This window comes from Notechis scutatus, chromosome 6, assembly GCF_049901735.1.
Source record: "Notechis scutatus isolate UNSWTSFEM ecotype Mainland chromosome 6, rNotScu1.2, whole genome shotgun sequence".
NCBI classification, from domain to species: Eukaryota; Metazoa; Chordata; class Lepidosauria; order Squamata; family Elapidae; genus Notechis; species Notechis scutatus.
The window spans coordinates 58,515,928-59,068,084 of record NC_142014.1 but is presented as its reverse complement, the minus strand read 5'-3'; the positions used below and the strand labels follow the sequence as shown (position 1 = coordinate 59,068,084).

The 552,157-nt window shown below is 37.9% G+C and overlaps 7 protein-coding genes and 2 long non-coding RNA genes across 16 annotated transcripts; 6 read left to right on the top strand and 3 right to left on the bottom strand.

The window, feature by feature from the left end:
* The first annotated feature begins 29,667 nt into the window (after positions 1-29,667).
* On the top strand, positions 29,668-63,429 carry TXNRD1 (thioredoxin reductase 1). 2 transcript variants are annotated; one of them, XM_026694996.2, is made up of 14 exons: positions 29,668-29,905; positions 36,242-36,361; positions 44,370-44,442; positions 45,145-45,264; positions 45,846-45,991; positions 48,156-48,271; positions 50,553-50,778; positions 52,493-52,585; positions 53,629-53,705; positions 54,377-54,533; positions 54,915-55,022; positions 56,520-56,615; positions 58,486-58,620; positions 62,693-63,429. In XM_026694996.2, exons 1-14 carry the CDS (start codon positions 29,837-29,839, stop codon positions 62,759-62,761), a joined length of 1,605 nt encoding a protein of 534 aa, XP_026550781.2. In that variant the 5' UTR covers positions 29,668-29,836; the 3' UTR covers positions 62,762-63,429. The 2 variants fall into 2 exon arrangements, with proteins under 2 accessions (XP_026550781.2, XP_087824544.1); XM_087968418.1 differs by having other exon boundaries at positions 29,796-29,905; positions 62,693-62,755.
* Positions 63,430-63,505: 76 nt separating this feature from the next.
* Positions 63,506-64,153, top strand: LOC148130234 (uncharacterized). Its single transcript, XR_015750133.1, has 2 exons — positions 63,506-63,636; positions 63,963-64,153. It is a non-coding gene; the product is annotated as an uncharacterized LOC148130234 (long non-coding RNA).
* A 32,647-nt stretch (positions 64,154-96,800) lies between these two features.
* CHST11 (carbohydrate sulfotransferase 11) lies at positions 96,801-280,658 on the top strand. Of its 2 annotated transcripts, none has more exons than XM_087968419.1 (3): positions 96,801-97,340; positions 180,680-180,765; positions 279,771-280,658. In XM_087968419.1, exons 1-3 carry the CDS (start codon positions 97,223-97,225, stop codon positions 280,623-280,625), a joined length of 1,059 nt encoding a protein of 352 aa, XP_087824545.1. In that variant the 5' UTR covers positions 96,801-97,222; the 3' UTR covers positions 280,626-280,658. The 2 variants fall into 2 exon arrangements, with proteins under 2 accessions (XP_087824545.1, XP_026549150.1); XM_026693365.2 differs by having other exon boundaries at positions 96,950-97,325.
* A 17,900-nt stretch (positions 280,659-298,558) lies between these two features.
* Positions 298,559-334,135, bottom strand: SLC41A2 (solute carrier family 41 member 2). Of its 2 annotated transcripts, none has more exons than XM_026694995.2 (11): positions 333,973-334,135; positions 326,297-327,007; positions 322,052-322,159; positions 318,624-318,695; positions 315,519-315,663; positions 314,184-314,330; positions 311,885-312,032; positions 310,480-310,559; positions 308,618-308,749; positions 307,541-307,689; positions 298,559-300,930 (listed from the first exon to the last, which is right to left on the bottom strand). In XM_026694995.2, exons 2-11 carry the CDS (start codon positions 326,852-326,854, stop codon positions 300,745-300,747), a joined length of 1,725 nt encoding a protein of 574 aa, XP_026550780.1. In that variant the 5' UTR covers positions 326,855-327,007; positions 333,973-334,135; the 3' UTR covers positions 298,559-300,744. The 2 variants fall into 2 exon arrangements, with proteins under 2 accessions (XP_026550780.1, XP_087824538.1); XM_087968412.1 differs by having other exon boundaries at positions 333,879-334,051.
* A 15,250-nt stretch (positions 334,136-349,385) lies between these two features.
* NOPCHAP1 (NOP protein chaperone 1) lies at positions 349,386-354,379 on the top strand. The gene is made up of 4 exons (XM_026694994.2): positions 349,386-349,530; positions 350,340-350,426; positions 351,124-351,260; positions 353,315-354,379. The coding sequence occupies exons 1-4, from the start codon at positions 349,461-349,463 to the stop codon at positions 353,474-353,476; spliced, it is 456 nt and encodes a 151-aa protein (XP_026550779.2). The 5' UTR covers positions 349,386-349,460; the 3' UTR covers positions 353,477-354,379.
* A 908-nt stretch (positions 354,380-355,287) lies between these two features.
* On the bottom strand, positions 355,288-388,510 carry ALDH1L2 (aldehyde dehydrogenase 1 family member L2). The gene is made up of 23 exons (XM_026694993.2): positions 388,150-388,510; positions 384,314-384,458; positions 381,529-381,763; positions 380,207-380,372; positions 378,153-378,254; positions 376,674-376,763; positions 375,991-376,125; positions 375,631-375,756; positions 373,828-373,919; positions 372,142-372,286; positions 371,415-371,534; positions 369,360-369,487; positions 367,996-368,146; positions 366,529-366,599; positions 366,298-366,403; positions 365,536-365,623; positions 365,186-365,279; positions 364,616-364,715; positions 363,367-363,465; positions 359,042-359,207; positions 358,213-358,318; positions 357,108-357,307; positions 355,288-355,989 (listed from the first exon to the last, which is right to left on the bottom strand). The coding sequence occupies exons 1-23, from the start codon at positions 388,198-388,200 to the stop codon at positions 355,934-355,936; spliced, it is 2,772 nt and encodes a 923-aa protein (XP_026550778.2). The 5' UTR covers positions 388,201-388,510; the 3' UTR covers positions 355,288-355,933.
* Positions 388,511-393,253: 4,743 nt separating this feature from the next.
* On the top strand, positions 393,254-431,449 carry WASHC4 (WASH complex subunit 4). Of its 4 annotated transcripts, none has more exons than XM_026694988.2 (34): positions 393,254-393,366; positions 397,042-397,181; positions 398,150-398,203; positions 398,602-398,667; positions 398,818-398,863; positions 400,123-400,190; positions 402,125-402,207; positions 404,208-404,250; positions 404,635-404,738; positions 406,355-406,475; positions 407,639-407,762; positions 407,860-407,987; positions 409,027-409,187; positions 409,374-409,500; positions 411,133-411,258; positions 411,942-412,049; positions 412,410-412,556; positions 412,692-412,771; positions 413,084-413,189; positions 414,827-414,943; positions 416,273-416,441; positions 416,688-416,842; positions 417,831-417,905; positions 417,991-418,095; positions 420,148-420,282; positions 421,331-421,439; positions 422,571-422,637; positions 423,232-423,318; positions 424,467-424,614; positions 425,521-425,617; positions 426,693-426,889; positions 428,297-428,396; positions 429,604-429,676; positions 431,002-431,449. In XM_026694988.2, the coding sequence occupies exons 1-33, from the start codon at positions 393,306-393,308 to the stop codon at positions 429,666-429,668; spliced, it is 3,519 nt and encodes a 1,172-aa protein (XP_026550773.2). In that variant the 5' UTR covers positions 393,254-393,305; the 3' UTR covers positions 429,669-429,676; positions 431,002-431,449. The 4 variants fall into 4 exon arrangements, with proteins under 4 accessions (XP_026550773.2, XP_087824540.1, XP_087824542.1 ...); XM_087968414.1 differs by having other exon boundaries at positions 416,270-416,441; XM_087968416.1 differs by lacking the exon at positions 417,831-417,905.
* Positions 431,450-432,466: 1,017 nt separating this feature from the next.
* Positions 432,467-463,300, bottom strand: APPL2 (adaptor protein, phosphotyrosine interacting with PH domain and leucine zipper 2). Of its 2 annotated transcripts, none has more exons than XM_026694992.2 (21): positions 462,911-463,300; positions 457,979-458,077; positions 455,641-455,700; positions 454,784-454,855; positions 449,592-449,679; positions 448,220-448,261; positions 448,069-448,127; positions 446,606-446,752; positions 445,828-445,910; positions 445,050-445,205; positions 444,118-444,306; positions 442,963-443,005; positions 442,802-442,858; positions 442,587-442,675; positions 442,052-442,210; positions 441,884-441,936; positions 439,903-440,077; positions 438,192-438,228; positions 437,966-438,106; positions 436,321-436,368; positions 432,467-434,691 (listed from the first exon to the last, which is right to left on the bottom strand). In XM_026694992.2, exons 1-21 carry the CDS (start codon positions 462,962-462,964, stop codon positions 434,563-434,565), a joined length of 1,980 nt encoding a protein of 659 aa, XP_026550777.1. In that variant the 5' UTR covers positions 462,965-463,300; the 3' UTR covers positions 432,467-434,562. The 2 variants fall into 2 exon arrangements, with proteins under 2 accessions (XP_026550777.1, XP_087824543.1); XM_087968417.1 differs by having other exon boundaries at positions 442,963-443,007; positions 444,078-444,306; positions 462,911-463,281.
* Positions 463,301-479,581: 16,281 nt separating this feature from the next.
* LOC113432797 (uncharacterized) lies at positions 479,582-491,820 on the top strand. Its single transcript, XR_015750132.1, has 6 exons — positions 479,582-479,589; positions 479,743-479,767; positions 484,623-484,695; positions 486,420-486,496; positions 489,885-489,979; positions 491,076-491,820. It is a non-coding gene; the product is annotated as an uncharacterized LOC113432797 (long non-coding RNA).
* Positions 491,821-552,157: the final 60,337 nt, after the last annotated feature.

Sequence of the window (552,157 nt, the reverse complement as noted above, 5' to 3'; positions counted from 1 at the left end):
TGGGAATTGAAGCCCACAAGTCTTAAAGATGCCGAAATTGGAGACCTCTGGTCCGGTGCTACTTTCCACTTTCCACAGCTCATTCTTCATTCCTAGATCTGGGAAGCCAACTTGCTGGCGACCTAGAGCTCAGGTGGGCCTATATTCATGCCAGATCTGTCTACAGTAAAAATGATTCTTAAACTTGTAGTAGATGAGCAGAAAGGTCTGGCATCTGTTACCAAAACTCGAATGGGTGAGCACAGTGATGTAGGGTTCTTACCCAGTGGATTTGTGGGAAGGAATGAGCAGAGACATCTATGACCAGGTTAACTACATAGAAAAAAAAATCACTGAAAATTACTAGGGTTTTAATTCTCGTGCTTCTTTGCTGTTGTCCCAGTGCCAAAAGCCTTCCTGAGACCCAGCAAGATTGTATATTGACCAGTCACCATTTTTTCCTCTTCACACAAGGTTGTTCCAATTATAGAATACCTTAGAGGAAATTATCTGGATCCTTTTCAGTTAGGGAGTAAATTGCTGTGATCTGGATGACAGGAGGGCATCCCTCTTGGTTCCCTTTCATCTCTTGATAGCTTTCAATATCTTCTGCCATGATATCCTTCTGGACTACCAGCCAGCAATAGTGATTAGACATTGTTTTCATAGATTCTGCTGTTTTCTAACCAGGCAATCCCAGACGGTGGTGGTGACATCAGTCCCATGGGCATTCCATTACTTGTAGTCCTCAACTTACAACTATAATTGAGCCCAACATTTCTGTCCGTGAGACATTTGTTAAGTGAGTTTTGCCCCCATTTTATGACTTTTCTTGCCACAGTAATTGATAATTGAATCACTCAGTGGTGGGATTCAAATTTTTTTACTGTGGGCGTGGCTTGCTGGGCATGGCAGGGAAAGGATACTGCAAAATCCCCATTCCTTCCCACCCCACTATCCTGCTTTCCAGCTCTGTTCTCCTGTGCAGGGCAACCAAAGAAGACCCAGCTGATCAGCTGGGACCCAGGAGGCAGAGAAGAGATGGGGGGCGGGGCCAGTCAGATGGTATTTGCCGGTTCTCCGAACTACTCAAAATTTCCACTACTGGTTCTCCAGAACTGGTCAGAACCTGCTGAATACCACCTCTGGAATCACTGCAATTGTTAAGTTCATCACACGGTTGTTTAGTGAATCTGGCTTCCCCATTGACTTTGCTCATCAGAAGGTCACAAAAGTGATCACAAGAACCCGAGACAAACAACTGTCACAAATACGAGTCAGTTGCCAAACATCTGAATTTAGGATCACGTGCCCATGGGGATGCTGCATAGATCATGAGTGTGAAAAATGGTTCTAAGTCATTTTTTTTAGTGCCATTGTAACTTCAAACCGTCACTAAATGAACTTGTAAGTCAAGGGCTACCTGTTCTACAGGGGCTGATTTTTTCCCCTCAGTTTGCTATTTAGCATCTGCTGGGATAAGTCATTGATCCAATAAGGAGATAACACCAGCATATCAATGATACCTACCTTTAGGTCATCCCTGGAAGCTATGCAGATCCAGATAGGACCAAGTAAGCCGAGGTTGAAGCCAGACAAAATGGAGCTGCTGTTTATCCAGATATTCTCCAGTTCTCTGCTTCAATGGTTACTTCAGACAATAGCATTTCTTCTAAAAGAGCAGATGGCCTGCTTGGCTACCTCTTGGATTCATGATGCTGCTGAGCAGCTGGAGGCTATGGCTTGGGTGAGAAGGCATATAATTCACGTTTTTACCAAACATCCCTTCAATATGCTGTCAATGAAATTATCTTCGGAAGGGATTTGGAAGCTGCAGCGGATGAAGAATGCAGCAACCTACATGCTTACATGTGAGAGCCATTATAACGATATTGTGGGTGGTGAACCTTCCTTTCCAAGAGTGACCATCCATCTCACCCTTTTCCATTTTATAAAAAAAAGGCAATGATCAAATTTATGAAACATCTTCCTGAAGACTAGGTACATTATAACTACAGTATTTTTTTCAATGTATTAATCTAGACACACACACACACACACACACAAGTATGATTTGTGTAACCATTTTTAACAAACCCTTCTTGTTCTTCCCTTGCAAATTCAGTTACACGATTCAGTTTCAACCAGCAGGGGTCGCACGACGCCTTTCGGAATTCAGAACTTCATTCTTTCGCTTCGGGTTCTATTCCCATCGCAACCGGCTGGCGACCATCAAACCCACTCTGGCTCCTGCCGGGGTCCGCGAACGCTAAGAGCTGCAAGCGTCGCAGACCTCGGGGCTTCTTCCGTGTTGTTGTTGTTTTTGCAGGACTCTTCCCAGCTCAGGATCAATTGCCACGCGGAGAGAGAGGAGAAGGGAGAGTCTACGGTTCCGGGTACCTGACGTTTCGCTTAAGCGGCCAACAGAGGTCGCACGGAGCGGGGGACAGGAACCCCGGCATGGGCAACTCAGCGCGGAAAGGCAAAGTTGTCCAGCAGGCACCTGAAGAGCAGCGGAGCAGCACCACGCCCTTCGAAGGTGAGTTGTGCTGGCCGGCGAAGCGGGTGCTTACGAGGGAGAAAAAAAAGTGAAATGGGTTAAGCTTCGAGGTTTGGTTGGCTTTTTAGCTGAGCGTGCGGTGTGAATTCAGCCACTTCCCTTTTTTTTCCAGCCGCGATGAAACAAACCATTCAATCATTTTCAGTTGCGATTAAATAAATCACAGCTGGCATGATGTTTGAAACCAACTGCGGGCTGCATTCACAGGATATGCACACTAGCCATAAACGCATATTGCACCAAGTGGCCTGCGCGATTAGTTGATTTTTGATTTTTGCAAATTGGGTTCAGTCAATTATAGCCATATTAATCACGGATGAACTGATGTGCAAATACACCTCCCATTTTTACAGAAGGTGCTTCAAAGCAAGCTGCTTCTTTATTATCCCGCTGCCTCTTAAAGAAACGTTCTGGGAACCTGGCTCTTTGCAATTTACCTGATTTCCCACTCCCCTCTGGTCCCTTTGGAAATCTGGCTAAGGAGAAAAAGTTTAGTAGGGAAGACTACTCAGCGTCAAAGCTCTCCAAATCTGTTGTAATCCAGTGTTGCTTTTTCCTCCCAGCGTTTCCCCCCAAAAAAACTGCATTTGCAGCTCGAGTCTCTGTTATGAATGATGAACATCAGTGTCTTGTAGGTACTCTTTTTTTAACTTCCCATTTCCTCCTTTCTTCGAAGAGCCCAACACAACATAAAATATTACTTTCTCACAACAGGTGGAAAAAAAAGTGGTTTCTTCTTCATCACAAAGATCAAAAGTTTTAGAGTGATCAAATGATGTTCACTTTGGAGTTTCTCACTGCTCTTTTCCCTCACCCCACCACCCCCACACCTCTATTTTCAGGCTTGCAGCTAAGTCTAGAACACAGATTTTGAAGGAAGAAAATCCACTGAATTTAATAAATTCAGTAACACATTTACTGTAAAAAGATAGAAAGACGAGTACCCTTCTTTCTTCCCAAATGTATCTGCTGTACTCAAAGCAGCAGCAGCAGCCCAGTTAGGAACTGGATAGCTATGGATGCAATACAATACAACATGCCAAGATCAAAAAGTGAGGTACACACGCTGCCATGTTAGAAACTGTTATATCTGTCTCATTAATCAAGGCTGGTGCTTTAGTAACTTGGTGTGTTTCATGACAGGATGTGCCCTTTGGGGTTTCTGGGGACCAAGGTTTGCAATCTTATCACAAGCTTTGGGTATCAACAGTGGTTTCAAATCTGCTAGTGTTTTGTGTTCAGGCAACATAGCAACCCACACATTGTGTTTAAAAAGCCATACCATGTGGTTACTTTGGTGTGTGCATGTGTTGGCAGCAAACATGCCTCTCAATCAATCTTTTTAGTTCGGCATGGTGTATATCAGGGGTCCCCAACCACCGGTCCGCGGACCGGTCCCGGTCCGTGGAACAAGTCCTACCGGGCTGCTGGTTTGCTGGGCGCCGCCATCTTTTTTTGATGAAAAAGTGCTTCCGGTGAGCTTTTCCGGTTTTGTTAATGCCAATTTTTGGAGATCAATTTCTGGAGTTCTGCCGTATGTCTCCTTGATGTGTCCCTCCCTGCATGCCCTTCTTTTTCTTCATCATTTTGGAGAGCTGTGTGTGGTGTGAACCTTTGCCCCATAAATTGTTATCTATGGCCACACATCATTAAGTCCATACATCACACTAAGCTAATTTTTGAATGGTCCTTGATGGTCTCTGAATTGGCTGTTTTCTTGCAGATGTTTCATTACCTGAACTAGGTAACATCATCAGTGCTAGTCTGCAATGAAATACTGAAACATCTGCAAGAAAACAACCAAGCTCAGAGAGCATCAAATACCCCCTAATTTCAACTCTGAGCTACAAATATTCTCCTCTATTGAAGCCATTTTTTTTAAAAAAAAATGCATGACATGTGAATCCAATCACTGTCTATATTTTCTTTTTAGTGCTGAAGTGCCAAAGTAAGGCTGCAAAGGGCATTTGTATTCCAACTGAACTGTTTCTAATAGCAAAAGTCTACTTGCCCAAATATTCCCAACATATAAGAGGTGTGTGTGTGCTCCAAGATCTTCTATGTTCCAAAGAGTGGCAACCAAAAAGCAGGAAGGACCAGAGGGTGCCATATGCTGCCAAATTTTGCAGCAAAACAAGCAGGGATGATTCACCAGCTATGTGCTCTTATGCCACATTCAATGCAGGAGAAAAGCCATTAGAATTTTTGCTTAGTGGAAAATAATTCTGAACTCCAGACATGAAGATCAGTCCTAAATGTGCTATGTAAGACTGTGCCAGTTATATCTAGAGATTTTATAACTATCTTTGTAATTTTGCTATTGGGCTATGCCATTTGATTTACAGTTTTTTTAAAGATTTGGATTGGGTCCAGAGAAATAAAACTTGGATTAGCAAATATTGATGCTTTGGTCTAGTGGTTAAGCCACCAGGCTAGAAATCAGGAGACTGAATTCTGAATAGTCCTGCCCTAGTCATGACAGCTGGCTAGGTGTCTTTGGACCAGTCACTCTCTCTCAGGCCAGATCATCTCACAAGGTTGTGGTTGTGAGGAAAAGAGGAGGAGGAAGGAATATTAGGTATAGCTGCCTTATGTTATTTATAAAAGTAATAAAGAATGGGATACGATAGGATAAGAATAAAATAGAATAGAGTAGGCCTAGTGTGATTGGACACAGAAGGAATTTGTCTCCAGTACATAACCTCTCAGTGTACATACAAACAACAAAGTGACATAATCATAAAATATCAATAGGAGAAGGTAATTGGAAAGATGAGAAGGATAATAGTAATACAGCCCTACTACATGGGTAAATATCCTTAGGCATAAGACAATGCTGTGCTGTGGGAATTAGGGGTTCAGCAGAGTGATGACATGGGGGGAGAAACTGTCTTTGTGTCTAATAGTTTTGGCATGCAATGCCCTATAGTGATGTCCTGAGGGGAGGAATTGAAACTGCTTATGTCCAGGATGCAGTTTTTCTCAGCTTTCCTTCTGGCCCCTGCAATATACATGTCTTCTATGGTAGGCAGGGTGGTTGCAATTGTTTTTCCTGCAGTCCTAATTATCTGTTAGAACTAGCACTTGTCCTCTTTAGTTGTGCCAAACCAGACAGTTATAGAAGTACAAATGACAGGCTCAATAATTGCTCTGTAGAATGCTATCAGCAGCATAACAGCAGGATACCAGCAAATAAGCAAATGCATTTTGCTTATTTGTCAAATTAGTCCTCTGAGGTTTGACTTTTGTAGCTGTTACTACCAATGTGTTTTTTCTTCCTAGCAGAAAATTATAAAAAAATTGTTTCCTTCACTGAAAGGAGTTTTAAGAATTTTTAAAGGAAATGCCTTGGAAAAGGAGGGGATTTTTTTTCATGTCGGCTTTTAAGAAGGAAGCATAAAAATGCAAAGAGCAGAATGTTGTCCTCCTAATTTAAATATAAAATGTCTATAATTTAGGCATGTTTATGTCAGTAGGTGCTAGATAAAATAAGTCCTAATGTATCAAGCAACAGGAGATGGAAAAATCGGTATTAAGTATTTTTTTGTTCTGATTTAAAACACAGTCATATGCAGATGCTGTCAAGAAACCTTTTGCATAGACAGCATTGGACTTTTCCCATATGGTGCAAAGCAGAGAGGATACAACAGTATCAATGAGGAATCAAGTGAGTGCAGATAAAAAAGGGAGGAGCCTTTATTTTATGAATGAAAAGAGGCAGTTGGATTACAACAATATAATTTGGGTATCATTTTGAAAGTATGACAGATGTTGTAATTCGGTGATTTTCAGATTTAAAGCAAAAAGGCACTTAATAATTATCCTGTAATTATTCTTTCTAATGTAAATAGTAAATAAATAATAAACTATTTGGCATTGTCCTGTGCATTTAAGTTAAAACTCTGTGCCAACAGGGTACACATTGTGTAGTTGTCCTGATGCTTATTTACACTTTTATTTTAAAGTAGGTAAAAGCTAATTATTTTGTCAGGAGCATCAATATTACTCTTGCCACTTCTCCACTTGGCATCCTGGATTTGTTGTGTATGTCAGTGTGGGACTTAGGCCAGATTTCCTTGACCATGATTATTAGAATGACCGGTAGGGGCCCTCCAAAGATAGCTCTACTGTCTTCCCACATTTAAATAAGTGAACTAATACACCAAACCATATAACGAAAGACCATTGATTTCAGGATCAAAAATCATCCAACCACTGTTCAACATTTTGAGGAAGGAAAGAACTAGACTTGTTTTTGTAGACATAATAGCAGCTCAACAGTAAGTCAGGCCAGGAACAGGATATTTAGTGGTAAGAAAAATTACAATCATCTCACGAGTACTATTACTCAAAATCACAGCTGGCCTCACTATTGCCCTCTTTTGATACAAAACGTGAAATTATCAAGGAAAAAAATTGCCCCAAACAGCAGGCCCTTCTATGTTAAAGTGCTGAAATCCACAAATGGTTGAGGTACCAATTCAATAGATCAAATCTTCAAGTAATTATTTCCCTTGACTCTAAATCTGTTCTTGATCTACCAAGGTATTTACCCAATCAGAATATCAGTTGTTTCAAAGAAACAAAACTGAGCATATTCTGGAAAAACTGGATTTATTTGGCTGGATCTTGTTCTCCCGCTAGGAATGTGTAATTTAGATTATGAATACTGATAGAAATGTCTCAAGGTTAAAACCTAATTTCTTTAGGTGCACAAAAACAACTCAATTAACTTTAATTGGAGCTGCATAACCAAATTCCTGTATATCTGTCAGAAGAGAAGCCAGTGGCGACCTTATGGAAATGCTCAGCTGGCTATGATTAATGCATCATGCTTGTATTGTGGTGTTTGGGCCTAAGGGATACATGATACTTTCTGGAGAATGCCCTCATTGTGACATCATGCTACATTACAGTACCTACTCTGAAAAAATCATCTACAATTTTCATCCTTTTCCTCTTTTGCAGCCACCTTAATAACAGTTTTTTCTTAATAAGCAGCACAAAGAATGATTACAAAACATACAAAACCCACAATCTAAGTAACAATACCTTTAACTTCTTGACTTCCATCTGATTGTGGACAAATTGATAACTTTATCCAACTACATTTCTAGGCTTACCTCCAGCACATCCTGAAATACAGGAGACCAAATGCCCTCAAAGTATGTGAACCTGGACTAAATCCTCCGTTTCAACAGATAATCAAAGTCTTCATTTGTAATTTTGATTATAAATAGAAAAGCAGATATATTAATGAGGAAAGAATTTCAGAAGCTCAGGTATGGGAAGGGTTTAACAAGGTGGTAAAATCCAACTTTCATTTTTGTAGCCATTAAAAACATTATGTCAGCTATCAGACCATCCAATGCACAACCTAGTTTCTGCATTGAAATGGGACTGCATAGTGGTAGCCTAGTTGCCTCCCACTTGGAAGGTTGAGAGTTCAATCCTAGGTGGCGGGAGATGTTTATTTCCTAGGGCACAAAGAAAAAAGTATGTGGTACAAATGCTGTGTAGACGTCAGGAAGGGCATCCAGCCAATAAATGCTCAGTTCCATCCAGTTAACCCGGCTCTGCCTCAAATAGGGACTACAGGGTTGTAAAAAAGGGAGTTTTTACATGTCTCTAGTTAAACATATCATAAAAACAGTTCTAGGGCTCTAGCTGTAATTTTCCATGTAATGCTGCAAATGTCTTTCTAGAAATATCTACAACCTCACAGTTGTAGACTTTACATTATTTTTTTTAAAAGAATAATTTAAAACATCCATATCCGCTAAACCAAAAATTTTAGCCCACTTTGTGTCATTGTGTATTTTTGGGGCCTTTTACTTCCATTAATGTTAGATGTAGTTCCATAGCACTGACATTTAGCCTATGTTTAACATTTTTTCTCTTACATTTTTGTTTTGCTGATTAAATTCTCATACTGTGGGTGTTATTCTGAATAAAATCCTCCATCTGGTTTTACAGAAGCAGAAAACAATGCATCTAAACAAAATTCCCCATGCCTTGGCTAGACTCACTTTAATTAATAGAATTTTTTAATTTGCTGTGATAATTAGCAATAAACCTTCTTGATAAGTAAACTTTCTCAGTCAGTAATTCTGGAAATGGCTGTTGCAATACATCTGGATGGTATCAAACTCAGGAAAAGAGCTCTAATCTAATTTATTACAATAATATTTATTTTTCTTGCAGCCACCAAAAATGCTACTCAGAAGGCATTCCAAATTCATGGCAAAGGAAAAAATGTGGAGGCTGCTATTAATAAGAAAGATTGGAAGTTAGCGATCCAGACACTCATTGATGAAAACAGTGTCATGATTTTCAGCAATACCACTTGCAAACTCTGTGCAAAGGTAATGCATTTGTTTTCAGATGCAAAGATGCAGAATGTGTATCTAAAGGGTGGGGAACTATGGTCCTTTTATGACTTGTGGACTTCAACGCCCAGAATTCCTGACCCAATCATGCTGGCTCAGAAATTCTGGGAGTTGAAGTCCACAAGTCATAAAAGGGCCATAGTTCCCCACCTCTGATTTAAACGAAGCAGCAGAGAATGCTGGCAATTCATTGCCTTGATACTGAGTTAGTAAAATATGGACTGGCAGCTTTCTGTGTTTCTCTGTTCTTGTTATATAATCTTTCCAAATATGTTATTGTTCAACAGTTTCCACAATTTCTTAGCAGCCCTCCTGCCTAGCATTGGCCATCTTGGCAGGAGAGTTATGATAATAATATTTACTCACATTAAACATGGGCGATTTAATGGCTTATTCTGACAAGTGATAGCTAATTATTGCCTATTTTATCTAGAAGTATTGGCTGCAATATGAAGATTAAATAGTCTGAAAAGGGAAACAGTTTAAACTAAAGAGTCGCCTTGGGGTGAGATGGGTGGCAAACAAATCTCATAAATAATACACACATACACATAATTTCTGCTTTAATTCTACTGAACAAATCTAAATGCAAGCTGTAGCTTTTCTGAATCGCTTACCGGTATATAGATCTCAGTGAAATCCATTGCATAAATCTTAAAGATAGAAATGCAGTACAGGTAATCTTCCACTTACTGTGTGACCACAATTGTATGACCAAAATTGAGCCCAAAACTTCCACTGCTAAGCAAGACTGTTGTTAAGTGAGTTCTCCCTCATTTTACGACTGTTCCTGCCCCAGTCTTCAAGTGAATCACTGCAGAGGTTATATCAGTAAAACGGTTTTTAAATGAATCTGAATTTCCCCATTGACTTTGCTTGTCAGAAGTTCACAAAAGGTGATCACATAACCATGGGAACTGTCATAAATACCTGCCAGTTGCCAAGTGTGTGGTTTTTGGTCACATGACCACAGAGATACTGCAGTGGTCATAAGTGTGAAAAGTCATAAATCACTTTTTTAGTGCCATTGTAACTGAATGGTCACTAAACGAATGTTTAATGTAAGTTGGAAGACTATCAGTAATAAGATGTTTGTCTTGCTAACAGGAAGGAAAAATACTTTCATTCACTTATTAAATTAATAAGAAAGATCCAATAAATGTGGGAGATATTTTTAAGCAGTATACAATTAGACTGTACCACCAGTCGTTTTCATCTATTTATTTTTCTGAAATGGGTGCAATTCTAGTTTAATTATCTTAGAAGAGACCCATAAATTAGATTTATGTGTGTTTTCATTTATTTCAGTGATTGTATCTCTGCCTTTAAACCCAACCCTGAAGCTGTAATCTGCTGAGCTAAACATCTTCACTTTAATTTCAAATTAACTGAATATATTTTAAATAAAACCTACATTCTCAGCGCTATTTATGCTGATCTAATTCAGGTGACTGGGAAGAGAGCAACCAGGGGAGCACCAACCCGCTTCAGCAGACTGCCTGCCTTAATCTGAGAATGAAAAAGACAATAGGAAAGGATCAATTCCTAGAAAGGAAATTCCATGGTTTCAATGTCACTGCAAAGGCAAAAGGCCAGCCCCTTCTTTGTGAGTCTATGATATTCGCCATGACCAACTCACTGCAGGATAAAAGTTACACTAATATTAAAGAAAGAGTGGAATAGAATCATTAAATAAAGGATGCAAAAAGAGGGACAGAATGAAATGTGAATGGCAACAATTAAAATATTTTTTATTTATTTTAATTAATTAAATAGAATTGTTAAATTTCCCTGCAGCAGGTTGTCCCACAGTGAGTTGGCTATGGCAAATTGTCTTGCAGCAAGTTGGCTGTGGTGAATTAGCCATGGCAAATTGGCCGCAGTGAGTTGGCTGTGGCAAATTGTCCCATTCCACCTCTTTTCATATGGCATTCAATTGATGGGCTACCTACATGTGGCTCTGAATGCCCTTACTTGGGGGGGCACTATGTGGCATTCAAAAATATTAGATATGGCCACCAAATTTTGTTTCTATCTGTGCGGTTTTGTGAGAGGAGAGAAACCTTCTGAAGTATAGGGCCAGAGAGGAACACACAGTAACTGTATTTGATTTAGGTATTTACATTTACATGACTGTCCAATTGAAGCAAGATGATTCTGGGCAGCTTAAAGAAAGTTCAGCAACACCTTAAAAATCCATAAAACATAAACCAATAACCAATATTATAATGATTAGATGGCAATCCATGGGGTACCATCACATGGGGGTTCCAACACCTTGTGACCCAAAGGGGTGGAGAAAGAGTATTTAATGTTAGTTAAATATGAATTTCATGAAATGTATGCAGTACCATCCTTGACACACACCTCAGAAGCCAAGCATGATCCTTACTAAAAGTTGTAGATTCTGTTATTCTAAACAGCAGGCTCACCCAATTTTCTTTATAAAACTTATGCCACAATATCTTAAAATATCAAAACATGTTTTAAAATAACAATAACTATGTTAATCATTTCCAAAGCTATATTTAAGGAATATCTTTAGTTAGTAAACTTGAATGGCATAGACTTTTGAGTTCTATTTAACACTTCATCAGGAAAAATGGTGCAAGAGAAGAAGAAAATGCTGTTCTTGTTGTATATTGATTATAGTATTAACCTGCAAAATGGGAGGTATGTTTTAAACATTCTAGTTACTAATCTTAATGAAATGTTGTGCTTTATGTAGGTGAAGGATCTGTTCAACTCCATGGGTGTTTCTTATTTCGTTCTTGAACTTGACCAAATTGGTAAGATTATTCATATTTAAGTATCATTATACTTAAATAAAATTTTCTATCCTAATGTCCTCCATATATGTTAGGTTGTCTTCTTCCATAAAGAATTCTTGTTTGACATATTTTGAAGGCCACCACATTGAAAAATGAATGTCAATGAAACACTAAGGCCAGACTGCACATTTTCTTAAATTGAAGGATTAATTTTTCATTCAAAGTGAGAATGATGAGCACTCATACAGACTTGAGTTATGCATCATTGTAGGTCATCTGACTTAAAAATGGTTAGTGGAACAAGATGCATTCATGTGGATTCATATAAAAGTCAAGCTATTAAGTATAATAACTGGGTTCATACAACTTGTTGTCAAAATTAAACACAGTAAATCACTATGATTTAACCTGATAAACCAGCCTAACTATATGGGAGAAGCTAATTTTCTAGTTGTTGCTGTGCTAGAACATTCAGACGTCAGCCAAAAGGGCCATTAGTGAGAAATGTTAAAAGTTTATTTATTTTTATTTTTATTTATTTGATTTGCCAATTGTTTACAAGATAATAAGTATAAGTGTATACATAGATGTGAATACATGAAATGGGTACATATAAGAAAAATAAAAGAATAAGAGAAACAATAGGACAGAGACGGTAGGCACGTTGGTGCGCTTATGCACGCCCCCTACAGACCTCTTAGGAAAGGGGTGAGGTCAATAGTAGACAGTCTAAGGTTAAAGTTTTTGGGGTTTGGGGAAGAAACTACAGAGTCGGGTAGAGTATTCCAGACATTGACCACTCTATTGCTGAAGTCATATTTCCTGCAATCAAGTTTGGTGCGGTTAACATTGAGTTTGTATCTATTGTGTGCTCTTGTGTTGTTATGGTTGAAGCTGAAGTATTCATTGACAGGTAGGACATTGCAATGTATGATTTTATATACCATGCTTAAATCAGACCGAAGACGGCGTAATTCAAGGTTTTCTAGTTCTAGAATTTCAAGTCTGGTGGCATAAGGTATTCTACAGCGAGTGGAGGAGTGGAGAACTCTTCTTGTGAAATATTTCTGGACTTTCTCAATTGTGCTAATATCAGATATGTAATGTGGGTTCCAGACTGATGAACTGTATTCGAGTATTGGTCTAGCAAATGTTTTGTATGCTCTGGTTAGTAGTGTGATATTACCAGAGAAAAAGCTACGTAGGATTAGGTTAACAACTCTTAATGCCTTTTTGGCTATGTAGTTGCAGTGGGCTCTAGCACTTATGATCATTAGAGGTGAGTATTCCAAGGTCCTTTACAGAGCTTGGGTCATCAACAAGATCTTGACTATTCAGCTTGTATTTTATTTTCTGATTTTTTTTGCCAATATGTAAGACAGAGCATTTATTTGTTGAGATTTGAAGTTGCCATTTGTTTGACCATTCTGATACATAGTCGAGATCTTTTTGTAGGGTAGCAGTATTGTCTGTGGTATTGAACAGCTTTACATCATCAGCTAAAAGAACGCAATTGCTCTTAATATGATCGCAGAGGTCATTTATGTAGAGTATGAAGAGAGTTGGTCCTAAAACACTGCCTTGGGGGACACCACTATTGACAGGTACAGAGTTTGATAGGACGCTCCCAATTTTGACCATTTGTTGTCTGTTTGCCAGGAATGCTTCTATCCAGTTATTCAGTTGTCCAGAGATACCATAGGATTATATTTTTAGGAGTAGTTTGTCGTGTACCACTGAATCAAAGGCTTTACAGAAGTCTATGTAGATTGCGTCTATTGCTTTGCCCTGGTCGAGTTGTGTCGTCCATATGTTTTTGCAGTGTAAGAGTTGCAGATTACAGGATAGTTTTTTTCTGAAACCAAATTGTTTATTGGAGAGTAGGTTGTTTGTCTCTAAGTGGAGGATGATGGATTGGTTAATAATTGATTCCATGACTTTACAGGTGACGCAGCATAAGGAGATTGGTCTGTAATTTTCAACTAGGCTTGGGTCTCCCTTTTTGAAGATGGGGATGACTGTGGCTTGTGACCATAGGTTAGGCAAGGAGCTGGTCCTGAAAGATTTTTCAAAGATTATGCTTAGAGGTTTGGCTATGGCAGTGGATAGCTTTTTTAAGAAGTAGGCACATATTCCATCCGGTCCAATAGATAGAGATGGTTTTAGATTGCGTAGTGCTTTTTCAACATTGTCTTCTGTAAAATCGATATGTATTAGATCATTGTTGTTGTTATCTGTGGTACGGCTAGGAAATACTGGGCATGATCCATTGCTGTTTACAAATACTGAGCCGAAGAATGTGTTAAAGAGGTTGGCTTTAATGGTGTCGTCGTTGCAGTCTTTACCATCAGGTCCTATCAAGGGTGGGATGGACCTTGAGTCTTTTAGTTTGTTGTTTACAAAATTGTAAAAAGCACGGGTGGAATTGGTGCTTAGAAGGTTTTCCTCTTGTTTAATGTGATAATTGGTGCATTCGGTCTTTATCTGGTGGCATAAATTTTTGTATCGGCTTTTGAAATTGGCAACGTGTCCAGATTTATTTTTCCGCCAGAGTGATCTCTTTTTGGATTGAAGTTTCCTTATTGTTATGGGTAATCTGCTTTTTTGTTTTGTTTTGGGAGTTGTTGTTGGTACATATAGTTTGATGACTCTTTTGACTTCAAGTAAAAATATGTTGTAATGGTCTTCAACAGTATTGCATCCAGTGAATAGAGATTGCCAATCAAGGGATGAGAGATCGTTGTCTATAAGATCATAGTTGCCTTTTTTGAAGTTACAATTGGGGATTACATCATTGTGGTGATTTTTGTGTGGGCGTATGTTGAGACAAAAGTCAATCATATTGTGGTCACTGCTGGAAAAGGGTTCTTTAGTTTGTATTCCATAAATTAAATTCAAACTATTGCAGAAGATGAGATCGAGGCAGTTGTTTAGTCTAGTGTTGTTGGTTACTAGTTGTTCCAGTCCCAGATTTGTAATAGCATTGTAGAAGGTTGTGTGTATGATTTCAGTTGTACATTCATTTAGGGTCCAGTCAATATGAGGCAGATTGAAATCACCAAGAAAGATAAAAGGGTATGGGCAGGATGCAGCCCATGTTAGTAATGTATTTAGCTTGTTTACATGTTCGATGTCATAATCAGGTGCTCTGTAACATAGTAAGAATCGAATTGTGATATTTAAGGATAGTTCACAGATGATGGTCTCAGGAAGAGCAAGCTCCTGGGTAACTTGGATATTTTTTAGATGTAAGGACTTTTTATAGAAGATAGCAACACCACCTCCTCTACGAATTTCACGATCTGATCGGTAAACATGATAGTCCCTTACTGTGGTAATGGAGTCAGGGAGAGATGCATTGAGCCATGTTTCACAGACAAATATAATGTCGAATTTAGCCATATTTAGTAGGAGGAAAAATTCAGGCATTTTATTCACGAGGCTTCTTGCATTGAGTAGTTTGCATTTAAGGCCTGTAGTAGTTCAGCATCATCTGTTTTAAGGCCTGTAGTACTTCAGCATCATCTGTTGAGCCAATATACAGTATTTATCCAAAGGGGCAATCTTTTTCATGAGTTTTGTGATAAAGAGATGGTGTTATTCCTCTTGTAACTTTTTATAGTTAAAAAGATCAGTTCAAAGAGGTGAACTTTAACATCTTTACTAAAATCAAGAGAACGTTGCCAATTGTATTTATATACCATAAATAATATTCCCTTTGGGGTGGTTTGAAGGCCAAAAGACAAAAGGGGAGAAACAGAATGAGAAAGAGAAAGCAATATCCAAAGGCCAAGCAAGTGTGATGCAGTAATACAAGCAGTTAAGGAATACAGTTTTTTTGGTTGCTTCTGAGAGGGAATTGGAGTGAACACTCAGACAATGTAGTGGTATATGGGAATGACCTTGGAGAGAGAAGAAAGAGCCATAGACTAGGCCAGAGGTATCAAACTCAAGGCTTAGATCTGGCCTGCGGGGATGCCCTGGAAACAGCGAAAGACTGGCCTGTGGTGCCTCTGCCAGCAAAAACGGAGCTCAGGAGGGACGCATGTGCCTCCCAGAGCGCAATTTTCGCTGGCAGAGGGCTGCAGGAGGTTGTTGTGGTCAAAAATGGAGCTTGGGAGGGCACATGCGGCCCTCCTGAGCTCTGTTTTTGCTGACAGAGGGCTTCAGGAGGCCATTCCAGCCAAAAACTGAGGAAACATCTCTTGCCAGTGACATCTACCCGACCCATTAGAGCGAGGAGGCAGGGAATGCTGTGGGTCCCACCCCTGAGGGAGATATACCTGGTGGGACCTAGAAGAAGGGCCTTCTCTGTGATGGCTCCGTCTCTCTGGAACATCATTCCCCCAGAGATTAGAATGACCCCCTCATTAATACTATTCTGAAAGGCACTGAAGACCTGGTTTTGCCAGCGGGCCAGGGGAAAACCTAGAGAGGGATGGAACCCATCAAATGGCTAGTGTGATCCGCTGTCGTCTGGGTGAGGTGTGGGAGTTTTTTGTTTTTTTTTTGGTTTTTTGTTTCCCCAAATTCTGTTCTATTGTACTTTACTAATTTATTTGATTCTTTTTGTTAGTCCTTATTATTTTTATTTTTTTTTTTGTTTTAAATATGATTTTACATTGTGTAAGCCACCTCGAGTCGCCATGGGTGAATAGGCGGCAATATAAATCAAATAAATAAATAAATGGGCGTCGAGCTGGCCACACTTACCCTGGCCACGCCCCCTGGACCCACGGAGATCAAACACAACCCTGAGGCGTCCCTCAATGAAATCGAATTTTACATCCCTGGACTAGGCAATGGCTATATAAGAGGTAGCTGAGCCTGCTGAAGGGATGGGGGAATGGCAGATATCTCAGAAGAGACTCTCTCTGATTTCTTGGACTGAATAGGCCAGGGAGGAGAAATGTCCTCTTAGCCTTGCAAGTTTTTGTTAATGTTTCTTTACAATAAAGATACAAAGCTTGTACTTTCAGGTGTGCTTCTTGTCTGAACTACGTGTCAAGGTTGACAGGCAGGATCAAATGGATTCATTAAGTCATCTTCATTCTGTCCACTGCCATCTTAAAAATTACATCACCCCAAAAAAGAATTTTTCTTTAAAAATAAATAAATGAATATAGGCATTCTTCGATGTACAGCTTTTGGTGACTGTTCAAAATTACCACGGCACCGAACAGAGTGACTTATGACCATTTTCCACATTTACAACCATTGCAGCACACACACACCCAGTCACATGATCAAATTCAGGCCCTTGGCAACTGGCATGTATTTATTACACTGAGGTCATGTGATCCCCATTTATAACCTTCCTAACTGGTTTCCAACAAGCAAAGTAAATGGAGGGGGAGGAGCCAGATTCACTTAACGATTCACTTAAGCGTCTTGCTTAGCAACAGAAATTTTGGGCTTGATTGAGTTTGTAAGTCGAAGACTACCTGTATTGGCAATATGATCATTTGTTGCTCAGAAAGCCGTAGGTTGAGGGCTAGCTAGGCCAGTGGTGGGATTCAAAAATTTTTTACTATTGGTTCTGTGGGCGTGGCTTGGTGGGAGTGGCAGGGGAAGGATACTGCAAAATCTCCATTCCCACCTCACTCCAGGGGAAAGGTTACTGCAAAATCCCATTCCCTCCCCAACCCACTTTCCAGCTTTCCAGCTCCATTCTCCTTTCTGCTTTCTGCTTTCTCCGTTCTGCTTTCCAGTTCCATTCTCCTGTGCAGGTCAACAAAAGAAGACCCAACCAATCAGCTGGGACTCAGGAGGCAGAGAATAGATGGGGGCAGGGTCAGTCAAGGTGGTATTTTCTGGTTCTCCGAACTACTCAAAATTTCTGCTACTGGTTCTCCAGAACTGGTCAGAACTTGCTGAATACCACCTCTGAGCTAGGCCCTCATCTTCTGAAGAGAAGAAATTCTACTCTTTGAGAAAGACACAGGACAACAGCTTGCCTTCAGAGTTTGTAAGTACTTCATCGCTGGAAGTTTTTAAGAAAAGACTAGACAGCCACCTTGAGCAGGAGGTTGGATTAGAAGACCTCCAAGGTCCCTTCCAGCTCTATTCTGATTGAGAAAGTTCCTTTCTTATGGGCCTTCAGTTTAATGCTAGTTCAGAAAGAGAAGAATCTCTCTGAGGAACAAATGACTATTTAAGCAATGACTCAGGTGGCATGACTACCTTGTTGAACTCTTCCGGCATAGCAGTTTTGGTGGCATGAAATTCAGGCCGAGGTTACTTCTTCAGTTTTTGACCACAGATAGTGAAGAAACTGGTTCAGGACTCGTGATATTAGGCCAAGTTCGAGCCTTAGCCCTGAAGATGCCTCATCTAAGCCCAGGGTGCTATAATTAGATGCTGTGCTAATTACAGACAGTTTGAGCAGGATTAATAGGATGATGGTGGTGGTGGTATGGTTTTAATCAACAGCTGAAATGCTGAATATATATATATATATATTCTTAAGTTTTCGCAGGTACTTACATGTATGGTATTCAGCTTTGTTCGGGTATTTTCCCACGTCATTATAGTTGTACTTTTAAAGTTGTAGCAACATTTCGGCAGAATCTCATCTGCCATCATCAGGCTTCTGCATTGTGTTCGTCTGTGAGTCAGGCTTTCACAGCCGTTTCTGTTTTAAATTTGGGGCTAGCCTACTGCTGTGCCAGAATGGTTTTTTCTTCATCCTGATTGGTTGGGAGTCTTGGTCTGTGTTTATTGGTCTTGGAGTTTGCTGTGTTCTGCTTGATTGGTGTTTCTAATATCTTCTGTCTGTACTTACAACTTGGAGAGCTGAAACTGAAACCACTTACAAAAATGACAAACTCCTGAAGAAACTAAAGAAATTAGAACATGACAAGAAAGCCCCCAACAACTCACAACAACACCTGAAACAATTAGTATACAATGTTTCCAACAGAGAACTCACCAAAACAGAAACAGATGTCCTAACCAAAGGATTCAATTATGCTATAGCACCCCAAAAAATCCCCACATAATCCATCATATGTGTAGTGGAATCCAGCCTAACTAAATTAAATACAGATGAAGCTGATAGAATAAGACACCAAGTCACTAACATCCTACGCACAAGTAGACCACCCAAAAGCAACTTGCACAAAGAGGAACTAAAAGCCCTGCAAGCCCTAAAGAACGACAGCAGCATAATCATACTTCCAGCAGATAAAGGTAATGCCACAGTAGTAATGGATAGAAAAGACTACGAAACAAAATTGACAGACCTACTCCAAGACTCCACATACAAACCCATAAACACGGACCCAACCACATATCTGGAAAAAATAACCAAGAAAAAAATTATAACCAGCCACATGAGCAAAGAGATCCAACAGACGATCATCCCAAGAGAAAAATCTTCCAGATGCCCCAAACTATATGGCCTCCCAAAAATACACAAAGAAGGCATACCTCTCAGACCCATTGTCAGCTCCAGAGGAGCACCACTACAAAACCTAGCCAAATACTTAGCAAAGCAGCTACAGCCCCATGCTGAAGCAGCAGCTTCACATGTACAAAACTCATACCACCTCTTGGAAATGATCAAAGATCTACATGTGGAACAAGAAGATCTGCTTGTAAGTTTTGACATAGTTTCACTATTCACTCAAGTCCCGAAAAAAGAAACCCTACAAATCATCAAAAATAAATACCAACCACCCAAACATCTCGTGGAACTAGCAGAACACTGCTTAACCAACACATATTTCATATACAAAGGACCAAGATACAAGCAAATTGAAGGAGCCCCTATGGGATCATCACTGTCACCCGTCATTGCAAACCTGTTCATGGAAGAATTCGAATCCAGAGCCCTACCAATGCCACCCACAAACCCAAACTATGGTTAAGATACATCAATGACACATTTGTTATTTGGCCCCATGGAAAAGAAAACCTAAACAATTTCCTAACACACCTAAACAGCACACACACCCAAATCAAATTCACCATGGAAACAGAAAAAAACAAACAACTACCATTCCTAGATGTACTAATCTACAAAAAAATAGATGGCACACTAGGACACAACATATACCAGAAGAAAACACACACCAACCGCTACCTCAACGCCCAATCCCACCACCACAGATAAACTCCATGGCCAAAACACTAATTGCCAGAACCAAACACCTGGCAGACAAGACACACATAAAGACTGAACTATGTACCCTGACTAAAGTACTGACAGCCAATGGCTTCCACAAAAGCAAAATCACTGGCCTGATCCACAAAAACACACTGAGACATAATGGAGACCTAGAAGATGTAGGGGGCGTGCATAAGTGCACCAACGTGCCTACCGTCCCTGTCCTATTGTTTCGTTTATTTTTCTTATATGTACCCATTTCATGTATTCATAACTATGTATATACTTATACCTATTATCTTGTAAGCAATTGACAAATCAAATAAATAAAAATAAAAAATAATTAAAAAAGATCTATGGAACAGCTGTCCTGCCCTACATAAGAGGTACTACAGACAAAATCAGTAAGATACTACACAGGCATCACATCAAGACTGCCTTCAAAACACACAGAAAAATAGCAGCCATCCTAAGAAACCCCAAAGATAAAATTGACCGGGAAAACCAAGGCATATATGAAGTCCCCTGTGCATCATGCCCTGCCACATACACTGGACAGACCAATAGAAGAATAAGTACCTGCCTGGATGAACACAAAAATGCAGTAAAAAAGCTGGAACACACTTCCTCACTAGTCCAACACATGAAAGCCACAGGTCATAGCATCAACTTCAGTGGCACCAAAACCCTAGCCACTATAGAAAACCCCAGCCACAGAATTATCAGAGAAGCCATAGAGATTGAAAAAAGACCTGAAAGCATGAATAGAAGAGATGATTCCACCAGACTGTCAATTATTTAGAAGCCTGCACTCACAAACAAAAAAATCTCCACACCACAAGCCAGGCAAACACCTGGGCACAAACAGATCCCTCCTGATACCTCCAGCTCAAACACACCCCAACCAGGCACCCAGATGAAACCTAGCTTAATGATAACCGTCCATTTACTCGGAGCCAAGCTGCACTAAAATCCTCCAATACAGGAACACAATGTTGCCAGCCAATCAAGACAAAAAAAAGCCACAAAACAGACAGAAGATATTAGAAACACCAATCAAGCAGAACACAGCAAACTCCAAGACCAATAAACACAGACCAAGACTTCCAACCAATCAGGATGAAGAAAAAACCATTCTGGCACAACAGTAGGCTTACACCAAATTTAAAACAGAAACGGCTGTGAAAGTCTGACTCACAGACGAACACAATACAGAAGCCTGATGATGGCAGATGAGATTCTGCCGAAAAGTTGCTACAACTTTAAAAGCACAACTATAATGACGTGGGAAAATACCTGAACAAAGCTGAATACCACACATGTAAGTACCCACGAAAACTTAAGAATATTATATATAAATATAAAATGTTATATATAAATATAAAATGTGGCAGCTTTTTCCTTATATGGCTTTCCCTCCATTTTATCTTCCGGATGTCCCCAATCTGGTGCTCTTTGAATGTATTGAATTACTAATTTGATTATCCATGCAGGCTAAAAAGTTGAAAGAAGTTGATGGCCAGAACATTTGGAGGTGAATGCAACCAGATACAAATGTTCAACCAGAGGCTCAAAATCAGTTTACGTTTTGGAGTAGGAACTAGACAGATAAGGTTATCAAACAGCCAGTAGAATAGACCTTTATACGATCTCTTAAACCTGAGGACATCATGTTGCAAATACTAGTTGCTAGAAGTACTAGGTTGGGTACCATGCTTAAGGTCTGTGTGTGATCTTCCTCAGCCACTCACTTGATCCAGGAGGATCTTGTAGTTTTAAGAACTTTTGTTGTAAAGGCTGAAGTTTAGCTACCTAGTTTTGGCCCAAAGACATGTCCTAGTAAATGGAACTGAGAACAGAAATAGGAAGTACAGCAGACAAATTGCTCAATTGTTTCAGAGTGCTAATATTATCAGGCAGGAAATGCCTTAAAGGGAAAAGAATTCACACACAGCAGGAAAGAACACACTTTTCTAGTGAGCACCTTTGATAAATTATTTTTGCACTGTCATGCTGCCATTGGCAATTTGCACAATGCATAAGGGGGTGGCACTTTGAAAACTCCACACCAGGCTGTTATAGTATTTCTACGCAGGCACATAGTTTCTAGGGAAAGGTGGAACATTTTATTTAAAGGTGTTTCACAGGGAAGATCTTCAGATAAATACCAAAAATGATATATACTTCTAAGAAGGATTTAAAATCCAGGTCGTTGAAATGGCCTTATACATAAAGCCTTAGGTGTTTTTTTTTTGTTATATTTATCAGAAAATTTTACTGTACTTTTAAACAATGTGTATGTGGGAGTATATGAATGACATTATTACAGTCTCACAAAATGTTATTAACTTCTTTTTAGTAACTGGTATGCTGATGAAACCATTATACAACTCTTCTTTGTCCCAAACATTTCATGCTGTCAAGATCCCTTCCTAGTGCCTGGAGGCCGTGAGGGTCTGGATCAGGGGTGTCAAACTTTATTCATTTATTTATTTGCTTTGTCAATTGCTTACAAAATAATAGAGTAAGAATACAGAAAATAGGTACGATTAAATGGGGACAATAGGATAGAGACAGGAGGCACGATGTTGCACTTATGGACGCCTCTTATTGCGTCATGGCAGCATCATGTGACATATTGCAACTTCCCCCCCTTCGCTAAACCAGGCATGGCTGTGGCCAGCATGTGACACATCTGGCCTGTGGGCTGCGAGTTTGACGCCCCTGGTCTGGATAAAGGAGAAAAAGTTTCAGCTCAATCCTGGCAAGACTGAGTCGCTGTGGATTTTAAGGTTCCCTGGTTCTCAGGGGAACATTTCCTACTAATTAAAGGTTAAATCTATAGGCACTACTTTGTCAGAGTTTTTATGATACTTTTCAATATATTTTGCATTGATCATACTGTACGGGTAGTATTATATGTTATAAATTAGCAAGTCAGTAACTATTCATATGTTTAATGTTTAATTTTAATAACTAGGTTTTTAATATCAATTTTATTGAGTTTTTTTTTCTTTTCATTTTTAAAAAATCCTTTTAAAAACCTCTCTGGGAGGGGACTCCATTATGTTTTCTTTCATTTGAAAGATTATTATATTTAGCTGGGGTTTTTTTGTGTGTGTGTTTTCTGGAAATACTCAGCATTTTATAAAATACAATGAACATTACAAAACCAGACAAATCCCGGCTGTTTCCCCAGGACCCCATTTGGGCCAGGTGATTAGATAAGCTTTGTTGTGCTTTTTTCCCCTGTGACTCTGGTTATTGTTTGTCTTTGGATGCCTGAGGTTATGTCATGGGTTTTGTGTGTGTGTGTGTGTGTGTGTGTGTGTGTGCGCACGCACACACGCATATGTATGTGTAAATGTATGTGTGTTTTCAATTCTTGTATGCCAGCCAGTGACTTGTATGAGATGGGAGTCTTTATAAATCATAAAAAACTAAACTAAATAAATAAGTAACACCATACCACCACCTTTGGCCCAGCATGTTTTTTGATGATACACAGAAAGTTACCTCTCTCATCTGCAATTAAATTCTGGAAGAGGCCAGCTTTATTACAGGCTGACAATCATGGGTGGGATTCTACCTGTTCGGACTGGATCAGGTGAACCCCTTGTTCCCATGTTCAGCTCGCTCCGAACCGGTTTTCTGTGATGAGGAAGTGCCCGCCCCTGCTCTTTCCTGTGCTTTATGCCAGGGGTCTCCAACCTTGGCCACTTTAAGCCTGGAGGACTTCAACTCCCAGAATTCCCCAGCCAGCTTTGCTGGCTGGGGAATTCTGGGAGTTGAAGTCCTCCAGGCTTAAAGTGGCCAAGGTTGGAGACCCTGCTTTATGCTTTTGTTTAGAGCACAGCTGATTCGCATGGCAGAGAGGTTTGTCACACCTCAGCTGTTTTCTTCACAGAGGCTGCAGTTGAAGGTAAGTATGAGCTTGCTTTTTTTTAAATGCAGAGTGCACGCGCAAAGCATGCAATCACCGAACCAGTTGTTATGCCGGTGGAATCCCACCCCCACTGACGATGCATTAAGCAGCAACACCTGGAAGCCAGGATTTCTGGAGTCCTAGTTAACTGACTTTGGGTCATAGCAGAAAGGCCTGGAAGGCAACATTGATGCTAAATACTGAGGTTGCCTTCCCCAAGAGTGGCCCACCTTCTGTCTCCTACCGTATCTCCCTCTGTCCATCCCCACCCTGTTAGCTTGCCTGCCCCTTCTCACTACTCCCCAATCTCTCCCAATCCTAGCTGTTCCACCCTCATTGCCAAAGGTTCCGGTCACCCTGATCAGCATATCAACCAGGCCGACAGAGATGGGCACCCAACTCAGAGATGCTTCTGCCTTGCCCTCCTCACTCCTTGGTTTAGGCACCAGCTACTTTGTCGCTCTCTTCCACAAACAATTTACAACCCTAACCAAAATAGAAAAAGGGAACTGAACGGAAAGGATTTTGTTACTCTTGCAAGATGGAACAAATGAACTAGGTATGAATATCATTAAGATTGGCAAATCCTGATCAGGTTAAGCCAAAATGGTGCAAAAGTATCCCAGCAAGCCAAAAAGAACAAGACAAAGTCCCAAATTATTCCAAGGGCAGTATAGAGATATATGCTGGTTCTCGCTTCAAAAATTTAAAAGCCTACATTATTTCCCACCCACCCCCTGCCATTATATACTAATCAGAACGCCCTAGCAGAGAGCTAAAAAAACCCATGAGTTCTTGTAGGTACAAAGCAGAAGTATGCTTTTATGTGAGAATTATGTGATACACTGGAAGTTGGACAGTCTGGAATACTGAGGGCTGTATTCCCCATTTTGCAATTGGTATACTGGTAAATTGGTCACTGAAATTAGGGGGAGGAGGGGAGAATTGCCAGTGGGGGGTTTTTAAAAGAAAAAATAAAAGAGTGGAAATGAATGTGTTAAGCGTCCCTTTAGCCCCGTCTCCGTCTTTCAATAGGAATGCCTCTAAATTGTTCAACCCTGTGTACAAACACAGCTATCATTGCAGATCAATTCACTTGGTGATGTTAAACAAACCAAGAGCTTTTTAGCCTTTCGGCTGAAAAATGGAACTCATTTAAAACCGTTCTATCTTGCCAGCTTGCACTACAGTAAGAATGATTGAGCTAATGACTGAGGAATGCTTTAAGTTTAAAGCTTAAATACACATGGAATGTATCAATCTATCTATCCAGGGGTTTCCATAGGGAGGAATTTAAAAAAAATGATGCTACCCTCCACCGTACATTGGAAGCCTGACCATTTTTTACATGTAGTGCAATGCAGAAAAAGGACTGAGGCTTGGACCTGATTTATTTGACTGTCTATGCATCTACCTGTCATTTTCAATGCTCTGTGAGAATTGCCATAATAATAATGGTGGAAATGCCTATACAGGTAGCCTTTGATTTAGAACAGAGGTGGTATTCAGCAGGTTCTGACCAGTTCTGGAGAACCGGTAGTGGAAATTTTGAGTAGTTCAGAGAACCAGCAAATAACACCTCTGACTGGAGATTTTACAATATCCTTCCCCTGCCACGCCCGCCAAGCCACGTAGTAAAAAAAATTGAATCCCGTCACTGATTTAAAACTATTTGTTTAGGGACCACTCAAAGTTACAACAGCACTGAAAAAAATGACATAGGTCTGGTCCTCACGCTTACAATTGTTCATCCCCACAGTCATGTAATCAAAATGACTGCTTGGCAGCCATCATATATTTACAATTGCTGCAGCATCCCAGGGTCACGAAATCATCATTTGTGACCTTTCCAGGTGGGTTCTAACAAGCAAGGTTAATGGGGGGGAGGCCAGATTCGCTTAATGGCTGTGTGATTCACTTAACAACTGCAGTGATTTACTTAACAACCATGGCAAAAGTCATAACATGGAGCACTTAACTGCACATTTTCATAGCAACAGAAATTCTGGTCCTAACTGTCGTTGTAAGTTGAGGACTAATTGTATCTTTCTCTGTTCTTATATTTATGGGATAAATGAAGTTACGTCCTTTTGATCTGGGAGCTTGCTACTGTACAAGTGTTGTTGTTGGTCTTTTTTTTTTTTTGCTTTTTCATACAGCTGCTGGCAGAGCTGGCTCAGTTCAAAACAGAATAGCATGATTAAAAACCTTCACACTGCAGGGTTTTATACCCCTCTGCATCTTCCTCTGTTCTGCAATTTCAGGAAGGTGGCAGAAAATTGCTCAATTAAAACAAGTTCATTGAATGTTACAAATATTTGTCAGTTGTAAAACTGTTTACATAATGTGAAGCTTTATATGTTTCCCACCTCCTGACTTGCCCATCATTAGTTGAAAGTAACTTCCTTTTAGCCAGAGGTGGTATTCAGCAGGTTCTGACCAGTTCTGGAGAACCGGTAGCGGGAATTTTGAGTAGTTCAGAGAACTGGCAAATACCACCTCTGACTGGCCCCGCCCCCATCTCTTCTCTGCCTCCCGAGTCCCAGCTGATCAACTGGGTCTTCTTTTGTTGCCCTGCATAGGAGAACGGAGCTGGAAAGCAGGTTAGTGGGGTGGGGAGGGAATGGGATTTTACAGTAACCTTTCCCTGCCACTCCCACCAAGCCATGCCCACCAAGCACACCACGCCCACCAAGCCACACCCACAGAACCGGTGGCAAAAAATGTTGAATTCCACCACTGCTTTTAGCCATTTGAAGGCAGAGTCCACTCTGTGGATGAAATTGATTTATACTACGTTGTGGGCCTCATATAAAAGTCTCAGTGGTAAGAAAATAATGTTATAAATAATAACTCCAATGAAGAATACCAGCAAACCCAATGCTTTTCTTCATTTGATGCGTACATATATATCCAGCAGATTAAACTGAGATTAAGACCCAGGACAAACACACACACACACACACACACACACACACACACACACACACATGCAGCAAGGAAAAAGAATGTTTGGAATCAAAGGACCTCATTCGTAGCTTGGAAGTCTTGGGTTTCCCCAAAAAAATGGTGCCAAGGAAAAAAGATTTTCTGCTCACCACATCCTGTACTGGGGGTAAACAAACAATCCATTCACCAGAAGCCAGCTGGTAAAGTTTTCTTCCTGATACTTCCGCGATCCACCCCACCCTGTAATCCACCCCTATCTTACTACTTTTGCCCCTTTGTCTGGTTGGATTGCATTACCCAGTGTGTTTGCTGTCTGCAAATGGCTGTTGGACCTGGAAACGTTCTTAGAAAATGGAAGGTATGCTAGAAGCTTCCTATTTAATTTTCTTTTACATTTGTAATTAAAGAGAGGAATAAATATATATTCATCAAGAAAGCATCCTCCTCACCTATGATACATCGTCAGGGGCGGAGGTGTGTGTGTATATGTGTGTCAGTGTGTGTAAAAGTTAAGATGTTAGCCACAACATTCCAACTGACAAAAGTAGTTGAGCGCTGGACTTTTAACAGTGTGATTGCAGTTTCCATTTTAACATTTTTTGACCCTCTCTGGATGTCCCCAAGACATATTTGGTGTTCATGATTATTCCATAATGCTAGCTTATTCCAAGGTATATAGCTCTTTTAATACATTTTATACTGCTGTTCATCTTTGTATCCAGAATAACGTATAATTAATTTGTACATTTTTCTTCTCGGTTAGCCTCCCGTTCATCAGCTGGGAGGGCTGCATAGACAGTTTGCAGTACAGGTAGTCCTCAACTTACAACCACATTATGTTGCTAAGTGAGAATTTGTTAAGTGAGTTTTGCCCCATTTTACGACCTTTCCTGCCATGGTTATTAAGTGAATTGTTGCAGTTGTTAAGTTAATAACGTTGTTGTTAAATGAATCTGGATTCCCGGTTGACTTTGCTTGTCAGGTCATAAAAGCTGATCACCTGATCCCTGGACACTGCAACTTCATAAATATGAACCGGATTCCAAGCATCTGAATGTTGATCACATGATGGTGAGGATGCTTCATAGTCATAAATGTGAAAAAATGGGCATAAGCCCCTTTTTTTCAGTCTGTTGTAACTTTGAGTGGTCACTAAATGAACTGTGGTTATTTTCCCATAGCAAATCACGCTGTCTGATCACAGCCATTGCTTTATTTTGGTGCCAGTATTCCTGACTGTATATATGTTAGCAATTGTTGGAAGAATTATTCTTCTGGGTTCAGTTCCAAGTGGGGAAAAAGACACTGGAAACATGGAGGCTGTTTGGAAAGATGGTTTAATGGTGGACAGGACCACATGGCTTGGAGCTCCAAAGATGGTCACATGCTTCAAGATATTGAATGAAGGAAAAGAAAAAAGGGCCAAGATGCTGAGAGACCCTTAGTTTTATACCCTCTGTTGGGACCCACCTTAGTGTTTCCTGTTCCTGTGTAAGAAATATCCCATTGGCTGTCAGACTCCCTGGGGCGGGGGTCTTAGCTAACATTGTAGGCTTTGTCTGGACCACATGGCTTCACCTGAGTGCTGGCTGATGCAATCTTCCCAGGCCAGGTGGTGAGATGAGTAGAGGCCTTTGTTATGTAGAATACTCTGACCCAGGCCTTAATGGCCCACCCATTAACAAAGGTGTGTGTGTGTGGGGGGGTGAGCTTCTGCCTCTCTGAGTTTCTACTTCTCTTTTAGGGAAAATATTCTGCCTTTTAAATATTTCCTATGATATTTCATTTTTCTAGGAGAGGGGTGGATGCTAAGTTCCTACACTCTCTATCAACTTCTCAAAGTCTGCATCTTTTTGGTCTTGCTCTTTCTTTATCCTGTTGGTGTATATAAACCTGTGATTGCCCACTGGAATGTATGTGAAGAGGTAGACTTTAGTTCAGAAAGTGTGCCTCAATAAAACTGTTAGTATTAAAAGAAGAACAGTTCTATATAAATGATATTTTTCAATGATCTTTACTGTCTATTATTTTTGTCCTTTTAAATATATTTTCTCTGACGGCACATTTTGGTTAATTTTGGTTCGTAGTGTTTTGTATATACAGTTAGTTGTTGGTCAGAAACTTAACATGTTATATGAACTTAGCCAACTGCAGCTCATTCAATAATCATGGTAAACCATAGCTTGACATGTGACATGAACACATGCATTCTTCTAAGCTATAATGTATTTTGTCTTGTTTTGTCTTAGTGTGTTGAATGAACACAGCTTGGTAGGAAAACATTCTGATTTCATAGTATTTTGTTTGGAGGAAAAAATGCCAGACTTTCAAACTCTGTCCAAACTGATTAAGATCCCAAAGAGATTTTTTTTTTAAAAAAATACCTTTTTTATGCCAAAAATAAATTGGCCAAATTGCATATTCTAGCTTTGGCCAACCAAGGACTGGCTTGAGCGGTTGGAATCCATTTCCTACAACTCCGAGACATACCCGCAGGGGATATGAGATTTGTACTCCAAGCCTAACCCCCTATATTCTGCATTTCTGTACCCATTTCCTTGGAACGAACGTGTAAAGCCTTCTTGAACTCAAAGGGTAATGCTTCTGAACGGGCGGTTGGACACGCAGAATTGCAGACCAGCTGCGCTTGGAAATTTCTGCTATGTAGGATGACGCGTACGTGCTGAGGCTTCTACAGTTGCCCCAAAGCACAAAATACAGTTTGTTTGTTTGTTTGTTTTTGATTTTGCCAATTGTTTACAAGATAATAAGTATAAATGTATACATAGTTGTGAATACATGAAATGGGTACATATAAGAAAAATATCAGTCTTGAACTCTGAAGTTGGAATATCAGATTTGTGACGTAAAGCGCGGAGGAAAGGGGAAAAACAAAAAAAACAAACAAAAAACCAGCAAGTCATGCTTACTGGCGAGTGACTCACGGCCACTTTTCAGCAGCTTGCCAAGAATCGCGGCCGGCGCAAGAGCGAAAGCTTGGGCGGCCGGAGTCCCGCCCCCTCCCGGCGGAGCTTCCACCGTCTCTAAATCCATAAAAGGCGGAGCTCCCAGCCGGCGCGTTTCTTCCTCTCTCGCCCGTTTTGTGTTGCAGAGCATGGGCAACAACTGAGAAACGCGCTCTTTGAACTCACGATGGAGCCTTCCTTGCCTGCCGTGTTTGCCCGAAAGCAGTACGTAGGCGGCTACGACCGGACGGTGAAGGTAGGGAACCAATGTGTGCCCGTGGTTTAGTGTGCGGTGCGGGTTTTCCAGATGTTTGAGGCGACAACTCCCATGTATAGCACGCTGGGTTGAGGTGTTGAAAGAAAACGATCGGATGGGGAGGGTGTGTGTGTGTGTGTGTGTGTGTGTGTGTGAAGCAGCTGGCTGAATGCTGTGTGCATCCTAGCCGAACTAACTATCAAGCAACCCTCGCTGATTTCGGGGTCGTTTTCTTGCGCTTTTCCTTGAGGATACGGAGTCCCATTGAACTTCTGATAGGAGTTCAGAGAAAAGCGGTTTTCCTCCTCTCGGCAATCCGCTTTGCGTGATCTGCTCTCTCCAACGGACCTGCCCTCTCGCTCTCCAACGGAGGTTGTAATCAGAGTCCAGAGTCACAGATCTTTGGACACTTGACGCTGCAGGAATTCTGCATGCATTTTTTGGGGTGGGGTGGGGTGGGATGTACAGGTTTTCCCAAAATAAATTGGTTGCTGATGCCACGACCATCCGTATGCATAAGTTCTGATAGGACCGAAGGGAAACAAGTTGACAGCAATTTGAGTTTCAAGAGGATGTGCAAGAATACTGGGCTGTTCGAGATTTTGAAGGAGCTAAAAGGTTGCATGACAGGTTATTGGTAAGGTTGCTCTAATATTACTTTGTCCTTATTTTGAGTCCTGATGCTTGGGTCCATTAATTCTTTTGCACAAAAACTAGAGCCTTTTAATAAAAGGCATTAGTCCGAAAAACTGCTACTATACTTCTGGTTTTTTTAAAAAAATAATAGTAATAGTATTTGCATATCTTAAAATGTCCCATTCCATTTCATGTCTTAATAAAAAATACTGCAAAACTACATAGTTCATCTACTTGGTCAATAAATTGGCTTGTATTTATGTGTGGGTATATGGGGGGAAGGAGAAGCACATTTATGCATACCTTATTATTCTTCATTCCCTTTACGCAGCAAACACAACTGCCTTGGTCTTTGTTATATTGAATTTCAGGTACATTTTCCTTAATGCATCATAGAATCAATCTAACATTCACTGCAAATCATTAGGATTGTTAGCCAATACCCTGGCATCATCTGCATTCAAAAATGCAATGGACATACCTTCAGGTCATCTCCAATCCCACAAGACTTCTAACATCACCCAAGCATCCCTTATACGGTTATCCACAAATGCATTAAACAACCGCCCTGGCCTTATTCCTTATTGTGGTTGATCAGTTGCTAAGTCATGTCCAACTCTTCGCAACCCCATGGACCATAGCACACCATGACTCTCCTCCATTGTCTCCCAGAGTTTGCCCAAATTCATGTTTGTTGACTTGATATTATCTAACCATCTCATCTTCTGCTGTCCACTTTTCCATTTCCTTCCAGTCTTCCCCAACATCAGGGTCTTTTCTATTGAGTGGTGGCTAAAATATTTGAGCTTCAGCTTTTCTGCTCAGTACCAATCAATTTGTAAAACATCTTTATTTTCTTCCCCTTTTAGCAAAATATGTCCATTATAGACAACAGATTCACTTCATTACCATGGCAATTCATTTAACTGCTACAAAAAAAAGTCTTTTTTAGAGGAGATCATGTGGTGACCTGCTTAATGACCAGCATGACTTGCCACTGTAATTCTGGGCTCATTAATGTTGTAAGTTGAGGACTGCCTATATATTACCGTAATTCTCTTGCTACTGATCTCATTCTCATCTATTTAGTCATGTCCCCAACAAAATAATTGTTTGTCCTGCATTGTGCGCATTTAGAATGTACAATTTCCCCCCTAATTTATTGCTGGTTGTTTCATTTTCACTGAACTATTATCCACCTTATGGATTCATAATTTCAGATACATCCCAGCAAAGTCCATGCTACTAATTCCTATTTTCTGACATATACTATAGGCCAGTGATCCCCAACCTTTTGATGCCGCGGCCCGGTACCGGCATCAGCTGAGCGCCAGCGACCCGGTACCGGCATCAGCTGGGCGCCGTGGCCCGGTACCGGCATCAGCTGGGCGCCGCCATCTTTTTTGATGAAAACGTGCTTCCGGTGACCTCACGGAAGCACGTTTTCATCAAAAAGATAAGGCGGCGCGCTTCGTGAGAGCTTTTCGGGTAGAAATGGCTTTCTACCGAAAAGCTCACCGAGCGCTGAGCGCCGCATCTTTTTGATGAAAGCGTGCTTCCGGTGAGCTTTCCCGGAAAAGCTCACCGGAAGCACTTTTTCATCAAAAAGATGCAGCGCCAGCAAGCCAGCGGCCCGGTAGGAGTTGTTCCGCGGACCGGTACCCCTGCTATAGGCCATTCCATTTATAATTAAATGTGCACATCACTTCAGCATACAATCAGACCACCTTTAGATTTATGCTTTTCTTTCTTCTTACTTTTGTAGACACACAGCCTATTTTTTTCTCCATTTGATTTATTTATTAATGTTCTTTACCACTTTATAGCAACAGCACTGAGACTTATATACCACTTTATAGTGCTTTACAGCCCCCTCAAAGCGGTTTACAGAGTCAGCATATTGCCCCCAACAATTTGGGTCCTCATTTTACCCACCTCAGAAGGATGGAAGGCTGAGTCAACCTTGAGCCTGGTGGGATTTGATCTACCAAATTGCAGTAGGAGTAGCTTGCAGTACTGCACTCTAACCACTGTGCCACCGAGCCTCCATCCATTTATCCTCTTGCTTTCCAAAGTTCCATATGTCACTGTCATAAGATGTGCTTATAGGTATTGATATCTGCTGTTCCTCATAACTTTGCTTTATTGAAACTTTTGTGTAGTGCTTTTTCATAAGATAAATGAAATAAAGAGTGTATCAGTCAGCTTTGCCAATTTTGTTTAGTATCTTACAGGTATAGCCAAAGCCCACTTTTGCTCTAAGTGTTCTCTAATTATTCTGTGTGAGCAAGGATCTATAATTTTGGAAGACAACATACACTTACTCATATCCCACCAATTAAGATGTATACACACTGTATTGATAAAGACTCAGAACACAGAGTTATACAGAATAGACAATCCTACTACTATACCCAACCCATTCTGGTCAGCTGACAACACAATAAAAACAATACATTTTTAAAAAAATCACAAAGGGTAATATATCAACATGCAGCTACATTACTGAGCTTATAAATGTAATTGTTGAATTAATCTTGGGGGTTGTGGAAATTAGTGGAAGACTTTATCTGTGCAAAAGGATATTTAGAAAATTGAAAGATAATTTTTAAAATGAAGAATGGCAGCTAATTTATCTACAATGGATTAAGAGCCAAATTCTTCTCTGATTTAGCACTGCACCTCAGGTTGGTGAAGCATGAGCAAATATTTCTGCTTTTATAGAGTATTTTTATATGAATTGTTCCTTAAAACTACACCGAACTCTCTCTTTTACCAGTCAGTTAAGTCTTTTTTTTCCCCCTATAAACATTACCCCTCTCCACCAAACAACTTGGGTTTATGTCAGCTTCCTTGTCCTTTCATATTAATCTCATGACTTCAAGGATAAGTATATTAAATCTTCATGTGCATATCAAAGAACTAACATTATGGAATTATTTTTAAGACCATTTTTGACCAAGTGCCTGCAGCTATTGGAAAATGCAGGGAATATACCTCAGACTACAATCCCATCTCTAATAAACTAGATATTCAAGCTTGGTAATTATTTAGGATGCCTAGATATTCCTGAGATACAATCCCACTTTGTTTATGGATGCAATGAGTCAGTGAAGTGAATTATATTTAAGATTTATCATCTAATAACCCATTCTCTTTGCTGCTTGCCAGTGTTTTTGCAAAGGAAATTGTAGACCAGAATTACAGCCTTATTAGATGCAGGTGCATTTATCTTTCCCTGTATAAACCATTTAAAGAGGCTGCAGATTATCAGAAGAAAGTAGTAGAGGCTGAAAGGAAAATATTGATTAAATCTTGGGGAGGAAGGGCACGTACTTGATTGAAATTGCTCTTCCTAGCTTCCTGTCTGAACAGTGTGGAACAGTAAAATAATATAGCTAAACATATATAAGTTTTGTTAAAACAAGGTTCTAAACAGAGTAGTTCCTCATAAATCTTTTATTTTATAGGTGATCCTGACAAATGCATTCCCAGTGGAAGTTTTGGAAAACTTCCAGTGGAGGTTTAGAAAGTTTAAGTAGCTTCCTTCCCAGAGATATCCCTTGCTGGAGTTTGATTTTTAAAGAGTTCTTCTGTTATGCATTACTATGGGGTCAAGCTTCTTTTAGCTCTCACCTATCTAAGAAAGGGTGTCAAACTCGTGTCGTCATGTCGTTGTCACGTGACATATTATGATTTTCCCCTTCGCTAAACCAGGGGTGGGCGTGGCCAGGGCATGATGTATCCGGCTTCTGGGTCACAAATTTGACACCCCTGATCTAAGAGATTATTTCTTGGCAAATGACAACAGTTCTGAGTACTGTATAGCGCAGTGGTCGCCAACCGGTGGGCTGCGGCCCACTGGTGGTCCACGAGAAAATTTTGGTGGTCCGCAGAGAAATGTCACTCCCAGAGCACCCCCCAAAGCAATTAATCCAGGCTGTGCAGGAACACAAAGCTGCGCCACCCACATGGCCACGGGAATCCTCCCTGCCACTCACTCCTTATCTGGCAAACTTGCCTGCTAAATTGCTATTTTTCTTTTTTCCTACCATCAGCTGTTCTGATGTGCGGGAGATTTAGATTAGCTAGAAAGCAGGAAATGGTTGGATTTCTTGCTTTCTAGCTAATCTTTAGATGTTCGGCTCTGCTTTTAAGCTGAACCTTCCTTAGGACTGAAGCAGTGCAGACTCAGCTAGCTGATGGCAGAAACACAGATCTCTAAGTGAATCTGTGATTCTGTGAGCAACTCAATCTGCCTGCCTGCTTTGCCTGATTTTGGGTAAAAGTTGCTCTTTTTTATAAAAAAAATCAATATATTAATATTTATAATATTTACATACAAGCTATGCCCAGCCAGTTACATGACCACCAAGCCATACCCACAAATTAGGCCATGCCCACAGAACCGGTTGTTAAGAAATTTGAATCCCACCCCTACCCCGTGTGTTTGTGTGTGTGTGTGTGTGAGAGAGAGAGAGAGAGAGAAAGGGAGAGGGAGAGAGAGGTTAGATCAGATCTCTCTCTGTCTTCTCTCTTTCCCACCAATGTCAGCAAACCACCATCAGTCAAAATTCATATTAATTGTCCCCGGGATTTAAAATTATGAGTTTGGTGGTCCCTGAGCTCCAAAAGGTTGCCGACCCCTGGTATAATGCATCATTCAAAAACAAAATGAGAAAACAGCATTATTTAAAGATACATCACTGAATGTATCAAGCTATAAAATGCATTGCTTTTTTTGTTATTTCAGGGGTTTATGGAAGTTGTATCTTGTATTAACTGAAATATTTTTTGTCTTCAGAAATAGGCACCATAAGTTAAAAAAGATTAAATGGCTAAACAAAAGGCTAAACCACGTAATGAACAATTGAGGGAATTAGGTATTTTAGTCTAATGAAGGGAAGGACTAACAGTATTTCAGTACTGAGGGGCTATCACAGAGATGAGGGGGTTGACCTAGTCTCCAAAGCATCTGAGGGCAAGATAAGTAATGGATGGGAAGTCATTAAATAAAGATCCAATCTAGAATTAGGGAGAAATTTCCTGACAGTGAGAACAATTAACCAGTGGAAGAGCTTGCCTCTGGAAGTTGTGGGTGTTACATCACTGGAGATTTTGAAGAAGAGATTGGACAGCCATTTATCCAGAATAGTTGGGTCTCTTGTTCAAGCATGAAGTTGAACTAGATCTTCAAGATCCCTTCCAATCCTATTATGCTATGTTCTATCAAAGGACAGTATTTATATAACTAATGCATGTAGCCCCTAATATGCAGAACTTCAACCCATTGATTTGGAGCATTTAAGGAACAAGCCACACATGATATAAAACACTGTAGGCTGGGATGTCAAGGTCTTCACATTTGTCTCACTCTAGTTCAAATAAAGATGGAATTAAACACTGCCAGTTGTTTCATGTAGAAGACTCTAGGCCCAGTTTCTAGAGTCATTGGAAGTTATGAGAGTAGAGCCCAAATGTGTTTTGGAAAGTACCAAAAATTGGGGAGATTGCATTCGATTGCATTAAGCCAGGTAGTTTAATTATCTTTTCCTAGTAGTGGCAAAATTACTCTCCACCTCTAGGTTCACCTTCTTTTTCCTCCGGATTTCATTTCAGGAAGTAGTAATTTTTCCACTTCACCTTTGAGTTATAGTGCTGCTTTGGACATTGATCAGTTTCTATATTTTCTGTGTTCAGGCACACCGTGAAGGAGCTTTTCTTAAACTACTTGAAGGAAACTGGCAAACGAAACAAGCTTCATATGACTATGATCTGATTGTCATTGGAGGAGGTTCTGGTGGACTGGCAGCTTCAAAGGTAAGATCAGCCAAGCTAGATTCACAAAAAACATTCTGTTAGCTAGAATTTCTTCCAATATGTTTTAGCAGAGTCTACGAAATGAGCTGTCTCTTGATAAGCTACAGATAGGTTTGTGGAACACTGAATACATTTTACAATCAGTTCAGACAACCTTCCTAATCGGCTTCCGGCCATCTATGTTAGCCTTAGTAAAAAATCCAATAATTTTAATTGCAACATCTGGAAGACACCAGATTGGAGACTGTCCTATATAATCAATGTAGCAGGCTGGGGAAGCTACTATACAACCCTATGGAAAACTTCAAACTATACCATAGATCCATGTCAAGCAGTGTTTCTCAAATACTTTGAGAATCCCTCTTAAAAAATGACATAAACCCAACGAAAGACCAGAATTATATTGGACTGAAATCTAGCCATGTCTCCTGATTACTGAGTTGAATATATATTTAAGATCCATCCTCCTCATTCTTCCAGGTATTTTAGAAATGGTTTTCAGCATAATCTTTGGCAACTGGAAAGCAAAAGACTGGAAAAACTAAAAAGAGAATTGTTTGAAACATTTTAATTAATAAACCATTCATCTTGTTTTAGAATCTGTTAAAATAAATGAAAAATAATTATTTTACCTTTCTGAGAAAACGCATAACAATATTTTTCCTTTAATTCCTTTGGTGTGAATGAAGTATGAGATGTGAGTATTAATAGTTTTGAAGGATACAAGATTTGAATTCCCCTTTCATCTAAAAGTATCGTATTTATATTTTTAAATAAAATATGTATCCAGCTGTATTGGAAAAATGGTTGCCAACAGTTAAATGCCTGAAGTAGGACAGGTTGCAAATAGATATATACCAACAGCCCTTGTTAAGTAGCACAGCAAGCTATATTATCTTTGATCCTTAGCACAATGTAATTTCCTAGAAGAAACTTTCTTGCTTCATTTACATTCTCCTTCCCAATAGTAATTAAAATGGACTCATGGGTATTGGTGGTCCAGATGAGGTTCATGCTCTTCTAGAATTGTGGTTGATAACTTGAAAGATTAGTCTGGTTGATTCATTATAATATCCTGTGTATTTCATTGGGGTTTTGGTGTATTTTGGTTTGCTGGAAAAAAGCAAACTATTTCAACCTACTACTAGAATGTGAAACTCTCCTCCTGAACTTTGTTCATCTTTAAATCCTTCCATCAAGTAGAAGACCAATTCAAAGTTAACATAAAACCATAGCATTATATTACAATAATATGTTAAGTTAATATATATTGAGTTGGGCCATCTAATTTAGTATTGCTTACGGAAAGTACTTCAGGATTTCAGGCAGGAAATCTTTCCAGTGCTAATTAAAGAAATCAGAACTTGATCTTTCAACTATTCATAAGTAGATGGAGTAGTGACTAAATTATGGCTTTGCAATTTTCCAAGCTTGGATAAACTAAAAAAAAAAAAAAGCTAGAAGCATACTTCCTTTGTAAATTGTCCATTTTATATAGTCATGGTCATCACTTTTCTATCATCACTAGCATAACACTTGTAGTGATGATATCCATTCTAAGCCAGTTCTACAGATATTTTACTGTAGTGGTTTTGTTCCCAACATAAAAATAATACAGAAACTCGTGTTTCAAATAGAGCTCCTGCTCTATTTGTATATTAAAGAATATAACAAATATATTTGTTGGCAAGGTAGTAATCCTTCTGAATCTACCAGGATCCCTGTTTCTTCCTCTGAATCTAGTTTGATTTTTAAGGAATAACCAGATAGGATATAACAGCAGAACTATTTCTAAAATAGGAGAGCCATCAAAAGAATAAACATTTGCTGTAGTTATGTAGGAAGAATGGGTATTCTGAAAATACAGGCATTAGCTTTTAGCTTCTTGCTGAGTTAGGAGTGATTGTGACCCCAGGTACCTTGAAAATACAGAAAGCAGTATTTGTTTTTGGGCTTCCCATGTATCTAGAAGTTACCTTGTAAGTAACCAAACTGGACAGGTTTTCTGCCAATAAACAAACAAATGGCATGAAATCCCTACAAAGCACAAGTTAGTGGGAATCATTTTTGTCTCTCTGGATTTTCTAGGACATCCAGCCCATATTTTAGTTCCAAAGAAGGGTGTCAGCATTCAAGGAAAACAAACTCCAACACCAGGCATTTTCTCAAAGATTCTTCCAAAGCTGACAAGGGATGGGTTGACTTTCAAAGGGAGGTAGCTGCATCATACTGCTGAATTATCTGCAAGCTTGGGCTTAGCTAACAGAGATTATCTTGATGAGCTTCCCACTGACATTAATTGTCCCTTTTTAAATTGTGGTATAACATAAAATATATGTCTTGCCTTTGTTAGTTCCATAGTAATTAAAAGGATCACACTTTTTTTCTTTTTGTGTGTTTAGATTTTTTTTTTTTTTCATAGTAATGAGGGACTCCTGTCCCTTGTATTATTGTCTATTCTGATTCTTCTTTGTTATGTAACTGCATACAACTGGCTTGTATGTCAATAGCCGGCTTAGACATACATTTAATAGGCCCTGGTCTTCAAAATTTAAACCACAATAAACATGGCAACTTTTACCATTGGGTTGATATGTGTATATATTTATTTTTTTTGGCTGCAACGATGAATTCTTCAGAAATTTGAAACTTCCACATCCCATCAGAGTCTTGTGGGTGGAGGGGGAAGGAAGAAGGATTCCTTCCATTTGTCAGTGAATGTAGCTTTGTTTAGAAACTGAGCAGAACTGAGATCTAAGTTTCAAGAGTCCTTTGGCAAAATGCTGGATCGGTTGCTCTCATCAGCGTTCCCATTCTTCTGCGCATGGCAGCAACTGTGTTGTGAACTGCTTAGGAAGACTAGGAATTATTGGTCAATTTTTAAATTTTCCATGAAGCTAAAGTTATTTTGAAGGGTTGTACCCTAGCAGCAAACTAAAATAATAACCTACCTAGCTACTTGGTATGCACAAATGGAAAAGGGGTAATGCACATGATGAACTTGGATTTCACTTCAGAATGTGATGGACTCAAATTATAGACTTTATAATTTGTCCAATGACTTCATGATGTGTGAATTGTCATTAGTGTTCATATGACTTTTATTAGATGCACATGATTTACTCCCGAGGTCTAGGCAATGTTGGTTCTGGAACATCTGCCTGGTAGATGTTGGAACAATTCTTTTTTTGTTGTTGAAAATTTTATTGATTTTTGAAAACAAATATAAACAAACCAAACATAAAACATAAAAACATAAAACATCTTTTTTGAAAGCAGCATAGTCCCGGGTTACATCTCTTCGTACAGACACAAATTCAAGTTCATGCTCATTTTTATATTCCATTCCATATCTTATTACTATTCTACATTTTCAATATAGCTTCTCCCCTCTTTTAACTTTCTTAATTTTATTTTATTTATTTCATCTCAATTCAAATCATTGTACTTCTATTCTTTGTCCTGTTTCAACTGTCTACTATCTTTTCTCATTAAACAAAATTTCTCCTGTAATCACTGATTGGAGTATGACGCCTTTATATCTTTCCCAATATAATACATAACCGTTACTGCTTGGTACTTTAAAAAACTGTATTTAAAAAAGAAAAAATTATAAATGTATAATATAATTAAAACAACAATCCATACCAATTCAATTCTATCATTAATATTAATATTCATTTACATCTTAACATTTTACACATTACTTTTCAGATAAATATCATACTTCTATGGGAACACTTATAAACTTTCCATAGTTAATTCCCCCCCACTTCACTTATATTTTATAAAACATTGAGTAATTAAAATGTTCCCGTTCCTTCCTAATTCAATTCTCTCATTTATTTTATTTTATTTCATTTATTTTGTTCACAAAAGTTTCACTAAATTACACTGACTATTTTATCCCTCTTTTTAATCATATGTTGTTTCCAATTTTCTACCATTATTTCTATTACAAATATAACAATACCATCTTATGTACCTTCACAGAATCCCTTTTTCAGTTAGATTTTCACCCATTATCTCTGAATAAGTCCTGTTTCTTTATATCTTGCTCCAAACCTTGTAACTTCTCTTCCTTTCCTTCTTCCCTTTTTTCTTCTCTCTCCCCTTTTTACTCCCCTGTCTCTCCACCTCCATTTCCCTCTTCTGTATTCCCCCTTCTGTTGCTTTCCAACATTATATCCACTTTTCACATTATTTTTCCCTTTTTTGGCTGTTTTTTTAAGTCTTAAATTCTCCATTCTCTTTTCCCCCTTTCCCCTTTCTTCCCCAGATAGAGTTACTTGTTCATTAAAGATGGCTTCTTCTTTGTCCCAATCTTCTTGTTGCGCAGTCTTTTCTTGTTGTTTCTCATAGTTGCAGATCGCCATTTCTAAGAATTGAAAAATGGAGCCAAAGGAGCCCTTCCCTTCTTGTGTCTCTTCTTTATATTTTTTAAATTCCATTTTCAGTTCATCCAGAGATAATGCCATTGTAGAATTTTTTAAACAACCACCCAATTGTTTTTAGTCATTCAAATATAATATCCAAAAATCCCAAAGTCACCAAGCAATCCAAATACACACAAGCTGTTTCTTTTTACACTTTCTTCTTTTTCACTTTCTCTTCCTGGGGTTACTATTTAGTTACAAAGTTCCAGTTAAAATGTATCTTTTAGAAGTCTTATTGAGATTTTACTTTAGATTCTTTTAAAGTCCAGGCAGTCTCCTCCTTCCAAATCCTGCCCTTATTCCTTTCCTCTCCCTTCCTACTTATAGAAAAAAAAAAAGGATTTTTTAGTATCCAGAAATCTTTATTGTCCCTTTGGCATTTGATTATATTTTCAGCTTGATTATTGGTGCCAAAGTGGATTTTTCTGATTTCTTATTCAGCTCTCTTCGTTGTCAATGTGAGGAAGGAGAGTGAAGAAAAAAAACTTTCCCTTTTCACTTTCTTTCGCTGCTTCCGACTCTTCTTTGGGAGCGATGTTATCTTTTATAAAATTTAAATTCCAGGGTACCTTAGTTGTTGCTTTTTATCCCGGTCAGCCAAAACTTTCACTTCTTATCTTCCTCCTGCACTTTCTTTTCCGGTTGAGTGCTTCTCTGAGGTGGCCATTTCTGACCACCGCTCCTACCGCCTTCGGGAAAGGGAGTTTGACCAGCTGAGGAGGAGAGATGCGGCTCTTCTCGACCCTGCTGGTGATCTCCCCCCCTCTTCACCACCTCTATGGGGTGGCTTAGCCCCGAAGCCAGCTGGCTCGGGGCGCTCCGGTTTGCAGGGCTTCGGCGGCAGGAAGGAATCCACGATCGTGCGCGGTTTCTGCCTGGGAACAATTCTTAGAAATGACAAGTATTAGACTTTTAAATAGTCCCTAATCCTATCAAATACCTTTGATACCTGTTGAAGCCCATTTAAATATTCCTCTTGTTAGGTGGGAAATAAGTATATTTAATATCTTTCTTTTCCAAATAATTGCCATGTGGTGGTCAGGTATTACTCCTAATGGAACTGAGGACCCATATCAGTTGTCTGTTAAAATGCTTTTTATTGCAAACAAGCTGAGGAGGTGTTAGTAATTCAGGTATTGGACTCACGTTGTATTTCTCACCCACAGACTCACAGACTCACGTTGTATTTCTCACCCACAGAGGTTGAGTCTCTGACTTCAGGCTAGTCACAATTTATCAACCCAACCTCCTTCACAGAATGTAAGAAAAATTGGAAGGAGTATTGTGCATGTAGCTTTGCCTGCTGTAAGAAAGGTGGGGTAGAAATCTAACAAAGAAAAATGTGGGAAGTGATCAGGTGCTTTTTCCAAACCAAGGATTAACAGCTTCATTTCCTTCCAAACATGGTTCCTTTGAGGATTGACTTTTAAAAAGGAAAAAGAAACACTGACTAATGAGCAGCTTGTTCCTCTAACTTGTGGTAAGCCATTTGGGATTAGTATATTTACCATTGCTGGGTGGGTTTATATGTAATGATTCATCTGGATTTGCAGGTGAAGGCAAAAACAGGTCACCTGCCAAATACCTCAAGTGTCAAAGGAGTTCCTTTATGTCTCACAATAAAGCTCATTTTAAACAGTACTTTGGAGCACTGTCATTTTATATACCATAGCATGTGACCTAGTTAGTGAAAAGACTTCTCATCCTTTGTGGTGTTGGGATACCCCACAGAGATTGCCGGTCAAGCCGGAAGCCAAACGAGAGTGGAAGCCCCCCAGAATACAACCCAACCCAAAAACCACCCCTTTTTTTTTTAAAAAAGTTTTTAACCAAGGTTAAAGCATTGTCCTCCAGTCCATTAAGTCATCACGATTTCCATCCAGAAGACCACTAGATAGTCAAGGGCCTTGCCTTTTCGCCGGATATCTTCTCCTCCTCGGTTTCCCTCCAGAGAAACACGCTGGATATTCACAAGAAGTTCAAACGTGAACAGTAGAATCGCGTAAACAGCAAACGGCAAACGAACGTCGCACGGCACGCGCGAAGACCGTAGTCGCGTAAGACCGTTAGTGAAAAGCACGTTGTCGCGGAAGCTCCCCCCCCCTCCCTGCAGCATTGTGCTTAAAGTGAACCTAAACCTGAACTAGTTTTATCACCCAAACCATTTGGCAACACTTTGATAGAATTGTGGTAATTTAGGCAGCCAAATTATTGCTTGACATTTAATTACTACTGAGTTGTTTGATTCATTCCCCCAGCCCAGCCCAATTTCCTTGCCACCACAAAGATCAGCTAACAGTTGTTGTCCTCACTGAAGTAAATACTGTGAATCTTGTCTTTTCATTAAAAGAGAAGATGGAAAGGAGGAATTATTAGAACCACACAGTGCTAGAAAACTTCCAATCAAGTCAAACTGATGGGCCTGTTTTGGCTAATATGTGTGTGTGTGTGTGTGTGTGTGTGTATGAGATTCTGCCGAAACATTGCTACAACTTTAAAAGCACAACTATAATGACGTGGGAAAATACCCGAACAAAGCTGAATACTCATTCTCTCTCTCTCTCTCTCTCTCTCTCTCTCTCTCTCTCTCTCTCTCTCTCTCTCTGTGTGTGTGTGTGTATGTGTGTGTGTGTATATATATATATATATATATATATATATATATATATATATATATATATATATATATATATAAATAAATAAATATAAAAGTTTAAAAGTATAGTTGGGGAGAACATTGGCTTGTGGTGATTTGAGTCATCTAACATTTAAACAAATCCTTGTAATAATGTTTACCAGTATGGGCATATATATTTCAGACAGCTTTCCCCAATTCAGAGCTTTGTAGTTCCCAGCCAGCACAAACTTACAACTACAACACATCTGAAGAGCTACAGTTTATAGGAGTCTAATTCACGATAATGGCACTTAGATAGCAATGATATATTATGAGCATTGTACCAAAACTGTTACAGTGGAGTTATATTTTCCATTTTTGATTGGCATGCTCAGTTTTTCCACTGGCAACTCATTCTTATCCTCACAATTACCATACTTGTTCTTGAGAAAGAGTAGATGTTTTCAATTTTCAAAATAGAGTGGATAATTTGTGGCCTCAAAGTGGAAAACGGAAGGAGATGTTAGAAGAGAAGAAAGATAAGCCATGGATGATACCTACTGGGGTAATGAAATGTCTATGAGCAAACAACTAAGTTTAGAGAGTACCAAAAATTCCATAGTTCAGATTTGAGTTGCAAACATACCCTTCTGTTAAATAGATGAGGGAAATTAACAGTTCTACAACTCAGTTACTAGACAGACATCAATAAACTCATTTTCCTAAACAACAATATCCTTTATGCATGAGAGGTATCAACAAATTTAAGATAATTTAGAGATTTGTTAAAAATAAATTTTAAAAACCCTTTAAGAAAAACTGAGGAAATGGTTGTGTGAATGTTTATAAACATCAATCAGTTTGTGGTGGTAGGAAAAAAAACACAAGAAAAATCAGGAATGGAGGGCACTGGTATGGCCACTTCACATTTTTCTCTTTATTGATAATTTTTTAGGAAGCAGCCATATTTGGCAAGAATGTATTGGTTCTGGATTTTGTCGTCCCTACTCCTTTAGGAACAACATGGGGTAAGTTGATGGTTCTCAGTCTTAGTACAAATAAGTACCCCAAATCAGTTTTGGTTTTGCTTATGCTTCTAAACAATTTTTGTGTTTCAGCTGCACATTACAAAAATAAGATATGAAGAAATGCCACATTGGGCTGCGCTCATACATTACACTAACCCACCATTTACTTTGCTTGGTTTTGACTTATAATATCCCAGGCACTGTAGTTAAACTATGATTTATACTTAATAGCATGTTGCATGAATTCAGCAAATTGCTATTTATTCAACAGACTTTGTAAGTTCTGGATTAATTCAATATGTGAAACCAGCTACATTCTTCAGGATTTATTTATTTTATTAGATTCATATCTGACTTTTGTGTAGAAGCTCAATGAATTTATAATTCCTCCTCCCAGTTCCTCACCACAGTAATAATTCTGAGAGGTAGAGTGGGTTGAAAAGTGGTAGACTGGTTGAACTTTCCTGGCTGATTAGAATGATAAGTGGATTAGAATTTGGTTTTCCCTGATCCCAGTCTAGCACCTTAACCATTGTACCACACTGGCTCTCAGAGTTCTGCTTGGCTTTCATATAACACGACTGAAAAGTCTTCCCCACCTGCTTGGATGTTGGAGATTTTCACCTACAAAATTGACACTTACTTGCTTCACTGTTTTCTGCATTGTACAGCTGGATGATCCTGGTATGCTTCCTTTTACAGGTCTTGGAGGAACTTGTGTAAATGTAGGCTGCATCCCTAAAAAGCTGATGCACCAGACAGCTTTGCTTGGGCAAGCCATCAAAGATGCACCTGCATTTGGGTGGCAGCTGGGTGACAAACGTAAGGATGTAAAATTCCATTTCTGTGAATATTATACTGTTATTTGGGGGAAATGACATGGGAATAGAAAGACAGTGCATGGGATGCATAGTGGGAATAAAGTGCAAAATTAAAGTGCAGGGAGAAAGGGGAAGGTTGAACGAATGGTGTGGGTTATGTTTAATTTAAAGAATTAATACTATAGGCATAAATGCCACCTCCAAACTGGAGTATATAGAAGCAATTCTCCAATGTGCTTAAAGCATAGAGCTTAGTGCAGGGCCCTCATAAATGTTCTGAAAACTGATGACAATCTGTGTAATAATGTATTTGAAGTAAGCATGAAATAATGTCTTGAGTGGCTTAAGAGGAAGATTCTATACTACTTGCACTATATTTCTGACTATATTTACCCATATTATTCTTTGCACCCTGTCAGCAAAGCTTAATAAACCCAGGAGAATTTAATATAATTTTCAGAAAGGAAAGCACAACCAAAATCATATGTATCTATAGCAATGTAACAGTTTAATGAGGTTTTTAGTTGCAGAAAGTTAGACACAGGTGAATGCTAGATTCTTTTTTTCCCCTTTGATCCTTAGCCATAAAGCATAGCTGGAGCTCTTTGACAGAAGCTGTCCAGAATCACATTGGCTCTCTGAATTGGGGATACAGAGTGGCCCTCCGAGAGAAAAAGGTCACATATGAAAATGCTTACGGAGAGTTCATTGGACCACACACAATTAAGGTACTAGATTTCTTTTGAATGCTTTGTTACATTACCTGTTTTCCATTGGATCTCTTATATTTCTTTTACTTGTGTGGGAAGTTGGTGTGGAGTATATCTGTTAAATGACAAGGTCCTACTGTACTTCCAGGTAAGCCATGCTTTTCTGATATCATGGATTCTTCTCCATTTTCTGAAAGAGTAGACTGAGGTATCTTTCTATCAGTTGTGCCAATTCAGTGAATTGGCTTCTGTTATTTAGCAGCAAGGAAGTGTCCTATCCTTTGTCTGATCTTGGCTTAAATATGAAAGCAAAGCTGGGTTCAAGGTCTTAAGTCTTGAGGAACCAGAATCAGCATAGAGTCTTGGGGCCAATTTTTTCTCTCTTCTGTTTCTGTGTTTGATTCTTGGAGATTCCCTGGACAAGTCCTTGCAGTTTTCTTGGCAAGGATTTTCAGAAAAGGTTTACATTGCCTGCTTCCAAGGGCTGTTTGGTGTAGTGCTTAAGGCATCAGGTGAGAAACCAGGAGACCGTGAGTTCTAATTCCACATTAGACAGCTAGGTGAACTTGGGCCAGTCATTCTCAGTCCTAGGAAGTAGGCATATGGCAAGGTTGAGGCCAAATTACTGCATCTTATTGTTGACTTGTCAATATACACATGCAGTGTGTATGTGTAGAGAAAAAAATGTATAGGAGATGAAATTCAGTGGAGCTGCTAGTATTTAGAGCTGTGGTGACACAGTGGTTAGAATGCAGTATTGCTGGCTGACTGTGCCCACTGCCAGGAATTCAATCCTCATTGACTCAAAGTTGACTCAATCTTCCATCCTTCTGAAATCAATAAAATGAGGATCCAGATTATTGGGACAGTATGCTGACTCTGTAAACCACTTAGAGAATGCTATAAAGCACCATGTAGTGGTAAATAAGTCAAAGTGCAATTGCTATTGCTATTTGGTATAGCTATTAAAAGTACATAGCAAAAAAATAATGGTAACTGATATCAGATATTTGTATCAAAGGTGGACAACAGAGACATCTGGATCTTCTTACAAAGCAATTTCTTTATGGCTTACTGTAGATGAGCAAGAATTCTCCATATACTGTAAAAAAACAATAGCTGGGCATGGACATAACTGGAATTGAATTTTTAGCTGGAAGAAATGGGAGCTTCGTTTAGTTGGAGTCCTCAGAAAATATTTTAGGTCAGAATTATTTTGTCCAAAGGGGATATTGTTGTGTTTGGCCTTGCTTTACGAATCATTTGGATTCTAAAACAAAACGAGAGATTCTCCAAAGCTGAAGGCTAGCTGGCCCAGTCTTCCCTTTTTCTTAAAAAAATAATCTATCTCTTCTAAGCCATGAACAGTTTTTACTTACTTAAAAAACTGCCTTCTGATCTAAAATAGCACATCCTCAGCCTATAATTACAGCATAATGTAAAAGAGATGCCTAGCCAGGTCTTGCCTGAAGACTGAAATACCAGCTAGTTTCTATCCATTTAGGCATCACTTTTAATGACATCATCTGAATCTTCAAAGTAGGTTCATTCACCTGTATGTCTTAACATTAGTTAGGGAGGAAGTGTATATGCTGCCGAATCCCTTAATAGTTCTTTCTAGGCAGCTTCTGAGGTGTACTATATACTATTATCTGCCAGCAGTGTTTGTATGGAATTTCAGCTGGAGGGCCAAATCAGTCTCTATGGAAAAGAAATAAGGGATGCAGCTGACAACAATGTGGTTGATGTCCATAAATTTGGAGGTGGGGGAGAGATTTTACACTTTGGATTTAGATGAATAGTATCAGCCAGACAAAATCTGGAAGGTTTGCAGGAAAAGAAGGGCTAGTTTTATAGTTCTGGGGAAGACTACAGAAAGAAGATAACTTGCAACAGGGCTAATACAATGAAAGAGTTTTCAAGATTTGCTGCCATGGGAGGTCAAGAGTAGATGGGGAATATTTCCTTCTTCGTTACTGCCAGAATATCTGAGTATAGTTTTTAAGCCATGTGGATTGATTTCCAAAGCTCCTTGGGCAAATTCCTTATTTGTGTCAGTAGATATGTCTACAGACAGTGCTTTGTCTAGTCTTGGCTCAATGAAAAGTTAGTTTGTTGCATTATAAAAGAAGAATGATTTCCTATCTCAGGGTTCAGACACAAAACTTGCTGTTATTTACAGACAACAAATAATAAAGGAGTAGAGAAAATTTACACAGCAGAAAGATTTCTGATTGCCACTGGAGAAAGACCTCGCTATCTCAACATTCCAGGAGACAAAGAATATTGCATCACCAGGTAACATAAATGAATTTATGTGTTTTGTATTGCCTGATGGCACTCAAGGCAATTGGGTAAAATGTAGCATTTGGAAGACAAGGTTGCTCCTTAATAGAACTCTTGTGGTAAAATTGTTCCTCATTGGAAATATTTCTTTTTAATCCTCAGAGGGCCAGTTTTCAAGACTTTCCTTGGAGATGCTATTGTGGAGTAACTAAAATTGCACTTGAGGACACTTTCAGACAATAACCTGGAGATTGTAACTGAGAATTTTGAAGGTTACAGTTCCAAGAAACCATTAAAACAGAATCATATGACTTAGAATCTAATCTTTTGAATTTGTTGTTGGCTGTATGCGTAGAACTTACTTTGCTCATCTCCATTAAAAATACATCTTCAGTTTCTGCAAAGGTCTATTAACGTACAGCCAAAAGCAAAATGCATAAAGGAGGGGGAGGTGAGGGAAGGGGAAAAGCTGAGTTATATTTGTTCAAAAATTCAAGCCATGAGAAAATTGTCCTGCATTAACATATATAAAAAGTAATGGTCTGAAAAATGTTGAAAATTCGTAATGTGTTCAGCTTTCGGGCTTGAAACAACTGTTTTGAGCCTAAAAGAGTATCATTATGAGCTTGCAACACTGGTTTCAAGATTAAAATAATGCTATTTTGAGCTCAGAGCCCTTCCAATATGGTTGGAACAACCTGTTTTGAAACAGATATTTTCAAAATGAAAGCTTGATGCATGCACCTTTGAAAAGGCAAGGGAGATGACCAGGCTCTACTTCAAAATATACAGCCTATGGGACACACTTAGCTTTCCAGGCCCATCTTGGTAATCTCTAGGAGCATCCAAGTTACATCGCTGAAATTGTGACCATCAAATTGCAAGTTAAAAAGTTTCTAATAGGTCTAATAAGATAACATAGGAAAGGTTCTAAAATAGAGTGGAAGAGGAGATTGATAATTCTAGCTTCAATCCAATGTTGGTGATCTAGACCAATGTTTCTCAACCTTGGCAACTTTCAGAGTAGTGGACTTCAACATCCACAATTCCCCAGGTAACCATACTGGCTGGGAAATTCTGGCAATTGAAATCCATCCATCTGAATGTTGTCAAGGTTGAGAAACGCTGATCTAGACATTGACCAAAATAGTCAATTTCTATCCCTCAGGTTCTATGTTGTTACTCACAGGGAGATAACCAACAATCCCCAAATAAAGAAATAGTTAGAAAATGGGCCTCTTACTGATGTTCATAGAAAGTTATTAAGTTTTGAATGAGAGCAGTGATGCCAGAAAAATAATACCATGACATATTTTTTTTTTTTTGGGGGGGTTAGAGCAAAGTTATATGGAATATTTGTCTCTGTAAAATACAACAGCAAAGCATCCAGTGTGGTTGTCTTTGAAAATATATTTCTTGAAATTATTCAAAAATTCTACCAAATGCCACCGGAAAATATTCGGCATAGAAATGAATTTGGAGAAGGGAGTCCTTTTGATTAGTTTTATCCCTGGAAAGATAAGCCATCTGTCTGTTTACTTCAAGATCTTCTGGAAATAAATTTTTCCACCAGTTCCTTCAGGAGGGCAGAAAACTTTGATGAAAGAAAAGGCAACCGGGGACTCTTCAATTGTTGAGTGGTAATTCCTGTATCTATGACTTTACCCATGGTTCCAAGGGGTGATGGAAATTTGCAGTTCAAAGAGGAATATAATCTTATTTTAACTGCTGAATCCTCTATGTCAGGGTTGTCAAACTCAATTTCATTGAAGGCCGCATCAGGGTTGTGTTTGACCTCAGGAGGCCGGGTGGGCATGGCCAGTTCGATGTCACTCATGTCAGGGGTACCTGTGGGGGCCTGAGCAGTCTGCCAGCAAAAACAGAGCTTGGGAGGCCATTCCATTTTCACTGGCAGAGGGTTGCATGAGGCCATCACCACAGAAAATGAACTCGGGGGCTGTGCGCAGCTCTCCTGAGCTCTGTTTTCACTGGCAGAGAATTGCAGGAGGCCGTCACAGCTAAAAATGGAGCTCGGAGGCTGTACACGGCCCTTCAGAACTCAGTTTTTTCTGGCAGAGGCATTGCAGGCCGGTCTTTTGCTGTTTCCAGGGTGGCCTTGTGGGCCAGATCTAAGCATCCTGTGGGCCAGATTTGGCCTGCAGGCCTTGAGTTTGACACCCCGCTCTATGTTATATAAAAAATGCCCATCTCTCATCACGAATTTACTTTTTTTCCCTGCATGCATGCACTTAATACTTTTGTCTCTAAGTTTATTTATTTATATATTTTTCAGTGATGACCTCTTCTCACTGCCTTACTGCCCAGGAAAAACATTGGTGGTTGGAGCTTCTTACGTTGCTCTTGAATGTGCAGGATTTCTTGCTGGGCTTGGTTTAGATGTGACTGTCATGGTGCGTTCCATTCTCCTGAGGGGCTTTGATCAGGATATGGCAAATAAAATAGGAGAGCATATGGAAGAGCATGGTGTAAAGTTCATAAGAAAATATGTGCCCACAAAGGTAAGGCTTGCTAAAAAGAAATAATTTTAAAAGTGGCTTTCATGGTAACATGCTTTTTGATTCATATTCCTTCTTCCTAAGACTTCAAAAGTGTCTGTGGCTTTCACAATGTCTCACATATGTTTTAAACCAGTGCGCAGCAATATTTTGGAGGACAGAGTATTCATGTTTTAAATATATAATTAATGTCAGCCTTGGGACTGCATGGGGTGTGTTTGATGTCGTACTGATTTCACTGGAAAACAAACTTGTTTTTCAGGAGTTGAAGGGCTTTAAATGTGGCAGTGGATGTTTTTTTTGCTGCTCACGCTTATTAGCACACCCATTTTTCTGCACCTAACAGCCTGCATTTACAATGGGGAAAAAAACACCATATTGTTGAAAAATCAGATATTTCGATGGCACAATCTGTAGTTCTCTACAGTTTGATGCCTGAGTCCACATGCAATCCATGCAGTGACGATGCGATGCAATTCATATTGTAGAACATCAGAAGTTGTCTTTTACTAGGTTAAACTATTATCTACTTTTCTTACTGCCAGTAGCTCACTCAGAATCCACGGATTAATCCTTGACTACTAAATGACCTTAGTGCTTTATTCATTCTTTGAAGTGTCCTTGAGATGCTTTTTTCCCCATAAAGGCTGAACACTTAAAGAATGACAAGGCAACTTTGGTTTAGAATACTGGCATTACTTTTTCCCAATATTCATCATATGTAGATTTCCCCCTCATGATATGAGTAGTTAGATGTGTTAAGCCACTGGTGGCAGACATAAATCCCAAGTGGCTTATTATACTTTTAGGCAGAAATCAACTTTAAGGCATTAGGCAGAATTCCATGTGTCTGTGGAATGTTACAGACACAAATGAACACATGTTTAAATTAATTTTTCTCAAAGTTTGCCTCCAAGGTATCATGGAAGCCAATTTGATTATAGTGGTTGGCGTTTCAGAATAGGCAGGGAAAAATCTGGATTCAAGACCCAAATGAACTATAAAGCTCAAAATGTTGGGCCATTTTCTTCCTCATGCCTGCCTACATCATGAGTTGGTGGAGAGGTAAAAATAATTGAGTAACTGAAAATATGTTGCCTTATCTTTCTTAAGGGACAGGTCAGGCTATGAACATAATGAATAAATATCAAATAATGGAAAAAATAGCTTGCAAGGTCATCTCTTGTAAGATTCTGACTTATGACCCAAAGGACACTACTGACCTCTGTTCTTAGATTTTCTAACAGATTCTTCCTGCACTCAGCACCAATTATCTGAACCATCATCAGGCTAAGAAAGAATGTTTGAATAGAGCAGTATATAAAGTTTCTTGGTGGACTAGGAATGGGAAATTGATGAGAACATAGATTTTAAAAGGCTGATCTATCTTTTTGCAAGAGACGTGGCTGCCTCCCCTGTGCCTAGACCATTTTTAAGGAGTCATGGATTGATGTGGTCACATGAACAGCTTCCTAAATACAGTATTACTAGATTCAAAATTGGTTTCCTTTGTGTTCAAACTGCTGGTTTCTTTGGATGGAAAAGACCAGCAGAAAGAAAGACAGGTAGACCCATTGCAGGAAATTTCTTGAAAAATGATCATAAGTTGTTTTCTTTAAGTCTCAAGATAATAATTAAAATATAAATATACTTGTGATTAAAGTTTTACCACTATCCCCTACTTGAAGTCAGTATTTAATTTATAAAAATATTGCAGATTGAACAGATTAAGAAAGGAACTCCTGGATTACTAAAAGTTACAGCTCAGGCTACAGAGAACTCTGAAATAATTGAAGGAGAATACAACACAGTAAGTACTTTCCATTTGTTATTTTAGTTTCAGTTAAACTGTGTAAAATGCCTCTGAGCAGAATAGGCAAAGGAGCGAAGAACAAGATGCTTCCTCGGTCAATGTTAGGATGCCTTCAATCATATTGGTGAAAGATAAGATTCTATCGAAACGTTGAGGACCACAAATGAATTTAAAAGGCCGTATAATAGGCTGAACTATTTGCATTGATCTTCCATCAGATCTTCCTTCAATCATAAAATTCAGGAACAGCTGCTGGCTTTTTAATGTTTAAGATCCACTCCCTGAGTTGACTGTCTAGAACTAGGGTGGTTTTCAATGCTTTTGAACATTACAAGGCTGGATCAGATGCTTAGTTTTTTCCTACCTATATTCACTTCCTGATACTTGTGTACTTGTACTCATGTTGGAAAAACATAAACCACATATACATAAATTATAACAATAATGAAAGTAAAAAGTTGGCAGCACTTAAGGAAATGCCAAACATTGTTCCTGTTTGGCTGTGATGGACAACTATTTTGTGGCCAAAATGGGGCCACAATTAATGTAGGAGTAGGGCCACAATGAGATATTAATGGAACAGTCGTTTAGGTTTCATGGATATGAATGGGCCTGGATTTTGTAATATTTTTATATCACTTTGGATATAGTGATTGTGGAATTATTTCCTTTGGTCTTTTGATTGTACAAATGAGGTTTATCTAACTATTTTCATATCGTTCCAGCCTCATAACAATAAGAAATTAAAATTCCACAGTGTTGATGGCAGAAGGATGTTAAGGCCTCAAAGAACAGTATAAGGAACAAATGAAATCTTTGATGATATAACTTGCCCAACTGTGCAGTGTGATCTGATCCACACTGGTACTTGTTCATGAAATTGTGACATTAAAGCTGTTGCATGCTAATGTTATTTGAAACAGCTATACTATATACATTTTTCACCACTTAATTGTGTCGTGCCTTGTTGAATATTCACAAAAATCCTCATAAACTTCCTAGAATATGTGGAATTAAATTAAAATATTGCTGTTCTTCAGGTGATGCTAGCAATAGGAAGAGATGCCTGCACAAAAAAAATTGGCCTACAGAAAGTTGGAGTGAGGATCAATGAAAAGTAAGGCTAAATTTCTTGTGTTTGTTATAATATGTCTCTTTCTTGCAACATTAATCTTCTTGAAGTTTTTATGCATATAATTTTTCAAGGAAACATACATTTCTCTTCTGAAACATAACTGCTGCAGCAAGAATGACACCATAATTACAGCTTCTTATTACTGGATATGCCAAAAGGGCAAACTTAGCAATAATTAAAATGCTAATGATTAACATTCTGCCATTAAGGCTTTTGCGTTATCTCACCTTGTCAGATGTATTGGGCAAAGAAAACCCTGAGCAATACTTTTTTTGTTTGTTTGTTTTCTTAGTGCTTTTGATGGGGTGCAGAGCTTATTTTTTTAGTAATTATATAAGAGGAAAAACATGAAAAATACGGCTTTTCAGTTGCAGCATTATAATAATTATAGCCCTCCCCAGCTGTATGTTTGAGACGAGTGGCTATATGAATTGAATTAAGCGTAAGAGTAGTACTTAAGGGGGGTTCAGACAGGGATGTTATGCAAGAAACTGCATTGTTGTTCCAATCACCAATTTTTCTCTAAGATTGTTTCTCTCCAAAGCGTATGTTATGGTCCCTTTTTAACGAGATGATGGTTCTTTTAATCTGCAACCAAAGCCTTGCATATGGATCATCTTCTTTTCTCTCTCTCTCATCTGATCAACTTCTAGTACAGGAAAAATCCCTGTTAATGACAAGGAACAAACAAACGTGCCTTACATCTATGCTATTGGAGATGTCCTGGAGGGCAAACCAGAACTCACCCCCGTGGCAATTCAGGCGGGAAGGTTGTTGGTGAGGAGGCTTTATGATGGAGCATTCACAAAGGTAAATCAGTGCTTATCATTGTGGTTGTAAAAGCAAAGGTTTTGAAATAAAAAAATGCATTTTTGTTTTAGGTTTATACACCTGTGATTGGTAGCTGAACTGACAGCAACAGTCTCAAGTGAAATTCTTTCAGATGTTTGAATTACAACTCTCTTTGGACTACAGCCACCATTGCTGGCAGTTAGGGATGATGGGCATTATAGTCCAACAATATCTGAGGAAAATAAACCAGGGAAAGTTTTAGTGGTTTTTTTTTCCTAAGTTTGTGATTGCTCTTGAATTAAATGCTGCTACTTTAAAATAATCTAATGCTCTAAGATATTATATGCTTGTGATTCTGACAACTATAATGCTTATGTCCAAACATTTTTCCCTTGACAGTGTGATTATATAAACGTCCCCACTACAGTATTCACACCTTTGGAATATGGAGCCTGTGGTTATTCAGAAGAAAAAGCAATTGAAAGATTTGGCAATAATAGGATTGAGGTATTTTTGGAAACTGCTAATGTAGACTATGGCTTGTTTGGTTTCTTTTCTGTTTTGACATGAAATTCAGGAAAAACAAATTGCATTCCAAGTCTCTTGATGATCATAAACAAGCAAATGATCGTTATCTACTCACCCTTGAGTTGAGATTATCTGCACTTTATATGATTGTTAATTTTATTCCGGGTGTGGTAGGATCTACTTCTATGAACAAGCAGGTGGTTGGATCTGAAAATCTAATTCTGTGTTTTTAAAGAAAAACACCATACTGCCTGCAGAGCACTTATCTTTTTGATAAGCAATATGGCGTCTTGCCTGGTGCCAGGGCCAGAAGTCAGTGGGGCATGGCTCAGAAAGGGGAACTCTCCCCATTTCTCCCAGGCAATTCTCCATGATACATTCTGGATCAGCTTCCTCATCCATGATCAACTCTTATTGACTTTATTACAAATGACGTGGTGTTCAGCACCAGCAGCCAACAACCCAGAGTCTAAAAGGTATTCCATATGAGCCTGGGAATGAACTCAAGGGCCTGGAATGTGCCACAAGGAAAAAAAATACCCCTGGCTTCGTCCCATATCTTTCACTAAATTTTCCCATACTCCTAGTTACTGGGATATGTTACAGCCTCCTCCATTCTCTAAAGCCTTCCCTTGTCCGAATTGGTCCATGTCTAAGCCTGCAGACCCCCTCCCCCCATAAATACATGTCCAGTTACCTCATCCCTCCTTGCCCATCAGCCCAGGATGCTTCTGTTTTGTTTGCTGCAATCCCCAGTATTTCCAGTAAGCCACAGTAGGTGGAGATATTGGGTATTATTGTTCAACGTATTTGGATGACAATCAGGTTAGGGAAGGTTTATGCTCATGTAAGTTTTCATCAGAATTAATGGTGTGTCAGGAGCCTAAGAAAGAACATCTGGATATTCCTCACTTATCAGTTCCTTACCATTTAGAGCAGCGATTGAATATAGTGAGGAGGTGGATTCCCAGGAAGGAGGGGTGCATTCCTGAGGAGTAAATGGCTATTCACTCCAGATATTATGTGCCAAAGAGAGAGGATGAAGGCAGCCCCTCCCTGATAGTTCATGGAGCATATGGTAGATTCAATTAGTAGAGTATATTCAGTTTGACAAAATTTTCCCTATAGGTATGGAATAATAAAAGAATTCAGCTTGGAAGAAGCAAAGCTAGAGAACTCTGGGAGTTGAAGTCCAGTCATCTTTAAGTGCTAAGGTTGAGAAACACTGGTTTTGAGAAAGGCCATTAGTTAAGAAGTAGAAATGTCTCTTCTTTAACTAAGGTGGAAAAAAAATAAGATCTAAAATAAAAGCGATCCGGTTGCTGAAATGTCTGTAACTTTGTTCCTGTTCTTTTTCAGTAAATCTTGTTAAATGAATTTTTTGTTAAATGAAATGTTGAAGGGTGCTGACATGAGCATGACAGTTGGCTGAAATTCAGCATCAGTATTTCTATATCTTTTTTTTTCCTTTATCAGGTTTACCACAGTTACTTCTGGCCACTGGAGTGGACAGTCCCATCCCGGGACAACAACAGATGCTATGCAAAAATTATTTGCAATCTTGCAGATAGGGTATGCCAAGAACACTTTGCTTTTTTCCCCTGCAAAATGATCAACATTCCGCAGAAGGAGGAGAGGAAGTGTTAATGTTCATTTTGCACACATTGTGACTCACCACCTGATTGCTTTCTCTCTCTAAAGTATACCTGAGATGCTAATTGAATCTATGTCCTCTTCAGATCCTTAAATTGGAGCTATCTGGGGCTGAGGATGAAACTGCTGCCTTCATTTGGCAGGCATCAATGATATCTTGAAAGTATTAGCTGGTTAAAATCCACCCGCAAATCCACTTCTAAATTATAGAGTCATTGTATAATAATACCTTGGCTAAGCTTTGCAACCATTAAATAGTATTCCTCTTTAACTTTGCACAGTATTTAATTAATAGCTGTGAATGTTTTAATTTTCTAGATATAACAACAGCTGGAACTTAAAATACAGTGGAAAAACTATTGTATCCTTAGGTAGGGCAAGTGGGCCTTAGTCTCTGTGGATCCTTCCCACAGTTTCCACTGCAGTTAATTTGGACATATATTTTCTAATCTAAATCAGCTATTCCCTTATTTGCTGTTTATCAGAAATTTGACTCCTAAATTGGAAGTGATTACTTGAAAGTTTCAGGCCTGCAACAAGCAATATGAACCATTTATTCAGTCCTGCTGAGTGGCCCTTTTCTAATGCTACCATCAAAATGCAGCAGTTGGCATAAAGAGCCACCATTCAAAATTGCCTGTTTTTTTCCAGGACATTTTTTTCAGAAATATTAGAATATACGATATTTTAAATATAGGAGTTGTGAGGTCCTAATTGCTCAGAAATGATTGGATTTTGATACCATTATGTAGCATGTCTCTATTATGTCAGTGTTTTAGGAAAAACCAAGTCTTAGCAGCCAAAGGAATTCTGTCTAGCCTTCCATGACATATGGCTTAGGAGTGCATAAGAGTTTCTCAGAGTTTCTGATAAATGGTCAATCACATGTGAGGGGGTAGAGCTATAGAACATGCAAGGCCAACCTCAGTTTTGAGGTGCCTTGGATCCATATTCTTGTCTTTATTTCAAAGAATGTGGTGCTTTTTCCCATTTAGGCAAAGCCAGGGAGTTATATCCAATATGAATTCCACTAGGATATTTCCAGGTGGTAACTTAAAGTTTTAAACAGATTATGTAATAATCCTGTCAAGTTCAAGAAGCTGCAAGAACTGCAAGAGTGAGAACAGCAAACCAAGTTCCATGTTGATTATGGTCAGATTGGCTGGATTATTTGATAGAAAGCCTCCCATATTCTTTTTTTTTTTTTTGCAAAATGCATAATAAAAATTAACTGACAATTGGCAAAATGCATAATAAAAATTAACTGACAATTTGCTGCCCTTTCCTGATTCTGAGGACAGACTCCGTGACTTCTAGATTTTCTATTTCTTTGTGAAATCTTTATCTCCCTCAAGCCAATTCCTGTGGTTTAAGGGAGATAAAAGGTTATGTTGAATATCCAGGCGGGCTTCTCCAAATCACATTATCTTTAAACCATCTCACTGTGACTTTTAATAACTAAAAGCCTTTCGGGTTGAAAACAGAGATGATAGTTAAGTGATCATTGTTTTTTAAAGAAATGCTTTATCTATATATCAAGCAGCTGATAATTACTTGCTGGCTTTATATTTAGGATAAGAATGGCCTGTTGTCATCTTTTGCATCATTTTTTGGTAACTTGTAAAACTTTCCAGTTGAATTAAAATATATCCTTTGTGCAATTTTCCAGCTAGAATATATGGAACAGAAGAAGTCCAATGACAGTACTCTTAGAAATGAGCAATCTTTAGACAAAGTGGACAAAATAATTAGCTCAGTTAAGTCCTTTTTTGCTACTCTTGCTCCCTAGAATCGAGTTATTGGTTTCCATGTGCTTGGTCCCAATGCTGGAGAAATTACACAGGGATTTGCAGCAGCCATCAAATGTGGAATAAGGAAAGAACAATTGGACAGCACAATAGGAATCCATCCAGTCTGTGCGGAGGTGGGTATCTGGTGCGGGTTGGCAAAAAGACTATGTTTTCCTAGACATTTTATTATTTTGAACAGCAATTTTGATAAATACTTTTTTCTTCTCCTTTACTATAATCCGTCAGCTGTCCTGCAATGGGAAAAGTGATAAAAAGTGTGGAGCAGGGATTTCCAACCTTGGCAACTTTAAGACTTGTGGACTTCAACTCCCAGAAAGCAAAGGTGGCTGAGGAATTCTGGGAGTTGAAGTCCACAAGTTTTAAAGTTGCCAAGGTTGGAGACCCCTGCTGTGGAGGAGCAATTAAGGTGTTCAACTTGCACAAGGAAGTTTGAGGTTCAAGTATCCTTTGAAGCTGACTGGGACCAGTAAAAATGAAGGACAATCTCCCTGTAACTGGTTTAAGTTGCTGGAGAAAGTGTGAAATAGAAACCTAAGAACTTCCCAATAACAGAACTTATGTTTTCCCTGTAAAGGCTCTTGGGTTTAATCCTTGGTATTTCAAGAGAGATCTTGAAAAGTCTCCTATTAAACCCCTACAGAGTTTCTGTCAGTCAGTTTGATGCTCCGCTAAAATTTAGATTTGCAATGCTTAACAGAAATTCTTCACATTTACAATCAAAGTTTCATGCCAGCATGAGACCTCTCTGCAATACTGAATTGTGAATTCTCCTGTGAATCCCTGAAGCTGCAGTCTAAATAGTCCCTGAAGCTGCAGCTTGAACACATTCAAATGTGAGTAGATAAATAGGTACCACTTTGGTGGGAAGGGAACAGTGTTCTGTGTGCCTCGGCGTATAGTCATGATGGCCACATGACCATGGCAATGTCTTTGGACAATGCTGGCTTCCTTGGCTAAGAAACGGAGATGAGCACCGCCCCCTAGAATTGGACATGACTGGGCAGGGGAAATTTCTTTATAGAGAAATTTTTAAAAAAATATATTGAAAGAAGGCAGTGCTAGTATTGCTCCGAATTAGCAATACTTTCATATCGTTGCTAGGAGGACAATATGATTATTACTGGATACGATGGGTGTTACTTTTATATTTGGTGTACCTAATTTCAGAACTGTAAATTAATTGATTAACCTATTTTAGACTTGCTATTGAAAACTAAGACTGAGTGCAAGAAATCACAACACGAAATCATTTCTGTTTTTATTCTTGTTGTCTTACATCATAACTAGACTCACCTGATTGTATCACTAATATACTAATTAAAGCACACAATCTAATCCAATCTTAACTTGTGGTCCATGGGCCAGATGCGTCATGTGCTGGCCACCCCCACCCCCGGTTTAGCGAAGAGGAAAATAGTCACTATATCACATGACAACAACATAGCACCATGAGTTTGACACCCCTGATCTAACCCAAGGTCTTTATTTTGTTTCCCATAGAAACATCTTAAAAGTTTGAACTGAAAAAAATTAATACATTCTTTTCTTCAAAAGGCCCTGTGTTGAGAGAAATCCAGGAAAATCCCTTAAAAGCAACATATCTGTGCAGATGGTACAGAAGAGAGAATCATCTGGATGATTTCTCTCAACATTAAAATGGAAAGATTAGTTGTATCTTTGGAAAATTACATGTTAGAGTAGTAAAAAAATTGATTGAAATTATATGTGAATCTAAATGAAAACAAGAGAATGGATCTATTGTCTTCTGGTCCCCCTCTTCCTAACAGATCTGCAAATGTGGAATTTAAAGATGTGCAGAATTTTAGGCATGAAATTTTGCAAAACACTTCATTTTGCATTCAAATAAATTAGAATATAGTTATTATACTTAAAGAGAACTTTTAGCACTAGCACTGCCAAAGATCTTTTAATACTATTCAAAAATGAGAATAAATATTTTATAGTAATCAGTGTACTGTAATAATTAATTTGGATTTAAGCAAAGATAAATAAATTGCTATATTTAAAAAGCCAGCAGCTACTAACAATACTCTTCAAAGCCAGAGAGGGAGGAAGGTTTTCAGTCTGCTGAAACTTATCCTTAGTATTTTCAGGTGCACTAAACTTATTTGCATGGCTAAGATATGGAGATGCTGTATCCTTTTCCTATTTATTTTCTCCAAGGGGTGGCTTTGATGCCAGATAATTGCCTTGCTTTGAACCTTTTAGACCAAATTGTATTTAATTTCCTGTCTGTATTTAGATGTTCTGGTGTTAGCAAGGTTGCCCAGGAAATAACCAAAGACAGCCAACCCATCATATTTGTTGTCATTTCCTCATCAATTTGTTATCTGAGTTCAGGATTGAAAAAGCATCCTAAACACATCTAGAACTATGTGAAAAGTTATAACTGCTCAGACTACTGAACAAATCTAATCCACATATTTTCATAGATATCAAGGGCCATTTGCCACAGTCTGATGTGTTCATGTGACATTTTTGTTTGCAGTTTTCTTCTGATCCATCCAGGGCTGCCCTGAGATCTAATCTCATCCCTTGGGACTCTAGATTTGTGTTACTATAGCTTCAGATCCATGCATAGTGGTCCTTTAGGCAATATATTGTACAGTCTTCTACATCTCTTTCAAAAAAAAGTAACAGTTGAAGGAAGTGCAAATAAAAATGGTGCAAGGAACATGCTTTATACAAGCAGAGCTTCATAAAATTCATAATCTTATCTACAGTAATCCAGCTAGCCCTGCTTATCTTTTAAGCCTAGATTTAAAAACAAAAACCAGGAATGGCCATCTTATTTGTCTTAATAGGATTAGTACTTGGATGGGAATCCAGAGGGCAGTGTTTCTCCTATTGTTTCTCTTATTCTTTTATTTTTCTTATATGTAACCATTTCATGTATTCACAACTATGTATACATTTATACTTATTATCTTGTAAACAATTGGCAAATCAAATAAATAAAATAAATAAATAAATAGAGACTTTAAGATGCCTAGACTTAACTTCCCTGGCTGGGGAATTCTTCCCTTGTTGAAATCCAGCCACTTTAAAGTTGCTAAAGGCTGTAAGCTAAGTTGGCAAGTAAATAAACAAACAAAGGAAATGAAAACAAACTAGGGTGGAGAAATGCAATAGCAGCCACTGCCATATCATTACCAAGAAGGCAACATGGGCTTCTTTATGCAGCCACCAAAGAAGTTCATCTTGAAAGAGCTCAGCCTCACATGTTCCGTATGAACTGGCAGTGATTTCCAATGGCATCAGGTACAGATTTTCCCATCTCTACTTGGAAATGATGGAATCTGGGACTTTCTGCACATAAAGCATATTCGTTGCCACTGAAATGCAAGACCCATATTCTCCTATGAAATAGGGATTGCTTCTATTTGTGGGGATGCCTGAATGTCTTTTCAGGTTGACAAATCCTATGAGCATGAGGTTGTCCCACATTTCCTCCCACATCACTTTGGTCTCTTGAAAATATTTCTTAGCTAATGTGTAGAAAAGGAAACACTGCCCAGTCCACCCGAATATTTGTACATGACATATTAAAGATTCAACTTGTTTTACTGCCACACATCATGATTCTGTGTAAAATTTTTCTTTGATCAAGGGTAATCTTCCAAAATGTGTTTTATGATATATATTGGAGTGGTTCTCAGCCAGCAAAAGCCTTTAAGATCAGAGGACTCATTTTTCTAATTTCAGGGCAAATTTAAATAGATCATTCCTCTATAGTAAGGGTTGTTTTGACTGACTTCCACAAATTGCTAAGTCACAAACCATGGTTTACAAAACCCCAATGCCTGTTTCACACATGAAAAGGTCCATCCATGCAAGATATATTAAATATGACTTGGTAATAAGTGAGTCCCATTAGTCTTTTTAATCAGTCTTTACAATATGAAGAATGGACCAAAGTATTACATATATGAGGATTCTAAAACCCTGAGAAGTTTTCATAATAAAAATATCTGACCCTTGTGTGCTGCTTTGGCTATGAAAAACGATCTCAAAGTCAGACTAGTTATTTGTGGGTGTAGAAGGCCACACATCCACGGAGAACTGCTTCTTAGAATTGAGCAAATCAACATTACTTTCCATACCCAGAAAAGCTTTTCTAAACAATATCCATGGGCTTGTGTTTTCTTCCTTTTGTCTTTTTAGATATTCACTACACTGTCGGTGACAAAGCGCTCTGGTGGAAATGTTGCTCAGTCTGGATGCTGAGGTTAAAGTCACCTGCTGTTTGCCATTGCCAAAGACTGACTTTCATCATGGTTGCAACCTTCAGAAGTCCGCAGCCTGGGGCATAAGAACCATTAAGACCTACGTTCCCTCAGCTTCAGCTGGCAGAGGAGCAGACGAAGAACACTGAAAGCTGCAAATTAATTGTGATGATTGCACGGCAACTGGCATGACAGCAGGATAGGCCCATGATCAAGATGCTGCTGGCAAAGCATTGGCAAGATGCTTCCATGAAGTCGTAGCCTAAAACCAGTTTCTCTGGTAGGCAACGATGGAACAATTGCCAGCACAGCTTGAAACTCTTTCCCTCATTGAAATAAAGAGACTTAGCTTCACTTTTGTGATTTTTACAGACCCTCCAACAACACAAATCTATCTGGATCTTCTACAGAAACAAATGACCAAGTTCTGAAGAAATAAAAGTGTTTCTAAGATGAAACAGCAGATCATTGTGCCCTCTCAAATTCTGTAAAATTGAAAAGGATGCCGTGTCACTGTTATTCATGGTTTAGAAACTGTGCTGTATCCCTGATGCTAATTACACTGAGTCATTTCAACAGAAAAAAATCCCCCCCTCCATCATCAAAGCAAACCGTGTCTGAATTATTTATATAAAAGACTATATAGAAAGAGATTTATAAATGTGTTCCTGAAAGCTTTTCTGGTTCATAATGTTCCTTCATGCCTTCTGAAGTTTTTTTTTTTTTCTTGATGTGCTGGATATTAACGTGCTCTATTTAAATCTACTGCATCCCATTTCCATGCATATCACTCTTGTTCAATTGTGACTGAAGAAAACATGGGCAGTCTGTGGCCAGATTATTTCTGTAAGTAATCAGTTACTCCAGGGTCCCCAACCACCGGTCCGCGGACGTGCCGTCCACGGAACAAGTCCTACCGGGCCGCTAGTTGCTGGGCGCTGCCATCTTTTTGATGAAAAAGTGCTTCCAGTGAGCTTTTCGGTAGAAAGCCATTTCTACCTGGAAAAGCTCACCGGAGGCAACTAGCGCGCCATCTTTTTGATGAAAAGTGCTTCCGGTGAGGTCACCGGAAGCACTTTTTTCATCAAAAAGATGGCGCGCCCAGCTGATGCCGGTATCGGGCGCGCACCCAGCTGATGCCGGTTCCGGCCGCGGCATAAAAAGGTTGGGGATCACTGAGTTACTCTATTGCAGAATTCTCTAATCAGTTAGTTTATTGCAGGATTCTCCCAAGTCCCTGAGAGAATCTTAGAGAAAGAATGGTATTTGTCACTTCTGATTTAATCCTGTCTCCTTGGTGCCTCCCAAGTGGAAAGAAATATTCCTTTCCCTTCAATCTGACAGGTGCAAAAGATCAAATCCACACATAAAGGTCCAATTAAACTGATTTATTGCTAAACAGCCTATGCACAGGAATCTTCTTAACTAATGATTAGTATCTGCTTGGAGTTAGATAAGGGTCCACTAAACTTAAGGGCAGGGGGAGGAGAATTGTATTTAGCCTGTTTGTGGATACATAGGGATTTTAGGCCAATCTCTCTTTTAATTCCACCCCCAGGTTCTGCCACTCCTCCTCCTATACAATCCTAATATAAATTAAAGCTTTCTGCATAAATGATTTAAGGGCACTGATCTATGTTCTGAGAATGACGTGTGCCTTCCTCAGCAAGGTAGCATGGGACATAGTTGCAGTGGTTTTCTCTATGTCCCGCTGCATACATTATATTACATCCTGGTTTGCTTAGCCAGCTGCAATCAACTGGGTTCAATCCATTGCTACAGCATAAACTGATATCATAGTGACTGAGTATTCAGTCTATTGAAATAACTTTATAACATGAAATAATCTATGTTATTGCAGGTCATGTTATTGCAGATGCTAGTTATGTGATGCTAGTTTGTTTCCATTAATCAGCTGGATTGAACTCTAAAGGATCTTTCTTGGATTGGCTGTTGGTTTAGGAGTCAAATTGTTGGCTCAAACTTTATTCAATGTATCAATAAATGCATAATATATAGTAGATTATATATTTTATATAATATATTAGATGGATAAATACCATGGTAGATAGAAAAGATTGGAGATCCATGTGCCTGGAATAGAAAGGACTCCTGCCTTAGCCAGGGGGTTAGACTAGAAGATCTCTAAAGTCCCTTCCAGCCCTATAATTCTAGGCATATGCTTCATTCTAATCTGCATCATATACCCATTTATATGAAAATGGATCCCATTAATTTAGCAATATTTACTTGTGAACACAGGTTGCTAATTTTTTTTTTTTTAATTGCCAGCGAGGGACACGGTGGCTTAGTGGCTAAGACGCTGAGCTCGTCAATCAGAAAGGTCAGCAGTTCGGTGGTTCGAATCCCAAGTACTGCGTAATAGAGTGAGCTCCCGTTACTTGTCCCAGCTTCTGCCAACCTAGCAGTTCGAGAGCACAATAAAAATGCAAGTAGGAAAATAGGGACCACTTTGGTGGGAAGGTAACAGCCTTCCATGCACCTTCGGCATTTAGTCATGACCACATGAACACAGAGACGTCTTTGGACAGTGCTGACTCTTCGGCTTTGTAACGGAGATGAGTACCACCCCCTAGAGCCGGAAACAACTACCACGTATTATGTGCGAGGGGAACCTTTATAATATATTTTGTATAATATAATGTATTATACAGAAATAGAATATAGCATGTTCTGTTTAATGAGAGTCCAATGTATGCCCAGAAAGTAATCTTTATGGAGAGGCATGGAGGAGCTTAATTGCTGTACAGATGAATCCTAATCTTGCTGCTAAAACTCCATTCTTAATTCCCTGCCAAAAAACTGCTTAATGGTTTTAAATATAGTTTTAGGGAGTGGAGATTAGATTTACTTCCACCTTCTGTTGGTACTAATTTGATCAAGGATGTAGGTCTGTGTAGCATCAGGCAGACATGCTGAAATATAGAATATAGCAACTGTTGGTGTTATAAATTGGCTGTTGGCATTACAAAAAAGACAGTATAGTGTTCGCTTCCTGCTGATGAAGCAAGGATAGCAGCAAGCAAACTGCATTAGATACCTATACTAATGGATATAATTACTTCAGAGCAAGTTTCATTTAACAAAGGTTCTTAATAGATATTTCCAGTAAAAGGCCTACTGGGCTGATTTTTTTCTATTCTAAGGCTAAATAGGCAACACAGGTAGTTCTCGACTTATAAACACAACTGAGCCCCAAATTTCCATTGCTAAGCAAAACAGTGAGTTTTGCCCATTTTATGACCTTTCTTGCCATTGCTGTTAAGTGAATCAACTGCAAATTAGTAGCATGGTTGTTAATTGAATCTGGCTCCCCCACGGACTTGGCTTGTCAGAGGTTTCAGTGACCTGAGACATTGCAACCGTCATATACCAGTTGCCAAGGGTCCAAATCGTAATCCCGTGACCAAGGGGAGGCTGCAACAGTAGTAAGTGTGAAAATACTGTGTTTCTCATATAATAAGGCTGGGTCTTTTTTTTTTTTTTTGAGCCCCGAAAAAATGGCTAGGCCATCTTTTCAGGGGTGACTTAATTCCCCCCCCTTGCATCTCTAGGCAGGTGGCGACAGCTTGGATGTTGACCTCGGCGTTGGGGCACTTCATATCGGGGTCAACGCAGGCAGCACTATATCCGGGTGTGCAACAAAAGTACTTCCTAACGGCAAGCCCCCCACCATTCCCCCCATTTCGCATGTTTTAATATAGGCCTTCATTTGGGGGGAGGGGCTTAATTTCATTTCATGCCTATAAAACATGCTGGGACTTCCTATTGGGGGAGGGCATATTGTTGGAGAAACAGGGTAGTAATGAGTCAATTTTTGTCAGTAACTTGAAACAGTCACTAAATGAATTGTAAGTCAAGGATTACTTGTATAGCCAAAAAAAAAGGGCAATAATTCACAGTTGTTTTCAAAGTCCATGCATGGCTTCATCATGCATGGCTGTTGGGAGTTCAAGGGTAAATTCCCTCATTCTTTGAAGTGTGCTTTTTGGGGATAAGACTTCCTAGGTCATTGCAGAGCATTAGATATTTTAGGATATGTTTGTAGAGCTTGCCTGACTTAAGTACCGGTTACTGTCCAACTTCTCTGATGTGGGACTTGCATTGTTGAATGTGTTTATGAGAATAGCTGAAGAACAGCTTCAAGTAACATTTCAGCCAAAGACAATAATGACAAAGTGGAGTGAATGAAAAATGGAAACCACAATCATGCAATCCCAGAGATGTTTTTTCAAGAGGCAACTGGACTTTCTGGTTTTTCTTTGAAGAAGTTTCGCTGAAGAAGCTTCTTGGATGAGAAGCGAAACATCTTCAAAGAAAAACCAGAAAGTCCAGTTGCCTCTTGAAAAAGCATCTTTGGGACAACTATGACCTGGATGACTGAGAATCTCCATAGAAACAATCACACAAGCACCTAACAGCTAGAGGTCCACATCCTGAAGTTCCAGAGATTTATATAGCCTTGAATATGATCCCTGGAATTCTTACTAACATTGCTATTGAATCCTATGTGCCAGGGAAAGATTATTTTTGAAAAAGAAAGGAATAATAAGTGGAATCTCTATTTTTTTGTTTTTGGAGTATAGTCTTGCCTTCCCCTCAAAAGCCAAGTACAATCCTCGGCATGGAATAGTTTGGTATCTCCATTTCAGTGTTTACTGCACTTTACACAGTGTTGCATAATCATTTTGTTCCCTGACAAGAACCTCGTGAGGCTCTCCAGAGGCTATAAAACCACAACTCCTAACAAGCAGTCCTAATCAAGATGTGGGATCCACGAGTTGGGATTACTTATATACAGGTAGTCCTCAACCTACAACTGCAATTGGGACCAGAATTTCCATTGCTAAGCAAGATGGTTGCTAAACGAGTTGCAATTGATTTTACCTTTATTGCCACAGTTGTTAAGCAAATGATTGCAGTTAAGTGAATCATGCAGTCATTAAACTAATCCAGCTTTCCCCATTGACTTTGCTTATTGGAAGATGGATGGGAAGGTCACAAATAGTGATCACACATGATCCCAGGATGCTATAATTTTTGTAAATACATGCCAGTGGTCTAGCTCCCAAATTCTAATCATGTGACTATGGAGATTCTACAGTGGTGTGAGGATCAGATGTGAGACACTTTTTTTTCAATGCTGTTATGACTGAACAGTCACTAAATTAATTACTATAAGTCGAGGACTACCAGTAGTTCAGTTAAAAAATCACAGCAGAGACAAGATTAGAACAACCATTTCTGATTTGTAGCTGAGTCTTTAAAGATTGTCTTTAATAGAACAAGGAAATCTTAATGTTTGGATTGTTACAGCACTCAGAATGCCAAAGTAGAGATGGTCCTCTCTAAAAACAGTTCATCAGAAGCTTGCTCAAGAACAGCAACTATCAAACCAAAATCTTAAGGCAAAGTCCCTTTACGTATTTGGAAATGCTTTCCACGTAATTTTTCCCATCTGGGCTGAATTGTAGCCTATGCAGTCAACTGATTTGTCCACCATCTCCTGTCAGCTGACTGATCCACCATCTCCTTAATGTTCATGTCTGCTCTCTCTCTTCCATTCCTTTCCAGTGGTGGGTTTCAAAAATTTTTACTACGGGATCTGAGTATGGCTTGGTGGACATGGCAGGGGAAGGATACTGTAAAATCTACATTCCCACCCCACTCCTGCAAAATCCCCACCCCACTAACCTGCTTTCCAGGTCTGTTTGCAACAAAAAAAGACCCAGCCGATCAGCTGGGACTCGGGAGGCAGAGAATAGATGGGGGCGAGGCCAGTCACAGGTGGTATTTGCCGCTTCTCCAAACTACTCAAAATTTCCGCTACCAGTTCTCCAGAGCTAAGTTCCACCCCGATGTATCAGCAGCATCTCTACCAATCTCATTTCATTTCATACATACATACACACATATATATATATACATATACACATACATACATATACATATGGTTGAAGTAATAATCCAGGGCCATTCTTTTTGGACATCCTAAACATTGGTTTTGCAAATGCAGTCAATAGGTGAAATGTTGAGTTTTAAAATTTCTTTAATTTGGAATCATCACAATACGTTTTAAAGATGCAAGAGATTAGAAACAAACAAAAATAGCATTAGACTTATATGCCACTTTACAATGCTTTACAGCCCTTTCTAAGCCGTTTACAGAGTCAGCATATTCCTCCAACAAACTGGGTCCTCATTTTACTCACCTTGGAAGGATGGAAGGCTGAGTCAACCTTGAGCCTGGTGGGATTTGAACTTGCCAAATTGCAGTCAGCTGGCAGTCAGCCGGCAGTACTGCACTCTAACCACTGTGCACCGTGGCTCATCATGAACACATTTTTTTTTAAAAAAAGTGTTTTTGCTGAGGAATAGGAAGGGTAGATTTAAAATCAAGGACGCTGACTAAAGACACTATGGCATAAGCTGTTTCCATAAATCATTTCATTTCTGAATTTAAAAAGATAAGGATTTAAGTTAATTAGCCATTTTAATAGACACACCGGATATATCTGGAGACAGAGACAGTTCCTGGCTGGCATGTTGCTGAATGAGTGCATAACTTTTTCTGTTGCTGCTATTAATTCATTTGGGAATGATGGAGCCAGCAAGTGGAATAAGGTCTATGCAGTGCGGGGGGAAATGTTAGAAGAATTTTGATAGATTAGACCAAAGATCAGTCTAATCTGCTGTCTTGTTTCACCAGTCAGATATCTCTAGAATGCCAATAAGAAGCAGAGTAGAATAGCAAACACTTCAGTCACTACTCATCAGAAACATTCAGTATAGACATTCTGTTTAACAAAAACAGGTCTCTGTTAATCACTTTAACCAAAATAAAATAAAATCTTGTGGATACAATTTTACAATTAACCAAAAGCAGCAAGGACAGAGAGAGGGAGGGAGGGAGGGAGGGACGGAGGGAGAAAGGGAGAGAGAGGAAGAAGGAGAAGGAGAGGAATAAGTAAAAGGAAAAGGAGAAAAAGATTCATATCACTATTGAAAATTCTTCTGATTCCAGAGCAGCCTTTCTCAACATGGTCCCCTTCAATAGTCTGTTGCTGCCTGGGGATGATGGAAGTTGTTGTTTCATCACATCTGGAGGATTGCCATTTAGTAAGGCAACATTTGATCATGTATGACAGATTTGAGTCAGGAATGAATAGCCTCAGGGGGGTTATTCAGGCACATCTTCCCTTGATATCTATGCAATATGTTTCTTGTTCTACCTGTCAACACGTGTACAGGCAGAATGAAAATAGGGATAGCAAAGATTTCTTCTGCTTCACCTTTTAATTCAGCTTACATATTTTGGCACTTGTGTTAGTAGACATTAGGGTTCTTCGAGCATTTTTGGACTGCAAACATTTCTAAACTGAAAAGCACATTGAAGCTCAATGACTACTCAACATTTGCAGTTCTTCGATCGTTGCATGGTATGGAAAATAATGTATGGTGAAAAATAATACAATTGATGTACTGGGGGAATTATTTGCAAAGATAGAATATATAGGGCAAAATTGTGTACAAAAGTACAATAGTACAGTATGTATGCATTTACATTCCGTAAATTTTGGTTAGTGGTATGGAGGATTAACTTCAGGTCACTTTCATTGCATTGAGTTCATATTCTAGAAGACACATGGAAATATATCCTTTAGTATTGCAGGCTAATTCACTGAACGCTGCCTGGAGTTTAATCCTAATTGGCTCAAGTTTAACTCAGCCTAACATCCTTCTGAGGGTGATAAAATGAGGACCCAAATTGTTGGGGACAAAATGCTGACTCTGTAATCCCCTTAGAGATGGCTGTAAATCACTATAAGTCTAAGTGATATCTATATCTATATCATCTATATCATCTATATCATCTATATCTATATCTATATCTATATATCAATATATCAATATATCAATATATCTATATCTATATCTATATCTATATCTATATCTATCTATCTATCTATCTATCTATCTATCTATCTATCTATCTATCTATCTATCTATCTCTCTCTCTCTATCTCTCTATCTATATATATATATATATATATATATATATATTTGTTTTCTTAAGTTTTCGCGGGTACTTACATGTATGGCATTCAGCTTTGTTTGGGTATTTTCCCACGTCATTGTAGTTGTGCTTTTAAAGTTGTAGCAACGTTTCGGCAGAATCTCATCTGCCATCATCAGGCTTCTGTATAGTGTTCATCTGTGAGTCAGACTTTTACAGTGGTTTGAGATTTAAATTTGGGGCAGCCTATTGCTGTGTAGTATCTTACTAATTTTGTCTGTAGTTAGTAAGATACTACACAGACATCACATCAAGACTGCCTTCAAAACAGACAGAAAAATAGCAGCCATCCTTAGAAACCCCAAAGATAAAATTGACCTGGAAAACCAAGGCATATATGAAGTCCCCTGTGCATCATGCCCGGCCACATACATTGGACAGACCAATAGAAGAATAAGTACCCGCCTGGATGAACACAAAAATGGAGTCAAAAAGCTGGAACACACTTCCTCACTAATCCAACACATGAAAGCCACAGGTCATAGCATCAACTTCAATGGCACCAAAACCCTAGCCACTATAGAAAACCCCAGCCACAGAATCATCAGAGAAGCCATGGAGATTGAAAAAAGACCAGAAAGCATGAATAAAAGAGATGATTCCACCAGACTGTCAATCATTTGGAAGCCTGCACTCACAAACAAAAAAATCTCCACACCACAAGCCAGGCAAACACCTGGGCACAAACAGATCCCCCCTGACACCTCCAGCTCAAACACACCCCAACCAGGCACCCAGATGAAACCTAGCTTCCTAACTAATGATAGCATCCATTTACCCGGAGCCAAGCTGCACTAAAGGCCTCCAATAAAGTAACACAATGTTGCCAGCCAATCAAGATACAAAAAAGCCAAAAACAGACAGAAGATATTAGAAACACAGAAAGCAGAACACAGCAAACTCCAAGACCAATAAACACAGACCAAGACTCCCAACCAATCAGGATGAAGAAAAAAACCATTCTGGCACAGCAATAGGCTGCCCCAAATTTAAATCTGAAACCACTGTAAAAGTCTGACTCACAGATGAACACTTTAAAAATACCAGAACTATCGCCAAAACCGAACACTTCAACAACAGAATAATCAGAGAAGCCATAGAGATAGAAAAACGCCCACACAGCATGAATAAAAGAGATGACACCTCCCGCTTACCAGCCATTTGGAAACCCGCCCTCATGAACAGACGAGTACCTAACATGATGAATGACACCAGACCCACACCCACGAGGGCCACACAAGATGCCACCACCATACTTCCATGTAAAAAGCAGACTCACACCCACACAGAAGATGAGACACGACCACAGACCAGAAGCCGCACTGCAGCTGCATCACTACCCACTTCAAACCCCCTGAGCCATACATGAAGCGAACTGACCCCCACCATGAAGATGCAGCACGACCACGAACTCGAAGCCAAACAGCAAGATCACAGCTCACCAGCTCAAATCCCCAGTAACTAAGACCAATCTGAGCACAACCAAGCCCCCACCTGAACAGAACACACCTCCAGCCAATCAGAACATGGCCAACCCCCAACCAATCAGAACACAGCCAAACCCCCAACCAATGAGAACACACCCCACCCAATCAGAACACAGCCAAGCCCCCACCCAATCAAGTCACACCCCCACTAGCAGTTAAAAGGAAGAAGCAGCTGCAAGCTCACATCACTCTGAGAAACACAGAGCTGAAGACAGAAGCCTGAAGATGATGAATGAGACTTCATCGAAACGTTGCCTAGATACTTCCAATCTTACGCGGGAGAAAACCCGAATAACCAAAGATAGATAGATAGATAGATAGATAGATAGATAGATAGATAGATAGATAGATAGATAGATAGATGATAGATATATATATCCTGAAGCATTCTTGCTTAGCGCTGCCTATTACAAGAAGTTGATTTCTCAGCCTCATTGTTCCTATTGATAGAAGCTAGAAAGGTGTAAAAGCATGCTTTCTCTATCTAAGCTGTATTCCTCTGTATACTGTCTATCAAGGGTCAAGCATCCTTGTGTCCTCTGATGACTCTTTATTAGATTTCACACATATCACAAAGAGCTTCCACAGGAAGATCAACATCTGACAAGAGAATATTGCAACTGAAATTGAGCTCAAGATAATTTGAGAACTTTATGTGAAATCTTGTGAGGTTTGGAGACAAGACACAAGACCACTGAAACCTCACCAGATATGGCAACATTAGAAGAAGGTACCAAGGATAAAAAAAGATGATGATCTCTACTATATATCCTTCCCTACATATGACTTTGCTTACAGCTATTTGCTTCTATAAACTTAGGACTACAGAATAGACTGGGAAGTAAAGAGAAAAAAATGCAGACAAAAGCAGTGGCAAAATAATTTTCTAGCTCCTTCTATGGTGGTTGCATTCAAAACTGTGTGGCAGTGGTTAAGATTTTGGACTATCACTAGGAAGACTCAGATTCAAATCTATCGTCAGCCATTGAAGGGCATTGGATGTCAAGCTCTTGAAATCTGGTTAAATGCAAAAGCAGAGGCATCTTTAATTAGATTATTGAAAGGGAAAGCGGATTGAGTTATAGAAATCTCAGCAATAGGCTTGGGCAGGAACACAAAATCTCTGGGTCAACTTGTGTTTGCGTTAAAAGGACAGCTTTCTCCCTTTTGACTGATTAAAACAGGCTGTCCAGGTAAGCAGAATGGGAATCTTTCTCAAGCTCTGAATATTTTATTTTATTTTATTATTTGTCAAACATGTACAAGATAACAAGTATAAGTATGAACAGGCAGTAAATACAGATAAATGGGAACAGTAAGACAGGGATGTTAGGCATGCTGGTGCACTTATGCATGCCCCCTTTAAGGACCTTTTAGGAATGGGATGAGGTCCACGGTAGACAGTTTGAGGTTGAAGCTGTGAGGGGTTGAGGTTGTAACAATGGAGTCAGGTAGAGCATTCTAGGCGTTGACCACTCTGTTGCTAAAGTCGTATTTTCATTACAGTGAGTAGCTTTGAGTTTGGAATTTTTTTTCTCAGAGGAAAAAAGAGGAGAAAAATAGAAAGTAGGAAATCACTAATATACCGAGGTTCTTGAAGCAAAAATGGATATAACAATCCAGCAAACTATTATTTCCAAGAAAGAACATGCTTATGTTGTTGTGGTTCCTATGACTTTTATTCAAGGGAAATTCATTAAAACCTTATTAAAATCATTCAAAAATCTTTTCTTTCCTGTTTTTAAAAAGAATTCTTTTTGGGATAAATATTCAATACTTTGGAAGAATGCATATAAAAGAATTCCCCATTAAATGTAAATAAAATATTTCTATTTCCTTTCAAAAATCACAGCTGAAGTGTGTCTACGAAATTTTCCAGTTTCTTCCTAATTCCAAAATCACTTGGCTTAGAATCAGAGATGGTAGTTTGATGACAAATATTCTCACTGTATGCACTGATTTATTCAAATATCTTAATGTACATTATATTATTGCCTGCATCCCTGTAGGATGTAATAGCTCAGAATATACAGTGTTTATTTAGGAGACTACCTACGGGATGCATAGCAGATACAAAGAAAATGTATGTGAAGCAGCAGAAATGATCTAATGCCTATATATTGTTTATGGTTTTGCACACAAACATGCTGTATTAACACATATAAGGAAGCAAGAAGAAACAGATTGTTCAGCTGTACAATTAATTAATACAATCAGAGAAAATACTTACCACTAAAATAGTTTTGGGCAAGAGCAATACGAGAAAACTGTCTTCAATGCTATCTTCTAAGCCTCAAGTGTCACTGTTCTCATTATTGCAAATAATAACGTGAACCAATTTGCATTAGAGAAATAAAATTTGGCAGAGAAACAGGACAGGACTGAAAAGGCGAGGTCATGTTGATCCAGGAAATGCTTGCAGAAAATGCTTGAGAAGGGTTCTGATAGAGACTGGGGTAGGAAGGATAATTGGCTTTAAGGATTTTTCTGATCTGCTATGCTCTAGCAGTGATGGACTTCAACCTTTGTAATCACAGACCAGTACTAGCCAGAAACTATAACAGTTAAAATCCGGTTGATCTGAACGTTAAATTGTCAAGAAAGATGGATAAATGGATGGGGAAAGGATTGTTTCAATTCTGGATAGAGCAGACAGAGCCATCAGTGTGGCAGTTTCAACCAGGAAATAAAAAAACATAGAGGATGCCATTGTGGGAATGGAATGCCAGCTCTGCCAAGGTTTCCATCTTATATATCATGACTCTTATTAAAACAGATCATTCAGTGTTCTCTATTGTTAAATTTCAGAAAAATAGATATTTACAACAGTCATTAAAGGGTGTTTCTCCCTTCCACCCATGTATTTACTTACTTAAGACAACAACTATATTTCAGTGCTTGCCTCTGGAACAGAACCATTAAAATACAAAAAGACCATCAGAGGGCATTTCCCCAAGAGATTCCTTCAAAGAAGGAGTTACTAGGAGACTGGGGTGCACATTTCATTGTATGAACTCAGTTGTTATAACTTCTCATTTCTTTACTGTATAATTTTATTTGAGACTTGCCCGACCAATAGAATAAGTGAGTCTTAAGTGGCAGACTCTGTGGGACAGCAGTGATGGTTTCCTAGCTGTTTCCCCCCCCCCACCCCGAGTTTCAGGAGGACAGCCATTATCCTTTTGCTGAAGGACAACAGCCAAACAGCCTTTAGCAAAGAGCAAGCACGTGTATGTATGTGTATGTGTTCACATATGTGAAAGAGCATCTCTGTTATGATCTTTGGTACAAGAGGAAGGTTATCAATCATATATAAATGTATTTTGATGCATGAAATATTAGCGGATAGCTATTTGCACAAACCTGTTGTACAATTATAATTTTGACATATACAGCTAGCCCTTGACTTACCACCACCATTGAGACCAGAATTTCCACTGCTAAGTCAGGCAGTGATTAAGAGAGTTGTTAGAATCATGCCTGATTTTAAAACTTATGTTGCCACAGCTGTTAAGCAAATCACTGCAGTTAAGTGAATCAGGTGATTGTTAAGCAAATCCAGCTTTCCTCATTGACTTTGTTTGGCAGAAGCTGGTTGGGAAGGTCTCAAATGAAGACCACATTTCCCTGAGATGCTACAATGTCATAGATTACATGCCAGTTACCAGGCACCCAAATTTTGATCGCATGACTATGGGATTGCTGCAACAGCCATAATAGAATAGAATATAATTCTTTATTGGCCAAGTGTGATTGGACACACAAGGAATTTATCTTGGTGCAAATGCTCTCAGTATACATAAAAGAAAAGATACATCTGCCAAGAGTCAATAATCATAAGGTACAACACTTAATGATAGTCGTAGGGTACAATAAGCAATCAAATCATATTAGGAAACAGTCAGTATAAATCGTAAGGATAACAAGCGACAAAGTTACAGTCATAGTCATAAGTGGGAGGGGATGGGTGATAAGGAGTGATGAGGTTAATAGTAACAGTAGTGCAGACTTTGTAAATAGTTGGACAGTATTGAGGGAATTGTTTAGCAGAGTGATGGCATTTGGGGAAAAACTGTGTGAGGACCGGTCATAAGTCACTTATTTCAATGCTGTTGTAACTTTGAATGGTCCCTAAACAAATGTCTCTAAATTGACAGCTACCTGTACACTATTATGGAGTCCTACATATAATTTATTCTTTCTGTTCCTTTCGTGAACATCCATTTGTTTCCTTACAGCAAGCAGATTGCATTTTCTTCCATTAGATGGCACCCTGCATACATATTATGCAGTTCATCACAGAAGGGAGAGAGAAATGGATCTCACTAAAAAGGCAGCAATGTACAAATACATCTCCCTGTTCTTCTAAATATACACCGAAAGGACGCAAATAAAATGTCATGTTTTATAAAACCATATACATTTATTCCATACCTTATCATCATTAATGAACACAGTGAAATCTACCCTTACCCAATATAAATATAGCAAAGATAATTTAAATAAATGTATGGTGACATCTTAATTTGGCTTTACAGCACAGTCTGTGATATGTCTGACCAGTCAGATTATCATTGGATACAGCTGATCTACGAAACTATGCCTTTAATTTTGATTTCTGAGAATAGACACAGTGCAATTTTCCAACATGGTATCTTAACTATAACATTGGTACAATTAAGGGGCCAAATCTGAAAGATAACTAGATTCTCAGCTGGCTCCAATTCAAGGGAAGCTGGAGGTCCCATCATCAATTTTTATTACTTGCTTAACTTCTAAATCCCTTCATTTCTTTTAATCAGTCACTCACTTCAGTATTTAATGCACAACTTGCAAACATAATTTATCCCTCTCTTATAACATGATTGGTGTGCATGCATAGATTTTATCATAACTACATACCCGCACACAATTGGTAAATAGGAGGAGGTCACTTAAAAATGTTCTTAAAAAAAAGAAAAAGAAATTCTGACCATACTGTTTTGCGTCACTAGCTTTACAAGGGAAAATGAATTGCCGGATTTATTTGTTTTGCCAGTTTTGCTCAGAATCAAGTCAGTAATCTGTCTCTGGGACTGTCAAGTCTGCCTGTCTCCAAGCCCAATTTTCCAGTGAATGCATCTGTCCTGAAATCCATCTCTAAAGATAAGATGAAACGGTTTTCACTCCTAGATTTAACATCTATGAGCCATGGTGGTTTAATGTTAAAGTGCACTACTGCAGCCTACTTCTGCTGACTGCCAGCTACCTGCAATTAGGCTATTCAGAGAGGGATCTGCCTGGGTCTCTTCTTCCCTCCCCCTTAGATTCCCCCCTCTTGTTTTCCTTCCCTAGTCTTGTTTTAGGGGGAGGGGGAAGCAAGGTGGGACAACAGTAGCTAAAAGGCTGCGAGGGGGGCTAGGGTTTATTAAAGACAGGGATAGGGAAAATATATCATTCCTTTCCCAAGGACCCAGGGGAAGTGGAATAAAAATAGGTGTGTGTGTGTGTGTGTGTGTAACAACCCAGGATAGCTTCAGCCACAAACAACAGCTGCTGTTATTTTTATTTATTTATTTATTTATTTATTTATTTATTTGATTTGCCAATTGTTTACAAGATAATAAGTATAAGTGTATACATAGTTGTGAATACATGAAATGGGTACATATAAGAAAAATAAAAGAATAAGAGAAACAATAGACAGGGACGGTAGGCACGTTGGTGCGCTTATGCACACGCCCCTACACCAGCATTCTTTAACAATACAAACAATAATGAACCATAATATACAAGATTAAAGGAAGGAAGGTGAAATCAGAGGAGGAGGGAGGTAGGTAGGTAGGAAGGAAGGAAGGAAAAAGAAGGAAGGAAGGAATAAGGATGTGATGGCACTCCAGAGGCTACAACACTACACTCCCGTCATTCCTGAGTTGTGCTATTAAATAACTCCAGTGCCACCAAGAGTCAAGTTGTGAAAGATTGATTGAAATTCCTCACAAAACCTCATTATTCAGGTTAAATTGCTGTGTTGGCACTTTGTGATAAATAAATAGGTTTTGGGTTGCAGTTTGGGCACTTGGTCCCTGAAAGGTTTGCCATCACTGGTCTAGCTAATAAGTACATCAACATGTTTCTACAGAATCTAATAGTGTGGATTGATCAATGTCCACTATTGTAGAAGTGCAATATAGTTCTATACATAGAATATACAGTACATGATGTTGCAATGAAGCAATCACATAAAACTACAATGAACATTGTCTCTAAAAATACGTTTGTAATGTTACACATATATTTTTTTTGAGAGAAAACAGACAGAAAGGGGAACTATGTAAGATATTTTCAAATGGCAGAGGAATTGTTAAAAATGCCCAGGAACCTGTTATAGCATTTTAGCTAAATCAAAACCTATCTTGAGATGACCTTTAAGAGCACTGAGAGTACAGGAAGGATGTGCAAAACACCACCAAATGTCCCTTTTCTGCTTTACCACTTTAGCAAATGTTATTCATGACCACCTGAGTTGTCCTGCTATCTTGCTTCTGTAGGGATTCTGAATTTATTGAGTGGATGTGTCTTATGCTTTGCACTGGCAGCTGGACTCAGACAAAATAATAGCCACAAGCTGACGAAAAGGATAAATTAAGGATGGAAGGATATCTTTAGAAGTGACAACTGAATTAATTCCTTTGGGAGTTTCATTGCCAAGAATGTATTTTACTTGAAGACAAGATCTGTCTCAACTTGGGCCGATTAAACATTTCACTGCTTTCTGGTGTTTGCTGCCTATGGTGGATACCTTATCTTGCAATCAGTTTTTAATTTTATCAAATTACTGAAGTGAGGTAGGGGAGAATTACTGCCTAGGAATGTACACGACAAACTACTACTAAAACTAAAATCTTATGGTATCTCTGGACACCTACATAACTGACCACAAATGGTCAAAATTGGGAGTGTCCTATCAAATTCTGTACCTGTCAACAGTGGTGTCTCCCAAGGCAGTGTTCTAGGACCAACTCTCTTCATACTCTACATCAGTGGTTCCCAACCTTTTTTTCGCCCCGCACCCCTAAAGAAATTTCACTCGAACCTCGCACCCCCTGAAATAAATAATAAATAAAAATGCCAACATATATCCTATTATTTACCTGGACTTTTCTCGCACCCCCTGGAATATCGTCTCGCACCCCCAGGGGGTGTGAGCACCCCAGGTTGGGAACCCCTGCACTACATAAATGACCTCTGTGATCATATTAAGAGCAACTGCGTTCTCTTGCTGATGATGTAAAGCTATTCAACACCACAGACAATACAGCTACCCTTCAAAAGACCTTGACTATGTATCAGAATGGTCAAATAAATGGCAACTTCAAATCTCAACAAATAAATGCTCTGTCTTACATATTGGCAAAAAAATCAGAAAATAAAATACAAGCTGAATAGTCAAGACCTTGTTGATGATCCAAGCTCTGTAAAGGACCTTGGAATACTCATCTCTAATGATCTAAGTGCTAGAGCCCACTGTAACTACATAGCCAAAAAGGCATTAAGAGTTGTTAACCTAATCTTACGTAGCTTTTTCTCTGGTAATATTACACTACTAACTAGAGCATACAAAACATTTGCTAGACCAATACTCGAATACAGCTCATCAGTCTGGAACCCACTTTACGTATCTGATATTAACACAGTTGAGAAAGTCCAGAAATATTTCACAAAAAGAGTTCTCCACTCCTCTACTTGTTGTAGAATACCTTATGCCACCAGACTTGAAATTCTAGACCTAGAAAACCTTGAATTACGCCATCTTCGGTCTGATCTAAGTATAGTACATAAAATTATATATTGCAATGTCCTACCTGTCAATGAATACTTCAGCTTCAACCATAACAATACAAGAGCACACAATAGATACAAACTCAAGGTTAACCACACCAAACTTGATTGCAGGAAATACAACTTCAGCAACAAAGTGGTCAATGTCTGGAATACTCTACCTGACTCTGTGGTTTCTTCCCCAAACCCCCAAAACTTTAACCTTAGACTGTCTACTATTGACCTCACCCCTTTCCTAAGAGGTCTGTAGGGGACATGCATAAGTGCACCAACGTGCCTACCGTCCCTGTCCTATTGTTTCTTTTATTTTTCTTATATATACCCATTTCATGTATTCATAACTATGTATATATTTATACCTATTATCTTGTAAGCGATTGACAAATCAAAATCAAAATAAATAAATAAATAAATAAGATAAATAAACAATAAAAACAAAAATAAAACTGCCAACAATTCTCTTTGTTAATATTTTGCCCACTATCCTACTTCATCTTACAACAGAAATTAATAAACATGGGTTTTTTTAACTGAGGGAGAAAAAGCCCAGATAATTTCCATGGAAAGATTAATAGTGTTCTCATAATATTTATTGTGTATCTCTGACTGGGTTGATTGTATTATTAGGGGCATAATTATTCTTTGATTTTTTTTTTGTTTAGTTGTCAACTAATTCAAGGAGTTATAGTTGATTAATCCAATGAATTTTAGTCAATTCAGTAAACTTGCCTTACAAAGCAATAGTAAAACTACAAGTCAAAAATATGTAAAACAAGTCCAGAGTTTAGTCGCCTACTAGTAGTAGCACTGGTGACAATTACTCCTCCCCAAGCGAAGGACTGAAAAAATATGACAAACATATTATCTTAGAAGGTGTTAAGATAGCTGGCTGAGAATTCTGGGAGTTGAAATTCATTATATCTGGCACGTACCCCGGATGGATCTGGCTGCTATAGCTCCATCTGTTTCAAAGCTAATTCTGAGTTGGATGCATGTTAAAGAAAAACATTTTTGATTTGCTACGTTTGCACTGTAATCTTATGCCACACACTACTAACACATCTAATTATAGGAGAATTAAGTATAATAGTCGTGTGCATTTATAGCTGCGTTTATACTATGCATTCATACCATGAGTTACTTATAAAGGGGGATTAACCAGAGATTACTGCAGCTGCCCCTTACATTTTATAACTGTGGAACTGACTTGTCTTCTTGAGCCTCATTACAGGAAAAATGTGGTTTTTCACTTGTAGAGAATAGGAGAGAAAAATGTATCACTAGGCTATTGTCCTTCTGCAAGAATCAAAGGTAGGAATTCTAGTAGATTTTTTATGTGTTTGTTTGTTAATAGAAAACTTTGATGAATAAGATTAGTGGGGTGTAAAAGAAACAGCAATACCTTTTCAGCTGGACATTCTGTCCTTATGACATGGACCCTTTGGCCAGGAATTGCCTTCCAGGAAGAATCCTGATGAACGCTTATGTCCTAATTTTGTCTCAGTTGCTAAGAATCTGTGACTGACTTTCTTTTTATCACTTACATCCTGGTCTCCATCCCCCTTTCTGTAAATAAAGCAATAGGCAAAGGCTATGGGTGTTACCAACAAAATCCCATGAAGACTAATTTTACTGCAAAATAATTCATTTACATTCGTTAAGACATTCAAACTTTTTCCAATGAAGTAAACCAAGGCCAAGAAGACTTAGTACACATTGTACATCGTACACATTCCCAATGCAATAATTTAAGTGTCATCTTCAACCGTGAATAGCCATGTTAGAAAGGTTTTCTGAACCTTCTACAGTTGTAATTGGTAATATTCTTGTTTCTTTTTCTCCCTTAAAATGTTACTAGCAAATGCTTCCCCTACTTAGTTTCTGCATCAGGACATGGGTAAAAGCATGGGAACAAATCTTGGCAATCCAATTTTTTTCAAAAACATCTACAGAGTTTCATTATCTATGTCGAACTGTGATTCTGCTCATCTGTATTGTATATTTCATCCCATTGATTTACAAATAGCCCTCATCTGTTGCCTAACATTTAGTAGCTAGTTGCTGGGAACCGTAAAAAAAAAACCCACCCTTCCAGCAACCTTCTTTCAGATGAGTGGAATATGGTTATTCTATTCATAACAACATTCCAAAGCAGAATATTCAGAACCATTTTGTGTTTATTTAACTTGCCCACATTAATGAATAATGCTTTGCAAACTTTCTGGCTGGATATAATGTGTGAAGTGATTCTAGTTTGCATTACCTCATAAGACTTCCATGTGATTCATAATTTCTCTTCCTTCTCTTGAAATATTGCCTCATATTATTTAAATGCTCAAAGTACCATATTTTCTTTAGCAGATGGAGGAAGTTGCACATAATTAGAAGCAGAAGTGATTTTATTACTTGCACATCTTGCTTTTCTATTTTCTCCTTAAATTGACCTTTGGGGGGAACCTTATTCATTCTAATACTATAGAACAACATGATGAGAACAAACTATAACTGGGATAATCCCAAAGATAAAGTACCTTAGATCAGTGGTGGGATTCAAAACATTTTTACCACCGGTTCTGTGGGTTTGGCTTGGTGGGCGTGGAAGGGGAAGCTTACTGCAAAATCTCCATTCCCTCCCCACCCCACTAACCTGCTTTCCAGCTCCGTTCTCCTGTGCAGGACAACAAAAGAGCCGATCAGCTGGCACTCGGGAGGCAGAGAATAGATGGGGGCAGGGCCAGTCAGAGGTGGTATTTGCCAGTTCTCCAAATTACTCAAAATTTCCATTACCGGGTCTTCAGAACTGGTCAGAACCTGCTGAATACCACTTCTGCCTTAGATCCATTCTTGCCCTATCAGTGTTCAGTGATTCTTCAAGCAGATGGCTTTCTTTCAATATCCTTCATGAAGAAGGATCTACCTCCATCCAAGATACAGGTAGTCCTGGACTTACAACCATGTATTTAGTGACCGTTTGAAGTTACAACAGCACTGAAAAATGTGACTTATGACCATTGTTCACACTTATGACCATTGCAGCATCCCCATGGTCATGTGATTTACACTTGGATGCTTGACAACTGGTACATATTTATGATTGTTGCAATGTCCCAAGGCCATGTGATCATCTTTTGTGACCTTCTGAAAGCAAAGGCAGTGGGGAAGCCCTATTCACTTAACAACTCTGTTACTAACAACAGCAGTGATCCACTTAACAAATAAATGGGGCAAAACTCACTTAACAAAATTTTGGGCTCAATTGTGGTTGTATGTCAAGGACTACCTGTACATAGTAAGTTGTACTAATGAAGAATTAATAATCTGAAGAGAATTTTTCTGGTTAAACCTGATCTTTAATCATTTGTCTTCATTGATTCAGAGCCTTACTTTTAAACTACAACCTTTGAAGCGGGTTCTAACCAGTTCTGGAGAACCGGTAGCGGAAATTTTGAGTAGTCTGGAATACTACCTCTGACTGGCCCTGCACCCATTTATTCTCTGCCTCCTGAGTCCCAGCTGATTGGCTGGATCATCTTTTGTTGCCCTGCACAGAACAGAGCTAGAAAGCAGGTTAGTGGGGTGTGGAAAGAATGGGGATTTTGCAGTATCCTTCCCCTGCCACGCCCACCAAGCCACGCCCACCAAACAATGCCATGCCCACCAAGCCACGTCCACAGAACCGATAGTAAAAAAATTTGAATCCTACCAATGCTCTGAAGATATCTATCATATTGCTCTTAAATCACCTCTTTTCCAAGTTATATTTCAATTATTCATGACCAAGTATGATCTCCACATTGCTTATCAATATTATTGCTCCCTGGACATTGTCTAGTTCAGCAGTATTGGACATACTCTTAGAGATGAATTCTGACCAAGGCAAACGAGATCAACATCATTATTTGTGATCTGGACACCCGAATTATTTTGATGCAGCCTTGAATTTCAATAACTTTTCAGCCACAGTAACTATTGCTGAGTAAGGAGTTGCTAGTGGTCTTCTTAAGCTCCTAAACCCTTTTTCACATGTTCTGGGCGTGCCCAGGAAGAGTGACTTTTCTGTTGTGGATCCCACCCTAAGGAACTTCATCATTTGCTCCAAGTGATAAGAGTTGCCCTCTCACCCTGCTGACCTTTTGCAAGATACTGAAAACCTGGCTGTGTTATCAAGCCCGGGATCCTGATGGTATAGGTGGAGCCCATTTCTTTGTGTTCTCCCTGCTGTTGTTTTTATGTTTTTTTTTTTTTTTTTTAAATTGGGTGCTTTTTTAAAAAACAAAGAACATTTTTATATTCTGCTTTTAACAGCTGGTTTCTCAGAATCATGCCTATGAGATGGGTGACCCTATAAATACATTAAATAAATATGTAAGTGCTGCTGTAGCAACTTCAGTGCAATGGATTTTCCCCCACACATTGCAGTTATTCTGCTGAAATTTATTTCCATTCAATCTTTTCAGCTTGGGACAGAGCGCATATTAACCATTGAAAAACAATTTGCAAATGGAAATGCCACTTGAATAATAAACAATTGGATATTATGCCAAAAAGAAAATCCTACGTCAAACCACAACCTAAAGAGAAGATGATCCCCACCAATGAACCACAAGACTCCTGCACATGCCTTAAATGCTACAAAAATCTAAAGGATAATGAAAACTCCATCAAATGTTCTCTGTGTAAAAAATACACTCATCATGACTGCTTGGGATTACCTGAGCAGATGATTCAATACCTAAAATCATCCAATGAGTTTCCACATATCTGCAAATCATGCAGACCCAAACTGGATCTGCCTGAAAGAGTTGATACCATTGAAACCATTGAAACATCCCCTACCATCGAAACCATTACAACATCCCTCAACATCATAGTAGCATCCCTGGACGCCGTAAAAGAAAGAATATCCAACCTTGAAAAAAAGGACACAACGCAAAAACCTGAACATCCAATAGCTACTAACCACATCTCTACCAATCAATCACAATCCAATCCACAACCCAATCCACAAATAAACACAACCCAGACAAATATTGATATCCCAATTCTCATCAGAGAAGCCGTTGAGCGTGAACGGAAACGTCCAAACGCCATCTTATTTGGTCTAGAAGACATCAATGTCAATGATGACATCACAACTGTCCGAAACATCATCAGAAATTATCAAGCATCAACCATCTCCGCTGATGAAATACTTGACATTTCCCGCATTGACCGAGAGCTCAAAAATAGAGATGGCTCTGTGGCCCCACGCTTGTGCAGGGTCATTTGCAAAAATGAATCAAGCAAACGTAAATTCATTTATACTATAAACTCACTCGCCAAAACCAACACCATCCATAAGAACCTCCGTTGCCGCCCTGACCTAACCATACAGCAACGTGCCCGCTCCCGTGCACTCCGCATCGAACTCAAAAACCGTCTAGATAATGGAGAGAAGGACCTGTACATTGACTACCATGCTGACTGTATCAAAAGTAAACCACTCAACCCAATACTCAGCTTTTACCCTCAACCACAACCCTACCTCAACCCATCCACCATCACCCAAGACTAGGCACGCACGCCCCAACTACCTCAATTCCAACTACTGCCGGCCTTAAATGCAAACTACTCAATGCAAGAAGCCTCGTGAATAAAATACCTGAATTTCTCTTCCTCCTAAATATGGCTAACTTCGACATTATATTTGTCTGTGAAAAATGGCTCAATGCATCTCTCCCGACTCCATTACCACAGTAAGAGACTATCATGTTTACAGATCAGATTGTGAAAATCGTCGAGGAGGTGGAGTTGCTATATTCTATAAAAAATCCTTACATCTAAAAATATCCAAGTTACCCAGGAGTTTGCCCTTCCTGAAACCATCATCTGTGAACTATCCTCAAATATCACAATTCGATTCTTACTATGTTACAGAGCACCTGATTATGACATCGAACATGTAAACAAGCTAAATACATTACTAACATGGGCTGCATCCTGCCCATACCCTTTTATCCTTCTTGGTGATTTCAATCTACCTCATATTAACTGGACCCTAAATGATTGTACAACTGAAATCATACACACAACCTTCTACAATGCTATTACAAATCTGGGACTGGAACAACTAGTAACCAACAACACTAGACTAAACAACTGCCTCGATCTCATCTTCTGCAACAGTTTGAACCTAATCTACGGAATACAATCTAAAGAACCCTTTTCCAGTAGTGACCACAATATGATCGACTTTTGTCTCAACATACATCCACACAAAAATCACCACAATGATGTAATCCCCTATTGTAACTTCAAAAAGGCAACTATGATCTTATAGACAACGATCTCTCATCCCTTGATTGGCAATCTCTATTCACTGGATGCAATACCGTTGAAGACCATTATAACATATTTTTACTTGAAGTCAAAAGAGTCATCAAACTATATGTACCAACAACAACTCCCAAAACAAAACAAAAAAGCAGATTACCCATATCAATAAGGAAACTTCAATCCAAAAAGAGATCACTCTGGCGGAAAAACAAATCTGGTCACGTTGCCAATTTCAAAAACCGATACAAAATCTATGCCACCAGATAAAGACCGAATGCACCAATTATCACATTAAACAAGAGGAAAACCTTCTAAGCACCAATTCCACCCGCGCTTTTTACAATTTTGTAAACAACAAACTAAAAGACTCAAGGTCCATCCCTCCCTTGATAGGACCTGATGGTAAAGACTGCAACGACGACACCATTAAAGCCAACATCTTTAACACATTCTTCGGCTCAGTATTTGTAAACAGCAATGGATCATGCCCAATATTTCCTAGCCGTACCACAGATAACAACAATGATCTAATACATATCGATTTCACAGAAGACAATGTTGAAAAAGCAATACGCAACCTAAAACCATCTCTATCTATTGGACCGGATGGAATATGTGCCTACTTCTTAAGAAAGCTATCCACTGCCATAGCCAAACCTCTAAGCATAATCTTTGAAAAATCTTTCAGAACCAGCTCCTTGCCTAACCTATGGTCACAAGCCACAGTCATCCCCATCTTCAAAAAGGGAGACCCAAGCCTAGTTGAAAACTACAGGCCAATCTCCTTATGCTGCGTCACCTGTAAAGTCATGGAATCAATTATTAACCAATCCATCATCCTTCACTTAGAGACAAATAACCTACTCTCCAATAAACAATTTGGTTTCAGGAAAAACTATCCTGTAATCTGCAACTCTTACACTGCAAAAACATATGGACGACACAACTCGACCAGGGCAAAACAATAGACGCAATCTACATAGACTTCTGTAAAGCCTTTGATTCAGTGGTACACGACAAACTACTCCTAAAAATAAAATCCTATGGTATCTCTGGACAACTGAATAACTGGATAGAAGCATTCCTGTCAAACAGACAACAAATGGTCAAAATCGGGAGCGTCCTATCAAATCCAGTACCTGTCAATAGTGGTGTTCCCCAAGGCAGTGTTCTAGGACCAACTCTCTTCATACTCTACATAAACGACCTCTGTGATCATATTAAGAGCAATTGCGTTCTCTTCGCTGATGATGTAAAGCTGTTCAATACCACAGACAATACTGCTACCCTACAAAAAGATCTTGACTATGTATCCGAATGGTCAAACAAATGGCAACTTCAAATCTCAACAAATAAATGCTCTGTCTTACATATTGGCAAAAAAATCAGAAAATAAAATACAAGCTGAATAGTCAAGATCTTGTTGATGACCCAAGCTCTGTAAAGGACCTTGGAATACTCACCTCTAATGATCTAAGTGCTAGAGCACACTGCAACTACATAGCCAAAAAGGCATTAAGAGTTGTTAACCTAATCCTACGTAGCTTTTTCTCTGGTAATATCACACTACTAACCAGAGCATACAAAACATTTGCTAGACCAATACTCGAATACAGTTCATCAGTCTGGAACCCACACTACGTATCTGATATTAGCACAATTGAGAAAGTCCAGAAATATTTCACAAGAAGAGTTCTCCACTCCTCTACTCGCTGTAGAATACCTTATGCCACCAGACTTGAAATTCTAGAACTAGAAAACCTTGAATTACGCCGTCTTCGGTCTGACTTAAGCATGGTATACAAAATCATACATTGCAATGTCCTACCTGTCAATGAATACTTCAGCTTCAACCATAACAACACAAGAGCACACAATAGATACAAACTCAAAGTAAACCGCACCAAACTTGATTGCAGGAAATACGACTTCAGCAATAGAGTGGTCAATGTCTGGAATACTCTACCCGACTCTGTAGTTTCTTCCCCAAACCCCAAAAACTTTAACCTTAGACTGTCTACTATTGACCTCACCCCTTTCCTAAGAGGTCTGTAGGGGGCGTGCATAAGCGCACCAACGTGCCTACCGTCCCTGTCCTATTGTTTCTCTTATTCTTTTATTTTTCTTATATGTAACCATTTCATGTATTCACAACTATGTATACATTTATACTTATTATCTTGTAAACAATTGGCAAATCAAATAAATAAATAAATAAAAATAAATAAATAAAAATATTAGTATTTTACTTGTTGTAGATCTTTCATTTTGAGGCAAAAACTAGACATTAATTCAGATTCAGGGTCACCTCCAAAAGCAACAGTTCCATGTCCAAGGCTTTTTCCTTCTCTTTTCTCCGTAGTATATAGAGTTCTCTCAACTTTGGCAACTTTAAACTATGTGGACTTCAACTCCCAGAATTCCCCATCCCTGCATATTTCTATATCCATGCCCTTTTACTTTTCCTAACGTTAAGACTCTGTATCTGTCCTTTGAAATTCATCTTGCTGGCCCATTATTCCAAACCAGTCTCATCTTCTTTTCTGATAGGATAGCCAGATTAGATTGGTTTGACAAGATTTATTATTGAGAAATTCCATTGGTTCCTGGAAAGCAGTGGATTCTTTTCTAAATGCTTAATCAACAGCTGGTCTAGTAGTGATATCAAGCTAACTAGTTTGTGTTCATTTGTATCCTCTTTCCCCCCTCTTTGAAGCCAGAGGTGACACTGACCATTTTCCAGTTCCCTGGCAATATAGCCATTTTCCATGACTCGTTAAATATTAAAAAAAGAGGCTATGAAATGATTCTTCAAGAGTTTTTGGTTAAATAATTGGTCTGGTTATGGAAGCTTAAATTTGTTTTTGAGATTCTCAACTGCTCTGTAACCATCAAACTGCCTTAGCTTGAGTTGTCATTCATGTAATGCTATTAGTGACTTATCATTTCATGCTAAACTATCCTGCTGAGCTTAGATTCTTCCATGTGGAGTAAGGACTGTAACCAGTCCACATCAACCCTAAAATCTTCTGGCATTCAATGAAGTCTAGAGACTATTTGATCTATAGAAATCCAAAGGCCCTCTTGTTGCACAATATGATATTTTATATTATTGAGATGGGAACATTGGGATTAACAAAAGTCTATTCAAGTAAACTACAATACTCCTTTCCTCATTGTTCTATATATTTCTTAAAATCTACTCATCATTTCATCATCGCAGTTATCATTTTGCAACCCACATCTGTTTCAAATTCACGAGGTCTTTGTTTGCATAGCTACTGTATTTATAAACTGAATACCTTCAATATGCACTTGCTATAAAAAATAAACTTAGTTTGGACTATAATAAATATTTGCAAAACCACAATAAATGAATATTGGCATAGTGAGATTATAGATTTCCAGATCTATATTCTCACAAAGACAGAATAACTTAATTTTGTCAATTGTTCTGCTTGGGTCCATCTGATTGAATCAGCTATTTGCTAGCTATAGTTGTGTATTCTTTTATTTGAAAGTTGTGTGGGTTTGTGTTTCTGGTAGCCAAAGCAATACATTCATACATTCCTTCAATTTATATGGCCACTCATGGCCACCCACTTGCCAACCATCATTGGGATTAAAAACATCACAGTAAGGGGAAAAAAGCAGTAAAACACATTATGCCAAACACATTAACAAACATACCACATAATTAAAACAAGCTCAAAATAACATCCTATTCAATGCCTGGGGAGAAGAAGCATTTCTTCAAGACATTCCTAAAAGCCAGCTGGGTTGGGCCCAAACCAATATGAAGTGGAGATTGTTCCACTGGGCAATGCAGCTATAGAGTAGGCATACTTCCTGGATTCCATAAGACGACACTGTTTAATTGATGGGTTATGAAGCAAGCCAACTCTGTCTGACCTTGTACTTCTTTGGGCACTTAAGGTATAAGATTCCAAGAACATGTCTCCTCCTCCCTAACAGTAAAAATTTCAGTCAACTCAGTGATGAATATTTGATAATTCACAATTTGTTGTCCTTTCATGACATCAGAAACACAACTTGGAATGGGTCCTTTAAAAGGACATAAGTTGGATGACTAGAAAGCATTTTACTTAGTGGTTTTCAATAATGGCATTACCAAGTTTCAGAATCACCAGGAGTCAGGCAAATAATAATCTTAACAGCTCCTAGGTCCTTGGTTAGACTTGAAATTTTAAGTTTTTACCAGAATGTGAATCGAATTGAAGATTAAACCAATACTAATACTAATACTAATAACAATAACAACAACAGTTTCATCTTCATCAATATCTATAACATTGTCAAACATCCAGATTTGCCTATCCCAGGTCCTTGGTAAGAACTCGATAGGTAGACAAAAATGCCAAACCTAGCCTGGACATCTGCTGACTGCGCAATTAATAATATTAACATTAACATTAACAATAACATTAACGATAACAACATTAACAATAATAACAACAATAATAATAATAATCATTATCTTGGTTGATAACTAGGATGCAACCTATATCAACCATTAGAGCCAGTCAATGATATTTGTGATACCTTTTTATATGTTCAGTTGACTGAGTTTCATGTTTAATGAATAAAAGTTTATAACAACAACAGCAGCAGCAGCAGCAGCAACAAAACAACAACAATATCCACTGATAAATTAATCCACTGGTCATTATGTAAAAATACCTCTTACCTATATCCAAAAAGTCATGGGAACATAAAGTGGAAAAAGTTGTTGAAAATGAGAAGATCTTGTGGGACTTTCAAATACAGACGGATCATCATTTGGAACACAACACACCAGGTATCAGTTATCGAAAACCAAAGCGTACAATTTATTGATATTGCTGTACCAGGAGACGCCAGAGTTGAAGAAAAATAACTGAAAAAAGTCACAAAATATTGCAACCTCACCATTGAAACTACACAATTATGGATGAAAATGTAACAGTGATACCCATTGTCATTGGGACACTTGGTACCATGTCCACGAATTTTACAAAATACATCAAGAAATTGCAGCTTTCTGCAATAACACCAGTGGAACTGCAAAAAACTGCACTACTCAGAATATCGTACATTTTAAGAAGATACTTAGTTGATTCTTAGGATGCTGGCAGCAATCCATATCAACCATCAGTGCCAGTCAATGATATTTGTGATATATTTTTAAATGTTCAGTTGACTAAGTTTCATGTTTAATGATTTAAAGAGATAATAGTAATAGTAGTGGCAGTGATAGGTGCTTGGATGCAAACCCAAAACATCTGGAGCACCACTTGATTAATGTTGGCATTGACAAAATCATCATCAGTCAATTTCTAAAAGGCAGCTTTAGCTGGAAAAGCTTACATCCTGTGATAGTACATTTAACACCATCAAACAACCTTTGCCTATCCTAGATATTTCACTGTTCAGGAATCTGATGCTTATAGCATGCCACACATTTTGTATCATTAGGCTAGAGGTCCTTATTTTTTTCTAGGCTAATAGCTCATTTCGTCTTTAGAAAGCCCACATGCTTGAAAAATCAAGCAGGACCAGGGAAAACTAATTTTGATTTCATCATAAACTGAATAACAATGGAATGAAATGAGTCAAAGCCTGATAGCTTCAGGCAGTATACTTCTCAATTTGATATTAACAGAGATAAAAGAGGACAAAACAGAGGACTTCGGTACTCAGTCAGCTCATATCATACCAGGGGAGGAGAATGGTAATTTCTAGCCAATAAAATACAGGAAATTGTGAGGATAACAGTGAACATGTGTTTCTACTGGAACAACCTCCTGGCCCAAAGAAAGAATTAGTCCATAGGGCACCATGCTATTAAACAAGAGAAATGTGTAAAAAAGAGAAATAAGCTATATCAAAATTTGGCAAAAGAAAAGGAAAGAGAGAAAAGAATGCACTCTTGTATGAATGCATGTATATCTGTTTTGATTTATTTGGACACTCGAGTCATGTAGATCTGATATCTTAATTTGCTTTTCATATAGAACTAGTCATAAATTAGTACTATTGAAATGAGCATCAAGGATAAATTCTCCTACTTGCCTTTGTCTTTCATAATCTTTGTAGGAGAGGTTGTTTTACAGCTGAAAGCAATACAGTATTGCACAATGCAGAGGGATGCACAAATTTTACTGATTCAGTATATTGCATCGATTACTTTCACAGATAGGGTGTGTAGTATCCAAAGTCTCCCTAAGGGTTTTAGGACATCAAAAAGCCAAGTTGTCTGGATTTATTTTTTCCGCAAGTATCCATTGTGCTATCAAAGCTTCAAAAAGTTACAATTATTCCTTTTTGTTCCTGTCTGGCTATAAACATGTTGTGTCTTGTGTCTTTAGAATAAATTTTCAAAGTACATTGTTGACAGACAGAAAATGGGCCTCCACTTTATTTATTTAAAGAAATCCTTATAGGATTTTTTAAAGTCATATCATCAAGTGACAAAGGAAGAATTAATAAATGATCTGAAGATCTGCAGACAGGATCTGTAGATAACAAGCTGGTCTGTCACTATGAGCTCTTTTTTTGCATGGAGAATTGCAGTTACCTAGCTTCTTAATTTTTCCTGCATTAGAAAAAAAAACAAGTTGAGGATTGACAATGCAAAGGTGATGGAGTTGGAGTTGCATCTCTCATCAGGTAATGTCCAGATTTGCCAGATTGTTCTTTAGCGTAAGGATTTAGACTGGGGGCTATGAGTTCCTTTAAAAAAAAGTGTTAAACGTATTTTAGGTCTTACCACACAGTGTTCACATATTTCCTATCCTAAATTAGAAATTTATCTGTTGAAATTGAGATGTCCTCCTTTGCTGAACAATGCCTCCTTCCCTCATGGATATTTGAATATCATGTTTATTTCGTATCAATTAAAGTTTAGCTTCCAAAATTGAAAAAGGACACTGAAAACTTGGATAATGTTTATTTATTTCAACTCAGCAATCCCACCTATATAACATTCAAGGCAGTACACAACATCTAGAATGAAAAAAATTAAAACAGATTGTAATTAGTTAAGACCAAGAGAATTTTTTTCTTTTGTTGTTTAGGTTGCTTCATATCTCAATGGATGCAATGTCTTAGCCTGATGATGTGTACAACAGTTTGACTGCTATGGCTACCAAGAGTTTATTAAAATATTTTCAAGTTAAGTATTTTATTTATTTATTTTCTCCACATCTACCTTTTATTCTAGGAAGAAACCTCTCCTACTACTTAAAATAAATTCTTACGTAAATATTTGTACAGGGCCATGAAATATATACAGAGAAAAAAAATCCTCAGTTGGCTGATACCTCTATTTATTATAAAGGACAATCTTTTATTTCAGAAATTTATGCTTTAGATTTATTTATTCTTCAAAAACTCACTTTTGACCATTATTTTGATCATTTAACTTGTAACTTTGTTATGGGTATCAGCTAATGGACAGTTTTTCCTATTCATGAGAAAAATATAGAAATTGAATTGTCTTTTTAAAAAGAATACATATATTGGTTAATTTTAGATATTTTTATTAGAATGTGTTCTTGGTTGTGCTCTTGAGTGTTTTTAAAAAAATAAAATTATAAATATGAACCTCTTTCAGATTTTCTCCCTTTTCAGGCATTTTTTTACAAGAAAATATGGTCACCCTACCTGTATTACATCTAACCAAAATGCTAGGAAAAATGAGGACTATTTTATTTATTTATTTATTTATTTTATTTGATTTGCCAATTGTTTACAAGATAATAAGTATAAGTGAATACATAGTTGTGAATACATGAAATGGGTACATATAAGAAAAATAAAAGAAGAAGAGAAACAATAGGACAGGGACGGTAGGCACGTTGGTGCGCTTATGCACGCCCCCTACAGACCTCTTAGGAAAGGGGTGAGGTCAATAGTAGACAGTCTAAGGTTAAAGTTTTTGGGGTTTGGGGAAGAAACTACAGAGTCCGGTAGAGTATTCCAGACATTGACCACTCTATTGCTGAAGTCGTATTTCCTGCAATCAAGTTTGGTGCGGTTAACTTTGAGTTTGTATCTATTGTGTGCTCTTGTGTTGTTATGGTTGAAGCTGAAGTATTCATTGACAGGTAGGACATTGCAATGTATGATTTTATATACCATGCTTAAATCAAACCGAAGACAGCGTAATTCAAGGTTTTCTAGTTCTAGAATTTCAAGTCTGGTGGCATAAGGTATTCTACAACGAGTAGAGGAGTGGAGAACTCTTCTTGTGAAATATTTCTGGACTTTCTCAATTGTGCTAATATCAGATATGTAATGTGGGTTCCAGACTGATGAACTGTATTCGAGTATTGGTCTAGCAAATGTTTTGTATGCTCTGGTTAGTAGTGTGATATTACCAGAGAAAAAGCTACGTGAGGATTAGGTTAACAACTCTTAATGCCTTTCTGGCTATGTAGTTGCAGTGGGCTCTAGCACTTAGATCATTAGAGGTGAGTATTCCAAGGTCCTTTACAGAGCTTGGGTCATCAACAAGATCTTGACTATTCAGCTTGTATTTTATTTTCTGATTTTTTTGCCAATATGTAAGACAGAGCATTTATTTGTTGAGATTTGAAGTTGCCATTTGTTTGACCATTCTGATACATAGTCAAGATCTTTTTGTAGGGTAGCAGTATTGTCTGTGGTATTGAACAGCTTTACATCATCAGCGAAAAGAACGCAATTGCTCTTAATATGATCACAGAGGTCATTTATGTAGAGTATGAAGAGAGTTGGTCCTAGAACACTGCCTTGGGGGACACCACTATTGACAGGTACAGAATTTGATAGGACGCTCCCAATTTTGACCATTTGTTGTCTGTTTGCCAGGAATGCTTCTATCCAGTTATTCAGTTGTCCAGAGATACCATAGGATTTTATTTTTAGGAGTAGTTTGTTGTGTACCACTGAATCAAAGGCTTTACAGAAGTCTATGTAGATTGCGTCTATTGCTTTGCCCTGGTTGAGTTGTGTCGTCCATATGTTTTTGCAGTGTAAGAGTTGCAGATTACAGGATAGTTTTTTTCTGAAACCAAATTGTTTATTGGAGAGTAGGTTGTTTGTCTCTAAGTGGAGGATGATGGATTGGTTAATAATTGATTCCATGACTTTACAGGTGACGCAGCATAAGGAGATTGGTCTGTAATTTTCAACTAGGCTTGGGTCTCCTTTTTGAAGATGGGGATGACTGTGGCTTGTGACCATAGGTTAGGCAAGGAGCTGGTCCTGAAAGATTTTTCAAAGATTATGCTTAGAGGTTTGGCTATGGCAGTGGATAGCTTTTTTAAGAAGTAGGCACATATTCCATCCGGTCCAATAGATAGAGATGGTTTTAGATTGCGTAGTGCTTTTTCAACATTGTCTTCTGTAAAATCGATATGTATTAGATCATTGTTGTTATCTGTGGTACGGCTAGGAAATACTGGGCATGATCCGTTGCTGTTTACAAATACTGAGCCGAAGAATGTGTTAAAGAGGTTGGCTTTAATGGTGTCGTCGTTGCAGTCTTTACCATCAGGTCCTATCAAGGGTGGGATGGACCTTGAGTCTTTTAGTTTGTTGTTTACAAAATTGTAAAAAAGCACGGGTGGAATTGGTGCTTAGAAGGTTTTCCTCTTGTTTAATGTGATAATTGGTGCATTCGGTCTTTATCTGGTGGCATAAATTTTTGTATCGGCTTTTGAAATTGGCAACGTGACCAGATTTGTTTTTCCGCCAGAGTGATCTCTTTTTGGATTGAAGTTTCCTTATTGTTATGGGTAATCTGCTTTTTTGTTTTGTTTTGGGAGTTGTTATTGGTACATATAGTTTGATGACTCTTTTGACTTCAAGTAAAAATATGTTGTAATGGTCTTCAACAGTATTGCATCCAGTGAATAGAGATTGCCAATCAAGGGATGAGAGATCATTGTCTATAAGATCATAGTTGCCTTTTTTGAAGTTACAATTGGGGATTACATCATTGTGGTGATTTTTGTGTGGGCGTATGTTGAGACAATTTTCCTGAAGCCCTGATGAACTCACCATCAGGCGGGTTCAAACAGCAAAAGCTCCGGGTACCTTAGAAAGCAGAGCATGGAACCTCCCCCCCACCCAGGCAAACCTCTTTTCACCTGGCCAGACGGGATAGGAGGAGATGCTCCACACCATCCGAGACCACGAACCCACCTCAGCCTGCGCACTGCATCCTTCTGCGACTCGGGTGGCTTTAGGACCGCGAAGAAAGCGGCGAGACCGTTTGGGAACGGCTTGGGAAACCGTCGGGCGCGACCATATTCTCCAGTAGGGTGACTCGAATGGGTATTCCAAGGCGACCGTCTCGGAGGTGACGCGGGCCTTCTGCAGGTTGCACAGGCTTCCTCAGTGGTCTCCCCCCAACTCAGTCGAGTGGTAGCCTCCAAGCTAGGACTAGCTCCCAGCCAAATGAAGCGGCGCTTGCGAGCTTGCTGTCCAAGGCATCCTCCGGAGCAACAGCAGCAGCAGCAGCAGCGGAAGGAGGAGGGAGCTCTCGCCGCCGCCGCCGCTGCTGCCGCCGCCGCCGGCAGCATCGCGCCAGCCCAGTTTCCCCAAAGAAGCCGGCCGGTTGCCCCAGACTGTCGCTTTGCCCCTGCGGTCGCGTGCTCCGGCTCCTCCGCCACGCAACTCTTGGGCAAGAAGAGCCTGCGGGGTGAGGGTCTCCCTCCTCCCCGCCACCTACCTACAGTATTCTCGCCGGGACAAAGCCATGAAGCAGGCGCTGCTGGAAGTAATGAGGATCAACCGGATTTGTCGGATGGTTTTGGTCACTTGCTTGGGATCCTTCGCCCTCGTCATCTTCTATTTCCAAAGTATGTTGCATCCAGGTAAGGACGGTCCTGCTCGGTCTTGCCGGCTTCCCCCGGGGACCCTTGAGTTGGACCCGAGGAGGGGAGGGGGGTACAGCCGGTGTCGCCTTCCTCCTCCTCCTCCTCCTCCCTGCGCTGGGGAGTTAAGCTGGGGCTGGCTAGGAACTTCAGTGGGTTGGCGTGGATGCGAAGGGCTGCCAGCCCCGGCGTCCTTAGCACACGAAGGTGGAAGGCATCGGAAAGGGCTGCGTGAAACGGAGACAGCAAGGTAGCGGGAGAGAGGAGCAGAGAGGGAGGGAGGGAGGGAGGAGACAGCGGGAAAGCTGTGATCGGGACGGTCTCTCCTAGAAGGGTCCTCTGGTTGCGATCGAGTCCCGGGGGAGAAGGAGGGCGGCGGGTAGCGGTGGCTGCTTCTGCTTCTGCAAGAAGAAAGAAGGCGACGAGTCTCGGGATCCTCTCGGCGGCCGTGGCGGCGGATCTTCGCCCTGCCGGCCGTGGAGGTGGTGGTGGGGGGATGGCTCATTCTCAGCTGCGGCGACAGCGACCGGGGGAGGATGGAGAAGGAGGACGGACGCGGAGGGCTCCTCTTTCGGCTGCTTTGGGTTTCTTTCCTGGGGTTGCGGCTGACACGGGGAGGCGAACAGCCGGCAGGATCGCACCTTGTTTGTTGTTTGGGCCGGGCGGGTGGGGGAGCAAACCGGGAATTGAATCGGGACGTTGGAATAAAGCCCCGATCGCCAAGCGCACTTGAAAGTCATTTCCCAACTAGTCGGCTGGAGGTACCTTCAAACGTTATTCTCACTCATCCAAAAGGACTTTCTTCGCGTTTCTGGTCCTGCGGCTCTTTTTGTTTTTTCCTCGGATTTATAACTTAGCCCTACTTGCCAAGTTCTCGTGGCTCGAATTTAGGATGGGGTAAAAAAGGTCTGGAGGAAAGTTGGCGCCCTGTAACTCAGCCACGGGATTCCCCTCAAAAGTATTAACAAATCGCGATGACATCATACGTTCCTTATGCTGTTAAAAATGCCAGTGAATTTGCATGGTCCTTAAGGAAGCCACCCTCAAACTGCCGAGCACATGTATCATCGCATGGTGTGGGAATTATTGACACAGTGATAACAAAAACATGTGGAACTCAGGTTTGTGTGAGTTGCATGGTTTTTATAAAGAATTTTAATAAGGAAACCACACTCGAATCATGGATCACAGCTGTGAATCATGGATCACAGCTGTTTGCATGGAATCGGCAACAAAATCAGGAAACCAACAGTTTCTCATCCTGCAAAATGTGGATCTAAATTATGGATATGTGAGACACACAGGAAACTATTGTCTTATCATACCCACTTGTCCAGAGGGCACCTTAACTATTTGGGATCTGAGATGTGGTTCATCAAAGATTCTTATAATTTTACCTGGGGACCTTGTCATAACCATCATTTTAAGCATAACAGATCCAATTATTTTTGGTGCCAGCATGGGGCAAAATGTGGATGTCCTTAGATCTTACTGATTTGCACAGCACTCAGTCTGCCATCACAATCTTATATCCTAAGATTGTTTTTTGCCCTACTGTGGTGGAAAAACATGGAATTGAGCCACTGAGCCTCACTGCAGTTCACAATTTCTGGTGACATTTACATAAAGCCATACCATAACATTCCTCAGGGAACTGAGCCATAATTATTCTGATGGATTCTAACATTGACATGTCCCAAAGGTGCTTTTTCAAAAGGCAACTAGACTTTTTTGTTTTTCCTTGAGGACATTTCACTTCTCATCCAAGAAGTTTCTTCGGTTCTGGCTAAATGGTAGAGAATGGAAAAATTTATATTCCTTGCAGTCATCTGGTCTTTAGCATTCTTTTTGAGATTCGTTGAGGCCATTTGGAGGTTTATCTGTGCCCTCAGGGTCACCTCAATAGTGCAAATGGGTGTGGAACCTTTTTGGAACTGCTGAAAGGACTGTCCCTTCATAAACCTTCACATGGCCTCAACAACTCTGAGAAAGAGTGCTAATGATCAGATGTCTGCAAGGAATATAAATCCTTCTATTCACCATTCAGTCAGAACTGATGAAGCTTCTTGGATGAGAAGTGAAAAGTCTTCAAGGAAAAAACAAAGAAATTCCAGTTGCCTTTTAAAAAACATCTTTGGGGCAATCATGACCTGGATGACTGTGAATCTCCATAGATATCTGACATTTACGGTTTCAAAATTTGGCTCTGAAGCATGGATTCTTGTACTTTCTATATGAGATTTACCAGAAACTTAGCCCACATCCTTCTGCACAGAATTAGCCATCAGAATACTCATTCTGATTATTTTTGGCATTACCATAATGCAACCACCTTTCCCCAAAGTCTCGAATATGGATGCTCCTAAATTTTTACATGATATCTGTCTGAAACACCATGAAGCTATAAATCCCATTTCTTTCTCAAGAGACAAAAAGAACAAAATCACAACTTTTAATTCTTTTTTTTCTAATGCATGCAAAATAGAATAGGTTTCTTTTTGAATTTCAGCTGATCTGATAATTTTTGGACCCTGTGGGAAGAAGATTCTGAGGTTCATATTTTTAAGAATTATCATAATTTTATATGAAATGTTACATCAAAGCTAACTCATGGATCTGAGACATAAATCCTTATGAATCACAGAAATTGTGCCTCTCCCAAATATTTTCAAAAGACGCAAATTCATATAGTATACTGGGAAGTTCAATGAATCAGTGATTCATTGTGCTACCACTGTACAACCAACCTAAATCTCAAACATGTAACTACATAAATCACTGATTTTTATGCACATCTATTATCACAGGTGAAATAAATAAGGAATAGTTCACTCTCCAAGTTTTGGTAGTTTGTATGTAACATTTCAAAATCTAAATGTGTTTGCCAGAGAAATTAAAAAAGAGCCACTGTCAAATCTAGGATCAGTGCATTAAAAAATGAATCCTATGTTCCATGGCACTATAGTGGTTGATACACATGGATCCAGGGCATCACATGAGACCTTTTGGATATGTGCAGAGGATTATTTCAAAGTGACATTCAAAAAGAGGAACATACAGATTTTGACATAGAAAAACTCATTCATTTAATGATATACTAGGCCAACATGTCAGATATGCTGAATATGAGGAAAGATACATGTACATTCACATGATAGATTATCATAGATCCCTTCAATACTATTTGAAATCAGATATTGCTTTCTCAAGCATGCATGAGATTTAAAATGTACTGTAGATGCATACTATATATGTACAGAAAATGGATGGGTGGATGGGTGGATGGCTATCAGCATTACAACATGAGATGCAACTATCACATATTGATTCTTGAGCATCCAATGCTTGACATCTCAATTTGCCTTTGGCCATAATCTGTAGAGTTCCCAGGACATGATTCTGTCCATCACTTGATCCATTGCCTTCCTCTTCTACTTCTCTCAATTTTGCCAAACACAGTCATTTTTCTTGACTATCATTCACTTAAATCGGGATACATGAATGTATGCTTGCTCATCATCATCTCAAGGAAATAGCCAGTCTTTATTTGTCCAGCTTTGTTGGCTTATCTTGCAGTCTCCTGAAACTATTACTAACCATATCCAAATGCCTAATTTGAAACCATTTATCTTCTTTCTTCTTTTCTCAGTACCTGGTTTTCTGAGCTGGGTATACCAGCTTAGAAAAAAAAATGCGGTTTTCATGCAATCTCTTATTTCTTCTCATAGGTTTTCAGATTCTCTTTTACATATTATAACTGGAATGTTCTGAATTTCTTCCTTATATTGATCTTACATTCTGACTCGAGGTTCAGGTTGAGTCAAGATTTGCTGGTTCAGCTGTTTCTTTAATTTTCTAAACTTGACCCATATATATGATCTTAATAATCCATGATCTGCTCTGTAATTTACACTTGGATTATCTGGATGAGTGAATTACATGTACTCTATACTTACTATTAGGAAGTGATTCAGATGTTCTGTATTGGAAGTGCCCATATATTTAGAGCCTGGTTTATGTTGCTTGAAGCAACTAAATAAATGTAAAATTTAAACAGATGATTTAGGACCTGTCTTCCTCCCCCTTTATTCTCCCACCTTATCCTAATTTAAAACCTATATCCATTGACACTCAGTGAATCTGATGAAGTGAGATGTAATTCACAAAATAGTATGCCTTTTAATAAAAGTTAAACAAAAGGTTCCACCAGACTCCTCCTGATTTTTGGCTACCTTAGATCAAAACAGTTTTCTCCCATTTGTATACCACTGAATCTGCAGCAACTGGCAGTGGTTGTCAAAATGCATAGCATATCATGTTAACTCTTATTTAGTGGTTAACTTCACTTGGGGTAAACAAACACTCATGTTTGTTTACTTCTTAAATTCTCAAATTCTTACATCTCACTTCAAGTGTTCTTGCTTTACATATTGTGATTGTTAGTAACTGTAACATCCAACTTCCTCACTTCTTTGTTTTGGCCATGTTATCACTTCTTCATGAGACCGGGACATACTTTCTCCCAGTAATTAGAGTGGTGCTTAATATAATCCTAACATTGGGTCTTCATCTACAGTAATGTTACCAGTTTAACACTTCAAGATGATGTAGTATAATGAAAAACAAACAACTAAGGCAGGGGTGTTAAACTCATGTTGTCACGGCAGTGTCACGTGATGAATTGAGACTTCCCCCCTTTCTCTAAACCGGGCATGGGCATGGCCAGTGCATGATGCATCTGGCCCATGGGCTGGGAGTTTGGCAGGCCTTTACTAAGGACTAACAGAAGTAATCAGTAGTTATCTCAATGACTGCACTGTGTATTTCTTATCTGGTATATTTTGTCACCATGCTGGTATCCAAAAGATGCTACTTCATCGCATAAAGATCCTACCCATCACATAATTTTTTTCGTTCAGATCTTTTAACCTATTTATGTACTCAAAATTTTCTCCACTTTTTGACTTGCTATTTTGAGACAACTCTCTCACTGAATCCACCTCTCTTGCAGTACGTTTGTCACATTGCAATCCCAAGTAACAGCTCCGTGGTGATTACGTTGACTAGTCAAATGGAGGGGATTTCTTCAGCAGTTTATCTCTTTCTCATTAGCGAAAGATTAGGCAGTTGGGTGTCATGGTAGTTGTCCCACAATGTTTAAATGATGGATTACCTGGAAGAATGCTATCTTTGCCCTGCTTGGTATAAATTGGTAGCTTTGGGGAATAGTTTTTGTTTCAAGCAGTTAAAGCAATTCAGTCATCTAATATTTTAAAAGACCAACACATTTCTTTTTCCCAGTTGGGCTGGGTAATCCTAGAGAAATGGCAGACAGAACACAGCTTGCTGTTGCTGACCATTTATCAACCTCTAATTCTAGATTATTTTTCTTTAAATTAAAACCAGAGTGAGAGCCAAAAGAGAGATAATGTTAAATATAGAGTAGCAGTATTCACTTCCTTACGTGAACATTTCATTTGGCAAAGAAAAATAACTGCAATCAAAGCATGCAGTGAAATTTATTCTTTTCTTTCTCCCATAGAGTCTGAATGAAAACGTTTATGATTAAAATTACTGCAGAAGGAGGGCTCCCCATTGCAACAATTTATCTTTAGAAGAAGCCAATTGTGATTCTGGGCTTAGATAGTTGAAAACATGTTATAAACACGAAAGAGATCAACACCCAGTCTTTAGGTACTATTGTCTGGGAATCTTAAGCCCTAAAAAAGCACTTGAACAGTTGGATTGAATGAGAATATTGGTGAATCAGATATAGAAAATCTCTAAGCAAAAGTTTATGCTTAAAGGCCAATGAAATGAAAAAGATTCTAGGAAGAAGTAACTAACAGCTGATAGATTAGAAAGCAATCTACATTCCCTAATTCCAGTGCCGGCATATCTGGGAACTACAGGTAATCCTAAATTTACAACAGTTCATTTAGTGACGTTCACAGTTACAAAGGCACTGAAAAAAGTGACTTATGACCATTTTTCACACTTAAGACCATTGCAGCATCCCCATGGTCACATGATCAAAATTTGGACGCTTGGCAACTGATTCATATTTATGACGGTTGCAGTCCCGTGATCACCTTTTGCAACCTTCTGACAAGCAAAGTTAGTGGAGAAGCCAGATTCACTTAACAGCCAGGTTAATAACTTAACAGCTGCAGAGATTCACTGTGGCAAGAAAAGTCATAAAATGGGACAAAATCCACTTACAAATGTCTCACTTAGCAAAATCCAGTTCAGATAATGGAGCTGCAGTTGTATTAAGTGACTAACTTTGTCATACAAATTGTCATTGGAGGACTATGGGAGGAAAAAAATCTAGTCTCCAGACAATTGTTACCTATTTGTATAAGAGTGCACTTTAAAACATAGTAAACTCTTACTTTTTAATACTCCTAATTCTCAAGACATCAACCTGATTCACACAAAATGCTAAACTTTGTTTTGTTTAAAAATAGTTTATTAAATAAACTCAGCTGTGTTTATGTAACACACTAAACCATTTATTATAATTTATCACTATACTGGCCAGTTTACGCAGTATGCTAAAGTGGTTTATTTGGTTTTGGCTTTGTTTTTATTTGGTTTTGGCTTAGTTTATTGTATGAGCCCAATTACTGTATTTAATCTGAGTCATGTAACAGCAGATGCTAAAAGTTGAGGACTGTTACTAATTCCAAGGCTCTTGCAGTCATTCCCATAAGTTGGAAGGCGATGATGTGCTACTTTCAGATGTGATGGAGGATATTATTCTATGACCATCATTAAAATAAGTTTCATAAGGAATCCCAGACAAATATCCAAATGCTGTGGAATATGAAATATTTAGTCCTTTGAGGAATTAAGTAATCTTAATTCTACTCTTGCAATTAAAAAAATTGCAGTGTTCATAAAAATTGCAGTGTTCATAAAAACAAAGCCAACCAACCAACCAATCAACCAACCAATTCTTGGAAATATTATAAATTTGTGTATTAGTATACACATGGTGGAACTAGGTGCTAGGTTCTTGCTGGCTATGTTCACATGACCTGCAGATCACAATGAACTAAGTTTGCTAAAGGGCCATGTCACACGGAAGAGAGTGGAATGGACTTGTACAATATGCTAAGCTAAAATTAAGACTTGTAAACAAAACAAATCTTGAATATAAGACTGTGAAAACTCCTACAGGGTAACAAAGTGATAGAGAATTCACTTGCTATTATCTAATAGCCATCCATATTTTTTGCAGCCTAGATCTAGATCTGTGCATTACTGGGAACAGAACCACCCTGTTTCACTGTGGCATCAAGTTGTTTCTCTGTCTGCAAGTAATGACTGAATTAAATAAAATTATATTTTCTAGCCAGCTCAGATAATTCTTCGCTAAACATACAGAAGTGAACAAGAACTGCATGCCTTTATCTCAGTCAGGGTAGTCTGACCTTGTAAAAGAAGGCAGTTTAACTTGAGGGTGTGAGCCAATTTCCCCAGAGTTTAAAGAGAAAAAGCAAAGAGCTTTGGCTGAAGCAGCTGCTGGGAGAATCAATTGCAATCAAATAATACAGGTCTGACTTAGTGAATTGAACCTTTGCCCAACATTAAAAGGAACATGGAAATGCATCTCCATGACTGGAGTTGGCTTCTGAATTAAAGCAAATTGCATCTAATGGGAAGAGGCTCTTGGTTAAAAGCAGTTGTTTGAAAACAGCAAGCCTGTGGAAGATAATCATGTAAGGTTTCTTTCACTTCCTTCTGTTTTGCCACAAAATTAGATTAAAAGGAGGGTTGGATGTAGAATGATATGTCTTGTCTTGGTTCACCTCCCTCTCCCCAAAAGAGCCTCCTGTCTTAAATGGTTGCGGTGGCCTTACACGTTTTGGGTACTGGCACTTAATGAATGAATCACACAGCCTTTGCAATGAACTGAGTACACCTCCAATGGTTCCAGGAGGAAAATGATTTTCTGCAAATAGAGCAGGTTCTGTGTTCTGTCCTTGAGGAGAAAACTGTTTTTTTTAATCCATTGCTGGATAGACTGCCCACAAACATTTCATTAGTTGGTAAATATATCCATAAAACCATCAAATGCACTTTTTTTAAAAAAAATAGAGAGATGCATACATACACATAGCTAGGGAAAATCTAGTTTTGAGGGGTGACATGCTTTTCTTCAAAGTAGAAAGACATCTTCTAACCGAAGGGCTTAAACTCTGACTTAAAGATCAGGGGGAATAAAGATTTTGAATTATGATTGGTAGTGAGTATCTGGAGGGCAGATGGTTAAAACTTTCTTTGTTATGGTCTTGTCTTTCTGTTTAGGGATTGCATTTCTGCAGGTACTTTTCCTCTTTTTTCCTCTTCTTTCACAACTATATTTGTTCTCTACCTGAGGTGAGTTAGTGATAAGCTGTATAAGTGGCTGCTCTAATGAAGACAGCATGATCCCTGAAGCTCTGTACTTTCAACCACAAATTATAGCTAATTCTTCTACCTTCAAATGTGTCAGAATAAAAAAAAGTATCTGTGGATCTGGTTCTCTGATATATGCCTTATTGTCAAACAAGTTTTCTGGATCTGCTCTAGAGTGATGAATAAAGGTTTCCCTTGTCTAGTCATGTCTGATTCTTAGGAGGTAGTGTTCATCTCCATTTCTTAGCCGAGGATGCCAGCGTTGTCTGAAGACACTTCTTGTGATGACACGGGGCGTGGCACAAAGACAACACAGTCAGATAATAAAGAACAGTCCCTTTGATATCTCCAACTTTGCCCCCAATGTCCAGGTTACCTTCGGGCTGGAGAAAAACTCTCCCAGGAACCAGCCTTTGACTGTAGAAAATTCAGTCGAAAACAAGGTACACACAAACTGTAACTTAAAATCTTAAAACTGAAGTAATTTAGTTTGGCAGGGCAGGAGCAAGAATTTCAGACTTGAAAGCACAGCAAAACTCACACAGTTGGGAAGACGCCAGGAACACAGATAAGCCTCACTTTTGGTCCCATCAGCTTGCTGCATGAAGCTTGCCTTTTTTATACACTGCTCCTAGCTGCAGCTAATGAAGGGAATCAGGGCCCTTTCCTCCCCCGTTAACCACGCAACCCATGTTGCTCTCTTCTCCGTTCCTCCCTGCATGCTCTAGGATGATGAGGGGTGGGCCTGGGTCTTCCTCTGAATTCCCTCTCCCTTGTTCCACCTCTTCCCTGCTCTGCCCAGCTGGACTTTGCCCTCCCCCAGTTTCAGCCAACGGAGCCACACTCCCACTCCCTGTCAGCTGTTTGGCTTCCTCCTCCGAGTCAGATTCCGACAGGGGCATGACACTTTTGTAGTCATGTGGCCATCGTAACTTTTGCCAAGGCGCATGGAATGCTGCTACCTTCCCACCTAAGTGGTACCTATTTATCTACCTGCATTTGCATGCTTTCGAGCTGCTAGGTTAGCAGGAGCTAGGGCAAGTAACAGGAGCTCACCCTGACCCCGTCACACAGTGTTCGGGTCTCAAACCCAAGCTGTCAGCTTTCCAGTTGACAAACGCAGTGTCTTTAACTGCTGAGCCATCGCGCCCCATCAAGAGCTGACAAATAATGTTGCCAATTCCAAAAGTTGACAGGTATTTCAGGTTATTCAGTAGAATTGCATTAATTGAGATGCTGCATTAAGCTAAGAAATATGTAACTGGACCATTTGTTTTTGCATCTGATTTTGTTCTGGGCAGCCAAATAGCCTGTTTTACACGAGCATGGCTGAACTAGTATAAGGAAAAAGGCAGTGGATTTTAAGCAGGGTGACCACAACTGTGAACGTTTTCATTGGTGAATGTTAACCAGGGTTTGGTTTTGATTCATGAGAATAACTTTTCTGAATCTGTGGATCATTTGTAACATAATTGGCAATATTGTGTTCATGTAACACTGATTCAGCTTTGCAGTTGAATGGTGGTAGATATTATTGAATATATTTTTGTGTTATAAGGTATTATAAAATACAAAATACTAAAGCAAATAAGAAGACAGTGAGGGGGAAGGGAAAAGGGGAATAACTTAATAAAAACCTATAACTTAATAAAAAATGGAACTCGAGAATATGTTTTGTGTATGTCCTTGATCCCAATGAATACTGTATATCTATTTTCTGAACAGACCTGTTCAGGGTCAGTTTTTCAGGACTGAAGCAAATTAATATTACAACCTCTATTATGTCACTACACTACCTCCCCTTAATTTCACATAAGTTTCTGTCGGCTTTTTTTAACTATTCAAAATGATTTGATACAACTTCAGTTCATAGCTAAAGGAGCTGAAGGCAAATAACTTCCATGAGGCTTCAACAGAGGCCTGGGTGATTTGTGGTTTGTGAACTTAACCGCAAAGGAAATAAAAAAGTATTTTTTTTGCACATTAATCATTCCAAAATAGAGTTGGATTATCTTTAACATTTCTTGCCTTAATACAAAGACTTGATTAGGACAAATTGAACTTTTTTTAGGTTTCAATTTATGAAATTAATAGAACATTTCATCTCCAATTTATGGTATTGTGTAGTTTTTAGGAAGCAGTTTAGGATACTGGTTATTTTGATCTAGTTCAGTGTTTCTCAATCTTGGTCTCTTGAAGATATTTCGACTTCAATTCCCAGAATTCCACAGCCAGCATGGGAGTTGAAGTCCACATATCTTCAAGTGTCCAAAGTGGAAAAACACTGATCTAACTGCGATCTGAATGAAAGAGTACAAAGGGACACAGTTTGGATTGAAAAACCAAACTGCATTAAGTAATATTTGTGAAGTGATTAGATATGAATTGGCCATAGTTTGCATCTCAGAGAAAGTGATCGTTTTTTGTGATTAGGAGATTCTCTTTGATAACTAAATTGGGCTGTATATTTTGTGCAGCTCAGCTACTGAAATGTTTAATTGTAAATCTATCACATTGATAAGTGCAGTTATGTCATGCTGCATAGAGCAAAGCTGTAGCTGTCTTAAATGAATATCTGTTAGTAAAGAATTCAGTAAATGGAGGAAGGAAGTAAAATCCTTTCCATCAACATAAACGGCCTAAATTCAAGAGCTAAAAGGAAGAGGATTCTAACTAAACTAATAAAACAAAACGTTGATATAATTTGCATACAAGAAACACACATTAGGAAAAGTGAGGAGAAATTTCTAGATTGTCCGAAACTGGGAAAATTATTCACAGCACCAGCAGATGAGCACAAAAAGAAAGGTATTGCAATATATGTGAGAGATGATTTAAAAGCGGAGTTAATCTGGGCGGATCCTGAAGGAAGAACCCTGGTGGTACAAACTTTGATTAATGGCATTACATTTTTACTGGTAGTAATCTATGCCCCAAATGATGATCAAGGTAAATTTTTTCAAACATCTTCACCAAAAAATAATAGATTTTGGAAAAGGCAATATTTTTCTGATTGGCGATTTTAACTCTATTGCTGACTACCGGAAGGATCATAGTAACATGAGTAAGAATAAAAAAGGAAAAAGAGAATTTTCGAAGCCATGTAAGGATATGATGTACGAACTGAATCTGGTAGATATTTGGAGAAAACTAAACCCAAAAAAAGAACAGTTTACCTTTTACTCTAACCCACACAAAATTTGGACAAGAATAGATATGGCTTGGATAAATGGTGAATTAATTAATGAAATCAAAGATAGCGAAATCTTACCAAACGACTGGGCTGACCACAACCCAATTCAAAATAACCTGGAGAGGTAGAAGAAAACCAAAAAGAAGATGGACTCTTAACACTCACTTAATAAAAGAAGAAGAATACACTAATAAATTGAAAGAAGAACTGAACTTCTTCTTAAAAGAAAATAATAATGAACTAACTTTGAAACAAAATATATGGGACACAATGAAGGCATTTATAAGAGGAAGAACTATCTCTTACAATGCTATGAGAAATAAAAGAAAGTATGCCCAACAAAGTAACTTACAACAAGAAATTAAGGATTTAGAAACCCAACTACAAAAGAACCCCAAAAATCAAAGAATACAGAATCAGTTAATAACAACTAAACACAATCTAAATTTATTGGAACAAGAAAAATTGGAGAGTAGTCTGAAAATGACTAAACAAATTTATTTTGAGCACGCAAACAAGCCAGGGAGATGGTTAGCCCACAAACTTAAGAAAATGAAAGAAAAAAGATTGATACACCAATTAATGGACGAGAGGGGCAATTTGCAAGAGGAGATAGAGAAGAAAAAAGAGATCACTTTTAAATACTTCAGGAAATTATACAAAAAGGAAGACGTTTGTGAGGACAAAATAATGAAATATCTAGAGGAAGCGAACGAAAAAGCAATTGGAGAGGAAGAGATAGAATTATTAAACAAAAATATAACATGGTCCGAACTGAAGTCAGCAATAGAGAAGCAAAGTAACAATAAAGCGCCAGGACCGGACGGGATACCTGTAGAACTTTACAAAACAATCATAGAACAAATTGGACCACTGATGCTGGAAGTATTCAATGAGGTACTCCTAGCAGCCAAGATGCCGGACTCGTGGAGGGGAGCCTTAATTTCGCTGATCCCGAAGGAGGACCTAGACCATAGACTTATTAATAATTATAGACCAATCTCGCTCCTGAATGCAGATTACAAACTATTCTCTTCTATAATAGCTAATAGACTAAAACAGGTTCTAAACACACATATCCATGAAGATCAAAATGGATTTCTCCCATTTTGACAAATTAAGAATAATCTAAGAACAGTGATAGACATTTCAGAATACTATGAAGCCCATCCGGAAAAACAATTTGCATTTATGTTTTTGGACGCTGAAAAAGCATTCGACAATTTAAATTGGCATTTTTTAATTCAAAAAATATACAATATGAACCTCGGCACTAGATTCGAAAACGTCGTCACTACAATTTACCATACTCAACAGGCAAATATTCTAATAAATGGGGAACAAACTGACCCGATAAAAATAGAAAAAGGGGTTAGACAGGGTTGCCCTCTCTCTCCTCTGCTTTTCATATTCGCCCTAGAATCTCTTTTGACGTATATTAGGCAAAATTAGAGAATTAGAGGACTGAGGATTAAATCAGAAGAGTACAAAGTACAAGCCTTCGCTGATGATTTGGTTTTTTTCTGGAGGAGCCTATAGAAAAGGACATAACTTATTAGAAGAACTAGAACGACTTGGAGAAGTCGCAGGATTTAAAATTAATAGGGGTAAAACAAAATTAATGTCTAAAAATTTAACAGGAGACCAGAATAAAGAACTAAAGGCAATAATGGGAATACAGGTGACAAAAAAAAATTAAATACTTAGGAATTTGGCTTACTCCACAAAGCAAATCATTAAAAGAAAACAACTATGACAAACTTCTCCAACAATCCAAGAAAGATTTAGATTCCTGGAGTACATTACAACTTTCCTTATTGGGCAGGATTGCTCTGATTAAGATGAATATTCTGCCAAAATTTCTATATCTATTCCAGACAATTCCAATCAAATTAAATAAAATTTTTTTTTATGGAATTAAACAAGATAACACTGAAATTTATTTGGCAGGGGAAAAAAGCTAGGATTAATGTAAAAGCCCTACAAGATTTGAAAAGCAGAGGAGGGTTAGGCCTGCCAAACTGGGAAGTATATTACAAGGCAGCCACCCTACTATGGATAAAGGAATGGGTGAATTTAACTAACAAAAGAACACTAATATTAGAAGGCCACGATATGCAGAAAGGATGGCATGCCTTTCTGTGGGAAACTGGGAAACCCAGGCAATCATATTTCCATAGGCATCTTATCAGGGACTCTCTATTAACCAATTGGAAAAAAGTACGTAAAAAACTTTATCTAAAAATACTGATTTGGCTATCTCCAATGGAAGCGATAGTACACCCTAAAAATTTGGATATAACTAAAATGATTAAGTACGAAAATTTATTAGACCCACAAGGAAAACTGAAAACCCGACAAGAATTACAAGAGCGAGGATTTAAAATTGATCAGTGGGTGTACCTTCAAATTCATAGTAGATATAAACAAGATATTAAGGAATTTGGAATCTACAATAAATTACAGACTTTAGACAAAATTCTATTAGGACCGAGCAAAAAAAATATATCTAAATTTTACAAACATTTATTAGAAACTGAATTAGAACAAGAAATTGTCAAAGGAAATATGATTGCGTGGAGCAGAAACGTGGGACGGAGCATTACTCTAGCAGAATGGGAAAGGATCTGGAACAGGAACATTAAGATCACGAAATCAGCAGCTTATAAAGAAAACGATATAAAATGTTTTATAGATGGCACCTGCCCCTTCGAGATTGGTGAAGATGCACCCCAACACGAGCCCCAATTGTTGGAAATGTCAAAGCATAGAAGGTACCTTCTTCCATTTGTGGTGGTCGTGCAAGGAAACCCAGAAGTACTGGCAAAAAATTAGGCGCTGGCTAGAGGAAATAACCAAGGAACAAATAGAGTACAAACCAGAGTCCTTCCTTCTAGGAATTTTCGATAAACAAATACCCAAAAATCGAAGTATATTGTAATTCATATCTTAACCGCAGCCAGACTGGCATTTGCCCAGTGCTGGAAATTATCTTCCATTCCCACTGAACATATGGTTATTCAGAAAATTTTACAATGCGCCGAAATGGACAAACTAACCCAACCACTAAAAAATAAAGAATCCTCATCCTATTACAACAATTGGAATCCTTTGTATAATTGGCTAAACCAAAGATAGATCACCTCTAGGAAAATTATGGCCGAGGGCCTCCGAAGCAGAGATAAAGAAAAGCACTGCTGATGATACTTTTGAAGAAGAAAGGATCTTACAGACAGTCACAAAATATGGTTTTATTTTAACTGTTTTCCCTACTCTATCCTTCCCCTCCCTTACTCTTCCCTTTCCCCTCTCTTAGGCTTTCCTCTCTCTCCCTCTTGGTCTATGCCAAGGCCTATTTGTCTTTTTGTTGTACATAATTTGTAGTTGTGTTGTTCTTTTAAAGGTAAAACTAATAAAGTATTTTTTCAAAAGAATTCAGTATGATTGGTTTGCAACTGTATTTGGAGTACATTTTAATTTTTTTATTGTGTGGTATTGTCTTGTCTAAACCCCTCCCCCTCGAAGCTAAGCATTTATTTGTGCCTTCTTTCTTTATCTGAATTCTGGTTTATATGGTGTGCTAATGCATAGCAAGGGTCAGTATCTGAATTTGGACAGTAAGTTAAATTCTGCTTATAGCAGAGCTTTTGAGCTAAATCTGTAGACAATTTGGTTTAAATCTGACCTTTTCACTCTACCATCTGGGCCTAGACAGGGAAATTAATGGGTGGCTAATTACGCCTCCCCATCTCCAGACACAGATTTGCAAGGCAGGAATGAGCACAAAGTGGAGATGCACCAACTGTAGCAACTTTGGTGCTCAGAGGGTTGTTGTTTTTTTAATATTAATATGACCAACTATCTTATACTACATAATGCAGCTGGGCTCACAACAAGGGTATAAAATATAACAAAGACAAGGAAATCAAAATCAAGATAAGAGAATATACGTACAGTAATTCAGGACTGAACTGTGGAATTTTGGTGCTCTCTGAGCTTGATTGTTACTTGAAGATGTTTCATTACCCAACTAGGGAAGATCATCTGTGCTAGTGAATGTGGGTTTACTGTTTGTTTATATCCAGTAGCTTGCCCTGTCAGTATTGGTTGAGATGTGGTTTTCTCCTTGATAGTTCTAGAACTATCTTGGAAAACTATCTTGGACAATATACCTTCTGGAACTATAAGTAGTTCTCAATTTATAACTGATTGTTTAGCAATCGGAGATTACTTACAAGCCATATTCAAAGCTCCAATGGTGTCCCCCCCCCCGCAATCATGTGACTGCATTTCAGGTGCTAGGCATCTGTGTCACATTTATAGCCATTTGCAGCATCCTGTGATCATATGACTGTTTTATGACTGCTTTGCCAAAAATGGGAATTTGCTTTTGCTTTTTGTTAAAACTGCACCCATAGCAATCCACTGGTTTGCTTAACGACTGTGGTTTTCACTTAACAACTATGGTGACTCACTTAACAGAAAGGCCATAAGATTGAGTGTGACAGTCATAAAATGGGTCAGTCACCTGATTGACCCCTTTTGCGACTGTCACACATTACGATTGTGATGGGCAGGCTCCCTTACGGTCATAACTTGAGGACTATCTGTACCAGTAAAAAGAGTAATTGATACTTAAAAGTGTTTTAAAGGAAATGCTTTGGATATGGTATTAGGAGCTTTGTTGCTATCTTTGGATTCATGCCTGTGCCAGGTATGATCAATATCTCTGAAATACCTTTTTTATAGTATACACTCTACTTTATATACTTTATAATACTGCCAACTTCATTTATTTAGATTTCTGCTCAGATGCTTTCCCCTTTTTATTGATGCTATTCCTTTTGAACAGACTGTATTCCTCATAGTCTGTATTCCAATCATGGAAGTCGTCTCACAAAACCTCCATGATATGCATTATTACTAGGAGTTCAAGATCATTTTGTTGGTTCTTTGAAATATACTCTGAGCATTAGCGCATAAATCACAAAGTTTATGAACATTATCAATCAGTGTTCTTCCTAATTTTTTATTAAATGGTTTAACAGACTCCCTTGAAGCCAGTTGAAGTTTGGCACATTTTAGCCCCAAGTATTTTAATCAGTTCTTATGACATATGAGTAGTCCATTATCTAGAATTTGTATAGCAAGTTACTCATTTGCTTCTTTATTACTTATCCAGTCCTCTTCCATGTAATAGAGTAGATGAGCTCTTAGCTCCCAGATTTCTGAGCTCCTTCCCAGATCTTCAAAGTCAACGGTAATAAGAGTTGTAAGAATTTTGCCCCATCATTTGTCTTACTTGGATTAGCATAAAGAGATAACCGTAAGTTTACTTCATAAATCTTTTACGTTGTTCTGTCATATCTTTGTTCTCTGTTCCTGGCAGACAGCTTACCTTATGAGGTAATAGATCCAGGTACCATATATTTGTTTTAGTTCCTTGCAGTAGTAAATCATCAACTGCAAAGAATATTTGCTTTGTCTTCTTGCAGAGAGGAGCTGCATATACTCAGAATTTCTACATCCTTCAGGAATCTATTGTGTGATTGTCTTTTCAATATTGTTGTTTGTTTGTTTTTCTTTACCAACAATTTCAAAGCCTTTTTGGGGGGAAGGGACTAAAAACTACTGCTCAGTTCTAGTGGTTCAAAATATTTTTATATCTCTTGCTTTTGATTATCACTCTTGTCCACAGGGCTTGCTTGTTCCTTTGTTTGATTATCTTCTTTATGGAACATTGTCTCTTCTGTTGTTTTGATAGTGTTTCCTTTCTTCAATTAAATAAGATCTCCAACATCTGTTTCAAAGTGTTGCCACCCACTGCCCTAATTATGACCTTTTCTTCATGTGCTACTACAAGCTTATGCTTGCTGCAAGTATATGTTATATTGTTTTGCAGCAAGAGGGCAAACATTCCACAAATGTTACAAGTCACGGTTGTAGGCTCCTATCCATTCATCTTCAGTTTTGCTTCTAAGGCAATTAGCTGGTGGAAGGCTCATATTTCTTCCAGTTTTCCTCCCATCCCTTCAGTTTAGCCAATACAAATTCTTGACTTAGGAGGAAATTTTGCTCGGGAATCCCCCCAATGCACTTTTCTAACAAAGTTATGTTAACTCTATGTATTTAAGCTTGCTTCGTGGAATCTGGATACCTTATATTCTCCTTACAGGCTCAGTTTACCCAGCAAGAAGCAGTGACTAAATCATCCACAGTGGACAATTAACAATATAATTTAGTTCCTTTAAGTGCATTGGTGTAGTCTTCATTTCCTTCTCTTTTCTAAGAGTGAAATATGTTGTCCTGGCGTGCAAATGAGTATGGGGTTCTGTTGGAATCTATAAATAGCCCACAGAATAACAATGCTGAAGTTTGAACCAAAGTCTGGATGTACTACAACAAATATTGTCTCATGGAAAAATAACATGATAATGATGAAGATTAATGATGAATATATTGTTCTTTTGCATACAATATATTCTTGCCTAGATATTTTGCACTGAGTATCTTCAGCCACTTAGTCCCAACAACAAATATATTTTATGGTTATTCCTGTAGTTAATGTGATAATCATTTCCAGGATTTTTGCTGGAAGCCCTGCATTATCCAGGGTTTAAGGCATATGAAAGAGAAAGGCTAGATATTCAAAAATAATGGGCAATAGTTTAATGATGCCAAAATCTAAATAATTGCACTCTGTATAAAATGATCAACTGGCAATATGTTCCGGATTGAAAATGTCTATCCATTAAGTCAAACACAAAGGAATGATTTAGGATTTAGATGAGACTTCAAAAAGATGAAGAGATTTCATTCTATAAGGATACAAATTAATCAGAATAGCTTGTCAAAAGAAAAATATTTTGTTGGCATCTTAGAAGCCTGTGTGTAGTGAAACCAGATTACAAGTCTTATATTCTTAAATTTTCTGACAATTAGGGGTAGATCTGTAATTAAATCAACATACTGTACTTTGACATTGCAATTACAATGTGACCACTTTTTGGGCTACCTGTGCTACCTTTTTTTTAAAATGACCCATTTCATTAATTTGAATGTTTGCTCTTGAGTACAAAGTTGATTGTTTAAAAGAGCAAGATGAAGGGAGTATTATATAACATCCTATCAAAATAATAATAATCAAGACACATGTAGCATTGGTGATTACGTGAAATCTTGACTCATCATTTAGTTTTATAGTTCCATTTACAGTCTTTAGGACAGGGGTCTCCAACCTTGGCAAGTATAAGATTTGTGGATTTCAACTCCCAGAGTTCAACTCTGTCAAAATTGGCTCATATCTTACTCTTTACTTTTTTTTCAGGGTTTAAAATTTCCTCCCCCCATGATTTTCCTTTTTTATTAACAGGAAGAAACTGAAACATATATTTCATCTGAATAATAATTATTGTATTGCCATGGTGATGTTTAATTTTTTGTTATTTTGGGATACACACACACACACACAGACACACACACATACACACACACATCCCAAATAATTTCCCCAAAATAACAAAAAATTAAACTTCACCAGTATGTGTGTATGCGTGTGTGTGTGTATATTATACATATACATATATACATACACACATACACATAGTTTTCTTGGCAATGCCGTAGAAGGCTTTTCCGCAGCCTTCTTCTGAGTTGTTTTTTTAAATTTCTGTTTCACATTCAACCCTGGAATTCCCTGGTTGTTTCCCATCTAAATACTAACTAAACTTCACCCTGTTTAGCTTAGCAGGATGGCAGGAGGGTTTATTTATGTGTCTGGTGCTCTTTACAGTTCACAGGAATGGAAGAAATCTGGGTTCCCACCTCAATCTGTGCTGCACATTATCTTGAGCTTTCTGTTTTTTCAGAAATACTCTGTTTTACATGAGTTGGTTTATCTTGTGCTAGTGTAGATGTCATTATTTTATAATCTCAAATCATCTTTGCAAATCTTTGGAATAGACTGATTCATGTGATTTATGGCTGCCATAATCCGTAATTGGGATTAAATAATTAGGCGTTTATAGATTATATGATCAAAATCTATGTTTATCAATAAGATAATCCCCAATCTAAGTGGAGAAATGGCATTTGAAAATGATAGTTGACTGAGGGGAGATATTTTTATTTACTGGAGACATTTGCTTAAGGCTTGTATTAGCTTTTTTTTTTTTTAAATAATTCAATGAACTGGATTTCCTATACCAATGTTTTCCCATCACGGCTATATTTAAAACCCTAGAATTTAAACTTTGCTATTGAAATAAAAAAATGACAGTTTAGTTCCAGGGCACTGAAAATTTGTTGTAGTTAATTTGATAGAAAATAATGGAGAATTAAAATTTTTGTGAGAGTAACTTTGCCCATTTGAAATATGGGACAAATAAAGTATTCATTCATATTCCAAAATTATGTATTTTAAGATTTCTAATATTGTATATTCTCTATGAGAAAAAATTTAAGAAAATTTGATGGTTTACATGGATATTTTATAAGACACAAAGTCTGGTGTGGTATGGTATGATACTTACATGCGTGTATAGAAAATAAAGTTCAATCGCAGAAAAAATGTACGTTTCCCACTTTTCTCATCAGTGGATACTTGTACCTCAGCTTGGTCAGGAAACATCCCCCCGAGCATTTCTGATCAGAGCTAATATTGAGTAAATTAGAAAAGGCCTTTCTGATCTAAAGCAGGTATGAATGAGATGGAGCCACATGGAGCCTGCCCGCACCATTTTAATGGCCTCCAAATCCCCCTAGACTTGTTGAGGACATACATTTTGGGTTCCTTTTTGTACTTATGCAGCTGGGGAAATGGAGAATTTAAGACAAACAATTCATCCTCTCCTAAACCTTAAATTCTCTCACAATGGATCCTTGCACATCCACTTTTGGATTGTGGCCTTTGAAATACTGAGTACATCTTGTATGGTCCTTGAATCAATACCCAAGGACAGATTCCTGATCTAAAGCAATTTTCTATGTAATTCTGTTGGATATATGCAAGAAAAAACAGAAACTATATGAAGTCAGATACTGAAATGTGTCGGTGAGTCTGTATTTCTGAATAGACAATGTGGTGCCATGAACTTAAGGATATATTGAAATTTTTATGACCTACCCATTTTGGAACATTGCCATTCTTCGTGTTTTCTCAAGAATTAGAAATACCAGTAATATTATTTTTCATTCAAAGCACGTAGATGCTTCGTGATGATTTATCACAAAAGATGCTAGGCCACTTACATACCATCAAAAGAAAATGTGTATCAGTGAAGCACAGGACAAGAAGACACAACTATCAATCAACTGCATGTTCCAAGTGGATCTTTGCATATTTATGGGTAGAAAGGTTGTTTTTAATTCAGAAAGAAATGTGGTATGTTTCATGGTGGAGAAGAGATTATCTGTATACTTACTTAATTAGTTGTTCAGATGCTAATCTTGGTCAAGGATATGGATTTTTTTTTACAGCTGCCTATTTAGAGGCACACTGTTTAAAATTGCTCAGATAGTCCTTTACCAAAGTTTTTAAAGTGTTAAGTTGGAGATTTCTGCAGTAGTTCCATCAAGGCAAGATTTAATGGTAAAGCCATAGTTTTACTTAACTGGATGAATAGAAAGCCTCAAACTGAGGAGAAGAGATGGCTTCTACTACTTTGGAATGAATACACGAAATCCTATAAAGGATGGAGGCAGAAAACAATTAATTCTGGAGTCTAACATTACCTAAGTAGTTACTCTGTAATCACTCCTTTCTTTTTTTAATTTGGTAGGTTTATTTAAGTGATTATGATATTTGCCTTTCTGTTTGTCTTGGCACATGAACACTGAAATGTAATGAACAAATGCATCCAAGACTCAATTCTTTCGTTAATGAACATTTATATAGTCCTTCTGACTTGCTGTGCAAACAGTATATATCTCTCTTTCTCTTTCTCACTAGCAGCAAAACAAAAATTCCTACATCATTATTGAGATTTGTAAACAGCTCTAGTTGTTGCTAAGATGAATAATTTCTTTTAAGAATAATACATAGACATCAGTTTTGTAGGATTAAACCAGTGGTGGGATTCAAATTTTTTTTTACTACCAGTTCTGTGGGCATGGCTTGGTGGGCATGGTGTGGCTTGGTGGGTATGGCTACTATAAAATCTCCATTTCCTCCCCACTTCTGGGAGAAGATTACTGCAAAATCCACATTCCCTCCCCACCCCATTAACCTGCTTTCCAGTTCCGTTCTCCTGTGCAGGGCAACAAAAGAAGACCCAGCCAATCAGCTGGGACTCGGGAGACAGAGAATAGATGGGGGCGGGGCCAGTCAGAGGTGGTATTTGCCGGTTTTCCGAACTACTCAAAATTTCTTCTACCAGTTCTCCAGAACTGTTCAGAACTTGCTGTATACCACCTTAGAGACTTTTTTCTTTACAATTAAAAAAAAAAAATCTATATAGAGATATAAAATAGAATGCTTTTAAAAAAACCAGTTTTGGATATTAATCATTTAGTGACTGATAATAAGGATGTTCATGTGTAAACATTTGATTTGCAGATTGCACATACGCATCTTTGGTGTGGCAGCTTCTTGGAACTCTGAACATATTTGAGCTTCTATGTTTAAAACATGGCCTCATTTCCCTCCCCCGATTCTTTTGCAGGAAATAATGTTTTACTGGGAAGGGAAGCTGGTATAGCTATAACATGGCTTTTGACATGAATGGTCTACTATAGGTGTGTATTTGTACCAGATATGGTGGTTAGACTGCTTTCTGCAGAAAACTCAAGAAAGTTAGATAAATGGATTATGATAGAGAATTATACAACCATATGTAAAAGTAGTTGTCCAATATCAAGGAACCTTTCTCTATATATCAGTCTCAACTTTGAATTATATGTTCTTACCATTTTGAATCATCAGCTGTGTCTACTATCTGTCCCTTGTTTACAAAATGTCTTTGTTGTTCTCATCAACATCAACTCTTATAGGATTCTTATGGTAGAAACTGCCATGTAGAACTTCCTATAGTACTCGTAACTTCCTTGTTTGATGATTTTCTGGTCATTAGCCAGCTGATGGTGAGGAAATAAATAAATAATAATAATTTTAAAAGGAGGAATCAAGAGGATGTATTTCAGATTACAGTAGTTTGAACAAGAGCAAGATATGGCCCAGGTACATATGATGAAGGATAAATTTATGTCCTTTGATTTTTTGGGGGGAGATCATTATTCCATATTGATACAATTTCATTGTTAAATTGGAAAACTTTCTCTTTAAATTGGGGAAAGTATTTAGAAATGTCTTAACAAGCATATTTGGTGAAATTGACAGAAAACATATATAAAGTTAACAGGACTAATATGTCTTGCTTATATTATTTGGCATGCATTCAGCATGTTTGAATATATTGTGTCAGATGGCATTTACAAGTGCTTTTAATATTAATTTGCATACTAATGTTATTTTTCTGGAAAAAAAATAATTTAAATTAATCTGATTCCTGCTACAGTGTGTGATTAATTTGAGGGTAAGCCATTGCAGATTTCAACCATACAGAACAAGTTGCTGTACACCTTGTTGAATAGGATAGGAAGAAGTTTTTAAATTAAATTGTAGGAACATTTGCTGAATGGGACTTAATTGTGAATTAATTTTATCAGATGTTTTGTCCATATGAATACTTGGTAAATAAAGTATGGCTGTGTTAAGTCCCATGTGGAATACTCCTCTAATTTCACTTTCAGTTATAGAAATTGAAAATATTTAGTGGTTCCTCTCTTGAAACAGCCTATCAGGAGTTTTAATGTAGACAAAAATGCTGGTTCACTGAAGGAAAACCCTTTTATGAAGTTATCAGTGCAATGAAAAGAATGAAAAATAATTGCTGGATTTTAATTAGCTTCACAAACTCATCCCTTTTGGCACAGTGATAAGAGGGCACAAAGTAGATAATGGAACTGTGTGGATATAGTCAGAAATATTCATAATTGGATTCTCTCATCCTCTTGCCATCGTTATGTAAAAAGGCTTCAGCAATTTGAATTTGTAAATTCAATCATTGCACACATACTTTTGTATCAATTCTTGGTTCTGTACATAACTATGCAAATGCCAACTGAGTAAGAATTCTCTAATGATCTGTAACACAACAACCATGTCAGAAATTAGAAGATTAAATATGAAGCATGACAGCAAATAATTGCTCATGGTTTAGAGCTTGAGGCACATAATAGATGTACTTGATACTGCATAAAACAGTGTTTATGTTTGTTAGAGTTTAAAATATTAATTAGAGAAGGCATTCTATACTTATTTATACTGAAATGTAACGCCAATCATACTATTCCCTTTTGAGATAAGCAAGATTATGCAAAACAGTGAAAAGAGTTAGCAACCTAAATTGTGTTAATTAGATATCTTTAGTTTAAAGCTTAATAGGAATTTTTGTCATGTATTTTATACCATACCTACATGACAAAAATTGAAAGTGTTTTTGATACTTCAAATTCTATAGTTATGCATTTGCATTTCATTACAGTCCTTGATTTATGACCACTACTAAGTCCAAAATTTCTGTTGCTTAGTGAAACAGTTGTTAAGTGAATTCTGCCCCATTTTACAACTTTACTTGCCATCATTGTTAAGTGAATTATTGCAGTTGTTAAGTCAATGACATGGTCATTAAGTGAATCTGGCCTCCCCATTTATTTTGCTGGTCAGAAGGTCACAAAAGGTGACTACTGACACCATCATAAATATGAGTTAGTTGCCAAGCATTTGAATTTTGATCAAGTCATGGGGATGCTCCAATGGCTGTAAGTGCGAAAAATAATCATAGGTCACTTTTTCCAGTGCTGTTGTAACTTTGAAGGGTCACTAAATGAACTGTTGTAAGTCAAGGACTACCTATATTTGTTCTTTGTTCTCTTATTTCTTTTATATACTTAGTATTTTCCTTTGGCTATATTATTTTCTTTAAAAAATGTTTAAGAAAAAAGCATGGAAAGAAATAAGAATGAGTAAGATATTGATATTATTGGCTCGAACAAGGAAAAAGGAGCCTCTATGGTGCAGTGGTTGGAGTGCAGTACTGCAAGCTACTTCTGCTGACAGCCAGCTGCCTACAGTTTGGCAGTTCAAATCTCACCAGGCTCAAGGTTGACTCAGCCTTCTATCCTTCCGAGGTGGGTAAAACGAGGACCCAGATTGTTGGTGACAATATTCTGACTCTGTAAACTGCTTAGAGAGGGCTGTAAAGCACTATAAAACGGTATATAAGTCTAAGTGCTATTGCTATTGCTAAAAGCAAATATAGCTAAATCTAGTTTATTCGTTCATTCCATATATTTTTCACCATTCACATTCATTCAGCATCCATTTATTCTAGCTCCACCTCTTGTCTTTTTAGACACCTCTTAAGTATCTTATTCCTAGTGCCGTGTAACTTATTTGTATGTTTCTTGTGACACACCTAACTCTTACTCCTATATATCAAAGTGGACATAACCATTCACTTACAAGCAGTTTCTGAGGACAAACATTCACTCCTTGCCACAGACCACACACAACCCATTATCTTTCGACTCACATATCCTTGTCTTAAAATTTCTCAATTTTTCTGTCTTTAGTAAATTCACCCAAGGTAGTCCGATTGATCTGTTTGTTCATGTTCTTTGCCATTTATTGCTTATTTCTTTTTTCTGTCACGTAAAACCACCGTGATGTTTCAGACATTCCTCTTTAGAGCCATGTCCCATACTGTATTTTAGATGGTAGAGGTATCTAATATTTGCTATAAATCTTTCAAGTTCTCAGCCAAACATTCTCAGCATCCAAAGTACAAATTATGAATGCTATATAATCATCCCTGAAATGCATCTCTGGCTGATTCATTGGCACCATTCACCGAAGCATAACATACAACTGTCATTCATAATTAAGCCCACATCTTCACTTCTCTGCATGTATAAATCAACTCTACTCCATAAGTTCAAATCACCACCTTTCAGTTACATTACATCTTTCCTTTTTCTCTTAAATAACCATGTATTTATATACTGCATGTATTTCTTGACAGTTGTTTAAGGCCATCATATCCGACTTTCCTTGGTTTAAAGATAAAAACAATAATACAAAAACAGTAATATATATATATGTCTGCTCTTCTTTTCTCATTTGTTAATTCAGTCTTTTTGTAATTGCTTTTCTTACATTCCAAGTCACAATCTTCTCAATGGGCCCACTGATTTCTGTCACTCATCACTGCTTTAATGAATCGAGACTTCTGAATAACACATTTTAGGGGGTTAGAAATGATGCAATTTAGATTATTAGCTTTAGTTGGACCCATGCTTGGCACAGCATTTCCTGTTAACAATGGGAACACTCAGGGCAAATGCTGGCTTCTTTTGGCCAGCATGTCACAAGCACAATCAAAACTCTGTTTTTACCCTAAGCATACTCAGGCTATTCTATGAAGCTATCATCAGTAATACAGTACAAGTAATCCTCAACTAACAACCTTTCATTTAGAGCAGTGGTCACCAACCAGTGGGCTGGGGACCACTAGTGGTCCGCGAGAAAATTTTGGTGGTCCACAGAGAAATGTCACCCCCCAAAGCACCCTCCCAAAGCAATTAATCCAGCTGTGCAGGAACAAGGCTGTGCCACCTACATGGCCCGCGGGAACACAAGGCTTGCGTTGCTTGCATTGCGAACAACGTAAGGTAGTGAGGGGATGGGGGAAAGGGCAGAGGGGGGAACTTGCCCCACTCGCCCCACGCACCTGGCCTGGCCACCGGGCTGCTTCTTTCCACTTCTTCTGCTTTTGGCTGCACGCAAGGAAAGCAGCAAAAGTCTTTCTCTCCCCCAAACTCCACCAGAAATGAGTCTTTGGGACCCTGCAAGGCATCCTGCTCCAAGAGGCTGCGCCAGCGCGACAAGTCTTACAAAGACTCATTTCTGGCGGAGTTTGGGGAAAGGGAAGGTAGACTTCTGCTACTTTCCTTTCATGAAGCCAAAAGTCTCTCTCTCTCTCTCTCTCTCTCTCTCTCTCTCTCTCTCTCTCTCTCTCTCTCTCTCTCTCCCACCCCCCCAAGAATGGAGCTGGAGGCAATACCCTGCAATCCTAAATAAATAAAATGATTGATCGGTAGGAAAATGGGGTGGGGAATTTTCCTGCAGACTTTTTTTGGGATTTTCCCAGGGTCTCTGGTCCGCAGGATTTAAAATTATGAGTTTGGTGGTCCCTGAGGTCCAAAAGGTTGGCAACCGCTGATTTAGAGACGGTTCAAAGTTACAACAGCACCCCAAAAAAGTGACTTATGAACATTTTTCACACTGATGACCATGGTCACGTGATAAAAATTTAGACCCTTGGCAATTGGTTCATATTTATGATGGTTGCTGTGTCCTGGATCATGTGATCACTTTTTGCGACCTTGTGACAAGCAAAGTCAATGGGGAAGCCAAGTTCATTTAACAATCGTGTTACTAATTGTACAATTGCAATGATTCACTGAGCAACTGTGGCATAAAATGGGGCAAAACTCACTTAACTGTCTCAGTTAGCAACATAAATTTGGGGTTCAATTGTGGTTGTAAGTCGAGGACTACCAGTATAGACACTACTTTGCAAGCCAATGTGTTGTTCCATGCATCCCACTAGGTAGGAAATGTATGCATTATATTGACATGAGAGCCAGTTTAGTCTAGTGATTAAGGTGCTGGTCTAGTTTGGGAGTTCTAGTCTTGTCTTAGGCACAAAAGCTGGTTGGGTGACTCTGGGCCAGTCACTCTTCCTCAGCCCAGCTCACTTCCTAGGGTTGTTGTTGTGGGGACATAGGAGGAAGAAGGAATATTAAGTATGTTTTCCATCTGAGTCATTTATAAAAACATGGATTATAAAGAAATAAGTAAACCTTTCTAATCATTTGTTTCATTTTCGCCACAATTTGCAAAGGTTCCCAAACATGTTTTTAGATGCTTCTTTCTCCTGCCCATCTTGCAGTGTTTCATTATAAAGATGTATGGAGGACTAGTGGTTTCTAATTAATGTTTTGCAAAATTTAGTGGAACAGCAGTCAGTTCAGAAAGATTTAAGCACATCACTTTCTGGCTTCTCTCCTTGGGCATCGAAGTGATCCTTTTCCACTGAGATTCTCAGTCATCCAGGTCATGTTTGTCCCAAAGATGCTTTTTCAGGAGGCAACTGGACTTTCTTGTTTTTTCTTTGAAGATGTTTTACTTCTCATCCAAGAAGCTGCTTCAGTTCTGACTGGATGGTGGAGAATGGAAGGATTTGTATTACTTGCAGACAGCTGGTCATTTGCATTCTTTTAGAGACACATTGAGGCCACTTGGAGGTTTATCTGTATCCTCAGGGTCACCTGAGTAGTGCAAATGGGTGTGGAGCCTTCTTGGCTGCAGGATGCTTTCTGCCCTGTGTCCCTTCCCTGTTGAAAATAGGCACAGGCTGTTGGCGATGGGTCTGTGTTGTCTGCAAGTGAAGTGCAACTGGGTTCTTGTAGTCTGCAATTTTTCTGGAAATCCATTCATACTCCCACACCATTCATAGGGTTTTCATCCCATTTTATTCCATGTTTCTATGTACACTATATAATTTCAGCTTCTCAAATTTATTAATGTGCATGCTTACTTGGGTATGGCTACAGAATTCTATAACACTTTCTGGTAATTAGGTATGTGTATTAATATTTATTTATTTGATTTTTATCTGCTTTTACTACTTTATAGGTAACTCATGTGGTGAATTAACCTAATACTCCTTCATCCTCCTATCTCCAACCCCTAACAACAACAATATGAAGTGGCTGGGCTGACAGAGTGACTGGCCTAAAGTCACCTGGCTGGCTTTCATATCTAAGGCAGGATTAAAATAACACAAAAAAGATGTTGAGACTCTAGACCAGGGGTGTCAAACTCAAGGCCCGGGAGTTGGATCCAGCCTGCAGGGTGCTTCGATCTGGCCCACAGGGCCACCCTGGAAACAGTGAAGGATCGGCCTGCAGTGCCTCTGCCAGCAAAAATGGACTCCTGAGATGCTGTTTTTGGCTGTGCTGGCCTCCTGCAATCCTCAGGAGCTCCCGTTTTCTCTGGCAGAGCGCTTGGGTTGCCACAGGCTCCCCTGACATGCGTGATGTCAAGCTGCCCATGCCCACCCCAGCCACACACACCCCATCTCCCCCCGAGGTCAAACACAACTCGGATGTGGCCCTCAATGAAATCGAGTTTGACACCCCTGCTCTCGACAGACCGGAGAAGAGCAACAAAGATGACTAGGTGCTGGGAGGGTAAAACATATGATGAATGGTTTCAGGAACTGGCATCTTTAGTATAACGAAGAGGACTGGGAGTGGTATGACAGTCATCTTCCAATATTTGAGGGGCTGTCATAAAGAAGAGGGGGATAACCTAGTCTTCAAAGCACTTGAGGGCAAGACAAGAAGGAACTTACTGTGTCAAAGAGAGATCCAATCTAGAACTATGGAGAAACTTCCTGATGGTTAGAACAATTAATCAGTGGAAAGACTTGCTCCAAAACTGGAGGTTTTGAAGAAGATATTGGACACCCATTTGTCTGAAATGGTCTAGAGTCTCTTGCTTGAGCAGAGGTTTTTACCACTAGACCTCCAAGTTCCTTCCAACTCTATTATTCTGTTCCATTATGAGAACTCACAGACTCCTGATTTCTAGGCCAGCTAGAAATCACCACTATACCAAACGGGAGTATTTATAAAATAAATATAATAATTATATATAAAATAAACACAATGTTATAAAATCACAAATAAAAACCCCACACAAAATTGATTGATATTGCAGTCCTATTAAAATCCATTAGATTTTCCTTTGACAAAATAGAATTAGGATTTCAGTCTAAAAAATGGACTCGAATTCTACAATTTATTAACACACATTCATAAATACTTGGATGTGAATGAGTATGCAATGTACTAGTAGCAAAGGGTGCTTTCTTCTGTGTGTTTGTGACTCAGTGAGTGTCTCCTTCTTTGATTTTCCTCTATTTAGGTTACTTTGGCAAGATGTGTATGTACAATGCTAGCCAGAATTTGGATGGGCCTAGTATTTCATTACTTTTTATGAAAGGAGGACATTGAAGAGTCTGTGTTGGCTGGTAAATTGCCCTGCAAGTGATCCAATTTCTTGTCAATGAAAGGGTTCTGTTGATACCAGTCGCTGTTAATGTTTGCACCCAATAGATGCCACTTATGCATTCATGCTGTAGAAAAGGTTCAGATTTATTCCACAGGCTGAATTGATATAGTACAAATGTGTTTTACATGGTGGAGCCATTTAAAACCATTATTTCTTAAATAGACATGCGGAGGAGGAAGAGGAAAGAGTACTGTAATTTCAATCATTGATTTGTCAGTTTTCTTACCAAAAATAATTTGTAGAATGATGCAGATTATATACCTGTGATGGTGAACCTATGGCATGCATGCTGGAAGTGGCAAGCAGAGCCATTTCTGCTGGCACATGAGCCATTGCCTCAGATCAGGTGCACAGCACATGCGTGTGTGCTTCCCGCCAGCCCGCTGATTGTCAGTACCTGCCATGCATGTGTGGGGCACGGGGTGCGTGCAGGAAATGCACGTGAATGCACAGAGGCGCGCGGTGTACAGGGAGGGTTGCACACGCATGTGCAGGGGGTGTGGAGGTCGCGTGAGCAGTGCATTATGGGGGCCGGCACGCAAGGACAAAAAGGTTAGCCATCACTGTTATATACAGTATGTATTGATCTAGAATGACATGTGTATTAACATGGGGAAAAATGTAGCAGACTAGGTTCATGGGCTGTTTTGACATTTTCCAGAGAATAAATTCCAGTTCTCACAAAAAATCAGGGTTGCTGGTTTTTGCAATCCAGAATGTAATCTGAAGGCAAAGGCATCAAGAGACAGGGGCAGGATCAAAAAGGTTGTTGGCTGCAGCTACATGATGGAAACCCAACGTCAGCATTCCAGCAAACCTCCATTTCAATCAATAACTCCGAGACAAGCATCATCTCAAAAGTACCTTTATTAGAATATCACCTGGCACATCTGTGGAATCTCGGAACTAAATTCCCCGGAACTTTCCACAATGTCCCAACCTACAACCCATCCCCTTTTTCCCCCATCCTCACATCACATGAACCAATCCCCAAATAAGATCCTTTTTGTTCCTGCGCCACTACTTCATGACCTTGAACTAACAAAAGAATTCTATTTTGTCTACTTAGAGGTACTCAATTGAAATCACCCCACTCCCACTTTCTCAAGCCATGTGGCAGCATTGAATAAGGTTTCCAAAGCTGACACCCAACTCTTTTTGGTACAGGTAGTCTTCGACTTATAACCACAATTGAGTCCAACATTTCTGTTGGTAAGTGAGGCAGTTGTGAAGTGAATTTTGCCCCATTTTACAACCTTTCTTGCCACAATTGTTGAGAGAATCACTGCAGTTGTTGTTAGAAGCATGGTTGTTAAGTGAATCTGGCTCCCCCAGGTCACAAAAAAATGATCACTTGATCCTGGGACACTGCAACGGTCATAAATAGAACCAGTTGCCAAGCATCCAAATTTTGATCAACAGTTGTAAGTGTAAAAAAACGATCATAGGTCACTTTTTTCAGTGATGTTGTAACTGAATAAATGTTGTTACTAAATTAACTGTTGTAAATTGAGGATTACCTGTAAATGCATGTGCTTTGTCTTTATTTTAAAGGCAATTCTTTGAAACATTAGGATCCTTTTGGATCGTTTTAATCTCATCAGCACTATTAATTTTTCTATACAATTTGTATTCTTTTGTTCCCAGGAATTCAAGTTGGTGTGCGATAACTTCTTGGTTATTTAGGTAGATTAGTAGGTGAATCCTGATTTTATTGGAACACCTAGTAACATTTTAGGAAAAGAACCTATTGCTTGCAGCAGGACACGAGAAGAAATGTATTCTTTTCCATATTCAGTTTATCAAAGGAAATATATTTATATGTATCTTTTTAAAGTAAGTTATTCCTGGAATCAGTGAGTAACTGTCATATTATGCTGATACTAATAGGATCATGAGAACTCATTACATCACAGATCTCAATGGTGCTTTTTTTCTTCTTTCCTCCAGACAGTGGTCACCTTTCAAGATAGGCCAATCAGAAAATATAGACACCATTAGTAATACTAGAGCTTTCCTTTATTGATTATGGTCTATAACAGAATAAAATAAAAACTACAAAAAATAAAGAAGAAATAGAAAGTGTAGGAAAAGAAAGAAAGAAAAAAGAACACAGCAAAGAGAATGTGTATATATGTGTGCGTATGTGCTTGGTTGTGTGTACACACAAACATGTGATTTCCACAAGTATAAACAATTTTAACAACTTACCACCTTCTCTTAAAGCACCACAAACAATCTTTTCATCCAATATCACACCACTTATCTATAAGCAGATCCTTTAAAATGTCGTAATTCAATCCTAGTCAGCAAAAGTTCATTCTGGGTTACCAGAAATAATATATCTATTTTAACCTTGATCAAATTAATCCGCTTTATATTCCTTCCTTTTACTTTTAACATTCTTAATATTTAATGCATTCAAGAAATATCCTAGTATTTATTTTCTTTTCATTTTTGTCTTTGTCCTTTTCATAAATTCCTTCAGAAACTTTAACTTTTATAAATCAATTATAAGATTACCCATCTTGCTTTTTTGGATTGCTTTTAATTATTAAGACATCAGCTGGTTTCATTTTTATATCCGTTGTAACATCTTCTATCTCATTCTTTTAACTTGTCATTTTTAAATCCATTTTCAGATCAGTCTCCATCTTGTCTGGTAAAACTTGTTCTTTCAATATGTATTTTAAAGTTAGTCTGTCTATAATGGCAGGCATTTTAAAGATTAGCTTCTGAATCCATTGTTCACAAATATTCTTCAATGTTAAAGTATTTTGCTCCATTCTGGGTTAGTAAGTCAAAATTAAGTATTCTTCACTTTTAATTATAAGCTTTAGTTCCCCCTGTTTCTCTTTGGTGTCCAACATTCAAATTCCCATCCTATCTTTTTTTCCTTTTAAGAATTCTAAATAACAGCATTTTCCGATTGGAAGGATTCTTGTGCTTAATTGTAAAATCTTATTTCAAATCTATCTGGATTCTTAGTCCATTTATAACTTTCCAAAATCAACTTTCTAATCACTTTTTGCTGTTCATTCTATTTTTTTAAAAAAAGATGCTTTTAAACTTATCCTTAAAACATATTTCACTAAGGATTAAAGAAATTTACCTTGTGAACATTATAAGTGTCAACCAAAAAATTTTTAATTGTTGAAAAACAATTAAAAAGCAATTTCCAAAAGTGATTTTAAGAATGAGTCTCTGCTGAACTTAGGTTACATTGAACCCCTCAACTCCCAGCCACCCAACTCATAAGTTGACTGCAAAAATTGGTTTCTGTAACTTATTCATGAGAAGCAGCTGTCCTGAGTACATATGGGTAATCTCACAATCTCTTCTTTATCCAGAGAGACAATGCCAATTAGATTTTTTTTTTTTGGCACGGATCTTGCTACAATGCTGTCTCTGCTCCTTCAGAGATATATAGTTTACCAGGAATCCTCACTGGAAGTTATCAGAACTATCTTTATATTGAAGATTTCCAACTTTTGAGGAAACACCAAAGAGATGTAAGCTCTGAATCATTACTGTTTTCTTACTTCTATGAACATGATGCTTTGGCAAAGGGAAATTGAAGTGTTATATATCAGAGATGGACAGCCATTACAGATCAAGATTCATGCTTACTGGAATTTGGGGTCAGAAATAGGGCTGTACTGCCTATGTTGATAACACAAAATGAACTTAATTTGAAAAATATTTTTCTTGTGAAGTTAATATTATTTTTAAAAAATTAATAAACTCCCTGAACACTTTCTGTCTGGAGAGATTTAATATATATATCCCAATTCTCTTTCATTTTAAATATTTTGATTTCTACTCAAAGAGTATAATTTTTTTAAAAAAGCTGTATTTTTACTGTAGAAAAGGGGAGACATTTTATGATTGGTTATTGATGATTTGAGACTTCTGGCAATTTTTTTAAAATAAACTTTATTAATTTTACAATTAAAACAGACAAACAACACGTAAATAAATGTGAAAGAAAAAAAAGAAACAAAGAAAGAAAAGTAGAAAAATCAGAAAATAATTAAAAATAGTTTCATCCTCAACAGTTCAGACCAGAAAAACCAAGGCATATATGAAGTCCCCTGTGCATCATGCTCTGCCACATACATTGGACAGACCAATAGAAGAATAAGTACCCGCCTGGATAAACACAAAAATGCAGCAAAAAAGCTGGAACACACTTCCTCACTAGTCCAACACATGAAAGCAACAGGTCATTGCATTGACTTCAATGGCACCAAAACCATAGCCACTATAGAAAACCCCAGCTACAGAATTATCAGAGAAGCCATAGAGATTGAAAAAAGACCTGAAAGCATGAACAGAAGAGATGATTCCACCAGACTGTCAATTATTTGGAAGCCTGCACTCACAAACAAAAAAATCTCCACACCACAAGCCAGGCAAACACTTGGGCACAAACAGATCCCTTCTGATACCTCCAGCTCAAACACACCCCAACCAGGCACCCAGATGAAACCTAGCTTCCTAATAAATGATAGCCATCCATTTATTCGGAGCCAGGCTGCACTAAAAGCCTCCAATACAGGAAACACAATGTTGCCAGCCAATCAAGACAAAAAAAGCCACAAAACAGACAGAAGATATTAGAAACACCAATCAAGCAGAACACAGCAAACTCCAAGACCAATAAACACAGACCAAGACTCCCAACCAATCAGGATGAAGAAAAAACTATTCTAGCACAGCAGTAGGCTAGCCCCAAATTTAAAACAGAAACGGCTGTGAAAGTCTGACTCACAGACAAACACAATACAGAAGCCTGATGATGGCAGATGAGATTCTGCTGAAACGTTGCTACAACTTTAAAAGCACAACTATAATGACGTGGGAAAATACCCGAACAAAGCTGAATACCATACACACACACACACACACACACACAGTTACTACTACAATTATAATATATCTTCTTTTGCCCTTTATTGTTTAATCAATCTTTGTAAGACTTCTGGCAATTTAATTTGGTATTTGAACATCTCTAAAAACACTGCCAATAACCCCCTCCCCTTTTTGATGCTTTAACTGCATTACAATGAACTAAACAACTTGCCTTTAAAAACATTGTTCTCCTTTATCTCTACAGAAATCTTCCTGATCTATCTTCCTGTTGAATTCTCTGATCAGTTGGTACACTGGTGATGAAAAAGGGTTTTTAAAGATAGCCAACATTAAACTTTCCTGTAATTCAGAAATGTTCCTTTATCTGATTGCTTGAAGGCAATGCATTACTTGTACTAAGAAACACTTTCCTTCCTGGGAGATGTTCAACTTTCCATTATAATGCTGGCCCAGTGTTGGAAGATCCAACTGTTGTCCTCTAGTTTCAACATTTGGAAGTGCCAAAATCCAAAGGACCACTAGGTAATGGCAGAGTTGGGGTTTTCTGAATCTGTCACAGTCACCCAGATTGTTGGTGCTTTGATGTATTTATTTATTATGCAATTATTTATAAGCCAAACATTTCCCAAAGGACATTTGTTATGCAGTTAAAAAAAACCACAGTAATTAAAGGCCACTGAGAATCTAATTACAAAGGTTACCCAATGTCATGATTGTCCATATGCTCTGTGAAATAAGAAGATGTTTAGAACTTCCTAAAAACTAGGAAGCATCAAGTTATACATAGGACTCACCCTTTAGTTGGGAGAAGAAAACCATTTGACACAACTATGTATACACTTTACTATTATTTGTAAACAATTGGAAATCAGCAACATTTTTAATTGGACTCACAGACAAAGCAGGAATCAATGCAGCTACTACTATACATGGGTGTTAATGTTGCTGAATCAACTTCCTTGCTCATTTTGGACTAACTAAAGTTTCTGAATTTTCTTTAGCATCTTAAAAAAAACCAAATAGGAATATGGCAGCACCTTTTTCGATTAACAAATTTTATTAAAAGGTATAAGCTTTCTTGAGCTGCAGTCTACTTCATCAGATGCAGAGTCCACTGTGTGTCATATTCTCTTGCTTATATTTCATATGTGTGTCATATTCTCTTGCTTATATTTATTTTCTGTTCTGATCAGTTAAGCATACTTCCAGATCAAAGGAAAAAGAATTTTGTTGAAATATTGGAGTACTCAAGCAGAAAACAACACCCTAATCAAGGAACTACCAAGGAGAAAATCACATCTCCACCAACATCAACAGAGCAAGCAACTGTAAATACATAAATAGGGAGCAAATCCCTACACCCACCAACACTGATGATGTTACCTTGTCAGGTAATGAAACACCTGCAAGAAAACAACCAGGCTGAGAGCCCATCAAGGACTCCTCATATATTCTCTTCTACTAGGGTACTTTTGCCAGATGATACACAATACAGGCAATAGTGATTTTAACTCTTATCTGTTGTAGATGATTGATTTATTTGTTTCTGAAAAGGTCCATAATTTTAAATCAACCGATATTGAATATGATGAGCAGGTAAATATTCTGAGATACAGTATACATTCTGCCCAGAGCAAGGAAGGGTTAGTAGTAAGTAACAGCATCTTACAGCAATTATTTTTGAGTTCTACCTCTAAAAACTAATGCCAGGGATGGAAATTATATACTGCAGAGTGGTTAATCTGCCCTTTGCACATTTATACTCTTCAAATTGCTTCTTTACCCAGTGGGAGCCTGGAGTGCACATCTGCTGTATGGCATTTTGGTTTGCAGTGCTAGAGGCATGGAAGATCATTTTGCAATGCAACACTACAGGGAGACCTGAGACACTGACTTGCAGTATATTCTTCATTAGATACGGTTGACTCTAGGGGCAGAAAGTATGTGCACATATGTACTATGTTGTATGTTAGGAATATTGCATAAGCGTAAAGGCTGAGGTACACATTCAAGAGAAGAAGTAATAGACTGTATACAGCAGGGGTGGGATTCTACCAGTTTGCACCTATTCGCTAGAACCTGTTGTTAACATTCTAAGCAGTTCGGAGAACCAGTTGTTGGAAGAAATTACTGGCCTAATCCTGTAAGAAAGGCAGGAAGGAAACATTCTGGTGTTGCTTACAGAAACTGCCTCTCCGTTATTACATTCTTGGCAGAACTAGACTTCCTGTCTCTGGAACTTCTTTGGAGTTTTTCCCCCTTCCTTTGCTGGTACTTTGCTCGTGTGGAGTGACCATTCAAATGGCACTGAAAAAAGTGACTTATGACCATTTTTTACATTTACGACTGTTGCAGCATCTCCACAGTCATGAGAGGCCAGGCGAGGAAATGCGTGCCTCGATATGAGTGATATTGAGTTGGCCACGCCCAGCCAATAACACAACCACCAAGCCACGCCCACCCAGTCACATGACCACCAAGCCACGCCCACCACCTAAGCCACACCCACAGAACCAGTTGTTAAAAATTTGAATCCCACCCCTGGTATACAGGTAGTCCTCAACATTTGACCACAATTGAGCCCAAAATTTCTGTTGCTAAATTGTTAAGTGGATTTTGCCCCATTTTACAACTTTTCTTGCTACATGTGTTGGATGAACCATTGCAGTTGTTAAATTAGTAACATGAGTATTAAGGGAATCTGATTTCTCCACTGATTTTGCTTGTCAGAAGGTTGCAAAAGGTGATTGATCATTGGGACACTGCAACTGTCATAAATGTGAGTTTATGTTGCCAAGCATCTGAATGTAAATCATGTGACCATGGGGATGCTGCAATGGTCATAAATGTGAAAAATGGTCATAAATCACTTTTTTTTCAGTGCTGTTGTAACTTTGAACAGTCACTAAGTGAAGTGGACTACCTGTAGTTAGGAAGAAGTGACAGAGTAGGCCTACTGGAAAAATATACTTTATTTGACAGAAATAAAATCTGACTTCAGTGTTCTTGAACAGCTTTTTTGACTGGGTTTTGTTGAAAACATCAATAAGTATCCATGCTAGAATTTTCATTGTTTTTTTTTAAGTTTTATTTTTTTTAAGACAAACATAAACAAACACAACATAAAAACATCAAACCATCTTCCATATATATACATACAGTGTGTCGGTTGGTTACAAATTGTTTTGTGCTTCCACTTCGTAGTCTACAATTACAATTACATTGTATATGTTCTCATATTGTCATTCAAATATTCCTAAATATATTAATATAATTGTTAATCAATCATTTGATTATACTATTATTCATTCATGTTTTACAAGATAATCCATATTTTACTTAATTTGTTTTATGACAGTTCATATTTCCATCTCAAATCTATCCTATAATCATTTTATAGATATAATAAAAAATACATCTTTATATATTCATTATATTCTAAAAATCTACATATTTCATTACCATGTTTTATTGTTTAACCATTGATAGAATAGATCCCAAATTTTATAAAATTGTTGACTACAGTTGTACCTGTTGGGCTATATCAAAGGGAGGACTTTTAAAATCAAAGTTAGACCTCTTTCTAGGATTATGGTGGAACAGATTTAATTCCTGCCTGTGTAGAGAGGCCTTTGAGGATATTTTTCTAGTTGCTCTCATTACCAGATGTATTTGTTTCTTTATGCGTTTGAATCAAAAGTGAGGCTGCCTAACTTCATAAACACCTGGATCTAGGACAATTCACAGCTGCCAGGTTGGCATGGATGGTGTGGATACGTGGGTGTGGCAGGGTTGGAGCAAATGGGTGGGCATGGACGGGTGGGCATGGAGGACTGGGTGTGGCTGGTTTGATGCTGCTGTCTTGGCACCACTTATTCAGCGTGACCAGGTGGGCATGGCCAGGTGGGTGCAGATGGGTGGGCCTGGCTGCATTGGTGCAAAACAAGTTGCAAGGCTAACTGGACATGGGGACAATTTGGTGCCCAGCAGCTCCTAGTCTCTCTAAACAGCTGGCAGCCAAGTACACCCCCCCACATACATACCCACGCCCATGCCCACTCATCCACACTGACCTGGCCACTGTGAATCATCCCCTCCCCAAACCCTTCATTTCCCCCAATGCTCTATATTGTGTCTTTTAATTTTTGTAAGAGAAAACGAGATGAAAGATGACAAGTAATTTAAAGAAGAAAAATCAATTTAATCACTGGACTTACTGATGTTAAGCTGTTATTTTTTTTCTTTCTGCTTCATTTTCATCTTACGCTCTTTTCAACATTTTGTGGCATTTCTGAAGATATTACCAGATTGAAAGGATTCTTCTTGTAACGTTACAAATAGAATTTGAAGTCTGAATTTGACTTCAATTTGACTGTGCTTTGCATGTCATTGGGAGGGACTAAGATATAAGCATCAAATAAATGTTAGATTAGCAGATGTAAAAAAAATGCCATTTTTAAAAAATATGGATAGTTTTATAACCATTTAATGTCAAGGCTATGAGAAGTTCAGGATCTGGGTTCCCAAGATGCTTGCAGCACTAGCCTCCTATGTCAACTACATTTAAAATGCTTTTAATTAAAATAGAGAGAGAGAGAAAGAGGCCAGCTGACTGCAAAGCATTATGTTAACATTACCTTTTCCAAGAACTGCTTCTAAGCCCCAAATGGCACCTATAGGCTTTCAGAGAAATTAAAAATGGACAGCTGCTTTGCTTAGAAACATATCTTTCTTCCATAAAAGATTGAAGTTGAACTTTGAAGCAATCAGCTAGGAAATATATTGATACTTTTGTAGTTTGGTGTTGGAGGAGACTCCTAAAAACACCCTGAACAGCAAAAAAACCCAAACAAATAAACCAAGTTCTAACTTAAACCCAAATGATCAGGTTCAAATTAACTTAGTTCAGACTCACTATGTGAAGATCTAGTTCTCTGAGAAGGCTCTAGCAAAAGCAATAGCACATAGACCAAGGGTCTTCAAACTTGGCATGTTTAAGACTTGTGGACTTCAACTCCCAGAATTCCTGAGCTAACATGACGGGAGGAGGAATTCTGGGAGTTAAAGTCTACAAGTCTTAAAGTTGTCACGTTTGAAGACCTCTGACTTAGACTTATACACCATTTGTTTTACAGTACTCTTTGAACAGTTTACAACATCAGCACATTTCCTCCCACAATCTGGGTCCTCATTTTACTGACCTTGGAAAGATGGAAGGCTTAGTCAACCTTGAGCCCATCAGGATCAAACTCTAGACTGTGGGCAGAGTTAGCCTGCAATACTGTATTCTAACCACTGTGCCATCAGAGCTCCTCTAATATTGGAAAAGGTGGAAAGAAAGGACAACCAGCAGCAAGGTAGCAGCAATTGAATGGACTCAATTACAGTGATAATAAACTGAAGGCCAGCTCATGGAGAAAATCTATGTCCATGTGGTTGCTAAGAGGTGGCACAATCAATCAAGCTAGGAATAGGAAAGGTCTGGCAAGAGGTTGAGATAGGCAGCATTCTGATATATGGGAGCTTTCTAATTATATATGTCCCATATAGCAGCCATTTTCATGTTGCTCCAGTTACTTTACTATTATTTATTTTCCTGAGGAAGTTTAATATTGAATTAATCATGTGTGTGACTGGTAAGAGACCTTTGATAATAGTAGCATGATAGATGGATAGATGGATGGATGGATAGATAGATGATAGATATGTATGTATGTATGTATATATATATATGTGTGTGTGTATGGCATTCAGCTTTGTTCGGGTATTTTCCCACGTCATTGTAGTTGTGCTTTTAAAGTTGTAGCAACGTTTCGGCAGAATCTCATCTGCCATCATCAGGCTTCTGTATAGTGTTCATCTATATATATATATTCTGCAATTTTAATATTCCAGAATGTCATGTTGAGTTCTTAAGCGAGTTCCACATCTAACACTATACAAAGTGAGTCATAGTAATAATTGGCTTTAGAATAGAAATGATTTGAAATGAATAATCCAGAAATTATGCAGCCTCTTATGATCATATATGTATGTTCACAAACCTCTACAACAGGAGTGTCTAACCTTGGCAACAATTTGTGGACTTGGCTGGCTGGGGAATTCTGGAAGTTGAAGTCCACAAGTCTTAGAGTTGCCAAGGTTGGACACCTCTTCTCTACAGCCAAGAATTAATATGGACTAATATGGACTAACTATATTAGATTGGGGAGAAGCTAATACTCCACATATGTAATGCAGTTTGCCTGTGTTCATAAAAGCTGGAAAATATGTGATCTGTCTGTTCAACCATAAGTTTGCTGATTAGGGCAAGAAGTAACACAGAGACAGCATGTGGAATTTTAGTAAATATTTAATAAAAGAATACTTCCCACTCTGGACATGGTTTATTGCCAGACAAGTAGAGTGAGTCAATTTAAGTCTTTAGCCTATGTCTGCGCTAAGTTTTCTGTATATGTTTGTTTATTTACAGTGCAAGACCAACTCACAAAATTGAAAATAAAATTTACAATGAATACATATGTGGCTATACATACATACATACATACATACATACATACATACATACATATATAAGAGTAAGGAACGCTATAAAGTAACAATTCATTGAAATGGTTTCTATTAACTTAAGGCTATAAATAAAAAAATGCTACTGTCTTTGAAACACTGGATATTGATTAATAAGAATACTACAATCTTCTCATCATGAGTAGAGTTCATCAGATTCAAGAGCGGGTGTATTAGCTCTTGATTGCCAAGGAGACTATAGTGGGTACTTTAAAAGGATGTGTAAAACAGACGTAGCCATTAGGTTTGAGCAGATACGTACTCAATCTTCATATAAAAGGTTGGCAAATTTACCAGCTGCTATCTTGCAGGCCACTTATATAGGCTGAGGAAAAGCTGGCTGAGGAATTCTTGGAGTTGAAGTCCACAAGTCTTAAAGTGGCCAAGGTTGGAGACCCCTGGGCTAGAGAGAAGACCCTTCTTTTTGTACATGAAAAGTTTGAACCCTTTTTCTTGCAAAGCTTGTTATCGAAAAACTCAGTCAGTGTCTGTGGGTAAGGCAGATCTGCAAATGAGTGGCGTTTCTAAAAACTATGGAACTCTTTTTATCTTACATCCCCATCTTGTTTTTCCTATCTATTGCATCAGGTCCCACTGTTTAAAAGCATTATTACATTAGAAGGCCGCCTTCCCCGATACTGAAATACCACAGGAGCAGAGAAATGAGAAATGCACACAACCTGTTCTCTGTCGGTTTGTAATAATAAAGGTTAAACTTTTTTTTCCTGTTATTGGTCATGGTAGTGATGATGTTGGGAAAATTTCAAATTAATTTCTGAACTTACCACAAACTGTTGAGAACAGGAAGTACAAGGGCTTCACTGTACAAAGGCCTTTGTTGCATTATTCTTTAGTACGATCGATAGCTAAAGCTGTGCTGTAGAACATCTCTATGAGTATAGGAAAACTAGTAGTTGTTTCCTACTACTGTTTACTGAACTGCTGGTATTATCTGGAGCGACTTTAATAGTGCTTCCTATATAGCATAACAAACCCAATCTAGCTGCCTTTTTGACAAAAAAAAAAGCTGTATTGTATCTTTCTAGTATCGGGCTTTTAAAATTTTATTTAAAGTTCTCCTTTAACTTTTCTTCCTTGTCTTGCTTTCTATGGATACTTTCTATGGCTTTTATCAGCTATGTTCTTTTTTATTTCTTTCATGAAAGAGGAAGTTCTGAAAATTTTAGAAACATAACAAGCTAATCAGTAAAAGTTCAGCTATTAGGATTCCCCATAACAGATTTAACAATTTTTCATAGGGATGCTAATTAATATTTCAGGATCAATACCTATTTTAATTATAAACCTGTGAAAGGTTGAAGACCCATTTATAGACTGCCACCATATTGTATGTAGTCATAATGTCATAGAAGGGATGGCATTCAGTTTTTACTTATATGGCTTTAATCAGTGTTGGTATCTGCAAAGGTTTATAAACGTTTATGTGATGGATCTGGCCTTGGTCCTGTGCATGGGCAGAATATCATTAATTGATTAATATGAAATGTTTTTCCAGACAGAAAGGTCCAAGTAGGAGTTCTTTGCCAATATATGGCCTGTAGCTGTTTGATTTTGACAATTGTTTTGAACTGTCTAAACCCTTGAGTCAGGATGGAAGATTGAAGATGAATAAGACAAGATCAACCACAAATGCTAAGTATTTCCATGTATGGCAATTTGTTTGTTAATCCTGGAAATAGTGAGAGGAGCAATTTTTAATGGCAAAAAAAAAGGAAGACAAAAGGGGGAACTGGCAAGTAGAGAGAGAACAACTAAAGTAGTTCTAACAACAACAAGTAGTTCTGCAACAATTAAGTACTAAGGTACAGACTGTTACCTCTTTCTGAATTAAATGATGCTTTCTATTTAAATGGTCCTTCATTCTCTTTCCCACAACTCCATCTCTGCAAAGGAGAGGCACGCACTGAGCTTTTGAAGTTGGATAATACAGAAGCTGATTTCATGCTGTGACATAGTGTGCTTTAACTAAGATTTGTTTAATGGATCATAAAGGTATGATTCATATATAATAATAATATGACATAAACTATGGTTTGTAAACCAAGTAGTTGGGAAAGCCCAAACCAGAGAAATCACAGGTCTTAATGCAGGATCTTAATGCAGCCAAATATTGATATGACCTGTAAACAATTATACTATCTATGTCAATCTTTTGCAATTGGGTGCCCTCCAGATATACTGCATATGGTTGCCATTTGACCCCCTCTGTATCGCCTGGTAATTGGAGGCCACCAAGTTAAGATAGTCTGGTTTGGGGTATGAACAGTTTGCCTTCTCGCACAGTTTTAAAGGCTGGAATAGAATTTAATTGATTTGAAACCTTCCTCTCTCCCAATAAATCTGGACAATCGAAAGAGGCAATATTTCAGATTTTGAAATTCTTGCGGCAAGGGTTGACAAGCTACAACATCATCCTGCAAAGCTACATTGAGATTGATTGCAATGTCCTACTGGCAAAATCTGTCTTGTTCCATCATATTTAAGAAATGAAAGATTGCACACATTCACAAGATTGTTTCAAGCAGGCAAGAAAGCAGGCTTTAGATTTTGGGTTGGGCACTTTTTAACCACCTTTAATACCAAATGGTAACATTTCATATTTGGTGAGCTCCAATGTACTGAATGTGTCATCTTGCTTTTTTCTTTTTTCAGTTGCTAGTTGGAAAAAAAAACACTTCATGCTGTCTGAAGACATAAATATCTCTAGCTGTCCACACCACAGGCGAAGGCCATCTTTTTCCCCCCTCATGCATTTCAAAATGACCTTATACTTCTTTGCTGCTTTTTCATTCTTCAGTTTGTAAAGATTTTGTGGTTCTTTCAGTTTTGATACTAATTTGGAGTTGCCATTTTCAGGTGCTTTATCCGTGTCATTCTGGAAGTGATTAACTATAAAGCAGCTTGATTTGCATATGTTACAATTATTGGCAGTCACAGAAGTTTGCCTGTATTTTTAAAATAAAAAAAATAAGTTATAATGAAGGGAAGATTGTTTTAGAAAGTCTTTTGAAGAAGAAATGAATTTAGAATAAATTTTCAGTTTGTAAAATCCTTGACCTTGCACACTTTCATTGAATCTGTAGAGATTTTTCAGTCATCCAGGTCATGGTTGTCCCAAAGGTGCTTTTTCAGGAGGCTAAGAAACTGTCTAAGCTGAGGTATTAAACTCGCAGCCCATGGGCCAGATGCGTTATGTGTTGGCCATGCCCATACCCAGTTAGTGAAGGGGATAAAAGTTGTGATATGTCATGTGATGTTGCCGTGACGACATGAGTTTGACACCCCTGATCTAAGCAGACTACAGGAACCAGGAGCACTACTAAGGTGACCCTGAAGGCACAGATAAACCTCCAAGTGTTTCAATGACCCACTAAAACAGGGCTGTCAAACTCCTGGCCCCTGGGCCGGATGCGTCACGTGCTGGCCACGCCCATGCCCGGTATAGCGAAGAGGGGAAAAGTCCTGATATGTCATGTGATAACATCATGACATGAGCTTGACACCCCTGCTCTACAAGAATGCAGATTATCAGCTGTCTGCAAGGAATATAGATCCTTCCATTCTCCACGGCCCTGTCAGAGCTGAAAAAGCTTCTTGGATGAGAAGCGAAACATCTTAAAAAACAACAACAAGAAATTCTAATTGCCTCCTGAAAAAGCACCTTTGGGACTTCCACTGAATCATTAGGACAGTGGAGATAGCACAAAGCAAATTCTCCCATGGGTCTTTGCCAGGTGCAGTTATCAGCATTGAGAGGAATTACTGGATTTCTTTTTCCCGGAGAACATCAGAGAAATCACCCTAATGATTAGGTTGAGAATTTCAAAACCCCACTTGTGTGGAGCAAAAGTGGTAACTGTTGGATTGTAAAGAGGTAAAATATAGCATTTTTGTTTCTCAACCTTTTGTTATGTGGTTTCTCTCCTGCAGTGAAAACCAAACTATCAAGCAGTGTGTGCTAACACTGTCTTGCCACCAGATAACAATGGATTTGGCTTTTTTTTTAGTGTTACTCCTAACTAATCCTCTTTGGAGCTTTGTTTACAAGGCATAATCAAAAGATGAGATGCACAATGCACTCAATCCTTGTTTAGCAACTGCATTTTGTTCCAACAACTTGGTCATTAAGCAAAATGATCATTAAGTGAACCTCTGGCAAAGATAGATGCACTGCAAACAGCACCGATTGCTGTTGTCTCGTTTAGTTTCCTGATACAGCTATTATTGTGATTCTATTAAATAATTAAATTCATTTATATGGCTGCCCAATTCTCACACAGTGACTCCAGGTGGCTTACAACATTGAAATTCCATAGTATAAAAACTTATATCCACCCCACCCTACCCTGTAGTAGCAACAGGCACAATAACACAACTACTTGATTGGCTCCAGGTCAACCAGGGTACCTAAGCCTGCAAGCAAAATCATGTCCTGAGGGGCTTTTGAAAAACCATCACGGTGAGAACCAATCTTAGGTTGTCATCATTCACGCAAAATGTAGCCATAAACGTGCAGATTGGCCAGAAAATTACTCTTTTATTCCTTTTTACTACTGTTATCTTTACTAATGATTGCTAACCAAGGTGAGCATTGAATGGCTTTAGGCATAGGTGGGATCAAAGTGGTATAAAACAATATTATAGTTGAACAGATGCATTTGAAACTGGGTTTTTTTTCTTGAGGTTGATATGCTCCAAGAATGTTGTTGCTAATCAGTGAGATTTTATGGAAAGGAGATCATTACAAGCGTTCATTCTGTAGCTGGGAAACCTAAATGAAATTCGATTTATTTGATTTTTTTTTAGTTTAGTACAGGTCTTTAAACCATTTTATGTTAGTCTGGTACAATCCAGATGTTGTGGGATTACAACACCAAGGATGCCCAGCCTGTGAAGGATTTCTGGAAATTGTAATCTCATTTGTTGTCAAAATGAATAGATTGGAGTATTATATAACTGGTCTGAATGACCTTAGGTCTGAATGACCTAAGAGTGAATGAATGAACATTGAAAGAAGTGAATGTGCATGATTATTATACAGAATGCACACAAACAAGAATTCAAAGTCTGTGCTGTTTTTGCTGTTTATGCTGTTAAGCATATCATCAACCCTGATTTAGAACTGCATTTTGCTTTTATCTTGATCTATTCAATACTGCATCTCTGGATGTAATGATTCCTAGAAACAGAGCAACAATAGTTCTAAGCCAACCATTCAGATTTGTTATTATTTGAGTATAATAGGTACTATATTTAGTTGTCTTGTAGAAAAACTGTTTTCACTGTATTTCAGAAATATATATTTAAAATAATATGCAAGTGATTATTTTTCCTTCAGAGGACTGCTCTTTCTACATAGCTACCTAACAAATAATTGCCTGAGACTAAATTAAAAATATTCAGTAGTTTGGATGGCACATTTGATCTAACAATATTTCTTGTCAAAAAACAGCCTAGGGTCAAAGCCATAAGTTTTCTAAATACAAGCGTAGGTCACTCATGAGAGAGATCATTGATCTAATGCCAAAATAAAATGAAATATATATTTACAATACAGTGCTTTATATGGTTTTTAGTGCTAAATTTTGAACACATCTGTAAGTATAAAATTTGTTTTGGATCCCCCCCCCCAATTTAATGCAAGTTTCTTTCTTCAGCTGATGAAATAATTGGTTTTATGCACTGAACAATGCTATAATACTGTCCACTCAGTTTAATTTTAACATATTGTATGTTAAACTTAAAATATGTATGTATATTGTATGTTACAGTAAATCATAGCTTAGTGTGATGTATGACAAAGTCAGCCTGTTGTCATAATTCAAGAGTTGATTTTGAACCTTAAGAAAAATCAGATCAGACTGAAAAGGAAAGCATTTTTCTGAAGTCTCAGGGAAGGGGCTTTTAGTCAAAGCTCTAGTTGAAATGAATCCAATTATTAACATTTCTGTTTAAATTCCAGTTAAGACCATCCCAAATGTCATGTAACTAGGAAAGTGAAATCTAAGGCATATACCGTAGGTACATAATGATATAAAGTTATCAGATGAATAATTCAGAAAAACCATAATTTATATAGGCACTCTGCCCCTGACATCTGATTTTTTTTTTGCTTATTGGATCAATTCATGCGAGATAAATAGTCAGTAACCAGAATCTGAGTTAATAACAGTTAATAATAACTGTTAATAACTTTTATCTAATTATTATAGAAACTGAGTGAATTGGGGAATTCAACTTATATTTTCTCAGTCTTCTATTAAGATTAGTAATGGCTTTTCATTTTCCAAAAAATCCATGAGTTGTCTTTCTTAAAAATATTAGATTAATCAAATCCAATAGCTTTATGACTTTGACCAACCTTGGTCTGCCAATATTGTTGTTTTTCTTCAGATTGTATAAATCTTTCACCTTTTACTATTAGATTAATAAAGTTGTCCTACCTTTAGGATAAATCCTTCTTATCCTTAAGATGAGAAATAGACAAAATCTGTGTATTATTATATTTTCTGCTGCCTTTGTCAGATTAAGGAATCTCATATTGTCTGATTACAGAGAGATGATGTGAATTGGTAAAGAATGGTAGATGTGCTTTCTTTGCAAGAAATCAGTTTTATCCAGACTGTTCCTGTTTGTTACCTGTTGTTTTTTATATGCCTTGTAGAACAGAAAGTATCAGTCAAATTCTTCAACATCCCAAGAAATCTTTTCTCCTGTTCTTTCATTCTTCCAGCCTTGAGGTTTCGTTCATAAAATTTTTTTTTTTGCATTGCTTCAAGATGGGCTCTCCTTCCCCCAGTCATATTTTTCTGAATTTCTTCTGGGATTTTTCCTAGTAATTGTCTTTGTAACAGCTGCTCAGGTTTTTTTTTTTTTTTTTGGTTGAGTGTTGAGAGCACAATTCTTTCTGTGAACTGTTAGTGTTGCTTTCTTCCCATTTCTATAAGCAGTAAGTAAGAAATTCAAGAGATATAATACTTACCTATGTTGAGTTCTTGTCATGAGGAGATGCATTTATTAACAGATACTGTATACAGATTAAGCAGAGAAATAGAAGCATGGATTAAACACACCATCAAAATACCAAAGTCCCAAATCTGCCCTGAGACATTGGTAGACAGCTGTTATCACAAGATGCTCTCCATGCCTAAACTCTGTTCCTTAGCCAACATTTACATCAGTGTGCACCAGATCAGACACAATTGAGAATGTTTGCTTCATGGAAGCCAGATTTTAAGTGTGGAAGCTAAAGCAATTTGAGCAGAGGACAAAGGCAAGGGAGGCCATTTTGCTTAGCAAGGACTTCAACCATGGTTTTTCAAGATCTGAATTATTGTAATGCTCACAATTCTAGAATTGCTTAGTGCGCAGATACTTGGTGTAATTAAACCAGTTTTATAAAATTATACAAAATATACTAGCACAAATGATTATTATTCTCTGTTAATTAATTATATTTTGTTCAGGAAACCATGATTCAAAATCCCAGTTTAAGGATGTAAACCAGATCAATATGATTCATGTTGGGATGTTAACTCACATTCTCCACCTTCATATTAGATCTTGTAAACTTATGATACTAGTGAACAATGACCAGCCTTTGCCAACTTCATTCAAAACTCCAAGAAAATGTCAGGTTCAGAGAACATAAATATTCTTTACCACAAATTGAAATTCATCAGAAAAATACTTCAAATTGAGGAATGTCAGCATTCAGGAAGAGCCAAGCATTTCAGAAGTTAGAAACTATAATTTTAGGGTCAACATTCTGGGAATCCTCCATGTCCAAACCAGATGAGTAACTTAAAAGTAAGTTTATGTGGTAACTCTGATATAGAAAGTGACCGCAAAGTGATGCTTTCTGTTGTCCATTTACAACCTTCTTTGCCCTTTAGTTCTTACTTCCTGGTACCTAATTATGTGGGGAATGCTATTTCAGTATTTAACATGAGGAAATGCCATAAAATTAGGCCTGTTTTCAAAGTATGGACATTGCTTTTATGTTTTTAAAGTTTTATGTTGCTTTATGGTGCCACATAAATAAGAAGAGCAAGACTTCCATCCAAAGATAATGAGTCTGTATTCTTCAGTAATAAATTGGGTAATTGTCACTGTGGGAAAAGAAAAATGTTTCATGTCTACTTATAATGCTTCATAAATTTTCTCCTAAGTGAAAAATTAATTGCCCCTGTCTGATTGAATATAGATACTATAACTGAAATATGCCATTATCTCCTTATAGGAGTGCATCATTGGAAGTGCACATTTTTTAAACTCCCCCCCCGCAATTCATGATATTTAACTGCAGGGAATAAATCACACATTCAGGTACAGAATGATACAGAAAGCAAATAAACCACTGTTTCATTAATTTCTGTACACAGTGTTTTCACCCAAAAGTAAAAAAAAAAGGACTAGAGCAGGGATGTCAAACTCCCGGTCTGCGAGCTGGATGCGTCACATGCTAGCCATGCCCACACCCAGTTTAGCGAAGGGAGGAAAAGTCCCGATATGTCACATGATGCCATCATGACGCTGCGAGTTTGACACCCATGGCCTAGAGAGAAAATATATAAAATAAGACCCCCTGTTCTTTTAGGAGACAATGCAGTTTCAGTGAAGGAGGAGATCCTGGGTTTTCTAATTCATATTTGAAGTTGGTTTGTTTTAAACAACTCCTATTTAAGCTGACCCACATTTTAGGAAGATGGGCAAATGATTCATCAATTATGAAACAAGTCAATATATTGAATTTAAGAAGAGACACGTGTGGTCATATGTCAGCCATTTCCTAGACTCAATTAAATATGTTCAAATGGCAAAAAAACATAAATTATATCCTGATTTGGGGCTTAGATATTTTGCTGCCTAAAATGGAACAACCACCTACTTAAAAATCTATAGTACTAAAGATAATTGAGTTATATTGGGATATGAGTAGAAAAGCCCACAAATTGAAGATGACCAGGCTGAGACTGAGGGAAGAGTCAAAGGTGTCATCAGTCATGAGTCCCTTCGCACCCACAGGAGATCTAAGTCTAATTCTTTCTACTCTTATCTCCTACTAATTTCCCTTGGTCATTAGTAGTTCAGATTCTTGTAGAGAGCTCAAGCTTACCATAAATCTTTGTACCCAATTGAACTGTATGGATCTCCTGTTTTTCTTGATGCTTGACACAAATACTCTCCATAGTTCTGACCAATAAAAATGCAATAATAGTCAATCTAACGACTGAACTTTAATCACTCTGCTTTTGGATGGAGGTATTTCCATCTGCCTGGCTATGGGATTGACCATCTATTGAAGTTGCTTTAGTGAAGTTGCCATGATGGGATTTGGTATGAAATTAGGGGCATCTGAAACTAGGCTGAGACAAGTGGAAAAAGTAATATCTTCGAGGAAAGCAAAGTTTTTGGATTGATTTTTTCAATAAGAGTAGCATGAGTCTTTGTTAACTATCTATTCTCTCATGCTTCTAGCAATCACCATCTAATTAAAATATAGCGAAACTTAAATTTGATATGTGTTGGCATTCCTTCATATTCATGAAGTAACCAATTCTTAAAGGTGTAACTTGGCAGGTTAAGTCACTGATGGTGCTATAAAAACCAATATAAATGTTTCTGCTCATAGTTTAGCCAATAGGGAATGTTCTTTACCATATCAAACGTGTTAAAATACAAAATGCTTAGACATAGGAATAAATGCTAAAAGCATCATTTGTGAATCATCTGCCAGTGAGTCAAATCTATATAGTTTGAAGGGTATGATGAAGACTTAACTCATTTTATGTCAGCAATGGTTTCCTAAAATTCCTTAATTTTAAGGCTTGTTTTTTTCCTTATTAGGCTGCTGCTGAAATTCAGAAAAATTGAGGAATAAAATAGGAATAGGATGTTTGCTACAGGAGTTTTGTGCAAGGTCTAGTTTTAATAATAAAAATGAAATCCTGGGTTGATGATTAATCCAGATACATGAATACAACATAGAAGCTGCCACATTTATACAGTAACCAAGTGCCAGGTATTTTCTTATTTTTGGGGAAAAGAAGCTTGAGCATTCAAAAGCAAATACATTTTATCATTTGCATAAGTACATGACACAGATTGTCTGTAGCACTTTTAATGTGGGTGCAATGGGAGATTTTAAGTTTCTTCCTTCTTTTTTCTCTTTTTTAAGCTTATCTCTGCAGCTATGCAGGAATATAGAAGTTAAAAGAACTGTCATCTTGCCATAAATATGACCTTTGTCTTAATGCAGTATTTCAGATTTTAAAAAGTAGACAGACTAATTAAAAGCATTAATTAGCCAAAATGGTGATGGTGGGGGAAAGACACTACAGCATTAAATTTTGGCAGTAACCTTGAGACTCAAAACTGCAGAAGGATGAGGGCTATCCATCCTTGTTCTATAGCTTTGCAACTATTCCTATCAGAAATAGTTATTATACAGTACTGCTAAATCAGAATGCATATAACTTGAATATAGCTTGAAAAGTGCAATTGCTGAAACTTAGAAGAAAAGAAAATTTGGGTAAAGTGTAATGTGGAAGGAAGGCATAAGGAGACTTAATTAGAATGTATGTTGCATATCTTTTGAATCAAACCTGGAAGAAAAATCTAGTGTAGATTGGTCCCTAAATTCTTGGTCTTAAGATACTGATATTAAAAAGAAATTTTTTTAAAAAAAAAGGCATATAAAGGACAGTTGAATTCTGCTAGCTTTTATTTAACACTTTCTATTTAGCTCAAAGTGATTATGCCATTAAATTTGTTGAGTTATATTTCACTCTACAATTTTATTTAGTTTGAGCAAATACTGCTTGTGGCCAACATGTGATTTTGGCTGCTATCTTTATCTGGAAATAAGTGTCACTGAACTCACTATGATTTACTTCTGAGAAAAAAACATGGAAGATCACACTCTTGCTTTTTTGCCTGAAATATTTGGAATGAAGGTAGAATCCATCTACAGTGATTAATTTCACACAGAATGCTAACTATTTTATTTTTGTCCAGTGCAAATACAAGAGTCATACAACACTTGTTACACCCATGTTCCATCGTTGGCTAGCACTTAATTAATGAAGGCCACCCAGTTACTTATCTATGTTGAGTCTTAGTGTCCTAATGATAGTGATTAATTGGATGGTGACATGGGAAAGGATGCATTGATTTACTATGTTTATTGAACAAGTCATAGTGTCCTGATTCACACACAGCACTAAACCACAATTGCTGTACAATTGCAGTCATATTGATACAGCTGATAAAATCAGGAAGTATGCTGTTCTACTCTGTACTATGAAAGTCTGTACTATGAATGTTGTAATCTAAGTAAGCTGTTTATCTTAATTGCAGGTGTAGGAAAGATAATATGTAGTTATCAGGAAACTATATACTGCTTCCTATTTTAAAAATTAAGCTACACAATTTGAAATTAGTTATTACTTGTATTCATATGAAAGTAAGTTGAAGTTTCCTTGTAATCATCAGTTCTTGTTTCCATCAGTTATCATCAATAGTCTTCAATTTTCATGTAGGAATTTAGGCAGGAGAAAAATTATCTTGTTATAAGCCAATTCATTGAATGAAACATTTCTAAATAACTATTGACTATGTAAATATATATGTAACTGGTGCTAAATATCCAAGAGTCTCCAGATTGTTTGTTTTTTTGAGACAGTAAATGCAAATGAAGTGAAATCTGTGTGGGCCAGATGGTTTGAACTGATTTGTAGAAGGAAGCATCAAGCTGGAAGAAAATCACTTGGAGAAATTAAATCCCTCTCTCTGATCTCTTTCCCAAACAGATGATTTCTGAGTATTCTGCAGATGACTTAGGGGAAGCAAGTAATGGCATCCGTGGTGTTTTTTTTTTCAGATGTGCAGTTTTAAAAAAATTCCTGAATCCCCATATATCAGCTAAGATGGAAGAGGCTTGTAAAGTATCTCATTTTCTCCTGGAGAAGCTGTTCCTAGGAGAGTCCTTTTCCTTTTGAATTCATAAAAATCACCTCTTTCCAATTATGCCCTGTCTTTCTTCTTACCTGATGGCTGGATCTCTGGCCTTCTGAAGTACTCAGGTTTTTGTACACCTGTTTGCCATTTGTTATTTTTAACATACTCTGAATTCTTATTGCTTTCAGAATGCTTTACTGTTGTCTTTGTGGAATTCTCAAATAATGAAAACCATTTTTCTCCTGTGGTCACTGCAAATTGTTATATTTGCTTCTTTATAATTCCAGAAGTCAAAAATCCTCTGGACTTTGCTTTTAATCTGCTGACCGGAGCTCACACATGATTTTTTTTTAAGGTCAGTTTTTCACTAATACTGAGCATTGTTTCTTCCAATTTCCTGAATTCTTTATTTTTTGCAAAGAAGGGTTCTCTTTTCTACCTTATTCTGGAGCTTTCAAACGTCTTTGCAATGTATTTTAGTGGCACTTTAAAATTTTGTTTCATTGGTGCAAAGAGATTTAAAACATTCTTTAGGTTATGCAGCTTGTCTATTATTTTGGAGTCCCACGGATTGTCCATATTTTTGATCTGAAAAAGCTCCACAGGAGAAATTGATTCCCTCAAGTCTTAATACAGGTTGAGCAGCCAGAAAAATAGTAAATTGCTGGAGAAATAATTGTCCAGCAAAAGCTAGAACATCCATTCTCACAACTTGGTCATGTAACTAAGAGAAATACAGGAGTCCTTCATTAAGGAGAATGTTATCAAATATTTCTTTGTGTGTGTGGGAAATATTTCTTTCTCTATTAAACTGAAGGGGGAGGGAAGTTTGGCAATCATTGCACTTATGTCTTTTTTTAGTTTAGGAATATAAATTAAAATATTCTCCAATGAGTCAACTTATAACTTATTCCAATGTCAAATTTTTATTACCATTAGGAATAATACCATTAAACCAGTGCTTCCCAAACCTTTCTTCTGTGGTGGTACAGTGGTGAGAATGCAGTACTGCAGGCTAGTTCTGCTGACTGCCTGCAGTTTGGTGTTTCGAGTCTCACTACCGTACCGGCTCAGCCTTCCATCCTTCCAAGGTCAGCAAAATGAGGACCAAAACTGTTGAGGGCAATATGCTGACTCTGTAAACTGCTTAGAGAGGGCTGTAAAGCACCGTGAAGCGATATATGAGTCTAAGTGCTATTGCTGTTGCTATTACCCAGAACTGCTTCTCAGAAAGTATGTTTTTATCCAATAGAACTAAAACAAGTCAATATAAATGTCCCTGTTGTGACTAGGTAATGGATTTGTGTGTTATTATCCAAAGAAAACCCGCTTTTACCCAATTTAGGTTAATTTATCCAGATTTGGAGAACACTGCATTAAGAAGAGGCAACTGGACTTTCTGGTTTTTCTTTGAAGACATTTCGCTTCTCATTCAAGAAGCTTTTTGGATGAGAAGCGAAATGTCTTCAAAGAAAAACCAGAAAGCCCAGTTGCTTCTTGAAAAAGCATTTTTGGGGCAACCATGACCTGGGTGACTGAGAATCTCCATAGACATTGCATTAAGCAAAAAAGGTTCACTTGGAACTGCCCTTTTTGTAACCATTACCCAAAATCCTGCTCTAGGGGATAATAGAGAACAGTTCTTGGTCTTTCTCTGGGCTCTTATTAACCACAGTTATCATACCTCTCCCCTCTGCAGAGTCTTTTCAACATTTTTAATGCAGGAGAAATAAAACCTTTTTACCTTTTTAGCATTGTAGCCCAGGAGGAGTGTGATGTGATTACTCTCTTAAATCTTTTACTGCCTCCTTTTCTTGACCTTCAATATCCTACTATGCCATTGTTGTACTTTAGAAGACAATTTCACTTGTGAGTTGCAGTTGAAGAGCATTAAGAAATAAAGTAGCTTATGTGTCCTCAACATAGTCTAAGATAGTTGTTTTCTATAGTACATTTTTGCTAATGCCAGAACTGCTTTAAACATAGAAACTCTTGTGAGAAGAGATAAAATGCGAACATTAATAAACTCTTAAATAGCTGCTGTCAAAAAAGCCAGTGGAAGCTAAATTCCAGTCTTGTGCAATCTGCTATAAGTCTATTCTCCTACAACAGGATTACAAAATTTGAAATCAATCAAAACAGTGGGGCTTTTTAATGTGATGATATATCATGAGTAGCAAAGGGTCACTAATATCCATGTACTTGCTACAAGAATGTATATCTGAGAATCCTTAATCCTTATTGCATATTTTACTTTTACTGTATTATTTTCTGTTACTAGTCAACAGTGGAAGCATGGATTTAATTCATGAAAGGTTTCTTCCGCTTTGCAAAGACATCAATTATCTAACGATATTGCCATATTGCCATTTTTCAGAGGATATTGAAAAATAAAAAAAGACTTGCCTAACCAAAGAAATCTATATTATCAAATAAGCTTACACATTTCATAATACTGAAGGATGTACCCGTATTTAGCTATATCTATGTAATAGCATTATTGGTGACAATATTTTCATTCATGATCATTCTGTCCTTCAGAAGCCCTTATCTATGACAGCAACCTTCTTCTGAAGGCTGTGGAGTCAGATAAGATCCCCTCCACTTATTACTTAAAACAGGGGCGTCAAACTTGCATTTTGTGGGCCAGATGCATCATGTACTGGCCATGTCGATCCCTGGTTTAGCAAAGGGGAAAAAGTTGTGATAACGTCGTGTGATGATGTGTCATCACTAGTTTGACACCACTGGTATAAGAGAACAACAATTAAGTTTTGGGTATGAACACAACCCACGTGACAACAATTTATTTGCCAAAAGAAGACATCTGCAATATGCAACCTGGAGGTTATTAGTACACAAGGACTTAATAGTACTTAGTTTTCAAGACTTCATGTACAAGATTCTCTTCCAGAAACAATTGGGTGCAAAATGTCCAAAGACAAAGGTGGTAGAGGGTTGCCAACTATCAAGACTGTGGAAGTTTGGTATCAAGCAAGCAATCAAGCAATCAGTCAAGCAATCAATTGGAATAGACCTGAAAGGGACCTTAGAGATCTTCTAGTCCAAGACCCTGCTCAAGCAGGAGATCCTATATCATTTCAAACAAGTGACTGTCCAATCTCTTCTTTAAAACCTCCAGTGATGAAGCACCCAGAACTTCTGAAGGCAAGCTGTTCCACTAGTTAATTGTCCTCACTGTTTGGAAGATGCTCCTTAATTCCAGGTTGCTTGTCTCCTTGATTAATTTCCATTCATGGAAAGTAGTGTACAGCCTTGCTTCTTAGAGCAGGCTGCCCCAACTCTCCCATCCCACCCCACCCCAAATTTAAGGATAGTACAGAGTTTGTTTTTTGGATTGGCAGTTGGGAGGAGAAGGAAGCATGATCAGCTAGCCATTTGAAAAATGGTGTGTCCGGAAGGTAATCTTTAGAGATTTTGGCTTCCAAGTGGCATGCTCAGGAAATGCCTATTACACAGTTCCATCTGCAGCACATAACAGTACAGCTATAGTCCCTTCTGACTGGGTGGTTTCTGCTTGCTCATTCTATTGCATATAATGGAATGTGGAGCACAAGCAGAAACCTTTAATCAGTGCTATCTATGGCAATAGCTAGTTAGCTGTTTGCTTAGCGGTGTAATTTAGCAGCTGCTTGCAGGGTGGACGTAGGCTTTAAATGGAGTGAATGAGTACCAGGGCACTAAAAAGGAAACTCCAGAATGCTGCATTCTGAAAACCGGAGGGGAGACCAGTCTCCTTAGGATAAACAGCAGGACTGATTACACGGGGAGTGTGCTCCTTCCCTTTCCTGTTTGAAGAGGAGACACTGTAAGCTTGGATTTCCAGACTTAAGTGCATGCTGGGATATAATGGGAGAGATTTGGTTACTGATGGCTGGCCAAGTATGCTTTGGGCGAGAGGGGGAGCAGCAGATGAAATTTCTGCAGACTCCCTATCCAATCCAGACGTTCCATATTGCAACCCTGCAATGAAGCATTAAGAGGCTTTCATAGTGTTCGTTAATCAGGTGCAATTGGGAGCGTCCCATGAGAGAAAGGTTGACATACTTCAAAGAGAAGAGACCTGCCTGGCAAGATCTTAGTTTCTAAGAATTTTTCTGTGGCCAAGGTCAACCCTTGTGCTTTCTTAGAAAATAAGACAGGGGCGGCTGCAATCTGGTCCTTAATGATATGTGTAAAATCATCGACAGATGGCATAAAGAGATGCTGTTTAGGGAATGGTCAGGTAAGAGAAGGCATAGCTCACAATTGGGACTTAATTTCTTAAACTGTAAGCAAAACTGGGAGTTTTGTACTTTCAGACTTCAAAATTTTGTTAATGGAACTTTTTTATATAGTTGAACTGTTGTTTCCTGTCTGCCTACCTGGTACAGCTGGCAGATGCTTGGGGTGTGGGGAGAGAAAATTAGAAAGGGTGATAAATAGCAGTCTGAAAAGATTTACCTTGTAACTGGTTTTATCACTATGGCAGATATGGTGTCCCTAGGACACATTGACTGGTGGTGCTACCTCTCACTGATGCAAAGATTTGCATTTTTAGACTGATTCAGAAGAAGGGCTGGCACTGGCACCCTGTAAGCTTTGGCTCTCTAGGCCAGGACCTATTCAGCCTTACTCTGAAGGCAGCCCTGTCCTATAGTAGACATTTTTTAAAATGAGAAGGCATACTAGCAGACTTTTTGTGAGCACACTCACAAGAGGCTTTTCCCTTGTGTTTACCAGATTAAGAATCTCAGGATGTGTTAACATTATAACATGTAATGACCACAGGAAGAATAGCTCAAAGAGTTTATCTTGTTTTCATATGTATGGAAATATATAGCTTTTTATTTACTTGTTATTTACTTTAAAAGTCGTCATTTGTGTAGCTGCTTTAGTATGAATTAGCATGAGTTGATTTTATCCTTATGTGCAAAGATTTGGAAAGAGTGTCTATTAGCGTGATCAGAACGACTAGAAAATCATAGCTGTCATAAATTGTCTATAAAAACTTACACATACTTGCAAGCAGCATGATTAAAACTCAACATGGGTGGGCTGAGGTGATTCTTGTAGAACCATAATGGTTGATAATTTCTGTTCCTTTCAATTCTCTTACTTGGTACTTATCTGTCTGTTTTTGAGACTATGCCCAAAACACCAGCTTGTTAATACAGAAAGTAGTTTTTAGTATTATGACTAAGACTGTTCCAGAAGATAAACCGCAAACTAAAATGAACCAAGACTTTTCCTGGCTAAAAGTAATGCTATATTGTCTTCTGATTTACATGATATGGGATGAAAGCAAGGGTAGGCTTCACAAATTTTAGCAAAGGGTTCTCTGCCTAGTTGCCGGGTGGGCATGGCCATGATGGACTAGTCGGCCTCCTGCATCATGGTGGGGGGGCGTTTTTGCCCTCCCTGGGCTCCTGAGGTTTTCTTCGAGCCTCCGGCAGGACAAAATGGCCTCCCTGGGCTCCGTAGGCTCTGTGGAAGCCAGAAATGGGCCCGTTTCCCACCTTCCCAAACTTCCAGGAGGCCTGTTTTTCACCCTCCCCGAGCCTCCACGCATGCCCTGCACTTACCTGCATCCAAAACAGGCCACGTGGGGACTCCTGGATGGGGCAGGGTGGGTGGGCGGAGCCAGCCAGGAGTGGAATTTGTGGGTTCTCCAAACTGCACAGAATCTTAGCTAGGGGCTCTTCCGAACCCCTGTGAACCCCCAGCAGCACACCCCTGGATGAATGAAAGGAATGTTCTGGAATTTATTTATTTATATAGCACCTTTATTATTTTTATAAACAACTCAAGGCAGGAAACATACCATTTGGTATGTTCTTCCTCCTATTTTCCCTACAACAAGAGATTGGAGTGCCATTTGTCAGAAATGGTGTAGGGTCTCCTGCTTGGGCAGGGGATTGGACTAGATAACCTACAAGGTCCCTTCCAACTCTGATTATCTGTTACAAGCCTGTGAGGGGAGTTAGATTGAGAGAGAGTGACTGGCCCAAAGTCACCTGGGCAGCTTTTATGCCTAAAACGGGACTAGAACTCAGTATCCTGACTTCTAGCCTGGGTCATAGATGATGCTTAGATCCAATAAAAAAACAACAACAGAAAAAAGCAGGAATTCTTGGTAGATTTTATAAAGATGGTGAAATAGCCTATAGGTACTCCTTGATTAACAATATCAATAGGGATTGGAATTTCCATTGTAAGCAAAGTGTTCTGACCTAGGCTTCCTTAGAAAGCATAAAACACAATCTTAGTTCCAGCAAGACCTCTTTTATTTCCAGGGCTGTGAATTACGTTCATTCACAGCCTGCAAGACTTCTCAAACAGTCTTTCACGGGAATGTTTATAAACACCTACCTTATCACAGTTAGAATGCCGTCAGAGAACTAATTGCCAAACATAGGGCAAGGCCAAACTTGACACAGTGTCAAACACAACTTTTCAAAGCTTGAATCAACCAGACGAACTAATTGCTTCCTGCAAAAGCTCACGTCCCGTTCGCTCCTTTTTTATGTCCTATGGAAGGGACCAATCATCTCCGAGGTGTGGCATTACTCTGAGTCGACCCTGCTTTCTCAATTGTTCTTGTCTTCTGGTAGCCCTGCGCATATGCAGGCTGGGAACCGGTTCCAGAAACTGGTGGGGCCCTCACTGCTGTCTGAAGGCAGCTAATGACTGTCAGCCTGCCCTGGCCCCATCTCTGCCTCTGATGCAGAGCCCTCGTCCAAGCCTTCCTCAGCCTCCAAGACTGGCCCTGGTTCCTCCCCAACTTCCTCACTACTGTCTGTCTCTGCTGCCAGCTCCATCAGCCACCGGCGGGCAACAACACAAAGTGATTCATAAAATACAATGTGATATGACCACATCATATTAATCCTAGAACTCCTTGTTGCCACTGTTAACCAAATCCCACCCATTGTTAGGCAAGGGCCCATCCTGATCCAAGACATTCCTGGCTTGATTCCTTCCAGCCCTGAGCCTTGGTATGGTAAGAGACTGCTTCCTCTTCAACACCCCTTACCCACCTACCTCCCCCATCAGCTTTTTTGGATGCCCTGCATTGCCTCTGCCAACCCTATACTCCATAAAAATCTACACACAATTTGGACACAGCTCCAGGAAGAAGGCCTACCAGAGTCATCAATTCCCTCATGAAGGGCCAGCCTAGGTACCCCTCAGCAGCAGCAGGAGAAAGAAGATAGCAGAGGTCACCCGAGTAGGTGGGGGAAGGAGGTGGCGGAGTATAAGATGGCCAAAAAAGCAGAAATGAGGAAATGCGGGGGGTAGGTGGAGTTGAAGTGCCCCTGATCGTGTAAGTGCAGATGGGCTACCAAGTCTGCAAATTTTGATCGTGTGATTGTGAAGTGTGTGTGCTACAATGGCTGAAACTTAGGAGATCAGGTGTAACTACTTCAGAGCCTCTATAACTTTGAACAGCCACTGAACAAGTGGTTGTTAAGCAAGAACAGACTATACATTAGAAAGTGCCTTATATGTAACAACTACGAATGGTGCACACAAAGCTGGCTGCCATTTATTTGTTTTAAACTACATTTCCAGGATTTCTGGTCTGGTCTGGCCAACATTCTGGGAAATGTAATTCTTATGCATTTGGAGGGTTTCAGGATTTGAAAAAGATGACATACCACATATATATATATTTTAAATTTAGGGCAAGGAGTTTTGAACATATAGATGACTGCTTGTCCTCTTCTGACATTATATGAGGATGCTTCTTCCAGTTCACCCAACCAAAATTATACAATGGAGGAATCATTTTGAATTTAAGGCAATCTCCACTCAAAGGTAACTATGGAAGTGGTGAATTGGATCTTCTCAGTGGCTACACCCAATTGTGGTACTCCCTTCCAAAAGTTTTTCAAATGTTTCCAATATACTTAGAATGTCCTCACCTAAACTTAAATGATAGAGTATAGATGACAAAGAATATAAAGCCAAACCATTTTGTTACCAAACTAATTATCCTTGCATTTCATAAGCACACGATTTTCTGGATACAAGAAATGGCTACTCTATCAAGATAGCTACTGTGATCTGAATAAAAATTACCAGTTTCATAAAAATCTACCATAGGCCAAAATTTCATAAAGTAGTAATTTAATCCTTAGCCATTATATTTACCTTTCTCATTCATGATACATTTATACATTCCAAACCAGTCATTTGCAATCATTAGGGAGGGAGGTCTTCAGTTTTAACTTTGACATTAAACAGCCAGGGTATTCCTTTCCTTTGCCTCAAAATGTCAAATAGAATCATAAAACTCAATTTTAAGATTTCCTAAATGCTACTTTCCCTTCGTCTCTCAATTTCAATGGTAAATTAATGTCAAGTGAGTATAAGAATCAGGTCCCAACCAATAGAAATAATCCTGGAACTGGCTTGTCCTTTGAAGTTGCTACAGATTGATAATGTTCTCCAAGGTTGAAGTGGATGTTTTAGGACAGATCTGAGAACCTCAGTCACCATAGTAGGCTAAAAATTACCTGAAAATTGCTGTTTAATTAGTGGAGAATTTGGAAATAATAGGGAAAGGTCAAAACTTCATTTTGCTTGCTATCTTTTCCTGCAGCTCAATTCTTACTATTGCTATTCCCTACAGTCTGAAAATATGTATATAGAACCTTGGCTGAGAGAGATAAACAACTAGGGAATAGAGAAGTCCTTCTTCTGAAGCTTTACTATAGATGGCATCCTCAACATATTGCATTCAAATTCTTTTATTTTGTCCTCACTTCAGGAATAAACCAGATGGCATCTATGGACATGTTTCATGGCAACTGCCATATCCTATTCAATTTAAAAGATACTATCATTAAAACTTAGGGAGCTTTTTAGAGTGCTATTCTTGGTGAATCTCAGGAGGTGGGCCTTCTCTGCTGTGGCATCTGCTTTATGGAACATCCTCCTTCCCCTGAAGTCAGGTTGGCTCCACTTCAGCTGGTTTTCTGGAACTCCCTCAAAACCTGGTATGCCTTCTGGCTTGGAGGTCCCAGAAAAACAGTGAGATCTTGAGGTAGCGCCATATTTTTGTTAACATCTGATATTCTATCTGAGCCTTTGTAATTTTTAAATTTAGTTTACATCACTTTTTTAACCATATAACTTTGATGAATAAGTAAATAATGGAGAAGCTGGCAGGATGCAAAACACATCACCAACCTTTTTGCTTACAAAAAAAACCCTTTTTGCTTACTCATAACAATGGTGGGGGGAAGTTGCAAGGATGGTGGGGAACATTTTGGGAAGGGAGAAGACTGGCTGAGAGTGTCTTTACCAGTTTACTTTCTGCTAAATGTGTATTTTGTAACGTTCACCATGGCAGCCCTTTTTCTGACACAACATTTGACTTGCTAACTCCCCTCAAAAGTTGCTGACTTCTGACCTAGTTTAATACTTACCAAATCAATTTTTTTTCATTAGAAAATGTAAATCATGAGCTGCTTTTTCTTAGTCACTTTTTTAAAATCAAAGACATACAGAACAGAAGAATGGGATCAGGTGTATCTGGTAAAGCTATAATTGTTTGCTTTGATTTATACACTGAAATAGTACAGATAGGATGACAAAATGTTCTTTGCATTTTCATTTTTCTTTCTGGGTAAGGATGTGTGGCAGTAGCATCTGTTGTGCAGGGATGTGTGGCAACAATGACTAATGCCATTTATGCAGAATAGAAGTGAATCAAGTGAATATGAATGGAAATAGTATGCATCTTTTGGGAAAGTGTGCAATGGAAGCTGGCAACTTTCCAGTCAACAAGTAAATTACTTCACCAGGAGAAACTGCTGTCTAGATAGACATATCCCTATATCAGGAAGACAATTCTTAAAATATAGAAGCCAGTGATGTAATAAATATTTAATTCATACCTAACCACTGTTCTCTAGAATCACCTTTAAGCAAGTGGATTCCTATCCTGTAGATGACAGGTGATCTACAGCATGACCAGCCATTCAAAAGAGACTTTTGCCCAGATCCAATCCGGTTCGGTCACTGGGACCAGAAGTTTAATTTTCCAAGTTTTTGGACTTGTGTTGGAGCCCATCCTCAGGGAACTTCTCTCTACCAGAATGTGTGCTTTGGGCTATTTCATGCATAGTATTTATATGGTGCCTGGTTCTGTGTGACCCGCACTAGCTATTGATTGGGATATTGATGGCCAGCCACTAAATCATTGGCTGTTTTGTCTAGAGTCCAAGGATGATTTGCCTGATCTTAGCCTTTGACCACCCATTTTATCATAGCTTCGTTCCTCCAAAAATGAAATAAAGCTGCCTGAGCCCAATGCATTTAAGAAAGGCTTTGTTGAGGTTGTAGAAGTTCAGGTACGAAATATTTATTTTCAGCAAGACCAGAGCACTGTTCCTCCCTCCCCCCAAAAAACATTAAAACAAGTAATCTATGGACACAATATTTCTCTCTGCTGTCTCATAAACCAGTAATAAAACAGCTGATCCTCTTTTTCTTGGGAATCATCATTATTTACCAAAAGAAAAAATATTGCCGCCAGCTTAGTTCTGATTTCCAGTTCTGTCATGTCCCTGTCAGAATCTGATTCAGAGGGGGAGGCCGAGCAGCTGACAGGGAGTGTGAGTGTGGCTCCATTGGCTGTGGAAGAAACTGGGGAAGGGCAAAGTCTGGCTGGGCAGAGCAGGGGAGAGGTAGAGCAAAGGAGAGGGGGTTCGAAGGAGGACCCAGGCCCACCCCCTCTTCATCCTAGGGCATGCAGGGAGGAACGGAGAAGGGAGCAACGTGAGTTGCGTGGCTTACGGGGAAGGAAAGGACCCTGATTCCCTTCATTAGCTGCAGCTGGGAACACAGTGTTTATAAAGGGAAGCTGCGCACAGCAAATTGTTGGGAGCGAATCATGAATTACCTGGTTTTGTCGAGTCTTATCTGTGTTCCTGGTGTCTTCCCAACTGTGTGTGTTTTGCTGTGCTTTCAAGTCTGCAATTTCTTCTCCTGCCCTGTCAAATTAATTACTGCAGCGTGGTTTGTTTGGATTTTTAGTTACAGTTTGCATGTACTTTGTTTTTGGACTGAATTTCCTCCACTTAAAGACTGTTCCTGGGAGAGTTTTTCTCCAGCCGAAGGTAACTTGAACATTGGGGGCAAAATTGGGACTCTTCTTGCTTATTTGACTTTGTTGCCTTTGTGCCACGCCCTGGGTTATCACAAGTTCTTTGCTGCTTGATCGTTACACTGAAGTCTACGCTTGTCAGGAATTTAAAGCAACAAGTTTACGTCATGTAAGATGGAAAAGGAGAGTTGGAATGAGGTCAGAACCATAAAATGGTTCATGGTTATGTGTGAAGGAAAAGCAGACTGGATTACTTATGGAATCCTCTTTCTGCACTTTTGAAGGAATGAAAGATCATCTAGTACAGCTTTCTTTCAATGGAAAATGGGTTAGTTTGCCAGAGATTTTTTAGAAGACAAGCCATTTATAATACAGTTGCCTATTTTGTCTGAAAATAACTTGTCCTTTTAAGAAATCAAAGTATCTACAGCAATTATGATTTCTGCTGTTCCTTCTCCTTCCTGATTAATTGTGGTGATTGTAGTCTGGAGTCTCAGGAGGGAGGGGCTCTGTCTCAAAGAGAGACCAGAACTTAGAATGTCTGGTGAGCAGGATGAGAGTAAGGTAAAACCCTCCTCAGCAATTCACAGAGTATAATCTGCAGTTGTTGCAGATATTTGCTTTAGTCTGGTAAGATTTTGTTCGTAGGACAATAATAAAGCACCACTCAGAAGTAATTCCACATGTCATTCTTGGTTCTTGGGCCTAACATCAACTGTTATTCTTCTGCCTCATTAAGACATCTGCATAGCAAATAAGATGAGGAATAGTTAAGGGGTGGACTAGTGAACTAGTGAGGAAAGAGGGATGCACTATATTTGAGAGACACTGAACAGACTGCTCAAATGTATAGTCTTTTATTTGTTGTCTTACTTCATTAAATAGCTAATTATGTTTCTATATCACCAAATCTGCCCAAGAGTCACAAAAACTTATAATTAGCCACTAAACATTAGTAATGCACGCTCATGTTGGAGGAATTAATAAAGTCTAATCACTATGTATTAAGTGATAAACTATTAAAACCAACAAACATAATGATAACAATAATAAAGATGGAAGAATTAGTCACCAAATACTTTCCGGAACAACCTGATTTTTGTCATATTTTGCAAAGACATTGGAGAAGGAGCCATCAAGAGAGAACTACTCTATAAAACCATAACCATGACATGGTTAGCATTTCATAACCTTAGCCCACCTCACATCATAGAAGTGAGAAACAATTAATAGCCTTTCTTGGGATGATTTTATAGGTAGGAGCAGAGATTTTTGTCTCTTTAAACAAGAAACACTCTCCAGCAAGAGCAGGTCTTCAGTTTAATATTTTTGATTTGCAGCATTCCACCTGGACTTTCAGGTGGCAGTGGTTGTGAGAAACACATTTGCACAGTTATGGCACCCAACTGAGCCAGTCAGGCTTAATGAAAATTACTCACATCTTTGTCAGGACTACAATGCACTTAACATGAGCTACACTTGAAAAGTGTCTATGTTAGCCAAGCTATTTTCCATTGGAGAATCGGAGGATGTTTATTTTAAAAAGATCTCCATTGGCTTCCAGTTGCTTACCAGGCAGAATTTAAGTGACTTAAGGCTTGATTATGCATGAGACTGTCTCTCCAGCTAAGAACCTGTCTGAAGATTCCCTCTCTCTCGCCCAGCCCCGTTTATTTTTCCTGGCCAAAAGCTCAGGTTTGGATATTTATTTATTTTATTTTATTTATTTGATTTGCCAATTGTTTACAAGATAAACAATTAATTTATAAGTATAAGTGTATACATAGTTGTGAATACATGAAATGGGTACATATAAGAAAAATAAAAGAAGAATAGGAGAAACAATATGACAGGGACGGTAGGCACGTTGGTGCGCTTATGCACGCCCCCTACAGACCTCTTAGGAAAGGGGTGAGGTCAATAGTAGACAGTCTAAGGTTAAAGTTTTTGGGGTTTGGGGAAGAGACTACAGAGTCGGGTAGAGTATTCCAGACATTGACCACTCTATTGCTGAAGTCGTATTTCCTGCAATCAAGTTTGGTGCGGTTTACTTTGAGTTTGTATCTATTGTGTGCTCTTGTGTTGTTATGGTTGAAGCTGAAGTATTCATTGACAGGTAGGACATTGCAATGTATGATTTTATATACCATGCTTAAGTCAGACCGAAGACGGCGTAATTCAAGGTTTTCTAGTTCTAGAATTTCAAGTCTGGTGGCATAAGGTATTCTACAACGAGTAGAGGAGTGGAGAACTCTTCTTGTGAAATATTTCTGGACTTTCTCAATTGTGTTAATATCAGATACGTAATGAGGGTTCCAGACTGATGAACTGTATTCGAGTATTGGTCTAGCAAATGTTTTGTATGCTCTGGTTAGTAGTGTGATATTACCAGAGAAAAAGCTACGTAGGATTAGGTTAACAACTCTTAATGCCTTTTTGGCTATGTAGTTGCAGTGGGCTCTAGCACTTAGATCATTAGAGGTGAGTATTCCAAGGTCCTTTACAGAGCTTGGGTCATCAACAAGATCTTGGCTATTCAGCTTGTATTTTATTTTCTGATTTTTTTTGCCAATATGTAGGACAGAGCATTTATTTGTTGAGATTTGAAGTTGCCATTTGTTTGACCATTCTGATACATAGTCGAGATCTTTCTGTAGGGTAGCAGTATTGTCTGTGGTATTGAAATGATCTTCCAGAACCATGCTCTGGAAATACCTTTTCCAAGGAGGTGTTCTGGACTGCTCCCCTTGCAGTATTGAAGAAGATGGTTTAAAAAAACTTATTTTGTCAAGCTGCTAAATTTTAATTATTTTAATCTTTGTTTTAATTGCTTTTGTTTTCTTAAGTTTTGTACACTACAATTTTGTCTTTGTCAGATGCTCAAATGAATCCACTAAGAAATAAAATAGAAATATATAGTGCAATGATTGAGCGTTGCAAGCCTATTGTGCATATAGAGATATGTGTCCAGCTGAATTTGGTGAGGTTTATTCTCAAACATGAAAATAGTAGGACTGTGGGCTTTTAAACCAAATTAAGGAACATCAGCAGATTGTAGTTGCAATGTTGTAGCAGTTTCTGTAAAAAGGTGAGCCCAGGTTCACTCTCCCCATTGTTTTATAATATATAAACAATACATCTGGAAAAACAAAATTATGATTTGTGCTTCTTGTTGCATGCATTAGATATGTTTTTTAAAAAAATAAAAATAAAGAGAGCTATGCTTTCAGAGCGCTCTCTTTCTCTGCTCTTAGCCACTGGATAAAGAAATAATCGTTTCTGATGTCCTGGGGACACAATGGGAGGTGATTGATTAAAGTTAAGCTTCTGAGCTAAGTTTATCCCCTGCTCACTTAGCTGTTTTGTCTGCAGTTTTGAACTGATGTGCCACTGTCTTCTTCACGAGCAATGGTGGGTTTCAAATTTTTTTACTACCGGTTCTCTGGACGTGGCTTGGTGAGCGTGGTGTGGCTTGGTGGGCGTGGCTTGGTGGGCATGGCAGGGGAAGGATTCTGTGAAATCTCCATTCTCTCTCCACCCCACTAACCTGCTTTCCAGCTCGGTTCTCCTGTGCAGGGCAACAAAGATCCAGCCAATCAGCCGGGACTTGAGAGGCAGAGAATAGATGGGGACAGGGCCAGTCAGAGGTGGTATTCCAAACTACTCAAAATTTCCGCTACCGGTTCTCCAGAACTGGTCAGAACCTGCTGAATACCACCTCTTTTCGCGAGGCTTTCCCTTTCCCTTCACGGTGCTTTGTATTTCTAATCTGAAAGCTGTTGAAGCACGAGCCAGAGATAAAATTATGCATTGTCATCAGTTTCCCTTGACAGATAATCTGTGTTTGTGAAAGTTATACAGTGAAAGTAAGACTTTCAAGACCTTCCTTTCCTGACAAAAATCACATTATGTACCTTTTTCAAGGCCTGTGGAGACGAGGGAGGGGACATAGACAGGGAAATGTTTGCTTGTCAAATATCAGAACAAACAGCTTTTTAAGCAATTGCATCCCCCTGCATTTTTCTACTTCTCCAAATTGACTTTATTCTATTTACTTCCCTCCTACTAAAGGCAGGTAGTAGGTTTCTACATAGACAATCTAGGATTCTTTTTTGAATGAAAATGTGTTGCATATCATCACAGTTACTATATTTATATGTGTGGTGTATGTGTACACTTTTCTTTGCTCAGGTCATACAGACATTACATGCAGTCCTGTCTGCAAATGAACACATTTAAATTCTCCACCTCTTCTAGCTCAACTTGTACAATGAGAAAACTCAAGTGTATCCAATCTGGAACTTCGGCACTGCAGTTCCCAGAATTCCCAGTCAGTGTGGCCTAGCAATTTTGGCTGAAAAATTCTGGCATTTGTTGTTGTCTCAGATCTGGAGGGTGCCAGCTTGGTGGCCATGCTGGTTATGGGTAGAACAGGTGTTTAGAGCAATAAGTAGCAAGAAGGTTGCCCATTTATAATGCCAACTAAATTCTTTACAGAGTCTAATAAATGTAAAATCTAAATTAGAAGTAGATTGCCAAAAATGTTCCCCTAGCTTGAATCTTTGCATTTTATTCTCCTCTTCAAGTACTTAACTTGAACTCTGGGAATATATCCTACCTTAGACTTCAAGAGAATGAATACTCAGGAAATGTCTCACTGCATTCAGTTGGGATTGCAACTATATCGTGCCCAGAGGAATCCAGCTTTTTGTTCAGATCCAAAGCATTCAAGATGGCACCTTTATATAGCAACCACCTAGAGTGGCCTAAGAGTAAGGGATGACTTGCTTGGGATGAAGATCATTTAAAAGATAAGAGCTTTTTAGGAGATAACAGAAACAAAGCTTTTATTACTATGAATAAAATATTGTACACGTATCATAGCACCAATCTGTAGATGAGAGACTGGTAAATGGAAAGCAGGGTGTAACATATGGCATGATGATTTCCCCCCTCCCTTAATCACAGTGGCAATATAAACAGGTAAAAGCGGAGCTCCTCCTTTAAGGGGTGCTGTGTGGTAAGGTAATTACTTATCGTCAAAGCTCCTTGAAATCCTTAAAGAAAGGTGTTAGATGAGAAGACAGAACTGTTAATGGTGTTTGTAAACCCATTGAAGTTCTGCTAATGAGATTCTGTTTCATCTATTATACAGTGGAGAAAAGAATGGTGATCAACCCATTCAGAATGCTAATCAGTTGTACTGGAAGACTGTGTTTGAAGTGTAAGATATTATAAGAGTCTTTCCTCACTTGCACCTATCACAATATAAACATGCTTTGCAACATCATTTTTGCCCCATGTCCTCATCACCTTCATTTCATCTCCAGTCCATGACTTAGGCTTAAGGTGGTTTTAACATAAAGCTAAACAGCATCCAATGACAGCCACAACTCTATTTTCCATCTCCTCCCTAGAGGGAAATGTGTTGTAAGCTTGAATGATTGACAAAAGAGTGGAGTGGCAACCAGGTAATTAAAGATGATTAAGGGAGCACTTGGTTGCCATGAATGCATTTAAATCTCCAGGATCACCAATTATGTGTGAGGGCCGTTGATTGAAATTGGGGTTGTCATTTCAGAGCCACTTTGTGTGATTTTTGAGGAGGACTGGGGAAAAGGAAATGTCTCTATTTTCAAAAAGGTGATGAAGAGGAAAAGGAGCTGTGCTACAATAGATAGATCACTTGATGCCAATAAATTTTCCTCATTTATTTAAAATATTTTGTCCCACTTTTCTATTTAAGGAATGCTCAGAGAAGCATCTGTGTATGCTACCTTGAGTTCCTGGAGGAAAAAGGGGTTATAAACAGAATAATTCAATAGTTTAAGAAGAAATTTTAAAAATGCATACAAGTGTAAATTTACATACTTATATGACTACACAATATCTTTCATGTAAAGACCCGAAAAGAAGTTAAAAATAGTAGTCAAAAAAATAGAACATGAAATAAGAGGTATGAAATGCAGCTCAATATAGTATACACAAACACTGTGCATTATTCCTTTTCCTGAGTATCTCTCCTTGCAAACCAAGGAGCTTATACATTCCTTTTTGGTTTTTAAATCAGAATCAGAATAGAGCTGGAAGGGACCTTTGAGATCTTCTAGTCCAGCCTTCTGCTCTATTTCAGACAAGTGGCTGTCCAGTCCCTTCTTAAAAACCTCCAATGATGAAGCACACACGATTTCTGACTTCTGTTACACTGGTTATTTTTCCTCACTGTTATGAAGTGTCTCCTTAATTCCAGGTTGCTTCTCTCCTTGATTAGTTTCCATCCATGGTTTCTTTGTCCTGCCTTCTGGTGCTTTGGAAAGTAAATGACTGGAATGGAAATTTTGGGCTCAGTTGTGACTGTAAGAGTAGAACTACCCATAAATAATTCAAGCTGGTGAAAATAACTAATACTCCCTCCTCCCATTTTTCCTTACAACAATAACTCTATGAGATGAGTTGGGCTGGGCTGGGAGAAAATGACTGGCCCATGCAGTCGCATGCCTAATGTATGACTATAACTCATCACCTTCCAGCTTCTGGCTAGGTGCCTTCTCTGATTTAATCCCTGTATAACCAAACCATTTCAATATATTTCTTTTGTATTGGTCACACACTTTTATATTCAGTTTACATTGATTCATCCCTGATTTGTTCTTGAACCTATTGTCATCTTATTGTGCTTCATTGTGTCATGTTACCAATTCCTACTTCTTTCATCTCACTTTTATGTTTCCTCTGGCATACAAGTGGGTGGAAGCACACTTTCAGACACTGGGGTTTTTCTGCTTTTAATAAACATTCATTTCCTCCCCTGAAAGACTACCATGCAACTATTTTTTTAACCATCATTTGCAAAAAAAAATCTATTAGTTTCCCCATCTTTTCTAATAACGTTACTGATGAACATTTGTTGATCTGATTGTTCCAGATTTTCACCATTTATATATCTTGCAACTCTCACTTAATTTTTATCTTGAAGACAAGCACTTTGGTCTTTTATCTTGAAGACAAGCACTTTGATACATTTATTTTCAGATCTGTACTGTTTGTTGCATTGGGTAAACAATCTAACATTTGCTGCAAATTGTTCGGATTTCCTACTCAGTAATATTGCATGATGGTCTATTGGTCTACAGGCAAAAGTACTATCATGTACTCAGCCTATGTACATCTGATGTTACCACAAACATTCCTTAAACATTTTTACGTAAGTGCATTAAATGATCAAAGAAACATCATTCTCTCTGTGCAATCACAATTTAAAAAAATATTCTGTCTTTAAAACTATGACTTTAAAATGCTGTTGATGCACTTCAACCTTCAATAAATCAGTAAGAAGAGTGAGAAGTACAGGAAAGCTGAGAGGATAAAATCAAGGATTGGAATTAGACCTTATGCAGTGAGGAATTCTCCAAAACAGGAACTGAAAAAGCCCACTTCCAGATGGAATAGCCTTCCTTGAGTCTGACTTTGCAAGGAGTGGGAGGTAATAAAGAAGCCACTCTAGCTGTTCTTACTGACCAAGCAAATTTTGCAAGAACAGGTACATGCAGAGAAATTTTTGCGAATTTACCTTAGTCTGTCTTACTGTACAGAAAAATATTGCAGTTCAGTGTTATTGAAATCAGGGAGCACACAGGGGAAAGCTGTTGAATAAAATGATAAGTGATATTTCTTTGATAATAATCATGAGATTAATGGAAATGATGTACATGTATGTAGCTGGCTTCAAACATTGTAATAAGGCATGTTATGGTTCATTCAATTTTGATTTAACAAGTTTGGTGATGCTCCCCAATCTGGTTATTACAACTGTGAGCGAAACAAACGGTGATTTAATATGATGTGTGAACTTGATCTATATATGTGAGCAGTAGGTGGTAATGTACTGTGATCATCTGCTGTTGTTTTGAGAGTTTTCTACATTAATTTATTCAATAAGACTTAATGAATCCAACAAGGATAATGAGCAGCCTTTGTTTCATGCTGAAAATCTTAGAACTAAACTCTTCACTATTCTGTTCATTGCTTCTAGTTCTTTGTTGGTACTGCCTACTGCCTTGATTATAATTGCAAAGGCTAGCATCAGTCTCCTTTACATTCTAGGGGACAGTTGAATTGAATGCATTATTTTTGTCCTCATTCAAAATAAAACAAACACAGTTCAGATATAATAAACCTTTTATTATAAAGTCATTTAAAAATCATCCTAGTGCATCTGTGCACTGAACTGGCCTGCTGATTTAATCTGAAGATGTAGATGAGTTGATTAATTAGTAAGGATATTTATTAAATGGTGACTAAATCTTATTTTGATTGGATCTGAATTCAAAAGGAGATTATTTTACATTGAAGAGTTAACCGAAGCTCACTGAGAGACATTCGCTTTGTATGCAAAAGACCCAGAATCAATCCCTGGTATTCCCAGGTAAAGTTTGGAGAAGCTGTGAAGATATTGTTTATACCATCCTGGACAGGAACTAATTTTAAAAAACCCAATGATCTGGCAAAAGGTTCTTATTTTAACAGAGTTTTAATAAATAGGATTCAACATAGAAGGGCAGCCCTCATATCCAGACTGGCTAAACACAAAATGAATCTAAAAAAGTAATATTCAGATGAACATTAAAACTCACCTAAAACCTCAAATAAAAATCCCTTACCCAGGAGAAATAAATATTGAACTATAAGTTAAATGTGGAAAATGAATTACTTGTTCCTCCTTTCTTCCTGAAACCTACAGACTTCTGAAGTGAGATACTTATCTGCATTGTGACAAAAGAGTCAGTCAATTTGAAAGTTATCTTGAACCCCTTAAAGCAGTGATGGCTAACCTTTTCAGCACCAAGTGCCCAAAGCATGTGCGTGTGCATCCCCAAAATGCAATGCGTGCATGTCCCCCACACATGCGCCCTGCCCCTGTGCATGCGCGTGCATCCCCATGCATGCACTCCATCCCCTGCATGCGCCCCTCCTCCCACACATGTGTGGCAGAGACCCAAAGACCAGCTGGCTGGGGGGAGGCACGTATTCATACACGGTGGAGCTGAGCTGGGGCAACAGTTCACATGCTCACAGAATGGGCTCTGTGTGCCACCTCTGGCATGCGTGCCATAGGTTCACCATCATGGCCTTAAAGGAATTGGGAGTCTATAAAAGCAGCAAGAAAGGGGCATGCAATTTGTTTAAATAGCTTTTATAAACACAATCCATTTCAAGCTATCTCTTCGTTAATGAGGTTAGGGTTTTACAGGTGTTTGTATGTAGCAAAGGGAGACAGAAAATAAGAGCATTTAGCCTACTTCTGACTCTTAATCTCATTTCGTTTTATTGTGCTATTTCAACCTTCTTTCATGCTGCTTTAATTCAATATTTATTTTTCTATCACTATTATATTCTACTTGCTAATTACATTCTTCTCATTCAGCAGCAAGACATGTTGTGGTCTCTAAATATTACTGAACTACAATGCATAGCAGTCTAGCCACCTGGACCAGTGGTGAGGGATGCTATGGAAATTGGCAAAATCAAGAAGGATCTGGTACTTTCTCTTCCAAAAAATAATAATAATCCAAAATATACAACTGTTGCTAAAAAAAAGATATGTTAAAAACAAATCAACAAAGGAAAACAAAACATCAAGCAATACAAATTGCAGATAAAATTCATAGTTAAATGGTTAACATTAACTATGCATTTAACTATGCTAAAAGAGAAATGCATATGTGGAAGACAAATTGTGTGTAATTTAGATTTATCACATGGAACACTTAATTTAAAAAAATGGTGTGTTGAATAAGCCATACTATCATGGTTCTCACTTAAAGTTGCACACAAACCAATTAAGTCACTTTATGCCTTATATTATGTGTGGGCCCAGATACTGTCACTATAGTTACATGCTATACAGGGTTGTGACTCGGCTGTCTGAACATGGTTACTTCAAGCTTAAATGAGAAGCTATTAACCATACTTGATAGTTGATCAGTCTTCTTAAGCAATATGTCGTAGCATGTCATTCAAAACTGAACTAATAATTAGCTGATATTTAAGCATCCTTTAGTTCTTCAGGATGTGGAATAGAGGAACAGAAGAGACCAAAAAATAAATAAAAATCAAATGCTGGGTCTTCTCCATGGCTGTGCAGTGTCAAGCTTGTTACAATCTCTTTCCTATTATAGAATATCAGAATTTAACTTCTTATTTATGTGAAAACAGATTTCTGTTTCATGTACTGCTGTTTCTTCCCCTTTATTAGACCTCTGACATAATAAACTATACTAGAATTGATTATCACAGATGTAATATTTTATTTCTTTTACTTTTAAAATTTGATACAAAACTGCTGTATAACCTTAATGGTTAATTTGTACAGCCTTAATGATCTGCTTCTGTCCTTGAACCTAGAGCTCCGGATGTGTAACACAGCCTGTTTCCTGGGTTGTGTGAATAGCTGTTTATTTTTCCTGGCTGCTGGATGTTTTAATTCCTTGTATATGTATTTGTTTTGATTTACTACAGGTAGTCCTTGATTTATGACCACAACTGAGCCCAAATTTTTGTTGCTAAGTGAGACATTTGTTAAATGAACTTTGCTCCATTTTATGACCTTTTTTGCCACAGTTGTTAAGTGAATCACTGTAGTTGTAAATAACATGGTTTACATAGTCCTAAGTATGAACCAGTTGCCAAGCATCTGAATTTTGATTGCATGATCATGGGGATGCTACAAAGGTTGTAACTGTGAAAAATGGTCATAAGTCAATTTTTCAGTGCTGTTCCAACTTTGAACGGTCACAAAAGAAACTATTGTAAGTCAAGGACCGCTTGCATTTAATATTAATAGCTGCTCCACATTGTGTCTTTCAGATGGACAGCAATAAAAATCAAATGAATGTGTTGCTGAATATTTAATTGTACTGTGTGGGGTCCTTGCACTGGTGGGATTCAATTTTTTTTTACTAACGGTTCTGTGGGCATGGCTTGGTGGGTGTGGCCTGGTAGGCATGGCTTGGTGGGCATGGCAGGGGAAGGATACTATAAAATCTCCATTCCCACCCCACTCCAGGGGAAGGATACTGTAAAATCTCCATTCTCTCCCCACCCCACTAACCTGCTTTCCAGCTCTGTTCTCCTGTGCAGGGCAACAAAAGAAGACCCAGCCAATGAGCTGGGACTTGGGAGGCAGAGAATAGATGGGGGCGGGGCCAGTCAGAGGTGGTATTCCAAAGTACTCAAAATTTCCGCTACTGGTTCTCTGAACTACTCAAAATTTCCGCTACCAGTTCTCCAGAACTGGTCAGAACCTGCTGAATACCACCTCTGGGTCCTTGTTTTCTGAACTTGGTTGTTTTCATGCAGATGTTTACTGATGTTTCAGTTCTTTAATGAATTAGGTAACAAGAGTGCTTATAGGGAGAAAAGGTTTGCTATTATTTTATAGACATTTTATATACATGATGTTACTAGGTAACATCAGCTGTGCTAATAGGGAGATGGGATTGTTCTAATTTGATACACATATGTATATAAAATGAGACCAAACCCCACTCCCTGTTAGCACTGTTGATGCTACTTAGTTTGATAATGAAACCTCTACATGAAAACATCCAAGATCAGAGAGCATCAAGGACCCCCGTCAACCCTGACTACAAATATTGTCTTCTAATTGTGCTATAATATTGGAAACAATTTGATTAGAGGGGGGAGGGGCACTCAAAAATCATTGGGCAGCAATAGCACAGTGGGTACTGTTTCTGAAACCAACACCTCCCTCAGAAAATCCAAGACACCTTTCCGTTTATCATTCACCTTATTGACCTCAATGGTTTACAACTGTGCTGTCAAAGAGCCTGCATTTCTTATAATGACTCAGTCCAGCCATTCAGAAGTCATTGTCCTGATATGACAAGGGAATAAGGTCACAGAAGGGTCAAACTGATTCACAAAAGAAAGAAAGAAAGAAAGAAAGAAAGAAAGAAAGAAAGAAAGAAAGAAAGAAAGAAAGAAAGAAAGAAAGAAAGAAAGAAAGAAAGAAAGAGAAGGAAAGAAAGAAAGATGGACTACGTTCTATATGACTGTAAACATCTCCCATAATTTTGGCACATGATCTGTCTTTTGGATGTGTTTGGTTGATGATTTTAGTTTTCTCTGGTTGTTTAATGATCCAATTAATCCTGTCTCTTTTTTCAGCACAATTTCATTCTGAATTACATGGGTACATACGTTATTCATTTATTTAAAGAATTTATATGTCATCTGCTCCTTAATGGTGCTATGTGGCATGTAAGATACTATAAAAACATAATTAATGTCCATTTAAAATTGTAATGATCAAAACACACAAATGCTCAAATGCTGGCATTTTAAAGCCTTGGGAATGTAAACAAATATTGAGAGCCTTGTTATATTACAATTGCAATGACCGTTTAATCTGTGATATGAATCTTGCCAAGGAGAAAACTGAATTCATTAGTATAACATTCTGTATATTCATAATAGGACCACAAAACATACCCCACTGATGTTCCAATACCAGATGTGGGGAGCATGCAATTCCATTGGTTCTTAGACTTGTAGAACTTTAATTCTTTTATGACAGAGGTCCCCAAACTTGGCTACTTTAAGACTGTGGACTTCAACTCCCAGAATTCTCCAGCCAGCTATGCTGGAGCTATGCTGGCTGGAGAATTCTGGGAGTTGAAATCCACAAGTCTTAAAGTAGCCAAGTTTGGGGACCCTTGTTCTATGAGTACCTTGAACTAGGCTGCAAAGTCAGCCAACAACCAGGAAAATAGTTTCAGGATTAAAATAGTGCAGAACCCAGGGAAGCCCTTTCAAACACTCATGATACCATATTCTAGATGAGCTGTAATACTCTAGAGCAGGGATCCCCAACCTTTTCGACGCCGCGCCCGGTTCCGGGCGCCAGCTGGCGCCGCGCCCGGTTCCGGCGTCAGCTGGGCGCCGCCATTTTTTCGAAAAATCACTTCCAGTGACGTCACGAGCGATTTTTTCGTCAAAAATGGCAGCGCTTGCTGGTGAGCTTTTTCGGTAGAAATGGCTTTCTACCGGAAAAGCTCACGAAGCGCTTGGCGCCGCCATCTTTTTGACGAAAAAATTGCTTTTTTACCAAAAGATGGCGGCGCCAGCAACCAGCGGCCCGGTAAGGCTTGTTCCGCTGCCCGTACCGTCCGCGGACCGGCGTTGGGGACCCTTGCTCTAGAGCTTTGCTGGCTGAGGAATTATGGGAGTTGAAGTGCATAAGTCTTAAAGATGTCAAGGTTGGAGATCCCTGCTCTAGAGAGTATTGACAGCTCACACAATGAAGAGCACATTGCAATAGTCAACCCTGAGATTGCCAACATTGCAATAGTCAACCCTGAGGTTGCCAACAGAGTAATTGAAAACAGGACCTGCTTCTGCAAGTAAGTATGGACTTGCTCTGTCAATCAAGGTTGACATAAAATCTCTTTTCCACTAATGTTATGTGGCTGTCCAGCATCTCAGCACTAGAAAGATACTCTGGTGGCAGAGTTGCTCCCCAAAGGGAATTCATTCCCACCCAGAGAGCACTCATGATCAAAATCTTAAAGAGTTTGGAAGAGCACCTGCGTAACCATCTCTGTCAGTTCACTCAGGTATTTGCCAGGTATACCAACAGAATTCCTGTGTTCCTCTGTCCATTCATACTGTTCAAATGGGCAAAGACAACTAAAATGATTTTGGTGAACATTTTCACTCAATGAAGTACATTTTTTATTTTAAGAAGTACATGTTATAGTTTGCTTTTATATAAATAAGATTTTGACCTTTCAAAATCAACAGGATGACTGATTTAATTCTTAAAAATGCAACCCACTAGACAGATAGTTTGTAATACATTCCTCACATGAATAGTCCAGACAGAGAATAAACAGAGACTGAAGTCTTGGACTTAAGTTAACAGATCTCAAAGTCTTCCTAGCCACAGAATTGTAGGAATAAATGAATCACATGGGAAAATGATATTGTGCTGTGCATAAGAAGGTAGTTACAAGCAGAAAATTAAGGGAAGGGGCAGTCCAAGAAATTAAATTTGTGTTTGAAGGATAAATCGTTCAAATGAGAGTCAGCAGGTGAAACAATATTGGTCTCTCCTGTGTCCCCTGATCGTAGTCAAAATTATAGCTGCAATAGCATTCCCCAGCCATCTGTGATTGTGACATTATAGTCCTGCAGAGGTCAAGCCTGCATCAAAGTGCATTGTACTCCAGAAAATAAGCCATTTGGATTCTACTGTAGAATCCTTGGTTCAATATGAATTCTATCTTACGGTTCCCGTATTACTGCAAAATTACATATACCCATATGGTTTGCATTCACATACATTTCTCAATTTTAAAACTGCACACCACTAAACCATAATGGGTGGGTTCACAGCTCATGTTAAATCAAAGAAAAATTGCTTGTACTCAGAAACGGTGATCTGCTTAAAAACATTGATCCACTCCAAGACAGTAGCCCACATATTGACTGGAGTGAATGGATATTGTCATGCAATAAAACTTGTAGGGAAGTACATCAGGGAAAATCGCAGTAATCAAGTTTTGGAGATTTGCGTATCAGCTTCTAAGAAATTGATGGCAATGGAAATAAGAATTGTAAAAGACTTCCACTGCTTGACATAAAGTCCTTCAGACTTCCCCCAAACTAGGGATATTACCTTTAACTGGCAAGTGCTTTCATTCCCAAAAATTACTGGGCTGAAAAAAAGGATTAAATGTGAGTAGAGTAGAGTAGAGTAGAGTAGAGTAGAGTAGAGTAGAGTAGAGTAGAGTAGAGTAGAGTAGAAATAGAATAGGATAGGATAGGATAGGATAGGATAGGATAGGACAGGACAGGACAGGACAGGACAGGACAGAACAGAAGAGCTGGAAGGGAGGTAAACCCTATACCACTTCAGACAAATGGTTATCCAATCTCTTCTTTAAAACTTCCAGTGTTGGAGCATTCTCAACTTCTGGAGGCAAGTTGTTCCACCGAATAATTGTTCTAACTGTCAGGAAATTTCTCCTTAGTTTTAGGTTTACTTCTCTTCTTGATTAGTTTTCACCCATTGCTTCTTGTCTACCCTCAGATGCTTTGGAGAATAGCTTGACTCCCTCTTCTTTCTGGAAGCCCCTGAGATATCGGAACCCTGCTATCATGTAGTCCTTCTTTTCATCAACCTAGACATACCCAGTTCCAGCAGCTGTTCTTTATATGTTTTAGCCTCCAGTCCCCTAATCATCTTTGTGGTTCTTCTCTGCGCTCTTTCTAGAGTCTCAACATCTTTTTTACATCATGGCGATCAAAACAAGGGAGTTAATATGTGCAGTATCACCCATGCCTGGGGGATATTGTTTCAGAAACTGATTAAAAACCTATTGGGACAAAACTTTTCACAAGCAAACACAACAGAAAGTAAAGTCTGTCAAGGTGTTTCCAGTTCTTTTAAAAGATTAACCGCTATCTTGACCAGCCTTTTGGACCATCAGTGTCAGGAAAAGTGACTTTCACTGCAATCACTCACAAAACTGCAGTAATGAAACCTTGATTTAATAAGCCACCATTCGCAAGAGATGAAGTGAATCAAATTTATTTTCAAATATATCCCCTCAATGCTGAACTAATTGATTCCATCCAAAACCATGTGCATGAATTAAACATACGTTATTTTTACATAATTCATTTGTACCTATTTATTTCACTTCTGTACATTTATGTCATTTTATTCATCAGCCTGAAACCAGCCAGAATTGAAGCCAATTTGCAGAAAATTGCATTATGAGGTCAATGCAAGGATTACTTCAATTGATATAAATGATATTTATAGAAATATAGTGAGAAGTTAACTATTAAAATATCATGGAAAAGTTAAGTGAGATATAGTTCACAAAGCAACTCCTCAATACCTGTATATTTTAATGATGTAAATTGCAACTATAACTATATAAACAATGTAAATACAATAAAATTACTAGAAAAAGGAAAAAAAACAAGACCATAGTAGTAGTCTCGCTATTTACATTGATTTCTCAAAAATAGGAGCATTTGTATTTGAGTGAAAACATAAAAACAATACAAGTATGATAAATTTTAAAGATCAGTCTATTATTTCTAGCTTTGGTAGAAAATTCTGTTCTGCCATTTAGCTAACATATTTTCATGCCATTTTGCTTTTTGTCTGATCTGCCAAAGACTTTTTGACAAACTCCCTGCATAAATGTTCCTGTTTGCTCACTTGACTTCACAAGGTGGAAAACTGGGTTGACCTTGTGCTATATTTTTCAGCAGTATTTGCTGGTTAATATGAGAGCTTCAGTACAAAATGCCTGCAGGACACCATTTTCTTCATGGCCATGTACATCTCTACAGCTCTGAATTCCTCACAGGAATCCAATTATCTTTCTTTAAATAGTGAGATTTTTTACATATAATTTAATTCACAAATTCATTCATGCCTGCACAGTTTCAAAGTTCTGGAATAGGTAGAATTGTGTCTTTTTTTAAATGTTCAGTTTCACTCTTAGAGCAGCAACATCTGGAGATGAAGAGATGAGCATCAAAATCATTGCCAGTCTACTGCTCTACTTGGAATATGTAGTATAGCATTTAAAATTGAGGATTATTTCCCTGAAAACATTGCGACAGTAGTTATAAGATATGAGGAACATTTTTCTGTAGAAGCCTGCCAATTATTGGTAGCAATGTTTAGGTAATTCATTTTTAAGTAGACAAAAAGGAGAAGGTTTTTAGGAAGTGGAAGTAAACCATTATTAGAGGTCCACTGTTAAAAAAAAAAAAGCTTTTCACTGATATTCTGCCATATAATAATTATAAATCACCCAGAGTCCTACACTGCTGTTGCTAAGAGACACATTTCTCAGGATCCAAGTATCCATCTTCTTGTGATGTGTAAATATCATTGTAGTAACTGTCCTTGCTAATAGTAGAAAACCCCACCGTTTGATACCATCAAAATGTCCATTCCAGGACAAATTTTGCAGCAGGCAGGAATCTGAGGGAAGCAGTTTCACTCAGTTCACACTGACATGAGTGATCCTTACTTGGAAAGGTGGCACCTTCTACTGACTGAAGCTGGAAGCTTCAAGTTGTTCCCAGGGGTGCGATTCAACAACTGGTTCGGTTTGAGCATTTGCTACTGACCTCCTCCAGCAATCCCTGTGTGTTAAACAGCTGACGCATGGCAATCCCCTATGCCGCGCGAATCAGCTGTGCTTGAAAAACAGGATATAAAGCACAGCCTAGAGCCTGGGCAGGCGGGCCCAGCAGCTGACTGTCGGAGCAAACCGAACCAGTTCGCTCCCAGCTGATCCTCGGAGCTACCGGTTCTGGTTGTTCCCTACAGAAGAACATTTTTATTCCAGGTTGCTGTATTTGTGCCTGCTAAAGACTAGTGATTATTACCTTTCATGTGTTGTAATTTTAAGTAATTACTCCAATTAACTATTTGATTAAACAGTTAATTAAAATTATAGCACATGGTAATATCCATTCATTTGAACTGTGAAGAAAAATGAAAACATATAGAATTGATTAAGTGTTTGGATTTTATTAAGAGCATGCAGGTACAAATTTGATAATTAAATAAGCAGGCATAATTACTTGTTTATTGAAGCCACTCAAGAGCCTACCAAGCTGTGGTACACTTCTGTGCAAAGAAGGAAAAGTCACATGTCGTTACAGAAAAATACCTTTTTAAAATATGGCTGTTGAAATTAAGATTTATTTTTTAAAATGTTTGAAATCCAGATGTGGATATTCTATCTCATTTCTGCAGAGTCTCTCCTGTTTTTGATATAGATTTTAATTTGATAAAAAATAAACTTGCCTCAATTTATTTAAAGTATTTCCTTAGATTGTCTTTTCAGGCATATATCACAACGCTAATGATACGTCACTTTATGGTGCACAGAGGCACATACATAGTGATTTCTCCTTTTGCTTTTCTGCCACAATATGAAACCTTAGTCCACTATTCCTAAAGACAGACCGGCCTTGAGGATGGAAGTTTGCTGGCGACTAAAAGCACCACCAGAGGTGGAATATGCTTTTTGTTGGTTCTCCTGTCACGTAGATGGATCTCTTTATCTCTAGCCACAATTTTTCATTTGTGAAGGACACCAGGTTTTTCTACTATGGCCTTTAGCTAAATTAAATCTGGTAAAATTCTCCTCTGTTTTCTTTTTCTTTTTAAAATGTTAGATCTTTGATAATGTTATTGCAAAATGAAAACATATGAAAATACAATGCAAAACATCCTCCTTCAAATGCTTAGGCCTAGAGTGAGGTTTTGTTTTGTAATTTGTTTCATCTTTACATGGGTTTTTTAAAAAAAATATTTTAGTGTTTTGGATAAAAGTATTGCAATGATCAATGTTTTGGGATGGTTCAAATGCAAGTAATGTCATATTTCCGCTTACATTTACATCTGGTTTTTATTATGTGAAATATACATTTTGTAAGAGTGTGTATGCCTGTCTGTATCTCAGTTGTTAAAATACACATAGCCCTCGAGTTATGACCACCATAGAGCCCAAATTTTTTGTTGCTAAGCGAAACATTTTTGCCCCATTTTACAATCTTTCTGGCCAATGTGAATCACTGCAATTGTTAAGCTAGTAAAATGGTTGTTAAATGAATCTGGCTTCTCCATTGACTTTGCTTGTCAGAAGGTTGCAAAAGGTGATCATATGACCTCCGGGACGCTTCAACCATCATAAATATTAATCAGTTGCCAAGCATCCAAGGTTTCATTCACGTGTCCATGGGGATGCTGCAAAGGTTGTAAGTGTGAAAAATGGTCATTAGTCACTTTTTCAGTGTCCTTGCAACTTCGAATGGTCACTAAATAAACTGTTGTAAGTCGAGGACTATCTGTACTTAATTCTTCAATGTATGCTTTGAATCTAGGTTAGCAATTTGTCCACTAATTTCAGTTTATTTTCTATCAGTAATACGTAGGAATAGCTTTGGGATGGACATCTGCTGCCGAAAAGGATCAAGAAGCCCATTACAAGAACTCTACAACCCAACCCAGGTGAGTTCCCTCCAGTCATTCTGGAGACACTGTTCTTACCCCTTCTACTCTACTCTACTTCTACTGCTATTGAGCCATGGTGGCACAGTGGTTAGAGTGCAGTACTGCAGGCTACTTTTGCTGACTGCCGGCTGACTGCAATTTGGCAGTTGAAATCTCACCAGGCTCAGGGTTGACTCAGCCTTCCATCCTTCTTCCAAGCCAAGTAAAATGAGGACCCAAATTGTTGGGGGCAATATGCTGACTTTGTGAACCACTTAGAGAGGGCTGTAAAGCACTGTGAAGTGATGTATAAGTCCAAGTACTATTGCTATATAGCAGGGGCCTTCAAACTTGACAGCTTTAAGACTTGTGGACTTCAACTCCCAGAATTCCTGCTCCAGTCATGTTAGCTCAGGAATTCTGGGACTTGAAATCCACAAGTCTTAAACTTGCCAAGTTTGAAGACCCTTGCTATATAGTGAAGTGCATTAAGATGCCAAAAAAAAAGGATGTCCTACCTTTGCTTATCTCAGAGTGCCCGTGAGTCCTTATCTTCTGTGGACAGAGCAGTAAAGTAGTGACAATACCTGCAGACTTACAGCATCTTTGTTTTCTTAATTGTTTGGAAGTAACTGCTGATGGTGAAAATGAAGATATAGAGGGAGAGAGTGAAAAACCTCACCATGGTGCTAACTGAAACCTGTTCCAGAGGGGGGAAATGTATTAACCTCTTGCATGTAAAGGAACAGTGTTTGTGCACTTTAACCACTAACACATTTCATTTTAAAGCTTTTGTGGATCACAATTCACTTCATTGGATGTTTGGAATATTGTCTTGAGAAAGGACGTATTGTAAACATAGTGTATGTTGTATCTCCCCCTGTTATTTGTGGGAGAGTGAAGGAGGGAATTGTAAAAAGAAAGATATTAAAAAGTAGTGAAATTTATTGTAATTGTAAACAAAAGAGGTAGTTAGATTTGGCAGATATTCTCTACCAATCAGCTGGTTTAAACATGTATTGTAATTAAACAAGATATCTGTATGTTCTTATTCACATATGTGTTCAATTATTTCAGGTATCAGAGAAGTAGAATACAATCCCCATTTTCTGTTGCATCTTGGAAGAGAAAGTCCTTTCAGCGATTGCAAACATTATAGGAAGTAGATGATTTGGGAAACCCAACTCTTCTTTAACATACTAATCTAGATTAGTCATCTACAAACTACCAATTACTGTAGTTTGGCAATAAAGCTTATGTGGCAAAAATTATTCTTAGGAATTGAACATATATTGCTCCTTTACTTAACGAATAATACCCATAGCAAGATTTTGTTACTGTAACCTTAAAATAAGGATAGTTTTAGCACTCCTGATTGGGACTTCTGGTGTGGAGTTTCTTGAGGGGCTGATATCAATCTTGCAAGTCTGAAGATACATTTCTTCCTGCTTGTTTTATGGCCCAAAGAACTAGGGAGGATTCATTCTGAGATACAGGTAGATCTCGGCTTACAATCACAACTGAATTTATATTGCTAAGTGAGAAATTTGTTACGTGAGTTTTAACCCCATTTTACAACTTTTTTGCCACATTTGTTAAGTGAATCACTGTAGTTGTTAAGTTAGTAAACTGGTTATTAAGTGAATCTGGGCTCCCCATTGACTTTGCTTGTTAGGAGATCACAAAACAGGATTTGTGATGACCCAGGGTGGGATACCAAATAAACGCAGTCACAAAAAACAGGTGAAGCCCCTTTTATTCCTTCACTTTGCTTCCAAGCTCCTAATATCTTTGACAGAAGACAAAAAAACTCCACACAAGCAGTTACAAGAAGGAGGGGAACAAAAAAACCCACAAACCAGGCAAGATAAGGGCTGGAGGAAGTCCACAGATAACAGAACAAACACTGGGAGGGACACCAAACTCAGAGAAGAACCATAAACTAGAGATATTTCCATGCTTTGTTTCCAGCATTTGCCTGTACGCATGTCCGTCCTCTTATTCAGTTGTCACAGCTGCAGCCCATGAAGAGGATCAAGGCACTCTCCTCCTGAGTAGACCACGTCTTTCTCTTATCCTCTCTTCCCTGTGTGCCCTAGGATGGAGAGGGGATGGGCCTGGGTCCTCCTCTGACTGCCCAGCCGGCCTCTGACCTTCCCCAGCTTCCTCCACAACCCCCGGAGCCACACTTCCACTCCCTGTCATCTGTTCCTTCTTTTCCCTCAGAGTCAGTCTCCACCAGGGGCATGACAGGATCAGGTGACCTTGGGACACTGCAACTGTCATAAAATATGAACATCTGAATGTAAATCACAGGATCATGGGGATGCTGCAACAGTCATAAGTGTGAAAAATGGTCATAAGTCATTTTTTTCAGTTCCTTTGTAACTTTGAAGGGTCACTAAATGAACTGTTGTAAATCGGGGACTAACTGTATTTCCCACCCCCACACTCTTTCTGAGGGCTTCGATGCCTCTTATCTCACCATTGCTTAATCTGTGATTCTTCCTCTTCCTCCTTATTCTCATAGACTGTTACACTATGGTTTTATGTTAGCAATGGATAGCGGGCACTCTAACCATATTTATTAGCATCAAAACTTGCTGATTATACAGTATATTTATTAACAATGAACAACATTTTGTGAAAATTGGTCAGATATTAACAGAAGTGTCCCATAATAAATCTCCTAGCTAGATTTAATAAGTCACTAAGTGATTGAAATATTAACTTGACCATAAATTGGGCACCCTTTCATTTTTAACAGAAGTGCTAGAAGTTGAGAGATGCATAATTGCCATAATGTGGGAGTATTGAAACTGCCAAGATATTAATATAATGTCATTAAGTGAGTCACAGTTTTACTTGAGATTGTATAAATTAGGGCAAGCCCTATGTATTGCTAACTGGAAGAGGTAAATAAAACTATCAAAAGAAAGAGAGTAAATCTGCCAAGAGGAAATAATAAAATCTATATTTATGAATGATTTATCTACTTACTAAAATCAGATGGATTCTGGCTTATGAATTTACAATACAAGATCAGTTTTAAAAAATGATTTAAATAACAATATATATATTCCAATTAGTAATTTAAATATCAAAGATAATAGCTAAATATAATTTACGATTTGCTGATTTACCATCAGTTTGTAATTAATATGCCCAGGACTTCTGGAATAGCCATGCTTTCACCTTTTTCTGCAAGATCCTGAGAAAGGAGAAACTCCTTATTTTAGATAGCAAGCTGAAGGACAGAAGCTGCTACAAAAAATACTCACTGTAGGGTCCTCTCCTACCATTCCTCTTGGGAGGAGGAAGCTCTAAGTAACCAATCCTTAGTTGTTTGGGTAGGGAAGAGTAGTCTGTAAGATATCCAGTTTCTAAGCCAGGGGTATCAAACTTGCGTCGTCATGGCGGCATCATGTGATGTATCTGGACTTTTTCCCTCTTTACTAAATCGGGCGTGGGTGTGGCCAGCATGTGATTCATCCGGCCCGTGGACCACAAGTTTGACAGCCCTGTTCTAAGGTGTATATAATCTATGTAAGCGATAACTACCCTGTTTCTCCAACAATACGGCCTCCCCCAATAGGAAGTCCCAGCATGTTTTATAGGCATGAAATAAAATTAAGCCCCTCCCCCCCAAATTAAGGCCTATATTAAAACATGCGAAATGGGGGATGGTGGGGGGCTTGCCATTAGGAAGTACTTTTGTTGCACACCGGATATGGTGCTGCCTGCGTTGACCCCGATACGAAGTGCTCCACCAACGCTGAGGTCAACATCCAAGCCGCCGCTGCCTGCCCGCCCAAAGATGCAAGGGGGGAATTAAGTCACCCCGAAAAGACAGCCTAGCCATTTTTTCGGGCTCAAAAAAAATAAGACCCGGCTTTATTATATGAGAAACACGGTAGCACTCTGAATTGCACTTGGAAAACTACTAGTAACTAGGCAATTCCTGCAACAGTAGTATAAAATGGCAATATTCTGAGTATTGCATATGCATATACCCTAATTTTGTGGACCAGCTGATCTTCATGAACAGCTCCATGTAAACTGAGTTTTAGTAATCCAAACTAGAGATGGCATGGCCATTTTCATGCATCCTGTTTCAGATAAGGCCACAAATGGCACTTTGTCAGCTCCTGCCAGTTTCCAACTGCTTTTCAAGCAGGAGGTGTGATTTTGGGAAGATCTCCAAATTGTGCTTCATTTCTTTCTGAACTGCAATCCCATTAATAAACAAAGGTGCAGCATTCCTGGAATCAATCAGTCTGTGAATCAACAGCCATTCCATTTTGTTTGGGTTGAGTCTCAGCCTGTTTTTCTCCATTCAGCCCCAGATAGCCTCCATATACCAGATCATGCCTTCTACTGCATTTCCCCATGGACCTGAGCTAGAGATATATAACTGAATATCAGCAATGTATTAATGATACCTCTATCTGAACATAGAGGTAACTTCTCCCAGAAGTTTCATGATGATAGTAAACCTTTACCTGTTTTTAGTGAATAGGTGGTGAGGGAAATTTATTCTAACCTCTATTTCTGGGTTTCTGGGTTTCTGGGTATATTGAGAAGCATACAGTATGTGCTTGCTATTTCCCAGTTCCTATCGCTAAAAGTTATAAAATAGGATACAAGCATGAGACCTTTCAATAGATCTGAATTCCACAGAACCAATGAATGTAACTGTATCCTGCTCTTTTGTGGGTAAGCAGTGAGTCCAGTTTGAGAATACTATTCTCTTTCATTCCTTTCTAATTATGTTTTCTCCAAATATTCGCCATTAGAATTCCTTCAGTGTCTTCCAAGTGGGGAGAGCTAAGTAGAGTCAATGTTTAAATAAGGCCAGAATTTCTCATCGTCATGATTGAATGGGACTTTTTCACAGATAGAGATTGCCACCAGTACACTGGCATTTCTGTTCATGTTGGATTGAAGGAAGGGGAAGAGGTGGGGAGAGAGAGGAAGGGCAAGAAATGGTAAGACTCTAGAGAGCATTCAGCTACCTTTTTGGATAGCCTTTGTGTATATAAATAGAAAGAGGGCACATGGCGTAGAAATATTCCAACAGTGCACTGTTGACATTCACAGTTTCTTTCAGAGGAGAGAAAATAGCAAAAGAACACCGGGCGGGAGAGGTGAAGTGAGGTGAGCATCATGAATAGCCATCTTGAATGTCTCTCTCATCGCTTTCAGTTACACAGCTTGGAGCAGGTATTTTAGAATTGCACAGATGCAGGAAAACTCAAGAAGGCAGTTTTCTTATTAAGAAATATGCAACTTCTGATGAAAGGAGCTTCTTTCTAGATTTTCTTACCTGATAAGACCCCTTTGGGAAGCCCACATATTACTGTTCTTGCAAAACAATTCAGATAACAGATAATCAGAGTTGGAAGGTACCTTATAGGTCATCTAGTCTAGCCCCTCGCCCAAGTGGGAGACCCTCCACCATTTCTGACAAATGGCAGTCCAATCTTTTCTTGAAAGTCTCAAGTGATGATGCTCTCACAACTTCTGAGGGCAAGCTTCCATTGATTGATTGTTCTCACTGTCAGAAAGTTTCTCCTTATTTCCAGGTTAAATCTCTCCTTGTTCAGTTTCCATCCATTATTCCTTGTCTGGGCTACAGGCACTTTAGAAAATAGCTTGACCCCCTCCTCTCTGTGGCAGCCCCTCAAATATTGGGACACTGCTATCATGTCTCCCCTGGTCCTTCTCTTCACTAGACTAGCCATGCCCAGTTCCTGTAACCGTTCTTCATATGTTTTAGTCTCCAGTCCCCTAATCATCCTGGTTGCTCTTCTCTGTACTTTTTCTAGAGTCTCAACATCTTTTTTATAATATGGTGACCAAAACTGGATGCACTACTCTAGGTGTGGTCTTACTAAGGCTTTATAGAGTGTTATTAGTACCTCACTTGATCTCAATTGTATCCCTCTGTTAATGCAATTTAGGATTGCATTAGCTTTTTTGGCTGCTGCTGCACACTGCTGGCTCATATTTAGCTGGTTGTCCACTAAGACTCCAAGATCCCTCTTACAGTTACTGCTATTGAGCCTGGTTTCACCCAGTCTATAGGTGTCCTTTTGTTTTTTCTTGCCTAAGTGTAGGACTTTACTTTTCTCTACACTGAATTTCATTTTGTTAGATACAGCCCAGTATTCAAGTCTATCGAGATCCATTCTTATCTCTTTATAGTCCTTGGCGCTCTCTGAGCTTGGTTATTGGTGTGCAGTTGTCTCATTACCTGTCTAGTTAATAAAATGTCCGCAAGCCAACAGCCAAGCTGAGGGAGCACCAAGGACTCTACAGTTTGACCCTGGGCTACATATATTCTCTTCTGACAGAATTCTTTATCTCAGCCTGTCAGCCTTGTAAGGCAGTCTATGCAAGAAGCAGACCCAGAAGTACTAGCTCTAACTTTATTGTAAGGTTACAGTAACAGAATCCTGCAAGTCTCAGAGTGGGTCTCTCTCCTCTTGCCTTTATAAGTCCAAAAACTAGGGAGATTCTGAGATGCTTGCTATGTCCCCCCCCCCAATTCCTTCTGCAGAAACAGCTACCACTTATCTAACCATTGTCTAATCCAGTGATCCGCAATCCTGGCCCGAGGGGTGGGGGAGAAGAGGAAATCACCTTTTGTGAGTGGCAGGCACATGCACAACTCCACTTGCACCTGCACTTGCCACTCGCACAAATGGAGCTTTGCACACCACGCAAGCCTGTCACTCACACAAAGCCATCCCCTCTCCCCAGTTGGGCTGCCAAGCTGGAAAGGTTAGACGGAAAAGCTGCTCCCAGACTCCTCCTGACATACTTTATAGATATTGGAGGAAACCCCAGCATTTCAGCCATTAACAGAATAGAGTTAACGTTAACATTAACATTAATTAACATTAACAGAGTTGGAAGGGACCCTGGAGTCTTCTGGTGGAAACCCCTACTCAAACAGGAGACCCTAAACCAAGTAGAGTTGCTTGCACATGCGTGATCACCTGCCACTCACATGGCCCGGTTCCAAATGGGCTGAGGCCCAGTAGTGGCCCGTGGCCCGTGACCCAAGGATTGGGCACCCCAGTCTAGTCTGTGACTCTTCGTTCTGTCTCCCAAGGTCATTTCCATCTACCTTTTTTGCAGCTTTTTCTTTCTGAGCAGAGAGAAGAAAAGAGCTTCTTCTTTGAGGCAGATCAGAATACCAGTGACTTGCATATGCTGCTTCTTTTCTAATTACCCCCAGAATATATTCTCATGTTCTTGTTAGGTCTTTCTAATCAATCCTGAAGCGTAGTGACTTCAGGAACCTCATGAGCTCCGTTTTCGACTGGGATGGCCTACAACCCTCTGCCAGTGAAAATGGAGCCCCTGGTGGGGACTGACCCTGAGGAACAGCCGATGGGGAGTGGAAGTGTGGCTCCAGAGGTTGTGGAAAAGGGGAAGGGCAGAGGCCGGCTGGGGAAGGGCAGAGGCCGGCTGGGCAGTCAGAGGAGGACCCAGGCTCATCCCCTCTCCATCCTAGGTCATGCAGGGAGGAGAGGATAAGGGAGAGACGTGGTCTACTTGGGAGGAGAAGGCCTTGATCCTCTTCATGGGCTGCAGCTGTGACAACTGGATAAGAGGACGGACATGCATAAGGGCAAGTGCTGGAAACAAAGTGTGGAAATATCTCTAGTTTATGGTTCCTCTCTGAGTTTGGCGTCCTTCCCAGTGTGTGTTCTGTTATCTTGGACATCTTCGAGCCCTTATCTTGCCTGGTTTGCGTTTTTTTACTCTTTATTATTTATAGGCATTTTTAGTTTAAATGGTATTTCCTCCTTCTTGTAACTGCTTGTGTGGGAGTTTTTTGTCTCCAGACAAGGATATTTTGAGCTTGGAAGCAAAGTGCAGGAATAAAAGGGGCTTCACCTGTTTTTTGTGACTGTGTTTATTTTGTATCCCACCCTGGGTCATCACACTCGGAGGGGCCATGCATGGCCCTCGTGAGCTCTGTTTTCTCTGGGAGAGGCCCAGCGGTCCGGTCCTTCTCTATTTCCAGGGCAGGTCCATGGGCTTGATCTAAGCACCTGTGGGCTGGATCTGACCCCCGGGCCTTGAGTTTGACACCCTTGATATAGAATAACAGAGTTGGAAGGGACCTTGGAGGTCTTCTAGTTAGTACAACCTTCTGCTCAGTCAGGAAACCTTATGCCATGATCTCTTTCAATGTTGGAGCATTCACAACTTGTGGAGGCAAGTCATTCCACTGATTAATTGTTCTAACTCTCAGGAGAAAAGCATAATGCATGATTCCACATGATTATTGAATCCCATCCCTGCTGGTGATGGCAGAATGGCAGGAGATCAGGGTAGGTGAATTTCATGTATAACAGAGTTAGGGAGAAGCTAGAATTAAGTGACTAGAAAAAGGGTCAAACTTCTCAGGTCTTGTTGCTTGTATTTCCAGGCCTCATTTTTTTTTAAAAAAGATATGTATTTGCAAAGTATATTCTTAGAAAAGCAACACACTGAAGCATCTTGTAATTTGTGCGGACTTGTAGGATTGTGGTGGTCTAAAAATAAGTTAATTACCCACCAGTCTGCAGAGCTTAAGTCAACTAAGGTTCAAAGATGCCAACATATTTGAGGTTTGAGTACATCTGTGGGTGTCACTGATCTTTTCATTGCAGCTGAACAGACAAACAAATCATAAGTAATTTAGTGACCAGATTGGAGAGGATGATGGGAGAGAAAATTACTATCCTTCTTCTTTAGAAGGGGTCTTGATGCCATTCTTCTATGTAAGAAAAACTTCTAATCAAATGCTAGGAATTCTTCCTTGGTATGCCAATTTTAAAAAAAATCTATTTTAAAGAGGTGATTTTTCAGAAATAACCCTAGAATCCTCTTATGTATCTTTTTTGTTTAACTAATCAAACAATTGGAGAATGTCTATCCCTTTTTATTGATATAAATTATCAAAATAATGCCCATGACTATCATATACTATGTAGCTTTCTTTCACTTTATATGAATTTGCATTTCAGTTATTTTGTGTTTGTTTTTTGAGATAGTCCAGACAGGAAAACAAAACCACGAGTACTAATACTACCTTTAATATAAGATAAACTTCCACTCTTGCAAATCTGAAAGCCCTTCTCCCTCCCCTACCTTTACAATCTAGAGAACTAGGGAAAGTCCCATCTAAGATGGCTTCTCCATCCCCATTCCTCTCTGGACTCAGATTTCATTCGGTTGTAGCCTAGGCTGTGTCTCTTCCTCCTATCTCTCAAGGTTATTCTCACAGCCCACTACAATTTGTTTTTATGTGATTTTTATCCAAGAATTTGATTTATGGGCAGGCATCATCTTGTGCAAATAATTACCAATTTTCCCAATGTCTGGAAACATGCCAAAACTTCTGCCAAAACTTCTTTCTCTCTTCACTCATACATTTACCCTGTTGTGCAATTTTTCTACTTGTGTAGCTTCTCCCTCACTTAATTTCATTTTAAGCTACTATTGTAACTATGTGATCAAAATGACCATATCTTGTCTAATCTCCTTACCCTAAATTAAAAGGGAAAAATCCTCTTTAGCATTAGAAACCACATTGATATAGTATGAGTTGAACTGTTAACAATTGAACTGTTAACTTGGGTGAATCTACCGTGTGCAATATAACAAAGAATGTGAATAAAATTCAACATGCCTACGATGCATTTTGGCCTCTTTGCTGATAGCTACATACATTAGACATCTAGTTGTAGAAAATATGGAAAAATATTTTTACTCTACTGTAGAGCATGAGACAAGACAATGTTTGACCATCATAATACTTGAATAAAGCTCTATAAATTTACAAGCACATTTGTCAATACATCTATATGGGACCATCTACCACAACCTTCTTTTTACAATGGTTCAGTGTCTCTATGCAAGTTCACCTCTTGTGAGATTTTTGGGAAATTTAAAGGGAGGCATAAAGGGAGGGAAACCTGTATTTAGAAAGAGATATATCTCTTCAATCTTAAAGTACCAAAGTATCATTTCTCATCACTGCCCATGCTTGTACCAATTGGAGTCTAACACTTATGAAGGTCAGAAATGATTTCTAAATGCGCCAATTCTCATTCCAATAATGATTAAATTTCTAGGCCGTTGCATCCTTATTTCCTAAATATACATCTTTGTTTTGGGCCAAATTTACTTGATTCATTAAAAACACAGAGTTCTGAATCAAGTTGACTTGATTAGACCCAGTATTCTAAGTCATATTTTCTAATGCTTGCTTACTTAGGAATGATGTTCAGAGATCTCTTGATACCCTGCAAAAATTAATCTTATTCGGCTACATGGTTTTGAAAAAGATATTGGACAACTGGGATACAAACATTTTTTGCTTGGCAGCTTTAAATCTCTGTTGCCTGTTCAGCAGTGACTAAAATTTCTGACAGACAGAGATCTCTGTGACTAATATATCTATTGCGCCATAAATTTCTCCTCAGCTCTTTAATTGCACAGTAAACTATTTTATGTTGGGGAGTTTGATGTATATGCACAGTGGAACATCATATACTATAAATTTGATCTAGGTTGCTGAATCTAAGCCTCAGTGGTACTATCAGTACTATCAGTACCTGTTGCTGATATATACTGTAGGATTGTCTCTTGACTATCTCTGTTTGATTGATTAATTATGAGCCATCAAATTGATGTCAACTCTTAGATATCTCTGTTTATAAAGATTTGAATATGAACTGTAATATTTGGGTGGATACTTACATTTAGCTATGTACTGTCATGCATTCTCACCAATATCCAGGTCTGTTTCAGCCTTAGTGTCATTTTTGGGTGGACTTCATAAGGAGATGGTGATTTGGGAAAAGGCTTAGAAAGTGGATTTACCATGTTTCTGATAGTAAAACAACTTATGTAATTTATTTAATGGAATCCCAGCTTATAGCATCTATTTTGGGGAGGAAAAGCTGAACAAGAACTGCAGCCTGAGAAATAGATGATGTGAACTAATAAAATATTTTTGGTTTAATGAAATTGAGATGTAACTCTGAAACAGCAATGCCTGTTCCTTAAAGCAATTTTAAATTATACTTCTCATCACAGCCTAGCCAGAATATTAAACCCAAGAATAAACAAGTTGTATAAAAATATCTTAATAAACTAGCTTCAAATCAACTGATTGCTCTCTTTGACTGTTTCCTAGGTGGCTACCTCTTTGCCCCACCTCCCAAAGTCTTTCTCACAAGCCATAGAAGAACTGATACATATGTATTCCTTCAGTTGCATTTGGAGCCTGTTAGGGTTGGCAGAGAGAACATCATTAAAATTTTGAACCAGGACTTGGATCTAAAGCATAGTACAAAATATGCCATTGTGCCATTTGCTACTTGCTAATCTTGGGATTTCCTAGTGATCACCCATCAAAATTCCTACCAAGCTGCCCCTACATAGCTTTGAAGGCACCAACTGTTGTTAGATACTTAGGTTTCAAATTCCTATTCCACTCTTAGCTCTAAAATTTCAATAGATACTTTCTTTGTGGGGACAGCGTTTTTAAAGGGGATATCACTCTGAGTTCCTTGGAGGAAGGACATTATACTGTACAATAAAATAGTGATGAGAATTAGAATTAGAATTCTTTATTGACCAAGTGTGATTGGACACACAAGGAATTTGTCCTGGTGCAAATGCTCTCAGTATACATAAAAGAAAAGATACATTCATCAAGAGTCAAGAATCATAAGGTACAACACTTAATGATAGCCATAGGGTACAGTAAGCAATCAAATCATACTAGGAAACAGTCAATATAAATCGTAAGGATGCAGGCGATAAAGTTACAGTCATACAGTCACAAGTGGGAGGGGATGAATGATAAGGAGTGATGAGAAGATTAATAGTAATAGTAGTGCAAACTTTGTAAATAGTTGGACAGTGGTGAGGGAATTATTTGGAATGGATGATGGAACTACAACAAACCAACAAACCATCATTCTCCTGTGTTCAGCCCAGCTTTTCCCTCCTACAATAAATCAGCTCTCCCTTTTTCCATAATAAATTATAAAGATTGTGCCAATTGAACTGCAACCACTGCTGATACAATACTTGTAAAATATTTTTTCTTGTCACATTAAAGGAATGGTTCCTCAGGAAATATTTTAATGTAATATTATTTTTTGTAATGCATGAAAATGACCAATGGTGACATATTACCTTCATCTCACAGCAGCAGTATCATTAACTATTATGTATACATGAAATGGGATATTTTAGACATCAGGGAAATTAACCGCTTTGCTTCAGCTCTGGGTCATATATCACATCCTAGCCTTATATGTCAAAAGCCAAGGCAAACTAGTCGGATATCTTTATTCTGAAAACACCAGAATGAGGGGAAGTTATTCCCAAGATAAGATAATTGTAATTTGTTAATAAGAGTTTGCACATGAAGCTGTGCTGGTACCTGCCATTTCTCCAATGTTTTCTTCCCCTACAAAGAGGCTCCTGTTTTTTTCTAACTGAGGTTGCTTTAGAATTTATTAAATATTTCTCAAGTAGATAACTTAGAGTTTCTTTTATTGGTGGAGTTGGCGGAAGTACAGCATTTTGTTATTCAGGCAGTTCCCAGGTTAAACAATGACTTTTGTTCGTTCCTAAGTCTGTCTTCAACCCAGATTTGTACGTGTGTCAGAATTCATACTTATGAATGGGCTGTTTATTAGTAAAAATGGCAGGCAGCATTATCGTTTCTCAAGCTGATGACAACAGTTCATTCAGGAATCATTTAAAATTATAACAGCGCTGGGGGAAAAAACTGGTCTATGTCTGTTTTTCACACTTACGACCATTGCAGTGATCTCTGCAGTCACATGATTAACATTTGGATGCTTGGCAATGGGTATGCATTTATGTCCCAGGATCGTATGATCACCTTTTGTGGCCTTCTGATAAGCAAAGTCAATGGGGAAGCCAGATTCACTGAACAACTGTGTTACTAACTTAAATACAGTGATTCACTTAACAACTGAGGCAAGGAAGGTTGTAAAATGGAGGAAAATTCACTTAACAACTGTCTTACTTAGCAACAGAAATTTTGGGCTCAATTGTGACCGTAAGTCGAGGAGAACTATACTTTTATGGCCAAGTCACTTACTTTTAATGGCTTCCAATATGTTGATAAAAGCAAAGGCTAGAATATTTTCATCCATACCAAAGCAAATAAAGACTAAAAGAATCTTTAGCTCTTTTCCTAGCTGAACTCTCAAGGAGCAAATGCTCCACACTGCAACGTTTTATCACAGATTAGGCTAGATTGTCAGAATTAGTTACACCATGCCTGATTTTTCAGTTCCTTTGAATGAATTAAATAATCACAGTCAGCTACAACAGAAGAAATATAATTTTGTCAGAGGGGAAACATTGATAGTTAAGTTCTTTGGAGGTGCTCCAAAATGTAGTCTCTAATTTCAGTGGAAATTCAGCAAAGGTCCCTGCATGAAGACGAGATGTATTTTAGATCTCTACAATGACAGTATGTACTGGGCTTGTCACTGGCAACTTTTTAAAAGGTAGCAATTAAGAGGTTGTTCCTCTAAGGCTCTGAGCTATTCACTGGTTCCATAAAACACAACTCTTTAAAAAGTTTCAGCTCAAGAAATATTGAAGCTGAATACATTCAAAGAGAAAAGCTTTTTAATGACCTTCTATAAGCATAACAAAGCTATCAAATCAGCTTTATTGACCAGGGATAGAGATATAACATTTGAAGCAATTGATAACCTCCATGGAGATTGTTTTTCATCACCTCCAAATTCCAAGGTAGGATGGCTAAAGACTTAAAATTATGGCTATTAGAATTATATTCAAAAATATCCTAAGAATGCCAAATTGGAGAAGGCTGTTTTCAATGACTGTGGTTATAAATATTCAGAGTTCTTGAGATTATTTTACTTTCTAAATCTGAATCTTTGGAAACAGTCATCGTTTACAATGGGGAATATTTGCAAGATATTTATTTTGCACAGATTGAATAGACTCGAAAGACACAAATTCTGTGGTATCCTTCCACAATTAAGTTCCTTCCAAATTTATTAGATTACAGTTCTCACCACCTTTATCCATCTTGTGGATGATGCTGTGGCATCTGTGTAAGTGTGTAAGTAACTGTATATGCAAAATGTTGGGTGGAGCATCATGATTTCCTTTATTTGCTTTTGTAGACATATTGTTGCAGTCCATTATATCTGGGTGGCATTAGTTTGGGAAAGTTTGTTTTACTTTGTTTAATATGTTTGGAGGATATTTCAACATTCATTCATTCACTTAATATTAATGCCACACAACTTCAATCAACTCTGGCTGGTTCACAAAATAAGGAACCATTAAAAATAGTTAATACCAATGCAATGAAAGTAATCCAAAAAGAATGAGGAGATAGTTACAGATGGCAATCCAGAAAACAGCGAAAGGAGGTGAAGTGGGGCTGTCCATCTAACATACTCTAGGCCTGAGAAAGCAGCCAGGTTTTCAAGGCCTTCTAACCATTTTGACATTGTTCTAAAAATGTGGAGATCTTTTAGGGTAGAATGACCTTTTTAAAATGGTTGAATAAACGATATAAACATGGTTTGTACAGACAAAGTTGTCTCTTTTAATTTTAGTTAAAACCAAATGCTGAGCTCTGTCAGAGCTAAGGACAGAAAGTTGAATTGAACAATTATTTTCTCTTAGTGGATACTGTTTTCTCTGCTAGGCTGATATTCTCCAGGGTTCCAGACACAAATATTTTCCAGGCATGCTATGTGAAATCTGTATTGTTTTGTCTTTGAAGGAGCCTTGACTGCACTGATGTTTGACCTCCAGGTCCTTTTCCAAGGGAATCTAGCGGTTCCTTTGAATGCAGAAAAAAGTAAACTATGACATTGCTATTGTCAGATATAGTGATTGCGATAAGTATGAATGTCATTAAAGGAAGACTAGATAAATTCTTGGATTAGGTTATCAAAGGCTACTAGTCATGATGGCCTAAGCTGTTGGAAAAAAATAAGCAAAAAGACCTATTACCTATTCTCCATTCTTGTGAGTTCCCCAAGCACACTCAATTGGTCATTGTGTGATATGGTGTTACTGCTAATGGAAAGCAAGAGGGAAATGGCTTATTTCCCATGTCTTATTTCAATAGGATGTTGTTTTTTTAAGACAGACTGCAATGCATAAATGATCTTGAAATGAAATACATGAGATGAAAGAATGGCAAAAGAATGGATGTCAAAACATTATTTGTTGTTGTTCTTCCTTGCTTTATCTATGTTATCTGGGTGCTATCTCTTTTCAAAATACCAAAACTTTCCAGCCAAATATTGTTCTAGTATTTTTAACAAAATACTGAAATTGTACAATTAATAACATACGGCTGGACATCATCTATGCCTGAGAAGTTAAAAGTTTATTTTGCTCTGAAAAGTTGATTTGGGGTGAGGGGCTGCAGATCTATTTCTAATAGGCTTGGTTGCTTCAAATTTGTACATTTTAGTCTCTGCAGGATCCAGGGCAAGACAGAGTTTTGTATTTATGCCAATCTATGAGCAAATGCAATGAAGGCATGTGGCATTTCCAGGGGATTAATGACTGCCTGAGAGGAACAAATTGCTCAAAGCCATTAACCCTAGGAAGTCATTTAATCCCCAGAACATGGCCTATGCTTCCATCGTTGTGGCTGCTATTTTGAGAGAGCATTTCTTTCATTCTTCTTTTTCTTTAAAATAAATGTAACAACATGAGACTCATTTGAGGGAGCTCCAGAGCTTTTTATAAGCCATATAGATGCTGAGATAAAAGGATTACTAAATTGCAGAGCAGTCTTGGGGGTGAGGATTGATTTGCCCTTTTCTCTGTCCAAAACATGTCCAATGGTCTCATTCATTTTGAAACTCATGCTGGGTTTGCTCATCCTGCCATTACTGAGTTGTAGTAGATGCAAGATTACAATGTTCTACCTGAGGCTGCCCTTGAAGAGTATCTGGAAGCTTCAGCTGGTACAATCGCAGGAGTAATTACAGCATGTGTGCCTTAGAACAGGGGTCTCCAACCTTGGCAACTTTAAGACTTGTGGACTTCAACTCCCAGAATTCCTCAGCCAGCTTTGCTGGCTGAGGAATTCTGGGAGTTGAAGTCCACAAGTCTTAAAGTTGCCAAGGTTGGAGACCCCTGCCTTAGAAGAGCACAACTTACACCTCTGATTCGTAAGATGTGGTGGTTACCAGTTTGCTTCCGGGTCAAGTTCAGCGATCTGGTTTAACCTTTAAAGTTTTTCATGGCATGGGGTTTAGTTATCTGAAGGAATGCCTCTCCCTGATTATAGAGCTGCTTGTCAGATCTGGCAGAGAAGGCTAGAGACTTATCTCATCTGCTAGAGACTTACACTTGGTAGATCCCAGGAGGGGGATCTTCTTTGCCATGGTGCCACTTTATGGAACATTCTCTCCTACTCTAAAGTGAAGTTAGCTCCATCCCTATTAATTTTCCAGATGTCCTTCAAGAGCTCACTACGTCTGGAGGCTCTTGAGAGAAATGGCTTCATTATTCAGTTAACACATATTCTCCCTTGTGCTTTGTTTTTTTTAAAATTTTTTAAATAATGACTGTTTTTACATGTTTATTGTTGTATCAATTGTTATATGCCTTCATCTTCTTTTTGTAAGATGGACTGCCATATAAATTTGATAAGAGAATCAGTTTGGTCTAGTGCAGGGATCTTCAGATTTGACAACTTTAAGACTTGTAGACTTCAGCTCTCAGAATTCCTCCACCAATGATATTATCTCAGGAATTCTGGGAGTTGAAGTCCACAAGTCTTAAAGTTGCCAAGTTTGAAGACCCCTGGTCTAGTGGTCAAGGCTAAAAAGTGGGCGACCATGAGTTCAAGTCCCACTTTAGCCATGACCCAGCTGGGTGACTTGGGTCAATCACTCTCTTTTAGTCCAACTCACCTCACAGAGGTTTTTTTGGTGGAGAAAATAGGAAAAGGAAGGTGTGTTGGATATGTTCCTTGCCTTGAATTTTATTTGTAAAATAATTCAAGGCAGCAAATGTTATTTATATATATATAGGGCAAATAATGAGAGTGGACCCTGATGTAGGATGCTCAGGTCTCTATCCCAGGCTGTCACTTTTCCAGCTGGCAAACTCAACTTCTTTAACTGGGGAGCCATTGTGCCCCTACAAATGATAAGTTAGAGATATTTATAGGATAGCATAAATATCCTAATTCAGATTTGGATTTACCAATAAGCTTTTGCTGTGTGGCTATAAGTATCTAGGAATGCATGTGAAATTTGGTACTATATGAATTAACCAGAATTGCACCTTTGAGAATTGTATTTGGATTGTATCTCCTGATTAGTGTATTTCTTCAGTATTTATATACAAAAACATGTCGATGTGATAGACTAAAGTTCCCATTCCCCTTCCCAGCCAGTATGGGTTTAGTATTAGATTTTGGTTTGTTCAGAAATCATTGAAAAGGAGGAGGTAAATTTATACAAGCCTGATACAACTATCTGCATCTGCAATCAAAATTAACATAAGACTGAAGTGTTTTGTTTTTTTATCAGGGCAACCTGGTCTACTCAAATATGGGATGGAGCATACCGCTTCCACTTTCGCCTTTCAGCCCCAATCCAGGAGCCTTCGCAGGCAGTCACTTTCGCGACAAACTATTTTTTGTGCTAATTTTATATTTACAGACAAAGAAATAAAGGGAGACTAGTATAGATCTATTTCAAGCTATTTAGCTCTCATCAGCTAACCATACCCTTCTGGGATTCAAATGACTGAAGATTAACTAGTCGGTCATTGCCTTGAGTCCAGTAGTCCTCCAATGAGCCTGGAACATACTTCAGCATATCAGGATTAGGAAGGACTTAATTTTCACTGGTTCTTTCTCCAGCTGTATTTGTACATACTTCTTTCATCTCTTGACAGGCATTTTGGGCGATGAAGTGTCTTGAGACATTAATCATTAAAGAAATCTTTTGAACCCAGGATGAGGGAAAATTGCATTTGGGATGATAGCATTATTTCTTTGCTGGAAACCCTCTTTCAAAATATTTTTATATTAAAATGTCAAGTCCTTAATACTTCCATTTATTTATGAATTTTTGTACCAGATAAATATTTTGAGAGTTATAAGACAGAGCTCTCATAAGACAAACACCACTGAACCAACAGACTGGCCTTCACTCCCCTCATTGTGTGTGTGTGTGTGTGTGTGTGTGTGTGTGTGTGTGTGTGTGTGTGTGTGTGTGTGTGTATACAGAATTAGAGAAATAAAGTCAATATTTTGTTCTCTTTCAATTTCATAAAGTGATAAGATTATACTGGTATTTAGAAATTACCCAGGGAGGTTATATTATACTCACAGATAGATGTGCATAGATTAGGTGTGCATAAGCGCACCAATGTGCCTACCGTCCCTGTCCTACTGTTTTTTTTCTTATGTGTATCCATTTCATGTATTCATAACTATGTTTATGCTTATACCTGTTATCTTATAATCGCTTGACAAAAAAATAAATAAAAATAAAAATTTTGAGGATTGGCTCATCCATGAGTGGCACATATTTTCATGCTGTTTTAGTTTTAAAAAATAAGGTTAATTTATCTGTGAATGGACTTATATGGGCTACCATTTATGTATACTTTGAATTTCTACTCCATTTTCTTTATCAAAAACATCTGCTTTGCTCCTTGATACCATAGTTTTCAGATTTATACTCCTTATTGCATAGTTCAGTTTATCATTTGTTGCAGAATATTTGTATCAGCTGGCAACAGTGATGCATAAGTCTAAAAGTTGTGATCATTTAAATGTACATCCCTAACTAACGCACCACTAATATCACAAGTGTTCCATCTATGTTTGTACATAAATGCATTAAAGAAACAAAGGACTATAACATACCCTTGCTTTTAAGTCTGTTTCACATTCAACAATTATATTATGTATACAATGATAACACTCACTTGATAAGAATGAAGAATAGCACCCACGTTGTAAGAAGACCAATTTTCCCAACATGTTGGCTATATAGTACTGGGAGTTCAAGTCCACATATATTAAAGTTGCCAACACTGAAAAACATATGTAATATGTGTGAAAAATTTGGAGCTATGTATGGAAACATGCTAATGAGTTTTTGTTGCATTACAAGGATTCTACATTTAGGCAAGGTTCTACATTTAGGCAAGAAAAACAAAATGCACAGGTACAGTATATGTGGTACCTTGCTCAAAAGTAGTTGTGAGAGGGATCTTTGAGGACAACCATTTAAATATGAGCCAGCAGTGTGCTGCAGCTGCCCAAAAAGCCAAGACAGTTCTAGGCTGCATAAATGGAGGGATAGAATCAAGATCAAGTGAAGTGTTAATACCACTTTATAATGTCTTGGTAAGGCCACACTTGGAATACAGTATCTAGTTTTGGTCACCATGATGTAAAAAATATGTGGAAACTTTAGAAAGAGTGCAGAGAAGAGCAACAAAGATTATTAGGGGACTGGAGGCTAAAACATATGAAGAACAGTTGCAGGAAATGGATATGTCTAGTTTGATGAAAAGAAGGACTGGGGTGAAATGATAGCAGTGTTCCAATATCTGAGGGGCTGCCACAAAGAAGAGGGAGTCAAGCTATTCTCCAAAGTACCTGAGGGCAGGACGAAGCAATGGGTGGAAACTAATCAAGGAGAGAAGCAACTTAGAACTTAGGAGAAATTTCCTGACCATTAGAACAATTAATCAGTAGAACAACTTTCCTCCAGAAGTTGTGAATGATCCAACACTGGAAGTTTTTAAGAAGTGACTGGATAACCATTTGTCTGAAGTGGTGTAGGGTTTCCTGCCTAAGCAGGGGGTTGGACTAGAAGACCTCCAAGGTCCCTTCCAACTCTGTTATTCTATTCCAGGGGTGTCAAACCTGTGACCTGCAGGCCGGATATGTCATGTGCTGGCCCCGCTCCCGCCCAGTTTAGCAAAGGGGGGGAAAGTCCCGATATGTCATTTGACACCGCCATGATGACCTGAGTTGGACATTCCTGTTCTATTCTAAAGTATGTTAGGTTTTGTTAGTATTAAGATGAAGATGATGATGATGATTCTTGGCGATTTTATGGGGCAGGTCTCTCCACATTTTCTAATCTTGAATTACTTCTTAGAGTTTTTCTATGCTGTGGCTGGTGTCAGCTAAGTTCTGTTGGTTCATTATTTAATTAGACAGTCACTTAGGCATAAAAGCAAATCTGTCTGAGTTTGCCAGATATTCTGTCCAAGGGAGTCAGAAGGCACAGGCAAGCAACTGTTAATCTCCCACAAAGAGCAAGGATTCTGACAGTCACAGCAGTAGTTATTTGCCAGGTTTGAAGGGGCCATCTGATTAAGCAAACACTAGAAAAAGAGTCTGTGTGGCTTGGAATTTCCAGACACAGACTGGCAAAGTATATAGTTATATTATTTATGACTATTTTCCCAGTGATTGCTTTTATCCCCTGAAGCTGAGTCCCACACAATAACCTGCAGCTGACTTTTTTATTATTATTCCCAAGGAGATTGTGCAATTCTCCAGCATTTAACTTGCCTGGCTTTAATATTTGGTGCTGCCACCCTGGATTTAGATTTTGTAATCCTGTCCAGAATCCATCTAGGTGGTGGATCTCTTGGAGACATTGGTGGCTTGTTTTTCTGGCAACATCCCAACACCAATAATGTGAAATCTGATATTATTATTGGCTATAATTAAGTGGTGGAAAGGAACTGTCCCAGCAAATATGCTGTGTATATTTAACCAATCCTCTGTTGAAAGGAAGTAGCAATTGGAAATACAATAGCCAGTTTCAATATGCTTAACACTTCTGAAAGCAAATCCAGCAAGGATGGATGGATAATATTAAACAGCACCAGTCATTCTTTTCTATATAAAGGGAAAAACATACAAACGAACTCTTTAACAATAGCATTTCCAGATGAAGACACCACCATTTAGAACTATAAAAAGTAAATTGTCTTCTTCTGTAGCAATTCTGAGTTGTTTTTAGAAGGGTGCTTGAAGTCTCCTTTTGAAGTTGCAAAAACACACACAAAGACAAATGGGGAGGAGAATGATGTTTGTTTCATGGGTTTATGCAATTGTGGATAAAGACATTTACTAGGGTTTATGTGTTAATTCTAGGTTGAACTCCTACCACTTTTGCAGATGGATATATAAATTACAAATCCCTGACAGTTTATTTTAGAAGAAATTACAATTGAATGAACCTCTCCATTGGAAAATGTTTATATCGCATTATTAGAAAATGATGTTGTATCTTTAGAATTATCTCTAGATGTAGATATACAGCATAGTGATGGCGAACCTATGGCATGCGTGCCACAGGTGGCACGCAGAGCCATTTGTGCGGGCACGGGAACCCCAGCCAAATACCTGCCCTGTGCATGCGCGCACCTCCCAGCTGATTTTCGGCCTGTTTGAGGCCTTTTTCGCCCTCCCAGAGGCTCAAGGGAAGCTTCTGCAGCCTTTGGAGGCTGAAAAACAGGCCCGTTTCATCACTTCCTGTATTTCTTGAAATACTGGAAGTGATGAAACATGCCCATTTTTCAGCCCCCAAAGGCTGCAGAGGCTTCCCTTGAGCCTCTGGGAGGCCAAAAATCAGCTGGGGGGCACAAAAAAAAAAGCTAATGCAATCCTAAATTGTATTAACAGAGGGATATAGTCAAGATCAAGGGAAGTACTAATGCCACTCTATAAAGCCTTAATAAGACCACACCTAGAATACTGAATCCAGTGTTGTTCACCACATTATAAAAAAGATATTGAGACTCTAGAAAAAGTACAGAGAAGAGCAACCAGGATGATTAGGGGACCGGAGGCTAAAACATACAACGAACAGTTGCAGGAACTGGGCATGGCTAGTCTAGTAAAAAGAAGGATCAGGGGAGACATGATAGCGGTCTTCCAATATTTGAGGGGCTGCCACAGGGAGGAAGGGGTCAAGCTATTTTCTAAAGCACCTGTAGGCCAGACAAGGAATAATGGATGGAAACTGAACAAGGAGAGATTCAACCTGGAAATAAGGAGAAACTTTCTGACAGTGAGAACAATCAACCAATGGAACAGCTTGCCCTCGGAAGTTGTGGAAGCGCCATCACTTGAGACTTTCAAGAAGAGATTGGACTGCTATTTGTCAGAAATGGTGTAGGGTCTCCCGCTTGGGCGGGGGGCTGGATTAAATGACTTATAAGGTCCCTTCCAACTCTGATTATCTGTTACAATGCAAGTAAGGGAGCGGTGGGGAGGGAATTATACACGCATGCGCACATTGCACATTGCCTTCTGGGTGCTGGCATGCAAGCAAGCGCAATTTTCGGCACAGGAGCCCAAAAAGGTTAGCCACCATTGGCATATAACTTCCACAGAGGAAGATTTTTCTCTGTACTCCCATGCCATTTCAGACTCTGCATGCTTCAAGGGTCATGAATGAAAAGGACCGTTCTTCAATCTTCTGAATTACAATTTTTCTAAAAGGGTCAGTGGTGTTTGTTGTTTGGGTGGGCCTTTCTATTTTATTGATTTGTTATAAATGTCTATAATGCAGTCTAAGAAATAATGATTTTTTTAAAAAAAAAAAAGACAGCCACTAGAAGTGTAAGTAATTCGAAAGAATTGGTGATTGTGGCAGGTACAATGCTTAAAATTCTAATCACGTGAGCAGGAGATCAAGCAGGTGCTTTTGTGATCACCGACTTGGAGCAAATGTTTTGCTGGTGTTCTGGATGGAAGGATGTGTACAGGAAACATTCCACTTCTGTGCTCAGCCTTGCTTGCAAACACACAAGTTTAATAGCAGGCAGTTTGAAATCTAAGTCTTGTTTTAATTTGTTTGAAATCAAAGAATAAAATTGGAAAGAAAGAAAAGGAATACAAAAAAGAAGAATGAAAAAAAAGTTGTAATAAATACAGAGATGAAACAGGCTCTATCTACTGCAAACACACCATATTTTGACAGGTTTTTTTGGGTGGTTTGTGCCCCCAAAAGAGAAATTAAAAGAGAATGAAAATAGTTGGCTACTGTCTGAGGGCAGTGAAGAAGGAAGGAACTAATCAAGGGCTCTGACTAATAGAGTTGAGGAATCAGTAACACAGACTGAGAAGATAGACAACTGCTATTATGAACTTCAAGCATAAATTACTTCCTTCCTTTCCCATATCCGTTCAGATGAGGACAAAGCACTAGTCATATGCATTTATTCTCAATGGATAATCACTTATTAAAGTTATATGCATTTATTCTCAGTGGATAATTACTTATTAAATCCAATTGTCTATGGCTTTGATGGTATTTGTTGTGCTAATGAAGAGTTTTTCTGACTGGTTGAGCCAAGGAAGGCAATCAGGTTGGGGAAGGCTGAACTGTGTGAAAGGAGAATAAAAACCAAATGTAGTAAATCAATTCCTTTAATCTCTCACTCATCATTTAGTTACATATTACTCTGATAATGCGTGTATTGCTATGTATTGCTACAAGAATCAGATTCATGGTACATGAGATAGATTTTAAAATATATATATTTTTCTTATTTTACTCAATGAAAATCCTCCTTTGGACTAAAGATGCTGTTTGTTCTGTCAGCTGTTATCAGTAGGCAGTTCCTTCCAAAGCGAATGTCTATGGAGATTCTCAGTCATCCAGGTTAAGGTTGTCCCAAAGGTGTTTTTTGCCTTTTGGAAAAAAAGACACCTTTGGGACTTCCAGAGTGAAGGAGAGCTTGTAGGATAGAGGTGGTGGTAGTGGCAGGTGGCAGGAGTGGATGAAAATTTTATTCAGGATTGTAATGGGGGGGGGGGGGGGGAATAAATATCACAAACTTACTATTGATAGAAAAACAAGGGGGTAATCATTCATACTGCAACCTGGAATTAAGGAGAAACTTCCTTTTTTTAAAATAAAATTTTATTTGGGTTTTTACACATATAAAATACAAATTTATTTATTTATTTATTTATTTATTTGATTTGCCAATTGTTTACAAGATAATAAGTATAAGTGTATACATAGTTGTGAATACATGAAATGGGTACATATAAGAAAAATAAAAGAATAAGAGAAACAATAGGACAGGGACGGTAGGCACGATGGTGCGCTGTATGCACCCTACAGACCTCTTAGGAAAGGGGTGAGGTCAATAGTAGACAGTCTAAGGTTAAAGTTTTTGGGGTTTGGGGAAGAGACTACAGAGTCGGGTAGAGTATTCCAGACATTGACCACTCTATTGCTGAAGTCGTATTTCCTGCAATCAAGTTTGGTGCGGTTTACTTTGAGTTTGTATCTATTGTGTGCTCTTGTGTTGTTATGGTTGAAGCTGAAGTATTCATTGACAGGTAGGACATTGCAATGTATGATTTTATATACCATGCTTAAGTCAGACCGAAGACGGCGTAATTCAAGGTTTTCTAGTTTTAGAATTTCAAGTCTGGTGGCATAAGGTATTCTACAACGAGTAGAAGAGTGGAGAACTCTTCTTGTGAAATATTTCTGGACTTTCTCAATTGTGCTAATATCAGATACGTAATGAGGGTTCCAGACTGATGAACTGTATTCGAGTATTGGTCTAGCAAATGTTTTGTATGCTCTGGTTAGTAGTGTGATATTACCAGAGAAAAAACTACGTAGGATTAGGTTAACAACTCTTAATGCCTTTTTGGCTATGTAGTTGCAGTGGGCTCTAGCACTTAGATCATTAGAGGTGAGTATTCCAAGGTACAGAGCTTGGGTCATCAACAAGATCTTGACTATTCAGCTTGTATTTTATTTTCTGATTTTTTTTGCCAATATGTAAGACAGAGCATTTATTTGTTGAGATTTGAAGTTGCCATTTGTTTGACCATTCAGATACATAGTCAAGATCTTTTTGTAGGGTAGCAGTATTGTCTGTGGTATTGAACAGCTTTACATCATCAGCGAAGAGAACGCAATTGCTCTTAATATGATCACAGAGGTCGTTTATGTAGAGTATGAAGAGAGTTGGTCCTAGAACACTGCCCTGGGGGACACCACTATTGACAGGTACTGGATTTGATAGGACGCTCCCGATTTTGACCATTTGTTGTCTGTTTGACAGGAATGCTTCTATCCAGTTATTCAGTTGTCCAGAGATACCATAGGATTTTATTTTTAGGAGTAGTTTGTCGTGTACCACTGAATCAAAGGCTTTACAGAAGTCTATGTAGATTGCGTCTATTGCTTTGCCCTGGTCGAGTTGTGTCGTCCATATGTTTTTGCAGTGTAAGAGTTGCAGATTACAGGATAGTTTTTTTCTGAAACCAAATTGTTTATTGGAGAGTAGGTTGTTTGTCTCTAAGTGGAGGATGATGGATTGGTTAATAATTGATTCCATGACTTACAGGTGACGCAGCATAAGGAGATTGGCCTGTAATTTTCAACTAGGCTTGGGTCTCCCTTTTTGAAGATGGGGATGACTGTGGCTTGTGACCATAGGTTAGGCAAGGAGCTGGTCCTGAAAGATTTTTCAAAGATTATGCTTAGAGGTTTGGCTATGGCAGTGGATAGCTTTCTTAAGAAGTAGGCACATATTCCATCCGGTCCAATAGATAGAGATGGTTTTAGATTGCGTAGTGATTTTTCGACATTGTCTTCTGTGAAATCAATATGTATTAGATCATTGTTGTTATCTGTGGTACGGCTAGGAAATACTGGGCATGATCCATTGCTGTTTACAAGCCGAAGAATGTGTTAAAGATGTTGGCTTTAATGGTGTCGTCGTTGCAGTCTTTACCATCAGGTCCTATCAAGGGAGGGATGGACCTTGAGTCTTTTAGTTTGTTGTTTACAAAATTGTAAAAAGCACGGATATTTTTACAAATTGTAAAAATATCTTTTTTGAAAATAGCATGGTCCCGGGTTGAACTTCTTTCTACAGACACAAAACTCAATTTCATGCTCCTTTTTGTGTTCTATTCCATATCTTATACTATTTTCTATATAGTTTTTCCCCTCTTTTAATTTTCTCAATTTTATTTTGATTATCTCATCTCAATTCAAATCATTATATTTATACTTTTGTGTGTTCTGTTTCAATTTCATATTATCTTTTCTCATTAAACAAATTTTCTCCTGTAGTTACTAATTGGAGTATGACACCTTTATATCTTTTAATTACATCCATTTAACTCTTATTTAAACTTCATATATACCTTAAGGTTATGACCTTCAATATAATACATAACTTCCAATCGAATTCTGCTTGGTACATTCTTATAATACACACTTTATTCTTTAAAAAAAAGATTATAAATATATGTAATTATAAACCCTCATTCCAATCCAATTCAGTTCTATCATTAATAATCATTAAAATCTTAACATCTTTAACACTTCTTTTCAATTAAATATCATATTTCCTTAAAGACACATATAATCTCCATAATTAATTTTTCCTTTATTTCTCTTCACATATGTTTTGTAAATCATTAGATATTCATTTTGTTACATTTATTTATTGACAAGCAGTCCACTGAATTACGATAGCTATTTTATCAGACATTTTAATCATACATTGTTTCATATTTTCTAAAATTGTTTCTGTTTCTAATATAACAATACTATCTTATGTACCTTTGCAGAATCCCTTTTTCCATTAAATTTTCACCCATTATCTCTAAATAGGCGCTGTTTCTCTATATTTTGTTTCTGTCCTTTATAACTTCTTTTCCTTTCTTTCTTCCCTCTCTTCTTCTCCCTCCCCTTTTTACCCCCTTGTCTCTCTACTTCTAATTCTCTCTTCTGCATTTCCCTCTTCTGTTGCTTTCTGATTTTATACTTATTTTTCACTCTATTTTTTTTTTGGAGTTGTTTTTCCCAATCTTAAACTTTCCATTCTCTTCCCCCCCTTTCCTTCCCCACCCCCCCACCTAAGATTACTTGTTCATTAAAATGGCTTCTTTGTCGCAATCTTCTTGTTCTGCAGGCATTTCTTGTTGTTTCTCATAATTCCAAATCTCCATTTCTAAAAACTGAAATATGAAGCCAAAAGAACCTCTCCCTTCTTGTGCACCTTCTTTGTACTTTTTAAGTTCCATTTTCAGTTCTTCTAAAAGTGGATCCATTTTAAACAGTTTTAAACAACCACCCGATTGATTTTAGTCATTCAAATACAATAATCAAAAATCCAGAAATCATCAAGTAATCCAAATAGTCCCAAGTTATTTCTTCTTATTTATTTTTCCACTTTCTCTTTCTGGGGTTTTTGTTGCGATATTTCAGTTAAAATGTATCTTTTGGAAGTCTTGTTGAGATTTTGCTGTAAGTTCTTTTTAATTCCAGGCAGTCTCCTCCCTTCCAGATCCTGCCCTTTTATTCTTTTTCTCTCCTTTCCTGTTTTCAAAAGCTTTTGATTATCCAGAAATCTTTATTATCCCTTTGACTTTTTATTTTCAGCATTAAATGCCTATTAATGTCAAAGTGGATCTTTTTCCAATTTCTTGCTTAAGTCTCTTAGCTGTCAGTATAGGAAAAGGAGGGGAAAAAAACCCAAATCTTTTCCCTTTTCTCTCTCCTTCGCAGCTTAAAAATCTTCTTAGGGAACAATATTATTGTTTTTTTTTTAAATAGTTTCAATTCCAGGGTACCTTATTTGTTGCTTTTGCTGTTTGACCCGGTCAACCAAAACTTTCTCTTCTTATCTTCCTCCTGCACATTCTTTTCCGGTCAAGTTCTTCTTTGTGGTGGCCATTTTTGACCACTGCTACAACCGCCTTCGGGAAAGGGAGTAATGGCCAGCTGGTGAGGAGAGATGCGGCTCTCCTCAACCCTGCAGGCAGTCTTCCCCTTCTTCACCACCTCTACGGGGTGGCTTAGCCCTGAAACCAGCCGGCTCGAGGCGCTCCAGCGGCGAGCACAGATCGAAGCCTCATAGAAATGAGGTTTTGCTCTGTCGCCAAAGAAGCTCAAACCGGAAGTCCCCAAGGAGAAACTTCCTAACAGTGAGGATAATTAACCAGTGGAACAGCTTTCCCGCAGAAATCGTGGGATCTCCATCACTGGAGGTTTTTAAGGAAAAACTGGACAGCCACTTATCTGAAATAGTATAGATTCTCCTGCTTGCACAGGGGGCTGGACTGGAAGACCTCCAAGACCCCTTCCAGCTCTATTCTATTCTGAATATGTTCCTGATTCTTCTGTCCTTCATCCTAGAAAAATCACCATGTTTCGTTTTCAAACTTTCAGTTTTTAGAAACAAGGGTGGCTGATCTATGGTCCTCCAGATACTGCTGTACTGAAGATATTCCAACATCCCTCATTATTGGCTTGCAGCCTCAGTATGTTGCGAGTGGAAATTTAGCAACAAACTTGGGTTTATCAGTTGCTTTAGGAAATTCTTTTAATAATTGCAACACAATGTACAAAAACAACTTACTTGAAAATGTAAGTTTAAAACCCTTTAGACTTAGTACAGGAGTGTCAAACTGGTGGCCCGTGGGCCGGATCTGTCATGTGCAGACCATGCCCACCCCAGCTCCATGTAAGAAAAAAAAATCACAATATGTCACATGATGGCAATGTGACACCCCAAGTTTGATGCTCAGCTTTCCCATATTAAATAGTAATGTCTATTACCAATTCTTTACCATTCCTCAAAATAAGATTACTTGGGTTTGGGGAAGGAGGAAGAATTTGAGTACATCAAATACTAAATTATAGTAATATTACTACTTATTACTATTATTTTGTGGTGCACATTTATGGCTACCAATTTGATTGGTGGCAAAGCCAAAGAGATCAACTACATTTTCACTGGGTTTATAAATGTATTTATTTATTTGCATCTCATTTGCCAAAGCAATTTGCACAAAATTAAGAAGCAATGAAACAGACATGGCATCGGCAGTATTGTGTTGCAATGGTACAAACTAGTCTAATCTAGAACTTAGTTTATTGGATGTATAAAAATATGGTCAGTATGGTTAGCCTCTCACATTAAGAATTACAGTTTGGTAACTATTTTAAGACAAGTTCCGGAAATTGGTAGGTATCCCTGATGTAACATGTTCTTCGTAGGCTAGACAAACTGTACAGGATGTGGATTTGTCCTGTACAGTTTGTGGACCTCCAGATGTTGGTGACCTACATGATGGATAAGGTTGATGAGAGTTATGCTTTAGCAACATCTGGACAGCCACATATTTTATGCATCCAGGCACAGCAATCTTTTCTACTCTAGGGTCTTCAAATGTATTTAACTTCATGAATTTCTTGAGGATATTTATGTTATTTGTTATTTAAATTGAAGCCTAACACACCTGGAGATCTTCAGTTTCATAACAGTTTCAGAAGATAACAGTAACCTCAAGGAAACTTTAATTATTTCTTCTATGGATACATCTGATAAATTTTTCAGCGAGTATTAAAATGTTTGCCCTTTATCCTTGGTGAAAAATAATATACCCAATATACACAAGTAATATTCATTATAAACAAAAAGCTCAGATTTATTTCTATTCACTGAAATTATAGGAGCAACAAGGAAGAGCTGCATTTTTGAAACTGGTCATTACAAGATGGATATATTTTTTCCTAAAAATAACATTAAAAAACTGAACAAGGCAAGTGGCAATTATATCCAGAAATATAATTCATATATATGCATGAGACCCTTGTACAAAATAAACATTGGAGAACTAAATTAAAAACCATAAGTAAAATTGAAAATTAATACTGTTAATAACTGGTCAATAAAAAGTAATCAACATAGGTTATCAAGATGGCCAAGTATTAATTATAAAGGATCATTTCATTTCCTCAAATGAAACAAAATATGCAAATAGCAATAAAGGAGTATCAGCTAGATTTCTATATTTTTGTTTTAGGGTTTTTTAAAAAAACATTAACATTAAAAACATTAAATTAAAAAAAAAACAATAAAAATGGACAGAAGAAGTGGCTACCAATTTTAATCATGCTAAACTGATGCTAATATGCTAACTTTTCACCCTGTTTTAAAATTAAAAACAAAAGCCCCCTTCCTCCCATACTCTTAACATATATATTCAATCCAGAATTATTTTTCATTTTTTCAGTCCTGGGTTAGCAAAAAGTCATTTAGAAGCTACCATATATATCAAATGTATAATCTATCTCTGATCAAATAATCCAACTTTATACTTCTTCCTTTTGTGCTTAACAATCTTGGCCTTCAATTTATTCCAGTAGTATTGCAAGATTTTATCTTTCATCAGTTTTCAAATCCTTTCCCAAGCTACTTTGTAAGTCCAGTGAACAGGGTTGATTTTTTTGTCCAAGTGCTACCTTGTCCATGTCCTTTTCTTAATTTCTCTTTTGCATTTCTGGATTTTAGTAATCTTTTTAGTTTTATTATATTCCATACTTACAAGTTATATCTGTGTGAGGTATAAAATGCTTTCTTAAAAATCTCCATTAACATCTTCTTAACCATTGGAACCTGCATATTTTATGTATGCTTTCATTATTAATATCACCATCCATTTTTCAAAAAATTCTTTTAATTAACTTAAAAGTTATACCAGGATTGTCCATTAACATTGATAGATGCACATCATATATTTTTTTTTCTTTCTGTCTGGTCCTTTGGTCCCCTCTAGTGTCTATCTGCAACAAAAAAGAATCTCAGTTCCTAATATGGATTTAATTCCATTTCAGCCATTTCCCACAGAGATATTATTGAATTATACACCTGTTTTTCAAATCTTAGAGCAAAAGTTCAAAAGTTCCAAATCCTTCTAGTGTCTTAGTCTGTTTATAACTTTCTTATATCAAAATCTTTTTTCTTTTTCTCTTTTTCTTTTTGCCAATTATATATTGCTTTTAAACTGTTATGTGTCTATTTAAAATTTAGTATAAAAGGAAGAAAACTCACTTGGTATCAAATTAAACTCAGCATTGCGAAGATCTCAGATATTCATAATATAATTAAATAGATAATCTAATCTAATTTTCTTCTGTGTGAGCAAGAAGTTGGACTAGAAGGACCTCCAAGTTTCCTTCCAACTCTGTTATTCTGTTATTTCCAAAAGTGAATAGAAAGTGAGTTCAATTGAGTTAGGGTCCTTTGTAAAGGCACTGCTGTGCCTTTATCATCTCCCTCAACTCCTGGCATTCAATTCCACAGCATGACTGCTGTTCTGTGATCCACTTGTGAGGAGTTGCTATTCAGACTGCTTGTGGACAATATCTTGGCCTCTTTTTCCCCAGAGAGGTTTGGAAGGATCAGCCTCCTTGATAGTTCATCATTCTTCAATCCATCAGAATAGAGCTGGAAGGGACAATGGAGGTCTTCTATTCCAATCCTCTGCTCAAGCAGGAGACCCTGTACCATTTCTGACAAGTGACCGTCCAGTCTCTTCATCACCTGGAGTGATGAAGAACTCATGATTTCTGATGACAAGCTGTTCCAGTGGTTAATTGTCCTCACTGATCGGAAGTTTCTCCTTAATTCCAGGTTGCTTCTCTCCTTAATTAGTTTCCATCCATTGCTTCTTGTCTTGCCTTTTGCTATTTTTGGAAAATAAGTTGACCCCCTCCTCTTTGTGGCAGCTCTCAAATGCTGGAATACTGCTATCATGTTCCTTTTTTTTTTCTAGACTAGCCAAACCCGAATCCAGCAACCATTCTTCATGTGTTTTAGTCCCCAGGCCTTTAATCATCTTAGTTGCTCTTCTTTGCACTTTTTCCAAAGTTTCAACATCTTTTCTGTAATTTGGAGACCAAAACTGGATGCAGTATTCCAGGTGTGGCCTTCCTAAGGCTTTATAAAGCAGTACTAATTCTTCACATGATTTTGATTCTATGCTTCTGTTTATGCAACCACTGTATTAACTTTATTAGACTCATCTAAGTCATTTATGAAGATATTGAAGAGTATTGGGCCTAAGATGGAACCTTTTGGTACCCCACTGCTTACTTTCCTCCATGTACATGCAGTACCATTAAGGACTACTCATTGAGTACGATTTGTCAGCCAGTTACAAATCCATCTGGTGATTATGCTATCTATTCCACATTTTTTCTACCTTGCCAAGAAGTAGGTTGTAGTCTACTTTGCTGAATGCCTTGCTGAAGTCTAAGTATACTATGTCCACAGCATTTCGCTGGTCTATTAATTTAGTCACTTTGTCAAAGAATGAAATAAGATTGGTTTGGATTGATCTGTTTTTAACAAACTCGTGCTAGCTTTTAGTTATAATTTTATTTGTTTCTAGATGTTTGCAAATCTATTTTGTAAATTATCATTTCCAGTATCTACCCAGGTATTGATGTTAGACTGATTGGTCTGTAGTTTCCTGGATCTGTTTTCCCCCCCTTTTTTTCTTTTTTGAAAATGGGAACCACATCAGCCTTCTTCCCATCCTCAGCTACTTCCCCAGTGCTCCATAATTTTTTTGAAAGATATGGTACAATGGTTCTGAGATAATATCTGCCAACTCTTCCCCAAACCCCAAAAACTTTAACCTTAGATTGTCTACTATTGACCTCACCCCTTTCCTAAGAGGTCAGTAGGGGGCATGCATAAGCTTACCAACGTACCTACTGTCCCTGTCCTATTGTTTCTTTTATTTTTCTTATATGTACCCATTTCATGTATTCATAACTATGTATATACTTATACCTATTATCTTGTAAGTGATTGACAAATCTAAATAAATAAATAAATAAATAAATAAATAAATAAAAAATAAAATAAACTTCAGAATTCTGGGATGTAATCTGTCAGATTTATATTCATCAAGATCAGACAGATGTTCTCTAACTATTTTCTTGCTTATTTTAATTTTTTATTTCTAGTCTATCTTTTACAATTAGGTTTTTAGTAAATTGGGCTATAGTTTCCTTTTGCATGAAGAGTGAGTTAAGCAGTTCTTCTTTCGCTCTGCTGCCTGTTACTTCCTTGCTATCTTCTCTCTTTAGTGGACCTATTGTTTCCTTGACTTTTTTTGTTATTTTTATGTTGAAAGAAACGTTTATTATTATTATCTTTGACTTTTGTTGCAAGTCTTTGTTCATTCTGAGCCTTTGATTTTCTGACTTCATCACAGCAGGTTTGGGCTATCTTCCTTAGTTATGTATCCTTCTTTCTATTTTTGTACTTTTTGTCTTTCAGTTTATCGGAGAAATCTTTGTGCAACCATGCTGTTTTCTTCTTGGATTTCTTGCTTTTCTTTTTCATTGGTATCGTGCTGGACTGCACAATACCACCGCAGTAGTCATCACTGGTATTTGCAAAGATGACTCCAGTCACCTGGAAACTCCCAGAATTTCTATAATTTTGTTTTAGAAGCACAATAACTAGGAAGGATTCTTTCTAATAGAACACGGACCTTTTAAACAAACAAAAAAATGATTTCCTACCCACAGGTTATATAGGTAATGCCAGCTGAAGTTGCATAATTTCCCTTTTCTTATAAGAGAAATGTTGTGATTTCACATCTCCTGAATCCAATCCTACAACCATACCCTGGATATATGAAAGAGCTAGATGTAACAAATGACAGAACTCATGTTACAGAGAATCCCATTACAAGTTCAGAAAAGTCCCAGGTGACTGGCCAAAACATTATATTAGTCATCTCATTGGAATCTGCCAATAGGAATACCAATCTGAGCAATTTTATTGGTGAACATTTTAAGAAATATGACATTGCAACATGCTACAGATCCTCCTGCCATTTCCTTCCAGTCAGAAGTAAGCCTCTTAGGACAAAGGAATCAGATAATACTCTGTCCCAATAAGATTGGAGAAATATAGATAAATATAGATGCCACAGTATAGCTTAAATGTGGGCTCTTACCTATTTAATCTTATTACTCTCATCTTCCTCTAGATGTCGTTTCTGGTGTTTTTTTCAGAGTTTTCTGATGACAAGCAAACACCTATCCTAGTTATTTATTCTGGAAGCTATTGCCCTGTAGTTGAGAAGAATTTAAAAATCAGCTTTCAATATAATTCCTAAACCCATGTGTATAGCTTTCTTTGTTTTGTTTTGTTTTTTTAGCGAGTGGGGCATTATCCAGGTATGTTTAAAGGGAGATATAGAAAATGTGAGAAAATTTCTGTTGTTCTTTTCAGTTTATCTAGTTCAGTGTACCTCAACTTCAGCAACATTAAGATAAGTAGGCTTCAACTCCCAGAATTCCCTGGCCATTTGTCTAGGGAATTCTGGGAGCTAAAGTCCACACATCTTAAACTTGCTGAAGTTGAAAAACATTACCTAGTTGAATATAAAACCTAGAAAACAGTCTGGATAGTCTAATAAAGAGAGTTGCTGAAAGGGGCTGGGTAATAGCTTTGCTAAATGGTGGTTCGTTTTGTAAAAATACCCTACTGCACTGTCTAATGGATTTGGCTTGAAAACAAAACCCACTGTTTCCAGTTCTTTAGCATTTAGGATTGCTTCTTATGCTCTAGCTAGAGCAGTCAGTGGATGGAACTTATCATCATGAGTAAATGATAATTAACAGATTAATTGAAGCAGATCTACCTTTACCTTAAGTGGATAGCCACCTCCCGAGATAAGTGATGCTTTGATTTTTGGCATTTGATTTGGCAAACACAGGTTACTAAGATTTTTGTGACTCTAATTAACTAACCTGATTAGTAGGTTATAGGTCTATTTTAAGTATTTAATCTTCTAAAGTTTCCTGCTAATATTACAAGGAGATGAGATGTTTGAATATTCCCACCGGAAGGGAAACAAAATAGTAGTTAATGTCACTGCAATAAACTGTAATCATTTATAATGTCTGGTGCTAATAGAATTAACTATTTCTTTACACCCTGTTGGAAGATGGATAGATTCCAGCATGCATTTCTTTCATTAACTTGGTGGATGCCTTTTCCACAACATGGTCTTATTTTGCATTTGGAAAAAATGGGAAGGAACAAATTTATCACTAGTGTTTTCATTAATGAAATTATCTCCTGCTCTGTCATGTGTTAAACACAATATTATCCTGGTTGAGATTGGTGGAAGCAGGGAAAGAGCATTCCGTTCCCTTTAAAAATTCCTTTGTATCCTCAGCATTCTCTCCTGAAAATTCGGATGCAATTCTCTACTAATTTTTATGCAGCAGTTCTGAAGTGGCATTATTTAGAAAGGCAATTCATGCCTTGTGCTGAACTATGCGACTTGCTCAGTTTTTGTTTAAAAGGGGTGCCTTGGGGAATAATGTCTCATTTGCAATGCTAAGAACATATTATGTGCTGTTTTTCCAGAGTAAACATTATTTAATTATTTATTATTCCTATTTATACAGCTGCCCATCTCAACTATATGACTCTGGATGGTTCACCAACAAAAAAAAACAAAGCACAGGATTCTAGTCATCCACCATTCTATTTTAAAGAATTGGTTTGGAATAAATGTAGAGCTCAGAGGCTGCACTAGAAATGCCAGCTACAGTTGAAGGCAATGCTTTATAGTATTGCAGTCTGCATGAATCCCACTACTATCTACAGATTGGCACCTGAGGGTAGACTGTGCCCACAAATCAGGAACCCAGACCTTAGGGAGTTATCTGCACTAGCACTTCAGCTTGTAAAGTTTGTGTCCTACTACAAAATAGGAATCCAGTTTTTTGTGTCTTATTCAATAAACTGTCACTGAAACAAACCATGATTGAATACAAGGTGATAAAATCAAACTTTAAAGTCATCCATACTACAAGGATAAGTGGTGTAGTACAGATCTTTCCAGTGGAGTACTGAATCTTGGTGTTTCAGCTTAGCAGTCATACATTCTTCAGTTAAGCTACTTTTCACTTGACTTCACAAGTACCTGAATGTGATAAATGGTGGTGCCATGCTATATAGACAAGTTCACCTATTATGATAAATTATCCCATCTAAGGCATTGAAAGTTTAGAGATAATTAGCTTACCCACATGGGCAAGGAATGAATTCCCTACTTATTGAGCAGAATACTTAAAATATCGAAAATGAGAATTCTTTTGTTAAAAACAAGTTTTAATTCTTCAGGCTGTGAAGAATTACTGGGAAGTACTTTGTTTCCCACAATTTTGGTAATGGAAAAAACCAAATATCATGTTATCATGTAACAACTTTGTCAGAAGACTTTAAAAAACAAAAGCATTAGCGTTTTTTCTTAGAAGTCTCCTGAGGATAATATTACTGCCATAGAGCTAATGGAAAATAAACATAATAACTCACAGCTGGTTAAAAAATAAGCAATAGAACTAGCACTTAGACTTATATACTGCTTCACAGTGCTTTTCAGCCCTCTCTTAGGGGTTTACAGAGTCAGCATATTGCCTTCAACAATTGGGGTCCTCATTTTACCAACCTTGGAAGGATGGAAGGCTGAGTCAACCTTGAGTTGGTGAGGATTGAACTCCTGGCTGTGGGCAGAGTTAGCCTGCAATACTGTATTCTAACCACTGTGCCACCATGGCTCTGAGACTGGAAAAGTGATAAGCAAACAAACAAACAGGAAGTTTCAGTGAAGCAGCTCCTTCTCTACTGTAGCCGCATGGCCGAGCCCAGAAGGTGAAAGGTTGGAGGTTGTAAAAACCATTCCCCGGAAACACTCTGTGTCTAATACATCCTAGCTGTGCATTCTACCTTGATGCAACAGCTCAGTGGTTATTGCAACTACCTATCTTCCAGGGAGATATCTTTACCCTCCCAAACTCAACAGGTGAGAGAAATAATACTTAGCATGAGTATTTTATTTTATTACTGAAAAGTAACAAAAATTAATAGCAATAGCACTTAGACTTATATACCACTTCACAGTATTTTTTACAGCTCTCTCTAAGTGGTTTACAGAGTCAGCATATTGGCCACAACAATCTGGGTCCTCATTTTACCGACCTGAGAAGGATGGAAGGCTGAGTCAACCTTGAGCCAGTCGGACTTGAGCTGACAAACTGCTGGCAATCAGCAGTACTGCATTCTAACCACTGTGCCACCATGGCTGTTATAATTTTAAACGAAATTTTAAAAAAAAAAGATAAAAAGGCAATAAATTGTAGAACCATTTCTGGTCATCTGATACTGAGACATGTGGTTGGAAAATCTGTCCCTATCTTCTCCTTCCTGCTTTGTGATGTGATTGACCAATCTCACAGAAGGTAAAGAAAATAAAATGTTATTTTATAAAGAAAGAGGGATAATTTAACTTTCTTTTACAACTTTAAGTATTTACACATAAAGCAAATAGTAGCAAATAGAACACTTGTTAACTGACAGCAATCTTAAAAGAACCTCTAATAGGAAAAGTTACCAAAAAATGTTAAGCCTCAGAAAACCATCAGATGATGCAGATTTGGTCCTACTTAATGCATGTATCAAGTTTCCAAACATAAAAAGTTTCTTCTTCTCTTGCTATAAGCTTAAATAGCAGCACATATTCAAAATAAAAAAAGTAATCTTTTGCAATATCTCTTGCTAAACTTACTACTTATTCCTTAAAAACATACCCCAAAATGTTTCCTTCTTTTTCTTCTTTTTTGGGGATTTTCCAGATTCTTGTATATTACAATCTTAAATCAGAGGCTCCCTCTTTTCTTGGAAGTGAATTGGGAACACGGTTCTGCCTTTCTTCTGAAAGGACACAAAAACATTTTCCAAATCTTCAACTTCATGGCCTTCAACCATGACACAATTAGATTGAAATATGATTGAGCAGTTGAAGCTGTAGGTGTGAGGAGCTGGGAGGGGAGGTACACTAACAGCACCCGTATTGGACCTCAAAGAATTCACTGAAAGTTCAGATTATGGTCGGATGTAAACGCAATGAATGAATGAACTACAATATTTGTAGAAAACTCAGTTTCATCCAGTGGGAAGGAGCTTATAAAACCAGGATTGCTCTTTAAACATATATAGTGTACTTCCTTAACCAATTTCACTCACAATATTACTAAAGCGATCTTCATGATTACATTTTACACTAAGTATCAATGGAATTGAGTTAAAAACCTTATGACTGAATATACTTTTTTTGTCCTATGCATTGCTCTGTATTCTCGGGAGAAAATCTGACTTCATCATGCAGCCTTTAAAGTACTTTTGCTTTATCTCTTTGCTGTAGCTTCAATTCTTATCCACTAATAGATAATGATAAAATGAAATCTGAAAATTTGAAATGGGAAAAAAAAACTGGTGCTTCAAACTGCTGCCTTCCCCTTTTCATTTCTGAGATATATAATTTATCTGCTTTGTTGCAGTGTCCATAAATCTTCCCTCTTGTAGTTAAGCAGTAACTGAAAGACAATAATAGATTTGGCACACTCTCAGACACTAAAATAAGATTGCTGGTAGAATCTGTGGTTCTTTCAATGTTGCTGAACTATATTTTCCAGCTGCCCTGGAAGGCATGGCCAACAGGAACAGAGACTTGAGTTGCAGCTCAACCACATCTGGAGGGACACAAATCACCTGCAATATGTAGGGTATTAGACTTTCTTGATATAAATTGTGCCATAAACATTATAGCATTGAACAGAATCACTTGTCCTGGAAGCAGGGGTCAATTCAACTGGTATAACAATCAGTTCATTGAGCACGCTTAAAGTGCATGGAAGAGCCAACCAAGCAGCAGTGGTTCAATAAAGGGTGCTCTTCATATTTTCACCAACGGTCCTTAACTGTTTCAATGTTCCACCTTCCCTCCTGAAGAGAACATCTTCATAATGTACCTTGTACATATCTCACTGTGTTGATAAAGGAAAATCTCTTTGCTTACTCATAGATAGAGCTATATCATATGGGTACTAGACATCCACACAGAATTTAAAGGCTGAGAATTTAGAAGCTGAAATATATTTGTCCTAACTTGGATATAGACCTTTATAGTCTGAACCCGGCATAATGGCTAAAATAATTTCAGCTAGTGGATTTTAAGCTATTTTTGTTCTCATGCATATTATTTTTTTATTTGTTGCTTATGTTTATATTAGCAAGTAATGCAGGGTGGATATTCTGCAATTTGTGTGTATGTTTGTTTGTTTGTTTGTTTGTTTGTTTGTATGTATGTATGTATGTATGTATGTGTATATATACTGTATACATGGATCTTTGGTTATTTGGGTTTCTCCCACGTAAAATTGGAAGTATCCTGGCGACGTTTCGACGAAATCTCATTCGTCAGTAAACTCCGAGAAGCACAAAGGCGAAGACACAAGCCTGAAGATGACGAATGAGATTTTGTCGAAACGTCTCCAGGATACTTCCAATTTTACGCGGAAGAAAACCCGAATAACCAAAGATCCACATATAAATACCCATGAAAACCTCAAAAAACAAATACTGTATGTATGTATGTATGTATGTATGTATGTATGTATGTATGTGTGTGTATGTATGTATATATATATATATATATATATATATATATATATATATATATATATATATATATATATATATATATATATATGTTTTCTTAAGTTTTCTTAAGTTTTGGTACTTACATGTATGATATTCAGCTTTTTTCGGGTATTTTCCCACATCATTGTAGTTGTGCTTTTAAAGTTATAGCAACGTTTCGGCAGAATCTCATCTGCCATCATCAGGCTTCTGTATTGTGTTCGTCGATAGATAGGTAGGTAGGTAGATAGATAGATAGATAGATAGATAGATAGATAGATAGATAGATAGATAGATAGATAGATATGGATCTTTGGTTATTCAGGTTTTCTCCCGCGTAAAATTGGAAGTATCTAGGCGATGTTTCGATGAAGTCTCATTCATCATCTTCAGGCTTGTATCTTCGGCTTTGTGCTTCTCGGAGTAATGTGAGCTTGCAGCTGCTTCTTCCTTTTAACTGCTCAGTTAAACTCAGTTAAACTCAGTTAAAAGGAAGAAGCAGCTGCAAGCTCACATTACTCCGAGAAGCACAAAGCCAAAAAAGCACAAAGCACAAAGCCACAAAACAGACAGAAGATATTAGAAACACCAATCAAGCAGAACACAGCAAACTCCAAGACCAATAAACACAGACCAAGACTCCCAACCAATCAGGATTAAGAAAAAACCATTCTGGCACAGCAATAGGCTGCCCCAAATTTAAATCTGAAACCACTGTAAAAGTCTGACTCACAGATGAACACTATACAGAAGCCTGATGATGGCAGATGAGATTCTGCCGAAACGTTGCTACAACTTTAAAAGCACAACTACAATGACGTGGGAAAATACCCGAACAAAGCTGAATACCATACTTCCAATTTTACACAGGAGAAAACCTGAATAACCAAAGATCCATATACAAATACCCACAAAAACCTCAGAAAACACACACACACACACACACACACACACACACGTATGTATGTATGTATATGTATATGTATATGTATATGTATATGTATATGTATATGTATATGTATGTATGTTCAGGCAGGATACAAAGAAATAAAAAAAAATAAGCTAGAGTTCTGCTTATTTTAAAAGTAGTGAAAGCTTATATTACAATGAGTTACAGAAGTTGAACAGTTGTATATTTTCAAAAAGTGTGCATAGAGTTCCATATATGTTGGTTCCTTTCTGTCTCCAAACTCCTTCCATTGCCATTGCTGAACTGGGATGGCTGCTTATTCAAAAATATCTGAAAATCTAACTAAACTTCAAACTCGAGGCTTCTAATTTTTCAATGGAAAGTTGCATCCAATCCTGATTCTCTGGGTGCCATCTGATGTATATTTTCAAAGGTTTATTTATCATGTAAATTTTTACTTTGGGGGGGGGGGGCTCCCCTCTCAAATAAACGTGGATATTAGTTGCTTTTGTCCATGCATTCTGCTATCAGTGAAGGTCAAGAAACAGCAGTGGGTTTTCTTAGAGGCCTCTACTCATTTAATGAACTCTTTTGAGTTTCAGGTAGGCAGCACGACACCTTTTCATTCTGCCAAGCTATGAATTCATGCCATGCAGAGAAATTATCCTGCAGTTCTTTCTACTTAGCCTTGCTTCATTTGAATGAAAGTGCTTCATTCTGAAAATGAAATGAATGAAAATTTTAAGCAGATTGCGGTCATTTGGCAAAGACTATTTAATCATGAGATGGTCCAAGCGGTCCTGTCCTGTCTTTCTCCAAATCATCTTTCCAGCAATCTTCAGTCTTTCTGGCTTCCCACACTTTTATTAAATCCCTGGGAAATACATCAGCAAGGAATGCCACGTGTGGGGCAGTCGAGGAGGGTTCAGAAAGCTGGAAAAATGAGTAATAGTAATAGAATCCTGTGCTGTTTCAGAATTTTTTATTTATTTACTAGCTCTATACCCATGCTTTCCTATGAAACTATGTGGTCAGGCTTAGTTTTTGGGGAGAAAAATAAGGGGGGAAAATTCTGCCTCTGCCTACCAGCATCCATCGGTATTCATCTCAGAATATTAGAAATTAATTTTAGAAATTAATTTTAGACTCAGAAATTAATTTTAAGAGTGTTTGCTATCATTGACTGTGTTTGAAGGATGGTACCAAAGAGGAATATGTTTTACTGGATTAGACTGAGACTGATTTAAAAATGATAAGCTACAAGAATTATATGGGGAAAATGTCTATACTGGATATAGAAATGAAACCTGTTAATGTGTTAATAATCAATTAAAAGAATGACGGATAATTTTCCCATATTGGATTTATAGTACAAAAGAGACCTGTTAAAGTTTTGAAGAATTTTATGAGATGAATCAAAGAAAAAATGAAAAGAAATCATGTTCTATGACATTATTTGAAGGGATAAAAGATCAAGATCTTTAAAAATAAAAAGAAGGAACATAACTAGGGGGATTTGGGGAGGAGGTCATCAAGGTTAAAATAGATAAGTTGTTAACTCTGGTAACCATTAATGGACTTTCACTGATTTTAACTGAATGACCAGATTTTAATGATTTGTTTATTGAGAAGAGATGAGATAAGGGAAAAAGATATCATCTGTTGTAGTTTAAAAGAAGATGCTAAGTTGCCAGCATTGTTTATACTTATTGCAATGAAAGGGGAAGTCATTTATAAATTTATTTCCTTTTTTTTTACTACATTTGTATTATTTCTTTTGTAGTTTGCTCCCTATTTTTCATTTTTTGTACTTTCTATTTTTTTTCTTTAGTTTGCTTTAAAAAATAGGTTTTTACCTTCTTAATTATAATGTTTAATAAAATTACTGTTTAAAAAAACTGTCATGGAAAATGTTTTTGTTCAATCTTTTTTCAGTCTTGCTTGCAGGAATCCGCTGTCAATAATTTATCACTTTCTCCCTACCATACATTTGCTGCAAAAACAACAGCTTCAGACTTCTGGTATTTTTAACCTCATGTGGGACTGCGGGAAATGTTTGTTGCTTCTGAATACTTCAGCCTTCCTGGAACAAGATTTGGCAGGAAGATGACAAATCAACATTCTGAGAGACACACTGAGTCAATTACACTTTAATTTTAATTTAATGTGTCCCCTTCCTAGAGCCTGAAGCACAGATCCAGCTCACAAATTGTCCCACTGTCATTCTGGGATTGTAGCTGAGCCTTTGCACATGCACAGGAAGATGTATGGCCTAGACCAGGGGTCCAAAACTTACAGCCGGTATGCTGTAAGGATTCAAATTTTTTTACTACCGCTTCTGTGTGCGTGGCTTGGTGGGTGTGGCAGGGGAAGGATACTGTAAAATCTCCAGTCAGAGGTAGTATTTGCTGGTTCTCCGAACTACTCAAAATTTCTACTACCGGTTCTCCAGAACTGTTCAGAACCTGCTGAATACCACCTCTGTGCAACATGCACTGGCCATGCCCATTTCCGGTTTAGCAAAGGGGGGAAAAGTCGCAATACGTCACATGACATCGCCATGACGATGCGAGTTTGACACCCCTGGTCTAGACTGAATGGGGAACAAAATATTCATTTAATCTATTTGTCTCTGACAAACTTTTCAACCAACTTTCAATTATCAAGAAACAACAGCTCCATTTTTTTTGCAAAAAAAAAAAAAAAACATAGGAGACAACTGGATGGGAAATTGATCATACAGCACAAACTTTACAAATATTTTGACACTGTCCTCCAAATTAAACTGGCATAGAAGGCACATGCTAAATGCTTGGCTGAGGATGTTCAGAGAAATGTGATTGCCTTTGCTTTGCTTTTTAAGAATAGTCGAATGTTATATCTTAGCAGCTACAAGAATCTTTGGGGTAAGAACTATGTCCAGAGGAATCAGGGCATGGGAGGTGATTTGGACTTAATTTCTGTAACCCAGTCTTGCAGGATTGAAGTTATTTTTTCTTGCAGTCTTGAATCTATGAACTCCAATGTTCTGGCCTTTGAAAATGTTAAAAATGTTTCTAAGCAATGAGTTAGTTATTGTTAACTCTGTTAATATGTTAATTGTTAATAATTAACTCACTGCTTAGTACCCAAAGAACAAGGAATCTAATCTTTTGCAAGAGAATACCAAGAATCTCTTGTTTTCCAGTTTTCATGTCTCCAATATTGCACTGCTGACAGGCCACCAACACTTTGAACAACAATTGGTTTGGTACTGCTTGTTGGACAGATAACAAAATATTCTTGATGCACTATTATGTTTCTTGTTAATTAGGAAGGGCAGAAATGGTAAATTCACTCTGTGAGGGAGATGGGCATTTAAAAATATGATATTTAAAGAAATATAATTAAGGTCTCTTCCAACTTTGTTAATCTGTTAATTTCCTTCCACATTGCTCTCATTATATGAACTATGTTATGTTGGTATCACCTATCTGCAGACAAGGGCATACAAAGGGAGGAGTTGGTGATGTCAAATTGTAGGTGTGACTGAGAGAACAAGGCCCTGCTCCTTTTATATGTCTGCCATACATCTAAAAAGGGTTGTGACTTCAATTGCCTAAACCTAACCCTAACATGCCTATCAGTTTGAGGTCATTGAGCCCCTCTACTGCAGCCTCTTCCAGATAGCCTAATTCTGTGCTATTGTTGGTTCCACATATCAACCATTGATGCAGAACTCTAATGTATGAAAGAATACAGTTGGGATACCTTGGCTTTCAATCTGAAAACTTGATTTATTTTAATACAAAAGATAAGTGTGAAGGACACTATGTTTAAGTCTTCACTGAAATACCCACAATAAATATTACTAATTTACTTGCTAATATAGAGCACAGATGGTGCAAGGAAGCTTCAATATTTCCCACTCTTCATTATTGCCACCCGCTAAGACTACTAGAGTACATCTGAATAATAAATATGTTCTGGATATACTTTACTGTTCCTCATCCAATGCTTCTTTCTTTCCCTGGGCTAAAAGCTGAGGTGCTTGGTGGTTACCTACCATGTTTCTTTTATTTCACCTGGTTTACATTTCAGGTTTTCTTTTAATAATTTATTGGGAAACTGTTTCAGAAAAGTAAAGAAGAAGGAGAAACAGTAATCCTTGAGAGGCTCGGCTTAATTCAAAAGGATGAATTGTTAAAGAGCCTTTTAGCTAATTCTCTGTGACTGGTAAAATCAATTGGAAGACAGTTAAAAAGCTTTTAACGGAGGGTAGCAAAATGTGGGCTGTTTGTAGAGTGGGCTCTTGTGAGGACAATTCCCTACCACCACCAATCCTAAGAATGAAAAAGGTGAAAGGTGAACTCTTTCATTCTTTGACAAAGCTAGTGCCAAGTTAGAAGATGCAAACTCTGAATATAAAGACCTTTAACCCTTTTCTGGCATCTCTCATAAGGTGTGATAGTGTTAGCACAGGTGATCCAACAGGTATTAACAGATAATCAGAGTTGGAAGGGACCTTGTAGGTCATCTAGTCCAACCCCCCCATCCAAGCGGGAGACCCTACACTATTTCTGACAAATGGCAGTCCAATCTCTTCTTGAAAGTCTCAAGTGATGGCGCTCCCACAACCTCTGAGGGCAAGTTGTTCCATTGGTTGATTGTTCTCACTGTCAGAATGTTTCTCCTTATTTCCAGATTAAATCTCTCCTTGTTCAGTTTCTATCCATTACTCCTTGTCTGGCCTACAGACATTTTAGAAAATAGCTTGACTCCTTCCTCCCTGTGGCAGCCCCTCAAATATTGGAAGACCTCTATCATGTCTCCCCTGGTCCTTCTCTTCACTAGACTAGCCAAGCCCAGTTCCTGTAACCGTTCATTGTATGTTTTAGCCTCCAGTCTCCTAATCATCCTGATTGCTCTTCTCTGTACTTTTTCTAGAGTCTCAACATCTTTTTTATACACTGGACATCCTTTTTATACACTGGACTTTTAAATTGTGCTCCTTGTTAAATTAGGGAAATTGTCTCCTATACCTAAGTGCAAGGATTATTACAGGAGAAGACTAAATAAAAATTTAAATGCCTGGAGTTCACTGCAATACTATATAATCAAACACGTGTATCATATTTCACCAGCTGGTTTAACCCCACCCCATGGGTTTAAAAAAGATGTTCATTTTGTAATTGTGTGTGTGTGTAGATTCTGCTGCAATGCAGAAGAAGTGGGCAATAAAAGCTTGTTTAGTGGGTTACCCATCACTTCTTTAGCTTAAGATGATGAAGGGGGAAATTTCAGTTTCTAAGCAAGCTTGAGAACAGAATAAAAAAACCATTCATTCTTTCCAGCATCTGAGCCGAGAGAAACAAAGTCAGCAGTGTTCTTTGACACTGGACTTGCCTCTTTTAGGTACTTTTCCACAGTTGCTGAAATACTGGTAATTGCAATGGAGAGTTTTAGGCACTCTTTCAAAAATAAATAAGTATATGTATGAAGAAAAATAAGCAAAGAGAAGGCTCAGCCTTACTTGCCTCCTTTTGGCTTCTTAGCAATGACCTGGTTTTTGATTGACAGATCCTTCATCTATGTTTTTCTTTCTTTACTTTGGCACGTCAAAAGATATTTTGCAAGTATCGTCAACTTTCAGATGATATGAAACATTGATCTACATCAATGCGCAACATTGTGCAGCTTCTCTTTCCCAACTTGCAAAGTCTTGTTCAGAAGATCATGGTCCTAATTATTTTCCCACTCCAAACCCTCTTCTCTCTATAAGTTATAAAATATAAATATACATTTTTAACAAGGGGTCATAGCTCATATCTACTTTTTGCAAATATCTGTTTTCTATGTATCTATCAACATTTTAATTTTATCTTAATCTCCATTTTTTTCAAAAAAAAATATTCACAAATTGTTGGGGGAGCTAGACATTTTTACAGAGGATTTATATATCTAATTATACAGTATTTCATGTTGATAATGTGCATGTGTTCCTGTATCTTTTTTAAACTCAAAACTTCAACAACATTGGGCAAAGAACAAAACCTTATAGATATGACCTATCAATTTGTACATTAATTCAAAAGATTTGGATCAACTATATAATTTGATAAAAATTGCAAACATTTTTTTCCAATGGATTCTAAGTAAAACTATATTGAAGAAACCTGTAGAAAAAAATCAGTGTCCTTTTGTTGTGGAAATTCTGATTGTTGACAGCTGTCATGGGACAAATGGTGCAGTGTTAATACCTTAATCATGGTTACTGTTTCATACATTCCTTTGGCTCTCAGATATAGAATACTTCAGCACAAAGTATTCTAGGAAGATAATAAAATCGAAACATTTTAGAAGACAGTTTTAAACACGTTGTAAAGGATCTTTGGTTCAAAAAACAGGAACATATATAAACAGCACCAAAGATTTAATTGTGAGTTCAGCAGTATGATTCTGCAGTACAGTGGAGCCCATAATATGCCCAAAGTGGTTTTCCAATATTGCTTAAAATATTTTTTAAAAATTAAAATTTTGCCCAGCTTTGCAAGGTATCCAGGTAACCATAAAATTTCATGAAATCTAGTTCATTTCCCTTTTGGATTTTTATTATTTTTGTTTCATACTCATAAAATCACATGGTGGGGTTTAATAACTGAAAAATGTGTTGACCTGTCATCTAATCTTTCACAAACCCGTATTTTCCTGACCAAAAGAGAAACACAAATTGACATATTTCTTTCTCTCTCTTTTTTGCATTATTTTGCTTATGAAGCTTTTATTCAGAATCTGTTAAGTTTTTGCCATGGTTGCTATTAAAGATCTCTTAGATCTTGAAATAGTGATCAAAGGAAATGATTACACAAGCACGCGCACACACACACACACTTTTCATGATTTTAGAATAGAAACACTTCAGGGTCTTCCTTATGGCAAATAAGTTACCATCCTTCCTATAATATTAGATTTATAAATATGTCATTGAACAATCACCAACCCATTGTAGCTTCCATATTCAACTTGGAAAGAGTAACCCAGAAGAAGCATGCCTGATTCTAATGAAACTGACATTATATTTTTTTAAAAATTGAGATTGCTTATACCCAATCACCACTCAAATACCAGCTTGGTATTTATTTATTTTTTGACATGAAATGCAGTATATATCAGACTGAGATTACGAATTCTTGCCATGACAGATATTGGGTCAATGGGTCTGTATAACACTTTATGTTTTAATATATCGCTTCAGTGGATAACATCTTGACACTGTTGAACTTGGTAACAGAGATCCATATGGTATGGTAAGATATACAGAAGTAATTTCTTGTGGTTTCTGCAATAATTACAAGTACTAAGTCATAATGAAGTAGTAGGGACACATGGTCCTTTTTTCTTCTGCCTGCATAGTACATAGCATGCTAGTTTGGTGACTGCTCTTTAGCAAGATTTATATTGTTTTATGTCTGGCTCTGATGAAGACTTAATTGAGTGAATGATCTTCAAAGTCTCCTGATATGAGAGGGAGAGAGAGCATAACTTTGCCTTTTTTCTATTAAGAAACACATATTTTTCTATTTTAGGCATAGTATTGGAGACTAAAAACACTCTATAGGTAAAAAGGGAGAAAGGATTGTCAGTAAAATACTATGCTTGACAGCAAATACTATGAAACAATTTTCCATTGGATCCACTGAGCAGTTTTAGAAAATGAACAGTGATTGTGAAAATAATACGCAATTTTAACAGTAAAACGGTGAAGAAATAATCCCTACAGTTGCATATTTGTAGAAGTTTCTCTTTCCAAAGGGATTCCATTGAGGGGTACAATATATCTCTGGATTTATTGGAAGATTTATTGGCTCTTTTGATTGGGAAATATTTCTGATTCTTAATGGCTCTATTAATAGAAGTAAATACCAGTAGCTCTCTTCTATCCCAAAAGTAAAATGAAGAGATGGGGGAAAAAAGTAAAGTAGCTTCTAGCCAGGGTGGAACCACATGTATAAAGCATGTTTGCTATTTAGTTCTGATATTTTAAGCTGAAACTAAATTCTGAGTTTGAATTCTTTAATTTGATGTTTCTCTTTCTCCTTTCTCTCCTGGATTCCATGCAATTAGTTTGCACACCTTCCATCTCATCTCACTTCTGTCATCAACTATTCCCAATTTTGTGCAGAATCTTGTATCCATAGATCCAAGAAGACGGGAGACATGGAATTATTTTATAGTCTGTAGAGATATCTGAGTAGGGTAACACTCACATGGAGAATTTTCTCTTCATGTTTATTTTAGTTTTGCATGCATAAGAATTCATCAGATGTAAGGTAAAACACTTTTTAGAAATAGAGAAAATGGGCAATTGCTGAAGCAAGTGAATGAAATAAAATGTTCTAGAGGAGATGCCTCCTATCTACAAAATATGGTTTTTATACGGTAGGCATTCAACTGATATCATTAGTAGAATTTTTAAAAGCACTGGTGCTGTTTAAGCTGCTGTATTCAGCACTTTCCGGGTTTACTCAGATGCTGAAATGTTAGGAAATTGTACCTGTGACTAGACTAGACAATAGAATAGAATAGAATTCTTTATTGGCCAAGTGTGTTTGGAACATAAGCAATTTGTCTCTGATGCACAAGCTCCCAGTGTACATACTGTACAAGTAACAAGTCATGATCATAATCATAAAATATAATCATCACATATGATGCTGTTATTCAACCCAGATGGATCAGATTCTACTGGTTCGGCCTGGTTTGGGTGAACTGGTAGTAAAAAATGTTAAAGTTTAGCCAAACTGGTAGTAAAAAAACAGCTACCAGTTCAGCCAAACCGGTATTATTTTTCCTCCCAATGATTAGCTGTTCTGACTATCAGCTGTGCCAGGATCCCCCTCACTGTCTTACTACTTCACCCAGGAGGCCAAAACAAAGGAGCACCGGGGGGGGGGATGTGCTGCAAAAAAGCTTCACCCATCCAGTCACATGGCCAAGCCCACATAGCCACGCCCACATAACCATGCCCACAGAACCGATAGTAAAAATATTTGCATCTCACCCCTGAAATAAGGGCATGTAGGTCTGTGCAACTAAAGATTATGTTCTGCATTATATTGATCACCAATCAACCAAAACTTTTGAGGAGAGACGGTCACCCAAGAGCTCCAACTTTGGTCTCTGGATACAGGAAAAAGACAACAATAGGTTCTGGCAAATTGACAGAGCAATCTTCCTCAGTCTTCTACCCAATACACCTCAGATTCCAGTTCCATCCATAAGACTCCCAAAGGTGCTTTTTTTCAAGAGGCAACTGGGCTTTCTGGTTTTTCTTTAAAGACATTTTACTTCTCATCCAAGAAGCTTCTTCGGCTCTTGAAGAAGTTTATTGGATAGAAGTGAAATGTCTTCAAAGAAAAAACAGAAAGTCCAGTTGCCTCTTTAAAAAAACACCTTTGGGACAACCATGACCTGGATGACTGAGAATCTCCATAGACATCTATAGGATTGTGAGACACCTTAGTGATTCTTACTTGAAAGATTCTGGAATTGAGTTCTGGATTTTGATCTGGTTTTCTTGTACCTCTGCCTGGCTGCCTAGAGACAAATAGCAAATTGTTATGCACAGAGTATTAAGCTTGGACTCAGTTTGTTCAAAAGTTAAGCACTTAATCTTTGCATGTTTTAAAATAGCAAATGTTTGCCAATATTTTAATAATATTTTGATCTACTGGAATAAAAACAAATCTAAAGTTAAATATCTATCTGTTGCCTTTGTATTATTTCTTATATCAAGCGGTTAAAGAAAATAAATGGTAATAATGAATTTTAATGCAGAGTAATAGCTCCTGGCAATTCTGAAAGCCCTTTCACATTTTATTCCTCAGTGTTTATTTAATTTTGGGAGAGCCTTCCCCATGCATACCATGAGTCAGGTTTATGGCCCCTTTCCACTTTAATTGCTGTACTATTTTTTAAAAAACAGCCTTTTATTTTTATATTTAAAGCTCCACAGGGCAGTAATTTATTGGCACTGGGGGATGATTGATAAATAATAAACAGAAAATCAGGAATCTCTGTACAAAATACAAATGGTGCCAGACTGACTGCATAGAGTGAATATTATTGGATATTCAACATGATGCTTATTATGCAACCACTCTGGACATGAGCAAAGAACCCATAGATGTCAAGTCTTCCATGTGCAGAATTTTTAAAACCTATGTGGGTTTTTTTGGCTTGGCTTGGCTTTGCTATAATGAATGATTCAATTCCTAGGCTAAGTTTTCCTTTTTGGTTAGATTTTTTTAAAAAATGCTTAGGATTTATATTATAGCTATCAGGTTTCTATTCAAAAGGAGCCGAGTTGCAGAATGCAATTACCTCATCTTCAGAAGCTGAAAGTTGAATTGTATTTGGTTCAAATATGGATTATGCATTTTTTTCATATAACTCTGAATGGAGGTTTAATTCATCTGGGGTGGATGAAATTTGGAATGAGAGCAATTAAAATTATATTAAGATCAATTTGGCCTTCTCTCTTAATATAAGTAGAGACCCACTTAATTTTGCCATTAAATGTACCTGGACAATTGTGACAATAATAAAATATTTAACAGTGTGAGACACACAACTATACAGAATGATTGTTGCTATGTTCATATAGAAGTTCAGGTGTACTCCAAAAATAATATTCAATGACAGCTAAGTCTGTTAAGGGATCACTCCCTCCCCCCCACTTCCTTCCTATGGTGTTGACTATTAACATCTTGGAGCAGTTTGCAGTGAATTATAAAATTCAAATTCAAATGATGTTAAAGATAATAACTGAACACTCAAAGATGTACTTCAGGGCATTTTAAAGGCCCCAAAAAAGGGAGAGAGTGAGAAAGAGATTGGGCCCCTCATCTCAGCATACAGTTTATTTATTTATTTGATTTGTCAATCGCTTACAAGATAATAGGTATAAGTATAAACATAGTTATGAATACATGAAATGGATACATATAAGAAAAAAAATTAAAGAAACAATAGGACAGGGATGGTAGGCACATTGGTGCGCTTATGCACGCCCCCTACAGACCTCTTAGGAAAGGGGTGAGGTCAATAGTAGACAGTCTAAGGTTAAAGTTTTTGGGGTTTGGGGAAGAAACCACAGAGTCAGGTAGAGTATTCCAGACATTGACCACTCTGTTACTGAAGTCGTATTTCCTGCAATCAAGTTTGGTGCAGTTAACCTTGAGTTTGTATCTATTGTGTGCTCTTGTATTGTTATGGTTGAAGCTGAAGTATTCATTGACAGGTAGGACATTGCAATATATAATTTTATGTACTATACTTAGATGGGACCGAAGGCGATGTAGTTCTAGGTTTTCTAGGTCTAGAATTTCAAGTCTGGTGGCATAAGGTATTCTGCAACAAGTAAAGGAGTGGAGAACTCTTCTTGTGAAATATTTCTGGACTTTCCCAACTGTATTAATATCAGATATGTAATGTGTGTTCCAGACTGGTGAGCTGTATTCAAGTATTGGTCTAGCAAATGTTTTGTATGCTCTAGTTAGTAGTGTGATATTACCAGAGAAAAAGCTACGTAGGATTAGGTTAACAACTCTTAATGCCTTTTTGGCTATGTAGTTACAGTGGGCTCTAGCACTTAGATCATTAGAGATGAGTACTCCAAGGTCCTTGACAGAGTTTGGATCATCAACAAGGTCTTGACTATTCAGCTTGTATTTTATTTTCTGATTTTTTTTGCCAATATGTAAGGCAGAGCATTTATTTTTTGAGATTTGAAGTTGCCATTTGTTTGACCATTCTGATACATATTTAGTAAATTCATTCCAAAACAATTGGGGTAGACACAGAGAAGTCTCAACCCAAAGTTGCTTTGAAGTAAAGCTTTAGACAAGTTTCCCTAGACAAGTTTCCTCCCAGAAAACATCTTGATCAAAAAAGAATGGCACAATAATATTATTACAATAAACTCTAATTTGGTTAGCTTAGGAATTGATGTCAGGAGCCAAGTAGGACATGGAACAAGAATAGGTAGCCAAAACAATTTTAATCTAAGTTTGACTGGGGCATATTCTTTCTTGAAGCCTCCCCTCCCCCTAACATTCATGCAACTCAGCTTTGTGTTTTACCTACTTGGAAGGAACTGCTTCCTTTCCTATGGAATTTATTCCTAGTTTCAAGTTAGTTACATTTCTGTCTGAAGGCATCCCATTCCTTTACACTGGAACAGACTGCAGTGAACTCAAAGAAGCTGTAAAGGCAAACAACCAAACAAAGGACAATGCTGTTTAATATCAAGCATCCCAAACAACTGCTCACTGGGTCCTGGAGGTTAAATTGAAAGGTTTGAGGAACTACATAGTCACAGAAAGGAGGTCCATGAAAGAATTTAGAGAGGATAAATTAGTAAGAAACAAAGATGAAATCAGCTTAGTTCGCTTGTTAAATCTTAGAAAATTGGAGGTTAACAAAAATGAATACTTAGTCCCTTTTAATCCCTTGTTCTTTAAAGAGACTGACCAAATTCATTGTTAGAAGTGAACAGTGTATAAATAGTCTTCAACTAACGATAGTAAGAGGGACTGGAATTTCTGTCACTAAGTGATGAAGTTTTAAAGTGTGATTTCGTGTGACCACATAGGTTAACAACAGTCCTGGCCCTCCCAGTTACCATTGTTAATTGAGGATTGCAGGCAGTGGTGGTATTCAATTTTTTTTACTACTGGTTCTATGGGAGTGGCTTGGTGGGCATGGCGTGGCTTGGTGGGTGTGGCAGGGGAAGGATACTGTAAAATCCCCATTCCCTCCCCACCCACTAACCTGCTTTCCAGCTTCGTTCTCCTGTGCAGGGCAACAAAAGAAGACCCAACTGATCAGCTGGGACTCGGGAGGCAGAGAATAGATGGGGCTGGGGCCAGTCAGAACTACTCAAAATTTCCGCTACCAGTTCTCCAGAACCTGTCAGAACTGGCTGAATACCACCTCTGATTGCAGGTTAATGCTCGTGATCTCCCACCAGCTTCCAACAGCAAAGTCAATGGAAAAGCCAACAGGAAATTGGGAGTCTTGGGAGGATTACAAGCAGGCAAACAGGTAGGTAAGTGACTACTGTGGCCTGACATGAGCACAACTAGGCTATGGGGTGGCTTCCGCAGGAGCAGGAGGACATACAAACCGCCCTGTGCTCCACCAACCCTATTGCTGTCCTCAACTGACTTTTGCCATCCTCTTCCTCCTGTTGCAGAGCACGTGCACCCAGCTTGGCCTTTCTCAAGGTGGCAGGGGTGGCAGACCACAGTCGTCAGGGTGGCAGACCACAGGGTTGCTGGGACAGCAGAAGTGGTAGAACCAAGTGCAGAGCAGCAGGGGTGGTGGGAGCAGCAGAGGTGGTAGAGTACACAAGTGGCCAAAAAGGCATCTATGGAGATTCTCAGTCATCCAGGTCATGGTTGTCCCAAAGGTGCTTTTTTCAAGAGGCAACTGGACTTTCTGGTTTTTCTTTCAAGACGTTTCGCTTCTCATTCAAGAAGCTTCTTCAGCCTGGAAGTTTCTTCAGCTTCTTCAAACCAGAAAGTCCAGTTGCCTCTTGAAAAAGCACTTTTGGGACACCCAAAAGGTTGTCAAAGTCTGGAATGCTCTACCTGATTCAGGTGTCTCAGCTATACATTTTCACAGTTTTAGTCACAAATTGACTTCTGTGGACCTCACTTCATATTTAAGAGGTCCATAAAGGGGGCGTGCATAAGTGCAAATAACGTGACTATCGTCCCTGTCATTTTATTTTTATATTATTCTTGTTTTTGTTTTTGTTTGACAAATGATAAATAAAAATTTTAATAAAGGCAGACACAGGAGAAGGTAGGTGGGTGGAGGGAAGTTGAAGTGTATCCTCCAGTCATAAATGCAAGTTGGCTGGCAAGCACCCAAATTTTAATCACCCAACCATGGCAATACTGCAAAGATTATTGCTTCCACCTCTGGGCACAAGTATTATTTGTCCAGTGCTGTCATAATTTTTAACAGTTGCTGAATGAAATGTTTGTTAAGCAAGAACTTCCTATGCAGTGTTTAAGAGTACCTTTAGAAAAGGGAATGAATTGGCTCAACCTCTCCAAATCCGATAAAACTCCAATGAATTGGACTACGGATCCCATAAAACCTAGCCAAGGTGTTACACTTTATTGTTCATGATGAAGGCTACATTACACACCATAGATTTTTATAAAATAATCAAAAAACAAAACCATAAACCAACTCATAACCACTATTTGTTTAACAGACTGCCAGTTCCTGGTAAAACGTTTTATAAATATCTGTGTAATAGATCACCTGCAATTTATTATGAATGCTTGTTTTTTAACTGCCTCTTGTCAAGTACTTTGAGACAAGCAAACTCAGGGGATAAGAATTTTGGGAAAGATCTTTATTGATAGCCGAGTATTGTAATAGAATGTCAAAAGCCTGTCAATTCATTTGGAAGTTCAATTTATACCTTATTTTTTCCTAATAATATTGTAAAAAACTGTAGAATCTGTTGGTGGTTGCCCCCCCCCCCACTCCTTAAACAAATTATTGTATCAAGCAAAAAACAGATTGAGGAAGCCAAGAGCTTTGCCAGTTTTGAAGTATCATAATCTATATCTACTAAGTGCATGTTTGAAGAGGCTTATCAAAAGAGCATCAGCTGAAAGATTCTGTAATTTGAATAATAATGTCCATCACAAATATATTTCTGTTTTTGAGAACTTGGGGTATCAAGAAGAAAGGACACTGCACGTAATCAGGTACGCATTTTCCTTATTGGTTTGCACAGTAATTTAACCAGAAGGCTAAATTCCATTTAAAAAATGTCATTGAATTATTTAGTGACATTAAGATTAGAATATTAAATCAATTTTGACTATTGTTTACAAATTACATAGAGAAAACCAGCCATTTCTATGGCAACTTACTCTTGTTCTTGGAACATTTCTTAATTTCCAACTTCCAGTTTTAAGTTTTTTGAAGCATTTTTCCGCCTAAAGTATAAATACAAGTTTTATGATGATTATAGTTTTTTAATGGAGAGAAATGGCATAGAATAACAAAAAGCTTCAAAGCATGTAGAATGTGTGCATAACACAATCAGCTCACAGTACTGCCAAGAAGTGGGCAAAATGCCTGGATTCTTTTTTTTTTTTTTTTTTTTGATAGCTTGTTGAGATATTAAATAACAAAGTCACCAAGTTTGAGGAAGAAGTCATGGAGTGATCACCAGATGACAGTAAGGCAAATGTTATTCTATTGCTGTAATAATATATTGCTACATTTGTGCCAAATGGTGTTGGATTGGATTACTTTGGTCAAACCATGGGATTTCTTTTTGTTTTTTTAAAAAATCAGCTGTCAGATAGCTGCTGTTCCAATGCCTTCCCCTAAAAGAAAAAGCAAATAAAGTAAACATTGGTATATCTGTGGAACACAGAAAGGTGGTTTTTGCAATAAATTAAGAAAAACTATTGCACTGCTATCTGAAAATAGGCCTTCCTACTCCCAGGAAAATCTAATCTCAGTTAATTCCTGAGTTGAGGAACCCTGATAGCTCAGTGTTTAGAATATAGTATTGCAAGCTAACTCTGCCCAGAGTCCAGAGTTTGATACTGACAGGCTCAAGGTCGACTTAGCCTTTCATCCTTCCGAGGTCGGTAAAATGAGGGCCCAGATTGTTGGAGGCAATATGCTGACATTTGTAAAACTCTCAGAGAGCTGTAAGTATTGCTATCTTTCTAGAAGATTCTCTCAGCTGGCCCTTTTCTTTTTGATGGTTTTGTATCACACAAAGGGATGGTATATCTGTCAGAACTTTCAAATTTTACTTCAATTTTAGGTGTGTTTAGCTCCTTCAGCGTTGGCATAAGTACATAATGAAATCTTTTAAGAAACTACTAAGGTGGAGGAAAAGTGAGAAAGCGGTGGTTAACAAAATGGGAATATTATTTGCATTCTTTGGCATGACTGACTGAGCAAATGTTGTTAGAGTAGGGGGGGAAAGCCCATATGGAAGCATTTGCCATGCAAAGAGTAGCAAATGAAACAGATGGATTTGTTGACATGATATTTAAGCTGCAGAGATTCTTTGGGGCTCTGAGGATGTGTAGCAATTGAGATAAGTCTTTGAAAAATAGGAGGGGAACTTCTCTAGTGGTAGAAAAAAATGACTGAGTGAGGTGTAGTAGATGCAGAGGATGCAGAAATATGTTTCTGAGGAAGTAAATGTGGACAGATTTCATTTATCTAAGAATTTTAGAGTTACCAAACTACTGATTTTCAAATACATTGAGTGATACTGATAAGGTAGGGGTGTCAAACTTGATATTGTTGAGGGCCGCATCAGGGTTGTGATTGACCTCGGGGCCAGGAGGCATGGCCAGAGTGGGTGTGGCCAGCTTGACATCACTCATCAAGGCTCTTTTTCGGCCATGACGGCCTCCTGCAGCTTTCTGCCAGTGAAAAGCGAGCTAGCTCCTTTTCACTGGCAGAGGGCTGCAGGATGTCGTCATGGCCAAAAATGGAGCTCAGGAGGCCTGTGCATGGCCCTCCTGAGCTCTATTTTCACTGGAAGAGCCACCATGGGCCAGTCCTTCACTGTTTCCAGGGCAGGCCTGCAAGCACCCTGTGGGCTGGATTTGATCTACGGGCCTTGAGTTTGACACCCCTGTAATAAGGCAATGATACCTCTTCCATGAAGAGAAAAAAGAAGCACACAAAAATAGCTTTCCAGTGTTCCTGAATATTATGGTTGTGTCTTGCCAGAATTCAAAAGCTCAAATTACCATATGATATAAATGGAGATAAAAATGTATGGTTTTATTTTACACCCAAAAGTTCTGTGATATTTTTAGACTGAGGACCATCCTTAGCCTTTGGCTGGTATTTTAGGAGCTGTATTTCAAAGAGCTGAACAAAAGATTGAGCAGGCCAAGCTGAGAAACTAAATTTAAATTAAATTATGCACAATTAATATGATTGGACTAGACAGGTGTTTCTACTGGATTTGATATTTTTATCCACCTATCAAGTTTTCCCAAGAATTAGGATAGGCAGACATTTCTGTTTAATGGTGTTAAACATGTCAACTGAGCAATGAGCACATAAGTTGTTCTGACTAAAGCTGCCTTTTGAAAATGATTGATAGTGATTGTATCATTGCCAGTAGTGTTCAGGTTTGAGGGCCAGTTTGGTCTAGTAGTTAAGGCACTAGGCTAACAAGCAGGAGATTGTAAGTTCAAGTCCTACCTTAGCCATAAAAAACAGCTGGGTGACCTTGAGTTAGTCATTCTCTTTCAGCCCAAGGTCCTTCACAGGGTTATTGTTATGGGGAAAATAGGATCAGGAAGGTGTGCTGGATATGTTCACTGCTTTGGGTTATTTGTAAAAATTATAAAAGAATAAATAAACAATTAAATAAAAAAATTAAACAAACAAAATTATTATTATTGGCTGCACAGTCAACTAGATGTTTAGACTGGATCTGACATTATTGTTGTTGTTATTTTATTGTAATTCTTATATACATATCTTTTTAGGAATAATAGTTTACCACAAAGAACAAGTTCTTGTTGAATCTTAGGTTTCCAACTGAAGATATTCTAGGAGGGTGCGGGTGGGGGACAACTTAAGAGGGAGAAATGTAGTTTGATGGAGGGCCTTTATAAGAGCTGAAGATCCAGTAGTTTTAGAATAAAACCAGACCTTGACAGGGTGGCATAGATAGAACATAGAATAATAGAGGTAGAGGGGACCTTGGAAGTCTATTATTCCAATCGCCTGCTCTAGCAGGAGATCCTATACCATTTGAGACAAATGGTATAGCACTGATGTTACCTAGTTAGGATACTGAAATGTCTGCAAGAAAACAAGCAAGCTCAGAGAGCACCAAGAGCACTCCTCAGGCAAATGGTTGCCAAGTCTCTTTTTGAAAGCCTCCAGTGAAGCCTCCAGTGATGGAGCACCCACAACTTCTGAAGGCAAACTATTCCTTTGGTTGTTTGCCATCACTGTTATGAAATTTCTCCTTAGTTCTAGGTTGCTCCTCTCCTTCTTTAATTTCCATCTGTTGTTTCTTGTCTTGCCTTTTGGTGCTTTGGAAAATAGTTTGACCCTCTCATATTTGTGGGAGCCCCTCAAATATTGGAACATTGCCATCATGCCCCCCCCCCATCCTTCTTTTCATTAGACTAGACATACCCAATTCCTGTTACTGTTCTTTGTATGTTTCAGCTGTCAGCACCCTGATCATTCTTGCTGCTTTTCTCTGCTCTTTTTCCAAGTCTCAACACCTTTTCTTATGTTGTTGTAGCCAAAATTGGTTGCAGTATTCCAAGTGTGGTCTTATTAAGGCTTTGTAAAGCTGTACTAGAATTTCATGAGATCTTGATTCTAGCACTCTATTAATGTAGCCTAGGATTGCATTGGCTTTTTTGGCTGCTGCCTCACACTGTTGGCTCATTAAGTGATTAAGTGACTAGGATTCCAAGATCCCTTTCACAGTTACTGGCATACATTGGTGGTCTGAAGTGAATCATAGTACTTTGGGAAAAAGTAGAGGTTTTCTTTTTAAGGAACAAGGTCACCGTTTCATGAAGAAAGCAGTTTTTCAAATGCAAAGTTTTGGGATGGGATGTCTTGAAAGAAAATAGCAGGTTGTAGTCACAGTGATTTCTTTCAATCCTCAGTTTTTTTCCATAATTGGCTACTGGTCAATTAGGTGGATTAGCAGATCTGGCAGTAATATTTGGGGATTTGTCTTTAGTTCCTCTGCCTTTCAGCAGTCAGCAACTTTTTCCTGAGAAATACCTTTTTCATCACGTTTTGTTTAATGTTGGATCCTTAAGAGGATTGTGTTTTTACTGCCCTTTAGACCAGCAATGAAAGGCCATAAAAATGTTATCTATCATTTCATTCAGTTGGACCTAAACCTTAAAATTCTGTAAAACTTGCTCTTATGAAAAAGCCTGATTTATCACTTTAGAAAGTCTTTGCATGATGATACAAAATAAAATAGCTCAAGTTCAAGAATGTTGAGTAAAAGGAATGCTTTCAAAGTTTCTGTGAATTTATGAAGGTTCTTCATATCTTTATTTTTGTGACTAACTTCATCGTGTTTAAATGTTCCCATTGTATAAATTTTCTTTAATAAGACCACAATTGGAATATTGCATCCAGTTTTGGTTGCCATAATGTAAAAAAGATGTTGAGACTCTAGAAAGAGCACAGAGAACCACAAAAATGATTAGGAGACTGAAGGATAAAACATGTGAAGAGCAGTTGCAGGAATTGGGTATGTCTAGTCTATGAAAAGAACGATTAGGAGTGCCATGATAGCACTGTTCCAATATCAAAAACATATTCACCAAAAAGCACCTGAAGGTAGGACAAGGAGAGAAGTAACCTAGAACTAAGGAGAAATTTCCTGACATATTTCCTTACAATAGCATTTATAATTTATAGAAAACATTAATATCTTAGTGTGGAACAAAGGGAGGGAAATTTCAACAAATTCAGTATTTCTTAATCTTACAAGACAAAATTCATTTACTAAATATGTATTTTCTGGATAAAGATTACTTAAGATATGAATTCTGGTTTACTACACTTCTGCTGCTTACTTCTGGTATAAAATTAGTTCTAGAGTATCAAATTTGAACCACTTTGCTCCATTCCCATTAACTTGAAGAAAGAGCAAGTGGAAACTATTTTCCCCATCAACTGTAGTAAAGTGTTCCATTACAGGAGACATTTTACAGAACCTTGCACATTTTCATTTAAGAAAAAAGCACATTTATCTACCGAATCAACTTCATGTGTCTCCAAAATGCAGCCACTTCTCTCAATATATTAGAAAAATGGAGGTAATGGATCTGATAAATTTAAATTTGCCCCCAATTAATGCATTGTTATATTCCTTCAATAGAACTTTCATGCTGTCAAAGTCAATCAGAGGACTTTTGATGGCATCTCACCAGTGTAGCAGCACTTTGAACATGGTTGGATGTCAATTTGTCTCTGAAGGGATGGCACCACAGCTTGTTTTGTCTATAGTTACTCAGGAATAGGACAAGAGTCATCTTCTTCCTCCAGATTTAAGGAGGATACCGTACCTGAAATCAATCCATTTGACCTCCTGACTCTCCTTCTTCACCAGCAAGTTGTAGAAACACAGATTTCCCCAATTGACTGGTGAATTGAAAGAGAGGGAGGCAAAGTCTTATGTCAAGTTCACAGCTGATGCATCATAAATTTATAGAAACTAAAATTAATCTTCCTCACTTCTAATGCATTTTTGAGATTATAGTTTGTTCTTCAGTTTAAGAGAAACTTTCTTCACATATTGTTTTTCTTTGGTGATTTTCCTTATTTCTGGGATTAAAATATTTAGAAACCTCAGAGAAATTTACTGGCCTTAGCTTGCCTCACAAATAGAAAAGTTTAAAATATTTAAACAGAAAGAAATAACTTATTTTTGAAAGACTGAATAGGAAGAACCTCTTCTTTGGGAAAACTGTGTTGTTTACATATCAATTGTAAAACAAAACCTTGAAGGTCAATCACCAGAGCACAAGATGGCTACTTTAAAGGAAACATTTGATTTATGGGCCTGTGAAGTGCTTTAACTTTTTAACCCTTTACTGGAACTAGAAAGACCAAAACTGAACAAATCCCTCTGGGCACAACAGAGATGCATTTACTGGATTTCCAAAGCAGTTGGAGATTATTTAAAAATTTGAAAATACATTATTACCCTTTCAATGTGAAATATAAGAAATTTATCGAATTATTTCATGGAAACTACAAGAGGACTTGAAAGATGATAAAAATTTCAAGAGGAGAGTAAAAGATACTAGGAGAAAACAGGAGTCAGAATTTTATTCATGGGACTTCAGGATAGTTTGGAGGAAGAAAGAAAAATATAAAATTGGTTTATTTGGTTAAGAGTAAATGATGAGTTTTTATTTGTAGCAAAGTTGAATGGTTATCTGGATTGGATAATGCTTCTTTTGGAAATGTCTAATGGGGTAATCGATTAGTTTTGGATACTAAAAAAGGATGATCATTTTTAGTAGTGTTTAATAGTTTTTAATTTTTTGGAAATATTTAATTGTTAAGAAAAGGAATAAAGGGAATGTACGTAGACTAAATGGAAAAGGGGGCTATATATTCATGTTATTTATTTTATTTATTAAACTTGTATGACACCTATCCTTCTACCAAATCAGTCTGGGTGGCTTACAATAGTATTAATAACAGAATTAAACATTAAGATATCAGACATTAAAATGTCAAACATTAAAAGTTTAGAATCTGGATTTCCCTGGCATAACTGCTGAAAGCTCATGGTACAATCTCCTTCCAACTTTAGGTGGAAAACCCAGTTCAATTGTTAAGCAACACCAGACCAGCATTTTTAAAAAGGATGGTGTGTGTGTGTGTGTGTGTGTGTGTGTGTGGTAATGAGGAATTTTTCTCCCATCTTCAGTGGGAGAACAGGAAAGCCAAAGCTACCACCAACAGAGACCTTCATTGCAAGCTCCCTAACATTCAGTTGTTGTTGGTTTTTTTTGTTAGAAATATAAATTTAATGCATAGTTTTGAGACTCACAGGAGAATTAGAGAAATGAAATGAAACAAGGGACATGACTGCAGTCTAAAAGGCAGCTTAAATGAAACAAGGGACATGACTGCAGTCTAAAAGCAAGCTGTGGACAATCATGATTCAGTAGTAACTTGAGTAGGAGATTGTTCCTTCATATATATATAGCAGTGTCCCCAACAAACCCACCCAGGTAGAGTGAATGCTAATTGATCAGGTAGCAAGAGTTTAGACTTGTCACAGCACTGTTAAGTTTTTGTAGTAAATCTCTCTGTTGCTGGAGGGACGTTATCATTTGAAGGCTCAGGAATGCGAGAATATGTGTGGTCCTTTCAAGCAGTTGGCTTCAAAGAACACAAAGTGAGACTTTCCTCAGCTTTTGCTCCCTCCAAATAAAAATATGGCACAAAAGTATAAGACAGCACAGTATGACAAAAAAAAAAAGTGTTGGAGTAGTTCCTTTCTGCCTTGGATTTATTTCAATACTCAGTATGTTTAATCTATTACTTTGGTTTATCTCCAAATATTCCTTTAGTCAGGACCCTTCCATAAGTCATTGTAAGACGCTGGCAGCAGAATGAGGAGGAATAGTATATATTCCAACTATCTCTAATAAATAAATCTCCTACTTTCATTTTTGCCTGTTTAAGAATCCCTGTTTAAAAGTCTTTTGAAATTATGTCCTGGCATGGAATAGATGGAAACATTTCTAGAAATTGCTTATATCAATTGAGACAGACTTATAGGAAACATAGTGGCAAATAATGGAGGGATTCATCTACCCTTGAGCGTTGTGTCAAGGTCATATTCAAAAACAGTGGGCTGAGTTGGTGGGGGGGATGAATAAAATAAGGAAAAAAACAAGAAAAGCATAGATAATAATATATTTTCAATTTTAAAATCCTATTTACCAAAAAAAAAAAAATTCTCCCAGAAAAAAATTATCTCAGAAAAGAAATGGTGCTTTTGAATCACAATCACAATTCCAAGAGATCCTTGGAAGTTACAAGTGCATCGTAGACTGCCTACTTCTGACTGACATCTTATAAACTGACTGAAAATAGCTGCTATCCAGGGTCAAACATTCAGTAGTCTGACTCTGGCATCTTTGCTTGACTGAGTGTATTCTATTGCTGAGCTACAGTATGTCTGTTCTCCAAAGGACCCACATGCCTCAGCATACACATAATTCTCCAATTCTCTGGAGTCTCTGGCAAGATCTTTGAGTAAGAGTGAACTTGAATACCAATTTCTTTTATAGAACTGGGGATGGAGGTATTGTTAGTATCCCTGTGTTCACCTACACAGAGTTACAGGCTACAGGAATGAAATTATAGCACCAGTGTTCATGTGCCTGCTACTGATATTCTATTTTAGAATAGAATTAAATATTTTTTTAAAAAAATTTTTAAAGGCTCAAACCTGTGCATAGATATAATCTCCAGCAAAGGCCTGCTTTTGCTTGCTCTGCCAAGGAGAAACAAAGCAGTTCTCATCTTGACTTTAACAGAAGAGTTTCTGTGTAGTCACACCACAAGCCTGGACAGAACTAGAAGAGTTCAGTATTACAGTAGGGTAGGCTATTTTGTCATTTCTAATATTTTCTGAATAGGAAAATATTAAGTAAAGCCTAGATGAATCTGGCAATCAAAAGATAAGGAAAATAAAATATTTTGGCTAAAAAGCAAGATGCGTATATTCATTTGTATTACTGTTTTATGTGTTTTAGAATTTTAATGTCACTTGTGTGTTGAAGTTAATAAAATTCACATATTATAAGAGGAAAATTTTGTGGTGTGACATTTATCCCTATAAATTGCATTCCAGATATTTTATCACATCATCCCCAATGAAACTGGTCTTCTCAGCCTTGATGGTTAATTTATAAAATAATTAACTTGTAGAATGTAAAGGAGTGTAAAACAAAACCTTAGGGTGGAAAAGGATCACCATAATAATCGTGCTATTTTTACAGTAATAAAATCAGTTGCTTGCTGATCTTGGGCACTTTACTTTACTTTACTTCAAATGTCTCCCACAAAGGAGAATCACTAATTAAGCATTTTTATTACCCCTTTCTCTCTTTTATGTATTTGACTTCCTGAATTGATTTGCAGTTTTTATCTGGGGGAAGGAATTCAAAGGGAAGAAGTTAATTTTCTTTAGCCCCTGAGGTATTTTGAAACCATTAAATCAGGGAGGTTTTAATTTGAAGACTACCAATCTTTGGACAGACACAAATATAGGAGACCTCTTAAGATTATTATTGATATTTCCTTCAGATAAATTGCTTTCATGCAGAACATACTAGGCAAATGCAATTTTCCCTAATTTGATATCTTCTAGGATCTCAGAATTCTGCATGATCTTTAATCTGCTTCCTAGAGAATTCTGGAATTTGGATTCGCAGAACATTTATATGGTACACATTTGACTGAATTCAGTAGAATTGTTATTGCCTAAGGTGGTTTTCAGTTTCACAAATTTTGTTGCCTGCCTTTGTCTTATTATTTTTAAAAAAGTGATAGAAATGAGTGGGACATTGGAATGTAGAGGAATGTTGTATTTTTAAAAAATGTTGTATTTGCCTATCTATAAACTATATCGTCAATATATTTTACAGATATCTGAAATGTTGCAATTATTATCTATTCTTTCATAGGATTGGGAGAAGGAGAGGCATTTGGAGGCAGGAGGGGAGGCAGCCATTCCAAGAAGAATAACCTAAGGGAGAAATGATGGCTTTTAGCTTTTGGAGGAAAAGATAGATGCTATTCATTCTATTTCATGAAACATTGTCAGCCAAGATTCTGGGCAGTGGGGTGGTAATTATGTACATGTCTAATGGTGGTGAGAATGTCCCAAGTCCTAAGTCCTACATTTCAAGTATCCCATATTTGAAACACACCAGTCCTGACAGTTCAGTGTAGGGCTGCTTTGTTTTAAGCTCAGAATAAAATGGTGGGAGACAGGTTAATTCAGGGGTGTGCTTCAAAAATTTTAGCAATGGGTTCTCTGCCCAGTTGCTGGGTGGGCGTGGCCATGGTGGGCGTGGTCTAGTCGGCCTCCTGCATTTTTGCCTTCCCTGGGCTCCAGAGGCTTTTCTCAAGCCTCCGGGAGGGCGAACGGCCTCCCAGGGCTCCAGAGGCTCCCTGGAAGCTGGAAATGGGCCCATGTCTGGCCTTCCTGAACTTCCAGGAGGCCCATTTTTTGCCCTCCCTGAGCCTCCGTGTGTGCCCTGCACTTACCTGCATCCAAAACGCTCTGCGGGGGACTCCTGGGAGGGGAGGGGAGGGGTGGGTGGGGCCAGCCAGGAGTGGGATTTGGGGGTTCTCCAAACTGCACAGAATCTTAGCTAGGGGCTCTCCCAAACCTCTGCAAACCCCAGCAGCCCACCCTTGGGTTAATTTTCATATACCATTGGTATATAAATATGATGGTTTTAAATGTTAGATGAATAAACTGGAATAGCCTGATCATGAAGATTATCATGGAAGAAGGAGTGAACTGATAAGCAATACAAGGGCTACATGGAAGTGGGCTATGAGGAAAAAATTATTAAGGGGAATTGTACAGGAGCACATAGATAGAGGTTTGTACGTGTGTGTGTTTGTGTTTGACTTATTTTGCACTGGAGTATTAGGCTTCTTATATTCTACTGTAGAGTTATGGAATGTCAAGAAAAGAATCTTGCGGGATTGGTCCAAATATTGCTGAACTACAATTACCACTGTCTTTCAACTAGCAACAATTGGAAGGTGGTTAAATTATTCTATCAAAAATAATCATACGGGAGCTATGAGAACAAATGAATCTAATTAATTCATCTCAGCTGTTATTATTTTGCCTTTAAGGCGGATGCCATCAACCTTGAACTCTGGAAAAGATTGAAGGGGTTTTATCTCCTTTTTTATTTCATGAGATTATGTTGAAGCTCAGTTTTGACAGCTGTGGAACACTGTGTGATATCTCCAGTTGCTTGTGTTTCAAGGAATGATGTTTGAAGGCCAAATATAACTTGCCCATCAATTCTCTTGCCACTTACAGAAAATTCACACTATCTTCTTAGGCATACTGATTGCAAAAAAAAGCAGCAAAATGGCCTTGTGAATTGGCCTTTAGTCATCTGTCACAGATGCTATTAGAGCATAGCATCAAAATTTAGTGCCTTTTGGCAACAGACCAGTCACTTGCTATTTAACTTGAGAGAAAGGAAGTTATACTATGATACAGTTCGTTCCTCAGCCTTCTGGCATGACTTCAGGTATAAATTCCAGGACTTGTAGCAACAGCTTCCAGATGCCAGTTAGTATTATCCAAGGTCATGTTATATCAGTACATCTGGGATATTTGAAAGGATAAAGAACATAGAGCAAGATCTATCAGAGACAACATTAGCTCTTATTTGTCTTGAATCAGAGCTATTATTGCCATCATCATATCATTGCCATCATTGTTGTAGTCTTATATTTCTTTCAGGAATTCCCTGCTTATATATATGGGGTTTCTATTTATTTACCTCGACAGATGTTATATATACATCTAGTATCCAAATGTATCTTTATATAAGCAATTAGTGAGGTAGTAGCATATTTCATAGATAACTACAATGCATTAGAATCTCTTGTGAGCCCAGAACCTAGAGGTTACTTGCAGCATTTAAGACCAGATGCCAATCTCATCATGTTCTCATAATGGGACTCATTATGCATATTTGTACTTACTAAATTTCAACTCTTTTTTATGAAAAGGTGTTTATACCTTTTATATCTTTACTTTAGGAAGTGAAAAACCTTGATATACACATACTTAGAGGTAGAATAACTTTATTGTCACATTAAATGTAGACTAATCAGCATACATTAAAATGAAATTTCATTGCATGCAGCTCTCAAAGAGTCACCACCTCCAATATATACTACATAAACATGACAAATGAATAAATATAAATAAAAAATAAAAAATAAAATGCATATATCCACATATATTATATGACAGAGAAACAACACAGTCTAGTTCGGATGTATACATGTACATGGTAAGAAAAATGAATCTTGCAAGTTTACATACATACATGCATACACCCACCAACATTCTGTTTTCTTATTAATTTGGAAATACTTTAATGCAGAAGGCATTTCTCCAATCCTCACAATCTTTTAGGAATGCCTCCGTTATTTCTTTAGGTTTCTCAGATTACAGATTTAAAATTCTGCATGATCCCAATATGACTACTGTAGATTTCAGAAGTTGCAATACACTCACATGATTGAGAGACTGGGTACAACAAGCACATTCCCATTCCCAAGGCAGGAACAGGCATCACTTAAAGTGAATCTAGATGTACATTGGAAGGATTGGTATACAAATATATCATTTCCACCAATGTTTACCTACAGTGTCTTGAATTTCTTATGAAACAATTTGAGCCTTCTGAGCAATTTGCAATTCTATATGTGAAAGAGGACCAGGACAATTGTAGCTTTGCTTACCTTTAATGGCAATTGAACTATCATTTATTTTTATTTGACAAAAAATGGTTTTTTAAAAAATTGTTTATTACGTTCCTTTTTATAGGTATATAAAAGTGCTTTTGAATATTTGTTCATATGAATGAGCAAAATTAGTCGATCTGGGAAGAGTCTGTTCCAAAAAACTTTGGAATATTTCATTTCCCTTGTGCCTGGCTGTTCTCAGGAAGGGCAATCTGGGACATTTCTGGAAGTAAGTCCTTTAACAAGAAGTAATTTGAGATATTCCTGGGATGATCTTATCTTAAAACCATGCCTGTTTGGGAATGGTTATGTTCCAAGCACCTTGAACATCTTTTGGTTCAGAGGATATATTCCTGGAAACTTCTGAACACCAGCCTCCATAATGGGATCCAGAATAAGTTTGGTCTGGAAGCACACGGAATATCCTGGAGTTAATTTTGCACATCCTCATTTGTTTATTTATTAAAGAGAGAATTAAATATTTTTGACCCAAAGGAGGAAAGCATACAATATCAATCTATAGTGGTGTTAGACTCCTATACTTATTTGCCTACATTCAATGGATACCATTGAACTCTTCAAATACATTGAACTCTTATGAGCTTAAATCTAAAAAAATGGTTGACCTCTTAACTTGACAACAAGGTTTCATGGAGGGGGATTTTAAATATATCAATCTCGTATTGAAGCACTATCATATTTGTATCTCGAAAACATGACAAGTTTCTGGGGTCCCTTATATAAGCTAGGGAAGTTTGAGCAATTAAGGGCAGTAAGTTATACAATGCAATCTTGTTTCAAGAAGTCAAAGGCTGTCAGTTGGCTCTTAAGCCAGCCTGTAAGAAGGTGAAGGGAGAGAAGCCCTATCCTTAAACTTAAGGTCAATTTATACTGTATATAGAGTTCTTGCATTTCATGTTGGCTTTGGCTGAAAGCCACTTTGTATGCAACAAGTCAACCTCTATATGTATTTACCCTTTCTAAGAAGATTTTGTGTTTTCAGCATGCTTCAAGAGATGATGGTCTCTGACATGTAGCCATCTCAAGACAGCAGTGGAATATAAGAGTCATTTAAGCAGAGGTAGTATTCAGCAGGTTCTGACCAGTTCTGGAGAACCGGTAGTGGAAATTTTGAGTAGTTTGGAGAACCAGCAAATACCACCTCTGACTGGAGATTTTACAGTATCCTTCTCCTGCCACGGCCACCAAGCCATGCCTACAGAATTGGTAGTAAAAAAAAATTGAATCCCACCACTAAGACAGTGATGTATAGATTGTAAACTGAATTCTTACTGTATTCTCAGTTGGTAGGATACAAACAGAAGAGCGAAGTTAGAGGTCCATTGTGGATAGGTAAATTAACACCCAGAATTATCATTCCATTAATGATATTGTTGGAATTAGGTATATGTTTTGTCTCTTGAGAGTCAATTTGCTTATGACTTGGATATCCATAACATTGGACTTCTCTTTTTTAGCTTAAAAGCAACCACTGGAAGTTTTAAAAATACTGTCATGATAGAGTAGTGCTTTCTTTCCATACAGGAAGTCCTTGACTTAACCATTCATTTAGGGACCATTTGAAGTTACAACACTGAAAAAATGACTTATGACCATTTTTCATACTTACAACTGCTGCAGCATCCCCATGGTCCTGTGTTCAAAATTCAAATGCTTGGCAACTGGCGTGTATTTATGAAAGTTGCAGTATCTTGGGGTCATGTGATCGCCATCTGTAACCTTTCCAGCTGGCTTCTGATAAGCAAAGTCAATGGGGAATGCTGGATTCACTTAACAACTACAGTGATTTTCTTAACAACTGTGGCAAAAAAGTTGTATAAAATAAAATGGGGCAAAACTTACTTAACAACTGCCTTGCTTACCAATGGAAATGTTGGGTTCAGTTGTGGTTGTAAGACGGGGACTACCTGTATTTTTGTCTTCATATAAATTGTACCTATTTTCCTAAATGTAACACTTGGATAACTTTGAGTTATTTAAGTGGAATTGGGTTTAATACCTAAAAGAGAGGCTATAAAAACCCCAAAGGCAGTAGACTAAACTGAGAAATAAAAGAGAAAATATCAAATATCTTCCATATTAGTGACATGAAAACAAAATGGATTTTTCATATATTCACCTGAAATAGTCACTAGAAGCTAAGCCCAGCTTGAGGGAGATTTTACTTAGCATTTCCATAAAGTGGATATTGGTCCTGCTGCTTGTGAGGATAATGATTCTGCATAATTACTTTTACATTTTACCCACACCAAAATGAGATTTAGTAGTTACTGAGAATGGGGATTTAAATGGAGAAAAGTCCAGAAAAGCTTTTACCTTCATCTGTTGCATAATTTTTGTTTGTTGATGTTTCTTTTTAAAAAAAAAAACAAACAAACTGAGCATACAGATTTTACCAATATTATACCTAAGTGATACAGCTTTTCCTTCAAAGCTCTCCTATTCAATCCCTAGCATCTCTTATTAAAAGTGTCAGGTATCCGTTAATAAGAAAAACTAATACCTGAAAGAGTCATCACCATAGAAAGTAAGCAGTACTGTCCTTGAATGTAAATTATTTTATCTAACAGAGACAAATTCCTACTATTGTTCATCTGCCTCAGAATGTGAAACTCTATGACAGTTTTCCCCAATTTGGTGTCCCTCTTGCATACTCAGCTTTCAATATTTCCAGTATTACCTGAAGATAAATACGTCAAGTCACAGACATACTTATGTAGTAGGCAATAAGAAGGATGACAAGCAAGTTCTGAGCAATACTCATAATGATGCATCCACTGGTGGGCTGCAATCGGTTTAACAACAGGTTCTGTGAGCATGCGCTTCGCGTTTGAAAACCACCAATTTTAGCCTCTAAAGCTTACCTTCTAGAGCAGTGATCCCCAACCTTTCTCATACCGCGGCCCGGTATCCCCAACCTTTTTTATGGTGCAGCCCGGTACCGGCATTAGCTGGGCGCCGCCATCTTTTTTGCTTCTACCCGGAAAAGCTCACGGAAGCACTTTTTCATCAAAAAGATGGCGGCGCCCAGCAAACATGACAAGCCCGGTAGGACTTGTTCCACGGACGTGCACGGTCCACGGACCGGTGGTTGGGGACCCCTGTTCTAGAGCACTGCCAGTGAGTAAAACAGCTGAGGCGCGGCAGTCCATTGTGCTGTGCAAATCAGCTGAACTGAAAAACACAGAAATATAGGATAGGATAGAGCAAGTGCGGGTGGGCCGGGCCAGCTGATTGCCAGAACTACTAGAACCTGTTCGAACTGTCAGGAGCCCACCACTGGATGCATCATGGTCCTGTTCTGTTTTGATAACATGAAGGGGCAATATGAGATAAAACAGTCTAACAGTTTCAGCACCATGGAAAGCTCCAAAATTATGTGAAGGGACTGCAATGTTTTATTCCTGTAAGAAGAGCTCACTTTTCCTGTGCTCTGTCATTCCATGAGAGGTGGAAGGCTTTAAAAGGCCTTTGCCTTTTTTTCTTAGACAAGTAAGCATTTCCAAACACATTTGTTACACTCAAATGGGGGCGCAGCAATTTCTTAGGGAAGCTGCTAAAAGACTGCACTCCCAAAAACTGATATTTCGATTTTACAGACTGGGTTCCGGAGACTTGGTTATGATACGGAGGTGAGATTTTAGCCTCTTTGATTCCAGTGTCACTGGTTACATTTTCTATATCAAAACCTAAGGTGCTTCTTGAAATGCGGATGGGAATAAAGACACTCCATAATCTTTAAAATGCTCAGGCAAAACTGAAATCATGATAAACAGTTTGGTCCTAAAACAAGTGGTTCTTTCTGGGTTGTATAATCATTGCACCCTATTTTTAAATACGTTTTTATCTCTCTTTCCACCAAAATCCACAAAAGCACATTCCTATATACAGGAAAGCAGAATGGAAATATATTAAACACTCTGTTCTCAAGAGGAAAAGTTCTGGAAAATTCCAGAATGTACTATTCCTCCTTTGTACCATGAGATTTCTGACTCTACTTCTTCCTCAAATGAAAATTCTAATAAAATGTTACTACACTGCAGAACTGGGAAGCCTTCTTTTTGTTGAAGGGCTCAAGAATAATGTTCTTGGGAATGAAAATCTTTGGCAAAGAAAGAAGCCATTGGTAAGATCAAAATATTTCCCCTCGTTTCCCTCTTTTCTTTCTCCTCATGAAACATGCTGCTGATGGAAGCCATGCAGTGTTCTTTTCAAACTGTTTACATATAAAAGAGTTTTGAACTTAAGAGTTCCATGAAGTTAAAATCAAAGGCCAGTTGTGTTCCTATGAACATGAGTTATTCATCCTGTTGCATGGAATATGTTTGGCCAGGTCATTATGTGCTTATACTCTATGGAATGTTAGATCTGGTTTTCTGAAAATCCCAACTTATATTTAGGAAAGCCATGATTCAAGCATTTTTTTAAAAAAAACCTTTATATGAAGTTTTGTTTTCTTTTAAATCAGCAGAGTTTAAGTTTACTAATTTTTAGATGGAAGAAAGTTTCTTATCCTCACTATTGTAGAGGAAAAATTAAAATATATTAGAACTGTCTGCTCTAATTTGCTTTAGCTTTTTAAACAGATCTAAAAAGAAATGGAAGATTTCCATCTTTTTCCTTTGTGGACAGATGAGCCTGCCTAATAACATAAGCAGCTTCTTGGGATAATTGTAAAAATGCACCCATAAATCTGGAATGCTCATAAATTGAGGCTGTTGGAGGTTAAAATGTTTTATAAGAAAGAAGCCTTCAAGATAATCTCAAATTTAACTTGGAGAACATTCTCTTCGGTGCCCTTGCATCTTTCTCCCAATATTTCTAAATCATTCTAAATGAAACAGCTTCCCATTGCTTCAAATTGTGGAATACTATAACAAGATATTACTTAGAACAACTATGAAAGATCAGGCAAAACAGGGAAAACATGTGTTGGAATTTTTATGGAGAGATGATAACGCACCTCATGATATCACAAATCTTCCTGTCTCAGGATAGAAAAGCTGTAATTGCAAAATATGCAAGTCCCAGTAAAAGGTCTGGGAAGATTATGCAAAAATTCAAAGGAACATCATCACAGATTTGAAATGTGCCCTGCAGGCACTATATTCCAATCACTGTAAAGAAGTGTGTGAGAGACCATATCTAGCAAATTTGTAGAAAGTACAAGAAGGTATGATTTGTAGAAGCAAATTGTGCATTTAAAATTCTTTTTCAGCATTTAATTTTAATATTTTTCTATTCCTATGTGTGTTTGTTGTTTGTGTGTTTTACATATAGTAACTGTTTCTTTTAATAAGTCATTAACTGTATTTTAAGAAAAGAACTAAACTGCTTGATGGCTTTTCATGTTTGGAGCTGATAAAGAAATGCTGAAGGAAAATCCAGGTGGAACCAGAAGATAATAAATAAATGATTTTTAAGGAAAGAAAAAAGTTAGCTCCTTGTTCATTGCTAATAGCTGGCTTATTTGAAGCAATATAATTAACTCGCTGTACCATATTTTGGCCAGCTAAGGTAGCAGACAACAGGAAAGCCCTGGAGCAAGGAATCTAGATCACCATTCAGTAGACAAGTGTTTTTCATTTATTTATTGCTACATTCATATCCCCTTTCCTTTAAAAGCTTAAAGCTGCAAATGGGAATGTTTCCCTTTGTCACATCTTCATAACAAACATATGAGGTTACTGGGATATGAATTAATGATCACCTCAAAATTTCCAAGTGAGTTCCCTCTGAACCTAGGACTTTCTGTTCCCAGTGTACCATTACACTTTACTTTGAATGGGTAAATGGATACAAAGGTCTATAAGAATATAAGGTTGCTTTCTATTTATTATAAGTACAGCTTTAGATATTGGGCTGAGATTGGCCCTTAAAACTCAAGCCAAATTCTCAGGTCCTCTTAATGTTTCCTATTATGTTTGTCTCAGTACTTTTATTAAAGATCTTTCTCAGCAACCTAACTCTTCTGTTTGAAATAACAGTTTGAAGTTGCGGTCATCCAGTAGTTCAGCCAGCATATTTTGGTTCAACTTGTGACCCATTTTACTTAGCTTGATCTCTTGGATATGGAATACAAAAGAAGGCTTGTTGGTGCTGACATTTTAGTAAAATTTAGCAAAAACTCAAGGATAACAATTTATACAGAAGAGCATGCATTAAAAATAGTCATAATGGTTAACACTTTTAAAATAATATTTCAGAGCCACCTTTGTTCATTTTATAGTTCCTCTAAAAAGCATCTTTGTATGCTGGGAAAAGTTTGTGTCTATTTTTTAAAGTACTATTGTATAGTACTAAAAGTTGTGGGAAATGATTGTTTATGTTTGACAAAGTTGTTTCCAAGGTACATACCAAACCACAGGAAGTCTGTGTAGGATGCAAGTGCTTTCTAAAAACCCTTCACTGTAATTTTATTTAAAAATGGCAACATCTCATTCAACTTCCTTGGTTATGCTGAAAAATCCCTATTGCTATTCTATTTGTCAAGCAAACATGTAGAGTTCATAATATTACATTTTAGGGCAATTGACTGTATTTTAAAGCTGTAGCTATCCTGAAAACTGGCAGTTATTCTTAAAACCATCCTTATCCTCACTGGCATAAAACAATGAAGTCAATAATGTATATTTCTCTCCCTCCTGTAAGCATATGTAATTGTGTGTTTCTTTCAGAATGGTTTCTCAGCTATTCAGTTTCATATTTAAAAAGTTCTGTTTAGATATCGTTATGCTATATTTGCCTGATGACATGGTTACACCCTTGTGTTTTGTATACTTGCAACCTTCCCAGATATGTAATATTCCTCTGTAATATTCTCTGCAAAATAAGGCTAGGCCTCAACTTACAACCATAATGGAGCCAAGATTTTTTGTCATAAGACATGGCAACAATGTGACCAGACTCAATTTATGTAATTTTTGCAGTGATCGTTAAGCAGGTGCCATCATTGTTAAGCAAATCCATATATTCCTACAGGTATTTTCTAGTGGAAACTAGTCAAAAAGGCCAAACACAAAAGAAGTCATAAATAGCAGTCATGTGATTGAGGAGCACTGCAACTGGTTGCAAAGGTTAGCCAGTTGCTCTACACCTGAAATGCATTCATGTAACTCTAGGGGTTATGGCGTTTTTTGAACTTGAACCACGTTATAAGCAGCTTTTGGGGGGTTGCAGGCTGTCATTACTTGTCATCACTAAACAATCAATCGTAAGTCAAGAACTACCTTTATACAGAATCTCATTTGAAAGTGTTGTGCAGAAGTAGAACACAATAAGTATGTGTTTTCAATAGAACATATTGAATATTGAAAGAAAATTTCATCTTTACACAGCATGACAACAACATTCAAAGTACTTGAAACGTGCATTTGCAACAGTTATACATGCATGATCTTAGAGGGGTCCCTAACTTTTCCTCTTAAACTCTTATTGTACCCTTGTCCAAAATCAAACATCCTGGAAGCCTATTTATTTTTATCCCAAAAGATCATGGTCTATTGAGGTGGAAGTAAAGTCCCTTCATTTGGGGTGGTTTAATCAAGTGGAGATAAGCATGTGCTAGTAAATAGTTTTCTTTCTCTCACTCACTGATTCAGTAAAAATTCAAGTCTTTTATTATGTACAACTAAAGAACAAGCCAATTGAAGAAACAAAAGAAGAAAGATTTTATGGGGGTAGTGATTAAGGCAGTGGGTTAGAAACCAGGACACCATGAGTACTAGTCCTGCCTTGGCAACAAAGCCAATTGTGTGATTTTAGCCAGTCACTCAGTCTCAGTCCTAGGAAGGATGTAAGGGCAAACCTCTTTCAATGTCTTGCCAAGAAAACTGTCCAGGCAGACCTGTCCAGGCAGCTGCCAGGAGACAACACTGACTTGAAGGCACACAGACACCATACACCAAAAAAACAAGGCCTGATGAAATTGTTGAAACTGATGAAAGATTAAGTAAAGAATAAGTCCCATTCCTCATCTAATGTTCACTTCTAAACTTTCAGGATTAATAATTGTTCCTCAGTCCAATTTCTATACATTGGGAGCTGTTCCTTGCTCCTTTTAAATGCCCACCCAAAGGGAGACTATTCTTGTTCCTGATTGACTGCTTGCTGCTTGATTTTTCTGGATGTAGATTGCCCATTCCTGGACTGACTGGTTCAGATTTTTCCCATTCATTTGTGCATTTATCTAGAAAAACCTTTTAAAATTCTTGCAAAGTAGAGAATTAGCATAAGTCTTACTTTCTGGGAGTCAGTTAGGAAGAAAAATTAAGATTGTTCTTATATACATCTAAGAACTCATTGATTTATAGAAATTAAGTTAAACATTTCAGAGCATAAAGATGATCACTTATGGCAAAGGTGGCAAACTCCTGGCCCACAGGGCAGATGCGTCACATGCTGGCCACGCCCACACCCAGTTTAGTGAAAGGGGGGAAAGTCCCAATACATCACGTGACGCCACCATGACTACATGAGTTTGACTTATGGCGATTCACATGTCATGATGTGAATAGAAAACTTAGCAAGCCCATTTGCCTACATTAGAGGTATACAGGCACATCTGAAGATTAGCTCACTATTAGTTATCCAGGTGGTATGATGGTAACCAGATTTTCTTTTTCAGTAAATTGATAAGGCTGATGGTAGGAATCCCTGCAAATGTTGTTTTCTCTGCTTGTGTAAAGTGGTAACATCAAGCCAACTTACTGATCTTGAAAAGATGAGCTCAGTTGGATCTGGTTAGTATTTGGTTGCAAGTCCATCAGGAAATCTGAAGCCAAACTGGGAAGTTGAAAAAAGCTTCTTAAAAGGAAACAAGTTTCCTTTTGCTACTATGAAAACTTTGAAGACATCTTCCTGTAATGAATTATTGTAAGTCAAAGCTCCAAAGAGACTTGATATATTTTGTTAAACTTTTCTGGACAAACTAGGATCCAGTTATCTATATTTACGCTTCTTCAAATTTTATAGTACCAACATGCATCCTCCAAATGGGAGTTTCAGGCTAAAATAAATATTAAAAACTCATGTTTTAGGATTAAATGTGTGCCAAGGGAGTAGTGTGTAAAAACCTGTGCTTGTTTTAAAATGTTTTATTAATGCTGTTTTCCAAAACTGCAATTTCATGCTGAAACAATCTTATGAATTAATTTATGCAAAACTGATGGGACAAAAAAAATTGACTTGGCTGCTCATTTGTACATGTAAACCAGCAAATAATACCTCCACTGAAAGAATAGCTTGGCATCAGATGTTGCTGCCTTCTGATGATAGGAGGATAAAATGAGGCATTGAGATTATGACAGAAAAGAAGCTCAAGGGAATATTTTTAAAATGAGTGCATTTTGTTACCAAGTATTATGTCATTGACACGGAATGACAAGAGTTCTTGGTGAAAGGACTGTGACAGCTTTTTAAATGGGGACAAGAAGTAAGAGCACCACACTAAGGAAAGGAGGTCTTCACATCAGATAAAACAGGGCTCTCCAACCTTGGCCACTTTAAGACTTGTGGACTTCAACTCCCAGAATTCCTCTGGGTGTTGAAGTCCACAAGTCTTAAAGTGGCCAAAGTTGGAGACCTCTGGTATAGAGCCTCAGGCAATGCTGATAACTGTCCAGCTCTACTGTCACCCCTGCTTGCCTGCAAGGACTGGTTGTCTAGCTGAATTACACGTTTGTGACAGTAAGTGTCATAACCATGAAAATCTGTGAAAGAACTAATACAAGCAGACTGAATTACCATGTGTTGTTTTTGATTTTCATGGTGAGGAACTAAATAGGCAAGACCCTCTGTGGTTATCCCTTTTGGATAAAACAGTAAACCCTAATGCCCAGATCCAGGCTAACTCTTGCAGAGCACCTCTTAGATTAGAAGGTAATAACTATACCTGTGATCAGTCATCTCATCGCAAAATATCATGGAATAGTTTTCACATATGTGCCTCTTCTACAGAGGACATCTACTTGATTGAACAGTTGTCGACTGTCTTTTGAATTAGAGATGAGTCTAACAATATCCTTACCGATCAGAGTTTTTAAACAATCAATAGAGGCAGGGTAATTTCATCAGGGTTGAATCCACTAGGATGAAAAGCTTCAACCTACATTCCAAAACCAAACTTTTTTTTTAATTGAGGTCTTTAGACCAGAGAGCAGAACAATAAAATACTAACTCTGTAATGATCATGGTTTGATTTAATACTACATTCATTCTAATGCAATTCCAGTCTGCTGTTATGGTTGCTAGTAGTCCCAGAAAGGAAGTTCTTGGTAGCATAAATGGAACATTCTGTGCCTGATCTAACAACTGTTCAATGGAAGGGGGACTTTCCTGGAGACCACAAAGTGAATGGAAAAAGTTGAACTTCCATTCCTACATATACTCTTACAATATGTGACCATAAAGCGTCTCTGTAAGGGTTCTCAGTTCTAGAATGCTGTCTGCTTTCAGGTGCAGTTGCTATATCTGCATTGCAATCTGCTCAATATCAATTATATTTCACAATTGGCACAGCCGCTGTAATTGGTTAATCCGATCTGTTTATTGCCTGTTGATTTTTTGCCATTTGCTGAAATGATTCTAATTGCTTTTTTTTGTACATTGTATAATAATTATGCTGGCAGCCTTATGTACTGTTCTGGTAACTGGAAGGATGAAGAGCAGCCCCAAAATATTTTAACGAATGCAATTATGAAGATCTTGCTATTCTTTATTAAGATTGTTTGAAATGATGTTGAAGACCTATTTAGTGACCTATTTCAGTTGGCCCTGGCTTGGAAAAGAATCAAGTCTTGCTATCTTCTAGTGTGGTGTTTCTCAATCTTAGCAATTATAAGATATGTGAACTTCAATTTTCAGAATTCCCCAATTTATTTTAAAGTTGCCACGGTTGAGAAATACTGTTCAAGTGGCTGGAGCTACTAGAACTGTACCTTATTTATTAACTGAGGACTAACTATGTAGGCCACACTGTTTCAAAGAATGCCATGGGTATTCCTAGTACCTAATAGTGATTTTAGTGCAAAAAGCTGAAATCACTTGATAATGGCACCAGAGGTCCAGGCAGGGGCATCCAGCTAAAGATCAGACTTTCCATTGTGAACTTTAATAAGGGCTGTAACTAACAGTTCATTATTCAACGTTTTTCTAGATCTGAAAAAACTGGACCCAAACAATGTGAAAGAATGGATAAATAATTGTCTTTGCTTTATCCATCTGTGACTTCACAGTAAAAAGGCTAGAGATTAGAATCAAAGCTTAAGAACTTGGCATTACGTTTTAGAGTTTATACTGTCATTATTTTTTTTCTCTTTTTGCTTCAGCTAAATTACCCCTATATAATATTAAGAGCTGTAGTTAAGGTGCATATCTTGTGCAATATCACCTAGTCTCTGGGTTTGCTTCCCTCCCTCCCCCCGAGCCCATCATGTACTACTCTTTATTTAGTAGTTGTGCTGAATATCAATTGGATGGACTGAAGCCTTGACCGCAGAGATCGTTGAAAAGCAAAATAAGTCAAAGTGCAAATGAACAATAACAGCTACAAAAATACAGAGAAATGCTTTCCATACCAAGTACCTTGCTGTAAATGAAATCCAGGAATCTCTGCATCAGCGTTCATTGTTATGGCAACAAGGTCATCACAGAACAGATATTGTACCAGTCTAGTTCTTATTTACAAGAATACTTTAGTTCATTGGCCATAGAATCAACAGTTGTGGCAAACCCCCTTCCCTCCTTAACAGATTTTTTTGCTGGTCATTGGGGTAAATAATAGGGGGACATTTCAATATACAGTACGTGCTTTATTTTTTTATTCCCTCTTTTATAAGCATCACTAGAAATGTGATATTGATTCTTTTGCTGCAAAAGTGCAACTATCACTTTGATGACAAAAGAGCAATTTTTGCATTGTTTCCTTTTTTTTTTTCTGGACCTCTTCATTTAGTTTTGTCTTTCATTTACTGCTTTGGATAATAGGAAATTGAATAAGTGATCAAAGTAGTGTGTTTCGTGCTGCCATCTAGTGATTAATACACACATAGTGATAGTTACTGAAGAAACATAATTCAGTTAGGCCATGCTGTTTCTATACAGTACTCTTATTTTATGTTTGCATGACAATTATCCCATTATTGACTGCATAACAATCATAAAATGAAATAAAAATTGAATGGTGAAGTCTCTTTTTAACGGACTAGCTAGGGAGAAGAATAATTATTTTCTTGAAAGTCGGTTAAATCAAAGATGTGGCATTATGTTGGCGCAAATGGTATAAATCTCCCCATTTGAATAATTTATGTCATTTTTTTAAAAAAAACAAGTTTTATTAATTTTCAAAACACACAAATCATCATTATCCATTACATGTTTAAACCTTTTTCCATTATAAATTTAACAAGTCAGATAAACTATAATTCTTTTAAACCATTTCCATATAAACATACAAAAACCTCTTATCCAATTTCTCTTTACTCTCTTTACTCTTATTCAATTTCATTATTATTATTTCATCTATTTCTTTCTGACTTAGTTACCATTATTCTCATTCTATATTTCTGCAAGGTTTTATTAATTCTCCCCAAAAAAACACATATACACACAACACACAAAACATAAAAAAAATCTTTTGGAAAGTAACTTGGACCCAGGTATCTCTCTTCATGGACTTCAATTATATTCATGCTCATCTTACATATCATTACTTATTTTATTTACCATTCTAAGTCTTTTATATTAACTTCTCCACATATTTCACTCTTCTTAATTCTATCTTAATTAATCATCTTAATTTGAGTCATTATATTTGTATCTTTTGTCCATTCTTTATTGTCCCTTTGTCTCGCTCCTTTTAAAAAAAAAGAAGTTTCTCCTGAAATCACTAATCAGAGTATGATGCCTTTCTATCTCCCCTAAATTAATCAAATTAACCTTTAAAATAACGCCCAATACCCAATCCGATTTTGCTTGGTACATTCTATCTAAATAGTACATCCAGAATAATTAAATACATAGTTAAACAATAAATCTAAATATTAAAAACAAATACTATAATAGAAATTTTATAATAACATCAATACCATAATCTTATTAAACTCTTTAATTAAAACTCAATATTCTAAACCTCCCTCATATTATTAAATTTTAAAACCAATCATTATTAAACATTTCACGATTTTAATCTCTTATCAACTCTTAAACCATTTAAGTTTTCTATTTCTAATACAATACTACAATATCATCTTATGTACCTTGCAAAATCTTTTTGAAGAAATTATACTTTATCCTTTATCCCTAAAAAGATTCCTTTTTTCCCATTTAATTTCAAAACTTTGTAGCTTTTCTCCACCTTTTCCCTTCCTTTCTTCTCCCAACAAACCTTTCTACCCCCTTCTTCTAGCCTCTGCCTTACTGGCTTCCCTTCTCTGTCGTGTTCCTTTTCCTTTTGTTTACTATCATTATATTGATTTTGCACCTTATTTTTCCCTTTCTTAAGTGTTTTTTAAATCTTAAGTCCTTTATTTCTCTTCCTTTCCTCTTACTTCTTTCTTGGTCGAGTTCTGAGATTTATTAAAAATGGCTTCCTTTCCTTCTTCTTCTGCTGTCTTCATCTGTTGTAATGTTTGTTGATAGTTAATAAGCGCCATTTCTAAAAAAAAGGAAGGCTTCTTTCAAACCAGCTTTACCATTTTTTTGCTTGTTCATAATCTTTTCTCAGTTCCTCAATAGAAAGAGCCATTATAAATCTTTTCTTTTCTTTTCCCCTTCTTTCTTCTTACAACAACCAGAATATTCCAAAGAAAAATAAAACAGTCCCAAAGTTATCAATCAGTCCAAACCAAGGCAGAGTTCTCACTTTCTCCTTCTGGGGTAGTATCAATCAGAGACAAAGAAAGTCCAAATCTGTTTCTTAAAGTCTTATTGCAATATATTTTAGTCTTCAAATCCTTAAGGCATCTCCTCCAACAGTCTTAGCATACCAATATTTTTTTAGTCCTCTCCCTTCCCACTCATCGCTTAAAGCAGTTTTCACCCTAAAAAAAATAGGTTTCTTAATATCCACTTATTTATTCCGATAGGAAAGGAGGGTAAGCTTTCCTTTCAGCACCACCAAACTGCCGCTTTTTTCCTCTTCTAGAAGGTATCATTCAGAAAGTCATACTTTTCAGGAATTTTGTTAAATATGTCTTAGAGTCCTAGGAACCAAGAAAACTTTCTCCTTTCAAAAACTTTCTCCACTTCCTCCTGCGCATTCTTACCCGGCTGCCAGCTTCTTTGTGGCGGCCATTACGGACCGCCGCTGCACCGTCTTGGGAAAAGGGGATTCTGCCGGCCGGGAGGGGTCTGCAACACCCCCAAACCCCTCTCCGGATCCCCTACCTTCAGCTGCCCCTGCAGGGCAGCCTAGCTCCGCACCCGTCCGGATCGGAGCCCCAAAAGCGGCTAGCGCAGCAGGGATTGCGCAGCTTCGCAAATCCTGCCGCCGCGGCCGACAAACCGGAAGTCCAATAATTTATGTCATTTTTGTGTTGATGCAAATGTAAGAAATTGCAATGGAACATGGTAAGTTGCATATGAAGTCAACTGAATTGAGGTTCAGAAATTTGATTTTTCACTGAATACTAAAGGCAGATATATCAGAAATTGCCTGAAGTAACATTTACTTACAAGTGACATTTATACTTCTTTTTGTTTGTGTGTTAGTTCAGATTTTTTTAAAATTTTACATGAAGACTTTATCTGGGAGGTCCTCCCTGCCATAAACTTTAGAGAAGATGCTAGCAGAAGCTAGACCAAGATCCCTGCTAAAATGCAATAGGTTTCTCAATTGTTTAAATCAGAACAGAACAGAACAGAACAGCATAACAGTGTTGGAAGGTCTTCTAGTCCATCCCCCTGCACAAGCAAGAAATCCTATACAATTTCAGTCAAATGGTTGTCTAATTTCTCCTTAAAAGCCTCCAGTGTTAGAGCACCCACAACTTTTGGAGGCAAGTTGTTCCACTGATTAATTATTCTAACTGGCAGGAAATTCCTCCTTAGTTCTGGTCGGCTTACTCCTTGATTAGTTTCCACCCATTGCTTCTTGTCCTACCTTCTTCTTGTCCTACCTTCAGGTGCTTGGAGAATAGCTTGACTCCAGTGGTGGGATTCAAATATTTTTACTACTGGTTCTGTGGGTGTGGCTTGTCTTGGTGGGCGTGGCTTGGTGGGCGTGGCAGAGGAAGGATACTGTAAAATCTCCATTCCCTCCGCACTCCAGGGGGAAGATTACTGCAAAATCATCCCTCCCCACCCCACTAACCTGCTTTCCAGCTCCGTTCTTCTGTGCAGGGCAACAAAAGAAGACCCAGCCAATCAGGTGGGACTCAGGAGGCAGAGAATAGATGTGGGTGGGGCCAGTCAGAGATAGTATTCCAAACTACTCAAAATTTCCACTACCAGTTCTCTAGAACTGGTCAGAACCTGCTGAATACCACCTTTGCTTGACTCCGTCTTCTTTGTGGCAATCCCTAAGATATTGGAACACTACTATCATGTCACCCCTAGTCCTTCTTTTCGTTAAACTAGACATTCCCAATTCCTACAACTGCTCTTTATATGCTTTAGCCTTCAGTCCCCTAATCATCTTTCTTGCTCTTCTCTGCACTCTTTCTAGAGTCTCAGCATCTTTTTTTATATCGTGGCAACCAAAACAGTCTCCCACAGCCTGGCACTCTTGGAATTCTAAGCAGCATCAAGTACATATCCAAGATGCTTAGAGGGCAGGAATTCTTACTATTTTGTCTCAAATATCAAAACAAGATAGTACTAATATTGAAATAGGCACCTTGAATGCAATCGCAAAACATCTGGAGTATCACTTTACCATTTTGAATTTTTTTTTATTAGTTTATCAAAATACAAAATACAAAGAAAAAATTAAAAGAATGGGAAAGTAAGGGAGGAAAGAGGAAAAAAGAGTAGGGGAAAAAGAGGAAAAGGGAGAAAAGCATTGACGTCCAACCATTTTTAGCACAGTAGTAAAAGGCAGTAACACAAAGCCTTAACTTTTTGCTTTTACATAGTATAATATATACTAGCCATTTCTATAGCAGCAAATCTATATAATTAGCAAAACCCAAAGTCGAACGTTTCATTTTTTCCCCTCCTCTTGGAGCACCATTTGAACATCATTAACATTGACAAAATCACCATTATTCAATGCCAAATGGCAGCCTCGCTTGGAACAGCTTACATCTTATGACAATACCTTTTATATAATCAAAGAACAATATCTTTCTATCACAGGGTTGTGGGAAGGACTTGACAGGTGGATAAAAAATGCCAAATTGAATCCCAAATATCTGACTGAATATGCTTGCGATGTTCTGATTAAGTTGAGAGCTTGGTAGTAGTGTATTCTACCAGAAGGGTCACCCATGCCAGACTAGCCTTAGCAGAGGAGCCAGACCAACCATACTCATCAACCCATCGTCTTTTAACAATCCATAATCCCTTGTGGGCTAGCAGAATGTTTTAATGGCCAGATGCCCTTCCTGTCACCAATGTGGAGGTTTGTTCAGCAGATATATTCTCAGTGTGCCCAGAGAGAGAAATACCTACCTAGGATCGAACTCACAACCTCCTGATTGTAAGGTGAGATCTCCACCTCTAAGCCACCGCACCACTCCCATCAACCCATTTAATATGGTAAGAATTTTTTAAAAAGACGCACCACTGGAAGAACAACAAAAGCAGAGAAGGCAAAAAATATACTGAAAGTTGCATCATTACGGCTTGCTATTATAAATCAGAACCAACAAAGAGTAGGAATACTTAAAGCAAATGTTTGAACATTTATCCAAACTCAAATATCATTGAACATGGATTAGCGGATCAAAAGAGATTAATTTCCAGAAGGAAAAAAAAATCAGGGATGCAGAACTGGAAGAGAGTAAAAAAATGTGAAAATGGAAAACCCCAAAATGAAGAATAATAATAGAAGAATAAGATAACAGACTTGTTTTGTTTGTGGCAAGCTCCCACCCCACCATCTTACACACACACACACACACACCCTGTGGACTCCCTGGTCAGTGTTATTAGAAAAGATGCTTGCAATGTTGGCCTCTCCTGCTACATGTAAATTGGCCTCTTGGTGATCCATCTTTTTCATAGACCAGATTTTCTTTGAATGTTCTTTGTTCACTTGCTGCCTGAGAGGTGGCTCCTGGGGCTTCATTATTAGCTAAGCCAAGTGTCTGAAACTTCTTCCATACATCAGTGCATTAGGGTTTTGGGGTTTTTTTAAATAAAAAATAAAGTGTCAGAAGAGTGTAGACAATAGGCTGTAATGTGCAGTTCAGTCACTCTCTGCCAGCAATATTTTTGGCCAACTGAAGGATGACAACTTTTCATCTGTCTCATTTGGATGTGAAAAGAGAACAAGATCATCTGCACAGCATTTTTCTGTTATTGGCTGAAACTCTCTGGAGGATAAACACATATTTCAACACCGGTTAATGTGGTGTAGCTAAAGCTGCTATGCTATCCTACCAAGAAAAATCTGATGCTGTAATTCTGAGTTTTTTAGTCAAAACAATAAATAATCCTGAAGACTACACTGTGTTGAATTAATGTTTACATAATAATTTAATTTACTAGGTTTAATAATACTTGAATAAATAAAAATATTTGCCCTCATTTGTGAAATAAAAATATGTAGTCTTTGAATTAATGTTGTTGAAATGGTTTCAAAGCCAACATAGAGAACCAATATACCCCCTCAGGATTTCAAATTTAATGGCTCTGAAACTATTTTATTCCTTTTAAATTTCATCAAATTGGTTAGCAATCATTTTTTAAAGAAACTTATTTTAAGATTATCATGATTAAAAAGGCAAAAAGAAACAAAAGTTAGAAAACAAAGAGAAAAAAAGTAGTGGCTTCAAACTTTTTCAGTAAAGGTGTGTGTGTGTATTGCAATAGGAGTGTCAAATTCAAGGCCCGCGGGCAGGATCCAACCTGTGGGGTGCTTAAATCTGGCCCACAGGGCTGGCCTGGAAATCTTAAAGGACCAGCCCGCAGTGTCCCAGCAGCCAAAATAGGGCATGAAAAGGTTGCGCAGCCTGGACGACCTCCTGCAGCATCCTACCAACCAAAATAGAGCATAGGGGATCCCTGAGGCCCCTGTGGCCCATTTGGCCGTCAGGGTGCTATAGATGGCGCCTGTCCCATCTCCCCCTCCTACCGGCCCATGGAGAATGCTAATCCAGTCCCCAAAGAAATCCAGTTTGTCACCCCTGAATTACAGCATCAACCTTTTACTTTACATTTCTCAACATTTCAAGCTGTTTCTATAGCAACAAAATCATTCTAATCATCAAAACCCAAAACCAAAGTTTCATTTTCTTCAGGATTCGAGCAAAAAATCCAGAAGCGGTTTCTAAGGAGAAACAAAATTAGATAAATTCTCTTTAATTAAAACAGCCAGCTTTGCCATCTCCAGCAATTCAATCACATTTACTAAACTTGTTAGCAATATGACTGCTCGAGTCCAGTCCATTCGATCTGGCAGAGGAGGCATGCTGTGGGTCCCGTCTGCTAGGGATTTACCCTTGGCAGATCCTAGAAATTGAGCCTTCTCTGCCTTATGGAACATTCTCCCACTCTGAGTTGCCTTTGGGTCCAGACTTGGCAGCTTCCACTTCCGTCCCTGTGGCTGGTTTCTAGTGCCAGCCTAGTTGAAATGGAGGTAAGTATGAGATTGATGAGCATCCTAACTATTTTCTAGCTGGTGACAAGGACTGTGATTGTGTGAGTGAGTGACCATAAGCCAAACCTGGGACATGTATAATATGGGTGGCCATATAAAGTTGGTAGATAGATAGATGGACGGATGATAGATAGATAGATAGATAGATAGATAGATAGATAGATAGATAGATAGATAGATAGATAGATAGATAGGTAGATAGGTAGATAGGTAGATAGGTAGATAGATAGATGATAGATAGATAGATAGATAGATAGATAGATAGATAGATAGATAGATAGATAGATAGATAGATGATAGATAGACAGACAGACTGACTGACTGACTGACTGACTGACTGAGTGGAGGATGGGAGAATATTTTTGGTTTGAAAAAAGAGGGTGTTCTTTTGTCAAAAGTGCATAGGAAATATAAATTAGGGTGTTGTAATGTGCCCTATGGATTTCTAACAGGTTAAAACAAATTGCATGCATGCATTTTACATGCCCAGAGCAAATTCCCATTAACTGAAAAGAGTTGATCCTGCTAGTTAATGATAGATTTGTGCCAGAAGTGCTGAATTTTTAACTGGGGAAAATGTGGAGCATATGATAAATGGATAGTAATATGTCTACTTTATTTGTCAGACAGATATGTAGAGTTCGTATCACTGTATGGTTGGAAAACCATAATGTAAAGGAGTACAGGCAATGGGAATTAATGATCAGTAACAGTCTATACCTTTTGGCCTTATATCAAGAAGGAAATTCAAACATAATTTTGTAACAAGAGTTCCACTTAAGAAGTGGTGTTGACATAACTTAATGTTTCAACGTTAATGGGACATTTTTATTAATGTGATTGAATCTTAAAACTGCAAAAGACACACTGATGAGTTATGTAGCTCTTGGCTTGTCCCTCTGTAGCATGTGATACCCAGAATGCTCTTAGATATTCAGCTATGTGACAAATAAAAATTCAAACTGTACAAAAATGAAAGAAAAGAAATTATTCTAACCAGTTCTGTGGTATCTTTCTATCAATATCTATTTTGTGGTAGTTCCCAGTACTGAGGGGCTGGGGACAAACACCTGTAGCACTTGCTTCAAATGATACCTCAAAACAGGGAAAGCCACCAGTTTTTAACCTAAAGGTTTTTCTGAATTTTGCAAGTTTTGCAATTCAGACCACAGGACAAAGGAATCTAGGATTTCTCCATGAGCCTGCTTGATGGGAGCAGAAAAGAAAAGAAGGTGTCAAAAAGAGAGAGAAAAATAATGTCGTCCCCACCCCCCCCCCAAAGTGTCTTAAGAAAGAACGATTGTCCCTACTTCAACATTCCCAGCAAGCGACATGGGACCCATCCCTGCCTGCCTCTCCCAGATTCTTCCCATGTTCCTACTTTCAGTGGGAAATGGTTGCTTGCTCCAAAGGATTGTTGGCTTAATTCTATACAACAGCCCTTATGTTCTGCAATCCCTCTCCCAACACAGGTATTTGCCTTAGTTAAATATACATGGTAATTTGGGTGTCTGAAAGTGCATTCCTATGAAAACACTGTTTTTCGTAATTAACTCTAGGCCTCTAATCTTGCTCCTTTGGGTACATTATAGCTCAGCTGCAGAAACTAAGCTCTCCTTGTCTTCCTTCCTGTGGTATTTTTCCAAGCGAACAACACAAGAGTCTTGTGTTATCTCCTCATTCGGTGCCCAGGATGGTACCCCGCCAACAGAACTCTGTTTAATTTTACAGTCTTCACTTCAGAGTAAAGTACACATGACACTTTTTTAAATTTGTTTCCAAAGGATTTTGTATTTCTGGCATGCAGCGTACAGAAGCCCACTGATTTTTCTTTTTTGGGGGGTGACAAAAATTATTTGTTGCATAGCCAGCAGTAAACAGAGGTATATGAGATGAGGCTTCAAATGTGAAGAGTAAATATTGTTCATTTCACAAAGACATTGACACACAGGGCAAGTATGTGCAAATGTATTTGGTGTTTGGGCAAAACAAATAGACTGGGTTTTTGTAGTTTTTGTAGTTTTACTATTATTGTGAGCTGCGCAGAGTTGTGCTCTAAGACAGGTAGCCACACAGACCTTTTTTGGATTTGTGTGGCTACCTATCTCAACTAATTCAATTAATTATTGAATTGCCTACAAGTGCAGTACCACTTACCTATTCCCACGGCTATTTACTCTAGGCAATATAATTAAAGTGTTGGGATTCACAGTGCCACTGGTTTCAGAATTGTAGAATTATGGGTTTGGAAGGTACTTCAGAGATCATCTAGTCCAACCCTCTTCAGTGTGCAGGAAAACCAATTAGAACATCCTTGAGAAGTGACTTTCCAATCTTTTGAAAACCTCAAGAGAGGAAGTACACCAGTAAAGCTGGGATTAACTCCATTGTCTTACTATCTATGACTGCTATTAATTATTGCTACAGGCCACACCTGCATTTTGTTTTTGCTGCTGCTTGATCCAACTATTTTGATTTTTCTCTTGTGCCTGCCAGTTACCTTCTGTATGACTCATGACATGTAATGTAGTCAATAAAAGATAATGCCATAATTATTTAATAATTATGCCAATAAGATAATGCTATAATTCCTAACCTATTGTCCATGTGGGAAGTATACATAATTTGTGCAGGGGAGATAATATAATCGTATATACCTTTTATGTATGCCATTCAGTATTGCATTATTATTCATCATAAATTATAATTCAATCAATATTTATTCAGTCAATGACCAGCAAAATTTAAAAGGACAAAAACAGAGTGAAGCAAATAAATACCACAATATACTAACGACTAGCAAAATAAATCAGATAATACAACATTCACTCCTCTATTATTATGTTAATACAATTGTTACCTAGATAAACCAAGTAATTAAGTATTTAATCCTTTATAACTTACTTTAATCACAGGGAACCAAAATTTAGCTATTTACATTTAGCTATTTAATGAATGGTTTTTAAATCCCAAAGGAAATGATTCATGTAAAATTTATTTGGCTTCCCAGAAATCTTATCTATTAGTGGTACAATGAAGATTGACCCACTGTCTTTATAAAATGCAATAGTACATGACAGATGATTTCAACCTTCTTGAAGGCTAACCATACAAGGGTAAATGTACTCAACTACAAGGATTTCATTATACCTCCTTGAAGAAGTGCAGGTGGAAACATATTAAATCTAACTTTAAAAAATGTGATTCTCTGCTTAGGGAAAGTTAAATATACCAAATAACTTGCTGGTTTCCATATACTTCTGTTTATAAAATTAAAACCCTTAAGAATTATTACAAATAGACGCATTTTACTTATGTCTCGAAATAAGCTTGTTTAAATTTGTGTAAAAGCAACTTGCTTAGGACAGTCCACATCAACAGGTCATAATACAAGACTGTCAGCACTGGCTCTGGGCAGGTAGAAGACGATGTAAAGAAATCTCTGCAGGCCTCTATTATTTTCCAGTACCTGCACTTGCTTCCCTCCCCACTTGGAAGTAGCTTGCAACCTCAGAATGGGGCTGAGAATGTCAGACTCCTTTCTAGTGTCAACATAAGCTGCCAGTTAGCTCAGTTTCTTTACATGGAACAGGTGGACATCTGATACCTCTTTCCTTCACTGGGACAATCAAACAATTCTGAAGTCTCTTTCTTAGCTTAGGCAGGATTTGAAACTCAAAGATAAAAACAAAAAAAATATTGATTTATACACTTTTCTGTTTCCTATAATACCTGTTTGTCTCTCTCAATCTTTCCCCCACCTTTTCCCTTTTTCCCTTGAGCTTTCTAATAACATCAATAATTTACATTTCTTAAGATACAAGGGCAATCTAAGACAGCTTAAGAGAGAATTTAAAAGAATGAATCTCCTTATTTGCCTAAATTTTCAGCCTGTTGGGTTTCTTTCTGAATATTCAGTTGGGCACAATAAGGATTCTCTACTTCTAGCAAGAATTTTATATTCATTTATATCCCGTTGTGTCTGGCCCTGCCTTCTCTTTACAAATTTAGGTAAGAAAACAGAAATGGCAGAAACCTAAGCAGGAGCAGATGTTTTGCATCGGGTGTAAAGTAGGACAGCGGGAGTTGTGTTATTTTAATCTGTAGACTCTTGAGGCAAGTTTCAGTTATTTGTGTCTTGGCCTCACTACTGTGTGTAAATATTTGCTTTGCTCTCTTTTGTCAGGTTAAAAGCTCAAATGGAATAGGCACTCTCAGCTTATGCTTTCCCTAAGGGACAACTGAGAAGTTTGTATATGAATAAAGAAAAAAAAAAAAGAAAGAACACACACACCTCCAAGCAGATTTCTATACTGTTTCTCATTTGGGGACTTTCCTGCAAGTACTTATAGAAGGAAGCTGTTTTACATCAGAGTAAACCATAATGTGATGATTTGGGTCTATGTACTGTAGAAGAATTTATGGTTTGACATTATGATCAGCTAATCAGAGGGACCATTACTTGAATTTTATACAATGTGGATGGAAGGAAGGATATTTTTGAAGAATCTCAAATGAGAACATAAAGATTATCTTCTAAAATTTTGGTATTACTACTGTTCTTATAATTTTAACCTATACCATCAAAACAACTGTCATTCAGGAATGTTCAATAGAAATTTCTATTTTGCATTTTTCTTATATGTTGATTGCATGGAATCCAGTTCTACTTAGCACAATATTTACAGCTTCATAATCAGTAACTGCATTCAACTCCTGTTTATTTCCTCTTTCACACACACAAACTACTTGTGTTATCACAGCCATGCACAAATGCAACCATTTTTAGGTTATGATCAGTTAGAGGATGTAAGAATGTTGCAGTCAATTATCTACTGGATGTCTTCATAAACCAGAATTGGACAGCCACTGTTTTACTAGTTTTATTCAGGTGCTCTCAAAAGTTTCCAGAACAACTTTAAAAAGCCCATAAAGAAGTTGTCACATCCAGCTGACATTTTGTTGAAAAGTACTTCTAACAAGCTTCATAATTTTAAATATCAAGCTTTTAAAGTGGATCTGAAAATAGCTTCTAATTCCAAAGGATGGTTCACAATGTTAACGTGCCTTTTTGATGTATGTCACTGTAAACAAATGTAAATATAAAAAAGTGCCATTATAATTATTGGACTTATCACAAACAAGAGGGCTGATTGCTTGGGGTTGGGTGGAGGTTAATTTTTTTTTTTTTTTAAATGGGAAAGCCTTGTGCATGATTGTAAGCAATTCTGTCTTGTGAGGATATATCTCACTGTTCTTTTTCCCCTTTCATGCATTTGAAAGATGATTTCCTGGTAGTGGAAAGCTCATCTATCATCTATTACACACATGTAGCTTTCATTTAACTTTTCGGTTTCATGTTGTTGCTGGTCGAACAGAGGAAAATGAGCCCCTCTCAAGACACAAAAGAAAACAAAGACAAAGGGATAAAAATAAAAACACTGGCCAGAAAACCTCTTCCAGATGGCTGTAATGACAGCATGCCAAAGAGTCTAAGCAGTATCTTTCAAAGGTCATAATCACTGAAAAGCAACAGAAGGGAGGTTTGACCTCATAATGTTAATATCACCTACACAGAAAGAGTGGCTGCTAAGGCTGCTATTTTATAGTCCGACAAGTGGGGAAACATGGAGTTGGAAGAGCATTTTACCATCTCCATCTTCCAGGCATCCAGATCAAAGCTACCTCAACAAATGAATGTTCACCATTATCTTGAACACATCTACAAATAGTTTTCACCACTTCTCTGGGCAATTTGCTTCTTGAATTGCTCTTCTTAGTAGTCCTTCCCACCCCAATATCTATGTGGAAGTTGTCTTCCCATAACTTAAAATCATTAGCCAATCCATTAGCTTATGTCCTACAGCAGGGATGACAAATTTGATTTAATTGAGGGCCGCATTATGGTTAAGTTTGACCTTGGGTGGGGCAGGGGGCATGGCCAGGGGTGTGTGGCCAGCTCAACGTCACTCGTGTCAGGGGCGGGCATGGTGGGCATGGCAGAGGAAGGATACTGCAAAATCCCCATTCCCTACCCACTATCCTGCTTTCCAGCTCCATTTTCCTTGTAGACCCAGCCGATCAGGTGGGACTTGGGAGGCAGAGAATAGATGGGGGCAGGGCCAGTCAGAGGTGGTATTTGCTGGTTCTTCAAACTACTCAAAATTTCTGTTACCAGTTTTCCAGAACTGTTCAGAACCTGCTGAATACCACCTCTGATTAAAAGGTAATAGAAAAGCTTATTTCAGACAGGTCTATCCATGGGAGAAGCACCAAAAATGTTAACTTGGTGGCTATGACCACACAATCAAAGTTTCATCCTTTTGTATATTAATGTCAAAGGGGACAAGGCTTTGAACAGTGGTAGCTACCACCTTTATTTATTTTTGTTTACTTCTTTCCATGGATGCTGATGATTACATAAACGATCCCAATAATTGGGCTATTGACATCTCTGAACAGAAAAATAAACCCACAGGTACAGTGAAAGGAAGGTGTGGTCCTATAGATATTGTTCCTGATCAGTTTGGGTCTCCAAAGTTTTGAAAAAGCCGTACCTGTACAATCTGCTCAGAGATGGTAGCAAGACATAAATGAAGCTTTCAAGCCAGTTTGGATCATTTAAGCCAGAGGTCTCCAAACTTGGCAACTTTAAGACTTTTGGACTTCAACTCCCAGAATTCTGGAAGTTGAAATCCACAAGTTTGGGGACCCCTAATCTAAACACTGGAATAAAAAGTATTTATCTTCATCTTGTAGATTTGGGGCATCTTAAAATATGGGGAAAATCAAGAATGATCTCTTTTGATATGCATATTTTCATGGGATCTCATACTGTTTTAGTTAAAAGCTGACGTGTTACTTCAGTGCTGAAATTTTTGGAAACCGATAAATAATGATCATATTGTTTCAATAAAGCCACAGAGTAAGGCTCCATACAGATAGTCCTTAATCACAGAAGTTCATTTAGTTACAACAACACTGAAAAAAGTGACTTATAACCATTTCTCATACCTACAATCATTGCAGCATCCATACAGTCACGTGATCAAAATTCAGATGCTTGGCAACTGACTCATATTTAGGATGTTTGCAGTGTTCCGGGGGTCATGTGATCACTTTTTGTGACCTTCTGACCAGCAAAGTCAATGGGGAAGCCAGATTCACTTAACAGCCATATTACTAGCTTAACAACTGCAGTGATTCACTTAACAACTGTGGCAAGAAAGGTTGTAAAATGGGGCAAATTTCATTGAACAATTTCTTGCTTATTGACAAATGTTGGGCTTAATTGTGGTCATAAGTCAAGGACTACTTGTACATGTATCACACCTACCTTCTTCTTGCTGCTGGTTAGGATGATTATGTCATAAAAGTGCTGAGAAGAGGCATCTGTCCCTAGCTATTAAAGTTATTGAGAATACTTATTCATTTATGTATTTATCAAATCTATATGGCCATCTATCTTGCAAAAAGGTGACTCTGAGCAGCATACAACAAGATTAAAAAACAGTGGGCATATGAAAAACAATTACTATTAAATATTCATTTCAAAATGCTTGCCAAAAAACCCTTAAGCACATTAATGCAAATTCATATCTTCAAAAATTAGCATTGTTGCTGTGATGACCCAGGACATGGCACAAAGGCAACTCAGTCAGATAGTCAAGAAGAGTCCCTTTATTATCTCCAACTTTGCCCCCAGTGTCCAGGTTACCTTCTGGCTGGAGAAAATCTCTCCCAGAAACAGCCTTTGACTGCAGAAAATTCAGCCCAAAACAGGGTAAACACAAACTGTAACTTAAAGTCCAAACAAGCCAAACTGAAATAATTAGTTTGGCAGGGCAGGAGCAAGAATTTCAGACTTGAAAGCATGGCAAAAATCACACAGTTGGGAAGACGCCAGGAACACAGATAAGCCACAACAATACAAGTCATGTTTGCTCCTAGCAACCTGCCGTACGCAGCTTGCCTTTTTTATACACTGTCTTCCCAGCTGCAACTAATGAAGGGCATCAGGGCCCTTTCCTCTCCTGTAAGCCATGCAACTCATGTTGCTCTCTTCTCTGTTCCTCCCTGTGTGCCCTAGGATGAAGAGGGAGTGGATCTGGGTCTTCCTCTGAATTCCCTCTCCCTTGTTCTATCTCTCCCCTGCTCTGCCCAGGCAGACTTTGTCCTTCCCCAGTTTCCTCCACAGCCAACAAAGCCAAACTCCCACTCCCTGACAGCTGTTCGGCTTCCTCCTCAGATTCAGACTCCAACAGGGGCAGGACAGTTGCAGTGCAGTTTCAATCAAAAGACCTGCTAGCTAGAAAGTTAATTTGCAATTCAGCTTTTTTTAATTGTTTGAGGGTCTCTAGGTATGTCAGCAGTCAAAAAAGCAGATATGCTTCAATGTGACTCTTAATTTGTTGTCATTAAGACTTTGGATAAAGGGCCCATTAGGTCAGTTGTCTCATATGCACATTAGGAATGGCAGTCACATATGGCAACAACAAGCTCAAGGTTACACGGAGACCTCAGCAAAAACAAAATGTAAACACTGGAGAGTGGGGGTGGGATCTACAACTCATGAAAATATGATTCCAGCCAGGACCTTGATGGAATTTACATGGCATTTTATTTTAAATGCAAGTTTAACTTTCAGATCAAAGGAATAAAATAACACAATGCATTAAGGAAAAGTAGGAAAGACATTGATTGCTATTGGTAATATACTGTATAATGGCTACATTCCTGCTGCAATTATACTTTGTGTAAATTATGAAGCCCATTAATGGTATCGGAATGTTTATGAATGTTTACATGTTCATTCATTCATGGCAAATAAGTGGAATTTTTGAATAGTCCTGTTCAAATGAGGGGAGGATGGGGGGAAAGGAAGATTGGTTATAATCAGCCTTTTAAAGTAGTCCAGAAAATAGAGTATTTGAGCTCTGTGCTTGTGAATAATGGAGTTGGGGGGAATAATACCTATTTTAATGGATGCAGCCAATACTAATGCAAATGTAAAAAAATTACTTCTTATGAGAATGCATTCTGGATATTAGAATATTGATAATATCAATATTTCTCCCAAAAGGAAAGTCAAAGTATGTTTAATGGGTCACTTCTCATAATATTATAGCATTATAGTAAGCTCAGCATGTTAGATGAATGCAACACTTAAGAATTATCCCTACATGGATGTCCAGAAGTGGCAGCAAGGGATGGTACACGATGTCCTATCGGTCATGATTTTGCACAAATAGCATAATTTGCAATTAAATTATTGCATTGTCAATTAACAATGGTTGGTTGTGGGAACCAATCCCATTGTTCAATAAGTCATGGCTTAGCACTATATTGGTCAATATAATAGAACTTAGTTGGGTTAGCATAATTTTTACAATAAATATTCCTGATTATGGTAAAAAGCAATTTGGGATATTAATGCTTAAGCTGTAGGTGTCAGGGTGTCCAAGTAATATGCCCATAGCAAACAAAACTCCAAGGCGGGTAAGTTCCTGAAAGAATAGTTTTATTGGATATATCATATTGGCACAATCTGGTGAAAACTGATTCTGAATGTTCCTGTGATTTTCACCTAATTAAAATTGAAGGCCCCCCCTTTTCAAATGAACAGACACATGGTCCAATCAGGGTGCCATCTGGTGCCTGGTACCTTTATTCCTCCTTCATCCGGCCATCTGTAGATTCCCAGGAGAAAGTATTTTGTGTTGGCTACAAAACCCCAGTTATCTAAATTCCTCCCTCCCTATCCCTCAGCTCCATTGTGGCAACACTGAAACATCCAAGATGGCTTCGATCAAGTCAGCTTCAGGGTTGACAGTAAGACTTTTGCTCAATGATTTTGGACATCATTTGACAACATATTGTAATAATGGCTTTTTTATATATAGATTGGAATACCCATGAGCTATGCCCCAGTGTATTACAGAGTTGTTGCTTTTTGTTGTGATATCTTAAGCAACTAAACAATCTACCCAGAAAACTTGCAGTGTGACAAGGATTAGAGGAATAAAATAGGAAAAAGAATGTATTCCTATCCTATAATTTAACCCATTCTAAAAAAGAAAAATTATTCAATTTGGAACTACAAAAATCTTTAATAAATGTATCCATCTAGAAACAAAGAATAGAATAAGCAAAAAGTATGTTAAAAGCCAACTGATGCTTGTCCTATTTGATGTTGTGGATCTCAAAAACCAGCACTGATAGCAAAACAAAACAAAACAAATACTTCTGGGAAGCATATTTTAAAATTCCTTTGGTGCATTTCACACACCAAGGTCACTGCCAACAAGGAAGACAAAACAATTAATCTTAGGGTAAGATACATATCAACAGCAGGAGCACATACTGTGTTTATTTTCAAAAGTGTTTGGAAACCAGTGTCCTCCTCCTGTTCTCTGCAGCAAAGGTCACACCAAGTTTTGATCTTTCAAAATGAGTTTGACAAGACTTGCAGGAAGAAGTCTTTTTAGAATAAGAGAAAGTTCTATATTGCCTTGTTTCACAAAGGTAGACTGAAGTATTTTCAGTACCAGGTTATGACTGCATTGTCCTTAGGAGCCAATAAAATGTATTTGCTTCCATCTGTAGCTTCACCTGTAATTATGGCTATAAGAGTCTCTGCAGGTCAGGCAGGACTAGGATAACAGCCACAATTATCCTATCTACAAAAGGAACATCTATCCATAGAGGCATTCGATTTGTGATTGTAGGATTTCTGGGGCAAACATTGTTATTCTTGCTTGAAAGCCAAAAATCTTCTTGGCAATTTTGGAAAACATGGATTTTCTGCACTCTTAAAAAGTACAATTATTGTAGGTAGAATGCTTTGAAAGGACATTATGTTCTAGTAAATGCCATTCCACATTTCTGCAGAACCAGATCCTCCGTACCCTTGTCTCCAGTAAGATATCTTAGCTCTTACTGCAGGGATGTCAAACTCAAGGCTCGCGGGCTGGATCTGGTGAGGTGCTTAAATCTGGCCCACGTCCAGCGTGGAAATAGCAGAGGACTGGCCCACGGTGTCTCTGGCAGCCAAAACAGGGTGAGGGGGGCTGTGCATGCCCCCGTACCTCATTTCTTGCCTAGACAGCCTCCTGAAGTACCTGTGCCCCATTTTGGCCATGGCTCTCCGCATCCCCCCATGTCCCATTTTGGTTGGCAAAGTGTTGCAAGAGGCTGTCCAGGAAAAAAATGGGGCACGGTGGGGTCACACACATCCCCCCATGCCACATTTTGGCTGGCAGGGTTCTGTAGGAGGCATCCGTCCCAGCTCCCCCCTCTCACACACACCTGGCCATCCTGCAGAGAACTACAATGCTGGTCTGGCCCTCAAAGAAATCCAGTTTGACCCCCTGTCTTACAGGGATATCAACTTGATCTGACCAGATAAGGGATCTTTTGCTGATAGTCTTTCTTTATCTGTTATCCTTCTTTACTGCCTGGGGCAGATTCCAATGCATGTAGAATTAATCAAACTACAATTTTCATTGCTTCCAAATAGGTACACATTGGTTTATTTACTAATTTATTTACTTATTGGTTTATTTACTTATTTACTACATGCTGATTTCTCTGCTGAGTTCCCAGCTGAAGTGTAATGTGGCAACTGATAAGTAGAATGCTATCACCATCAAGGGATACACAAAGGAATTGTACCTTTTTTCATGGTAAAATTGCAAAAAGTGTACTGTAACTTATGAACTGCAGACTGCATTTAAAGAATCTACCTATAAAGTACAAGATTCAGCATCATCCCTAAATTGTAATATTGGTTTTGGAGATGAAAAACTGGATAGTGGGTCTTGAACAAACCCCTAGTTTTCCAGGAAAGTGCATTTTAAGTAACTGTTTTATTTCAAAGTGGTAAAGGAAGCTTTGTGTGTCAAGAAAACAGCAGAAGAATGTCTATAGAAGAGAATTAGAAGCAGCTCTTCAATTTCTGCCTAGGATATCTGAGATCTGTACTATACCACTTTGGTGGGATTTAGCATGTGGGAAGAAATATCCATCTGGTTCAGTTCCAAGCCAGGAGGAAAGCACTGGAAATAAAATGGAGGCTGGAGGCTGATTTGAAAGAGTGTCCATTTATTGATGAAGCAGAACCACCAAGCACATGTGATTCTGGGCAGCAAATAAAATTGAGTTAAGAGTGGGTGGCTTTTATACCTTCTTTTGGGCTTTATATTTGAGCTTCCTGTTCCTGTGCAAGAACATGTCCTTTAATATTCTACTGGCTGTTGTCAGATTCCTATGGGGTCATGTAGGGGTTATGAAGGGGTCATAACTGGTGATATAGGCAAAAGAGGAAATGCAACTCCTAGGTGCTTGTCTGAGCTAAGTTTGGTTGAAGTTTCGACTGCTCTGGGGGTGGTGCAATGTCTGAAATACCCTTAGGAGATTGTGCGATGTATTGAGCTCTGTATTTTCTACTAAATGGTAGTGGGTTAATCCTATTATGTCCTGAAGGATCATGTCCTGTTCTTAATCCCATCACCCTGAAGCTGAAGGTCTTTTGTTTTGTAGATAGGCTGGTCCAGTCTTTAATGGGCACAAATATATCTGTCTGCTTCCTGCCATGTTTCTCCGTTTTTCATTTAGGGAAATATAATATTCTGCCTTTTTTAATATTCCTCAAAATATTTCATTCTTCTAGGAGGGGGGCTTCGCACAAGCAACAAGGATAGTAGAAGGTATTAATAGCAAGATGGAAAAAATATTTCCAAACAGTACTAAGTTGTCTTTATTTGTGTTTTATTTCCACAGTTGGAATTATCCAGCACAGCAATCCTTCATCAAATCCGGAGGGATCAAGTGACAGATACATGTCGAGCCAACAGCATGTCCAGCAAGAAGCGCCGTGTGCTGACACCTAACGATCTCAAACATTTAGTGGTTGATGAGGCTCATGAACTGATTTATTGCTATGTCCCCAAAGTGGCCTGTACCAACTGGAAAAGAGTCATGATGGTGTTGACTGGGAAAGGAAAATACACCGATCCAATGGAGATACCAGCAAATGAAGCCCATATCTCATCCAACTTGAAAACACTCAACCAGTACAGCATCCCAGAGATCAACCATCGCTTGAAAAACTACATGAAGTTCTTGTTTGTCCGTGAGCCTTTTGAGAGACTGGTGTCAGCCTACAGAAACAAGTTCACCCAAAAATATAACACCTCCTTTCACAAGAGATATGGTACCAAAATTGTGAAGCGCCAAAGGAAAAATGCGACACAGGAGGCTCTGCAGAAAGGTGATGATGTAAAATTTGAAGAGTTTGTGGCTTATCTCATAGACCCACAAACTCAAAGAGAAGAGCCATTCAATGAACACTGGCAAACTGTCTTTTCTCTGTGCCATCCTTGTCACATCCATTATGACCTCATAGGGAAGTACGAGACTCTTGAGGAGGATTCCAACTACGTTCTTCAACTAGCAGGAGTAGGAAACTATCTCAAGTTCCCCACTTATGCAAAGTCTACAAGAACTACTGATGAAATGACTGCAGAGTTCTTTCAGAACATCAGTTCAGAGCACCAAACACAGCTCTATGAAGTCTACAAACTTGATTTTTTAATGTTCAATTACTCAGTGCCAAGCTACCTGAAACTGGAATGAAATGTGGATACCGAGAGAAAGAAAGAAAGAAAGCTGTTTAATTTAAGATTTTTATTTGTCATAATTATGTATGAAGAATTGGTTATTTTGTAAGTTAATATTTTTTCTCTCTCTTTTTTTTTTTAGTAATGCTGCGAGCAGCATAGTTGGAAATTTATTATTTAAATGGTTGGTAAGAAAGGACAGCCTTGTTTTCAGGGTAAGAAAATTGCAGTGACAATAGCTCTAGATGTGATAAGTAAGTGCTACACTGTTTTGGGGTGGAAATGTTCCTTTTGCCCTGATTTATTTTTTTAATTCTTTTTTTTTTTTTTTTGCATTCTTAATAAATCCGAGCCTTTAGGTTATTTATGCTTACAGAATAGATTCCTCATTAAAAGCTGAAATGCAATGCTGTTTAGGCAAAAAAAAAAAAAAAGAAAGAAAGAAAAGTTTCTTGTGTTCTTATTGCTAGAGTTTCCCTCTGCCTCTGTAATATTTTATTATTATTGGGGGTGGGGAGGATAAATGTGCTCATAAAATTTGAAATGTTGCAATGGGCAGTAAGGCCCAGGGGCTACAATAGATTTATGGATTTGGGAGCCTTCCGATTCTCTGCTCTGCAAGACATATAAAGATACATGCATTTGGGTCTCAGAACATTTAGACCAGGGGTGTCAAGCTGGATTTCTTCGAGGGATGGATCAGCATTGTAGTTCTCCTCCATGGGCTGGCCAGGGGGAGGGGAGAGTTGGGATGGACACCTCTTGCACCCTGCTGGCTAAAACGGGGCCACCATGGCCCATTTTGGCTAGCAGATTGCTGCAGGAGGCCATCCAGTCTGAAAACCGGGCATGGGGGGCTATGCACGCCCCCCGCCCCACCCTCGTGCCCTGTTTTGGCTGTTAGAGGCACCACAGGCTGGTCCTTTGTTATTTCCAGGCCGGCCCCATGGGCCAGATTTAAGCACCCTTGAGTTCGACACCCCTGATTTAGACCATTAAAATGTCATACCTTTGTGCATCCCAAATACCAATAGGAGAAGGAAAGAAATGTCCTGGAAAGCGATGGCATGACTCAGTCTCTTGTCCCCTAAAGGAGACAACCAAGCCAGAGACAACTGAAAGTTATTTGTGACTCCCAGTTATCCTTCGAGGAAGTCTAATAGGAAATGCATCTGATGAAATGATCACATGTGAGGAGGCATCATCCGATGGTTAGACACAAACCTTTTCAGAAACAGAATGTTCTTAAAGATCCAATTGACTGTTTCGACATAACAAAATTACTGTAGAGTTTTTTTTCCTATGAATGAGACTTAGGAATATATATTTTTTCCAGAGGATCTGAGACAGGCCAGAGCAACAAAAGAATCTTTGGCTCTTTTCCTATTCAATTAAGCGCAGTCACTTCCTTTGCTTCATAACATATCTGAGCAATAGAACGACACGGTGCCTGCTCAGGAGTTCACATATCTATACACTGCTGTTTGCATCTGCCATTCTTCAGCTTGGGTCTTTGGAGAAGATCATTCCACAAAAGGGAAAAGGAGAAGAATGGGCTGCTTACACCCCACAGTTTAAAATGACAACCCAACCCTAAGCTTCACGCCATAGCAAAGAATAATATGCAATTTAGGAGCGCCTTTCCTGAAAAAGTCTGTATCATGTTCTGAGTTACAGCAAAAAATTTAAAAGGCTCATTGCATAGAGTGCAATATTAAATAATACCTAATCTTCTTTTCGGTGGTTACCTATATTCAAGAACAACAGGAGGGGGAAAAATCCTGCAGTAAATTTTATCTCAGTCCCAGACCTCAACAATAATTATTTTTAAATAAAGTTATATTTGTTACTTTTTAACATTGGGAACAAGAAGAAACACTGATTTTTACATATAAGTATGTACACATACACACACAAAAAATATTGTAATTTTGTGACTGAATGAAATGTGACTCTTATTGTGTAGAGAGACGTATATTCAAAATTCTACTTTGCTGGTCAAGTTAACATTTCTGCATTCCTACTTATTTGATTTCAAGATGTGTAATAATGATTTTTTTTATAAATAGCTGTAGTAATATTATTTAGGATCTCAGTTCTTTTAAGTAGTTGATTAGTCTGCTGTCCGCACATGCGTGTGCACACACACACACACACACACACACACACACACAACTGTGGTTTAGTAGATTTATTAATATACCCCTGCAATTCCCTTCACTAAATGCCTAGAACTGTCCCAATTAAGTCCAGCCATAAGCAAACCAATGCTAGTCCATAGAGCAATGGCCAATTAGGCCACAACGCACTTGAAAGTTTCCCAGTCATAATTAAGTCACAAGGCAAAATTAAATCCACAATATAAGAGGGTTCACAAGGCAAGAAACGTCCAGAGTTCAGATCCAAGTTGAGGCACGGTGTCAATCCAAGCAAGGGAAGAATCACAACAACCAGAAAAACACAGCTAGGAAATGAACACATCATTCTCAGCATCGCTTCCGTCTGCTGTGCTAAATAGCCAGCTTTTTGGTGCAGCCCATCAAGAAGGATGAGGCTTTCTCTTCGTGATTAGTCTGGATGATTCTCTGCTCTATGTGTTCTTGGATCAGGTACAGAAGGCAGTTCATCTTCCTCATCACTGACTGGCTGCAGCTGCATGCATTCTCCACCTGAAGCCTCAGGGCTTGGAGCCATTAACCAACTCCCTTCCAGAGGTGCCTGGAATTGATTCATCTTCCTTCGAGCTGACATCTGGAGAGATATTTGGGCAAATGTCCAGGGGAGTCATCACAGTCAGACTGATCAAATGACTTTAATCAATTCATTGAAAGGTGATCCCAATTAATTAAATAGCAAAATTTTAAACTTGATAATTTTAAATAAAGGTTCCTCTCTAAACATAGATGGCAAGCATTTTAGGAAAAATTACTGTCTCTTCCCATGCTTTTAAGTAGTGCCTACCTGCATTATCTAAAACATTTGAAGTATTTTGCTTCAGAACTACTGATTTATATGCAAATAAATAAAATTTAATCAACCAATTAAAAGCATGTGATTAATCAACTGAGATTGATTTAATTGGATGATAACCCTAATATTATTGTTCACATGTAGCCCAACATATCCCAAATGAACACAGCAATGATTTTGAAAATCCAGCTTAGCTTCCTGAACTAAAGGTGAATATTTTCCATTAGTAGTGAAGATGAGACTGAAAGATACATAAAACCATGCCTTAGTGGATTTCAGAAATACAACAAGCAACTCTTTCCAGATTCTATTGTGTTTTGTAGCAAACTTAAACCTATGGCAAATCTATAAAGCTGTGATTGTCTTTGTTATTTTTTGGGAGAGAAGAATCCGGGTATTTCTATAGCAAAAATATTACATGGAGAGACAGATTCCTTTTTTCCAATGACATCATTCCAGTCCAGATTGGAAGCTCATTCTTATTTCACATGTAACTTTACTCAACAGCAGGACAGCTGTTTGTCTTGCCCAAGACTTCTTCCAACTTGAAACAGGATGGCCCATAAATCTCTGCAATATCTCAAAGGTTTTGGCCTATCCATTCATATGGTCACTTACTGGATCATAAACAGTGTGATATGACATGATTTAATGACAATCTAACTGGAGAAACTTTAAGAAACTGTAAGAAAGCAGGGAAGTAATTCCTATATATTAATCTACATCATCCTGATTTAAATTTTGGACTAATCCTTCATCCATGTGGTTCACTGAAATGTAGTATAAATTATTCAGTATCACTGATAAGGCTTTGAAAATGATTGGGAAGAAGTGCTTCATGAAGGTACAGCATTTTTGCTATTCATTAAAGCAGCCTGACATTTTTCAGACTTCCAGGCATAGCTCAAGCAAGCAAAAGTCTGAAAAAGGTCCAATGGCTTTAATGAATAACATTATCATCCAAAAATTGCAGCCGCCAGTTGTCAGAGCAACCTAGGACTGTACTAACTTATCAGCTCAGACAAATGTTCAATTTTAATTTTATTATAAAAGGAACTGGGACTCGAAAAGCTGCACAGCTAACTTTGCACACTCATGGGGATTTGAGATGTTTGTTTCAGCAGCCGACCAGCAGCTCAAAAAACACAGCATTTTTGAGAAAGGAAGACGTTTCAAAAGATGAATGTAATACTGCAGGAGGAGAGGGAGAGGGATCAGGTGACAGTTTGAGACTGAATACAGTGGTCTGGGCAGCATGCCTGCAGGAATTCATTCTTTCATTTGCTTGTAGGAAGTGTTTATTATCCCCTTCTCATATCCCCTTCTCAAAAGTAAGCAAGTGAAGAGGTTGCGTTAGCAAGGAGGAGCAACCAGCAGGTGATGTCCATGACTTTCACACATACCTGATCATGTAAGTTGTAGGTGTTTTGCTCAAAATCAACTTAGGATCCTGTGGGGAAATACGAAATCCGCTAGCATGTCTCCCATAGTTCTTTGGAATTGCAGTGATTGGTCCACCATCTCATTTTGGACAATCTTATAAAGAAGAAGAGGTTTTGTGGACTGCAGTATCAACAAATTAAAGTAATTATGAATCACTGTCATGAATGCTGCCTGAGAACTGATATTCTTAGAAAGCAAGTTGCTGATTTTGAGATCCTTCAGCAATTCCTCTTACATATCTTGACATTGTTTTATCAAGACTTGACAATTGAGCATTTTCCAAATGTTTGTGGCTACACCTCCAAAACCTGTTGAAGTGCTGGTTGGAAGTGAAGTCCAAAACCTCTGGAAGATATTATCATACTTGCTTCCAATTTAAGAAATATTGGCCAAAATGTAATAAACTGGCTTTAGAACATTTAAAACAGTAAAACATAACCAGTTTTAAAGAGACCTTAAAATCCAATTTAGTGTCAGTTCCACAGAAGCATATGCAACATTTCTGTCACACTTCCAGCAGGACGTGGGAGTAATAGCATTCTCCCATGTTTATACCAAGAAACTAATAAAGCAGAGGCACACTGCTTCTTCTGAAAATATGTTTCAAAAAATGTTTCAGAAGAATGGCTTTGAATCATGTGCAAACACAATTACAAAATATGTTATTCATTAAACCAGGGATTCCCCAAACTTGGCAACTTTAAGACTTGTGGACTTCAATTCCCAGAATTCTGCAGCCAGCTGGAGTTGCCAAGTTTGGGGACCTCTGCATTAAACTGTAGCTTTCCTAGGTTCTCAGGTTGCTTACAAAATGTGGCTCCTTTAGAAGCATAGAATCATAGAGCTGGAAGGGTCCTCTTTAATGAATGTCATTCTTGAATGAATGACAGAGAGATGCTATATTTCTATGCAGTTCTTCTGAATTATAGGTGAAGCATGCCTAACCTAGAAGATATGATGATTAATGGCCTGAAGCAATGAATTCAATGAATTATGTAACAAAAGTTTCCTTTTATCTATCCTTTTATCTAATTTCCATAAGCTCTTCATAAACACCTTTCTATCTAAAACCTGCTTATTTATACTTTTGTTTGTTATGTTTGGTTTTTATTATCACATTAATATTCTACTGAAGTGTGATAAAATATCTGATCCATCCATGAATGATGAATTTGATGGTACTCTCTCTCTCTCTCCATCTCTCTCCCTCCCTCCCTCTCTCTCTTTGGCAAATTGGAACAAAATGAGTAAATTATGGACTAGAAATTGTTTTAAGCCAATTTGCATGACTGATTCATTACAATGAAAGTGAAAAAATCCTCTTTGATGAATGGCACTGAAAAATGTTGAGTTATGGTAGTTTGCAATGTCATTTTTATTTTTTACTTATGAGATGCACAACTGGGTAAGCAACTGGAGGACTATTTATGACGCAACAGAGTGATTTTTATCCAGAAAGCTGTTCCACCGGACAGGAGAAAAATATACTATAGGGAGAATAAATTGGATTCTTTTCTTTACAGTTCTCATCTGTCTTATTTACTGTGACTGAAAAGGGAGTAGAATTCCTGCTCTTATTAAGAGGGTCTTGATCAAGTGTTTGTCAGAGTAATGCTCCGGATTATCCTGAGAATGGGGGAAACTAGATGGTATGCGTAAATGTCTGAATGTTCTTTAAGACAGCTAAAATATTGGGGGATGGAAGGGGATGGACAATCTTGTTTATAAAAAGTTGTCTGAAACAAATTTTCTACACTCCTAAGGCTTAGGGTACCATAAAACTTCCCAGCAGTGTGTGTGTGTGTGTGTGTGTGTTAGACTTTCCAAATTTATTCAGACTGAAATTTCCATGTTGACTTGAATTTTGTGAATAGTTATCCAACACATCCAACACACAATTATCCAACACAAAGAGAAACAGTACCAGTTTGACAAAGACTGATATACACATATATGTAGACATGCAAGAGAAACAACAAATACACATCCACACACTCTTATAACAGTGAGGAAACTACCAGCCACCAAGATGATACTATCCAGTCATGGCCCATGTAATAAATCAAAATTTCATATTGCCAGACCTTCTGAGAAGAACATTTTCCATTGCCAAAAAGCAAGACTGGCATTGGTTTACTCCAACTAGTTTTCATATATAGTATATTGCAGTTTGCAGAAATTGGTTCTGTACCAATTTCTGTACCTGAAATTGGTCCCTGCATGAACAAAAAAATATGCCGCATAACACTTACTGGTTTTGATTGATCAGTTTTGTTATCAAAAGAGCAAAATGCATAATGCATTGCAAAAAAAGTATTCTATATCAAACCTGAAGATATAAAAGGAATCCTGTGATGTTTGGTGAAGGAGCAACTGACTGGGGAACTGGAGATTAATGTTGCAGTCATATGCAAACTTGGACTGTATAGATTTATTTCTACCTTGAAATAAATCTCATTGACTTAATTGGATCTTCTGTAAAGAATACAGGTAGATGAATCTGCAAAATGAATGAACAAAACCAAGTTGGAATTACATTGTACGAAACAATACTGTATATCCCAGTGGTGGGATTCAATTTTTTTTACTACCGGTTCTGTGGGCGTGGCTTGGTGGGCATGGTGTGGCATGATGGGCATGGCAGGGGAATGATACTGCAAAATCTCCATTCCCACCCCTCTCCAGGGAAGGATACTGTAAAATTCCCATTCTCTACCCCCCACCCCCACCCCACTAACCTGCTTTCCAGCTCCGTTCTCCTATGCAGGGCAACAAAAGAAGACCCAGTTGATCAGCTGGGACTCGGGAGACAGAGAATAGATGGGGGTGGGGCCAGTCAGAAGTGGTATTCTGAACTACTCAAAATTTCTGCTACCGGTTCTCCAGAACTGGTCAGAACCTGCTGAACACCATCTCTGGTAGATCCTTTAAGGACTGAGCATGATTTCAATGTTCTTCAGTAGCTATTTAATGTAATGCAGGTTGCTCTGATTAAGAGTGACTCCCAGGTGATGTCCCTCATCACCCGGTATTTATGATGTTAAAAACTTTCTGCATAAAAAACAGAGGTTGTTTGGTGGATTATTCTATCTTCCTAACAAAGTACCTGAATATATATATTTTTAGATAGCAAAAATATAAGTCAAAGGTAAAGGTTTCTCCTGTCCAGTCATGACTGACTCTAGGGATAGTGCTCATCTCCATTTCCTAGTCAAAAAAGCCACCATTTTCTGAAGGTGGTTCTGTGGTCATGAGGCCAGCATGACACTATGGATAGTAACTCTTGTTACCTCTATACTTCCTGTTTGTCCCTATCAATGGGACTATAATTCACTCATAGCCATGCTTTTGCTTTCCACAAGTAATGAGACAGAAGGTGTTGTGTCTGCTTAATCTAAATAAGTTAAAATAGATGGTTAGTCAATTATGCATGTTTTATTTGCAAGGCATTCTGTTTTCTGGATGCTCAAGATAGCAATAGCAATAGCACTTAGACTTATGTATAAGTGCTTTCCAGCCCTCTCTAAGCAGTTTACAGAGTCAGCATATTGCCCACATATTACCGACCTCAGAGAGCTGGAAGGCTGAGTCAACCTTCAGCTGGTGAACTGCCCAACTGCTGGCAGCCAGCGATCAGCAGAAGTAGCCTACAGAACTGCATTCTAATCACTGTGCCTCCGCAGCTCATAGAGATCTACTATGCCTCTTACCCAGTTTATTTTTCTCCCCCTCTTTTTCCATAAATTATAATAAAGCACCTGTAGGCTTTTAGCTTTGTGGAGATATAGATGGCATGTTGATTGAACACTTTAATGTGCAGCCACCCCAGGGGCCAGCTGGCCTTGCTGATTCAGAAACCCATCATTCAAGATGATGCATCTCAAGTATTTGAAGCTGTTTAAATTTGTCAGCTGGCTATCGTTACCAGTGATTTTTGGTTCTACTGGCTTGGTATTTGGCACAGGCTGGCACCATTTTGTTCAGGCTATCAGGCTGAAGACACAGTCATCAGCAAATATGGTTTCTTGAATTGATTGTATGAAGGCATTTCATCCATTCATTCAAGCAGCATAGATCAAAGCTAAACTAACCATCCAATTGGTCCCTGACGTACCTCCCTCCTTCAGATCCTGGACAGCATATGACAATATGCAAGTAAAGAACAAATTGAATAGAATTGGTGTTAACACACAATCCTGCTTTACCCCATTGGAAATAGCAAATGCAGCTGATGCACCTTTGTTAAAAGAAAAACAAAAACCCTGTTCCGTTGTATCCTGTCCATCATGGAGTAGTTGAATCAGTGTCACAAATTTTCTCAGGCATCCATAATGCCTCTGATTATCCAGAATAGCTTTCTATTTATAGCAGTGGTAGTCAACCTGGTCCCTACCGCCCGCTAGTGGGCGTTCCAGCTTTCATGGTGGGTGGTAGGGGTTTTGTCCCCTAGTTTATAAATCACCATTACTGTGGAACTGGTGGGTGGTTAGAAAATTTTGCTACTAACAGAGATACAAAAGTGGGCAGTAGGTATAAAAAGGTTGACTACCTCTGATTTATAGTGTCAAATGCCTTTTGTCAGTAGTTATCTCTTCCTTCCCATGTCTTGGTAGCACTTCCATGATGGACCTTGAGATCTCAGTAACTGGTGAGACATAGTTGTTTCTGGCTGCCAGAGAGCTTCCGGAGCCCAGGGAGACCATTTCACCCTCCTGGAGGCTCGAGGAAAGCCTTTGGAGCCCAGGAGGGCAAAAACACTGCCCCACACACCATGATGCAGAAGGCCAACAAGGCCATGGCCACCATGGCCACATCCACCCAACAACCGGGCAGAGAACTTGTTGCTAAAATTTTTGAAGCCCACTCCTGCAAGTGACACCAAAAACAGATAGAAAACCATGAGAATAGCACCCAGAATAACACCCCGTTACTACAACAATGGACTTCCAGTATCTCTATTGTGCTGACTCTGCACTTCCAGACTAATTTTGCAATGCCATTCCCATGTTTACAGATAATCTGCACAGCTATGTGTCTTCTTCAAACTGAAGAACTACTCTGAAATTGTAGGTAAAATTTAAAAAGTATGTAAAATTGCTGAAAAAAATCAAATGACAGATCGGATTTTTCTTCTATCTTTTTTACAAATGTACAATTGTGCTTATTATTGTTCCAGTGATTTCCCTAGCAACATTTGTTATATTTGCCTAGTTCTTGATATCTGGGTATATGTATTTGTGCTTCTCTTGAAATAACATTTATTTATTTTTTATTTTGCTCTTTATTCATAAACTTTGGGTAGGACATCCCCATTTAGTGTAATAAAACTTAACAGCATATACTTGCTATTTTCTCGATGGTGCGTCTAGGTTTGTTGCCTAACATAAGTAATCGTCATGAGATTATTATCATTTTGCTTTAGTACTTATTACCATTCCAAACTTAACTTCTTCACTTCAAAATAACGTACTTAACTGTATAATATTCTCAAGGTAGCCATATGACATTATTAGTTATGTTTCTGTGCAGTTGATTATTGTATTCCAATAAGAAGGACTTTACTCCACTCTCTGGGGTGAAACTGGTACAGAATTGATATGATGAAAACTGGCTGAGGGTTGAGAGTTTGCAACCCAGTTTACAAAGCGGGCATTTGAGTATTCAGTCTCTTCAAACACATCTGTACAATTTATTTTGAGCTCTAACACTGAAATGGGGAAAACCCTTTTTAATTTTTTTTTTACGAAAATCTCTTTGTTGCCCATTGGGGGGGTGTCATAAATGTAACCACCTGTTTCAAGGGAAAACCCACACAATTTTATGGTAGTACTTCCTATATTTTCAGCAATTAAGACACAGTATCTTTTAAAAAGAAGCACATCATCAGCCTCTCCTGCAGAGCATCAGCTGGAGGCTAATGAAAACATGGTGGAATGAGGCTATGCTACTATTGAAGGTATCTCTTGGGTGTGCTGAACTGAGCGTGTAATAAATGAGAAACCCTGCGTGATTCTGAGGAGTTGCTTGGTGTAAGATGAAACAATGCTGATACAAAAGAGATTAAAATCCTGATGCCAAGGATAGTTGCAGGGGTATCTGCAAAAAAATGGTCCAAATAATCAAGAAGGCAGCCACAAGCATGCAATTGTTGAAGTTCTCTCTTATGTGCATTATGGGTGCATTAAAAATACATGTATTTTGATTATATTCTATGGACACCACCGATAGTTTATCTGTATAATCTTATCAAAAAACAGACAATATATCCAATAGACCAGGAGTGTCAAACTGGTAGCCCACAGACCGGATGTGTCACATGCAGGCCACGCCCACCCCAGCTCCGCAAATGGGGAAAACGTCATGAAACATCAGGTGATGGCAATGTGACACAGCGAGTTTGATGCCTGTGGAATAGACTAATGAGAGTCATCAGTTAACATGACTGGACAATAGGCCAAAGAAAGGGTTCTTTCTTGCATTGGATAATGTCGAAAGAGCTTGACTGACCTAGGTTTTGAGTTATGTGAGTACAATTATGAAGTCAGAATGTCCACAGGATTGTTTCATGTGCTTGTGAAACATATACCCCAGTGGGCACTACTGCTTTCTTAAGCCTTTAATCATCCCCATTTACTCCATTTTGCCAGCTGGGTTTCTTTCTAGACACAGTCATTCTTTTTATGATGTTTAACAATTCCACAAATGTTATGAGCACTAGGACAAGTTGGGAGGTGGCATCGCAGACAATGTTATTTGGTGTTCCCTTTGCATCAGTCTTGCCCTGTAACTTGCTGAGATTTGACCTTCTCTGCAACTACTCAATTGTATTTTGCATATTGATAAATGCATTTAAATGTCAGTGTTCCTTTTAACTATTCTGAGGTGGTGTAACCAAATGTTAATCTGCCCACTGCAGTAGGTGTGTAATAGATACACTGGGTAAAAAGCATCTGAAATCAAATTGGCCTTCTGAAACCTGTACCATTTCCAAGCAGAAATGTGGGGTGGTGGGGGGTCATTAATATTTTTCCCTGTATCTCTTGTTAAAGAGAATATTACATGTCAAAACTATCATATCTAACAAATATTTAAATATCATTTAGCATCTGAAGATTTTGACATTTTCTTGTTTGAATGCAATAGAAAGCTTGCTGTAGGTGAACAACATATCTGTATATAGCAGTGGTGGCTAACCTTTATGGGCTCCTGTGCCAAAAATTGTGCATGCACATGCAATCTCCCCACCCACCCACCCACCCTTACCTCCACTGCACCTCACAGCTGATTTTCAGCCGGTTTGAGGCCTTTTCGGCCTCCCAAAGGCTTGAGGAAGGCTCCTGAAGGCATCTACAAGCTTTGTAGGCCGAAATCTAGCCCTGTTTCATCATTTCCTGTTTTTCTGAAAAAAACGGAAGTGACAAAACGGGGCTAGATTTCAGCCTACAAAGCTTGTAGAAGCCTGCAGAAGCCTTCTTCAAACCTTTCAAACCGGCCGAAAATCAGCTGTGAGGCACACACGTGCACAGTGAGGTAAGTTTACCTGCAGCTCGTATGCCGGCACAAATGGCTCTGTGCCATAGGTTCACCATCACGGGTATATAATATTGATAAAAATGAAGTTATGAATCGCCAACACAAATATAAATCACTTATGAATTGTTCCTGTGTAAATGCAACAAAAAACCATTAAAGACTGATTATTTTTCTCAGAAATTTCAATTTTTTTTTAAAAAAAGTGTTTTGCTCAGCCAATAAACCTCCAAACCTTCTTGGATTGCAATTCTCCTTCAATACTCCAATCTCTGGGCAACTTGTAGTTTTTTGGCAAGGACTGCTGACTTACACCTTAACCACAATGTCATAGTATCATAGTGTGGTTTCTTTGGTTTTGGCTTAATATGTTTTGTGAACCCAGCCAATTGTATTTATTTAATAAATTATCATTAAGTAAATAACTTTAGACCTTTTAGCCACAGCAACTACAAAATGACTCTCCACTCTGAAGTACTATATGTGACGAAAAGCTTGAGATAATCAGGAATGTTGATGGGAGGTCAATCACTGCTGCTCAGTATTATGGCTGTATTCTAGAGCTTAGGTATATCACTTCTGCCCATTGTGGAATTGTAGAGCCACAGGTCCCCTAAGTGGGGTGGTATTCAGCTGGTTCGCACAGGATCGGGCGAACCAGTAGCAAGAATTTGGCATGGGTCGCCAAACCGGTAGTAAGTTTTGGCTGGCCACGGCCCTGATCCAGTCGCCTTCCCACCCAATGCTCTCTTACCCTGCCCGCCTGATGTTTGCCTAAGATATTTCTTTTTTTCCCCTCCCGACAATCAGCTGTACATAGATCAACTGTGCCGGGATTCCCCTTGCTGAGGCCCAGGAAGGCAAAACATGAAGGGAGCTCAGCCCCCCCCCCTCCATTTTTTGCCTTCCAGAGCCCCAGAGGAACCGCCCCCCCAGAAGCTCCTCTGAGGCTAGGAAGCTCCCAAAACGGAGCTTGGAGGGGTGCTGCATGCCCCTCACATGCTGGTTTTTTTCTTCCTGAGCCTTAGAGGAGCTTTAGGGGAGCAAAAACACCCCCCAGCAGCTCCTCTGAGGCTAAAAAGCTCCCCAAAATGGGTGGGGGGCTGCAAAAAAGCCCCAAAAAAGCCACACCCACCCAGTCACATGGCCACACACACAGAACCGGTAGTAAAAAAACATTGAATCCCAGCACTGCTCCCCCATCTATCTATACAAGAGAGACTCTGAGTGGTGAGCTCTCCTTCTGAGTTGAGACCATAAAAATGGAAGGATTATGACAATTCCAGCAACCCCCTTAGATATCTCATAGTTAGCCAAAAAGGACCATTCCCATCCCTTTGGAAAACTCTTTTGCCATGATATTCAGGACTGCTGATCATTCTTTATTATTTTTTGCAAATATCTACCAAGCATTTTTATCTGTAGCCTTCATTGCAGCCAGGTTTGTAATGCCAGTGCTAGGTATCACAATTAATTATTTATACAATGGCATCATTAAAAGATGTCTACTTGTTGTTGTTGTTAACGTCTTTGTGTAGTTTCTCAAATCTTGGAATTTCTTCCAAAGCTTTAATGCCCCATTTTGTACAATGATTCTTTTGCATATAATAACGCTTGCACACAAGTTACTAACTTTTGCCATAGATGTTTCTAAGGATAAGAAAAGGCTCTTTTTGCATTCCCTCTCCTCTGCAGTAAAGTACTGAACTTAAGGCCTTTACGCACCTTACAACAACCATAGCCAAACTGACCCTTTTTCAAGGAAGTAAGCAAATTCTCAAGCTGTCTGAATTGTTGCCTGTGTGTTATGCCATCATCAAGCCCTTCAGGGCAAGCATGCTCAGGAAACCACATGGGTTTGGGGGAAATTTTTGATTGGCTAACCTAATTTTGAAAGCCTACCAAAGTAATTCTCCCCTAGAAGGTATCTCTAATGTATTTAAGATAAAGTTTGAGTCTCTTTTTCACATCCTGGAAGCAGGAATCTCTTCTGCAATGGCTAGTTTCCTTGCTTAAATATCTCCTGTCTCCAGGTCAAAGTAGGGATTCTATCACAGCCATATTCCACATGTGTGATTGCCCACTAAGATAGTTTCAATAAGGGTTGCTTCACAGAAGCCACAGGTTCTTAGTTTGAATTAACAACTACAATTCCCTAAAACTCCTAATTCCTCAATGCCTGCAATAGACCAGAGAATGTAAAATGCCTTGGCTTATTCCTAGTACAATAAACCATGATATATTTAAATGCAGCCACTGCACCATTATTATTTCATTACAAGTAGATTTACTTTCGTATGTTACATGTGTATGCCTTTTATTGCTATGACCTCAAAGAACGAACCAGAATTTTTAAAAAAACTTCTATTAAAAAGTACATAAGCCTCTGATATACTCTCTCTGTGTCTGTGTGTCTGTGTGTGTGTATACAAAAGACCAAGAAAAAGCCACATAACACATTTTTAGGCTGACATTTAAATTGCCTTAGTGAACCACGCATTTTCCCCATCCATATTCTTTATTGGAGTCAAAAGATGAGACCTTCTGAAAAGCAGAATGATAGCAGTTCTCTGATCATATTTATCTTCATGAGTGAAATGGCCATTTATAAATGTTCCCGACATGCCTGAGTTATTGCAACATTTGTCTTCAGTCAAATGGAGCTGCATAACAGCTTGGCCATTTTGAAGTCAATGTGCATTATCACTCTGGAATATAAACATTATTACAGTGAATGCAATAACCCTGTATGTGCAACTGATATCACAGGTGATTTTTTTAAAAAAAATCACTTTGCAGAATAAAAAAACAACCAGAAAAAGGCTGATCATATTCTTTCTTTCTCCCAGCAAATGAAAGTCTAGCAGTTTCTTAAATGGAAATCAAATGCAATTCAGATATGAAGAATTACATATCTTTAAGAGAATATTATTTAAATAGGAACTTTGTACAGCTTGTGACAATAAGTTCCCTTTCTACTAAGGGATGAACACAGAATCATAAAATTAAATAGGAAATCAAGCACCATCCACTTCAATCATCTGTTTAGTATCTGATTTTGTAGAAATATGTAAACTTATTTCACTACCAGCTCTTGTTTTCTTTTGTTAACAGGTTACCCCAGTGGTGGGATTCAAAAGTTCCCACCACCGGTTCTATGGGCATGGCTTCGTGAGTGTGGCTGCAGGGGGGGTTATGCGATGCATGCTTTGTGCACGTGTTAAAACAGTAAAAACTAAGCTTGCGCCTCTCAGCTATTTAACACAGCAATCCGTTCTGCTGCACCAAAAAGTTGAGAGGTTAAAAAGCACCTAGGAGCAGGGATGGCCCAACTGCAGAGCGTCGGAGACTTGGAGCAAAACAGTTCTCTGCCAGAACCGGGCCGAACCGGTAGAATACACCACCTGGTTGCCCCATTAATAGGGAAGAAACTTGTGCAGCCTGGAAAATTGAACAGTTACATCACTGCTATTTGCGATACATTTAAGACCAAATGCATGTGTTTACTGATAAAAATGCAATAGTAGATTCAAAATGTACTATTCTCTATCACTCCTTATCGCCCATCCCCTCCCACTTGTGACTGTATGATTGTAACTTTGTCGCTTGTATCCTTACCAGGATTGACTGTTTCCTAGTATGATTCAAATGCTTATTGTATCCTATGACTATTATTAAGTGTTGAACTTGATCATTCTTCACTCTTGACGAATGTATCATTTATGTACACTGAAAGCATTTGCACCAAGAAAAATTCCTTGTGTGTCCAATCACATTTGGCCAACAAAGAATTCTATCTAAAATAAATGATCCAAGAGACAGTAATCAAGTCTCCTCTTAAAGTTCTCTTAGACTATATATTCTGATATTCAGTATCATGCTCAAAACCTGATGTTTTCTTTCTTCTGGTCTTACATAAGCTGGTCCGCAGAATTTCTCAGTTATCAAACTCTTTCCAACTGGTGGTTGTTCTGCTTCCATTGTTGAAAGTTTAGTCATGTACTGAGACTTAAAACAGATGGAATTTTCACCATGTAAAATATGCATGGGACAACTCTAATCAATACATTTATCCACTGAAACCCTGTCATAAAGAGCTGCTCTGTCATTTTAACAAGCATTATGTGCCCATTGTCTAATAGGAAGGTCCTCAAATGTTATGATGGACATTTATCAGCCTCCCAGATCTATGCAATCCCCGCTCCATGATGGTTTTTTAAAATTTCTTCTCCATGATTTGGAGAAGGCAAGGGACCAGCAAATGAGTGAAAGAGTTAGTAGGTACTGACATACTGTTATGTCCACATGGTTGGATAAAATAAGGGGATCTTATTTTATGAGCCAAGGTGGCACAGTGGTGGTTAGAGTGCAGTACTGCAGGCTATTTCTGCTGCCTGCCATCTGCCTGCAATTTGACATTCAAATCTCACCAGGCTCAAGGTTTTCTCAGCCTTCCATCCTTCTGAGGTCGGTAAAATGAGGACCTAAATTGTTGGGGGCAATATGCGGACTCTGTAAACCGCTTAGAGAGGGTTGTAAAGCACTGCAAAGTGGTATGTAAGTCTAAGTGCTATTGCTGTCTGCATAGACCATGATGATTAATATTTTATGAGCCCTCTATGTCCTAGGGGAGTTTACTGGGAAACAATTCTGCAGCTTGAGAAAAATACAGGTAATCAAATTATTTGCCATAACGTTCTTGTGTAGTTTATACTTGGATTACAAAACATTTCAGAAGAAACTGGATTTTAAGGTTCACACCATAGGCATATTTATTAATTAAATTTATATGCCACCCATCTCGCAGTTCAGGGCAACTCTGGGCAGGAAGGAATACAAGGTTGAACCTCATCATAATTGAATGGCCAGCATATCTTGAACCAAATTGTTGAAAGCGTTCCTGAGATTTCCCAATAGGAGGAGGAAAGGGGGAGCACTATCATCATGGGATTTTAGGCAAGGTGACTAATTCTAATGACTTCAAACTTCTTATATACTAGAAGAGAGGTGTATACATAATCCCTACTATTTCCTACTATTCCATTCAGGAGTATCCAACATCTAGTGTCGGATAGGATAGGATAGGATAGAATAGAACAGAAGACTAGGAAGGGAGGTAAACCCTATACCATTTCAGAGGAATGGTTATCCAATCTCTTCTTAAAAACTTCCAGTGTTGGAGCATTCACAACTTCTGGAGGCAAGTTGTTCCACTGATTAATTGTTCTAACTCTCATGAAATTTCTCCTTAGTTCTAAGTTGCTTCTCTCCTTGATTAGTTTCCATCCATTGCTTCTTGTCTTACCCTCAGGTGCTTTGGAGAATAACTTGACTCCCTCTTCTTTGTGGCAGCCTCTGAGATATTGGAACACTGCTATCATGTCACCTCTAGTCCTTCTTTTCATCAAACTAGACTTTTCTTTTCAGAGAACAGCTTGTGTTCCCACCGTTCTCCAATCTTTTAGCCACTCAGTACAACCATTAACAGGGGCTTCTATTTGTATCCATCAAGTGCTATTTTCTTCTAATTTATGCAATCATAAAGGGAACAGAACTGAATCTACTTACGTCATTCCAACTAAGCTTGTCAAGGTGGATGGGCAAGTGATAGAGGACATGGATTCTCAGTGTTTGCTTCAAAGGTTCTGTATCAAATGGCATTAGAGGAAATTTGCAGAAAGATAGAGGCTTTAAAATAAACGGGAATTTAAAATAATTGATTTGTTTGATAAACTACCTTGCTTTAACATATGCACTCTTTAATCATGTGTTTTTGTATTTTAAACATGTTAATGATCTGCCTCATGCATATTACACACACATATGAATTTTATTCCATCCTGATTATTACTTATTTTTCCCCATAATTCAGAGTAATTAGAACATGTGTAATTAGTATAATTAGAACACCGTCTAATTATAGTTAGTTTGGTCTTTCTCAATAAATCATAAGACGGGCATGTAAAAACTAGGGAAAGGAAATGAAAATATCATGTATACATTATATTCAGGGTATTACACTGAAAAAAGATGAAATTTTATTCTTCTTGGTTCCAAGGATATATATTCTGTATATTCTTCAAATACTGCAATATTTTCCATCAGACCATGAATCCTTATAAAAAGGTTCAACCAGAATTAAAACCTTAACTGCTAAATCAAAGTCTATTTTGGGTTATCATCAACTGCTTTTGTATGTAATGTTGTTTGTTGGTAACAGTGCATAGGTACTGAGAAGTAGGCCTCACAGAGTTCACTTACTTCCTGAAAAGTCTCTCATAGATTACAATCAAAGGGCAACAAAAACAGCCAAGAAGGATAATCTAATTTTCTTTTCCAGTTCTGAAAGCTTATTTCTGCTCTATCGTTCCATCTAGAGTACAGAAATAAAGACAGTCATCATGGAAAAAACGTATCATTAAAGTAAGGGAAAATTACCGACAGAATTTCAATTAGCAAGCTGAATAGTTGCCAGTATTTTGAACTATTAAGATGAAGCTAATGATCAAGAAATTATACTAGGCCCAAGAGTATTTGTATTAATAGAAGTTCACATCTGAACATTTGAGTCCCACACATTAATCTACTACCATAGATTACCATGTATCTTCCTTTGAAATACATTACTCTGTAGCTTGGATTTCCATGTAATTTGAATGAAAATTAGATGCCAAATGTAATTAATTTTAGTAGAAAATTAAATAATTATAAATTATAATTGTTAAATTCTCACTGGTGGCTTCCAGTGCAGGGAGTGAGAAACTGTGTTTCCAAGGATTGACTGAATATTAATATTTAATTATAGGACAACTCAAGGAAGTCTACAACTCATAATAATCTATATCATAAAGCTTCTACAATCTTTTTCTTTCCCCAATATCTAAAGCAAAAAAATATTTAAACATTTAAACAAAAACCAGTTTAAACATTTACTGATTTTCTGTTGTGTAAGTAACAGACATGAATGGTGTATAGTGGAAAATCACCATCATCATCAATGTACTAAATAAACTAACTAAAGAGTACCTGTGACACTTCATAAGGATACTCTACAAAGTAGTCATTCAACAAGCATTAACCTTCTGGACACAGGAAATGTTTTCCCAGAAAAAAGCAATTTCTTTAACCCAACAAAGCTATGATTAAAACAGTATTCAGTGGAACAACCTCTCATTACAAAATGAGATGGTATTCTAAATATAAATTTTAAAGTTTGAACTGCAACATACCAGGAAATAACATTGGTTGCCTATAATTGGCATGAATGCCTAGCTGATTGATTGACTCATTGGTTTAGATTTCAGCAGTGTCTAACTCCAAAGCAATTCTGAGTGGCTTGATAAAAGATCTCCAAGATAAACTAACTCAATAGTATTTCTAATGATAAGTATTTCTAAAAAGAAAAAAAAAGCATCCACCTGTTATTTCAGAAGTGATATTGTAGTTTTCCCAATACATATCAAAAGCTCCTTTTCTTCTTCTTTAAATAGTCTTGATTCTTTATACATCACAATAAAGGACAAAACTTGAGTACCTCAAAACAGTGTCAATGTAACTTTTGAGTTACAACCATTAATTCAACATTATTATTGTCCATGCATTATCGTACTGTATTATATCTATGAGACACACCTTTCCTATTTCAGCTGATTAATTTTCTGGAACAGAGGGTGTTCCATCCTTTTCCTGCCAGCAACTAAAATAAAGTGAATGCCATGGTGAATGTCTTACTTGAACCTGTTTTTCTTATTGATTTGCAAAAATAATATCTTTTGCATTATGGGACATCTCTATTTTATGTTGTGAACCCATTATATTGTATGACTTCAAATGCATAGCCAGACTGCTTAATGGATGCTACATTTCATTAGGCAGATACATTAGTGGTTAAACCACAACGTTTTGTTACCTATCAACTATATTTTATTTCCTGACATAACGCTGGCCAACTTTCTCTTTCTATGAGGAGATGGTGTCAACCAGCCCCAAACACACCTTTGCAGTGTAAAAATATTTGAAGCTTCTTATTTTAGTTTTTTATTGTTTTAAAAAAGTTAAGGCTGTTTAGTATCAGTGTCAACACTGAAGTTTCGGTAATGAAACTCAACTACTCTCTTAATATATTTCATACAAAATGCTAAATCAAGTGGTCCCTTTCAACTAATGGGATAAATTAAGGTGTTATTAATGTATTAATCTCCTACATCTCCATCCCTATCCCCAATCAGCCACAGAAAATGAAAACTCAGGGCAAGTAAGGCAGTTCCAAGAAGATCTCCAAGTGCAGTAAGATAAGGAATAGAAAAACTGTCTGGATCTTTCCCTTTTTTCCAGATGTGGTGCACCATCCAGTCAGCAATCCATAATAAGATAAATACCTATGAGAGAATAACACAGTTAGGGACATGACTAATTATTATACTTAAAACAGCAATAAAACTTTGATGGAAAAAGCAGTTAAAAATCAGTGGGTTAAAATATTGTTGGATGTCCAAATACAAACTGATAAAAGTTTTGGCTCACAACACACCAGTTTTAACTGTGGTTGAAAAGAAGAAAGTGTGGAAAATTGATGTGGCAATACCAAGGAGTAGTAGAATAGAACAGGGGTCCCCAACCACCGGTCCGTGGAACAAGTCCTACCGGGCCGCTGGTTTGCTGGGCGCCGCCATCTTTTTTTGATGAAAAAGTGCTTCCGGTGAGCTTTTCCGGGTAGAAAGCTCACCGGAAGCACTTTTTCATCAAAAAGATGGTGAAAGCCCCAGCTAATGCTGGTACCGGGCCGCCATAAAAAAGGTTGGGGATACCGGGCGGCATAAGAAAGGTTGGGGATCACTGGAATAGAAGACAAAGAATTAGAGAAGATTGAAAGTATCAAAATACGAAAATTGAATCTGAAAGATAAACATAAATGGAGTGTGGTAGTTTCCTTCTGTCAATTACAAAATGCCACATGCATATTATGTTGGCATACATCACAGCATCCTAGGTTCTTGAAAAGAACTTGATGCATATATAGGCCAAATATCAGAAAAAGAATTGGCAGCTGTGATTTCATTTTATTGTATATAGGTTTCTTGGGTGCAATCCCAAAAGAACTGGAGCACCATGTGAACACCCTTGGCATTGGCATTGACAAAATCACCCTCAGTCAATTGCAAAAGGCAACTTATTTGGAACAGCTTACATCCTGTGCTGATACCTTTAATAATAATAATAATAATAATAATAATAATAATAATAATAATAATAATAATAATAATAATAATAATAATAATAAACAACTTCTGTATATCCCAGATCCTTGGAAAGAATTCAATAGGTAGTTAAATATGCCAAATCCAGTCCAAACATCTGGATGACTGTGTGACGAATCATAATCATACTAATAATAATTTCCTTGTTCTTTACCTTTTTACAGGAATTGCTTAAATTAAACAATCAACATTAGTTTAATTATAATTTAAACTAATTTAATCCCTTGGGAAATTATATTTTCAACCTAAAGAGTTCTATAGATTTCTACAGGCAGAAACAAATTTAAAACTCTGCAAACTTTGTATGTGACACAATATTTTAGAGACCAGTCTGAAAGTTCATATTTCTTTAAAAATAATTTAAGTAATCAAAGTCCCAAATCAGAAACATGTTAACTATTAACACCCTGAAATAATTTAATACTTCAAAACGCATAGAACCTTTGATTTTATGCTACAAAGGAAAATATCCATATGGCTACATGATTTTCAAATTATCAAGTTTCTTTCTAGTTTTTCCATTAAAGAAGTAACATGTATTATTTATTTAGATAAACATCTTTACTGAAAAAGTCACTATGTAGTCTAAGTTAATTATATGTGTGCTAGGTGTGAGCCTAAGCTAATTATATGTGTGCTCAGTGTGCTACTCTGTAATCCAAATATATTTGAAAACCTCTCTTTTCCCCAGAATAGGATTTTTTGAGACAGTTCCTCTTTTTTCCAAGACAGACAATACTGGCCATTTAAAGTTTCATTAGTTAATCAAACATTTGTTAATCTCCTATTCTTCAAAAACCCTACAAGACAACACTAACAGCACTCATCCCTACATGAGCAATCTGTTACTTCATATCAAATATGGGATGTTATTACCTAGCCCCATTATTTTAGAGGACCGAGAGGCCAGCATTAAGCATTAAGTAATGGCAAATATTTTCTCCTTCCAGTAACTTGAGTGGGTCAGGACTGACTTCTGTGCCTATGTCCAACACTAATGATATGGCAGTAGGAGAATACAAGGAGTGAGGAAGGGCAGATGAAAGTATGAGTGGAAAAATGAAGATTAAAAATGTTGTAAAATGTAAGTTAACTAAAATAACATGACATAACGTAGGGATTTTCAAAAAGCCCATTAGAACTTTATTCATTGGGAATGCCTGGGACATAACAAATGCAGTCATGTTAGTTTGAATGAAAAGAAGGTTTTTAGATATCACATGATGTTTAAAAATGCTGATTATCACAGCTTATGTTAAAAATAAATATATATATCTGTAGAGTGATTGTGATTGTGATTCACTGAGACATGGTCTGATGCCGATCGAGCTAATCCATTGCTCTTTCTATAAATTCTGACAACAACACAGAGGCACAACCTATATCCCTTACATAAAAATCTGAGCTCTCACTCCACCTTGAGTTTTACACTGCAGAATCATTTATCAGCAAGGAGCATTCTTTCTCATCTTATCCTCTTGTCTCCTATCAAAAATAAATGATGTTAAATTATGTTGAAGAATAATATTTAGTTTCTGAAAGTTGAATAGAGAGAAACACTATCTTCTAAGGCTATCTGCTGGTTTGTCTTTGCATCTCTACACATCCAATGAGTGTGATATATTTAAAAAAGCCCCCAAAAGAACTACTTATACCCAAGACTATCTGATGATACACAATCACCCCCATTACTTAGCTGACAATTTTCCAATCAGTCTTTTGGTATTTCAGAGTGCCAGGATCTGATTGCTAAAGTGAATTGTTTACTTGCAAATTTCTGCAATTTTCTAGCTGTTAATCTTCACACATATCTGATAATGACCATTTATTTAGAGATTATGCCTCCTTTATATTGCTAAATCAACAAGAAAGGCCATCACACAGGTACTCATGTTACCATTTTATTAATTTTTCTTTTCAAAATTTAGTAGTGTTGAATTGCTGCTTTAAGTCAGGTCTGTCTGGCTACCATTAGAAGATAAATATTCCCACATGAATATTTGGATCACTATTCTTAGTAAGAAAGGATCAGCAGCCAATCTAATGAATTCTAGCTTACATGAAAATTTGCAGAACAATTCTGATTTTAAATAAATAGACAATTTCTGTTTCCAAGATAAAGTTCTGGGTGAATTTCCCCATTACTTGTTTATTTCCAGTCCTGCTAAACATAGTGTTTTTCAATTTTGGCAACTTTAAGATCTGTGGATTTCAACTTCCAGAATTCTCCAGCCAATGTGCTGCTTATGGGATTCTGGAAGTTGAAGTCCACACATTTTGAAAGTTGCTGAAGAAGAATATTGCCTTAACATAACTGTGTTCTGTGATTTCTCATGAGGATGTGAACAGGGGTGGGATTCAAATTTTTTAACAACCGGTTCTGTGAGCGTGGCTTAGTTGATGGGCGTGGCTTGGTGGTCATGTGATTGGGTGGACATGGCCAACTCAATATCATCGAGGCACGCATCTCCTCGCCTGGCCTCTCATGACTGTGGGAATGCTGCAACAGTCGTAAGTATGAAAAATGGTCATAAGTCACTTTTTTCAGTGCCACTGTAACTTTGAATGGTCACTCCATACAAGCAAAGTACCAGCAAAAGAGGGGGGAAAAACTCTCAGAGAAGTTCCTGAGACAGGAAGCCTAGTCCTGCCAAGAATGTAATAAGGGTTAACGGAGAGGCAGTTTCTGTAAGCAACACCAGAATGTTTCCTTCCTGCCTTCCTTACAGGATTAGGCCAGTAATTTCTTCTAACAACTGGTTCTCTGACCTGCTTAGAATGTTAACAACCGGTTCTATCGAATAGGTGCGAACTGGTAGAATCCCACCCCTGGATGTGAACATATTAGAAAATTATTTACAGGTTTAGCCAAAATGGGGAAATAAAGGGACAGGCTTTGGAAGTCACAAAGCCTGAATCCTTAAACGGGTGGCTTGGTTATTGCAATCTGGCATTCAGTTTTATGTGGCTGACAAGTCTAAAAATGAAGACTTTAAAAAACCTGAACATTGTGCAAGGCAATTATACATTGTTATTGTCACTATTATTTTGCTATTTTTTATACTTTTTTAAAAAAGAATCTCATTAAACCGGGTTTCCTTCAAAAGTTGCACCATCACTAGAGCTTTTTAAGAAGAGATTGGACAGTCATTTGTCTAGAATGGAATAGGGTCAACTGCTTGAACAAGGGATTGCTCTAGTAGACCTTCAAGGCCCTTTTCAGCTCTATTATTCTGTTATATATGAGTAGTGGTCTCAAAGCAAGAATATCCATTTATTTATGTATGATGTTATCAAGAATATATCCATCACTTGAATATGGATGATTTTCTCTATTTACGGAAGCACTATAAGTAGATTTTCATTGAACTGAGGCTTTAAAACAGTGTCAGGGATTTCTTGAATCATAAATGTAGCAAGATATGCTGTAGTATGTAAATTATGGTATCTCTGATCTTGTAATGGTAATCATGTATACATCCTAAGGCCATTTGACACCGTAATAATAGGTTTTTTTTTAAAAAAAATATTGCACTAATTATTTGTTCAGCTGAAATACAGGGAGTTCCTCTACTAACGACCCCTACAGGGAGTTCCTCTACTAACAACCCCAACTGAGCCTAAAATTTCTGCTGTTAAGTGAGACAGTTAAGTGAATTTTACCTCATTTTATGACCTTTCTGCACACAATTGTTTAAGTGAATCACTGCAGTTGTTAAGTTAGTAACATGGTTGTTAAATGCATCTGGCTATCCCATTGACTCTGCTTGTCTGAAGGTCACAAAAGGGTATCACTGCAACCGTCATAAATATGAGTCGGTTGCCAAGCATCTGAATTTTGATCACATGACCATGGGGATGCTGCAACAGTCATAAATGTGAAAAATGGTCCTGTCACTTTTTTCTGTGCTGTGGTAACGTTGAACGGTCACTAAGTGAATTGTGGTAAGTCGAGACTACCTGTAACCTGTATCTGTGACCTAGACAGCTGTTTGCATTTGAACAGTAAAATCATCTTCAAGTTGAGCTCAACTAACGACTACATGGACAAAACTACAAGGTTTTCTTGGCATCAAGAATGGAAGTGGTTTAGCCCTATCTTCTCCTGGATTGTGTTTCTATCTCTCAGTTTGGCCTACAACTTGGTATTCTCTAGTCCAAGGGGGTCAAACTCGATTTCATTGAAGTCTGCATTTGGATTGTGTTTGATCTCGGGGGGGGGGGGAGCATGGCCATTTCAATATCACTCATGTTGGGGGCACCTGTGGTGGCCTGAGCGCTCTTGCCAGTGAAAACGTGCTCCCAAGCTCCATTTTTGGCTGCAACAGCCTCCTGCAGCCTCTGCCAGCTAAGATGGAGCTGGAGAGGCCTGTCTGCGGCCCTCCTAAGCTCTATTTTCAGCTGCAATGGCCTTCTGCAACCCTCTGCCAACAAAAACGGAGCTCGGGAGGGCCGCTCCATTTTTGCTGGCAGAGGCACCGCAGGCTGGTCCTTCACTGTTTCTAAGGCAGCCCCACGGGCCAGATCTAAGCACCACATGGGCTGGATACAGACTGCAGGCCTTGAGTTTGACACCCCTGCTCTACTCCATCCTAGGGCTACACAGGCCTGATCCTGTTTAACTTCTGAAGCCAGACAAGTCTAGTCTGTTGAGGTCATATGTTGAGACCATTTACATTTTAAGACCTTTCATCCAAAAATTAAAAAACAGGTAGGTAGATAGGTAGGTAGATAGAAGAATAAAATTAAACTATGTTAAATTTGGCTATTTAAATTTCTTACAAAAATCACGATATCTTCACTTCCAATTTCATAGTGAATCTACAAATGTTGAGAAGGTACAGGAATAAAAGTGTTACATCTCTTTGAACAGTACAGCCCCAAATTGTGTAGCTGATTAATTATACTGGAAAGTACATTCAGCAGTTTTAAAGTTTTCATAGGGTTTGTAGGACATTTAAAAACTCAAATCTTTTGTAAGTTAAATACAGTTACTTTCGTGTCAACATTCTAGTTTTTATGTTCTGGCTTCTTTAAGATATTGAACACAGATAAAAATTAGGACTGGGATGCAAATTAATATTAAAATGAATTGAAAAACTAATGAAATAAAGAATTGACATGTCAGTGTTAAGCTGCCACCATCATAAATGCTATTAAGGCTTGTTGAATCAGATCTTGATATAGTTGTGTACAGTTTAGCTACAGTATTTGCTTCTTAATTTTTGAGAACAGATTTTAATGTAGCTAATAAAAGAACAATGAGACCTAAATATAATGGACAGAAGAACTGAATAATACAAAAGGATAAAAACATTTTTAATACAACATAATTCTTTATAAAATGTGAGTGTGCTGTATTGTACCCCATGAATCCTTCCAAACTAAAGATGCAAACACTGAATTTTCTTTACCAATTCACGATAATCATAAAGCAGAGTCCCAAACCCCAGGTCCGTGGACTGCCACTGGGCCAGAAACCAGGCTGCACAAACGAAGCCCCATCTGTGGGACAAAGGCAGCAGGCAAAACCAACCCCCCCATCCGGTCCGTGGAAAAACCTCTCTCCACAGAACCAGTCCCAGGTGCCCAAAAGGTTGGGGATGACTGTCATAAAATATCACTGTGATACCATTTTGAGCAGTGGTGAATGAAAAGGGGGATGAATTGTTACATCCAATGTTTGAAAATAAATCAATAAATAATATTTTTAAAAAAGTTTTAACTTTACCTGTAGAAGCGCTGTGAACAAATATACCACAACGAAGATGGGTGTCAAAGATGTGTGACCACTTTTCATTAAATGGATAGTATACAAAAATATTAAATGCCCAGGAATCACCAACAGCAGAAGAACTTGAGCTGATTTATTATTTACTCCTGTAAATAAGAATAAGTAACACTGTTTGTCAATAAGAAAGCTACTGATATTTCGTTCGGTAATAAAACCACATTATTAGTTCATTAGTTTCTATGGTTTTGAAAAAAAATAACGAGAAACAAAACGTAACAGATGCAAAAGAAGCCAGTCGGTTAAAAAGGCACAAGTAATGACTGGGTTACATTTGGTTTAATATGTCATAATGACTGAATCATTATCATGTGCAGCGTATTGAAAATCAAAGGAACTAGCTTCTTTAAATATCCTGGTCTTAATGATGAAATGACGTTTTACTGTCATGAAAAAAAAAATCCAGCAAAGGGTTTTCTGTACACACTGCGGAAATTTAAAAATCAGCAAACAATATTTTCGCCTATGGAAATTCTCAATCATCCAGGTCATGGTTGTCCCAAAGGTGCTTTTCAAAAGGCAACTGGACTTTTTTTTGTTTTTTTCCTTGAAAACATTTCACTTCTCATCCAAAAATCTTCCTCAGCTTTGAGAAGTGAAATGTTTTCAATGAAAAAAATCCAAGAAAGTTCAGTTGCCTTTTGAAAAGCACCTTTTTGGAAGAACAATCTTTTTCTGAAATTTTTTAGATTGTGGAACTAAGCTCACTTTCTAACTAATGCTAGTAACTACATTTACATTTGCTTTTCTTTAAAAAAAATAGAAGTCCTACCACCTTTGAGAAACAATGCTGCATATAGGAAAAATGAAATAGAGGCATTTATTCAATGTTTTTATTTGAATGCTGTGCTTGACTCTAATAAAGGAATATGCTATGTACGATATAATCAGTAAACCTCCGAAAATGAAATATGGCTGCCTACCAATATCTTTAATCATAATATTTTCTTAAAGTACTATAAATAGTACCTGGGAGAGACAAATCAGAACGTAAAGAAAAAGCAACACAGCTTGTACCTGTGCCACAAAATGTTCTGCATGGATAACAGCAGCCTTTGGCTTCTTCTGGTAATTCTCCAGGAACACTATGTAAATGTAAATAAGTCGAAATTCTGCTGGCTTGAATTGCTACTAGATTACCACCAATCCCTATAGAGAACAGGCAGGAAAAATACCATTGTTTATTCATGATTACACAATAAGGCTAAGAAATAGATCTAACACCTTTTTTGTGTGTCCTTATCTAATGTTTTATTGCTGCCCTACTCAATGCATAACTGTGTCTTATTGCTTCGTGATTACAGGTAGTCCTTGACTTACAATCATTTGTTTAGCGACCGTTTGAAGTTACAATGGCACTGAAAAAAATGACTTTTGACCAATCGTCAGCCTTCTGACTCTTGCAGCCACGGTCATATAATCAAAATTTGGGCCCTTGGCAGCTGGCATCTATTTATGACCGTGGCAATGTCCCACGGTCACCTGTTCACTATTATTGACTTTCCCAGCCAGGCCCTACAAGCAAAGTTAATGAGGGAAGCTGGATTTGCTTAACGGCCATGTGAGTCACCTAACAACTGCTGTGATTTGCGTAATAACTATAGCAAAAAAGGTCATAAAATTGGGCAAAACTCACTTCAACACCACCTTGCTTGCTTAACTATGGAAATTCTGGTCACAACTGTAGTCATAAGTTGAGGATTACCTGTATTAGCCAACAGCTTATTACTGTTGCCAGCATATTTATGTCATGATAAAAGTATAGCGGGAGCTACATGAAAGAGAAAAACTAAACCAGAGGAATCGGCTTAAGAATGCATTGTATTTATAAAACAGATCTTTGTCTAACATACTAAAAGTAGAACTAATGCTAATGTATGTAGTGAATATGATTCCTGGTCCTGGCTATGAAAATTGTAATTTCACTTCATATGATATAAAACACAGATGTCAAACTCGCTGCATCACGTTGCCGTCACGTGACGTTTCGCGATGTTTGTCCCCTTTGCGGAGCTGGGTTGCGCGTGGCCTGCATGTGATGAATCCAGCCCACAGGCCGCCAGTTTCACACCCCGATATAAAACGTTTTGCGTGATTGTTGTATGTAGTATTCCACATATCTTTATGACTGTGTGGGCATGCATGTACATACCCACCAATCCCCACCCCCACCCCGCACCAAGTTGGCCTGTTGGAAGTTCTTAAAACCGTGGCTTTTCTCTCATACTTTAGGACCAGAGTGTTAATAGAGCCCAATTTGGATGTTTTGCTCTGCTGGTAGACAGCATGATTATTTTTTACCTAGTATCTTTTATTATTATGTTTACTATGTCTGTATGTATATTTTGTTTGTAAACACATTAGCCACCCACAGTTATTTGATTAACATGGGTGGCCAGATAACAGAGTTTTTTTCATTCTAACAATTGTACATTAAATATATGTGGAAATTCAAACTATACAGAAAGAATTCTGTGCACTGAAATATAACTACTTAGGCATCCATACTGATTATTACAATGTTACGGAGTTATTACTATGTGTATATTTGTGTCTGTATCTGTATAATGTTCAAAGAAATCTGTACATAGCAGTACATAGAAATGTCTAAGACAATGTTTTAAAATATGTATCTGGGATCTAAATATATAAACTATGTGAAGTTTAAAAGTATATTTTTTATTCCCATTTGATCCCTGAATGTATATTTATCTTTTCACAACAGAAAACCAGGACCTGTTTTTACTCTAAAATTACAGTGTGACTTTACAGTAGTACATACCCACCCACTTATGTCTTGATTTGGTCTGCAATATTTTTTTACCTAGCTAGCATGCAGTGAACCACAGCAATTTTAAGAAATTCCATGTCTCCCTTACCATTGATTACTGGAGTATAAACAACAATCCCAACCAAATTAGGATCAGATACAGTTGTATCCAGAATAAGGCCACCAATACTGAAAAAGAAAATTGAAATTTCAGACAGGGCTAGTCAGACTGCAAAAGCTATTTAAATGAATGATATTGTGGCTTCATAAACAAAACAGAAATAATTTGGAAGCTATGTATGTCTGTTACACATTTTCCTGTATTGTTTCTAAGAATCAATCTAACACCTCAGGAAATATTCATTAGTCATCATTCAATATAACATACCTATAAAATATTGAACTGTGCTAGAGAAGTTGAGTTTGAACATACTGTACATATTTGTAGCGAGATGGATGGCAACCAAATTTAATAAATAAATAAATAAATAATTCATTTACTTATGTTTTATTGTAAAATCTACTGCCAACAGAAAACTGAAATAGCAATAAATAAAATGTACAATAAATTTAAAAATTAAATGTGCCTGCAGAAATCCACTCAAGATCATATTCACTTTTAAAGCCTTGTACATCTTAAATCCAAAAAAGAAGCATCTCTTCTCGCTGTACCTTAAAATTGTACAGGGTGCCTTCATTTTGGAAAGCTTGTTATTTATAAGGGGTGTGTAAAGCATTTTGAAGTGGAAACATTCCAATGATGATTGAGAAAATTAGGAATGGCTAATCTAATGAAGAGAAGGATTACTGGTGACATGAGAGCAATTTTCCTATATGTGAGGTACTGTCCCAAAGAAGGTGTTGACCTATTATCCAAAGCACCCAAGAGTAAAAGAAGGAGTAATCATTAAACAGAGATCCAGTCTAGAACTAAGGAGAAATTTCCTGACAATGAGAATTAGCCAGTGGAGTGGCTTGCCTTCAGAAGTTGTTATGTAATTGTGTATCCTTTCCCAGCATCTTACTTTATTTCATTTATCATTCAGTGATCTATCTATCTGCCATCGGCTAGCTCAGTCTCTCAAATTTGCTTGCCGTGAGTCTGCACTGAATTTGCTTGCAAGCAAACCTTCAGTCCTAAGGGAGGTTCGGCTGTACTTAAAAGCAGAGCCGAAGATCTAAAGACTACCTAGAAAGCAAGAAATCCAACCATTTCCTGCTTCCTAGCTAATCTAAATCTCCCGGCACAGCAGAACAGATGAAGGTCGGAAAAAGGAAAAATAGAAATTTAGCAGGCAAGTTTACCGGGTAAGGAGTGAGTGGGCAGGGAGGGTTCCTGCGGGCCATGTGGGCAGCGTAGCCTTGTGTTTCTGTGCAGCCTGGATTAATTGCTTTGGGGGGTGCTCTGGGGGTGAGATTTCTTTGCGGCCCACCAAAATTTTCTCACGGCCCACCAGTGGGCCACAGCCCACCGGTTGGCGACCGCTGTTCTAAATGACATTAAATCGCCTTACCTGCTAATGACCATTGCAGTTATAACAGGTTCCCATCCGGAATGGAGGACTATTCTTGTAGCTGGATGCTTAGCAGCAATTATAATCCACATAGGAGTCAGAGCCAAGAAAAAGGCACCAACTAAAGGAGATATATAATAATAGTTCTCTAGAATTAAAACAAAATGTTAGGAGTTATAAAATTCTGAGGAAATTAGTTACTAGTTTTTATGAGGATTTTATTTCAGACTGAAACTTTTCTGGCAATTTTTGCCCATTATAAATATAATTATTAATTATAACATCCTTTGTTATTAATGAGGCTTAATTGCTAACATATATCTTATGGTTAAAAAACACTGTTTTATACCTGAATAACTGTAGACACCATCTGGTACATCTATCACAAACCATTCTAATCTTTTTTTTACTTTCTCTGATATCTAAAATTAATGATGCTTAAACTTTTGTATTGCTTTTACTCTGTATTACTGCTTACTTTATAGCTTGCATGTTTTAATACTGTTTAAGCTAGTATCTTATTATTCAGATTAACCTACTGTTCTACATTTGATAATAGAATTTTCATAATTCCTAGTCTCCCAGAAGAAAATATAGTGTAGCCCAGGTATGGCAAGATCAAAGCAACCATTTAAAATAAAAGCGGATTGCTAAAGGAACAAAGAAAGGTTATTGAGAACACAAGTTTGATCTTATCACCAAATTTTTAGAGTGAACTCTTACTGAAAATTCACAATGCTTATGGGTTCTAGAGTTCTTCTGCTAATAACATTTTCTACTATTTCCATAGTAGGATTCACCATAGGATTATTTCAGAAGGTGATAGTATCCAGCTAACTTTATCAAGAGCTGAAAGGGCTGGGACTAATTAGTACCTAGAGAGGATGCTTAAAGGGCTGTAATCTAGACTAGAAAGCAGTAAACTCAAGAAAGGTTATACCAAAAGTTTGTATCAGAAATTATAACTGACAGTGAAAATAGTTACCATTGTTTGCTTATTTATTTTAAAAGATTTACATAATTTGCCTGTATTGTAACAACCCTAAGAGGTGCACAAAACAATACACTCCAAAATTATCAGAATACAACTAAATAAAAACAACAATGCAAAGGCATTATGATAATTGATATTTAGAGCACTTCTTTCCAGAAATAATTACACTTAAACAATTACAATTAAAAATATTAAATGTATCTCATGTTTATATTTTAATCTGAGGTGTATTTAATGTGAGTTACTATCTACAAAAGCTTTCTCAAGCTATTCAAACTGCAACCCAACAGCACCCTCTAGTGTTTTAAAAGGATATTAAAAGAGAACACAGGTACTCCTCAATCACAATTGAGCCCAAAATTTCCCTTGCTAAAGCAAGATGGTTCTTAAGTGACTTTTGCCCCATTTTATGACCTTTCTTGCCACAGTTGTTATGTGAATCACTGCAGCTGTGAAGTCAGTAACACAGTTGTTAAGGGAATCTGGTTTCCCATTGACTTTGCTTGTGAGAAGGTCACAGAAGGTTATCACATGAACCAAATAAGCTCCAACTGTGATAAATACATGCCAATTGCCAAACTTCCAAATTTTGATCACGTGACTAAGGGGGATGCTGCAAAGGCCGCAAGTGTGGAAAATGATTATAAGTCACTTTTTTCAGTGCCGTTGTAACTTCAAACAGTCACTAAACGAAGTCGTAAGTTGAGGACTATCTGTAGTATAAAAACAATTGAACTGAATACTTTCAACACTTATTGTTCGATCACCTTATCTTATTCTTTCATACATCTTTCATTTCATTCACTGAGCAGTGGTTAGAATGCAGTTCTGCAGGCTACTTCTGCTGACTGCTGGCTGCCAGCAGTTTGATTCTCACCGGTTCAAGGTTGATTCAGCCTTCCATCCTTCCAAAGTCGGTAAAATGAGGACCCAGAGGCAATATACTGACTCTTTAAACCACTTAGAGAGGGCTGTAAAAGTACTGTGAAGCGGTACATAAGTCTGAGTGCTATTGCTATTTATAAACCCTGTGTTTTCCAGATATTTCTTCAGTTTTATTTTTATTTTCTTATTAAAAGTGCCCATTAACAATATAAAAATGGATTCCATTTAATGTCATTTAATCTCATGCTGACATATCTGAGATATCTGGAAACACATTTAGTTTCAAGTAAGCGAACTCTTAAAAGTTTTCCTGTCAAAATATTACTCAAAGAAAACATATTCAAGGGGATGGCTGGGAGTTAAGATACTTGGAATCGGCAAATTCATTCTTACAAGGAGTGTGAAAGAAAGAATACTTACCAAGGCAATCATATAAACCCTGACTTATCCATGCCAAAATGGCAAGAGTGATTAGGTCTCCAAAGCTGGCTGCGATAGGTGTTGCAACATTGTCAGGATTTATGCCAGTCTTCTTAGACCCAACAATAACACCAACCATTATTATGCCTAGAACCATTGTAATAGAAAGTAGGTCAATTCTTATGCTGTAACTCTATATTTGAAAACAGAAGAGCATAAGAGTTCAAATAAAAATGTGCTTTATTTCTAATTTCAATTATAGGCTATTTTATTACCATCTTTATCATTATTATGTTTAAAAATTACGTGTTTTGAAAAAATGCTTTGTGTTAAGTACTTTAATCATCATTTTAGAGGTAGTACAGATGAAACCCACAATTGATAAAGTTGTTAAACAAAGATTCCACTGACACTCATCTCTGCTTTGGATACATTTGCACAGATCAACTATATTTAATGTACTGTTCTTTCAAATGTCAAGGTATTGTGTTTCTAACTAACAACCCACAAATTTATAGTGTCACTTCTTAATCAAAGTAACATATAATGTTAATAATGCCATTAGATATGTTTATAGCAAAACCACTAAAAAGATAATTTAGACAAGTTATGAAAGTACCTCAGAAAAGAATGACTAAAACTACTTCATTTACCACTAATGTACTGAGAAACTATTAATTGTCCATTGTTCTAAATTAGCTCTGTTTCTATAATAGAAATACATTTATATTCTTCAACCAGATTTTCCATTCTGTCTTTCTCTTGTTTTTTTTCTTTTCCTGTTCTGCTGATATTCTTAAATTGAATTTTAGATTGTACATTCACTTAAGTGTGGATCTATCATCCATGTAACAATGATACTTATTATAGGTATTAATTTATGATAGTTGTTCATTGCAATGGACTTTGATAATAATGATAATATATCAATAAAACAATACAATTCAATGATAATAAAAATAATTTATCTTCTAGCCAAAGAGGAAAATAATTTAAAAGTTCTGGTAGGCTCAGATTAAATTCAAATGTTTATGTTAATAAAAAAAAGATTTATGTTTGATAGTTGGCAAGAGTTATGGTATATAGGTTCAATGACAAATGTGGGCAAATAAAAAACAATGGTTATCAATGAAAGTAATAAATAAATAAATATTATAAATGCAAAATGCAATTGTTATTGGTTCATTTGTACTTATGGAAAGAGCCATCTACCATATGCTATCTATTATTACACAGGAGTCTAGTGAACTTAGCCTTGCTCTTTCTTTAAATTGCATAATATTAATAATGTTAAAATTAATGGTGTTTACATTTAAAATATTACATTTTTTTTACCCTGTAAGAGTGATGCTATGAAGGCTGTTGCTACACTGCTAGAACACAAAATAATTGAGTGATCAAGATGGTATTTCCCTTCAGGAATCCAACCCAGTATGACAGCTGCCATAGCTGCCAAAAAGCCAACTACTGTTGCTTGTACCTACAAAATAACAATAAATATTTAACATGAGAAAAGGTATGTAAACACAATGGAGTTTATACACAGCTCTCTATAAAATTGAGGGTAATACTGAGGAAATTAAGCAACCATCAATGCAATGAATCCTTGGTTTACTAAATGGAGATTTAATGGGCTTTCAGATACAATGGACAAATTGGACAGCACGTGCGTTTAATAGGCCCAATTCACTATATCCAAAATACTCAAGATGATCTACCACTTCTGCCAATTGAGTTATCACATCTTGATGCAACTGATAAAATATACGTTGTGATGTGATTGTTGAAATGGTGTACTCTCAGTTTTGACAGACAATCAGGAATATTGGCCTCACCTTTCCCCTATTAGTGTTTATAGCACTGTCATCAAATGTCAACATTTCCTACACTTCTACCATCATTGTCACCACACGCTTATTATGGTCACACAATAAAACACATATATCTGTAATGATTATTAATAAAACTTTTTAAAAATGCAATAAAAATACATAAGTTATTATAATAACTGCAATACAGATAGCAGTAGCAATCATGAAAAATTTTGCCAAACCTCAGCTGCAGCAAGGAAGGACGCAAGTAACAAATGGTAGCACAAAATTAGACAACCTGGAAAGAGATACCAGGGTCCTGCTCAGGTAAAAAAAACACTTGACAGATATTGCGCTCTCTTTAAAATAGGATAAAAATATGTCATCCAAGAATCCCTTTAGATAGCCTAACAAAGGTTTATGGATTTCACAGAACCACCTCCACATGGGCATAAGCACTGCTGAAAAGGAACGTTTTTATACGTCTTTCACAAAACTGAAGACAGTAGTACAGGGGTGTCAAACTGGATTTCAAGGGCCAGATCAGCATTGTAGTTTTCCTTTGTGGGGTGGTGGGGAATGGACGTGGGGAGGTGGTATGGATGCCTCCTGCAGCACCCAGCTGGCCGAAAACGGGCTGCACAGAGGTTCCATGAGACCTCCATGCGGCCTGTTTTTGGCCAGCAGAGTGCTGCTGGAGGCCGAAAATGGGCCTCACAGAGGCCCCGTGGCCCATTTTGGCTGGCCACTGGCCTGTCCTTTGATATTTGCAGGCTGGCCCCATAGGCCAGATTTAAGCAACCCTTGGGCCAGATCCAACCTGCGCGCCTTGACTTTGACATCCCTGCAGTAGTACATCCAGCCTGGTCAAAGTAAAAACCCCATGAAATTTCAGAATTAGAAATGAAGAGAAGACAAAATGATGATTCATGCCCCTATAAGAAGAATCCATAATCTGTGGGGTTGGATACTAGGCTTAAACTAGTATTAACATTTCAGATGCAAACCCCAATGAACAATTTCCAGAGAGAAATCTAGGGTCTGCAGTTTACTATTAGTTTTTGTTAGCCAGGTTGATATAAAACAGTCCCTGAGAACCAGTGGACCCAGACTCAATAGAGAAAACATCAATTTCATCCCAAAATTAAAGCGACAGAACCAGGTTCTGGCAGCCATGGAAACCATACTAAGATTCTAGATGCATTTGGAACTGTAAGCATGGCTTTTATAAATTTGGACTGGACTGCTTCCAAGCTATTAAACTTTGTAAAAAATGCAAATCGGTACACCATGAAGAAACTGAGATGACCTTAGCAAGAAAAACTTTGCTAGCTGCAGGAATAAAATGTGCCTGGTTTGAATAGAAGACTCTTAAGACAGCTGTGGAGCTATACTGGGCTAACTTGGTTGATAAGAGAAATGTGTGCCCAAAATAAACGTAGAACTTGCCATTTATCTAACCTATTGTTGTGTCATGCAAACACTAGCACTCAATTTTTATTTTTATTTTGGTAATTTGGTAATTGTTCTTTAAGGTAAAAGGAAGCCAGTGCCATCAATGCCCCCCCTCACTGCTACCTGGAAAACTGAGAAAATGTTCTCTAAATGTGGCAAGCTGGGAATTTCACAATCTGCTAACATTGGAAGATGATGATTAGATGATAGAGAGCTTTAATTACTGAACTGATGTTCATATTAAAAGGGGGAGGCTAGAATACACCCTTGCCTTTTATTTTGATAGAAATAGCAACAGATAGGTGCCCCCAATGAGAACATCTGACTCTCAATGAGATGTTAGAATAAAGAGTTTGAATAAGAAGGAGCAGTTTTTTTTAACCATTGAAGATTCCTGATGTTTTTCCCATGGCCTCTTCCTTGGAATCAGATCAAAAGCTGATTTGAAATCCACAAAAGCTGCAAAAAAGTGTGTCTTTGGGCGAAATGGTACAAGACCAGTTGTCTAAGGTTGAATGGTCTCCTCTAAATCCTGTTTAGTCCTGAACACAAATATTTTCACTTTGGAACCAATCCAGGAGTTTTAAATGAAGATGTCAACTCATAAAACATTCCTATGCCTGTTTGTCTATGTCTAGGACTGTAAATTACGTATGTCAGAGTTGGCTTCATTTAGGTTAATGCCAACATGTTGCTCCTAATAAATCTTTTGAATTATTTTGAAGCTTGGCTCGAGGCTCATAATTAGGGCTATCGCCGGAACCCCGACAAAAGATACTTCACATATAATTGCTTACTGTGTTAAGCAAGCTCTTTGGTCTATAGTTGGCAGGGTTAAATCTATTTCTTGTATTCTTATAAAGAGGGATAGCTATGACCTCCTTCCACTCAGATGAAAAAGGGGCTATATTATTTACTTAAAATAAGTTTTTTAAAAACAGTCAACTTTGGATCTCTATCAAACTTTATTTTCTTTTAGCAACTCTCGAAGAATGAAATTATGTCCAGGAACTTTCCCAGATTTCAACTGCCCTGTAAGATCCCTAGTCTCAGCTATAGACACAGAAGCAAACCATCACTGGATTAATCAGGGAGGGATTTTTCTTATACTACTTCTCCTTGCTTCCAAAATGAATAGAAACAGAGTTGTAATGACTTCTTTTAATGACCTTACCTGTTTTAAAGCCAAATTACCAATTATTAGATTCCACTTCTCAATGGGTGAATCCATTTTCCCGACATTTACCTATGAAAATCAATAAACTGTTTTAACAACGGAACAACCTTAATGCATTTCCTGATCATTATTTTAAAGAATTGAACATTGAATTTTAATAATAGCCCCTTTTCCTAATGTTATCAAGCTTTTTCAGTAGGGTGCTAGCTGAGTGCTTCTATGCAAGGCGAAAAGGGCAACAATGAGCACACCTTGGGTTGGATGCAGGGGTGGGATTCTACCAGTTCTGACCGGTTCTATAGAACCCCTTGTTAACTTTCTAAGGAGTTGGGAGAACAGGTAGTTAGAAGAAATCTCCTTTTGTTTTTTTCCATCCTTATTACATTCTTGGCAGTATGCGTAGACTTACTGTCTCAGAAGGTTTTTTTTTTTTAACTTTCTTAAAGGGTAAGGGTTGTTTTAAGCTTTTTACACTGCTGTTGGGAGGAGATACTCCCTGGATATACATCCAGCCACATGCAATAATCAGCACTTTGAAGAAATAATTGAATAACCGGAAAGGAGCTTTTAATGACAAGGAACCAAGATATTCAGCAAGGTTTCTTGGCTAGCTAGAAAGATTGACATTCAAATGTGAGTTTACAAACCCTTTCTAAGTTTTGGTCTAAAACTTTTTGATGAAGTTTAATTCTGTCCTTGGTGATGTTTAATCCTGCGTTTATTGATAATTTTCCCTATTCAGCTTTGATTTGTATTGTGTTTGAATTTTTTCCTGCCTCATGGTTTCTTTTTCTATCTGGGGAGGGGGGGTCTTCCTTCACTGCTTTAGTGGTATCTGGCACTGTCCTTTTGGGGTGTACTTCCAAGAGGCAGGATGCAAGCTTGGCACTGATTTTTTTACTGCCTTTCTGGGGGGCATGTGACCTTTCCTTAAATCTGGATGATTTCCTTAGGATATCTTGTGAGGTGAGGGAGACCAGCTAGTATCTTTAAGTGGTGCAAATGATTTTTAGGATTGCTTTTCCTGGGTGTGCTCTTTCTGGAGAGCTTAAATGACCTCTGGGTTTCACTTTATGAGCAAGAGTTGGCTGCTGATAGTTATCATTGCATTTTAGCTATTTTAATTCCTCAAGGTGCTCTGGCACCTTGCCTGATTTGTAACTCCGGCTTGCAGGTATTTTTAATCTAATGATTGGTATTTAGGGCAGTTTTTTGCAAGCAAATAAGGTTTTTGTACTTTTGTATAGGTAATCCTTGACTTACAACAGTTCATTTAGTGACCATTCAAAGTTACAATGGCACTGAAAAAAAGTGACTTATGACTGTTTTTCACATGACCATTGCAGCATCCCCACAGTCACAAGAAACCAGGTGAGGAGAAACGCTCCTCGATGTGAGTGACATTGAGTTGGCCACACCCACCCAGTCACGACCACAAAGCCACACTCACCAATTAAGCCACGCACACAGAACTGGTTGTTAAAAATTTGAATCCACTCCTGGCTGGAAGTTCTGTGTATGAAAATGCTATAAGACTAACTGAAGATCATGAGGATACCTATTTCCCACAGGAACTGGCAAATAAACATTGTTGGCAAATGTACAGTGGGGTGCACAATGAGTGGCTGATCAAAATGAGACCTTGGGGTGATCCTGTTTACCTCAGTACAAATGTTACCTCAGAATGTGGAGGTATGAAAAAAATGGCAAAGTACCATATATTATCATATATAAATCCTGTAAAAATTCTGCAAAAATAAAGCATAAAGCTGCAAAATAAAGTATAACACTGCAAAAATCAGCATATTAACTCAGTTCTGCTTAGTGCATTTTAGAAAGTGTATTGTAATTTGGATTAATAATAAATTGTTGAGTTGTTGGCCCTCTCTGAGTTGAGTTGTTTATTTGCAGGCATTTCATTTTCTAACTAGATAGCATCAATAGTGTGAGTGACTTTGGCATTTAGCTTGCTCTGCCGGTTTTCGTGGGAATGTAGTTTCCTCCTTGGTAATAACTTGATTAAATGATAAATCACTAAAATGACAAATATGCTGGAGCAATATCCCCCAGAGAGGTGGTTAGTTTAGGTAAAAAGTAAATAAAGGGAAATATGATAAAACAATCAGATTCCAACAAACCATGCATTGTTTTGTGGAGAAAGTCAGAAGCAAGTGAAACTAAATAGTGGGAAATATATAAACAATGAACTATTTCTTCATCTAGTACATATTGTGTTTCCCTGAAAATAAGACACCGTCTTATTTTTTTTGCCACCAAAAAAGGCGCCAGGTCTTATTTTCAGGGGATGTCATTCACTGACTTGCATGCATTGCCCCCGGCCTCCTTTTCGTTGCCAGAGGCCTTCAGAAACTTTTTCTTCTGCGGTCAGCAAGGCTTTCCTGAAGGCCTCTGCAGCGGATAACAGAGCTCCGGATTGATCTAGAGCTTTGTTATCAGCTACAGAGGTCTTCAGGAAAGCCTTGCTAACCTTGCCGACTGCAGAAAAAATGGGCCGGCAAGGCAGGTTTTGGGGTGTGTGAGGCCTGGCTACAACTATCCAAAGGTAAGTAGTAGGGCAGTTCCACCCCCACCATCTCCACCCTAGCTTAATTTTTACCCGTCCACTCTAGAGTGGGCGGAGTCTTCATTAGGGCTTATTTTGGGGGTAGGGCTTATATTGGGCGCACGTGTGAAAATCAAGCTAGGACTTACTTTAGGTAGATTGTATTTTTTGGGAAACAGGGTAATTACCTGGGAAAAGAGCTACAGATATACAGATAGTCACCTCTTAGTTGCCTTTAGAGGCGAGTTATGTGCTGACTCCGGAATCTCCAGAATCTGTTATCAGCGAGGCAGAGGAACAGGGTAAGCCTATTCCCAGTGCGCGCTTGCGCAGAGCTGCCAGAAGACAAGAACAGTTAAGACAAAAGGGGTGACTTGGGAGTAAGGCTTAGAGATGATTGGCCCCTCCCATAAGACATAAAGGAGGAGCAAAAGGGACATGAGCCTTTGCAGGAAGCAACTTTGTTCGTTCTGATCAGTTTAAACTCTGAAGCTCCGTGTTGACTTTGTGCTCCGTTTGGCCTTGTACAGCTAATTGGGAATTTAGGCAGCATTTCAAGGGAGATAAAGATGGGTGCTTATCAGCCTTATCCCAAAAAGACTGTGGCAGACTTTTGTTGGACTATTCACAAACTGTTTGGGACTCATTACAGGCTGTGAATGAATATAATTAACAGCCATTGAAATAAACAGAGTTTTGGGGACTAAGCGTATGATTGTTACTGTCTCAGGAAGCCTTGGTCAGAACAGGATTTGGGGGTTTTCCAAACTGTGCAGAATCTTAGCTAGAGGATCTCCCAAACCTCTGTGAACCCCCAGCAGCCCATCCCTGTTATCAACCTCAAAATGTTACCCAAACTTACTGCTGTTGATAGTCGAGATGCCAAAGTCATTTCCAGATTACCCTTCAAACCAAGTAATGCAGGAACCAAGATGAAAACTTCAGTAATGTTTCGGAACACTTCCCAATGCTATTCAACAATAATAAATATTGTTATTTGTGGGAGCTATATTGCCCAAGCTAAGTTATTACATTATTAAACTTTTCTTACCGACTAATGGTTAGCTGCTTTACAAAATATGAGGCCTTTTTTTCTCGAACTAATGGTGAATAACCTTATACCAGTGATTCTCATTTAAGAGTACAAATAAAATGAAATAGTCAACCTATTGTTACTCTTGTGTTGGATTCATACTAACACCATGTTCTCAAAAAACCACTTGGACTTGATAACTGGGACTTAAATGGAACCATTTAATTATACCTTACTTCTGAGGGAGGAATATCTCCTGTTTTCTTTTCTGCCATCCAAACTCTGGGTAAAAAGGAGGACCATCTCCCTATTCTAGAACAGGTGATGGCAGAATCACAACCTACCTAGATGAACGTGAAGAAAAAAGCTACAAGGCTGGAACTGGAACTTAGGTAGAGGGGGAAGAGAGGGTGGAAATTCCAGGAAGGGATCTGCCAGGTTCTGTTACAAATGTATGGTACATGCACTTGGTTAACCAAGCAAAAAACAAAAGCTTTTTATTAGTGATAGTTCAAAAGACGAACATGAGTATGAATAGGCAGGATTCAACAGCCATTTCCTGCAATACTTGTTACATGTTTATGCTTCTCACTTAGAATGGCATAGATTTGCAGTAAGTAGAAGAAAGAAAGAAAAAACAGAAAGCCTGATAATTAGCAATAAGTAGTGGCCAACCTCTATGGCTTCTCTATTAATGAGAAAAGATGAAGATTTATCAGGAAAAAAAGTAGACGATGCTATAAAAACTGAAGCAGGAAGCAATTCTCTATAAAAGACAATCAAGCAGGGATGGGATCCAGCCCGTATAACTACCGGTTCTGTTGCTCTGCGTGAGTGCAATTTACGACCTGCTGAGCTGCCCGGACAGCTGAGCAGCGCTGAGTGCAAGTGCACAGCAGTTGGAAAAGCCCCTTTTCCTGCTTTTTCAACCGCACCTGTGTCGCGCAAAGCAGCTGCTGTTGAAAACGCAGGAAATAAAGGTAAGGTAAGAGCCTGGGCAGGCGTGTGGGCTAAAACAGCAGCAAACATTTCAACCGGTTTTATGTATGCTCTCTGTTTGCTGTTCTTCAGAGCAACTGGTTCTACAGAAGTGGACAGAACCAGTAGAATCCCACCCCTGGATGTGACACAGAAAATATGCATCTCTGGAATTCAGAAACAGTTTCAAGTCCTTGCAAAAATAAAAAATAAATAAAATAACACTAAGCCTTCAGGGAAAGAAAAGGAGACACTGATCAGGACACAAGATAATTATTCCCTGAAGGGCAGAAGGATTTTTTTTTCTTGGACTCTGCAAGAAGAATATGAGTATTCTCGAAGTTAATGATTCAATACTAATGAGGAACCAAAACAAATCTGGGTCTATTCTAACCCATCAGCTCAAGGAAGTGTGCTGTCTACTAGCAATGTGACAAAATAGCTTCTGTATTTTCCAATTCCACCAAAAGTTATCACTTTCCATGATATAACATAGAAAAACTACATCTGCAGCTGCTTGTATCCAACAAAAATCATTTGGCCCTTGTATTAAAATAGATGGAGAATTAATAAAAACAATACTGACACTGTCAATATCTACAATTGCCTGCCCAGTCAAGGATAATATATGGATGATGATTTCTAAAACAAATATACTTTTTTCTAACTGACATGAAAGGATGATGAGGGAACTTAAACTCTGTCAAGCATGGTACTTCCTGGGAATTTCTGTTTGCTTTGTTGATAACTTTCTTCTCCAGAGGATGAAGGAAGGAAGGCCCAACCAATATCAGCTATTCTTGACTTGATATGAACCAATGGAGAAGAATTAATCAAGGAAGTGGAAAGAAGAGGAATTCTGCTGGAAAGTGATACCATAATGCTAGAATTCTTGATTTCTTAGGAAAGTAAAGTTGAATATAGTTATACTGATATCTTGGACCTTTCAGATTTTAATAAATTCAAAGCAATGAAAATTATGTGAGAGGAGAAATTAACATGAAAGATTTGGGTCAATAGGGTAAGATTTTCTAAAAAGGGAGATATTAAAAACACAATTGTAAACCACTCCAGTAAAAATAAAGCACGGAAGAAAGCAGAAGACAACAAATATGGCTACACAAAGAGCTTAGTGTAGCCATACTAAAATCTGAAAATGAATAAAACAGGGACAGTTTGCCAAAAAAAAAAAAAGAAAAAAGAAGAGTATGAATAGCCCAGAATTGTTGTAATGGTGACAGGAACACCAAAACTCAGAATTAACCTAGATTGATATTAAGGATGTTAAGAACAATAGCAAATACTTGTTTTTAAAAAAACAGTAAACCATCTGCCCAGTGTAGATGGCAAAAATCAAAGAAAGGACAGCTCTTAGACCCAATGTTGCTAACAAGAGTGTGTTCCACCAAGCAATTGTTTCGAGCAGAATAAATTGCATTGTGGAATACTAAAATAACATGCTGCTGGCCTGGCTCAACTTTTATACATTATCTTTACGAAAATCGGGACACAGCTGAAATGCCTTGTAGAAAGTAAATGTTATCCTATTTTAAAAAAGAAACAGACCAGCCATTCCAACATCATTATATATATAAAAAATTAAACTGAATCATACTGAACAGAAACCCCACTTTAAAAAAATTCAGATAAACTGAACAGACTGTTAGACTGCTTGTCAAGTCTGAAACAAACAGATTTGGAGAAGGATAATACAGATGTTTAAGGAATGAAGAACTAAGACTATTATGAAGATAGACAGCAAGTAGGAAGTTGTTTTGCAAAGAAAAGACTGTAGGAAGTTATAATAGCAACTTCAACATCTAACAGGATGTCATGCATAAGAAAAGCTATTCTGCACTATTTATTAAGAGACATAATGAATTTAAGTTATTGGGGAGGGGGTTTATTCAACGTGCCTACCGTCCCTGTCCTATTGTTTCTCTTATTCTTTTATTTTTCTTATATGTACCCATTTCATGTATTCACAACTATGTATACATTTATACTTATTATCTTGTAAACAATTGGCAAATCAAATAAATAAATAAATAAATAAATAAACTATAGGGGTGGTGCTCATCTCTGTTTCAAAGCCATTAAGCCAGCATTTCCAAAGATATTTCTGTGGTCAGCATGACATCACAGAGCACTGTTACCTTTCCACCAAACTGGGACCTATTTATATACTTATATTTGCATGCTTTTGAACTGTTAGGTTGGCAGGAGTTGGGGTGAGGTCTGGAGCTCACCCCATCCTGTGGAGCTCGGGTCTCAAACCTGAGCTGCTGGTTTTCCAGCCAACAAGCCCTGTGTCTCAACCACTGAGTCACCATGCCCCCTCATATTATAGGAAAGGACATTCTAATTGAATGTTAAGGAAGTATCTAGTAATAAAACATTTTTACTGTAAAATTATTTATCAAGAAAAGAGATGATTTCTCTTCAGAGGGTGGCTTCAAGCAGAGGCTAGACAAACCATCTGTCTAGGATATTTTAGCTTAGATATCTTAACTGAACAGGGACTCCACAGAGTAGTTCAAAGTAACCCTCCCAATGCTATAATTCTGTGAATCTCCAACACATCCTCAGTAGACAGTTGTGGATAAACATGGTTAGAAGTTTGAAATCTGAATCAAAACTTGGAGAGATTCAAAAATCTGTATCGCTACTGAAACTAGTCATGTTTCAAAAAAACCCACATCATCACCCTATCTGAAAACATGGACATAACCATAAATAAGGCACTCCTCCTCATCTTTAGTATATTTTAAAAAATATAAAATGCCACAGTTAAATCCATCAAGAAGTATCTTTGGGTTTCCCTGAATCTACAGTTCTTACTTCTACTAATTAGACTTAAATTACACAATAAAGTGAGAAAACAGATCTTTTCCTACCCACCTACATGCATTAAAATTCCAGAGATTTTGAATGAAGTCAAAAATTTTGCCAGTGTACTGCGATTCCATAGTTTATTCAAGTAGGAAAAAAGCAGAAATTGTGAGGAACCATGGAAGTGTTATAAAGATGACACTATCTAAAGTCCTAGTCCAGAAGCATCATGTTTACAGTATTATATGATAAGCAAATACCTACCTGAACAATATCTAGAACCATCCCTGCAGACACTGTTCCGAATCCTGCTAGCAAGAATGGTACAAGTATCTGTAATGCCATAATGCTACTAGATTCCTTGGGCTGTTTTCTATTTCCTTCCATAATGGGAGAGGTTTCATCACTGTCGCTAGATAAATGGTTGTCCTGCAGCATAGCATCCATTTCTGAGGAGTGAGTCCCATCTGAATAATTGTAACTTGCAAAGTTATCATACTTTGGGCTACAGCTTGATGAATTATGTCCATTACTTCCATGATAGGCTGATTCTGAAAAGTGATGATAATCCATGTGTTGATCAGTCCTAATACTGAAATTATGTCCTGATGGCTGCAATCCATCTTGCCAGAGACTATTTACTTTCTTATGTCTCTCTTCTTGGGTTTTGTGATAAACAATTGGAACCATACTCAACAGTAAGTTCAAGAATTTGTCGGACTGAATTGCATTTAGATTTATAGTCCAATTTACAAAACCTTCTCCATGATAGGCTTTATCATTTCTTTTCTTGCTGACAGATCTGCCTTTACAATTAGTCATACTGTTTTGAAAATGTTGTTTTGATAATCACTTCAGCTCACAACAAATTGTATAGTTATACAGGAACACAAACTGACTTTTTTTGCCTATTATGTAGAAAATGTTCTTTTTATCACTTTTTGATCTTGAACAATTCCATAACCCAGTTTAAATCTGAAAAACAATAGCAAAATTAATTAATTTACTATTTCTCATACTTTATAGTTTTCTTTTGAGTTGTTTTATAATATTTTTGCATTCTAACAACACAATTACATCCTTGAGTTATATTACTGCTAAATCCACTACACAAGTACAACTCAGGAGAAAATATGAAGACACAATGATAATTTCAGAGAATACTGTATATAAACTCAATTGAACTAGTCTTTGGTGTTCTCTAAACTTGTTTGCTTGCAGATGTTTCATTATCCAACTAGGAAATATCATTAGTGTTAGTTGAGTGTGGGATTCACTCCTATTTATATACAATAGCTTGCCCTATGAATGTTGTTGGGGGTGTTGTTTTTCTTCTTGGTAGTTTCTTGATTAGGTTATTGTTTTCTGCTTGTTTGTCTACTGTTAATCCCTGTTTATCTAGGTTTTTGCTGCTGGAGAAGATACATTCAGGTATTTTTGTTTCCTTCTAATCTTTTTTTTAATTGTCAATTTTGAATGGTGTGTAAATGTGATTTATCTCTATGTGTCTACTGATAGGTGATTAGTCCAAATACCAAGCTTCCAGAAATATCCTAGCATTTTTTGGATTTATCTTAGTCTAGGATGTTCACAATTTACCAGGTGAAACTATGGTTAAATCAGTCCTGTGTTGTAAAATTAAGTAGTTTTCAATGTGTCTTCAGTGAACAATGAGCTCCTTAATCTCCTTAATCCACAATCACAATAAAGGGTCATTTCTGCATTCACACCAACACCACCATAAAAAATCCTGCTAAAGGACACACAAATCAGATATAAAGTCGAAGGCAGTGACACTGAGCCTGTTTCAAGTTATAAAATAATTTTGGCAAGCAAGTGTTTTCCAAAGCAAGAAAGCACAGCTCTGAGATCACTTTTTTATATAGCTCAAATGCAATATCTTCTGCCAATGTACTAAGAATTGGAAAATCCCCCTAACAAATAAATGGAATTGTACTGATAATTTAAATTTTATTACTGATTGTGATTAAAGAAATCAATGCATGAGAAAAATAATCAAACAGAAGCCAAATGTGCCTTTTATTTTCTTTGAAGGTGTTCCAACTTCATTTTAGCAATTTAAATGGTAATATTTTTTCATAGTGCTTTTTGCATTGTTAATTAAAAACTAAAAGTTACTAGGTGAAGAACTTTCGTTAATGCTTAATATGTTTTATATAAGCCGAATTATGCAATCAGAAGTAGGCAATGTTTAATTAAGTGGAGATCAGGCATCAATATAATGAAAGGAGCAATATATAATGAAAGAAACAGTTGAAAATCTTTTTACACTTAAAGGATTATTGATTCATTTGAGAAACAAACAATATATATTGGATATTCTTACTATAAATAATAAAGAAGATCATCCTTTTGCATCATTCATAATTTTGGAGTAAAATTTTCTAAAGTAAAACAATATTGTCATTAGAAATAACATTTATAGCCATGAGATTTGAAGTTTAGACTTGCTCTTGCAAGGTATATAGACTGTAGAAGCATCCAGTGATTTTTATCATTTCTGAGTGTGCTAAATTTAACTTAAATTCCTGCCAGATCTTTATATGATTAGTAATCCTGTTAATTCTTCATTCTTCCTGCCAAACTGGATTACTGACAATTACATTGTGTGCATTAAGTATGCCCCATGGCTCAGATCATAAACTATTTTCATTAGCCAGATTAACAGTCTACTTAGGCATTTACCAGATTAGCAAATAAGTACATCCTGTGAGCATAATGGTTTCTCATTTTATATGGTGTTCTTGATGCTGCATAGATACCAGGATTTTCAGCAAAGTTACTTGCTCAAATGTTAGGGAATGGGCAAACTAATAAGATCTATAAGGCAAATTTTTGTTTTGATTTGTGAAAATATTTCTTGATCTTTAAAGTACTAAAGTACTTTATTAAAGTACTTTATTTTACAGTAGTGGCTTTTCATTACTTAATGATAAAGTTAATTGCACAGCAAATTAAATCATGGAGAGATGGGTGGGCAGAATGAGACTGAATCTGCATCTTGATCTGAAGAACTGCACTGATTTTATAAACGGATACAGATCACATTATTCCCACCTAGATTATTATATCTAACTTGAATGTTTATTTATCTGTTTGTTTGTTTGTTTCATATTTATGCCACCCATCTCCCCTACATAAGGTGATTCTGGATGGCTTACAATGTATAAAAACAAGTAGAGAAATAATTAAAATATTAAAACCACACAAATTAAAACTTCAAAATTCATACTGAAACTAGAATTAAGAGATGGATGAGGTGCAGATGAGGTCTTCTTACCCTGTCAGCCACCTCCAATGGTGAGAGCCCCCAGGCCAACCAACAAAGCCAGTTTCCAGAAGGCCTAAAAAATAGGGCACTTCTTCTGTCCATTGACAGAGAGTTCCACAGGGCCGGAGCCACAGTGCAAGTCTTTTCCCATTGACCCCACCTGCTGTAATTACTTAGCATATGGCTCTGTAATAGGCCTCTTCCACTGGAGCGAGTGGGGCAGGAAAGTCCCATTGGGTTAGGTACTCTGGACTCATGCCATATAGGACTAAAGATAATAACCAACACCTTGAATTGGACTCAGAAGCAAACTGGTAACCAATGAAGCTCACGCAATAGCTGTGTTCATGTGCCATCCTAGGGGCGCCCAGAACTGTGTGCATTCTGCATTCTGTACCAGCTGTAGCTTCCGAATATTCTTCAAGGGTAGCCCCATGTAGAGTGCTTTGCAGTAATCCACTAAGTAATCCACTAAGGCATGAATGACTGTGCAGAGGGACTCATACAGGGGTGGAATGCTATCGGTTCTGCCTGGCTCTATAGTACCGGTAGCCCTGAAGAGCAGCAAACACCGAACCAGTTCTGTGTTTGCTGTTGTTTGGCCCACCTGCCCGCCTGGGCTCTTACCTGTCCTTTATTTCCTACTTTTTCAACCTCAGCTGCTTTGCACGGCACAGCTGAGGTTGAAAAAGCAGGGAAAAAGTGCTTTTCAAATGCTGCACACTTGCGCACAGCGCTTTTCAGCTGTCCGGGTAGCACAGCATAAGGATTTTTACACGTGCATGCATATAGTAGTCACCGAACCGGTAGTAACACTGATTGAATCCCACCCCTGGTCTCATGATTCAGATAAGGTTCTTTTACTTGAGCCCGCTTGCTGGAATTCCTTAAAGTATATTTGTTTATTAGCTCTATATATGAAATATAATCTTTCTTTCTTTCCAAATGTTCATAAACTTCATCTCCCCACTCACACTGTCCAGTAAGGAATGCTAGAATTTAGACAGCAATATCTGAAGGGCCTCTCTTGATATGTTATATCAATTCAAATGTCAAATCAAACTATAGTTTTGAATCCAATCCATTGCTGACATTTTCAACTGCACATATAAATTGTGGGATGGAGTGAACTTCCCAGCTACTGAATAAATCATGCTGACTGTTACAGGTTTCCAATGTTTTCACTACATACATTTCGATGATGTAGCAGCCCTGGGGAGGAGCAAAACCATGGCTTACCAAATCCTTTGTTTTAGCACTAAACACAGTCAAACATGGCTTGTTATTTGGTTTATTAGACAACAGGAAGCTGCAATTTGACAAGACATTGTACCAAAACAGTTATGTACCAAAACAGCATTGTTTGGGACAATTCCAGTATCTGCAGAACAGCCATATATATTGAGTACAAAGTCATCAGTACAGAGTGTATTAAACATTTCATCTTACAGGGAAATAGAAACTAAGCTAAGAGATAAAATGCAGTAGAATTCAAGAAGATTGAACAAAACCACTGGTAAAAAGCAGAAGTGATAACTAACACCTGACAAGTTGCCAATACCCGAAACTTTATCCAGAGTTTGACTTTAATGATCTGACAGCTCAGAGCAAATAAGGTGTCTAATATATTTGCCTCAAGCAGATGTTATTTTCCCCGTCTTCACAGGCATTTTAAAGTTGGGAAAGGTAAACATTTTGACAGAGACAAATAAGAAAAAATGACACAACTAGGGTCACCCTAAAAGAGGTTTGTGAAACCATTTTTCATCCATGGAAATTTACTCCTAAGAGTAAGTATCTTAGCATCTGCATACTAGTCATAACCAGGGCCGCAGCATCCCTTTTGCCTTTTTAGATTTAGCTCTTCTTTCCAAAGCTTTTTGCTACATCCTACCTAGAAAATAGACAACAATAACAGAAGCTTCCTCAGTAGGAATTACAATGAGCTCAGAGGCAAGTAGGCATCCTTGAAATAATCAAATTTAAAAGAAGTAGAGTTGCTAGGATAATGTTTTAGGTTTCTTGAGTCCCATACTAATTTTTAACCAAAGTTAAAGTTAATAACCTTGATGTAAATAGTTCACCTTCCCTTTTATTTTACAACAAAGATGGCCAAATCTATTAGTATAGGATAAGCAGAAGAAAAAAATTCCATAGAAAAATTATGTTTTCTAGTGTCCAGGAGATATTAAAATATTTTACTATTGATTGTAACTCAAAGTGCCAAAGTTCAGATACTCACGGAACAGAAAACCACTGAAATTAAGCTCTGCTATGTTTTCATAATTTTGAAGGCCTCTCTCTGCCAAATAAAAAAGCTAGCATGTTTCGTAATCCTTCTTAATGCCAAGGAAGTACTAGAAGTAATCACAGCTGTCTAAAATGTTAAACTGAAAATAAATAAATAAAAAAAATCCAAAATATTCAGGAGCCTTTTGTACAATATTATTTATCCCCTGATGTAATCAGTACACATTTTAATCAAGTCCTGATTACCTATCTCTGCTTCAGATTACATTCCCAAAATATTATGGTCTCATTCATCGCCTCATTTCTAATTCATTGTAATCCTGTTCCTTACAGTTTTGTGCTATTGACATAGCAGCATATTCCCAAATGGAATATGTTCACATAATTTAAGGGATAGAACATGATTACAATGCATCTTGTAAGGGTTTAGTCAGAGGATGTGCTAAACTTCTGTAGGAGGCTAATTGGATCACGTACACCTCTTATAGAAAATTTGGAAGCTTCTATATCGGGGTCTTCAAACTTGACAGCTTTAAGATTTGTGGACTTCAACTCCCAGAATTCCTCCTCCAGGAATAGTTCAGGAATTCTGGGAGTTGAAGTCCAGAAGTCTTAAACTTGCCAAGTTTGGACCCTTGTTCTTTCTATGTGTTATGAAAAGACAATACTGTTGTCCTTGATTACAAGAATTGGATCTGCACAACAGAAGAAGTTGACCCGTGCCTTTATATTTTGCTTAAAGAGCCACGAAAAATGGCAATAAGATGGCAGTTTATTTAGCTCAAATAACTTTTTATAATACCTTGGAACAGTGTTTCTCAAACTTAGCAACTTTAAGATGTGTGGATCTCAACTCCTAGAATTCCTCGTTCTGGCTGGGTAATTCTGGGAGTTAAGGTTCATACACTTAAAATGGCTAAAGTTGAGAAACAGAGTTTAGAGTGTCACAAGCTTAGTCTGTACCATATTGTTGAGGTTGTTATTCATACCTGAAACAATCTTTTAAAGAATAGTGCCTAATGAAAATTAGCATTTAATAACTTAAACCTTAATTTTTAGCTTTAATATATTTATCTGTCTGGCTTTCAGCTTTTAAAATTGAATCTTTATAACAATATATTGTATATTGAATTTCAGTCCACATTATTTAGAAATAAAGTTGATGAAAATTTCTTCCCTTGATACCTAATCTTCAATGACTAACAGCAGCCAACATGCCAGAGCTGTTGGATGGAAAATCTTGAGTTTTGAATTGCAAATGTTTGTGGTGTAGAATTTATAGTTTGTGACAAATTCTGGTAACCAGATTAAAACCAGACAGATATAACTTCATACAATCAAATAAGTGATGAAGGACAGCCCCCCGACATTTAAACTTCAAGTAAAAACTGAGAATAAAGTACACAGAAAACTATCGCACTACTTTTTTGTGATGTTTCCAGTATGCTCTCCATGATCTCTAATCTCTAATCTATTTCTAGTTTATTCTCCATAAGTAACATCATCTGTTAATTATTTTTTAAACCAACTGTTTATTGCCTACTGCTTCATTGAACCCAACATCTCCTTGTTTTTCTGACTTTTATGTACTTTCAAGTCATTAATCTTTTATAAGCAAGAAATTGCTAAGCCAATGCATACATACTTATGCCAATAACAAAAAATACTAAATTAAAAAGCACAGAGTGTCCTTTATCAAGTTATATGCATGGCCTTGAATTGTGGCATTGCCAACAATCTTTTAAAGAGCTCTCTGCCGAACTTCCTTGAATCGGTCAAGTTCACCTCCTGGAGCTTTCCTTCTCCAACCCCTAACAGCAAAAATTACAAAGGTATCACATATCCCTGGTTGTAACCCTATCATAATCTACTATGACTAACATCATTAAGACACTTAATGAATTGTAGAACTTGCCCCTTCTTTGAGCAAACAAAGCCCCCAGCTGGGAAGACAGGGCAACGGGGTCGATTCGAAGCGGGGGGGTGATATCCACACAGTTAACACTCTTGAAGGAGGAATTGACCTACTTTTAGGATCCCGAGGAATGCCCCCCCCCCCCCGGGACGTTGTGCAAAACCATAGGGCTACCCACCCGAGCCTCGTGGATGAAATCTCAGTGCATCTGCCATCCGTGGGAACTGAGAAAGAAAAGGAGGGTAGCTGAAAGCTGCCACCTTCTTGTGTCTCAGGTGGGCGGGGAGAGCCGAAAGGAAAGAGAGGGAGCCGGGGAAGCCCCGGCCCGGGTGACGGAGGCGAAAGGCACGTTTCCTCCTAACCAAGACCAACCAACCCGATTGCCTTACTTTCCTTCTGGGACCCGCCAGGCCAGGGAATCCCCTCCATCGGCTCCCGCCTTGGCGACCATCTCCAGCTGCCCTCCGCGCTCCCCACGTTTACCTGGCCAGGGACGGCGGGGCTGGCCTCGGCCTCTCGCAGCAGATGCCACCGCTCGCCATCCTTCGTCGGGCGCAGCGCCCAGAAGCTGCCCGCTCTTCACAGGAAGAAGGAACCTGCCCGGCGGCCACGGAGTTGCTGACAGCTCCTCGGGGCCTCCGCCCCCACTGAGCAGGCGCGGCTAAAGTCGACGGGGGCGAGGGGCGTGACAAGCCGGGAACCCCCCCTTCCCAGCTCGGGTGATGTGGCCGGTGCGCGTCGGCGATGCCTCCTCCGAGGACCGGCCGCTCCGCCCGGAGCCCGCGGGGACAGAAAAGGGCGACGACATCCAGCCCTTGGTCCAGCCAACTGGCCGCTTTCCCATGCGGTCGGGACGGGATCCTCACTAGGAGGCTGGCTGAACAGCCACCTGGTCCAGCAAGCTTCCCCAAATCCGGGGCTCTCCAACAGAGTTGGACTTCAGCACCCATAATCCCCAGTTAGCGCGGCCTTTGAGGCCGGATTATTTGGAGGAACTCGAGGAGAACCGGGGAGGGGGCTGACATGCTGCATTCCTTTGAATGAGCCAATGCATAAGGCCGGCAAGCAATATTGTATGGGAAAGGGAGTTTGGAGGGGGCAAAGCAGCACGATGGGCTCCCCCCAGCAATGGCAGTTGGGCAGCTAAAATGCATATTGTAGCCACAAAATGCAGGCAGTAATGATAAGCTTTCAGGTTGTTGACCAGCTGCAGAGATAGAAAGACAAAGCCCCTGTGGCAAAATTCAGCACAGCTCAGAGGCTAAAGTGGCTGTAATCTGCTTTCTCTATGTGTTTTTTTCGCTCAGGGAAGAACAAGTGGGAGGACCATGGTTTAAGAGTGCAAAATAAGAACCAAGTGATGAGCAATTCTTTCAAAGATGAATAAAAATATTTATGAATGTTGTTCCTCATATCAAGTGACTAGAGATAACTATGCAAAACAATACTATGAATCACAAAATAACCATAATTTGAAGAAAAAAACAAAGACTTCTTTCAGTTCTGCAGCAAGGCAGCAGTAAGCAGCTGTAACAAGGGCAAATAAAATAGCAGAAATATTTAATAGATTAAATATACTTTAATCTCATTCTTTCTGTCCTTTTAAGCAACCTCTTATCTAAAAGAAATGAATTGCTTCATAGTTGTAGCAACCTATATACCTCTCAATTTTTAGCATACTAAAAACTCCTATTCTATTCTGTTCTATTCTATTCTATTCTAACGCAAGAAGCCATGTTGGCCAAAAGAATGTTCCAGAATACATATTAGAACAATTCAAGATCACAAAAGAGATACAAGTATCCTCAAAGTATGACTGGTCACTTAACTACTGTTGGAAGTTATGACAGACTCCCCTCCCCCCTAAAAGGTATTTACAATATGATTCCAAAGTTGTGATCTCTGCCTCCTGGCAGTCACATAACTGCATTTGGCGGACTCAGCAACCAGCCTGCATTTAGAGTCATTTGCAGCACCCCAGGTTCATCTGACTATGATTTATGACATTTTTTAGTTTCTGGAAAAAAAAACCTTTGCATAACAATCAATAGGTTTGCTTAACAACCGCAGCATTTGCTTTATGACTGTCATCCTGTTCCCTCTCTCCCTATCTTTTAACTATAATTCTATTTTTGATTTTAATTTTTATTGATTTATAAATATCTGTTGATTTTAATGCTGTAAGCTGCCCAGAGTCACTTTGAAATGAGTTGGGCAGCAAAATAAGTAAGTACATAATTAAGTAAATAAATAAATAAATTACAACCATAATTGCAAGGTTCAGTTATTGTCCTAAGTCAAGTACTACCTGTAAAAGCTTTCAAGTACTCTACAATTCATCAGATAAGATGATAAAAATGGAAGAAAAGGGGAAAAGGAGATGAAATGACTAAATAATAGAGGTATGCAATATTACACTCTTGATCTGAACCAAAAGGATGAGAAGCATGACCTGAACCAAAAGGATGAATGTAACTTGATCAAATTAGTCAACTTTCCAAATTACATCAAGTTTAGATTGAATGATTTGATCAAATGTCTCCAAATTGAACTTTCTTCACTCTTTGATAGAGAAAATTCTATAACATCAAATAGAATTACTTCTGGGTTAATAGCAGATCAGGATACACAAGGTTATAGTCTCATATATAAAGAACTTGGCTGCAGGTTCAATTGCTGCCTGGAGTCACTTATGTGTGATTTGGACAATTACATTTTTGTTTTTTGTTATATATATATCAATTTATATAGTATAGTTATATAAATTGTAATATAATATGTGTTTCTTGAATTTGTTTAATAAATAAATAACAGTGTTTTTTTTATTTAAAAGAAAACAAATCCTTAAAGTTATATAGGCTGCTTTTTACCAAAAATTTTCCTGGCCTATAATGCACAAAAATATAAGGAAGGGTTTTCAGGAATTGAGAAAGAAGGTGGAGTGGAATCTTGATTCCATTCTGTTGTTTGTTCATACAGGATTCGTCACAATCCAAACATGTACGTCATAGAATATTCACAGAATATTGTAATAATGCTATGATGTGGATTGGACTTTGTATGTAGTGTCACTTCTCATTGTTCTCTTAAAGTACTCGATTACTTTCCTCGTCTCAAGGTGCACTTCTTGATAAAAAAAATCTTAACAATCAAAAGCATAGAGTAAATTCTGTCTAGTCTGTAGGAGAATAAGCTGCAACATATAAGTAATTTTAGTAAAAGATAATATGAATGCCTTAAGGGAAATGCTTTAATCTCAGAGGCACCTGCCAGGTCTAACAATTAGTAGAGGTTTTTAAAAATAACAGGTAGTCATCTGTTTGCCAGTGTTCGGCATCTTATATGTATACATAATGCCATTAGTGCTGCCGCTCTCTTAAAGGCAATGTGTTTTTTTAATACCAGATGTTAACATATGATGCATTGTTTTAATTTTATTCCTATGAGTCTTTATGAATGGACTTGCAGGAGTATTTCATAGTGAAGTATGAACTTAGCATTGGAACTTAATTGAGGAAATTCATTTTTAACAACACCTAAATCTTACAACCTGCATGGTTTCATGGCTCAAATAATAATGCAAAGTGTAGGTATTATAGAACATAACAATGATTCCTGGTGCTTTATTTGGAAGTATGCCAGTTTCTCAGAAGGTATTGGGTACGGAGAGGAGTAGAGTAGTGTAGAATAAGGTGGGGCCCAGCCCAGTGGTGGGATTCAAATTTTTTTACTACCAGTTCTGTGGGTGTGGCCATGTGACTGGGTGGGTGTGGCTTTTTTTTAAACTTTTTTGCACCCCCCACCCATTTTTGGGAGCTTCCTAGCCTCAGAAGAGCCTCTGGGGGGTGTTTTTGCTCCCCTAAGGCTCCTCTGGGGCTCTGGAAGGCAAAAAAATGGAGGGGGGCCCTGAGCTCCTCCCTCCATTTTTTGCCTTCCTGGACCTCAGCAAGGGGAATCCCAGCATAGCTGATCTATGTACAGCTGATTGTCGGGAGGGGAAAAAAAGAAATACCTTAGGCGAATGTCAGGCGGGTGGGGTAAGCGAGCATTGGGTGGGAGGGCGACCAGATAGGGGGGAGTGTCCAGCCAGAACTTATTACCGGTTCGGCGACCCACGCCAAATTCTTGCTACTGGTTCGCCCGATTCGGTGCGAACCGGCTGAATACCACCACTGGCCCAGCCTTCACTTTACCTTCTAATCAACTTCTTGCTACAACTATTTTGGAAGAGTGCCCTTAACATGATCTCAATATTTCATACATTCCCACTGATTCCAAAAGATTAACTGCCACAAGTTAGATAATACCTCCCAATCTCAAACTGCAAATTAAATATGTGTCCTACAGCAATATTTGCACAACATTTTCTAGTCCATAATGGGTTTTGTTTAACTATAAACATGTGATTTGATCTACCTATTGTGGTTTGTAAGCCCTATTAATAACCTGGCACAACATATTAAGCTACCTATTGTCACTTATTTCACAAACCCTAACAAAAGTAAACCATGTTTAGCAAGAAAACCAAGAGTCCCAAGATGAATACTGGTTGTCCACACACAACCTTTGTCCTGTTTGCATTCTGGCTTTAGGCCGAGATACCTGGGGATTAGACAAGTTTGGTGACTTCTGCTTAAACCATAATCTAATCATGTTAGGCAAAAAAGCAAAGAATATGGTTTAGCACAATATGTCAGTCCACTCTTTTACTAAAGAAGAATATAAATGAGAGTATGAAACCTTTAGTAGAAAAGGTTATAAGATCCCCTTTCTTCTGAGTTCAGCCCCTGAATTTGATGGCACTTACTGAGCAAATATATATTCTGTAAGACTATGTACAACACTATTTGAGCAGTATTTTGCTCAAATAGTTTTTAATCTGTGTTTAAATTCAGGAAATACTGGTTTTGCAAGTTAACCACTCTTAACTTATTTCCGACAGGCCCTGTAGACTATGACTCACACCTTGGATATATTAGATCCATATTTTATGAGTTTTGCTTTTATTCTTCCCCAATGGATTATGAAATTACATTGTTTATTTTTATTATTGTACTTTTTTCAAAATCTCAGGCTCCTTTTTTTACTGAGACAGAATTTTAAAAAAAATATTTAATATTGTAAGACAATAAATACTGCTAAGGGCTGGGACAATAGTATTCCTCCTTGAGCTAAGCTGCTTTTCTGCCATAAAATCAAACTCAGCATGATTGACATTCACAGCAGTAATCAACAAAACAAAATTAACAATCTGAATGAAGTAAGATCAACAACAGTAAAAACAACATTGTAGAGCAGAATAATAAAAACATTATAATGACAGTGTTAAATCATAATCAACATCAGTGTCTGAAGTAGTTTTGTTGAACATAATAGCTGGAACATCTCGCTTAGAGTGAGATGACTCTTTCAGCCTGTTGAGGAAATAAGAAGTAGAAAAGACCATTTATGGGATGTGCCAATCATTATTATGGAAGATGCAGAACAGACGCATGAGAGACAGAATAGAAAAGGTAAGCTTTATCCAAGAGCTAAGAGTAGATTAGCCAAACTGGTCATATTGCTAGGAAGTTGTTATGTTTTTAGTATAGCTGAAGTTTTCTCTCAGATCCGCAGTTTAGGTGGGAAAACCTCTTGAATGTGATTGGCTGGCTCATCTGACAGCCCCTATAAAAGGGGAACTGTCAGACGGGTTTAGCCGTTCTGTTATCACTGTTAACTGAATAAACAACAAGTTGGACTGTTCCCTTTGGCTACGTGTCTTGTTTCACCCACAACAGAACACTGGTGGGATCCTAAGAAGAATAGAAACAAAAAAGCTGATCAAAAGGTGGACTAGCAGAATCGGTCATCAGGAAAGATTCATCCCGAATTCAGCAAGATGACCATGCATGCTCCACCAGCACCTTTCAAGCTGGCCATTGAACACTGGGACTCTGATCTGATCTGATTTGATTGTTTCCTAGAGGCCAACCAGTTACAAGCACTCTCAGACAACAGAAAGAGAGCGCTATTCTTTTTTTTTTTTTAAATGAAGTTTTATTGAGTTTTAACAAAACAAATAAAACATCTTATTTGAGTACAGCATTGTTCCGGGTTATCACATTTCCATACAGACACAATTTCATATGCATATTCATCTTATGTATTCAACTTCATATCTTATTACTCTTTTTCCAACCTCTCACTATTTCTCCCTTTACTTCTCTTAATTTTCTTTTATGGTTATCTCATTTTCTTCTTATTCAGTTGTATTTCTTTTACCTAAATTTCTATATCTTTTTATTCATTGTACTTATACTTTCGTCTGTCTTGTTTACAATTTCATATGTTCTCTTCCAACATTCTTAAGAAGCAAAATTCCCCCTATGATTGCCAATTGAAATGCAACACCTTTAAATCTTATTGTTATTATCATATGAAATCTCATTAAACATTGAATTTGTGCGTTCTAAAATTATAACATTCAAATTTCTAATATCTATTTTATATCATGTAGATCTCATCATTCAGACTCTGCTTGGTACTTCCCCTTGAAAATGTAAAAAGAAAAATTCTAAAAACATAGCAAAAACAATATATATATATATATATATATATATATATATATATATATATATATATATATATATATATATATAAACATTAGTAAACAAAATAGTTATTCAAAATCATTCTAGTACTGGTATGAACCTTGTAAATCTTTGACGTTTCTTTTCAATATCTATCAATCTTTGAGAACAATTGAAATGTTTCCCTCCTTTATTATTACTTAACTGTTAATAAGCATACCATTGGATAGTCATACAATTTTATCTTATAAATTATTTACTATTAATAAGCAAAATAATTATTCAAATTCATTCTAATAACTGGTATAAATTTCCTTATAAATCTTTCACATTTCTTTTCAATATTTTATCAATCTTTAGAAACAATTGCAATGTTTCCCTCTCTTCTTTATTATTGCATTAATTATAAATAAAAGAAAGAGAGCGCTATTCTTGAGTTATTGTGGCTCTGAAATCTTCGATACAGCCAAGGCACTGGTTGCTCCAGTGGCAGGCCAAACAATGTCATGGGACACAATCCAAAATGCACTCTGAACACATTACGCACCAGCACCATCCAAGATTATCCGACGGCATGAATTCCACTGCTGGAGCCAAAATAAAGATGAGTCAATAAATGATTATATCGCCGTGCTGCAGAGGACTGCCATGTACTGTGAATTTAGAGACCTTAAAGATCTACTACTGGACAGACTCGTCTATGGAGTCGGGGATGTGAGTCTTCAACAGAGGTTACTAGCAAAGCCCAACCTCACCCTGAAGATAGCACTAGATGAAGCCAGAGCCACCAAGACTTTAATCAAAGCAATGGCCACAATTCAGAAAGACAAAAGTCCAAATAACAAGCATCGTGGCAACACAGCCCAACAAGATCACAGCAAACTGGAAGAGTCAACAGATGAAGAAGAAGATGTCTGCTGACTAAAAAGTAACAGGAAAATTACGAAAACTGAAGAATGGCAGTCCACATGCACCGGTTGTGGTAGGAATCATTCAAGAGCGAATTGCAGATTCAAGGAAGCCACGTGTCAACGTTGTGAGCGAAAGGGCCATTTAGCAAGAGTATGCAGAGCCAGCCAGCCAGCACCCCGCAGAAACAACCCATCCAATACACAGAGAGGGTACAAAATTGAACAAGCGTAGAAACCATGGAAAAAAGAAAACCAACATTCTGAGTCAGCTGTGGATGTTCCAGACAACCATTGGGAAAACCAGCTCAACACAAACAAGAAAGATCAACATCACCGTCACCATTGAAGGAACACCATGTGACATGGAAGTGGACACTGGGTCCTCTCTATCAATAGTTTCATGGGCCACAATGAAGAAGATAAAGCCCAGCATCTCCAAAAATAAATTGCAAAAGCAGAGAATTTATTTGAAAGATTATCAAGGGAATCACATCCCTGTCATGGGGATGGGAACATTTCAAGTAACATTTAAACAGTTTCAAGGCCCCCTGCGTCTGACGATTGTCGAAGGCAAATTACCCAGCCTACTTGTACTAGACTGGTTTGAAGCATTGGGAATAGAGGTGACTGGAATCCACACGATACTAGAACTGATCCAGGCATTTGAGGACGTTTTTGATGACAGTTTGGGCAAGTATGTGGGGACCCCTAATTCATTTAACCTTGACCCCCAGGTTGCCCCAATACGACTCAAACTGTGTAGAGTACCATTCGTGCTTAAGCCAAAAATAGACAAACAACTTGACAAATTAATTGCACAAGGGATATTAGAACTGGTAGACAATGCAAAATGGGAAACCCCTATCGTCACCCCTATAAAGGCAGATGGATCAATCCGCAGCTGTGCGGATTACAAGTGTATCCTAAATAAGGCACTTCAACAAAATGCTTATCCTGTCCCCATAGTGCAGCACTTATTGCACTCACTGGGGACAGGTAAGATTTTTGCCAAATTAGACCTGGCACAGGCGTACCAACAACTCCCAGTTGACAACACCACAATCGAGGTGTAAACCATTGTAACCCATAGGGGAGCCTTTAAATGTCGCCAGCTTCAATTCGGCATCAGTGCGGCTCCAGGCATCTTTCAAAGCCTCATGGAGCGCCTTCTACTGGGAATTCAGGGAGTTGTCCCATATTTTCACAAAGTTTTAATAACAGCAAGAAATAAAGATGAATTACTAACCAGGCTGAGGGAAGTACTAACTAGATTCCAAGAATCAGGATTAAAAGTTAAATGAGAAAAATGCAAATTTGGACTCTCCAGGGTCAAATTTTTACGATACCTGATAGATGGCTCAGGGATCCACCTGACCGCAGAAAAAATTAAGGCTATCCAGGAAGCACCTACTCCAAAAAATCAAACTGAGCTACAAGCATTTTTAGGTCGCTTCAATTTTTATAGTATTTTTCTCCCTAGAAAAGCCACTATAGTGGAACCCTTACACAAACTCCTGGGAAAAAAAGTTAAATGGATTTGGGGAAAACAGGAAGCTGCCGCTTTTGCAGCTGTCAAAAAACTGTTGTCATTAGACAGCGTTCTAGTCCAATACTCAGAAACTTTGCCTGTCACCCTCACTTGTGGTGCCACCCCTTTCAGGGTCAGGGCTGTCTTAAGCCACTGCATGCCCAATGGCACTGAAGCCCCTATAGCGTTTTACTCAAGGACTCTCTCGCGGGCAGAAAGAAACTATAGCCAATTAGATAAGGAGGCATTGGCTGCAATAGCTGGCATTAAAAGGTTCCATGAATATTTGTACGGCAGACACTTTCAACTCATTACTGACCACAAACTGCTGCTAGGAATACTCGCGGGAGACTGACCCACTCCAACTATTCTATCCCCCCAACTCACGAGATGAACAATGTTTCTAGCTGCTTATAATTATAAACTGATCTACTGCCCGGGAAAATCCCTGGGGCATGCAGATGCACTCAGCCACTGTCCATTACCAGAAACAGGACAAGACCCAGCTCCGGCAGAAACCATACTCCTCATTGAGGAATTACCCAGCCTGATCTCCACGATAGAAATCGCTCATTTTTCAGCAAAGGACAAAACCTTAGGGCAACTACTGAGTTGGGTTGGGAGGGGATGGCCTAACGGGCCAGTATCTGGAGAGTTGAAACCATTCTATAACCGACAACATGAATTATTGGCAATCAAGGGGTGTTTGTTATGAAGGGAGTGTGTTATTGTTCCACCAAAATTACAGAAACAAATTTTAGAATTATTGCATATGAGTCACCTGGGTATAGTTAAGATGAAAACGTTAGCTAGAAGTTATGTGTGGTGGCCCAATATAGATAAAGATATCACAGAATGGGTAGGAACCTGTAAGAACTGTCAAGAATCAAAGCCCGCACCACCGGTGGCGCAACCCCAGGAATGGGAAGCCCCGAAATCCCCGTACACTAGGATTCATATAGACTTTGAGGGACTGTTCCACGGGCAAACTTTTATGGTAGTTGTGGATGTGTATTCAAAATGGCTAGAAATTATATTGATGCACTGTACAACAACGGAGGCCACAATTAAAGTCCTAAGGAAACTATTCGCAACGCATGGCCTACCAGACATCCTAGTCTCTGATAATGGCCCCCAGTTTACCTCCACCCAATTTGAGATGTTCCTAGCGGAATTGGGCATTCGCCACACACTAACAGCACCATTTCACCCCCTCGGCAAATGGACAAGCAGAGAGAATAGTGAGAACCACAAAAGAGGTGTTAGCAAGAATGGGGCTGGGAGACTGGCAAACGGGTATAGACACTTTTCTATTAATACAGCATGTCACACCCAATGCAACCACACATAAAAGCCCCTCCGAGTTATTGATGGGGAGGAATTGAGAAGTAGGCTGGATAGACTGTACCCTAACTACTCCAACGAGAAAACTCCTGACTCCAACAGCAGAGTCAGGGAATTCAAAATCGGGGATGGGGTGTATGCACAAAATTACATGGAAGGTCCCCTCTGGATCCCGGGACAAATAATAGCTGTCATGAGCCCTAGATCTTACAAAGTGGAATTAGAAGACGCATATGGCGAAGACATATCAACCAATTAAGGGGGAGAATAGGGAAACCCAACACAAAAAACAACCTAAAAAACAACCTTCCTATAGAGAATAATAAAGGCCTCAAATTTCCCATTACAGCGGATTCAAACCCGGAGAATCCACAGCCACACATACCTGGGGAAGCTGGAGACCAGCAGCAGGGCAACTGTGAGTCAACTCTGGAAGAAGTAAACACGCCCAAGGGGAGTCCCAGCAGGTTCCGGGGCAGAACAAGAAGAGCAGCAGACCCAACAGGTCTGACCACCACCTCACTCCTGAATGATGTGCACAGGTCAGAGCGGATGCTTAGAAGCCCCGCCTACTTTCACGACTATGTTAAGCGATGTCATTGTTTATTGGTTACAATTCAAAATAAGAAGGGAGGGGCGTTGTGTTTTTAGTATACTGAAGTTTTCACTCAGGTCCGCAGTTTAAGTGGGAAAACCTCTTGAATGTGATTAGCTGGCTCGTCTGACAGCCCCTATAAAAGGGGAACTGTCAGGTGGGTTCAGCCATTCTGTTATCATTGTTAACTGAATAAACAAGTTGGACTGTTCCCTTCAGCATCTTCCTGTTCCCTGCGTGTCTTCCTTCACCCACAACAGAACAGAAGTGGTTGGAGAACTGAAGTTGTATTGCAGAATGTGTTTAAAGGTATTAATATCAAATCATTATTTTTTGTGTGCAGATCTTACATTTGCTGGGCGCAGTTAGAACAGTTGTACTGAATCAATCCATTCTCTGCAACGGAATGGAATGGGGACTCATAGTCTGAGGCAGGGGTGTCAAACCAGGGGTGGGCTGCTGGGGGTTCGCAGGGGTTCAGCAGAGCCCCTAGCTAAGATTCTATGCAATTTGGAGAACCCCCAAATCCCACTCCGGCTGGCCCTGCCCACCTCTCCTCCCCTCCCAGGAGTCCCCATGTGGCCCTTTTTGGATGCAGGTAAGTGCAGGGTGCCCATGGAGGCTTGGGGAAGGTGAAAAATGAGCCTCCCAGAAGTTTGGGAAGGCTGGAAACAGGCCTGTTTCCAGCTTTCAGAGAGCCTCCGGAGCGTGGGAAGGCCATTTTTGCACTCCTGGAGGTTTGAGGCAAGTCTCCGGAACCTGGGGAGGGCAAAAACACCCCCCCCGCCATGGTGTAGGAAGCCGAATAGGCCACACCCACCATGGCCACACCCACCCAGCAACCGGGCAGAGAACCTGTTGCTAAAATTTTTGAAGCCCACCCCTGTGTCAAACTCAAGGCCCAGGGACTGTATCTGGCTTGCGGGGTGCTTAGATCTGGCCCGCAAGGCCACCCTGGAAACAGCAAAGGACCATCCTGCAGTGCCTCTGCCAGTGAAAATGGAGCTTGGGAGGGCTGTGGATGGGCCCTCCTGAGCTCCATTTTCACTGGCAGAGGGTTGTAGGAGGCCGTCGCAGTTTAAAACAGAGCTTGGGAGCCGTTTTCTTTGGCAGAATGCTCAGGCCATCACAGGCAACCCCGACACGAGTGATGTCGAGCTGGCCACACCCACCCTGGCCACCACCCCCATCCCTGAGGTCAAATATAATGCTGATATGGCCCTCAATGAAATCGAGTTTGACACCCCTGGTCTGAGGGATGTTCTGTGTGTATGACAGGCTCTTTCAAGAAATAGCTTCCATGTGCACACATAGAAAGAGCAGGCCGCTGATAAAAAGGATAAAATGTCAAATAAATGGATAGGGACCCCATGGATGATGTAAAGACCTGGGGAGAAATTACCTGTTATCCTATATTGCTGGTTTGCACTCTACATTTCAGAATGGGAACGATGTTCCAACAGTCCCACAGCCACTCAAAGTAACAGTGTTAAACAGGGAAACAAAAAAGAATGTTTAAACTGAGTAGCAAGTTTGTCTATAAAATATAAATTTGCAAGGAAAAATGATTTCTGATGAGATAATGGTGACCTTATTGAAATATTACATAAAAAAAATTAAATGGAAAAGATCTATCTAATAGTTGCAATCACACTATTACAATCTTGTAATTATAGAGCACACATTTCAAGAGGATTGCTTGATTAAAGGGCAAAAAAAACCATTGTCAACTCTTGTAAAAGGTAAAGTAAAGGTTCCCCTCATACATACATGCTAGTCATTTCTAGCTATGGCTCATCTCTATTACAAAGCCGAAGAGCTGGCGCTGTCCAAAGATGTCTCCGTGGTCATGTGGCCGTCATGACTCGGTCATGTGACTCGGCATAAACGCCAAAGGCGCATGGAGCTCTGTTACCTTCCCACCAAAGTGCTCCCTATTTTTCTACTTGCATTTTTACATGCTTTCAAACTGCTAAGCTGGGACAAGTAATGGGAGCTCACTCCGTTACGCGGCGGTAGGGATTCAAATCACCGAATTGCCGACCTTTCTGATTGACAAGCTCAGTGTCTTAGCCGCTGAGCCACCATGTCCCTCCAGTCTATCTTGATAACCACATAAATAGATTTTCTCCATAACTATTTGTCCTTTGTCTTTAGATCTTCCAATGAAGCACTTATTAACCCGGTGACTGAGTCGATCCACCTGCTTGTCATCTTCTTTTTCCTCCTTCCACTTTTCCCAGAATTAAGAGCTTCTTCAGAGAGCTTGATCTTCACATAATGTGTCCAAAGTAGAATAGTCTGAACCTGATGCTCTGTGTCTCAAGTGAGAATTCTGGCTGGTTTGTTCAGGGACCCATTGGTTTGTTTTCTTGGATGTTCATGCTATTCTCAGGAATCTTATCCAACACCAAAGTTCAAAAGTATCAATACTCTTCCTATCCTTTGGGAGGATATTAAGAAAATAAAGAACTGTTTATTTATTAGAACTGTTACAAAAAATTTGAGTAAACTGTCAGATTTTTCTTTAAATTAATTTTAAAAAAAATCTAAATAGGGAGTACTTGGGGGCTTGATGGAAACCCTGGATATGGGCATACAAATACCCTTATTTTGTTTACTTTTTATACACAATTCACTATTATTTCTCTATTTCTTTTGCTTGGTTCTTATTCTCATTCTATATTTCTGCAAGGTTTTATTAGTTCTCCCAAAAACATAAACACACAACACACAAACATATAAAAATCTTTTTAGGAAAGTAACTTGGCCCCAGGTACCTCTCTCTACATGGACTTCAATTATATTCATGCTCATCTTACATGTCATTACCTATTTTATTTACCATTCTATGTCTTCTATATTAGCTTCTCCACACATTTCACTCTTCTTAATTCTATCTTATTTAATCCATCTTAATTTGAGTCATTATATTTGTATCTTTTGTCCATTCTTTATTATCCCTTTGTCTCATTCCTTATAATAATAATAAAAAGAATTTCTCCTGAAATCACTAATCAGAGTATGATGCCTTTCTATCTTCCCCTAAATTAATTAGATTAACATTTAAAATAACACCTAATACCCAATCTGATTCTGCTTGGTACATTCTATCTACTAATTTTTTTTAATAAAAAAAATAATAAATCAAAATGATTAAATACATAGTTAAATAATAGATCTAAATATTGAATCTTATAACATTCCCATTGCCTTTTCCAAAAACAAATGCTACAATAATAATTTTATAATAACATCAATACCATAGTCATATTAAACTCTTTAATTAAAACTCAATATTCTAAACATTCCCTTTAATATTTTATTAAATTTTAAAATCAATCATTACTAAACATTTCAACATTTTAATCTCTTATTAACTCTTAAACCATTCTAATTTTCTATTTCTAATACAAATGCTACAATACCATCTTATGTACCTTGCAAAATCTTTTTAAAGAAATTATACTTTACCCTTTGTCTCTAAAAAAGATTCCTCTTTTCCCATCTGATTTCAAAATGTTGTGGCTTTTCTCCACCTTTTCCCTTTCTTTCTTCTCCCACCAGACCTTTCTACCCCCCTTCTCCTAGCCTCTGCCTTACTAGCTTCCCTTCTCTGTTGTGTTCCTTTTTCTTTTGTTTACTATCATTATATTGGTTTTGCACCTTATTTTTCTCTTTCTTGAGTATTTTTTTAAATCTTAAGTCCTTCATTTTCCTTCCTTTCTTTCTTCCTTCTTTCTTAGTTAAATTTTGAAATTCATTAAAGATGGCTTCTTTCTTCTTCTTCTGCTGCCTCCATCTGTTGTAGTGTTTTCAAAAAAAAAAAAAAAAAAAAATACTCTACAACACCCCAAAACCACTCCCCTCTTCTTCTAAAAAAAAAAAAAAAAAAAAAAAAAAAAAATAAAAAAAATAAAAAAAAATATTTTTACTTAAAAAAAAAACAAAAAAAATTAACACCACCCCCCCCCCCCCCCCCCCCCCCCCCCCCCCCCCCCCCCCCCCCCCCCCCAAAAACCCCCTCCCCCTCTCCCAAAAAAAAAAAAAATCCTTTCCACAAAAAAAAAAACACCCCCCCCCCCCCCCCCCCCCCCCCCCCCCCCCCCCCCCCCCCCCCCCCCCCCCCCAAACCCACCACAAACCAAAACCACAAACAAAAAAAAAAAAAAAACCCCAAACCCCACAACCCTCCAACTCCAAAAAAAAACCTCAAACTAAAACCCCAAAAAAAAACTTCTTTTAATATTTTTTCCCCCTCTTTAATCCTTCTTTATCCTTACTTTTCCTTAAATCTCCTGCAATATTAAATATAGACTTGGTTTATCAATTTTTTCTGGTACTATGCCTATAACAAAACAACCCAGACAACACGATGTTTATTAAGCACTAATCAAATATAATAGTAGAAAATTAATACAACTTATAAAAAAGAAAAAAGAAACCCTCAGTATGGGATATGATATACTTTTGACAATTATCAATACATTGCTTGATTGTGTGGGGTCATCTATAGAATGGCATTGTAGTGGAGACCCATTGAGAGCTGTATGCAACAAAATTTCATTTTAACGTAGGCCGATTAGTGCACATTCGAAGTGACAATAAAGTTCTAAGTCTAAATTGTAACAACTCTGCAGGACAGGTATTGGGTAGTCGCTTGTAACTGAGACACAAAACTGCCTCTTGGAATCTGTAAAAGAAAATTACGGCTACCATAACTTAAATAAAATACAAGGTGAAATGTGAAACTATGTGAGAGAATATTGGGTGTGGGTTGGACTAGATGACCTACAAGGTCCCTTCCAACTCTGTTAATCTAATTTAATCTAATCAAATTTACTGTGATATAAGACTTCCCATAGTCTTTTCGAGCCTGATGAAGGTCCTCTGTGCTTCTAGGGGGCGCTGTTTACGCTTGCGAAGCCACTCTGCCTTTGGCCGTTCCCGGCCGCGTGCTCTGGCTTCCTCTTGGAGGCGGGGCGCTTTGCTAACAGCGAGCAAGGCTCATATTGGGCTGAATGGCGCAGAGCAATGGCAACGCCGGTCCGGAGATATCTCGGGTGCTTCTTTCCGTGGGAGGCGGAGGAGGTAACTTGGCGGTGTCAATGTGTTCAAAGAGAGGCGCCACAGGGCAAGGAACGAACGCCGTTCTTCCTGGTCTCGTCCTTTCCCACTAACCCTGCGCTTCTCAAACTTGGCTAACGTTAAGATGTGTGGACTTCAACTCCCACAATTCCCAATGGCTGGTTCGGGAGTTGTGGGAGTTGAAGTCCACACATCTTAACGTTGCTAAGTTTGACAAACGTTGCAATACCTGTAACGTGTTTTTTTTCCCCTCTCGTTGCGTTGCTTCCAGATTCTGTATTCTTGAACTTCCAAAAGGAAATAAATAAATAAAAGTCCTGTAGGGACATTGTATTCGTGAGATCTTGCGCGAATAAATGAACATCACGTACAAATATTTTCATAAAAATAAGGTGCAACTCTTTTGCAAACTCGAACATGTTAAAAGTGCTAAAAGTGAAAGAATGAGAGTTTGAGCCTGAAAAAAAGATCTTTCTGTCTCGACTTTCTCACTTCATCGTTTCATATATTTAATGCTTGCTAAATGTCGATGAGAATGCTTTAGTGCTTTCCACTTTTGAAAGGCACAATAGTCTGAAAAGTTTATACTAAATATCTACAATATTATAATATTTGGTTTGTGCAGTGCATGGGGTTGAAAAAAGTACCATGCTTCTCACAGTTCCCACAACTCGAAGGAACTGATTTGCATCAATTTATTTGCATCATCTAATCTGCAGTAGAGGGCAAAGCTGCCTATAGAGGGAAATAATGTACTAGTAAAATCAACAGTATGTGCCTTTTCAACTGAAGAAGGTCTTCTGGATTTCTAGGTATCAGCGAAACACTTTTGCTTGGTCCAAAATATACCAAAAAGAAAGACACAACCTTACAGACAACCAGGCTGCCCAGGAGCAACAGTAAGTATATCTATTTTTTTACTAGTGAGTTAAGACTTAGAGCAGTGTTTTCCAAATTTGGCAACTTTAACATGTGTGAACTTCAATTCCCAAGAATTTTCTACCCGGTGTGCTGGCTGGGGAATTCTGGAAGTTGAAGTCCACCCATTTTAAGGTAGACAAGTTTAAAAAGCACTGAGGATTGTGCCTTTCCTGAATTATATATGTATGTTAGAAAATAATAATCATAGATGAAGTCTTGCCTTTTGGCAGGAGGGGCTGTATCCTAAAGAATGTCAGTGGATTTAAAGCTTAAATATACATGGAGATCTTTGAGATGAACCATGCATTTTCTATTATTTATGCAGAACAGAGAGTGAACATTAAAATTGGGTTCTCAGCTCCTCAACAGTAGTGGTTAAACGAAATATAATGAAGTATATTTTTATATAGCATCGTTATTTACATACAGATGGATTTGAAATTTAGACCTTTCATAATAATGTTATCTTGCAATACGGCAATTGATTAATAGCATATTTAGCACTGCCTTTCTATATTTTCTATGTTTATTTTCATTCCCTATATGTGGGGTGTTGCTGGCCGTCCCTATGTTCCTCCTACCCTCACCAGTGATGTTTTTTAAATTCTTTAAATTTAATTCTTTAAAAGCTTAGAAGAATATTAATGTCTTCATAAACACATTTCTGTACATTAGTTTTGGATAAGGTGCAGAATTTTCTACCCCAGATGGCTAGTGCAAATAATCAGCTGAGAAGAGAAATGGACAGCAAACCTAGCCAAGAGTTTGACATTGAACATGTAGAACCTTCGATGGAAAAAATAATTGAAATGGTGAATATATTTTTGTTTCTAGTTAATTCCTTGGCATAGAGCATTATACATTTGTGTTTATGGTATTTATTTATTTATTTTATTTATTTATTTCCTTGTTTACAAGATAATAAGTAAATGTATCTGTTGTGAATACAGAAATGGGACATATAAGAAAAAAAAAAAAAAAAAAAAAAAAAAAAAAGAGGAAGGGGAAGTAAAGTTGGTTTGCTGTAGCCGCCCCTTTGGTTCTTTGGTATACCCAAAGTAGAATGATTTCTTGTTGTTGTTTAGTGTCTAGACCTCTTCAAAAACTATTATCCATAATAATATCTGGATGTTATCATTTTTTTTTGTTGAAATTGACTTCTGTGCTATTACTGAAGTAATTTTTTATTTATCAAATTCATCTGACCTCTGAAACTAGCCAGATAGAAGACAGCTTATACTGTTTTAAGTATTTAAATTGGTACAATTTTTTTTTAAAATTAAAATCAAGACTAAAATTACAAAGCTAGAATATTTATAGAAGTTGCATTGCTCTATAACACTCTCCACAACCCGCCTGAGAAAGCCATGTTTCTAGGAGGCCAAGGGCATGGATGTCATAAAAATTTTCAATTAAGCATATCAAACTTTTCAGGCAAAGTTTCAGAGTAGCACTCTTTCCCATATGCAATCCAGATGTTTGACGGTTATATTTCTCAAAATTCCCTGTCAGCCCAATCAGGGAAAAGCTTTGTCACGAAGTTTTAATATGATACACCAGACATCCAAAAGAGTCTCAGATTTAGGAGGACTGCTGCAGCTAGCACCTTCCTCTATGAAAGACTTTGACTACATTGTCTCCAAAATTCCTTTTAACACTAATCTTGTATTCCTTGTTGATGGAGATAGCCAACTTATGCCCAGAACATTTGCCTAAGCAGCAGATGAGAGCCACTGGCTCTATGGTGCTTTGTTTTCAGCAATTGTTTTGTAAGTGTTTTCAACCTCTGATCCATCTAGCTGCTTTTTCTTGGCTATAAACAAAGACTTTGTCAGTGGCTTCCATGCAAATAGTCTCCTTATTTAAGCTATTTCTCTGGCCGGCCATCTTAAATGGTTGACCATCTTAAATAGGTAACTCGGGGCAGAAAGCAATCATTTTGCTAAAACCAGTAGATGAATCCTTGACTTACGACCGCAATTGAATCCAAAATTTCCATTGCTAAGTAAGACAGTTGTTAAGTGAGTTGTGTCCCATTTTACAACATTTTGCCATGGAAGTTAAGCAAATCACCGAAGCTGTTAAGTGAATCATGAGGTTATGAAGTGAATGTGGCCTCATTACCTTTGGTTGTCAGAAGCTCCCTAAGAAGGTTACAAGTGACACTCCCAGGATCCAGGACGCTGCAACCAGGTTAAATACATGCTGGATGCTAAGCATTCAAAGTTTGATTACGTGACTGTGGAGATTCTGCAACACAAGTACTTTTTCTGCAATAAGTACAAAAACCGACTGATTTTTTCAGTGCTGCTGGAACTTTGAACAGTCATTAAACAAATGGTTGTAATTTAAGGACCACCTATAAATAGAATGCCATAACTAAACTAAGTTTTAAAAAATCCAATACATAGAAAAATGGAGGCGACATCAACAAATTCACCAAATACACATGTGTATATTAGGTTCCCTTAACACTTGGCCTTAATACTTGGGGAAAAGCATGGTCCTTATGGCTATCTGGAAGACCAAGAAGGCCAGGGAAGGCTGTTCCATAGACAGGACCACAATAGAGAAAGCAAATCTTGGTCTTACAAAATGGTACTTTAATAAAGGGGACCTTGTGAGCATGCCTATTGGACATGGTAGTTGGGACTCCTACTCGTTGGTATTGGTACTTGTGGGAATAGTTTAGGAACTGCTGTTGAGATATTTTCTAAGTCTTAAGATAATGATAATTGAAACTAAAAATTAACTGCTTTTGATTTTCAGCACTGAATCTGATGTACATTTACATTCTCATTGTGCCCTTAATATTATCTTACTTTCATTTTATTATCTTACTTTCATTTTATTTAAATTATGACAGAATGTGGCCTTAGTAGAACTGAATGACTGTGATACAACAGAATCAGAAGATGATTCAGAATGTGAGGAGACCTCTACCTGTGAAGAAGTTACTGAAGAAAATATTAAGTTTCCCTTGTCAAAAAGAGAAGGACGGATAGAAATGTTAGACAGTAAAAACTGAGTAGGTGAATTAGCCTTATTTTCCTGCTATTTCAATATCTACATGTAATCCTCATGTTCGTTGTGCTGTGTACTAATAATCTTGTGTACTTAATATGTGGAGAGGTGTAAAAAAAATCTGTTGTAGGTCTGCTATCAAGTCAAATGAAATTAAGGATTTCATTATAAAATTGAGGGGAAAGCAGAAACAATAATTGGACCAGACAGAAACAAAAGCATCAATAGCTATGAACTATCTTTAATTTAATCTGTAATAACATTACTTATTAATTCCAACTCTTGGGTTACATAGAGACCAATGAAAATATCTTTGGGAAACAGATCATTTACTCTAGATTGTTTCAATGACAAAGTATTTGGGCTGGTGACCCACTGTTATATGTTAATAGTAATGGCCTTCCAAATGAACTATATTCCCAACTCCCAGGTCTGGTTGGGATTCAAGCTCATTTGTTTGTGCCAAAGGTTACTCGCCTTGCATGAACTGTCCTTTAAGGTCAAGGTGAAAGAAGTGTGTTACTGAAAGATATTTTTGTTGATAAGCAGTATTCATAAGGGAGAATGAGGAATGCCATTGGGAATCCAGTATATTTTTAAGGTCCAAAATATGCTACAAATCCAATTGGGAGTTTATAATCCCAGCCAGTTTGAGATCACGTTACATCTTTGAAATTAAAATATACCTTGTATTCTCATAAATATTATTTAAATAGAATAAAAAAGAATTTTTAAGGTGCATCGCATTTGCTTTATACTGTAAAAGGCATCAACTTGGCAAGATAATGCCAGTTTGAACTGATGTTAGTTTTATTCTTATGGACAATTTGTTATGATTATGCATTTTTACTGGAGCATACGTTGCACTGAATAAGATCTTATTTCTGAATAAATATTTGAGATGTTATTGCTTACTGGAGCATACATTACACTGAATAAGATCTTATTTCTGAATAAATATTTGAGCTGTTATTGCTTACTGAAAATGGGGTTGGATACAAATCAGGAATGTTTGTCATGAAAAGTCAAATTGGCTGAACATTCTGAAAAAATTGGCTGAACATTAGCAATAATTAATAGCCCTATACTGTACATGGTAGATTATGGTCCATAACCTTCAGGGAACAGGACCATCATGCAGTGTATTGATTTGAGTTGATAATAATTGTAATACATAAATATAAATAAAATTTAGGTGTCCTTGCACAACCCACCCAAATTTTCTATTTATTTTCCATAGTACCGGTATATTCCTGGAAAGCTCACACACAAGATACAAATGCAAAATATCTTTCTGTTTAGATAGAGCAACTATCTGTTTTGAGATGAACATTACCGTAGTCTTATCTTTCTGTCCACTGTATTTAATACCACAATGTTGTACATTGTTTTCAATTAATATTTTGCAATTGCAAGTAGTAAATACATTCAAAACCTGGGTGGTTGTCTTTACAAATTGTATTAATCCATGGCTTTAATCATATCTTGTTGAATAATTCAGAATGGTTATGTTCACACTTTTTCCCTGAATCAAAACTTAATATGTATTGTATGACTTAGAACAGTGGCCCCCAACCTTTTGGGCATCAGGAACCAGTTCTGTGGAGAAAGTTTTCCGTGGACCCAAGTGAGCATGGTTTTGTGTGTTGCCTGCATCCCTTGGTTGGTCCGTCACTTTTTTTCCCTGGGATGTCGTGGACTGGTGCCACAGACCGGGGGTTGGGGACCTTTGACTTCAGAGCATTGTAAATGTATCAGAGAGCAAGCGAGATTATCTTACAGATGCAGTACTAGGTCATTAAATACCACAGGACATCCAAAAAGCATTTATTTAATGTAATTGGCACCCACAATTAGAGATCACATACAACTCATTGGCAAACAGATTACAAAATAGTTCTACAACTTTTTTATTTTATTTAGGGGAATAACACAGATGTTCAATTCTTTATTGTACAGATTCATAATAAGTGCACTTCCTTGGGTACATAAACCATGTTTATGGTGAACTGGTTTTCTGAGTTCAAAAATGCAAAATGCTTATTGCAGGAAAAAAGTATGATGCTGGTGTAAAGTGGCCAAGACCCACTGGGTTACTGAGGACAAATTAAAAAAATTATAGCATGTTTCCAACTTAAGTAAAGGGTTTATAGAGACAAAAATATCAGAAATTTGATGGTTTTTAGATTTCTGTCTCACCTTTAGGTAGCCCTAAATGTCAACAAATGGAGCAGAACATGATAGCTACAGGAAAAAATACTTTATGATCACAGTAATCTGTAGCAAGTGTTGAACTCCTCTGAGGAATCCCATTGTGAATAAATGCAAATGTTCTTAATTGGATCATTGCACTGAGACACTGGTTGGCATGTTCATGCCACGAAGCATTTTTTACTTTGTTGTTTGTAATCCTGTAGTTGCTGTGAGTCTGAGGAAGAATGGAGCTTCTTGGCTTAGCTGTTCAGTATTCCACGGTTACAGCTTTTGTTCTCAGGTACTCATTAAGAGCTTCTTCACCTAAAAGAACAAGAAAGTCTGCATTAGTTGGAGTCTCCAAGGGTGCAAAGTTTCTCACAGTGGAAGTGTTTGCAAAAAGCTTAACTTAAAACCAAGTAAACCCTCAGTATAATGGAGATTTAGTAGAAGGCAACACAAGAGATAGCCTAAATTAAATACATTAATTTAGTAGAAGGCAATACAAGAGATACCCTTCTATTGTATATATACTGAAGATTGGAGGGAAATTAGGAAGGCTGAACAGGCCAATGTGATATGTGCATATTGTATGTTTGAGTTCCTAGGAGGGGAAGGATGAGATGGAAGGCTCTGGGAAGATCAGGCTGGTGGGAGGTACCCTGGGGAGGTAGTTAGAAGATGAAGCATATTAAACCCCCCCCAAATCCTGTTAATACTACCCATGCCTGCATTTTCTGTTAAAAAATGATACTTAAGGTAGACAATTAATAGTTGCTAGATAAAAACATGGCCATTAAACAATTAATGAAAGGACTGGAACAGGATTTTAAGCTTTGAAATTCACAGCAAAGGTAGACAGACAGTAGTCCTTGGGCCAATGCAGCCTCTCCAGTTCCTATTTTTGCACTTGTCTGAATCCTCCCACCTTTTTGAGAAGGTGCCTTACAACAGATCATTAAGCCTATATGTCTGGCTGGCAGGGAGTGAATGAATAGGCAGAATTACAACCTTATACCTCCTCCATGGACCAAAATCATTTTTAAGTGCAGCTTAAGATGTTAAAAGATTGCCTATACTGTAAAAGAACCCTGCATTTTGCAACAGATTCTAAGTTGCATGTTCTTTTCTCATGGGATTGTCAGGCTGCAATTTACAGTATTGGATGTGTGCTCTGATTTTAAGGGTAGAATAAGCACCACTCTATTTCAAATGCATTTTGAGAATTGCTCCATTACAAAGCTCACATTGTACTAGAAAACAAATAGTCTATAACAATCAATTTTTGCCATTACACTACAAAAACCATCATTCATGGTTCTTCGTGTTGATTCAGAATAGGAGCCAACCAGTTCTGGAAGGTGATAAATTTCTTGCCTTTAATACATGTCACTTTGTAAATATAATTGGAATCTAGAGAGAAAATATGAAGTGCTGCTTACCTAAATCTTTTCCAAAACCAGACTGCTTGAATCCACCAAATGGTGCTGCCACATCAGTTTTGTTATAAGTGTTAATAAAAACAGTTCCAGCTTCCAGTTTGTCACTCACATATAGTGCTTTACTTATGTCTTTGGTGAAAACACCTGAAGCCAAACCATATTCTGTTCTGTTGGCTCGTTCTAACACTCCATCAACATCTCTGTGACAATAAAGAAACATCTAAAATATAGACAGCATAAAACATACCAAAGATGCAAAATTTATTACTCCATTATTTTTCATCCTCAGATTTTGTAGCATACATTGTGTTCTTATATAGTGCTAAGCCATAATAAAATATATTTCAGTTCAAGCATGTAGTTTAGGAATCGTAGTTTATTTATATTCTATAACTGTCTGGAATTGCAAACCAGCCACTGAACTTTCACTGAAATATGGTTAAAACATAACATTGTTTAGAATCATCTGTAAATCCAATCTGATATTTTTGTGAAGTATTTTAGAGACTTGGCTAGAATATATGTAATGAATATAGGGATGTAACAATACTATTTAATTCACAAAATTAACAATTGCATGATTCTTAAGGTCATCAACTGGGAAAGAACATCAGTAGTAATTAAATAGGATTCCAAATACTACTACATTTGTGCTGAAGCGCTTCTGGGTTGAAAGAATTGGACAGTGACATCACCATTGCCTGGGGGATGCCTAGTTGGGGGCTCGTTTCACAACCCCATTAAATTACTCACCAAAGTGGTACCCATTTATCTACTTGTGGTTGCCACCTTTGAACTGCTGGGTCAACAGAAGCTGGACCATGTGACCGGAGCTCACCCTGCCTTGTGGAAGCAACCAGCTCTCAAACGTGAACCTGCCGATCTTCAGCCCAGGATCCTAACCTCATGAGCCACCACGCTGGTACAGGATTCCAAATTAGGGGAGGAATCTACCTCACATAAATTTTCCTCCAAGATGTAAATTGCAATGGAGAAAATGAGTGAAGCAGGCTAATTTGCTCTTCTCAGATGACTATTACTTGCAAGGATCCTGGGTTTGAAAAGCTGCAGCAACAACAGTGACATTAATTGGAACAGAACCTACCCATCTTTGAACTTGGAAATGATCATCACTGGCCCAAAGGATTCTTCATGGGCAATATGCATGTCATCCTCAACATTGGTAAATATGGTAGGTTCCATGAAGAAGCCTAATGAAAAAAAAAGGGGGGTAGTTACAATCTCCATCATTTTCCATCTTGATACATGGGTCATAGGTTATCTGTCTTCAGCAATGCATTTTATTTATAACTTGGCTAATAAACAAGGACTTTAATTCTTAGCCAGTTGATTATTTTAACAAGCGCATCCATTCGATATAATTTTAGTTTCCAAACAAGGTTGTCATAGATCATTTGGAGCTACAAATTATGTTGTGCATTTTATGATCAGTTGCCTTCATTCTCTTCTACACCCCTTCCACGATATACTTTATAATTACTTGACCCTTATGATATTACCATGACTGCAGGAATACAATTGGAGAATTAGCTAGTGTAAAAAGAACAACATACATTTTGGTGGGTCACCAGCTGAATATAATTGAACTAAAAAGAAAGTCAGAAGTCGCTTTTCTTTTAAACTTCTTTAATGTATTTTTGTCACTTAATTTTTCTTGTTATTCCCCTTTGCTTTTATCTTGGTTTGTATTTTAATGTTCGATGTTGAAATTTAAAAAAGAGAGAGAAATTAAAAACTTGGTGAAAAACAACACTGGTGTATCTAGTGGCCCAGTTGCTGGTGCAGTGTTTTTGCTATTCCATTGTTACTCCATTTAGTCAAATTTCATTGGAAACATCCACTTTACATTGGGGGGAAAAAGCTTCAAATGCATTCAAATGCCTTCTAATATTCCTATATTAGATCTTACTCACCTGGTCTACATACTTGTCTTCCTCCATATAATAAAGTTGCTCCTTCTTTTACTCCAGTTTGGCAGTACTCCAGAAGCTTTTCCATATGTGCTTTGTGATTTTGAGGTCCATGGTCTGTAGCTCTATCTAGTGGATCACCTATTTTCATCTTCTGTGTTTCTTCCACCTAAAGATTACCAAAAAGAGTGGGGATGAAATAGTGTAATGTATCAGCTACAATTGTACAGATGATAATATATAATTTTACAGTAATTAAAACAATGCCTAGATTAGGATATTTAAAGTTATAGTAGAAGACATTGTCTTCTCTTGGTTCACCTTATATTGTACAGAGACCTATATGGAAAGAAACATTCTTGAGGGTACACAAGAACAAAATTGAATTAAAAGATGGAGGAAGGAGACATCAAGCAAGGAATAACATTAAAGGAGGATATGGCTGAAGGATCTGACTTCCCTTATACTACTTGGAGAACCCTTGAGAGTTGGAGTGACTAAATGTAAAACCAATATGCTTGAGGCTCTTGGCGGAGAGTCTTGGTAGATAATAATGCTATGTGAATGTGGAGAGACACAGAGCCCAACCCATCTGCTGATATGTCAACTACTACCAGAAACATGTACCAATAATGATTTATTTTTGGCCAACAACAAAGCCAAGAAGGTGGCTTCATTCTGGCAGTTTAAAGTTTGATGTACACACAGAAGAAATATAGAGTCGTGTAGTATCTAACAGCAATATGTTCCTAAACTCAAGCCAAATATAAGGAAATGGTCTGGAATACTTCAGATACTGTGTTTCACATTATAATGCCCATAATAACATCTGATGCTGAAGAAAGCTAGCGTCTCAATAATTTTTGCTAGTGCACAGATCCATATCCACCCATATTCAATGAAGTGGAAGTGGAAACAGAAAGTACCTTCTGTAGGACATGGTCAGGAGAGCTTGAAAAGTAATAAAAGTTGCTTGATCAAAAGTAAACAAACTTTAGATCCGATAGGATCATCCAGGATCTAAACCGTCCCGAAGAGACGGTGAAAGTGAAGAGCACATCCTGTCGATTCCAGGGACACCGCAAAGTCCCTGGTAGATCCAGGAGAAGCTCTTCTTGCCAGCGGCAAAGAGGCAGCCATTAAAGCTGCTGAAGTTGAGACAGCTCCGAAACGGAAGAGAACAGAAAGAGAGAGTGTGCCGGTTTGGTAAGAACTTTTTCTTTATTCTAAGATCTGAAAGGACACCCTAAGGAAAAGAAAAAATCTGTAAAAGTTTTGACAGAAGTGATTAAGCGGCGATTTTAAACAGGAATGTCAAAGTAATGTTTTTTTCTCATTGCTGGATTTTCTATACATGATCTTATATTTTGAAACTGGACTGGTTTTTTCTTTTCCATCTATTTTTTTTCTCCTTTTTGATTTTGTAACCATTTTATTTTATTTATTATAAGACCCACTAGAAACAGCATCAAAATTGATAGAAAAGATAGAGACATATGGAAAGGTGGCTGGTTTGAAAATAAATAAAGATAAGACAAAGATCTTGACAAAGAATATGCTATTAAGACAAAAGGAAGAACTGGCAGACCTATTGAAAATTCAGATCAAGTACTTGGGGATATACTTGATAGCAAGATGCAGTACACTAAAAGAGAATAATTATATCAAACTTAAACAGCAGATAGCGCTAGATTTGGCGAAATGGGAAAATTTACAACTGTCATTAATAGGGAGAAAAACAACAATCAAGATGAATATATTACCCAGAATTTTATATTTGTTTCAAACAATTCCAATTAGGCTTGGAAAAGACTATTTTGAAGATTTAAATAAAACTGTTGAAATATATATGGCAAGGTAAGAAAGCGAGAATAAAGTTAAAACTTTTGCAAGATGCTAGAATAAGAGGAGGATTTGGTTTGCCTAATTGGGAGTTGTATTACCAAGCTACAAATTTGATGTGGGTTAAGGAATGGATAACATTAAGAAATACTAGATTGTTGACATTAGAAGGACATGATTTGTTGTTGGGGTGGCATGCTTTTTTATGGTATAAAGGAACTAAAACACGGGTACTTTAGAAGACATTATATATGGGAGTCTCTGTGGTTAAACTGGGAGAAGATTAAAAGACAATGTTATTTGAAAATTCCAGTCTGGCTATCGACTATTGAAGTATTTTCTTATCCTATAATATACAAAAAGGAACAAACAGTTAGATATGGTGAAATATTGAATGAAAAGGGTGAACTTAAATCTATACAAAAACTAGAGGAACAAGGTATAAAGATGAATTGGTTTTCATATGCACAAATACGTTCAAGGTATGATAAAGATTCTAAAACAGAAGGTTTCTATGATAAACTGACTGATTTAGATAAGATTTTGACAGGTACTGATGAAAAGGTGATTAAAAAATTGTATGGATATTTATTAGAAATTAAACTAGAAGACAAACAAGTTAAAGAAACTATGATTGCTTGGGGGAAGAATTTTGGATATGGGATTGATCTAGAGAAATGGCAAACATTGTGGTCTCAAAATTGTAAAATGACAATGTCAACAGCATATAAAGAAAATTTGTATAAGATGTTTTACAGGTGGCATTTCCCCCCCGACAAGAATAGTAAGAATGTTCAAGAATAAATCTGAAAAATGTTGGAAATGTCATCAGACACCTGGCTCATATTACCATATGTGGTGGACTTGCGCGGATGCTAAAAAATACTGGACTAAAATCTACATGTGGTTGGAAAAAATGACAAAAAAACATATAGATTTGAAACCAGAGATATTTTTATTGGGAATTTTACCTGAAATATATAGTAAAGATTTGAAATACCTGATTGTAAATGTATTAACAGCGGCTAGGATTGTATTTGCTAAAAACTGGAAAAATGAGAAAATACTATCACAGGAGGAAATCATTAAGAAAATATTGGAATGTGCTGAAATGAGCAGATTGACATTTGAAATTAGAGAACAGGATGATAAACAATTTTACAAAGTTTGGGATCTATTCTATCAATGGTTAGACAATAAAGTATCGTAACAAAATATGTAGACTTTTAGAAAATACTAAATATATAAAGATGTATTCTTTCCTTATATCTACAAAATGATTTTAGGATAGATTTGGGATGATAATATGAATTGTCACAAAACTAATTAAGTAAAATATGATTATTTCCTAAAGCATGAATGAATAAAAGCATAGTCAAATGATTGATTAATAATGATACCAATGTATTTAATATTGGATTGAAAATACGAGATCATATACAATGTAATTGTAATTGAAGTCTATGAAATGGAAGCACAAAACAATTTGTAAACCAACTGGCACACTGTATGTACATATATGGAAGATGGCCTGATGTTTTTATGTTTTGTTTGTTTATGTTTGTTTTAAAAACCAATAAAAATTTATAAAAAAAATAAAAATAAAATAATAATAATAAAAAAAGTAAACAAACTTGAAACTGCCACATCAGAAAAATCAGTGAACACTGAAAAAATAGGGCTTTGCACCATTACTCATATTTTATCAGTGAAAAATATTACAACTACAAGTAGCCCTAGGATTATAACAATTCACTTAATGACCAACTACAACAGCGCTGAAAAAAGTGACTTACACCAATCCGGGTGTTTGGCAATTGGCATGTATTTACTGTGGTTTCAGCATTCCAGGGTAGCATGATTGCCTTCCCAGGCAGCTTCCGACAAGCAAAGTCAATGAGGGAAGCCAGATTTCTTAATCACCACATGATTCACGTAGCAACCACAGTCAGAAGAATTGATAAGAATTTGTAAAATTGGGCAAGATTCACTTAACAACCACTTTGGTTGACATCAGAAATTGTGGTCCCAATCAGAGGTGGCATTCTGCAGGTTCTGACCAGTTCTGGAGAACCGGTAGTGGAAATTTTGAGTAGTTCAGAGAATCAGTAAATACCACCTCTGACTGGCCCCGCCCTCATCTATACTCTGCCTCCCAAGCCCCAGATGATTGGCTGGGTCTTCTTTTGTTGCCCTGCACAGGAGAACGGAGCTGGAAAGCAGGTTAGTGGGGTGGGGAGGAAATAGGATTTTGCAGTAACCTTCTCCCAGGAGTGGGGAGGGAATGGAGATTTTACACTATCCTTCCCCTGCCACGCCCACCAAGCCACATCCAGGTCCACCAAGCCACACCCACAGAACCAGTAGTAAAAAAAATTGAATCCCACTATTGGTCCCAATTGTGTTGTAAGTTGAGGACTACTTGTACAAAGCAACGATTGGTACAGCAGAATTATCTTTCAACATCTACTCTTAAAGCTTCTTACCACTCTTTTAACAAATTCATCGTGAATAGATTCCTCAACAAACAGTCTACCAGCTGCAATGCAATTCTCTCCTTTGTTGAAGAATACTGCTCCCATGCCCTGAATCATAAGAAAAAACACATTCCATTTTTGGTTTGGTTGTTATTATGGATGCCTTGAAATTTTTTTCTTTTTAAAAACTTCTCATTCGGTGATTAACAATGGGATAATGTAAAGCTAAATCTCAGTCTCTTTGTGTAACTCAGCTTCTCCAACCTAGTGATTTTCAGATGTGTTGGTCCTTCAGCTCCCCCTGCTGTCAGGAAACAATGTGAGTTAAAATTGTAACACATCTGGAGAGTGCCAGCTTGGAGAAGAGTAACATATCCATCAAAAATGAGAAAGGATTTTCTGCATATAATGGAAGCTGGATGACAGAAAAAGTTATGACTGATAAATCAAGGACTATATGCAGTACCCAGTAAATTTATTATACATTTAATAACTCAACAATATTTAATATTATAAAACAGGCAGTCTTTGGAGCTGGATACCCATTTTGAATTTTGAAAGCCATGGAAGAACTATGTATTCAGATAGGCTGCCATGAAAAACCAGCCTTTGCTAAGGATGGCTGATCCTAAAATATTAATTTACCAGAAAGTGAATCAGACTTTCAAGGTGTTCTTTACCACCCCAGTTTTGCATGGCCAGAAGCATCGCTACAAATCTGATTCTTGAAGCATCCTTTTAAATTTTTTAAACTACATTTAGAACATGTCAAATAGTACAGGGAACCTGAGGATCTGTAGATACTGTGCTGCTTATCCCTACAACATACTACCCTTTAAGAATATTGAAATACGAATACTGAATATTTAATATTGAGAACTTCTTTCCTCTGGGACTAATTTATGGACCTGTAATAATATGTGGGCTTAAGCAAACAGTGGGTACGTCAAGAACCAAAAAGGGTGAAACCACCAATTTTCATTTCTGAGATATCTTTCTCTCTCCGCTTTTCTCTTTCTGCAATCCTCTGCCTAATTCTCTTCTTGTCTTCTCTCCTGCCCTAAATGGTAGGTATTCCTATGTGCATCAATTGCTTGAGGGGGATTTTAAAATTTAAAAAGCTCATGTAGCGTGGTAAGAGCTGCAGGTTGCACACTCTTCTTCAGAACACTACCATAATAAAAAGGCACAATGTATTATGGGAATTTTAACCATACTCTTTCTGAAGAAAATATATGGAGCTTAAAAGCTTATTTACCATTCTTACAGCTTTGTCAAGTTCACAGTCATTGAATATGATCAGTGGGGATTTTCCACCCAGTTCCAAAGAAACCTTCTTCAGGTTACTGACAGCACAGCTATAATGAATAAAAATGATAAATGACAGAAGACTGAAAATCAAATACCATTGTCTTCATTTCTTAATGATATTAAGACATTCCATGGTATGAACTTTTATTATATACTTATTTTAGTTATTTCCCCAAAATAAATTAAATACTAAACATAGTAAACTATTGCATATTATAATTAGTATCTTGACAACATTTTTATCTTTCTTTGACTGGATCCTAGCTAAATTTGCCAAGGTCGTCCAACTTATAGTAGCAAATTTGAAAAGTGGGAAGGAGTATACAAAAACCAGATAAATACTCACATGAGCAAGTTTAGTGCAGCCAAACCAATATCAGTGTTTAACTCAGTATCATTCTGACTATCTAACTGGTAAATGACACAAGATTTTCAGGTAAAGCAGCATTCATACAACTTCCCATTGAGCAAAAAATAAGATCTTGCACTGAGAAATATTATGAAAGGAAAGGATTACCTTTTCATGATATGTTTCCCAATTGGTGTTGAGCCAGTGAATCCAAGTTTACGGATGTCTGGATGTTCTGATAAGCGTTGTCCTACTAAACCACCTACATGATGTGAGAGATACAATACCACGACTTTTACTGAAACTGTGAGCTGGAGATTTTGAATCAGAATGTTGTTTAATGCTCCAGTACTCCTTTCCACCTGAGCTATTCTGAGGCTCTCTAGACATGTGATAATTGCAGATCCAGAATTCTCACTGTTGGCCATGTTGACTAAAAATTCTGGGTCTCATACTTCCAACACATCTGAAGGGAAACAGGATAGGCAAGGCTATAAATACTTATACTCTCACTGTACCTGAACCAGGTAAAATATTGATAACGCCTTTAGGAAATCCAGCTTTCACAGAGAGCTCTCCAAATTTCAAGGCAGTCAGTGGAGTTACCTAAATAAAAACAATTTAATTTAATACCCTATGTTTTCATAGAATACATTTTAATTTCATTATTTCATTATAGTATACCCTGCAATAATTATGTGCACACCTTACCATGTGCATTCACTTATCATTTTTGGCTTTATTACTTAGGCTTGCTTGTATGATTGTAACTCACAGTATGATCTGGAGAGTAGCCAGGCTATAAATATTTTAAATATATAACTAAATTCCCATTATTGTTTCTAGCAAAGTGCCTCTTGGCATCACGTTGGGAATACTGTTGTACTTTAATGCTGCTCACAAACATTCTATTTTTAAATGAGCCGTGGTAGCACAGTAGAATGAAGTATTGCAGGCTAACTCACTGTTCACTGCCAGGACTTTGATCCTAACTGGCTCAAGGTTGACTCATCCTTCCATCCTTCCGAGGTCGCTAAAATGAGGACCCAAATTGTTGGGGGTAATATGCTGACTCTGTAAACCGCTTAGAGAGAGCTGTAAAGCACTGTGAAGCAGTATATAAATCTAAGCGCTATTGCTATTTTTATCTGTTCTTTATCTGTGCTTAAGGTCTACAATGGATTAATCATCTGGTTAAAAGACATTCTACATCTACTAGGCTAGAATTGCCAGCCTCAAGGAATGCTGTATTCCAAGGCATCTATGGCCGTTGATGTTACCTGTGCTGGTTTCAGAACTAAAGTATTGCCAGCAGCCAAACACGCTGCGCTCTTCCATGCCAACATCATCAATGGATAATTCCATGGAATAACAATAGCACAGACTCTTCAGATTCCAGAGAGAGAGAGAGAAAACACAAAAGCAAATTTGAATTTCAAAACACAAGAGAAACATTTTAGGATTAAAATTAATCGGAGTCTGGTTTCATTAACAAAGACAACGGATCTTACCCTAAGGGTTCTTTTCTGGTGAACGTTAAATTGTGGTTTGGTCGTGCTTGGTTTATTGGAATGGTAGAACCCTAAATGAAAAAACACTTATCCTTTTTTTTTAAATGACAGTCATGACGAAAGCGGCATCAATTGTATCATCACATGTGTCTGAATAACCTGTTGGCAGTTACAGAATGTCTCCTAAAACATCCCAAATGCTGATAAATATACATGATAAAAATACGGGTAGTGAGGAAGCTACATGGACATTTTCTACTACAGTATTATCTGTATCTCTTCAGTGCGAGGGTTTTTCCACTGATAACCCTGTATATGAATCAGTTTAAAAGCAGTGTTCTTTTCATTGAACAAAAATTGTCTTACCATTTTTATTTTAAAAAGTAATACAGGTAGTCTTGGACTTATGACCACAATTGAGCCCAAAGTTTCTGTTGCTAAGCAGCACAGTTGCTAAGTGAACTTTGCCAATTTTACCATCTTACTTGGTTAAGTGAATTATTGCAGTTATTAAATTAGTAACACGGTTTTTAAGTGGATCTGGCCTCCCCATTGAGTCTGCTTGTCTGATGGTCACAATAGGGGATCATGTCACCCCAGGACACTGAAGCCATCTTAAATATGAACCAGTGGCCAAACATCTGAATTTTTATCACATGGCCAAGGGGATACTGCAACAGTCTTAAGTGTGAAAAACGGCCATAAGTCACATTTTTTTAGTGCCGTTGTAACTTCTGACGTTCACTAAATGAATGGTTGTAAGTCGAGGATTACCTGTAATCATTTCACATACAACTGCTTACATAAGACAGGAGTTGGTAAACTATAAATCAGGCTTGCATTTGGCCTTTAGTTGCCCTTTCATGATTCCCCCAAAACCCCTCTGACCATCGCTACTGAAAACTAAGGATTTACTGTAGTTTTCCACCTTTAAGCAGTTTTTAAAAATTGGCACCTCATAAATGTCTCCCTGGATTGAAGAAACTAGCCCACAAGCAGAAAGCATTCAAGATTTCCGTTCTGCCTAGTAGTGTGATATGGCTCCGCCATTTTGGATAATTACCCATTAAGTGGAAGTGCTTGCTATCATAAAGTTGTTCAGTCTTAACCTAAGAATAGGTCCTGGTTTCTCCAAAATGAATTTATATTTCTGTGAAATTCACATTATTTTTGTGTGCATAATTCAAGGAAGCATGGACTTCAGCTATCGATCACCTCTTTCAGTCCTTGTATGAGTTGCCTAGAAACTCTGCTATTGTTCTGGGTTGGCCTGTCTTTTATCTTTAGCAAGAATTTAGGTCTGACCCACATAATAATTCTGGAAGAGAATTAGTCTTTGAGGCAGGCAAACCTTAAGAAGCTCATTTTTACTCTTCTCTGCACTAATTCTTTGAAACCATTGAATTGTCTAAATAATGCCACATATATAGTACTGAAAACTTGACATCAACTCAAACATTAGCTTGCCTGTATTTTGTCACACCATCCAGCAAAATATCGGAATGTTTGCACTGACATTCCTACGTGGGTCTTCAAAGCTAATGTGTACACAGCTCCTGAGTCAATAGCCTCTATGGTTGCCAGCTCTTCTTGATGTTCTTCCATCAGATCCGCAAGTCTTTCAATAGAATCACACGGACAGTAGAACAAAAACACAACATGACATGTTTGTAAATGGCATGGTTGGAATTCGTGCTGAAACTTGCTACTGTGGAAAGTAAATTTACCAAATTTAAGTCACACGTAAAATGTGTGTGGTTTGAAAATCAGAGCATTCTGTAATAGTTTGGAAACCGGGGTGGAAAAATCTTTCACATTTTCCTAAGCCTGCTTTGTACACAACATTAAGTCATGATGTGGTTGACTGATTTTCAGCATAGTGTTATTTGTAATTTCATTTTTATGTCTTTCCATAAACCATGATTGAAAATCAGTTTAATGTGAATGTAGCTTCTAAGAAACATAGGGAAAGAACAACAGCCAGTGCTGAATGATATTAAATTATCATGGAAAATCTAGGAAAACCTTAGAATTAAACCTATTTAAATTTGGGTAACCTGAAGCTTACAAAGTTGAATTCATGTACAGTATATCATCCTGACCTCCTTAAAGGCAAGTTAGGATTCCAATCATTTAAGTAATTAATACATCAAGCATAAGCATCGTATTTTAGCCAGTGACTTGCAATATGAAACCTGTTGCAAAACCCTGGATGCAAGAATATTTCCAAATATATTTGCACATTTTAATGTCAGAGATGTGGGAAATGTTTAAATGGACATCATATTTAATTAAATTTTAATTAAAGTAAAATACAAAGTCAAATTAAATTTAGTTTTGTCCTGGCCTAGCTGTTTCACTTTCTGCCTTTCTACCTAGGAACTGCTCAGAAGCCAAATGTGGCCCTTAGTTTGAAAATTGCTGTGTATCATTTGAAATAAATCATACTATTGATACAGGATTTGGGCTTACATGATATTCAAGTTTAGAGCCAGTTTGGTTTAATGGTCAAGGCACTAGGCTAGAAAATTGGAGACCATGCGTTCTAATCCCATCTTAAACACAAAGCAAATTGGCTGGCCTTGGGCCAGTCATGTTCTCTCAGCCCTTGGAAAAAAGCAAGAGCACTTACCACTTCCCAAATACTGCAGGGAGTAGATCAGGCAGTCAGTAAAAAAAATTAACTTTATAGGAGAAAACTAAAAATTCATATTTATAATTGTCTGTTTCTTTCAATAAATCTACACTATCCAACTGGACATATTACGATAACACAGAGTAAACAGAACAGAAATAAAAGTAACAATATAAGGTGTTCTGCATTGCCATACCTGTACATTAATTGCCCCCTTTCTCTTGCATTCATCTTTCCCCATTCACCGTATTCAAAGGCATCTTTTGCTGCTGCCACTGCTCTGTCGACATCACTCACCGTAGCCAGTGACACCTTAGCAATCACCTTACATAAAGATAAGAAGTTGCTAACTTTAAAAAAACAAAAACCAACAGCTTTATCGGTTTTTACAAGTTCAACTACAAACTTCCCATTTTCTTCATTCATTCCATTGTTTGTATCCTGCCATCTTTAGTTTTTTTTTACATTGATAGTATACTAAATATAAATGTTTTGTTACATTTTATGGGAAAGGGAGAAAAAGGAAAAAGAAGAGGAAAAAGAAAATGAGAGCAAAAATAATAATAGATAAAACTGATAAATAGCATTTTATTGGTCATGTTTTGACATGATGTTAAACCACTCGTTAGAATCCTGGCTTAATCCTAAAAGTAAGACATAATAGTTAACAGATAATCAGAGTTGGAAGGGGCCTTATAGGTCATCTAGTTCATGTGGATCTGTGCTGTTAGATTATTTATTCTTGGCTTCTCCATCTTGTAGGAGCATTTATATAAACCTCATGGTTTGCTTAGCAGTGTGTTTGTGTGAACTAGGAAATCTGTCTATTTTTCTCAGAGGAAGCAACATTCTGAGTCTGCAGATGGCACTAAATAAACCAAGGAAAATACAGGTCAGGCCTGTTTAATTGCTCAATTTCAAGGGAACTTAAGTCAAAGCATGTTGAGTTCTATGAGCCAAAATTTCAAAGAAATGTAATTAAATATGACATCTGAAAGGAGCTGCTGGTTTTAATGACATATTTTGTTCAGCTCATACTGCCAGAGTTCTCTGACTTTGCAACAAATCTCTTATGGTTGTTTTTTTTTTTTGCAAAAAATATGCAAAACTCTATATTTTTACAGCAGGCTACAATTTCCTAGACTGGCCAGTATTAGGATGACTTAATTTACCTTGATCTTTAAAATACAAACAAGTAAACCAAAGAGATGTTGAAAATTTGTTATTTATTTCTATAATTTATTATTATATCTTCAATTAATCTCTCCAATAGGTTGAGTTGGCAAAATAGCAGGCAATTTCTAGATGCTATTTATTATCTATCTATCTATCTATCTATCTATCTATCTATCTATCTATCTATCTATCTATCTTGCAGTTACATATCAACTTTTTCCAGACAGATACTTTTCTGTGCTGGAACATCAATTATTAACACATGTATTTTGAAATTCTGGCAGTGTAATATCAAGAACTGGAAGATATTAGAGCCACTTCCAGGTGATCATTTTTACCCTTGTTGCTTAAATCTTCATCATGGCACAAACCATCATCAGACGATTTGCTCTGTTTTAGGATTACAGGATTCTATGGGAAAAGTACATTTACTTGGTTGTCAGTTTGCAATCCTGGCAATCAGTAATCGATCAGCTTGTCCTTCACACCTGATTGATAGGTTACAGAAATTCTCAGCTGAGATGTGCTCACCTGTTGTCAGCAAACAGTTGACCCTGAGCTACTCCCTTCCCCTCACCAGTTTCATAATGCAAAAAACCCACCTTCTACCAGGCATTTATACCAGGAATCTATGTCCACCCCCAACTCCGTGAATGAGAAAAACATCGTGAAACGTCACATGATAGCAATGTGACACTGTGAGTTTGACACCCGTGTTCTAAGGCCACAGGAAATGCCCAATGCAATGCAATTCATTAAAATGCAGGTATTTTAAAGCAACATTTGCTGCTCATATTCTGCTTTTTATTTTTATTTTTATTTATTTATTTATTTAGTCAAATGCTTACAATATAAAATAAGAATAACCGTAAGTTTAAATATAAGAAATAGGAACTAATAATTGGGGACAATAGGACAGGGGCGGTAGGCACGATTGTGCACTTATGCGCTTTTGAAAAATAATAATAAAGAAGCTAAAAATGACACGCTGATAAACCCACCAACAACGTTATGATTGCTACAAATATGAATAATTCTTGGGGGGGGGAGCATTAATGCATCGAGGTTTACTCACTGATCCATCTGTTGGATTTATAGAATCATAAGTGTTTCCACCTTCAGCATTTACAAATCTCCCATTGATGAAACATTGATATGGCATCTTTACAGTCATATGGTTAATATATTTTGAAACCTAGGGCCCAAACAAACAATTTGGTTTAGCAATGTATCATATAAACAATGTTTTCCTGCAGAAAACATCATGTGTAACAAACATATGTTCTCCAACTGATTATATCCCAAGTAGTTGTATTGAATGCAATCTTCAGATTCCATCACAAGGCAAATAATAAATACTAATTTTCTATAACTGCATGAAAATATCAAAAAGCCAAGTTGTAGTGATTAAAGCATCAAGCTAGAAACCAGGAGACTACAAGTTCTAGTCCTGCCTTAGGTGTAACGCCAGTTGGGTGACCTTGAGCCAGCCACTCTCTCTCAGCCCTAAGAAGCAGACAGTGGCAAATCATTTCTGAAACCTTACTAAGAAAGCTACAAGGCCTTCACCAGGGAGTCACCAAGGGTCAAACTGCCTCAAAGTTATGTGCATGCACATACATATGCACTCACACACAAATATCTGCTGGCTTGATACATTTCAACCACTGAACAGATATGTACACTATATAACAAGAAAGTACTATGATTTTGCTTATGATGGAATTATTTAGAGTGTTCAGTACTTATTACTAATCTGCTGCCATACATATATAACTATAACATTTTAGAAACCAGCTCACATAATCGATCTCTAATTCTTCCTTGTCTTCTCCTCTGTATTTTCTGACAACCATTTGAACAAAATCACCAAATTTGGGGGCCATGTAGATATCTTCATTCTGAAGTTCAAGTCCAGCACATTTTTGCTTGATCTCTTCAATCACCCTTAATATATAAAGACATTGAAAAATGGATAAAGTCAAAGAATTATGAAGCTAAAGGGACTAATTCTGCTCCATGCAACCATCCATATTAAAGGATCTTTAACAGACAATTGTCTAACATTGATCTGATAGAAAACTTTGATCTGGTAGAAAACTAACAAGTTAAAACTTAATGGGATGGTAATATATACCAAAGTTTTCCCACCCCTTCCCCTTTTTCTCCACAACCTTTGTCTTTCAATTGGCATTTTGGAACATTACTGTTTAAAATAAACAACATGAACAGATTAATCAGAATTAACAAACAATTCTGCTTGTTCTGAGTAATAAAATTGCTTACTGGGAATACAACAGGCCCTGGCAAACAGGCAATACAGGTAGTCCTCACTTTTGACCACAATTAAGCCCAAAATTTATGTTGTTAAGTGAGAATTTGTTGAGTGAGTTTTGCCCCATTTTACAACCTTTCTTGCCACAGTTGGTAAGTGAATCAATGCAGACGTTAAGTTAGTATCATGGTTGTTAAGTGAATCTGGCTTCCCCATTGACTTTGCTTGTCAGTGGGTTACAAGAAGTGAGACACAGCAATGATCATAACTAGTTGTCAAGCATCTGAATTTTGATCACATGATCCTGGAAGTTGTAACTGTGAAAAGCAGTCATAAGTCACCTTTTTTCAGTGCTGTTGTAACTTTGAATGGTCACTAAATGAACTGTTGTAAGTCAAGGACTACCTGTATAGGAATTACTGTCTCCCCAAGTCCTCTGATTCATTTTACTCAGATGAAACGTATTGGCCACTGTAGTACACTGTTGCCAAGATATCGCCATCTCTCTTCCACAAGATATACAGGTAGTCCTCGACTTACGACCATAATCGAGTCCAAAATTTATGTTGCTAAGTGAGATGTTTCTTAGGTGAGTTTTGCCCCATTTTACAACTTTTCTTGTAACAGTTGTTAAGTGTATCACTGTCCTTGTTAAGTTAGTAACAGTGAATCTGGCTTCCCCATTAACTTTGCTTTTCAGAAGGTCAGACAAGCTGATTGCATGACTCCAGGACTCTGCAACCATCGTAAATATGAGTCGGTGACCAAGCATCTGAATTTTTAATTCAGGATCATGGTGATGCTGCCACGCTCATAAGAGTGAAAAATGGACATAGGTTACTTTTTTCAGTCCTGTTGTAAATTTGAACAGACACTAAAAGAAGAGTTGTGGACTACTTGTAATATTAAAAGTAAATTTTGTTCTATGAAATGCTCATAATACTCTTCAATGTCTTAGAGCAGTGATCCCCAACCTTTTTTATGCCACGGCCCGGTACCGGCATCAGCTGGGCGCCGCGCCCGGTACCGGCATCAGCTGGGCGCCGCCATCTTTTTGATGAAAAAGTGCTTCCGGTGACCTCACCGGAAGCACTTTTTCATCAAAAAGATGGCGGCGCCAGAAACCAGCGACCCGGTAGGAGTTGTTCCGCGGACCGGTACCGGTCCGCGGACCGGTGGTTGGGGACCCCTGTCTTAGAGAACAGTGAATTACCTCACCACATCCATCGATGTTGCTCCAGCTTTAAAGAAATCAGTGGTGTCTTCAATTTCAGCCATGTTGCTCAAAATTCCCTTCCAAATAGACTGCAAAAGATGGAAATATCCTGAGACAATGACACAAATAACCCAAGCTACTCATAAGGTACATGACCTTAAGATGAGCATCAAAGAGTCTTAATCTCTCTATTTTACATTATGGTACCTACACTCCTCACCATGAAGCTGGAGGAGCATGAAAATGAAAAATGGGAAGGCTTTTATTCATAACTATATGCTGGGCCAAGGACGTGATGTCTGAACAAATAAATAAAATTGAAAAGTAGTCCTGAACTTATTTTGTATGGAGAAAATAACATTTTTCTCCAGACAGCACAAGTAAGTGTGAAATATACTATCAAAAGATGTGGTGCTTGCAATTGTCCCCGATTAGTTTTTTTTAATCCAATTAGGATATATTTATTATAGATACTAGAGTTGAACTAGTATCTATCTATACTAGGGTATAGATTTGATCTCCCAGATATGATGTAGTCAAGACATAAGCCTAAGATTGAAAATCAGGCTTGTCAGATGCTACATCTTTTCTATCCTGCTCTACAGAGTGGAGAGTAAGGTCTCTGACAGAAAGCCACTTGAAGAGACTAGAAGTATTTGAAATTTACAAGTGGGTTGTACAAGTTGGGTTGACAAAATCAGAAATGAGAAGGTGATAAGCCGCCTGAGAAAGCCAAGGGAAATCATCAAAACCATAAAAAGTGAAAGTTAGAATATTTTGGACATGTGATGTGACACCCAGAAAAATACGGCATACTTCACTTAATCCTCCAAGGAAAGATTGAAGGCAAATGAGGTCCAGGCAAAAGAAGAACATCATGGCTTCAAAATCTAAGGGACTGGTTTGGACAAAACTCAGCAGCACTTTTTTGTGCGGCTGTTGATAAAAAATAGGATCGCCAACATGATCGTGAACATCCAATGACAGATATGGCACAAGAAGACATGATGTAATAATATCCATCTCCAACTGCATCTTAAGACAGCTGCATCTTTTCCTGCAACACAATCCCAGGAAAAGAACACATGCTGCCTTACAAGTGTAGGAGAAAGGTAGTACATCTACGCTCCTGCAGACTTCAAGGCATTTGGGGAGGATAAAATCTCAGATGCTGCAAATTCCTAACAAATTGATTTATTTGGAAAGCGAAGTTTTTTCTACATATTGTACAAAGATTAAAAACCTGAGAGAATATGTTATCCTAAGAAAGTTCCCCTCAGGTGGAAAATCATTAGTTATTAATCAGGCTGTTCTATGATGTCACCTTCTCTTTGGAAGACCATTTCCTTAAAATATGTGCCTAACTAGCTTTATGGTTCATTGTATTTTAAAACATTTACTTTCTTATAATCCAGTCTGTATGGTTCCCAACCTGCATACAAATCTATACTATTCACAAGAATTAAAAGCAAACAATATTTATTTTTATTAAATTTTTATGCCACCCATGTCCCCTGCAAGATGACTCTGGATGGCTTAATAAATAATAGTATATATAATAATATTTATATTATACAACTATACAAATATAAATAATTTGACACAATTAAGAGTCAGTCCTGCCAGAGGAATGTTCACACATAGCCCCAATCCAAAGCCAAAAATGGAACATATTTTAATATGTGATACTTAACATAAAGCGATGAATGTAGCCCCACTCTGCAGGCTTAAAATAAATTATAATAAATCAGTTGTAAAGTAAGTTTCACTTTCTTGTATTTTTCTCCTTCCAAACTTTACCTTAATATCATCTGCCATCTTTTTCTCTTCTTCAGTAAGTTCTATTGTGGCTACCTCATTGGTGGAGAAGTATTTCGATGCTGGGATCATTTTTCCATCTTCCAACTGAAGATTCTTTACTAGCAGCTGTAGAAGAAATAACATAGAAAAGTCAGTCAGCAGAGTGGGGAAAATGGGGGCTGCTGACCCATTTTAAAACCTTCAGCATAATTTCTTGTCATGAACTTAAGTCTCCTGGCTTTGGCCCTATCCAAAAGGCTCATACAAAACATGTACAGAAACATTCTATACGAAAATCTTTAGTTAGTTAGTTTGGGTCTTTAATTTCAGTTCAATAGCACTGTATCTTTCAAAGCTTACCGTCTTTCCATCATTGCCAAAGAGAACCAGACCTTTGTCAGTTACCAGACCAGGTTTTGCAGCACCTTTTATTTCCAGTTCTTCACCTGAAGGTGTTAAGCCATCAAGAATGGATGAGCCATAGAAAGTAACCATCTATAACGAAGATAATCTTTATTATGTATGGTTTAGCAAAAAGTAGGAGCCATAAATAGCTTTCTGCAAGTGAAAGGATTTGATAGAAGTAAAATATTTATTCTTTCTTTCCAATTGGACCGGAAAGATTACTTTAAACTGTTACTGAACAAAAGTTATAACTGAAATTCCTATAGAATATATGAAAGTCCTATAGAATATAGTTTGATTCCAAAGAAAAGTCACGCTATGGACTACCAAAATTTATCTTGTTATATTATCAAATTATTCCTCATTTTCTATCGATTTCTTTTTGAGTCTGTGCAATGAAATCTGATCAGAAGCTCATCGTCAGGAAAATGACCTTGAGTCACTGTCTTTCACTAAAGCAAAGGGCTGTTGCTCCTGAAGAAATTCAGCATGTATCTAACAAACAATACTACTAACAATAACAATAAGAGTAGTAAGACTATGGATTTCTTATCATTATTTAATATACACAAAAGACCCATGATCTTTACATTATCACTAAGGTAGATAAAGCAAGTTTATAATTTGTAATGTTTTACCTGGCCATTGATTTCTGCCCAGGCTCCAGGTACTTTATCATGTCCTCTGATCCAGTTATGCAAAGATAAAGCCGGTTGATCCCAAGAAATCTAGGAAACCAAGAGGCAAAGTTGATCTCTTCATGTGTGTGTGTGTGTGTGTGTGTGTGTGTGGTGTGTGTGTGTGTGGCTTTCCGAATACAAACAAAACAAGACAGAACAACCTCCTCCCCCCTTCCCTCCCCCTCACAATGATCATTTCTATGGTTGTCTGAAAGACAAATCCTGGTTTATCACCGGGAGTTCGGCAGCATATGAATTTAATATGTTATTACCATTACAATAAATTATTAAACATTACATTAGGTATTAATGCATCTTATAATTTGTTTAAAACAATTTCCTTTCAAAACATCATCATTTAAAGTTGGTTGATTTCACCAAACTAGTAACATCAATCACTATTTATATTCAACTGAAATACTGAACTTTTGCCAATTTAATTTTTATACTGTGAACTGCAGTAATACTTTATATCCACAAGGGCCTGTATTTCTTCACCCAAGATTGCTTATGAATGATTTACATGTGGAAGTGTTATCTACAAATCAAAAGAATATAATATGGAAAGTTTCCTATAGCATTATTATAAAAAAAAACTCCCTGCAATGTGCACCCAAAATATATACAACAGAAAAACTGCAGGCAGAAACAAATGCAGAATTTCATTTTTTAATACACAGAAAATTGGATGCTAATGAATGATAAGTACATTGATTCAGGCAAGATGTAAATTAGTAGTTCCTTTATTAAAATGTGATCACTCAAAGCAAATGTACCATAATGTTTACATTATTACTGTTATGCAGTTTTAAAAATTACATTTTAAAAATTCATATGGAGAATGTTTAAAATGAATCTCTATATTGGTTGTGTGGCTGATCCTTGTTATAGGAAAGATATGCTATTTTATAGAAATTGATCCTACATTGGAAATGCCAAGCAGGTTCACCACGCTTCTAATAATACGTTAAAGCATTATGGCATTTTCTTGGAATTCACTCAAAAATATGAATGAAAAAAAAAAACATTTTCTTTGCCTGCCTATGGAGAGTCTCAGTCATCCAATCTTGGTGACAAACTTGTGTCACATGCTGGCCACGCCCACCCCAGTTTAGCAAAGAGGAAAAAAGTTGCAATATGTCACGTGACACTATATCATTGTGAATTTGACACCCCGGCTTTAGAGGGTTAACCATGTTAGTCTGTTAGAAGAAGAAGAAAAAAAACCCAGATCCCAGTAAGCCAACATGTGATTTGTTTGGGGGCTTGGAATGCTGTACAAAACCAAACATTGCAGATAAGCATATTCTGCCAATCATGGCTTGTTCAGTAAAGGAAACTCAGTGCAAAGCATTAAACCAGCCAGCAGGTTGTATCCCATTCCTTCTTCACGAGATGCCCGGCTTTTAAAGAACAATGTTCTATTGCTCACAATACCTTGGCATTTTCTTTCTTCTGGATGCCTTCATAGGTAGCACCTTCTTCAGGCTGAGGTATTCGAGGAGCTTGGCCATCAGCAATTAGCTGCACAGCTTCTATCTAAACAGCAACAACAAAAAAGCAGCTTTGATTGATCTAGGAAAGGAAACATTTTGTTAACTATTTAACGGGTCAGAAGCAGTGCTGGGATTAGATGAGCTCTTGAATCTTGTAGAATTATTGGAAATATGCCACACTGGGATATGGCTGGCCATAGAGCTGTGATGGCGAACCTATGGCACATGTGCCACAGGTGGCACGCAGAGCCATTTGTGCTGGCATTTGAGCCGCAGGCAAACTTACCTCACTGCGCATGTGCATGCCTCACAGCTGATTTTCAGCTGGTTTGAGGCCTTTTTTGGCCTTCCAGAGGCTTGAAAAAAGCTTCTGCAGGCCGAATAGGCCCGTTTCGTCACTTCCTGTTAGTACCAGAAGTGACGAAATGGGCCTATTCATCCTGCAAACCAACCAAAAATCAGCTGTGAAGTGCAGGACAGGTAGACATTGCCTTCTGGGTGTTGGCACACGAGCGCACGAGCGCCAGTGAACACACAATTTTTGGCACAGGAGCCAAAAAGGTTAGCCAACCACTGCCACAGTGGCTGCATATCCAACCACAAGCATTGTCAGACTCCTTCTCTTTAACTGGCTTAATCCTGACTGCAGCTTCACTACAGATAATCATCGACTTACAACAGTTCATTTAGTGACCATTCAAAGTTACAACATCATTGAAAAAAGTGACTCATGACCATTCTTCACATTTACAACCGTTGCAGCATCCCCATGGACATGAGATCAAAATTCAGACCTTTGACAACCGATTCATGCTTATGACGGTTGCAGCGTCACGGGGTCATGTGATCATCTTTTGTGACCTTCTGACAAGCAATGCCAATGCGGAAGCCAGATTCACTTAAGAAACATGTTATTAACTCAACAACTGCCATGATTCACTTAACTGTGGCAAAAAAGGTTGTAAAATGGGGCAAAACTCATTTAACAAATGTCTCACTTAGCAACAGACATTTCGAGCTCAATTGAGGTCATAAGTCAAGGACTACCACATGGTATGGTTAACAAATAATCTTTATTCTGTATTAAGAAAGAAGCCTCTATAAACAGTCAACTACCCCTAACAGAATTCTTACATCCTCCAAGTTTAAAATCAACTATGCTTTCTCTTGCGGCAGCTTATTGGAAACGTTGTTTTGCACTTCTTATATACGGTGTTAGTGGTAGTTATTTATTGACATATTCAACATTCCTTGCCTTAGAAACACTAGCTCTGAACATAGCTCCCCACACATGGGGTTGCTGGAAAGGGAGAGAAACTTTATTCACATTCCAGTCCTTGCCAAACACTCTTTCCTCTTTTAATGTGCCATACAGATGCTCGTTTAATCTAGATGTCTGTGGAGATTCTCAGTCATCCAGGTCATGGCTGTCCCAAAAGTGCTTTTTCAAAAAGCAACTGGACTTTGTTTTTTTCTATTAATTGGTTTAGAGGCAGAACAGCTGTTGAAAGGCTCCAATGTCATAAGAACAGGGTAGAGTGGTACTCCAAGATTAATGGCCTTATTTCTATAAATGGACCCTAAGAAATCTCATATTCAGTTGTCAGTTTAGCCAATATATTTTCTAGGATTAAATAATTATTTTAGTTCCAGACCTAGAGCTGAGGCTTCTGGTGCAGTCTTCCCCAACTAAATGACTTCCAGATGTGCACAAGTTTCATAATTATTTGACAATGACTATTTGCAGTTATGATAGAGATGAAAAAAACTAATTTTGCAGGCAATGGCTGCATTTACAATCTTTGTAGTATCTCTCTCTCTCAGTCATATGTTCACCATTACAGTCAATTAGCACATTATCCTTTTTTGTCTTTTTTGCCCTCTTCACACAGCAGAGAGATTGTTTAAATAAGCTCTCTCTTCCTGAGCTGCTTTTCTCCACAGCTTAGTACTGTGAAACTTTTTAGCTATTTATGATTAGTCAAGATGTCTCACCATAGCTTTGATTCCCTCTGGGAAAAGAAACCGATTATACAGGTCATCAACAGTTTCATTTGGACCAACATCACATTCCCTCTGCAGAAGAATTGGTCCTGTGTCCAAACCTTCATCTGCCCAAAAAACTGAAAATCCAGCCTTTTTATCTCCTTGAATTAAAGTCCTGAAAATAAGTAAAACATGACAATTTAAAAATGTCACTTTCTTCATTACTGGTCATTTTGCCTGATTTCAGAGGTTAAGCAGGGTCTGGCTTACTGCTTAATTCCAGGACTATAGACTAGACAGAACAGTCAAACCTAAAAGAAGGCAATTCAAGACAAGCCCATAAATTTGCCAAATAAAACCACATGAATAGCAATAGCAACCGTACTTAGACTTATATACCGCTTCACAGTGCTTTACAGCCCACTCTAAGCAGTTTACAGAGTCGGTATATTGCCCCCAACAATCCTCAACATTTTACCAACCTCGGAAAGATGGAAGGCTGAGGCAACCATGAGCCTGGTGAGATTTAAACTGCCAAATTGCAGTCAACCGGCAGTCAGCAGAAGTAGCCTGCAGTACTGCATTCTAACCACTGTGCCACCAAATACAGCCACTGTGAGATGAACTTGACTTAGTGAATTTTTACCTCTATAAAAGAAATGTATTAGCTTTGAAAACTTGGCAAAGAACTTGAATCATTTGAACAATTGATTTTTTTTTCATTCTTATATTAAATGATCCATCTGAAACTACTGCAGTGTTTATTCCTTACTACCTTTGTACATATATTACTTGGAAAAAAACAATGAATTTTCCTAGAAAGATCAACTGTCATATCTTTTGTTTAACAGATGGAAAGTAGAAAAGTTACAAATGAAAGATGAAACCTGGAGAACTTCTTCCTTATACAAGTCCACTAACAAGGCAGGAGTCTTACACGGGAAAACCTTTGTCAGGAAATTTTACTGAAGTTGAGCACAATTATAAGAGCTGTGGTGGCGTAGTGGTTAGAATGCAGTACTGCATGCTATTCTGCTGCCTGCTGGCTACCTGCAATTTGGCAGTTCGATTCTCACAGACTCAGGGTTGACTCAGCCTTCCATCCTTCTGAGGTTGGTAAAATGAGGATCCAGATTGTTGGGGGCAAGATGCTGACTCTGTAAACCACTGCAAAGGACTATGAAGCGGTATGTAAGTCTAAGTGCTATTGCTATTTCCACCTAAGCCACAACATTGACCCTACTGTTAGGTAATGCAGACTGTGGACATCTCAGACTCTGGCTCTCTCTAACCTTCCATCTGTCAGACAAATTATAATTAAGCCTACTTACCAATTGATTGCAGATGCTCCTCGGTGGCGAGGAAGGATTGAGGGATGGTAAATAATAGAGCCATACTTTGGACTGTTGATAACCTCCATTGGAATGAACTGTGTGCAGAATGGAAGGACATTCAATTCTGCTCCGACTGAGTTATAGGCTTCAAGAACTTCCTGGATAGGTTTGCCTTTAACTCTCCACCTTGGGAATTTGAACACTGGAGTTCCATCCCTTTCGGCAGCTGAGGCTGGAAAACAAAAAGCTTGTCAGTATTTTTCTTGATTTCAGAACTAAAATATAGAACTCAGCATGGAGCTTAAATGACTGTCATAAAAATATGTGTTATAGCCAATTAATGAATTTGTGTGTGTGTCTATGTGTGTTTTGTGTGTTGACTCCAGACGATTGCCTGAACAAATTTCTGCAGCTTTTTTGGCAAGGTTTTTCAGAAGAGGTTTGCCATTACTTAACTTACAACCACAGTTGGGGACCAACATTTCTACTGCTGAACAAGGTGGTTGCTTAGTGAGTCATACCCGATTTTACAACTTTTTTCCATGGTTATATTAAGTGAATCACTTCTGTTTAAGGGTGTGATGACCCAGGGTGGGATACAAAAGCAACAAAGTCACAAAAACCGGTGAAGTCCCTTTAATTCCTTCAACTTGACTTTAAAGGTCCAATTATCATTGACTGGAGAAAAAACTCCCCCACAAACAGTTTCAAAAAGGAAGAACTTCCATTCAAACCCAAAATACATATAAATTATAAATAGAAAAAACAACAACACAAACCACACTGAAGAATTAATGAGACAAGGCAGGATAAGGGCTTGAAGATGTCCACAGTTATCAAAATACACACACTGGGAAAGATTCCAGAACTCAGATAAGAACTGACACACTAGAAATATTTTCAAGCTTTGCTTCCAGCACTGGCCCATGTGCAGTTTATCCTTTTAAACAGTCCTCCCAGCTGCAGCCCATGAAGGGGATCAAGGCCTTTTCCTCCCCTATAGACCACACCATTCACGTGTCTCCCTTATCCGCTCCTCCCTGTGTGCCCTAGGATGAAGAGGGGGTGGGCCTGGGTCTTCCTCTGAATGCCCAGCTGGCCTGTGCCCTTCCCCAGTTTCCTCCGCAACCTCAGTCCCTGTCGGCTGTTCCTCCTTTCCCTCAGAGTCAGATTCTAACAGGGGGATGACAAAGGGTATAATGTGGTCATTAAGTAAATACAGCTTTCCTCCTCTGACTTTTCTTGACAAAACCCAGCTGGGAAGGTCCCAAATGTGCAATCACAGGACTCTGGGATGCTACAATCATCGTAAATACATGCCGGTTGCCAAGCGCACACATTTTGATCACATGGCAGTGGGGATGCTGCAATGGTTGTAACTGCAAGGACCAGTTATAAGTCACTTTAAAAAAAAAAAAACATTGTTAATTAATGATTTAGGTCTAGAATGTTTATAAACATCTGAACCTGATCTAAGCTGCAGAAATCTAGACAGCTGCCATATAGAAGTTTTGCTTCTTAATTTTCAAATGTAGTTATAAGGAAATTGACTAAAAACAATAATAATAATGCAATGCATAAATACAGATGGTTACTTGCAGATGGCTTCTACATAGTGGGCATCTACATTTCTCTGATGGTTGCACCTGAGACTTTATTTCTGTAAGCCTAAATGCAATGATCAGAATAAGAGGATGGACAGATAGTCCTTGATTTACAACAGTTCATTTAGTGACCATTGGAAGTGACAACAGCACTGAAAACAGTAACTTATGATTGTTTTTCATACTTGCAGCATCCCCATGTTACACTGAATGGTTGCTAAACAAACAAGTTGTAAGGCAAGGACTACTTGTACCTCCTTTTTTGGGCTGAGAGTGAATGACTGGTCCAAGGTTACCCAGAGGCTTTGTGCCTAGAATTCACAGTCTCCCTACTTGTAGCTTTGCGCCTTAACTTCTGCAGCAATAAATTCTCAACTAATTAAATAGATGCAAATAACGTATGTAGGAACACATCAAGAACCCATTCAGATATCACAGTAGCCCTATAGCCATGAAAGCCTGCACTCTTGCCATCTTACTTTACTACCACAGTGGTGTTGTGGCCTGTTGGCCGCCGGCCCCTCTAACAGCCAAATCAGAGGAGGAGGTGTGGGAGTCAGGGTCAGCATCAAGGCAACCTGAGAGCCCCGAGGGGGAAGAAGGAATGGAGCTGGCAGAGAGAAAGAGACAGAGGTGGAGCGTGGGCCATCCATCAGCTCTCAGATGGAGAGTCAACAGCCCCAAGGTCTGGAGGTGGCTGATGAGGAAGAGGAGGAACAGCGGGGGTCCAGTGCCTGATGTGCAGCTGCGCAGAAGGCAGAGGAGAGGAGAGCAGTGGAAATCCATGGGCCGATCCTTGGGACTGAAGAGCCACCTCTGCTAGCGAAACCCCCCCTCATAGCTCTGGGGATAAAAGGCAGGGGATGGAAATGTATAGCTGTAGCAGACAACTATTTATCTCCCCGCCGGAAAGACCTGTTAGCCTGCAGTGAGACATTAATTTGTTGCTGGGGTTGCTGGTTCTCCTAATAAAGGCATCTTTGAATTAACTTCAGAGGGTTTGTCATGTTTGGGGAGCTGGGTCAGAACAAGTGGCTTTTACTCTCGGATATCTAAGCCACATGGGTTCAGGCATGGTTGAGGTCAGAACATGAAGTAGAACATAAGAAAAGTACAATTGATTCTGCATTCAAATGCTGCCTGGTCCATACAGTAGCCATTAAAGATTATCCACTTACCCAAAGGATCCGCTTTTCCATTTTTGTCTGGGACTGTGAATACTCCAACTACTTTGTGACCTTCTTTTTGCAAATGCTTGTAGACTTCTTGTCCAAACAGACTCTGGCCTATTAAAGCTAGCTTTAGTTTATTTTGATAGTAGTCCTATGTTCAAAAGCAAAACAAATTCGGTTAAAATATAATCATTCTGTTCCAGTTACAGAATAACAGAGTTAGAAGGGACCTTATAGGTCATCTAGTCCAGGGACCTCCAACCTTGGCAACTTTAAGCCTGGCGGACTTCAACTCCCAGAATTCACCAGCCAGCAAGCTGTTGAAGTCTGCCAGGCTCAAAGTTGCCAAGGTTGGAGACCCTGGATCTAGTCCAACCCCCTGATCAAACTGGAGACCCTATATCATTTCTGACAAGTGCAATTATAATGCATTATCTATGCAATTATCAACAAATCCTTTAACAAATGCCTTAACCCTGCCTATTGTTTCTTTTATTTTTCTTATATGTATCCATGTATTCATAACTATGTTTTTACTTATACCTATTATCTTGTAAGCAGTTGACAAACCAAATAAAAAAAATAAAAAAATAAACAACAACAAAGCTGGAACTCAGGTCCCTAATCATAAATGAGCTCTTACCTTGTGGGGTAGCTTGTGTTTGCTTCTCCTGACGCTGATTTCATTATGCTTCTCTTCTTCACAGCCACTAATAAAGCAACATTTCTTTTGCTTTATGAATTTTAATGAGGCTGATAACTATCCTAATAGTTCAGTGTGGACTAAATTAAAGGGCAACTGTTAGTGAATTTCTACACCACCAATGATTTCCCCCACTTAATCTGAGCTGGAGAGGAAGCAAGTCCAAACAAATGCTAGAGTAGTGTTTTTCAAACTTATCAACTTTTAGGATATGTGGATTTCAATTCAAAGAATTCCTAAGCCTGAATTCTGGGAGATGAAGTCCACACATCTTAAAACTACCAAGTTTGAAAACCACTGTGCTCAAGCGATGGCGTTTGTCATTTGCTTTATTGCCTTAGTGATCTTCCTGCCTTGAAATAACTTCTACCCATGTCTACTAGACAAGTTGCACCAAGAACCTGCCTGTCAGATCCACATGACAACAATACCACAGTCCAAAGTAGCCAATAGGAACTGGACAGATCTCAGCCAATTACCTTAGCAGCACATCTGCAGATTGTGCATGCAGGAAGGATGAAGACGATGAAAGGCACAATGTCCACATTGGGTCAAAAAAGAAACCTAGTTCAACTTAGCCTTGGGCCAAGGATGAGGGAAAGGCAACAGGTATGTCCTTAAAGGATGACTCATCTTAGTGCCAGAGTTGTGGGGAGGTACAGATTCAACCAAGACCTCCTGTTTTTGCTTTGTGGATTTATTTCTGGCCAATGACCATTCGTTCATTCGGAGAAAGAGAAAATAGGGTTTTTTTTTCCGTTTGGGACAGGAATCCCCAAACTTGCCAACTTTAAGACTTGTGGACTTCAACTCCTAGAATTCCTCAGCCAGCTATGCTAGTTGGAGAATTCTGGGAGTTAAAGTCCACAAATCTTAAAGTTGCCAAGTTTGGAGACCTCTGGTTTGGGACTTGCAAATCATGGTTTATATCTTTATATGCTATTCATATGAACATGGCAGTGATAGTTTTTCAAGAAACTATAGACTTAGAATAACTTTGTCATTTTAAATGTACACTGGCATACATTAAAATGAAATTTAATTGCATTTAGCTCTCAAAGGGTCACTACCTCCAATATACACTACATAAAATGATAAAAATATAAATAAATAAATTTAAGAAATAATCAATTTATAATTAAAACAATCACTGGCCTAGCACACTATGGGAATACAATCAAAGAGGGTGTTTTGTCTATGAAAATAAAATCAATATAACAAAACTACTGTGTACAAACCAAACCCGAAAGCCCTTTATTCCACTGCATGCGTACATAAATGAATATATAAAGAAATGGCAAGGCATCTAGTCAGGAATCTAAATGGATCTGGATGTGGGCCATATTTAATTTCTTTGCTGTCAGTAAGGCAATCCACAAGAGGGGGGGAAAAAAGCAAACTAAGACTTTTTCTTTTAGACAGAAGTCTTAAGACTTTAGCTCAAGCGTTTATTCTGTGATTCTTGGAAGTGGATTTCCAGTGCATAGCTAAACACACATAATTTTGGCTGCAATATATGGCTGCTTGCAAGAATCTTTATGTGGTTAAAGCATAAGACATGTGATCACTTCCACGTCTACTGGCTGTTCTGCTTCCAGCTGTAAAGCTCGTAAAGTCTATCCAGAGGCAACTTGCTGTCATCAGTCATTCATTCTCATAGTTAACATTGCTGATGCAATCCAGGGAGCTCATATGAAGCCTTCTTACTACATTTGTTCCTTAATGTGGATTTTTATTTTTATTTAGGAGGTTGGCAATTCACTAAACATATGTGTTGTCAAGCACATATGCAACCCCACCTCCAATAAAGCAAAAGATAATTGGTTGAGTTTGTGAATTTGCACACAGAATTTGAAGCAATCTAGTAAGAAAAGGATTAAAGGGACTTTCAGTGCAAATCCTGCAGAAGTACATTTAGGGTATTAGTCCTGTTTAGTACAATTGAATTTTCTGTGACAATAACATACTGTATGGCTATGTCTCCAGAAGAAATAGTGCTGGTAGAATTTCATCTCTCATGCACATACAATTTTTAAAACATTTGGATTAAAGTGTTTTCTTGCAAAAAAAAAAAAAAAACCTTGGAAAATGCTCAGGCTCCAAATAAAATGTTTTAACATGCTAAAGTAAAATAGTTATTCCATAACAGTTAACTGTACAACCTGTTAAAAAAATAGTAAAATATTGTATAACCTTTCCCATTTTGGAAACAGATTCATAATTCCCAATCAGAAGGGGTCAGGATAGTGTGGAATTTGCAGATTTTCAGTCCCGAGTGCTTTCTAGGGCCTCAAATTGCAGAAGGTGGGGAATTACGGTATTAGAAAGGAAGATTTAACTATGAAACGTAGTTGGCTGATATTTGAACTGATCTCTTTCATGCGAGCCTACCACACAAGGCTGATGTGAAGGACGCTGTGCAATCTGAAGAAGAATGGTGGCATACAATGTGAGAAATAGTTTAAGGTCAACACAAAATGACTAGTTGGATATGAAATGCAACATCTCCAGGTCTAAAGCAGGAATTCTTCTGAACATTTCAGGAATTATGACACATGTATCAGTCTGAAAGGAATGGATTACTACTTGCTGCATGCACGTGCAAGTGTGCATACATAGACACACAGACACACACACACACAGAGGAAAAAATCCAACCATCCCATCTTTCCCAGGGAGCCCAATGTAATGCCATTTATCCCATGGATGGATTATCCTACACAGTCATGACCCTGAGCTATTTTTTTCAGACTGACAGTATCCCACATAAGCAGAAACTTTTGGGCAAGCCTTTGGAAGAACAACAGCATCCAAATTGTGCTGAATTTCTTCTTTGTTAAAACAACAGCAAGAAGCCAAACAAAACACTGTCTGTTCACATTACAACAGTTCCCCTGCCTCACCTCCCATCCTTTCTTCTTTCCAACCTCTCTGGCGAACCAAAATTCTGCCTCAAATCCTGACGCGCGTCTGTCCCAGAAACCCAATTTTGAGAAACATCTGCCCGCCCTCCAGCCGGGTAGGTAGCAAAGGGCAGAGAGGAGGGGAGGGAGGCGAGGGAGGAAGAGGAGTGGACAGCACCCTTCTTTTCTGTCCTTCAGACCGAAGCCCCTGTCCACGTCCCCACCTTCCTACTCACCCTGGCTGTGGTCGAGAATTTCCTAAGCAAGTGGTTGCTTTTGGAAAGCATTTTGCGGGAGAGCAGCTCCGAGGACCGGCCGCTCGCTTGCCCCAGCAGGCACGATCGGTCACCTGAAGAGGGAGCGCAAATCCTGAGCCGAAAGGCTGGTCTAGCAAGGGACGCAGCGGCGGCAGCAAGCAGCAGCAGCAGAAGCAGGAGCGTCTCGTCTGATGCAACCCAAGCGGGATGCCTTTGGCTCCGAGCCAGAGAAAAGCGAGCTTGACGGGAGCGCGCAAGAGCGCGCGGGAGGTGGGGGATTCAGCAGCGGAGGCGCGCTTGGTGGCGGGCAGGCCTTTCTCCTTAAAACCCCCTGAATCTGAAACGAAGGGCGGGGAAAACTCCTGCTTGTCTGAACGCAGTCTCTTTAGAGCCGGCAGGCTGCCTCCGAATCTGGGTTAGGTTTGGGTGGGGATGAATCATGGTTGTTACCTGACAGATTAGATTTTCAACAGGTGCAGATTTTACCAAGAAAGGGTAATGGTTTAGCTGCAGTCTTGTTCGCCTACTTCTGTCTACTGGGCCTTTCCAAGCTAGCATCCTCTTATTATGATAGACCACCCTTCCCATTTTCTTCATCCATTGGATCAGGCTGGCTGGGTGTGCAAATGACATCCAGTTGCGTGCAAAGGACACCCATCTGGAGCACAGCATGTGGGCAATGCTAAGGCCTGGCTTTTCTTGCAGGAGAGAATGAGCTGCAATAGATTTGCGTAGCGCAGATTACAGATGGGAAAGATCTTACTGTTCTGCTCAAATTTCTTATATCTGGTTCTAGCTATGACAAAAAGAAGAAGATAAGTCAAGATAGTCAGGAGTTAATTAGGGAGAATCTGGTTATCATCAATACGTTCTCTCTGTTACAACAAGGAGTCTTGAAGAAATGTGTAGATGTCACCTTGGTGTCTCTTTTGGTGATTATTTGAGAAATCACAGAGGATATGCTTACTGCCAGAGGACTGGAGAAGGGCAGGTGTTACTCCTGCCTTCAAAACAGAGGGAAAAAGTAGTAGTTTGCTTGGTCTTGATAGGAACAGTCAATTAAACAAACTGGTGAGATTGCTTCCAGTTTGGATCAAAAACGTCCCATACAATTCCTGCCTAAGTTTGTCCTCTATTCTGCACAGCAGGGTATAGATTCCAATGGAATTCCATCCCAATTAATTAAATACATAGATATCAGACCTACCCAAGGGCACCAAGTAGCCCTGTTTCTTCAAAAAAAAAAAACAAAAAAAAAAACACCCTACACACTTTGAAAAGCAATCTCCTCCTTTAGCAACTGTGTAAAAAAGAAGAAGTCATAAGTCATTTTTTTTCAGTGCCATTGACTTGTAATAGTAAATGAATGAATGGTTGTAAATCAAGGACAACCTGCATCATACAATATGTCTGGAATGTACCAGCTTGGAGAAAGCTGGGAATATTACAAGACATGGTTGTATTCCACTGGAGAACATTTTTTTAGACCTACAGTGTGAATGCTATATCTTGTTTGTCTACTTTGTAACACAATTTCTCATTTATCTTCTGACAATCTACTATAATAGTAATTTTCTCACCATTGGGAAAAACCTTTTAAGCAAGTTTTCACAGGCAGCTTGTTTTTCTTGTTTCAGTTCTAATTTTTTTTTTCTTTTGCTCTACTGTACTTGGATTATATGACAAAGAATGATACACACTTCCCCCCATTGTGGCAGGCTGTTATTATTTGATGTTTGCTATTATCTAGATTATACTTGAATTAAAAACCACATTAAACTTAGTTTCATGCCAAGTTATTTTCATTATTTTAAACTTCTACTGCATGCTAACATTCTGCCTTTCTTTATATATTGAATTGTATTGCCCATCTTTGGATTTTATTGCAAGAAAGGGTCTTAATAACAAATAAAGATTCATTTACACTGTTTAATATCAGATGCTTGAACATTATTTTATAAAGAAAAGCAAACTATAAACATTGTTTAGAAAAGTTAATTACCCCAAAGAATTCCAGAATCCCTAGTTCTGTTAATTAAAAGGTGTGGTGCAGCTATTCTACTTTTATTTCTTAAACTATATGTATGTGCATTTGTTCCTAAGGAAAAAAAATTCCATGAAAAGCAGTAATAATTTTAGGTGAATGATTGTTTTTTTTAAAGATCACTAAAAATGCTTTGTTTCAAAGTCCAATTTAAAAACTTCATTTGGAATTAAGGCTAAGTCATCCACCATAGTCATTGTCTCCCCCTTTAAAATAGGCAACACGTGACACATACATACAGTTGTGGTCACCATTTTGGCCGTTTTAAACCTGGTGATATTCTCCTTAAAGACAACACGTGTCCCCTCTTGAGGAATAAACTAGTTATTACATTTTTTCCTGGGCTACTGCAAGCTGATGCATTAAGGATGGGAGAAACTTTTCCTAACTTTTCAGCAACTACACTATAAATTTTCTCACATTCATATATTTCATGCTGGAGAAGAGAAATTTAACCTGCACATTCATGCTCAGCATCAGGTTTCACTGCCCTTCCTAAATTAGTTACCTTGGCTAACTTATGCTCTTTTGATATTATTTAAATTGTGTTTTTATATGCTGCATCTCTCTGATTAGAGCGGGGGGGTGTCAAATTGGATTTCTTCAAGGGCTGGATCAGGATTATAGTTTTCCTCTGTGGGCCGGCGTGGGGGGCGGGGAGACAGGACAGACGCCTCCTGAAATAACCTGCTGGCCAAACAGGGCATGCGGGGGGGGGGGGGGCTCGCATGGCCTCCCTGTGCCCCATTTTGGCTGCCAGAGGCACCGTAGGCCAATCCTTTGCTGTTTCCAGGCCAGTCCCGTGGGCCAGATTTAAGCATCCCATGGGATAGATCCAGCCTACAGGCCTTGAGTTTGGCACCCCTGATTTAGAGACACTACTGTGAAATGGGCAAATTATGCCAATTAAAAAAAAAGGATGTGGGTGGTACAATAAGGCCTATACCATAGCAAAGGGGTCTCCAACCCCAGGCTGTGGCCCAGTGCTGGGCTGTGAGCAGTTCAGAACCGGGCCGCAGAAGCAGTAGGTGCGCATGTGTGTATGCGGATCCCCACTTGTGTGATGGCAGGCGGATGTTCCCACCACTTGCGCAAATGGACCTGTGTGTAAGCCCACACAGTTGCTGCTGCTTGTGTGGAACCATTCCCTGTGTCGCCCTGCCCCTCCCCCCCAGTCCTCAAAGCCAGAAAGGTTGGGGAACTCTGCCATAGCAATCTCTGTATCTGTTTAAAGGATATTTTGTACAAATAGCTACGGTATCACTGCAGTAGTAGACTTATTGCTCATTGTCATTTGCATTTTCAGTCAAAATTTTGCCAAATACCTTTCCGATCAAATCCCCCTATAACAGGGGTATCAAACTTGATTTCCTTGAGGGCAGTATCAGGGTTATATTTGATCTTGGGGGGGCGTGGCCAGGGGGGGCATGGCTAGCTCAACATCACTCGTGTCGGGGGCACCTGTGGTGGCCAAGTACTAAATCAGGACTTTCCTCAGCCATCCCTCACTCTCATTATAATCTCCTTCCTTCCCTTCCCTCTTCCTTCTCCTTTCTTCTTCCTTCCCCTCTTTCCTTCTTTTTCCTTCCTTGCGCTCTTCCCATCTTTCCTTCCTTTTCTTTTTCTTTCCTCTTTCCCTTTTTCCTTTCCTGTCCCTTCCTGCATACTCAAATGCAAAAGGGGGAACATTTCTCCTCTTGTTTTGTTTTCGTTGGTTTTGCTAGCCCTCTGCCAGTGAAAATGGAGCCCAGGAGGGCTGTTTTTGGCCATGACACCCTCCTGCAGCCCTCTGCCAGCAAGAACAGAGCCCTCCCGACTACGGCCCTCCCTAGCTCCGTGGCCCCGTGGGATGTCCACAGGCTGAATCCGACCCATGGGCCTTGAGTTTGACACCCCGCCCTATAACTTTTGCATTCATTCTGTTTTGCAACAACAGCATAATTCTTCCAATCGTCAGGCACAAATGCAGTTTTATATATGTGAAAACTCCATTTCATAAGCATCCATTCATATTTTAGTACTTTTTCAGGACTAGCATTACCATTTTTCAACATTGGCACAGCTTCTCATCATTTTTTTTCTGGGCCACTAACATTTTAAGCACATGTTCCATTTAATGCCTTTGACATATCACTTTCCCTACCAAACAAATCATTTGTAGTCAACTGTATCAAGTATTTATTTGGTAAAGGTTTGAGGACTCAAAGAGGGAAATCACCATTATTATTAAGATCTAGTCAAGGTTTGGTTTTTGTTATCTTTCTCCAGTATTACTGTTAAGTTTGGGGAATAATGGAGACCAGACATCTGACCAGTGACTTCAACTCTTTAATAATCGTAAATAGAACAGAACAGAGCAAGGCTATTGGCAACAGCAACCCTTTTATAGGGTTATCTGCTACCTTATTAACCAATGACATGTGCAACAAGTTCAAACTTATAACCAATGAGAAGTGTCAAAATAGTGGCCAATCAGGGACTACTTATGGACCAATCCCTAGTTGTTGTATAAGGGCCAATCAGGTGTGCAGGTTTCCAAACCCTGATTTGCATTTATGCTAGTAACTTTTATTGATTCACAACAATTACATTGTTTGCCAAGCTTATACAGGTTATAATAGCTGAGAATTCTGAATTGTTGCTTAATGCACCAGGAGAGGATTGACCTCGTGTTTCATCAGGCACGAACCCTGTATTATAAACTGACTCTATTTATACGGAACTGCATATTTTAGACAGGGTTGACTATTAGTAACAAGAACCACAACCTTTTCCTTTAGACCAGGAACTAATAATCAAAAGTCACAAGATTCACTATTTGTGTGTAAAAGCAATGTATTGAACAATACCGCCCTCTACCCGCCACCTAAGTAATCACAGCCACCCTTTTTACGGATTATCGACGCTTCATCCGCCAGGAGCCGCTATCGAAAAGCGCGCCACGCACTCTCCGTTCAGCTTCCTTTAATCCCCTTCTTTAAATTTAAGAACTACATTGCCCAATAGGCCTTGCGGGCGTGGCAGGAAATCCCGTGTTTTGTAGTAGGAGCGGTGCTCCTGTTGCCGCCGCGGCCGCCACTGTGGGTCCGTTATGGCGCTGGAGACCCTCTCGGCGGATTGGGAATTCGACCGCGTTGACGACGGCTCTCAGAGTAAGAGGTGGGGTGGGGGAAGGCCTGCAGCGGGAACCTTGGCTCCGAATCAGGGCAAACCAAGGGAGAGGTTGCGGAGCGGGGCGGGGGGGGGCTTGCAATGATGCTCCGGCTCTTCTTGGGAGAATGGCCAAGCCCTCTCCGTGGAAAGGTTTTCCGCCCACCCGCGTCCCGCCGAATGAATGGGTCTTTCCTCCGGGATTAATTTAACTCTTTCCTCCCGGACCGAAGGAAGGAGCTTAGTTTGCGTCCAGAGCTTGTCCATTGTCTGCGGTTGGGGGGGTGGGGGCGCAAAAGGACGTTCATCCGTTTCTTCCCAGTCAAGGTGGCTGGTGTGTGTGTTCGTGTGTTAAAAAGATAGTTTGGGTCCCTTACACAAAGTTCACACTCTGCTTTGCCTAAAGATGAAAAAAAAACCCGTGTCAAACCCCCAGATATGCAACAGACACACACACAGGACTTGTCCGAAGCAGGAAAGTTCGTGGTTAAAAAGTTGTTGTGAAATCTTACTCCTCTTTCAAGTGAATTATGGAATATAACACACACTGCCCCGTTTGTGTTATTCGGTCCTTGCGTTAGTCCTTATTCGGTCCTTACATTATTGTAAGGGCCCAATCCCCGCGCTAAACTATTAAAAATGAATAATTTTAAGGGTATTTTGAAATGGAAACGCAGACCCTAATTTCTGTAGATGATTATTAACATGTTTGAGGACAAAATTTAAGATTGAGAACATGGCAAATATTTGTAGATTTTGTTTTTTTTGCTAACATGGCTTCAAATGATTGACCTTTGTAATTGATTTAAAGCACTTTTGTTCAACAGTAAACTATGGAGTTTTTTTAATGGGGATTAATTAAGAATAGAATAGAATTCTTTATTGGCCGAGTGTGATTGGACACACAAGGAATTTGTCTTGATGCACTCTGGAGGAATGGTCCCATAACTGCATTTACCTATCTAAAAGTGCTCAAGTTTGAAAGAAATGTAAGAATAATTACGGAGAACCATGAATGTAAGGGATGATTAATTTGGACTGAAAGGAGTATAATTTGTGCCTCTTGAATATATATCAGTATTATACTGAATATGATTGAGATTTTCCCCTATGCAGGACTGATAATGCATAGGATGAGAATAAAAGATTTCTTTATTTCTACTGCATTTTTATAAATGAGGTTAGGAGTCTAGTCTGTTTTAGTGGTAGTGAGTGATGAAGTAAGAAGTAGTTCAGATGAATACTGAGTAAAAGAGCAATATCTTCATAGCATATTTCATTAATTCCAAGATAATTTTCTCTAGCAATAATGTAACAGGGTATAATGTCTATTGTAATCAATTTATGACTATGATTCAGTCCAAAATTTATGTTGTTAAGTGAAACATTTGTTAAGTGAGTTTTGCCCCATTTTACGACCCTTCTGGCCACAGTTGTTAAGTGAATCACCACAGTTGTTAAGTTAGTGTCATGGTTGTTAAGTGAATCTGACTTCCCCATTGACTTTGCTTGTCAGAAGGTTGCAAAAGGTGTATCACGTGACCCTGGACACTGCAGCCATAAATATGAGTCTGTTGCCAAGCATCTGAATTTTGATCATGTGACCATGGGGATGCTGCAAAGGTCATAAGTGTGAAAAATGGTCTTAGCTCACTTTCTTCAGTGCTGTTGTAACTTTGGTCACTAAATGAACTGTTGTAAGTTGAGGACTACCTGTATAACTTATAAGAACTAAATGTTAGTCTTCTGCTGCTATGATGGTAGAATGTTTTTCCTGTACAGGCCCTTCCCTCTTCCCAATTGAGATTATGTTTTCTTCCCTCTTTGACAGCAATTTCCCTGCTTTACTTTACTTCCTCTTTGCTTTCTGTTGGTTTCTGATTCACTTGATTGTTCCAGAATAGTTTATTTTATTTTTGTTTTATTTTTGGCAATTGGCAGATATTCTCCATATTTTACATATTCTTTTTGGGATAGAGACAATATTCTTGCAGCTGTGCTCTGCTTTAGCTGAAATATGAAGTCATGCTGAAGTAAGAGACTTGGTATATGCACCTCTCTCCTTAATTTGTAGAAATTGGGACTTGACAGTCTGTTTCATTTGTATTTTGGAACTTTTTTACAGATATGCATGAACTGCAGATGTTAACATGATGTGATGACTCAGAGTATATCAGAAATATAACAAAGCCCAAAACGTAACTAAAAATCCTTTAATGCCTTCAACTTGGCTTCACTGTTTAATTGTTCACAGTGGAGGAGTAAACTATTTTCAAAATAACATTTCAAAGGAAAGCAACACAGTTCAAATTCAAAGAGGCGATAACGAAGTAAAAACCAAAAACAAACTGCATTGAATAAAGTTCCACGACAGACCAGGATAGATAATTGCCAACTTCAGGAAGAACATCAACCAAGATAAACCTTCTTTAGGAATAAAACAGTAATTTGTCTCCAGCGTCTGTTAGCATGCAGGTCCAACCTTTTATGCAGATCTCACACCTGCAACCCATGAAGAGGATCATGGCCCTCTCCTCCCGAGTAGACCACATTTTACCCTGATCCTCTCCTCCCTGCGTGCCCTAGGATGGATAGGGGATTGGCCTGGGTCCTCCTCTGACTGCTCAGCCAGCCTCTGCCCTTCCCCAGCCTCCTCCACCACCTCTGGAGCCACACTTCCACTCCCTGTTGGCTGTTCCTCCTCTTCCTCAGAGACAGTCTCCACCAGGGGCATGACACATGATATGAATATTAATTGGAATATATACCATTCTTGGAAATGTTCTGTACACTTGCATATGTTTTAAATTATGCATAAAATACATATTTTGTCACTTACAAAATATTTAATTACAAAACTATCTTATCAAATATATTGCATAATAGTTACGTAGAAAATGTCATAATATAATGAATTTATTTGAGTAGTTTTGTCTTTGCATTGACATTTGGTTATAACTTGCTTTGCCAATAGGAGAATATAATGTGCATTTACATCTCTAACTCACTTGTATATTGTTGCTGAAATCATAAAGCAGCTGAGTCTTTTAAAATCCAGTCTCTTGGGTTGGAGGCACTAAAAGGAATTGAAAGTGCTTTATTGTAAGCAACCATGTTTAGTAGTGTGTAAAAAGAAAAACAGCTTCCTGTTTTGCATGTTGTAATTCCAGTTCATTGGTTAAACATTTAAATAATGAATGTTTATTTATACTAGTACAAAACTGCAACATGCAAGTACCCTCTTACAGATTGATAATGAAGTTCATAGTTCATGCATTCCCAGCCTGTGCCCTTCAGTTGGTTGGAATATCAGTGTAAAACTTGTAAAACAATGTAACCCATCAATGTAAAACTGCTTTAGGGAGACTTCACTGGATCTTTAGTGTTTGAAATCTGTTTCATAAATCTTCCTGCAACAAATTCCATTATCGAAACAGCAGAATGACTGATTTGTGGTGAAATATTTTTTGCTACAATATTAAAATTATTATTATATATCCTTGATTAATAAAAGATTGGGAGCACAAAACCTCTGTGAAGAAAATGGAAGAGGGGATTTTGAGTGATTTTAAAAAAATAAACAAGTGATTGCTTGAATATATGTAGGTAAATTTTGTGATTCCAAGCTTAATCAGTGTATTTCCAAATATTATAATGAAAATACTGTTTACTCATAGAAATCCACGCTGAAGTGCAGTTAAAGAACTATGGGAAATTCCTTGAAGCATATACTTCCCAGCTAAAGAGAATTGAAGATGCATTGGATGATTCCATTGGAGATGTTTGGGACTTCAATCTTGACCCCATTGCATTAAATGTATGTGTAAGCCTTATGTGCCTATGTCATTTTACACAAGCTTCTTACTATTCAATTACATACTGTACTTGCACAGAATTTTATAAAGCAATCAGACATTCAGAGCCACTTTCCCCAGCCTATTGCCCTATTTATGTTAGATTTTCCTCCTAGTTCCCATTCTGGTACAGGCTGAAAATTCTGTTGATTAATCTAACATCACTGAAAAGGGAATACCTACGTGCTGATCTTTTGAATAATTACATTGAGAGCCATCTGTCTAGAACCACCTTCTGTTGAATAATTAATATTTAACTGCCGCCATGCACTTTGTTGTAGGCTACTTTGGCTTCAGGCCATCATTAGAAGCATTTGCAGTTTTCCCCATGCTATTTGGTGTATTTGTTCATATTTAATTAGTTCAACTATTCGTTTGTTATGCATGCACCAAAATATTCTAGTTGGGGAAAAATCCTTTTATGTATGTATATGTTCATTTTTCCTATGCCTCTGGTAAGATAGCATTTTAACTCATTAAATAAACTTCTAGAAGTAAGGTATAACATTTCCACCCCATTCCAATATTTATATTTCAAGATTTTGTCTATTGTTGCTATTTAGCTTGTGACAACCACAAACAGTGACAACTGTTTAATAGTTTTAGAATGAAATTTTTAAAGGATCTCTTGGCTGTCCGGTATGATACTTGTTTCCTCAGAGTATAAATACAGGGATTGTCCTATGTAATTGCAGTTTGGATTAAGCTTCCTGTTTCATTTAGCTCAGGGCTGAACTTGCAGCCCATGGGCTAGATGTGTCACACTCTGGCCACACCCACACCTGGTTTAGTGAAGGGGGAAAAAAAGTTCCGATATGTCATGTGACGACGCTGTGATGATGCGTGCTTGACACCCCTGATTTAGCTAAAACAATCATGTTGCAAATCTCTGATTTTCCCTTAAATTATTTGTGTTTTTGCTTAATTCTAGCTTTTGCCTTATGAACAGTCTTCCTTACTTGAACTCATAAAGACAGAAAACAAGGTATGTTGCTCAGTGTCAAAAACGTATTACAAACATATCGCATTGTCGCTTTTTGTGCTTTACATAATATATCTTTTGTTTATAAGTTTTAAATCATTTTACCTTGCCTTTCACTAGAAATATTTCCAGAGCTGCTTGCCAAAAATCAGTAATAAACAAGATATTCTCTGCTCCCAGGTTTATAATCTAAAAGATGTGACAAAGAGATAAGGATCAGTTTCAGGAAGTCCCCAGTTCTTAAAGTTGAAATGTCCATTTTGAATTAAACGTATTTATTTCTGTATTAATGTTTGTATGTGAGACGGATGATATCATACCTACATTCTATCCCCTCTATATTTATAAAATTATTCTGTTTATAAAAGTAACCTGGAATTTTCTTTCTCTTGTTTATCCAGGTTCTGAACAAAGTCATCACTGTATATGCTGCTCTTTGCTGTGAAATCAAAAAGTTAAAACATGAGGTAATCTCTCTTATCTCTTGTATCATGTATAAGCCTCTGCATACATACTGAAGTCATATTTGATATATAAGATGGAATCATGCATTTTTATCATCTAAAACTATATAGACTATTGTGCAAGAGAAAAAAAAAATCTGCTTTTATTCCTAGGCAGAAACGAAGTTTTATAACGGCCTCCTGTTTTATGGTGAAGGAAGTAAGTATTGTATATTAATTATGCTGTATGGGACACATTTATTCTAAAATTCTGTGCGCAGTAATAAACTTTAAAGATGCTTTCTTAAATCTTTGTTCAATATAACAAGATAGGAAAAGCAGAGCGTAAGTTTTGGAATTCTTTCCAGCCTCAGTACCAACAATAGCTATAGGATAGGAACAACCTGCAAGTAGCATCCTCTGAAATAGGATGGGCTAGTTTTACCTCTTGTGTGTGTAAAATACATTTATGAAGAGCAACAGTAGACCATTCATCACATGCATTTTGCATTTTTTATATTGGAACCAATTTGTAATTTAGTTTAGAACTTTGAAATTATATGGTAATACTGATGACATGCTTAAGCAATTGTTTCATTGCTGAAGTACAATTTGGATGCTTTGATAAATAAGCCATGAAATATCTCTATTAAAACTGATCTTGTGATGAATAGAATGTTAATGCCCAAATGGTGAGCAGACAATACAGAAGTTATAAACACTTGATAGAAATGCCTGACCAGTACCGAATATTTTCGGTAGCTGACTATCTGTTTTCTATCCGAAGTATAATGAATATGCACAGCTTTCAGAGTTGTATTTTGTTATTAGCTCATTAACACTTAGAAGGAATGAACACTCCTTCAGTAACAGACTTTTAATAATGGTGAGTCTGTGTCTCTCTGTGTGTCTGTTTATGTGTATGTATTTCTAATAATGTAACATGAACCATTATTACTTTACGCAGGTAATATCTTTATGATGTTTGTTCTCTTGTCATGCCCGATTTTGAAACATGTAGTGAGATGTTGCCAAAATGAAAACAAGGCACTGTTGATTATTGGCAGGAAGCAAAGAGAGTGTTGAAACAACTGCACAAGTCACATTTGTTTTATCAATAGCTTCTTGACTGAGATGCAGGGATTGGGAAGAAGGTTGGCAAATTCAAGCACATTTATTTGGGAAATGTCCAAGCAAATAGATCTAAATGGCCAAATCTGTTAGAGAATAAAATCCCTCCCCTTGTTTCTTTTTGTGAACTGGGTAATTTTTGCACGGTATAGGATAATAAAGTAGAATTTAAACATGAATGCTGTGTGTTGTGATAAGCTTTTCATTTGAATTCCATTGGTTTGACATAATTTGTAATATGTTTTAATTATGACTTGGGAAAAATGGCTGTGGTATAACTTAGGGATAATTGATTGATAATGATTGTATTCTCTCAAAGTAGGGTAATTTTCATGTTTATTTTTCAAGCTGTGGATTCTAGTAAGGTGGAAGGAGAGAGTCAAATACAGATGGGAAGATTTATTTCATTTCTCCAGGTAATATCTATAGTACCAATTTTTTGCAGAATTTTTTCTTTGCTAAGTGGTTGACTTTGTAATTGTGCTGTGGGATTTTTTCCCCCATGCCAACAACAAAAGTGATTTAGGTATATGTCCTTGGGTGAATTGGAAGTAAGTAGTGTTGTATTGTTAGCTTTCTGTTTTTCTCTTTTCTTTGTCCACCATCCTTTGCAGATTTTATAACAGACTCTGGCATACATCTATTAGTAGTGTGTCAATGGTGGATTAAAACACTCCCCATCTGCAGATGAATCTGTATGCCTTTGAAAAGAAAAGGAGCAACAAGACTTCAACAGTTCTGATAGGTTTGGGTAAATAAGGAAAAGACAGTTCAGGTGATAACATTAGATGGATAATGCCTCGAATAAGGGATTCAATGTTGTGGACATTCCCTCCCTTGAAAATCAGAAAATAATTATATGCAGTGTGGAAATTGACTTTTAGAAATAGTATAAAATTGTATGTTTTGTGGAAACTAGCTAGTTGAAGAATCACTTTTAGTTGATGCTGCAAGTATAGCTCGGGAAACATCTTAAAAGAGAATGTTTTTGATGAAAACAAACAATATATTTATTAATAGGACTTGAATTTGCTGCCTGTAGTTCATAGTCATGCCTTTGGCATAATTTCAGTACCTTGTGATTGGTTTTTTTCTAAGCATCACTTAACAAAAAGGGAGTTGGTTTTTCAAAAATTATCTGGCAGTAAAATGAGCTTGAAGTCAACTTTCTGGATTTTTTTTTTTAGTTTCAATTTACTAGATTTTGTTTGCATTTTTCATTTTAGAATTGCAGAGGAATAAGTTCTAATTTTCTTCATTTATTTGTTGTATATCCTATCACAAAAAGCTCAGGGAATGTTTACATTAGGATTTCCTTTTATTTTATCTTCACAACAGCAACCTTCTGAACTAGACTGGGCTCAGAGAAAGCGATTGAATCAAATTCACCCAGTGAGTTTCCATGACTGAGGATGGACTTGAACCCGAAGCTTCCTGCTTTAATCCAGCTTTTCCAGCACTGGCAATCTTTTAAAAGCCAATCTTTCATCTCATTTGAAGATAAATTCAGACAATTTAAATTTTTCACCTTCTTACCGTTGTTCTTTTGAAACTTTCTAAAGTAAATCTGTTTCCACAGAACAGAAAATATAGATGCAGATTCATTCTCTAGGTGGAGGCGTAAATGACTCTTACTCAATTTCCTGCTCCAGAGCCAGTTACAGCAATACATGGTTGCTACTATGCAGTTGTTAAATAACTAATGATTGTGCTGCTGCCTGTTTTTACTTTCAGACATTGATCTCTGAAGAGGCTAAATAAAAAAAATCTGATATCCTCCAGGGGTTTTGAGTTATAGTTTCCACAGTTTTTGTTTTGTTTTTTTTTTGCAATTGTTTACGATGTTTGAAGTTGCAGGGAGTCAAAGTTCAAAACACCTGCATAGTATGATGTTTTTCTTTGTTGAATTAAATGCAGAGAATTAAACGATACAATGACAGTGCAGAACATAAACTATTAAGCATTTATAGGCTATGCAGTATAAATAGAAATAAGCATTGAGGTACTAAAGCCAAAGGGATCGGATACCATTCCAAACAAAGTATTCCAGAAACCTCTCGTGTCATTTATGACTGTAGTTGGTTTAGCTCTTAAAATACATGCATGTGCCAAAGTTCCTTCTTCACCATGGATATCACTGGGTCAGTTGCAATCTCTTAGCTCAGCCCACCTTACAGGGTTGTTCTTGGGAGGATAAAATGAGGAAGGACTTCTTATGACTGCCACCTTGTACTCCCAGATGGAAAGGTAGGGGATTCACTCAGTAATAATGGAATCGTTTGTGAGTAAAATAAGTGTATTTACTGAGAAATTGTTTATTTTACTGATCAGTGCGAATTTATCATTGCAGGAGCTGTCTTGTTTTGTGACACGATGCTATGAAGTGGTGATGAACATAGTACACCAATTAGCTGCCCTTTATACCAGTAACAAGTAATTATTCGCTAGCTAAGAACAAATTATAGGTCTCGCATGTTAATCAGCTTTCTAAATTATTAGTTCTGTGGGAAGGGGAATGTTTTGGGTCCTATTGATCTTTGCACTCATAAAAAAATGTCCGATCATCTTTCAATGTACAGATAATCCTTGGCTTGTGATCACACTTGAACTCAAAAATTTCCATTATTAAACAAGGTGGTTGTTAAGTAAGTTTTGCCCCATTTTATCACCTTTCTTGCCTCTGTTAATCAAACCATTTTATCACCTTTCTTGCCTCAGTTTGTTAATCAAATCACTGAAGTTGTTAAGTTAGTAACACAATTGTTAAGTGAATCTGGCTTCCACATTGACTTTGCTTGTCAGGTTGCAAAAGTTGATCACGACTCTACAACAATGCAACTGTCATAGGTGTCCAAATTTGGTTCACATGACCACTGGGATGCTGCAACAGTTGTTAGTCAAAAAAACAGTCATAAGTCATTTTTCTCAGTGCTGTAACTTTAAATGGTCACTAAACAAATGGTTGTAAGTGGAGAAGTCCCTGTAATACACTGTATTGTTATAAAAATCATGTAATGTATCAGAAGCACCCATTTTAGACTAATGTAATTTTAGGTGAAAACAAGCTGACTATATAGGTTTGAAAGTATATATCCGTGATGGAGAACTATGGCACTCATGCCAGAAGTGGCACGTAGAGCCATTTCTGCTGGCATGCGAGCCGTTGCCCGGAATAGACCCACTGCGCATGCGCGCCCCCCCTGTGAGCCAGCTGATTTGTCGGGTATCTTCCTCGCATGCGTGGGGGGAGATGCGTGCGCATGTGCAGAGACGCATGGCGCAGGGGGGTGTTGTGCACACTTGCGCAGAGGTGCATGGGGGTTTGCACGCACATACTCAGGGGGCGGAGGGGTCATGTGCGCATTACATTATGAGTGCATGCACATTTTCGGCACGCAATGATGAAAAGTCTAGCCATCCCTGGTGTATATTATTTCCATTATTCTTAATTTGTTAACATGGCAAGTTGCAGATAATGTTTCCATATCCTTTTTTTGTAATTGTGCCAAAGGAATGGTACACTTGCACAAGCCAAAAGCATGCTGTGACACATTCTCTTAAATGAGTTGTTGATCGGCCAGCCCTCATAAAATATTAAAAACATTGGCTAAAATGTTTGGATTTTTGGAAAGTTCTACAGCAGTGGTTCTCAATCTGGGATCCCTGGATCTCTGGGGGACTGTGATGTCCACACAGGGGGTCCACAAAGGCTTCAAGAAATGTTATTATTTAAATCTTCAGTTAAATCTTGATGGTCTTTGGCCAAAAAGCATTTCAAAAGGGTCCGTGGTGAAGAAAAGATTGAGAGCCACTGCTCTACAGTATTTCCTAATCTAAGTTTAGGTATTGACTCTCTTGCAAGTAGTTTGCATCTGTAGTCTCTTAACTGTTCTAGCAAGCAGCAATTCTCTCCTGAGTTCATCTTTTTAAGATGCTTTTTTAACAGATGAGATTAGTAATCAGGCTCTTTGTAATAAAACTTAAAATATTTTAAAATATAGAGTTAAACGAAAGATTAGTAAATTAAGCCAAGGCATTATTCCAATCATCATGTATAAATTGCTGCACCAAACTGAATGTTCTCCAAAATGGATTATCAGAAGTTGCATAATTACATCACCATAGTGTTTTTGGAATCATAGTTGGTTAGCATTGTAGAAACAGTGGATTAGGATCAAAATTGCTGAGTAGCATACTTGGCTGTTGAATAATGTTTAGTTTTCTGGATCGACACTTGAATAGGCCTACATTCCATAATTATGTGGGACATGATTCTAATTTTAATTATATAAGTAGGTCTCAGTTTGCAAGAATTACCTTTTCATATATGTTTTACACATTGAAAGTGATTTCCAGATTTATTGAGAAATGCTAAAGGCTTGGGTCTTTAAAATGTGTTTGTTAAGTAACATGAAATATGTTTTGTTTTCCAGGAATATACCTAACGTAATAGAGACTTCAGGAGTTCATTTTCAGGTAAAGTTTTATTTTTATACAAAATTCTTCTATTTTTATTACAAAATTCTTTTAAGTTGTTAACTTTAAGGTTTGATTTAAATATATCAAATCTTCCTTGGCAGATTTTTTAAAATACTAAGAATGATATTGTATTGAGTTCTTTAATAGTCCAGAATGTCTGTTTTGGGGGATCCCTTACTTCCCAGTAAGTTTTAAAAAATAAAATAAAGTGAAGAACGCATTATATTCAATACTGTTACCTTCTTATATGTTTCATATTTACATCTGTAGTGCTTAGTATTTTTCAGGGGGATATTTCGAGTGCAATCCTGTTTATTTAAAGTAAGTTCTGCTGGGTGTGTGGGATATGTTCTCAGATCACTGATATAATTTTTCAAACAGACTATGTATGAACATCTTGGAGAACTACTGACAGTTTTACTTACACTTGATGAGATAGTAAATAATCATGCCACCCTGAAAGATCACTGGACTATGTACAAAAGGTACGTGGGTAAATTTTTCCTTATTTTTTTCTATAGAAAAATAATTACTTTTATTATAGAGCATTATAGAACACTATAGAAAATAACAAGATAGTTAAAAGTATACAGTTATCTGTTCAGAACAGTGGGTCTTGAGTGGACTGTAGCAGTTCTATTAGGTACTTCTAAGAGATCTTGCAGTTCCTTATTAGTATCCCAAAGGTGCTTTTTCAAAAGGCAAAATTTAAATTTAGATTTTGCTTTCCTTTGAAGACATTTTGCTTCTCATCCAAGAGGCTTCTTCAGTTCTGAAGCTACTTGAATGAGAAGCGAAACAGCTTCAAAGAAAATCAAAGTCCAGTCCCCTTTGGGACAACTATGATTTGGATGACTGAGAATCTCCATAAGACATTATAGTATAATTGATATTTATTATCTCTCTCTTTCTCTTACTTAATACAATTCACATGGCCACCAACAGTGACTCTGAGTGGGCTACAGAAATTAAGGACCAAGCATAAAACTGATGAGCCTAAAGTAATCCCCAATCACAAAAGAATGCATAATAAGCAGTGAGACTCACTTAATCTCCAGATCCCTGGAGAAAATAGCCAAGTCTTCAGAATCTTTCAAAAAACTAACAAGGTCAAGGCTGTTCCGCAGAGCTGGTACTGCCACTGAGAAGAAACAGCTTGGATCCAACAAGATGGCACTTTTGGTGGAAGGGATCATTAAATATTTATTTAATTGAATATTTATTAAATATTACTTATTTGATGATAAACATTTAATATTATATTTATTAATTAAATTTTATGCCACACATCTCCCCTACAAGGTGACTCATATAGATATTAGTACAATGACCAACCATTATGAAATATTTTTGAATGACCCTTTTAGACACATACCTTCTGCCATAATGTAGATAACCATCTTTTTTTCACCAAGGCTAGACCTATAAATAAATCTGTTTTGTTCCACAGGCCTGCTGCCCCATGAAGGCAGTCAAACTGAAAAGCTACTTCTATAACAAAATATTTCTTTGTTAAAAAGAAGCAAAAAAAAATATATGCTTGGTTTAACATTAAACCCTCTGAAAATTCTTAAAACTTAATTGTGTCCATGAAAGAGTCTATGGAGATTCTCAATCATCCAGGTCATAGTTGTTCCAAAGGTGCTTTTTCAGGAGGCAACTGGTGTGGGAGTATGAACGGATTTCCAGAGAAATTGCAGACTGTAGGAACCATTTGTGCTTCAGTTTGAGATGCAGACAACATAGACTCATCTCCAACAGCCTGCGCCAGTCTTCAACAGTGAAAGGACACACGGCAGAAAACATCCTGAAGCCAAGAATCCATTTGCATAACTCAGGTAACCCTGAGGATCTCCAAGGGGCCTCCAAGTGACCTCAGTGACTCTAAAAGAATGCATATGACCAGCTGTCTGCAAAGAATATAAATCTTTCCATTCCCCACCATCCAGTCAGAGCTGAAAAAGCTTGGGTAAGAAGCAAAATGTCTTCAAAGAAAAACCAAGAAAGTCCAGTTGCCTCCTGAAAAAACACCTTTGGGATATCCATGAAAGACTCCATGAAAGAATGTTCCTTTATTTTTTTCTCTCTTTTCTTTGACCAGGCTATTAAAATCTGTCCACCACAATCCTCCTAAATTTGGAATCCAAGAAGATAAACTGAAACCATTTGAAAAATTGTTGTTAAAATTAGAAAGTCAGCTATTGGATGGCATGATATTCCAGGTAGTATGATAAATACTGTCTAATTTTCTTTATGGAGTGTAAATGTGGCCTGTGGAATCTGTAGTGTAAAATTGTGCAATACAGTACAATCTATAGTGTAAAATTGCCACATGTTTTGATGGTTTTAATTTGTAAGCTTCTATTTCTCTTTTGAATTGTATAAACGTTCTGACATGTTAGGTGCCAAAATGTTAGGTGCATCCAGAAATTAGTTTGTTGTTGGTAAGATTTCTGGATCTTTTGTTCAGAAAGCTTTTGTTTCCACTTGTTTTTTTAAAAATATTTCACTTTTAAGGGAAGGATATTGGAGTTCAATCCTGACAGGACTCAAGGTTGACTCAGCCTTCCATCCTTCTGAGGTTGGTAAAATGAGGACCCAGATTGTTGGGGGCAAGATGCTGACTCTGAAATTTGACAATTCGCTGTAGCCAACTTGCCACAGCCAACTCACTGAGGGACAACTCACCATAGGACAATGCCACCGGACAATTCACCAATTCAGTTTAATTATTTAAAATAATTAAAACATTTTATTTTTTGTCATTCACATTTCATTTTGTCTCTCCTTTGGCATTTCTTCTTTAATAATTCTATTCCACCATTTCTTCACTATTAGTGTAATTGTTGTCTTGTGACGAGTTGTCTTGTGGCAAGTTGACCATGACGAGTTCACTGCAGCAAATTGGCCACACCGAATTGTCCTAGACAGACCAGACCCTCTGACTCTGTAAATTGCCCAGGGTGTGCTGCAAAACATTATGGGGTGGTATATAAATCTATTGCTATTGCTATTGGAAAACACAAATTAAAACAGTGGGTGAACATCATATAGACTACAGTCATTTCTGGCTGTTTTACTCACTTCTGGTAAGAAGGAAACAAAATAAAAATAAATGGGCTATGAGTCCCATAAATACTGCAGGTTTCAGTCCATGAATCTAACAAAAATAAAATTGAATCTAACAAAAATAAAAAAAAGCAGAGATGATCAACCAGCAATCCCTATGAATCCATGTTAATACTCTTAATTTTCCAATAAAACTTTTATTTCAATAGAACACAGTAAGAATAACATATTATTATTTGTTTTTAATGAAGTTTTGAATATGATTTTGTTCTCATTAATACTAATACTGTAAACTGCTTTTATTTCTCTTATTCAGGCTTGTATAGAACAACAATTTGACTGTCTCAATGGAGGCGTGTCAGTGTCAAAGAATAGCATATTTGCTGAAGAGTTTGCACATAGTATTCGCACAATTTTTGCAAACGTTGAAGCTAAACTCGGTAATGCACAGCAGAACCTTTTTACAGTATATTAATATTAAGAATCTATATTTTTTGGTAAATTTCAAAAACTAATTTTTGTGCCTGTTTCTTTAAGGTGAACCTTCTGAAATTGATCAGAGAGATAAGTATGTTGGGATTTGTGGACTCTTTGTACTACATTTTCAGATTTTTCGAACTATAGATAAGAAATTTTACAAATTGTTACTGGACATTTGCAAAAAGGTGAATATTTTACTGCTTGTAACTTTTATCGAACTTAGAATTTGATAACCAATGTAAAATTAGATGTTTGTGAATAACATTGCAATAAATAACAATCAGAATTAAATTTATGATCATATTCAATCTTTTTTTATAATTGCAGCAAGTAGTGTTCCTGCTCTTTACTAGAATGAAAGCTCGATTTAGTGGACCTCAATACAAAAGGCTTTGCATACAACAGTTCAAATACCTGTAACAATTTACATCATTTTATTAAACAGTAGATGCAGTGTCATAGTGCAAATGAAATACCATTTCATAAATGATAAAAATTGGCACTGTGATGTTACTTTTTTATTGAACTGCTTTCATAAACAATAGATACCCTTCCCTCAAATTGTCTATAAGAATTTTCAAGTCATAACTTGAAAATTTGCATAGGAGATGTGCTAAACAAAATTTATATCCACCAAAAGTTAAAGAAACTGCAAAATCGTATTTTCAGATCTACAGTGCTTAGAATGTTTGGTAAAGGATGAAGTGCATTATTTGGTATAATGCCCTTGTGTAGAATGGCTAGTAGTTCGACAATAAATGTTATCAAGTTAATAGTTTAATCATAACTGTATAACAAATGGATTTCAGTGAGAGATATTATTTAGTCATGTATGGCTTAGCCCTTCCTTTACAAAAATATCTGGACATGTAAATAGTCTTAGTATGGGGATGTTATCAAATCTCCTTTTCATTTATCTCATTATAAATGCCTACTGTTTCCATGTCCATGTTTCTTCTGCAAATACTGTATAGGCTTGACTATTTTTAAATGCTAAGGAAATAACTTTGGGGAATGAATTGATGTTATATGACACTGAGATCATGTCTTGGAATGCTTAGTAGAATAATGCAAGTAAAATTAGAACATTTTTATAATTGTAAAATTTGTGTAGTAAAAGAATGGTTCATTAAGGGTCTTGGAATACATTTGTTATGAAAATCTATTATCTATTCTAAAAGTTTTTTTCTCTTTTTTTCCTAAAATTTTCTGCTAATGTTCTAGGTGCCGGCTATCACACTAACAGCTAATGTCATTTGGTTTGCTGACAACTTTTTGATTCAGAAGATGCCAGCTGTTGCCAAGCTTCTGGACAGAAAAAGTTTTCATGCAATTAAATTACAGAGAGAAAGTTTTTTACAGCAAAAGGCTCAGTTACTTACAAAGTAAGTTTGGGGAGTAAACACTTATTTTTTCTTCCCTACAAGTTTTTGTTTTGTCCTAGTAGGTTTGGCACCTGATAACAAGCCATTGTTTCTGAATTCAGAGATCATTTCAAATCATCGTTTAGCCTTCTAAATTTTAGTATGGTTTCAAAATGTTTAAGAAACTATTATTCATTTTCTTTTTAGAGAGATGCAAACTTATTATGTATTTGTGAGCTCCTGGATGATGAAAATGGAATCTCTTTTGTCAAGGGAACAAAGGATGGATAAGTTTGCTGAAGATCTCAGTAATAGATGCAATGTTTTTATACAGGTATGTGTTCTGTCTCGCCTTTCCTCTTTCCCAAAAGATGAAAGAGTACACACACACACACAAACACAGGCAGGCAAGCTGGCTCGGACTTCACAGAGTTAATTCTTTGGAACTGATAATATTCTTGGCATTCCACCACGTCCTGCCTGCCAAGTCCTAACTGATAGCAAATAAAGTTTTACTCACAGAAAATCACAAGGCAGTCCACAAAGAAAATCTGAAGTAAGGTTAAACTTTGTCCCGTACAAAGTTTAAGGAGAAAACACACCTACTTTTATCCCCTGTGGGGTGTGGCTCAATGACTCAGCTCACTCTCTGGCCCTCCCACGCCTCCTACGTTGCTGCTCACGTTTCTCCCTACGACGCTGCTTAGGGTCGAGCCAACACTCTTCCTCTTTACTCCCTGTCAGGGGCTGCTCCGACATGCCTTCCTCCTGATTAATCTCAGGCTGTTCCTCTCTGTTGTCTGATGGAACCTGAGGCATTACCAGGGAGGAAGGTCCTGGGGAGGAAGGCATTGCCAGAGAGGAAGGTCCTGGGGAGGAAGGCATTCCCACTTCCTCCTCCTCATTTTCCAGGTCCTCTTCCTCTGACAGCATAGGTTCGGGAATCGGGGCCACAACAAGTATGTATATGCTTAGTTTCAAAAAACGATCAGAAAATACTGTATATACAGTATACAATCAGATCCATATTACACAATCCCCCATTCTTATGCACAAATTGATTAGAAATTATGAATGAATAGATTTTATTGCAGTCATTGACCGATATAAAATATATCATTACAAATAGAATTATATGTCTCAAGTAAGAATTTAAAAAACTTCTATAAGATACTCATCTTATAGATAAAACTATATGATGATGTTAGTAAGACACAAAAAACAAAACCCTGAACAATTAACTTGATAAAATAATATATCTGTAAGTAAGTTGCCTAGAGAAATACAATGTGTAGACACCAAAATATGTTTTTATATGTCACTATTTTGATATATTAATTAAAAATTGAAGCATTAATTGAAACCCATTGATTGAATTGACATTTAAAATTATAACCATAAAACAATGTTATTAATTCAAAACAATATTGTTGATTCAAAATTGGACTCTAACGTCTAATTCATGCAAATTCTCTGGAAGAATACTATGGACACTGGTAGTTGCAGTGGGTCTCAGTCCTGACTGAAAAGGGCTGAATGGCTTGCTTACTCCAGAGTGTTCTGTAGTTGTCTTTGCCTCATTACCTCAACAACAGTTCCTAAAAGGGAAAGTTGGAGACAGAGCAATGGTTGTGTGGTATAGTTGCATTTAAGGAACACTTCTTAAGGAGATGGTGCACCTACAGCGTTCTTCAAGATGACAGAAAATACCTCCTCTCAAAACAAGATCAAGATATTGACCACCAACTGCGCACCTCCAGAAGAGCCAGGAGGTGTCTGAATCAATTTCTTCAGTATTCATAGGACAGAAGGTGTCTCAGTGAATATGGGAAGAGATTGCACTAGTCACTGCCATTGATCTTTTCCACAAAGAGTCAAAGATACTGGCAAATGCAACCAGTTTTAGAAACTTAAATTTATAAGGACACAAGGAAGTTGTAATTGATTCATTTTTCTCATTTTTTAGGGCTTTCTCTATGCTTACAGCCTTAGAAACATAATCACAACTACAATGAATCTGCACATGTCAATGCCGAAGCCAATGACCAAAACCTCAGTTAAAGCATTATGCAGGCTTGTGGAACTACTCAAAGTAAGTCAAGGTGCTTGCATATCCTCAGTGACACAAATATCAACAATGGTTCTTTAATAATATTTTAGCATAAATGATGCATATTTAATTAATGACATAGGACGAAACTGAACAGTAAGCTCTTCAATATGATTCTTCAGAATGCACAAGCATATGAATCTAGCAACTGTCTGTGCTCTTTAAAGCAGCTGCATCCTTTCATAGGATCGTATGGCCACCCTCTACAGATGCTTTCAAGAGTTGCAAACAGCTATTCACAATTTGAAGTAATATTTTGTTAAGTGAAACATTGCACACTTCTAGTAAATGGCAATTTAAAAAAATATATTTGTCTACAAAAACATATATTTGTCTATATTTGTATTCTTGTGTCAACAGTGTCTAACCCACTCATGGGACACACATAAAAATATATAGTTACCTAAAAATCTAACAATCTTTGTAATGTTATCATAGTCTATGATTTGTTAATACAACTTAATGATGCTTCTTTCAAAAGTTCATGCTACGTTAGAAATTTTGGTTTGAAAAAAATCATATTTCATTTTAATTAAACTTGTTTTAAATTTGACCTTTTGTATGCAGATGAGACAATACATGTGAGAATTGATTAACTGATTGATTGCAGAATTTGATATTAACTTTCGTTTTTATTTTGTGCTCTGAAATTTGCACAACTTCAGGCAATAGAATATACATTTTACAGAAGAAGTATGACTGTTGCTGATTCAGTCACACATATAATTCAGCATCTTCAGCATCAGGCTCTCAATGCCATTGCTGTAGCCAAGGTAGGAAAACAATTTCAAACGATTTTAAGCTCAGCAATTATAAAAACTAGACAAGCTGCTTGAATAAATTATAAGGAACTTCAGAGTGGCAAAAATAAATCCTGACATCATTTATGCTCATTTGGATATGAAAATGCGAAACAAGGAATCCTTTGGTTTGCTAGTATGTAAATTTTAATCACTGGATTAATTTGTTTTGGCTTTAAATCTGGTTTAGCTTGGAATTTAAAAAAAGAAATATACAGTATTTGTCAATCTCTGAAATAAAGTTTACTGGCTGAAGAGTTTTCTGAATTACTAATCCCAAAATGCTGGTTTTCTCTGTCCCTTCCCCTTCCCTTTTATCTTTATCATTTAAAGAAAAGAGTAATTTCTGACAAAAAGTACAGTGAACAGCGCCTTGATGTACTTTCTGCTCTTGTGCTGGCTGAAAACACCCTCAATGGCCCTAGCACAAAACAGAGGAGACTCATCGTTTCTCTCGCCCTCAGTGTGGGCACACAAATGGTGAGTGTAACTGTTCCTTTCTTATCTACTTATAAGGAATAATATAAGGAGTTTTATGGTTAATGACTGATGCAAATATTAGTTTGATAGCAACTGATGCAACCAATAGCTTGCCCCTCTATTTTTTTTTTCCAGAAAACATTTAAAGATGAAGAACTCCTTCCTCTTCAAGTAGTTATGAAAAAGTTGGCCTTAATCAGTGAACTTAGGGAACGGTAAATAAAGCTATAAAATGATAACGTCTTACATCCTGAGATACCCAGAATAGGGTGGTATGGCAGAAGGTTTGTCATATAATGATGCTTGCTGTAGACTGGATGGTATATTTTCACTATAAAATTGAGCTTTAAAAATAGAAGTCAGCATCCCCGAGAATGTATGTTTGTTTAGAACTCAAGTTTTATCTCTTACGATTATGAAGATAGATTGTAAAATGCATTCTGAGTAAAAATATGGTACTTTGAAATTAGTTCTGTATGAAATATGAATATTTATTTTCCTAATAACATTAATTTTTTTCATTTTAGAGTCCAAGCACAGTGTGATTGTTGCTTTTTGTACTGGCACAGAACAATATTTCCAATTTATCTGGATGATGTTTATGAGAATGCAGTGGATGCTGCAAGATTACATGTAAGTAAAACATTAAATCTGAAACAGCCAGGAAAATTTCAGAGATGTTGTACAGGCAGTCCTTGACTAACAACCACAGTTGAGCTCAAAATTTCCATTAGTAAGCAAGGCAGTTGTTAACGGAATCATGTGGTTAGGAGAATCTAGCTTCTCCCATTTACTTGTTGGAAGTTCGTTGGGAAGGATACAAATGGTGAGCACATAGTTCTGGGATAGTGCAACTGTTATAATAAGCATGTGCCAGTTGCCACATGCTCAAATTTGAACCATCTGACCGTGGGGATGTTGCCATGGTCATAAGTGTGAAAAACTGTCATAAGTCACTTTTTTCTGTGTTGTAACTTTGAATGGTCACTAGACAAATGGTTTCAGGTAAGTTGACGACTACCTGCAGTTCTAATGCAATTTCACCTATTGCTTAATTCATAAGAAAAAGTCCACCCTACAAATTTTTAACTATAGTAATATATGAAATATAGTTTGTTCTAGAAGTAAAAATTAAAAGAGGAAAAAGAAATTAGACCAAGCATGTCTTAGATTTATTTCCTGAATCATAGCTTAGATCATGGGTGTCAAACTTGCCGCATCATGTTGCCGTCATGTGATGTTTCATGATGTTTTTTCCCTTCGCGGAGCTGGGGTAGGCATGGCCTGTGTGTGATGCATCTGGCCCATGGGCCGCCAATTTCACACCCCTGGCTTAAATGATAGATAGGAAGAACAGTTCATTTGAAGTTGGGACTTGAGGCTGAGTTGGATAATGGTTAGGATTGAATAAATTGGGTTAGGATAGGTAAATTGGGTTTACCTGTTCATCCTCTTAAGCAAAGCTTTGACAAAATATTCAGTAGCTTTCATTCCATTGTTATAAACAGTGCACCGTTTCTCAATCTTGGCAACTTTAAGATGTGTGGACTTACAACTCTCAGAATTCCCCAGTCAGAATGCTAATGTATATTATATAAATCCAGTGGTGGGATTCAATTTTTTTTACTACCGGTTCTGTGGGCATGGCATGGCTTTGTGGGCGTGGCTTTGTGGGCATGGCAAGGGAAGGATACTGCAAAATCCCATTCACTCCCCACCCCACTAACCCGATTTCCAGCTCCGTTCTCCTGTGCAGGGCAACAAAAGAAGACCCAGCCGATCAGCTGGGACTCAGGAGGCAGAAAATAGATGGGGGTGAGGCCAGTCAGAGATGATATTTGGCGGTTCTCCGAACTACTCAAAATTTCCACTACCGGTTCTCCAGAACTGGTCAGAACCTGCTGAATATCACCTCTGCATAAATCTAAATAAATCATTATCGATCTTAATTATGCTTGATGGAAACAAGCCATAATTATAAAACAATATAATTTTAATTGAATGTAGTTCACATTAACAAATTTATAATTTATCAACAAATTTATAGTTTGAGACCTTTTGCAAACACAGTAGGGAGAAACACAGATTATGCAAGTTGGAAGATTTTAGAGACTCATTCTTCTAATTAATCCATCCAACAAACCCTCAAAATGCACTTTTAGAGGGCCACCATTTAGGATCTGGATTTTGAATAATTTATGTTTACTTTTTCGTGTCTGTGAATATGTATAGTTGTCTGAATTCTTCATTAAATTGGATTATTTTTTCAGTATATGTTTAGAGCATTGCGGGATTGTGTACCAGCTATGATGCATTCAAGGCATTTGGATTCCTTTGAAATACTCCTAGAAAGCTATGACAGAGAAATCATGGATGTTTTCAATAAGGTTAGAGCGCATGCATTGTATTCATTCTGAATTACACCTGTATAAGGAGTGTGTATTCAAATCTATTAAGGATTAACAGAAGTCTACATAAACTTAAATATACAGTGGTCTAGTAACTGTAGATATAAGTAAGCTAAAGAGTAACAATTAACATGTAATTTATTGTAGACCTACAGAAAAATATCTTACTGTATTAGAATTGAAATATTAAATATATAAGTAATATTAAATTTCTGTTTTAATTTTAATATTTCAGTCATTATGATCAATCTCAATATGTACAGATAATTTCAGGTTTTTAAAGTTAATAAAATTTGCTTCTTAATTATTGGAAGTTAAATAAAAATGTGTTTATTTGGTTCTTTTTAAAACCATTTCTCAATTATTGTTTCCATTTAGAGAAGATATTATTTAGTTGCAGCTATATCCTTTTTTTTTTTTTTAAATAAAAGCATATACATAAACTTCTCATTTTGACCATCCTCTATTTGCTCCCTCTTGGCTCTTAGAATGGAACTTGTGATAATTGATGCATATAATGTATTCTTACAGTTTAAATAAAATATTCATAGATGGCTGATAATTATTTGTCAGGGACCAATAATTAAGCTGTATGGAACAAGGTAAACATGTTATATCATAGATATTTACAGTATTTGCTTAATATATTTCTGGCTTAGAACAGGGGTGTCAAACTGGATGTCTTTGAGGGCCGATCAGCATTGTAGTTCTCCATGGGCTGGTCAGGGGGTGGGGAGACGGGACGGATGCCTTCTGCAGCACTCTGCCAGCCAAAATGGGGTGCGGGGGCCACATGCGCCCCCCCGTGCCTCATTTTGGCACCCAGAGACACTGTGGGCCGGTCCTTTATTATTTCCAGGCCGCCCCCATGGGTCAGATTTAAGCACCCCTCAGTCCCGATCTGGCCTGTGGGCCTTGAGTTTGATAATCCTGGCTTGGAACATTATTTGAAAACCAAAAGGGGTCACTCATGAGAAATTGTCTTACTTCTTGCAGGAATGAACCTAGCAAGATTACAATTTTTACATAAAAGGACGTTTTGAAGTGGATAGTTTTTCAAGTGAAAATCTTCTTTGGTATAAGTCAAATTTATTTTGCATCTCTACCCTGCCTCTTTGTTATGGGGGCTGCCATCTCTTAACTCGAGTTTCAAATATTGCCAGAGCCAAGTGCTCCTCTTCCAGTTCATTATGAAGGTGCAATCTTGTTTTGCTTTATAGAATTCTTATCTATTAACCAGTGTGCTGTGAAGATTAAGATATGCCATCCTCTGAAAATAAACTTTATTAACATTTTTGTTTCAAGCAGCACCTTCTAGACAAGTTATGCAAAGAAATCGAAAAGGATTTGCGCCTGTCAGTACACACGCACTTAAAACTAGATGACCGAAATCCATTCAAAGTTGGAATGAAGGATCTTGCTCACTTCTTCTCTTTAAACCCAATTCGCTTTTTTAATCGGTTCATAGATATCAAAGGTAGACATTTGTTTGTTTGTTTCTACTTGCACGACTCTGGTGGTTTATTTATTGCTATTGTTACAGTTCCAAAACTTATCTACTTGATTTGTTTTCAGTTTCTCAACTTTTATGCTAACTGTAACTTGAGAAATTACTTTTAAGAGGCATTTCCTACATCATTTAATGCGGAAATGAACTATCTGGAATAAGCAGGTTTTTCACATATTAATTGGGCTAAATTATCTTACTCCCTCTTTTTTACAGCTCATGTGACTCATTACCTAGACAAGACTTTTTACAATCTAACTACAGTAGCTCTGCATGACTGGGCTACCTACAGTGAAATGAGGAATTTAGCAACTCAGCGCTATGGTTTAATTATGGCAGAAGCACATCTTCCAAGTCAGACTTTAGAACAGGTATGAAGTGTACAAAGAAATTGTTCTGTATTTTTTTTAAAGTTATTCAGAAGTTTGTGCATTAACAGATCGATTGATTAATTGATTGCTATTATTAAAATTAATAATTAAAATTATACGCTATCCAAAGGGACTCTGGGCAGCTTGCAATGTAGGAAAAATAAATACAGAAACAATTTCAAACATAAAATTTAAAATGCAAAAGGGGCTAAAAAAAAACAAGGCTAAAGATGAGTGTGGCTTTATCAGCCACTAATTAATAACTAAGTATTTATTTTTCCTTAAAATCCAGTGGTATTCCTGCTTCTCTGCTTTTAGGGAACTCCTGCTATTAGTATTAGGGAACAGGCAATTAAGTAGGACTTCTTCTTGCTAAGCCCAATATAAAAAGAAATACATTGCTCTGAGTTTACAATGACACAGACATGTAATCGAGTTGCATGGGCTTTTGGATATGTTGTATTTTTATCATTTTGGAGGTATATTCTTATTGTGATTGCTTATAAATTGTTATTCAAGGATGAAATTAAATACCAGTTTCGAATAACTGACTACATTTTCTAGCTTGAAACAAACGTTCTTCTACACTTACATAAATTCATTGTATTTAAATATTCTTTATTTGTATGTCTTCTGTTCCAAAAATTAATAACATCAAAGTAAGAAACAGAAAACATACCAAATTGCCAAATTCCAGTCTTCAACTACAACATGCATTCCTTCTGTGCTAGACGAAACAAAACCTTTCTCAATTGTTTTCCTAAAATTGAAGAGGGAAGGAACAGAACAGATCTCCATGGGGAGAGAATTCCAAAGAATGGGGAAAGCAACTAAAAATGCCCACTTTCAAAATCCCATTGGAAGACAGTCCCATATAGACAAGATCTGGAAGGACTTGATCCTGTTTCATTGGATTGGATGGCCAGATGTTTCTTGTGTTTTTCAGATAATTTTATTTGGATTTTACAATTGCCTCTTCTTGTTTCAGGGCTTGGATGTACTGGAAATTATGAGAAATATTCATGTATTTGTATCCCGATACCTGTACAATCTCAATAATCAGGTGAGGGAAAAGTGATAAAGTCCCAATAATTAACTGATATCCTTTTGATGACTATTGAAATTATACAACAATTGTGTCATTGCAGATCTTCATTGAAAGAATTAGCAATAACAAACATCTGAACACAATAAATATAAGACACATAGCTAATTCAATTCGAACACATGGCACAGGAATTATGAACACAACAGTAAGTATTGCTATGTGATTTAGCATTGATTTCTTTACTAAGTGTATTATAAACAGCAGAGAGCACGTTTTAATCATAGTAGAAAAAATGTTCCTTTTGCAGTGGTGTAACTGCTAAATTCATGGCATAAACTTGCATTTATTTATTAAATTTATTTGCCACCTCTCTTGCCTTGAGGTGACTGGGTGGCTTACAATGAAAGCATAAAAAAATAAATATTTCCGATAACAATAAAAATTACAATTAAAAGATGGGAGGGGAGGGGACAGAATGCACTGGGGGGGGGTGAGGTGGGGTCTCCTCTTAATCCATCAACCACCTAGTATATTCCCTCGTAGGCCCCAAGCCAACTATCAGAGCCAGGTCTTCAGGCTTTTATGGAAGATCAGAAGGGTGGGAGCAGATCTCACCTCAGGGGGCAAAATGTTCCAAAGAGCAAAAGTCATGACAGAAAAACGTCTTTTCCTGAACCCTGCAGCCGGAATTCCTAGACTTATGGGGCCCGCAGCATGCCAGGACAGGTGAGGCCAGCCAGTCCCATTGGGCTGAGACGGTTCCTCAAGTAACCTGGACCCATACCATACAGGGCTTTAAAGGTGATAACCAACACCTTGAATTGTACCCAGAAGCAAACAGCAGCGAATGCAGCTTGCTGTTTAAACAGGAATCACAAGACCAGAAGAACCCCTGAGTTGCAGACTGGCTCTGCGGTAGCACAATCCCATCCAGAACTAAGGATGTTAAAAGTTCTGGATCTTAAAAGTTATGGATCTTGAAGCTCCATTCACCCAAAGCTATCAGTCTTGCCATCCAGGTCTCTATAGCCTCCAGGCACCACAAGAGGTCAACAACAGCATCACTTGGATCATCAGGGGTGTAGATACAAAGTTGAGTATCATAGCATACTCATGATACTCCACCCAGGATGGCAAATGATCTCACCCAATTTCACGTAGTGGGGAGAATACTGAGCCCTATGCATGCCACAAAGGAATGGCCATGGGCTGGAGCTCTCACTTCAATTGAGTGTTTATAGCTTCCTTTAGCTTTCTAGTTTTTGCAACTTTCAAATAGATCTCTGCTGGATAATTCACTAGTAGTCGATACATGAAAGTGAAAGATTGTTAATTACTCATGCAGTATGTAAAAGTAACCATTCCTGGAGGGAGATGCATGTAGATGCATGCAACGAATCCCTGTATATCAACTATAGATAGAAGCAAGCTTTTTCAGGCTGTTTTTGAGATGTGGGAATGAACATGAGTTAATTCAAGCAGTTATAGGCAGGCTTAAGGGGTCAGAATTGCCACTGTGGCCCAAGCTAGTCGCATTTCTCCAAACCCATTTGTTGTACTGTTGCTGCTGGTATTATTATTTCAATTTGTTTTCTGCCCAGTGGATATTCAAGGTGGTTACTATCTTTGGTATCTTTATTTAAAAGGATTCCAATTAGAAGAATCAGGACAAATATATCAAAAACCTGTTTTTTGTCTCTTCAATGTGCCTTAAGTCTAAACTATTGCAATTGGTTTTACAACTACTAATGTGTTGCCTACCAATTTGTGATGTTTAACTGGTGCATCAACAGGATCTGATTGTCTCCAGAAGTACAACTTTTAAGAAACTATTAATTTCAAATAAGGATGATCTTTGCAGTTTGTTTTTCACAAATAATGTTGGATATAAATAGCTCAGAGTAACAAGACTTATTCATTTCTGGAGAACTATGGAATTGTAAACAAGGTTAACACTTGAGTCTCATATGTTCATAATATATGACTAATATTCATATATTATTACTGCAAACAGAACACTGTTTTTGTGTGGTTACACATACTTTGCATCAAGAAAGATAGCGGAGTTATTGATATCACCTTCCCACTTTACATACTGAAGCTATGGTGTAACATAACGTGATTGAGTGCTAACATTTAATAACAGCCAACTATTCAATAAGCAAGTACTTGGACATTGCGATGAGAGGATGAAATACTGCTTTTATCAATAGGGATAGGGTTTTTTTAAAAAATGTATTTGTTTTATATTTTGTAGGTAAATTTCACATACCAGTTTCTGAGAAAGAAATTTTACATCTTTAGTCAATTTATGTATGATGAGCACATCAAATCCAGATTGATCAAAGATATACGATTCTTTAGGGAAATTAAAGATCAAAATGATCATAAGGTACGTAACAAGCGATTTATAGATTCATAGTTCTCTTTTTGAGAATTTTTTTTAACTTAAATTCACTGAGAACACAATCCTGCATTTGCTTATCTGAAAATAAGCCCATATAAGTAATTTAGATTTATTCTGGAAAGAGATTTTAGGATAATACTTTAGAATAGTTAGCTGAGCCAAGAATAAGCAAATTTTTGGGACCGATGGGCACAATAAGCTTAGAAAACAACTTCCATGAGAGGGTTGATACAGTATCAAATACTGCTGAAAGTATCATGATAAGTTACAAGATAGCAGTAAGGCAAAGAATGTGATGCATGCCAAGAAAGCTATTTGAGGACATTGTTTTGTTTATCCCTGAGATTACCCATCCCAAAGTAAGACTGAATTTTTATTTAGCGATCATGGTTATTAATACCAAGGATAGAGAAATTTCAAAGTGCTTCTTCTAAAATAAGCCTGTGTGTGTATACACATAAAATTTAGAGATTAGTTCTGTCTCATTAATGAGTCTATAAAGGTAGTCCTCAGTTAATGACCACTCATTCAGTGAGTGTCCAAAGTAGACACTGGACAAAGAGTATCTATGATTTGCCCTCAAAGGTCCTGATATCCCAGGACCCCTGCAGTCAGGTGATCACTATCAAGAGAATAGGCAACTGTCTCAAACTTATGATAGTTGCAGCGTCCCATAGTCAGCAAAATCAATAAGCTGTCAAGGAAGGTCACACGTTGCTCCTGTAAATCATTCCTACACTTGCCACTTTTTCTGCTGAGGAACCTGGCTACCTGCACTAGCCATCTTTGCGTCCTCCTGGCCCTGGCGGAAGCTATTCTCAGAAGTTTTCTACAAATATTTTGTAAATAAAGGACAATGTAGTTGTTACAAGATTTAACTAATCTTCAATATATATATGTCTTCTTTTTATAGGAATATAGAAATTAATAAAGTAGAAAAAAATGCATCAATACATGGGAAACTCAAAAGGGCTTGATATCAATTTTTCATAAACAATGCTTGTTTGTAATATATTATCAATTTTTTTTCTAGTACCCATTTGAGAGAGCAGAGAAATTCAATCGGGGAATCAGAAAACTTGGGATTACACCAGATGGACAAAGTTATCTTGACCAATTCAGGCAACTGATTAGCCAAATAGGTATGAACATAAATTCTATGTCATTATTTTAAAAGCAATAAAAAAGGGTGTATGGACTGCAACTGCCAGAATTCCCCAGCCAGCATTCTGGAGTTGAAATCCATATATCTTAAAGTTGCTAAGGTTGAGAAACACTGATGTATTGTAAGAAGCCAGGTATGGCAGGGAATCTGCCAGCACCAAAAAAGCTGTCTATGTCATTATGCTGAAATTTCTGGCCTGTGGAAATCCCTGTCATAAATATATCAAATCAGTTTTCCCCTCCAGTCCCTTGTGACTAGGATTGTGGTGCTATATCTATAAGCAGATGGAAAAAAATAGGCAGATGTGGCTTTTAAAAATCTCAGTCTTTGCACAACATAACTGCTGCCCATGTATTTTCTAATTTATGATGTCTGCTTAGGCTGGAATAGACAACTTGCCACTCTCTAGTTACTGTAGATTATTAATTATTAATATTAGTTATTAATTAATTATTAAGATTATTAATAAATTGTCCTAGCATGATTAAAAGTCAGGAATTTAGGGGCATAGGAGCGGCATGGAGTAAATTTCTTTTGAATTTTGAAAATTTTGTTGTTTAGTCACTAAGTCGTGACCAACTCTTCACACACACACACCGGTGCTCCACTGTCTCCTGGAGTCCTAAATTCATGTTCATTGGGTCAATGACACTATCTAACCATCTCATCCTCTGCTGTCTCCTCCTTCTCCTTTCGCCCTCAACCTTTCTCAACATCAGAGTCGTTTCCAATGAGTCTTCTTTTTTCATTTAATAGCCAAAGTATTTGAGCTTCAGCTTCAATATCTGTCCTTCCAAAGAATGGTCAGGGTTGATTTCCTTTAGGATTGATTGATCTGATCTCTTTGCAGTCCAAGGGACTCTCAAGAATTTTCTCCAATTGATTCAGTTTGAAAGCATCAAGTCTTTGGCATTCAGCCTTCCTTACAGTCCAATTCTCACAGCTGAATTAGAAAATAATGCTATTTAATTGTGCTGAAAAGAATAAATTCTACTAAATATGCCCAGCATGTTTATTTAACAAATGATAAAATCCATCTTGCTAGTATTTCAATTAGTTATATTTGTTTCTGTAATATAAATTCAAATATTACTATCTTTGTTTAAAGGTAATGCTATGGGCTATGTACGAATGATAAGATCTGGTGGACTTCACTGCTGTAGCAGTGCAATTAGGTATGCACCAATACTTTTTAGTTTGTCTGTCCATGTTGTTGTACATCTTTTGCAGATCTTCCTGCTTTAATTTTTCTCTTTGTAGTTAACATATATTGCAGTAATCCTTTGGATGTGTTTCTTGTGTTTAAATATATATTACATCTGTTTAGTAAATATATTGCATACTCATATTAAATTTTCAAGAATTTGACAGTTCAATACTTGTAAAAAATATAAAAATTATAGTAACATGATAGCAAGTTTGGCTGTCAGTATAGAAGTGTAAATAATCAAAGAACACAAGATGCAAATGAGCATTTAATGATGATAAATATAGAAATTTTGCTGTCAGATGTCCTAACACTTTTGTGACTTGATACCAGCAAACTTGGAAAATGTGGCTAGAAGTATGCCTTCTTGTTAATGTAGAATAAGTTACAAAAGTACTTTTTTGAGAACAAAGAAATGTTATTTGCTAATAAAATATGAACTAGCTTGTGATAAGGTGGAAATAGAAATACAGCATGTAAAATAGAAAAGTTACATTAATTTATATACATACACCTATATGTTAAAATGTCTAATTGTATGAAAACCTGACAAAACTTGTAGGTTTGTTCCTGACCTTGAAGATATAGTCAACTTTGAAGAACTTGTGAAAGAAGAAGGTCTGTCAGAAGAAACACAACAAGCAGCTAGGTAAGTGTAATGCAAATATAAAAATATTTCACTATTACTTGCACTGCTCTTTTTCAAAGAGCTTTCAATAAAATAAAATGTTGAACTCCATTCAGGATTAGTCATTTATTTTCTCACTAGCAAAATTCCAGCCAAAGTTTACTGAGGTTGAGACAGTTAAGGATACAAATTATTGATAATTTTTTTATTCTTTCATTAGTTTTATAGTCTATTTTTCCTCCAGAAGCTCAAAATAGTGCATACAATACCTCAATCATTTTACTTTCACTACCATACAATTGGTAGATCCTTTGACAAAGTTCTGTGGGAGATTTTATTCCCAGTCCTTCCATTCCATTCTTTTAAACATCTCCAAATGTTGTTAAACTTACTGTTTAAAACTCTACATGAAAAAATAAGAAAATTCTCCACTGCCTACATTAAAGTAGATGGCTTACAGTTTCACCTTACATGGATGTTATCAGAGATTATTAAAGTATGTCCCAAGTACTCTGTTGTCAAGCCGATATTTATATATTATATAATTAGAAGTGTGTATTTTTTTTTAAAAAATACAGTAATTGTCTTTAAATTGCTTAGTGATAAAAGAATGCATAATAGTTTCTTCCTTTAGCAAGTTGAGGATATCAACTTGTTTTTAGTATGTGTACTTAGTGCATGTTATTTATTTGGCAACCTTGTAAACACAGCTTGGAAAATAGTTCCCACGGTTATGGAATTTTGATTTTAATTCATTTCCAACGGCTGTATTTGGTATGATAAGTTTTACAAAATTGGCAAGATGGCTCCCCAAAGTATGGAATAATGTTTAGCTTCCAGTTATCCTTCTAAGTTAGAAGTGTCCAACCGTGACAACTTTAAGACCTGTGGACTTCAACACCCAGAATTCCCCAGCTCGCCATGCTGGGCTTTTTTTTTTAAAAAAAAGGAATATGTTAAATGTTTTCTGTGGTCTCAAAAGGAGGCAAGCTGCTTTAAGGTAGCAAAGGAGTGATTTGAACACTTCTTTAAAATGGTGCTAAAGATCATCATGAAAGAAGCAGATTTAATTTCTGTATGTAATTATTATGAAAAGAACAGGCCATCCCCAAACAGTATAAGACCAAGACATTTTTCCTCCAGACTGTTGCTGTATCTCTACTTTGCAGGCAGCTGGATTCTGTACTTAGCGATCTCACCTGCAGCTCTGCAGAAGGTACAGAGTACTTCAAAATGCTTGTGGATGTCTTTGCTCCCGAATTCCGCAGTCCAAAGAACATGCATCTACGCAATTTTCATATCATTGTTCCCCCACTGGTTAGTATTTGCATTATTCGACTTCTTGGATAACAAAATTGATATTTAATTATTTATTTATTTAATCCATTTATATCCCATAGCGATCTTGAAGGGCTCTTGGTGGTTCACAAAGATAGCAATACACAGTCATAATGAAAGCATGCACAATCAACTTCAAGATAGGAAAGTGATCACAAATGTAAAATGATCCTATATTGAAACAGCTAGTATTTGAGGGGTGGGGAGAAGCATCCATTTACAGATAATCAAATTAACCAACATAGAAGACATCTAATTGGAATTGTCCAATGAAAGAGCCTGTGCTTTATAGACTAAGTTTGAGATATGGATATGGAGATAGAGATAGATAGATAGATAGATAGATAGATAGATAGATAGATAGATAGATAGATAGATAGATAGATAGAGGAGAGAGAGAGAGAGATTGGAGCTGAGCATTTACTGGCTGGATTCCCTTCCTGATGCCTATGTGGAGTTCGCAGCAGATTACTTGTTACCAGAGAGAGAAATATATGTCACTACCTAGGATTGAACTTGCAGCCTCCTGATTATGAGACAAGAACTCCAGTTCTAGGCCACCACAACTGCTCAGGGTTTGGGATAATTATTTGAGGCCAAATAGCTAATTGCACTTTCCACTGGCCTGACTTTTTAATATTAAGATAATAACCTTACAAAACATTTGTAACATTTAAAATTACATTTCTGCTTCAATTAAGTCATGTTCCAGAGCTAAAAGTGCCCTGAAGAATATCTCTGAGATGCCATCAGAAATAATATGCACAAGTGGTATAACCTGGACAGCATTCTTTGAGCTTCTGGTTTGATGTTATTATTTTGGAATTACTAAATTGGGGTAATTATTTGGGCAACCTCATGCAATCCCTAGTCTCTTCTTTTTAGGCACTCAATTTTATAGAGCACTCAATCAGTTGCAAAGAGAAACTGAACAAAAAGAACAAAATCGGCGCAGCTTTTACTGATGATGGCTTTGCTATGGGTAAGTGCAAGAGCAATAGAGGTCCTCGACTTAGAACCACAATTGAGCCCAAAATTTCTGTTGTTAAGTGACACATTTATTAAATGAGTTTTGCCCTACATTACAACCTTTCTTGACACAGTTGTTACGTGAATCACTGCAGTTGATTAGCTGGTAACCCAGATGTTAAGTGAATCTGGCTTCCCCATTGACTTTGCTTGTCAGAAGGTCGCAAAAGGTGACCCACGTGACTGTGGGACAGTACAACGGTCATAAATATGAGTCAGCGGCCAAGCATCTGAATTTTGATCACATGATCATGGGGAAGATGCAAAGGCGGTAACTCTGAGAAACAGTCATAAGTCACTTTTTTCAGTGCCATTGTAACGTTGAACAGTCACTAAGCAAATTGTTGTAAGTCAAGGACTATCTGTATCTATGTATGGATATTCTAACCATTTGAAAATATATAGGAGTAGAATTGTTTTATTTATTCAGTAAGAAGATGATTTTTTTCGTCAAATAAGCAACTGAATTGGGAAAGGGAAAATCATCTTATATTTGTTAAAATCAAAGAGGCAGAAAGCTTTTCATCCCTCCAGGTTTTTCCCCCCACTTTGCCTGGGCTGGATCATGTTACTTCCTTCCCTTCTTTTAATAGAGCCATCCATACTTTCCAACTCCTTTTCTATCCTGTTGTCTTCTTTGTGGCTTTGTTAAGGAATAAAGATTTTTGGGATGTGTATATGCTTGCCTGGTTTTGTGTGTAAATTAATTAAATACCCTTATTTAATTGTAATCTGCATTTTATAATATGTAAATTGTAAATTAAATACTCTAATTACAATCCGTATTTTATAAATATAATTTTATAGGTATTTCAAGATAAACACATTCTGTAATTTTATCCTAATAATCTTTATTACAATATTTGTTTGATATTTTATATTTGCAGTTATAACTTCATGTTAAGCTGGTCATTGATCAAGATAAAAATAAATTGAGAATAATAAAAATAGGGTAATTTAAAACAAACACGTAAAACACATTATTATTTTTTAATTCGGGGTGGTGGGGAAATATCCATATATTTCAGGTGTGGCTTACATTTTGAAACTCTTGGACCAGTACCAAGAATTTGATTCCCTCCACTGGTTCCAGTCAGTACGGGAGAAATATGTGAAGGAAATCAGAGCATTAGCAAAGCAGCAGAGTGTCCAGTCAGCTAGTCAAGATGAGAAGTTGCTACAGACCATGAATCTTACTCATAAGCGACTGGAAGTTTGTTTGCAGGTATTTAAAATCATTAAATTACAGTCTCAGATGATTTTGAAACATCAAATTGGTATATGCATACTTAAAGATAGGATCTCTTAAAAGCTTCATTAATTTAGTGCTAATAATGCAATAATATTTTAAATTACTCAAAAACTGCCCTCAGGTTTTTTCTAGAAGGCAGTTTTGGTGAATCACTAATGTTTAATCTAGACCTAGGCATTTCACGGCCCGGCCCATGGGTGCTTCAAGTCTGGCCTGTGGTGGCAGCGGGTGAGGCATTGGAAGTGGGAGGATAGCGGGGGTTGGGGTGGCCCTTCACAATATTCCCAGTTTCTTATGTGACTTCTTGGAAAAATTAAGTGCCCAACCTTGGTTTAATCAATACCAAAAGTTATTAGAAACTCACACAAAGTCTCCACTGCAATTGTGAGCAATATAACTAATACAATTGTTTCCTGGCGTTCAAATCCACACACACAAAAAACCCTTCTGTCCAATGGTGGTATGCTACCGGTTAGGCCTGGTTTGGCCCAACCAGTAGTTTAAAAAAAAAAAAAGGCTCCTACAATCAGCTGAGAGGAGGAAAAAAAGCCTCACAATCAGCTAAAAGAAGAAAGAAAAGCGCAGAATCGCCTCAGCTGGTGTGGGGAAAGCTGTGTGCGTACGTTAGGTGCACATGCACACGTGCAATCACCGAACCAGTAGGGGAACTGTCCTAAGGTCTCCTTCCATATCTCTCCATGTATCTGGGGCATATGTGGGCAGTCTCTCATCCTGTCTTTATCTGGAGAGGTTCCAAGGGTCTGGTCTACTCACCAGTTCCTTGGTCTTTTGCAGAGAGCCATCTACAGTTCTTCCTCCCTGGAAGCTTCAGGATAATCAACTGTCTTAAGGAAATAATTTGAGTCAGATTCTTTTTTTAATGGGTTGAAGTCTTAAATTAATTCAAGGCTTATGGCACGAATGTCCATGAATCATCCAGATAATACAAATCATCCAAAATAATGCCAATAATGTAGGCTGAAACAATTGTCTTTAACTATTCAGAAGGGCCAACTAAAAATGTTGCTGAATGATTTCTCCCTTTGAGATAATGACACCTGGAACAAATTTTATTAATGGATTATAAATAATTGATCTTGGACAAGAAAATGTCCAAAAGAGCACAGGTAATTAGAAATAAATACATTATAAATAAGGCATTAACAGTAAAATGAAGAAAATACATTTAATTGTATGCTTTAAATGATATTCTTCAGTACATTATGTTGATAATGTGTAAAAGATGCTATTGATAATTCAGGTATAAATTGTGCACAATATTTATGGGAGTTTCATATATTCCTGCACCTTAAAATAAGTTGGAGATTTTGTGATTATGTGGCATGTTAAAACATGCAGATCTTTTTTCATTTCTCATAGGAATTTGAACTGCTTTATTTCTCACTAAGCAGCGCAAGGATATTTTTTAGAGCAGATAAAACTGCAGCAGAAGAAAACCAAGATAAAAAAGACAGTGAAGGTTAGTAGGAAATATTCTGCACTCTGGGGAGTTCTGGCACCAAATGCAAATTATTTTCTGCTCCTTTGTGCACCAAACTACAAATCCATGGAGGAATATTAGTAGTAAAAAAAATAGTATTCCATTTCTATAAGCCTGAATTTTATTATCACTCATTTAGAGCATGAGTAGGAAATTCAGACTAGTGGAATAATTCACAATATGTAATAATAGTACATTCATATTGTGATTTTTCACTGAGCAGCTTGAACAATGATGCCAGAAAACATAATGAAATAGTAGGCCAATATAGGTAGCCCTTTCAACCACAATTTAGCCCAAAATTTCTGTTGCTGAGCGAGACAGTTAAGTGAGTTTTGCCCCATTTTATGATCTTTCTTTCTTGCCAGTTGTTATGAATCATAGCAGTTGCTAAATTAGTAACGTATTAAGTGAATTAGATTTCCCCGTTGACTTGACAGAAGGTCCCAAAGAGTGATCACGTGACCCTGGGATGCTGCAACCATCATAAATATGAATCAGGTGCCAAATATCCAAATTTGGATCATGTGACTATGGGGAAGCTGCAACAGTTGTGTAAAGACAGTCATAAGTCACTTTTTCAGTGCTGTTGTAACTCTGAATGAATGATTGTAAATTGAGGGCTACCTGTCGTGATAAATAAAACAAAGATCTGTAATAGTTTAAAAATGATGCATATAATAAGTAGCCTTAGTTCTTAACAATAAGTAGCCTTAGTTCTTATGGGGCACAGTCCACTTCATTAGATAAATAGAATGTCGTCCTTTTGGAAAGTATAATCTGTGTTTAGAAGAGAGAATCGCAAACTTGTAGGCTTAACAGAAAATGAAATATAGGAATTTCAGATTGTGGCATAGTCTAGGCCCACAATAGTTTTTGAGTGTGGCATATTTTGCATTTTGAGGTAACTTGCACATATTAGCTAATATGTTTGTTGCTGTTTAGATAAATGGTACCCATATTTATGTTTCTTGGCATTTCACTCTTTTATTTCTACTGATATTTAGGGACAAATTCCTTTTGATTCTGCCCCATATAAAAGCCCTTCACAAACAGTTGTCCATTGGAAATTATTAGATTAGAATTAATTGCATGATTTTTAAAATATATATATATAAATCTTCCATTTTTCTTACTCAATACTGAGAATATAAAATTGTTGAAATTGGCTCCTTTTGTATTACAGAAGAATCTGCAAAAACAAGCAATGACCTTTCAAATTCTTCTTCTGCAGATCCTCTTGTAAAATGAGAGTTCTGGTATGGTTAATTTATGGATGCGATTGTAGTATTTACAATTTAGAAGCTATATTAAAATAAGACTTTAAGTTTTGTACCATTCAGAAATATAATTTATGTTCCTCCCCAAAGATGGACTCCTGAAATTACTTGCACTTGTTCTATATATTTCTGCCAAACCTAGAATGTTAAATATTTGTTTAAATTGCATATACCCTTAACTGCAGTATATTGAAATCGAGTACCGTGATATAACTGTGATTTCTGATTACTTATTTTATGAAGGGTGAACAATAATTGCACTGAATTTGGATGGGCTTACCCATCCAAAAGTAATGGGTGAGAAAATAATGATTACTTATAGATTCTGGTTCAGGGTGAGTTCTTGTCCAGCAAAATTGCAAAAAGCAAATGGTACTACCTCAGTGAAATAGCATAAAAGAGAGCTGTACACATTTTGAAAAATGATTTGGAAGAAGCAATTTAGGATTTGCATTAGCCAGCATCTCTTTAAAGCTGATTTTTTTTTTTTTTTTTTTGCAGGTTTCCTCAAAAGAAAGGAAAGTATGCTACTTTAAAAGAGTTGTTTGTGGCAAATCTTTTCCTTTCACACAGATGGAAATCTGTAGATATTCTCAGTCATCCAGGTCATGGTTGTCTGAACAGGAGGCAACTGGACTTTGTTTTTTTTCTTTTTGAATTATGTTTTGCTTCTCATCCAAGAAGTTTCTTCAGCTCTGACTGGATAGTGGGGAATGGAAGGATTTATATTCCTTGCAGACAGCTTGTAATTTGTATCCTTTTAGAGGGTCATTGAAGCACTTGGAGGTTTATCTGTGTCCTCAGAGTCATCCTTCCATTCCCGACTATGCTGTCAGAGCTGAAGAAGCTTCTTGGGTGAGAAGCGAAACCTCTTCAAAAGAAAACAATGTCCAGTTGTTTAATAGGTATTTGAGAAGTGCTGTCTTCACATGAGGTCTGAATTGTTTCTTCTGAATAATTTTCAAAGTGTACAGAGCCCTAATTACAAAGTGCAATTTCATTGATTTTTCCCTCCCAAAATGTTTTTTTTTAAAGATCATTGTTCTGATTACCATTTGACTTTGCAAAGAAAGTAAATATGAATAATAGGTACAAACTAACAAATTAAAATTTTTAAAAAGAGGGTGTTAATCTTTAAAAATAGTTTTTCAGTTGTGCTTGTCTAATAGATTCCTTTTCTCCCTTGTTCCCTAAAATCTGCTGGGGAATCGATAATTTGGGGAGGGGAACGTTTCTGTGAGTTGAAAAGGGGAACTTTTGTCAGAGTGCATAGCTTGATTCATGTGTTGCTTTATGTTCTGTAGAACTCTAGAGCAACTGTGATTTGTTGAAATTGATGGGACCAGATTGGCACAGAACATCCACCTCATCGGTCTGATAGTGATGCCGACGTGCTGTGAAATATCACATAATTTATTGTAATACTCAGCACTGTATTTGGAGTTCCAGAGAAGTATGCTATCTTGATCTAAGATGTGATTGATAAGGGGGGAAATTTGTTATTAGAAAGTTTTAAAATATTCTTATAGCTAATGGATTCAATAATACTAAATGCATCAAATCACATCCTTAATATGGTTGTTACTGCTTGTTTTCCTAGTGCATATAATTCCCCTTGGAAAAAAACCTGTCTAATTCAGACTTTACCAATTAGACTGCTGACTTAAATGGACAACTTGTATTGTCCCAGACACTGTATAAGCATACTAAGCTTAAGGTAGCTATGTGCTATAATAAATATACTCATTTTCATATCTTTTTGTCATTTAATTTGAGAGACTCCTATTTTTAGATACACGGCTAAACTGTACAGCGTTAACTAAACTAACATATTTGTGAGATACTGAAAATAACATCATGAAATTGTCTAGATTCTAAAAGCATGTATATGCAATGTTGTTGTGAATATGTAAACATAGAACTTTGTGAATATAGTGATGGTTGCTACCCTTACAAACATTGAAACTGTACAACCAAGTAATGCAAAAATAATTTGGGCCTTGAATGCAAGTCTGTTCTTGGGCACCTAATATTGTGCCCTTCTGCCACAGAAAGTGTTATTATACTGCTTGGTCTTTCAGTAGCTACAAACCTTTCACAGCTGTTACATGTGTGGAAGACTAAACAGGGGAATTGGGAATAATTTTACATAACTGTATAGCAGAGGTCTCCAAACTCCAAACTGAATAGCTGGCTGGAAAATTGTGGGAGTTGAAGTCCACAAGTCTTAAAGTTGCCAAGTTTGGGAACCCCTGCTGTATAGTATCAGTGGTGAGTTCAGTAAGACATGGAATTATTGTTTGCCTTTTCCCATCTTATCTTTTGAATAATCTGTCTTCCAACATGGAGACAGTAGCTATGGCATCTTCTCCATGTATTTTATTTACAAAAGCATGCCAGAGATTTTTATCTTTCAAATTCTTAATCTTTATTTGTAAGGAATCTTTATTTTTTATGAAATACGTAATTGAACACAAATACCTAGGTCACTTCCAGTAAGGTCCTCTTGGCTATTACATGGTCTTCCAGAATAAAATCACAAGGCCTGCCAGGCGTGATAGGGATTGACTCAGCAAAGCCATTAATATTTTGTACATTTGTATGTTTGAGCTTCTGCCAAAGTTACTGAAAGGGAGGTCCTGTTGTCATTGATCTGTTACTCTGATCTATTCCACCTATGTTCAAATTCTCAGGAATGAAAGGGACAAAATTATAACATGTCTTATTCTAATTCATTTACAAAAACGAAGTGGAACAAAACAAAAAACCTGTTACCTCAATTCTTTATTCTGTTAGATATTCTGTACATAATGTTAATAAATGCAACTTTGGAAAAAAAATGGATTTGTATATAATGGTCACAAGCCTGGGATGTTTTGACTTCCTTGAATGCTGTATCTTTAATGAGAACCAGGTTTGCCATAGATACTTCAATCTACAGCTAAGCCAGAGCGCTAGGATTGATTTAATCAACTTCATAGGGCTAACTGAAATATAATTTGTTCTGTAGTTATTGAAATAAATTTCCTTTAGAAATGTGCCCCACGTTCTTTCTAATGGATAACCAAAACAGTAAAGTATACTGGCTTAAATATAATAATTGTCAGTCAGTTCTAATAGTTCATTTATGGATGGATCACCGTTAAGATACCTTTGTGTGAAATCTCTACAATACCTTCTGCTTCAACCTCTAGAACAAGGGTGCCAACCTCGCACATATCGTGGTGTATCACAATGTTTTTTGTTTTGCAGAACTGGGGTGGGCATGGCCTTGATGGGTCATATCTGACCTGCGAGCCGCCAGTTTGACAGGCCTGCTCTAGAGTAGTCAAATTATGATCCATTTCACTACATATAGTTTATATCAACTAGATTGGACGCTAATGTTAACCTGGGAGCAGTTTCAGCTATTATAAGCTTATTGCACTTAAATATTTTTATCTACTTATATCTGTTGTACTAAGCAGAACAATTTGAATATCATTAATACAGAAAACTTCAGTACAATACTCTTTCAGAAAATTTACTGGTATTTTTCTAGCCTTCTGGTTTAAAAATCTTACTAAAATCTTACTAAAATCTGGTTTAAAAAGACGTTACTAAATCATAAAATGTCCTGTACTATAACTTGCATAAATTCTCACCTATTTTTCAAGCTCTTACTTTAGCCATTATTGCTGAAACTGTTGTAGTGCAAGATGTGGACCTTGTTTTTAACATTAAAACATCATATAAATAAAGACAGCTAAAATTCTTCATGAGATCTGGCTATCATTGTAATTTATTTACAATGTGTTTATAATTTAAAAGAGTAAATCTAAAGCTGTCAAAACAGATATATCCAAATTTATGCTGGCCCCATGAGGAAGAATGTCAAATAAAAAAGATAGTATAAGCACTGTTATGGCTAGCTTGATCTGCTTTTCCCAGGACAGTGTGAAAATGCTTCTGGTATTGCTTATATCTAGCTTTGAAGTAATTGTTTTTGTCTGAGGAATGGAGTCCCTCTTCTATCAAATTTGTAAACTTTCACATGAAAGTAGGAAAGCAGTTATCTCGTCATACAGAACAGTGCAAAAATGTTAGCCAACAGGCTTATTTGAATAGCAGTGACAATCACTGGCTCATCTTTTCTTCAGCCCTGGTAAATGACTTGTTTCATAATAGCTTTAACTTGCTTTCTGGTCCTTCTATTTTCTACTTGCTTGAGTTATTTGTTTTATATTATCACACACTAGGCACTTAATTTTGAAAGCTTAACTCAGATAAAAGTATAAAAATAAATATTAGTAGAAACTGTTATTGAATGGCTTTCTAAATAGCCTAGTTTAAAATAGCTTTCCCATTACTTTTTAAAAGGTATGCAAATAGGAGCAAATAAAGTATTTATCACTGAGATTATAATCCAAACACTTCAATTCTGCTATCTAAATTATATTCCAAACATTTCAATTCTTCTACCTATTTTGCTTAAGATGCAAAATATTAGTTTTTTTGTGAAGTGCCTCTGTATTTTACTTCAGACTTTCAGAAACTTTGTGGCTTGTGCAATTTCGTCCTCTCTACTATAGCCAGTAGAATTATGTGAAACAGGTGTGTATTTATTTATAAATTTTGTGAATGCATGTTTATGAAGAATTAAAACTTTGCTGGTGTTAGTGATGACTTTGTGGTCCTCCCATCAGTATTCATGATGGCTTGGTATTGAGGAAGAATTTTAAAAAGTCTGTCAGTTTCTATACCAAATATTTGGATCAAGTTCTCATCTCTTGGTGTTTCCTCTAGCCCACCCATGTTGGACCACAGCTGAGAGCACAAGGCATACTCTCTTATGGGCACCATCATCTCCACTGAGAGAAATGATGTTATGCTTCTGACTCCTGTCCTTCTCCATGTACAGCATTGTCTTCTTCTGATCGCTCATTCAGTAACTTGAATTTTCCATCGTTAGTAAGAGGCATAGATGATATTAATTGAGCTAGAGCTTTTGGATCCTATAATTAAAATGACAAATGAAAATTATTCAAGGCAAATAAAATGTAATTTCATGAACAGCTTTTCAAAAAGCAGCCTATATATCAAGAGGACCAGTTTCCTTTCTGTTGTGTTCCCAAACCAAATCAGCCCCTAAAAGCCCTCCCTATTTGCCTGCAGTGACTTTTTCACAAAAGTTATGAGAACTTTTATAAGGTACTGTATATTTTTAAAAATTCACATGGCTAGAGAAAAAATTGTTAATCATCATACAAACATTGTAAACTGACTTCATATTTTTACTTTTCCGAAGGCAGTTATTCAATTGACATTTTTAACTCCCAACTGAAATAATATCTGGAATCATTTTCCTCATACTGGAATGCTTTTGTACTTTTAATGATAAAAACGATTCTATTAGACCAGGGGTGTCAAACTCATGGCCCACTGGCCACACCCACTCTCAGTTTAGCAAAGGGAAAAGTTGTGATACGTCATGGGACAATGTGTCATCACAAGTTTGACATCCCTGGATTAGACGATAGAGAAACAAGAGTTCTTAACTTCTCAGAATGTCAGTTCATGTGAGTGCAAAAATTCCTGAGTATATTTCTCGAATTAGACTAGAGAAATGGAAATGAAATAAAGGTGGCCTAATTTTTTACCTGTGGAGTTTTAAGATTTTGGGTATTCCCACAAAATGGCTTCTAAAGTTAGTGATATAAACACCTGCTTGTCAGAAGACAAAATTATAATAGCATACCCTGCAATACTCGGTTTATGCTCTGGTGAGTGTGTAAAATTATAAACTCCAAATGAACAACTAGATTCCAGTCATGTTTAATGTATAATTTCTAAAGGGGTCTACATGGGCCCAGGAAACTTTTCCCTCCACTTTTGAGTCAGTTTTTAACTCATGGCAACTGCCTTGACTAGTCAATTTGGTTTTCTTGGCATGATTTCAGAATGATTTGCCATTGCAGCTTCTTAGGGTTGAGAGAAAGTGACCACCCAAGGTCACCCAATTGGCTTTGTGCCTAAAGTAGGACTCAAACTCCTGTCTCCCAGTTTCTAGCCTGATGCTTTAACCACAACACCAAATTGACTCTTTGAAGAAACAAACTCAGTCCTAAAAATCATGCTGAAGACTGCTGTAATAGCAAGACAATGGAGGGTGATATGTGAAGGGAAGCAAGAACTTTTCAAAGCTTATTTCTTCAACCTTGTATTGACTTTTATAATCCTTCATTATCAAGCTCATTTTTTCCTAATTTATCATCTGGCTTGAGCCTAATGTTAAATAAAACTTAACATGCATAAGTTCAGCAAAAGTAGATACTTACCTGCTCTGTATCTGTGAGCAAATTAGATGTTATTTACCTACACCTAGTTATTGGCTGAAGTACTCCCTAAGCACATCACATGCACACTGCTGGCACTATACAAAACACTTAAATCACTTAGTTACTAGATAACCACCCTTAGTATTGAATTATGCAATTTACTATATAGAATTAGATCCAGATCACATCCTCTTACATTCAAAGTAAAGATGATTTGCTTGAATTCTGTTAGTCATAACAATACCCAGAGAATCAAAAGGCAAGATTTAATTCAGAGGATAAGGAATATGAAGTTAAAAATACTACCTTTCGAGCTTCAATGATTTCCTTCCCCAGGTTTATTGCATAGCAAATCTACAGAAGAAATAAAATCTGCCTCAGTACGACTTAATTTTTTTTATTGATTATACTACCTATCTAAAACTGCAAATAAATGGACAAAGCTCAGTATTTCCTGAATAATTTATCCTATTATTGGATCTGAATTACAGCCTCAGAAATCATATGGCAGCACTCACAATAATAGAAGTAAGATCACCAAATAGTCTGTGAAAGCTTTACAATACTGTACCAACAGCATTTATGACAAGGAAAGATGCTTCAGACCATTGCTGAAGCAATCGCTTTCTAGCACTGGTAGGCATTTAGAACAGATGTTTACATCCAATTATTTGTCCAGCACTATCCATGTAACCATCCAGATATTGACGATAATGCTCATAATATGATTAGCTATGGCTAAAGGAAATTGTAATCCAACAACCTGCATAAGGAAACACAAACCATACCCCTTTTTATAGTAATGCTGCTATATTTAGAAGCCACAGGTTGGAATTAACAAATGAAATTCTACCAATGGGTCATTTTAAATGGATACCATAAGAAAACATTCCATTTCAAGGCCAGTCACTCCCTCAGTCAATTCACCTCACAAAGATGTGGGGGTAATAGGAGGAAGGTGTGTTGGATATGTTTGCTGTCTTGGGTTATTTGTAAAATAACTAAATTAATAAAAACATGATACAAATGAACTGTTTGCTGCCCTGAGTTATTTACAAAAATAATAAAGGTAGGATAAAAAATAAACTTACCTAAATTGATTAATAAGCCCATTATATCAAGGTTACAGGTACTCCTTTACTTATAAATACAACAAGGCCAGAATTTCAATTGCTATGCAATTTGTTAAGTGAATCATCATGTAGCTGGACCTGATTTTACGGCCATTTTACCATGGCCATTAAATGAATTGATGTGGACTTTAAGTGAATTATATGATCATTAAGCGAATCCAACACCTCCCCCCCACAATTGACTTTGCTTATTGGATTGTGATTTCAATCTTCCCAGCTGGTTTCGGATAAGCAAAGTCAATGGGGGATGATTGTGACCATTGGATGCTGCAACCATTGTAAATGTGAGCCAGTTGTCAAGTGCCCAAATCACGATCACAAGACACTTGAGATGGTGCAACATTTATAACTTCACGGATGGGAATCTAAGTCACTTTTTTCAGTACCAATATAACTTCAAACCATTGTTAAACCAATGATCGTAAGCCTGGTATCAAAGAGGGCATGTTGGATTGAAGGCTGTATTAGATTTTGTGCACTATAATTTGAAGGTGCACAACACCAGGACCAATTTTGGAGTGAATAAGATTATTTGAAGAGTAACAAGCTGCTGAGAGATTTAAGAATTGGAACTCCACAAAAAATAAAGCAAGACTGGAAATAAATCTCTCAAAATGTTTGGCCCAATCCATTCTGAAGCTTGCAAAAGCGGTGCTGCCTGGTTACACGTTTTATACTCTTATAATGAACATGCTGCTACTGCTGTTTTTATTTGACTGCATGTTACAAAACAGATTGGGTCATTAGCTCATAACATTCCATTGAAAAAAGTCGTTACATCTATTCATTTTAATTATACAACAAAGCTATTTCCATACCTTTTCACCTTCAGTGTTACTCTCAAACACATAAGCACTCATGCCGTCTTCACCTGACAATTCAGAGACACAAACCACAAACCCAAACAGCCTCTTGTTTTCCTTGTGAGCAGCAAACTGTGTCACATTGGCTAGTTCAAACTGAAAAAGAAAGAATAATATAAATTTACCTAAAGTCTCAGGGACTGCAATCTTACTGTGGCAATAAAAGAAAGCATATGCTTACATTTGATCTTGTAACTTGTGTTTGAGGATCTATCAATCTGTTAATGAAAGAAAAATACGTTTAAAAGGCAATAAACTCCATCATGATTACCGATTGAATCCAGAGGAAATCTATGATCAAAAGGATTTTTGATGCAGTTGAAACTCCTGCCAATAATGGGGTGTGTGTGTGTGGCATCTCCCTTCCCCCTTCCAGAGCCTGAAGAATTGTGATCAATACATCAGTAATACTTTTCGTTACAGGTAATCCTCGACTTACAACCAGAAACATGCTGCTACTGCTGTTTTTATTTGACTGCATGTTACAAAACAGATTTTTATTTATTTGATTTGATTTGTCAATCACTTACAAAATAATAGGTATAAGTATAAAAATGAGTAAGAATACAGAAAACAGGTACGATTAAATGGGGACAATAGGACAGGGACAGGAGGCATGATGGTGCACTTCTGCATACCCCTTACAGACTTCTTAGGAATGGGGGTGAGGTTAATAGTGGATAGTTTGAGGTTAAAGGAGTGGGGGTTACAGGATGTAACTACAGAGTCAGGTAGTGCATCCCAGGCATTGACCACTGAAAGTCGTACTTTCTGCAATCAAGCTTGGAGCGATTAACATTGAGTTTGTATCTGTTGTGTGCTCTTGTATTGTTGCAGTTGAAGCTGAAGTAGTCATTGACTGGTAGGACATTGTAGCAAATAATTTTGTGTACTATGCTTAAGTCCAATCGTAGGCGGCGTAGTTCAAGATTGTCCAAGCCCAAAATTTCAAGTCTGGTAATATAGGGTATTCTGTTATGAGCAGAGGAGTGTAGTACTCTTCTCGTGAAATACTTCTGGACTCGCTCAATTGTATTAATGTCTGATATACAGTGCGGATTTCAGACAGTTGAGCTGTATTCGAGTATTGGTCTAGCAAAGGTTTTGTATGCCCTAGTTAGCAATTCAATATTTCCAGAGGAAAAGCTTCGTAAGATTAGATTTACACCTCTTAATGCCTTTTTGGCAATGCTGTTACAGTGAGCTCTAGCACTTAGATCATTAGATAGGAGTACTCCTAGGTCCTTGACATTATCATTAGCTCATAACATTCCATTTCATTGAAGAAAGCCATTACCTGTATTCATTTCATGTTAAGTGAGACATTTGTTAAGTGAATTTCATCCCATTTTACAACCTTTCTTGCCTCAGTTGTTAAGTGAATCACTGCAGTTGACTAGTTAGTAAACCAATTGTTATGTGAATCTGGCTTCCCCAGCTGCCAAACAATCTGAATTTTCATCACATGATCACAGAAATGCTGGAAAGGTGGTAACTGTGAAAAACGGTCATAAATCACTTCTGTGCTGTTGAAACTTTGAATGGTCACTAAATGAATTGTAAGTCGAGGACTACCTGTAATGGCAGCTTGAGATATACAAGATCTTGGCTATAAAATTAAGCACTGAATAGTATAAGGGCGATTGACTAGACATGCCTTTGATCTAGCGAAACTCTTCATACATTCTTAGGCCCCCCCACATTTCTTGAAGGACCAACACTGGAGCAGATGTGCATCAGAGAACAAAATCTGCCTCCTTTCCCTAATGCTTTTTCTCTGACTGTGATTCCATTCCCAGGATCACTTTACAACTAAAACTACAAAGAGGGCAACAAAACTAAAAGAGGGAAAGATATATGCAAATGGATCAAAGAAGATAAAGTTTGCTTACTTCAGGTCATTGCTGGTGACCAAGAGATGTGATTCAGTTGTACGGAAAATATTATGAATAGCCCGAGCTGCCAACACCTGCCGCATTGCTTCATAGATCACTTCCACTGTGTGGTCAGATCTGACAGCCATAGAGCCTAAAAACCGAACTACAAACATGTGCTGCAGGAGTGAATCTGGGGATGGAGGGGGAGAGAAATGGAAAAATATATTTATATTGCCTTTTATCATAAAAACAATTTTCTTTTAATAGATTCCTGCAAAAATGATTATTACTTCAAAGAGAAGCTTCCCCATCTGCAATATATTTCAAATCCCAGTTCACATATAGATGCTTAAATGATGATTAAAAACAGGGGTCTTCAAACTTGGCAGCTTTAAAACTTGTGGACTTCAACTCCCAGAATTCCTCTTATCATGTTAGCTCAGGGATTCTGGGAGTTGAAGTCTAGAAGTCTTAAACTTGCCAAGTTTGAAGACCCTTGCTCTAGAACAGGGATGTCCAACCTTGGCAACTTTAAGACTTGTGGACTTCAACTCCCAACTCCCAGATTTCAACTGGGAGTTGAAGTCCACAAATCTTAAAGTTGCTAAGGTTGGAGACCTCTGCTCTAAAAGATATAATATCAAGGCTACATTCATTTTTTTTCTCATGGAAGGCTGCTTTCTTTTTAGGGTAATAATTCGCTATATACTGATGAAGTATGGACAAGAAACCAAAGCAAGGAAGGAGCACCACTTCCTTTCTACTACAGGTGGTCCTTGTTTATCAACCACAATCAGAACCGGCAACTTGGTGTCTAGGTGAAGTGGCCACTAAGAAACTGCCACGGTGCTTATGATCTTGCTTTAGCTTTCCTTTGCTTTACAGACCTACGAAAGTCATAAATGCCAGGATTGGTTGCAAAGTTTATTTTTCATCACCATTGTAACTATGAACAGTTGCTAAATGAGCCCATTGCTAAGAGAAGACTACCTGTATTTTCTCCTGTATTTCTTTACCTTACTCTTCTTCACCTAGCAGGACACATAGAGAGACTGCTTTGATCAGAAGCTGGTCTCATCATTTACAAAGGGCTATTGAGGCTTATGCTAAAGCTTGCATAAAGCATGTATATAAGCTCCAGTTTGTCTCTTCCTATGCAGTGCATTCATAAACATTCATAAGAGAGTGCATTCATAAACATTCTTTCAGTGGGGCAGTTCACATACTCAGTTATAAACTATCACATTCTGAGTATGAAATAATTAGCAACCCTTTGCAATCTGTCTTTGTAAATGTGGAATCAATGCAAATGCTGTTTGCAGCACAAATGGTGGAGCTTATTTTTTTATCAATTTCTTTATCATATTTGTATAGCTTGACAGCTTCCTCCTGGTAGGAATCTCATCTCCACCCCAAGATTCTTAGCTATATTAGCACTAAATGTATCCTTTCACCAATGTTTACTGCTTACCCTAGACTTTTCATTTCCAACTTACCACAGAAAAAAATGCAGCAGAAAGGAAAGAAGGGGATGGGCTACAAGTTAATTTTTGCACCTTTCTAGTCACCAGTGAAACCTTCTAATAACTGAGAAATTGTGCAATGAGAATTGTAACTACGAAAAGTGCCCTCAGTCATTCCATCCAGCATTATAAATAAAGCTAAAGTATGGAGGGGAAAAACATGATTTTAAAAATGTGTGTGGAGAATGGCATACTATGGATACCACCTAACATGCATTGCTGATACCAGGCTCTTTCCTCATCTTGCTCACAGCACATTTCAAAAATTAAAACCAACCTAGAAAAGACTGCATGTTTCCATCTACAGAGACCGGAACATTGTTGACTTCTGCTTATACATTATTTTTAAAGACAAATCGTTTTACCAGGTGGTCTTAATAGCACAGGCAAAATGTCTGTCTCTCCGAAAGTGGGACATTAACCTGGATGACTTTGGAACCAAAGCAAACAGTGATGAACAACGGTTACAGTACCTGCTTCATCCTCTTTCTCGCCATCTTCAGATTCTCCAAAAGGATTGGTACGTCTGCAACAGAACAGTATCATTTCTAAAAGACCATTTTCCAATAATAAGAGAAAAGTTTTTTTTTTTTTTAAAAAAAGAGTTCCTTGTCCAAAGAAAGATTGTTGGCAACCCGTACCTTCCACCCCTGTGCTGATCTAGGAACTCTGTTGCAGGAAGCACAATGTCAAACTGAATGGGAGTTCCAGGTGCAATTAACTCAGTGGGGACGAGAGCTTCAGCAGACTCCTCAGGAACTGTCTGGTCATTCAGAATATCCATGCACTTCCCATCCTGGCTAAAGGAAAAGAGACGAGAAAGGGGCCATTTGAAATACGCAGTCAAAAAGCACGACGGATTATTACGAATGGAAAATCCATTAAAAATAACCAAGGTATCATTTTTCACGTGTTTTACTAGTTTCAAAAGATGAATGACAAAGAATAAGCAGATAATCTCTTTTTAAGGAAATGCTTGTTCATTGGCATGTGACTGATACGATCCATCTATTGTGTTAAGGAACAGTTCTCTATGTCGTAACTAGAAGAGGAAATGCAGGATTAAATATTCCCCCAGGACAAAACTCTCTGCTTACACTGAAATTGTATGTTAGGGGAAAAGAAGGTTTTATATTCACTGGGGAAGGACAAAACCCAAGGCAAACATGAAGGTACCTGGAGGAATGACTACCCTGCTTCGTTTCAAAGCTCGTGATTGGAGTCACAGCTTGCAGTGCTGTCTGATTCAACCTAATGGCAACTGCCTGAAGTAAAACAGAAGTGCATCTTTAAGTAATACGGTGTAAAGTTCTTGCACAAACACAGAATCATAAGTGAACATATCTTATAAGATAAATAAATTTGAAAAAAATATATCAAAACATGCTCACTTCTGGGTTGTCAGTCAGATAGATCTGTCGTGAAATGTTGTTGATTGCACTTATCCACTGTAACAACAAAGCAAATATTTAAAATAAGGCACCTGGATATTCTTGAATTCTTAATTTGTAGAATTGGTTCTATCTAACAAATTCAGGGTGAAATGTTTTACCTCCTCATATTCCTTTTTGCTTTCTGCCTGGAGAGTTATGCCTCTATTTAAAAAAAATACACAACCATTAGTATTATTTCACTGGATTTTCACATATGCATCATTCTTGCTCAAGACTGCATGAATGAAAAATACAATACAATACAATTTGAGATCCAAAAGTTTGAATTTGCAGGATATTAAAGGTGTGAGAATATTAAGGTTGGGAAATCAGCCAAGCATAAAATATTCACGTGTGGGCAAAAAAGTGACTTAAGCTTAAAGCAAAAAATAAGCTTCCCAGAATCACATTGTTTGAGTTGGGCAGCCTTAGAAATCAAATCAAATAAAAATGTTTTTGAACTTCTAGATTAAACATTCTGGACCAAAAGCCTGATGGATAGGCCTTGAAACAGTTACAATTACAAAGAAAAAGCCAATTTGGCATTTGGTGCTTGGTTTACAGATGTAAGCTTATTTGTATTTGCTGAAATATGCTGAAATACTAAGTCAGTATTGACTCCTGGTAATTATCTGGACAAATCCCTGGAGTTTTCTTGGCAAAATTTCAGAAGTGGTTTAGCATTACCTGCTAAACCACTTCTGGTTCTGGGCCTGAGAGAAAATGACTGGCCAAAGCCACCCAACTAGCTTTGTGCCTAAGGAGAAATTAGAACTCAGTCTCCTGTTTCTATGCTGAAGCCTTAACTTCCTTAACCAAATTGGCTCCCATTTGCTGAAATAGTACAATACCCCTAATTATTATACAACGCCTGTATTGTTCTTCCTTAGATAATGACAACAGTGGCTTTCTTAAATTTCTATACTGTTAAGTTCCAAATGTTATTCCTAGTGGCTCACATTCAAGAGGGAGGGCACTTACCTAAATTCATGAGCGGCTATTCCATAATATGGGGGTGTAACTGAAAAAAATTGCCACAGCCCCCTAACTCTTGGCTACTTAAAACTGATTATGTGCTATAACATTAAACGGAAATCCATGTACAACACCAAAATTACTTTTGCAATAATTCCTATGTAATCCAGAAAAACTTGATTTAGATTAAGTGGAGGAAATAAAGTACACAAAGCAGCTCAGTTAATGCAACCTCGCCAAGAATTAACAAAGCTTTCCTTCTAGCAGATGCCTTGATCCCCAGATCCTGACCCACATACGGTTTTCCTGTTGGAGTGGTGATCTGAAAGCAGTAACGTCGGTCTTCACAATCAATGGCCATCACAGAACAGTTGTCCAAATCTTGAATCAATCCACCGGCGACTGCACCCCTGGGTTGACACATCAAGTTTCCACCCTGAGTGAAGAAATACAGCCTGTCCCACGTGGTTGTCACAAGGCCTGTTTTGCTGCAAAAAAATATACCATTTCAAGATTTAAAAAAAAACCAAAACCCAGTACTGGAACATATTTGCCAAAATCATTCCAACAAGCCCATCTGATTGTCTTCAGCACATGGATTTTTAAGACTATATTTTGTTATGACTATATCACTAGTTACAGCTTTTATTTATTTTCAGGTGTTGGATTTTATAATGCTGCTACATTGGTGAGTCAGGTTTCATTGTCTGAAATCAGTAACCTGCCTACACAGTTACCATATATTGCTGGACAAGTGAAGACTATTACTTTTACCACTATTAGATGCATCCCACAAATGGAACTGATATTTGCAATGTCTAAAGCATATATAGATATTAATAAGCTTCCATAAGCAGAGGCTAAATGGAAAAAAGGGGAAAAAAGAAATAACTGTTTTCCCCCAGCTCCTCTCCCTGTTGAAGCCTATTGTGCATAGACCTTTAAAAAGGCCCTTAGATACATATGTAAATATTTTATTCAACCCAACCATCTGGACACTAGGCACTTTATTGTAATTACTAGTGCAATAGTACTTGTACATTTTCCATAGTACAAGAAGCATCTTATCGCTCTTTAAGATTTCACTCTTTAAGATTCGAAGTAAACATAAAAAATGAAGTATTTTTAGCCCTCTTATTGTCCAAATTAAGTCGGAGTACGATAATTTTAAAAAAAGCTGAAATGACCAATCCAGCAAGATAAATAAAACATTTCTGAGCTTCCACATTACTTTCTAAGGTTTAGGTAGCCTGCTTTCTGGATGAGGTTTTTGTTGATAACAGGAGAAGCATCAAAATCGGGCGTATATACTGATTCACCAACTGAAAGCAGATCTTGCTGAGATACCCTCATGACTTCCACTTCAGCATCTGATTCTTCTTGGATGCTGCAATACATAAATAAAATCAAAGCACTTCACCATCATGCTACTTCTGGTGAACTTTTATGTATGTAATTAATACAGCTGGGCGTTAAAGATTATTTACAAATACATTTTTCATAAGTACTTAAGAGCTACAAAACAGGGTAAGAATGTGCATTTGCAAGTAATTATGAATCACAATAACATGATTTCATGTATATCTTATATGATAAAGGTTTTAGGCTGATCAAGAACACTTTTCAGAAATCACTTTTGTGATACGTTATTTTGCAGCTTAGCTCTAGACAAACTATTTTAGTGCCATTTGCTATCTCTAAAATGGTTGCAATTCTGTAGAGATGCACAGTAGGAGAAAAAAAAATACACAATTACTTTCAAGATCCCTGATCAGGCAGCATAAATTATAAGCCAACATCTTCCAGATGAATTGGACTATAAGTATTGTTACAAGCCAGTATGGCAAATGGGTCATAGTTGAACAGGCCTTTGATAGTATTTTCACATCAAAACAATTCTATCTCCCTTTCTTTCCCTCTCCCTTCTTGCTCATGTAGATAAGAGCAATACAAGCAACATTTTTCCTCCTTCCCAAAATTGCAAAGCAATATAAACAGGAATGTGTTACCTCTGCACCGTTTTTGTAACCGATGTTAAAAATCCATCTAGCTTTTTTGAAAACATCTCTGCTCCTTTCTTCAAAAAATTAATCTGAAAAGTATAAAAAGGAAGCTGAAGACTTTGACTAGCAAATGGCTCCCTCCAAGGGTCTCCAAGCCTTGAGAAGTTAGTAGATGTACTTTGTATTTTGAGAGCTTTTGTGGATCCTCAAACAGCATCACCATGGGCATAGTCAGTCTAAAACACTTGTAATAATTGCCCAACCCTGACAGGAGACTCAGTATTAAAATGATTAAAAAGAATAAGTCAGGCATCAAGAGAAACACTGTTTATAGGCAAAATATATCTTTGAAATTCAGCTTAAATTCAGTCTCTATGATCTTGCACATTAACCTTCCTTCCTTCCTTCCTTCCTCCCCTTCCTCTTTCCCCCTCTCTCTGTTATGAAATAATTGTAAGCCTTCTCTTTTTTAGCATCAATATTCCTCATTTCAGTTAAAACCCATGGAAGTCGGTCTATACAATTTATTTAACAAGCCTTACATTTGTTACTTTAAGAGTAGACTATTATTCATACCTTTTTATCGTTCACTCATGTCAATGATCACAACTCTGGTTTACAATATTAGAGAACACAGGTGCTTTGAATATAAAGTGGCTGAAATATTAAGGAGCTATATTGTGCTCAGACATATATGAAGCACCATTTGCAAATTCCACTGCACTGAAAAATAATTCACAGCTCCTTTCTTAGCTATAAAACTGTGTTGCTTAGGGCTACATACCTGTGAATGTGCATATCCCAGCATGGGCTCCATCATAGCAATTCTTTTACGATACTGTAAAGCATTCAAGGCACAGTAATATTGTAATGATGACAGATGCTGCTTCCTTCGGGCACTGGCAACCTCTTTGGCAACTTCAGCCTTTAGCTGAATAATAAAATGTTTATAAAACCCAGACAAGTATCAGCAGACAACTTGCTTTTTTTTCCAAAAGAGGCTGAAGAATGCAACATACAACAGATAAGATCACATCAAAGTCTACTGAAAGCACTTGGATTATATTTGCGTATGACTAGTCTTATGAAAAGAAAGATTAGGGGTGACATGATAGCAGTGTTCCAATATCTCAGGGGCTGCCACAAAGAAGAGGGAGACAAGCTATTCTGCAAAGTACCTGAGGGCAGGACATGAAGCAATGGGTGGAAACTAACCAAAGAGAGAAGCAACTTAGAACTAAGGAGAAATTTCCTGACAGAACAATTAATCAGAGGAACAACTTGCCTCCAGAAGTTGTAAATGCTCCAACACTGGAAGTTTTAAGAAGAGATTGCATAACCATTTCTCTGAAGTGGTGTAGGGCCATGATGGCGAACCTATGGCACACGTGCCACAGGTGGCACTCAGAGCCATTTGTGCCGGCATGTGAGCTGCAGGCAAACATACCTCACTGGGCATGCGCATGCCTCACAGCTAATTTTTGGCTGGTTTGAGGCTTTTTTCTGCCTCCCAAAGGCTTGAGGAAGGCTTCTGCAGGCTTTGCAGGCCAAAAACTAGCCCCGTTTCGTCACTTCCTGTTTTTCCGAAAATACTGAAAGTGAGGAAACAGGGCTAGTTTTCGGCCTGCAAAGCCTGCAGAAGCCTTCCTCAAGCCTTTGGGCCTCAAACCAGCCAAAAATCAGCTGTGAGGCGCAGTGCAGATAAGAGGGTGGCGAGGATGGGTGGGTATTACGTGTGCATGCGTAGGGGGTGTGGGAGAGCGCACATTGCTTTCTAGGTGTTGGCATGCGAGTGCGAGCGTGCAAGCGTGAGCACAATTTTTGGCACAGGAGCCCAAAAAGGTTAGCCACCACTGGTGTAGGATTTCCTGCCTCAGCTGGGGATTGGACTATAAGAACTCCAAGGTCCCTTCCAACTCTGTTATTCTATTCTATTCTATTCTATTCTATTCTATTCTATTCTATTCTATTCTATTCTATTCTATTCTATTCTATTCTATTCTATTCTATTCTATTCTATTCTATTTTAACATTCAGGACTCTCGTTCTGAAAACTGCACCCATCATTTGGAAGGCACTTCCAAATAATTCAAACGCTACCATAAATTTTAAGCGATCTTTTCCATCACATTTATATTTGTATGAAATAGATATGTCGAATTGAACTTTCTGCCCACTTGCTTTTTTTCTACATGACCAGAATTTGGGTTGTTTAAAAAATAATAATCTAAAACTAGAAACGCATACCTTTCCATTCTCTTTCTTTTTGGGTAGCCTGCTGTATCTGGCCATGGAGAAGTCATGTTCTGAAAGAAAAGGCAACCTTTGAGCCTCACAACTGAAGCTGCACATGCAGCAGGGAATTCTATCAAATCAAAAATAAAAATGCGAGACATACCATTGCTTGCAAGACTGAAGAGATCCTTTAAAGTGCTTACTTCTAGGGAGAAAATAAAGAAGAGAAAACAACAATGTATGTATTACACATTTTTCAGAGATATGTGGATTAAATCCTGGAGAGAAATAGAATTCTCCCTTTAAATTTAATTTCCATCTACTTTACTTACAAATTTCTATAACTGTAGTTCTCACCAAACAGGTTTCATTAATCAACCCAAGAAAACTTGGGAGGAAAAGCTGCTATCCTTGTAGCATTTTTGTTTTATTACAATTTCTAGTTTGAATCTAATGTCCAGGATTCCTTTGGCCAATAGAACAGGGAAATCTGGCAGCCTATCTTAGAAATGACTAGCATGGTACAAGCCTGAAGGCTGTAGACAAGATCTTATTTCCTTCATTTTTCCCCATTTTTGTAATGTAACCACACCCACCAGGATTGTCCTTCTTATTTTGAAGTAAATATGTAGAGAAATGTACTGGTAAGCTGTATTGTTATTATTATCCCGTCTATATCTTTTGAGATTTCTTAAATAAAAAAATAGTTTATTTCTTCCCTTTAATTTTCTATTCACGCATTCTCTCAGGGAAATAATAAAAAGATAGTCCTCACTTAACTACCCTTATCTGTTGCTAAGTGACAAGAGTTGTTGAATGAAAGATCACATAAATGTTCCACTTAGCAACAGCAGTTCCTCAAGAGTAGGGGCTGCCTCTGCTTCAACTCACCCCCATCCACTTATATCTCTCTCAACTCTGCCCTTTTGGCAACACATCTACCCATTGCTGACAGCTGCCCGTCACCCAGCCCTGCCAGCCACGTCACCCACCCCACTTTGCATTACTATCAGTCAAGGTCTTCTTTTACACTGACTTCTATGGTCCCGGGACAGCCGGGCCTTTCTTTTCAATGTTGATTGGGGCCTTGGTTTCTACATTGTCCTTCTTTTGCAGGCCAGACAGGTCCTTCTTTGATGAACAGAGGCCTTGGATGCGACTCAAATAGAAGCACTGAGTACAACATGAGCATAGGCTCTCGGGGGAGAGGGGGACAGAGACCCTGACTGCACTGGCACAAAAGAAGGTGCATTTGTGGCACATCCACTGACACTGAGCTGGTCAGCAGGGGCAGCTGGCAGCAACATGTAGGCAGCTGGCCAAAAGGGAGTTGTAAATATGGGTGGGACTGAAGGTAGTGAACAAATAAATGTTGTTCATGTAACCACTGCAAGGGCTTCAAGGACCAGTCATAAGTCCCTTTGTTCAGCACTTTTATGGTCACTGAAATGATGGACATTAAGTGAGGACTACTTGGTAATGAGAACTCAGCCTGTGGAAATTCCCAGCCAGGAAGAAACATTTCAAGTATTTACCTGTAAGATCTTTCTCACGAAACTGGATGACAGGAAGAACCATTGTGTCTGCAAGCTGTTTTGCCAGTTCAGTGTGTAAAGCATTAAGCTGAAAAACAGGAAAGCAATGATACTATCTTGGTACTACAATCTTGGAAATATCTCTCAGCCTCAATTTCATCTCTAAATAATAATCATAATAAAGCTGATATAAGCAAAGGAAATTAGAGAAAGGAAGTAAAAAAATGACATTGGAGAAAACCAACATTATTTCTTTTCACCTATATAGCTAGATTGGGATCCTCTCTAATATATATAAAACACACACAGACATACACACACGTATTTATCTATGTATGTAGGTATATATTAGAACAATATTTATCTTCAGAATCATTTTCTATGTATTCATATCTCAGTAATCTCTTGATCTCATATCAAGACATACCATACATCTTCTAATTTTTAATCTCTTAATATAGAATGATCAACTTTTTAATGTAGAATAGTTAAATATTGAATTTTGTTTATTACCATTAGGCTCTGTTATAATTGCAGGGACTAAATGACTAACAGACAGATGCCCTTTAAGCTGTCAAATCCTAATTCCTGTTCACTGCAGGAAACCTTAAAAATAAATCAATCTAAATATGAAGTTAGCAGTCTGATGTATTTTTTCTGGAACATCTTTTAATCAATAAGAGTACTTACAGCACATCTGTTTTGATGAATAGTATGGAGGGGGGGGGAAGAAGGGGAAGACCAGTAAAAGTTTTAAAAACTTCCTTAAGGACTCATCCATGCTTGGTTTACAGATTTCAGCACATCTCTTCTTCAGTTTATATTTACAAACAGTCCTCAAGTTACAACCATTCATTTACTGACCGTTCTAAGTTACAATGGCACCAGAAACAGTGACTTATGACTGGTTTCCCCACGTACGACTATTGCAGCATCTCCCTGGTCACATGATCAAAATTTGGGCACTTGGCAACTAGCATGTATTTATGACAGTGGCTGTCATGACCGTTGGAGACTGACTCCGAGGGAGAGGAGTAACAGCCGACAGGGAGTGGAAGTGTGGCTCCGAAGATTGTGGAGGAGACTGGGGAAGGGCAGAGGCTGGCTGGGCAGTCAGAGGAAGACCCAGGCCCATCCCCTCTTCATCCTAGGGCACGCAGGGAGGAACGGAGAAAGGAACAACGTGGCTTACGGGAGAGGAAGCAGCCATGATCCCCCACATTGGCTGCAGCTAGGGGAAATAGTATAAAGGAGGAGCGTTTAAAACACAGCGTTGCTAGAAGCAAAGCGGGTTTTATTTCTGGCTGAGGTTTATCTTGGTTGGCGTTCTTCCGATGGACTGTGCCTTGTTATCTTCTTGAAGTTTGTAATTAATTATCCTGGTCTGCCGTGGAAATTCCTTCAGTGTGGCTTGGTTTGGTTTTTTATTTCTCCGTTATTTGTTTGTTGAGTTTGGACTGTATTTCTTTCTTTTGGAGACTATTTTGGAAAAAGTTTAATCTTCAACTGTGAACAATTGAACAGTGAGGCCAAGTTGGAGGCATTGAAGGAAACGTATTTACGTTTGGGAATTTATTACGTGTGTGCTGCTTCCTGGGTCATCACAGTGGCATTGTTCTGGGGTCATATGACCACCATTTGTAACCTCCCAGACAGCTTCTGACAAGCAATGTGGGAATCCTGATTCATTTAACAAACACGATTCACTTAATAACTGCAGTGATTCACTTAACTGTGGCAAAAAAAGGTTATAAAATGAGGCAAAATTCACTTGACAACTACCTTGCTTATAATGGAAATGTTGGGCGCAACCACGGTCATAAATTGAGGATTATCCGTACATGTATTCCAATATTAATATTTGCATTCTAAAGATGTATTGATTTTATTCCTTGTTATCTTTGACATTTTGATGATTTACTATTTGCTTTTATAAAACAGGAAAATCTGATTTTCATAAAGAAATGCAGGTGGTGCCCCCCATTGTATACAGGTAGTCCTCGACTTATGACCAGAAATTGAGCCCAAAATTTCTGCTGCTAAGTGAGACAATTGTTGAGTTTTGCCCCATTTTACAATTCTTTCTTGTTGAATGAATCACTGCAGTTGATACGTTAGTAACGTGGTTGTTAAGTGAATCTGGCCTCCCCATTGACTTTGCTTGTGAAAAGGTTGCAAAAGGTGATCACATGGTCCTGTGTGATGACCCAGGGTGGGATACAAAAACAACACAGGCACAAAAACAGGTGAAGTCCTTTTAATTCCTTCAACTTGGCTTCAAAGCTCCAAATATACTTGACTGGAGACAAAAAACTCCCCCACAAACAGTTGCAAAAAGGAGGAGATTCCGGTTAAACTAAAAATACCTATAAATTATAACTAGAAAAAACACAAACAATACAACACAAACCACACTTAAGCAATTAAGGGAACCAGGCAAGATAAGGGCTTGAAGACGCCCACAGATATCGGAATACACACTGGGAAGGACACCAAACTCAGGTAAGAACGGATAGACTAGAAATATTTTCATACTTTGTTTCCAGTACTGGCTCATGCAAAGTCAGTCCTTTTAAATAGTTCCCACAGCTGCAGCCCATGAAGGGGATCAAGGCCCTTTCCTCCCCCGTAGACCATGCCATTCACGTTTCTCCCTTATCCTCTCCTCCCTGCATGCCCTAGGATGCAGAAGGGATGGGCCTGGGTCCTCCTCTGACTGCCCAGGTGGCCTGTGCCCTTCCCCAGCCTCTTCCACAACCTCTGGAGCCACACTTCCACTCTCTGTGGGCTGTTCCTCCTGTCCCTCGGAGTCAGTCTCCAACAAGGGCATCACACCCTGGGATACAGCAAAGGTATGAACCAGTTGCCAAGCCTCTGAATTTTGATCATATGATCATGGAGATGTTGCAAAGGTTGTAACTGAAAAATGGTCAAAAATCACTTTTTAAAGCTGCATTGTAACTTTGAAGAGTCACTAAATGAACTGTTGTAAGTCAAGGACTACCTCTAGTGCAACGTTTCTCCAATCAACATGAGGATGACTGGAAGCACAACTTAACACACTCAGAAGGCAGCAGTCTGTAAAGGCTGATCAAGAGAATTTCTCACTCTGCAGTTTTCTCACATGGTGTTCAAATTTAAAATCTGGAATGTCTGCATATATTCTCTGAATTGCCTCTAGTGATGAAACTAACCCTATCTTAAAAGTGTATGAAGCTGAACACTAAGGTTATTCCACCAAAAGTTCTAAGGGAATTTGCTTCACAAAATGCAAAGACTCAACTCACAAATAAGACCTCACTATATAGCAAGAAAGTCTCCAAGGTTATCAAATGACTGGAGAGGCTCTGAAGCAAAATTAAGTTGGATGTTTATATTGATTCTGCAACCTTCAGTTTCATTCGCACTTTGTATTGCTTTGACCATGTGGCTGTTCTATCCAAACCAAACAAAGAGCTGTTGTTTTTCTTTTTCCTTTCTAGCAGAACACTGTAATATCCAAGGGAGGTTTTTAAACGGTTATTGATTTTCATGTATGGGTTGATATATAAATACAAAGAGGAGAATAAAGGTATGACTCATCGCCATTGAGTCAATACAAGGGCCACTAAATGGTTTACACTGTGGGAAAGGCAGAGCATCTGGGGAAGAACACAGAAACTTTCTTTGAAAACCAAGTATGTATTTGACAAACCCCCTGCCACATTTTGGTCCCAGGATGCCATTGTTCTGTTAAAACAGTGTTCTGTTAAAAAGATGGACAATGGACTTTTCAACAAAAGTTATCTTGTACTTGAATTGCTGATAAATTCTGTCTGAGGTGCTTTCGTGTATGCATAGTCATACATAGATCTGAACTATTAAAAGAGACTGAATTTTCTCTCTCCAGGATATTAAACCTTGGTGAGTAAAAAAAAAAAAAGAGAGAGATTAGGAAACTCTCCAGAAAAAAGTAAAGTCTCTCTTGTTACTTCCATATAGTTTTTCTTATGCCAACAATATGAAAGAAGCCACTGGCTTCTTTCTTTCAGAATGTTTTTTCTTCTTAGTCTAGCTTACAACTATTGGATTTCCTAGTGGTCTCCCTACCAAATACTAATCAGGCCCAACTCTTTGAGGCTTAATCAAGTCAGCTACATGATGGAGAGAATTCTCCCTTCTCCCCCCAAATACAGATCTCAAGACTGTTTAGGATAAATCGCAACAGCTAATGCTCTACAAAAGGTATTATTATTTTAATGTTGAGGGGTTCACAGAATTGTGGATTTTGGTTGAATGTGATTAAACAGTTAAAACCAGATGGAAAAAGGTATGAAATCCCCAAGAGAAAACAAGTTTGGAATAATGAAGTTGTTTCAAGCCAAAATGGAAGATATAGCAGAAACCAACTTTCTGGGAAAAGCAAAAAATCTTGTCTGCCCCTGAAAAATTGTGGACTATAAAAGAAACTGTACAGGGATCATCTTAGAACAGGGGTATCAAACTGGTGGCCTGCAGACCGGATGCATCACACGCAGGCTACATCCATCCCGGCTCCGCAAAGTAAAAAAAACATTATGATACATCATGTGACACAATCAAGCTTTACACCCATGTCTTAGAACATCTGAGGACAAAGAGATGGCAAAAATAATCTATGAACATGTGGAAGGAAATTTAAACTATGACATTTAGGCTCCTAAGATTTTGAAGTTCAGCAAGGCTACAAGTGTTTTATCTCTACCTAACAATGTAAGAACTCAGAAATGGTTTACTGCATTGGGGCAATGATGAGAATATTAAGTGCAAACTGCAAAGATAAACACTTTACAGATTAACACATTATGGCTCCATTTCCTCATAAACACTATCTTTGTGAACAAATTATCTCTTGCATGCTAATTGGTGCAAATAGAAAAATTCTCAAATGGCAATAGCATCCAGAGTATTTTATGTACTAGTAAATAATTGTAATAGAGATAATACTAAACCCTATTCTACCCAATGTCACCATCCTGAATTTAAAAGCGTTGAAGGCTTTTATAAGACTCTTCATAGAAAAGCAGAATGTCTCCTTCCCTCTTCATTATTTCAGTTGCAGAAGTCCTTTTCTGATCAACACCAAGCATTAACTACTCTCTTTTCTTTTCTAGCATCCTTACATCCTAATCAGGAGAGTGAAAGAGAGAAAATCAAGTTATAATTTGGATTACCTCATCCACAATTTTTGAGAAAGACTGGAGTGTAGATATCACTTCTTCATCTCCTTTCCCCAAGGCAAAATTCTGCAAGTTAACAAGGATTAATGGCAGCACTTAATCAAAGAAGGAAATGAGAGTCTAAGAAGGCTCAGCTCACGTTTAGCCCAATCAGAAGTATTTTACTCAAGATTAAGGGTACTTGTGAGTCAGAGAGAAAAAGGAGCCTGCCTCTCATTATTTCTAACCTAAAATGAAAAAAAACTCTACCCCCCACCTCCTACACTCAATCACTAATCATAGATTATAATCAGACTGCACTAATCTTTGGCAAATTGCTGCAAAATAGCAGTGTGATTCACCTACATATAGGCTTCCTAACATTTCTAAAGTTTCCTACCAATATGACCCACTGAGAAAAATGCCAGCAGTATCTTCCTCAACATCAGGGGGACACATGTGCCTCCCAGGGTGTCTAGAAAGGGATGCAAAAAGTCAAGACAGGTTGGTTTGAAGCTGTACTCCTTTTTAAAGCTTCTATTGTATGGCTCTGATTGTCATCCTGACATTTTCTACCTTCCCTACAAGCATCTCAGAAACCTCACCACTACTGTGAATAGAGAAATGATCACAAGTGACACAGTTGTTGAAGTTTTAAGAATCAATTCCATGTGCCATTTCAAACGAAGAAAGCAAGCCCTTAAAAGCTGCCACACTTCTGTCACCAGAATTCTGTCAGAACAAGTTAGTCTCCTTGTAATCTCGGCAGAAGTGATTAAGCAAGCAAAATACTAGGGAAAGGTTAAACACTCTGTCTACTTTTCATCTCCCCAATGTGGAAATTGCTCAGGAAAAGATTGTACTGCACATACCTGTTTTTCATAGGCAAGAAGATGCTTGGAAAGCTGTTGTGTTGCCAGGCACATTTCATTCTATAAAGAGAGAATGTCTCATTACTGACTCTCACAACCACTTAAAGATTTACAATGTAAAGACTGCACAACTGTTTCCAAAGAAGGACTGCATTTGCCTTTTAAATGACATGCTCTGTTGCAAAAAGTGGCAGATTGGGCCAAGATGTTGCTCAGGCAATGTCTTTTATTGGATACTATTAAAGAAGAGAATTCACATTAAAGCCAACTATTAAAGAAGACTCTATCCAGCTATGTAGAGTCAGGACTGGGTAATATTTGTAACCAGGGTCATGTCTGCCTTCAGCTACTGAAGATCCATGGGAGAATTTGGCCACTCTCTCTTAGCCCAACCTGACTTATTGGTGTGGTTAAAAAAAATGGGAGGTAACATTACAATCAACTTAGCTCCTTATCAAAAAACAGATTATAACTCTGTCAAAGAAACAAATGAGCCTCTAGACCACTCTAGACATAGCCAAGACTTTAAAAAAATATAATCTAAGACTCCCAATTTTGTATTACAGTCATAGGCTTCACCTCAAATGGGGCTATTTGTATTTATTCTATTTCTAATCTATATAACAAGTATTCCTTAGAAGCATATCTCTGAATTGGATGCAGATTGTATGATTTTAGGCTCTTGTACTAAGTTTCTGTCCCCAAAGAACAGATTAATAAATGGATACATTAATCCATACATTATTGGATTTCCTACAATCTGCTTCCTAAATAAACAGAAATCAGCAGTGCTCTTTAGCACACTGCTCATTATTGGTTACCTGTTGCTATTTTCACTACACAAATGAGGAAAGATTACAGATCAAATTGTGGTAATAAAACACCAATACAATCACATTTTAGTCCTGCTTTTTTACATTGTCATTATGCCTGAATTCAAGATCACAATTTAAAACAAATGTGACTCAACTTCTAACTAAATTAGCTTGAAGCTATAAGTTGGAAAGTGGTAACCAATCAGGATTTATACATGACAGGCCAGCTTTTCAAGTAAGTGAGAGGACATATAGGTAAGGTTTCCCCAGTTATGTAGGAAGGAAAAAAAAGAAGGCAGCATGAAAAAAAATACACAAGTTTTCAGCAAAATCACCTTTGTTTTAAAGCCACAGCAATTTCATTCCTTTTACATCAATTATTTCAATAAAGCTAATTTCTATACTATTCACAAAATAGCTCTGCAAGACCAATAAAAATTGCCCTCACACTGCAGCTGAAATCTATTACCAAATGTTTCATACTTTACAAAGAACAATTGCCTTCACATTTTTCAAATAATCATTAAGAAAATTATGTTGTGCAAAACCACTAACACTTATCTCTGCAGTAATTCAAAATATGTTAATAAATTGCTTTTCTGATGAAAATATTCTTGACATAAGATGCAAGTCCAAGGAGGCCAGGGAGAGGTGCTCCATAAAATGCTGAGCTTCAGATATTCCACCTGGCATTTAAGGATGGTATACAATCCACAGCTAAAATTTAAAGAATTCATATCTAAACAGTAGGAAGGGTTGGACTTTGTATACACAAAGAGAAAGAAAACAAAGATGTGAAAATTTAAAGGGCTCCTTTATTTCTGTAACATCTTTTTCGCATACAGTGATCAATAACAGCAAAGCTATTCTTTTACCTCAGAAGATGAAGTTTCTAAAGACCAAATCACTTGGTGTATAAATAGATTAGGAATCACAACTTATGCCCTCAAAATATGTTGGGCAACAACTCTGACAATTCCTTGCCAGCATCTATGTTGGGCAGGCTGACGGAAATTGATGTCCAAAATTTCTGGGCCTATTCCCACCTACCCCAAATCACCAATCAACTACAGGTAGTCCTCAACTTATGACCACAATTGAGCCCAAGATTTCTGTTGCTAAGTGAGACATTTGTTAAATGAGTATTGCCCCATTTAATGACATTTCTTGCCAGTTACGTAAATCACTGCAGTTTTTAAGTTAGTAACATGGTTGTTAAGTGAATCTGGCTTTCCCATTGACTTTGCTTGTCAGAAGGTCACAAAAGGGGTTCATGTGACCCCCAAGACACTGCAAACATCATAAACATGCGTCTTCCACAGTCGTAAGTGTAAAAATGGTCATAAGTCATTTTACAGTGCTGTTGTAAGTTTGAACCATCACTAAATGAACTGTTGTAAAAGTTGAGGATTACCTGTATTAACAGTAGATTGAACTGTAAGAGGAAGTACAAAAAATTAAAAATAATTTTAGAAAAGGAAAGGAAAAAAAATACCCAGTGTATTTCATGGAAACTAACTTACCTGTGCCCCATAGACTCGCTGCATTGCTTGAAGCAGTTGGTTGGTGTAATCTGTGAGTGTTCCTGCATCTTCTTCAAATACACTCAGCAAGGAACGGGTCTGAAGCATTTAAAAACAAACATATAAATGAAATCTAGAATAAAGGTATCATTCAGAAGTTCTCGCATCTTTTTTTCTTCCATCAGCAAAACCTGAATTATTAAAAAAAAATCATTCAGCAGACATAATCATTCTGCCAAAGATTCTGTGATCCAGAATTCTGTTCATCAAATTATTGATGAAGTTCACAAGTGGGATGTAGGCCCAGTGACCCAACAATTGTTATTACTGTACACAGAGCCACTGGAACCAGTAACCACCCACAGTCTTTTCTTGTAGAATTAAATCTAGCAGATGTTACCTATATAAAGAAGGAATAAATTCCATAGTAAAACCATGTCATCTATGAAAGACTCCCTCTATTTATTAGAGGACCCTGGCTTCTGGCATTATCAGATAGATCAGTGTCCCTCAACCTTGGCCGTGTGGACAACTCCCAGAATTGTTAAGACAGCTGGAGTCTGGATCCACAGTTCTTCAAATGGCCAAGGTTGAGAAATGTTGAGATAAATGTTTTGAAAATGCTGCTTGCATTGGGGAAAATCCCGTGCCTAGTCACTTATGAAAGGGAAAGGTGCAAAAAAGGTCACAGGCTTGTTTAGCATGTTTGTGGGATAATAAATATTCATACCAGATTTGGAATAAATGCTTAAATACTGTTTATTGTAATATGGAAGGGCGTGACCAGCTAACCTATTTAGTTTTGGATGTCTATTGTGGCTTACCTCTTCAAACTAAAAACTCTAAGGGGAACTTAGGGGCCATTCAGACATTCTACTAACTTCAAATGAAGAATTTCTTCTTCAAACTGATCTAGGCTTAGAAAAGATTTTTCCTGACAACTGTAACTGTGAGGGAAGTTTTTATTTCCAAAAGTATGTTTATATTATTTTCATTTATATGTTGTAGAAATGTATATTGCATTATATAGGTTTGACATAATTTAAAATGTAATAAATTATGTGGCCAAATATTATAATAGAGCATATACCTATCTTAACATTCCATACGCCAATTTGCATTATTTGCATTAGCACATTACTGAGCATGAAAAGGTAATGCTGTCTATTAAACAGGTCACTGCAGTTTCTCACCAGAGAATAAGGGAAAGTGGAATGGAGGCAAAGAAAGAATATTTGGAAATTGTGATAAATTGAGAAGCTTTTGGGTGATAAAAAGGAAGCTTTAATCGAAATTCCTGAGGATACCAGATTAGAGAATGATTGTGTAATTTTTAAGGAGGAATCTCGGGAAATGCTTCAAATGATATTGAAAGGGGAATCAACATAGTCAGGAGAACAAAAAAAACAAACCATTCAACCATTATGTACTGCAATGACTAGTTATGTAGGATTTACCAAATGATTACTGACAAATTAAGGCACAGTTTATGTTAATACACAGGGCAACTTCAGATAAAAAGTATTTAGAGATTTTAGAGGAAAGATTTGATCATGTTCTATGTCTGAAACCTGGAATGTTTTGAGAAGCTTCTTCATTCTTCATTGGACAAATGATTTAAGAGGGATCTGAACACTTGTTTATTTAATAAAGTGAGATGATTTATGGAAGTGAAGCAGATGCAGAGACCGGCAGTAAATTAGATAGTACATTTAATGATGGTAAACATGTTATTTTTCTTGTGGTTGTAAATATATCATGGTGTATGTGAATTTTACTGCTTTCAATCTGTTCATTTTTTATTGTATTTAGTGTCTAAAAATACATTGTTTTCTGTGTGGAATACCAGTTTTGGTATAATCTTTACAAATGGTTTGATTCTTCATCCCTCTAAATCTTAAGAATTGTACTGGAGTTCCTGGCAAGCCTAATTTGGGAGGAGGGTCATTTCCATGGATTTTGCCACTTAGGAGGCATGTGGGAGGGCTTTATATGGCCTCATGAATAGCTCTGAAGAAGCTGCATAGCAATTAGCCTAATAAAGATGCTTGTCAAAATATGGAATCTGACATTTTTCTTCTGATAAAAACAGCTATCAATGCTCCCCACCACATCCCTATAACCTCATTTTGCAATCTTCATTGTCTCTGTAATGGAATTATTTAAAACCACAATGGAAATTTTTTTCTCATCAGGTAAATCAAAACAACAGGAGGCAAATTAGAATGGAGGGACATTCTTAGCAAAGAAGCAAAATGAATTCAGAACTATAAAAAATATCCTGCCACAATAATAACAAAATGCATTTTGGAATATTGACTAGGAAATCTTTACTGTTCAAAATATTCACAATTATGGGAATTCCACACAACATATACCCTATTACAGCTCTCAAATTACTATGGAGCTATTTCTGTAAAGTAATAGTCCCATTATAAGAGATCTGATGGTATGTGTTAGATATACAAAGTTATTTGAAATTAATATTTATCAATGTCTGTGGGGGTGTGATTTATTTATTTATTTATTTTATTTATTTATTGATTTGATTTGCCAATTGTTTACAAGATAATAAGTATAAGTGTATACATAGTTGTGAATACATGAAATGGGTACATATAAGAAAAATAAAAGAATAAGAGAAACAATAGGACAGGGACGGTAGGCACGTTGGTGCGCTTATGCACGCCCCCTACAGACCTCTTAGTGTGATAATTGGATATCCCCTTTAAATATTGTTTATCCTCTGGCCATTTTTTTTAAAGAATATGGGGAATATAATCTAAGACTCATTTCTGTGTTCACACTGAAGACTTTCAGCTGTTGAAGAGAGAGAGAACAAAGAGTTGGATTTAAGTTTTGTTTTGCACAGTAACATCTAAGCAGCATAGTTATTGTCAATAAATAACTTTCAAAATATATTTCTTGATAGAAGTTTGCAAACTAAAGTTAGCATGATTAAAATATGTGAATTTTTAAAAGAAAAGATTTTCTGAATTGCTAAACCCACCCACACCAGCCTCTTCAGTTTTTGTTCATCCACAGTGTTCAAATATAAAGGGCAACTCTATTATTGTTAATCAACATGGGTGATCTAAATTATAATTCAACACATATTGAAGAAAACATGCTGGGGGAGATGGCATTCCTTGGAAAAATGATTATATATATATATGAAATGTGCAAGCATGTATGAGTGGAACAAAATGGGTAAGGGGCCTTCCACGGGTTCCAAATACAGACGTTAGATTCAGGCCATGAGGATTCCACTGTGCAATTGATGCTTGCAGATTTTGGCAACTCCCTTCACTCTTACTTATCAAAGCCATAATGAGAATGAGGGAGATGTAGTCTAGTTACCACAGAGGGCTATGGTTACTGGATGACTAGCAATTTGTCCTTCATGTGCTTTCACTTTGAACTGTTTCTTATTAACTATCCCAAAATAAAAATAAATTTGTTTATTAGTCCAAAGTATTACATCTCAGATATCTCAATATGTACTAACACAATAATGTGATAGGCCTTTATTATTTTTCTGGACTATCTCAAGTTCCAGGTTACTTCTGTGAACACTTTTTCACTTTAAAAAATTGTGTCCAGGTAGCTACGCAACTATATCTAAATCTACAAATCAAGGAAACATGTGCATTTTATAAATTATAAACAAGCATTAACACCAAAACTTCAGCAATTGTGGGAGTGATGAGTTCTAAAAAAAAAATCCCAATCATAATGGTAATTGTTTTACATTCATTTTATTGTCCAGTTAGTTCCCTTGATACAAAATAATAATCAGGAACCATCCAAGACATTTAAGCATCTGCATCCATTTGGATAAATCACATTATATTGCTTTGTTTGTCCATAAACCAAAATACCCCTTTGCAATGCTTAACAAAGATCAGAAACCAGAAAAGGGAGAGGGCTGTTTGCTAATAAAGTCATTTTATCCTTGCTAACAGGCAATTGACTGACCATAAGAATTTACCAAGGCCCCAAATTCACCAGCCTTGAACAATCAATCTCCTCCTTCCACACTGAATAATTTTTAATTGCGGACTCTCAATATTTAACCTTAATTAACCCCTATCATTCCAAACCATTGTTTTTTTCCCCCCAGTTGCTTTCAGGTAGTGTTATTGTTTTTCTTTCCTGCAAAATTCCTCCCTTTTCTTCACAGTGACCTAGATTTGTCAAATTGGAACAAATACACTAATAAAGCTGCAGTACTTCCTGTCTCCACCTCCTCCATCCAAAAGCTCATTAATATTTTCAGAGTATATTGCCTCGAGTCCTTGTTAACCCTTCCATGCTCCCCTTCCTTTCCAAGTTGTAACCTGAGATGAGACATTTAACAACAACTGCACGGAAGGGGTGTTTTCACAGTACAGTATCCGGGTGAGCGTTATTTTTATTACGATTGTTAAGAACTCTGCTCTTTTTTTTATATGATCCGTGTGATCCGGATCCGTAAATACTAAAGTTTGGGTTGTCATTATGTGCTGCAGCGCACGTCTCTGATCTCCAAAGCACTTTGAATGTTTTAGCGATAACGCTTGCTCAGTGTAAATAATATTGTTATTATTCTCTTGGTGCCACAAAAGGGAGGAAAATAGAACAGAAGGAAGAAGGCGCGACAGTATTATTTGAATAATAGTTGGGAAGACTGCAATCTTTGCAGAACGTAATTTTCCTATGCTTGTTGTGAAAGGATAAATTCAGTCTCATATTTGCTCTATCCTATAAAGACAGCTCGGCTAAACCGCGTCTTCTCGATCACTACCGCCAACCTTTCTCTCCTTTTACCCCTCTCCGCCTCTGGCCCTGTCCCTCGCCCGGACGGTAGGTAGCTTTTGCACGGCATCTGCTGCGCCATCCCTTCCCAAACCGCAGATCAGGTGCACTCAAGCCTGGTCCGGGATCGGATACCTGCGGACTATCTTGCAGAGCGTCTTCTAGGCGAAGTTTGTCTACGGCGGGCATTGCCTGGCGCTGGAGAGAGGCGGTCGGGAATCGCGTAAGGCTCGCTTCGCAGCGAGAGCGCTGGCCAGACGTTCTTGCTGACGCGTCGGATCTGGACGCTGCCTGGGTCGCTTCGTCCAGGAGACCGAACTCGCGAGCAAACAGCCTGCGGAATCCGGCGTTTTTCCTCCGGAGCCTCCCTTTTTTCACTTTCTTTCACACTAAAACAAGGGGAGAAAGGGACCAGCGGCGCAACCTAGGAACCCAGGGGTGCGTTAAACAGGTTGTACTCCCGCCTGTTGCATGCCCAGCCCCGGTCAACAGTCAGGGCAAACGCCTCGCCTAGGACTCCTCCTCCTCCTAGTTCCTGTTTCTGGCAGGACGAGAAATGGAGGGCAGCAGGAAGTGTGGCATTGAGGATCTTCCTCATTAACTCTTCTGTGTGCATTCCACCCTGGTTACTCACAACCTTAAGGCAAAGAGCCGAGACGCAAAGTGCAAACAACAAGGGAGGGTTATAACCAAACATTAGAGTGTGGAAGGTCTCCCAGCCAAGTTGTTAAGCAGCCAGGCCCTTTTTTTCAGCATACTGCAGTTCAGGTTTCTCCCCATCTCAGTTGAGCATACTCAGTGTTCATGGGGTTAGTAGAAGGAGAATTGCTCCCTCTTTAAATATCCTCTGCAGTTTTGCAGAGTTTGGAGATTTTCTTAAAATGCTGATTATTTTGTTCCTTCCTGGCCCTGTGATGGTGGTGATATTCCTCAGCTGCGTCTGCTGTTTAGTGAACTGCATACATTATGCTTCCTAAAATGAGCCCTTGAAAGATTTCCTGGTCTATTATTAGAGTTTCTGTATTTATTGCTATTGTTAACTGCAGATGATGATCATCATGCAGTTCACTGCACTTAATGATTATATTTACTATATGGTTTTATATGTTGGTTTTTAAAATGATTTGTAAGCACAAGGCATGTATTTTCAATTGAACAATACACTAGAATGGCAGTTTTTGAGTGATTTAAAAGGTCAACACAAGGATAAATAAAAGTACTACTGTAATCTTTAGCATCACCTTTACTTCGAGAGTGACTCAGCCATTTTTAGAAAATCTACTGTGAAAAAACCCTTGCAGTTGAGAAAAAAAACAAGGTAAAAGAGGTATAGGGAATAAATCAAATCTTCATTAAGGTCATAGACCAGCATAAATATAGGAAATATTATGGAAACTTTGGGGAAATAGCAAAAGCACTTAGACTTATATACCGCTTTATAGTGCTTTACAGCCCTCTCAAAGCGGTTTACAGAGTCATCATATTGCCCCAAACAATTTGGCTCCTCATTTTACCCACCTCGGAAGGATGGAAGGCTGAGGAACCCTACCAAATTGGCTGGTTTTTGTGACCAACAACACTCAGTCCTGCTGATGACATGATCAAAAAATGAAAACAAATTCCCATCACTCCCCCACTCCAAACTCTTAGACCTGCATTAAATAATCCACTGACTGTCTATATTCTGTTAGCCTTGTCTTCTGGTGGGAAGAACCAAAGCAAACAGCCGCTAGCTTGTTCTGAACTAAGGCCAAAGTTCTTCACACATTCCTTGAAATTTTGCCATGGCATACAAAGAAGAACAATCTAGCTGCATTCAGAACCATAACTGCAAGTGATTATATTAATCCAGCAAGTGGGGTTAGTGTAAAAGTAAACAATACATTTGTTTTGTGCATTTTGCTATAGCTATTTGAAATAATGCAGTAGACGAAATGATGCCCCCCCCCCCCAAAAAAATATTTTTGACTGTTTTCAAAGTCACAGAAAAGTTCTGAAAAATTCATCTGTGATCACTTCCTACTAGCAATGGGAAAAAGCTGCTGTATGATCTTATTTACCTCCATTGGCTTTTTCTTCAGTGCAAAAAGGAAGCATTGTAATTTGAAAAAGCCACTGGCGTAATTGTTAATTATACAGAGGTTTGCATGTGCTTTTCTCTGAGGTATCATTTTCACGAGGTTCTTTTAAAAAACTATTAAATATTTTTTTTTTTTTAATTTACCATAAAAATGATTTCAAGAAAAGAAAATCATCACTTAAATATGAGCCAGCTGTGCAGCGGCAGCCAAAAAAGCTAATACCAGCCTCGATTGTATAAACAGAGGAATAGTATCAAAATCATGTGAAGTATTAGTACTACTTTATAAAGCCTTAGTAAGGTCACACCTGGAATACCGCATCCAGTTTTGGTCACCACATTATAAAAAAGTTGTTGACACTGTGGGAAAAAGTACAAAAAAGACATCTAATATGATTAAAGATTTAGATCAGGGGTGTCCAACCTTGGCAACTTTAAGACTTGTGGACTTCAACTCCCAGAATTCCTCAGCCAGCTTTGCTGGCTGAGGAATTCTGGGAGTTGAAGTCCACAAGTCTTAAAGTTGCCAAGGTTGGACACCCCTGATTTAGAGACTAAAACACGAATAGTTGCAGGATTTGGGTTTAGCTAGATTAGAGAAAAGAAGGACTAGGGGTGACATGATAGCGATATTTCAATATTTGAGAGCTTGCCACAAAGAAGACGGAGTTAACTTGTTTGCCAGAGCACCTGTAGGCAGGATAAGAAACAATAGGTGGAAACTAATCGAGAAGAACTAAGGAGAAATTTCCTAACAGTGAGGACAATTAACCAGTGGAACAGGTTGCCGTCAGATGTTGTAGGTGCTTCGTCACTGGAGGTTTTTAAGAAGCGATTGGTATAGGATCTCCTGCTTGAGCAGATGGTTGGACCTAGAAGTCCCTTCTAGCTCTATTCTGATGGATTGATTAAAAAAATTACAGGTAATCCTTGACTTACAACTATTTGTTTAATGACCATTTGGAGTTACAGTGGCATTGAAAAAAATGACTTATGACCAGTTCTCACACTTGCAGCATCTGCATGGTCACGTGGTTAAAATGTGGACACCTGGCAATTGGGCAGGTATTTATGATAGTTGCTCTGCCCAGGATCACAGGATACCATTTTTAACCTTCCTAGCTGGCTTCTAAAAAGCAACTACAATGGAGGAAGCTAGTTTTGCTTAACAACTGCAGTGATTCACTTAACAAATGTAGCAAAAAAAAAACACCATAAAATTCACTGAACAACCGCCTAGCTTAGCAATGAAAATTTTGGGCTCAATTGCAGTTGCAAGTTGAGGACTAGCTATATATCTATTCCCATGTAAATGTTTCTATTCTAAAGATATATTGATTTTTTTCCTTGTTATCTTTGAAATTTTAACGTTTTACTATTTGCATTTATAAAATGGGAGAAAATATGATTCTCATGAGGAACTGCAGGTGGTGCCTCCAGTTGTGTAGTGCAACTTGTAATGGTAACAGCTTAAATAACAGCTAACTCTGCCTCCTCTGTTCTGTTAAGTAACTCCTTATAAGTTGGCACCTCAAGCTGAGGGAAGCAGTTTGCAACCAGCTAGGTGCCCATCAGCCCCAGTAAGCACTCCAAATAGAATCGCTTAAAGAAAAGATTTCAGCTTTGAACGCTTAAGAGTGGAAAACAAGCTTGACACTTTACACATTTGAAATTGCACAATAACACTGTCGTCCTTTCAGGAGGATAAGCTGTACTGCGAAATAAAAATCGATGATTACCAATGACTTATGATTTATTTTTCTAAGAGCCTGCTATTATGGAGGACTGTGAAAAGAAACCAGGTGCTATACCATATGGAGCACTGGAACCAGGCTTTTATGCTTCTCTGTCAGTACCTATTTTTTAAAATAAGTATATTAAAAGTTGCAACAATAGTAAATACTAAAAACTTTAATCTCTTTAAAAACTAAAAAGTAAAACAAAAAGTAGAATAAAAGGTGTAAGAAGAAAGAAAAAATAGAATCCCTACTGAGAAAGCAACCTCTCATCACAAGTATAGTTTTACTATTTATTTATTTATTTATTTATTTATTTATTTATTTATTTATTTATTTATTTATTTATTTATTTATTTATTTAGTCAAGCAATTATAAGATAACAGGTATAAGTATAAACATAGTTATGGATACATGAAATGGATACATATAAGAGAAATAAAAGAAAAATAAAAAGAATAGGACAGGGACGGTAGGCATGTTGGTGCGCTTATGCACACCCCCTATAGACCTCTTAGGAAAGGGGTGAGGTCAATAGTAGACAGTCTTAAGGTTAAAGTTTTTGGGGTTTGGGGAAGAAACCACAGAGTCAGATAGAGTATTCCAGACATTTACTACTCTGTTACTAAAGTTGTATTTCCTGCAATCATGTTTAGTACGGTTTACCTTGAGTTTGTATCTATTGTGTGCTCTTGTATTGTTATGGTTGAAGCTGAAGTATTCGTTGACAGATAGGACATTGCAATGTATAATTTTATATACTATACTTAGATCGGACCGAAGGCAGTGTAGTTCTAGGTTTTCTAGGTCTAGAATTTCAAGTCTGGTGGCATAAGGTATTCTGCAACGAGTAGAGGCGTGGAGAACTCTTCTTGTGAAATATTTCTGGACTTTCTCAACTGTGTTAATATCAGATACATAATGCGGGTTCCAGACTGATGAGCTGTATTCAAGTATTAGTCTAGCAAATGTTTTGTATGCTCTCGTTAGTAGTGTGATATTACCAGAGAAAAAGCTACATAGGATTAGGTTAACAACTCTTAATGCTTTTTTAGCTATGTAGTTACAGTGGGCTCTAGCACTTAAATCATTAGAGATGAGAACTCCAAGGTCCTTGACAGAGTTTGGTTCCAAATTTCAACTCTTAGCTATAGCAAATCCATTAACAACATCTCTAATCCAGGTGTCAACACAAAATCCAGAGTCCCATTAATTAACAAATATCATAAAATCACAGGGCAGGAAGGGTTCTTAGAGTTCTTCTAGTTGAACCCACTGCTCAAGGCAGTCACCTTATGCCAGTCAAATGATTGTCCAATCTATTTTTGAAAATCTCCAGTGATGGAGTACCCCAAAACCTTAGGAAGCAAGCTATCATTGATCCGTTGCTCTCACTATCAGAAAATTTCTCCTTACTTCTAGATTAGATCTCTCTTTAACAAGCTTCCACCTATTATTTCTTTTTCTAGCCTCTACTGCCTTAAAGAATAAGTCAGTCCCCTTTTCTTTGTATCAGCCCCTCAAGTACTTGAAGACAGCTGTCATGTCCGCTCAATCCTTCTCTTTCATAGGGTAAATACATCTAGTTCCTTCAACTGTTCTCATATGATTTAACCTCCAGATTCTCTTATCATCTTTGTTGCTCTTTTTTGCACACTTTCCAGGATCTCAGCATTTTTTAATGAGTAATTAACATTTGTGCCCAGAAGTGGGCACAATATTCCAAATGTGGCTTCACCAACACTGTGTAAAGCAATACAATCACTTCTAGTTATCTCAACACTATCCCCATGTTGATGTAGTCTAGGATTGCATTGGCTGCTTTGGCAGATGCAGCACACTGCTGGCTCATACTTAAGTGGTGGACCACTAAGATACCTAGATTCCTCTCACAGTATCTCAACTCTTTAACTATAAACAAAGACAAATTTAGAAGGCATGAAGTGGTCTCAGTATTATAATGTGAACAAAAGACTAAACTTTAACATGGCAAAGAGAGATAATGAAATGTTGAATTTAAAAAGAATGGATGATTGTCTCATTACGTATTTATTTATTTATTGATTTGATTTGCCAATTGTTTACAAGATAATAAGTATAAGTGTATACATAGTTGTGAATACATGAAATGGGTACATATAAGAAAAATAAAAGAAGAATAAGAGAAACAATAGGACAGGGCACGGTAGGCCACGTTGGTGCGCTTATGCACGCCCCCTACAGACCTCTTAGGAAAGGGGTGAGGTCAATAGTAGACAGTCTAAGGTTAAAGTTTTTGGGGTTTGGGGAAGAAACTACAGAGTCGGGTAGAGTATTCCAGACATTGACCACTCTATTGCTGAAGTAGTATTTCCTGCAATCAAGTTTGGTGCGGTTTAATCAGATTAATCAGATTCAATGGCTTGTTCAATAACTATGGTTATATCATGAATTACAATGAATGATGAGTGAACCTAGCCAATGTTCATTACTCAGACTGCTATCTATCTGACAGTAAATCCCATTAAACACAAAGCATGCATAGCTTGCAGAGTTTCACTATTCAAAAGTATATTTAAGAAATAATATTAATACATCAGATCAAATGTTACCTGCTCTGTGATTTTGTTTCTAACTGCAACTCACTTTCTTCTGCATCACTCAGAAACAACAGCTGAAGCTGTCACTTTCTCTTGTTCTCATCTTTTCCTCTGCCTACTCAAAATTATGCATAGTGGAGTTTGCACACATACCAATGGCACCAAAATAACAATATATACTTCACAGAGTCAGCAGTAGCCATCACTGTATACTTATGTCACAATGTCTGATATAAATGTATAACTAATGGCATTTGCCTGATGACATCACACCTACATTGTCCTTTTCCCCTCTGTAACTACTCAGTATTTTGCAAGAAATTGATTGCCAAGTACAAACGTTTTGAGATATTATATTAACTGAGAAACAAGTAGATTTCCCAATACTCAAGGGAGGAGGGGGGATATAAATTAATATAAAATGAAGTAAATAGATGTATACATAAATATGCTGTTATGTTATCTTATCAAAATATATATTTCTGGGGAATTTTTCAATGAAAGCTAATCATGGTTTATTAAAACTGGTCTTACAGCATATATACTGCACCAAAGTCTCTTCAAACTCTATTGACTTTGAACTGTTTCGTAGAAATTATTCCAGAAAGACACAAAGAAATTTATTTATTTGCACATTCACACACAGATACTAAAAATCCAAAAAAGAATGATGGATAAAAGATGGCTCCATCTAAAGTAGAACCAATGATTGCGGCCAAGAACAGAGAGCCAACCAGTCAATCGGCTCCTTCAACCTCTGGATAAAGAGAAGATGTGAGATCACCCAAGCTGCATTTTGTATGGTTGCTTTTCACAAGGACACTGTAAAGCAATGGTCTTCGGACCAGGAGCTGAGGTAATGCTCCATGGTTGCTTCAGCCACAATAATTTAGAACAGTTTAGTTAAAAGATATAAAAACATGAAAATATCCACAGTACCTGTGTCCAACCACTCCCTCCACATATATTTCTGTATACCTGATTCGATAAGATGTCTATTAGGAAGCCTGGGTGTAGTGGTTTCGAAACCCAGGAACAGCCTTCCTCGCTGGAATAATTCTTAGGCATGAAAGCCAGTTAGGTGGCTTCTCAGTCCAGCCCACTCCCAGAGTAGCTGTTGCAAAGAAAATAAGAAGCATACATAATGATGATGAGGGGTGTAAAATAAATAGATAAATAAAAAATGGCAAATTTCAAAGGCAGTGTAACACTGAATAGTTGTTAACAGAGGATTGCAAGGAAAGAAAGCAATAATCTTCATTGATGGCCATGCTAGTGGGCTTCCCTATGAATCAGCTGGTCCAATACGGCGCCTCATTCCTTCTCCATTCGAAACCCCGCTCATGTCTGCTAGGCCAGTAGGAAAACATCATTAAAAGATGAAGGCAACGCTGATTGGCTTCTGTTGTTGCCAAGACGACAGATCGAGAGAAAAGAGAGGTGGTCCCCTCGGCGCGGATTCTTCTCTCGCTCGTCCAGCGACTTCTGCTACCATCTCCTCGTCTTTCCCCCCACCTCACTCCCGTCGCCGCAGCAGCACGAAGCGAATCGTTTTGTCATTCCAGGCTGTTTCGGGAGGGGTGGAGTGGAGTCATCCTCGGGGGCTTCACTCGAAGCGCGCCCCAGCGAGGGAACCGGCCGGAGTTGCCAGCGATGGGCTGTGGGAACTCAGCCAGCGCTGGCAGCAAAGGTGAGCGCGGAATAACGCGGTGCCGGAAAGGCGCACGCAAAACAGGAGCGGGAGGGAAAGCTGGAAGACCCCGGAGTGGGGTGGGGTGGGGTGGGGGCAAGGACAGGAGGAGTCGCGGGTCATGAAATAGAGTCGAGGGAAAGGGATAAAAAAAGAAAAGGGAAAAAAAAAAAAACGATTGGAGGAGGAAGCTGTTCTAGAAGCTGCTGTTTTTCTTTTGCGCCTGGCGAGGAGAAGGAAGAGCGCGCGCGCGCACTTCTAGAACTGAAAAGAAAGTTCTTTAGCAGCTTTGGAGAGGCAAAAAGAAACTTGGGGAGAGGTATAGCAAAAGAACTGGGGGCCTTCTTGGTCAGATAACATTTGCCGGCAAGAACGCCCCAGTTTTTTTTGTTTTGTTTTTTGTTTTGCTATACCTCCCCATTCCCAAATCCAGGAAAATCCTCAAAGTTATTTTGGGGAGGTATAACAAAAGAACAGGGGCGTACTTTGTCAGATAACATTTGCCGGTAGAGTGACTGATCTATAAAATAGGGTTAGCTGCTTTTGCAAATCATCATCATCATCATCATCATCAATCATCACACCTCTTTTGGCCAGAAAATGATGAACAACAAGAATCAAATTAGACTTAACGTGGTTTTCCTGTCACATGCCTTTTATTTAAATTTCCCAGCTAGAATTCCTTAAGTCAATAATTCTCAGCCTTTCTTTCACCACGGATGGGCACCCTGGATGGAATACCTTTTGTGGCACAGACTTAACTTAAGATTTAAATCATAACTTTTCTTCAACCTTCGTGGACTCCCTGGGATACCATTGCAGCCCCCCAGGGGTCTGTGGACCACAGCTTGAGAACCACTGCCTTAAGCTTTACCCAGTAGTGATATTCAACCAGTGGTGGGATTCAAATAATTTAACAACCAGTTCTCTGCCCTAATGATTTCTTCTAACAACCAGTTCACCAAACTATTCAGAAACTTAACAACCAGTTCTCCCGGAGTGGTGCGAATTGCCTGAATCCCACCACTGGTAGTAACCACTTTGTTTGTTATATTTGAAATTGTGGGAAGAAATATCCATCTGGTTCAGTTCCGGACCAGGAGAAAGGCAATGGAAACATGGAGGCTGATTGGAAATATGGTTTAATGATGGAGCAGAACCATATGGGTTCAGGGTAGCTGACCATATGAAGTTGAGAGTGAGGATTTTTTTATACCTTCTCTTGGGCTTTGAACTTGAGCTTCCTGTTCCTGTGCAAGAACATGTATTCTATTGGCTGTTGTCAGATTCCCAGGGGTCATATACAAATCCTAGGAGTTTGTCTGAGCTAAGTTGGGTTGAAGTTTGGGCTGATGCAATGAAGGGGCTTGCTGGGCAATTCCTATTGTGGCCCTACCTTTGTTCAGATTTTACTGCAGGGAATATTGAATTACCAAATCTGCATTTCTGAAAGCTGGCCTCAGCTTAGTATCTGCTTGAGGGCAGGGAGCTGGGGCTCTGAGTTTCTGTCTCTCTTAAGATTTTTATTTCTCTTTTAGGGGAAACATTTTATTCTGACTTTTTAAATATTTCTCAAAATATTTCATTCTTCTAGGAGAGTGCTGGGTGCTAATTTCCTACAAAATGTAAAAGGGCAGGGTAGAAGTAGCTGACCATTCCTTCATGAATGTTTTAACAGCCTATAGGTAGTCCTTGGCTTAACAACCATTACTTAGTGACCATTTAAAGTTACAACGGCACAGAAAAAAAGGTGACTCATGTCTTCTATTTCACGCTTAACGATTGTTGCAGCATCCCCATGGGTCATATGATCAAAATTCAGATGCCTGGCAACTGGTTCATATTTATGACGGTTGCAATGTCCTGGAGTTATGTGTCCAGCTTTTGAGACTTTCTAACAAGCAAAGTTCATGGGGACTCCAGATTAATTTACCAAGTGTGTTACTAATTTAACAACTGCAGTGATTCACTTAAACAATTGTGGCGATAAAGATCATAAAATAGGGTGAAACTCATTTAACAACTGTCTCACTTAGCAACAGAGATTTTGGGCACAATTGTGGTCATAAGTCAAGGACTACTACCACAGTTTTGTCCTTGAGGGTACTTTAGTTTATGTCCATAATGGTGTTGGTTTAAATCTAGGGGCAATTAAGCTCCGGGATGTGTGGCTTAAACCAAAAATGTCACCAGTGTTTGGCACTCAAGCATCGCGTGAAGTAATTCTGAGAAACTGCAAAAGGACAACCCCAGTTTGTTGAATTATGATCTGAGGATATAAAAGGATTCATGTGTATGGTGCTATAATCAACCCAAGAACTATCCAATAACTACAGAAATTCAGTTGTTTATATGGCTAGTTATTTGTGCCTAAGACAAAGTATTCAATTATTTTAATTGCACTGTCAAGTATAGTTATCACTCTTGCTTTGTAAATGAATACAGTATGATTTCTATCCCAGTGTTGTGGCTGGCTCAGAAATAAGTCTTACCTGAAATCAGCATAGCTTATTCCTCGCAATATACTATATGTTTTTTCATCCTTGGGACTTAAGTATACAGCTTATTCAGTTAGCATAATTTGGGATTTTCATATATTACTCTAAGCTCTACTTTTTAATACTTTTAATATTCTTCATTGTATGCATTCATCTTAAAAATGTTTCCTGTACTATAATCTAAGGGAATATGTTTTAAGTTGGCATTTTAAAAAGTAATGGTGAAAATAAATATTAAGATTTTTAGTGTACTTTACACATTTAAGTTATATTCATTCCCTTCTTCCACAAAGAGACCGTTTTGAATGCATTTATTTCAGACTTCATGTGTCAATACTCAGAAGTGGTGGAGGACTATTGGATTATGAAATGTTGAGTGCAAAGTGCAATTTTAAACATATTTCCTCATGTCTACTTAGGAAGGAGAATAAGTAGAGCCCTGTGCAAAATACTCGCTACTTTTACACCCTTTAAACTTTTCCATTCTTTCTAATAGATGAAGTCATAAAACATCTGTAATTTGGGGCATTTCAAGAATCTCATTAATCAATATAATGATATTCTAAGTGCAATTATATTGCAAAGAACAATCAATTTTATGGCTCAAGGAACAAACTATTATGTTTCTTCCATGCCATTAATAGTTTGAGAAATATCTTGAACTCGATTAGACCTCCTGCTAGAAAATATTGAAGAGAAAAGACATAACTCAAAAAAAGAGATAATGGTTGTGTAATACAGGTGTTCAGATGAATACATCTATTGTTGCACACTAATGAAGCAGATTTTAGTATACTTTGAAATTAGTCTGTTTTGATGTACCTATTATAGTTTTTACTTTTTTACTTCTTCTGTTCAGTCGTGATTGATTCTCAGAGACTGGCTAGACAAGTCCATGCAGTTTTTGTGGCAAGGTTTTTCAGACATGATTTGCCATTGCCTCCTTCCTAGGGCTGAGAGAGAGTGACTGGCCCAAGGTCACCCGGGTGGCTTTGTGACCAAGGCAGGATTAGAATTCACAGTCTCCCTGTTTCTGACCTGGTGCTTTAACCATTACATTAAACTGGCTCTCATTACAGCTTTATGGACTTTTAAATGGTTTTTCTATGGATTTCCATTTGGAAAAGGATAAAGTGCATTTCTGGTGACAATCTAGGTATGATCATTTTAGAATAAACATTTTGATGACTCAGTATTTATTTATTTATTCAATTTCTATAGCCGCCCATCTCAGTCAATGAGTGAGCGGCTTACAATTTAAAGAAAAGGCGATTAAAAATGCTAAAAACATTTAAAAACAATAAAAATACTAAAGAGATTAAATGCACACAGGAACCTTGGCCACTTAGCAATACAGACAGGAAACGGGATCCTTGATGCACTCAGAATCCCAGGCAAGGGAACATAGCCAGGTTTTTAGGACCTTATGAAAGGCTAGCAGGATTGGGGTCGTTCTGATCTCCAAAGGGAGGATGTTCCATAGAGCAGAAATCACTGCAGAAAAAGCTTGTCTTCTGGTCTCCATTAGCAGGCAGGTTCTACAGCATGCTTATTATGCTTCACCTAGTTGGATGGGTAGAGAGACTCTTGGAAAAAAGCTGAGCCTTCACATACCCCAGGCTCAAGCCAGGACTTTAAGGAAACCAGTAACTTAAATTGTACCCAGAAATATACTGCTAACCAATGTAGCTCATGCAGAAGTGGTGTTACATGTTCTGTATATGTGGCACCATTTATTACGCATGCAGCCACATTCTGAATTAGCTGAAATTTCCAAATACTCTTCAGGGGCAGCCCCATGTGGAATACATTACAGAGGTCTAGCCTAGAGGTTACAAGAACATGAGTTACTGTAAGCAGAGCACAGAATAGATACTATAGATTTGTGTTACTGTATATACCAAGTCTTACCTGAATTCTCCTGTTTTGGGGAACATCTGTTTGAAAAAGTATCTTAACAGGTAAGTCTGGGTTTACCAATCAGGTGAGGTACTCACAGTGATGGCCATTCCAAAATAGACAGTGTCTTTCCAAAGCAGCCACAACTCCAAACTGTCCTCCACCGAAAAGATGAGAACCCCCATTTAAAGTGTAATGATGTGCAAACTGTAGTCATTGAACAAACCATAAGTTGCTTTAAGGCAATCAAGCACAGAATGGTATCATTGTTTGTTGCTCAATTACAATGGTATGCGAGCACAGTAAATGATTTGTTTGTAGCTTCCTGACTTCTTTCTAGCTACTGTTGCTTTTTATATAACTCATTTTAACAAGAGCAGCTGTGGGGCAGTTAAAAAAAAGTTAAAATGAGTAATCAAAATCCTGCTTCTTTTATGCACATTGCAAATGTGGCACTTGTAAGAAGTGGGTGATGCATGGTCACCATTTTGAGTTTTCTAATTACTCCTCTGAACACCTGTGTACACTAATCAATTTACAAAAGCATATGTAGCAGAGCAGGCAGAGCTGAAGGGCGGAGTTAATTGCGCTATAAGTTTGGAGTCATTGTGTTGCCACAAGAGACCATATCCCGCTCCCTATGAATTCCATTGATCTTTATCTTGTGTCAGTTTAGAATTGACTTTTAATTGACTAGATTCTTTTTTTTTTAAACAAATTTTATTAATTTCAAAGACAAACAAATCATCATCAACCATTACATATTTGAACCTTTTTCCATTATAAATTTTACAAGTCAGATAAAACCTTATTTTATACAATACAATTCTATTTTAAGCCATTTCCATATGAGCATAAAAATACCTCTTATCCAATTTCTCTTTACTTCTCTTTACTCTTATTCAATTTCACTATTATTATTTCATCTATTTCTTTCTGACGATTACCATTATTCTCATTCTGTATTTCTACAAGGTTTTATTAATACTCTCAAAAACATACAAACAAACATATAAAAAATCTTTTAGGAAAGTAACTTGGCCCCAGATACCTCTCTTTATATGGGCTTCAATTATATTCATGCTCATCTTACATATCATTACCTATTTTGTTTACCATTCTATATCTTCTATATAAACTTCTCCACACATTTCACTCTTCATAATTCTATTTTATTTAATCCATCTTAATTTAAATCATTATATTTGTATCTTTTGCCCATTCTTTATTATCCCTCTATCTCATTCCTTATAATGAAAAAAAAAAAAAAATTTCTCCTGAAATCACTAATCAGAGTATGATGCCTTTCTATCCTCCCCCTAAATTAATTAGATTAACATTTAAAATAACACCTAATACCCAATCTGATTCTGCTTGGTACATTCTATCTACTAATTTTTTTTTTAATAACAATAAAAACAGAGTAATAAATCCAAAATGATTAAATACATAGTTAAATAATAAATCTAAATATTAAATCTTATAACATTCCCATTGCCTTTCCCTTTAATATTTTATTACATTTTAAAATCAATCATTATTAAACATTTCAACATTTTAATTTCTTATTAACTCTTAAGCCATTCTAATTTTCTATTTCTAATACAGATGTTACAATACCATCTTATGTACCTTGCAAAATCTTTATTAAGGAAATTGTACTTTACCCTTTGTCCCTAAAAAAATTCCTCTTTTCCCATCTAATTTCAAAACTTTGTGGCTTTTTCTCCGCCTTTCCCCTTTCTTTCTTCCCCCACCAAATCTTCCTACCCCACCTTCTTCTAGCCTCTGCCTTGCTGGCATCCCTTCTCTGTTGTGTTCCCTTTTTCTTTTGTTTACTATCATTATATTTATTTTGCATCTTATTTTTCTCTTTTCTTAAATGTTTTTTTAGATCTTAAGTCCTTCATTTTCCTCGCTTTCTTCCTTCCTTCTTTCTTAGTTAAATTTTGGAATTCATTAAAGATGGCGTCTTCGTCTTCTTGTTGTTGTTCTTCTGCCTCCATCTGTTGTATTGTTTGTTGATAGTTAACCAGCGCCATTTCTAAAAATAGGAAGGCTTTTTCCATACCATCTTTACCGGCTGCTTTTGTTTGCTCATATTCTTCCCTCAGTTCCTCAAAAGAAAAAGCCATTATAGATCTTTTCTTTTCTTTTTCCCTCTTTCTTCTTACACCAACCAAGATATTTTAAAAAAAAGTAAAACAATCCCAAAATCCACAATCCTCAATCAATCCAAGCCAAGACAAAATTCTCCCTTTCTCTTCCAGGGGTAGTATCAGACAAAAGAAAAAGAAAGTCCAAATCTGTATTTTGAAGCCTTATTGGAGTTATATTTCTGTCTTCAAATCCTTAAGGCATCTCCTCCAACAAAATCAAACCAGATGAATATATTTTTTGTCCTCTCCCTTCCGACTTATCCCATAAAGCTAGTTTTACCTGAAAAAACAGGTTTCTCAATATCCACTTATTAATTCCGTGGGAGGGAGAATAAACTTTCCTTTCAGCACCTCAAAATTGCCGCTTATTTTCTCTTGTGGAAAGAATCATCCAAAAGCCATCATTTCCAGGAATTATATTAAATGTATCTTAGAGTCCTGGATCAACCAAGAAAACTTTCACTCTCAAAAGCTTTCTCCCTTCCTCCTGCGCATACTTGCCCAGCTGCCGGCTTCTTTGTGGCGGCCATTGCGGACCACCGCTGCACCGTCTTGGGAAAAAGGGGTTCTGCCGGCCGGGGGGGTCTGCAACACCCCAAACCCCTCTCCGGATCCCCTATCTTCAGCTACCCCTGCAGGGTAGCCTAGCTCGGACCCGTCCGGATCGGCACCAAAAGCGGCGCGGCAGGGATCGCTCAGTCGCAAATCCCTGCCGCCATGGGCCGACAAACCGGAAGTCCTTAATTGACTAGATTCTTGTGTATAAGTCACAGTAATAAATTATTTGGTGCTTTAAATGCAATGAATGCTGGTTATTTGCGCCTGACAGCATATTAACAAATAAACTAAAAATTGGCCTAAACAAGCCATGAAGGCGTGCTTATTTTCTTACCTGTAAAAGCCAATAGAATGTTTTAACCTTGATTTGTTAAATGAGCCACTGTTGTTAGCCTCACACAGTCCATTAAGTCATAAACCCCTAATTTACTCACTGGCAAAGCTGTGCAAGGCTTTGAAGGAGTGATGCAATTTCATAGTGATTTGACTGAATCACCCATATTAAGTAGTTCCATGAAGCAATGTGTCATCCTCATGGGTGAGGAAGTGGAGCAGGGATTGTAGTTTGTGCTTGGGAAAAGCCGCTGCAGCCGGGCAGAAATGCTTCCCACCCTACTTTCCTTGTGCATTCATTCATTCACTCAATACTTTACTCACAAACTTACTCACAAACAGTATTCAGCTACCTGACTATTCGAGCCACACCCTGGCATTTTCAAGGATGTGCTGATGTTCAGAGGCAGCCTCACCCCACCCAGGCCCTTAGCTTACAAAAACAAAGATTAAGACAGAGTGTGGGTAGGTGTGTAGAAAAAAGGGAGATCAGAAAATGGCAAGCAAACTGGGAAGTGGAAGCAATGTCTGGAGATTGGCAGCTATTACATGGAGGCAAGATGATTGCCAGGAGCACACTCTATGGTGGGTAGCATATCCTGGTAGGAGTCTTGCCTGGAGCTTGGCAATAACTAGAGTCATTTTGTTCTGTAGCCTGTTGTTGGAGAAGGTGTACCCTGTAAAGCATTGAATACATATCTGCTATGTTATTGTGTGTCCAGTCCTTGGGGAAAAAAACAAAATAAAACATGAAGCAAAATTGCACGTCCATTTGCTTTTCATGGCCTCACAGCTCAAGCCAGCACTTAGTAACCAGAAAAGCTTTTATACTTTATTCTGGGCATGGATAAAAGCCTCTTCTAACACTTTCAGTCAGCTACTGGAAGTACTAAAAGAGATTTGGTGCAGGTGCAGTTCTTAACGCAGAACACTTCTATGGTATTGTCTGTTTCAGGCTGAGGCTGTGAGGTATCTTAAGGGCCATCAATCTGGTTTATGAACAAAATGGGTGCATCAGTGTGATTATTTTTACCATCCTGATTATTTTTACCTTGATGTCCTAATCGTGTTTTCACTCCTGTACAAAGTTCCTGCTCCATACCCAGCTGGAACAAACAAATATTTTGCTTTGGTAGGCAATGATTTACCCGAATGATTTGCATGAATCAAATTGTGGGCAAATAAGTAGCAAGGTGAGAAAAAGTTTTGTGAATTTTGGTCTAGATGTATTCACAGGGTTTCCTGATTAAATCATCTTGAATCTAACAAAAGAAAGTGGAGGTAGAAAACATGAGGGAGATTTACAGAACATTGAAAGTCACAGTTCTTGGGTTCATTTTAGGCTTCCCATAAATACTGTTGGTCAGATATATGGAGGGCAAAGGGTAACTTTTAAGTTCACAAACAAGTTTTCACACTTTTTTTTCATTCCAGGTACTACAGCAACATCCAAAGTAATGTAAGTATATATTTTAATACATTTTTTTTCTATTTTGTGTTATGTTTTCCAAGTATTACAGAATACATAACAAGGTCAAGATAGCTTCTAAGTAGTTTGAGCAGATTGTCAATTGGATCACATTAAGTGCTACTTTGTTTAGCCACAGTTTATTGAGCAAAAAAGGCTGTTCGGCAGTGCACCCTTAAGGCACAAAGCCAGTTGGGTGACGTTGGCCAGTCACACTCCTATGAGGGAGGCAATGGTAAACTACTTCTGAAAAAAAACTTGTCAAGAAAACTGCAAGGGCAAGTTCAGGTAATCACCAGAATCAGAAACTGATTTGAAGGCACTAAAAACAAACTATAATTACCATGTTTGTAAAACTTAGTATGCCAAATGGCACAGCACATTACAAAACCATGTTGCATGGCTTAGCATGTTAGCATGTATATACCAGTACTACTACAAACTCCTCCTAACTTGAAATGGGTGTTGCTTATTGATAGTTTAGACCAGGAGTGTCCAACCTTAGCAACTTTAAGATCTGTAGTCCACAAGTCTTAATATCTGCCAAGGTTGGACACCCCTGACATAAGATGTTTTAGGAATCTAGTCTTTATTTGTTCATGCCAACCATAATGTGATTTTTTGTTTTTGTCTTAGTGTGATCTATGAACCCAGGTTTTGTGTTATATAAGTCATCGTTTAATATGTTGTGTTAACCCAATCAGTTGTGGCTTATTTAGCAAACCAGTCTCATAATGAACAAATAATAATAACTGCACACTTTCTCTTAAGATTGTCTTATTGGTAGAACAGGTATTACAATAATTGGATGATGATGAAGCAATGGGTTTTGTTTAGTTGGGGACAATTAGTCAGAAATGAAATTACAAAGCTTGTGAATCCAATTATAATAGTAGTCATAAGTGCCTTAGAAATATCATTTTCAGAATATCTATGTGAAGCCAAGGGAAAATGCAAAGTGCTCAAGTATCATATCTAAGAATTTATGACCATTTTGTAGCCAGAAGCTAATCAGAGCTGCTCAGCCAATGACAATTCAATAGGTAAGGATTTCTCAAGAAAAAATGTAGTGAAGGAGATGTCACTGAGGAATCCGTTGTTGTTGTTGTTGTTGTTGTTGTTGTTGTTAAAGACTTATGTATCTGAGCTTATAGAGTGGAAGGGTAACTTTCTCCTCTTGAAACCTTCTGAGCTTTTGCACTCTGGCCGCAGATAATATCTTGGTGTAACTAGTTGGTAGGTACTGCTATCCCCTATCTATCCTTGACAGGGTGCATCACCTGATATCCTCCCCTTAACCCTGGTTTAAGAATGAGAGAGTGCTCCCATAACTTGAATTGCTGTGTTTATTGAAAATATAAACATGGAAAAATGAAATACTTTACATGCTATAAATTCTTAGATGTATGGTTTAGAATCAGGTAACTAGCAGTCCAGCCCTTCTCCTCCTCCTTGAGAGACAGAATAATCTCAGCAGAAATAAACAAAGTCAATCTTTATTTGGAATGGAGGAAAGATAAAATTTGAAAACTGTTTGCTGCCCAGAGCTCCATGGATTAGGGTTCCATGGATTAAGGCAGGGGTCCCCAACCACCGGTCCGCGGACCGGCACCGGTCGGAACAACTCCTACCGGTCCGCGGCTTGCTGGCGCCGCCATCTTTTTCATGAAAAAGTGCTTCCGGTGAGCTTTTCCGGGTGAAAGCTCACCGGAAGCACGCTTTCATCAAAAAGATGGCGCGCCAGCGCCGTGAGCTTTTCCGGGTGAAAGCTCACCGGAAGCATGTTTTCATCAAAAAGATGGCGGCGCAGCACCGTGAGCTTTTCCAGGTAGAAAGCCATTTCTACCCGGAAAAGCTCATCGAGGCATGCGCCATTTTTGATGAAAACGCATGCTCCCGGTGAGGTCACCAGAAGCACTTTTTCATCAAAAAGATGGCGGCGCCCAGCTGATGCCATTGCAGCACCGGGCGCCCAGCTGATGCCGGTACCGGGTCGCAAGGCCAAAAGGTTAGATCACTGGATTAAGGTATTTATTTTTCTAATAAAATAAATATACTGTATAAAGAAATAATTTTTAAACTTTGCATATTAAAATCAAAAAAGTATTGGTTACAATTATATATTAAAAAACCCACAGACTTTTGGGACATTTTAAAAGAGAATTGTGAAAATAAACACAATTCAGTATTTCAGTAGACCACAAGATGGCACTGGTATGTTATGATATTGGACATAGCTTGAGGTGGAAGTCAAAACAGAGGAGCTTAAGGATTCCTGTAGAGATAATTGGTCAGAAAATAAAAAATAAAAACAAACTTAATATACAGTAGGTCTTATCTAATATATAATATAGGACCCTTAAAATAAATACCATCCCTGTTCAAATTGTTTCTTGGAAACTCCATTTTAATCAGAGGCTGGAAATAATTCAGCTTTTTGTCCTTTTTTCTCAGCACACACCTGCTTGCTCCCTTCCACAAAAGTTCCATCTTTTTTAAGTAAAAAAAAAAAAACTATCATAAATCTCATAAATCCAGGAAAAAAGTTAGAAATTAGGCCACTTTCTCTCTGTACCTATATGATACAACTCAGCTTTCCTTGGTGAATGTTAATTGAAATTCTGATGCCAATTGGCTGTTGGCTGGCTGTCAGTGAATATGGGGTAGGATTTGCGACTTGTTATTTATTACAAGTTAAAATTCCTTGCCCTCTTAAATAAACGTTGACAACCTCATAAATCAAATAAACTGACATTATAAGGTTTTAAATTTGGGATGCAAAAATCCAGATGACCACTAAAATGATGCCAAGAAATACAGAAAACTCTGTATTTTAAGATATATTATTCTACTAATTTGCTAAGTGCTTTGAATCAGACTGTTTATAAAAAGAACTTTTTTCATGGTTTCTTTAAATATAGTGTTTATTCAATATATGTTGTAGTCAAGGTGCCGTATGATTACTATCATGTTTTTGCAAAGTAATTTCTTCCATGATTTTTTGTTTTGCAAATTCTTATTGTTTCCTAGTTTTAGTTTATTTCTTTTTACCAGGCAGAGTAAAAAGAAATTGGCATCCCCAATTTCTTTGCAGCATTAATTTTGTCTAAAATGGTCACATGCGATGCATTTAAGTGATATGAAATGTTTTATTTTCTTTGTTTTTTCTTTTCTTTAATCATTCCATAGTACCACAGTAGAAACATTTTTGCTGTTTTCTCCAAAATAAACAAGCTTTATCCTAACTCTGAAATTTCACACTTTGCTTCATTATTGTTACTATTGGTTGCATTTACTTTCTGCTATTTTGTGCTTGGGAGGCTGCAGTTTAGAACAGTACTGTTAGAGCAGTGTTTTTCAAACTTGGCCATTCTAAAATGTGTGGATATCAACTTCCAGAATTCCCCAGGCAACATGGAGAATTCTGGGAGTGGAAGTCCAGACATCTTGCTGAGGTTGCAAAACACTGTTAGACGAATATCACTGTTAGACATATTTTAAAATTTCTAATATAAATTTACACATTCCAACTGTCTCTCTTTATTGTGGAATTTCCCATCTTCTTGCTCTTGATAAAAGGAGATGCTCATTCCAACTCTTTTTATTGACTTTCTGTGAGTATTCTGTCTTATGATTCACTTGCTGAATATAAAGACAGATAGAATAACTCTACAAATTATTCCATACAAAGTTTCTTTTATTGGATTATATTAGGCATCCTCAAGGTGACTCACAGTTATGTCAAGATGCATCTAATGTCCAATTCTTTGCATAGTTGAAATCGTAGTGTAAATTATATTAATCTCTCTATCCCATAGTCGTAGAGGCAGGGGGTAGAGCTGCTACCACGAGGCTGTGTTCAGGCAAGAGAGAGGGAACCTCCCCTAACCCAACAAGAGTCAATTTAGTGACCAATCAGGATTACAGATGTGACCACATGACATGGACTACATTTCCCAGGATACCTTAACTACGTTTACCATGATGCATTCCCTTAAGGGGACAGCTCACAATTCCTAACTAACTAGCCCAAATCCCATTAACTCTAAACTGTCTGGACAGCACAGTGAGGTAAATCAAGGAAGCTGCCTTGGTTGCGAATTGGCACAGAGCAGTGCTAAGACTCCAGAGTGTAGAAAATTGTACTATCTCATGATCTCCATGCTCTAGATGTAGAAATAGTAAAATGCTATGTAGTGGAAGAAAGAAACGAGACAATAGACAGAAGAGAAGATGAAGACATTGTAGGAAGCAATAGGAGTTAGTGAGATAGACTAGAGAAGGCCCTTTTAGATAACGTCTCTGCTATTTTATTGGAGCCTGGACTGATTAACACTGAATTCTCAAGAAGCTTCCCATTTACTGTTGCTTTCCTGAACCTACTTGATACGAGTAGATGTTCAGCTGCTTCTTGACAGAGGAGGAAATAGTAGGTAGAACTGGTGGGCCTTAAGATACTGCACCCCACCGGTCTTGAGTTTGACACCCCTGCTCTGCAGGATCTAGATCTCTGTTTCAAATGGTAGTGTTCATGTGTACTTTCCTGAAGAGAAGTATAGATATAGGAGAGTTGGGACCTGGTCCAAGTTGGACTTTTAAACACTACTTTCAAACTATTCAAATGTATTAACTTTTAAATTCAAAACTTAAATTGTAAAATATTTTAATCTTATAATGCTTTTTAATTTGCAACGCTCTAACTTTAAATGGCTATCATAAAATGTTGAGATGACTTTTGGTATCAGATGCACGATATATCTTTATTTTACAGTATTGTTTACAGTATACAAATGGATTAAATAAAATAAGCACTCTTCCTTGTTTCTTTCTGTTAATTGCAGAGCAGATGAATCGGTGTCAGAAGATGACAAAAGGAGGTGTGTTGACAAGGAACTGGACTGAAATTGCATGGATCAAAAGTAGGCTGCTATGTCATAAGAACGAAGTCAAGAAAATTATTCAAAATGTGTTTTATAAACCCCAATCCAACAGCTTCATATTTGTTTGTCCAATAGGAGCTCAGATTTTAACTAAGAAAACCTGTCACTTTATCGTCTTGTAGTCTGTCCCTGGGAAATAGCTTCATTATAGCTTCATAATGATATTAAGTTTATTACAGGAATGCTCCACGCATGGTGTCTGTGTGCCCAGATTATCAAAGTCAGTGGCATTGCGGATATTGGCATCCAAATATAGTTAAATGCTTGTTTCAAATATTTAGGCTGATTCAGATAATAAGGTACCAGATCTGGATTGAAAAAATATAGGTGACCACTGTTTTGTTGAATTTTTGCAATGTAGCTCTAGTAACCCTGTCACAAAAGTGTGATCATTTTCATCAAAGTAATATCGGGTTTAAAATTTATATTATGTGGTTCAGCCAGATATCCGTGTCATTTTATATAAGGAATAAAACAACATGGACTGATATAAAGAACAAAATATTGAAAGGTATGCAAGGTTATTCAATTAAATTTACTGAGACAGAAAGTATTACATACAGGTAGTCTTATGCTGACATATTACAGCATAGAGATTGTAATCACCACAGATTAAGAAATCTGCTTTTTTAATGAAGTATTTTAATTTTTCTTGTAAACCAATAAACATAATGCAGGCAGCCTTTGACTTATGACTGGTTTAACTATATTTGGATGCCAATATCCGAAATGCTACTGATTTCTCATATGAATGTATTACAAAGAAACATACTTTGCTGCAATGGATCAACCAATTTATGACATGGATTCAAAGTTCTGACAGCTGTTATCGCCCTGCAATCACATGATCAGACTAGGTACTTGACAATGGGCTGCATTTATGCCACTTGTAGCATCCCATGGTTATGTGATTGCATTTTACAACTTTAGTTCACTATTTTCTCCCCAAAAGTCCTCTTCTGGATGGATCAGAGATAAGATGCAGAAGTCTTCAACAATTTTGTATTGTGAACATGGCAGGAAAATGTTAGGAGAGATAAATTGCAACAATTAATAAAATTGTTGCAAAGACTTTGGCGGGGGGAGGGGAGTCACAATGCCCCTCCATTTTGTTTCTATGCAACTGACTTCAAGCTGGGTGCATTAGTATGTTTCTTTGTAATACATTCATATGAGAAGTTATGTAAATCTGAACATATGAATGCATAAATGTGGTTTATTACCCATATATATATATGTGTCTATGTGTGGCTGAGAGTAAATGTGTGGAGTTATCCCATTCATTTTAGCCTGTTCACTTTTTGTGGGGAAAATGCAAAAATGCTCTAAAATGGAGTCTCCCAAATACTAGCCTCATAGTTGCTGTAGATTGCATTATGTATGTGACGTACTTTGACTAATTAGAAATCTTAACCAGACACACACCTGGTGCCTCTTGCTTAAATATCCCTCACAATAAGTATATCCCAAGTGCCCCTCCAAAGGTTACCATTGGGTTATAATTTTTAATGTATCCGTAATACTTAAAGAGTAGGATGAGTAATGGGCAGAATAATTTTATCCTGTCCAAATTCCACTTTTGAGAAAGCAGTTATACTAAATAATGTAACACATGGTCCAAGAAAGATTAAACATTTTGCCATGCGTAAGGTTATACTTTTACTGTGGCACCCAGTCATGACTTTCTTGTCTTTTTCATTAAGAGATTATGGAGGTGTTTATGTTGGCTTACCAGCTGCAGAAGCCAAGATTTCCAGCCAGACAAAAACAGCACCTAAAGGTATTTTTTTAACCATTGTTTTCCAGTACTTCCAGTTTCTAACATTTATCATTATACTTACACTTTATCATTTGAAACTTTAAAATGTTTTCAGATTAAATGGCAGCCACTCCATGAAGTTTAGGCAGAGCAAGATAGCCATAGCCATAGCACTTAGACTTACATGCGACTTTATAGTGCTCTACAACCCTCTCTAAGTGGTTTACAGCAGTGGTCCCCAACCTTTTTTGTACCAGGGACCAGTTTCAAGCAGAAACACTTTTTCAAGGACCGGGGGGAGATTCTATTTTCCATTCCCAAAACTTTATGTTTACCCTACAACTAGCATTAAAGACACCTGACTGCAGTCTCTCTAGTTCTAGGTCTTGCCCAGCTGTGTAGCTACAAAATTTCATGCAAAACAGGAATTGAATGAGGAGCATTTAGTCAGTGTGTTTTCCCTAGGAAGCTCCTGTAGTCCTTGTTTAGGGATCATTCAGAGCTACGATGGACCTCTAACATCCAGCCCAGGAAGAAACTGCTTCAAAGAAGCCGGGGCTTTTCCTGTCGCCGCGCCTCCTCCGAGCGCCCGTTCACCCCCACCCGCCCGCCCACGCGCGGTTCAATCCAGTGCTCCGTTCTGCCTGCCTGCCTGCCTGCCTTGCTTTCTGGTTGTTTGGGAGCAGCTTCGGCTGAGAATAATAACTATTCGCCTCTTTTTATCAGCCGAAGCTTCTCTGAATCAACCAGAAACGAAGGCAGGCAGGCAGGCAGGCAGAACGGAGCACTGGATTGAACCGCGTGGGTGGGCGGGGTGGGGGTGAACGGGCGCTCGGAGGAGCTGCGGCGACAGGAAAAGCCACCACCCCCGGCTTTTTGAAGCAGTTTCTTCCTGGGCTGGTGGAGGAGCGAGAGAGTGACTGAGAGAGGAACGAGGCGGGAGGAAACCGAAGCCGCTGAGCCGGAGAGCAGGACAGGCTTTGGTTGCTTCCTCCCTCCCCTTCTTTCATTTGTGTCCTTGATCCCTGATCCCAGCAGCATTCACCGAAGGCGAAGAAAGCCGCCATTTTTTTTATTTTCTTTGCGGCCCGGTACAGAGTGCTCCACGGACCGGTACCGGTCCGCGGACCGGTGGTTGGGGACCCCTGGTTTACAGAATCAGCACATTGCCCAAAACAATCTGGATCCTCATTTTACTGCCCACGGAAAGAAGGAAGGAGAGCTGAATCAACCTTGAGCTGGTCTGTATTGAACTTCTGGCAGTCGGCAGAATTAGCCTGCAGTACTCTATTCTAACCATTGCACCACTACGGCTCTCTAGAGATGCAAACAGTCAAGTTAATTTCCACTATATTCACTATGCTAAGTGAGGGAAATCACCTTTAGAGTTATAAGCCATAGTCATCAGGTTGTTAGTCTGTGATTTTAAATCTTTCTTGACAAAACAGGCCATAGATTGAGAGCCCTGAGTGAGCCCATATGATCTGATAGCAAGAATCACCTTGACCTCCTCAAAATATAGGAGTTCTGAAAGTATTGCTCTGAACATGAAACCAATCTTCAGTCTGACATCTTCGGCATAGGCTGAGCATCTGTCTCATTAGAATTTGATATTTCCTATCAGTTAGGGCTATCAATACAATGAAATTTGAAAGCAGTAAAGGCCTGCTGTAATTTGTTTGAAGTTATCTTTACCTGGTATCAGATTTACATTGTGTTGATTTTCACTTTACCAAATCATGAAGTGATTTAGGGACTTTGTTGATTCATCTGCAAAGCTTAAATTTAGAATTGAAATCAATTCTAGTAGCATCCCTAGGTGATTCAGCTCAAGTGTCTCTATGGATCTGAAAATATATATATTTAGATTAGACATGCCTTGAAATGTTTCAAGGCTTTAAAATATTAATTAAGAAACTTGGAATGTTTAATACTTTATAAGCCACTCAGACCTTTTACCAAGCTTTTTAAAAGCTTAGTGCCATTTAGAAATAAATGCAATGAACTTTTATAAAAATTATTCCAGAGCCATACTTCTAAGAGTTTCTGATATTAACCTCTCATTTCCCAAGGAGGAACAGTATATAAAAAACATAAAAACAAAAATTGTTTGTGATGCTTCTCTGGCATGTCAATTTGTAGAATCAACCTTAACAAATGGGGACATATAATATATAATATGATATAAGCATATCAGTGGTGGGATTCAAATTTTTTTACTACCGGTTCTGTGGGCATGGCTTGGTGGGTGTGACAGGTGAAGGAAACTGTAAAATCCCCATTCTCTCCCCACCCCACTAACCTGCTTTCCAGCTCCTTTCTCCTGTGCAGGGCAACAAAAGAAGACCCAGCTGATCAGTTGGGACTTGGGAGTCAGAGAATAGATGGGGGTGGGGCCAGTCAGAGGTGGTATTCCAAACTACTCAAAATTTCCGCTACCGGTTCTCCAGAACTGGTCAGAACCTGCTGAATACCACCTCTGGTGCATATTGTGTCTCCTATATCCAGGTTCTGAAGTAATGGGCTGATAGAAGATAATGGAGACAGAAAAGGGAAGGGAAGGAAAATAATTACTCCTCAACAAAATGGAATGCTTGTACAAAAATGGCATCCAAATTAATCTAAATTGAGCTATTATCTGCTTGTCCCAAGCCAAAATCATACATATAGTGCAGAAACCACTCACACAAAAACACACAAGTACACGTAAGAGAACTGAATATGGATAAAAATAGAAAGAGAGAAAATCCTGTTTAGCTGTTACAGAAAAGGGTCGAATTCATAATGCAAAGCATCATTTTCAAGTTAATATTCAAGGGGAACCACCCATTTCAGCAATGAAGAAATGCAGGCCTTTGCTCTTTCTGTCTAATCCTTTGATCTTCCACCTATATTCATAAGATATACTTTCCATATACCCTCATCTAACTATAGGTCAGATGTAAGGATGACGAACTGTTTCCCTGCTCTATTGGATTGCTGTATCCAATTCTTGTAGTTTAGAAATTCTTACAATGTGGGAGAGAGCTGATGTCTTTTGACAGGATGAGGCTAAATGGGTTGGGTGGTTTGCAGATCTTTCCCATATCACAAGACATATTCTTTAGAAAAGAAGGTATTTTTAAGTTTTCAAGTTTGAAGAGATGAAGTAATCCAGTGCTGACTCTATGTTAGTTTCTCTGTTCAAACTACGGTGAAGTCAGATAATTTTAGGACTTCATTGTCATATAAAGAGAAGACTTTTTTAAACTGTAAAATGTCTTAGGTTATGTCAAAATATGGTAAATCAACCCTGCTGAATTTTAAGAACTTCCTGAGTGCATCCCTAAATAACTAGCTTACAGTCATGTCCACATAGCATCCTTGCCAGTAATCACCTTTCTACCAGTCTGATTTCTTTCCAAAATAGGAACCTGACCAGAGGGAACAATCTGCAAAACAGACTTTTGGAAGACAAGTGCTAAGGGAGAGTCAGTCCATCATTTTATGAGCTTGGAACAGATGGTACGTTGCTAATGTATGTACATATTTTTTTGCTTGTGCATACAACTCCTCTGTAGATTCTTTGATGGCAAATCTCGATAAATCAAGAAATGTCTTCTTAATTTTAGTTTCCTGTTAGCACCCAGATCTGGAAATCACTTACCAGCTTTGAAGCAAGCTTCTGTCTTAAATCATTACTTCAGGTTTCAGGGAAATGCCATGTTGGATTTCTCTATTTATATATTCTAAGCAAGCCTTTTTAAAGAGCATTACTCGGTTTCTTTCTGAAAAATCGCCTTCTTATAAACAGAAAGTTGGGACTGGCAAGCATTCAGAATGTTATCCACTCTAAAGGGATCAGTCCAGGAAACATTCCTTCACCTTGCATGAGGTTACCATGAGGTTCTGTGGCTTATTTCAGTTTCATTTGTACAGGTATTTCTTGACTTACAATAATTCATTTAGTGACTATTTAAATTTACAAGGGCACTGAAACAAGTGACTTATGACCATTTTTCAGACTTATGACCATTGCAGCATCCTCATGCTCACGTGATCAAAATTCAGACTCAGGGATTCTGACTCATATCGTTGCAGTGTTCTGAGGTCATGTGATCACCTGTTGCAATCGTTTGACAAGCAAAGTCATTGGGGAAGCCTGATTCACATAACAATTGTGTGAACCACTTAACACCAGCAGTGGTTCACTTAACAACTGTGACAAGAAAGTTCCTAAAATAGGGCAAAATTCACTTAACAAATGTCTCATTTAGCAACAGAAATTTTGGGCTCAGTTATGGTCATAAGCCAAGGATTACCTATAATGGACCTATACCTGATTATTAGCTGATTAATTTTATATCTATTTATTTAACTATTATTTGCCATATTTTTCAGCAATAGAGATTCTGGTTAATAGAAGTAATCCAAGAAATAAGAACTGTAACGCTGTTTCCAATATGCAGCTTCCTGATAGTAGTACAATGAGTGTTTGCTTAATCACTTCATATCTGAGGATGATTCTCCTCCTTTCTTCTTCTTGTCATAGAACGTATTTTAACATTCTGAAAGTACTATACTATTTATTATGTATATGGCATTTTTTTCTCTTAATCAGTTATCTGCAAAGATCACTCGTTGCCAAGTGAATTATCCCATCACGTAGAAACGCGAAAGCTTGAAAGAGCTGCAACTGTGAATCAAGTGGAGTTCTGAAATGAAATGAAATGAAATGGATGAAGAATCAAATCTTATGGACAATTTTGATGCCATTTAATGCTGCATTAATTAGATGATATAGGGCAATTCTGCCCAAGAATGCATGCTGCTCGTTGTTAACACTTTGAATAACACTTTGTTTCCTGTATTTTTGATAGCTTTTTTAACTAAAAAAACCAACCCATTTCTATTGTTCACTCAAATGCTCCTAAGCTGATGCTACAATACATTACTGATTTACTTAAGAATAATAAGGTTATTTGAATGATATATTCAAACAGTAGCTTTTGGAATTTAGACAAAGGGTTCCAAAAGACATTGTCAGATCCCTTTGATTATTGGTTGCTTTTATATTGACTGTGAACCTCTTGCTAAGAGGTTACTAAAAATAGATTGTAATTTTTCAATGTTTTGTACTGTTTTTTTCGTCTTTCATTTAATCACTCATTCCTGTTAACATTAAAAGAAATAGCTGCTTTCTCTGAAATGCTTGCGTTGCATAATGCTTATGTTTCTCATAAGATTTTAGAAAATGTAATGATAGGTATGGCAGATACCACAGCGAAACAAATGCAGCTTGTTCTGTTGTGCTTGCAAAGACATTCCAGGAAAGCCCATTGAAATAAATATTGCCTTGGAGTTGACTTGTCCCCCGGCGCAGTTGTTTTTATTGCTATAATGTTTACTTTTCATTATCCGAAATTTTAAATCGTCAAACTGTAAGTTGAGGACTTCCTATAGAGATGCTATAGTATATTTTAGGATTATTCCCCCTCCCACCAAATATTTTAGTAAATATGTATATCGAGGGGGAGAATTTGTCTCATTTCAGTTTTGCTTTTAGCAATGCAATGATAAATTTAATTTTAGCTTCTGGGAGCTACTACAGTTTGAGATTATATTTGAAATATTTCGTCTGAAATGTCATCTGTAATGGAACTCTAAATAATTCAATTTGCTGCTAATTTCAAGGGCCATTTTGATTTTTCCAGCAAATGAAAATCTTTTCTCCTTCCTGAAATAATTCATTACTGGTTCCCCCATCCTAGGAACAATTAAACTTTTGTTGTTCTGCTTTTGAGAAACAGAATTATAGAGGCAGCTAGAAAAATAAAATGATAGGTAGAAATGGATATAATCCATATGTCATGACTCTGCCACAAAGTCTTCTGGTTTTTCATGGGTTTGATACCAAATAAGGAGCAGAAATGAAAGTTATGACGTTTTGAAAATGTTCTTGAAGGATCAGACTAACAGTGTGATCTAGGCTGGTCCTTGGAATTTATTTGTACACTAGTCCTTGATTCTAGCCCAACATCTTGCTTCCAAAGTTAGTGGAATGCCTTCAGGAAGTCTCAGTAGAACGTGAAGGCAACAATATAGAAACCCGTCAACTGGTTGTGTTTTAGATGAACAAGTAACTTCTTGTATCAATTCCATAACTCTTAACTATTCAACTTTATAGTGACTTATCACATATCTGTTTTCAAAGTACAATAGAACTGGTTCTTAGACAATTATTTGTTTAGCCATGTTTTGTTGGAAATCCCATGGTTGGCTGAGTTTCACAACCCATTAAAGAATAAAATATGATTGACAGATGATAATAGTTGGATTCACACAATATCTGAAGCCAAATTCAGACAACTATTAGTGCAATAACTGAACTCAAACATAGTGGAAGTGCTTTTTGGTGGCTATTGTGTGTGTGTACAAATAAACAAATAATAAGTGACCCAAACAGGCTCTATAGACTTGTGCTATTATCCCAGAGAGAAAATTTAATTCAGGAGCTGGTGAACTTATTACTATACACAGAATAGGGCTACACACCAGTTCTAGGCCTCCTTTGTGACAGAAAGAATGTATTGTATTGTACAAAAGCACTGTAAATGGAAGAGGCGGCATCCATTTTTAATTTCTACCTGGCAGCCAGAGATCGAAACATTCAAATCTATTCTGAATTATATATTTATGAATGTACAAGTGCCTAGCTAAGCAGTTTACAATAGTATTAAAATATATATGCAATTAATATATCAACAATGTGTTATTTTATGTAGCATATAAACAAAATACAATTTTAAAAGTGAAGCTGGCTACAAATGAGTTGGTTTTGAATCCGATAGATAAGAAAACTTGTAAAAAAATGGCTGTTTGGTGATGGATATTAGCAAACTCATTGTTAATTGAAAGCTAAGTTGTGATATAATAAAAAAAATAATAATATATTTATTACAGAGAGAGAGAGAGAGAGAAGGAAGGAGGGAGGGAGGGAGAGAAGGAGGGAGGGAGGGAGAGGGAAGAGGGGGAGTGTTTTGTTTCATCAGGATTTCTATCATTGGTTTTTTAAAACCATTTTTTTGAATTTTCCAGCAGAGGGCAGGAGAGCTCCAGTAACAGCTATAGGTTACAGCTGATTATGATCAGACAGGGATGATACTGGAAGAAACCCATTTTGAAGTACTAGAGAGCATGTTATTTGGTAGACTTTTCCTCCTTATGCTTCTCTCTCCATCACACCCCAATATCTTAAAATATGCTATATTCTTAAATTAATATGTAACGCAGGTAAAAAGCACAGGATAAATACAAACAAGTCATTGCAGTAGTCTTTTGAATATGTTTGGGAGTGCAAAAGTTGCTCTACCCTGAAAGTCCACATCTGGAAATGAAAGTTGCTTCCCAGCACAAACAATGTTGGAAAGAGACTATAAATATGCCTATTGGAATCTGAACAATTTATTTTACCACCTCCTCCTTCCAGAATTTAAAATAGTTATTCAGGACCCAAGGACTAAAAGCTACGATGAAGAGTCTTTATTGCTGTATGAGCCTCTCTGGAAGTTTCCCACAACTAATTCAGTGGAACTTAGTTTTTGATTGACTTCCAGACTGCTGACCATGTAGAGCATTGCCTGCTGATCAGAATTAATCATAAAGCATGGGAAGGAACTGGATGAAAGCTACGTTAAGATGAAACCGATCAATCTGACAAATTTCAAAATGTGCACCCACAGATGCACCAAAAAAGATGTATCTTTTTTGCAGTGCCATTATGTGTTTTGCTTGGTTTTGTCTTAATGGCTTGTAAACTATAGTTTATGTGGGTGATAGAGATAATGAATGGGAGATTTATTATGTCTGTCTCCCATTGTTCAAACAAGGATAGTATCTAATCATGTTAACTGTTTCTTCAGTGGGATCAGGTCAACTTCCAATTCACCATTGGCAAATCCCATTTTCTCAGCCTCAATTTCCACTTCCCTCTGGGGCTAATGTTATTTGATTGGCATGAATGCATCTGCTGAAAATCATGCCACAATGAGAGGACAGTTGTCTTGTTGTTCATCTTCCTATTGTCACTCATTATTTCTGTGTGGTCATGTGGCTAAGATGGAGAGGACAAACAGTATAAGTCACTGCAAGCTGGAAAGAATCATAATTGTCACTCCTTGTTCACAATTCTCTTTATCTTTTTGAGATGGTTTTTTTGTTCTTCAGTTACTCTCTCATTGGTTGACAATGCAAAGTGCTAGAAACATAGGGAAAAGAAAGAGCCCACTTGCCTGGGGAATTCTGAAAACCTGGAGCTGGTGCTAATATTAAATTATCCCACAAAATAATTAAGTAATAGTAAAAAAAAAAAAAGCAATAATTCAATCCAAAATATTCTTCCAAATTTTCACTCAAAATGAACTACATTTCTTCAGCCTTTGTAATTAGAAATATTGCAAATTTGATTAAGCCCAGCCCTGGTTGGAGGAAGGGAAATGGAGCTTCATCACTGGAAGCTTTCAAGAAGAGACTGGACTGCCATCTGTCGGAAATGGTATAGGTCTCCTGCTTAAACAGGAGGGTGGACTAGATTGACCCACAAGGCCCCTTCCAACTCTGTTATTCTATTTTATTCTATTCTATTCTTTCTTCTACTTCACATGGGCAAAATAGTTATAAGTTCCTTTGTCTTTCATGGGTAACATAAAATGAGATGCCCAGGTTGAAAAGTCTCATTATAAGAAATCCATGTTACTTAATGCATTTTCATTCCTCCTTCCTTTAAGGAACTTCCATACATTTTATCTTAACAAACTTCCTCAATGTTTGCTTGGACAGTCATATATTATGCTAAAACACGGGGTCTTTGATTACAGTTGTTGATGAAGCCAAAACACAAAGAATGGGAACACATATTGCACTAAGCCAAGCCTATTTTACTGCGTTATGGTTTAGCACAATATGTGAACCTGGTTACCCAGGGTAACAGAGTGAGTTTTATGGCCAAGGGGAGTTCTGTGGGTATGGCTTTGTGGGTGTGGTGTGGCTTAGTGGGTGGGTGGCAGGGGAAGGATCCTGTAAAATCTCCATTCCCACCTCACCCCCGGGGGAAGGTTACTGCAAAATCCCATTCCCTCCCCACCCCACTAATCTGCTTTCCAGCTCCGTTCTCCTGTGCAGGGTGACAAAAGAAGACCCAGCCAATCAGCTGGGACTCAGGAGGCAGAGAATAGATGGGGGTGGGGCCAGTCAGAGGTGGTATTTGCCCACAGGGACCAGATGGAGAGTAGCACATGGGAGATCACAGCATTGGAGCCCTTCCCGGGTGTTCCCTGGCCTGCGAGGGGGTGAGGGTGGGAGGAAAGGAACCTCTGAACTGGTGTTGCATCCTTCCTCTGTGCATCGATGAGGCCGAGCGGCTGCCAGCGATGCCCTCAGGTGAAGATGTTGCAAGGGGGAGGCTTGACCCCTCCCCTCAGGAGCCACAAACCGCTCACCACCCCTAAGTGCCTGAAGGACCCTATCCCATCAGTGGAAGTCCAGGCGCTTCAGCAAGCGGCATGCTGGATTCATATTAGTGGTCCGCGGGATTTGAAATTATGAATTTGGTGGTCCCTGAGGTCCAAAAGGTTGGAGACCCACTGACTTAGATGATCAAACTTTACTCTCTGTTACTCTGCAGTGCAGAACAAAGGATAAAGGGTTTAAGGTAAAGAAAGGCAAATTCCAGTCGGAAGGGAATCTCAAGTAAGTGCACTTTGACAATGGAATCGATTACTCAGAAAAAGGAGGTGGGCTCCTTTCTCCTGGATGTGTTCAGTCACAGGCTAGAATGCCATTTCTCTGGGATAATTTTATATGGATTCCTGCACTCAGTGGGGATTGGACTTGGCCTCTTCCAAAAATATATTTCTGTGACTTCCTTCACCCTTTAGTTCCCCCAAGCTGTCAGTGCTCACTGTTTTTATTTTCTGGGACTGTTTCCATTGAGTGAAAACTTTTCATGCTTTCATAAATTTGTAGTTAATACGGTGTCAGGCGTGAACACATAGTGTGCAGATCCACCACATTCTGCCTGCAGGATAATCTCTCATTGGCTTTTGAACAAATTATTCCACTCCAGATGAAGCTGTCTCTCATAAAACCTATGAAGGAAAATTGAAAACTTAATGGAAAAAGGGATTCTGCAAAGGTACATAAGATAGTATGGTTATATTAGAAGCAGAAATAATTTTAGAAAATATGAAACAATGTATGATTAAAATGTCTGATAAAATAGGTATCGTAATTCAGTGGAATGCTTGTCAATAAATAAATGTAACAAAAGGTATATTTAATGATTTATAAAACATATGTGAAGAGAAGGGAAAAATTAATTATGGAGATTATATGTATATGATATTTAATTGAAAAGAAGTGTTAAAGATGTTAAGATTTTAATGATTATTAATGATAGAACTGAACTGGAATGGAATGAGGGTTTATAATTACATATATTTACAATCCTTTTTTTAAAAAAAGAATATAGTGTGTATTATAAGAATGTGCCAAGCAGAATTCGATCGGAAGTTATGTATTATGTATTATATTGAAGGTCATAAACTTAAGGTATATATTGAAGTTTAAATAAGAGTTGAATGGAGGTAATTAAAAGATATAAATGTGTCATACTCCAATTAGTAACTACAGGAGAAAATTTGTTTAATGAGAAAAGATAATATGAAATTGAAACAGAACAGACAGAAGTACAAATATAATGATTTGAATTGAGATGAGATAATCAAAATAAAATTGAGAAAATTAAAAGAGGGGAAAAACTATATAGAAAATGTAAAATAGTATAAGATATGGAATAGAACAAAAAAGGAGCATGAAATTGAGTTTTGTGTCTGTATAAAGAAGTTCAACCCGGGACCATGCTATTTTCAAAAAAGATGTTTTACTTGTATTTTGTGTGTGAAAACCCAAATAAAACTTTATTAAAGAAAAACATATGAAGGAAATTAATGTTTATTATAAAACAAGTGAATGCTATAAATAGTATCCAGAATCAAAATCCTTACCCTTACCAAAGTTTACAGCCTTAAAGGCTACCTATGAATGTTAAGCTATCACCTAGAGTCGGAAGAAATATGAGGTATGTGGTATTTGCCAGTAATACCTGCGGGAAAGTTCTATTGTATCCATGTTCTATTTGTAAGCTTCCCATAAAGTGTCTGGTTGGTCATGGGAAGAAGCACAGTGTCAGCCATGAGAGGGTTTTTCTTCCATCCTGCATACCCTTTGCTATATTAATACCTGGCGTATTGGTAATAATTGGGCAACAGACCCATGTTCTAGTGTACCCTTAGTCACAGAAATCAATTGGTTAACTTTAGGCTATTAACATACTGTATATTTTTTTGAAAGAAACATAATAGGGCTGTTGTATGTAGAACTGTAAACTTAGTTGTCATATTTTGGAAAGCAATAATCCCAGATGGAAGGAGGGCTCAAGCAAGGAATCAGCCTGGACTCCCTACAGTGGCGGGAATCAATTTTTTTTTTTACTACCAGTTCTGTGGGCATGGCATGGCTTGGTGGGCGTGGCTTGGTGGGTGTGACAGGGGAAGGTAAAATCCCCGTTACCTCCACACTCCTGGGGGAAAGTTACTGCAAAATCCCATTGCCTCCCCACCCCACTAACCTGCTTTCCAGCTATGTTCTCCTGTACAGGGCAACAAAAGAAGACCCAGCAGATTAGCTGGGACTTGGAAGTCAGAGAATAGATAGGGGCGGGGCCAGTCAGAGGTGGTATTTGCCGATTCTCCAAACTACTCAAATTTTCCACTACCAGTTCTCCAGAACTGGTCAGAACCTGCTGAATACCACCTCTGGCTTGAACCAAATTCTCCTTAGTACTATTCCAATATTCTAGCCCAGCCTTCCAAATTCTCATGATCTCCAGTTAGGGCAAGCTACCATTAAAGAATTGGCAGGAGCACCAGCATTGGCTATAGATTGAAGGCTATAGATTCAAGCAATTTTGGTTCTGGTCTCTCTTCTATTCTAACCATTTCTGTGTAGCATGATCCAGACTTCAGAAGCCTACGGTATATAATAGCCCTGCTGTATGGTATGATTGAAGTTACTATCAAAGTTGACAAAGCATTCTTCTGAAGGTCATCACAGTCCAGAATTTATCATAAAACTATGCATATTCTGGTGTTTAAATTCCAAGCAGTGTTTAGTAAAGTTTTTAGCTAAAAAGTCCCATATTTGCCGGAGAAGGAAGACCACCCTGAATTTCAATAACAGCTTGCAATAAAATCTTGGCTTTTAAACAATGCCTTGGCTGTTCTTTAGTTTTATGGATGTTATTTTTTTAAAAAAAAGCTAAAATGAATACTTCCACTGTCTTTAAATCATAATGTGTGCACGCTGTTTTATTTCTTTGCAATGGAGTTTTTAAAAATCTGAAATATGTTGAATGAAAGAGAGTCAAGGTCACAGAAGTGCACTTAAAATGAACCAAAGCTGAGAAAATTAATATATTATTAGTCCGGTTTGTGATTTCTGCTGTGAAATTATGCCTGGATTGCTAGTTTCTGTCTATTGTACATTTCTGTGTTTCTTCTAAATATAATTCAAGTGGAGTGAAGATGGATGATGGGGCCTCATGAATGTAACACACAATCACTAAGGCACAACTGCATGTCCTGCCTCCATCTCTCATTATGTGCAAACTGGAAAAAACTTCATCCCCATTCTAGGCTTAATAAGATTGCTGTAATCATATCTAAAGAAAGAAAGATTAAATAAGGGCCACCTCTAGCCAAAGAGTTCCTTTTTATGAGTTATTTTATACTTAGCTAGACATGGACTTGGCTAGGAGAAAAGATGGATTGATTGGACTGATTAATCTTGTGTCATCGTTATCAACAGATAGATTTTCTCCATGATTAAATTAATGACATAGGGATTAATCAGTACTCCCATCCCTTTTGGATGGAGATGACTCTCTCAGGTGGAGTCTCAGAGAGTTGGAACAAGACACAGGCCACCAGCTGATACTTTCTTCATGGGTTCTAGGTCCCATATATAGAGGGCTTCTAAGTAGGCAGAAAATGGTCACACTTTTGTAGCAATTCTCCTCTCCCTGATTTCACCCCATTGAGCCTGTTGTCTGAAGGCATTTGCCTTTTCTTGAACACAGAAGTTCTCTCCATCAATATAGGGCACTGATAAAATAACATCCTCACAATCAACTGAAACCTGCTTTCATTTAGTTTAAGGCATTACACAATATGCCATATCCTACCTTGAGAGACAACAACCATTCACTTTATTGTCATGCCATCCAACCCCTTCTCAAGTAGCTTTCAATCAGCATATCAGCATTTGTGAAATACTTTGTGTAGTTAATATGCCATGTCTACAGCATTCTTACAATTTATTAAGAAAGTTTCACAAACAAAAAATGAAAATGCTCTAGAATCTTCCTAGGGATTGATAGTTTGCTCCCCTGCACTTCACAGTATATGAACTGAGACACGCACACCCCATTCATGTCCCAAGCAAGAAAACATATTTCAATTTGCCTTTGTAAAAGTAAAGGCTCCTAGACCTCATCTTGAATTCTGATGATTTCCTGACACAACCATGTAGTTGTGGGAAAGTAGCAAAATAGTTTGTCACTGTCTTCTTCTGAGATTTTTTAAATTCCCTGTCTAGTCTACAGACTTGGGAATTTCCTGTGGTCTCTCATCAATTACTAACTTAGTTTTCTGGGATCAGTCAAATTAGCTAATTTTTTTTAGACCACCTGTTTCAACCTAACACATAGCTGTTTTCTCTAAAATGCAAAGGTTTTATATGACTAGGTCCTCCTTTCCCATAACTGCAGATGAGGAAGCCACAGAAATAAATGCTCTCCTCTTCAGTTAAAAACAAAACAAAACCTCCCCATAGGAAAGTAACTATTAGGGGAATAGCCAAACCCATGACTAGTCTTAATTAGATCTGTGATTCAACAGAGAAAACCACAGTTTTGAATCTCATATGGATAATTCATTATATTTTCACCCCAATAATAAATCATCTGCATGTCTTCAGGGACAATTATGTATACCAAACTCTGTATATATAAGCCAAGGTCCTTGAAAGTGGTGGTAACTAATTAGCTAATAGGGATGAATCCAACTTCTGTAGAGGCTGATTTTTTTTTTTATAACAAAAAGGTCTACAAAAAGGTTTCAGATCATCTTGTTCAAATTTAGTGCTGTGCAGATGAATCTTGGTACTATGATCCCTATCTTGTGGATGTCATCAGATTGAAGAATGGCCTCCTGGACCAAAATATATTGGGAAGGTTCTAGAGGCTGATATGTCCTCAATGCAAGGATCAATAATCTTTTTTACGTACTGGGTAACCAAAAATAAAATGGTCCCAATTTCATAAGATTAGCAAAATTGCATGAGATGTCGGTAATTTTTTATCGAAATGTTAGGCGGTTTTTAATCAAGAATGTTGACATCTAACAAGAAAAAAATCTTTTATTTGAAGGGTCCACAGAGGCCATCTATGGGGAGACAGGTCCCAGGCTGCAAATAACTGCATTCAGGATTACAAAATTAACTCACATTCCTTCAGTACAATACAGACCTATATCAGATTTCAAGCAAAAGAACCAATTCATAGCTTATGAAACCAATTGGTCCCTAGATATTCATCTAGCATTAGGCAAGATATTTCTTCTAGTTTTGCCACTTTACTCTGGTTTTCCCTCACCCCGTTCCCACCTTAGCCGTGTTTATTTCCACAAGTTAATAGATCTGCTGTGTTCTGAATGACAGTTTGAGCAATTAAGGCCATTCCACTTTGCCATGAATAAATTGCCTGGTTGCACCTAAAGGTTTGTTTTTCCAGAAACTAATTAATAGGGCTAATTTGATGGTGCACTGAGAACAGCTCAGCCCTTTGTGCTCTGACATGAATGGCCTGTGATTCAGTCCCAGAAGTGTACAAAATTTTAAAGCTAATTAAGTTTGTCAGTCTAAGTTCCTTACATATATGCAAATATCGGGCTCTAAATAGTTATATGTAAATATACTGTGCTAGCCAATTGAACAGTATACTATGGCTCCTAATGACATTATACATAACTAGTTGGTTAAATAAAAAGTGAACTTTTCTGATATCCACCTTGTTGTGATTGTTAATTCTCAACTTACTTGAAAATCTTTGGTGAAAATTGAGCATCTTTCAGTTAATTATATAAAGCTTGGAGAGATCTAGTCCATTTCATTTATTTTGATGCACACTAGGTAGACTCCAGTGGTGGGATTCAAAAATTTTTTACTACCGGTTCTGCGGGCATGGCTTGGTGAGCATGGCAGGGGAAGGATACTGTAAAATCTCTACTCAGTGGTGGAATTTGCCAGTTCTCCAAACTACTCAAAATTTCCACTAGCGGTTCTCCAGAACTGGTCAGAACCTGCTGAATACCACCTCTGATGCACTCCTTTTCAACATTATCTACTGGGAATTATTTAGGAGCAGGAAGATTGTTCTAACCATGGCTAATGTAAAAGAGAATTCAAAGAAAGAAAAATGTGAAATAGAAATCCAACAGTCATAAGAGTTCTAGACTTCAGCCAAGAAATGCCTCTAGTTAAGTAGACTACACTCCCTATATTTTCAAGTGAAAACTTTATAGAATTCTATTTATGGCTGAGAAGTATGAACAAAAATTTGCAAATATTTCATTATTAAAGGGCAGAATTACAACAAAAATGTAAGCAGCATTTTATAGATCAGTCTCCAAACAGTAGAAAAAAGATGATGCACTACAGGATAATTTTTCCTTACATAATATAATAAATGACATACTGATATTCGTGACATACTGTATATATGTGTACACATAATATGACTTCTGTTATGTATTCAGACAGATAGTGTGTAGTGTATTCTGTCTTATAACTACTGTATGTCTGTCTACACAAAGAAACAGTCAATCTATTTTCCAAAGCACCTGAGGGCAGGACAAGAAGCAATGGTTGGAAACTAAAGAGAGAAACAATCTAGAACTAAGAAGAAATTTCCTGACAGTTAGAACAATTAATCAGTGGCACAACTTGTCTCCAGAACTTGTAAATGCTTCAACACTGGAAGTTTTAAAGAAGAGATTTGTCTGAAGTGATGTAGGGTTCCCTGCCTAAGCAGGAGGTTGGACTAGAAGACCTCCAAGGTCCCTTCCAACTCTACTTGTCTCAACACACCATCATCAGTATCCAGGAGTAGATGATGATTTCTTTATGCATATTCAAGTTGGATATGAAAGTTCCTCAAAGATGTGAAACTTGCAAGGAGGAAGGCTCTATAACTATCACAAATATGTACCATTTCTTAATGAAAGCTACATAAGCTTCACATTTGTTTGCAAATCATAGTGAAGACATTTAAAACCCTGTTTGTTTAGGCAAAAGTGGCCTTTTATGGGTTACTGATCTACATTTCCTCAGTCAGTCTGATTAATCAAGAGAGCTACTGAGAGTTTCGTTCAGCAACGATTGTACAATAAGTGTCTCTAGTTTTCTCTAGTTTTGAAGCAGGATATTTGGGAGAAAAAAGGTGCTTTTGCCTGTCTACTGAAATAATCTTTAAACTTGGTTCCCACATTGTGTTGCTTTGATCTGGCTTGTTTGGCTTTGGTTTAGCATGAAGTAACAACACTGCCATTTGGTTTGTAAAGCAAGGATTACCGCTTAATGTACTTAACCAACAAAACATCCATTCATATGATGGATGAACCCATGACCAAATAGCCTTAAGATGCTTGTTGCAACATTATGAAACTTTCTTCCAAGGAAGGCTCTCTTCCACTGTTTTATGTGGCTGATCAAAAACATTGCTAAGAAAATGTCTCATAAGTAAATTTAATTCGCTTATCTAAGTATTTAGTTTACAAGGATTTTGATTTTTGCTGTTTATTTTTCTCTGTAATTCTGTGCTAACAACTCACTTAAAAGATGCAGATTGAACTGACACTAAGACTTTCCTTGGCAGCGACAGGAAGACAAGGCAATGTAATTTTATTACATATATCCAATCCATTAACGGAAGAAAAAGTATACATATGTTAAGAGTAGCAATATAAAGTATCATCCAAACTAGAAATGTGACAAAATAGTGACTATAGTGCTTGACAGTAGCCTTTTTTCTTGCTGGACTTCCTACTCTCCCTTTCATACATTGACATACAACACACATCAACAATCTACCTCTACAAATCACATGTAAATTTATCTTTCTAGCTAGACCCATAAAGTCATTCTTGGGCCAATCAACAATAGAGAAGAAGCTGTTGGCATGATAACCTTCTGGATTTTCAGAGGCATCTGCTTACCACCATAAGAAATATTTCATTCAACATTTCTCATGTTTACCTTTTACTGACAGTTGCTCATTGCAATACATCTCAAAGAGGAGGCATTAAGAAGACAGATAATGATGAGGCAAGGTGGAGCACCATTTCAGATACACCAGTGTCAGGCAAAGAGGCTTCAAAAATGTTCACGTGAAAGGAGATGCACTATATAAATTCAGCTATGGGAAAAATATTTTAAAGATTGACTGTATTTATTAATACGGAGATAATCCTCATAAGAGGTGCCAAGCATCAGTGCATTTATGTGCATGAGAATGCAACCTCTGCTGTTGGCATGTAAGCAACATGCTAAATTATTTGTAAGTACAATTTTTTATCATGTAGAACCAATAAACCAATTCCTGAGAAGTAACAGTGATGCTTGACTTAAACCCTTATGAATGAAAGCTTTGAAAGGTTTACAGAAAACCAATGAGCTAATTGATTTTATTTTGGTGAGTAAAAATGTTCAGAAAGGAAAACTGCATTATAATAAGGAGTACAATCTGGAGTAGATTTTTCTTTGAAAAAATATCTTTCTTTTTGAAGGCCACACTTACAAGGACATGTTCTAATTATTCTAAGACTATGGGAAGTCTGGATCTATATATGCTTGTGAGAAAGAAGGAAATGGTGATATCATAGCCAAGATATTATCAAGCTCTGTCTTTATTACTCAGACTGACCCACAAACTGTCCAATCACATGAAAGGAATGAATTGAGAAAAAATTGCACTTTATGGTCTATGGACCCAGCATAAAGTCAAAATATAAGACATGGATCCAAAAGATTGTGTAAAAGGCATTCGAATATGATGTAGGAGAGGGAGGGAGGGAGGGAGGGAGGAGAGAGAGGGAGGGAGAGAGAGAGACCCCAAAAATAATGGGAAGTAGTTTTTCTGAAGTTCCTCTGAAATCAAGAGGACAAATGAATTGTGATTAAGGCCCATGGAACTCAATCATATTTAAGGATGAATAACGCTGTTTAGAATTGCTATGTGCTCCCACAAAATACAGGGAAGGAATTCAGTTTCTGACTCTAGAGGAGGCATGCTGGGGAGAGGCTATTCCTAGCAATTCTGTAGACGCTAAGCTGGAAAAAAAAAGGGGGGGAAACTAGGAAGGAAATTCCTAAGCCATCTTTGGCAGAGGGTTGGATTAATTTGTAGCTGGAATGCTTCTGAAGTGAGGTGTGGTCTTGAAGCTATGTGTATCTCTTTCTAATAACATATAAAGCAAGATTTAGAGACACCATCTGTGAACAGTTAGAGCAGGTAAAACAATGTGAGGAAATATGTTCAGAATGTTATCTTTTTCAGCTGCCAATTCTCTCTTCCAGATAAATGGCAAGCATACGCTTCTTTTTGCAGGCAAGGAGCAGTGAAATAACGTGGTGGGTATTTTTATTTTGCCTTTGGGAGAGAGGCTTAAATTCAAAAACATTCTGATGATTATTCCATTTGACAACATGATGGAAATAGGAAAAACAAAGCTGGGCCATTGGAGGCTCAGTCAAAGAAAATAAAAATGGCTTATTATTAGCCTGGTTTTGTTTCGACTGCCAGATTCTCTTGGCTCAAGTAAATCAACTTGACTTGTGTTGATTGTAATGAAAATGGCATTATTTCAAATGTGGGACACTTCCTCTGGTCTTCTAGCATCTCTTTAAAATATGAAAGAACCCCATTCTAAAAACCAGGGGACATTGCAGTGGATGACAGGACTTTTAAATTATTAGCCCGGCAGAGTTATGGATATAAACTTGAAACAGAACTGTGCTTAGCTTTCTGTTCAATGTCTATGGATCTACCGTATGCACACTTCAGCAATATATACAGAAGGTATCCTTCTCCACTGTTTACTCCCTCATGGGACAGGAGACCAAATATTATCTATATCTACATCCATCATACTGTTCTTTCCTCAAATTTAAGAATGCTTTGTTTGGATCTTCTAAAGAAGCTTTTACTTCCATTTAACCTGGGAGATTTATGAAACAGATAGAGATTCCATCTCCTTCCTTGTTTTCCAGTCAACTGGGGAAGTGCTTGGATGAAGTACCTCATCCTACTGATAACTGGCTATTCATGTGCTTAACCACAGATCCTAAAGCTTATGGCAAATTGTCATCTTTTCTGTTTTTGCAGTCCTGGGAGTTAATTAACCATATCTTCTATTCTTGCAGCCTTAGAAAGGAACGTGGGCAATTGGCAAACAAATGTTAGGCACAGTGGGTCCTCCTCATATTAGGCTTGACATGTTGCATATCAGGAATCTAAAACAGTATTTATCAGGGCTACTAAACCTGGGTTGCAAAAGTGCAAATGATCACTAAACAGCAGCAAAGAGATACAGAAGCTCTCTTTGTTACCATGTTGTGATCCTCTGGATTTTTGCAGTTAATATCTGAACCAGAAAGGCTATTGACCAAGGAAATTAAACTTTATTTTCATGGGTAAATTGACAGAATGGGTGCAGTTGCTGTTTGTGTCGTGAATGTTTTGCTGAAAGGGAGAGTCTCAAACCCTTTGGACTGGTTTATCAAGGGACCTTTATAAGTAAGTTCTGATCCAGCAAGAATTATGTGTGTCAGGCATGAACAACCAGATCCACCAATGCCTACTTTATTGTTCTCTTCCTATAGTACAGGAATCTTCCCAGACTTGGCATTTGGGGGCCGGGAGGTCAGACCTAGCCCACTTGTATGATGTAGGGAGTCAGAGTATTCAGCAGGTTCTGACCAGTTCTGGAGAACCAGTAGCGGAAATTTTGAGTAGTTCGGAGAATCGGCAAATACCACCTCTGACTGGCCCCGCCCCCATCTATTCTCTGCCTCCCGAGTCCCTGCTGATTGGCTGGGTCTTCTTTTGTTGTCCTGCACAGGAAAACAGAGCTGGAAAGCAGGTTAGTGGGGTGGGGAGGCAATGGGATTTTGCAGTAACTTTCCCCCAGGAGTGTGGAGGTAATGGGGATTCCCACCACTGTAGGGAGTCCAGGCTGATTCCTTGCTTGAGCCCTCCTTCCATCTGGGATTATTGCTTTCCAAAATATGACAACTAAGTTCACAGTTCTACCTACAACGGCCCTATTATGTTTCTTTCAAAAAAATATACAGTATGTTAATAGCCTAAAGTTAACCTATTGATTTCTGTGACTAAGGGTACACTAGAACATGGGTCTGTTGCCCAATTATTACCAATACGCCAGGTATTAATATAGCAAAGGGTATGCAGGATGGAAGAAAAACCCTCTCATGGCTGACACTGTGCTTCTTCCCATGACCAACCAGACACTTTATGGGAAGCTTACAAATAGAACATGGATACAATAGAACTTTCCTGCAGGTATTATTGGCAAATACCACATACCTCATATTTCTTCCGACTCTAGGTGATAGCTTAACATTCATAGGTAGCCTTTAAGGCTGTAAACTTTGGTAAGGGTAAGGATTTTGATTCTGGATACTATTTATAGCATTCACTTGTTTTGTAATAAACATTAATTTCCTTCATAGGTTTTATGAGAGACAGCTTCATCTGGAGTGGAATAATTTGTTCAAAAGTCAATCACTTGAGAGATTATCCTGCAGGCAGAATGTGGTGGATCTGCACACTATGTGTTCACGCCTGACACCGTATTAACTACAAATTTATGAAAGCATGAAAAGTTTTCACTCAATGGAAACAGTCCCATCCCAGAAAATAAAAACAGTGAGCACTGACAGCTTGGGGGAACTAAAGGGTGAAGGAAGTCACAGAAATATATTTTTGGAAGAGGCCAAGTCCAATCCCCACTGAGTGCAGGAATCCATATAAAATTATCCCAGAGAAATGGCATTCTAGCCTGTGACTGAACACATCCAGGAGAAAGGAGCCCACCTCTTTTTTGAGTAATCGATTCCATTGTCAAAGTGCACTTACTCAAGATTCCCTTCCAACTGGAATTTGCCTTTCTTTACTTTAAACCCTTTATCCTTTGCTCTGCACTGCAGAGTAACAGAGAGTAAAGTTTGATCATCTAAGTCAGTGGGTCTCCAACCTTTTGGACCTCAGGGACCACCAAATTCATAATTTTAAATCCCGCGGACCACTAATATGAATCCAGGAAGCCTGGACTTCCACTGATGGGATAGGGTCCTTCAGGCACTTAGGAGTGGTGAGCGGTTTGTGGCTCCTGAGGGGAGGGGTCGAGCCTCCCCCTCGCAACATCTTCACCTGAGGGCATCGCTGGCAGCCGCTCGGCCTCCTCGATGCACAGAGGCAGGACGCAACACCAGTTCAGAGGTCCCTTTCCCCCCAACCCTACTCCCTTGCAGGTCAGGGAACACCCGGGAAGGGCTCCAATGCCGCGATCTCCCTTGTGCTAATCTCCCTCCCCACATACATCAGTCCATCTGCCGCTGGTATCACCCCTGTTGCAGACAGGGGTGCACTGCAGACCACCAAAATTTTCTCATGGACCACCGTAAGTAATACTGCCATACCGCTAAACATTAGCAATCCTAGCTACTAAGCTGGTAGCTTGGATTATATAAAAAAAGATGTAGTTTGAACTGAGAAGGGACTATCCTTAAATTTTCCTAAATCTGAGATTTATTTCTTCAAACTCCTTTGCAAAACACTTGAGCTTGTTTTCAATGCAGTTTGTAACATGCTTTCCCCCACTTTCATTAAAGATTTACGGCTGCAATAAATATCTAAATTCATATCTACAAACCATGGCAAGGCTGTAACAGGCAGCACAGAACATTTTCTGTGCTTTCCCTAAATTTATACCATTGCTTTTTGTTCTTTACTTATTAAGACAAGAAGATATTCTGCATAGGAGAATGAATGGAAAAGCATGGATAACTGATAGCCCAACCTAACAGCCTCTAGAGTTCTACCCAAAATTACCAGCAAATCATAATGTTTAATGTGACAATGACTCACAATTCCAGGCAAAGGCACACTTGGTTTAAGGAATATGCAACTTGACATGGTCTCAAGGACATCTTGGCCTTCAAATCTGAAGCACTACACATCCCTAGTATCTGTTTTCCTGGCTTTTGACTTCCAACTTCCTGGCTTTGTTCTTTGGCTTTGCTTTATAGCTCATATCTGACAGCTGTTTATAGTTCAGCCTTGGCAGTAGCCTCTCTGCTTTGCATCATTTTATTCAAATAAAATGATACTAGCCATCCTCATCCCCACTTTGGAGAAATTAATAACCACATTGGGAAGAATATGAATTATATGAAGGTAATAGCAATAAATACTTGCAAGATGCTTTGGCTTCCCATAAGTCCATAGGAGTCTAAAATGTTCAGTAAAATTGAAATATTTTATTCTGAAAGCACATTCCACTCAGCAAAGCTGGATTTATTCCCTTCTACTGGAATAGCAGCCTTAAATGGGAGTTCCTCATTATAGAAGTCTTTCTCGATAAATCATCAGGCTGTGGCACATTTACTGTTAGCTATTTCTGTTTGTTGATATTTCAATTGCTTGCCACTGCTTTGCTATCTGGAATTGATGCTACTGTTCACTTGAGTTGGATATTTTACCGCTCAGTGATGTTTACATAATACTTAGTATTATAAGTTTATGTTGTTGTTTGGTGGGGATTTTAGTTTCTATCAATGGTTCTCCCAAACTGAGATAATGTAATGCGTTTGAAATATGATATACAAAATTAAGCAATTGATGCTCTTTTAACTTCTTTCTCTTAGGGTTTGGGGATAGGTAGAGAATAAGCATAAAACACTTGCATTTTCTTGATGAACAATACAGCAAGGAATGTCTTCAAAAACCCATTCCAAGAGTTTCTGGTTTTATCAGAGAATATGGTCTCTCCAGTTCACTGCCTAGTAAAAATAGTTCAGATTTAATAAAGCACAGATGTTGACATACACACTCACCTCTTTGACTGCATGGATGCATTTCATACTAAATTTCACCTAAGGAATTTTAGACTTCCAAGATAATAATCAAAAACATTTTTAGCTTCCCATTGGCATTGTTCCATGTTTGAAAACACAAATGCCCCAACAGCATAAGGCTTTAGAGATGATTAAAAAATAAATAATTTCTGATTAAAACATTTTATAGAATATTATCTAGAATTGTTCTAGCAGCTTAGTTTGTTGATGCTTGCTTCTTGTAAAGAAATTAATCTTCTGTCAGCATGCTTTTTTGTTTTTGCTATCAACAAAAACTACCCATGCATAATAATGGTAGGATCCTGTTTCAATATAATTTAACATAGATTCTTTCTACATTCCAGGAATTCCTTTGAAATAAACAAACAAACAAACCATTTTAGTCCAAGAAAAAGCTTTTTGTGTTTAAAGTTCAGTCAAAAGAACACAGCTTAATCGTTTATTTCCAATTTTCAGATGGGAGATTCTGCCACCTAGCTTAACAAAATTTATATTTCAGCTTTAAATTAAATTGTCTTATTTATAACCTTGGGCTAAAATATTAAATCATAACAATACAAAACAAATCCACTTTTTAAAGGGCAATTTGCAATGGACACATTCTACAGAAACTAACCTTTTTTTCAAAGTAGTAAGAGTAACACATGTTCAAGTGTTTTACTTTATACTACAAAAATAATACGGTAAATGTGTGCTAATAGCAAAATAAACTATATGAGTTACATAAACATATATGTATACCTTGGTCAAGAGTATACACAAAACATAGCAGTAACACATTTATTGTAGAAAGTTATTAGGAAAAATGAAAAGCTTGGAAAACGAGAAACTGAGCAAAACAGCCTATCCCAATAATCAGGAGAATAGAAATGTTATCTTTCAATTTTGTTTCAAACATTCCACTTATGTTTCAGTTTCAATTTTTGAAGTGAATGAAAACATCTTTCTGCCCAAGAAAGATGCAACGACAATTATATGAAAAGAATTCCTATAAATGGTATGATACAATTGAATTAAAGGATTGCTTAACTGAACCACTCCTGTGTAGGTAGTCATCTTAGTTTTAGACTGATTCATTTTCCTATCATGATAATAAAGTGACAGTAATAGTGCCCTTAATTAAAAGCAACCTAGCATTGGCAGTAGCCATTGAAGCCAACTTGCATCTCAGTGCAGGATTCCAAAGAAAACATCCCTGACTGACACAGCCCCTAACACATCTGGTGAAGGGGACACCACTAGCTCACCAAGAAATTGTTATCCTGTCAAGCTACTCTTTCTTAGGAAGCAAGAAAAACATTTCTGAAGTTATTTAGGTCATGCCTATCAAGAGAGAGAGTGTGTCAGGATTAAACCATAGGTAGCCAGCAGCTAGGATTTGTAGGACCTGCGATCACCATACCTCAAAAATGGCCCTAAATCTGATTCCCCTACTAGGCCTTGCACAGGTTGTCTAACAGGACATTGCATCTTTAGGTTACGTGTGTTACTGCTCTGTTTGAAGGTTTACTGTATATTCCTATCTGTTATATCATTTCAAAATGGCAGGGGAGACACCATGATCAAAATGTGTTCAATATTTACCAGAGTCATTATAGAATCAAGGGGAGAGAGAAAGAGAGAGAGAGAGAGAGAGGGAGAGAGAGAGGGAGGGAGGGAGGGAGAGAGAGAGAGATTGAAATGCTGAGAAAGTTATCAAAAAACACCTAAAATGGTAAATAAGGGGTAAATCACCTTTTTTTGTATGGAAAAAGTATATATGGATTGTTTTGTTTTTTAGTTTAGAAAAAAGATGCAGCATATAGAATCATGCAAGACATGGGAAGAGTAAACAGGGAATTTTTCACTATCACCAATAATAGTAAAATGCAAAGGTACTTAGAAAGATCACTGGAAGGAATACAGAACAGATATAATGAAAAATGTCTTAATGCTTCCATCATATTAAGTTGGAGAAAACATAATACCTGCCAACTTGGACAGTTTAAAAGGGGACAAACACAGGAGTATCAGACATACTTTGAAATCCAGCTGTAGGGTATCATGAGCTGTAGGGTATCATGAGCTACCTGGTCCTACATGGCTATTTTGGGGAATATCTTTTAATTAGATAATCCTTTGGATAGATTCAGTACAATTCATCTTATTATCAGTAGACTGTATAGCTGCACCTGTAGCTGAGCCTGCAAGTGAAGCTGAGCCTGCAATAGAAGAGAGAACCCAGGATCAAAACCAGATTAGAACACATGAGACATTCATGATGCACCAGAATTCAGATTTTTTTTAAATAAAATGGTCAAATAGAAAGTCTTTTATACTCCTTTCTGTCCAAGAAAATTGAAAAGTCTATATGTGTGGGCCCTGTTAGTTTCCAGGGTTTGAAGGTTCTTACTTAAGAAGAGATTCATCACACTGAGAAGTTGCACACATATCCAGATACTTCAGACACAAAACATCCCAGTTCAGTTTCCATCAGCAGGTTGGAGAAAATGTTCTACTCTGCTTACTTTAACCATAAAATTGGTGATGGATGGACAAATGATTGGGTACCTTTTGTCTTGTTAAGCAACAGCACAATCAACTTTATTATTTGATGGTATAAAACCAAATTTGAAGCATGTTGGCTATTCCATCTCTTTGGGCAATTTGAAGCAAAGCCATGTTATTTTTTCATAAATATGAACAATAGCTCTAAGAGCCATTGGCACATGAATTTGATAGGGTCCTGGCAACAGGCAGCTTTCAACAAAGCTTGCCAATGCTTGTGTGCATATTTCTAAGAATAACTCAGTGTCCAAGAATTTGGCCCTGCTCCACCAGAGGCTAGGGCTGGCCGGCAGCTGTTTTAAATCACTGCAGACTGAACTGATACTAGCTTTATTATAGTTGGACTGACATCCGTGCTCTCTTAATCGTCTTACTGTTCCTCCTTTTGTTGTTTGGCTGGCAGCTTGCTTGGCACTTATTTATTGCACTTGGTGTTTTCAAGACACCAGTGACAGATTGGGGGGGGAAATCATCTTGTACATCTGGAACAGGATCAAAGTAAAGTCCTTCCAAAGGAGGGCCTGTATGGTTTGAAAGATGGGATTTTCCTGGGATTGTAGCACAAAGAGATCTATCTTCTTGAAACAGGTCATCTCATATTTTTTCTTAGATGGTAAATGATGTTCTCGTTATTAATTTTAGTTTGCCTTGGAGTTTGGGGAGATTTCACAAAGAAAAAGGATGGCCTTGAGGCCAAATCTTTCCCCTCATCCAATTGCCAACCCAGAGTGGATAGTTTGGGCTTTTTAATTAGCTCATGTTGCAAATTTTAGCATCCCTCAATCCCTTACGGGGAGTGATTTCTCGTAAGTGGCAAGAGAAAGTTATTTCCAGATTTTTATGGATTAATCATCTAAAATAATAAGAATCTGGAGCAAGTAGCATCATACCTCTAGCCCAGTGTTTCTCAAACATGGCAACTTGAAGATGGATGGATTTCAGTTCCCAAAATTCCACAGCCAGCATGTGTCATCAAGTTGTCAAGGTTGAGAAACACCGCTCTAATTAATTGTGGTTCCTGTTTGTTAATTGACTAAAATGGTCACTAGCCACAGTCATTCCCATCTTCAAAAAGGGAGACCCCAGCCTAGTTGAAAATTACAGACCAATCTCTTTATGCTGTGTCACCTGTAAAGTCATGGAATCGATTATTAACCAATCCATTATCCTCCACTCTAACAAATAGTTTGGTTTCAGAAGGAAACTGTCCTGTAACCTGCAACTCTTGCACTGTAAAAACATATGGACTACACAACTTGATCAGGGCAAAGCAATTGACGCAATTTTGATAAACTTCTGTAAAGCCTTTGATTCAGTGGTACACAACAAACTACTAAAACTAAGGTCTTATGGTATCTCTGGATACCTGCATAACTGGATAAAATCATTCCTGTCAAACAGGCAACAAATTGTCAAAATTGGGAGCGTCCTATCAAATCCTGTACCTGTCAACAGTGGTGTCCCCCAAGGCAGTGTTCTAGGACCAACTCTCTTCATACTCTATATTAATGACCTCTGTGATTATATTAAGAGCAACTGCGTTCTTTTTGCTGACAATGTAAAGCTATTCAACACCACTGACAATGCTGCTACCCTTCAAAAAAATCTCAACTATGTGTTAGAATGGTCAAACAAATGGCAACTTCAAATCTCAACAAATAAATGCTCTATCTTACATATTGGCAAAAAAATCAAAATATAAAATATAAGCTGAATAGTCAAGACATTGTTGATGACAAAAACTTTGTCAAGGACCTTGGAGTACTCATCTCAAATGATCTAAGTGCTAGAGCCCACTGTAACTACATAGCCAAAAAGGCATTAAGAATTGTTAACCTAATCCTGCATAACTTTTTCTCTGGCAATATCACTCTACTAACTACAGCATATAAAACATTTGCTAGACCAATACTTGAATACAGCTCATCAGTCTGGAACCCGCATTACATATCTGATATTAATACAATTGAGAAAGTCCAGAAATATTTTACGCGAAGAATCCTCAACTCCTCTACTCATAGCAGAATATCTTATGCCACCAGACTTGAAATTTTAGACCTAGACAACTTAGAACTATGCCGCCTTCGGTTCGATCTAAGTATAGTATATAAAATTATATATTGCAATGTCCTCCCTATCAATGAATACTTCAGCTTCAACCAAAACAATACAAGAGCACTAAATAGATACATACTAAAGATAAACCGCACCAAACTTGATTGCAGGAAATACGACTTCAGCAACAGAGTAGTCAATGTCTGGAATACTCTACCTGACTCTGTGGTTTCTTCCCCAAACCCCAAAATCTTCAACATTAGACTATCTACTATTGACCTCACCCCTTTCCTAAGAGGTCTGTAGAGGGCATGCATAAGTGCACCAAAACGTGCCTACCGTCCCTGTCCTATTGTTTCTTTTTTTCCTTATTCGTATCCATTTGATATATTTATAACCATGTTTATACTTATACCTGTTATCTAATAATTGTTTGACAAAATAAATAAATAAATACATTTTTACTTCCTTTCCTTCCATGGATCCCTCTGCTGACTTGATCACCTGAATGAAAGGCAAGATAAAAATATAATAAGTAAAAAAATCAGTAAAGTTGTTCTTAGACTTCTTCAAGATTAGATTGCAAAGTATTCAACTTAATTTTATGTTAGCGTTTTGATACTTTATGATAGTAAAGTAACTAGGGTTCTAATATTTTGCCACAATATAGTTTTCTACAACTTAACATTACTACTTTATATCTTGCACTTTGGGATGATCAGAGCAGGTTTGCTGTGGCATTTCTTTAGCATTTGAAAAATGCTATCACAATCCATGGTCAGTTTTCTTTTCTCAAAGTTAAAGAATTCCTTTATTTCTCCATATTGGATTTAACTTTCCAGTTGTTGAGCATTTTCACCATCTTTCCTAAACCCTTTATCTAAATCCTTTGTAAATAACGGTGCTTAGAACTGGAGACAGTATTCCAGATGTTGTCTAGTATGGAAGTAGAATAATACAGTTGGAAGGGATCTTGGAGATCTTCTAGTCCAACCTCTTTCTCAAGCAGGAGACCTTATACCATTTCAGACAAATGGTTGTCCAATCTCTTCTTAAAAACCTCTGGTGTTGGAGCAACCAAAACTCCTGGAGGCAAAAATTAATCATCCCATATATTAATTGTTCTAACTGTCAGGAAATTTCTCCTTAGTTCTAGATTGCTTCTCTCCTTGATTAGTTTCCACCCATTGCTTCTTGTTTTGTCTTCAGATACTTTGCAGAATAGGTTGACTCCCTCTTCTTTGTGGCAGCCCCTTAGATATTGGAATGCTGCTATCATGTCATTCCTAGTCCTCTTTTCATTAAGCTAGATGATTTCAAAACTATGTTTCTTTTGATACATCTTAAACTTATGTTTGTCTTTTTAAAAGCCACATCCTACCGTTGATTTCTTTTCAGTTTGTGGTCAGTTATAACTGATTACAAGATGATTAAACATCCCTGAAGGCCTAACAGATTCGAGGCATTTTAAACTTCAAAAGAAAATGCAGCACAAAAATCAACATGATAATTAATTAAAATAGAAAAATTCAAAAAGTAATTTCTAAAATTAGCTATTAAAGTTAATGAACAAAAACTTGACATGCCTCACCCAACTCAAACCTTTTCATACATATTTTTTTCTGAATTTAGCATCTCCCTTTGAATATATGAGCATAATTTTCATATGTAAAGAGTTTTGTATTTGTCTTTTTCAGTTTCATTTTTTAGTTTCTTTCCCTCAACCTGTCAAGATCATTCTCATTGGTTTTTTTCCCTCCATTTTCTAAGACATCAATTATCAGTTATCCCACATCAATTTATGTCATCTGCAAAACTGTAAGTCATTTATTTATCTTATTTATACCTCTGCGTTTTTATCCTATGGAGTACTCAAGAGAGATAAAAAAATCAAAACAAGCAATTTAATTTAATACTAATTTAATAATACAATTAATACTAAATATAATTATTTATTAAAAACTAGACATGAATTTCCAGTTGTTGAGCATTTTCACCATCTTTCCTAAACCCTTTATCTAAATCCTTTGTAAATAACGGTGCTTAGAACTGGAGACAGTATGCCAGATGTTTTCTAGTATGGAAGTAGAATAATACAGTTGGAAGGGATCTTGGAGATCTTCTAGTCCAACCTCTTTCTCAAGCAGGAGACCTTATACCAAAAATCTTACAGCTGCACTAACTGGATTTAAAACTCAACTCTGGTAGCGTGCAAGTCTCTCTCCTATATGCCAAAAGGAATAATTCCTTGCTAAGGAAGCTTCAAATAGACACATTCTACAGAATACATCAACTAATAGTTGTGTTGATCATCAGGTTAAAAATAGTTGTGTTGATCATCAGGTTAAAAGTGTTTCAGGACTTTAAATGTCAGCAGCAGCATCTTAAATTTTGCAAGATGGACAGTTGGGAACCAATGGAGATCTTTCAATGCAGGCATCAGAAGACTCTCATACTTTCCACCAATTTTGACATGAATTGGAGGAGTTTCATGATATTTTTCAAGTTAGACCAAACCAGAGTGCATTACACAGCAGTAGATAACTACTGCATGTATGTATGTAAGATATAACCAATATGTCATAACACAACCAAATCTGAAAACATTGGAAAGAGTCTTAGCTCCAAGAACTTATCACTTAATTTAACTCAGCAATTTCACATTCATCTTGAGTAGCACTATATATAAGACAGAACCAGTTCAACTATGACCATCTCCCAGCACCCCTTCTGGACACAGCCTGAGAGGACGGATCAACACAAGAAGTAGTATAGTATCTCCAAGGCCCAATCCTTCCATGAGGTCCAGAAGTAAGAAAGGTCATTAAGATAGATAGATCTGTACTTTATTAAATATAGAATAACAGAGTTGGATGGGACCTTGGCAGTCTTCTAGTCTAACACCCTGCTTAGGCAGGAAATCGTATGCCATTTCAGCCAAATGGTTATAACAAATGGTTATGTTTAACTGTTTCACTCAATCAAATATAAACAATTAAAAAATTAAAATATAACATACAACAACTAATAATAATAAATACCATAATTCAATCATCCACAACTCTTAATCTTCACAAAAGCTATAATAAATCAGAGGTAATTCCTTGAATGTTGCCTTGCTTGGGACAAGGTTTTAGATTTTATTCTGATAACACAAAAAGTATGAGAATCTCACATCCCTTCCACTGCTGTTTGATACAGCAGCAGCTGGATTCCCTGGCAAATGTCCCATTACACAGTCAGCCAGTCTGTCAACAACAGTGTCCAAATCAGCACAGGAGGAAGACTCTTTTATGAAATACAGGCAACTCCTAATTTCTAAGGGAAATAAAAAATGTTAGCTCAGTAGATGTGTTACCTCAAATTCTATGTTGCTAGGGCTATTAGATAAGATGTAAAGGAAAAACAGTTTATTACAGACAACTTCTCATCTGACTTATCAGGATTGGTATTAACTCTTGGGGATCTGAATCAATAAACTGATTTTATATCTTCCTTGAGATACAAAAGGCTTCTAGAAACATTGTTCCTACTACCATGCATGATGAAACTTGAAACCCCCTTAGGAAGGCCAGAAGGCTACACACCTGCTATCCAATTTCTGGCATAAGTCATTCACTAAGGTAACTAGTTTCAGAATTATATCTTGGCCGAATGCTTGGTTAAATTGGTACAGATAATAAATATCATTTGAATGAGTCTGTAATTGCAGAGATTTCCTGGCCAAGTCAATAATTCCTCCCACCCCAAAGAAGTCTTATAGCTGTCTCCTTTAGGCAGGGAAGGACAGATCCCTCCTTCAAGGAAGCATTAGTCACCACATGAGGTGTTGAGTCAAACCAGTTTAACTGGTTCTCCAACCGTGTTGAGCTTTACTGTATATTACCTGTCCAGCCAAAAACTTGGATAGAGTGATATATTTGTGACAATCATCAGATGGGAGTCCTCCACCTTCTGTTCTCCAGCTCCACCAGAACAGAATATCAAATCTAACTCTTTATGTACGGTGCCAGATTTTAGCTGAAATAGACCCTTAGTTATCACAGAAGGTATGAAATCCTGAACCTCTCTTAACTGTACATTGAACTTTTCTAAGAGGATACTGTTGATCAATTGGGCTGAGCAATATCCCAGTGATAGTGGTGGGGTCAAACTCCAGGCAATAATACTTTTTAGGATGCAATCTGGGTCAGTCACCGGGACCAGTGGTTTAGTCTTCTGGAGCTTTTGGACTCATGCTGGAGCCCATCTTCAGGGAACTTCTCTCTCACTAGAATGTGTGAATACTTTTTAGGTCTGGGACTCTGGGTCCATGGAGTTGATCTAGAGCAGGTATGTCAAACTCAAGGCCCGTGGGCCAGATGCTTAGATCTAGTCCACGGGGCCACCCTCGAAACAGTGAAGGACCGGCCCGCGGTGCCTCTGCCAGTGAAAACAGAGCTCGGCAGAGGCTTGCAGGATGCAGTTGCAGCTGAAAACGGAGCTCACATTTTAGCAGACAAAGGGTTGCAGAAGACCATCGCAGCCAAAAACAGAGCTCGGGAGCCTGTTTTTGCTGCAGAACACTTGGGCCACCATGAGTAACGTTGAGCTGGTTACACCCACACTTGCCCCCCACAAAGTCAAACACAACCCTGATGTGGCCCTCAATGAAATCGAGTTTAACACCCTTGATCTAGAGAGTATTAGATCTTCAACCAAACCTCGTGATGTTATACAGTATTGAGCACCTTCTTTCATTTAGTTTGATATGGGCTTAATTCACTTTGTAAGCATAGATATGGTGATTTGTGCATCATGGTTTATGTACCATAGATAATTGTGTCTTATTCAATGTTATACAGTATTCAGCACCTTCTTTCATTTAGTTTGATATGGGCTTAATTCACTTTGTAAGCATAGATATGGTGACTTGTGCATCATGGTTTATGTACCATAGATAATTGTGTCTTATTCAATGTTATACAGTATTCAGCACCTTCTTTCATTTAGTTTGATATGGGCTTAATTCACTTTGTAAGCATAGATATGGTGACTTGTGCATCATGGTTTATGTACCATAGATAATTGTGTCTTATTCAATGTTATACGGTATTCAGCACCTTCTTTCATTTAGTTTGATATGGGCTTAATTCACTTTGTAAGCATAGATATGGTGACTTGTGCATCATGGTTTATGTACCATAGATAATTGTATCTTATTCAATGTTAACATGGTTAAAAAAAAATTATATTGCTCATGAGCAAGATTTATTTACTTGTCTTCTTTCACATACCTCATCAAAGGAGGAAGGGCTGATCTAATTTGTTTCTTGGATAATCAAGATGATTTCTATATATGATTACTGTGGTGAAAGCACTATTTGCACAAAGATGGAAAGCTCAGCATTATGCACCATTCAGGAATGGGTAGTGAAATTGACAGAATTTGCTGAGATGAACAAATCGACATCTTTGATTAAAGAAAGGATAATATTTATATCCATTGGGACCAGAAACCTCTTATGAATTTTTAAGGGAACAGCCATCACTTATTTTACTCTTTTCTAAAACAGGTACTCTTTTTAAAAAAAAACTTAAAAAAAAACCTTTTTGCCTTTTAATCTTAACCTCGAACCAACTTTCTTGAAACATAACACCCAAATTAAACCCTAATTTAATTCTTACCAATGGGTGGGGCAAATTACTACCACAGTCTGAAATCGGACTGATGCTTTGTGCCTATCTTGCCTTCACCCTTTGGTGGCTAAATAGGTTGCAACCTTGTTTGCTTTTCTCAGGACATTTTGACCTCAAGTCTTAATTTTTCTGTGCTAGCCCACCACTAAAAGGGACCCTGGAGCTTAATATGGATAGTATATTTAAATGAACAAAAGCTATAGCATCAGCCAAACAAAATTAAAATTTAATTAATCTTGGATTTAATTTAATTCTTAAAATGCCTGGGGAAAACCGAGTGCTTAAAAAATTGGAGCTAGCTGTACTTTCAGTATGTGTTGACTAAAAGAAAACATAATGATGAAAAGCTACTATGAATTCAGAAATGTTTTAAATGAATTTGTATTTTATTCATCATAATAGCGTTTAACAAAAGAGAGTATGACATATATTCAGGGGTCTCTGACATGAAGCCAACATACAGCCATTGATATGACGCAGAGGTGGTTCAGCAGGTTCTGACCAGTCCTGGAGAACCAGTAGCGGAAATTTTGAGTACTTTGGAGAACTGGCAAATACCACCTCTGACTGCCCCCGCCCCTATCTCTGCCTCCTGAGTCCTAGCTGATTGGCTGGGTCTTTTTTCTCCCTGCACAGGAGAACAGAGCTGGAAAGCAGGTTAGTGGGGTGGGGAGGGAATGGAATTTTGCAGCAACCTTCCCCCAGGAGTGGGGTGGGAATGGAGATTTTGCAGTATCCTTCCCCTGCCATGCCCACCAAGCCACACCCACCAAGCCATACCACGCCCACCAAGCCATGCCCACAGAACCTGTAGTAAAAAAAATTGAATCCCACCACTGGTCTGAAGGACACAGAGATCAGTGACATGGTAAGAATGCAGAACTTCTTCCCGTCCTGGGCATGTTCCATCCTACCACTGCCTTCTCCTGCCCCACAAATTCTTTATCCATCTTGCTTTTCCCTGAGATAGAGAGAAGGCCATTTTGTTTACAAAACACCAGCAGTTCTTTCAACCTGAAAGCCAGGTACATGTGATCTGGGCTTAGTTGCCACCAATTCCAGGACTTTGTGTCACATTATCTACTTAGCAAATCAACTGAGAAGCTCTGTGAAAGATGCTCTGCCTTGAATTGTATTTAGGCTCATTGATTTTTTTTATGAAGAGATGAACAGTGGGAGCAGTAAAGAGATATTTGGGCTGAAATTCCCCTGTGCAACACATCAAGGGAGGGAAGCCAGCAGCTGCTTGTGTATTTGGTAAGTGTGACTTTCTGGAGACTCTACAAGAGAAGTCTGTGTTTATGATGAATATAAGAAAATAAGAGTGTATGATGAAAAGGAAAGCTTTCCAATAGCTTCCCTAACATCTAATCAATGGCAGGCCAGCCAGTTGGCAGCTCAGAACTATCATAAGGAAGAATAAGAACACTCATCAAAAATATCTACTACATTAACTAACGAGACAATTAAAATGGCATTAAATCAGGAATTAAAGCAGTTGATTAAAAAGAAGTCTAAAAAGTTTGAAAGTCTCCCAAATTTGCTGATAGAGAATCTGCCCGGTGGATTGATTGATTGATTGATTGATTGATTTGAATTAAATTGATTTGATTTGATGTATATTACCACCTACCTCATATATGTGACTCTGGGTGGCTTCCAATAAAAACAAATTAAATGCAAAGACATAGAGAACTTTATTATATTTTTGGAGCTCCAGGCCATATATAACACCAAGTTTTCAGGGTCTTTCAGCGTGGGGCCAGTCTGATTTCAGATGTTCCAAAGGGCAGGCCCGAAGGCAGAAAAAGTTCTCCTTTTGTGACGTACGGGCCAACATTTCTTAGCTGATGCACCCATAGGATGCCCTTCCTGCCAGATTGGGTGGTATAGGTGGAAACAATTTGGGAGAGTCCCATAAGCAGCCAAACCCAATCTATGAAGGATTTTAAAGGTAACTGTTAGGATATGTGCAGAGTAACCCTTGTATAACAAGGATATGCACACGGATAACGGTTTATGAAAACAGTTATGAATAAATATACAGTCACACAGAGTTGAACAATTTGTATTAATGTTTACTTGAAGAAATAGCACAGTCCAATAAACAGTCCATGTCATACACGTTTTTAACAGTCCAGAAATATCCAGTTATAAAGTCTTCTTACATCTAGTTATAAAGTCTTCTTACCGGTTCCATGTCTTTTACAGCAGACAAATATCAAACCATAATACAACAAATAACCTTCGATATCAACAAAATATCAAAATAAACAGGGTTAGTCAGTATCGGTCGATAATCAGTCAGTATCAGTATCAAGAGAGATCATCAGTGAAAAAGAGAAAAAGAAAGAGAATTAAACTATGATCTATAGCTTCCTCTTATGGCAACTTGTAGCATAATTAACCAAACAGAACACAGCATAATACATTACAGCATTTTCCCTTAAAGCTACAAACATATATATTTGTAGTTTATATATTATCAACCCAACTACGTTATTTACATATACATAACAGTAACTACCAGCACTTTGAATTGCACCTGGAAATACACTACATCTCAGATACTTTCCCTCAAACTGGATTGTCCTGGCCAAATGGGGTTGTCTGGACACTCAGCTGAAGGCATCAACATCAATGGAAGAAGGAACATAGTAAGATGGTGCTAAAAGGAAGCCTTAAATAAAACAAAATCAACTGCTTTAATTCCTGATTTTGTATGGTTTTTATTGTCTCATGTATTCACAGATAGTTTTGTAACTTATTTTAATTCTTTCTCATGAATTATTTTGAACTGATTCAGGAATAAGAACAATGGAAGAAGGAACATATTAAGAAAGTGCCACAGCAGGTAAAAAGTGCAGGTAATCCTGATGAGATACCTGACTAGCTCTGGAGAGAGAGGGGGAGGGAGAGGGAGAGGGAGAGGGGGGAGGGAGGGAGGGAGGAGGGGAAGGCAAGGCAGGGGAGGGGAGGAGAGGAGGAGGAGAGGAGAAGAAGAGAAGAGTAATGCTGATTATAGGATGAGACTATTTACCTCCAATGCCATGCCCAAGGCAGGGTGTATGCAATGGCAGGAAAAATCATGCACCTATTGAGTATACCATTCGGTGCATTGGAAAGCCAGAAAGAGCAGAACTGGCCAGAATAAAAGAAGAGCCAATCAAAACAGGCTGGAATTGTTCCTTCCTGTCTAGAACCTCCCTTCTAGACTAGGTCAATATTTTCCTAGTCCCCATCTCACACCCAGCGATAGGCTGCAATGCACATAAAAACCTGGCAGAGATTTGAACCCCACTGTTGTGCTTGTCTTGATTTTTTGACCACACTCTGCAGACATCTGCAGACATCTCTGGCAATGAAATATCTTTTTAGTAAGCTTTTGCGCCAGCAGAAAAGCCATCTGAGTAATTGCATCCTTTTGTACTCCAAGCCAGGGATCCCCAACCTTTTCGACGCTTGCGCCCGGTTCAGGCGTCAGCTGGCGCCGTGGCCGGTTCCGGCGTCAGCTGGGCGCCGCCATCTTTTGACGAAAATCACTTCCGGTGGCGTCACGGAAGTGATTTTCGTCAAAAAAGCGGCGCCAGCGCTTTCTGGTGAGCTTTTTCGGGTAGAAATGGCTTTCTGCCGGAAAAGCTCACCCAGCGCTGGCGCCGCCATCTTTTTGACGAAAATTGCTTTTTTTACCAAAAAGATGGCGGCGCCCAGCAACCAGCGGCCCGGTAAGGCTTGTTCCATGGCCCGGTGCCGGTCCGTGGACCGGCGGTTGGGACCCCTGCTCCAAGCTGAACTGCAGACTCCTTGAATTAACTTTAAGTGTCTCAAAGCCCATAATTTGAGAGATACTGTTTTAGCCTTTAAAAAAAAATCAACTGTTTTAATTCCTGATTTTGTATGGTTTTTATTGTCTCATATATTCATAGATATTTTGGTGGATTGTTTTTATTCTTCCTTGTGCACAATTTTGAACTGATTCAGGAAAAAGATCAATGTAAAACCTAGTAGTAGTGGTAATAGTAATAATATAAGAATTAGCTTGCTTCAAAAGTTGAGTTTTCTGGAAAAGCAAAAGAGAAGGAAAGGGTGGCTTTTTCCTTTACACTATGAAAACCTTTTTTCCCCTCATTTTGAGGACAGCACAGACTTGCAAAAATCTGTGCCAACCAAAGCTAACCACAATTGCAAGCTTTGAAAGTTTCCTAGAAAACAAAGTGGAGCCAACCATTTGCAAGTCCTCCCTGTTGTGTCATAACTTAATTCAATATTTATTTAACAAAGTATATATTCCTCCCTTGTACAAAAAAAGTCAAATGCTCAAGGTGCTCCCAGCATATAAAATAATCTATTAAATAGCAAACAAGCAATGAAGATAAATAACATGCCACACATTAAAAGAAAACCACAAATAGGAGGGTGAATTAGAAAAACAGCGAGGCTAATTAAAAGCCCATCTGAAAGACGGGATGTATGCTTAACCAGACAACATAAAGTAACTTATGTGGGACGTTCCAAACTGTGGTGCAGAAAAGCCTCTCATTTATCTGGCATCAGCTCTTGCTGGGATACAGACAAGACCCTCCCTATTAACTCTGAAAGTGAAGGCAGGGAGAACAGGAGGAGGCAAGCCCTGGCATTCTGATCTCCGTACTATATGGGGTTTCCATGGATAATCACCAGTAATCCAAAGGTGCCTTTTCAGGAGACAACTGGACATTCTCATTTTTTTTTCTTTTGAAGACGTTTCACTTCTCATCCAAGAAGCTTCTTCAGCTCTGACAGGACAGTGGGGAATGGGAGGATTTATATTCCTGACGGCTGGTCATTTGCATCCTTTTAGAGGGTCGTTGAAGCACTTGGGACAACCATGATCTGGATGACAGAGAATCTCTACAGACTTTTAGCTATACAATTTGGGATGAACATCCTTTGAATGGTGTGGGAGTAGGAATGGATTTCCAGAGAAAAAAAATGCAGAGGAACCAGGAGCATTACTCAGGTGATCTGGAGATCACAGATAAACCTCCAAGTGCTTCAGTGACCCTCTAAAAGGATGCAAATGACCAGCTGTCTGCAAGGAATATAAATCCTGTCAGAGCTGAAGAAGCTTCTTGGATGACAAGGGAAATGTCTTCAAAAGAAAAAACAAGAATGTCCAGTTGCCTCCTGAAAAAGCATCTTTGGGACAGCCATGACCTGGATGACTGAGAATCTCTACAGACTTTCACCAGTAATCCAGTATTTTGATTTGTGCCCAGAATGAATGGCTGCCACTTAAAACAGTTTTGATGAATCTGTTGCTATCTTTATCAGTTGTTGAACTCTATCGCAGAGATTTTAATGCACAACACAACTCCATAAAATGGGCACTCTGGTAAGTAAATTTCAATGGAAAGAGGCTTTGGTTCCCAGAATGGACGAATGGCTGAAAAGTTGATGTAGTTAGCAGAGATGGCTAAATTGACTGCTTTGATTAAAGAAAAGAATACAATTAATTTTATTTCTACTTGGGAACCGCTTTTGGCTTTTGAGGTGGGAAAAAATGAAACTTTGATTTTGGGTTTTGCTGATTAGATAGGTTTGTTGTTATAGAAATGGCTAATATATACTATTATGTAAAAGTAAAAAATTGAGGTTGTATGTTATTACCTCATTCTACTGCACCAAAAGGAGTTGGAAGTCAATGCTTTTCTTTTTCATCTCCCCTCCCCCACCCTTTTTTTAAAATCTCTTGCATTGGAATGGAATCAGGACAACTGAATGTAACATGAGCTTTTACTGGCTGGATGCCCTTCCTGATGTCTATGAGGAGTTCACAGTAGACAACTACTCATTGCACCCAGAGAGAGAAATAACTGCTGCCACCTAGGATCGAACTTACAGCCTCCTGATTGTGAGGCAAGGGCTCCACCACTGTGCTGCTTGCTTTTTCTTCTCCACTTTACCCTCCACTTTTTCCTCTTTCCCCTTTCCTCCCCTATTTTCCCATTGTTTTCATTTTTCTTTGTATTTCTATATTTTATATTTTGATAAACTAATGAAAACTATGAAATTGAAAAGTAAGTTTCAGATGTTTTCATTAACAGAATATAAATCATTAAATCATTAAAGACATTCAGAGAGGTGATGGACTAAATCCCTGGAGACACATAATTCTCCTTCCTTCTTAAAGTTAACTAGGCAGGTCCTACTCCAGGTCACCTAAAGAGAAAATTTTCTGGAATTCAGGAAAGAATCGATAACCTCCAGACTTCTAGGATCAATAAAGAATCAATTAATTTAATTTTGGTGTAATCCAGGACTTGCCCAATGTCGTTAACAACTGTCATCCCGTGAGACTCAATCTCCATTTTGAATGAATTGATCGATTGATTCTTGGTTTACACCTACAGTTTGAATTCAACCCCAGTCTAATCCCAATCCATGTCTGACTTTACTGCTGTGTGTTGTCTAATCTTATTTTAAACAGACAGGGAGAGCCTATAACATTTCAGAAAATTGGTTGTCCAATCTCTTCTGAAAATCATCCATAGGTTTCTAAGAGAGATTGGACAATCATTTGTATGAAATGTTATAGGGTTTCCTGCTTGATTGGACTAGAAGACCTCCAAGCCCAAGGTCCCGTCTAACTCTGTTATTCTGTTACATATTATACTATAATATCATTCTCTTAGAAAACCATTTTCCCAAAATGAAACCTGAAGATATGTGGAAATTTCTATTCCAACATTCCTACTGTATGTAGCCATGGCCTTATGGATACTTTATTATGTATGTGTATCATAAATCATAAGATGAGAATTTCCAGATTAGTTAGAAGTTGACCAAACATAGAAGTATTTATGTATAACATTAGCCATTTGCTCTGTTACTTTATAGTTGCCCTAGTGCAGGAGGGTCAAACTCACGTCGTCACGGCGGTGTCACATGACATAGCAGGACTTTCCCCCCCTTCAATATGCCAGGCATGGGCGTGGCCAGCGCGTGATGCATCCGCCCCATGGGGTGGGAGTTGAACAGTCTTGTCCCAGTGCATACTTCAGAACAGTTACTTTGATCTTGCGTATACTAACTAGCAGGATCAAGCATGATAACACAACCCAGCAATGACAAGCTATCACTGATGTAACCACTTTCTCAAATTCAGCTGTATTTTTCCTTCTGCAGTTCAATAACAGAGGAATTCCTGCACTCCAGCTACTGCTTTCTCTGTGAGGGTTTGCTTCTCATTGAATCAATTGCTTATCAATTAGCCAGTCTATTTCACTCAACCGGCCTTGGGGGAAAATGGAAGAATGCAACTTGGCTCGTTTGCTTAACCAATGAAGATTGACTGGGATAAAATGCTTTATTAGAAAAGTGTACAGGTAGTCCTCAACTTACAACCACAACTGAGCCAAAAGTTTCTGACGTTAAGCGACACAGCTGTTAAATGAATTTTGCCCCATTTTATGACCCTTCTTGCCACAGTTGTTAAGGGAATCACTGCAGTTGTTAAGTTAGTATTATGGTTGTTAATTGAACCTGGCTTCCCCATTGACTTTGCTTGGCAGAAGGTGGCAACAGGTAATCACATGATCCTGGGACACTGCAGCCGTCATAAATATGAGTCATTTGAGAAGTGGCTGAATTTTGATCATGTGACTACAGGGATACTGCAATGGTCATGTGAAAAACGGTCTTAAGTCACTTTTTCATTGCTGTTGTAACTTTGAATGGTCACTAAATGAACTGTTGTAAGCCAAGGACTGCCTATACGGCAGCAAACAGAAGCTGTCAGAGGGAATTCTCTTTGTTTCACTTGAGGGCATCGCTGGCAGCTGCTTCTTGTGGCTCAGGAGGTCCGCGCTCTTCCCACTGCTGCATGGCCTCCTCAGTGCGTGGAGGCAGAGGCAGGAGGCAGCAGCCATGACACGGGTTTGCTAGGGAAAGTGCAGGATTCCCCCACCTCCTCACCAGCCATCTGGTCTTCGGCCCGTGGCTCGCTGGCCTCCGGAGATCAGATTCCAACCACCCAGCAGAGGTTCTTTTCCCCCCCACCCCAACCCCCGGGGACAGAGGGAGGGAGAGAGGGAGGGAGGGAGAGAGAGAGAGAGATAAGATACAGAGAGAGAGAGAGAGGAGGGAGAAAGAGAGAGAGAGAAAGAAAGGGAGAAAGAGAGAGGGGGAGAGGGAAAGAGAGAGAGAGAAGACAGAGAGAGAAGGAGGGAGGGGGAAAGAGAGAGAGACAAGACAGAGAGAGAAAAAGGGAGAAAGGGAGAAAGAGAGGGAGGGAGGGAGGGAGGGAAAGAGAGAAGGAGAGAGAGAGAAAGAGAGATTGAGAGATCCCAGTGTTTTGTTTTCTGTGGGAAATGGATCCAAATGACTCTTCAAGTATTTAAGGTTGCAGAAGCAGGCAGCCAAGCTAAGTGCCTGAAGGACCCCATCCCGTCAGTGGGAGTCCAGGCGCTTCAGCGAATGGCATGCTGGATTCATATTAGTGGCCTGCGGGATTTAAAATTATGAATTTGGTGGTCCCTGAAGTCCAAAAGGTTGGAGACCCCTGTTCTAGTCCAACCCCCTGCTTAGGCAGGAAACCCCACACCACTTCAGACAAATGATTATCCAACATCTTTTTAAAAACTTCCAGTGTTGGAGTGTTCACATTTGGAGGCAAGTTGTTCCACTGATTAATTGTTTTAACGGTCAGGAAATTTCTCCTTAGTTCTAAGTGGCTTCTCTTCTTGATTAGTTTCCACCCATTACTTCTTGTCCTGCCCTCAGATGCTTTGGAGCAGGGGTTGCCAACCTTTTGGACCTCAGGGACCACCAAACTCATAATTTTAGAACCCAGGGACCACTAACTGGTTCTGTGGGTGTGGCATAATTTGTGGGTGTGGCTTGGTGGTCATGTGACTGGCTGGGCATGGCTTGTGTGTAAATATTATAAATATTTATATAAATATTGAAATATTTTTTTATAAAAAGAGCAACTTTTACCCCAAATCAGGCAAAGCAGGCAGGCAGATTGAGTTGCTCACAGAATCACAGATTCATTCAGAAATCTATCTATCTGCTATTGGCTAGCTCAGTCTGTCACATAAAATTTGCTTGCAAGCAAACTCATAAAATTAACTCACAACATACCATGTATGTAAATATTGAATTTTTTTATTAAAAAAGAGCAACTTTTACCCCAAATCAGGCAAAGCAGGCAGGCAGATTGAGTTGCTCACAGAATCACAGATTCATTCAGAAATCTATCTATCTGCCATCGGCTAGCTAAGTCTCTCAAATTTGCTTGCCCTGAGTCTGCACTGAATTTGCTTGCAAGCAAACCTTCAGTCCTAAGGGAGGTTCTGCTGTATACTTAAAAGCAGAGCCAAAGATCTAAAGACTAGCTAGAAAGCAAGAAATCCAATCATTTCCTGCTCCCTAGCTTATCTAAATCTCCTGGCACAGCAGAACATATGATGGTCGGAAAAAGGAAAAATAGCAATTTAGCAGGCAAGTTTACCGGGTAAGGAGTAAGTGGGCAGGGAGGGTTCCTGCACCGGCCATTTGGGCAGTGCAGCCTTGTGTTTCTGTGCAGCCTGGATTAATTGCCTTGGGGCGGGGGTGCTCTGGGGTGAAATTTCTCTGCCGCCCACCAAAATTTTCTCAGGGCCCACTGGTTGGCAACTGCTGCTTTGGAGAATAGCTTGATTCCCTCTTCTTTGTGGCAGCCCCTGAGACATGCTATCATTTCTCCCCGATCCTTCTTTTCATCAAACTAGACATACCCAGTTCCTGCAACTGTTCTTCATATGTTTTAGCCTCCAGTCCCCTGATCATCTTTGTTGCTCTTCTTTGCACTCTTTCTAGAGTCTCAACATATTTTTACATTGTGGCAACCAAAACTGACTGCAGTATTCCAAGTGTGGCCTTACCAAGGCAATATAAAGCGGTGAAAAGGGGATTAAAGGTCAGGATAGTTTGGAAATGAAAATGATGGAGGTGCAACAGAGTCCATGACTCATTGTGGGATCCTTGGTTCAATGTGCTTGTGGTGGTGGTGGGGAACCTGGTTTTTGCGCAAAGGCTCCCTGATGGTTGTTGCATGCTGAAACCTGGGGGAAAATAGTTACATCATTCCAATTTCTATTTGACATGTTAATACCCTTAAATGAAGGACTGCATTTTATTCCTTCATGCTGTCCCTGCCTGACCTGTTGTCCCAATGCAATTGATGGATTCATTTGTCAGTTATAATCACAGAATCTGCCTGCCAAGTTTTCTTAGCAATCAGCTTTATGGAGTCAAGGGCAAACCCACAGGAAACCATTTTCCTGCCTTTTGAACAGGGTAATTCCAATCAAGAAGGAGATAGCCCTTTATCCTGACAGGGTTAGGATCGTGGCCTCTTGTGACATATGACGTCATTTGGTTAATTAAACAGGAAAACAGATGGTTTAACCTGAGGTTTACACATGCCATTGAAAAAGCTGGGCTGGACTGAACATGCTCTTAACAAAGTCAAAGCGGGAGTTCCTTTTTAATGGGTCTGTCATCAGTTTCTCAAAACTAACTTTTAATAAGCTTTTTGGTGAAAAGAGATTTGTGTAAATATCTCAAGAGCCCCTTCCCTGATTCTCTGGGGTGCAGCACGTCTTAATAATGTCCTGTCTCCTTGGTGCTTAAAGACTACATGGAAGAAAACTATTCCACCCACCCTGCCTTTTTCATCAGAACAAGCAGAGCAAAGGGAAATGTGAACTAGATCTGATGAACTGAGAACAAATTATTTATCAGCTTATCATTGAATGTCCAGACCATTTTAGCGAAAATATATTTATACTACCTCTCTGTGCATTTTTTATGGATGGCTAAACTTCATGGCCAACTAGTTATCTGAACTCTGCATGGAACTTACTTACTTCCAATAAACTTTTTCTGAGGTTTATTTTGTTGCAGCAGTGGCTACCGTAGCATGCTGAATCTCACAGCTGAATTCAGATGTTAACTAGGGCTTGTTTAATAATAATTCACAAGATAAATCACAATTGGTTGAGTTTGTATAATTAATCAAATCAGTCTCTTGTGTGAATCAAGACTTATTTCTGATAATGCATCCTTTACCATCATGATGTCTTCCAATGTATTGAACTACAAATCCTTAGATTTCAGCAGCACAGCCATGAGCTGTTTTCGGTAGCTCATTTTTAATTGTTTTTGGATTGCTAAAAAAAATCTGAAGAGTATATAAATACTGAGTTACAAGACTCTCCCTAAAATGTGGTATTTATTTTTATCTTGTAGATTGATAAAAATGTCCTCAGATATACTTTATTTTCACTAAAGTAATAAAAGAGACACTTATTTCACCTGAACATGGTCAAATACAGACTTCTGGGGTGTGTGTGTTCCATTCAATACACTTCAGAAACATCTGATAGCCCAGAATTTGAAAGTACTTTTGGTCAATTTAGATGGTTTATGATCTGGTTCTATCATAAGGAAGCCATAAAATATGGCTTTGTTTAGGAGAAGAATTTATTGCAATCCTCTTCAAAGCATTGTTATGAATTACTGGGAAAGAACAATGTAAATTGTTAAGTGAAAGATATATGCCTGCAAATCTGAACTAAGTATGAACTACTATTTATTTAGGCTATTCACTCCTCTCATGTTAGAGACAATTTTGTGCATTTAATCTGCATGACATAGTTGGAAATGTTATTTTATAGGAAAAACAGGGGTTAGATTGTTTAAGCGACTTTATAGTGGAAAATAGAATTATATATATAAAACCATAGGATAATTTGTCTTTGCTACCATTAAGAGCATTTGGATAAGAAATTCCAAAAGGATTGCTCTCAAAGTTGGATGAGAAGCTGAAGTTGCTGAGGTGAGAATTATTGAAAGAATTAATTATCAAAATTGCATGTTACTTTTAAAACTATACTAAATAGATGACTATCAACTGTCTATTTTAAAGTTGAATTCTTTATCATTCATGTTGCTTCTTGTCATTTTTAATGTCTTTTTAAAAACTATTTGAAATAATTTGTGAATTACCCAGAGTCATTGGGAATCAGGTGACACATAACTACTACTACTACTACTACTACTACTAATAATAATAATAATAATAATAATAATAATAATAATAATAATAATTTAAATATTCAGTTGACTGAGTTTCAATTTATTGAATAAAAGTTTATAATAATAATGTCTTTGAAAGTATGCTAATTGAAATTCTGTATATTTTGGACAACTTTTATAAATTATTTGCTGAAAAAAACAAGTCAAAAATAGTTTTGTAAAAAAACACGAGAATGTTACACTGGCTTCATGTGGATAACAAGAGTATGGTAAGTTACCTTCAAACTGTGTGTTTCAAATGCATCATTGTGAGATATAAAAAATTTTGGTTACCTGCTTTGGTTAACTGTTGACAAAATTGAACTACATACTTTAATGCTCCAAAAAACATATTTCCCATGTTCCTACAGCACTTTATTTATATTCTTTTAATTTAATTAATTTAAATTACATTTAACATTAAATTAACCTTGATTTTTTTTTAGTTTTTAAGTTGAACCTTGCTTCTCTGTTTCCTTTGCAATAGTCTATTTTTTCTTTTCTGATCTAGATATTTATAACACTTTAAATGGAAACATTTGTCACCTAAATGCTAACTATAATTTAGCTGTACATGTTTGCTGGATTTCCAACCACAGAAGACAGACATTTCACAATAATTCATGGCTGCTTTGATGGAATGTCAGATTGATTACTCTTAGTCAACTTTAGTCAAATATATTATCACATAATGGAAGTCTCCAATCATTTTTTTTTATTGTTGGACTCTTAATAATTAAAGGAAAAGCATGGTACATTTATAAGTACATCAATCATCTCCAGATAAAAGAAAAAATAGTACATCTAAATCTATCTGTCTGCCTTGGCTTATCTACAATTCTTATTGACTCACTCCAAATGATTTCTTTTAGAGAGGTTTTGACATGAGGTAAACTGAGAACATTATTTCACTTGGTAATAAAGGACCTGTCAAAAGCCCTCTTTACAGTTGACTGTGAATGGTACGTGGACTGGTAGAATTGTGACTTTGAATAGTATATAGATTGATACAATTTTTATTAGTGTTAGAATCTCCAAGAAGTAGCCATCATATAAAGGAGGGGTGTGTGGTTATGCCTATAGATCTTCTTGATTGATTTTGCACAATACTACATTTGTTGTGGAAGGAAAAATATGTATGCCTGACTCCTGTATACATTGGGCTTCCCTGTAATTTGGAACTCTGGTTATGAAGAATTTCAGAAGGTTTAAGCATTGCAAATATTTACCTATAAATCTTGGATATTTGTAATGGCAGCAAAACATAGGAGTCATGCAATTTTGTTGCACCCTTACATTTCTGTGTTGCTTGTACCCTCTCTTTATGCAGTGCAGATATAAGGAGAACCAGAGAGGAAATTAATATCTTATGCATCCAAATGAAGACTTACGCTTTGGGCAGTTAAATACAATGGTGGGATTCAAATAATTTAACAACCGGTTCGCCCAGGATCTGGTTGGCTGTCGTGGGAAGCATGGCCCATCCCCATCCTCCAGCTCCGCCACACATGTCAGATGATCCTCCCATGATGGCCAACTTGACCCTGGTTGAACTGGTTGTCAAATAGCCCCCCCCCAACTATGAAAGTGGATCCTGGGCACTGCACTGCACTGCAATGAAGAAACAGGCAATGGAGTGGCCAACACAAGGGAAGGAAGAGGAGCAGGGAGAAGAAAGATGGAAAGTGGTCTTCTCCTTCCCTCATGCCAGTTGCTCCATTGCCCGTTTCTCCATTGCAGTGCAGTGCCCAGGATCAACTTTGATAGCTGGGGGTGGGGTGTGTGGGTAATTTAACAACCGGTTAACAACCAGTGCAAACCAGCTGAATCCCACCATTGGTTAAATACCATTATTTTACTACTATGCTGTACATTTATATGGTTGTGAAGGTTAGAAAGTTGGGATAGAATTCTACGAAATATTGCAATTCAGTTGCTTTCTGATATCTTTGCTTGAAGAAGCATACACTTTTAATTTAAAGAACATCAGTTTGGACAAGACAACACCTATCCATTTATTAATATGCTTTTGCTTCTGCATACAATAATACCGTGTTTCTCCAACAATACGGCCTCCACCAATAGGAAGGCCCAGCATGTTTTTGGGCATAAAATCAAATTAAGCCCCTCCCCCAAATTTAGGCCTATTTTAAAATATGCAAAATAAGGGGAAAGGGCGGGAGACTTCGCCGTTAGGAGCGCCCGGCGGGCCGGAATTCCTTGCCACCAGCCGCTCCTAACGGGTGATCATGGCCAAGCACAGAGAGCTCCCTACTCCCACCTTTGCTGCAGACACCTTTGGCACCCGCCGCTGTTGCTTTCCCTTCTGCCCATTCCGCCGCCACGTTTGGAGCTGCCGCTTCCGTGTTTGGAGTGCCGCCGCCATTTGGAGCTCCAAACACGGAAGTGGCAGCTCCAAACATGACGGCGGGCGATCTTTTTATTTTGGTCCGCACGAAGTTCAGAGCGAGCATGAGAGGGAGACCGCGATGCCTTGCTAAAGAGCCAGAAAGCAGCAAAGGCGCCAGGTGGAAAGGACAGGGTCGCGATCACACGGAGATGCCCAAAGCGCGGAGCGCACATAACTAAAGACGGCGCACGCAGTTGGCTTGGGGACTACAAGGCAGCATCTGTGCCTCTTCCGGGCGCGTCTCTAGGCTGCTTCCGGAGCTATGGGACGCTCTCCATTGCCTACTGGCCCTTCTTCCTTGGGCTCCCTGCCGTGGGGTACACCCACTTCCTCCTGCAAATTACGCCTCGCAACTCTTCTCTCCCTTTCCTCTCGCTCCAAAAGATCGCCATCGTATCCCGCCGATTCGGGCTTCCAGCCACGTTGTGATCCACTAGTGAGGTTGCCATCTCGGATGGAGGCATCGCAGTCTCCTCTCTTGTTCGCTTTGAATTTCGCGCGGACCAAAATAAAAAGATCGCCCATCGCCGTCATGTTTGGAGCTGCCACTTCCGTGTTTGGAGCTCCAAATGGCGGCGGCACTCCAAACACGGAAGCGGCAGCTCCAAACGTGGCGGCGGAATGGGCAGAAGGGAAAGCAACAGCGGCGGGTGCCAAAGGTGTCTGCAGCAAAGGTGGGAGTAGGGAGCTCTCTGCGCTTTGCCATGATGACCCGTTAGGAGCGGCTGGTGGCGAGGATGCAAGGGGGAATTAAGTCACCCCGAAAGACGGCCTAGCCGTTTTTCGGGCTCAAAAAATAAGGCCCGGCCTTATTATGTGAGAAACACGGTATCTCATCTTCCATGGATCATAAGTGAGGTAAGTGTGGCCTACAGTCAACTAGAGAGTTACGGATAAATGGTTTTAACCTACAGCTATTCATGAATTTGACCTGGGTTAAAATACCCTCTTCTGACCTGACAAGTAATAAAAACATCAAAGCCAAGTTGGAAATGATGCAACTGCCCGGCTTCACTTAGTCTTCTTCCAGGAAAAAGAATCTGGGCTATGGAATGAATAGAAATTCAGGCTACTTATTATGGAACTCAACTGTCAGATTTCTGGGATTCACTAAATACACCTCCCTGAGTGCTTCAGAGGCTGTTTGCATGATTGTCCTTCCAATGTTATTTATCAAATTTATATGTCATTCATCTCATAGTGTGAGGCGACACTGACCAGAATCTGACCAGAATGTTTTGTGAAAAACAGGGCTTAGAGCACTGCCTTTATTTTTCTCTCTTGGCTGGGCTGGAGTTAGAGATACCATGAAGTTCTGCCAGGAGCACTCCCGGTGCCTCATGAAACACAAGCCCATTGCTGGAGAAAGCAAATAGGGATTCTGTGTTCTAAAATGACAGTTCTGTCCCAGGGTTACTTGTGCATTCTCAAAAATTCTGCTAAGAGGATCTGATTGGGTTAACAGTCAATTAGGTTGATCATGGCATATGAAAATGGGCCACTATAGGGAATGGTTAATACAAGTAATCCTCGACTTGAGCCCAAAATTTCTGTTAAGTGAGACATTTGTTAAGTGAGTTTTGCCTCATTTAATGACATTTATTGCTGCAGTTGTTAAATGAATAACTGCAATTGTTAAGTTAGTGACACAGTTGTTAAGGGAATCTGGCTTCCCCATTGACTTTGCTTGCCAGAAGGTTGCAAAAGGTGATCACATGTCCCTGGGACATGACAAATGTCATAAATATGAGTCAGTTGTCAAGCTTCTAAATTTTAATCACATCATCATGGGGATGCTGTAATGGTTGTAAGCAGGGGTGGGATTCTACCTGGTCAGACCAGCTCTATAGAACCGGTTATTATGATTCTGCTCAGTTCGGAAAACTGGCAAACTGCACCATTGGCTGGCCCCGCCCCTCCCTGCCCTGCCCACTCACTCCTTACCTGCTACATTGCTATTTTTCCTTTTTTTTTTGACCATCAGCTGTTCTGCTGGGCCAGAAGATTTAGATTAGCTAGAAAGCAGGAAATCGTTGGATTTCTTGCTTTTTAACTAATCTAAAAGCAGAGGTGAACCTTCCTTAGGACTGAAGCTTCTATTTTTCAGTGCAGACTCAGGTAGCAGATTGCAGATAGATTTCTGAATGAATCTGTGATTCTGTGAGCAACTCAATCTGCCTGCCTGCTTTGCCTGGTTTTGGGTAAAAGTTGCTCTTTTTAAAATAAAAAGATTAAATATTTATATAAATATTTACAATATTTACATGCAAGCCATGCCCACCCAGCCACATGACCGCCAAGCCACACCCACAAATTTGGCCACGCCCACAAAACCTATTGTTAAGAAATTAACAATAAAGAAAGAAAGAATCCCACCCCTGGTTGTAAGCTGAAAAATGGTATAAGTCACTTTTTCAGTGATGTTGTAACTTCAAACGGTCACTAAACGAACTGTTATAAGTTGAGGACTACCTGTAATATGCATTGTATCAGTGATAGTACAGTTCTTTGTGGGAGGAGTACAAACAAAGTATTTCATATTTTCATACTGTCATGAGGTTACTCATCAGATAAAACACAGAAACATAGAAAAAAAAAACTGATGGCAGAAAAAGTCCTGGTAGTCCAATAAGTTCACACTTTGAGAGTTTTTTTCTTTGTTTTAATTTTTTATTTATTCATTATTTTACTATTTTTTATTTTAATTTTTGTCAGATGTCGCACATATGTTTGTCCCAAGCATTTTTAAACTCAGCACAGATATATTTAAATATTATTTGAGTATGACTTCTCATCTGAAAGACTGAAAAGATTTCGATGGAAACATAAAATGTCTGGTAAGATCAGCCCCAAACTTCAAAGTACTTTTGAACCTCCCTGATTCTAAAATTTCTTTACATTGCATGGTTTCAGAATCATTTTTTCGGGCAAGTACACCTTATTTAAAATTGAAAAAGGACAGAAGAAGCAGCTAATTGGAGCGTCACACTGGAACAAAATGTTATTTAGGGACCAAATCTCAACATTCATTGCCTTTATCAGCAATGCTGGTAAGTGGTCGCAGCATGAAGTCATGCTTAGTAAATGGCCACAATGTATTACCCAATAGAAAAGTGAGCTGGTGGCCTGGATTGTTATTGTTGTCATTCTTGTAATGCTGCATCAGGAGTCCTGTTCCAAACTCAGCTATTTATAATCTTCCTGTACCGTGTAAATAAAGCTTGCAGACCTTTCCTTCTGATAAATGAGATGAAATCCAGTCACAGTTAAGAAAAATAGGAGAGGAAACGGAAGCCCAGCTTCCCTGGTGTTGATTGTTAGCCTACCATATCTAGTTCTGGAAGAGAAACAGGTTTTTAAATAGCATTTGAAAATCTCCATGCAAGACTTTTATATTCCTTCTTATATATCCCCTTCTTTCTTCCTCTACGAGTTAGGTTGTTCCTTGCTTCTCTCCCACCCTTTTTGTGGCTTGTAGTTGTAATAGAATTACAGTTTGGGTTCTTGGCTTATGGTGGATAGCATTTCTACATTTCATTGAACCTTAAGTTGTGGTTCACTGATGCAACACATCCTTTTTTCCCCCTTTTTTTGGTGTGTTTTCTCCCTCCGCCTTCCTCTCTTTGCGGTTCTGGAAATAGAGATGGGATTCTACCCTCTGGCCCCAAGGGCCTTGAGATTTGCTTCCGATTGATTGGTGTGAGAAGACATCACTGTAACATGGGGCCATTCGTTACGTGCCTAACTGAAACTTAAAGAGACAGGGAACAGCAATAATCTCTTCTTAAACTGGGAACTCCAATGGAAAAAAAAATTGAGTTTGTTCTTATGGAACATGTTTCCATGATTTCAGTTGAGAGGAAACAAGTCTATGCCATATTTTTTTGGCATTTGGGAGACTTCTTCCTTGAAACTAATGAGAAATGCTATATGTTAACAAAAATCCATCTGAGCTCACAGTGATATAGACATTTCTTACCATTTGTGACCAGTGATGGGATTCAAAATTTTTTTACTACCAGTTCTATGGGCGTGGTTTGGTGGGCGTGGCAGAGGAAGGATACTATAAAATCTCCAGTCAGCGGTGGTATTTGCCAGTTTTTCGAACTACTCAAAATTTCTGCTACCGGAACTGGTCAGAACCTGCTGAATACCACCTCTGTTTGTGATCCTGAAAATCACAATTTCAGTCAAAATCATTTATTCTGTTGTCCAAGGATATCTGTGTGCTTGGATGGATTTTTTTTAAAGATATACACAGAGTGATAGACAGAGATTCTCCCATACTAGTTTTATCTTAAATCAAATTCATTGACTCAGTATAGATTAGTTTTCTTAAATATGTTCCAGGAAAAGAGGCATATTTAGTCTTCAATCTCCATTCTAGTCTGGAATTTCTCCTTGTGTGGTCTGGAAGTTAGGCAATTCAGTTTCATTGAAAAGCAGATTTCTTACTGTTGTACTCTTAAATCATGCTGAATAATAAACACAACACTTGTCATTTGCCTCCTCTAACACTCTGCAGTTATTTATAATTTACCAGTTCAAAATGATAACAGTCTGTGGAGCCCATTTTGAATTCCTTTCCACTCTTTGGAAGACAGAAGACAATCTTTTTCTTTCTTTCTTCTTGTTTTTATTTAGAATAAGTATCTCAAGGGGGCAAGAGAAAGCCAGAGAAGAGCATATGCAGATAATCATTCATAATAGTTGAACTTTGCAGCTGGGAAGACCATTAAATTGCTTTCCAAAGTTTATATAAGAGTACCAGGAAATAGTGCTGTTTCTATTCAAGGGCCCCATTCATCTCTCAAAATCACAGAGTCTTTACATTTACCCTCCCCTTTTTGATAGGGAAAGGAGGGATACCTTTGGGTCAGTCTTGATTCTTGATGACTGCCTGGATAAGTCCCTGCTGCTTTCTTAGCAACATGTTTGGAAATATCCCAAAGGTGTTTTTTCAAGAGGCAACTGGACCTTCTGGTTTTTCTTTGAAGACATATCTCTTCTTATCCAAGAAGCTTCTTCAGCTCTGACTGGACGGTGGGGAATGGAAGGATTTATACTCCTAGTAGACAGCTGGTCATTGACATTCTTTGAATTAAAAATAATATCAATGAATTGGCCTCCTGCAAGTCTAGCTTAATCAGCACTCCTTAAACCCTGAAGGCATTCTTGAAAAAGAAAATGATGGATGGCTGCTGCCCAATCCCATTTTTCCTCTGTTCTTTGAATCATTCAGTTAGATGAAAAATAATTTGTGTTTATAATGTCTCTCAATGAAAAATATTTTTTTCCTGAAAATCTCATGGATGGAATGTGTGGTTCTTCCCCTTTAGTGATGAGGTGGCTGAGGGATGACTGGGTGGGTTGTGACTTTCACTGTTCAATTATCGGTCTGGAGATCTGTAACTTCTTTGGTTTTCCAGGCTTCAATTATTCCCAAAGGAAGAAAGACTTCACACAACGCAGTTTTTCCTGATTGAGATATGGAGGCAGCCATGAAGGATTCATAGTAATGGAAGTTGTATAACACAAATGATAATGCAGCGGTAATAACCCTTGTCACTTTGAACAATCTATATATATAAAAGTGAAAGACCACTCACGCAGCATCATGAAATCTCCAGAACCGTAAAGCCTACAAAGTTGAAATTTGGCATGTATGTTCCTCTTGGCTTCTAGGCGCTTGCTAAAAAAGGATTTTTTGAAATGACCACCAGATCATTAGTATTTCTTAATACAGTAATTTACATGCTCTGATGCTAAGGAGTTCTATTCAGGGTGGGATTCTACCAGTTCGCACCTATTCGCTAGAACCGGTTCTTAACATTCTAAGTAGTTCAGAGATCCGGTTGTTAGAAGAAATTACTGGCCTAATCCTGTAAGGAAGGCAGGAAGGAAACATTCTGGTGTTGCTTACAGGAACTGCCTCTCCGTTAACCCTTATTACATTCTTGGCAGGACTAGACTTCCTGTCTCAGGAACTTCTCTGGAGTTTTTTTTTTCCTCCTTTGCTGGTACTTTGCTTGTGTGAAGTGATCATTGAAAAAAGTGACTTATGACCGTTTTTCACACTTACGACTGTTCCAGCATCCCCACAGTCACAAGAGGCCAGACGAGGAGATACATGCCTCGATGTGAGTGATGTTGAATTGGCCACACCCAGCCAGTAACATGACCACCAAGCCATGTCCACCCAGTCACATGACCACCAAATCATGCCCACCAACTAAGCCACGCCCACAGAACCGGTTGTTAAAAAATTTGAATCCCATCCCTGGTTCTATTCCCCACCTGAAAAGAACTCTGTTCCAACTGCCAGTTGTCTCCCATTCTGTTACCTCCCATTCTGTTATCTTAGTAACTCCACAGCCATTTGCACCACTCAGGACACAGACAAACCTTCATGTTGCCTCAACAACTCTCTAAAAGGATGCAAACTACACTTCCAAACAGGAAGCTATTTTGCCATCAAAGGTTGTAGTATTTTTATTACCCACCATCAAGTCAGAGCTGAAGAAGCTCCTTGGATGAGAAGCAAAACATCTTCAATGAAAAACCAGAAAGTCCAGTTTCCTCCTGAAAAAAAATACCTTTGGGACAACAGTTGGAGGATTGTATTTTCCAACACTTTTGCTGGATAGATAGATGGATGATAGATAGATAGATAGATAGATAGATAGATAGATAGATAGATAGATAGATAGATAGATAGATAGATAGAAATGGAAGGGAAAAAGGAAAAAGGAAAGGAAAGGAAAGGAAAGGAAAGGAAAGGAAGGAAAGGAAAGGAGGAAGGGAAAGGAGGAAAGAAGGAAAGGAAAGTAGTAAAGAAAGAAAGGAGGAAGGGAAGGGAAAGGAGGAAAAAAGGAAAGGAAAGGATGGGAAAGGAAAGGAGGAAGGGAAAGGAGGAAAGAAGGAAAGGAAAGTAGTAAAGAAAGAAAGGAGGAAGGGAAGGGAAAGGAGGAAAAAAGGAAAGGAAAGGATGGGAAAGGAGGAAAGAAGAGGAAGGGAAGAAGGAAAGCCTGGGCTTCTGCATAGCCCGATCACATAGTTTCGTCATGAAGCATGGTTATCTAGCTAGTAAAACAATATCAAGAATACCACCAAACAGAATTTACAGGCACTTTTAAATTACAATAAGATGGCTTTGTCTCTATCTCAGCTTTCCTGAAAGGAGATCAGGAATAAAAAATTAGCTTTATGAATCCTTGTGAAGAAGGTAAAGGACTTACCAAAGTCTTTTATGACTATGTTACATTTGAGCTTATTGCATTGACTTTATCTTACTGATTCTACTTTGTAAAAAGTTACATAAAGAATAGAATAGAATAGAATTCTTTATTGGCCAAGGAATTTGGCCACACAAGGAATTTGTCTTAGTGCAAATGCTCTCAGTATACATAAAAGAAAAGATACATTTATCAAGAGTCAAGAATCATAAGGTAAAACACTTAATAATAGTCATAAGCAATCAAATCATATTAGGAAACAATCAATATAGATTGTAAGGATACAAGTGACAAAGTTACAGTCATACAGTCACAAGTACAGTCATCAGTCATAAGGACTGATGAGAAGGTTAATACTAATAGTAGTGCAGACTTTGTAAATAGTTGAACAGTGTTGAGGGAATTATTTGTTTAGCAGAGTGATGGCACTTGGGGAAACAGTCTTTCTAGGGGCCTGTGCTCATTTCCATTTCTTAGCCAAGGGAGCCAGCATTGTTCAAAGACATTACTGTGGTCATGTAGCCAGCATGATAGAAACCAAGGTGCAAAGAACACTGTTACTTTCCCACCAAAGTGGTACCTATTTATCTATTCACATTTGCATGCTTTCATACTGCTAGGTAGGCAGGAGTTGGAGCAAGTAACAGGAGTTCACCTGGGCAGTTAGTTTTCCAGCTGATAGGTTCACTGTCTTTAATTGCTGTAGCTTATTTCCTTCTCATCACCAATTGGATAGTTAAGTGGTTTCAATATATGTTAATGCTGTCTTAATATATACTAAAACTAATAAGTGGCTGTGGAATAAAACTGAGATTAAAGATCCCCCCCCGGTACCAATTTACGCCTTTCCTTTTCTGATTACAACTGTTTAAGATGGTTAATACTACATCATTTCTGGCAAGGCATATGTATACATACATTTTACTGTCAAAGTTGTTTTGCAGCCTGAAGCTGCAAAAAGATGCTTCTCTTCTGAACAGTGAGTGACTTAATAAGAATTGTTGAGTCTGGGAGATGCATGCCTGAACACACACACACACACACACACACACACACACACACACACACATGCTCTTTCTCTACCAGACCACTTCTACAGCTAATCAAACATTCATCCTACTTAATCTATTTAGAATGGAGACATTCTCTTGACAAACTACTTGTCATCTGATAAAAGTGTTCCTGGACTGTAGCAGTTCAGGCAGCAGGCGGATGACAGCATGGGTGAAATCTTTCCTGGCTACCCTCACCAACCCTTGTAAGTCATTAAGCAAATACATTAGACATGACAAAAAGAGCTTTTCACATACCTGACAAATGAATTGCAGGACATTATTGCTGGAGAAGGCACAGGAGTAGTACTGAATACCACTGACTGATGTTGAGATGCAGATGTGTCAGTCTTGAAATGTTATTCATTTACTTCCACTTACTATCTTCTATTATTGGGTTTATTTTGAATGTATTGCTTCCCCTTGGGTTTATTCTATTGTACTGGATTTATTCTATGTTGGCATTGTCTTTCTTTTTATTGTTTTGAATGCTTACGGTAAGTTAGCCAGAGAACATGGGCTGCTGAACAATGTAAAAATATTGTAAAGAAACAAGTGGAGATATATTAAGCAAGCAACAAAAAAGGAAAAGAAAAGAGAGAGAACAGTTTTTGCATTGTATTTTTATACTTAACTACAGAAGACTGAAAAATTGACCAAAGTTAATTTTTCCCAGACCTTATCAAATCATTTGGACAGTGTGGATTTTATTTTTACTTCTCAATATTTAACAAAAAGCATTCTAACTATGGTAAGGAAATTATTCCAGTGATTTCTTCAGGAACCAAAGCGTTTATTATAGGATTAAAGAATTAATTGCCACTAATTTTATTATTACGTTGATCATTATTCTCTAACATTTATCCACTCTTTCACAACCCCTCTCTATATGATGAATGTAATTCCTATGGCAGAAATCCAGTGAACTGAAAAGAAAGCACAGCTGACATGGAGATCATTCAAACATGCTATTTGCTAAGTGGAAACAGTCCATTCCAAGAACAGTATTGTGAAAAGGCAACAATCTTTTTACCTAGAAACTGCCTGAGATATACTTCTTATTTAACTGATCTATTAAATAGGTATTTAACTGATGAACTATTAAATAGGTGTTCTCTTTATCAGAAAATGCAATGGATTATTTCCTGCCATCGTATATTTATATTTTGCTGCAACTAACTCCCCAAATATAAGATCAGATCGTCGTATTACAAAGGCTCTTAATGCCCAAATTAATGAGTTTAACCCAAGGCATTGCCTTTTACAGTCTGTGGGCTATCCAGTTCCTTTGAGCCACTGTCTGAGTGACATGTTTTTATTTGGCTAAGTTTTGGACTTTTTAAAAAAACCATACATTATGTTCCTTTCTTAAATCTAAATGCCATGCATTTTTAGTTATTTATTTTATTTATTTTATTTATTTATTTGATTTGTCAATTGTTTACAAGATAATAAGTACAAGTGTATACATAGTTGTGAATATATGAAATGGGTACATATAAGAAAAATAAAAGAATAAGAGAAACAATAGGACAGGGACGGTAGGCACGTTGGTGCGCTTTATGCACGCCCCTACAGACCTCTTAGGAAAGGGGTGAGGTCAATAGTAGACAGTCTAAGGTTAAAGTTTTTGGGGTTTGGGGAAGAGACTAAAGAGTCGGGTAGAGTATTCCAGACATTGACCACTCTATTGCTGAAGTCGTATTTCCTGCAATCAAGTTTGGTGCGGTTTACTTTGAGTTTGTATCTTGTTGTGTGCTCTTGTGTTGTTATGGTTAAAGCTGAAGTATTCATTGACAGGTAGGACATTGCAATGTATGATTTTATATACCATGCTTAAGTCGGACCGAAGACGGCGTATCGAGGTTTTCTAATTTTAGAATTTCGAGTCTGGTGGCGTAAGGTATTCTATAACGGGTAGAAGAGTGGAGAACTCTTCTTGTGAAATACTTCTGGACTTTCTCAATTGTGTTAATATCACATACGTGATAAGGATTCCAGACTGATGAACTGTATTCGAGTATTGGTCTAGCAATGTTTTGTATGCTCTGGTTAGTAGTGAGATATTACCAGAGAAAAAGCAACGTAGGATTAGGTTAACAACTCTTAATGCCTTTTTGGCTATGTAGTTGCAGTGAGCTCTAGCACTTAGATCATTAGAGGTGAGTATTCCCAGGTCCTTTACAGAGCTTGGGTCATCAACAAGATCTTGACTATTCAGTTTGTATTTTATTTTCTGATTTTTTTACCAATATGTAAGACAGAGCATTTATTTGTTGAGATTTGGAGTTGCCATATGTTAGACCATTCAGATACATAGTCTAGATCTTTTTGAAGGGTAGTAGTATTGTCTGTGGTATTGAACAGCTTTACATCATCAGCGAAGAGAACGCAATTGCTCTTGATATGATCACAAAGGTCGCTTTATGTAGATTATGAAGAGAGTTGGTCCTAGAACACTGCCTTGGGGAACACCACTATTGACAGGTACTAGATTTGATAGGGCGTTCCCAATTTTGACCATTTGTTGTCTGTTTGACAGGAATGCTTCTATCCAGTTATTCAGTTGTCCAGAGATACCATAAGATTTTATTTTTAGGAGTAGTTTGTCGTGTACCACTGAATCAAAGGCTTTGCAGAAGTCTATGTAGATTGCGTCTATTGCTTTGCCCTGGTCGAGTTGAGTAGTCCATATGTTTTTGCAGTGTAAGAGTTGCAGATTACAGGATAGTTTTTTTCTGAAACCAAATTGTTTATTGGAGAGTAGGTTGTTTGTCTCTAAATGGAGGATGATGGATTGGTTAATAATTGATTCCATGACTTTACAGGTGACGCAGCATAAGGAGATTGGTCTGTAATTTTCAACTAGGCTTGGGTCTCCTTTTTGAAGATGGGAATGACTGTGGCTTGTAACCATAGGTTGGGCAAGGAGCTGGTTCTGAAAGATCTTTCAAAGATTATGCTTAGAGGTTTGGCTATGGCAGCGGATAGTTTTCTTAAGAAGTAGGCACATATTCCATCCGGTCCAATAGATAGAGATGGTTTTAGGTTGCGTAGTGCTTTTTCAACGTTGTCTACTGTAAAATCGATATGTATTAGATCATTATTGTTGTCTGTGGTACGGCTAGGAAACATTGGGCATGATCCATTACTGTTTACAAACACTGAGCCGAAGAATGTGTTAAAGATGTTGGCTTTAATGGTGTCGTCGCTGCAGTCTTTACCTTATATAGAACTGCAAATCAATTCCACTCCCATGGTGCTCCTTAAATATTTCCTGGTGTGATGGGAGAATCTCAAGATGACTTGAAATTTCAGAGCTTAAAAATGGATTTCCTGTGAGACGATAGCAAGATCACCCATAGCTTGAATATACGGAAGAGAAACAGATTGCAGGGGTGGCTACATTCCAGGATGAGTTTATGCTTGAGCAGACTTTCACACCCTTCAGATATGTTGTGACTTCACCCAGCCTGGATGGTCAAAGGTCACGTTTGATGGCAATACTGGGAATTGCAATTCCAATACATCTGGAGGGTGCCAGGTTGGAGAAAGCAATTTTGGATGTTATTTATCTGCACTGATACAGGGTGAGTATTTTACAGAGCTCATTTGGCTTCTTATGCAGCAAAACTATGATCTTGCAGAAGGGAAAAGGTAGTGGAACATCACCCACAAACTTTGTGGGTTTTTTTTTTAAATATCAGGCAGATATCACTATGGCCAGACAACTTAACCATAAGCATAGGTGGAAGATAAGAAATAGCGCTTGTACTTTTGGCTAAATACTGAATGGAAGTTAAGAAATCACAAGAAGAACATGAGCTAAGATGAGTCATCTATCCTCTTGACTAGATGAAGTTAAAGCCAGAAGAGGCAATGCAGATAACTTCAAAATGTTTATGCCTTGAGAGAATACACACCAAGAGTGAGCTGTAATTTGGCCAAGCCTTTTCAAATCCAAGTTCAGAATTCTCATGAAGATATGTGTATGAATGAAAACACGAAGAATGAGGTCCACCAAAGAATTTAATATGTGTTCCAAATTGTTTAACCCCCGATGATCAAGCCTTGATCAAGCTAGACGATTTGAAATCAAAAGGGCGTAAGCTAGTCAAAAAGAAACTTAAGTCGCTCCATTTACTTCAATAGCACTACCTATAAGTAAGTTTTCCCTATATAACTGTCTTTCATTACAGTATGGATAAGGGGCTTGTGCAAGGTATAAGAGATTCATCTATATTTGCTTCACATATGAAAGATACAATCAAAAAAGTGCATGCCAACAGGAGAAAGTTGTGCACAATCTTTATATCGTGGACCTTAACTTCCTATAGGAAACCATCCAACATCAATAAAAGTTCATAAAATGTTTAGAAAGATGGGCTGTAAGAGGTCAGATCACTTGTCCTTTTAATCCAGAACAGCATACAACATTTGGCAGATTTAGAGTTTTGAAAAGAGATTCCTCGCCTCCCCCAGTATCTGCATTCTTATAACTGCAGATATAGATATCTTTTTCATACAAAGTACATATGTTACTACGGAACTCTTGCGTGTCCTGAAATACAAAAACCTGATCACAATCCAATTTGCTGAGGTGGCTTCTCTCAAGATGTTAGTTCTCTATCCTCTAACAAGAGTTCAACTATATTTAACCGTGAAAATTGGACTGTGGAGACTGCATAGTTGAGAAGAAATTCTGAATATAAATCAGGAAGAAAGTGCTAGCAAAAATCAACTCTCCATCAGTCATTTTGATGAAAAGTGAAGTCTAGCTGCTTACTACATTCTATCCAGACAGTGAAGCTTTTTTTCCTAGGAAGTTTGTTCGGTAACATCTGTTTTCTGAAGTAAATTAATACTTGGAAGTTTTATAAAACTCAGTGGCCAAATTCTCACCCCATCTTTCAAGGGAAGATTTTTATGCACCTGCTGGAGATAGTTCAAACAGACAAAATTCATGGCAGAATCCCATTTTCAAAATGGGATTCTATTGCAGATGAGTCAAGAGCAGCAGGTTTAAGACTCTTCTTTAAGGATTCCTGATATTTCCTAATTCATTACCTGAGCAGAGGTAGCATACTCAAAAACCTGAGTACAAAAAGAATCAAGATGCAGTTCGATTAGATGCAGTTGTTTTTGGCTACATTTACAGTCACAGGTTTATTGCTCAGAAGGAAGCTTGCCAGATTTTCTTCCCAGGACAAGCTACAAAACAATGTTAAAATCAGAATTTGAAGGTGTAAAAGGAATACTGTCTCCTTCAAATAAAGTACCTTGAAAATGCTTCTTTCTTTCCTCCCTCCCTCCCTCCCTTCCTTCCTTCCTTCCTTCGCCCTTTCCTTTCCTCTCCTCTCCTTTTTTCCTTTTTTTTGCAGAACGATGTAATCCATGAGTTTATTCTTCAGGTGTACTATCGGACCATTTCAGCATTTCTCATCATTCCTACTTAAATGGATGTAGCCTAAATGGAAGTTTGCTTATGATGGTGATTTTACAGATGAAAAGAGGAAGACCAATATTTTAAACAAATAAGTAAAAGTACAGATAATGTGAAGTTAGGTGAAGAGATGTAGCTGTCTCCTCAGATTCAGGGGTGCTGCTCCTTCTTTGCAACTACTATAGGGCTATTTGTCAACTCCCACTAGGTAGAAATCAAGTCCACCTGAAGTCTAAAACCATTTTTAGTTGGATTCTCTATGAAGAACAGAATCTTGCTAGCCTGAGCATGCTGTGTACCTTCCTCCTTTTTAGACTTCAGTGAATTAGGGAAGCATCAGACTGAGCCACCTCTGAACATTATTTGGACATTCTGGACTTAAAAAGCATTTTACCCTGGTCACCTTAGCAATGCAACTTGTATATCTTTGTCCAGGTCATCTTCCTTACTCTCTGCATTACTAGAACAGGGATGCAAAAATGTGGACAACCACAAGGTGAAGGCACCTTCTAGATGAAGGTAGACGGCTGATAATTGCAGTCTAGATGTGGTTAACAGAAGTAAGTATGGCTTAATCCTGAACTATTTTTGCTGTTGAAATAAATTGCTGTGTTTCTCTTCTCAGGCTCTCTGGAGCTCCAATGCCTCCCTTGCTGTGAGCCAGGAGTCTTCATTTTGGGTGAGGAATCCTGGGTGTGGTGACCCCACATACTTTTACATGGCCATAAACCATCAGCCCAGGGTTACATTTTTCTGATTCTAAGTGGAAACAACAGTGAAAAAGCTTAAACATTTTTGTGGGAAAGAGTCTCTAGCATTCTTTTATTTGACTGACAGAATTTCAGGAGGTCCAAAGAGTTCACACTAAATGTATTATTAGTCCCTTCCCACTCACAATGTAATTATGTTGCAGAGTGAAGCAGCCTTTTATAATGTCCCCTCCTTGTATTTAACAGATGGTTTGGGGAACCACTTAAGTCCCTGAGGTGCTGATTTAATAAGGATAAAAAATGTACCAGGACAAAGAGAACCTGACTAATTTCCATGTCCACTAAATGCTATCAACTGGGGAAGAACTTAGTAAGAAATGAAGTATTTGCTGTCACATATATGTCCTCCACGCACTCTTTCAAATGTTTGCTCGGTAAACTTACTCAAATAAAGATCACATCTGCTTCATTCTGTGCGTTCTGCTCTTGGGAGGTAACAGTGCATGTTGTTAGGAAGAGTGTATGTAAACACACACACACACACACACACACACACACACACACACACACAGAGAGTTCATTTGGTTGGAATGAACCCAAAGAAGGCTTGGTTTCTCAGTTTAATAGACAGAAGGACTCTCCCAAAAGGAAAAACTCTCTGGTATTACATTTAATGAAGTTTACTATGCAAGTTAAGCATCCTATAAGGCAGGACTGAAAAAATCTGCAGTTCTTAAACTAATCCTTATGCACTTCTACAAAGCTTGATAGATAATAGGCTGTAAAAGGCAAGAAATTAATCTCTAGTTTGTAAATATGGAATGGTTTAATGGAGCTTTGGTAAAATAATTACCCAGCTTTAAAATTATTCTTGTTCTCTCATTGCATCAAATACTCATGGAAGATTTCAGGCAGATAAATTCCTTGAGGCAAGAGGAAAATGTCACAGTAATCTTCATTCCACTTTGGAGCTTAGAAAGCTACTAAAATACAACAGTATGGTCAAAAGTTCATCCCCAAAATGAAAAATTTTAGCAACAGAGGAAGGAATTGGGAAGTAGCTTTATAAATTGTTGCATCTCACTGAGATGGAAAACAAATTTAATCCCATGAAGATGAATTATATTTCACTTAAAATGGAATGTCAGCCTAATGCCTAAGGATACTTTGAAAATTTTGCCTTATATTTTCTGCCAAAATCCATTAGTGAAAAGCTAGAGATTGCTGTTTACCATCTGGGCTTGCTTTAATTTGGAAATATCTGCTTGCAGAATTTGGTAGGGATAAAATGGTAATAAATGCAATATTTACTTATTTACACCATATATATAGTCACCATGGAACTTTGGATAGCAAAAATAAGATAAAACATAAATCGATTAAAAGAACTACGTGGAGGCTAATATGCTCCATATATATATATATACACACACACAGACACCATTAACATGGAGCTCTGGTGTTTGGAAAGGACTTAACAATACACATTTAATATACCAAGGCATTTATACTGACAAAGGAAAGCTTCTTCAAGAAGACACATCATGCACCGCAAAGGTCGCTTAGAGGTAGGAATTATTTCTAATGTAATCTGCAGAATCCCCTGCAAGGATTGCTCCCATGACTATGTAGGACAGACAGGGAAGAAGCTAGTCACCAGATTGCAAGAACACAAGCAAATGATCAGATGAGGAGACCCAAACTTATTGGTAGCTTCACATTGTAATGAAAAAGGACATACATTCAATTTTGCAGCTACTAAGATTGTTGGCTGAACAGGGACAAAAATAGTCAGGGAAACGATTGAACCCTGGGAAATTGGCCTCTTGTCAATCAAAAGGAGTGCTGATTTATCACCAGTTTATCAAGTATTTAGGAGGGCTTGGCAGTATAAGGAAACAATAGCCAGTGACTTAATAGCTGGCCATCAAAACCCAAGTGAACAATTAAAAAGCCACACACAACTAGACACCATGTTAATATGCTGCCTTCTAGCATCAAGCCAGTCAATCACATATCCTAAAAGCATCTGAATTAGAAATCTTTGTCAGATTGTTTGAGACAGTCCATCTGATTCAACCTCTGTCTGCCAGACTGCCTTGAAGTCAGATGACTTGTTGCTCGGTCCCTCTCTTTTAGCTAGAGGGCTGGTCTGTATTAGGGCTCTTCACTGTCTGCCTATTAGTTTGACCATAGTCTGGCCAAATTCCTGTCTGCCTATTAGTTTGACTATGAGACAATCTGTGTTACATGGATTCCAGTTGTCTCTTTCTGACCACCTATCTTTCTCATCATTGGGTCATTTTTCAGTCTGTTTTAATGTGTAAGCCATGTTGCAATTTTGACACACATTCCTCAACAACCACCCTCAAGCACATCTTCCAAATGTGTTGGATGTCAGTCTTCAGTGACATCAAAGTTGAACACACTCAGAAATTGTCAACTTGGGGATGCCTGGAAATAAATATCAGCAATGTCAAGATAAAGCAGCTGGCAACTCTAAAACAACCATAGAAATATTTTATGAGTTTTGGAAGTTTGGCTCGAGACTCATAATTTAATTGGGGTAACTGCTGGAATTCTGACAACAGCATCTTAATAGACTATTAAATGGTTGAACTAAATCTAACTATCTGGAATCTTAAAGGAAGGACTAGTTCATTAATGGGACTACTAACTATTCTCTACATAATTATCACTCCCAACCCAAAATACATAATGACAAGAGGAAGAAACATCTTTCAATGATGGAAAACTCTCCATCTTCTATTTAGAATGAAAACTGCCTTTGCTGTTGATTTGCTGAATATCCAGCTAGCCATGATAGTGGGTTGGACAGATAATTTGCAAATGGTAGATACCTTTTTGGTTGAAAGAGGTTGACAAACAGTACCGACAACTATGTAATAGCAATAGCAATAGCACTTAGACTTATATACCACTCTATAGTGTTTTACAGCCCTCTCTAAGCTGTTTGCAGAGTTAGCATATGACCCCCAACAATTTGGGTCCTCATTTTATCCACCTCAGAAGGATGGAAGGCTGAGTCAACCTTGCAATAGGTATATCATTCTACATTTTAGCAATAGCAATAGCTCTTCGACTTACTTATATACTGACCCACAGTGCTTAGAGC

Coding starts and splice junctions, on each gene's coding strand:
- TXNRD1 (XM_087968418.1), top strand. CDS start 29,837: ATGGAGCCTTCCTTGCCTGCCGTGTTTGCCCGAAAGCAGTACGTAGGC. Junction 29,906..36,241: donor GCTACGACCGGACGGTGAAG/GTAGGGAACCAA, acceptor TTCTGTGTTCAG/GCACACCGTGAAGGAGCTTT. Junction 52,586..53,628: donor TTGAAGGAGAATACAACACA/GTAAGTACTTTC, acceptor GCTGTTCTTCAG/GTGATGCTAGCAATAGGAAG.
- CHST11 (XM_087968419.1), top strand. CDS start 97,223: ATGAAGCAGGCGCTGCTGGAAGTAATGAGGATCAACCGGATTTGTCGG. Junction 97,341..180,679: donor CCAAAGTATGTTGCATCCAG/GTAAGGACGGTC, acceptor ATTTTCTATCAG/TAATACGTAGGAATAGCTTT. Junction 180,766..279,770: donor AACTCTACAACCCAACCCAG/GTGAGTTCCCTC, acceptor TTATTTCCACAG/TTGGAATTATCCAGCACAGC.
- SLC41A2 (XM_026694995.2), bottom strand. CDS start 326,854: ATGACTAATTGTAAAGGCAGATCTGTCAGCAAGAAAAGAAATGATAAA. Junction 322,160..326,296: donor TGGTTCTAGATATTGTTCAG/GTAGGTATTTGC, acceptor ATTGTTGAATAG/CATTGGGAAGTGTTCCGAAA. Junction 308,750..310,479: donor TTATACTCCAGTAATCAATG/GTAAGGGAGACA, acceptor TGTTCTCTATAG/GGATTGGTGGTAATCTAGTA.
- NOPCHAP1 (XM_026694994.2), top strand. CDS start 349,461: ATGGCGCAGAGCAATGGCAACGCCGGTCCGGAGATATCTCGGGTGCTT. Junction 349,531..350,339: donor TTCCGTGGGAGGCGGAGGAG/GTAACTTGGCGG, acceptor CTGGATTTCTAG/GTATCAGCGAAACACTTTTG. Junction 351,261..353,314: donor TGGAAAAAATAATTGAAATG/GTGAATATATTT, acceptor AAATTATGACAG/AATGTGGCCTTAGTAGAACT.
- ALDH1L2 (XM_026694993.2), bottom strand. CDS start 388,200: ATGCTTTCCAAAAGCAACCACTTGCTTAGGAAATTCTCGACCACAGCC. Junction 365,624..366,297: donor TAGTTCTGAAACCAGCACAG/GTAACATCAACG, acceptor GTTTTTATTTAG/GTAACTCCACTGACTGCCTT. Junction 357,308..358,212: donor ATTTCCAAGTTCAAAGATGG/GTAGGTTCTGTT, acceptor TTATTGTCACAG/AGATGTTGATGGAGTGTTAG.
- WASHC4 (XM_087968414.1), top strand. CDS start 393,306: ATGGCGCTGGAGACCCTCTCGGCGGATTGGGAATTCGACCGCGTTGAC. Junction 418,096..420,147: donor CAGGAATTATGAACACAACA/GTAAGTATTGCT, acceptor TATATTTTGTAG/GTAAATTTCACATACCAGTT. Junction 428,397..429,603: donor AGATAAAAAAGACAGTGAAG/GTTAGTAGGAAA, acceptor TTTGTATTACAG/AAGAATCTGCAAAAACAAGC.
- APPL2 (XM_087968417.1), bottom strand. CDS start 462,964: ATGCCCGCCGTAGACAAACTTCGCCTAGAAGACGCTCTGCAAGATAGT. Junction 448,128..448,219: donor CTTCAGTCTTGCAAGCAATG/GTATGTCTCGCA, acceptor CTTTTCTTTCAG/AACATGACTTCTCCATGGCC. Junction 446,753..448,068: donor AAAAGAAAGAGAATGGAAAG/GTATGCGTTTCT, acceptor TTTATTATTCAG/CTAAAGGCTGAAGTTGCCAA.